Raw genomic sequence first — 441,659 nt, 5'->3', positions numbered from 1 at the left:
GACTACTCTCCCGGATCTCCCTTTCTACTTCGCTGCCCGCACTGGTATTGACCCTTGGACCGTTCCTGATTACTCTTTTGTCTTCTCTCTGTGGTACTGCGCTTCTCTGGTTTTGACTCAGCCTGTCTAACTACTCTCCATTCATTGCACTGGTGACATCTAGGAGAACTGCAACCTGCGCATCACACACAGCAAAGCCCATACCTCCTTGCGGGGGTCCTTGGTGAACACCGGTGGTGTGTTAGACTCCGCGCCTCCCAGTTTAGCAGCGCCAATACCAGTCAGTGATATTTCTAGTGAAAGACGTGACAGGTTATCATATTGACCAATGTACGGTAGTTAACTTTTCTCATTATGCTATAACAATATACTGTATTTCTTAAACAACAGTTTTCGAGGATTTAACAGGGCGGGAAAGCGTTGATAAATAGGTCCCTTAGGGTTTTAATACACCTCAGAAACATTCTATGCTTCGTGCCTATATTAATAAATTACATGCTGATGTGATTTTCCTACAGGAGACTTATCTTAAGGGTGGGGTCCATCCCCCTATCTTTGATGAGGTTCCTGGCGGCCCTTTTCTCTAACTGTAATGCGCAATGGGGTAGTTGTATTCACATTTGGGGGTGGGGGGGGGTCAGTTCCCATTGTGATCTTGAAGACTGTTCGCGATTCATACAGTTGCTTTCTTATACTCGGGGAACAGGAGATTACCTTGGTGAATACTTAATCACCTAACATGGAACAGACCGCCTTTTCTTTTGCAAGCTCTATAAACATCGGTCTAGACATGTATTATTAATAGGGGAGGATTTAAACACTCTTATCGCAATCTCTATAGCTAGATCAGGTTCCGTGCTCAGGGATCCGCGGTTCAGACCCCTTATCAAGCATATGACCAAAGCAGCTTAGTTTACTCTTGGAGAATTCTATACCCTACAGCTAGGAACTTTACCTTTTATTCTCACACCCATGACTCATACATAAATAAATCTATTCTGGAGTAGATCTCTGCTCCCCTCCTTACAATCAGCTTTAATAATTCGGCCATAGAGGTATGTTTGGATCTCTGTGATGTTTCCAGTGGTAGAGCTTCATGGAGAACCTCTTAAAGGTTTCACAAATTAAAGAACAGCTAATTTTGCGACTTATTGAATACTTTGGAAGAGGTTGATTTGTCTACCCCTAATGCCATCATAAGAGTTGAGCTTATTAAAATTATTACTCACCGTAAAAAAAATGGCTAAGATGACTGCCCTTCTCTCCCATATTCAAAATTTAGAATGTACTTAAACAAACCAGTTCTTGAGTAGCTGAGCGGGCTTCTGAGTGAATTACATACTTTATTGGCTGAAAATAAGGAAAAGAGCCTTCATTGGTTGAACAAAGATTTTATGAGAGGTACAACAAGGCTGACACTTTTGGTGAACAAATTGAGAGAAAAGAGCTTCTCAAGTTATTCTGGCGATTAGGGATAACAAAGTATCTGCGACATAGGACCTTATAACATTTTTACATTCTATTATGACAAAGTTTATAATCTTGGTGATGTGTCTGACTCACAATTGCCTAGATGGGACAACTGTAGTTATTTGGATTCCTGTAATCTCCCTCGTGATTAATGGCTTTTAGCAGTTATCGGTGTAAGGGTCTGTTGTGTCAGGTATAGGCATTTGGTGAGCGGTGCCCCATTAAAATCATCTCCTTGAATGCCCTAGCCTTTTTTTTTTATTATGGATTCATTGAATGAAAGACGACAATTGAATGTTGGTTGGAAGAGCCTGTCTATCTATATTTAGGAGCATGTTAAAGATACCCTAGCAGAGAACAGATAAAGGTAAGGAGAAATGGTTGCCTCAGAAAAGCCCTGGATTCTAATATTGTTCCCATTTTCTGCTTCATCCACTTATTGCTAAAGGTGTAACAGTCAAGCAGAGTCTGAGAATAGTTTAGACACTTCAACCATGTTCCAAGTCTACAGGTCTGAGTGTAAAGTAGCTATTTCCGATTTGTAAATAGACTTCATCCTCAAGATCGGGATTTCCAAATTAGCTTTTGTAGGGAATGATTTAAAGGGTTAATGTCCAAATTTAAGCTCAGATCTGAATCTCTGAGACACCTAATTGTGCTGAGGAGTGGAAAGGTGGTGTTAGATCTGCCATTTTCTGCCTCGGAAGTGTGTCATCCCATCTCTACTTTGGATCACTGCCCTGGTGTGTACCTGGGAAGACTGCCAATGAACCAGACAACTCCTTTAATATTTTGTAAACAGTCCACAAAGGTATAAACGACGAGAACAGTAAGTGCTAAGGCTATACCAGTTGAGGCAGAATTCATGCAGAGCCCTCTGTGTTGTCGATCATGAAGCATTTTGCTGTGTGAACCTGCTGTGGGTTCTTTGGGTGTACTGGCCTGAAAAGTGAATTCTATGTCACACCTTCTCCTGGACCATGCATGCGGCTTTCTGTGTTTGCTACTGTGTAGGCTTCGCAGAGATATGACTAGATTATGCCTTCCTTTATTATTATGGTATGTTTCATTTCAGCGATAAACTAGCATGTAGGGTGTCAAAGTCGTATAATTGGATGAACGAAAGTATATTGGTTAATGTTTTACCGTGCGATTGCTATCAGTATGTCACGTAACATGTGGCATGGCGCGATCACACGGTAAAATACACACGCACACACTCGCACTCTCACATTTAGTTATTTATATATTTCATATTATAATGGTTCCATTCCCCAGTGATTTATGAGCAGATGTATTTAATTTTTAGTTATATATATATATATATATATATATTATATATTTTAAGGTTATACTTTAGTGATATTTAAGGATTAGGTTGCAGGAACTATGTCACGTTTAATCCCCTTTTCATCAGTTGTCCGGTTCATTCGCCGAAGAAATCGCACATTGCATACTCTAGTTAGCGATGTTAGGGAATAAATGTTTAAAGTGATACAGACTGTAAAATGCAAATAGACTAGTTGAAATTGGATTTTTGGCGGGAAAGTCGGAGCACATCCCCTGGAGAGATGACCCCCATCTTTGGATATTTTGGTTTGAACTGGCCTATGACCTGCAGTACACTAGATCTTCCTGAAGCCTGGACCAATAGAAGCAAGCCACATCATCTGCATTGTTTTCTCTGTAACACTGAGTGTATATAATACAGCTTTGCTGGCACTGGCTTCAGTCATTCTCTGACCACAGTATTCTGGAATGAAGTACTGTAAGCTGGTACAAGTGGAGCGCAGCGGTATGTATGTATCTTTGGTATCGGCTGTACTGTATTAAATTTATGTATTAATCTGCTAACTTTTGCATATGCTAAAAAAAATCATTTTGTGCTTTGGAAACATAAATCGCTTAGACAATGCTTATTGGAAAACAATAGAATTACTTTAATAAAGGGAGATGCAGCAGCTCAGGAGGATGGAGGCACCGTAACCCAAGTTGAGGGGAGGCCTCCATTCTACATGGCTAGTTTACAAAAGAAATTCTTTCTTCTGTTTTCGAAGTTGTCAAGAGATTTCCTGACATGTCTCTTGCTCATTTGTTTAGACACAAGTCCAATTAACCATGTATTTGTAACTGTAAATAATGTGTGCAGTGAAAATGGCTCATTAACGTATTTATTTTGAGTGGCAGGTATCTTAAGATACAAGGAAATTAAAATCCTGTGTTAAAGCTAACCACATAGAGATGCATTTAGAGCATATCAAGATACACTTCATAGCATATAATGATACAGCCACATACTAGAGACGCCAGTCATTATCCTCAGCTTGATAATAATTACAGGTGTTTTAAATGTATAATAAAAAAAAAAAAGAAAACCTGGGAAAGACACTATTTTTGAAAAGTGTGCAGTTGCACAGTCCAATACTTCTTACTCTGTATATTACGTGCAGTTTCCATGTTTTTATTCTATAGGTTTTATCATGTAATATCTAAGAGTATTTAAAAAAAAAAAAAAAACCCGTTCAGCAGCAGTGCATCCCTGCAAATTACAAAATGTTGACAAACACACACTATGCTACATTTTTATTGCTGTGTTTGTGTATTTTGTGTCAATAAAAAAAAAAAAAAGGCTCACTGCATGTAAAACACATAAAATAGCGGTTACAATTATTATTTTCTTAAATGCACTATTACTTGTGTGAAATGGCCCTTACTGCCAAGATTAAACATATTAGTAATCTGAATATACGTATAAAATAAACCACACAATGCAAATAATTACTTAGAAACAGTATATTTATAGAAAATATTCTGTATATAAAGAACTTAAATAAATTATGGAACTTTATGTACATATGTAAACCTTATGTTACAAAAGAGCACAAACTCTTTGGTATGACGTCATGAGCACAGATAGACTTATAAATTCTCTATTGTACAAAACAAAAGCCAGACATTTTATAAGAATCTAAAATAATCTACACAAGTGTCTAAAATAATAAAGATTGACACACAAATATAATCTCAAACAGCTTCTTTTCCCATCTGTAAATACAAGAGGGATACACCATATCTTAACAAAACCAAACAGTAGCAAGTGATGAACATAAGTATATTTGTTTCCCGCAGTAATGAGGATTTATCAGCTGTTTCCTAACAACTAAACATAACCCAACAAAATAATAATCAGTGACATTATGTCTATGTATCAGACCATTCAGAATGAATTCTTTGCAGATTGTAGAGCAGATCCAGGTGTTTATGCATAGCTGGAGATGGCTGACAAGGTGAAAAAAAAACCACACACCTTCATGCTCCTGTGCAAAAGCAAATATGATGTGTTATGCTGTCACGTCTGCCATGGTTTGTACCCAAAGACCAACAGTGACATTCTTTTAGAAATACACTAAGAAAATGATATAGTTATGAAAACTGTTCCACAGGTAACTGCAGAGCAAGGTGGAGTCGTAAGCAATAAGGCATTCACTGTCCATTCCTGGTTAATATGGATATTACATGTAACTCCTCCTTTTATACAGCATTACCTGTAGAACAATTTCCATAAATTATTGAATGAGATTCACCCATTCTGTGTACGTTTGTATTGAATAAGTCGCATCCACACTGTGTACATGTATTCAGTACTGATAGAGGGGGGGCACAAAACTAAATGTCCCTAAAAAGCACTGCAGGTATGATGAAGTAAATGGCGCGGCAGTAAATGTTTCAAGGCTAAAGAGATGAAAGACATTCCTGGTATGATCAACTTTACTGCCAGATAGTCAGGACTGTTGTTGCATTTTAGGCCTAAACTACACAATAGACTTTCAGGTATATGTATCATTAACAATTACACACAATTATTTCTAAATAGAAGCAGATGTAGGTCTGAAATAGTTGTTAAAGTTGGCTGTTAAGTATGGCTGCCTTCATTGTCAGTAGTTTGACTAGCAATGCACTAAGTGCCTTGGTAATGTCACAAGCTATTAGTGAACTGATAGGCCGCATTCTCATGAATTTTGAATCCGCCACAGAATTTCTGCCTTTACCTTGTGAAGGAGGCTGAACCACTTTATCAAAACAGAGCAAATGAAAACAAATTGTGTTCTAATAGTTTTTCTGCAGACGGGAATCGAAGATGTATTTTTTACAAAAACACAATTTGCAAATACAGAAAATAGGTCTGATTTATGGTAACTGCATTATATTAATAAAAGAGGGAAGGTTTTTTTTATTACATAATTGTGTTCAAATTCAAAATACAAGACACAATTCTCCCTTGTTTTACACTTACTGAATTACTGTCATGGATTAAAACTGCTCTACATAAAATCAGAAGACATGCATAACATTTTGGTCCCCATTTACAGTTAGGAGAAATCCAGCTTAAGGATGGAGAAATGCACCAGGACAAACCCTGTTGTGATGCAGGGGCCGCAAATGAAGTTTTTTTGCATGCAGGGAAAATACTGCTGTTATTGCCTAGAGCACACAAACACTGGGCAGTTCAACTTTATACGGCGATATAGAGTTCAGCAAGCACACACCCTCCCAACTCTAAATCTGTCTGCACATTTTAAATTTGCAGCTCAACACGGTTTTGCCAAGATGCAAAATTGCACCTTCTAGCTAGACTTATTCTGAACTCTAAATAGGACTCTTTTCTGCATATTTCCTCAGTAAAGCACAACGGATTCATATACCGGATTGTTGTAGCTACAAAAATACAGCAGAAAATATACAATTGTGGCGACTGTGAGTTCAGCGTAAATGGCTTTAAAAATATTGCACAATTGGGTCACTGATTCCGATGCCTGCAGGTCTCTGTTGTTCAAAGGTGGCAGTGTAGTCAGTGGGACAGAGTAAAAAACCCAGAGTAATAAACAGATAATGTGCATGTATCCAGCATACCAGCAGTTTTCTTTGAACACCGCCTATCTGAACAGCAGACGTGCGCAGGTATTGAGGTCCCAGTGTCTGCAGTCCCTTTAAAGTGGTTTCCTCACATCTGAATGAGTTCCAGAGTTAGAAGTTAAACAGATTGTCATTGTTTTAAATGGAGTTCCAGGTAGGCCTAATACATACTAATACATGTGTGCATTGTAACTGTTTTTAGTGAATACAATATATATGCAAGAAAACATCTTGTTTAGGCAGGCTCAGTTCTATAAAACTACTGATGGCTAGCCAGCATTAACACAAATGTTGCTTGGTCACTCTTAGATAATCTTAACCACATTGTGTTATCATAACTATAAATACCAATATTGGTCTGGATTTGATTGAGATCTTTCTATCGTACTCAATGTATTGCATCAAGTGTAAAGCTATCTTACGACTTTTAACTTAACCCCTTAACCCACACCATGCTGAAAATAATTTCTTTCTTTTTAATGAATTATGATAATGTCTTCCTGTAGGTATGGTGATCTTCTCTGCGGTACACGAACGTTCACAACTCACACAAATGGGTATGTAATTTAACTTTTAAAACCACTGATGCGAGTGAACAAGGTGTTCACATATAGCCGCAAACATTATACAAATGGATATTCCCCCTGAGTAAAATAGTTGGTGAGTATATACAGATAATTCACCAATAAAGTATTCCATTCTAATAAAAAATAACATCTCTACAACATGAAAGTGAAGTTATCTGGTGATTTCTGAATAGAATGACCACTCCATCTTCTATGTGGCCTTATGTGGTTCAATTCACAGCAGATTATAGAGTGAGATAGTTGTAAAAATGATCATTTTTATCTGAACCACTAAATCACATGTTCTCATATTCATTAAGCTGGAAAGGCAGCAATGTATAACATTCATGTTGTATTGGAAGGAATGTTGTAAGTTCCACCTGGAACAAATCTGAAACATATATTTTGTATTATTACACAAACTATACTGGCTATATCCAAGTCATATATTGCTCTCTAATTGGACATTTACTATACTAATCAATATGATGGGTAGTAAGCTAGGATAAGGATAGGTTGAGAAAACATATCTTCTGTACTTTTAAATCTCAAATCATGAAATGAACACAGGTGACAACTGTAAATGGAGCGATCAACATCCAGGCAAAGAAATTCTTCTCCGGCGACCAATAATAGCAGCATTGTTGTGAACAGATGAATATTACCCTGTTTCAAATGAATTAGAGAGAAGACCTATTTGGAACTGAAAACTGAAAGATAGTAGCTTGGAATATGCTGTATAAATGGAGTAACAATATAACATTGGTTCTAACACTAGAAACGGTCAAGCTAAAATCTTGTGTACCATTACTGTACAATAAGAAACCTAAACATTGTGCTGTATATGGTTATTAACCAAATGCCTGTGATATTCATGAAAACCCTGCTTAAACAGTTGCTGGTCAGGAAAGAACTACAGTGCTGTGTTCTAAATCACAGTATAGACTGGCACCTTTGTTCAGTTACAATGAATCTCCAGCAGTGCATGGAACGGTAGGGACCAAGGGACCTTTTCCTGAACAGAGTTTCCATACTCTGATGGGCAATGTTGCATGTTCAGACATTCCAGAATTATGTCTAGTTTTAGGAGATGTTTGGTTATCTCCCTTTGGTTTTGAAATACACAGTGAAAAAATATGGCCACAGTTCAAGGAAAAAACCCCCCAAAAAAAAACCCAAAAAAAATTGCTCCAATTATGGTTGTATACTTCATAATTTTGAAGTTTTGTCACTGCTGAAGCTATTAAAATTCTCTGCAGTTTTCTTTCGTAAATTTTCTATCCAACTTGTGCTACTCAGCATCGTTTTTGTTAAACCTGAAGACGACTGTGGGTCATTGAAACGCATATTTTTCCCAGATGTAATAAGTTCACCATATCCTTCTTGATGGGCAAAGGCATATCCAGATCTTCTGGAACTAGTTCTATGTACCCTACGCATGTGGTTGGCTAAAGGTTTCCGTCTCTTCTTAGCCTGCTGCAAGTATCGAACCTTCAAAACAACAAAGAAAAACACGTTATGGTGTGGTCACATGTACAAAAAGCTCATTAGAATGGGATTATCCACCTACAGATTACTTTCTTGTAACCTTTACTAAATACATGGATTTATCTTTCTGGCTACAATTTCTGCTTGCAGCCATGTCTCCAGGTCATCAGACAGGGCTGTATATTTTCGCAGTTCTTTTAGACACACAGAAAATAAGCAACTCTTTCTCACGGCATAAATAGACAGCAGACAGACACAAAGCAATGCATTCTTAATAAAAGTTGTATGCGGCATGTTGAAGCTAATAAATTAGTCACTAGAAGGTGGGAAACCTGTTTAAAACATGACAAGAACCTACAACTCCAGGAGTTTAAGACTAATGTTAAAAGAAAATACATGAGATTTGTAAAATATGGTATAGTTCTTATAATCCATTTGGTAACAATGTCTCCCTGAGATATAGCACAGACTGTTATAGTTGCCCTGTATTTACTGTTGCACATGAACTTCAAGCCAAGTCACATGGATGGATTCTGTTCATATTTATATTTACTGTAAATATATAAGAAAGCCTGTTTTCTAGATGTAAAATTTGCCCATGTTTGTTATGCATTGGAAGAAAAGTCAAGGGAAAATAAGTGCTTGGTATCAGTAAGACACTTTTTCCTTTCAATACCTTATCACTTAGTGTTGGACTTAAATCCACCTTCAGGAAACGGAAAGTCAATACGGGCATGACACAAATCACAGTGGTCAGGAATATTACAAGCCAAACGCTTTTCTGACTTAAGGAATTCCTGGCATTCCCTGTTGAATAAAAAAAATATACAGGTAACAATGGATTTACATGATCGATAAAAGGCAGTATTTTTTCTGCACACTTCTACCTAACACACACACTTGGTAAAGCATAGTTTATCAGGTATGTCACAGTCTACACTGTTGTGGTATTCACACATTTAGACAGATACCATGATTGGGAAGATGGCCTTACAAGCATCCATTAGTCAATCTGATTGTTTTTCGTTGAATCATATGATTATTGTGTGCCTAACAAATGGTCAAAGTTCTGAAACATGGATGGTGTGTTTCTAAGTAGACATTGTTTTGTGTTTGTGGTGCAGGCCTAGACCTGCAATTGAGCACATAGGACTGTGCAGTGGTGGGGGAAGGGGCTTTTTCCAATCAGTAAAGCATATATAATACACTATACATACAGTGTAATGTGAAGTATATTAAGAGAACAGCAATGGAAGAAACTACATATTACCTCCATGATAGAGTCCATGTATTTACCTAGGTATCCCCCCCCTCCTCCCTGGCTATTTATAGAGGGCAGAGCCAGGCCATTCTCTTCATTTCCTTGAGTTTCTTTCTGACCAATGCGTGGTGAGATGTTACCCTACACAATCTCTCCCACCCGGCACCTAGATGCTTGCCCCATTCTGCCCCTGACAAAACCAGGTATCAATTCTCTCATTGTGGCATGATTAGGACTTGCTCCCTTTTTACTAGTCCTGTACCCTCCTCCCTCTCAACCCTTCCTTCCCCTTTTTTCTAATACTTAAAAACTGGTCATTTGCATGTCGTTGTTGTTCTCATATTGTTTCAGACATATGTTCTATATTTGTTTGTAATACGCTGGTTAACATACTCAATTTTGGTTTAACTGTCCTTTTACATCAATGTATGTATTCCTATGTTTGACCATTCAAAATAAAGAGTTATAAAAAAAAGAAATCTGTGGCAACACTGACAGACTCTATTCAGTGTAGGAGAGAGGAAAGCCAGGACCACCTCCCCAACAATTCACTATACACTTAGATCTTCTCAGTGACTAAAAGTGGTGCTACTATCACTGTGTGATGCAAAATACCTTTTTATTTTACCACCTGCACGTGTCATTGTATATGGTGAGACCTAGTTATCAGCTAAATGCATTATTTGCATGAAACTGCAACAGACACATCTGCAGGCTAATGAAGCAACTACATTCCACTAAAACCCGTAAATGCTGCATTATGTTTAGTGAAAACCCCAGAGAAACTAAGAAACATATTAATGTATATTTACATGTTAGTATTTCTTGTAAGAACATTAAATATACATAATACAATAGTTGTAAATGTTAATTTAAAGGTTATCTACATTGTAAATCCAGCAGCTCAACTTACCTACAAAAGGGAAATGACTGGGGAAAATATTAAAAATTCCATCTCCATGCATGGCAAATAGAATAGAGAAGTACACAGCCAGGCTGCCCCAGATGAAGAAATGGTTAATTGCTGTCCAGTAACTGGTGTCCAGACCAATCTGCAACACAATGACATGATTTACTTAGAAAACAACACTGCTGTGTATAGCTGTTCTTGTGTAAAATAATAAAAAACACTCATCTTTCATATGCTTGGTTAAAAATGAATACTAGGTAAATCCCTGACGACATGAACAAAATATTAAGCTAATATATCCAAAGGCTGCCACTGTCTGGATGTTTCATTTTATCCTGGCAGAGAAAACCAACGTAACAGTAAAATAGCAAGAAGAGAAGGGAAGACATCAGTCTATTTACAGAGGAGTGAATCTAGACAGAGCTCTCAAGACTGGAAGTAGACAAGTCAAAGGGGCAAGGTAGGATACATCCAAGAATAAGGAAAGAGCTTAAAGAGGTGCTGATAATTCAATTAATTATTCAATCAGTCACTAATAAGAGGAGTAACCTCAGAGGGAAGGAAATGACAAATGTAGTCAAGCTTTACAAAAGTGGAAGAAGAGAAAAGGCTGACAACCTCAGCCTGACATCAGCAGTGGGGAAATTAATTGACACACTTCTGAAACAAAGAATTATACACACAAGATGCCCAAAATACAAAGGCTAAGTATGGTATTAACGGCAAACAAATGGCAACTACTGAGGAGATAAGTGATGTAGGAGTCATTATTTCAGGTCTCTCAAGGGAAGAAAACAGTGTAGCAAAATGGAGATTGTGCAAATAAGGCCTACTAAAATGGTACGCAGTGTGCAAAACAAAACTTACCAGGAGAATAAAGGGCCTTAATATGTATAGCTTGGAATAGAGAAGGTAGAGGATAGATACAAGAGAAGCTTTCAAATATCTCAAGGGTTTTCGCAAAATACAGGTAAGTATTGTACAGAAGAAGAGAATCATTACAACAAAAGGACATGCACTAAGGGTAGGATGTTTAGAGGAAGTTTTAGGAAGAAATAATCATCACCACCACCATTTATGTATATAGCGCCAGTAATTCCGCAGCGCTGTACAAAGAACACACTCACACCAGTCCCTGCCCCATTGGAGCTTACAGTCTAAATTCCCTAACACATACACACACACACTAGGGTCGATTTGTTTGTTAGCAGCCAATTGATCTACTAGTATGTTTTTGGAGTGTGGGAGGAAACCGGAGCACCGGAAGAAGCCCACGCAAACACAGGGAGAACATACAAACTCCTCACAGATAAGGCCATGGTCGGGAATTGAACTCATGACCACAGTGCTGTATATACACACATACATACATACACATTTACACACACTATCCTACATATAGAAAAGTTAAGGATCATATAGGGTCTGAGGTTTTTAATTAACAAAATGCACTGTCTAATTATATGTTTTTATGTTAATCAATAGGACATTTCTCAATCATTTTTGTAAACACAATAATGCAAACATATATTATACTGATTGCGTTACTGAACATTTATAGCAACATAAATCTGGTTTATAAATAGACCATATTTCCCCTTTATATCTTGTTTTATTATTGCAAGGAAACATGTCTATTAGGTGCTTTTTATGATTTGTTTTTAGATATTGTTTTTATTTAAATAAAACACTGATCTGAGCGTCATAGCTGAAAAGCATAAAATGTAGTTACATTTGTGACAATATCCTACATAACAAGGCACAAGTGCAAGATTATCTCAAGGGAATGACACCTTGCTCACCAAGCTTCTGTTATCTGTTTGAAGAGTCTTCCCTGAGCTTTGCTAAACAGTCCCTAACACTTTGATGATCATTGTTGTGAGAGGTGGTGGTACCTTTCATATGATAATCACAGTGCTGCCTAATTATAAATACTCAAACGGTGCAAACTGTAGTTCACATCTAAACACAACATGCCGTGCCCATTGCCGTCAGTATACTGCTTTCAAACAGTTATGATATTTCAGTGGGAATCATCTGGTTCTGACAACTTTACCACATTTCAATACAAAGATAAAAAGATGAAAACTTCAAAATTGGTATAGAAAACTGCAAAAACAAGAAAACATTACCTGGACGCTGACGACTATTACTAGACATGTAGCAACAGTGACAGCAAAAGACTGATAGTCTGCAATATGTTTTCCATCTTCGCCAGCTGTGTTAAAAAATGCACCAAAGGGGATGAAAAACAGGGCAAAAGATGTGTAAATCCCATGTAATATACAAATAAAGAATCTGCGCTTGTTGAACAGTAGATTCAGCTGGCCAGGCTCATACAGTTTAGTGTAGTCCATGCAATTTTGCTCATTCACATCCTACAAAGAAATCACATATATTATTTATTAGTATGGTGTTCACAGATAATATTGAATGTGATTTCTTAGTTTTAAAACTTCAATTTTAGCAGAATTTCTATAATGAAACAACAATAATGACCATCTATGAAGGGTTTGTAGCATTTATATCAAGTGTGTGTGAGTTTCAGGTCTGCCCTTTTGCCCACCATTGTGATAATATCTATCTATCTATCTATATATATATATATATATATATATATATATATATATATATATATATATATATATATATATATATATATATATATATATATATATCTATATATACATATATATCTAAAATATATGTAAAATAGGAGTGTTGTTAATTTCCAAAAGCACAAACATTATCACGCCGAGATCTTAAATAAAAATTGAAATAAGCATGTCCATGACACAAAAAAAAGTAGCACATTAATAGTGTACCTGATCAAACAGCCCCATTGCTAGCACAGGAAGTGATGTATACACAATATTGAAAAGTGTGATAAACCACTGGTCGTAGACCGTCTGAAAGAAATAATGTGTGTCAATAATCAATTGTCTAACCATGAAAAAAGTATACTTTTATATAAACAGAATGTGTCATAATTTTGTTAAAGTAAACCAATGAGCAATGAAATATATTATACAGAAGAGGTTACCTTCGGCGTGTGTCCATTTCCTTATAGCTGAAAGGTGAAACCTGTGTCTTACTGGAACCCCCCTTCCTGTATCACCAAGACAAGTACCTTATTAGCCAACATGTTTGCCTACATCAATCTAAAGCCTGACCAAGGGCAGATTATCTCCTGGAACTCAGATTGGAAAACAACGCATAGGGGCAAATTCAATTCAGCACTAGGTGCCACAATGTGCCCTCTGGCACAGTCTGCCGCAACACATCTGCTCAATATTTTTAGTCAAAACGCAGCTCATGTTCCCTTGCGTCCCGTAGAGATCTGGACGGCAATGTGTGCACCAGACATAGAGGACCTTTGCTCAATTGAAACTGCCCCATATGATCTTTCGCTTTAGCAGAACAAACCAGTACCTTTTCTTCTAGAGAATTAGGTAACAGTATGGTAGCCTTTCACAGGCTACACTTGCTCCTGCCCTCTTTTGAATCTAGCTGACCTATCACACATTGCTGTGGTCTAGACCCGAATTTAACATGTTTGTAGCCCTTGGCCACATATGCTGTGCAGCTATACCCCCTCCTCCATCATCAGAGTGCTACATCCCCTAATCTCCTCAATGTTCCACATACAATGTGTGGACAAAAAGAAGTGCATTTTGTAAAATGATTTTTAATTAAATTGATTTTCTTTTATACTTGCAGGTATACATATGAAAACAGAAAAGTCGTAAGGTAAAGCAAAATGCAACTTCTTTAAACAACTTAAGAGTGAAGACTGGATATCTGTACAACAGAGGTGACACTGTGATTCTCCAGATGGTGTGGAACTACAATTCCCAGCATGTCTGGAGTGTCAGCTTCCCTAACTGTTGTCGTACAGATGCTATACATAAAAAGTCCAGGACTTTTATGAAAAGTAAATGAAGTCAGCATTTCCATTTCCCTACATGTGTTGGAAACATGGAAAAATTACCAGATGTTCCAAATGAAAATGATATGATCAAGAAACAACGATTTTCTTTTTGCAAGGTGACTTTGCTGTCTGGCAGGTTAACAAACATTCAGGTAATTGTAATGTCAAAAATATGACATGCAACCACAGATCAGAAACATAATATGTAATTAAACTGACCAAAATTCTGCACACACAATGAAGAAAAAAAAAAAAAACAGGTTGAATCAATATATTTGATGTATATTTTGGCACTCAGTTTAGGCTGCAACATATTTTTGTACCTTTTCTACATCTGTAAAGATACTGAACATTTGGAAACTGTTCTGTAATACATACACAGCAAAGCCAGACACGCCTAAATATGAGAGAGTGGATTCACCCCACTGTTTCTTATTCAAACCATCTCATTTTATCACTTACTATTGTTAGACCTAAAGTATTGAAGGATGATGCAACCTTTAGCAATTCATCATTTATCCTATTTGCTATTTTGCCTATTTTGGTCTCTTTTTGAACCCATAAAAAGCATCTGTGCCTGCCAAGTATTCTATTTCTGGACTGAGCAACATGGCTACTCTAGCTTTATCTGTGTCTGATAGACTTGGAGGTTAATGCACGCCAACTTAACTTCATTAAAAAGCCACCCATGGAGATATTTCTCCTCAAACCGTTTGCCAAAAAAACAGCTCTTTCCCTAATTGGATAATTAATTGCAGACTACATGGGGATCAGTCTTAATCTATGAGGTGCTATCACTAACAAATGAGGACTAGTCTCTTCTGGGAAAAAAAAACAGCATACAGAAACCTGTGCTGCTTAAGGAAAAGATGAACCTGTTTGCAGAGCTATGTAAAAGGATAATATATATATATATATATATATATATATATATATATATATATATTTATTATATTATATATTTATGGTATATATTTATTTGGGATGGGGGGTTGGGAATAACTGTGCAAAATCTTGTTTATTCCTAAATTCGTTTTCTTTTGTGCTGTGATATATTTATCTGAACAGGGTTTGTATCACGTCTTCCACAACCTCGTGTTACATGCTGTTTGACAGAAAGAGTGGAAGTGTTAGTGGGGGGGGGGGGGGGGGGGGTCTGTTTAGTTAGGGCCTTGAAACTAGCCTATATTGTGTACAGCAGTCAGAGAAGGCAGAGTGGCAGATAAACATAATGTCCTACTCATTGGCAGCCTTGTGCTACAGGAGGACTGATATTTAGGTGTGTGTTGTACATGATTGTCCAGTGTTGGCTGCAGGAAGAACGGTGTCTAAGCCTTTACATAAATATTGCCAGTTCCAATCATGAAGCCAACCGTACAGTTCTCCTTCTGCTGGTTTAGTCGCTTACCTAATAATTTAAAATCTAGATGTACATAAAATGCAATGAAGGTCCACTTTCATTAAGAAAGATGTCAAGCAGACCACGGTTCCAAGAAGGGTGAAAACTTCTGTTCTGGTAGACATTTTCTTTCAACCTGTGCGCTAGGAAGATTTCCATCTGCTGTGCCTTCAGCTACTTCCTAAGAACATTATTCACTGACACTGACTTTGATTCCCGCACACCAGGGACATAAGCGCTCAAGTTTCGTGGAGGTACTTTTCTACTATACTGTCTCTCCAGCTACCTGGTAAGGAAGGGGCTATCTCCCTGAATACTATCTCCTGATATTCCCGGTCTTCTCAAGTTGTCATATATTTCTTCTACTCTGGAACATTACATTATATATACGGCTCTGAATATCACCACGATTTCATATATACCGATGGAACTCATCTCTACATTTTATATTTTTATCTTTTTCCAGCTGTTGTTTTTTTTATATGCGCAATTAGGTTATATGTAGGTGCACCTACTGTACCAATCAATGTGGTTTATATAGTGGCTTATTCCATATTGAGCACATCGATATTTGTGCATGTGATAACTGTGTTGATTATTAATACATATATTCTTTTTAACCCTCTGAAGTGCATTATCTCTTTGAGCGAGTGTGGTGACCATTGCAATTTTTTGGTTTTATTATTGAATTTATTGTTTGGGACAGCAGATTCCCTAGCTTTGGCATCTCACCACTCAACAAATATTTCCGGTACTAATATTGACTGTGTTTATTGATTTTCTTTCTACTGTACTATTCGATGTTCACTCAGTTATGTGTATTGCAATTCAATTGCAGCTGAGTGTGGAATGGAAGGTTTTCCATCTCGTTCTACATAATTATGTCCCATTAATAGATACCTGCACTGGGCCAGGAGAAAAAAGTTAAACCTACAAGAACAGATGTTGTTATACTGCATTTTAGATTGCTTTCTTTTAACCTGTATCATCTTTTACATTATCAGTCTATGTTGCATTATGAGTAATATAACCACTCACCTGTGCAGAGAACCCACAGAAGAATCCAAACCAGAAATGCACCAGCGTGAAGGCAAAGTTTTTATAGAAGAAATAACAAAGGAATTTACACATTCGAAAGTATGACCAGCGCCCATGAACTAGAAGAAGTCTTTGTAGGTACCTAAACTGAGCAAATGAGTAATCACTGGCTAAAACTGCCTGCATGCCCTCCTGTCCACTGATGCCAACACCTATGTGAGCACCTGCAAGCATCGAAGAGATAAGACAATTCAATTAGGAGAGAAAAATGATTCAATCATCACAAATTGCAACATAATTGACATCCTCAATCACTACATTATTAAGCTACAACCCTAACACATATATTAATGTGTGTGTGTATATATATATATATATATATATATATATATATATATATATATATATATATATATATATATACATACATACATATACATACACATATATATATATATACACATATATATATATATATATATAAATATATATATATATATATACACATACACACACACGTTATATTCTAATCCCTTATTCTGGTCTTTTTACACTATTAAATTAAATGGTTTAATATTTTATGTATAATTAAATGTTTATGTTTTATCAGTAGGAACATGATTTGCATATATTGATTTACCAATCCAAAATAAATATTTGGTAGTGAATGGCACTCGATAAACAATAAGAATGTGTGCAGTTGGTCAATATTAAATAAATATGGATATTACAAGAGACAATTTCCAGGGACCAATGTCGAAAGCCTGGGATTGAGTGTGAAATGTTTGATAGCTAGCTGTGACTGTGATAAGATTAGATGGTCCAAGATGGTCCAAGAGTGACTCTACACTCGCTATAACACAGAGATAGTATAAATGATATGCATTGACATCAAGTTTAATAGCATGTAAAAGGAGCCCTAGTTATTTTAAAATAAATATCAAATGGAAATTCCATTTTAAGTTTTTACTATAAAGAATAGTTTCAGTTTTCTCTAAATTAACCCTGAATTCAAATAATACGCACAATTCCTAATAGTGAAAATATGTTGTACAGACATTGGCTGGCTTACTTTTTATCATACTGATGTCATTGGCGCCATCCCCAATGGCCAGTGTAACCGCTCTTTTATACTTTTTCACAAGCTCCACCACTTGGGCTTTCTGAAGAGGAGTAACTCTGCAGCAAATCACAGTCTTGCACATACATGCAATCTCCAGGAATTCCTTCTCCATATCCGCTTCTAAGGCATGAGCCTGGTGTAAAAGACAATTAATCTATGTTACTTGAAGTAACTTACTCAACTTTAAGAACACTTACACTATCCACATGATGTAGTATTGCAGGCATTATCAGGCAATTGGTCCAGTAGATGTGAGGCCACAGCACAACCGCAATGCACATAATGATCCAATAGAAATTGATAGGATCAATATGGGCATACCCAGTATTGCAGTATGATGGCTGCTGCTATCAACCTGGGAGTGTCATCATCTTACCAATGCACTATTAGAACCAAAGACACTGGCAGTGATCCACTTAACCCAAACTGATGAACAGCTAGGTCTTATCAAGTCAAGGCACCCATGGGTATGGTCAAACTGGACAGCAATCCAATCGCTCAGCATTCAGGTCAAGTGTCAGGGATATATGCGTGGGTGGCTGGCTTAACAGTCCGTGAACAATGTGCTTTACTTTGTGACTAAAATCAGGGAAAAAAATACTAAATAATTATGTTTTGTTCATGTGGTATGATATTATACGTGCATATTAATTAAAAAAACAAATCACACTTTTTCATGTAACAAAGCTCCAGTACTAATCAAATACATAGAATTATTTTTAAAAAAAACGAGCAAAGGTCCAACTATAAGGGTCATTATAAGCCCAGTGTACGTGTACATGGATAGATGCTGTGACCCAGCACCTATTCACCTTACTTCTAGAGACCTGAAGAAACCACGCATTAACAGTGGACAAACGCACCAGTTAGGACTCCATTATACTCAGGGATGGACTGAGCCACCGCGCTATCCCCCGGTAGGCCCCAACTTTGATCACCTCTTCATTGGTGGGGGGGGGGGGGGGGGGGAGTGAAAAAAAAAAAGGAACACTCACCGACTCCTCTCTGCTCCGTTCGCACAGAACGTCGGGCGTTATCGCCCGACGTTCAGTGAGGAGCCCCGCAGAGAGTAGTCGGGAAGAAGACAAGAGAGAAGCAATTAGAAAAGGTAAGTGAAGAAACGGAAGCAAGGGGGGAGCGCGGCCGAGGGCGCAAAGGGGGAGCGCGGCAGCGGGCGAAAAGGGGGAGCGCGGCAGAGGGCGCAAAGGGGGAGCACAGACAGCATGGCAGAGTGTGAAAAGGGGAGCACAGACAGCATGGCAGAGAGTGAAAAGGGGAGCACAGACAGCATGGCAGAGAGTGAAAGGGGGGCCAAAGCAGCATGGCATAGGGTGATGAAGGGGGGCCAAAGCAGCATGGCATAGGGTGATGAAGGGGGGCCAAAGCAGCATGGCATAGGGTGATGAAGGGGGGCGCAAAAGCAGCATGGAGGACGCAGTGTGATCATAAGGAGGCACAGCATGGCGATGAAGGGGCAAAATAATGTGTGTGTAATGGCACAGCGGGCTTTTGGCAATGTAATGTGTGTGTGGTAGGTGTTGGCTAACTAATGGGTGCCATTTTGTTTGTGGGGTGATGGTGGGGTAATTTAATTTTGTAGTGGGGACTTAATTTAAGATGGGGTGGTTTGGGGGCTATTAATTGAATGTGGGGCTGAGTTTGAGGAGCATGAGGTCTATTTATTAAATGTGAATATGAACTATTTAATGGCAGTGACGGTTGCAGAAAACTGGTATATTAATTATACGTAAATGCTATTAATTTATTGCTGGGGCTGTCTGGAGGGAAGGAAATAGGTTTGTTTATTAAATGAGAATACTATTACTTTAATGTTGGGGCTGGAGGATGGGCTAAGTATTAATTGTGGGTCCTATTGATTTAACGCTGGGGCTGGTGGGAATTTTCTAAATGTACCTATTTTTGTTTTTTTCAAATAGGGCCCCCAACATTCCAGGATCTAGACAAGCCGCAACTAAATAAACCAGCAGCCACAGGTGGTGACAAGAACAGGTAGGGCAGTCTGTCAAATGTTCTAGTGGAACAATCACGATTTTTGGTGACTGTTCTGCCCAATCTAAAAGGGTAGGTCAAGACTGTGTACTCTTCATATACACACACTGCATTCTTTATATACTACACTATGGTGCTAGCTGTCCTTCGTGGGCTGACCACTCTCCCTCTAGTGTCTGGACTCGCCTATTTGATGGCTGGCCACACCCCCATCTGGTGGGCCCCTAGCGTTGTAGTCTCACGGTGGGCACTTCATGCCCCAGTCCGACACTGATTATACTGTAATCACAGGACTCCATTGTGAACGTACTCTTTTGATCAATTGAATGAACAAGAGAATCCAAGCTGTAGGTGGATCCCGCCAATCCTTTTGCAAAAATCCTTTTCTAAACCCTAGAGTGGGGTAAGACTTTCATAAATTTATTTCCATTTGCAGAAGACGGACTCGATATGTAGGCATAGGCAGAGCTTAGAGCTGCTTACAGGACTGTATGAGTCGGATGTATTATTGATGATCTGCATCTCCCTGTTGCCCCAGGGAAGGCTAAAGTTTGTGAATGATCATGACTTAAGGGATTGCGTATTATATAAAGGTGTGGTGTATATGATATAACAGCTAGGTGGATCCTAAAAGACACAATTGTGCCATGAACTGTGGATTGACTCGGATCTTATGTATAAAGAACTCTTGATTACGATACAAAAGACTGGTTACAAGACTATTTGTTTTCCCCTATAAGTGCACTATAGGTGATTTTCACAGAATTTGTGATTACAACTGATCTGGATCAAGGGTTGTATAGAGTTTGCTTATTTTTAGTTTTTTATATTACATGTACTGATTGTTGCAATTTTAATTTTTTTTAATAGTTACCATTTTATTCTACAGTGATATTTATATGTGAAATAGAATCTTTTTTGCCGTTTTTTTGCTTGGTCTTTTCTATTTTCTCCTTTTTGAAGTTGACACACAACAACTTCTTAAATTAAGCAGCAAAGCTGATCCTTTTCTAAGTATACCCATTGTTAATTGAATTGGTATTTAATTGGTTTATGTTTAGATTATAAGGTATAGGTTGCTAGAGTCAGTGCCAAGTCTGTTTAAGTCTGGATTTGGTTTAAAAATATAAAGTATTTATAAATATATAACTGTAGCCAGAGTTAATCCCCTTTAACTCCTTCTGCCAGCTTCACAATATGCTGACAATAAAGACCCATTTTAAATGTACATACCATAAACAGACCTGTGTGTACAATGTAGGTAAGAAAATCCTAGACTGCAACCAACTAATACCTCTATGTTAATTGTATTTAGAGATTTAGTAGTGATCTAAAGCATCTTTCCTTTAACTGTTAAAATTAAAAAACAAAATACAAAGCAAAAAAGGGACAAGTTAATTGTATATCTCCATGGAGGAGGATCTTTTACAGTTTACACAAGATCTTTTTTCTTGCTCTATAAAAGAGGCTTCCCTGTGGAGCATTTTATCATCATTTGAACCATTAGGTCAAACATAACGATGAGGTGAAATACTTGATTATAGCCATCCTCCTCACCATTCCATGTTCCAATATTAGTACAAGAAACACATTCCCTATTCAAAACAAATTTCTTTGGCAAGACAGCAAGCTTTTGATTTATTGGAATCCCACTAGAGAGATTTTAGCCACGGTACATGGGATATCGGGACTATTTTTAAATACCTTTAAAGGTCAGTTTGTGCTGTTAAACTAAAAAAAAATAATGACAAAAAGGATACATGTGCAGCTGCAAAGCAGCCCCATATAAACTGTACAGTACTGATGTGCAACAGCACTTTAATACAGAGATAAATAAAAGCCAACTAATTCCACAGAACCCAAATTAAGCAATAGCGTACAGTTCGGACAGTCCCAACTAAATGGGTTTTAAACATCCTAACTTCATTTAAACAGCATCAGACAATATACAGAGAGTGTATGAAAAAAGACAATATACAGAGAGTGTATGAAAAACAGCTGCTATAGACATAACTTATAATTAATCACATCACAGGTTCGTACAGCACACAGAAATAAAAGTTTTCCAGGAATGTGGCCAGAAATTTGTGGGCCCCATAGCAACCGTTTGAAGGGTTCCTAAAAGTGTATCAAAAGAGTAATCATATCCCCTATCCATACCTTCCTTTCTCTCCTTTGTCTTACTGGGCCAGCCGGCTGCATCCTCTTACTGTTTGCCACGCTGTGTTGTTCTACACTTCCTGCCATGAGAGGAAGGGAGCACCAGAGTTTCCGTTTCCATTTGAGGAGAATATAATGTTGGAGCCCTAGAATGCTGGCTTATGGCACATGGCACTCTGGGACTTCAAATGCCTTGTGTTATTACCAAGCAGTCCCGTTGTATAAGTAGTTGGGTCAAGTTAGATTGTTTACAAACATAATACACATAAATCCAAGGGAAAACAACAACAATATGTACAAAAATCATTACACTGCACCACTTGATCATCACCCTTCCCCATGTCACCCCATCGCCGTTTCCCCTCCGTTCTTTTCTTATCTTTTACCTGGTCTTCTTTCTTCTTTTTCTCCTTTATGCTTTTCTTCAGGCTGCTCTCTGTGCCACTGCTCTCTGAAATAATACTTACCAAATCTGCCTGGGACCCAGACTGTCGGGTGTGACGACTCCCCAAGGCTCCACGAGGAGCCGTGACGCACACTTTGGGAACAGCTGGTCTATGATATTTTTACCAAGCAGTAGTAATGATTTGTTTGTTTTATATTTCTTTTTTCTCCTTAATACTTTTTTTAAAAAAAATTCTGTGTTATTGTTGTACAGACGTATAGAAACAGAGTCAGAACAATCGAATCAACATGTTGTACATAGAAGCTTATAATGAAAGGCAACCATTTTTACAATTTTATATGCAGTATCAAATTGTATATAACTGTAGTGAACGTGTGAAATATGGGAATGGGGTGGGCGGAAGGGAGTCGGATGGGGGTGGAGGACCACAAAGCAGGGATATGAAAGAGCTCAGGAGGTGGAGAGTGTGTAGATGACTCAAGATGGTAAGGGAGCAAAGCGTATGAGGGAGCCGTGTTTACCACACATGGGTCTTCATCACGGGGCTAATTGTTAGGGGGGCGCGAGCTTTCTACAAATTGCCATAGAGCCCAAACCACGTTAAAAACATGGCCTCTATCATGGAGGTAATAGGTAATCTGTTCCATGGCTGCGACATGCCATATTTGTTTTTTAAGGGCTGTTAGAGAAGGAGGGGAAGTTTTTTCCAGTTTCTCCTTAATACTTTTAAGTACTTTCAAGATACTGGGACCCCACATAAAATGTCCTATACCATTATATGCAACATCATGATACAGAAGATAAATTACTGCAGACTGTCCTACAGTAAGAAGAAAGTGAAATAAAAGTGCTTGTGTTACAGTAGCTCTTTTATTGTATTTCTGGAACTTAAGAGGATTCCATTTACAATATACCTAACTTTAGTTTTGTTTACAGCTGCTTTTTATATTAGCAACTTCTGCCTAAAAAGATTTTTGAATTTAAACTGGCAAACTGATGTGTGAGGTTTGAGCAATTTCCCCATTGCAAGTCAGTTGACTCAAAACCCATGCAAGTAGTCAACTGCAGATTGCTCCAGGCAAAGGAGCCTGTAAAAATCTAATGTTGCGAGAGTGTGTCTTAGTGCTAGACATAGAAGGAAACAATAGAGAATTAAAACACATAATTCTTTAAGAATGAAGTGGATACTTACCAGACTGTGACCATTTATGACCAAGGCATATTCCCCAGTAACAGTTTCCTCGTACACAGATTCTAGCTTTACTTCATTTGTTTTTTCAGAGAACTGATGCCCATTGTAGAGGTTCCTACTCTGCCCAAAGGTGGCCTCCTTAGCTTTCCTAAGATATAAACATAATAATGTATGTTGTAACTCACAACCCAAGAAGATTCTACGTATTGTGTAAGAAATAATGATTGAAGCCAAGTACCTCAGTTCTTCCCGCACCTCCATTACTGTACGACCAGATACTATAAAAATGTCATTCATGTCATCGGTGAGCATGTGGCAAGAGTAACCAATATTCATGGCAGTTTCTATGGAAATAAATACATTTATAGTGAACTCAATTTAAAATCAGGAGAAAACTACACAGCATTAGGAGGGATGGAGCATGGATGATTTAAAGGCACTCTAACAAAATTAATTTAACTTTTTTTGTGTTGTGTGAAAGGTGCGTAACTTTGAAAATATTGTCTGTCTTTGGATAAAAAAATTCGATGAGAATCGGTTGGTCCGATTTAGAGTTGGACGTAAGACAAACTACAGGATACAAAATCAGCTTTCTTTACTGCGCAAGCTATCTGTTACAGCTCCCTAGGTATTGGTGCAAATATATGTGCTAATGATGACCGTTAGCATGTATCTTTCCTGTGTTTAAAAAAAACAAATTAAAAAAAACTCAGATTTCAATAGATAAAATAAAAAAAAGTTTGACTGAAATAAGTAACCAGCACCACTGCAGCAATCTAGGTTGGTTACTGCTAAAGCAGGGGGATGGCGAGTGTCAGTTACCCCTGCAAGAAAAGACACCAGCACCAGACTACTCCAGGCTGGGCTGGTCACTCTATAATATGGAGATCTGCAGCGTGGACCCTACCATAATGTGTAACCAGCCTGGTCAGCGTGACCCCAGCATACTCAATAACACTGGGGCTCATTTTAGCAGACACTTGTGGTGGGAGAAAAAGCAAGGCAAAAAGTCAGAAAATCATTAAATATGTTTGTGGAACTATAAGTCTCAGCCAAGGTAGCAGCAAGTCTTTGTCGTTCTCTCAGGGTTTAAATTTCCCCCCCAAGTGGATTACATTGGTAAACGAGGCACTTGGGTAAGTACTTATTTTAATTAAAATAATACAACATTCTATTTTTTCATTTTTTTTTTATATCAGCTAGCTCTTTATTTCATATAAAATTAGGCTACACTAAAATAATTCTAAAGAAAATTTCTATATCTGCAAATTTATATTCAACATTCTTATATTCAAAAAATTAAATGGACCATAAATGCTTGCAGCGGGTACTCACATGAATGAATACAATTGCTACTACCAAAACAAAAGAATTCTCTTAATGAGGCACTTTAGGTAGTGTCTATTAGCTAGTTCTACAAACTTGAAGCAATGGCTGCTGAGACTTGAAGTTCCATAAAAGTACTTAAAAACTTTCTGTCTTTTCACTAGTACCCGGGCACCCAAAGTCTCAGGGATGTGAAGAGGAGTCCAGTGCTATTTAGCATAGGGCTCATCCTCCATAGGGAATACCTTAGAGGTAATCAGACCAGACTATAGCACAAGTGATGGTTGTTTTATTTTATTTTCTTGGAAAGGAGGGGTTGCATTTTATTTAATTATTCTATTTTTAAAATCATTATAAATCAAGTAAATGATCTTAAGAGCAACTGAAAATACAATTTTGCCGTTTTTTTAAATTATTTTTTTTACATTTGGGCTTAGTGTGTCCTTTACACAGAGACTGCAGACGTGAGTGGTCCTTTGTGGTCCCCTCTCTTTCCTTTTATTCTTTTAGTTATGCTTTCAGACACACGCACGTATTTATTTGCAAAATCATTACATAAATCAAATGGGAAAGTTTAAAAAATGTGGTTAGAGTGCATCTTAAGAAAATGATGGAACATGACATTTGCCTATGGTGACAGAAAGCTCTTGCTCATCTCAGCTCATTGTACATTGGTCACAGCTTCTAATAAGTTACACATTCCAACAGGGCACAGATGCAGGCATGAATTATTAACATATATACAGGTCATTAGTAACCACTAATAAGAATTGTGGTCCCATCATGTTGCTAAATCCGTTTCTCTAAATATTGTCCAAATATGGAGTTTCAGAAAACAAAGAATTATTTTTTCCATTAGATATGCACAACCCTGACAATGTGGTCATGGTCATTACCAATGTTTAGTTGTCCGAGTATCTGATGTGAAAGATGCAGTTCTGACTTAAACACAGAAGCCAATGGATGCACTGAGCATGACCATGAAAACATTTTATGCAACTCTATACTTAATCCAAAAGTTGTAACCACTTCAGAGTCTACATGTAATGTTTATTATTAGCATGCCTGCAATAGCAATGAGCCCAGTACATACATATAATGTTCAGCATTACCCTGCTTGTCGCCGGTGAGAATCCACAGCTTAATGTTTGCCAGCAGAAGACTAGCGATGGTATCCGTCACTCCTTCTTGTAGCTTGTCCTCTATTGCAGTAGCACCTAGTAGCTGCAGCAGAGTACATGATAGCAGCCATGTCTTTAACAATGCATTCAATAAGCAGAGTATGAGCTATGGAGCTTATTTACAGCATGCAGACATTTCTGAGTAACATGCAAGTAACATTGTACAATAAAATCAACACAGCATAACTTATGTTCTGCAACGTACTTGGCTAGCTTACGTAATAAGTATAAGTTTTAAAGCACCCATAGGTTTTCTCACACTTTTGTGCATTCTGTGTGTTTTGGACACATGTAAACTGCGTTCAAAATTTAACAGATTATCTTGTATGGCTCTCTTCTTACATTTTGGTTCAGTTTTTTTAGATGCATGTATATTTCTAATAAAGGAGTTAAACGTGTGTATAAAAATATGACGATTAGGACGCACCAGATAGAGGACCTAATCAGTGTAGTGAAATCTGAACATACCGTCATATCACTTTCTATTTGTTCATAAACAGCTGCAAGTCGTTCCTCTCTATTATCCAGAGCAGTACTAGCCTCATGATGGACCTTCAGCCACCACTTCAAGTAATCTTCACTGAGGTCTTTATATGCCAGGGCTAATGTCCGCAAGCCCTCACCTGCAAACTCCTGAAAGAACAACGGGGGCATTTTGTTTATAAAAACATCTCCAATTAGGAAACATTCAGTAATCCACAGAAGAGCTAAATGGATCAGCAAAGATAAAAATGTATGAAAGCAACAAAATGTTTGGTTAATAAATTCTTACCAATTAGTCTGTAGGTTCAGAAATATTTACAAAACCACCCTCTGATTTTGTATGCCTAATGACCAGACTAAAATCATGTTTAGGAGGTGTTAGTTTCACTAGGAATAACATATCTCCACACTAGCCTATGGAATAGAATGTATATATTGTTATTCTCAGGACTCAAATGGCTTTTTGTTGCATAGCTATGTATATATGTTATAATATATAGCAAAAGACAGGGAAAATGAGAAAACAGAGTTTTCCATTATTCCTTCCGTAGTTACTCAATTAATGCAACCCCAGAAATGTACCTCAAAATGTAATTAGCAATTTTTACCGACATAGGGTTACCAAATTTGCATTTACTAAGTGGGTGAGATGGTCTCATGGTGCGGGCATTGATTTTGAGGACATTTCTTTGTTTTTTTTATTAGGCATTTTTAACATTTTTTTTAATAACGCATTTTATTTTTATTACTTTATTTTTAACCAGCCAATGCAGTAGGGCCTCTTCCAGGTCTTCACTGTATCTCAGCAATATAAGATCAGCATGCCACCTGCCATTAGATCCCTGTTACAAATGTTCTCTTATGGAGAAAATCCCTGTTGATGTCAATGATGTTGCCAGTATTTCATGGCATCCCCAATATTGTTAGATACCCTAAGCTCTGTGTTTTATTGATTGATGCCTGGAAGCCAAATCAATCAGCTCTCTGAGGCTGTCAGTGCCTGTCCATGCATGTAGATGATTATTTTCATTGATTGGTAAGGCGCCTGACAGTGGGGAAAAAGAACATACATAAAACAAGGACATACCAGATAGACAAAATACATACAGACATGAAAACAAAATGCAAGTGAGGTCCCTGCTCATGAGAGAGTAAATTACAAGCTATATGTCTGATTATGAAGTAAGGTCATGCTTTAATGTTAAGGATGTAATCAGGGGGTGAGATGTATATACAAACTCATTGGTGACCCAGTCTTCAGATCGTTGCTTTCAGTGGGGTTACAAGCCAAAGTGTAGTGGCAAAACGACGGGCAAGGGGGGCGGCTCTGTGATATTTTAATCAGGGAGATCATGTGGCTGGGAATTTGGTCGGAGAGTTCACGAGAATACATGATATATGTGTGTGTTCACACTGTGAACACACCAAATTCTCCTTTTGAGGATAGGGGAGGAGGGGGGAGGCAGCTTTTTTCCCCAACAGAAGGTATGTACCAGATTAGTCTCTGAGTGTGTTTTGGTGTGTCCTGTATGGGTAACAGGTAATATGAGAAGCAAGTAAGCATGCATATGTTTGTGATATTACATATGAAGCGGTGAACCTCTTTTCACATTGGAGTTAACCATGTTTGCAGACATTTTTATATTATTATCATCATTTAGTTATAAGAGGCCACAAAGTGTCCACAGCGCCGTACATAGAGCATGTGAAAAGCAAAACAAAAACAGGACACGGCCTACAGGGCATAACAAGAACAAAGTGCAGTAAACTATCAACCCAGTAGAGCATAAGACAAAACAGGACATGGCATACTGGGCAATACAAAGTGCAGTAAATTATCAATCCAGTTGTACTAAGGAGGCATAAGTAAAATGCAGGATAATAAGAAGCTAGAGAGTGGAACGGGAGAGAACTAAAGCAAGCAAGAGACGGGAGAGAGAAATAAAGCAAGCATTAACTGTGCCCCAGAGTGTGGGTGCAACTAACAGGATTAAAGCCAGCGAGGTGGGAAGACAAGGGAGAAGATGAGACCAAGGACAGGGCCTTGTGATGAGTAAATCGAGTAGGGGAGCCAAGGGGAAAGGTAACAAAAGGAGGAGGACATGAGGATAAGGGGGCCCTGCTTTCGAGATCTTATAATCTAGAAGGGAGGGGCAGACTAACAGGAGACACAAAGTAAGGATAAAGAGTGAGGGAAGCAGAGGTCTGGGGGATGAAAAAGATTGAGGAGTACTAAGACTGGTGAAGAGGATCATGAGGGGCAGGGGGAAGGATGGACAGAGGATGAGTTGGCTTCTCTGAACAGGTGTTTTAAGGGTGCAGACTAGGATACAGCCTGATAGAGCGAGGGAGATAATTCCAGAGAAGGATGGTAGCACAGGGTAAGTTTTGAATCCGAGTATGAGGATGATCAGATTAAAAAATACATATAGTAGTTGCATTACTCATTTTTGCCTGCCTATTTAAGATTTAACAGAATTTATTTGAAGTCCAGTCTGTACATCTAAGACTTTTTTGATACCATCGTCCATATTGTTTATTGAAGTTAAATGCTCTTTTGAGGGGCACACTGAGGATTAAGGATTTTTTGCCTGGTTCTTTCCACTGAAGGAATAAGGATGTGGATAATTGTATGAGCTCATGTGATTAAAGCGTAACAAGGCTGTATATCTATACCGTATATAGTTATTTTTATAATATATCAATTTGTGGATAACACGGCATATCTTCAAGTATAATTATATGTATTTTTTAATCTGTTTGCATGTTTGTTTTTAATTGATTTATCAATTTATTAAATTTGTATCTACTATACCAGCGCTTCCATCTATATATGATTCTTTTGATGCTATAAGGGGCAATTTCAGTAGATTGCCTATTGGGAGCAGCAGCTATAGTTAGGTATATTGTAATTTATGCCAATAATCTGAATTGTTGGATATCATAGAGCGCCTTATTTAGTTTTTTACATTGAGTATGAGATGAGGTAACCAGATGGGAGGTCAGGCGGCAGTCATTAGCTGATTGAAGGGGGTGAGAGAGTATGAATGGAGATGAGGTCTGAGACATAAGGAGCAGTGGAGTTAGAGAGGACTTTGTAAGTAAGGGTGAGGAGTTTGAAGAGGATTCTGTAGCGGAGGGGGAGCCAGTGCAGTGCTACACAGAGAGGGGAGGCAGATGTAGTCCTGACAAGACAAGTTGGTCTGCAGCGTTGAGTATGGACTGAAGAGGAGCTAGACTGTTGTGGGGAAGGCCAGTAAGGAGGAGGTTGCAATAATCAAGGCGGGAAAGTGTCAAGACGTGGATGAGAGCTTTGGTGGCATCATTGAAGAGGACAGGTCTAAAACAAGCTATAATGCGGAGGTGAAAGCAGCAGGTTTGGTTGAAGGATTCGATGTGGGGGGCGAATGAGAGGGAGCCATTGAGGATGACACCCAGACATCGTACTTGTGACAAAGAGGAGATGATGGTAGTACCAATAGTGTTGGAGAGTGTGGGAGGAGGAAAGACAATAAGTTCAGATTTGGCCATGTTTAGTTTAAGGAATCGATGGGGCATCCAGGAGGTAATGACAGAGAAGCAGCAGGACACTTGAGAGGACAGAAGGGAAGAGGTCAGGAGAGGAGAGGTAGATTTGGGTGTCATCGGCATAGAGGTGGTACTGGAGGCCGAAGGAACTGATAAGTTCATTCAGTGAAGAGGTGTACAGGGAGAAGAGCAGAGGGCTAAGGATGGAGCCCTAAGGGACACCAACGGGAAGGAGAAGGGTTGGGGACGAGACGACCGATGTGGAAACAGGGAAAGAATGACTAGAGAGATAGGAGGTCAACAATGAGAGGAAAGTGTCAGAAAGGCCAGAAGGTGCTAAGGGTGTATAACAGAAGAGGGTGATCAACTGTGTCGAAGGCTGCAGAAAGGGACAGGAGGATAAGGAGGGAGTAACAGCCTTTGGAAGATCATTAGTGACCTTGGACAAGGCCGTTTCAGTGAAGTGGAGAGGCAGAATCCATATTGAAGAGGATCAAGGAGGGAGTTGTCAAAAGGATAGCTGGAGAGATGGTTGCAGACAAGCTGTTCGAGCAGTTTAAAGGCAAAAGAGAGCAGTGAGATGGGTCGGTAGTTGGACAGGATGGTGAAGTCAAGATTTGTTTTTTCTTTAAGAATAGGCGAGACAACTGCATTTTTAAAGAAAGAGAGGAAGATACCAGTGGCGATGGATAAGGTGAAGAAGTGGGCAAGGTGTGAGCAGGCAGTAGACAAGAGGGCAGGTAGATGGAGGAGAATATGTGAGTAGAAAATGGACTTCCTTACCTGAGGTGGGGCTGAAGGGGCACAAAGGATGATAGCTGGAGGGCAACAGGAGGAAGGGGGGCTATCAGATAAGATGGAGGAGATTTTGTTTCTGATAGAATCCATTTTGGTGGAGAAGAAAGTGGCAAAGTCTGTGGCAATAATGGAGGGATGGAAGGGTAGGGGAGAGTAAAGAGTTGAAAGTAGAGAAGAGGCGACAGGGGTTGGATGACTGAGAAAAGATGAGAGACTTGAAGTAGGATTGTTTGGCTAAAGAGAGGGCAGAGCTGTAGGAGAAAAGGATGAACTTGAAGTGAGGAAAATCTGCAAGGGAGCGAGATTTTCTCCAGTGTCATTCAGCAGTACGTGAGCATTTTTTAAGGAAGACTGTGAGTTTAGAGTGCCAAGTTTAGGGGTTGAAGTGGTGGAGAGAAGCAGAGGTGGCAGGGCAGGCAGCATAAAGGGCAGAAGAGAGGGTGGTGTTATTGCGGGAGGTCGCTAGGTTGGGACAGACGAGGGTGGTTAAGGGCGATAGGAGTGTCAAGAGAAGAGGAAAAGACAGCAGTATCAATGGTATCAAGATTACGATGAGTGAGCATGTGTTTAGGCGACGAAGAAGGTGAGGGAGATGAAGAGAGTGTGAAGGATAGGAGGTGATGGTCAGAAAGAGGGAATGGAGAAATGGAGAAGGCAGAAAGAGTGCAAAGGTGGTAGAAAACAAGGTCAAGGGAGTGGCTAAGAGATTAGGTGGGGGAGTAGGTCCATTGGGACAAGCCAAGGGATGAGGACAATGCAAGAAGTTTAACTGAACCCGGGTCAGAGAGGTTGTTGATGGGGGATGTTAAAGTCATCAAGAGTGATGGAGGGGAGGTCTGAAGAGAGCTAGTGTGAGAGTCAGGCCGTAAAGTTATCAAGGAATAGGGAGGTGGGTATAGGGGGGCGGTAAATGACTGTGATGCGGAGTTGAATAGGGTAGAATAGACAGATGGAGGAAAACATAAGGGAAGGCTCAGGAGGGATAACACTAAAGGTACAAATGGGGGGAAAGGGGAATACCTACGCCGCCGTTAGGACGGTTCCTGGGTCTGACGGTGTGGGTGAAGGAAGGCCACTATAGGAGAGAGCAGCAGGGGAAGCGGTATCGGAGGAGGAGAGTCAGAGTTCACTGAGTGCAAAGAGGTTGAAAGCGTTGGATAAGAAGAGATCATGTACAGAAGGCAGTTTATTGCAGATTGATCTGGTGTTTCAAAGGGTACAGGAGAAAGGAAGAGTTGGAAGTGGGAAAATGTGGACAAGATATGCAGAGTTACAGGTGAGCAGAGGTGTGATAGGTCCAGGAGGGAGGATAGGGCAAGAGGTGGGGGTATGGGAATGGGATGTGAGCAAGGAAGCATAGTCTATGAAAATGGCAGGACAGGTCAGGAGAGAAGAGGAGAGGAGGAAGAATGATTGATTGACAGAGGAAGCCTAAGTGAGAGGGAAAGAAGGATGGAGGATGAGGGGGGGAACTAGGTGGGTGAGACAAAATTTTAGGGAGGAAGGAGGGGCAAGCGGAAAGAGGCGAGAGGCGACATGTTTTCATCCCATGAAACATAATAGCGACTACTGCATCCTCTAGTTTTATATTAACTACTGTACCACCTTACTATGTCTTTTCTGGAGATCTGTTAGCTATTATAAAGAATATTATCTACATTGCACAACCTACTATGGAGACAAACAACCAACAGTTTCAATCAGGAACTATGTGGCACCAGGAAAAAAGGTAAACACAACATTTGAAATGGAAACAGAAGCTTGTATTGGGCTGTTGGGGTTTATTCAGCTCTACACATACAATAGGCATTATACCTGCAGTGGTTACATTGGACATATTTTTACTACCCTGTAAGTAAGTAGTCTCCCATCTGACTGACCATACAGAACTATGTATAATTATTACGTCCGTAAAATAAGGGATACTCACATTCAGGTGCTCTGATGTTTTGTACATTAATTCCTCACTACTGATGTGAAGCCTCTCATAAAGGATTGTATCTGCTCCTTTACAATAAAGTTTAATTTGGCCTTCTGGATTTCTCACTGGTAAAAAGAACAATTATGGCAAGAACTGAAATCAGGTGGCATTGGGATACAGGCAAGAACATATATAACATTCCGACAATAGTTATTGATTTTTGTACATAGAACATAATTTGCAGAGCTATGGCAAATGACAACACAATTTAACGTATACTTTTCCCATACTCACAGCGGATGCAGCCATTTTGTGACTGAAAGTGTAGGCTATAAATTCACTAAGAACTGCATGTATTATTGATGTATGAGGTACTTTGTGCCTCATGTCTCAGTGACTGGTAACTTGAATAGGCTTCATAGCTTTATATAAATATTTTTAATGTTTAACCCAGAAAATTAAGGCCTTTACTGGTATGTGATGGATACACCTTGAAGTCACAAAAACCCATTGCATGTCAGTCTATTAAATCTGCTCCAAATTCATAAAATAAAATATTTATTTTTACTACAAAAGCAATGTAAATTCATTTTATTGCATAGCAATAATGCACATTTTTAGCAAATAAAATAGTCCTGTGATTTTGACCATTCTAAACTAATATCATAGTCCTGCATTTCATGGACTACATGGATACTGTAAAATAAGACATACACAGTATATAAAACCATAAATTCATTAAACTACTTATTTATGTGAGGTATTTCTTGTATTTAAGTATTGTGCCTTAAAACTTCATTATACATTCCATGTGAATCAAATGGTGCTATACTATAATTGAGCTAGCCTGTTTTGCTTAGCACATACCAACAATCAGATCAGCAACTTTCCGGACTGTGTTAAAATTGTTTTATACCAAGGAATATTAGCTTGAAGTTGTACAGTAACAAAATAAGCTGCACTCAACTACCTCAATTCGTAGAACATTAGAAAAAAATATTTATCCATTTATGTATCCATCTATGTAAAATTAAACTAGAATAAAATTCTCTATTTCATGGATTTATACACCCTGCTCATTCCCTCTGCATAAGGAAACACATGTTTACTGGCCTCACTTGTCTCCATGTGGATTAGCAGACACGAAAGGGGTGGATAAAGAATTGTGATGAAGAACAGAGATCTCTGTCTATTCATGGTTTTGGTTAGAAAATCTCTGAGGACAACCGCAGCTTACAGCCAATTTATGTTTTAGACGCTGAATGTTTTTTTTTTCCACAGAGCCCATATAAACCTCCAACGGCTAAGTTGAAAGAAATAGCATCTATATGTAATGGGTTTCCTGGCTCAGGAAGAACAATACATTGGAATATACAGATATGGGGGAGAAGAACTTCTCTGTATTATGAACCAAAAAAATGAGATACAACTTAATACTCATTTAAGTCAAACTGCACCTCTGCATAGCATTATATTGATACTCCTTTATTGATTTATTAATATATTTGGGGCACTCTGAAAGGCAAACCTGTGTAAAGTCTTAGAAGAATCAAATTTACAAACAAGAATACCCATAAAGATAGAAATTTTGTAAACATTCTGCATTTAAAAAACATAAGTGCAGATAGTAGAGAAGAGCATATCAGACATTGGAGGCAAATAGAGAGAAAAAAGCAAGAAGTGTGAGAGGTGCAGAAGGGGAGAACGAGGAGAAAAAGAGGTGGGAAATAGCCCAAAAAATAAAAAGTAGACAGCGTCTAGAAGGGGGGAGAGCCAACATCTCAGTGGCGTGGATCAAAGAGCGGAATAAACAATTGCTAAATATAACTTTTCATTTGTGCAAAAATCTGATTTCTATCATTCTGAGAAAGTTATCTGCTAAAACAGAGTGCAGTTTGTGCCTATTGAAATCATGGAAAATTAGAAGTACATTTTTCAAGTAACAAGACCTCTGAGCTAGCTTTGGTTCCACAAAATTTTAACTTGAAACATTTTCTAAAATACTGGTAGCTTGGTCTTACCACATATTGCAGCAGCTTGGATTGAATTTACTTAAGTTTGTGATTTTTTTAGGACCAATACTAGTCCTGCCACAAATACTCTTGAAAAGTATAAGGTCAGCCACAGATATTTGGAAGGAACAAAAAAAAAAAAAATTCCTTTAGAAAGATAAAAAAAAAAGGATATTGCTTTTTTTTTTAAAAAAAAAAAAACAAAGTCAGCTCCTGTCTCCCACACTCAGCTGACCTCTACTGTCTGTTGAAGGTGCCTGGCAGGACCCGTTGCGGAAAACGGCAACTGACTTGTTAGCCTTGAGTGAATTCTGTCAGTCATCAATGTAAGCCTCATGTGCCAGGTGGTGTCTCCTCCAAACATGTTGTGTTGGCTGTGTGTGTGGCAGCACGGTGGCTAAGTGGTTAGCACTTCTGCCTCACAGCACTGGGGTCATGAGTTCAATTCCCGACTATGGCCTTATCTGTGTGGAGTTTGTATGTTCTCCCTGTGCTTGCGTGGGTTTCCTCCGGGTGCTCCGGTTTCCTCCCACACTCCAAAAACATACTGCTAGGTTAATTGGCTGCAATAAAAAAAAAATTGACCCTATTCTCTCTTTCTCTCTCTCTCTGTATGTGTATATGATAGGGAATTTAGACTGAGCTCCAATGGAGCAGGGACTGATGCGAGTTAGTTCTCTGTACAGCGCTGCGGAATCAGTGGCGCTATATAAATAGATGATGATGATGATGTGTATGGTTACAAAAAACGTTTATTAGAAATACAGGTTTAATTAACATTTTACCTATGACAGACATTCTTTTCCTGACATTGTTGAAGTCTAATATTGCCAACATCTGGTATGTTACGATTTTCCCCATTTCCTGCACAGTGATCGTTTCAGGTGTTCGGGATTTGAATATAAAGCCAAAGTTTCTTGCAGCAGTAACCAATGCTCCTTCATCTGGTGATTGCACTTGGTATAAAAGCTCACCTATGTCATAGATGGTGACAGAGACACAGAAAATTATTTTAATTAGAAAAGTGTAAAAATAATAATAATACATGAACAATGTTAACCTGCAATAAATAGTGGATGTCATAAAAAAAACACCATAAAATGCTTTAATACTAACCCTGGTACATATACTTTTTAAAATAAACTTTGTATTTAACATGTACTCCTAGGGGGGTATTTAATTAATACGAATGGAATTTGATAGTTTTACAATGAAGGCAGTAGAGACATGGCAGTATGGCATACCACTATATACACCCCCACTTCCACCACTGATTCCATGTTTAACAAAACGCAACACAGCATGTCAAGCACAGTGGAGGGGAGATGATTTGGGACAGTTTTGCAGGCACGGGCCCTGGATGCCTCGCAGTCATTAAGCCCACTGTTAATTCCTCTTTATATTAGAGTATTCTAATGGAAAATGTGAGAGTAGCTGTCCAATAACTGAAGCTTATCTATATATGGTTTATTAGCATATTTAAAACTAAATGGCTGAAAGAGAAAAGAATCAAGTTTTTTCAATAACCAAGTCAAAGTTCAAACCTCACCCTGGTTGTGATGATGTGACACTATGGGAGTGGTGCATAAATCAATGCTCTGAAACATCAGTTCACTGAATCAGTGTTGTAAGAAGAAATGGGACAAATTTCCTAAAATATGATGTAAAATACTAAATAACTAAAACAACTACCGTATTTCCCCATGTATAAGGCGCTCCCATGTATAAGACGCACCTTACTTTTGGCTCCGAAATTTGAAGAAAAAAAATATTACGGTAGCTGTCAAAAAAGGCAGGGAGAGTGTAATGGCCGGCTGCTCTGATTGTGATCAGAGCAGCCGGGCAGCACGCTCTCCCTGCAATCGCTGGCACTGTGCCTCTGTCCCCCTTCTCCTGGAACCCCGCTGCCACTCTCTGCCTGTCCCCGCCTGCTGGATCCCCGCTGCCACTCTCTGCCTGTCCCCGCCTGCTGGATCCCCGCTGACACTCTCTGCCTGTCCCCCTTCTCTTGGATCCCACCCTGCTGCTCCTGTAACGCTGATCCGCTCCCCCTCAATCCCCCCCCTGCATCCCTGCTACCCCTGTATAAGACGCACCCAGGTTTTAGACCCAAAATTTTGGGGAAAAAGGTGCGTCTTATACATGGGGAAATACGGTACTTCAAGTTATTGCTGCTAAAAGTGGTTCTACAAGTTAGTGGATCATGAGGTGCACTTACTTTTTGAAACAGAGGGGAATTCAATTCTGTGCAAACTCCCATAGGAGCCTTGATCAATGTGCGGCTGCACACACTTCTGGGTATTATGGTACACCCCCCCCCCAAAAAAATAGCTAATTTTGGCTTACACCTCGACGAAGTGAGGAAACAATCGCTAATGTTTCAGGTACTACAAATCCCATGAGACTCCATGAGGACAGAGAAGATAATTTAATCAACCCCACAGCTTCTTCATTTGGTTTATTTTTTGATGAATACATAATGAATAAAAGACAGTCATGTGTTATTTGTTTCATGAGATTAGATTTATCATATTTTAGGACATGGTAAGAACTAGATTATTGTCCTTGCCATGAAACACAGATTTGAAAGTGTACCTTCTCTTTCATGTGGCTGTATTTTAGATGTAACTAAAACTTTAAAGTGTATAAATATTATATTCTGATATCCATTGAGTAACAAAAAGGAAACCTTTGCACATGAGAAAATCCCTCAATGAATTACTGCTGAAACATTTATGAAGCTGCAAAAAACTATAAGAATGAGACTCAGAAAATAAGACATTTAAGTTTTGCAATATCTATAAACTTTGAAAAACATCCTTTTTTGGTCAACTAAATGCCTGTGAAAAAGGTCAGAGGAAGATGAGTGGGGCCCATTCATAAACATGCACACCATGAGCAATTCTCTTGGTATCAGAACTGAGTCACAGCAATTCTGAAAATTCCATTACTGCAAACACGTGTCTGACCTAAAACCCACGAGGTAGCAAAATTATAAATACTGGGAGCTCTTTAAGCATAACTTTTGTGAAGTGCAACACATACTGAAGATTCCCAGAAAGCAGAATTCTGGATCTAACTTAACCCCTTCAACTACCAGAACTGTTATACTACATACATTTCATAAAAAGGGAGCTTGAAAAACTAACCACTCTGTTACAGAATATTAAATAGAGTAGACCAAAAAGAAATAATCCAACACACTTTAGCTAATTCAGTATTTCTCCAAAATATGTGTCACTGTATTGACCTTTTCATGGGAGCCGTAATGAGTTACAATGGGTAGTTCAGAACAAAACAGGAATACAACAGGTTTTTTTTTATATAAAAGGTTAATAAAATATATTGGGAGACATTTATAAAAGCTGGTGCACAAAGAACATGTAGTGTTAATCATAGCAACCTATCAGAGTACACAGGCAGTTCAGAAAATTAATGCAAGCATTTAATTGCATACTGTGGGTTACTGCAACTTTTACATATGTGCCAGTTTTAAAAAAAAATGCGAAATGTGACGAAACGACTAGAAAATAAAGAGACTTGCCTGAAAACCGAAGGTCCACATCTCCGAAGGTTCATTTAAAGCGGCAATGTGTGGACCCCGCAGTGTTTAAACACTTAGCCTGTGGGGTCCACACATTGCCGCTTTAAATGAACCTTCATCTAAGTCGCGCTGACGTGAAAGTGGAGTGCCGGAGTCCTGTGTGTTCCGAATTACTGCCTGTCAGCATGGCGCTTCGATCGGAGATGTGGACCTTCGGTTATCAGGCAAGTCTCTTTAAATTCTAGTCGTTTTGTCACATTTCGGATTTTCTTTGGACGAATTAAGCGTGTCCAATTTGTCAGCATCAGTGACATGATTACCACCGAGAATACCGGTTACCTGGATTAGCAGAGAAGTCTGGTTAAATCAGAATAATGCCTACTACTGTCAATAGCAGTCAAAAGAGAAAAGTGCCAACTCTGCTTCACCCCTCAAGTAATTTAAGCTCTTATAGATTTTTCCCCTCACAATGAGTAAAAAAAATAAGAAAAATCACAATTTAAATCATATAAATTGACTGACAAAAGAAAATTGGCAAGAAAAAAAAATATTGAAACTAAGCTTTGGAATCATTAAATAATCATTTTCTTAAGTATAGATTTGGGACATCCGAAGTATAGATGTGGGACAATCAGCCAAAAACTTTGATTGTGTTTGGAAATAAAATAATACTGTAGAATACTGATAAAAGCTAACTGCACAGTAGAACAAACAGGGTCTTGACATCTCTCACAGTGAAGCTCTTGTTCCTCTACTGACTGTGAAAAGTGAAGAAATGTACATGTTTGTAGGAACACAAACCTGCATTTTTCTCTTCAGACATGACTGTGTGACACAAAGAAAGCAATCGAAAAAATTCCTGAACATGAGGCTCTTCCAGCTTTATAGCCTCAATTAAGCTGTGATCGTAAAACTGAAATTTGCTATCAGCAAGAGGATTGAATGAGAAGTCCACTGGTACTGATTTCTGGAAAACATACAGGAACAAACAAAATGTTTAATATATATATTTTTTTTAGAAAGTACAAACTGATAAATTATTCTAAGAAAGACATACACATGCTGTACATAAACACAAATGATTGAGAAAATGTGGAGGAAATCAGACCATGCATGAGTGCTCCATGATGAGATTTCACACATGAAATGTAACTGCCATATACCAGAATTATTCCTTCTTGCCCTCAGTGGCCGCTTGCAGGACTGATTTAACATGAAGAAAATGTGAACAATCCCTTACTCAGAATATCAAAAAGTTAATAGAACTGAAGTTTCTCTCAACATGTAATAGATATACATACAGACACACACACACACACACACACACACACATACATACATATATACCCCAAACGCCTTTTCAATACATTTAAATCTCTTCTCAATCCTCCCACCCCGAACCCTCCATCTACTATCAGTGCCCAGGATCTTGCTTCAAGGACAAGACTGATAAGATTAGACTACAAATGGTATCCTCTTCCTCGACAAGCAATCAGCTCAATTCCTTCCCACTACTACCCTCTGACACCCTCTCTTCATTTGACCCCACAAATGAAGAGGAAATTTATACTCTCTTCCTACTCTACCTCCTGTCCTCTTGATCTTATTCCCTCGCAAATTGGTAGATCCCTGCCTCCTGTGCTCATTTCACCTCTAACTAAAATCTGTAATCTCTCACTCTCTTCTGGCATCTTTCCATCACTATACAACCATGCAGTGATTACTCCTATTCTAAAAAAAAAAAAAAAAGATTCCGACCCAAACTCTCTCTCAAATTACCATCCCATCTCTCAACTGCCGTGCCCCTCCAAGCTTCTAGAGAGACTTGCCTACACTCGCCTCACACGCTTCCTTTCCGCAAACAACCTGTTGGATCCTCTTCAGTCTGGCTTTCGTTCTCAACACTCCACAGAGACTGCGTTGACTAAGGTTGTCAATGATCTGATCACTGCTAAAACTAAATGCCATTACTCTCTCCTAATTCTCCTGGATCTCTCGGCTGCATTTGACACCGTTGACCACTCTCTTCTCATACAAACACTGCAATCCCTAGGTCTTCAAGACACTGTTCTATCCTGGTTCTCATCCGGCCTTTCTAATCGCTCTTTCGCTGTTAATTTCTCTAGGGCCACCTCTGCTCCGCTTCCTTTATCAGTTGGAGTATCGCAAGGCTCAGTGCTAGGTCCTCTGCTGTTCTCTATCTATACCGCTTCTCTTGGAAATCTAATAAGTTCCTTTGGATTTCAGTATCATCTCTATACGGATAATACCCAAATTTATCTATCCTCTCCTGATCTCTCGACATTTGTGTTGTCCCGTGTAACTGACTGTCTTTCTGTCATATCATCTTGGATGTCCTCTCGCCAACTCAAACTTAATCTTTCTAAAACATAGTTCATAATATTCCCACCCACCAACAAGAGCATACCTGACATTTCTATCTCTGTTGATAACATGACCATAAATCCCACCCACAAGCTCGCTGCCTAGGTGTAATCCTTGACTCACACCTATCCTTTGTTCCCCACATTGACTCTATATCTAATTCATGTTACATACATCTAAAGAACATTTCCAGAATTTGGTCATATCTCACGCAAGACACTGCAAAAACCTTAATTCATGCACTTCTCTCCCGCATTGACTATTGCAATTCCCTCCTTACTGGTCTTCCCCAAAACAGACTCAAACCCCTACAATCTATTTAGCACGCTCTGTTGAATCACTATGTATGTCTCTACACCGGCTGCCTGTTTTCTACCGAATCCAATATAAAATACTTTTACTAACCTACAAGGCCATCAACAAAGCTGCATCAACATACATCTCCTCTCGTCTCAAAATATCTCCCAACTCGGCAACTCCGTTCTGCATCTCTTATCCACCCTCATTACATCCTCCCATTCCCTGTTACAGGACTTTTTTTGAGCTGCACCCACTCTATGGAATTCACTCCCTCGCAAAATAAGACTGTCCTCTGGTCTACAAACTTTCAAGTGTTCTCTGAAAACCCACCTCTTCAGACAAACTTATATTATTCTTCAACCACCCTCTTACCACCCGTTACACAATTTCACACAAGTCAACCACCCCCCGACCAACATTGTTGTATGACAGGATCATTTAGCTTATGAGTCACTTTTACCTTTGCAGTCTGGCTGGGCCGAAATGCAAAATGTAGACTTAGCCTTAGCCTCATGTGTCAAACTCCAATTGTCCCAAAGATTGTAAGCTTGCGAGCAGGGCCTTCTCACCTCTTTGTCTGTTTTACCCAGTTTATTAGTTTACTATGTTTGTCCCCAATTGTAAAGCACTACGGAATATGCTGGCGCTACTGGCGCTATATAAATAAATGATGATGATATACACACGATCAGCGACAACATTAAAACCACTGACAAGTAAAATAAATAACATTGGTTATTCTGTTACAATGGCACCAGTCAAGGGGTGGGAGATATTAGGCAGCAAGTGAACAGTCAGTTCTTGAAGTTGATGTGTTGGAAGCAGGAAAAATGGGCAAGCACTGTGGCTGATTGGCGCGTGTGTGCGTATAATATATTTATATATATTATATATATATATATATATATATATATATATATATATATATACACACACACATACATATACACATGCATTTAGACTATAGATATATGTATATATTAGTGTGGGTCATTTACAAAAGCACATAATGGCCGAGGTGCAATGAAAAATAGCACGAGTTTAAGTTGATGATGGAGGAGCACCGGTTTGCACATAAGGGGAGGATTTTGGTGGCATGGTGCTGAGGCACACTATCGAAAGAGATAAAGGGGTACAGAGGGCAAATGTTTGGGGGTATTCCTTGCTGTGTGGAGAGGTTCATGACCATTTTTACCCTGCAAAGGGACTTTAATTTTGCAGAAAAACAGAGTTGATATTCTTAAGGTGTTGACCTATACTTTTAATGAAACCCATCTTTTGCCTTAATGTTGCACTTCAGACTTCGGCAGAAATTCTCATTTCTAGAACTCCAAGCAATGCAATAAAAAGCTTTTTGACCATTTATGGCTTACAAGCAGCCAACATGATATAGACCTCATTGGTCCCCCACATGTTAGGGTGAAAATGAGAAATATGGGACATTAAGGATCAAAGTACATAGAGTCTGTGTAAAGAAAAAACAAAATTAAAAATTTTCCATAGATGGCACCATGTCCCTGCTAGACTGCCACATTATATATATATATATATATATATATATATATATATATATATATATATATATATATATATATTGTGGCAAGAGCCCGCTACTGCAGAAGCACACGCGAACAACTTCTTCCTTTTTATTGTTCTTTATTGTCAGGATGGTAAATGTTTTGACACCGTATACTTTCACAGCAATTATGGAGACCCTAAACGCTAGCTATACATAGACCAGCTCTCTCTCAGGACCAGCCAGCTTTCCCAGCGTTGGTCTCCGTGAACAAATGGAACAAACAAGCTTTTATACATGATACTCCTCCCCCAGCCTTAGCTTGATGGACAGGTGACACACCCACCTTCTCTTTAAGAGAAAACGCCCATCACTGGCTCTGTTTCAACTAACAGACACACCCTGTCTGTTTGCTGAGAGGAAGCAGCTTTTAAATCATGCAAGTTAACCAACTTTAAACTACACATAAGTCTTTACTTGGTTTAACCTGAATCTAGGTGCATAACTGCGCCAATGGCTTACTCTGCTTGTATGTTTTCTTTGCATTTTGTCAGATAAATGCCTCTCTTTGTTACAATATATATATATATATATATATATATATATATATATATATATATATATATATATATATATATATATATATATAGCAAATGTTCAATTCCATGAAAGATCAAATATCTTCTTGTTGGAAGAATTTGACATGTATACAGTGGGGCATACTGCATGTATAACTCCTCGGTCAATTTCTTCAGAATATGATCCCCATGATTCTTATTCTCACCTCCTCTACAATAGCCTTCGAAGTCCCCACATTGTTACATTGGACTGGAGTGATTTAAACTCCCATCCAATGCTATTTCCTCTCTGCTTTCCTCCTTTTTTTACTTTATTTCCATTTATATAAAAAAACCGAAAACTTTGCATTGAACTTGTCAGCGCAATTCGTTTGACTATTATGGAAATGTTGTGCAACTTAGATTTTCTGGATCCTTTAAGTTATTCCCCTCCCTTTTTCCTTATTCTGCATTCACACCCTAGACTTCTCCCATATTCTACAAAAATTCTAAGAAAAAAAGAAAAAACAAAAAGCATTTGCTTCACATAAAAGTGACACATGTAATAACATCTATCCAAGTGTCCCTTCACTCTTACCATAAATGAGGCTAAACTGAATAGTATTTTAGGCAAAATAAATATTTACTGAAAAGGGTGGTACTAAAGTGATAGAAGGTTGGAAATTGTAGTGAAGTTTATACTTTTGCACAGTGCACCTCTTCATAAGTTTCTACTTGTTTGCACATCTAAGAGCACATCTAGGTTGCAGATGCATCTTCCAAGAGAAGAGTATCGATAATCACCTTGACGTGGACTGGGTAGACCATCTAGGAGCTTGCGATGTGCAGTGTGAAGGTTACTGTCTTGTTTCAGAATTAACTTTTTGCTCATTTATAAATTAAAATGTGCAAAAATATTATCAAATTTAAAAGAAAAAATTGCCAATTGGCAAATTGAAATTGCATGTACACATATTTCTTGTTCATGACCTGTAATAGCCATGACCATATCCACTGGAATAGAAGGTCCAATATACAGTATTTTCTAGTGACTGTAAAACAGCATGTTTTACAGGGGAGTGCTTGGATTTGCAAGTCAAGATGGTAGCATCTATGGGAGGAGTTGGTTTGAGTGTTCCTTGCCAACTGAGCATTAGATGTACGAGTGCAACTAGTTATGCAATCAAGTACAGGAACAAGATTTCATTTTGGCGTTAATGAGATAAAAGTTGTACAGGGGTGTGCTGTGCTTAGTGGCATACCTTACTTACACACAAAGAAATATTGTGAACTCAGATGTTTTGCAGTTCATTATGACCTTTAGCAAATGTCTGGTCGTTATGGTTTAATTTACTTTAAAAAAAAAATTGAGTATTTCATTATGATGCACTCTGAGAATAGGTACAATGCAACCTTTATTATATTCTTCTTAAAAACAATTTCAAATTCATTATTGTGCTCATTTAAAATCTCCAACGAAATAAAGAAAAAAAAAAAAAAACTAGAATGCAAAATGAAAAGCATAAATAGGGATTACAAAAAAGGATTTTTATACTTAAGAACAGAAGAGAGGGAATGCAGTGTCCCCCGGATGGAATCAGAGAAAGGGATTTATCGGAAGTATAAAAATCTTTTTTTCTCTTTCTTGCTATCTGGGGGATACTGCTACCATGGGGACGTACTAAAGCAACCCCCCTAAGGGAGGAAACGTCCTGAACGAAGCTAGCATCCGAGGACGCAAATTCACTGAACTGATAAAATTTGGTGAATGTATGGACCAAGGACCATGTGGCCGCTCGGCATACGCCGAGGCCCCATTCCGCGCAGCCCAAGAAGCCCCCATAGACCTGGTGGAGTGTACCGTAACGTGGGTAGGCACAGTCCGGTCAGCCCTAAGATAATCCTGTTTTATTGTAAAGTTAAGCCACCAAGCAATGGTCTGCTTGGAAACTGGCAAGCCTCTTTTACAGGAATCAACTAGTACAAAAAGAGAGTCCGTATGCCGGATGTCCGAAGTTCTTTGGACAAAAATACGTAATGCCCTGACCACATCTAAATATTCTAAAGGTGGAACCTGCGGAAGCATCTTGGAACATTGGCACCACTATTTCCTGATTAATGTGAAATCCGGAAAACTACTCTCAGTAGAAAGGAAGGGACAGTCAGAAGCACCGCACTGTCATCATGGAAGACCAGGAAAGGCTCCCTGCATGAAAGAGCGCCAAGCAGTGAGACTCGTCTAGCTGACGCTATCCCAGGAGGAATACCACCTTCCATGTCAGAAACCAAAGGTCCGCTAAGGGGTGAAAAGGAGGTTCTTGTAGCATAGATAGTACCAAATTCAAATCACATGGTGCCGTGGGAGGGACAAAGGGAGGATGAATGTGCAGGACCCCCTGCAAAAAAGTACGGACTTCCGGAAGGTCAGACAGATGCATCTGGAAGAAGAAGGAAAGAGTCGAGACCTGGACCTTTAAGGATCCCAGGCGGAGCCCTACATCAAAAAGAAAACTTAGCAGCCAAGGCAAATTAAATTTATTTGTATGGTGTGCCCGGTCTTCACACCATTTAATGTAGATGCGCCAGATTCTATGATAAATGCAGGCTGACACTGGTTCCCTAGCCCATAACAGGGTATTCACCACCCTGGAGGAAAACCCTTTTGACTGCCAGAGGCTGGCTTCAACAGCCATGCCGTCAAAGCCAGCTGATGCTGAAAAGAATGTTGTAGAAGGAGGTTGTTGCGAAGAGGCAGACGAAGTACTTGACCCACTGCCATGAAAAGGATGTCTGCATAACAGTCAGTGGGGAGTGGGGGCCAGTGGGGAGCTACCAGTATAACTGGGAGTCCTCCCTGCTTTACCCGCCGGAGTACTCGGGGAAGCATTGGAATGGGAGAGAAAAAAAAGATACCGCAGCCGAAAATTCCATTGCATTGTCATTATGTCCACCGCCACCGGGTCTCTTGTTCTTGCACAGAATCTGGGAACCTGACAATTTTGTCTGGACACCATAAGATCCAGATCCGGAAGGCTCCACTTCCGAACTAATATCTGAAACACTTCTGGATGGAGCGACCATTCCCCTGGCATTGCTGTGTGATGACTTTGGAAGTCGGCTTCCCAATTTAGAATGCCTGGAATAAATACGGCTGACAGAGATGGGATCAACTGTTCTGCCAAGGCAAATATCTGGGGGCTAATATGCCCATTGCCCTTGGACTCCTTGTCCCCCCGTTTGTTGACATATGCCACCGCCGTGGCATTGTCTGATTGTAATCGTACTGGGAATCACTGAATTAGGGACTGAGCCCCTTTGAAAGCCATTAACATGGTCTTCAACTCCAGGATATTTATTGGAAAGCAACTTTCTTGTTCTGACCAAAGACCCTGAAGGTGCAAATGTAGCATCACTGCACCCCAGCCCTTTAAACTGGCATCCGTTGCTAAGATGATCCAGAAGCATGGGGCAAAGAATCTGCCCATGCTTAGGTGTTCTCGACTCTTCCACCATCTGAGAGATAGACGAGCCTCTGGGGACAACAGTATCCTCTGGTGCTCCAAGTGGAGAGATGAACCTGGCCACTTCTTTAGGAGATCCCCCTGGAAGCATCTCGAGTGAAACCTTCCATAGGGGATCATCTCAAAGGTCGAGACCATCTTGCCCAGTAACCTCATGCAAAGAAGCGTAGAAGGTTTGTGACTGTCTAGGACCTTGGTCACTAGGTCTTGTAGCAAGAAAACCTTGCCCTGTGGAAGAAGAATTTTCTGTCTTCTGGTGTCCATTATAAGACCTAAGAAAATCATCCTCTGGACAGGTATTAACTGCGACTTCTGGACGTTTATCAATCAACCGTGAAGCTGCAGGGCCTCTAAAGTGAGGTGTAAATGCTGATGAAGAAGCTGATCTGAGGGGGCTCTGATCAGCAAGTTGTCGAGATAGGGCACTATGCTCACCACCATAGACCGGAAGCGGGCAGACATTACTGCCATGATTTTGTAAATACTCTGGGCGCTGGCCAAAAGGAAGCACCCTGAATTGGTAATGGGCCACTCCTACCATGAAGCGGAGAAATGGCTGGTGCCCTTCCCATATAGGTACATGCAGATATGCGTTCCGAATATCTATAGACGCCAGGAATTCTCCCCCCATCCAACCCATTTATCACTATACAAAGAGATTCCATTTGAAACCTGTCTATTCTTAGGTGTAAATTTAGAGACTTTAAGTTCAAAATGGGACGGAAGGAACCATCCGGTTTGGAGACCAAAAACAGATTTGAATAGAATCCCTGGCGGCTGATCCTCTGAAACCAGGCAGAATACTCCTGCTGAAAGAAGAGAATCTACATAGTGCAACATTGCTTGCCTTCTGTTGTGGTCGAGGGGCAAGGAATTTGCAAAGAACCAATGAGAGGCCTGACCTAAAAGGTCAATGATATATCCCCTTGCCATGATTCCATGAATCCAGTGATCTGGAGAGGATTTAAACCACTGTTCTTTGAACAGTTGCAGATGCCCCCCACCCCCACCCACAAGGAGAGGAGGAGGGTGAGAGTCAGACTGCCGGTTTCCCTGGAAGTCTGGCCTGGCGCCTGCTACTAGCTGAAACCTTCATCTATGGGAGAAGCCTCTAAACCCCGAAGGCCTACCTCTGCTTGTCTGGCATCTAAAGGCGGCCCCTCCATGAACAGGCTGGCGAATGGAGCTAAACCTCGGAGTACAAGGCTTTATCACATTCACGGGAAGGGAAGTACTCTTCCCCCCCATCACCTGGCAGATAAAATTATCTAACTCTGGTCCAAGAAGTACCAAGCCCAAATAAGGAAGGCCCTTTTGGATTCTGCATCAGCTTCCCAGGACCGAAGTCAGAGAGTTCTTCTAGCTGCTACAGCAGTAGCCGACATAGAAGATGACAAGGATGCTGCGTTCTGCGCTGCCTCATATAGATACTCTGCAGCTTCCTTCAGGTGTAAGGCCAGGGGAAAAAGGTCTGAATGTTGCAATACCTCTGCAAGTCAGTCAGACCACGTTTCCATCACCCTAGAAACCCATGCAGATGACAGCATGGGTCTAAAGCACGCTCCCGCTATACCATAAATGGATTTTAAAAAATTTTCCACTTTACGATCAGTGACATCCTGAAGATTGGTGGTGCCCGGAACTGGCAGTGTAGTCTGGAGCACCAGTCGTGCCACTGGTGTATCAACTATAGGTACCTGTTCCCAGCGTGCAAGGTCATCTGATGGCAATGGGTACAGGGACAGAAACCTAAGTGGAACCACCATTTTGCGATTGGGCAGAGACCGGGCAGATTCAGCAATCTCCCTTAATTCCGAAGGGAGGAAACAAATTACTTTTTTTTTTTAACCTTTTTGAATAACCCGTGGTTAACTGGTATAGGCTCGTCAATGTCTACGAGATCTAAGGCCCGCCGAACTGCCAGAACCAGATCCTCAACACCTTGGTTTCTGTTAGGGTCATCCAGGTCTAAGATTTGTGTCTGGAAATTTGACTCATGCAGCAGTTCCCCGTCCTCCTCTGATGATGCCTTCAGAGTCAGAGAGCGAAAAGAGAAGATGGATTACTTTGTGTCTTTTGTTTCTAGGCCGCGATAGTTCCGGGTAGTCTAAAAAAGGTTTAATTTATCTATACCGCTAACCAAAGCACTGGACCAGGCCGGTCCCCCCTGGGAAAGGCCTGAAGGAGTCAATGAGGATGGAAGGTCACTTGGACCTACACCTGCATTCTCCTCTTGTTGAGACAATACTGCTATTTGGGCTACCCCAACTAAGAAGGTAGAGGGGTGTTCCTCTACTAAAGTCCCTTTTGGGTGGCTCAAAAGCTGCACCAGAGAGTCTACAGACTGTTGTAAAGACATTGCCCACTTTAGTTCCTCCATGGCTATAAGAGCTGAAACCTGAGACTGCGTGGCCTGGGACCCTGTGCACAGCCCACGCAGTGGGCCCCCGGGTCCTGTTGTCCCATAGGTTATTTTATTTTACATTTTGAACAATTATAAAACTTAGCTTTGGTAAATTTTCCTTTATCAGACATGATTACTGAATAGGAATAGAAAGTATAGTATACAATCACATGTATAGATTGACCCCTAAGAATACTATTAATCCCTGACACAGTCACCAGTATCTTAGTTTTTTTATAACCCAATTATATATGTATACATTTTTAGTGAGTAGAGAACAATATATTCAACTACAACACTATATCTGTTGTAAAACACAGTATACCTCCTCTTATATATGTATACCTCTTAGTGAGTAGAAACCCAATATATTCAATTGTGTAACTACAACACTACATTTGTTGTAAAACACAGTATACCTCCTCATATATAGCAAGTATAGTGTAATATAAGGATTAAATAATACTTAGTCTATCCGGGCTAATGTATAGCAGGTAGGAGGGAGTCCAGCAGCAGCCAAGTCTGTCCGAGTTTGACTGCAAAAGTTTCCTTCTCCAGTCAATGCTTTGGCCCTGTGAAAGAAACCAATCTGCCGATTAAGACAGGGGGAGCTCTATAATAACTCCTCCCTGTCTGCAGCGTCCAGCGGCCTTCTGACTGCCTATAAGAGTTTGTCTGCGACGCTTCTCCTATTAAGCGCGCAGACTGGCTCTTCTTAATGTCTTAAAAGCATTGTGTACTGTATCTCTGTCCCCGTTCCCCCTCTGAGGAAGGGACTTGGTAGCTTCCAAGACGGCAGCGGCCATCATTTCTGGATTCCGGGGCTCTATGCTCCTCAGAGCAGTGCCGGTCCCCAGGGAAATAATTTGGCCGCGTCTTCTATCGCTCTGCGTGCCTGCATCATGCAAAGAAGACATGCGGTTTCTGTGAGAGCCGCCGCTCTCACTACCTGACAGCAGTGCAGTCCTGCTGTCCCCTTTTATATTCTTTCTACACTATCCTAGTGGGAAAAAACGGCCTATAAAATAAAATAAATAGGAGCAAAATAAAAGTCAGCTCAACTCCTTGGGCACTTAGACTACACTGACTAGCTGCAGGGGGTTGCAAACAAAAGGGAGAAGTCTGTCAGCAGCCAAAGTTTAACTAGTTAAGTGCCAGCTACACTCCCCAGCTAGAACCCCATGATAGCAGCGTCCCCAGAGAGGAAGAAAGAGAAATTGCTGCTGTTGTCTCCGCAATTATATGCCTTATATATCTGTGACATTTATGTTCACATTAAAACTTGTTTTTCATGTGTAGCTGATATCATCTGATTATAGTATTTGACAGTATACATTTAGGAAGTATTTTCATGTAACAGGACATATTTTTTTCCCTTGTCTTAAATACTTATAGGTCATAGATCTGGTAGTTTTATATTGTCATTCCTGCTGCCAGTTAGTTTCTTTATCATGAATCAAGTATTAATTAACATCCATCTGTTTTATACCAACCTTATTGTCCCAGAATTTAGTCACTCCTCTAATCAAAATAACTACTTTCAATACTTAGGATAACTGCGCTTGTAATAGAGAGTCCTATTGAAGTCAGACTTAATGAAAATCAAACAATACTAATTTGACTGTACATCATACAGTTATTTCTTTGCTGTATGCAGGACAATAAAAAAAATAATACATTTGTGTACATACGATTCACCGTAACCTGTTGTATCATCTCAAGCATTCATTATAGAGTTTAAAATGCCAAGTATTTGAAGCAAATTCATGGAGGAGAATACGAGACACTTCGCAGAGGAGATTTCTACCATAGTATCAGTTCTGAGAACATTGCGGCTAATTGAATCTTCCCCATTGTTTATGGTTTGGAAGAGATCTTCTGAATCAGGATTATTAGTCATAGTTATAGACATGCATTGGTTCCATTCATAAATAAGCAATAGCACACACAGGTATATCAAACCTGAATAGGGATCCTATCTCTGTAATTTACCTCTCTCCATCTATTCATTAAAAATAGGAATTATGTCCCTTCATCCAATTTTTTTTAGCACCAACAAAAACACACATTTGAAGCTTGTGCCAAAGCACGTTTTATTATTTTATGCCTCGACAAAGCATTAAGAATTGCATTGATACAGAATAAGAGGATTTTTGACTTACCATAACATCAGTTAATCTGAGTTCATTGGGAGACACTGACCATGGGGTATAGAGGTGGACCTGGAGTTAGGGCACTTCAAAAGTTAAAATTGTTCAGTGTGTAGCACCTCCCCTCAGTTTTATAACAAAGCCCATCAAAAAATAAGGGCCTAACCACGCATATTAACAGAAATACCTAAATGTTATACATGCAAACAAACAGAGCAAAGGGATTGTGCTCTGTGTTCCCCAATGGACTCAGATAAATGGAATTTACGTTGAATAAAAATCCTCTTTTCTCTTTCCCGAAACTGCTTCTAAGGGTGGGATTGCTCTGAAACAGCTGCACATAAAACCATGTGCCCAAAGCTAGCATCCTGAGATGCACAGCCTTGCAAAGTGTAAAATTTATATTAGGCATGGAAAGTCAATCACATAGTTGCTCGGCACAACTGCTTGGCTGTAACACCATGACGTGCCACCCATGACATACCCACATTCCCTGGTTGGAGGAGATTCACCCAACACTAGTCTAGCCACCTGTAAGAAGGATAACAAACAGAAAAGACAAAATCGGGAAGTTGAAAATTGTGACTCTCACTCCAGTGAACATAAGTTTTCCATACACGATAGTAATTCGCAGAAGACAACAGTTTTCTTGCCTTAATCATAGTCTGTACAACCTTATGTGAAAAACCTCTGGCCTGAAGAATCATGGTTTCAGTAGCCACACAGCCAAAGCAACCTGTCCTAAAGAATTGCACCAAAGAGGACTCTGAACGAGAAGATCTGGGCAAGGAGGTAACCGGTATTGTGGACCAACGGCCATTCCTACATTCTGTGCGACCAATCAGGAGCCATCGGAATGGAGGAAACCTGTTCTCTTTTTAACTTTCTTTAATACCCGCGGAAGTATAGGAATCTGATACATCAGGCAAGACTTTCACAGGATCGAAATAGCATCCATGTACCTCGCCCTGGACGAACAAAGACCTCCTCATAAAGGGACTGTCCTCCCAGATGGAACCTGGTTCTGTTTAGGTAACCCGGCTCCCAGTTCTCCACCCCCAGGTTGAACCCACAGCTGATATTACTGGAACATGGCATTTTGCCCAGGACATGATCTGTTCAGTCTACGTGTTGGCCAAGAAACTGCGTGACTGGACTTTCAGGGGCTTTCTGGCCAGAACCTCCCAGACCCCTTAAGAGCTTTCTGTAGATCACTCTTAATTCCAAGATATTGATGGGCATTATGGTCTACTGATGAGACCAGAGTCCCTGGAACCGAAGAGGACCTATGACTGCCCCCACCCAGACACACTATCATCCGTGGTGACTAAGGTCCACTCCCAACTCTGGAAGGACTGAGCCTTTATGAGATTTGTTCTCCTGAACCACCACATAAGCGACTGGCATGTAACTGTAAAAAAAAATTATTAACTCCCTGTCCAGTTGAAAAGTGAACCTGGACCATTTCCTGAGATGCTTCCTCTGAAACGGCCTGGAATCAATCTGTGCCAATGGCACTGCCTCAAGCACAGACACTTTGATCCCCAGCAATTTCATACAGCTCAAAAGGGACACGTCCCGATTGGCTAATAAGGCTGTGGTCCTGCTTATGACAGAAAGGACTTTGTCCTCCGGAAGGCACACCTTATGACACACTGTATCACGCACTGGACCCGCAGACCCCTCGGTCGGGGACTGGTACACTAGCCTGTTCTGGGCCGTTCTCATTTTCCATCTCAGCGATGAGCGCCATGCTTTCTTCATGGCGCCAGACATCTTGGATACGGGTCTACATAGACCAGATTTTTTTTTTTTTTAATTATTATTTCTGCCTCCCAAACATTGGCTGACATATTATTCCCAATGTACTTAAAGTACCTCTGCCTCTTCAATGGTGCCAGATCTTCAAATCCATCTGCCTATTCAATTGTGGATCATTTTGGTTTCCTGTTGTGCAGACCATCTCACCCACCTGATATCTAGCTCTCAAGCTTCCCAGGCTTTACCTTGACATCCAGACAACCAGTACCTGTTATCCAGGCTCCCCAGCTGTTCTGCCACTGCCAGGCTATAACACTAGTATCCGCTCTCTCTCTCCAATTCTACATTTTCTCCAACTGGTCTCGCCTGGTGCCCACTCTGAGAACCGTGACCTGCGGTGCAGGAGCAGCAAAGTCCAAACCTTCTTGCATGAGTCCCTGGTGAACACCTTCACCTCATTAGATTCCGTACCTCCCTGCAGGGTTGTATCAAAGCAAACCTGCATTATTGTGACACTGTGTCGAAGTTGAGTAGAAAAACCTCATCTGTTGAGCTGGAATCAAGGAAGACTTGAGGAAAATAAGAATGCAGCCATGTCTCTCCAGAATGTGAACTGTCTGCTGAATGTGCTGAAGCAGAGCAGATTTTGACAGCACCTTTCATCCAAATACGATATGACTTACTTTTTGAGAACGCAGGAGACCTGCTATAAATGGTCACAATTTTAGTAGTTTAGACCCTTGGAGTGGTAGCCAGGCCAAAGGGTAAAGCCTGAAACTGGTAATACTCATTGTGCAATGCAAATAGAAGTAAACATTGATGCCTTTCCCATATACTAACGTGCAGATAAGCATCGATTATGTCTAAGGATGCAAGAAACTCTCCTTTCTCCATGCCGGCAATCACTGACGCTGCAACAACTTCATCTTGAAACCCTGGACCCAAAATTGTTTGTTGAGGATCCAGAGATTCAAGATCAGAGGAAAAGATCAGTCCAGTTCTGGGACCAGAAAGAAGTTGGAGTAAAACCCCAAATCTCTTTCTTGAGGTGGAACCAGAGCTACCAACCCAGAAGTTCCTGGATAGCCTTTCTGAGTGTGTCTTTTGAAACCGCAGAAAGAAAGGCCTGTGGCAAAAATCCATGATAAGGGAAATTGACAAGGTCTCTGAAATAACCTCTTATGACCACTCCTTGTACCCAATGTATTAGAGGTTAAGGCAAACTAGTGTTCCTGAAACTGCCGAAGATGAGCCCCTACCACAGAGACATGGGTAGACCCATTGTGTCATGTAGAGGCCTTGTCTGGAGTCTTGGTATCCCATGCCTTTATGAAAACCTCCATGAGAAGGAGAAGAATGCCCTCTAGCAGAGGCTGCCCATGTTCGTCCGAAGGAACGAAAAGACCGAAAACTAGGTTATTTTGTTTTACTATTGCTAACAGCAAAAATGTACCATACTCCAAACGGCACTAAAAAAAACCCAGAGGTCAGCTCCAGATGGGAGGGGCTATAAGGGGAGATGCTACACACTAAATAGTTTAAACTATTTAAGTGCCCTAGCTCCAAGTCCACCTACACTTCACAGTGTCCCCCAATGGCAAGAAAGAGAAATCTAGTATGCCTGTAGTATGGACTGTTTTTATTGTGCTGAAAGTTTTATAAGCACAATAATACATTTGAAATAGTTTAAAAAGAATAAATTAAAGGTATATTAAATATTTTTGAAGTGCATTATATTGAGAGATTCTTTCTTGTTTAAGTAAAATTACATTTCTGATTCTAAATGATGGCACTTCCAAAATGAAAAAAATATTCGACTTTAATAATTTAAAAATAAGGTGAGATGAGGCTATGGATAATTATTAGAGAAGATTTTCAAGGTTCTTTGCCTTTTGAAGACTTCTATGGTTCAAAGTGAGTACATGAGCCTTTAAGTATTACAAGAAAAAGACAATTTAAAAAGTGAAAAACTAATAGTGCTAAACAAAATAAACATTGATATGAATTTGGCTACAAGTGATACCTCATTAATTTCCACTTTACGACCCAGTTCATCGCGTACTTCGCCTAGAAAAGAAAACAACCAATAATAAGTGGCCATACATGACAGCAATCTAACATAGCTCCTACTTTTCATTTGGTGTAATAGTGACACTAATTTGTGTGGTCATAGACACAGGTTTGCAAAGTGGCAGATGTTCAGATACAAATATTACACACACACACACCCACCCACACCAATTGTCTGCGTTTAATAGACTATCTAGAAAAACGTTTTCCCTTTTTACACTTTTCCATGATATTGGCTATTGTTACTTTTGTGGAAGTTGTGCAACCCTGGTAATATAACCCTAAACGCCTCAACTTCTCTCATCTATAGGTATACCATATATGTGTATGGTTGCTCATCCAGTGGCATTTCTGGCCTAAATGCCTCTACAGAATATGATGGAAGAAATAAATGCAACCTTTTTTGCAAGCAAAAACATATAATATATTAATAAACTGTTATTTATGGATACTGTCTATGGATAAATCATACTTTCAAAAAAAGAGAATTATAGAATGTTTAAAGAAAATTAGTGAGCAATAACAGGGTTCCCACGAGTTTTTGTTTTCCTATGACAGTCCTGTTGTTGCCACTGGAAATCATTAATCCAGAATGCTTGATTTGTAATTACTCCTACCTGAACCCCCAATTGTGTTACCAGAACTGTCTGGGCTACTTTCTTCTATTCTCATCCAAACCATTCCCCTTTGCCCGAGATTCCAGCATTTCTTCCAAACCACAAGTACACATGGAACTTACTTTCCCTCACCACTACCCCAAATCACATAGCAGACCCCTCGTCAGCAAAAGTATGGTACTGTCAATTTATAATTTAGCACTCAATGGCACAAAAGGTCACACAATCTGAATTTATAAACTAAAAGTTGTGTACCTAATTGTAGCCCTAGACTTAATTTGGCCAAATATTTCATTTTAAAAGTATAATGCAGGGGAAATATAAAAAAGCAAAATAAATAAGGTAAAACTATAAAAGACAAGAGAAAATTTAACTTTTTACCTACCATAGCGTTTTCCACTAATTGAACATTTGTTGAATGTCATAATGTTCTGAGTGAGTGTCCCCGTTTTGTCTGAAAATATATATTCTATTTGCCCTAATTCCTCATTGAGGGTCGTAGTGCGGGCCTCCGCAGGGGTGCATCTTTTAGAGTAGAACATCTTTCGGTCCCAGTTAATAAAGTAACTGTGTCCCAGTCGAATAACTTCAACACTTTGAAGGGAAAACAACAAAATGGAAAGCAATGGGTAAGTTAAGTCAATATAAAAAAATCAAAACAAAACATGCAGGATAAAAAGAATATCATACATATAAAAATTAGAAATATAAATTCAATATTTGCTCACATACATATTACAATCATTGAAAATCATAATGAAGGGGATGATCTATATAAATAAGCATGCCTTTATCAAATTTAGAAAAGCATGATGAATTATGTTAATTTTAGTAAAATCCTAAATACAGGACTTTGTTTTTGTTAAATAATCACAACATTTTAGCCGAAATTGACACATTACTACCTAATAATATCCAAAATCCATAAACATGCCATCAATATATTTTGAAGCAGTCTGTTAGGAAAGTTTTTATGGCACAAAACACTAATAACAAAATATATCAAAGAAAAGCAATTTCCAAGCAAAAACATAAGGGTGAAATGATTGGAGATTCATTTTTAAACTTACTTTACAATATAGTAAACAACTTTTACATTTAAATGTGAAACAATATTAAAAATAATGCAATTTGAAATTTACCTAATAAATGTAAAAAAAAATGTAGTTTTAAGTATGCTTAAATTAGCGAAAACCTGAGCTGGTTTTAATCCATTTCTGTCATAAATTGCAGAATGGATACATTTCTATTTTTTAAGCATTTTTAACAGGGGTGCAAACTACTGTTTTTTTCTTACAATGTCTTTGTGCATTGACAGACGTAGGAGGGGATTGTATCTTAATATGAAAGTTTACAAATCCAAATTGTTAATTTAGATCCACTGGCATATTTAAGAATCTCTCTTTTAATATCATCTCAAGTCATTTCAACCCAAAACAGAACTTTTTTGAAAACCGGAAATCTAATGTTGGAAGTATTATTACTGAATAAAGTGAGCCTTTAAAGAAAAATTCCTCACAAAACGTAATATTTAGCTTTGGGTGGAGTCCACAGAGTAAACCTTGGGAAACTTGGATATAGCTGGTTCTCCTTGATGCTACAGCTTGCCTGTTTTCAGACAGGCATCAGTGTTGTTGATGCCCATCCCGAACAAAGTTGTCATTCTTGTGAATGTCAAGTTCACAGGGGAAGTTTACAACACAACTTCCTGTCTGAAATAAACCAACCCTTAGCAGCAAACCATTAGGGAAACTGCTGGATTTCGGCAGGCACAAAAAAATAAACTAGTAGTAGTATAACTTAACATAGCAAGCTTAGACCAAAACTAAATTTAAGGTTTTGGGTGGAGTTCTTTAAGTTAACCTAAAAACTTAGTCATAAATTGTTTTACAGAAATGTATGCATTTGTTTTTTTTATTTCAAGTGAATAAAAATTGAATTCTTTGTTGCCAGTGTGAGACAGAACATGGTGGAGATGGAAGATAAATGGGGCAACACAAAGCTTATGTATATGAAATATTCTGCAGCTGCAGGCATTTTACCATTGCTGGACAAGATGCACATGGATCTGAGTGCCAAAATGGATACCTCAGTCGAAGGAGAAAAAGTTTGAGGTGGGTGAATAAGGATGATTCCCTACTCAGCACTCTATTAGGTATATGAGAGTGTCTAGATTTCTAACCACATTCAAAACCTGGATTTAATTACACAAGATAGGAGTTAAAAGGGTGAGGAGGGTAAATGTGGGGTTGGGAGGCTCTCTGTTTTGCGTGAAGGGCTTTTGAAGGAGGAGATTGGTCGTTTCATCCTAAACTTTTCAGAGGAAGCATTTTGACCCTTCCAGTTGCACTTCTGCAACAGAAGAGTACATTTTGACCATGCAAATAAAAGTGACATTTGCAAGAAGGACAGTGTTGATGTACCCTCACACTCATGATAACTTTACACTAAGACATAAATGAGGCCAAACTAAGCAGAGCTTTAAGAGAAAACAGAAAAGGTGAAAAGAATGCAGGGGCTAGTCCAGGGTTTCCCAAACCCAGTCCTCAGGGCTCCCCAACAGTGCAGGTTTTCTGGATCACATGTGACATAATTAGGACCACCTGTGGATCTGTTACAATGTGTCAGTCAGTAATGAATACACCTGTGCTCCAGCAAGGAGATATGGAAATCCTGCACTGTTGGGGAGCCCTGAGGACTGGGTTTGGGAAACCCTAGACTAGTCAAAAAGTGGCAAGAAGCAAATGTTAAAATTATATTTTACTATGCGCATTTTCAGGTAGATATGGAAACCTACAAAACTAGGCACAATCTGATTTCCAAGGGGAACCACACTCCCTGACATGCTAGGACAAGGGAGTGCACATTAAAAAGCAGTTCATAACAGAGCCTGGAATTGTTCCTTAGTTAAACCCTGATGAGCAGCTTATCTGCTTGTTCTGACAGGTTAGCTTGCACATTGCACCTTGTGGTCCGTATCTTCAAAGTTCATGTTGTTACAAAAGTGAAAAACAAAACAGAAAGTACTGACTATATGCAAATCTGGACCTTACATCACATTATACTTAACTATTCACAAATTCTCCTAATGTACTGCTCATTCAGACCACCATCGGGGCGAATATATGGGCATTGAGGTGCAGCATTAGCTCATTGAAATGAGTACAAACGGACCTTTTGGGTAATTATTTATCTATTTATCTTCCCCTCCTTACCAGGTTTACAAATCCCACTATTTATCTTTAATTTCATTCCTACTTGCAATTTCATTTGCATTTGTGCCATCAATGTCAAAAGGCTCATCGATTTTTTATTTTTTTTAAAAAAACACTTTGGTTAATTTATACTTTAGAAATGACTGGAAATTTAGACTATCAGCTAGTATATTTTGGAATACCGTGTCTACCTTTGGTCATGGCACTGACAAAAGACGAAGTTGTGTGGAATCAAAAGCTGTAACCGTGTGATTAACATAATTTAAATGATAAGAAAGCCAGTAACAAGACATTGGTTTATTTTTGTTGTAAGTATATAACTTAAATATAAAAGTAGAAGCTATAACAAGCACAAAGAGAAAGAACAATTCACTTCTTTATTGATGGCCCAACTATGCACACAGAAAAAAAATGAAATAATCCCATAATTTAGGACAGCTAAAGTCCTTTTTTAATTGTGCATTATACATGTTAGCACCTGCTGCCTACATATTGTGTTATTAAACAGATACATTAGCAATATCCAACTTTTACATATCTTACTGCTTAAAAGAATTTTTCCTTTATGACCACGCTAACTAGTTATTTACCATTCACACTTTGGAGAAAGATTTGCAGGCAGTTTACTACTAGCAGTTTAAACTGACCACTGACACTAACATCAGGAAAATTATAAAAGTTCCTTCGCGCATTTAACATATAATCCAATAAACTAATATTTTAGAGACCCAATGTAGCCCTGAGGATCAGGGCAGCACAGTGACTAAAAGGTTAACACTTCTGCCTCACAGTGCTCGGATCACGAGTTCGATTCACGAACAGGACCTTATCTGCGTGGAGTTTGTATGTTCTTGCCATGTTTGCGTGGGTTTCCTGCGGGTACTCCAGTTTCCTCCCACGTGCCAAAAACATACTGGCAGGGTAACGGGCTGCCATCAAAATTGAGCCTAGTTTGTGTGTGATAAGGTATTTAGACTGTAAGCTCCAATGGGGCAGGGACTGATGCGAGTTCTCTGTACCACACTGCAGAAATAGTGGCGCTATATAAATCAATGACGATGATGATCAAGGGTCCACTATAGACATCCTGAATGAACACCATGAAACACAGTATGCAATATAGGAACTAAATTTTAAAAATCATAATACATTGGAAATATAATTCATATCAGACACTATAATATATCATGTCAACTACCAAATGATAGTGCCCATAGGTAAGACAACAGCACACCTTGCAATATACAAGGTGCTTATAGTGCTGTAGTGTGAAAATCACACCAACCACCTTTATTTTATTACTTGAATCCAAATATCTGCTTTATAAAACATGTTTATTCATTGGTTAAACACTTACAAGTGATTATATATATATTCTATAATATAAATGCTTAGTGGCGTGTGTTAGTCTGTCTGTGTGGAAAAAATAAAACCAAGCTGCAGCGCCACCTGCTGGGCGGAGTTATACACTGACCTACTAAATTCTTAGTGTGTGTGGGGAAAAAAAATTCAGAAAGGGCTGAAATTTGGTATACTAAGATGTTTTTAATTTGTTAATTTAATTTGTTAATTGTTAAAAGTGTTTATTAAGATTTAAAATATATATATATTTCTTGAAGGAGAAGTGACAGTTGGGAGTGGTTGGTGGTTGCCGGGGCTGACAGTGGGGAGTGGTTGGTGGTTGCCGGGGGTGACAGAGTGAGAGGAGTGTGATACTCAGGACCGCTGAGAGAGATCCCTGTGTCTGGATAGACATCTGGATAGATGTGGCGATGAAAATGAAGGATGAGGTGATGGAGAAGAATGATGAGGTGGTGACATGTGGACAAAACCACGTTAAAAAAGGGCGCTTACGTCGGGAAGTAACGCTCTTCCCCTGAGGAGGCCTGGGCTATGGCCCAAATGCATGACAAGAACCTTTTTAACACCTTAAGTAGCTTGATTTGACTAGAATGCAAGAGTATCATGCACGGGTTAACTTGTATGTATATATATATATATATATATATATATATATATATATATATATATATATATATATATACTTACTTGGGTGTATGTGTGAAAAGTATTACTACATCTGTATTGGTACATGTGAAGACCATGCTTCCAGGTGGGTTTCTTCAAAAATTACCTAGGTGAATTGTAGCAACCAAACCACGGTTTATTCAACAGATGGCAAAACAGTGTCATGAATCTAATGGAGGAGTATTAGGCCGGTAACTCATTGCCGATTGACCCCAGATGTGCTCCCCCTGCTGACTGGTGACCATTGGTTCCATGGGGAGTAGGAACCACAGAGTCTGGCTCTGAGAACTATCACGCCATGCCCTTGTTGACTAGAGGACAAAAACGGATGATATGGAGTTTGTTTACTCTCCTTGTTTAGCCCAGAGCCCTTGTCCTGTCTTGCAACATTTAAGAATAAACCCTTCTAACACATAATCAATAACCTAAAATACATAGGACATATAATCGCATACTTTAGCACATACATGTGAACAAATATACAATAAGCTAAAACAACCCAATAAGCACAGTTCAGTAGGCAGAAAGAGGCAATGGAACGCATATGTTCTTATATGCTCAAGTCCAAGTTCACAGCGTCGGTTTTCACAGTACATCACACAAATGGTGGTTGCAGTGTATTTAAAAATAAAAAAAAAGTCAATTATTACAGGAATATTTACCCCCTTATTTTAATACTTGGTAGAAGCACCTTTAGCTGCAATTACAGCTGTGAGTCTATATGGGTCAGTCTCTACCACCTTTGTATACCTGGACACTGCAATTTAAATGTGGCTTTTGCTTTATACACTGGGCTACTGTCCTGCTGGAATATAAATCTTACTCAAGTCCTTCTACGTCTCTTGTAGACTGCAGAACATTTCCTTCTAAGATTTGCCTATATCCATCCATTGTGCCCTCTATTAAGTAGGGATAGAATCTATGGGATGACGCATATATTAAGGCTTGCGCCACACATGAGAGAGGCGGATAGATATCCCAGGAGGGAGCGAAAGCAATTAAAACACCCTTAGCGAATATCAGGTAAGAAAAGGGCATTTTTCGTTGGTAGAGACAAAGGTCTGGGAGAGAGATTACATATGAGGAAAAGGGCAGTTAGAATGGAATAAGGTCAAGGGGACAAACTATAGGGTGAGATTATGAGACTAGAGCAAAGACTTTGTCTTTGGTTATTGGAGAGAATAAATTGAGGGTGGATTTGGGAGTCTAGATGAAGGTATTTGGAGTGTGTGGAATTTGGTATGAAGAAATACGTTGTTGAATGTTGTTGATTCTGTCTATAAAGTAGGTGGCAAAATTATGGCCTGTGAGGGAGGATGTGAAGGTGGGCAAAGAATAGAGTTGAAGGTAACAAAAAAGCAATGTGGGTTAGAAAATTGGGTGCATATTAGAGGTCTTAAGTATGTGTGATTGGCAAATGAAAGGGCAGTGCTGTAAGATGAAAGGATGAATTTATAGTAGCGAAAGTTGGGATAGGAACAAGATCTTCTCCAGTGGTACTCAACAGTGCGGGAGCACTTTGCAGGTAACGGGCCTGTTTGGTGTAACATGGTTGGGGCTTGGTGTCCAATTGGTCAATCTTGGATCATGGGGCAGTGACCAGTAGACCATAACCGTACTCAGCAACCAGTGTTGGTACATTCACCCTGTGTACTGACAACACAGTATGCTCAATGCACTGGATAAGTTACTAAGGATGGGATGAGTTTTAAAGGTGACTTCTTTTTCAAATCTTTGTCATATGTTCTATCTATAGTTCTCTTCAATTTAAGTTGTCAGATTAATCTAAGTACATACTGCAAACATTAAGGAACTTTCTAAAAAATGCAGTCCTTTCAAATATTGGCCATATTGATTCAGGCAGGTCAGATTTAAAACAAACAATCAAATAAACATTACAAATGACAAACAAAGAGACAGGAGAACGAGAAAAAAAAAGCAGACACATGTATTTGCTTAAAACAGCATCCCACTGATCACACTCTGTAGCAAGGGAAACTGAAGAACTGCAAAGTTATTCAGTGAAAAACTGTACAGGTAACAATATAATTTTTCTATGTTCGTTTTGCAGCTTTTCAAACAAATCTAAATGCAGTCCTTCAAACAAAATATGACTCATTCAAGTGCATGAAACGTTTACAGAGCCCTTGTGCTACAGAAATCCTAAATTACCAACATTAAATTACTAGACGGTCTGCCGAAGCCAGAATTTCCTACTTATAAGAGATTGACATTTGTGGAATATGAAACACACACACACACACACACACAAAATGCCAAACAATAAATTATTTCAAGGGGTAACACACTTTAAAAGCATATAAGGGCAATCTATATAACAAAATTGGCATAGATGATTTCACATGGTTTATTGTCTACCTTTTTGTTGCAGATATTACAGCTCTCTCTTTATATTTTACCTTTTTTTTTTTGCTAGGAGAAGTATCCCATTTCCCTACCTAAATAAGCAATTGATAACTATTCACAAGTAGATTTATGATTTTATACATAAAAAATAGAAATAATATTTTCCACCTAACTAAATGAGGACAAGAATTAAAGTATAATAATTTTCAATCCCTTCTTGTGCTATAATTTAAACAGTGTTCCACACAACCCCATTTTAACAAAGCTTCTGTTTCTCATCTTTCTCTGATCTAATCCCTCTTATGACAAATAATCTTACTCATTTATCCATCTTTTTTCTTTAGCTCTATGATCTATTTCCTCCCAACCATTAATAAATGAAAGGATTTGGACTGTAGCTCATTGAGAACAGAATGGCAACTTATTTCTTATGAACAGAAAAAAATACATTTGGTACATGTTTAGATGTGTAAAAAACAATAGAATAGGACTTTTGTGGGAGAATTCCATTAATCGTATTACTGGTGCGAGTAACGTGGCCAGCGCACTATTACCGTTACTAAGGTAATAATGCACATTATTACCATTACTAGAGTAACTTCAATGCTGATTTTTGCTCGCAGCTGAGAACCGCAAGCAGAAATCTGCGTTAAAATTACTGTACCAACGGTAGTAGAGCACGGGCTGTGTAACGGGATCAATTGAATTCCCCTTTGGTATTTTAAATCCATATACCTACAGTTAGTATTTAACATTAGCATCCCCTTTTAAATTAGTAATTAGATATACAATGGTGGGCATATAATGGTTATGGTAAATATATAATCACAAAACTAACCATTTTCCTAATCTAATGCCACACACTGAAGAATCATTTGAACTGTGTGCGTTAGCAATTCTAACTCATACAATAGAACAGAGTGTAATTTTACCTATGTTACATGGTATATTGTAAGTGGATGTGAGTTAGTGAGCACCATGCTTTTCATATTTCTTAATAGTGTACAAATGATAGTTGTGGGCACTGATGAGACAAAAGTCACAACGAAACTGCTGGAAAGCCATGTTTAATCATCACAAACAGATATATCTACTGTTCAATCGGATTTGTAGGTCAAACATCAACTGCTGAAAAAAGCATATTACTAAATCAGAAATTGGGGAGGGGGGGTAAACTTTTGACCAACCAGCCATAAAAGGTTGGCAAACCATAGCTGAAGAATGAGGAAACTCAGTAGTTACAGTTGAGCAAGTATGAATTGAAAATATTGCCTAATCTGATCAATTATAAATACAAAAAAAAATTCCTTGTTTGGCAACTCAGTGACCGGGAAGCTGTGATATAGTTGCTTAGGATGTGTGCAGCAGGTTGTAATTTGAAAATTGCCAACACCAATAGAAAACAAGACTGAGGTGAACAATGTATGTATGTACTTAAAAGTAAAGGAATGGAAAATAATATGATAGTTTTCTAATGATTATAATTTTATATACTCTATGGACGGTGGCTCAAAACAACATTTTGCTCTACAGAAAGCTCTGGTAATGTGTGTGCAGTGATCTATGGGCCACTAGGCTTAATTACTGAAGGTATGAAATGGGAACATGGAGGGAGAGTTAGCAGTATTACACTTATGCATGTGAAGACTGAAGCACTTACACTTTAGCATCCAGAATGTTTCATATCTAAACAACAAAATAGAACAATTAATTCCATCAGATAACAGAAAAAGGGAAAGGAGCATTAGCAGTAAAGTAGAAAAAACCCCACACCAATATGAAACTCTATTTGTACTTTTTCAGTAGAAACAAAAGATAACTTGCTAAGCCAGGTAAATATTGTCACATTTACCACCAGACACCAGTAAGCAGTGCCTAGCGTAACAGAAGCTGGAAGCCTTTTGTCCCTGCACATATCATATACACAAATATCTCAACAAAAGAGGTGAATTATACTTACCGAAAAAAATTAAACCTTTTCCTTGAAATATTCCATGGCAGCCATTCCATTACAATGGGTTGTTGGTTCCCTTCTAACTTTAGGTAGACGCAGGGAATTGGAAATGCCATCAGGTAATATATAGTGCAGCTTCTCCTCTTCCCTGTGTCTTTCATCATCATCATTTATTTATGTTTTTGAGCAACTTCCCAAGCTGATCCTATTATATTTAAGTATTGAATAGCATAAGTGAAAATATTGGGCTGTCATAGAATATAGCAAAAAAAAGGAATTATTGGTATAATATAAACTTTTCTCCTTCCATCCTCCATAGCAGACATTACAATAGGATGTACCCAAACAATAATAGTAGAGAGGGCAACACCAGATCAGCCATACATGCTGCACAACAAAAGACAATTTTATTAAGTAGCCGTTTAGAGAACAGGTCTCCTAAACTGTGCATCAGCAGTCGACATTGTATCCAGCAGATAATGTCTGAAGAAGCTATGAATAGATGACCATCCAGCTGTTTTGCAGAGATCTTTTGTTGAGGTCTGGGTCCTACGAGCCCAATAGGTTGCCCTATTCTTGATAACTGAGCTTTCAGGATTTCTAGCACATTTTAATGTCCATTTATCTCATATGCCTGTATAATGACTTCTCTGATTCATCTCAAGGTGATCTGTTTACATGGCGCACATTCTTTCCTGGGTCCTGCCGGGATATCAAAGAGATGTTCGGTGTTCCTCACTCCCTCTGTGTGTAGCTTTGTTTATCATCATCTGGCTGTGAACAAAATGATGGCAATATCATTCTTGATTAATATGGAAAGTGGACATCACTTTATGTAAGAAACCTGAATTAGTCCTTAGTACTACCTTATCTGTGTAGACATTCAGAAAGGACTTTTTGCAACATTAAGCCTGTAGATCTACAATTCTACGGGGAGAAGTAATTATCATTAGGAATACCACCATCAGTGTAAGTCACCTTAGGGGAACCTATTGTAAAGGTTCAAAGGGATCAGACAATAGAGTGTTGAGAACTAAACGGAGATCCTATGGTGCTACAGAGGACTTCATATGAAGACAAATTATTTTCACTGCCTGAATAAAACGTATAATGAAGTCTTTTGAAGCCAACTTGGCATATAGTTAAGACAATGAGCGCAGCACCTGTACCTTTATTGGTATATATACTAAACTGAGGGTTTGAAAAAGTGGAGATGTTGCCTATAGCAACTAATCAGATTCTAGCTGTCATTTTGTAGAATGTACTAAATAAATCAGAACTAGAATCTGATTGGTTGCTATAGGCAGCATCTCCACTTTTTCAAACCCGCAATTTAGTAAATATACCCCTTAGAGTTGAGAGGGGAAGACTTTGCTAAGGCCATCCTGAAGAAAATCAAGAATATGTACAATAGTAGCCTAATCTGAATCCATTTTAGGTTCACGCCACATGAATTTCTTCCACTCTTTAATAGACTTTTAAAAAACAATTATTTTTTCCTGCCTGCAGAAGTGTCAGTCATTTTCTCTGACATTCCTTTATTTCAGAGAAGAAAATACTCAATATTCCTGGCATCAGTTAGTCCTTCTGGATTTCGATAAGGAATTGGGCCTTGGGGAAAAAGATCTGGCTGAAAAAGTAGAGGCCACGGTTACTCCTGACTCTCTCAAGGTACTGCAAACTATGGCCAGAATGAATGAATTTCCATGACTTCAGTTTTTTCTATTTTTTAATCTTTTTCAGAATGTGAGAAACGAGAAGAAACAGAGGGAAATCATACCCTAGTGAAATGTCCATGGTATTGAGAGAGCATCTATAGTTTTTTTGTGGCAAGAGAAGAACCTGGGCAACTTGGTATTATGATTTGTTACCATTATGATTTGTTACCATTATGTCTACCTGAGGGCAGCTGAACTTTCTTGTTAACAAATGGACAATTTTCTGATGCAGAATTGTCTCAACTGGGAACTTATTTTCAGTAAAAATAATTGTCTGTGACTGTCAAGAGCAATTTCAGGTTTCTTTCTGCCATGACATGACTTTTACTACCTCGGTCCATCATGGTCCTGCTCCTGGAACCTCCTTGGCGATTTAAGAAAGTGACTAGTGTCACGTTGTCTGAGAATACCGTACCACACTTTCCCTGTAAGAGAGTATAAAAGAACAGAATTTCAGACTGCCCACATTTCCTGAACATTTATGCGTAATTTCTTTTCATTCTGTGACCACTCACCCTGTGCTAATTTTGACAGGAAATAAGCTCTCCAGAATGTAGCACTGGAGTCTGTTGCGTGTATTATCCAGTATGGTTCTGAAAGAAACACTCCTCATTGTATCAGTTTTGGTGCCGGACACCAGTTTTGAGACTCCATGGTGGTTCTTGTTAATCGAATGGCATGATTCTGAGATATTTGTCTGTGATAGCAGTGAGTCAGTATGTTTACCTGGAGATGTTGCATGTGCTAACTTGACCAAGGGAGCATTCCTTGGTGGAGGAAAACGTTCTTAAAAGGTTAAATACTCCTTTGTATTGTAATCTGATGTTGAACTTGAAACCGACAAGCTGATGGACTGGATCTTGGTGCATCTTCCATTGAAATAATTTTTTTTCTGCTGTGGTTTCACTTTGCTTTGTTTGCAATCTAGCCGTGTTTCTGCAGAAAAGCTGTTACTTGAGCTATCCTGGGTTGGATATGCTCTGACTTATATGTGACTAGAATGTTGACCAGATAGGACCAGAGAGTGATCCCCTATTTTCGTAATTCAACACCAGTGAAAATTAACACCTTGGTGAGGATACAAAACCTGAGGAATTTCTGTTGATGAACAGGAAAATTGTAGTAGGCATCCTAAATGTCTATAGAAGTGAGAAAATCCATTTTGCTTACAGCAATGATAATTGAATTGACAGAATCCATACGAAGATGTCTTGCATTGACAAAGTGATTGAGCTTCTTTAAATGTAAAAAAAATACTCTAACCAGAAAGAGTCTGCACCCATCTGTGCTGGAGGACTAAGAGATCACACAAGTTTCCTGCAATATTTGCAGATTGATGTGTAAAGCTTCCAACTCTGCTGGAGCTGAAGGGGTCCTGGATCTGACAAAGAACATGATGAAACTCTGACAATTTCCACAACACATAGATCCTGTATAGAATGTTTCAACCTTTCTGCATATGCTATGAGCCTGCTGAGCCGGGCAACAGTCATTGCAAGGTCTTTGAGTCTGAATGTGCAAAATGGTTGTTTGAATTAAGTGGTACCACCTTGTTTAGCAGGCTTATAACTTACATATTTAAAGTGCAAGAGATAGGAAAAAAATGGTAGAAGAGGAGGAGGTGCACTATATACTACTTGGGGGCTTTTCTAATTTCCATTCTTTACCATAAAGCTAGCAGGGAACTAACCCATTGTAATGAATGCCACATAGGAAGGAATACAAGGAGTGTATGTATGTATGTATGTATGTATGTATGTATGTATGTATTTTAATTAGTAGACAAAAGAAACTGAATGAACCCTTGACAGAACTGGCATTTGGAGATGACATGGCTGTTAAGTCGATTGCTGATGACTACTTTATTAATCATGCCGAATACTGGAATATAAAATAATCGAGGAAATTGGTCCAATTTAGTTATCAAAAGCGGAAGATTTGCGGCCCTATAGATGTTATGAGTAAAGGGGATGTTGCAGTAGGATGGGGTGTGGCTGAAGTATCAGACATCATATGCATATACGGTAAATCCAGCCCTTGCTGCGTAGCAGAAGAGCTCTGCACCCTGCAGTGTAATGCAGCTGCATTTACAATCACACCACTTACAGTTAACAGCCATTCTTTTTAACCCTTTGCATGACTGCAGAATACAAAAGTAGATATGCCTTCTATTTCAATCACTATTTAAGATAAAAGTATGAATAACCAGGCAATCAGAACAACATGTTAAGAAGCATTTTACTGTGGATGTAATTTCTCATATCTACTCTGTACAGGTGTCAGAAGGGGGAATTTGTATCTATACTTGCAGTAGTGGGCATCCAAGTGTATGAAATAACTGTGACATGAACACCCTAGAGTATAATGCACACATCAATTACAATTATTATTATCTAGCGGGTTTAGTTTAAACTGATAGCCTTGAGTATGGTTGCAAGTATATTTCTAACTATGAGAAGATGGAGATATTTTTAATACATATACCCCCTTAAAAGACAAGTTCACTTAAGAGTCACTGTTATTAATCTTTTCTGATGACTCAATTGAAGTTCAGCACTTATTCATATTTTCCATGTGTCTATATTGCTACTACACCTGTGCCATCCATCCTACTTATAAAGCTTTAGAGTAGAATGGTAACAAACACAGGTGTCTCCAAAGTGACACGCAGCTTTTATAGAGCCGAGAAAAGTGGGGTGTCTGAGTACATGGAGGGAAGTTGTGCAAATTAATAGCACATTTAGGCACAGTGGAAGAGAGGAGAAAAGATAATTAGGAAAAAGTTTAACTTTACAGTTATGCTGAATTTACAAAATAATCAGAGTGGAGAAAGGTTTTCTTAAATCCATTTGGTAGCACTGGCTATATTTTAACGTAAGTCAGACAAATAATGTATGGAGTATATGATTCTTGTAAATAACAGTACAATACAGATGGTCTGTGCTAGAATGAAAGTATTACAAAGTTTGAAGAAGTTAGTGGTCCAGTCTCAATAGTGCCCCATATTGTACTGGTGGAATTTAATTATTTTGGTGAGTTATATAGGTTACTAAAGCTACCCGTTTTTCCTGTCTATTTAAAATGCTATTCAGGCTGGTAAATGTGTCTCGCATGTAAATATGGAGAAAAAGGAAGCAATATTTTATTTGTTTTCCAAATTATATTCCTTCTTGTTAGTATTCGGTCAGCCTGCCAATTGTCAATTCTGTTTTGGAGATACCCTTAATGTAAAATAATACAGACAATTATCTATAACAGTTGGTTAAAACATAGCTACACTAGAATAGAATAAAAAAAAAAAAAGAATGGAAAGCAAAAAATTATTTTGCTTTTGAAGTGTGTAAGGATTCTCTACAACAGACAAAGTATTTATTCACCCTCAAAAGTTCTATACGAAAATTGATAAATGAAAATAACACATGAAGACATGGGGTGTGGCACTGGTGATGCTGCTGCATTATACTTAATTGAATGATTTTTTTTCCCCCAATGTGAATTTAGCTTTCCGCAAAATCGTATTGTGTGACATGAAAGTATTTGACTTGGCATAGTAAAAAATATATTTTATACACAATAGAAGCCTGTGTTTATAAGATGCTACAAATGATGTGCATGCTTGGAAATTAGGCTCTTGCTGGGAAAACTAATAGAATACTAGTTAAAGAAATATGCATGCTCTACTCATGTTACCAGTGCCTAAAATAAATTTACCCACTTGTGTAATAGACACAATTTCAAACCATTCCAAATGGTATATGAGTAATACAGAAATTGATACTAAGGTTACCATTATTAAAAAAGAACTTTAAATAGTATTTTTCCCAGTCTTTCAATGATTTGCCAATGTAAAAATTAGTGTTGATCGACCACACCGCAAGTAACGGGATAACCACTGTTAAATATAATGTACAGTTGCTCATTAACAAGCATTGCTCATTAACCGCTCTGGCTTTATTGGTTGAAATCACTATTGCTGTTCAGGAAGGACATAAAAAAAATACGAAGGACATAAAAAAAAAGTTTCAAAATAGTCTTGGTAATAAATCGAACGTGATGAAACAGCAATGATTTTACATGGAAGTGATTACTAGTTTTGTGTGCATGGACTTTTGTAAAGTATCACATCTTGTACATTCTGCTGGATTTAGTCTCAATATCAGTTTTTATTCTGTAATTAGACATCTCTTTTTATACCGTGAATATAATTATCAGTATGTATTCTTAATCTATATGTAAGTTCAACGTTTGTGGCTGTACGTTGGATGTTTGCTTCAGTACCTGTTTATACACGGTATATTTGACTAACTGCACAGTACCACTTCTGCTGCTTTATATGTTAGAAGATAATCTATACCTCTCAACATTTAAATTATTGATGTTGTGAAGCTATTACTGTGACATGGCAAGAGGTGGAGTCACAAAACTCTAGGGGGAATATTCAATTGTTGGCGGAAACGCCAAAAATCTCGTGCTCTGCGCACTATTACCGGTAATAGTAAGCGTAAAAACCGTTATTACGGTAGTTTTTTTGCTGGATTTCAGCTCGCAGCTCCCTGAGCCGCAAGCTGAAATCCAGCTTACTATTACCCTAATAGTAATAGTTATAGGTAATAGTTTTAACACAGCGGGGATTCAGAAGAATTGAATATGCCCCTAGGGGTTTGTGGGAGTAACATGGGGGTGTGTCACATTCACGAAAAGCATGTCTAGCACTTCAGAAGCTAAACCAGTGTTGGCTAACCTGTGACACTCCAGGTGTTGTGAAACTACAAGTCCCAGCATGCTTTGTCAATATATAGCAGCTTATTGCTGGAAGGGTATGCTGGGCCTTGTAGTTTCACAACATCTGGAGTGTCACAGGTTAGCCAACAGTGAGCTAGACGGTCAATAATGCCTCTACCCTTCATCCAAAACAGCCCTGCATTGGCGCGCGCACACACACACCAAGGTGCGAGGGATATACATCCCAACAGTCCTGGCAGTCAGGGAATGAAGTCCTGACTGTTGGTTGGTGGGACAATCCCCTATAATTGAACTGTCCAGCCTAAATCAGGACAATTCGGAGGTATGGATATTCCATAATATTTTGGTTCATCAGAATGATTCTTTGTTCTGCTTTTATACAATATATTTTTGGAGCTTTAAAATATTATGAAACAGGACAACTTGTATCCAACCCATCCTTATATGGGTTCAAAAAATACATCCCTTAATACCAAAAAAAGTTGGACACCACAAGTCTAAATTAAAGAGGTTCCCCACCTCAAAATAAAATTATGTACTGTTGACATATCATAGCCAAACTTCTTTGCACATGGCTTTGACTCTTGTATCTATGGCATGTTCGAGGGGAGGCATGAAATGCAAGCAGGCATCTTAGCAACTACAGTGCTCCTCTGTTAAATGCAGCCTCCTAGAGGCTCATTAGGCTGGCTTTATACAGAACTGCAAGATGCTGTGGTGATGAGTTTATTTTCTACTATATTATGTCCAGAACAATCCCTGTAGCTTTAATTGCATGGTCAATATAAGCATTGACTGGATATCCAATAATATATCTAGGTGTGCATCTGTCCATCATAAAAATACCCACATATTGGTACACTCAAGTATATAATGGAATTACTAAAGGACCATATATTATGGCAAAAAATCCTGAATAAGGTCAACAGATGCTGGATACATGAAATGTCTGAACATAAATGCCACACAATGTAAATAGAGGCAACATCTACAGAAACATTTACAGCTCACAAGAATATATTTTCCCGTGTTTCTGAAAATAATATTATGACAAAGAAGTATGTAATACTAAACCATAATATTAAAGTCATGTTTTGCAATGCAAGGGTGCATGTGTTGTGGACTTGTCAGATACTAACCCGTTGTAGTGTGAATGCATACATGAACACACATATACACACACACAGATACATGTAAGAGTCCGTGCATACTGCAGTTTTATATAGCTCTATGACCATTCTACTGCAAGGTATTTGGGGAATAATGTACAAATGGATATGAGGAAAATAAGGACGACGAATGGGTGAACTGTAGGGTGACAGAGGGGCAATACTACAGTGACTATTACATGAGGTATGCCAAGCCTAGGTGTTCAGGTGCAGGAGTGACAATGCTGCCCCCACTGCTTACCTGTCGGCTGCTGAATGAAGCAAGAAGGAAACAAAATTTTTGACACAATTCAATGAAAATAACAAAGGAAACCAGGAAAACTAATTGTACTATGTAATTTTGATTTCAGTACAGATGAGGAAGGTTACAGTGGTTCAAATGAGAATTGGAATTTATAGAAAAGACAACACTATGGCTTAAAAGTTAAATTGATGCAATTACACTATGACATGGAATGTTGATTTTTATGTCCTTTAGTTAGCTACTATTCAATTTTATAAAACGATTTGATATTTTTACCCAGACACAAGCAATATGCAGATGAGCTACACGAATTGGCAACAATTAATGGGAGCTGTAGTTCTTAACTCATTAGGAAACTGCAGGAAACTCAGATTTACATATAAATTATAAAATGAATTCCAACCCACTTGTGTAAGTATTGCTTAAAATAATGACTTTAACGATGATTGTTCTTTAGCTTACCTTACATAGAGAGAAATGGGCACTACGGTATTCAGTATGATGATGTATGACCAGAATGTGAGGAATCCTGAGAAGACTGCACTGCTCACCACCTCATCCCAGTACAGGTAGATTCTGAAACGAGTTCCTACATAGTGCTCCCAAATGGAGTTTCCAACAGCTAAAATGATCCCCATACATACCAAGAAACCAAATATCTGGAAGACAAACAACAAATCCAGTAAAACAACTTATTTACAAATATTTAACTTTGACTGCACAATGCCCTGCCCAACAGAAAAAATATATGATAATAGCACAGTGGCTCAGTGGTTAGCACTTCTTGCTTCACAGCACTGGGGTCAAGGGTTCGGTTCTCAACCGTGGTCTTATTTGTGTTGAGTTTGTATGTTCTCCCTGTGTTCGCGTGGATTTTCTCCAGGTGCTCAGGTTTCCTCCCACACTCCAAAACCATACTAGTAGGTTAATTGTTTTGAATTAAATTGACCCTAGTGTGTGTTTGTTAGGGAATTCAGACTGTAAACTCTATAGGGGCATGAACTGATGTGACCGAGTTCTCTGTACAGTGCTGTGGAATTAGTGTCACAATATAAATAAATGATGATGATGATAATAATAATAATAATGACAGAAAGAACCAATTTGTTTAGTCTAGTCTTCCCAGGTCGTCTTTGTTGCTGATTGACTACCTATGTATTATAATTGTATACATGAAGAGCAGGTTTCCCACTACCCCAAAATATAACTGACAAAGGGAACTCAACATTGGATTCTTCAGGCAAATGTAAATATATATGAATTTATGTTTCAAACTGCCAAAGACTCCTCCATCAAGGTAGAAGATGGCATGTAGTGGTGGTGCTGAAACATAGATGAACAAAATTAAAGTGTACCTGTGGTCCACACACAGTACATGCAGCCATATTGTGGGCTAAACCACTATCTGGCCTATCTATTCACTAGGAACAAGCAGCCTCAATGTGATCACTGGTTCACAGTAAAATGGCTATTATTCTGAAAACTGTTTTAATCCGCAAAATAGCTGCCTATGCTGTGAGTAGCTGAGGGGTACACATTAATATCTGCATCATGAAGACCAGCGTACTGAAGTTGTTTATCAATTACTATGGATTTATTCTCGAAATAGGCAGTTACATATCATCGTTTATTTATATAGCACCATCCCATACTTACAAGTTTACAATACTTTACACCTAACCATTTATTACTTTTCCATCAATGAAACCCTTTTTAATCAAGATTTACTCATTTTCCTGGCTACGCAAATTAAATTACATTTTTATTTTCTGCAACAATGTTTTCTAAAAAAAAAATTTAACATCTGATTTAGCTAGGTCATTATGCAACAACTTACCCACAAAACGAGAGTATTCATTAGCCGATCAATGCTTGTTCTTTTAAATTTAGTTTTACCACTGTTCTGCATTAATTTAGTATCTGGCCCTGCAAAAAAAAACAACCCAAAAAACGTAAATAAATAAATGATCAAGGTATATAGGCTTATCTTGCTTATGATGTGAACAGTCACAAAGGATCATTATTAAGATTATTATTATTATTATGCACTTATGCTAAACGCACTACTTATACAGTAATGCAAAAACATTTCATTAGAATTCTATTTTCAGAATACCTCAGAGGCCACTATCATAGATGTCATCCACTATGATAAGGAGTTACAAAAGAAATAAGAAATCAATGCCCACACAGTATTCTCTTTCTCGTCTTGCACATTCTGGCCATGCAATAGATAATGGAGCTGTGATGAAAGAATTATTATATACTATGATCTGGCAGATTATTCAAAATCTAAGACTTCATAAAGCATCAATATTATAAATTTAACATAGCTGAGTATAGTTTATTGTTTAAGGGCAAATAACTATAATTTAAAAGAAAAAGCTGAACAATGAGTGTCTGCACACTAAAGTCATGGTATTCCCATGGATGCAGCGATGCCCGGGCAACCTGTTGCTCTACAGGTTTTGTGAAATTATAAACCACAGCATGCTTTGCCAGTTCATAACTGGCAGTGTATGCTGGGACTTGTTGTTTCACAACAACTGGAGAGCCACAGGATGTTTATGCTTGATATATTGCGTTAATGCTTTTGAAAACGCAAACTGGAACTACCCTTTCAAATGAAGTTTGCAATGTTTAAAAGCCAGCCCCCTGCTTTCTTATATGTGGAAAATAATATAACATAGTTGTATGAATCTCCTTCAGAAATTACATTAATCTAAAAGTATCAAATTTGACTTATAAGAAAATATTTATTCAAAGTTGCACATTTCTAGTGATAAAGCAAAACAGAACTGTCATTGCGAATCTGCACTTTAAAAATATGGTTCCAATAAATGAAAAAAATAAAAAAATACAAAAACAAAACAAAACTTTATTACTTTGTAAAACTTACCTTTTTCTGGCGGAGGAGAAAAGTTGAACAGAAAAGGAAACCTACAATTGTTGACACAATGTAATTGTTTATTTTTATTAATGACTAGACTCAACTTACTAGCTTTGGCATTACGTTAACGGATTATGCTTCATTATCTAGCCCAACATCACCTTGCATTGAGATGTATTGTGTAAATACCTGCAAAGATCACCATTCCGATGCACCACTCAGTGTTCCTAAGAACACATCCTCTTAAAAGCATCTTGCCATTATTCAGAGAATACTTGCTATCTTTCCAGATTAGTGTTCCATTAAACTTGTCAAGTTTGTTGTTTGGAGGTTCGCACAGGATCTCCCCTGTTAAAAAAAAAAAATGAAAAAATTCTGAGATTTCAGTTGTGAACCAAGGTATTTTTTCTTTAAAAGAAAACTCCAGTCAAGATAAATAATTAAATACAAATATTTTGCACTCAACCCATTTGTGTGCTGTTTTTATGGCTTACCATGGCCCTTGCAAAAATACCTTTTTTCAGGCGTCCGTATTTTTTTTAATTTGGGGCAGGGAGGCGTTTATTTTGGAGTGCTTTAACCACTGAGCAGTCTAGCTGACAATAAAGGGCCCACCGCAAAGAACCATCTAACTCTCTAGCCCTTGTTCCACAGGCTCCCTGCTCAGCCAGAACCTTCATGTAGTATAAATGAAGTAAAAGTCACACACAAGAAGGCATTGAGCACAAAAGAGTTTTGCATTATTGGACAAGCCCATCCTAATGAAACCGTCCCTCTACATTTATCAAATTAGGGGTGGACAGCACTTTAAGCAATGTACTTGTAGCAGCAACAAAACAGGAACTATTCAGGTAATAGTCTCTAATGACTCAGGTAAAGAGAGGGCTCCCAGCAGATGGTTTCATTCCCTAAGGTAGGGCAAACGCAAGGTCAAAAATGGGACAACCCCAACAAATTTTGACAACTAATAAGAGCCATAAGCACAGGTTTTTTTTCTTATGTTAAAGTATTTTTAGTTTTCAAAATTAAAATAAATTCCCATTTAATGCATTTTATGCATCATTAATGTAAATTGTAATCCTATTGAAAGTGGACAATTTTAAAATGTTCAAGTAATATGTGACTTTACAGCTATAACACAATTTTATTTCATGAATAATTTGTACCGATATAAAAAGAAAGAGGGGAAAAACATACAGAGAACTGATATACAAACAGAAACCCTTTTTTAGAGGCTTTAATTGTAATGCCTGAAAAGCAAGATTTTTTTTTTTAATCCTGCTTTTGCATATTTCTTTTGACCTTTATTTTATTTACTTTATTTAAGCTTTGGACTGAATATTTTCCAAGCTCACACGAGAAATGATGATGCATTTGAAATGGTGCAGGAATGTGACAAGCTCTAAATTTCACAGTGCCTGGACTGTAAATTCAGAGAAATTGTCATGCGTGCAATTCATTTATTTTCTTAAACCTGGCAGGAAAAGCACTTGACATATATATGTTTAAGATTTTTCTATTCAAGATTTAAATACAGATTGCATGAAATTAAAGAAAAAAAAAAAACATACATGCAAATTGGAGGTTTGGAATTCATAGATGTAACCCTTTAGATTTGTACTTCCATCCAGTACTTCATTAAGATTCCAACACTTTATTTTATATCTCAGAATGAAGTTGAGTAGCCAAATTATGTGCCTAGTACATAGCATTACAGAGAGATGTATATACTATTGTAGTACCCCAAAGTCTTACAAAAGCTACCCAGGGGCATTAAATGGGTGGCTTTTTTTTTTCTTTTTTTTTAGATCAAGCCTATACTTTATTTTCTGACTTGTGCCTCAAATAACCTATTACAGTAATCGTAATTGGGGCTAGAACTTTACTTTTTGATTTTCTATTTACACTGGTATGAAACTCTACTAAATAGCCCAATGGTTGTCCCATTGTCTTAGGTCCAATTATCACAATGTTCAAAGTAATGTAGAAACCTGGCCATTTTACATTCTTAAAAAGGCTCTGTAGACACCGGCTACAACAAGTCTGCGTCTCCATTCCTTGAAGGTCAATAAATGATCTCAAGCCGCAAAATTAAAGATTATTTATTTACATGCACAAGCAGATACATTATTGCATCTACTTTACATTGAACACATAATAATGCTGTTCTAAGGTGTGTTGTTCTTCCCGCAAACAAGATAGAACAGCAATTCAGCCGCATCTCAACATTTTGTCTGATTTTAATGACCCTTATGGGTAGATTTACTAAACCTTCTAAATAGGAAAAGTGAAAGTGTTGCTCATAGCAACCAATCAGATTCTATTTATGTATCTAATACATTCTAGAAAATGATAGCTAGAATCTGATTGGTTGCTATGGGCAACACCTTTAATTGTCCTTTTGTGAAGGTTTAGTAAATCTACCCCTTACAGTATATCTAAGTGCATATTATCTGTGAATTTGTGAACATAGTCATCCAATAAAATTAACAGCATTACTATTATCCATAAACGTGTTTTCATGCTAAAAAATGCCTCCTTAACTGTATAGAAAACTTGTGCGAAATATAATAGTCTTTTTTGAGAAGCAAAAATAACCTTTGGACCCATACTACCTTTGTCCAAAAGCATCACAACATTATGAGAATAGAGCACGAGCATAAGGTAATCACAAGGTTCAATCAATTGATGACTCTGGCTGAATAGTCAAGCTGGTGAGAAGACATCAAGATGCTGACAAGGTTTAAACTGCAATATAAACTGTGCATGCACTGCACTGTGTAACATCATATTCCCTGGGAAGAGGACCAAATAGAGGAAATTATTCTGGTACCGCATTTTTCCTCAACTGGTTTAGAAGTTGGTAACTCCATACCGCCACATGTTAAAGTCCATGTCACATCCCTAGCTCATGGCTGGACAATCCCAGGAGCCAGTTGGACAATGTGTCCAAACACATTACTGGCTAACTGTAATTAACTCTACTAATGCACATCCTCCTTGGACCCTTAAAAGATCCTGCTAGCTCCAAGATTTGACTGACTGGCTCCTGGGCTGCATTATTTTGTCCTCCCCTCACCTAGCCAATATACTACAAAATGGCCCATTCTTAATAAGATCTTCATTCCAGCACCAGAATACGTATCAGTAACCAAAAGTAGCAAAGCCAGCATTAAAACATGAATTCATATAGTATACTGTACATATTCTGGAAAGTAATTGGGTGAGATTCATATGCAGCAAGAATGCACAGTATAAGAAAAGGCATGTCGAATTCATCTTAGCTAATGGAAGTTAAGTATCATTATTTCATGTGTCTAGTTTTAAAATTCAATCCTGGCAACTTATAGATGAGCTAAATGTCACACTGTAAGTTGCTTTTTTAAAAAAAGTCTTAATAAAAGCCATGTTTATCCCATGCATTCTTGAATAGTTTTACTGTACGAACCTCCACCACCAATTATTCCATGAATCTATCACCATATCTGCAAAAAAGTTCTTATGTTGTCTCTCTGTCTCTCTTTCTCTAATTTCAAAGTGAGCCCCCATGTTTCAGAAATCCTACTATTTTTAAAAAACATTGCCTTTCTGAACTCTGTTAATACCTTGAGTATATTTGAATGTTTCAATAATATTCCGTATACCTTTCTCTGCTCTGAGCTGAAAATGTTCAGCTTAGAGGAGACTGTTTGCTGCATGCGCCTTTACGTAATTGAAAACGCACTGATCACACGCACATGCATGCATGAGTCTCATGCATGAGAACAAGAATCACGTTGGGACTCTCATGCCACAGCACAGAATGCCACCATTCATTTTGCATCATTTTACATTGTGATGTTTTAAATTTAAGATTCCATAGTTTGGTCCATTTTTCAATTACCTCTACATCACTACACATTTTTTTTTACCCCTTCTGGAGTGTCACCTCTGTCCAAATTCTGCAAAATGATACACCTTCCCTCACAGACCACAAGTATACAATACAGGATTCAAGACTAATGCCTGAGGTACCACACCGATTACCAACCCTTCATCTGAGCTTACACCACTGTCTCCTATCCTTTAGCCAAGTCTTCATCCATTTCACTATCTTTGTACTCAAAGCCAGGGATTTTAAGTTTATATGTTATTTTATTGTGGTATAACACATTAAATGGCGTGCTAAAACCTAAATAAGGTATATCAACTAATCCACCTTGATCAATCACTTTAGCCAGAGTCAAAAAATCCACAAGATTTGTTTGACTTGATCTTCCAGTTGGTACCTTGGATACTGTAATATGTTTGACTCTAAATAGTCAAGAATTATTTTTGTAAAGTGATCCATTAATTTCCCTACTATTGATGGAGATTTACAGCTCTATAGTTACAATATTCACCCCCATTGCCTTTTTTATGTAGTGGAACTAGGTCTTCAAACCTATTCATGACTGTTCACTCATTTTGAATATACATTTTGTTATCTACAAAGAAAAACAATAACTTTTGTAGTATATAAAATATTATGATTTTTTATAGTCTAAAAGTCCAAACTCAAAAAGGAATTATAGAAGTATGTGGACGACCACAAATCATTTTTACAACACTGAACTTCTGCAAAGGCACACTACAGCAGATTTTTAAGTGTAATCACTGTTAATGTCATGGTTAAAATCCAAAAACAATAAACTCTACCCTCATTACAAACCATTCCACAAGTTTATCGCTCCTGTTCATCTGAAGTTGCTACGATTTGGCACACAACTAAATAAAACTCCAAGCTAATCAAACTCAAATTAGTGAAACATTAGGTTTTGAATCCATGCCCACCAAAATGAACACTTCCTCTCCTGATGAAAGAGGTAGGAGACATTTGTGGAATTCCATAGTATTAGTTTTGAACCAGAAAATATTACTCTGTTGCCATTTTAATCATTTTGATCAATGCTGATGTACGAGTGATTTTTCTTTTCTAAGACAGTTTCTTTTTATGTATTTTTTATATATACGTATGTGGAATGTATCCTGTGAATAATAAAATATACGCACACAAAAAAACACAATATTAATAAAATATATAAAGGCATATAATCACAGAAGGATTTGAAAAATAAATAACCCAAAATGAAGCCATTATTACTCTGCATTTTGCATCACGTCTGTTAATATTTAGGTAGATAATCTGCTTTCCCTCAATCTCTACTGGGATCTTTTCGGATTTAATCTTTGTGTTTCGCATTAGGCCAGTAATTGTGGAAGATTAATACTAAGTCCAGCAACTACCTAATCATAATCAGCTAAACCTAATTAAAGAACCCCAAAGTACTTTCATATTTACTTAATCTAAAACATACATGTTTGTTTCTTTGGGCTGAACCTCATAAAGGGCAATACGAATGTGACTTGGCTGGGTAGAATCTGTTTAAATTTTTTCATATTCTTTATAAAGGAAACAAGAGTACGGCAAACTAAGAAAGCATTTTCTCACAAATATACATGAAAAACGGCAAGCAAATTGTACAGTGCACTCCCAAGCACCAACTTTTCATATAGTAAGTACTCCCAAACAAGAGGAGAGCATGAAGGAGGGAAGAGAAGGAAAGGAAATTGTAGCCTAAGGGAAAGTCAAGGGAGTAAAAGTGTAGGGTTGGAGTGTGACTGGGATGAGAACGATGGTGCAGGAATTACAGATTTTTGTTCCTTCCTGAGAGATTCTGATCTGTGTGTTTTGGGCTGACTCTTAAATCAACATCGTCACCTGGGAGACAAGTTGCTTTAAATGTAGCTTGCCCCGAGTTGTTTCTGTGAAATCTTCCATTTGTATAGTCTATTTAGCCCTTGAAGTAAATGCCTGTTTTCACAACTGTCAAATGACCACCTAGGCTGCATTCAGTAGACACTTTAGTGGGAACTGTTTGTAAACTACAAGCTGGCAGTTGTTATGATGTAACAGTATAAAAGGTGGACTCAGGTAACGGACATCCAATGATATTTGTAACAGTAGTTATCTCTTGCCAGCACAAACTGTAGTGTAAATGATGGTCCTATGCACTGATAGCAAGTCTGGGTAACAGATGAGAACATTTTATATACACCTGTTGACACAGTTCTACTGGGCAAGGAGTTTATAATCAGTTTCCTGCATATTGCTGCAAACAGAGGCAAAGTAGGAGATATTTGCAAATCCTTCTGAGTGAGTTTATCATTAAACTCATTTTCTCATTTCATTATGTATGTCAGAAACTTTGATAAATCTGCATCTAGAACAGTAGTATAGTATTTGGAAAGTGTGTGGTTTTTTTTTGTGGCCAACTTAGAAAAGTGCTGACTCTTTAAAATGCTTATAGCATTATAGCTGTTATATCAGGTAGCTGATATAACAGCTGAAGATTTATTACATGTTCATATATCCAAAATAAAATAGTACAATTTAGATTCAACATTACAGTACAAACTTTGTATAGACTTGTTTATAAATTGTAACACTAAATATTTAGTGTATATGTTACAATGTTCTTGCAAATATCAAAATATTGGCGCAACCATTTGAGCTGAGAAATAGTTTTCTTGAGCATAGGCTTAATATTAATAAATGTTGAAATCATAGGGGAGAATTCAATTCCCCCTGAAGTACCGCCGCGTTATAGAAATGACCGTTATTACGGTATTAACTTGGCTTTCTGCTCACAGCTCAGGGAGCTGCGAGCAAAAAAACGGCGTTAGAACTACCTTAATAACGGTAATAGTTTTAGCGCGGTGGTACTTTGGGAGGAATTGAATTCCCCCCATAGTGTTCCCAGACATTTTAAAAGCGGTTCATAATAGCAATTACTCTGGCCTCATATTATTTAGCATAGAGTATATTAAGGTAACAAAAAGCATGGGATAGATATAGGTGCTGTTGTATGCGCAAGGCCTTCTAGCTACATAAGGTGAGAATGTTATGTCCAGAGACCATCAATGAAACTATTGATTTGGAGTTCATCTGAAAATATTTAATGGGTAACTATGAGACTGTATATGTCTATATTTCTATACAGTGAATTCATTATGAACAGTTCTTTTAAAGTGTGTGGTTGCTTTTGCACTTATGCATTGTGCATTAAAGTTATAGATCGGGGTGTATGTCTATATATAATTTAATACTCTATTAGAGGAAAGTGCTCTTTTGTTTGCATTCATGTATCACACAATGAGGCTTGAGCTAAGCAAACAAAAATACCTAAAACATTTTTTGGGATCACTGCATGATACAAGCACAGATGAATAGTCCTTTTTCTGAATATTATGAGACCATTGGAGATATTATAGTAGAATTCTATTTAGATGACTTAAGTGACACTATGATCACTGCAGATGTTTTCTAACTAGAAATATATTAATAGAGAAGATACCTGTTTAATTGACTTTGTTGCCTTATTAGATCCTTCTAAGTAGATGTTTTTGTTTAGTCTGCTATAAGATTTTCTAGCAAGAAGTTCTTTGCTATCGAAATATATTCCAGTAGTCGGCTTGTACATGTAACGCCCCCTAGTGGCGTTTTAGTAAACCCTGCACCCCAGTGAATACAGGAGGGGTCACCAAGAGGGCAAGTTAGGTGTTTGCGAAAAGTAACACAAGCTGGTTGCTATGGTGATAACCAGGCCCGGCGCTCCCATTAGGCAAGGTTAGGCAGTTGCCTAGGGCACCGGGCTCTGGAGGGCGCCACAGAATGAAAATTACTTTAAAACTGTGTGGCGACCGCTGACCATACCTTTCACGGCTGCCGCACAGCATTCAGATAAATCCACGGGGAGGGGGGAGAGGCTATTGCTCACCACCACCGCCTCTCTGCTCCGTCTCCTCCCCTCCACTCACTGACTGTCGGGCGTGACATCATCACCACGGCACCGATTTTGACAAAGTGCCTAGGGCGCCATGGACCCTAGCACCGGCCCTGGTGATAACCCAGTCCAGCCTTGGAATGACTGAGTGAAAAGAAGGAGGGTCTGTCAGCAAGAGGGGAGAGAGAAACCCAAGGAGAGACACCAAGAGAGGGACAGGACCAGCAGAGTTGATGTGACAGCTGGGGACCTTGGATAGTGGAGGTGGGTGTTCCAGGGTCCCCCGTATTTGCCCAGGAGTGGGTGAGTGGTGGCTGCTGATTAGAGACAAATCACTACTGTCCCCTAAGCAAGAGTGGGGGAGGCTATAAGGGGAAGGTCCGCCAAAAGAGAAATGGGGATTGCTGCATGCAGTAACGTGACTGCACATACAGAGGAGAGGAGTTCTTAATCCCAGTGAGAGGGAGGGACCCCATATCACTAAAGAGAACCCTAAGAGAGAGAGGGGGACATTTTGCATGGAAGAGACCCTGTAGCGAGGGTTGCTATAAGAGGCATGGTAGCTGTAGTGTCAGAGCCAGGGGCTGTGCGTACACATAGAGAAGTGTCAGAGCCCAAAGGAGAAATCATCTCCGCAGATGAGGGGTGACATACAGTTGAGAGTTACACAGTGTGTGTCAGAACTGCATTGAGGAGAAGCTGCCTGCCTGTTAGCATCCATGTGAGTGCCCTTGCAGAGAAGGGGGTGAACAGCAGTGAAGTATGGAGTACTGGAGTGTCGGATATATGTGAACTATGTTATATTACATCCAGATAACATTAACAACTGTGCAGGAGGACATTCAAATTCATATTGCTCAATGAGAACTGTGCTAGAGAAAGTAAGGAGCTGTATATATATATATATATATATATATATATATATATATATATATACTTATACATATACATATATATATATATATACATATATATATATATATATATATACATATACATATACATATACATACATATACATACATATATATATATATATATAAATATATAAAACAAAATAAGTAGGAGGGGGCGCCACATAGTATAATACTGTATTCAACAATACAGATAGTAGTACCACAAGCCAGAATTTTAGATCACCAAGTGGATATAGGCACTCAGGTGTTAGGAGTGAATCAGTAAGGAAAAAAACACACACACAGGAGGAAATATTTCCAAGACCACCAGCACCATACCAATATGCGTACCAGATAAAAGAACTTTAAAGCTTATCTGTAGGTATAGTTGGTCCCTTCATAGATTAGAATAACTTTGATTCCCCTTCAGGCTGGTGGAGTGTTGTTGCTCAACATTTACAGGATCACAGACAGGCACTTCATATATCCTCAGTAATAACCATGTTTATATGAAGAAAAAAGGCTCTCATAGTGTAATACCATATGATTACATATTTATTGCAGAGTAACATACATACATACATATATATATACATACATACACACACTCAACCCGCAATGGCAAACAGATACAAAATCGAACAGATACATTAATTTCCCAATCAAATAAATTTCACCACGGTATGCAAAATAAACATATGTATATGTGTATCTAACTCATTTTCCCTCAAAGCTCCCTACCCTGTAATTCCATTTACCCTACCCTTCCTCTAATACATCACCCTTTACCCCCAGCCATCGGTGGGTGCCCCGATATCTGCCATGGAGCATCAATACTCTGCTCGCTCCTGCGGGCAGTGTGTTGCCAATCAATTCCACTCAAAACTGCCTGGGATTCAGGTAGCCATGGCAGGGTGTAAAGTTTAAGTTCAGAAAAAGATGTTTTTCATTAGGATCCATGATTCATATGTTGAGTTCATGTGCCAATCTATTATGTGAAAAGTGAAGACCTGTGATACATGCAAATGTCTGGAACATCTACTTCTCCTCATTCTATGGGAATGGTCATAAGGTTTTATTCAAGGGCTGAACTTTTATAACCCTTATTCAATACATCCTGTCAAAGTTTATTATTTTGTAAATATTTCACCAGAAGTGCCACTTTATAGTATGTAATCGCAAGCAGTTGTAGAGCCATTAATATCTGAAGCCCAGCGTTCTGCTTATTGGGAGAGGACAACCACATTTTACTCTGGAGAGCTCAAACATGCTGCCTGCCGTTCCACTGGCCCATATCCGTACTGAGGTGAGGTCCTTCATAGACTAAATCATCTGATGTATATAACCAAGAATTAAGAAATTGTATTCTTATCTTGATAAAACAATCCTATTAAGAAGAGTGTGTCAATACTTTACCTAATGAATTTTTAGAGCATGAAACGGTCCCTATCTCCATTCAAGTAGTAACTGTACAGCTGGGACCCTATCTGAAAGGGAGAGGGGCTTGATGGAGTTCGCCTTAAAAGATCTCACTTTATTATAGTTCCTGTAAGGTTATTCTACTTCTAATAATATTATACTACTCTATTCTACTATTAAGATTTAGGAACCTAACATTGGTCAGTTAATTACACTAGTCCAATATATTTTTCATATCAGATTCCACCTGTAGAACCTCAGTTTAAACTCTGCATGCTTGTGTTTTACATCTCGAAACATATCATGGCAGAACATATTGTTTTATGATCAGCACGGTGGCCTAGAGGTTAGCACTTCTGCCTCACAGCACTGGAGTCGTGAGTTTGTTTTCCGACCATGGCCTTATCTGTGTGGAGTTTGTATGTTCTCCCCGTGTTTGCGTGGGTTACCTCCTGGTGCTCCGGTTTCCTCCCACACGCCAAAAACATACTGGTAGGTTAATTGGCTGCAATGAAAATTGCCCTTAGTCTCTGTCTGTGTGTGTGTGTGTGTGTGTGTGTGTGTGTGTGTGTGTGTGTGTGTGTGTTAGGGGATTTAGATTGTAAACTCCAATGGGTCAGGGACTGGTGTGAATATGTTCTCTGTACAGCGCTGCGGAATTAGTGGTGCTATATAAAATAAATAGATGATGATCTGCCATTACCAAACAGATCAGTTCAGGCTGACACAAATGCATAAACATGTATACTCATGTACATACAACACAGCATTATTATATGATAAAAATATAACAAGAGCTTGGATTTTTGAAGAATGGAATATACAGAGAATTATTTCCTTTCCAAAAACTATCCATATTTGGAGAATTACCCTTTCAAGATGACTTAAAAGGAAAATAAAATAACCAATGATTTGGTATAAACATTATACAACGAATTAGCAAAATTTATTCCAGTGTCTAAATTATTTACTTGAAATCATCCTCTTTTCTTTTATTAGTCCAATGGCATTTTTAAAAAGCTTTGCTCTTCTACTGAAAATATGTGATTATTAATTGATGCGTTGATTTTGGAAAGCATTATATCAACATGACGGCTCTCTAAAAGTTTAAAACTTGCTAGAACTAAAAATAAAAAATAAAAATCCAGGAATAAAAATATTTTCCTCATCTTTTTTATTAGAAAATGCACCAACTTACAATGGAGTCCAACTCATGTCTAAACAGTATCTCAAGAAATTCTTCTTCAAACGACAAGGCAAAAAACACCACATTTTCCTGCGTTTGATCCAGACTGTTAGACAATGCTGATTTTAACATAAATACAGATAAACTGTGACTGTTTCAACATAACCAGCCCTAATTCCTGAAGGATAATAATAATAATAATAATAATAATAATAATAATAATAATAATAATAATGTTTATTTTTACATTGTCATCTTTATAGGAATAATTTAGCATTCTAAATCAGAAACAGACATTCTCAATTCGGTAAACCCATTATTTTTTGCTGATTACTACTTTCTACACACAGTGGAGGCAGCCATTTTCTTTATTGGAACAATAGTCATGAAAATGTAGCCATTAATCAATCAATTAAATCAGCAAGGACTCAACACAAAATGCCTGCAATCGCTGCATGTAGGTGGCAGGTACCCTTTAATGCAATAACAAAGCACCAAGATTAACCTCAAATCTAATTTGTGAGCAAGTTTATATGTGAGAGCATTTAAATACATGCATAATCTCCAATTTCACACTCTGGGATTTGGTTAACTGAGTTGATTAATGTTCTCAAACATAATTTGTTGTAATTAAAGCCACTGACCATGGAACAGTAAATTGATGAACTTCTGGTCAAGGTTTACAGGATATTAGGACTTTGAGAAAGTATAAAGCATGATGGGAAATGTGTGTGCAGATGAAAGGCCTTGTCTTTTGTTACATTTAATCTACAGAGCACATGAAAGGTTGCAGCGAACAGGGCTGTGGCACACTGGAGGAGTAGAACGGAAGTTTAAGAGTCTTTTCTCTGCAATTATTTTATCTTTCTTCCTGCTCACACCACCTATTAGTCTCATGTTCCCCATGTTGTACATTCAAGCTTAATTCTGAAGATAAATGAGTATCTTTTGAGCAGGCAGCACCGAATGACTTTCCAGAGATAAGACTTGGGGTGAAAGGAGGTCAAGATGTGGGATGCTCTAGCTCTATATGTGGTAATTGGCAGAAGAGAAATATCCATATAACATGGAAAAACAGATTATATAAAATTAAGCTGCTGAATCGTGAATTTACTGTACTTACAATGTATGTTAGTAAAATTAAAAAAGTATAGTTCAAGAAATATTTAAACTGTACATGGGTCTGGAGTTGAACCCAATCTGATAGGCCCCCCAACGTATAATGCTGTCTGCATCTGCTCTGATCATTCCTGCCAAGGTGTGCTTTTCTTATACAGGCAGCATGTTGTCGATCATCAACATACTATCTGCAGGAGCTAGAGCAGTATTGGCGGAACATACTGGACATCAGGGGACCCACTAGATTAGGGGGAACGTCACACCATAAGTAATATTGTAAATTAAGGAAATCACTTTTATACTGAATAAATTATGAAACACCACCCCAAAGTGGTGGAGATATCCTCTGAAGCTTTTTACAGAGGAAATGTGCAGTTAAAGCTCATGTAGAAGTAAAAGAAATAGAAATATTAATTAGTAGCAGTTTCTAGTAGTGCAAGTTTATAAATGCATGCTCTGTACCATTTGGTGATTTTAATATTTGCTTAAGGAAGAAATATTTAGGCAATATCACACAGATACAGAGTTCACATTCCTAAAATAATCCTCATCTTAATCTTTCTTCCAGAACTTCTGTAAACTTTCTTCCTCAGCCATAACCTATCCAATACTACTACTAGTTACATGGTTGTCATCTCTAACTTAAACACTGAATATACAACGCATAATATCGAGACTATAAATTAGTCCACTTACCATCAAATTCTGCAAGCCTGGAAATACTTTCTCCAAGGTCTGCAGTTACTGGCAGAGCTTGCCGGACTTTTAAATTAGTCTCCCTGCAAAATATACAATGATAAACAACCTGTCATATTAACAGAAGTAACATCCACCTGTACAGCATAACATTTTAATAACACAATTCTGGAACACAGCCACAAGAAGTGACAATGAATGCCAGCAGTTACACACCAGCGTTAACATTAACACTGTATTTTGCTATAAACATTGCCATTAGTGGTACCCTGCTTTGATTTATGTCCTGGAGCTGTCATTTTACACATATACAAGAGTTGCTCTGTTAGTGTTTTGTGTGAACACAATTTTAACGAACCAGTCATGCATTTATTAACATAAGGTTAGCGCAGAATACATTAACTCAATTTACCCCAAATAAAAGGGACAACTTCTCAAAATTATTTGAATTGCAATAAAGGTGGCATCGCTTGCCATTGTTTTTGGTGTGTGTAGTGTATGCTAAGAAAATGAAGAACCAGCACGCATAAAAGTAATCATTTGCTATTTTAGAGACCTAAAAGGGTGTTGATCATTTAGACAATTCTGATTCTTTATGCAATATAGCACATAGGAAGGTGGTCTTTCCCTGTGACACTGCTTTTACCTGCAGCTGAGGGGTGGAATATGCAGTCTATGTGCAGGCAGCCGCAGCATCTCACAGAGCACTAAGACTCAATTTACCCAATCTAATGCATTACAGAAAAAAGGATGCTATTGCAATCCTTATTGAAAAGGAACAAGATTACCATGGTACAATAAATGGCCAAATTACTATTAAATGCTATGATAATAGTCAATTATCACAGTACTTACAAAAAAAAGGCACAGGATCACTATGGTAAATTTACTATAAAGTTTAAAAGTAGTTTGCCATGGTAGATTTTTCGTAAGGTAAGTTATATTTGCTGGGACGTAATGACTAATGAGTAAGGGTTGTTCACTACCTCACCCACCACCCTCATTTCTGCATGGACCAACAGCATTTAGAAAAGATGTATTTTTAGTACAAAATATGCTCAATGTATATTTTACAAATGCTTATTATTATGATTGCTTAATTATATTTTTTGATAAAGTTGTCTTCCATACTTGGTAACATTTTAAATATATTTTTCAAAGGCACTGAAATAATATGTGGTACATATTCATCCTTGAAAGTATGACCTGACCACAAGACATGGATGTAAAACCATGGAACAAAACCAAATGATCATGCTGGTGCCTTAAGACGCCAAACATTATGTTTTATCATTGTAAACATATGGATGACTGCAAAAGAAGGTTTTTATTTTTATAAAATTTGAGAAACATTAAAAGAAGTCTTATCCTAGAGTAAAATGCCATTGTTTAGGCCACTGATTCCCAACTCAACTGGTGTCCATCATGTGCTACAACATGGGACATGAGCATAGCTTGGAATCTGCATCACAAATAACTATTTTTGAATGCTGGTTGTAGCAGTATTGCTGAATCATGTAGAAACCAACCCTTGTGCCACAGCAAGTGACCTGCTATAGTCCACGCAGCTGGGTCCATACTACTAAAAGGCATATGGTCACAAATAACCACCTCTGGACACTCCCTGATTTAATATCTTATCCTATATTCACAGTCAAACAATATATCAAATCTATTTTGTCAGGAAACCTCTCCTAACTACTGTTACCAGTCACAAACCGCACCGATCGCACAGATTACAGATTTGCCGAATCGCCCCCAAACAGCACTCAGACAACCACACCCACTTTGGTTTTGCCACCACCAATTGTATAAAAGGACAATAGGACCCCAATCTCTCACTGGTACACAATGAGCATTCCTTGTTACTCAGTTTAGTAAGGCACACACCAGCAATCACAGGGTTAACACTCAACACCTCAAGGCTCTATGACACAAATGTACAGGCAGACACACACTAGACTTGGTATACAAAGGTATTCACAATTCACACCTCAGCATTTTAAGGGTTAGCATGGCCACGCTATCTTCTTTATAAAAGGCTATGGGGCTTATTCAATTGGGTTTCCAGTCCACGGTAACGCAGTATCGATGGTAATACGGTACTGCAATAACGTGGATTTTCCTAGGATTTATTCAAAACTATTCCTAAGATTTGACCTATCTTAACATTTCTCAGATGTATCCCAGAGACATAACTCCCCTGTCAATAAAGCAGTCATAATCTCCTGCACATTTAAATAACAAACAGGCCTAGGTCCAGCATATTAGTTGAGCTTATACTCATTTTCTCAAATTCTCTGTGTGACAGAATACTTAATTTGACATATAGGCTTCCCTTCATAATACTACTTTTATTAATTTTAAGCTGAATTTTGGAAACTGAATTATATTTGTCTGTATAAGATTCAACAAGCAATCATCCTTGTTTAAGGCCACAAACTATGAACGACTCCTTAGAGTCTCTCTCGGTGTCAAAAAACTCTCCTATGTCAGGATGTAGCTCACCCCAGGGGCCTTTGAAGCTGCTCAGCTTTCCCTGAAAGTAGTGCTGTTATCTTTTAACATAAAGGTGGGCAGGGCTACCGGGTAAACACACACAAGACCCTCTGACTTCACATGTTACACCTTAGTAGCTCAATTTATCAATAGATTAATTTGATATAACATATTAACACTGCAATTATGATTAGGCCTTATTCCCCACAATTATGTTATTGGTTAATCCTTATAACTGTAATTCTTCTCTGTTCACTACACATATCAACAGACTAAGGATGGAGAGAAGGAGTGCACCAGAAGCGGTCAGGAGAGTATGGACAGCAATGGAGAGTACAAACAGCAACGTACCAGCAGTAGAACAGGGCACTACTACTTCTGCCACGTTACTGGATACTATTACTGGTACATTACTGGGTGCAAGTACTATTGGTGGCTTATAATTGCAATTTGTGTTCTTTATGGCATTATAATGGGTACTGCTATTAATGGTGGCTTAGTAATGGACACTGCTGTTATTACTTTTTACTAGTACTGAGGTTTGTTAATAAGCATCACTTTTATTGTTGGCATATTACTGATCATTACTAGTACTGGCTGCATTTTAATGGTCAATACCTTAAATGCTGAGATATTATAGAGTGATACTAGTGCATTGCTTTTATTTCTGGCTTACTGGAGGACACTAGTGCTGTACACATTATCGGGCTTCACAACTACAGATAGCTTATTAATGGCCATCACTGCTACTGTTGGTATACTCTGTACTGCTGATGCTGTCTAGTGGCTCACAAGCACTCTAGTGAAGATTCTTAGTGCTGGGTGTTCACTCCAATGTTATTAGTCTCACTTCACCCCTAATCAATTGCAGGTACAATATATGAGTACAATGCAATACTAATGATGCTGTTCATCTCTGATGTTTACTTGTTTATTTCTTTAAGCGAAGATTCTGGGCAGCAAGTGAGGCCCACAACATGTAGTGGGTTGTCCACCACTGGTTTAGGAAAAAACATGAACAGATTAAAATAAACAATTACACAAATTTTGCTCCATATCGAAATGTAGTCAAAATGTTACGCAAAAGAAAAAAATAAGCTCTTGTCAGTAATGTAACCAAATCTTAAGAGAATGTTTTGATGTCTTAATTGCATCATCATTCATTCATTGATAGTTTGATGTTTACACTAGAAATGTACTAAATCCACTTGACATTAGTTGCAGCTGATTGTGTATGATGTAGCGCACAAATAAATACTTTCAATTGTTACTGAAATGTTAAACAAGTTTCATAAACTCAATATGAATTCAATTACAAGGTCAATTATAAAAACTATAGTAAAGTACAAAGGTTGGGCGACAATCAACTGATCATGTTTAAGTTATTTTTTTATACTACATCATTAACAAAGGCTAGGAAAATACAACCTGTTTTCATTTACATTTTTCTATAAAATATCCAATAAAACATGTGTGACCAATTTACACTGGAGATCCTAACAGTAATGCATATTAGTGTGCATTGATATTAGTCTGCTGGCATAGTGGAGGCTGCCATTTTGTGGCAGAAAAGAATATTCATAAGAAAGGGAATCCACAAACACACAATTTATTCTTTTGTGTTGACAACATTCAAAATCTGAGAGATCCAGTCTATAAAAAGAATCTGATTTTGATAACACTACTCAATAAGCAAAGTGAAATTATATCTTGTTTCCGAGTTAGGAACAGAACAAAAAACTTAGAACCATACACGGTTCAAATGGCTACTTGGGAGATATCGTTCATAGCTCAAAAATCCTGTGTTTCTTTCCCTGCCTTTTATCTTATGTGAACACTGACCAAAAGTAAACTGTGCTGAGGTGCTAACCAAGAAACACTAAAATGTCTTTATGTACTGGGTGGCAGCTAGTTTAATCAGCATGATGGGGGTGAGGGGAGGAAAATGCAATTTTCGAAAACACTGCAGATTAAACGCACATGACAATGTAAAACATACAACAAATATTAGCAATAGAAACAAACAAAATTAGCCCTCACCCATCAAGCTCTGCTGTTTCCACATAACAGAGGCCATGCGGTTCGCTACTGGACAGGAGGAGCAGGTCAGCCTATTAAACAAAAATGGTCATATTTATGCGTTTGGAAGAAATATTTTTAAACCATATTTCAATATATCATGTCAATAGAAAAACTACAATCATTTTCAGTGGAACACTAGCTGGAAGAAAATTGGTATCTAATCCAGGACTGCCGAGGGTAACACATGATTCACTTTGTGCATAGTGACCAATTACAGAGTTTCATTGTTTACTACCCAGTTTTCCTTTTATGAGTCTATAGTGACCGCACCCTCAATATAATGAAGACAACAATCCAATTATAGTATGAAAATATCAAGGCATTTATTTTATCTTATTTAGAATGTATTGTGATAACATTAAACCCAAAGTTATAGAATAGATAGCTGCCATGTGACAAATGCCCCACAGCTGGCATCACAATCTAACTGTAGCCCAACCCTCCATCTATCTCAGCTCCCATCTCACTGTAAATTCAAGACAATGATTGTATACAGCCATGCAATTATAGAATTATGACATTGCTGGCCAATGTCTTCTGGCAGCAAGTGTTTACCCTCAGGATATCATTATAGTCTAGAAACCAAAGCAAACCATTAATGTATATAGCTTTGATGAAATCTTTCAGTGTTCTGCTTCACAAACTATGTTGTGGACTGTGCACTGCTGCTAGATACAGGATATTATACATGCCATTATGATAAAAAGGATACAGAGTTTAGAATAAAATAAACTTCATTTGACTTTATCATCTATATTTTTTTGCTCTTGCAAACAAAACACACAAATTATGAAACAGTCATGTTAACTGTGTTTCTTGTATGCTCTCTGGAGCCATCAAGATGAAAAAATAACTAAAAAAGAAATAGGATTAATGAATTGTGCAGTACAACACTTCTGCCATCTATTGGCCATACCGCAGTACTGCAAACAGTGCTACTGTAAGGTGATTTAGATGCAGGATGTCATCCGATTCAATCATATCAGAAGGTAGACATTTTTCAAGATATTAAGGTTCTTGACATTATGTTTGCAGATCATAGAAATTAATTTTACAATTGTTGATACCGCAGAAGGGGTAAAACAAATGTGTACTGGTTCAGAGGGGGAATAGCAATGAACTAAAGCTTGCAATTTTAAATGTACTAAATGAAAAGGTAAAATAATAGATGCTGGACACAAACAACCAAAAGCAAAATACTGAACAAGGGGTAATGATCAACAACAGAGGAAAGGGACATTGGAGCTATAGTTTTAGGTAATAAGAATGTGAGCAAGCAGTAGGAAAAGACATTCGATTATTTGGATGTATTGGAAGAGGTATTAGTAGCAGGAAGAGGGAGGTTATAAGGTCACAGGCAAGACCTCACCTAGAGTACAGAGTACAGTTCTGGAAGCCTTACCTCCACAAATACGGTCATAAAAAGGCTATATAAATTGTTATGCTGGCCATGTACCAACTATCTGGAAAAACTTCAAGAGTTGAATATGTACAGCTTAGTAGGGGAGAGAAGGGAAAGAAGAGATATGATAGAAACATTCAAATCTATCAAAAGTATAAATAGAGTTTAGGATGGAAGTATTTTTAAAAATATGAACAAGGGGGCATACTTTCAAAACTGGAGAGTAGAAGATGAGTAGCAAGGAAGGTTTTTTTAATTTTACAGAAAGGATGAAAGAATCATGAAGTAGCCTCCCAATAGTTGTGGTGGGTTAAAGTAAAAGAATATATGGGACAAAAATATGAATAGACTTAAATAAAATATAAAAACACATAAAGACAATCTAAATGGCTTCATAGATTGGATTTGACAGCAGAAAACAATGGCATGGTTTTGCTTAGCAATTTCTGATAAAAAAAATAATAAAAAAAACGATATGTGTAAACTGGAGGGGAAATGTTTTGGTTCTTTTAATTTTGAATCTTTTTTTTTTAAAGGACATTTTTCAGAATCTGGGAATAAATGTTGAGACTTCTCTATCTTAAACTAGCCCTGTTGTGGGCTGAATAATTCTATACATTCACTGGTACCATCACGGAGCCCTGAGGCACGCGATTATGACACAAGTTCATAATTAATTCTCACTATGATGGGTACATTTTAAGATTAATGCTGGACATTTCTGCCTCTATAACATAACTGCTTGAGTGTAAGAAGGTAACACTTGCCCATAAATTTACTAATTGTAACGTCATATGACAATCCATTTCAATTCCACATTGAGTAGATACGGAGACAATAATCTTGGCATTAATGTGTGAACAGTTTTAGGGTGTCATTCATCTTACTATATCCACCCTGCATTCATAAAATCATGAAAATGTGTGCACAGTAATATAAAAAACAATAATATTACATACAACCACAAACTGATTGTTCTCCAGTCTGATGATATCGCCTGCTCTTACATTCATCCACTTCTCATTCTGCAGTCTGTAAAAGACAAAGACAGAAATAAAGGGCATAATTGGTTTTGTCTCACAGAATTCCTTCTGTCATTTTCAATAATCCTGAAGCCTCAGTAATTTTGTAACAAAGGAACATGAACAGTCAAGATGTAAAACCATGACATTCCAAGACGGCTTGTTAATATGATACCATGGAAATGAAACCGGTGAGCAAAGTGCAAACGAGGATGAATTTCTTTCCCATACAGCCATAAGAACAATTTATTTAGGAGTATTTCCAAATAATTTTTGCACAAGAAAAAAAAATAAAAATCAACATTTGGAGGAAAAGAAAAGTCCAACCTTTTTTGGTCCTTATTAAAAACAGCAGAGAACTAGAGAAAGATTCCCAGCCACATATATTAACCAGTTTTCACCCATATTGGCTTGCAGCTATTTTACATCTTTTTAACAAGCATTAACACAGTGTTGGGTCATATTTTCCCACTGAGCCTTCAATCTGCATACCCCAGCCTCTTCTTGATTTATTGTCAGATTTGTTTGTTATAGCTTGTAACACTTGTTTAAAATGTCTGCCGATATGTTATTAGATAGGTGTCTGTTCCGTTAATTCAATGTATGGTTGTAACTTATTATTGAAATTAATTAATGTACAGCCCTTTTGAAGGTTAGAGGACCGCTCATGCATCCCCTGAAGTGTATCAGGTTGCTCATCACTGCATTAAAGGCTGTTCTGTAAATGTATTACTGGTTGTATGTTAAGTACGGATTTGAAATCTTGCACCATCCAAATTTAAAAAAAAAAAAAAGGGGGGAAACAGTTATTAGTTATTAACCACTAATAATCACATGTGAAATAAAGTAATCAAAACTACAGAGCAGATGTGGTTGAACATTCATTGACCACTAAATTTATTAAAGTACTGACACTTGAAACAGATGAGCAAATTGTTAATATACTACATATAAAAGAAATAGTTTTATATAGTAATTTTTTAAAATCTTATGGCGGCAGGGGTTTAACCTTTTGATATATTTTTTCTATTTGCTAAAGATACAAAAGGATAAGTATTTGAGAGAAAGACAACTGATAAAATACAGCTGTTGCAAACAGAGAGAGGTCCTTCATATAGTACTTTGGCAACAAATATATTTAAAACCTAAAAATAAGAAAAAAAAATAAATCACATTCTTTTGGTAAAAATGTTATACCTGTACTTCGTATCAGATCCAGCACGTTCTGAGTTTAATCTGTTCTATAAATGAATGTGAGGTTTTGTGGAATTAAATATACCTAATGCTGAAATATTAATTATTTCAGTTACAGTGTATATGTCATAGCTCTCAATTTAAAAACACATATGTATGGCCCAAATATAGGGACTCTCATTGTTTAGAGTAGGACCATCCTATTAGCAAAAGCGCATTGGCGTGGCAGGATGGCTTAAACATACATTTGCAAATGTGTGCAACAAAGACTTTTGCATTTTTATCTACAGTAGAAATGGCAGATCTGTTGCTGGCTATAGCAGTGTGCTGGGGGAAAAAATGTTGTGTGTATGTTCCTTGCAGGATAACCCCACCCTTTCAGCACCTGTTATGGCCTATAAATTGATTTGAGCAGCTTCCACTTTTGTATTTGTCTGAGAGGCATGTTGGTGTCAGTAGCTGAGGGGGAGTGCTGACATTGGATTGCCATTTGGAGGCCTCTGGGGTACCTCTTTGGTAAGTTAGCTCTCAATTTAAAAACACATATGTATGGCCCAAATATAGGGACTCTCATTGTTTAGAGTAGGACCATCCTATTAGCAAAAGCGCCTTGGCGTGGCAGGATGGCTTAAACATACATTTGCAAATGTGTGCAACAAAGACTTTTGCATTTTTATCTACAGTAGAAATGGCAGATCTGTTGCTGGCTATAGCAGTGTGCTGGGGGAAAAAATGTTGTGTGTATGTTCCTTGCAGGATAACCCCACCCTTTCAGCACCTGTTATGGCCTATAAATTGATTTGAGCAGCTTCCACTTTTGTATATTTCATAGTTGTCAACAAAACAAAGGTATTTTCTGTGAGACATAGTCTACCTACCTATTCAATCACTATGAATCAGTGGCATCCAACGAGGCACAATGCACAATGTAAAATGCTAAATAAATGCACAGTTCTAGCAACTATGATTTGGGGGCACTATTGCGGCATATGATTTCGGGACACTATTGTGGCATAATATGATTTGAGGGCTCTATGGTGGCTTAATATCAATTGGGGGCACATACTCAGGTATGAGGGCAGGGGGAGAATGTTAATATAATGTGGGAGGTGGGCTATTAATTTAATGCTGGAGTTTAGGTGGGGGCTAATTATTTAATTGATGCCATTTTATTTGTGGGGTGATGTGGGTCAATTCTATTTAATATTGGGGCCTAGCAATTTAAGAAAGGGTGACCTTTAATTTAATGCTGGGGTGGTTTGGTGGCTATTAATTTAAAGTGGGCTGCTTGGGAAAAAATAACATCTATTTATTAAATGAATATGAATTATTTAATGGCAGTGATGGTTGCGGAAAATAGGTATATTTCTTAAACGTAAATGCTATTTAATTTATTGCTGAGGTTGTTTGGAGGCAGGGAAATAGGTTTATTTATTAAATGTGTATACTAGTATTTTAATGTTGAGGCTGGAGGGAGGTCTAATTATAAAACATTGGTTGTACTGATTGAACAACTGGGCTGCTTGGAGTTTTTTAAATTACATGTACCCATTTTTTTCCCCAAACAAGGCCTCCAACATTCCAGGATCCAGACAAGCAGCAACTAAAGACACCAGCAGTCACAGGTGGTGAAAGTGAGAAGAACAGGTAAGAGAGAGCAGGACTGTCTGCCAACTGTCCCGAATTTTGGCGGCCGTCTCATTTAGGGAGATTTGGTCCGACTACAAGGACAATTGGGAGGTATGTCCCACTCCACCCTGTACTGCTTGTGAAGGACGAGCTGCATGCAACCAACAGTATTGCACACAGTATTGGCTGTGTATTTGTCTAACATTTGTCTAAAATGATAACCATGTTACATAATAGGGGCCCCCTGTCTTAAATACCCCAGGACCCCCGATCGTTAATCCACCTCTGATTAGGGGAAGGGAACTGATAGTTGCTCCCAGTCCCTGGATAGGACACAGCCTGCAGAGTAAGCTGAGGAGCTCTAAGTATCACAAGATTTGGTAATCTTGTAAGACTAAGAGCTTCCCTGCTCACTCTACAGGAAGTTGCCACCCTGATGGATGTCAGCAGCACCAGAAGCATAGATAAGTACAGTGGGCTGGGGGTGTCAATGTGTCTGGGGGGATGGAGTGATGTGGCTGTGGCTGGGAGGTAGTGATAAATGTAAAGTTTTGTTATAATGTATGTATCAATGCCCCATGTTGGCCACACCCACAACACAATGTGATCACGCCCTTTTCAGCGCCGAAGCTGCGTGGCGGCACACAGTGTATTCGCTGCTGAAACTAAGGTGGGTCTGTGTACTTTAAATTCTAGGGCTGATTTTTAGTCCCAGTCCGGCCCGGACTGTGTATGACCAATGTTAGGGTTTTTTAGAACTTATTTGCTACTCCTAGCCTTAATCTATAGTAATTGAATGTACAGTTTAATGACAAATTAATATTTGTAAAGTCTGTATTCACCATTTCCATGCACGTACTGTACTTTGATTGAAATGAGTTTGAAAACATTGCTTGTTTGAACTGTAAATGTACATAAAATGGCTAAAGTATTGACCTGCATTTGTAAGGGGTTTACATTGACTTCAAAACAAATATTAAAGAGTACTGAATGGCAGTAATTAAGACATGTTACTTTCCAAAAACTGTGAGGCAGTGCAAAGCATTACAATTAGCACTAAGAATTAGTAGGTAAATAAAATGAAAATTAGATGGTAAAAATAGAGTATATTCCACCACAGTGGTTGAAGTGGAAATTTAAAAGTCGCGGTATGAAAAATTAAAAAGTCATTGGAATTTTAGTTTTACAATGTAGGCAGTAAGAGAAGTGGCAATATGGCATACCACTGTATATACACCCTACTTTGACTACTGTTCCACCTTTTAGAGCCAAAAAAATCCCCCAAAAAACCCTCACTGTTGAACAGATCCAAATAGTACACTGTCCTAAAGATGTAGGAATGGCTTCAGCTGTCTGTAATGTAATGTAGAGGAGAAGCAATGCTTTACTTTATAACAGAGCTGCAGTGGAATGCCAGGTCATCACTAAGCAATGTATTTTATCTTCATGGCTCATAATCTCAATTTGGCAGTTTAGTCCTTGTGGAATACCTGTGGTCCTATATGTACATAAGTACAGAAATGAGTTTAGAAGCCACTAGAAGTTATTGGCTGCTATCAAATTGAACCTAGTCTCTCTCTGTCTGTCTGTGTGTGTATGTGAGGGAATTTAGATTGTAAGCTCCTATGGGGCAGGGACTGATGCAAGGGAGTTCTCTGTGGAATTAGTATCGCTATATAGATAGATATAATCAGCGTATCATCATCATCAGCTATCTCATGGGGATTCCAACAAGTTATTTTTGGGATCTTTATTCACATTGGTGTCTTATGTTAATAAAAGAACTGTATATGATTTTTAGGTAGAACCTCTTTCAGCAGAAGTATTTATGTTCTTTGCTTAGTCCAAAACAATATCCTTTTGCATAGAAAAAACAGCAAGTCTACCCATACAACTTGTATCAAACACACACATTTATATATATATATATATATATATATATATATATATATATATATATATATATATATATACACATATACACACATCCATATATATTTACACTGCACATGTTTAACATGCTAGAAGCAATTCTAAATGTTTATCCAACAAGGAAATATACCCTGCACAATCAACATGTTGCTTTACTAGATCATTTGGCCTGGGAATGGAAGGCAGGGCCTTTTATATCAATCCAAGTACATGTTGTCCTGGAAAACTTTCAACAGCAGTATTTTATTGTGAGTACTCAATCCTGAGTTGCTGCACACCATCTTCATGTTAGGGTATTGGCAGTTTTATCGCCTTTCACTACTATAAAATGAGACCGATATCTCTAGTTCACATCATATCATTAACTCTTTCCCTGGATTTGTCATTTATACTTCCTACACAGAAAGAGATGTGGCAAGTGCAATTGCAGTGAAGACAATGGTAAGCATCCCTGTCTTCCCATCACATATATGGCTGGAGTTTCTAAGATTCCTGATGACAATAGGAAACAGAACAAATAAATTACTGCTTTAAACAAACAGTGGTTTGGTTTAGAAAAGCAAGCACTGTTTTGTAATGCAAAGTTATGTTAAAAGTACATGACCTACCAGTGATAGTTGATTATATACACCATTTTGCCTTCATAATATAACAAAAATGTTTAATAGGCCATACATTATACACATTATATATATATATATATATATATATATATATATATATATATATATAATATATATATATATATATATATATATATATATACATACACATACATACAAGTTAACCCGTGCATGATACTCATGCATTCTAGTCAAATCAAGCTACTTAAGGTGTTAAAAAGGTTCTTGTCATGCATTTGGGCCATAGCCCAGGCCTCAACCACCAACCACTCCCCACTGTCACCCCCGGCAACCACCAACCACTCCCAACTGTCACTTCTCCTTCAAGAAATATATATATATTTTTTTAAAATCTTTATAAACAAACACTTTTAACAATTAACAAATTAAATTAACAAATTAAAAACATCTTAGTATACCAAATTTCAGCCCTTTCTGAATTTTTTTTTCCACACACACTAAGAATTTAGTAGGTCAGTGTATAACTCCGGCCAGCAGGAAAATTTGCACTATATTATATTAGTGAACCCCAATCACCCCAAAACATTTTGAGGATATTGCAAACCTTTCCAATTCTGGTTTGGCATGTACAAATTTACACAAATATCCTAAAATGCCTTTAACCTACTGGATAGTCTCTGCGTAGTCAATGGTTCAGCTTGCCACCACAGAAAAAAAAAAATTAGCACTGAAACTCTTTACACCTACTTGTATGGTTCTATTTTAGAAACATTTAACAAGTAGATGGACTATTTAGCCACCATTGAAGTGATTTATAGGTTAGTTAGAACATCACCATTTTCATCTCTGCGGGTACTGGTAGCCAGTATAAATTGCAAACCCCCCCCCCATCAAAATCTCAACTCGTAAGGGCTGAATTTTTGCGTAAGGTTTTAGATTTGCCTTTGGTAGACTACTTAATTATCAGATTGCAAACATAGTTTAAGTGGACTACAATATAGAGACCAACAAATTATTATTAAATGAAAAATGAACAGAGCCAACAGAACTTTTTCTAAAATGCTCAGTTGACCAAAACTACCCCCCCCCCCCCCACCACAAAAGAAAAACTCCAAACAGCAGTCAGTCTATAAGGTATTTGAAAAAGTAGAGATAGTACTATGTAAAAAACCTGCATGGTCTTTTTTTTTTATTACATGAAACAACTTTCCTATCTACAATGGTAGGTTATTCACACTCTATAGTACAGGGTATTTAACCTTACTTAATAACTGGACAAATCACCTACTCTCACTGTTCAGGAGGTAGGTGTTCCATGGGCATGGATGGTACATGCCCACAACTGCAAAGAAAGAACCGCCCCCCCCCCCCAAAAAAAAACCCCAAAAAACAATTATCCTTTAACGTATGAAGACTCTGGCAATTTGTTAACCAAGTAAGTTTGAAAAACTTACTGTAAGTGTGGCAGTTAGCTCTATTTTGGTTTCTATATTTACATTACTATCTAGATTTACATGATTATAGTAGCGGAAGGAGACATGGTATGGGATGAAATAGGTGGCGAGGCAGTTGACCATCAGATGGCACTAGAGCCAGGAACAGCCAAGGAAAAGGTCAAAGATTCACAAACATACATCAATCTAAAAAAAAGTATTGGTATGACACTTTCTGAATTATTGTAATATCAGGAGGAAAACTATTTTTACTTGCTTATAGATATATAATTTTGTTACAGACTAGTTTATTTTGTACTGAATTTCAACCAATTATAGTGACAATTGGTAATCTTAAAATATAGATGATATGGTCTAAGTCGGAAGGTGTTAAGAAATACCTGATCCCCGTTCCGCTGCGCTGTCAGCGTGGTCTGACAGCGGTATCTGATCCGTGCAGCGCTTCTCCTGATGGCGCCGCCGCACTTCCGGGTTCTTCCTGCTGCCGATCATGTGACTCCTGGGCGGGGAATTCAAACTCCTATATCTTCTCTGCTCTGACACGCTGCCTGTGTCAGAGCAATGTGTTTCCTGTTCCTGGCTACAGTTCCTGTGTTTCTGACTCCTGTGAACCTGCTCCCTGTGTATCCATCTATTCCTCCTACTCCTGTGTACCTACCTGGCTGTGACCTGACTATTCTTTGGCTTATCCCTGGCACCACGAACTGGACTATCTCCTGTGTACCGACCCGGCTGTGTTACCAACTATTCTCTGGATCTTCCTCTGGCACCGTATACCTGATACCTCCTGTGTACCGACCCGGTCGTGTCTCTGGACCCATATCCTGCCACGCACCCATTGGCTCCGTGCATCTACCGGTTACTGTTCCAGACCTACAACACCTGGAATTAACGGTTAGTGCCTGTACTTGCACCGCTTTGTCTTATTGCTTGTCTACCTGCCATCACTTAGAACCTTCTCCCTTACGTCAGTAGGCTAATCTGGGGGCCGCGACCTGCGGTTCTTCGGCAGCAAAGTCCACACTACCTTGCGGTGGTTCTTGGTGAAGACCGGAAGGCCGTTCGACTCCGCGCCCTAGGTAAGCATGTGCCAATACTGACTAAGGCATCAAAATCGTAACAGAAGGCAGGTGTTTTCTCCAAAAATGTAACTTTGCAAGATTTGTCTACTATTTAAAATGGTGAACGTGTCAGATTTCTTTTTGATTCTACAACCCAAACAAGCAATAAAATATAGTATATTATTAGAGCACTGTATCAGTTTTTTATGAAACTTTGTAAAAACAATTAGGCCAGTCTTCAGACTGCTATCCTAACTCTACCTACCTCACTCCTTGATAAAGAATCCAACAAACAAACATATCATGTACTCCAGGCTGATAGGAGTTCAGCAGCTAAATTGTTGAAGCAATCTCTACTACCTCCTACCCATATTAGTTAAATATATCAGGTTCATACCCGATATGGAAAAAATTACATATCACATACATGACAAAGGAGATCAGTTTAGCCAGACATGGGAACCACGGCTTACTTATAACTTGGCAGTACGTCTTAATTATAATATTTTTCAGCTTTTAAGTTACACTTCCCTTTTGCAATTTAACATTTTTATTTATTTATGTGTTCTATTAACCATCAAGCATCAGAATTTTGGGATGTAGACCATGTTGCTCCTTACACCAGAATGTTTACACAAGTTCTTTATCTAGAATACCTGCATGATAGCAGTTTGGCAATGCTTACATTCATCACCCCATAAAGAAATAAATGGGACAGCAGAATCCTTAGAAATGAATTCTTCTTCTGAATACATATACACCTTTATGTAATAGAATAGAAGAGAAGCCTGCGTGTGGTCTTTGGCATAAAAGACAATACAACAGTGTGCTTCAGTTCTACACTAGGCAGCTCTCCATCTGTTTATGAATTAATGGCTTTCAGTAGACAAAATAAGGATATTTTGATGCAGTTTGGGAATAAACCTTTTCGATACCTTTTAAGGAGAGTAATTTATACAGTCAAGCTGTTCAGCACATACAAGACAACATGCTTCTATTAAATGTACACTTTGCCAGGCATCACCACTAAAGAAAACTGCGTGCTTAAAAGCACCCGCAGAAAAGTAGCAATTCTGAACATTTTCCTTTGTAACAATTTAATTAAACGTCACTTAATTTTAAATATATTGTGAGCTTTGTCTCAAAAAGTGTGCATGCCTCTGCTTACATTAGTGTTGGACCCAGGTGCTGGAGGACTTTAATAGGTTTCTAAAAATATGCAGCTTAATTACAATTGTCCACAGTTGCCAATATTTTCCTAATCTGTAATGATGTCCAGCATTGGCTGCTATAAAAGACTTATTATTTTACACTTTCTTACATAACTGGCTAATCTTGTGTAGCCAATAGGAAGAGCCCAGTACTGAACTCCTAATTTGCCTGCAGAGGTCACCTCCAGTTTGAGGCAGTTGTTTTTTTTACCTTTTTTAAATTTATTGTTTTTGTCGTATGCTTAATTTATGGCTGGCTGCTGGTACCACACCAAAAAAGAAAAAAAAAAAAAATGAGTAAACTGGCAATCACCTTTAAATGGTAGAGAAACGTCTTAATGTTCCTGTATAGACCCCCTGATTCTAGAGCAGTGTGGAATATGATAGAACTATATACATAGTTTGTAATCATAACCACTGAAAAAAATCTCTGCACACAAAGGCTCATTGTTAGTCAGATTTCTATTAATTAATATTAAAGGAGGCTGCCATAGTGAGAAAAACAAATCACATCAGGTGTGGCCTCTGATGAAACAATACTTACAGTGGCCAACTCATCACAAAAAATTGATACAACTGTTGCAAAATTTTTAACAGCCAATAGCTTTTGCTCTCTTAAGCATCATCATATCATTATTTTGCCCTGAAAAAAAAAAGCTCAACAAAGTAATGTTTCAGTATAAACACATTTAAACTAAGCAATCAAGCCTAGAAATACCCACAAGACATGTACAGCTCTCGGGAAGGAAATACAGGACTAATTATAACCCTGGCAACACTACATGGGAGGCGTCTGGTTATGATTGTTTGGAAGGGAAGAAAGAGCCACGCACATCACTCCACAGAATTGTGGAAAAGATGGTGGGAAATGACTGCAGTGTGTCTGAGGACAGCTATACTGAAAAGTGCACAAACCATTTTTAATCAGAAATTGATTTGAGAAAACACATAAAAAAGAGAGAGCGAACACCATAAGTGCCTTCAGCGCAGTCCAAGCTATAATCATTTCATGCACAGAAACCCTGGTGTGAGCACTTCTACAAGTGACCTCTGCATCAGGATCATGTGAGTTGTCGAGCCAAGGATTTAATCTGAGTTTGTTTTATCCAAGTCCAGGTTAGTACCTCAGCTCATATGGCAGTTATAAAAACCATAGACTTCACCCAAATGTTCACAAATAACACTCAATGAAATTCAAATGGATTTTGTGGAGGGCTGCACCTTAGAAGTGTATTTGGGACAATAATTTAGGCCAGTAGCATCACAATTAAATGAAGATATTGTTTCCATTACTCTTTTCATACATTCCTGGAGAATTACTGCTTGGAACCTTTGTACAACTTTTGATAATGTCAAGTATTGCTCGGGGGTTTATTTTCTTGATCAGCGATAGTGTTTTTGGATGTTGTCCGGAGACATTCTTCACATGCATCACCCCATCCTGGAAATGTTAATGACACAAATAGTTCCTCATTCAGAGATCTCCTGTGAGCAATGCCAGGAGGATTTACAGGGTTACTTATTAATATATATATATTATATTCACATTTTTAACACTTCCTAATATGTAGGTGGCTGCCAATTCCAGATATGCCAGATGGTGACTCCGGAAAAAATCTCAGAAGAGAAGAAATGGGATAGGGCACCAAAATAGTGTAGTATTTAAAAATGTAATCCAAAAATAAGGTGATATTAATTGAGTGTACCAGATTTAAATGTCATTCGGGCATGTCAGTGCATCATTCTAAAGCTCCCAGACCTATTATCAGGCTCCGTGACAGACGGAGGAATAAAGCAGAAGACAACCAGAGATCGTGTAATAGCCTTTGAGGAAACCAGATATACATGTACACACTGCTACAAATATGCGTACCAGATATGAATAAAGAATACGCTTAACGGTATACAATCCAGGCATAGTTGTTTCTCTTATACTTGCCGGAGTGCTGGGAGATGCAGTTTTCGACTTCTGCTCCAGAGGTTCTTCTCATGGATTGTTTGCTGGGACCAAGCTGAGCACAGGAGGCACAGCAATATTAGTTTATAAAACTTAATATAATTAAAGAAGTCTTATGCCATAAGTTGTATATCACAGAGACTGATAATATGTCTGGAACATCATTTGGGCATGTCACTGACATGCCCAAATGATGTTTAAATCTAATTCGCTTAATTAAAATCACCATTTTGGATCACATTCTTAAATACTACACTATTTTCGCGCACTAAAATAAATACACACACACATATAGGGAGAAAGGATGTGGTGCCTTTCTGGTGTAGTAAATCAAGTAATACAACTTCTTGTCACAAGAAAATTAAATGAAGGTTCCCTACTGAGACCCTTCAATGTTCAAGAGAACCAGATATTAATCAGGTAAACCAGAGATATTGTGTTGTCATATAGAAAAAACACCACTTCCACCTTTTATGTGTGTAAGCGTACCTGGCATATAAAAATTATACTCTTATCTGTGGAAACCAATCATATGGAGCACCCAATGAAGTCTGGGAATGTGGTAGGTAGTCCTCAAAAACCAGGTACAGACAAAGGATAATCGAGAAAAATACTATATAGTGTAGTAATTACCAACCAAAAATAAGTGTTGTAATATTAGCTCTATATATATTGTGCGTACCAGAACAAGAATAATCAGCTCATCTTAAACAGCAGCTTCTTGACCATCTCAGTAGCTCCGCTGTTATTGTAGTGATATCACTCCATGCGATGGTATATAGAGAAGATAAAGAGGTACCCAATAGTGTAATATATTTACACTAAATATTTATTTCACAAAATTACATATGTTATGCACTCACATTTATAAAACACAAATATAGCTTATCTGTAGTCCATGTATATGAGGTCCTTAGTAGTCCTTCTCAGATGTGGCCAAATGGATTCTCACCACGGCTTCAGCACAGAAAGTCAGTTTTGGGAAATTCCAGAGGAGAATCTCCTCAGAGAAGCATAACCCGACTTCTTTTAGCCTTTTGCCCATGCCAGTACAATTTCCAATGACCACACAAGCGGTTTGTGTCGCATACATACTATATATATATATATATATATATATATATATATATATATATATATATATATATATATATATATATATATATTATATATATATATATATACACATATATATATACACACATATTATGTTATTTCATATCTATGTCTCTATCTATCACCACATGGGGACGGCATTCCCTGGTCTTCCAAAGAAGCTATACACAGTTGCTCTTATTTAAACATGATTGAAACGTTGGAACAAGAACAACTTTGTGTATGGATTCTTTGGAAGACCAAGGAGTGCCGTCCCCATGTGGAGGGAACCCAGGCAGTGAGATATTTTAAGGAGGAGTGCCACCCATCTGGCTGTATATCTATATATACACACACACCTATCTCCATCCCCCATGTCGGCCATTGTGACAGATCCAATTTCTGCATTTTAGGTTTAGTGACATTAAACAAAAAACATTAAAAAAGTCTTCTACAGCCAGTTCTGAAACCATTAGCTGAAAGTGAATGTGCAGTATGACAATTTCTGTAGTATATAAATGAAAGAATACATTTTAAGAGCAACATTTATTTAGCTAGGAAGACGGTGAGTGACTTTCTACGTAATGCTGTTAACCCAGCTTTTCAAATCAAAGGATTTCTTTGGTTTACAAAATGTCACAATAAACAATTTAAGAATTAAATTCTGCATTGAAACAGACAAGGCATAGAGCCCCGAGACAGATTATAATTATCACAAGCTTACAATGTGTGCATTAAACAGACACTAAAATAAAAAAACAGACTTTGCAATTTAATGCAGGGGGGGATTAAATAATGCACACAAAGTGATATAACCCTCCTAAATGTCTATTTAAGGTGAGGGTCTCCACAATATGGGACAAACATACATTTTACAGTGGGTTAAAGCTCAGTGTAATCATTTTATATAAAGTATATAAAGTTTATTCTTATTCCAAGCTTGCTCTATTCCAGTGAAGGTTTGTCAAATTCCTAGACAGTAGTAGTGGCAACGTTATATACCTTTCTCAGTGCATAAGTTATGCTAAATAATTGAGTACTATGTTGCCATATGTGAATAATATAAATAAAGAATTTTGCTGTTCTCTATATTCTATACTTATATGTAAGGCTTACCTCTAGTATACATTTTTATTTTCTTATGCCTCAGGCAATTACAATACCACCTAAATTATTCAATTACCATATGGCTTCATAGACAACTTAATTTTCAGTAAAACAAAAGTACCCACATATGTAATATTCTGAGAAAACCAAAAATTCAGCAGATTGTTCCATTAATTCTAGTTTTTCTCCACCTAGGAACATTTTTTCCATCCTCACGCCCGAATTAAAATTTGCTACCAGTCATATTTACATTATTACCAAAATCCAGCACTAAACGCCACCACTTCCACTAAAAACTTGTCGGTCATGTTAGTACTATACTGTGACAGCACATTAGAGTACCACTGTAATTTGCTGTCACTATATAGCACATTATGATCTTACAGCTGACAAGGGAAACCAGGCTTGAGAATTCCATAAAATCTTCACATTGACAGCTACAATATACAGATCCGACTGCAAACAGCACCCATTGCATAGATTACATTGGGGGTTCTTTTTTTGTATTATTTGTACACCAAAGCAGCGTCCTGGTTCACTACCAGCTAAGTAAACAAGCATGGAAATACTCTGGATGCACTTACGGTATGTCTAAACAAATATGGCCAAAACCTATGAGCCAAAGGTTAGAAGCTCACCATATATACAGCCATATCAGGTGCAAGGCATACTGAGCTATAACTCGTGTTAAGTATACAACGCTATGGGCAAATTTAATATATGAAATGCCAAGACAGGAAAACTAATATATGTGGTTAATAAACTAAAACACAGGTATTACCCCTTCTACTCACCAGAAGCTATTCGTTCAGCAACCAGCAAGTCAGAGTGAGGTTAAAAACGTGTTTAAAAACATTTGTTCCATCAGTCTATGGGGAGGTAATTAGGTTAAACTCTGACCTTCTCATGAAACTCACTTAACATATGCAGATCCCAGCCATGCATTCCCTCTTATTATTCATGTCCTTTCCTACTTAGAGTAGGCCAGCGGTTCCCAAAGTGTGCGCCGCGGCGCTGTCACTGGGGTGCCGTGGGCCAGCCCAAAAAAAAAAAAAGAAAACAGAAACTTACCAATTCGCGCGGCGCCGGGACCCAGCAGTCTCCTCTCTCCCGCAGCTGTCACTGACGTCATTCAGTGACAGCTGCAGGAGAGGGGAGACTGCTGGGTCCCGGCGCCGCGCGAATTGGTAAGTTTCTGTTTTCTTTCTTTTTTTTTTGCCTGGCGCGGGGCAGAGGGAGGGGGACAGAGGGCAGAAGAGGAGGACAGATGGCAAAGGAGGGGGACAGATGGCAGACCGAGGGCAGAGGAGGAGGAGGACAGAGGGCATAGGAGGAGGGGGACAGAGGGCAGACCAGGAGGACAGATGGCAGAGGAGGAGGGGGACAGATGGCAGAGGAGGAGGAGGACAGAGGGCAGAGGAGGAGGGGGACAGGGGGCAGACCAGGAGGACAGATGGCAGAGGAGGAAGGGGACAGAGAGCAGACCGAGGGCAGAGGAGGAGGAGGACAGATGGCAAAGGAGGAGGACAGAGGGCAGAGGAGGAGGACAGATGGAGGAGGGCGACAGAGGGCAGAGGAGGAGGAGGACAGAGGGCAGACCAGGAGGACAGAGGGCAGAGGAGGAAGGGGACAGAGGGGGGAGGAGGGCAGAGGGGGACAGAGCAGAGAAGGAGGACAGATGGCAGACCAGGAGGACAGAGAGCAGAGGAGGGGGATAGAGGGCAGACCAGGAGGACAGAGGAGGGGGGCATGTGGCAGAGGAGGAGGACAGATGGCAGAGGAGGAGGAGGACAGATGGCGGAGGGGGACAGAGGGCAGAGGGGGACAGAGGGCAGAGGAGGAGGACAGAGGGCAGAGGAGGAGGGGGACAGAGAGCAGGGGAGGGGGACAGAGAGCAGAGGAGGAGGACAGATGGCAGACCAGGACAGATGGCAGACCAGGAGGACAGAGAGCAGAGGAGGGGGACAGAGGGCAGACCAGGAGGACAGAGGAGGGGGACAGAGGGCAGAGGAGGGGGACATGTGGCAGAGGAGGAGGGGGAGAGAGGACAGAGGAGGGGGACAGCGTGAGAGATGGCAGAGGAGGGGGACAGCGTGAGAGATGGCAGAGGAGGGGGACAGCGTGAGAGATGGCAGAGGAGGGGCCAGCGTGACAGAGGGGGCAACGTGAGAGAGGGCAGTGTGTCTGGTTGCAGAGGGGGCAGTGTGCCTGGATGCAGAGGGGGCAGTGTGCCTGGATGCAGAGAGGCATTTTTGCATGCAACTAAATAAGTATTTCTGTCGTGACCTAAATACTTATTACAACTTTTTGACCCAACTACCTCTCAAACAGTAATTATTTTGGAGGGGTGCCTTGAAAAAATTTGGAGACTCTAAGGGTGCCGCGAACTGCAAAAGTTTGGGAACCACTGGAGTAGGCTATTTAAGGCATTGTAAAAACAAAGCAGTCCACTAGGTGTAAATTAAAGAACATTTTAGGCGAATGCAAAATGTAAATGCTACCTATGCATGTATATAGGAATATTAACTTAAAAAAACATGCATTCAAATTTCACATTTTGGGAAATCAGAGTGCCACTCTGTCCTAAGGGGCAAACTGCACACGGGTTGTTAAGTAGAGATAACAACTGTACAGAAAAACCACAGTAGACATATCTTTTGGAAGGATATTTGATGTTTTATCATATTAAATATGTAAACGTGCGGGAGGTTATGACTAGTTTATTGAAGGGCGGAGTTAGGTCTCTGAGATATGTCCAAGAAAAGTTATGGAAGATTAACATTTTTTGACTAGTTTTGGACAATTTCCTCCACCACACTAGCATATACACTGCCCCTCTGAATGTCCACACAGTGAAACCTACCCAAATACTCTGTGTGAGAGAGTAGATTGTAAGCTCTTGGGACTCAATCTAATTGAAGAACTGTCCATTTGATTCTGCCTTCTCACAGGCATACATACTATAATACGCAATACCGGGTCACAAATGTGCAGACGTGTACTGGGCTGGCTGGTGAGCGGTAAGAGTCCTCTTACTTAGCATCCCTGTGGTACTGTCTGGCAACAGTATCACTCATATGCCCAAGCAAACATATTGGCAAGCTGTTCCAATAATAGATTGAGATTTCGATATGGAAAATCTATGTTATCAACGTTTAGTTCAGTAGCAATAAAATATTATAGAGCACATCACACCATGCAAATTTGCAAGTAAATCTGCAAATCAAGGTACAATCCCATTTTATAGGAGCAGTTCCAATAACTGGCTAGTGGGCGTGCACCTTCAACTGCAGTTGTACGACAAATAGGTACACTTTTGCAAAGAAACATTATGGGTCTGCATTTATGTAGTTTGGAAATGGGCCATAGCATTTGAAGAAGGGGGGGAAAAAAAACAACAAAAATTTTTTTAAATCTAAAATTGTGGAGAATTGACTTGCATTGAGTATGGTAGCCACACACAGGGGAAAGAATTCAAAGGGAAAAAATATATCAGACCTTGAGAAAGATTCACAGAATCAAAACGCGTTGGTGGTGAGAACAGGGGATCCGATACCAGGTGGGAACTGCTCCTGAAAGACTTACAGGACTGTGAGGCAATGTGGCAGGCACCTGCTGATATCATCTCGCAGTGATTGCGCTCCTTACATGCCTGTTATGTGCTTAATGGGGTAAGAGTCCCCCTTCATAAGGATTGGAGAGAAATTTTAAAACTGAATATTGGAATGTTTTTATATTTTTGTATATTTTTTACATATTGGGAAAAAATAAAGAATATTTGTTTACTTTTTAAGCAAATCGCACTATTGTTGCTTCATTTGTTTATAAACACAAGCTGTGGAGTGATAATTGAAATGAAAGAGAGAAAGGTTTGGTTCATCTGTAAAAAGTGAAAACTCCTATACAGTCAGACCTCTCTAAGAGAGGAAAGAAAAGAAGATTGATATTACACTTGTGGATGAGAACATTTATGAGTTTGAAATTTAATTGGAATATATCTGCAGAGAAGTTTAAATCAGAAGAAAGATTGCAGTTGTTTGGGTTTAAGAGTTAGCTCAGTTTGCACTATGATTTTTTTTTTGTTTCTTTATATGCAACACTGGAGGACAAAGAGGAATTGATACACCTTTATTAAGAAGAAAGTACACATTATTTTAAAGGACAATATTGGTTTGCTTGTTCAAATTGCAACACTGGAGGAAAAAAGAAAGTGACATTTCTATTAAGAAGAAGGCACACATCACTTAAAAAAGGACATTGTGTGCTGCACCACCCTGATCAAGTCCAATCTTGTCTGATCTTGGAAGCTAAGCAGGATTGGGCTGGGTTAGCACTTGGATGGGATACAACCTGGGGATAACAAATGCTGTAGACTAAAGTATAATTAAATTCTATTGTTGTTGTATAATGTACCAATAGCGCACTGTACACTTTATTTGTTTTTTGGATATATCAGACCTTGTTGTGGCTTTCAGTAAGAAACCATTACAATTACCTGAGATCAGATACTTAGCTTTAATTAATTTTGTAATTAACTTAGCTGAAAGATCATTACAGTAGCCCTGGTGTTACTTATTTTTTGCCATTTGCCTTTAATCCAAATTCATGAGTCTAAATGAGTAAACAGCTTCTTATTTTATTGTATAGCCCAGTAATCTTTATGCAGAGTAAAAAAAGCTGGAGGCTGATTTTTATACTAAGACATACGCATTTGCGGATCCAATTGGACCCTACCACTGCATTCCCCAGGTGGGCCCTTCATGCCCCAGTCAGACATTTAGCCAGAGGAAAAAAAACCAAAAAAAAAAACCACAGTAACAGTGCCAGTGAATGTCAGCACACTTGAGAGGGTGTCGCCGATGTTTGGTTCATCATCCACAGGAAAGAAAAATCTATGAGCAACTCTACACCAGTCTCCAAGTTAGCAGGCGGATGCCACCGATATAGACTGAACTAAAACAGGTAAGTGGTACAATATATGCAAAATACACATAGAGCTGACGTCTATAGGGTGTTCCACCCGGGTGTTTTTACTTACCACGAGACAGTCCTATTATAATAGAATAAACCATTGTTTCTCCTGTTATAAACAGACACAATGTGACCACTACAGCCAGCTGTGTGTGTTGTACCACTGACTGACCAGTGTTTGCAATAATAATGAAAATGTTGGAGGTTATTGCCAAGTATTACAACTATCCTCACCCGACTGCTTCTTAATGTCACCCAGCTGGCAAAATTTTCTAGGGAGAACACTGCCTTTAGTTACAAACATTACCACTAAATCCTGGACAGGTGAACATTTACCTGAAAAGACGTCTTCAAAGACATGTAAACTACAGTGACTAAAGAAAAAACATTAACATAATTCTCAAAGAACCCTAATTGGCAATAGTAAGGGTTATTCACAGAAAACTCAGAATAAATAGATTTGAGTGAAAATAGAGGCACATTCTGGACTACAAACAGCATAAGGTCTACATAGGAGTAGATTTGATTGTTTAGTGGTAAGAAAAATTATGAAGAAACCTAGTGTAAGATTAGCACAATTAACTCTTTTTAAAGTTATTTAATTAATCACATAAGAAGTAATATATACAAAATTAAGCAATTTTGGTCAACTTTGCTGAGCAAAATCAACGCTTTTGAATAGCTGCAGAAAGCCCATGTCAGGCGCCGTCTCCGCACTGACACTTGGTGCAGGAGACGGACGCCTGCACCTTCTCAGCAACCCCGTCCTGTTGCCTAGCAACGGGACGCTATCTCTGCTCACCTGTCTGCAGCCAGCATGTCTTACCGCCAAAATCTCCCTAACCCTATCAGGAGGGACCTTAGGGTATATAAAGCAGCCTCTGACACATGTCTAGTGCCAGAGTATTTGGTCTTCAGCCTTGCTCCAGCATTTGTTCCTGTGTTGCTGTTATTTGGATTCTGTCCCCGGCTTGTTCCCGACTTCTCCTTTGGTTCCTGATTCTGGCTTAGAGTGATATTTGGTATTGACCCGGCTTCCTGACCATTGTCCTGCTTCTGATTTGGCTAAATCCGTTCCTCTGGTTTTGACCTGGCTTGCTGACTACTCTTCCTTCCTGCCTCCTGGTGGGCTGTCACCGCTGCCTCAATTGTTACCTCGCCAGCTGACTGATACTGAGGCCCGCGACCTGCACGTCCCTTGCAGCAAAGTCCATACCTCCTTGCAGGGGTTCCTGGTGAAAACCAGGGGCGTTAGACTCCGCGCTTCAGTACTCAGTAGCGCCAACTGTTGGCAGGTATCATCAATTTCACCTAGTGTTTCTGACAGTATACTCTGGCCATGTCAAATGCCGAAGGCACCGGTGATTTCTCTGCTATTGACCTCCTGCAGCACCTGACTCGCCGAGTTGATCAACAAGAGGTTAACCAGACTCAGCTCCTGCAGTGCCTTCAGGGACTGGCTACACGCATGGATACCTTCCAGAGAACCCCGACTCCTCCCGGAGTATCTGTTGCTCCCACACCCCCCGTTGTCGGCTCTTCTGCTTCAGCTGCACCTAATCCTACTAGATGGATTTGCATCCCACCTCCCGACAAATTTGGTGGTGATCTGAGAAAGTGCAGAGGGTTTCTCAACCAATGTGCTATCCAGTTCGAGCTATCACCAGGAAATTTTTCTTCAGAACGAGCCAAGGTGGCATATATTATTTCGTTACTCACAGATTAAGCGCTTGCATGGGCCTCTCCTCTCTGGGAGCATGATGACCCCCTGTTACAAAATTAATCTTCCTTCATACAAACCTTCAGAAAAGTGTTCGATGAGCCTGGTTGAGTTGCCTCTGCAGCCTCCAGCATTTTGAAGCTACGACAGAGAAGCCTTCCCGTGGGTCAGTACGCGGTTCAGTTCAGAACACTCGCCTCAGAACTGAACTGGAATAATGAGGCCCTTATAACTACCTTCTGGCAGGGGCTGACAGATCGGATCAAGGACGAGTTGGTCTTCAGGAATTTACCAGCTACCCTAGATGATCTGATCTCCTTATGCATCAAGGTCGATATCTGGTATCTGGAGCGTAATCAGGAACGAGAACAATCTCGCCGGGCTAGTCCATGCTTGGCCCCCACATTTCAGAACCCACAAATTCTACCTGAGGAGCCCATGCAGATCGGGTGTTCTCGCCTAATTGTGGAGGAGCGGGAACAAAGTTTTAAAAACCATCTATGCCTCTACTGCGCTGACCCCTCTCACATTCTATCACAGTGTCCCAAGAGACACTAGCCAGATCCTAGTCGGTGCCGGGATGGCCGGTCTAGGACTGAGTACATCTTCCCCTTAGTCCCCAGACTTCGAGTTGGGGACAAAGTGTGGTTATCCACAAGGAATTTAAGACTTCGAGTTCCCACCATGAAGCTCGCGCCCCGTTATATACCTTTTCAAATAACTCAAGTTATAAATCCTGTGACATTCAAACTCCTTCCTCCATCACTCAAGATTCACAATGTGTTAAATATAGCTCTACTAAAACCCCTCGTTCTCAACAGATTTGTCAAAAGAACCCCACCCCCGGTCCCAGTAAAGACTGATCATGGGGAGGAATATGAGATCAATCAGATTCTGGATCTCCAGGGGTCGTCACCAATATCTTGTTGACTGGAGGGGTTATGGCCCCAAGGAGAGATCTTGGATGGATGTACAAGAGATACATGCCCCTTGCTTATTGGCCAATTTCAAGAAGGAGAGAGAGGAGACCTTGCAAGCCCTGAAAAAGAAGAAAGGGGAGCGTACTGTCAGGCGCCATCTTTGCACTGACACTTGGTGCAGGAGACGGACGCCTGCACCTTTTCAGCAACCACGTCCTGTTGCCTAGCAGCGGGATGCTATCTCTGCTCACCTGTCTGCAGCCAGCATGTGTTACCGCCAAAATCTCCCTAACCCTATCAGGAGGCACCTTAGGGTATATAAAGCAGCCTCTGACACATGTCTAGTGCCAGAGTATTGGTTCACTCCTGCTCCAGCGTTTCCTGAACTTCTGATCCAGTGTGTTATTCGGTTCTGACTCGGTTTCCTGTGACTTCTCTCCTGTGTTTCGTTTTTGGTACCTCGCTGCCTGGCTGGTTTGACTATTTGGCTTGACCTGACCTCTCTGGATCCTCCCTCTGTACTGCACCGCTCGGTTGGCTCTGACCTGGATTGCCTGACTATGCCTGTCTACTACTGTCGCTACACATGTGACTGTCTTGGAGAACCGCGACCTGCGTACCCTCTGCAGCTAAGCCTAAACCACCTTGCGGGGGTCCCTGGTGAATCCCGGGGGTACGTTAGACTCTGCGCCTCCCTGTTTAGTTGCGCCAATACCGGTTAGCGGTCATCTCTGTAATTCCGTGACAGCCCATTGGAATGAATGGATAAAGCTCAGCCAATCACAAGCAATGATTACTTTCAGGCCACTTGTGATTGGTGAGCAGGTACTGACCTACAGCCCCATTGATAACAAAGGCTTTAATGGCAAAGCAAGTAAATAATATTGTGGAACTGTTCCAAGTGATGATGATGAAGTCCCAACAATGTACAAGCAGTCAATATCAGTGCCTCAATTTTTAGTTCCGCAATAGTATTATATATATATATATATATATATATATATATATATATATATATATTTTTTTTTTTAACTGTCTGAAACCAGGGAAATAGTTTGAGAGTCCATGGTGATTAGCAGATACCTTGTTATATACTTCACAATGCAGAAAGTGATTATTTATGCTATTGTTAGATGTATGGCTAATTTCTGAGGTTTTTGTTTGTTTTTTATTGTAAAATCACTCAAGTCTTTCCCCATCCTGCTCCTATTATTCCCCTCATCTTATTGTTTAGCAATGCATCTCACAGTGACTGTAGGAAAAGGCACTTGGTGATTATGCTCACGTATATGACACTATTATAAAACAGTAGTAATTATTTACTTTATTTTTTTTTCCTTTTTTTTAATGTAACTTTCTAGATAATGGAGGTCCAGATATATTTTTGTGTAAGCTTTCAGTTAGTGAAAACTAACGATAAATATATTTTGTGACAGCTATTTACTTTAATCACAGAGCCTTGGGCACATCTTCCTTGTTTCATTTTAATGCAAGATTTAATCACTTTTTGTGAACTCTCTAATTAAGACTGTAAAAATTTGCTATTCCAGTTCATATAAGTAGCTGTGTGGTCCAGTTAGTCATCTGTCAGTTTCAGATCATATGAGTCAGTATAATATTTACAATTCAATATTCTGCTTTTTAAACAAATATAATTTCAATATATTAAGTCCCTGCCACTATATCAGGATTGCATTCTGCCTGGATTAAGGATTTGAGCTTTTGAACCACATACATATCAGGTTCAGCACAGCTCATCAACACAATTCTGTTTTTTATCCAATTGTTCCAGGGTAATTTCTCCAAGTAAAAACAATGGAAAAAACTATTTTTCATACTTGTTTTCTAATCTACAGTTACAACAAGCAGTAAATGTCAGCACGACCTGCCCTACAGCCATGTAGGAGGATGTGAAACGCAGACCTGTCTTTTAGAAATTAACCTCCTGCTAAGTAGAATATGTATTAGCAGAGCAACATGTGAATTAAAAGTAAAGCAGAGTAAAATCAGAGCTAATGTTAATATGTATTGTAAACACTGCCATCATATTTATTTACAGAGCAAAAAAAAATAATATTTTAGCTCAAACCAAACCGTTATAACATAAGCCAATAAATGTAATAACATACAATTTATAGGCGTTTTATAAACTTTGTCAAAAAAGAAATAAAAGAAACAGTCATTGTACAGAGAATCCAAACAGCAGCAAAGACCAGCAGACCTTTGGTGCATTAAGTTTTGGTGACAAACCAGACCTATATCATTTTGGTATATCAGTCAGACAAAAAAAAAAAACTATTAATATATATTTTTGCACTTTATAAGGGAAGTTTAACATTCAGAAAAGGTACCCATAATTACTATTTATGCTAACAATATGAAAAAATAATAAGGATAGAATAAGCAAATGCAATAAAAAGTGCATTCTTCTTATAATGTGTTTCCAGACAGACCAAATGGTCCAGGAGGTTCAATATAAAAACAGAGCAGCCCATATAAAAGTTGTCCACATACCAGGTAAGAGTTCCAGGTATACTTATCCTGGCTTTGCATTTTAAGAGGAGTAGTTTCCATCAGTTTAATAACAAAGAAAGTAACGGACACTTTGCCAGACGTCACTTTCTAAACTAAGCCAAAAACAAACAGATGTGTACATTTGGGTACAAAATTTTTGCAAAATATGGGGTTTTCAATATGAACTTTGTTGAGAATTTAAGTAAGGGAGGGGTGTTTTTTTACACAATTGAGAAAAGAAAACACAACACACACATCAAGTATACACACACAATTGGCACTTTACAACATGCATCTAATAAATGGACTTTTCTTTTTCAATTTGGCAAGAAACGTTGTTTTTAGGTTTTAAGCCCATATGGTCTCCAGATATTTACTTTACCGCACTCAGGAACCTAGACGTTCCTTTTCTAGATCAGTTAAATAATTAGCTGGCTGTACCAGACTAAAATTACATTCAGACTTACACTAGCAGAGTAGAGGTGAAGGAAGAGTTCACCTGATGCATTGTTTATACCAGGGCCATCCATGTGTATAATGTTTATTAAAGCTAAATATAGATTGGTATTTAAAGATATTTGACATTTAAAAAAAAGAATACAGCCAATAAGCTCTTATTGGCAAGTCAACAACAGGGTTAACTAATCACATACTTGGCTCACTACTGTGACTGAATATTTAAGTAAAAAGTCAAAGGATTGAAGATTTCTGAAAGTGTGTAATACACAATGCTGACAATCTAGTTATACCTGAGGATTTTAAACAAAACCATACATTTTACAATACCAAATGATTGAACTGGTTTCTACATAGTGGGCGTCATTTAGGAGTAAAACCAGTTAGGAGATACAATTCTGCATTTTGGCAGAACCATGATGAATTGCAGGGAGGGAGTGCAAATGTAAACTGTGCACACAGATTTTTGAGTTGGGAGAGGGAGCATTTAGCTCAATTTAAATTGTGGTGTTAACATAAAGCTGTGCAGTATTTGTGTGCTACATGCAAATATAGGCAGTACTTTCCCTAAATGCCCAAAAATTGCATTTCCACCTGTTGCTCTTAAACACGATGGTTTGTCCAGGTAAACCTTAGCAGCTTTTGAGCTTGTGCTTTAAAAAATTTTTTCCCCATTTATCTTGAAGCTTACTCTTAGTTTTTAATGAAATACAAGTGACAGATAATGAGGGGAAAAAACTAACTAAAATAGAAGAAAACAGTCAATTTTCCCATGCTTTTTCAGCCAAACAGCTTCAATGATTTCCCTCATCTCAAAAGGTTTGTTTTGCAATGTGTTACAAAACTCGATGGATGATTTTTAACTGGATAGAGTATGTTTCAAATACAATTTTATTTGAAGCTTACCATTTCTGGAAAAACAGCAGAAAAGAAAATGTCAGGTGTTGTAAAGCTATGAATCTCTCCTTTGGTATAAGTGTGATATGAAAAGAAGAGGGAGGGGAGAGGGGGAAATCCATCTACAAAAAAATGTTTCGACAGTGTTTGAGCCAAGAAGGATTTGATAAACAAGGAATGCCAGATGTGAGTATAGATTCCACTGGAGAACAATAAGTCACTGATGGGCATCTTGGAGCTAGTTTGCATATTTGTTTACTTATACATTATTAATACATATCCGAGATACAGAAGGGGCTAGATAATAAAACAGAGAATATAATAATCAGAGTATAAGACATCTGGTCCAGAAAAGGTTATCAAAACCAAACGTGCTGAGGTCCTTCAAGAGTTCACTTGAAGTATTGTAGTTGTAATTAAAAGAGAGGCTCACATTGGTCAATAAATATTTACACACAAAACGGATGTTCACTAAAGTTAATCAAGGTATTTAAAAATTCATATGTATTAAAAAAAAATGGTTGTGAAATCCATCGTAATAACTTTGAGAACATTGCATAAACCACTTTAAAACAGCTATCACAGATACTACATGTAGGAAACAATATAAATAAACGATAATACTAATATACCCAAAATAAAATGCAATAATCTGTGGTCCCGACCTTAGGCTGAGTACACTTATAAATAACTTATTGTATCCTCATGTGTTCAATATGGTTTAACAGCAGAATTGTTTAATGTGTTCCCCCCACTATGTACCCCTTCAATCCTTCCCCTTTTTATTTTGTGTCCTTTCCTAACCCCCCATCCCTTTTCTTCTTTCTGTACCCCATAATTTTTGAAAAATTAATAATAAAAATACTATTAAAGTTAAAAATAACTTATTGTATAAAATTTATTTAAATTAATGTGTAACAGTGTCCCAATTTATATCATTACAAATGTAGCGATTTTTTTATATTGGGATGTATTCTATATGAAAATGTATTGATTTCTGAGACAGTATGTCATGATTTGGTTTTGTAAGTAGGCATATGTGTGAGGAAGTGTGTTGTTGAAACTGTCTGAAGGGAGGTAATCTCATACTAATTACACCTCTTCATACTACCACTTGTGGATCTTTCAAAACGTGTCAGTCAGTAATGGCTACACCTATGCCCCAGCAAAGAGAGATGGAAAACAAGCACTGTTAGGCATACTCAAGGACTGTGTTTGTGAAACACTCCTAAATCACAACTTTACCTCTCAGCATTAACACTGTAACAAGCTGTCGGATATTGTAATAGACAGTTGGGTTATACACTACAATGCCGCCTACATTAACTCTTTCGATTCAACTCTAGAACAAGGCTCTGCCTACCTTAAGTAAGTCTCTACTTTTCTGTTGTTGCCTCCTCACTCTTTACCCCTTAACTGCCTCACTGACCTGTCCTTCAGTCATGGCGGGGGGCCGGGCCAGAGGTAGTTCTCTCCAGCTGGAGTAGGTTTGGGTACTAGAGACCCTACAGTTTTATATGGTGCTAATACAACTGTCAAACTGTCAAATGGAGAACATTAATTTTCAATAGGAGCATTTATTAAACTTGCACTGAATTAGTTTGTGGTGATTTATAGGACATTCTCCCCGGTAGGAGAAGGTTATCAGTTTTAAATAAAAATTGATTCTCTAGTCTGGTTTAAAATTAACTGCTGATTTTTAGACACTGAAAATTCAATATTTTTTTCACACACTGCAGTTTTATCTGTTCTCTATAGAAATAAACCCTTCTGTGACTCTGTTACATCAGCCAAGTGATTGCTTCGTATGCAATATTAATAACGTTTAATAGCTTTCCATAAAGACACTTAACTAGTCATTCAGAGCGTCCTACTGTGGCCATTAACGACTTACACTGCAGATTTGATAGGAACTATAAAGCTACCATTGCCAGTTTATTTGTCTTTTCTTGGCGTGCAACTGAATGATTAACCTAGTCCTAGGGGCATATTTAGTAAACTGCGGGTTTGGAAAAGTGGAGATGTTGCCTATAGGGATCAATCAGATTCTAGTTAGAAATCATTTGCTACATTCTACAAAATGACAGCTAGAAACTGACTGGTTGCTATAGGACACAGCTCCACTTTTTCAAACCAGTAGTTTAGTAAATATAGCCCCTAGACGCATATAGTGCAGTAATCAATGTGTCAAGGCTTTTCACTCAAAGGTCTGTGGAACTCAAGAAAGGAACTTAAACCAAAAATATCCCTCAATGGAGCCTGGAAACTGGACCTACAGTAAAAAGCATATAAAGAAAAGTCCTCCCTAGATCCGAAATGGCCTGGGCTGTATTAAGTGCTGCGGACTATGCACACTGCAGTAAAATAAAAAGGGGGTAACACCTAGGTCCGTGTATCGCATTTAAAATGACCACTGGTCTTTGTCTGCTGTAGCAGGAGTGTGAGGGATCATTTTCAAAATAGCTAGTTCAAGTGCTTGGGGTTTGACTTCTGCTCAGGGGTCTACGATTTTAAAGTGTGCTGATAAGTGATAATTGTATGTGCATATTGCAGTAGCCTACACTACACATAATTAACACCCTTTTCTCAACTCCACCTAAGCTGCTGTCATCCTGACTATCAAAAAGCGTAAAAAGGACCATCACTTACTTCTTCTGGTAATATTATTAATTATGCTTATGCTCATCTGTCAAAACTCAACAGCTTTATGGACACTATGGGCCTGATGCTCTGTTGGCCACAAGTTGAGCATAATTGATGATTAAAAAAAAAAAAAAAGGTGAACAAACACCCTCTGCCCCCCCCCAAAAAAAAGTTATTTCCACCGATATGTCATGTGCATCACAAACTGCACCTGCAGCTTATGCACCAAATTTATGGCAAGTGCAAAAATACCTGTACTCCAATCTGCCTGCAACATGCATTGAAGAGACACAAATCTAAATCACAAAAAATAGCTGTGAAGAATGATGGAAGTAGTATCGGCTGGAGAGGTGAATCTGCAACCATCCCTTTAGCAAGTGCAAAAGATATGAGTATCCACGCCGGTTTATTACTGTGCTTGCCTATGTTAAACTACCACTACCCTCCCGTCTCTGCCTACGCAAGGAGATACTAATGTCAGATGCACGCAAGTCTGTATATGCACATTTGCGTGTGCTCTCTTTGCATGCACGCACAGTGCAAATTTGCGTATGTTCCACCCTGCATCACCCCCTATGTTTTAATTTGCTTTCGTTTCAAGACTTTAACCAGACAAAATGGTGGATTTGTGTTCATGTTCCCTCTGAAGGTGGTATATCACTGTTACCTAGCTCTTTTACAATGGCCTTTTGAATGGACATGGACATAATAGTAAGTGAAAGTATTGTGGGAAAAAAAATGTTTGATTAGACACAGAGGGACACATGTATCAATCTGCAGGAAAATCAGCGTTTTTAAAACCTGTTGCACAAAGGCGAGTTTAGCCTTCGAACTGCTGGTGCTTTAGAGAAAACCACAATAATGTAAAAATATTATATATAACCATACATTTTCTATGATTTTGCTACCTACTTCAAAAAAACAAAAAATATTTCCCCATGGCAAATTCCACCCATTCTACTCACCTTCACTTACACTCCCCAACCCACATTTTCATCCTTCTTTAAACATGCAGCCATCTCACCAATTCTAAAGAAACCATCTCTAGATCAGGTCTCTCTATCAAACTACCACCCTATTTCTCTCCTCCTTTTTGCCTCCAAACTACTTGAGTGATAAGTTTACAAACACCTGTCTCACTTTCTCTCCCCTCACTCCATTCTCGACTCCCTGCAATCAGACTTCCACCCCCAACATTCCACGGAAAATGCTCTTGCAAAAGTGATTGATGATCTACTTACTGCAAAGTCTAAGGGGTAAATTCATCAAGCTGCGGGTTTGAAAAAAGTGGATTGTTGCCAGTAGCAACCAATCAGATTCTAGGGGGTAAATGTATGAAGCTCCAATTTCTGCAAGTTGTCATAAAATCGGCGACTTCGCAGGGGAAATTTAAAGTGGCGATGGCTCAAAGCTTGATACATTTCCCCCATAGTCATTATTGAAACAGCATATAATCAATTAGCTACTTCTGCCATAGGTTTAATTTGCTTTAAGATTAATTAACATGCTTAATAGGGAAAAAAGTCACTGTTATGTTTATATTAAGCACTAATTTTAATGTTACAATTTACAATAGAATGTTTGAGTTTGGCCATATGGTAAGCACTTAGCAAGCTTATTATTTTGTCTATGGTGTAATGGGGCCTATGGCTGGTTACCTTTAAAATTGTCAGAAAGTTTTTATTAGGATACATCCTATCACAAATCAGATACAATAAGAGGCCAATCTCAGTTTGCTAATAATGTTTATCATACTTAAATGCCATACATACGCATGTACATATACTGCAGACTGTTGTGTGTGTCTATGTACGACAAGTACAATTTAGCCTGAGCATTCTTACATCCAGATTCAAATCGAAACGTATCTTGAAATAAGTTTGGCCTTGAATACGGTTGGAACTACACATAAGTTCCGAGTTCTTTTTAAAATACAACTTACTTGCACGTTGCATTCGGACTTGAATTAGGCACCTTAAGCCAAGATCAATTTGATCCACCTTTCTATGCAGAAAGATTTAAGTGAAATAAAATCTTTGCTCCATAGCAAATTAAATGGTTAATTACATTTTAATTTTTTTAACATATTTAATACTAATTCCTTTAATGTCTCTTTAGCCTACTTGCAGCAATATCAATCTTGAATCACAGGGGCAGCTGGTGTCATAGGAAGAGAACCAAACTAATATTTTAAATTAAATGTGTTTGAGAAAGTGTTTTTGATTCTAAATGTTCTCCTAACAATTATTTTGTTTGGCTAGGCTAAGATCTAGGACGTACTGTCATCATCATTTATTTGTAAGGTGTCACAAATTCTGACATGCTAGGCAGTCAGCATACAAATACACGAGTAAAAATCAAGTGTAATATCAAGATGTGACTTACGTTTACCCATTGTGTTTAGTTGAACATTGGGTTGTTTTAATTTATTAACCTCTTTTGTTACACAATCTAACTGTGGTTAAAAACCTATCAAGATGGACCCATACTATTCTAAAATAAAGCCAGGAAAGGAGGGAGAGAGAGGGGGATTTTTTATGAGCTGCACACGTACAAGGACAAGCAGCACAGTATAAGTAGGACATCGAATAAGCACTTAGCTAATATTCCAGCCAAAAAAAGTAACAGGTACAAAAGGAGTGCCCTGCTCATGAGAACTTACAATCTAGAGGGACGGGGGAGCCAGAGACAGAAAGAGCATAGGAACACTGTTGGACATCAAGTGGACAGAGCAATAGGTAGTGGTCTAGGATGGGGTGGGGTAGGCAAGAGTGAAGAGACGAGTTTTGTGGGAGCGTTTGAAAGATTGAGGTTTGGAATTCTGGTCAGTCGAAGAGAGGAAGATAAGCCCTGCCACTACATTCAGGAAGGATTGAATAGCGGAAATGCAGGACACAGGAAGGCCAGCTTGCAGTAGTCTAAGTGGAAGATGAGTGAATGGATCAGTGTTTTGGTTAATCCTCAGTGAGAGTGGGGTGGACTTGGGAAAAGTTGCGAGTGATGAGGAGACAAGACTGACAGGAACTGGATGCTATGGCGAGTCAATGATTATGTAGAGACAATATGCTTGGTAAAAATGGGAAAGCCATACGATATCAACTGTAAGGGCGATTGGGGGTAGGGTAGTGACATTGAAATGGGGAAAGATTATGAATTCAGATTCCGACATATTAAGTTTAAAGGTAGTGTTGGGACATCCATGAGGGGATAGCAGAGATGAGGGATAAAAAAGGAAAAAGGTCTCGAAGGAAAGATATGTTTGGGTCTCATGTGTAGAGGAGGCAGCTGAGGCCAAAGGAGTGCATTCGTTGACAGAGAGGAGATGTGAAGCGAGATGGCCGAGGACAGAGCATTGAGGGATCCTGACAAAAACAGCAAGAGAGCAGGAGAAAACAAAAAGCAATTAAAAAGGTAGGTAGAAAACCACAGTGCTGCACAGGCCTAGGGAGCATGCATAAATGTAAAGTCTTTTTAAACGGTATATAAACTGTTGTTTATGGATACGGAGAAGAGCCACTTTAAGAGACATTATCTCATTCCAATAATTTTGACCTACAAAATTAAATCTAGTTTTGACCCGCACTGCAAAATAGGCTCACTGGTATACCTACTCCTAACTTAGCAAGGAATGCCATCACTGTGCCCAACTCCTCCCATTGACTGGCATAAACTTTTGCTCCTCTGCAAGCACTGACATCTTGCTCCACAAACCAATGCACTTCTGCATAAATGTAGGCGCACCAGCTCATACAAAAGCATGAAAACTTTTTTTCACCTACATTTCTGAGTACTAATAAAACAACCATTTATGTTTACATAATGCTTCTCAATAAGTATCACAAATGAGGAGACATAATTTAGTACATGGTTGAAAATTTAAAGTTAGTGAAATAATCTAGTGAGAATGTGACTTTTGTGTCAGAGGAACGAGTAGGTTAAAACTGGATCCAGGTTACACCGGATTTATTAGTGATTAAGTATGGAGTCCAGGGGGTAAATGTATGAAGCTATGATTTCTGCAAGTCGACGGAAATCGGCGACTTTGCAGGGGAAATGTAAAGCGGCAAGTTTGCCTTTACAAGTCAGCTAGGGGAGGGGTCTTGCAGTAACTTGCAGAAATCAGAGCTTCATACATTTACACCCAGGTCCCTTCCATACGTCACATGATCTCCTTCCAGGTAATGGTATCCCTGATGACGTCACAACTATTTAGAATATATAAAGCCCAGTAACTCCCACTGCTACAAATATCAGTGTGACAACGCCTTGTCTGCAAAAGTCAAGATTGATGCATCAGTATAAAAAATATGAATGTGTCATGTTCACATGTATAAACAGATATCTCTTTCACAGTTTCAACTATAACATTTTTATGTTTGCATTTATCTGCCTTTTTTATTATCATTATCTGGGATTTATAAAGCACCAAGAATTAATGGAGAGCTGTATATTTTAGTAAAAAGATAAAAAACATTACATACAAGAACATACTGAAACAAAGGGTAAAGAAGAACCAGCTCAGGAGGGCTTTCAATATAAAATTAATTGAATTTAAATCTGTTCCAATTGCTGTTGAAAGGGTCAAGAATGAATAAAAGTTCTCTTTGAATTAAAGTTATAAACATATCAACTGTTCTTAACATATCCTTACCAGCAACATAAAAATGGCAATCACAACAACATCCAAATGGGAACCAAATTATATCTGTTTGGAACTGAAAAGAGCCTGGTGAATAGTTCCTCTGGAAAGTACAGTACCTTCCACAAAACAGCTCAAGGTGGCTGTTTTCCATTTTCATTAATATATCTGCAATGCACTTCAACAATATTACTGTGAATGTTTTATCTTGAAGTATAATTTAGTACACATAGAAACCTTTGCCAAGATGTAGGGAAAAAAAATGGCATATTACAGAAGAACGGAGCATAAACTGTAAGCACAATTTAGCAACAGCTCTGTAGGAATGATTTATCACAATAAAACACTATCATTTTGAGAATTAAAAGAGGGCAATTGTTAAAATACAAGTTATTCAAATATAGGAATCTCATGTCACAACTAAAGGTAAGTGTGATAAAGTTTAAATATAAACAATATATAAATCTATGTGCACATTTCTTTATACTGCTCAGCTGCAACTGAACACGTTGAATGTCAGCAAGCTTAGATTAAAATTAACCTGCCACACCAAAGGAAAGCCAAATACACGTCATTAAAGTGTTACAAAGCAAGAGAATTTTTTTCTCTTTGCACTACTAAAATATTGGTTGAATACATCTCTGCTTCTCATACCACTAGCACTAGAGAGGTGGTGATGGCAAAACAGAGTGAGGACAAAAGATTAAAAAAAGAAAAAGCCACAAAAATAAATGCATTTCTGATTCAGATTACGAACCTGATGTATAAGCAAAACATTTGTATGACCTCTTATTAGCGCTTCCTTAGGATTGCTGCTTCAGTATACAACTAAGTGCCACGTCACTCTACAAAACTTTAATAATAATAACATGTGTATACCTCATGCTCATACCATATATCATACAGATACTGTTAGTATACTGGAACCTATTACAAGCATATATCATGTCTACAGATGTGCTCCACTGATCTTATAAGAAAAAGATTGAAATTAATTTGTATGTATATGTCCTTCGTAAAAAAGGTCCACAGAACAGTCTAAAAAGGTCTCTTTTCAAATCCCCAAATGACATTCATTGATTGTCCAATAAATGATTGTTCAAAGTGGATAGGATCAAAATGTTTTAAATATATTATGGTGTAGTAAATTCAGACAACACAAGTAGCGTTTAAGTCCCAGAAAAGACACAGCTAATATATATACACTTATAGTGATCTGTGTCTAAAGCAGAGTCATTATTCATTTAAAATGAATGCACCAGGTGAAGCAGTGGCGGATCCAGGGGGGGGGCCAACGGGGCAATCGCCCCCGCCCCCCCTAGCAGAGACTTGATGCCGACAGCAGCGCAGTATGTGCAGGTCCGTTCGGCAGTGACAAGCAGGGACAGTGTGCTGCCCGGCTGCTCTGATTGTGTTTTAAACACAATCAGAGATGCCGGACGGCACACTGTCCCTGCCGAGCGGACCTGCACATAGTGTGCAGCCGCCGGCAGCCTTAGGTGTCAGAAAGGGGACGGGGCCTAAATCGCCCCCCCCCCTAAATAGCCCAGGGTACAGCAGTTTTCTAGATCCGCCCCTGAGCTGAAGAGGCTCTTGAAAGGTGATGTTAATATTGGGGTGCTTGCCCATTTCAAATGCGCTTACTTTGTGCCTTAATAGATTTTAGTGCATTCAGCTGTGCAGATTTTCCTTCCTTGGATTTCTTCTTTTGATCTCTTGCTTTTCAGTTTTTAGCGTACATATAAACAAAACGAGATCGGGTGTAATATCCTTAAAAACACTGATTTAGTTTCCATATACAGGATACACAGTATAAACAAAGATCCCTGTCATTAACACCCAGCCTGTCCCAGATACAGCAATTTGAACAGCTGGCCATGACTGGCGGCACCTAGTCACTTAGCAATGAATACACCTTTTCTGCCACCACAAAGGATTTATTATGGTGTCCTTACGTCCACCAAAACCACTTATTAAAGTTTCACACTTAAATCACATACACATTTAGCATGAGCCTTCCTGGGCTTCGTAAATTCACAAAGAATCACAGGGAAATACGTTAGATTAAATATGTTTAATCTGAAGAATATCCAGGGCTTATTTACAAAACTAAATAACAAGACATACAAAATGTTGCACAAATGAGTTTCAGAAAATAGAATAGGAAATAAACTCAAAGTACGACTTACGAGGTAGACTTGCTGTGTGTGAGGGAACACAATTGAAATGATGGGACATTTCAGTCGTGATATACCTCTCTTGAAATGCATAATCTGATGTCTAAGGCAGAAGATTTGAACCATTTCTTGTTGGCTCTTCACCATCCACCTTAGGAATTTAGCCGTCAATAAAGACAGATTGCTCTCCCAAATGTCACATGGCTTTCGAAGTGAGCTGAGATTGGAATGTCCACAAGACCTTGAAATCTCACCTCTGCTTGTCGTTCGGCTTATTAATTTTTCTGCATACACAAACTACTCAATTTATCTGGGCCTGGCTACTTTCACAAGACCATTGACACTTGCCTAGGTCAGACTCAGGTCAGTTAACAAAATACACTTTGAAAGGTTACATAAAATATTCAGTGTTATACATAAATTCAATAGAAAATCAGTCAGTCATTAGATATACTACATTTCGTCACAATCCCATATCAGTTGTTATAGTGATCAGAAATTATCTATTAAAATAGCAAATTTACCCCTACCGGAATGATATGGGGTGATCAGCATTAAGACGTGACAAATCCCGGGTTGAAAACAGCTGACCATCACTCTGTATCATTGGTTTTTCTTGCTGCTCCGTTCTTTTACCAACGCGCTTTGACCCAAACATACCTGAAATTTCAGCTGACACGGATTTTAGACATCAGTCAGCCAATCCGAGAAGGATTTGCGCAGTTCATTATACATTCTTTAAAAACAATTCATACAGACTATATGTTCTTTAAAAAGTACAACTCTATAACTAACAATACAAATCTCCTGAAGCAATACACACACGGATTTATAAGTGCAATATAAGTGTGGCCATCAAGGAAAACACATACAAGGTCCCCACCAGCTGGTACCTGAGGTTCCCAAACACTTACACACTATGTTTCCTTCTGCCTCGGACGCCTGCTGGAGGCAATGGGGACACAAGGTCATTTCATGCATATATGGTGGGTGTGCCCAAGGCTGTCCTTCTGGGCCGCTGTCAGAGCTCTCATAGCGGAATAAACTGGGCTAACCCTTCATGTGACTCCTTAGATATATTTATATCTACCAAGACTGACTCTATTTTTATTTAAATTTATATACTGAGAGTATGAGAAAGACAGAATTGGCTTCCACTATGAAGATCTATTTGAGGCATGAACAACGGAGAGCTAACTTCCATCTGTGCATGTACAAGATGAGAAGGTTCCAAGCCTCGCTTTGGTCTATAGTGACTTTTCCGTACACCATCACATGACTGTCCACTCTTGACGTGATTTGTGGGCTAAATCACATGACCGGATTGCAAGAACTTATAAGGACATTACTTTGGGCTTCCTGTTAGCTTGATAAAGAATATTGTATAATCGAAACGCGTTGGACAATTAGGAAGACCTGCTTCCGGACTACCCCACGGATTCACCTGTTGGTTGGGAGCTGATGGACATCGGGTAAACCCACTCCTATTCTCATTTTGAGACGTTATTTGAATCTTGCATTGGGGTACGCTCCTAGAAGCACATCAGAATTTGTTTATTGTTTTTATATTTTAATAAAATGGCATTATACTATGATCTTTTCTCTGCATATATATCCCACATCGTTGGAGTTCTGTATGGAAGATAATTTTGGAGTCACCGCCAGATGGTTTTTGATGTGCTGTACCCAAAGAGAGTATCTTGTAAGCTCACACCCTGCGGGGGATCCCTTCACGTGGTTATGTACATTAGTTGGCCACATAGATCACTATTGGAAGAAGGATTTATCACTGGAAGACATTTCTGACATTCATCCATCTGTTGGGACTTTACTGCTCTATGTGTGTATTATTTTATGTGTTACACTTTTCTGTCATATCCTGCTAACCGCCTATGTACCCCCATCCCCCATCTTGACAAACAGCAGGACAAGCTTATTCTACATATCTCCTGTGTGGCCAAGTTGCAAATAGCCCGCAACTAGAAAATGAGTAGCCCCCCCCCCCCCCACATGGCAGGAGGTAATTGACCGTATATATGGTTCATTTCTCCAGAACAACTAAGTGACCTCCTATCCTTTGGGATACCTGGTGCACACACCAAACACCACTCCTGCTTGCACAATGTAAAGCCTTTCCCTCCCTCTTTCCCTGGCACGCTCCATTCTCAATACCTCCCAACCCCCTTTCTTTACTAGCAACATGGCAAGGGCTCCTTGATGTAGGTACAGGGCATAGACCTCTCCTTCCAGCCCTTCTCCACACTGGTCTGCTAGGCTCTCCTGGAATGCCTCTGGCTGTTCGCAGATTGTTGTGTTGCCCCATTCCATGTCAGCCATGTCAAATCTACCCTAACTACATCATTTCTGTGATTTCATGCCCGTTTGTTTGTTCTTCCTATGTTCTTAAAACTTTTACAAATAAAAAGAGTTAAAAAATAAATAAAAATCTCCTGAAGTTTAAACTAAATAGGAAACCCTTTTCGTTTACTTGTCCCTAATAAACACATTGACGGGCTGTCAGCAGTTAAAGCACCTTTTCTACCTGCACATACTATTTACATCAGCTGCCCCATAGGAGTTACAATTTTGGAGAGAAAAGGTTATATTATTAATCAAGTGAACAGAGTGAAGTCATTAAGGCAATTAGCCACAAATTGGGACTTCGTTTCAACAAATGGTAACAAAATAAGGTCCGTTTTAATGTGAGATGTGCATGAGAAGAGTTATTAGAAGATGAATTTAAATCTCAACCTACAGTATCGGCTTCTGCTTTAACTGCTGATAGTCCATTATTGTTAGTTATAGAATTGTACTTTTTAAAGAACATATAATGAGCTGTACGAATTGTTTTTAAAGAATGTATAATGAACTGTACGAACTGTTCCCTGATTGGCTGACTGATGTAGAAAATCAGTGTCGGTTGAAATTTCAGATACACCTTGACAAAGAACCTAGATGTTTGGGTCGAAACGCGTTTCTAAAAGAATGGAGCAGCAAGCAAACCACCTCTACTGATATACAGGGATGGTCAGCTGTTTTCAACTCAATGCTGATCACTCCATATCACTCCAGTAGGAGTAAATTTGCTATTTTAATAGAGGATTTTTGATCACTAATACAACTTGCAATGATATGGGAACTTTACGTTTTTATTGTGTTTCCTGTATATGGAAACTAAAGCAATGTTTTTACGGGTATTACACCCGATCTCGTTTTGTTTTTTTGTTTATATGTACGCTAAAAACTGAAAAGTAAGCGATCATAAGAAAAAAAAAAAGCAGAGGAGGGAAAATCTGCACAGCTGAATGCACTGAAATCTATTAAGGCACACAGTCTTGCATGCACAAAGTAAGTGCATTTCAAATTGGCAAGCGCCCAGATATTAACATCACCTTTCAAGAGCCTCTTCACATGTGCTTTGTGTGAGCAATTGGTTAACTGAATGACTGTTTTTCCAAAAGAGGACATCTTGGTAAATTCACACGCGAATGGGCATATTTATCATTAAAAGTCTTAGTGCGGCGATAAGGATGATTTCTTACCACATCATTTATCAAAAAACTATTGCCAAGGCACTTAGACGACACTCAGCTGCCCTAGCTACACTACCCTGGAGCGGTTAGACCTAACCTACTACTTCGCCAGTCAGTAAGCGGTAAGAGTTAACTTACTGCTTCGCCAGCCAACATCTGCAGATGTGTATATGCATGAACCAGCTTGCCAGATTCGGGCTTCAGTTCCACTAGTGGAAAAAAACATTTAAATAAAGTCTAAAAGAAGAATTTATTTAAAAAATGAAATATATTTTAAACAGTATTTCATATAAAATAAATTATGCAATTAGGCATTTTGTAATGCTTTTGGTCTGTTATGGCCATTCTGACAACAGGTATTGCTGTGGTACTTGATAAATTGGCTTCCAATGCAAAGGTGAAAGTCAGCAAAAAACTCTAGGGACATAAATGAAAGGGCGTGTTGCATGAGTTTTTTAGGCAGTTACCATTTAAAGGTTGGCCAATGACCTCAAAGATACCACAACCACGGTAAAAAGGGGTAACTGACCATCCTGATTTTCCACTCTGAGCAGATTTCGATCACTGGGTTGATAATTTAAAAACATACATTGGAGTTTTAATGTTCTTAAAATTACAGAAAGCCATAAATAATTATGAAAACCTAGTCTAAGCATGGAGCAATGTTTTGAAAAAATCAAATTGCTAATTTAAGAATTTGGAAGAATTTTTTTGTAATTCTTGAAAAAAAAAATGGAATTGACTTTAGTGTTGCCTATGATTACTTGAACTTGAATAAATTGGAGCAAGTAGGAGCTGAACTGCAAAGGCCTGATAAGTACATAATTCCAGTATTGTCATTACTGCGAATATACTGCTCAATCCCAGTAATTATTCCTGTTAATTGCCTCTTATTACAATGAATACATTTATTTAGAGGAACACAACAAAATAAGCTCAATATAAAAATAGAGTACATTCATAAACAATTACATGTATTAGAAGAGGTGAATAATTATAGGAGAGACAGTACGTTCTTCTGGCAAAGGTTAATTTTAGAAGTGATTCAATGTTGTCCATGACAGGAACTAACTCATGGGACATAATAAGAAAATAAAATATCAGATAGTTTACTTTTCATTATAACACGATCTGAATGTTATCACAGAAATTGGCAGAAACAAACCGTTTAATTTGTTCCTTTAGTAAGGTTTAGTAATTGTTTGGTGGAATCAATAAGCAGGACACTCGTAAAACTGTTTAACTGTAAGGTTTAAACTGCTTAACAAATGAGGTCTGATACTGCAACTAGCCCCCATCCCCCATACATTGCTTATTTCATGGATCATTTGTGGTTCGGATGCTTGCAAAATAATAGTTAGCTTTTGTAGTTAGCAAACACATCAAACATAAATAAAAAGGTCATGTATGCCAACATATTTAAATTTTGAGCCAGAATACTTTTGCGGCCATTTGGAGCCTATATCCCCAAACACACACTGGTGTTGTTGAACCAACCTCTTGTACAGACAGTTTAAAGGAAAATGCTAGTATTCATTACAATTTTATGCACTGCAATCCCCCTTTCCAACTAGAAGAATGATGAGAGAATAGCTAAGGTCAGCAGGACTGAGGTTGTGTGTCAAATCCCAGCTTACAGTGGCTTGTCCAATCATCTACAACCCAACACATAGTAGCCGGACATCTGCCACAGAGTCAGCCCTGCTCACTATAAAGAGGAACCAAAAGTGAGTTTCAGGCGTCACTAGAAGACACCTCATTGTTAATTTTGTAATTGTATACTGATGTTAGCCAGAAGACACATGAAAGGGGCAGCGGATACTTGAATGTGTTATTCCATTTTTGAAAGTTACACTTCTATTTTATTTCATTAGAACAAGAGGAGCTAAAATTATGGAACATAAAATATATTTCACTGACTTTTTAGGGGGGGAGGGGTGGTAAATTCTTTAAATAATGTATAATTCTTACATTGTTAAGGGATAGTAATATTTTGTACAATCGACCTTTAAGAGTGACCTCCAACAACATGACAAAGCATAAAAGTAATAAGGGTTTACATACCGGCCACCAAGTAGCACCTGAGACTGACGGTTGTTCACTTGATTATCAGTCTTATGACGAAACTGTAAAAGGTAGAAAAGAAAAAATACTTCATATAAAATAAATAAAACTTAAACTGACATTTTAAAACTACAAAAAAATTAGGTTTCATTTTTTACTGCAGAAGATTTCCGAATCAAATATATCAATCCCCATACACAACAGTTTTCATGTTTGTTAAATGAACATTCTAAATGAAAATAGGTAAATACACATTTCTATATTATGCAGTGGTGCCTCCCACAGTATTTCCACAAAAGTTCATAATTTTTCAACAAATACACAATTAGTGTAGTCTTTATACTGTTGTAAGATTCTCTTTGATAAATATATATACATAAGAGAGTACATGCCATTTGAAGAGACACACATTGTGGTAACTCTTAGTGAGAAAAAGCTGCAGGTGCAGGACAGATTAAAGTCTGTATAAAAAACTTATTTATCATTTTATACGTATAGTCAAATTATTCTAAAATAAGAATTTTAATTTATTGTTATGCCAATATTACAGGATATATAAAAATATATCCTGTAAAACTGGCATATTGACCGAACAGAAATTGGTGATTCTTATGTGACAATTTCTGCACAATGACACATCTCTTTGGTGGAAATGACTTGGTAACAAATTCTTGAAAAGTACTGACCCCCGCCACCTCAGTATGTATAAAAAGCACTGTGCAGGTTTCTGGGTGGCTTCTAAACTCTGCCAGGCCTCCTAAAATTAAAAGCACCTTCATATATGTTCAATCTCCACCCTGTTATCGCATTTAGGTATTTTGTTCTATCAAATTAAATCTTGTTCTTAAAAATTCTGCGTAAAGTAAAGGGCATCATTTTGCTTAATCCACAGTCCCTCAGAATGCCCATGATCTTTCTATTATTCTGTGCAAAATTTGACTTGTTCCATATTTTTCCAAGCTGATCTACATGCAGTTCCAAAGAATAAAAAAAAAGAGAGCACTCTGTGCAAATAGATTTTAGTGACATCAAAGCAGCAATTGTATGAAACGGACACTGCTGTGTGTTACAATGTGATTTTACCATGTGCATTTTAAGTTACGGTATCGTTCTCTCCTGGAGTGATAGCTCCTCTTTTGGGCCCAAATCCCACACCCTCTTCCTCTCATATTATCCCTTTTTCAGCCTCAAGAATAGGTTTGTATGACTAAACTCCATTTGCTTACAGAAGTGGACCTCATTTTCGATGCACTCTATGCACAGTGCAAAACATATTTGTTATGCACCTGTGCACGTATAAAATCCACCCTGTGCAGTCAAGGTGCACACTTTGGTGCGCCACATCTAAAGACACTCACTGTACAAAAGAGTAAACTACTTCCACACTAGAACGATCCTTTTCATTAAATAAATCTTTTCTGCAAGTGTCTAAAAAATATGCTCGTTTTAGGCTCGTTATTGACATAAATTAATCATGAGAGTGAGGGTATATTGGAACACGTCCACCTGGAAAAGGTTTCCTATGCCAACGTGCAGTATATATATATATATATATATATATATATATATATATATATATATATATATACACATACACACACATACATACATATACACACACACATATTTATCATATATACACACACTTAATATTTTCATGCTGCAACCGACTTGGCAGGATAAGCCTTTAATTTCTTAGTGTATCATCAGTGCAAGATATGTTTGCACATCAGACATAATATATATATAGACTAGGATTGAGATTAAATATACAGATATTTGAAAACCAAAAAGGGATTTTCTATTGAATTATAACTTGCATACAATCCACATTGCATAACTTATTTTAAGAGTTCTCTCCCCTCTTACTCAGAAATTCTTGCGACACATCCAGCATGGTACAGCGACACAAATTAGCCCTGAAACACTGGTTGGAAATCAGTATTAAATAGGTTCAGTTTCCAACTCCCATCACGTCAAGACTCATAGTTAAAACCAATGCATATAGTGCCACCCAGTGGCAGCCTGCAGATACACTTGCCACAATAGAGCCTGGGAAAAGTTTCACTTCTTAGTATTCTAGGCAGAACTACACTATCAATATTTCATATATTATAGACACAGTTCTGTAAATTACAAAACAAAAACCGTATCTTGCGCGTGCGTGCGTGTGTGTTGGCTCACAGCACTGAGCATCCTATACTCCGCTGCTTGGCTTCCGTAACTCATTGAGAAAAGGAAACAGAACTCCAATCAGCGACTAAGAGAACAGACTGATAAGTTCCCAGACCCAGTGAAAGACGACTAGAATGGAGATAAGTATACTTTGCCATCTGGGCCCTGTACTGGACACTGGGCAGCCAGATCCTGGGCCCTGTACTGTACAATCATCTTATAGATTGGACATATCTTACAGATACGACATACATGAAGACAACAAACATGGTAAACACATAATTACAATTAAGCATAACAACACGATCATGGACCATCATGAGTAATTATAACTCACACGGATACCGATATGAGTGTGAGTGAACATTCAGCTTAGAATATAACCTATGGGTTGTACGAGGTGGACAGACATGACACACAGGATCCTGTCCATGAGAGTTCTCATTCTAGACACATGAAAGCTTATTTACAACCCGCAAAGAAAACATGCCGTACAACTTAATATGTGCAAAATTACCCATTTGTCTGTCAATCGCATTTCAAGGTTTATAACATCTTTAAAAATACCCCAGAATATCAATCTGCGCCTGCATTTGCGGATACTCAGTATAATGTGCAAGGTCAAAATAAAGAACTACTTTTACTTTAGAATACCCCATAATTAATTTCAACTGTTTTTTTTCTTTTCCAAAAGTAGTGCTTTATCTTAAATTAATCATGAACATTATGGGATACCAGGACTTTCATTATTACAGTTTTGTGTTTTAAGGTTTTAATTACAATGCTCAAATTTCACCTAGCAAATGTGCTTTGGTGCAAAAGTTCAACTGTAAAGAGCAAAAAGTTTCCTGTTAATAGTAAAGAAACAAAGCCGAGTGTCCCCCATCTCTCACCACCCAACAGCATCGACACAAATGCCCAAAAAATGGCCTACTGAAGCGTACAATGGTCCAAATTGGAGAAATGAATCTTGGGACATGTTCCTGCAAAAAAGGAACACACACATTCTTTACCAGCTGGCTGGAAGACAAGCAATACAGCCTACTCTGCAGACACTCCTAGTTGAAGCAAGCGCGGCCTTCTGCATCCAACTGAGGACTAAAATGCGGCCCAGAATCCTAATTGTAGCTCTCAGTGAGAAAGAATACTCTGTCATACTTCTAAATAGATTTAGAATCTTGAAAGAGAAGAAGCTCATGCAACCAATACATTTCATATACAAATCACTATAATCACCATACTGAAGACAGCTAGTTAAAGAATCAGACTCTCCAGTTGTTACAAAGGAAAATCATCATTATATTGAGAAAAGTCAATTAGCCTACACGTGTGCACATTTCAAGGAAAACAAGGATATTCTGGTCACTTATTATACTTGAAATACGTATTTTCACCTACTCTCTCAAACTGCTGCCCTGCTTGAGCCTTACACTACAAAGTGGTAGATCACCCTATTGAAAAAGCAGTGCTGAAATTGTAGGACAGCCTGTTCTCTAGATGCATTTGTATATTCTGAACCCTGGCACAACTACATAAGTCACACAGAGCCCCACAGTAAGATGATTACCATCTGCTCTGCAGTAGATAAAAGAGCTGTTTTAAGGCTGTCCATATAACCAAGTAGGTACACATTTCCACTATAACAGAGGCTGCTTAAAACATTTTGTTCAGTAACTTGACATGGCTTACAATATATGCAGTTCTTCAGCAACAGCGACTTTCTTCTTATAAAAGTGATCATGAGACTTAAGCACTATGGGAAAAGACAAAAAGAGGACACGTAGAAGAGAAGCAGGGAAAATAAGGGAACACCTCAAAACAATATCTGTGTTAGGGTTCTACCTGAAGATACCCCTACAGAAGGCTTGGCAGATGCCTTAACCAGAATCTTTAATGAAATCCTTGAGCAGAACTCAACAGATCATATAACATCTGAGAGAGTCCATACGGCCCTTAAGCTAAAAGGCCTGCTAACAGAAATGGTGTGTGATGTTATCTGCAGGCTACATTATTTCACCCAAAGGGAAGAAATACTCAAAAGCGTTTAGAAGGAACAGATTTCAACAACCACAAGTCTCAAGATTTGTCATGGCAAAAGCTGCAGTTCTAGCTACAGGTGGCACACAATGGGAAAGTAGTCACACTGTGCTCTCCTACAGAATTGGAGCCTTTTTGCAAGCCACTGAATATTCAGAAAATAGCACTTCCAGAATGGCAAGAGTCACTCCTTCAACTGGACCTTCCAGCTAGCCTTGTAAGAAAAGAGAAAAGGAAGACCATTCAACAAGCTAAAAGTGATAACAAAGCACCACAGAACCCATAGACTCCAGAAAGGACATGAAAATAGCCAGGTTTACACCTGGTGTTGTCTGTTCTATTCTACTTTCCTAAATAGGTTTAAGAGCTTAACCTTAATTCATGCACTCATCATCTCCCTCATCGACTATTGCAATTCCATCGTTACTGGTCTTCCCAAAACCAGACTTGAACCCCTACAATCTATTTTGCATGCAGTGGCTAGATTGATTTTCTTTGCAAACTGTTCTTCCTCTGCTGAGTCACTCTTGCAGTCTCTACATTGGTTGCCTGTTTTTCAACGAATTCAATATAAAATTCTTCTACTAACATACAAGGCAGTCAGAAAAATTGTACAGATATACATCTCCTCACTTGTCTCAAAATATCTCCCAACTCGACACCTCCATTCTGCACAAGATCGGTGTCTCTCTTTCACGCTCATCACATCCTCCCATTCTTGGTTACAGGACTTTTTTCGGACTGCATCTACTTTGCACCTACCTCCCTCGCACAATAAGACTTTCCTCTAGTCTTCAAACCTTCAAGCGTTCGCTGTAAACCCACCTCTTCAGATAATCTTATATTTCTCAACCAGCATCTTAATATCCCTGGGTTACCCTACTATCACCCTCTACACAGCTAACACAAGACAACAACCCTCTGACTAATATTGATGTGTGACTGATCACACAGCCCACTCAATACTTCTTACCTTTGCATTCTAGCTGCACAAAGTTGTGCAATATGATATAGCACATGTCCTTGTGTTTCAAACTGCCATTGTCCCATAGATTGCAAGCTTGCGAGCAGGGCCCTCTTACCTCTGTCTGCATTACCCCGTATTGTTTTATTAATGTTTGTCCCCGATTGTAAAGAGCTACGGAATCTGCTGGCGCTATATAAATAAATGATGATGATCTGCTTTTAAGGATGAACAGTGTTAAAGTGTTACAAAGACAATGTGGACTTGGGTGATATTGATTATTGCAATTTGTATGTTTATTATCCCACAGTAGAGAGAGTCTTTATTGCCCCCACTGGTGAACATTACTATAGCCCTCACCCTGTTTAATGTCCAAAGTTCTCTATTCATGATCATGATTGTTTTTCTGGCCTATGTGCTCTTTCTACTCTTTATTTCCCCTAGTACTAAGTCATTGTCAATAGTTTCAATACAGTTCTTCAGCTAAATCAGAACTAGGTCATAAATAACCTCTGTCAACGGACTTTTGGAAATTGAGGGCTACGTTTCAAATCCTTGCAATACCTGTGCTTTCCTTTATAGTTTATGATTAGTTTCTGGTCGTTGAGGTCACTACTCCCCCAGTGACAAACCACACCGCAACCAAAATTTCCTGGACAGTGGTTTACCAGTTGCTCTCATGCCTACCAGAAGTGATTTACTATATCAAGTTATTCATGCAGGTTTTAACAAGGCCTAAAATTGTATATTTATTGTTTTACTTGTCCCCAATCCAACCTTAGTACCAAGTTCCTCTCTCCCTACCCCAGCCCTTCTCCTGTGAGATGTGAGCTCTCTCCCTGAGGTGACACCAGAAAGAATGTAGGCTCCAATGGGGTGTATCAGGTGACTCATCTATCAGTATGGCTGATAAACCCCAAATGGTTTTGAAAACTGTTTAGTGCTTAAAATTCCCCTAAGAGAAGAGTCTATGGTTCGCAGGCTCTATGTCCTAATTAGGAAAAAGGGGAAAAGGAAAGACACGGATTTAATCTTGGTGCACTCATTAAAGTCCCAAAATTATGTAGCAAGTTAATTATTGAGATCAAAGTATGAATATTAAAACTCGACTTTTATTAGGATTTGCACAAAAGTATTTTATATACTATTTTATTATTATTAAAGGGTCTATGTCCTGACAGAATAGATGTAACTCAACTTCAGCTAACCCATCTGAGCCTGGTCCTCAACATCTTTACTACATAACCACTATTACCCAAACATCTTTCATTGAAATGTGAAAAAAAGTGCTCTCTTATCAATCAATAGGACAAAATTAATAGAGAAACTATGAGGAGACTATGAGCACTTCGAGATTACCAGCACTACAACCCATGTCCAACCTTCATCTGTCCCTCTTACCACTCTCACTTTCCCAGTCTGTGTATCCCCTACCTACACTGTTATTATATCCAATTCCTTACGCTTAGGATGGGTATCAACTCATACATAGGCAACATGATACCATTTATACTGATCATCATTACGCTCTAAAAATGTAGTCGCACAGATCAAAACACCTATAGTGTAATGGTCATTTCGTTCTCACTGGCCCAACTCGCACATCACAGGCTGTCCCCACCCCACTGTGCGCTCTACTGTTTACTTTTAATTATGCTTTTGTACAACATCAGAGTGCTGGTTATGAGAGAAGCATTGGCTGGAGAGTTACCACATATACCACGACCAAGTTATTTAGTCCTGGAAGGACGGGTCGTGAGGGACAAAGCTTTTGAGTTTAACATTTTCCACGATTACTTTCTGTCCCTGCTTCTCTGTAACTGATGTAGCCAGTCTCTCCCTCCCTCCTCTTCCGGATAGCAATAAGCAAACAACTTCTGTTTTTTCCCAACATGAGTTATACACTGGATAGAAAGTTTCTCTGACTATTTCTTTTCTCGAGTTTGTTCTCCTTATATGTACACATATCAGAGTAAAAAAGGGACGGAGGGTGAAGAAGTCTACAGTCAGTGGTATAACGATTGCCGTGAGTGAATTGTGTGCAGAGATTATTCTACAAATAAAAGAGGGAGAGATGGTCCGTCAACATATGAGATATATCAGCAATAACTGAAGGCAAAAATTATTTTTGTAATGAATTTTGTGACATCAAAAATAACAATTTCGTACAGTGGCCTTCAGATGCTTTTCATTTGCTAGTTTATAAATGTCATCCGGCATATTTTAAAAAAAACACTTATATCTCAAGTTCTCTCTGTGCTTTCATCCATATATTTATATCATCGGTATAGTTATTTATTTCCATTGCCTCGAGATACCACAATACTCTTCTGTGCTCTCTGCACTGGATACAGTTGCAACCAGAGAGTAGCTGTGTGCACAAATACAAGTTTGAAAAGGCCAGAAAGAAAAAAATGCATTTACCAAGAGTTACAGGCATGTCATGATGAAAACTCCCTTTATGTATTTTATATATTTTATATTTATAACATTTGATGGCAGGATAACACTTAGGAATTCATAATCTACTTTCATGTGTTGGATTCAGTCACAGGTGCTTCCAGTAGGGGGCATTACAGGATTACACTAAATCCAGGCAGATATACTCCTGCCTGAATTAAATGAGCAGAATAAAGCAGATTTCTGCAGAACTTTGCATGCAATTTTTTTACACATTTAGTAAAGAAATGTATTGTGAAACAGAGATCCAATACAAATGTAATAAGAAACTGTGTGGCTGATCTTCTTATGCATATTCAGTAAACTGATTTATACAAAACAAAAATCATAAATCAGCTTATTTATTGCTTTTATGGGGGGAATTCAATTGGCCGCGTTCCTGCCGAAAGTAACACGGCCTGCGCACTATTACCGATATTACGATAATTTCAACTCCGGCTTTTTGCTCACAGCTCCCTGAGCTGCAAGCAGAAACCAGGGTTAAAATTACCGTACCGTACCGTAGAAGCGTTACTCTTGGGGGAACTGAATGTCCCCCAAAGTGTTTTGTATACCACATTTAATAGCAGGATAACACTTAGGACGTCATAATCCTGTGTCAATTGTTGTATTCAGTCACAGGTGCTAAGAAAATTGCATGTTTTGATGAGTGTTAGTATCAGTACATATATATTAAAATCGTGACATTTGGTTTCTCTTTTAGGGAAATGGTGATTTGTTTAGTTCATGTGAACAACTGTAATAACAAAAAAAACATTATGCAAACTAAAAGGAAAAAAAAAAAAAAAAAGAAAAGAGCCAAATACATCACTTACATAGTCATCTGTGGCATCTTTTACAGCAGTGATGGTCAATACAAGAACTAAAGGCACGATGGTAGTAAACCATGACAAGGAAGAGATTTCAGGGATTAGCTGCAATGAGGAACACAATTTTGTTCAATTAACAAAACCAGCCTTAACAGAAAATCAACTTGTTGTGAATGGCATATAAGGTTCTTCAACACACCAACAAGTATCATACAATCAATTCTACACACTTAAAAGGTACCATTAGATACTGTGACTTTAAATGCCACATAACAGTTTCAGACTTAGCCGCAAATCGCTGCACATATGAGCCCAAAAAGAACAATGCTCCTTACCAACATTTGACCGATAGATCACATATTGATCAGAATGGACTAAATCTGGTCAGACATATAAAATAGTGTAGGAGTTCATTGCCTTATCGCACTGACAAATTCATGTGTGTGACAAAATCTGACAGATACCCACCCACTTGATAATCAGGCAGAACAGATGGACCAGCCATTTACACCTATATATATATATATATATTACACCACCATCTCTTGTTCAAAGGACACAGTCCATGTTTTTAGACATTTTTGCTTCCTAAAATGGTAATAGTAGACCCAAAAGGTCTATGTAATACATAAAGCCCAGGCTACCTTTTATCGTTGGTTAGACACATTCTAATAAAGTGTACCTGTTATGCCAGTGTATGCACTATGTTGGGCTGGACATATTCAGTTCTCTATATATGCCCAGCCTCATCTGCCCTATTCCAATAGTTTTAGAGTCCCTAGAATTGCTCCACAAGAAAGCCTACAAAAATTGTCTACAATAACTCACAAAACACCAAGGGGCATATTCAATTAGGTTTCCGATCCGCAGTAACGCACGTTACCGCGGACAGTGCGCAGTATTGATGGTAATACGGTACCACAATAACGCAGATTTACCTACGCAACCCTATGGGGTGCGCACGGAAAATCCACGTTATTGCGGTACCGTGGATTGACTTCGTGGCCTGCTCCGGCACGTTACCGAGGACCGGAAACCTAATTGAATATGCCCCTGAAAATGCAAACTTTCACATTACTTTACAAGAAGAGCTACTAATGGTATTCAAAAAGCATAATTTATGGATCTTATCAGAAGTAAAGCTATTTAAAATAAGGAGTACATTTTCTAAGCACTTCCTGTGACGCACAGTAAAAGAAGATGTTGGGACTGTAAGCTCCAATGGCACAGGAACTGATGTGAATGACAAATATTTTGTCTACAGCGCTTCAGAATTTGTGGCACTATATAACTAAATGATAATGATGTAATATATGTTGTACATACCTGTAATATTAGGAGGAAAAGAAAATATGCATTGGCTACTCGCTGGAATTGTTCAAATAAATTGATAGGTAGGAACGTGAGGATATTGTACTTCGATGTCTTGATACCATTATTCTGAAAGCATAACAACATGCTTGATTAGTCCATTACAGAACATTATGCAAAGAAATTAAATTGGCTCTAAAAAATCTGATCTATTGCTCTTCCTGGTTTACTCAACACTCCCCCTACCCCCCCCCCCCCCCCCCTTTCCCTCTTACCCGAATTATACCAAGCAGATTTCTGCAGCACTTTCATGCAGAACTTTCAATATATTGTGAAACAGAGATCCAATATAAAAGTAAAAAGAAACTGTGTGGCTAATACATATACATTTGTGCATAAGAAATGGAAACTGTGACGTGTAAAAAATAAATAAATCATAAAATCAGCATTTTTTGCTTGTAACTGATGCATCAAAACTATGAATATTGTCAGAATTTACATATACATATAGAACACAAAACAAATTATGCTGTGCGATAACTATTGTATGAATTTTACAAACCAGTGAGTACAGAATTTGTTTACTTCTTTCTTACTGGTGGTAGATTGACCAATTTTAATATTTTCATGCTGCAACTGACTTGGCAGGATTAGCCTTTTAATTTCTTAGTGAATCATCAGTGCAAGATATGGGTCACTGACTTCTATATTGTAGGACAAATATTTAATTAAGAGTTAATAATCTTAAAAGAGCAACAGCTGTTTGCACATTAGACATAAGAACCACACACCTTATGTGTGTGTATGATAGAGATATATATATATATATATATATATATATATATATATATATATAGCTTATTTCATACAAATTAGCTCCTCTGAATATTTCAAAACCAAATACACATATAAATATATATTATAAGGATCCTACTAACTCTGGATGAACATACATTTTAGGTTTAGCTAATTATGAGGCATTGGGTACACATCAGCAGCAACGTATTGTTGTTATATTATCATAAGGGAGCTGTCTGTTTATGATAGTGTCACGCAGCTACCATGAGACCAAGCACATGTCAATGCACATTACAGAGCTATGGAAAATTAGATGCTTCTGAGAAGATTTGACGAGTTCTCTGTAAGCCCAGGAGGAATCTGTCAGCTGCAAAACAATCTGTTGATCGTGAGAATAAAACTCCACCTCCCATGCACATCACAAGGGCCAGAGATTGGGAATGCTTAACAAGCTCACAAAATCGTCAAGGTATTTCATGGCAGCTTTCAAGTTCTTTATATCACTGTCAAAATCAACCATTTCAGCCAGTTTCTTTGTATCACTAAAAATTTGCTTTTTAAGCTTCTACTCTAATTTTCTTCAATTTCCAGTTTTTAAGACTAATATATTTATGTATAAGGCAGTGGTTTAAAGTATGCTTGTCATGCACTTTAGAAAAATGTATTAATAGTTCAGCCTGAGAAGACATCCATTTGTCACGTTCTACCATATTATTCTTAAGAAATCAACTATAATGCGTCTCTCCTCCTCTAGTACCACTGGGCACATTCGTCACCACCATCCCCTTCCCGTCGGGCGCCATCTCCTCTTCATAAAGACACTGCGTAAGTGACATCATGTCATTCAATGTTTTAGGCACGGCCTAAGCCCTGGCACCTTGTGCAACCGCCTAGGTTTGCCTAGTGAGAATTCGGCCTGCGTCCAGTTTTGGACAAATCCTTCACAATTTTATACTCCATTCCTCCTTAGAAAATACATGTATAATCCCATCTCCACTTCCGAGGTATTTCTTTACCATCATTACATATAGCCAGGAGTCACCAGCCACCATGCCGCTCTGCAGCTGTCAGTGTCAAATGAATGAATGCAGCAGAAGGGGATAGGACACTTACTCTCAGCTCTATTGAGAACTGGACGTTTTCAGTCATCACCGCAATATATGCTGCGCCTGCTACAGTTAACAGAAGTCTAACAGCTTTCACCACATTGACTCCCAAAGATCACAAGAGATTAGTGTTAAAGGATTTTCAACCAACTCAAAGAGTTAATGTAAATAACGCCTTCAGCACTGAAAAATGGTTAATCCAAGTTAGGACAACCCTCGTCCCTCATTTTTACCTACATCCCACAGGTATTTAAATTTGATGTGAGCTGAAAACGCTGTCCCACTAATCTCATGTGATTATTTAGAGCCACTGTGTTGAAAGCTGTTAGAATTCCTAGTTTAATGATGGACTCAGTTCATGAGTATCGTCTCCATATACTTTTTACTTATGTGTCCACCCACTGTCAAACTCGTAGTCCTTTAAAATCCATTCTGGATCATTTATTAATATGCATAGAAAGCGTCATACACACATTACTGCAATAAATAGGAAGAACATCACCTGAAAAAGGTCACAGGAATTTAGGCCAAACCCTTAACCGTACATTAACTCTTGCTAACCTCATATTTCCACCTCGGATTTTAAATATGGAAGGAGTGGGCCCCCCTTTTTTATCCTGGACTACAACCTAAAAATGCCCACCACGGTTAATTTCAGGCAGGTAGCTTTGTGAAGGTTACTCTGATAAACATTCTTTTTTTACATGTTATCTGTTTCTCTAACAGCCCAATATGAAAACTAACAGGTAAAATCACGCAAACTTGTCATGTAATGTTACATTACTGCAAATCAGCAACTTTTTTTTGTGTGAACTGCGACAAAACTTTCTATGATACTGAAAACAATTACAACAAATAGTTTTTATAAAAAAAAAAAATTACAGTTTTTACTGTAATTCAGAGGGGGGGGATGTACAATGCACACAATATCACAATCAAAATTTAAATTAATTCAATAACATTTTGATATTGTATTTCCCTTGGAGGTGTCCACCTCTCTGCAAGGTTTTAGAAAAATACAAAACTGAATGAAGGACTGGATTACAAAACTTGACTTGCAACTGTAAATATTTCTTTCAGATATTGTATTATAGCTATTTAATTTTTATTAAACAATCACTAAAAAATGTTATATATCGAGTGATTATTCATACTGCTGTGTGAACACGGATTGACTGGATTAAGAGACCTCTAAACGGTTTACAGCTTCTTTAAGAATACCAAGCATTCCATCACCAGTACTGAATTTATTATTACCCTGCATAAGTAAAACCACCTAAAATGATATTTTTTCTTGCCATGTTGCCATATCTGATAAAAAGGTATTCTTATATGAAATCAGAAGAGTACAAGCCATACCACAAGAAATGTGTGTTGTTTTTCTCCGTAAAATAAGATTGCCAGTGATTTAAATCAGATTTTATATACGGGGCACTAACCGGAATTGGGCAAAAAGGGCCTCTAATTCTGCATGGGAGAAGGTGAAGGAGTGGTATTTTTGAAAATTTCATTAGCCCATATTCCTAAACCACAATAAACAAGAGAAAGGTGAAAAATAATCTTATAAAGTCATACATGACTCTCTGTTTGTTGGTGGAAATTCTAATGGTACTTCATGACAGTAACAGATCAGAAAGCAGTTATGGAGAGTGAGGAAAATGTGACCTGTCCTAAGGGAATGAGAGAGATACTCCATCCCCTCTATCCTTTTAATATGTTTTATATTATACAGAATTTATGTATGAGTTATGTGTTGTTATAAATGTTGAGTATGTGTAAAAAAAACAAAACACAACAAGACCCTTCTCAAATTAAGAACACATGCTCCCAGGTATACAAACGCAGTCCATATAATCATTACTGATTGGTCCATCTAGAAGGCCCAATTTTAGGGACTATTTTGTTCCTTTTTATCAATAGTCTTGCATTTTTTCAATTCTTTAATTTACACATCACAATTCCATCTGCTAGGAGACTATCCCATGGATCTATCACCCTTTTTGAAAAGAGGTGCTTACATATGTATAGTTTCAGTCGATCTTCCTCAATTTTAGACTATGCCTAGAAATCCTCATGTGTTTTAATGCATAGTTGCCTGCCTTCACAGATAGTCAAATAGCGAGAGACCTCCCAGATGAGCAGGGACAAGTTGTGATTAAGTAAATTGCATCAAGCCCCGCCCCCGGTCCTGTAGAGTCATTATACACATTGGCCCCGCACACTTGATGAGACAAATTGCAGTAGAAAATATGTTGAATGCTGTTAAGATTTTTGATATTTGAAAGATTCTTCGGTACTCTGCATGTTAAGCTTTTTAGTCTTAGTACTCTTAGGTATTCTTCATGTTAAGCTTTTTAATTTGAAAGTGAATTACAGAAAGATTTGCATATAGTCTCATTTACATTGTATTTTTAGGTCTATTCTCACAGTTCCTTGGCATAGGCAGTTAATTATTATTGCATTATATGGTTGTGTGTACAAATGTACTCATAAATAGGCATAGAAGATAAAATATACATATAAAAACAAAAAGATGCTAGATTCTTCAGCTGAGTTATTCAGACCTTCAGTGTGTTTAGCCAGAGCGATGTCGTATAGAAACATTAGAGCAGGCCTGTCCAACCTGCGGCCCTCCAGGTGTTGTGAAACTACAAGCCCCAGCATGCATTGCTGGTAGACAACAAGTTGATAGCTGGAAGGGCATGCTGGGACTTGTAGTTTCACAACATCTGGAGGGCCACAGGTTGGACAGGCCTGCATTAGAGGATTACATAATAATTACATAAATGCCAACACATTTTGTCAACAAATACATATAAAATAGACATATATTCTCCTCTTCTTCCATATCACAGTCTGGTTTGAATGCTTGTAGGGCTTATTCAGGCAATTTACAGAATATGTATTTTAAAATTAGATTTGGTTTCATGCCGACTAGTAGCATTAAGGCAGGCATGGCACAACTTTTAATTGCAAATTATACGCTAGAGGCAATAATCCTTTACAGCACAACTCATGGGCTGCATAAGACTGCATTTTTGCATCCACTTAGAAACAGTACAGATACAAGAGTACCCGGCACAGGAAATTAGTATTTATATCCAAGGTCCACCTGTATCTGTCTTGTACTGGACCACACTGATGCTATGGAGACTCCCCTAGTCCTCACCCCCAGTGTCAGTCCTTGCCTGGCCATTTGTCAGAGAGGTCAGTCTGGCAGTGAATCCGAATAAACAAGCTGCACTGATTCTCAGACACTCACTGTACTACTGTGGAGCACAGTCTGGCAAATGAAACATGATCAAAGCCTTAACTTGTGTGACCAAGTTTTGCTGTCTGTGAGTCACCTGACTGCAGTACAGGCAAGATATATGCAGGGGGAGAATAAATGTATTATTACAAGGGAAAAGGGGAAATGTGCTACTATGAGAGAGAGGGGGGGGTTTAAGGAGAGCATTGGGGTAAAATACTTTACTACAGAATTGAAGGGGGGAGAAAATGTGCTAGATGGGAGAAACAGGAAAGAAATGTGTTACTACAGAGGTGAGAGCGCATGTGTTACTAGGTGGGGGTAGAACGTGTTGCAGAGGTGAAGGGGGCCAAATGTATTACAGGAAAGGAGCATACCATCATACCATATGACATGGCCATGCCCCTCTGAAAGCACACACAGTTCTATCCTTGTGGGGACTTTTTAACAATGTTTCCCAATTTTCCTATAGTATATTCAATGTATTTTACATTTTTATTTAAAGTATTATGGTGGTTCCTTTGCATCCATGCTTTGCAGCATATGAATGATATTTTAAATTTACATAAAGCACAATCAAGACATTGGCTCTCACTCTCGAATACGTTTTAAGAGACTAAAATTTCATTAGTAAAGATAAGACATACTTTCTAAAATTAAATATATTGGCTTCATTGAAGATTTATCAAAAGCAAAGGTGTGCAACAACCTTTCATAAAAAAGTATTATATTATCTCTCTAAAGATAGTTATCTTCCCTTTACACTAGCTAAAGCTATACCAAGTCTGAGCTTCTATCACAGTATTGCCTACCATCTGTATAAAAACATTAAAATTGAATGGAATCTGATCAGTCAGTGAATTATTAATGCCTCTCTTGCTTTTATAAGAATACAGTAAAGTACATATCATCCATTTCCATGCCAAGCAATGCTGATAACGTCTACATGACAGACCCAGGTATTTTATTATCACAGTAAGATTTCAATGAAGACACACCAAGAATATTTTCTTTTTCTAGGCTTTCCATATGCTGCACATACACAAAGAAGAGGTTGCCAGGTATCAAATGTCTACCCTGAGGGGATGTTGAGCAGCCTGGGATTTATGCTGCATCCAATTACTGTCACTACTGCGGGAGAGAAACCCACATCCTAACCTCTATGGTGCCAGAATGCATAGTCAGCACAGGAGAGTTTGCAGATTAATACTGCACCAAAAGGTGCATCACAACCGTTACCGTTTACAGAAGGATGCAACGTATTGCAGTGAAACACAGTAGGACAATATTTTAATGTGGCTTCTATTCCAACCAGGTCACTATCCCTTCTCCCTTGGTTTGCATGGGTACTCCAGCTTCTTCCCACAGAACAAACACCTAGTGGTAGGGACTAGTACTCTCGCTAGTTACACCAAGACTAGCAACATAATCATCATCGTTTATATAGCGCCACTAATTCCGCACTAATTCACATCAGTCCCTGCCACATTGGGGCTTACAGTCTAAATTCCCCAACACACATACAGACTAGGGTCAATTTGTTAGCTGCCATTCAACCTACCAGTATGTCTTTTTTGGATTGTGGCAGGAAACTGGAGCACCCAGAGGAAACCCACGCAAACATGGTCGGGAATTGAACTCATGACCCTAGTGCTGTAAGGCAGAAGTGCTAACCACTTAGCCACCGTACTGCCACATAATGGCAGAAAGAATCATGCTGTCCTTTTTATGTGTAATATATTTATTATGCAAAACATCCTTTAACTACAAGAGAAAACTGAAAACAACCAACAATAAGTACCTTCTAAGAAATCAATAGTGCGTCTGCATCCCACCACCTTTATGCATATTTGTTTGATGCCTTTGTATATTAATCCGCAGAGATGAGACCTGTGATGTGCATTGCTCCTCATTACTAGATGGTTATGAAGAACATGCCTAGACTACACTAGGCCATTGTTTGGCTAAAGCATATGAATTAACCTTTACTCTAGCAGTAAGAATGAAATAGGTTGGAAGAGCCTAGCCACAATAATACATTAATATTGACAAAAAAGCTGCATTTTTTTTATCCAAAAACGTTTAGAACCTTAATGTGTTTTAAAAAAAAAGTTCTAGATGTGTTAAAGAAAAGTATATTTTCAAACCTCACATATCATAATAGCAGCATAACATATTATGAGTCTCAGCTATATTCGGCAGTAATTCAGGCTACATATTGCACAACATGGTAGTATATAAAACAGTATGTCAGTGCAAGGACATGTGTTTGTAGCTACATTTGGAAGATCTAATCATTTGGCACACGGGGAACAGTAGGGTCAACATACACTGTCAGTTGTAACAATCATCCGATTGCAATAATCACCAGATGATAAAAAAAAGAACTGGCTGTCTTTTGTCCTATATACAGTATATGTGTCTATTTACAGCCAAATAGGACTAAAATGGTATAAATGACTGTTAAAATTGCAGGGTGTATAGCCACCATCAGAATGACAAAAGATAAGAATCCTGTGCCCTATTTTTGAACAGGGGTGTCTTTCAAATTCTAGTTGGCCAGATGAGTCCTCCTAATACATTTTTGAATAATAATAATAATAATAATAATAATAAAAAAAATAAAGCACACCAAGTAACCAAATTAGAAAATCACATTATGATTCACTGTGCTCTATTCGTTACTATAACATTTTTACTGTAACAGTTTATCAAATGTAATAAAATTATATTCTTTAATAATTAAAGGGCCGCTAACCTGCAAAATTTAAATTTTCAATGAAAGTAACATACCCTCAATATGCCTGAATTGTTGCTATAAGTTAGATGGCCAAATAGATTCAAAATCCAAATTGAATAAAAAAAACTTCCTCCAAAAGCAATCGAAGCCAATTGAAATGTATATACAGTGGTTGTGTGATTAGAATCCAATGATCCCACAACTGTCCTACATTGAACATGAACTGCAATGATCTTTCTGTTCTATCAAATCAAAACTATTGTGGGTGAAAAGCAAAGACACTATAATCAGTTTGCAACTTGTGTGCATCAAAATGAGGTCAATGTGACTGTACAGAAATACCGTACTTTATAGAGTAGTTCATAAGCAAAGAAAAAAAACCTGATGCATATGTGGCCAGCTTTCACATTTATGGAAAGTTAATTGTAGTAATATAGCTTTCAGTTATCTAAAGTTTTCTCTCACGTACACACAATATATGGAGCAGATTGCCCGTTTATCTGTGACTGCGGCTGCTGAGAAATGGCATTCAGTAGGGTTACAAGCACTACTCAAAACAGACAAAGAAAGTTATCTGCAGTGTAACTAGTACTTCATACAAATCAGTTTGCAGAAATTATCTAAACAAAGTAATCATTAAAATATATATTTCTCTAGTAATCCTTTTACATTGAAGTACAATGTACATTTACTGGTGACTTGTAGGCACAGCAGACCCTATTCACTGCAAATTAGTAATCATCTCCCCCCAACTTGCAAAATCGTGCAACCATGTTCTAGAGCTTCTATCAGACTATAACAGACTGGTCTAACTAGTTGCTTGAGTTCAGCATGAGAGGAAATGGAGCTTTATCAGCATATTATAGCTCAGCCTTTTATAGTGCCTAATGATGGATAGCAGGGCAATGTAACAACGTGTTTCCCTCTATTACTTGAAGCAGGAAGCAACTATAAATTGTACTGTGCTGCAGCTCTCGGCGCAGAAGACAGATTCCTCCTGCACTGTAAACGGAAGCTCAGTACAGCTTCATGTACAGGGGGAGACATGGGGAAGGCACCACCTATATTCTACATGACAGGTGGACATGTCAGAAAGAGTGGTGGTTGCCAAAAAAATGTAATCACTTTTAACCCTAAAGGGGGATGGAATGGGAGTTGCAACATCCCTTTAATCTGAAGGATTTAAATTTACAGTTTCAAGCAAATCATGTTTTGCATTGATGACTTAACAGATCTGAACATAAATGTATTTAGTTTCAATCTGCTAACGTCTGTGTATATCAGGCAGATTTAAAGACAATAAATAATACTTACTGCATAATTAAACTTTTCATTGTAATCACGGTCATTGGCCTTAACTCTTCGTTCCTCCTCTGTAAAAAATAAATATATATGATGAGAACTTATGAGAAAACACTGGCAATGAGACCACACATTAGGTGACACTGAGGTTGGAATGTACCAGTCGTTTACCTATCACCAGTTTATGCCAAGATTTTGTACCTTTGCAATTTCATAAGCTGCTTTCACAGTATGGACCCAATGTCCTGTAAGTAATGTGGATTTACAAAGGCTGAAAATGCCTTAAATTGATTTCATTATTGCCAGATGAGATTTTCAGAACATAGAAATTATTTCTTTCACTTCGGACCTCATTTGTAATCAGCAATTTATGTAACGAACATACAACTGAACCAGAATATAACCAACTGTAGTATGATTCACAAATCATTTCTTCTAGTAATCTAGAGCACAATCTTTATTAGATGTTGCAGCTCCAGATACATGCAGCTTCTCTGCTTGCTTCTATTAACAACATATGGATTTCCACAGCTTATATCATCATCATTTATTTATATAGCGCCACTAATTCCGCATTCACATCAGTCCCTGCCCCATTGGAGCTTACAGTCTAAATTCCCTAATATAGACACACACACACACACAGACACAGACAGAGGGAGAGACTAGGGTCAATTTTGATAGCAGCCAATTAACCTACCAGTATGTTTTTGGAGTGTGGGAGGAAACCGGAGCACCCGGAGGAAACCCACGCAAACAGAGGGAGAACATACAAACTTCACACAGATAAGGCCATGATCGGGAATCGAACTCATGACCCCAGTGCTGCCCCCATACATCCCACTGCTGTGTCAGCTGCAGCATCAGTGGTGGTGGGACATCCATGGTTCTCCTACTTAGGGGGTGCAGTGTATATGATTCTTAAGTGTAAGTCAGTGACAGGTATAACAAGTACTGTGACCCTGTTAGAGGAAACACAAAATATTTACATTTTTAATCTAGAAGTATTATAATACTTGATTAATAATAGTATCAGCCCTCTTGTAAGGAGTAGACCCAGTATGTTCCACTAACTGCCATATACTGGTGTTCAATTGTGGCAACTCAGAGCTTGTTCTATTCTGATTGGTTACTGAGATCCAAAGAACAAACTGCATGGTCTTGCAAAAATCCAATTGAGGCAGTAAACTTCAACACAACCAAGACACTTGTCCTAAATACCCCTCTTGTCGAAGGACATTCTCTCTTTTGTACTCACAAACCTCTCCAATATTTTTTTTTTCACAGTTACCAAGACAAAGCATATGAGGATTGTTAGTACAAAGTTGTGGATATGTCCATGTTTAATTACACACTGTAACACAAGTTTTAACATCTAAGCCTACAATCAGAATGCAAACATTCTACAATATCTGTAACAGTTATTACCAGATAATAAATATTACAATTCACATTAAATTGAAGAGTAATTCCTATAATATTGCATGTAGAGTCCTAAGGCACTGAGAGACCAAAAGAGGAAAAGGTATACACATATTAGAGGTAAAGCAGAAGACCTTGCAGAAATACTCTAGTTTCGCACAAAAATGTCAGATGGAAACACTCCCAAAGTTGCTCCCTCAGGGGAGTTGGTAGCACGTTGATGTTGCTTTCCCAGGTTTCCTAGAATTTATGAGTGAGTTTTTACATTCTGAAGGGACACCTCAAACCAGTCCATTCGCATAACAATAAAAAAAATAAAAATGTCTTTAAAAAGTTTGAGTGGTGGGGAGAGAGCTCTGGATCCACATGTGGAGGATACATTTTGTGGTTGATGCTGAAAATGCCATTTGTAGCTTTTTGCTCCCTTAAGAAGCTCTCACATGTTCTGGCAAAATACCCAGGCTCGCCCATTCAGGCGTAAATGACAGAAAGTGTACCAGCTCCACCACCAACATTTATTTATATAGCGCCAGCAAATTCCGTAGCACTTTACAATTGGATCACCACATTATTCTTTTTAAATATTCCATTGTTCAGAGAGAATGTATATATATTTATAGAAATACTCCTCCCTTTATATAGTTCTGTGTTCCAGAACTGGTGGGGTCTGTAGATCGATATCATGAGCTGTTTAGGTTTGTCAAAATGTCTATGAAAGCAATTAAAAGTTTGTTTTTATAACAAATCTTGAAATGTTTGAGAGAAATTACAGTATATCATCACTTTACTTAAAAAAATCTTTTATTTTTTTTCTCTGTATTGGAAAGAAAATTGCCCAAATCTGAAAAATCCATCAGAAAACACCACAAACTTTGTTAAAGGATACCTCCATCCATAACTGAAAATACTGTGAATTTCATTGAAACCTGGTCCCCAAAGGTTACTTAGCTGGGCCCAGTGTTCAGGCACTGCAGTGGTTCCCTTGGCACCTGTCATCACTCCTGAAGGCAGTGTGTTGTCTGTAGACAACACACAGCCTTTATGAAAAGAGCAGCAATGAAGAGATTCCTGCTATGACTACAGAACTCTGCTTGCTCCTGATACATGGGCTGGAGAAATCCCAAAGCCAAGTAAGCTAGTAGGAAAAAAGGAAATATGAAAATGGAAAAAGGCTTTCTGGGAAACTCTGTGTTATCTTATCAAGTAAAAGTGCAAGAAGATAAAATCTCAACACCATGGAGAAAATCTCTAATCATTTCACCCTCATTCTTAAACAATGAGCAGAGATTTCTACCGTAATTGTTGGTTGATGATCAGTCCAATTAGAAAAATGTTCCATAAAATCAATCAAGTTAAGATAAGCAACAAGCTGTATAAAGCCAATCTGGAAGCCAAACATATGCCTATAATAGTGCAAATATTTCCCACCAGTTATAGGGCCATCTCAACAGGTTTACTAAACTTTATTATAATTGTTTGCACTTCAAAACACTTCTCCTTAATAAACCTTGACTTATAAAGTATAGATACTAAGAACTACTATGACTAGACATTACCTATATAATACATAAACCCTTCCTGTTTAATACACCGTAATGTGTTATATTTCATATTGTATTATAACGAAAACTAACACAATGCACTATTAAAGTGCATTATCTGCATAGAAATGCAGGTCTACAGTCCCATAAAACGTTACTATGCAGGTTGGAGCAGGTAATAGAGTGGCATACAGTGCTACATCACTAAATAGGAAATAAATGATGGGGGTGGAAGGGGGCTTAGCAATATATAGTTCCACAATAACTGGAAAGTTACATGTTACCTAACTAGAGTATCATTCAAAAAACTGCAATTGGTATGTGAAGGCCCATTACAGTGAACATCTGTTTACTATATAAAAGTACACTGATGTGGAAGGAGTGTGCCACCAACTCCAGTACAGAGAGACGCAAGGTACCCCTACCAACACAATAACTCAACAAATGTACAGTTTTAAAAGGGAAAGCTTTCGTTAAGGATGGGCAGTTACCTCGGCTGCAGGCAGCTCGACCCCTTTTACAGTAGCTGCTGCCTGGTTGGTCCGGCTGGTCTAGTGGCCAGAGGCATGACCCCACCACTTGACTTGCTCAACATGGGCTAAAGCTATAGTTTGTCAGCACAACCTAGCCTCAGTCTTTTATGCTGCTTAGACAGGTTGCATCAGTATGTAATATATGCTAACAGTATCCTATTTATGTTTTTACTCAGTGGTAATTCTACTCCAATACACTAACTTTAACAAATAAAGAGAAATAGATCTAAATTTATTACTTAGTTTACTATGTGACGTTTCATCCCCCAACCTTAATTAATACCTCTTCGTAATGGGACCACAACTTGGGTATTAAATGTGTACATATGTTAATATTAAAGCTAGCTGTAACTCCTCTGTAACCTGGAAGCATGTATGAGTTATGAATGATAAGTTTCTTACTTTAATCATCCGTCAAATGTTTACAACTGTATTAATGTATACCATTAATACAAAGTAATGAAATGGTTAAAAAACTAAAAAAAAAAGTGCACAAAAAGAGACCACACAAACACACCCATCATAACAAAATTACCTTTTGGTGCCACTTTTCTCTTCATGGCAGATTATTTGGAAGGGTAGCACACTTACGTATGCTGACTGATGGAGTTCAAATGGCTGAATCATACATAACGTACCTTTCGATAGTATGTATGTATGGTATAGTAAATGAGGAATGAAACCATTGTAGACTGCACAGTGTCCCCTTCTTTGCATTCAATAGTCTGTGCATCTTCCCAAGTGATCATGTGATCACAGTATTACCTAACATTAAGGTGTGTTCAAGGCCCGTGCTTTGCTTGACAACACCTGCATTATTTATAACGGTTATACAAGAAAATGATAAGCAATACAACACGCAAGTCTTGGACAACTTTTGCCTTCCATCAACATGTAATCACAAGCATATAAAGAACATGTTTTACATAAATGAAAAAAAAATGCATGCCAACAACAGAAAACTTAAAACAAAAACATTCTCTCTTACCACAGTTTATCTGAAATGATACTAGTCTGCACACTGCAACTAAAGTAAAGCCAAGCCCACTTAGCTGGGTGAATGATCTTCATTACATACTATCAAACGTTCACCTAAACAATACAGGTACACTTCTTTCCATTATTACTATTTTATTATTTATAAAGCGCTGCACATTGAGGGGATTGTAATACAAAAAAATAACATATGATGGCATAAAACAGAAGGTAAAGATGACTCTGCAACAAGCAAGTTCCTTTCTCTGTACATATACACTTTGGATTAAATAACATTTAACAATACGCAGTAACATTTGATTATTATTATTATTATTATTATCATTTATTTGTTAGGCGCCACAAGGTATCCGCAGCGCCGCACACAGTACTAACAGTAAACTGTACAGGGTGAAACCATACAGAACAATGAACAAAAAGTACCAATACTTCAGAAACTCCGGCTAGTCATATGCAGTAAAGACGGAGCGGAAGAACAGGTACGGAGACAGGAGGGGAGGGGGCCCTGCTCATACGAGCTTACATCCTAAACAGATCACAATTAAAATGTGCAGACATTCTATACAGTTTATAAGCTGGCCAGTTTCAAGGTTAATACTTTTGGATGGTTGCTATGCTTCCTTTCTATGTTCCACCTGCATTTCACATAAGTTAAAATGGTTACTATAATAGAGAATACTGGCATTTATAGTAAATAAAGTTGAAACCAGTGACACTTTCCAAATGCTGGACAGAGCAACTTGTTTTATTTTTGGTTCATTAAGCGTTTGAAAAAAAGTGGCAATCTGTATAGCGTGTTTACTATAGGGATCAATTATCCCCATTATAAACAGCCATTCAAGTATCAGATACTACAGGTTAGGGTGAACATACAGTGCCTGTGTGTACAAACTCTAAATGGACATACGAGTGTGTGCACAAACTAAGTGAGTCCCCATAACAAGACATTTATTTACTACTATTACCTGCAGTAACATCAAAAAAGTTTTGTTTAGTATTTCCATTTAAATGGGAATGCTCAAGAATAACATATTGTGCTCTCCTGATTAGACTATCCATTAGCACTTAACAATAGCTAGTAAAACAAAACTATTTGAGATTGCAAACAACTCTACATAACATTGATCAGTCATTTCTAACCTGGTACTCACAGTTGCCTGACCCACAAGAACACACACGCACACACAAACATAAGGCAAATCAAGTTACCTACCAAGTATTTTAGTCTCATTACAAATCATTGTAGACTGAAGTCACCTCTCGAAGAAGCTACGATACAGCCTGTAAATATTGAAAAATGTAGGTTAGCAAAGGAAATGCATTATACTTTATTTACAGAAGTGCAGGGAATAAAAGCTAAAAAAAAGTGAAACTGTAATCAATGAACACTTTCTACTAGTTAATGAAACAAGAGTTTCTTAGTAGACATTAAGGTATGAAACATACAAAGCAAACTGTGTATTGCCCGTTAGCATCTAATTGCCCCCCTTTGCGTTAAAGCAATGATAATGCATTAAAAAAAACCTGTGTGATGAACAGCTCAAAGGACTGTCATTCTGAGAGCCCTTTCAAATGTACATAAAAAAACATTTGTATTTTTAAAATAACCTCATTGTAAATGACATGCATTACTTATACCGGGTTAACATTCCCACGTTATAATTCATGTGCACCTGGCATTGCAATGTAAAATGCAGGTTTCTGAACTTGCACCCTATTAAAAGTAGGATTTCAGCAATTGCTATGCCAGATTTAAAAAAATGCACATTCAGCATTAAATATGCACAGTAACCGTTTGTACATACTTGTAACATTCGTCACGCGTATTTAGACCACTAGAATTTACCCTAAATATTTATTTTTCATATCCATGTGTAAGGGCACAACCTGAGAAACAGTTGGAAGTGCAGTCATAATTAAAAGAAAAAAAAAAAATCTAAAAAGAGTGTAACACATCTAAGGAAGTCTTGAGTTAGGAAGCCAGGGCAAACATCAATAATTGGCTCAATATCACAGCTTGTATAGACAGAGAAAGGATTGCTATCTGGCATAACATATTAATATCTGATCATTATCAGACATCTTCGTAAATGCGGCAGAAAAACAATCATAATCGGCCTGTGTGCGATTATCTTCCAACCGCACTACCCTACTTAAACTCAAAGTGACCTATATATGTAGGACAAATCTGACAATGATCCTGACGCTCTACTTGGGCCAAAAGACAGGATCGAACTTGTGTGTGGGCAGCTTAAAATATGAGCATTACTGAAACACACTGGAAGAATGGAGGCAAAAATGTATTATTATTAGTGGAAAGTGATGTAATTAGGGGGGAAAAACAAGTACAAGAGTAAAATATATATATTTTTATATTAGCCAGGGATTATTCGATAATTGATGATTTTCCTAAATTGTTTTAAAATGTGTTTGTCTTACTGTTCCTGCTGATGCTACTAAAATAATGATGCTACATAAACTATCATGCAAGTATGTTTCTGCAGCTGCACAAGCCCTTATACTTGTTTTTCTCCTTAACTACATCACTTTCCACTAATACATAGAGCGGCTGAAATAAGTATTGAACACACCAACATTTTTCTCAATAAATATATATTTAATGTGGCTATTGTATTGAAATTTACACACCAAATGTCAGAAACAACCTTTGCAATCCACACATGCAAAGAAATCAAACCATAGATGACCATAAATTAAGTTTTGTGTAATAATGTGAAATGACACAGGGAAAAAGTATTGAACAAGCTTCCTGAAATGTATTTAATACTTTGCACAAAAGCTTTTGTTGGTAAGGACAGCTTCAAGACCCCTCCTGTATGCAGAAACTAATGGCATGCATTGTTCAGGTATGATTTTGCTCCATTCTTCAACGTAAATAGTCTTCAAATCTTGAAGGTTCAGTTGGCTTCTTCTATGAACTCTGATCTTTAGTTCTTTCCATATTTTCAATTGGATTCAAGTAAGGCGATTGGCTGAACCATTCTAGCAGCTTTATTTTCATTCTCTGAAACCAACTGAGAGTGTCCTTGATGTGTTCAATACTTATTCCACCCGCTGTTCCTTTTTGCTTACATTCATAATATATAAATATATATTATCTATATCTATAATATAAATGCTTAGTGGCGTGTGTTAGTCTGTCTGTGTGTGGAAAAAATAAAACCATGCTGCAGCGCCACCTGCTGGGCGGAGTTATACACTGACCTACTAAATTCTTAGTGTGTGTGGAAAAAAAAATTCAGAAAGGGCTGAAATTTGGTATACTAAGATGTTTTTAATTTGTTAATTTAATTTGTTAATTGTTAAAAGTGTTTATAAAGATTTAAAAAATATATATATATATTTCTTGAAGGAGAAATGACAGTGGGGAGTGGTTGGTGGTTGCCGGGGGTGACAGAGTGAGAGGAGTGTGATACTCAGGACCGCTGAGAGAGATCCCTGTGTCTGGATAGACATCTGGATAGATGTGGCGATAAAGATGAAGGATGAGGTGATGGAGAAAAATGATGAGGTGGTGACATGTGGACAAAACCACGTTAAAAAAGGGCGCTTACGTCGGGTAGTAACGCTCTTCCCCTGAGGAGGCCTGGGCTATGGCCCAAATGCATGACAAAACCCTTTTTAACACCTTAAGTAGCTTGATTTGACTAGAATGCATGAGTATCATGCATGGGTTAACTTGTGTATATAATATATATATATATATATATATACACACACATACATACACACACACAGGTTTGCTACAGACTGTTGAAGGAGAGACTAAGAGGGTCCATTACAGCCTGTCTATGTGGGATGAAGGCTTTAGTTCGTCACATCATAAAATGCCATGAATCTGAGACAGCGCATCAGAGGTACTCTATGAATAACTTTTACTTATGACCTTGTTATTCCAGAACAGTGTTAAATAGCCAAGAGACTTAAGCCTTGTAACAATTTCCCTGGCCAGTGACTAGTGAGGAGGCAGAGGGCCTGAGTCATTAAGGAGAGCAAAGCAAAAAAAAGGAGTACATTTTCTCCAGACAAACCATGTTACAATTCAAGGAGTGCAAATTAGTTTATTATTTTGCTTGTAAGGAAAATACTGGCTGTTTTTTCATGTAGCACACAAATACTTGATATTGATAACTGAAATTTAAAGTTGATCTAGGACATGCCATACCACAACTATAATCTGTCCTCACATTTTATATTTACCACCCCCTCATGGTTTTGCCAAGTTGCAAAGTTACTTCTTTTTTCTGCTTTGCTCTCCTTAATGACTCAGGCCCCAAGTGTCTAGCTAGAAGCAGGGTTGCGTGGTATTGTAAATACTGCTCTGTTTGTTTGTTTGCTGGATCTACAAGAGTTGCTGTCTATTCCATCCTGAAATCCCTGAATAAGACTACAGCAAAGTGGTTCAGCAAACCTGAGTCAGAATCATTTGTTTGGTGTTTTTGTCACAAATGGTGTCATCGTGGGATTAAAAAAAAAAACAGCCAGATTCTGCTGTCCACCCAGCCAATAGTCTAGGGTGGTAAGCGATGCAAAAACTGGTTACTACAAATACATTTGCTGCAAATGTGGAAAATTTATAGGTGATGCAAACCTTAGTCACAAAGCAAATGTATAAAATGGTTTCATGGTTGTAAGTGTGATTTACAGGTGATAAATCCCTTTCCACAAACAAAACTTAAATTATTTCACGCTCCTACATGCCAATAACACTATTATGAAGGATCTCGAGGGCTTTGGTGAATGTAGTCACTATGCAGCAGGTGTGTTGCTGAATGTGGCTGCTACACAACAGACCCAAATGCTGCAGGTTACAGAAGCCCAGATAAAAAATACTAAGCGCTTGAGTGAAGGGCTAGCTCAAGTGTGGTGTCAAGCGCCATCTCCACACTGACACTAAGTGCAGGAGACGACCGCCTGCCTTCACCCAACAGCTGCATCCCGTTGCCTAGCTACAGAACGCTTCCTTATTTTGTTTGGGGCACAATTTGCCCACATGCGCGGAAGACATTTCACCCCGTTGCAAGGCAACGTGACATTTACCTCACCTGTCGGTGGTCAGCGTACCTGACCGCTAAAAATCACCCCACCAAACAGAGCTCTTCATTCTGCATTTACAGAAGTGTCTGGCACCATTAGGGTAACAGAGTACTGGTTCCCATACATGCTCCAGCACTTCTATTCTCCAGTATCCTGCATTAGTACCTGGTTCTGACTTAGCTTGCACCTTTGACTTCCCTTATTGGTTTTGATATCTCTCTGCTCGTTCCGGTTACTGACTGTGGCTCACTGATTATTATACAGAACATCCCTCTGTACATCTCTACCTGGCTGTTTATTGACCCAGATTGTTCTACTACGCCTTTCACTGTTGTTGCTACACTGGTGGATGACTCAGAGAACCGCGACCTGCGTACCCTCATGCAGCGGAGCCCAAACTCCCTTGCGTACCAAGGGTTTGTTAGACTCCGCGCCTCCGTGCTCAGCAGTGCAAATACCAGCTAGTGGCCACTCCGTAGCTCCGTGACATGAGGCGTCTGTCTTGCAGAAAATTTAATACTTAGACCATGTGGAGGCATATCTCTTAGCCTTTGAGAGAACAGTCACAAGACTTAAATGGCCACCAGGAGTCTGGGCAAAAAACATGTGATATATAGGAGCGGAAAAGCTCAGCAGGCTTATGGTGATTTGTCTAACGAACAGGCTTCTCAGTATCAGCAAGTAAAGGCTGACATTTTGGCCCAGATAAGAGTGACGACTTGGGAGACCTCAGCGTTTCCATGACTGGCATTTCCTCCAGGGTAAAGCAGTTCACTCACAGCTGGCAGAACGCTAAGGTGTTAAAGAATTGGTTGCAAACAAATACCAATTCAGCTGGCCATATGGTGGAGATTCTAGAAATTGTCTGCGGGTTTGCAGAGGTGGGTGCTGCAAGCGGATCAGCAGTCTTATGAGGAGTTTCGTATGACGATGGACCGTTATTTGGCACTACAACACATGTCTAAGGCACCAAAGCTATTGCCCAGGTAAAAGTTGACACCACTATTGGCAGAGTCATTAGGAAAAGTCTCTCCACCTAAGTGCTTTGAATGTGGCGAACCTGGGCATTACTATGTCGAGCGTCCAAGGCATCAGGAACCAACGGATTGTATTTTGCTCAGCTGGGAAACACCTTTCCTAGTTGCTGCACCATGTCCCCCACCACGGGGAGTCTGTTGCTATTTCGGGCGACTGTCCTTATAAGCCAATATGCTGTTTTGGCCCATTAGACTCAGGAAGCGAGCAGGTATTGGTCTCCAGATCTGTAGTTCCAAAAGAGGGGAGGGCAATGTTATCCAAGGTGAACGTGCTATGCATCCAAGGAATTACTGAGGAATATGAGCGGACTTGCCTTTCACTTACTTTAAAAGGCTAAACAGTTGAGGTAGTGGCTCCCACAGCTCCAAAACTACCGTACCCCTTTATCCTAGGGTGAGACTTTCCCCGTTCCAAGAGGTTCTTACTGACCAGATCCAGCTGTGCATGTCGGCAACTGATATACTGGCCAAAAGTCCAACCTTAAAGGAACGTGTCCAACTCTCACTGGATTAGGGAAGAGAAACAAGAGAACTGTCACTTAAGGATTCTGAATATAGGCCCACGACCGCTTCTCATTTCAAGTCTGCAATCATTTGCTGGTGACACTGTTGTGGAAACTTTTGTGCAACCATAGGAAGTTGAGGACTGATCCCCAAATCCAAAGCTCGTTTCGTTACAAGACTTTGCTAGGGATCAGCTTAATGATGCTACCCTAGAATATGCCTGTTGTGGGAGTTAATGCTGTATTGAAAGCTGCCAGGCCGGTAGAAGGTGTACCTTATTTTTTTGTAAAAGGGGACTTATTGTATAGAGCATGGGTTGTTCTGGGAGTAAAATGTCGATCAACTGTTAATACCACAGGTATTAACTGTGCGGCTTTAATTTTGAAATCAGCACAGACAGATCTTTGTGGGGTCATTTGAAATAGGATAAGACACTGAAAAGAGTGCTACTACGATTTTGCTGACTGGGAATACATATAGCAGTAAAAAGGTATTGCCTGTCCTATCCAGTATGTCAGAAAATCTCTCCAAAACCTGATTACAGCACGCTGGCTAAGTGGCGCTGGGGTCATGAGTTCAATTCCCGATCATGGCCTTATCGTGTGTGGAGTTTGTATGTTCTCCTCGTGTTTGTGTGGGTTTCCTCCCACACTCTAAAAACATACTAGTAGGTTAATTAGATATAACAGCCAGAGTGCCGAGAAACGCGTCAGGTATTTGCTGGATTCCAGTCAGTGACTGTAACAGCGGAGTCACTAACATACCCCGGGGTCGAAGAAACTTTCTCCGTGATTTGAATGGTCAAACCTCTATACAATACCGCTTTGAGGCTGAATCTCCATGACATTTGATTGCCTATTCGGGATTAACGTTAAGTATACAACATCTTAAAAGGCATCTATGTTCCTCTCATAGAGAGGGTGACTATTGTGCACTCAATTGGGGACTTTATACACGAAGTCTGGTTCATATGAACCTCTTGAATTATCTATGAGTGATCTTTACTATCACATTAGATTGCCTATCCGGGACTAACATCAAGTATATAACAACCTAAAAGGCAACAATGTTCCTCTCACAGAGAGGGTGACTTTTGTGTACTCAATTGGGGATTTCACACACGAGGTTTTTGTTCATATGAACTTCCTGAATCATTCATGAGTGATTTTATCATTATCATGGACTAAATAACCTGCGGTATGAGGATTTGTTTTTACATTTGTGTGCTCTAGTACATTCATTTTCCAGGATTGAGCCGTGTATTTGTTGGATTATCATCTTACACACTTTGTTGTGTCTACAAGTTTCAACCTATACATATACACGAGTATATCCAATTATTACTACATCTGCTGTGAATCCATTTAGGGAATATTTTATGTGCTCTGACACATTTTAGAGTGTTGAATCTGATATATGCCAGTTTTTTGTTATACCTAATACTGGCTATTGTTTTATAAATATGTGTAATGGTATATTTATATCATTTTTAAATACATATTATTTTATATAATAAATTAATTTGTAATTAATCCAACTAGTGGCTTACAGTTTTTTGCGCTCTCAGTTTTCTTTTTGTTTATAGTAGGTTAATTGGCTGCTATCAAAATTGACCCTAGTCTCTCTCTGTCTGTCTGTGTGTATATGTTAGGGAATTTAGACTAAGCTTCAATGGGGCAGGGACCGATGTGAATGAGTTCTCTGTACAGCGTTGCGGAATCAGTGGCGCTATATAAATAAATGGTGATGATGATAATTACAGGGCCCCAGTGATTCCTATTCCGTTCAAGTTCCCTTTGAATGGATAGGAATGGACCTAGTGGATGCGCTGGAGAAATTAGCTTGCGGGCAACAATATGTGTTGGCGATTCTGGTCTACGTCACACACTATCCAGAGGCCATTCCTTTACGCAATATCACAGCAAGTAAAATAGCCAAAGAGCTGCAACTTCTTTATATGAGGTTTGGCATTCCGAAAGAAATCCTGACTGACCAGGGTACTCCTTTCATGTCAAAATTGATGAAAGAATTAAGTCAGCTATTGGGCTCCACACCTCGGTCTATTATCCGCAAATGGATGGACTGGTGGAGCGCTTTAACCGTACTTTAAAATAGATGATTAGGAGGGCCATGGCACAGGAAAGGAAAGAATGGGATATACTCCTCCCTTTTCTAATGTGCGCAGTACAGGAAGTACCACAAGCCTCAACTAGGCTTAGTCCATTTGAGCTCTTGTATGGACGATAACCAGTTTCCAAGACAGTCGCAGATACTAATGGCCGCTTCCTTATTATAATAGGCAAGATTGGCTCCCTACCTATAAGGCCGATGATGACATATGTCTATGTGATCTGCATTGAGACTTGTTTGATGAGCGACGCGGCAAGATCGAGTGAGTACAAGCTTCTGAATCAAACGAGGGAGCCCGTGATATCTCACCACACTGTGTCCACCACTTGTATTTCCACGGATGATTTATTTCAGCGTAGATGTGGGTAAGATCTATTTCCCATAGTGGCAAATTGTTCTGAAGATCTTGCGCTGTCTGGACGGAGGTATAGATCAATACATACACATACTCTTATGTAATTCAGTATTTGGAACAATCTGGACATCTAATTTACCACCTATTTGGATTTTCCGATTGGGCACCATGATTTTTTTAGCTCCAAATGGACATTTATTTGTGATCATGTACAAGATTTAGCACGGTGCGAATACAGTTCATATTCATATTCCTTTATTCAGCCTCCAAGGGATCTTTCTCATATATACCAGTTTCGCTGTTTTAAATGTTTTCCCTTTGGGATGTTTGTTTTGTGTATCAATTGTGTTATATGTTAAAATAAATTTATCATTATTTTTATGTAAGTATCAGCCAATCTTGTGCTAATTTTCTAGCTGATTGACTATTTCCTCCCCAGCGCCATTATATACTTTACTCTGATGATGACATATGCTCCCAACACAGGTCACTCCTCCTTTTTTCACACTATTTCGTGAACTTCATTCCCACTGTTCAGGTAGGGTCCTGTTGGGAGATGATTTTAATACAATACTTTCCCAAACCCTAGACTGTTCAACAGCGCCCTCAATGTGGGCTCACACCCCAGGTTCTAAACCCCTTAACAAACACATTGTAGAGGCGGGCTTGTCTGACTTAGGACGGGCCACATTCCCCTCCGCGAGGAACTACACCTTCCATTCTCACCCCAATTCATATTCTAGAATCAATATGCTCCTCTGCTATCCACATCTAATGTCCTTCTTAATCTAAGCCGATATTCATCCTAACCCTTCGTCTGACCACTCATAAACCGAGGCTACTTTTGACTTCACCTCCACTGGAGGAGTGGGGGTTACATGGAAGTTAAATAGAGCGCTTCTTAGGCTTCCACACTTCCAAAGCCTATTGAATGACAAACTGGACGAATACTTTGAGATTACCACTACAGAGGACGTACGCTTCCCCATTACGTGTGAGGCGCACTAAGCAGTAATTCGAGGGTAGATCATTAAATTTGCATCAACTCGTAAAAAGACAGCAAATGGAGCAGATTGGTTCACTCTCTTCACAGATACTCACACTTGAAACACAACAAACCACACTCACTCCACTCAGATCCTAACGCAGCTTACTAAATTTTGTGGGGAACTTAAGACACTTCATAGCCGAAAAGACGGAAAAGAGCCTCCATTGGTTGGGACAGAGGTTGTATGAAAAAGGCAACAAAGCAGATTCACTTCTAGCAAATAGCCTTAAAGCCAAACGGGCCTCCCAAACAATTAAAGCCATCCGGGACGCAAAGGGCATTCTGTCCTACAACCCCCGAGAAATTATCAAAACCTTTTCTTACTTCTACGAGGTTCTTTACAATCTGTCAACCCAGGGGGTCACAGACTCATGCAACTCTGATATAACCAATTATTTGTGCTCTTGCCACCTACTGACTAAGTCTGACTAAAGCAGAGTGGCTGTCTGAGGATATAACTGAAGAAGAGATTATATTTGCTCTTCACTGACAGAAGCCATCTAAAGCACCAGGCCCAGATGGTTTTAATATTGCTTATTCTAAAACATTCACCCCCCCAAACTGCTCCCTAGACTCACTTTTTTATTCAACGTGATACTACATGGCGACACTCTGCCTCGTCCACAATTATAGTTCTACCTAAACCCGACAAGGACCACACTATTTGCACAAATTATTGCCCTATTTTCCTTCTTAACACAGATATCAAACCCTTCGCCAAAATCCTTGCTAACAGATTGAATCCTGGCTGAGCTGATAGGAATAAAACCCACCTGATTAGGATCTAACAGGCAAGCACCTGATAACACTCACAGAGTAATAGATTTAGTTCATTATGTTAATGCAAACTCCCCTCGTTGCTTCTGGCCTTGGATGCGGAGAAAGTGTTTGATAGGGTTTCTTGGCCCTGCACGTTCTCCGCGTTGAAGGCATTTGGTTTTCGAGGTCAGTTTCTACAAGCCATCTCAGCTCTATACACTAACCCCACCCCGCGGGTCATGACTTACGAACAGGTCTCTAGTCATATTCAACTACGCAATGGCACGAGGCAAGGTTGCCCCCTATCCCCACTCTTGTTTGCTTTATGCATTGAACCCCTTGGCAGCCAAAATACGCCTTAACCCAGATATAACAGGCATTTTCTTGGGATTTGAACATTATAAAATCTCCTACATTGCAGACGATGTCTTACCAACACTGACGAATCTAGTCATTTCTCTGCCGAATCTAATTAATCTATCATATTTTGGCAGGCTATCCGACTATAAAATCAATGACTCCAAATCCAAAGCGCTATTACTTCATATCCCACGCACCACCCGATAAGCTCAATTGTCCTACACTTTCGAGTGGTGTCCTCACTCAATCAGCCATTTGGGGATAAACACCAAACATTTTTCAGGACTATATAAATTAAACTACCTACTCTTGTTAACAAATATTCAACAAGACTTATCTTAAATAGGAACCAAATACTTAAATGGGAACCCATGTTCATCTCCTGGGTAGGCAGAACTCAGGTTATCAAAATGAATAATGTCCCCTGCCTACTTTATTTCAGACACTCCCAGTACCAATACACCGCAAAACACTAATAACTCTTCAATCGACTTGTAATCGCTTTATATGGCGGGGAAGGAAACCCAGACTAAGCAAGACTTTACTGTCTAAGCCCAAAGAGGCAAGAGGCCTGGGCCTCCAGTTACTACACAAATATCACTTGGCTACCCAACTTAGCAATATTTTCTTGTGGCACCTCAACCCCGGTCTCAAAAAGTGGGTGGACATTGAAAATGCACTGTTCCCACCTGCCATGGCTTCCCAAATCCTGTAGACCGGGCCCAAGCATTCTCTTGCCCTTATATATCCTTTACATTAATCACATGGAACATAACTAACAAAATATATAATTTGGCCCCTTATCAGTCTTCCTTGACATCTATTTGGACTCACCCACTTTTCCCATCGGGTAGGCTGGATGCGAATTCCGGTTGGTGGAGAACACATAAGATTAAGCGCTTCTTACACATTGTGGGGGAAACTGCCCCCATTTCCTACGAAGAAATTCGGAATAAAAGCCACCCACCCCCTTTGACACATTTCCAATATATACAAATTCGGAATTTTATACTATCACAAGTCCGATCTACTCGACTTCGCATAATCTCCTCTTTCAAACGAAATCGTATATACTCTGCAAGACGCAGGGGTAATATTTCAATTATGTACCGCATGCTCACAGCTTCACTTGACCAAAAACTCAAGCCCTATGAAGAGGCTTGGCAACATGACTTGGGGGTTTCATTGGACGACGAGGAGTGGTTCATTATCAGAGTGAGAACAGTTGGTATCTGGTTCCAGAAAAGCTTCACCAGATGTATCCATCAGTATTAGACCCATGCTGGTGCCTTTGCAGTGCCAAAGGAATTTTTTTGCACATTTGGTGGGAATGCCCGGTCAGTCAAACCTTCTGGAATCTTACTCTGGTCATAGTACGCAAGGTAACTAGCATTAGATTCGCCAAGGTACCTGCCCAGATATTACTTAAATCAACCCATCCCAGATATAAGTAAGGCTGACAACTGTCTAATTGCACACTTTTATCAGGCATCCAAGTTACTCATAGCAAGAGCATGGAAGCAACCCACCTCACTCTCCAAGACAGAACTGCTTAATCTTCTCTATAGAACATATTTCCGCCCTTCTGAACAATACTGTACACAAATTCCGGTAAATGTAGACAACATGGTTTAACTGGCATCATTCTCCTGTACCGGGAATTATTTGAACAAAATACTCACCCTTTATCCCTTAACCCCATCTTCCTTTCCCTGGGCTACCAAACTTCCCCCCCCCCCCCCTTCCCCTTAAAAACCATAAAATCACTGCTCCATCATAACTGTTTTCTTAAATTAACGCTCAGTTGTCTTCTTTCCCTGTGGAAGCTATTTATACCTTTCGATATTGTTATACCAAATTTCTGTATTATCAGCTACTTGTTGTTGCTTGTTGTTGAACCGTAAGTTTGTACACTCATCTGTTTTTGCGGTTTTAAAATAATAAAAAAAAAAAACACTGCATGTCCAGACAATCTAAACTGGTCTGAGTTGGCATAAGCTGTCTGCCTAAGGATTGCTTTATGTACAGCACTGATGCTACAAGCATCTGATTTCAGTAAGAAATTTTGCCTATAGACTGGCGCCTCGGGAGTAGGAGTGGGTGCAGTACTGTCACAGAAGGTGGATGGAGAGGAGAAACCCAACAACATACGCCAGACTGTCGGTTTTCCTGGCCGCCAATGATTGCTGCATTCCGCACCTGCTGGCCGCCATTGTACTGTTGGGTCTGCGCATGCGCAAACCCGATCCTCTTATGATCTTTGCTCCTCATTCATTAGAGACTCATTCATTACCCTATTTAAAGCCCCTCTTCTTCTGTGCCTGTTCATTTATTCAACAACCCTGCTTAAGTTAGGACGCAGTTCCATGTGCTCTCCTATAGCAGCTGTGTGTACTACGCCGCTATCCCAGTGGTTACTGATCCGCAGATCATCCCACCTAAGCTTGCAGTTCCACTATTCTGCGATATCCTATCCGCAATTAGCAGTTCCTAACTGTCCACCTGAACGTTTCCAACTCAACAACTGTGTTCTCCCAACAGGTCCCTCAGAGAATCGCGACTTGTGGAGCAGAGCTGGCAAAGTCCAAACCTCCTTGCAGGGGTCCCTGGCGAAAGCCATCTGCTTCGTTAGACTCTGCACCTCTGGGAGGAGTAGTGTCAAGCCCGGCAGACCTAGGGGATCCGAAAATCCTAGTGATTGATACCGTGACACTGATCCTGTATCTCAGTCACAATCTCTTGCCTTGGGAGAAAAAGTATGCGACTGTTTAACAGGAGTGCCTCGCCATCAAATGGGCTGTGGAAGCCCTTCACTATTACCTTTTGGGTAGGGAGTTTACGTTGGCGACAGACTATGCACCATTTAAATGAAAGCAAGTAAACAAAGAGGGCAATGCCTAATGGTTCTTGACATTGCAGCCTTTACATTTCACCGCAGAGCATGGACCAAAGCTATGCATAAAAATGCGGATGCTCTCTCCTGTAAATATGCACTCCTCACAGTATCCACCTCGCCTAGGTCGGCGAGTATGTGGAAAACTATGTGACAAAAAGGACAGTTTACCAGAGAAATTATTAGCTTCTCCCTTAACGGTCTGTGGCAGTCTGCAGGCTCATGCTGCAGACAGGGTTAAGTCTCCACACGGACCACAGGATCACAGGTGGACCACAGGATCACAGGTGGACTACATGGGTGTAATTAATTGATTGTTTAGCTACTTACTGCTGGGGAGGAAACATAAATAGCTAGACTTGTTTTGTGAGAGGGGCAACCGATGCCTACCTAGTGAGGGGGCAGAGTGTCTAGCTAGAAGCTGGGTCGCAAGGTATTGTAAATACTTCTGTCTGATTGCTGGAACTACAAGAGTTGCTGTCTGTACTGTCCAGACATCCCTGAATAAAACTACAGCAAGGTGGTGCCGTAAACCTGTGTTAGCATCACTTGTGTGGCATGCCTTGAAATGGAAAGGGCGGTACGAGTGAATCGCCCTCACATACAAGGCCCTCTCTAACTCTACATTTACATACATACTCTCTCCTGCCCTCTCCGGTCGACCAATGACCGTCACCTTTCCTCCCTTCTGATAACCACATCTGACTCCTTTATCCAGTATTTCTCCTGTACTGTCCCCCACCCCCTCCCACCACCACCACTAGAACAATCTACCTTGTTCTAGCTTCAAATGATCATTGAAAATCCACCTGTTTAGAAAAACCTACCAGTCCTCCACTTAACCTTGTAGACCACCTCACCCTCTTTCATCCTCCATCTTTCCCTCAGATCCCTTGACACTGGCTCTACTCCATGTGTCAAATGTTTGTCTGCCTCTTTCCCTTTAGATTGTAAGCTCTGGGGAGCAGGGCCCTCTCTACCCTCTTGTTCTCATTACCTACTTTTGCTTACCAGCTACATTGCGCATCTCCTCCTTGGGCTCTCTGCCCATTGTCTCCACTTCTCCACCGTCTTTGCACCTCTGTCAGTGGCTCTTAACTTGATAGTTGTGCCCACACTAATGGGCACAGGTTTTAGCCTGTGCTACACCCCTTGCAACCCAGTAGCTGTGTTTAGAGTTGTTGTGTTATTTGTTTACTGTATTGCACTGTTATACCATGTACTGTCATGTTTACCCTCTGTACGGTGCTGCGGACCCCATGCGACACCCTATAAAAGATTAATAATAATAATTATGGCATTTGATAGTTTTTACAACTAAAGCAGCTTCTATTAGTACAACTTAATCCCAAACTTACTTAAAACAACCAACAAACCCTCTTCATTATGACACTTTACTGTTTGTTTTTGCTAGATATTGCCAAACCACACAGTAAGGTGTTGAGAATTTTGTACAGTAAAGTCCTGACTACGGATGTGGTTATGTGGTTATTTTTCACATAAAATACAAGATTTAAAAAAAACTTACAGGTTTTTTAGCTTCCACAATGTCTGATCGCCACTAAGAAAGGAAATTAAGAAATTTAGGAGGCATCGAAAACACGCACTTCCTGCTGCTTTCCCAATAGTGTATTTACCTTTTAAAAGTGTGTAACAGCTTTTAGATTTACTGAGAAACAGGTCAGTAGGAGGCATTCAAATTACTGTAGTGCATAAAAAATAAACAACAGTTTAAGGTGAACTACAGATGGTCATCGGAACAAGTAGTATAAATGACACCTAACACATGAATAATTCACAGAGGTCCTGGCAATGAAACAAAATCGTAGGTTTAAAAATATTTCCTTCCAAAACAGGTAGTAGAAAACTAGTAATCACTATAATGTTTTTTTTGAAAGATCAGTCCTTTGACATGTCATGAAAAACAAATTCCTGATAAATAAAACAACACAGTCTATAACTATTTATTAATATGTATTTATATAGCACCAGCATAATCCACAGCTTTTTCTAGTCAGGATCATAAAAAAATAAAACAAGACTCGATATTACAGACAGAGGTAAAGAGGACCCTACATGTAATCTTACCATCTATAGGACAATATGGGTTTAATTCATGATTTTGTTCATTTTTAAATAGTATAGTTATATAGTGGAGCCTAATTTAAAACTTCTGGCTACTCCCTCAAACAAGGCATGTTTTTCACACACCTTTTCAGCAACCTAATCGTAGCATATGTCCATTTCACATATGTACATGCTACAATACTTATGACATGGATTGGACAATCATGGGTTCATTAGAAATGTCCAGCTTATATCACTTATGTCAATGATTTTTGGAATATGCCTATTTACACCAAAGTTGCCCTAAATCTTACGTACATTTTTTCTATTGTTGCTCTTTAATTTGTTTGTGATTTCTAAATGCAAAACAAAAAGTGTGAAAATAAAATAAAAAAATAAACACTATTGGATACATTGCCTCTCTCACTGCCCAGTAATAACGATGAATCACACCTACAGAAAACATACTGTATTTGTAATTTAGGATATGGAGATTGCAGACCACAAAACTAACATGGCCATTTACTATTGCAGAACATAAGGCGTTAGCCAACAAGGAACCAGAATGCAATGTATTTTAGTATTTAGAAATAACTTAGCATTGCTTAAAAATGGCAAAATGCCGAAATCACTTAGGAGTGGTGACCCTCACTTGAAAGTATGGCTCGGTGAATGAATCCCACACTTGCTTCCTTTGCTCTGGCCTTTTGATTTTGCAGGAAAAAAAATTATGATTCCAACCAGGTGGCTGGGGCCATCTTGCGCAGTCACCATTTATTTATTTTCTCACCTTGTCTTTCATTGACATTCTTGTTTATGGGGCTTTTTTTTCACCGACTGGCATGGTGTGGATGCCTAACGATCTAGGGGAGGTGGTGTGGTCTATTGGCTCCCTGAAAGCTCCGACATCCCCCCATCCGGGTGAAGATTCGGTGCCCTGGGGAAAGATTGATCAGAACTCAAGGCTAAAAAAAGAATCCCCTAGGCTTGCTGCCCCTAAGGGAACTTTTGGTTCCGGGGATAGAAGGGCCTGAACACAACACGTTTTTGTGTATTTACAGATTTTTGGCACTTGGGTGAAAAAAAACACCGTCCCGGACTTTCAATAATGAAAAACAAATAAATATATGAGAATGACTTAAATATTAGTTATATCAAAGTATATTTTGCTCTCCTACTTATGATCTACTGCATCCAGGTGACACTACATGTTAGAACAGCAGAGTTTATTAAAGATATAAATCAATTGACGTTTGCATTTTCTGCACTGTTTGACACAATAAGGCTCATGGTGAGTCTAACAGTCACACGTAAAAGAGTATTTACCAGAACGTGGATGACGTATGAAGGGTCTAGTTTTACCAAATGGATTGCCTTGGTCATTGAGAGGTTTACTTACCAATCCGGCAACACTATAACTAAGTATTTTAAGTTCTGGTCCAGAGGGGCTAGGTCGAGATATGCTTTGTGGTCGCTGGCAGCAGTTTTTAACTCTGACTGAATATCTCGTTTAGGAACAGGATGTGCCTGGCCAGCTGGGTGTGGGTATCATTGGATATCTCTGAATCAACTTAATTTAGTATAAGTGTAATTGTGAGCACTCATCGCGACACTTACTAACTCCTGCTAACTAGCGGAGGAACATCTGGTGACCCGCCAGTGTTACACACCCTCCTGAGAGCCTATAGCTCATATAGATATTATTTAGTGGGGGGTTTTGTATCATCACATCACACCTTTATTGGGTAATTAGGTTTTAAGTCTGAGATTAGAACATTTGTGTTAGATAGATTATTTTTTTTTGTATAGAGTATAAGTGGCTTTCTTTTTCTTGTCTGTATTCTAAAGATTGAAATAAAAATATCTGATTAAAAAAAAAAAAAAAGAGGAAGAGTATATGCATCCATATACTGAGTCAGTAAATACACCCACAAATTAATATACTATAGGCACAACCAATTTCAGTGAATTCGCAATTGGCCAATCAGAAGCAACTAGCTAGTGTTGGTAACCGCCATCTTTATCAACATGTACATGATCATCATCAAAATCTTTATCTCTTCTACACAAAACACTGATTTTCCTACCAAGGACTCAACAGAAAAAACACCTCTGCAATACAGGCTTAAATGCTGCCACAAGCCCTAGTACACATGGTGTAGGACAGTTGGACATCTATTCATATATAATGAGGACTATCTACTTGGCATTATTATTATTATTATTATTAGTGAATATGGAGATTCAAAGTGTGGACAGGGAGACAAACATTCATAAACAACCACCAGATTCAAAGCTTTATGTTTAATAACAGCTTAGCTATATGTTAATTGTTAGGTTAATGCCTGTTTATATGCCAGACATATTATTATGTTATATCTCTTTTCAAGATATGAGCAAACTTTTTGTAAGCTACAAGTTTGCCTGCTCTCTCATGTTTCTGGACCTTTTTGGGACTTGATTATACGCTAATGATGTCACACAACACTAATAATTGAATGTAAACAAGTATGTGGATGGAACCTACTTGTTCCAATGACTCCATAACCACTTGAGCTTGCAGTATTTTGGATGCTTCATGCTCTATTTACTGACATTCAACGCAAGTGTTGCAAATGGACACAAGGGTGTCAATGCAGTGTTTGTATTTGACATACGGTGTCACTGTGGCTTTCCTAACCCCAGTGGATAGCAAGTTACATTCTTTAAAATTCTAAAATCCTAATTGAAATGTTTTAATTAGTTGTTGCTGTTTGCTGTCATGTGGTCATTCAGAGCCAATCTGTTGGCAAGTTTCTATAGTTTGATTACTTTGATGATGTTACAGAAAGGTTCTCAGGAACACAATGGGTATATGTTTATCAGTAGATGGGATGTTCGCACTCTCAGTAAGTTTGCAAGCAGGGCATCTTTGTTTGTTTGATAAAACCCAGATTTGCTTTCTTATGGTGTTTGCTCCCAATTGTAAACCAGTGTGTGTTATTGCCATATGAATAAATGTTAATAATAATCATCATCACCATTTATTTATATAGTGCCACTGATTCCGCATCGCTATACAGGGAACTCATTCACATCAGTCCCTGCCCCATTGGAGCTTACAGTCTAAATTCCCAAACAAACACACACACAATTTTGACAGCAGCCAATTAACCTACAAGTATGTTTTTGGCGTATGGGAGGAAACCGGAGCACCCGGAGGAAACCCACGCAAACACGGGGAGAACATACAAACTCCACACAGATAAGGCCATGGTCGGGAATTGAATTCATGACCCCAGTGCTGTAAGGCAGAAGTGATAACCACTTAGCCACCGTGCTGCCCCAAATATTATTGTAGGCACGTAAAAATTGTGTTGCAATTATTTGAAAGTGAAAACCCCTTCACAATTCAACTGATAACATTGAATTACCTGATTCATATCCATGAAGATTAAAGGATCCTATCTCTGAAGATCCCAGCGTAGAAATGGTATGATTACGATAGCTGAAATAGAAAAAAAAATTATACACAAAATTAAAGACACAGTAAGGAGCAAAATCAGAATCACTCTCTGAGAACTGATAAGGTGAAAAGCTGAGGAATAGTGTTATAAAATAAATATTAATATAAACATAATTTTACTGGAAGAATGCTATGGAATTGCAACACACTTATAGCAGATACAGATAAAATATAGAAAAACTAAAACATTGGGATAAACAAAGATCTGTCCTCAGAACAAACATATGAAATGAGCAGATTAATTGTGCAAATTGGTAGTTATGAAACACATGATAACTCATAGTACTAGCAGGGGAGGGCTGGCAAATTTTAGCCTGCAGGGCAAGACTTGACTCAGCAGCCTATTAGAAGCATTTTAAAGAGAAAAAAATGCAGGTGGCCCAGGGACCCAGCTCAAGGTAGCCCACTATGGGACCAGTCCAGGGGGCAGATGCCCCCCTGCCCCCCAGCCCAGCCTGTCCCTAAGTACTAGATCCATTAAACAGTTGCTTTTGTGCAATGTTTTTACATATTAGAGGATACTCTTAAAGTTGTGCTAAAATATATTAGTTTGAACAATTAAACAATGAATACATCATTTTATTGAGCAAATTAGCATCATGTTCCCACCATTTTCCAGGAAGAGGTCACCAGTTTTTTACTTCCGCTTGTCTATCCTATTCCACAGCAGTTAGCTGGTAAATGTACCACTCAACTTCCAATGTTTCTTTACTTTACATTTGAATGATGGGACCAGATGTTTTTTGACTTACTGCGAGTCATGACATCATATAAGCTATAGATGCTACAGAAATAGTTTCACTTACAAAAAAAATAAAAACAGAAAAATTGGTTAATACTTAAATATGATGCTTCAATTTTCACATATGCATCTATTTATATATGAAATCTCATTGAATATTTTTTATTTGCACCCCCATGTTACACTTCAGAGAAGACACATTTGTGACACACCAATGTAATAAAAGCTTCACATCCACACAAGTAACATGTAATAAAATAGTACTCATGTCCCCTCACGCCAAATGACTAAGTCTGAGCTGTATTTTAGTGTGGAGATGGTGCCCGAGAAGCGGGCGAAGGTACCCGCCATCGCTATGCCCCTGGAGGGGCTGAAGATGTGCCTGGTGCCCGGGAAGGGGATGAAGAGTCCCCTGGTAGCTGAGCCCTGCAAGTGGGTGAAGAAAGAAGAGGAGAAGAACTTACCCGTCCATCGATCCAGCGGCGGTGAGTATGACTTTCTTCCTGCAGGTCCCGTGCGCGGGGGAAGGATGAGCCAATCAGGGCTCATCTTTCCCCGCTGGCCAATCAGCGGCCGGATGCGCGAGCCAATCGCGGCTCGCGCCCGGCCATTCAAAAGATTGGCGCCGACGCGAGCCAATCAGCGCTCGCGCCGGCTTATGACGTCACGCCGGCGACTGTATAAGTCGCCGCGTGGCGCCATTTTGCCAGAAGTCCGTCGGCGGAGAAGAGGAAGGACGTCTCTTCACGGCGTCCAGGACCAGGACCAGCGGCACCAGCGGCAGGGGGCCCTTGTAAGGGCCGTGAGCTACCCTGCCGCCAGAAGACTACATTCAAGCAGTGATCGCCGGCGGGGAGCCCTTGTCAGGGCTGAGAGCGCCCCCGCCTCAGCAGCAACAGGAGATCCAGCGCCGAATCGGAGAAGAGGCGCCGCCGGCTGGAGGGTCTGGAAGACCCGGAGAAAGAAGCAGAAGACGGCGTGGCAAGTTGAGATTCCTGCGCAGAGCAGGTAAGTGACTCAGCCTTAATTCGGGCACTAGGCCCGGGGCCACGGTCGGGCACAAGGCCCGTTGGCACTAACTTAGGGGCACAAGGCCCAGGGACCTGGGCACTAGGCCCCAACGAAGTTAGTGGGCCAGTAGGCCAAAGTATTGATGATAAAGGGGACAAGCCCCTATTAGTTAGACAGGGGGCGTGAGAGCCCAGGTGTACAAGGGCACAAGGCCCTTAGGTAGTGAGTGGCCTAGAGGCCATAGGAAGGCCACAGGGCCTGGTTAGGGGCTGGTAGCCCGTAGGCTATTAAGGGCACAAGGCCCTCAGTCAGTCAGGGAGGCTACAGGCCTCAGGCAGGGGCTAGGACCCCTGGGTAGCAGGGCACAAGGCCCTAGTTAGTGGGCTCAGAGCCCTGAGTTAGAGAGGGGGCTGAGGCCCATGAATCAGAGCACAAGGCTCTGTTTGTAGCTGGGCAGAGACCCATGGTGTGTAGGGCATAAGGCCCTGGTGGTGTGTGGTAGAGGCGTGAGAGCCTCGTGAGTGTAGGCGCGGTCCTGTGTGAGGTGAGCACACGTAGTTAGGAGGTACAGTAGAGCGGAGGCTCCTGTGGTGCTGTAGCAACCTGCTGGTTGGCTAACAGCGGTGTGCTCTGGTAAGTAGCGTGCAAAGTACTGTATACTGTATTTATTCTGTCTGTGCGGCGAGTATAGTTTACATTACGGTATTTTGGGGTGTGCTACATAACTGTGTCCAGGGGCAAGACGTCAGGCCCCCATTAAAGGTAGGCTCTTGTTCCCTGTGTTTCCTGTGCTAACCCGTGTTGTGGGGACAAGTGTAGTTACCAGCATACACATAGTCAGGGGAGAACACACGTAGTTTCCCTGTCCCTTAGGTCCCCGGGGTCACACTGGTACCCAGAGGGGGTGGCTGAGTGAGTCGGTGGCAGTGCAGCACACCTTGAGGCAGTTCCAGGGGCGGCCGTGGTTCTGATCAAGGGTCCTCAAGGCCGGTTCCGTGCAGGTGGACCTGTGGTTCCGGACGTAGGGACACGTGTGAGATACCCGAGTACAGGCAGTCGGGCGGTTCAGTTCGATCGGCTGTTCCGTGCGGCAGTCGGCCCGCGGGTTAGTGTGCTGTTCTACTGAGCCTCAGCCGGGCTTAAAGAACCGGTCCTTAGGGTCCGTGGGTGACCCCATAGCAAGAAGGCAGCTTCTTGGTACAACCTGGGTGAGGGGGTTAGGAACCGCCCTCCGGTTTAGGCTGTGAACACCGGCTGGTGTTCCCCGTAGCGTGTAAGTGAGCAGTTCTGTTAGTGCACCACACCTAGTTAGTCCTAGTGTTTTGACTTAGTTGCGTTGCCGACCATTAGAACGTTGTTAGGGTCGGGTCGCTGTTGTAGCCAGTCCAGTTTTGTGGGTGCCATCTTAGTCTCACTGAGAGCGTAGAGGGAGGCTGTGTGTTCTTGTCATCCGCAGGAGTCGGGAAGGTGCAGGAGAACCGGATCGGAAGTGGGAGTGTCCCGGTGAGTATCACGCTCGATTCCCCCTTTCGGTTAGGCCCTCACCGGCAGGTGTGTGAGGTACTTGAGGCGGGATTAGTCCTCGGACTAGTCTTGGCCTTCAGTGCCTGTAGTCCCCCGCGTCTTGGCAAGAACAAAGTGAGGAGGCGGCAAGGAGCTTGGACTGACTGTGCCCTTGTTCTTTGCCGTAGTCTCGGACAGCCCTTACCTGGTAGGCACGGCCGTAATCTCTGTCTCTATCTTAGAGGGACGTGATTGGAGGTGACTGCGGCTGCGGATCTGCTGGGATTGGATCGCAGCTGGGAAATCGGAAGCGGACTGGAGGTGACCATCGTTTACAAGGTAAGTTCTTTTGTGTTGCGTCTGTCCCTGTCTTTCCCCGCAGGGGGCGTTACATTTGGATAAAAATTTAAGTGGCAGTAACCTGCACTTGTTGCCATGAGCCCCCTTTAATTTTTCCCAAATGTTGACTTCTAGTCTGCATAAAAGTTTCCGGAGAGAAGGTGTGTACCTTGATGTGCGCGGAGTGAACAATGTAGGCACACCAGTGAAAAACCCAGGAGTTTTGCAGCACCCTTTATAAAGGATACTTCGGAAGACCAGTGGCTGAAATAGATCCGTCTTAAGATGCCAAGTGCAGTGCTTATTAACTGAAACGTTCACAACTACTTAATCTGGATAATGTAAATTATTAAAACGACAAACTGAAAACCTGCAATGAAAACAACAAAGAGTACACTATGGCCAAACTCAGTACCTGTATAAATTCCTAAAAACAAAGGTTTAAGTCACCCGTACAAATCCACTCACAGCAACCCTTGAGGCAAGGCTCTATATGACTGATCCAATTTTAAAAGATTCAGTGGGTAGGATTACATAAAAATATATCTGTATCAAGGAATTCATAGGTCTGTTATTATAGATAACGTCAGCTAAATCCAGTAACCACAAGGTTACATAAAATATGCAATTTTGAGAAATCTAAATGCACATAAACCTACATTGAGCAGTTGTTTGCCATTTCGTAAATTTGTTTCTAGCAGAACTGCATTGAGCAGACAATCTTAAGCTAATTTCTGTTATATGTAAATAGTTATGAATCACTTATACAAATTAACCAAACAGATACTAAACATGTTATAGTGCAAAGACACAGGCCTCATGTATCCTGACTTGCATAAGGCCAAGGTTTTCTTTTGTTAGGTCCGGAAAACCACTGATGTGAAATCATCGTAGTAGGGTGCCATTAAAAGGAAAGGCTGCTTTCCACATAAAAACAGCATGAATTAAAAGACAAAAACGCCAAATAGACAGCAACTGTTAGAGGAGGATCAGGTTACAGACAATTTCATTGTATGCGAAATATGCGTACTGTAACATGTAAGTATAATATACAGAAACACTGTTTATTTCCATTTATACATATGAACAGATATCAAATGAGATACGGTCATAGAAATAGGTCTAATTCTTAAGAGACAACAACATTGACTCTTAACAGACAGCAATAGTGTCACCAAGAATCTCCACTGATTAAACCCAAAACACTAAAATTACCACTAAGACTTTCATTATCATTGAGAGAAAATTTGTAACTAACCAGTCCAAGCCTGACCTTTGCTATATTTCAGATGAGCCATCATTTCAGCAAACATATTTATCTTTACACACTACTGCCTCATACACGCAAGGACTAGGTAAAACAATTATATTTTCCTTCCAGTTCTGTAATCAAATAGTGATAATTGTTCCCTATTAAAAATATATCCTCCATACTCTATAAAGAGTGGAAAGCACAAATAAATAGAAAAGCTGCACTCCAAATGTACCCCGAGTTCAGAGAGTAACGATAGGTGTTCTAGTTACGTCCAACATGTTTGCCTAGCCAGATGGCTAAAGTGAAGTGAGGCATTTGCAAGTAAAATAAAAGTCACAAAGATCTGTTAGCATTGGTGCTTCCACCAATGCTAACAGATCCTATGTGTTTGAGGTGTCTGCTGTAAGTAGTAGGGTGGAATCAGCTGTGCATCACACGCAGGAGGTGGCTCTGGTTGCTAAGGGTGGACATCATGCAGCAGATTCACCCCAACGGTGTCCTTTCCTCCACAGGGAATGACTGTGCCTAAACCATGTCAATAAAATGCTCCCCCACCTCTGCCCTCTGTCACGCTGCCCCCCCCCCCTCTGCCCTTTGTCACGCTGTCGCCTCCTATGCCCTCTGTCACGTTGTCCCCTCTCCTCTGCCCTCTGTCGCAGCGAGCCAGAAAAAAAACAAAAAAAAAACCGTACCAATCCGCGCGGTGCCGGGACCCAGCATTCTCTCTCTCTCTCTCACGCAGCTTGTCACTATAGTGACAAGCTGCGTGAGAGGGAGGATGCTGGGTCCCAGCGCCGCGCGGACTGGTAAGTTTATGTTTTGTTTGTTTGTTTTCTGGCTTTCCCGCGGCACCCCTGTAATAGCGCCGCGGAGCACACTTTGGGAACCGGTGGTCTATGAGGAAGTTCTTACCCAACATTGACAAAAGCCTTTTGAAGTAAATTGTTTTATATACAATACATTTGCATTCTAATGACTGTGTAACACAAGTAGAGTTGATTATTGGTAATAAATATTCCTTCTTAAACAAAAAGTAACCCACTTTTGTCAGTGGGTTACTTTTTGTTTAGCCCTGTCCTTCTCAAATTCAAGTGCTCTCAAAATCACTTTGCACCTGAAATACATCTCCCGAGTCCATTCCTGACATACTAATTTGTGTCCACATTATTTCCCACCTTGATTACAACCCTTAACTAATTTATCTATGGGTCATCAAATCAACACAATTTTAGAAAAAAATTCTACCTTACATTATCTAATGTCAATTAAATTTGGTATAATAAATTCTGCCATGGATGTAAAGAAACCCCCCAAATCTTAGGCTGATATGTGCACTGGTTTTGAAGTTATACAACTTAAAATTTGCACTTTAACGAAAAATTTGCTTTTAATGTTTTTTTAAATTGTATTTGTAGCTCACCTGATTGAGCTAGAGTTAGACAAGGTCTCATTTTAAATATCTTTTTATGGGCTTTCATATAATATATAACACAGCATCATGTTTCAATAAAACTTAAAAATATAACATTTTCAAAATCAAAATTTTGATTTTATCAAAGAGCCATACTTTCTATTTTCTGAAAAACATCTCAACAATTGTTCATACTGTTGTTAATAAATCCCCAAAGTTTTATTTTGGGATTATGATGACATCATCTGCTACAAGAGTGATTCATGTAAATTGTATCTTCTGAGACACTACACATTTGAGAAAATAAAAACAAATATATATTTTTTCCAGTTGACTTCATTAGAGGAATGCACGTTTCTCTTCAGGTGTGTTTGGGGACCAGATTTTACAGACAGTGCCTGCTCCCAGGCATGTAAACTTATGCAGAAAGATACTCTACGTGGATAGACACTTCAATTGAGTTGAATAGGCCCGTCTTTCAAAGGAACAGGTTAGGTTTGGGTGGGCTTGACTTAGCGAAGAAAAGCCCCTTGGTCACTAATTTAAGTCCACCCAATGCTAACCTGACCCTGGACAATTTGTGTCACATTTAAAAAAGCAGAGTGTTTAATTACAGTGGAGTATAAGACTGGGAGAATGTGTGCTGGGAGCAGGGAGGAACAGCAACTTAGAGAAGGGGAGCTGGGAGGGAGAGAAGCAGCAGACTGGGAGCAACACTAGTCACAAGAAGAAGCCTCAGTCACTCGGACAGGCAGAGAAGAGAAGGCACAACCCATGAGGCTGCTGCTGATCTCCATGTGTCAGAGGAGCATGTGATGGAAACCTCCAATCAGAGCTCAGCACATGCTCCTCTTACCCCTCAGCAGAGTCTCATGGGAATTATTTTCCTGACTCCCCAGCAGCTCAGTCTGATCCTGCTGTGGTGTTTAAATTGGTTTAGAGAAGTAAAGAAGAATAAAGATGGAGGAAAGTGACAGGTACCTTATTGTTTCAACCTATTTAAAAAGGCTATTCATACTTCTAATAAGAAGTGGTTGAGAACTGTTTAAGAATGAATGTGTAAATTATTATCTGAAATGCCAAAACTTTCAAAAGTTTGTACCAGCTGCAGAAAACAACTTGGGACACTTCAAAAAGAGCAATAGGGTCATTGTTCAGTTCCTCCCACTTGCTGACAATAGAGGGTATGTTGTTTAGAGTAGGACCACCCTATTAGCAAAAGCACCTTGGCGTGGTGGGTGGCTTCAACATACATTTGCAAATGTGTGCAACTGAGACTTTTGCATTTTTATCTACAGTAGAAATAGCAGATCTGTTGCTGGCTATAGCAGTGTGCTGGGGGTATTTGTCTTTGTTTGTTCCTTTTAGGATAACCCCACCCTTTCATGCACCTGATATAGCCTATAAATTGATTTGAGCAACTTCCATTTTCTTTATTTGTCTGAGGGGCATGTTGGTGTCAGTAGCTGAGGGGGAGTACTGACATTGGATTGCTATTTGGAGGTCTCTGGGGTACCTCTTTGGTAAGTTAGCTCTCAATTTAAAAACACATATGTATGGCCCAAATATATGGGACTCTCATTGTTTAGAGTAGGACCACCCTATTAGCAAAAGCACCTTGGTGTGGTGGGTGGCTTCAACATACATTTGCTAATGTGTGCAACTGAGACTTTTGCATTTTTATCTACAGTAGAAATAGCAGATCTGTTGCTGGCTATAGCAGTGTGCTGGGGGTATTTGTCTGTGTTTGTTCCTTTTAGGATAACCCCATCCTTTCATGCACCTGATATAGCCTATAAATTGATTTGAGCAACTTCCATTTTCTTTAATAATAGAGGGTATGTACCTGCTGTCTGACAACAAATGGTGGCTCTCATTTATTCTGGAGAAAGATGAAAACATCCAGCTGGTCCATCACCACCTTGATCATACCAAGGAAGCCGGATGTTTTATGGATTACCATTGTAGATGTTCTGTGTAAGGTGAATCCGTTAACTCCAACAGGTCGGATGTACACCATTACTGAAATGGAAATACTGAAAACAAATGAAGCCTTCAGCCAGTTCCAACCCATCAAGTAGTACCATCCATCCAGAGCAGCAGCACCAAATGGTAGTGATATGTAGTAAGCGTTCTTATAATATGTGAAAGGCATAAACTTATCACAAATGTTTTAAAAATTTCAATATTTAACATAATGTGTCATTTTACATTATATACATCAAACTAATTGCTTAAGGCGATAAATTAAAAGTAATGAACAGGCTTAGATAGTTCTCATTTTCATTATTTTAACAAACAGTCCAAAGTGAAAGTTCTTGTGGCAGATGATCCCATCATGATCCCAAAATAAAACTTTGGGGATCTATTAACAACAGTATGAACAATTTTTGAGATGTTTTTCAAAAATGTTAAAATTTGAGAAAAATCAAAATTTTGATTTTGAAAATTTAACAATTTTAATTTTCATTAAAACATGATGCTGTGTTATATATCATATGAAAGTCCATACAAAGAGGTTTAAAATTAAACCTTGCCCAACTCTCTAGCTCAATCAGGTGAGCTACAATTTAAATTTAAAAAACGTTAAAAGCTAGTTTTTTGTTAAAATAGTGCAAGTTTAAAGGGGTATAACTTCAAACCCTGTGCACATAGCCTAAGATTTTGGGGTTTTCTTTACACCCATGGCAGCATTTATTATACCAAATTTCACTACAATCACTACAATCTGAAACAGTCAGTTTAAAACCCTGTGTTGATTTGATGTGGAATGACCCCCATACCTCCATAAGCTATCTCAGCTAAATACATTTTAAATGCAGATGCAAATCTAATGACATCATCAATGCTGCACCCCATTGCCAGTCACTGCATTGGCTTGCTGCTTCTGCCTGGGATTCAATTTAAAATTATGGTCCTTACCTTTAAAGCATTCAGCAATGACACACGTGCCTATCTCTATTCTCGTGTTTCATTACGTATCTCTTCCTAGGAAAGTACATGGATACTCATGCAGAAAACCATTTCATTACTGTTCAGTTGGTATTGACATAAAAATTCATTAACAGTTCAGTGTTTCAGCAGGATCTTTTAAGGAACAAGGGAAGATGTGCTTCCATTCAACATAAATACCAGAATAGGTTCCGGCAGTCATTTCTCAGTTGCATTGGCCACTTGGCTTCTGGGATTTGTCCAGCCCTAGTCATCAACATGACGCATTATTGGTAACCCCCGAAAAGGAGAATAAAATGGGTTGATTTTAGGATTGTTTTTCATTTTCTAGATTGGTCACTATATTTTCACTTTAAAAAGAGATCATATTCTGGAAACTATCCACAATGATAAGCATATAGCCCCTTTAAAAGGCTTGAATTACGTTACCCCTACTGTGGAGAGAAGGAAGCACAGAAAGGGAACATAGTCCAGTTTTCAACGTGCATTTATTAGTTGCCATGGCGACCATGATATGACATAACAATCTTTGTGGACTTTTTTTTGTAGCTAATTTAGGCATAACAGACTACTTTATTGCTCTAGTAGCGCATATCTAATAGTAGATGAATCTGAATAATGTAAGATATATGAAATGGTTCATTTGTAGATTTCTATATGGAATATGTTAATTTTGAGTTGTGTTAAGGCTGAAGCTGCTAAGTGGCAATGGCAAACTGTACTTAATGCAACTCGCAATTAGACGTTCCATCCCCGTTTCATCTCCTTTGTCTCACTCTCCCTTCTGTAACCCAACCTCACACGAATTTGTATTAAACTGAACAATTAAAAAAAAAAAAAAAAAAAAAAAAAATCTACTTGGCAAGCAATAAAATATATATATAATTTACTTTGAGTCTATTATACATATTTTACTTTAAAATAATAGTTGATAACAAGATCCATTAATGATTTTCCATCTGCAGCATATAAGGAGGAAACCACAAAAAAATAAAAAAAAGATTCATCAAGGGATCATTAAAATAGATGCCCGGAATTGCTTATCTTGGTGTGAGCATCACTTTAGGGGATTCCAAACCAGAGTCATAACAAAAGGCTTGATGTGTCACAAGAATTTTGTTTTCCACAATATTCTGCAGTGCAATACAGTGGGGAATTATACGTAAATCGTAGTTGAAAAGCAAGCAACATACTGAACTAGCCAACTAAAAAAAAAAAAATACTGGACGGACAAAGCATAATTCAGAATACAGAATATATAAATACCAGGGTGCACATCTTAACAAGATGGATAGACAATGGGAAAGAGGGACATGTTGCAGAGAGCTTACAAGCTAATATATCTATATCATGATTAAGGTTTTATGTTAATAAATTTCCTTATCAGTGTGTCACAAAAAAATAATAATCCTGTATCATCATTTCATCATTTGTGTGGGCAGATATGTCACTCACGGCACCAAAAAAGTTGGAAAACACTGCTTTAGAGTCAAGAATATATCAAAGTAAGAAAAACAAATTGCACTGCTCTTTAACAGCTGAAGCACTTAAGGCTGTATGACTATATAATAGTCCACCTCCCTGGAGCTCTGAGGGCTGCTCTACAAAATTATTTTTACCAATCTATCTCCATTTCTATAATATAGAAACCGCAAAAGATTCCAAGATCACCACTTTAAATGGCTGCAGAGGTGACAATACAAAGGGTGTGTGAGAGCAGGAGGTCCAGAGTCCCAGTTCTCAACAAGGCTGTGAGATGCACCATGGATTCCCAGGAAACATGGCTGCATGGCTGCATGGCACAGCCCCCAGGGCTCCAGGGAAAACAAGGAGCAGGCGAGTAATATTTCATCAGCTTTAACATGAAAAAGGTACAGAAGGACACAACGGACATTGTTTAGCTTCTATTGGGACCAAATGATTATGCTATCATTGTGGTAGTCTATATATTTTTATCATGTTATAGTAGTCTCTTAGTGGCAACTAATAAATGTAATTTTTTTATTGGATTGCATCAGTGACCTGCTGTTTGCTTGGACTTTAGAAGCAACAGCCTAAGGTTAGTGGCACACTGCCCATTTTTCAACTGTAATTAGGTTAGTAAAAATAAAAAAAATACAGTGCAAATCCACTTAAAAAATGTTCCAATACGTAAATATTAAGGATTTGTTCATACCTATCCACTAACACCTGAAAAGTGCATCAAAAATAGGAAGAATGGCTTCTTATGGATTCGTTCCCACTATAGTGTTCTCAAATTTTAAGTTTTTAGTATGCAGCACAACCTATTTCTCATGCGTTAACATGTGCTACCACTACAATAGATTGTATTGTTAAGCGAGCAATGCATGGAACACACATTAAAATTAGATCACATTTTTACCCATTTTCTCAGCCCATATTAATGGACAAACCCTAAGTGTAATTTTTCGGGATGTGCACCGGCCACTTTTGGTGTCTCGTGTTTTGGATTCGGATTTGCTTGAGGTTTTGGGTTCGGATTTGTTTCGCAAAACACCTGACGAAAGGTTTTGGTTTGGATTTAAGGTTTTTGATTCGGATTTATTTTGAAAAAAACATAAAAAGTGTTCAAATCAAGTTTTTTTGTTTATTTTCACTCCTACGCTATTATTAACCTCAATAACAATCATTTCCACTAATTCCCAGTCTATTCTGCAGAATCAGTGAACTTTGTAATATTGCAGTACCAATGGACTTATACTGCAGGATTGTTTTTGGATATTTTTTTTTTATTTCTTTTTTTTATAATTATTTATTTATTTTTTTAAAAAAAAAAATCGTGCTGTGCTGTGACCTTCTAAGGGCATTGTTATTTCCACAGCACAGCACAGCACGAGATATAGCAGGACAGAGGACCACCTAACACAACCTCCCTCTACCCTGATCAATGCCCGAATGAAGATGGCGGCGGCTAGCGGGGAATTTATAGGATCCGAGTATCGCAAGATCCGACAGCGGGATTATGACTCAGAGCCTCGGTTTCAGTTTTGCAATTGGCTGGAATACCCGGATCTGTCTCGGATCGGCAACGTTCGGGTGGGCTCGGATTTCAGATATCCGAGCCCGCTCATCTCTAGTAATTTTAGGATAACCCCTCTGCGAAAAAAAGATCCTCTAGTAATCGTGTTATTCTTGAAAGCAATATAGCATTACTGTAATATACAGCTTCGTTAAAACAATATTATTTGATAAATACTGGACGTGCAGTGTGTAATTCCGCTCAATGATTTTTATCTGTGGAAACCCTGAAAATGAACAGTATAACACTATCCTTAAACCACAGAGCTATTTCCCAATAGAGAATTTGCTCAGCAATTTTGTAGCTGGAACATCATTAAAGCTTAAAAGTAAAGCAATATTCTTAAAATCAAACTGACATAACTGTTGACCTGAGCACATTAATCGCTCAATATGACATGCTGACAGTGGTTTAAATTGACTAACTAGGCATCATTTTCTCACTGAGAAAAAGTTGTGCACAGGTTTTTCAGAGAAATCTTTATTACAAAATTTTTAGTGTGATGGACAGACAAAATTTATGTATTTTCCTAGAAAATCACTGATAAATAAAATACACAAACTGTCACACTATTTGTATTAAAGGGCCACCAGCCCTGAATATAGTTTCAGATATTTTTACCCGCAAAATTGTTCATTCGAATTAGTAGAACAAGAGTGCAATAACAGGGGATCCCACTTTTTCCCCCAAAATATTTATGTTCTATGTTTGGTCACACACTACAAAATTGACATATAGCATACGTGTAGCAAACATTATACACATATATATCATGCACTGGAAAAGTGTACTTCTCATATAGACCTACAAGGTGGGCAGTAAATCAGATTTTCAGAACATTTTAAAAAGCTTATTAAGAATTTCTGGTTCTGCACTTGCTTTAACAATCCTGCTTGGGTACTGCTATTTAATCCACATGAATTACCTTACTCCTTTTTGTAAAACTGTAATCCCTCTTTTGCACTGTGGTAATACCTGTAGTATGATACCAGACATGAAGATTCAAAAACAAGCAAGAAGAAATGGCTGTCACTACTAACTGTTCTAGTGTCATAGTTTCAGGACAGCAGTCATGTACCTTATGAATAAACTGCAACCTTCAATGCATTTACAACCTAAGTACTGTGAATGTAAACCGTCTGAGACTGCAAATGTAGACTTAACCTTATGTGTCAAACTCCCATTGTCAAATAGATTGTAGGCTTGCGAGCAGGGCCTTTTCACCTCTTTGTCTGTTTTACCCAGTTTGTTTATTAGTTTACTATGTTTTGTCCCCAATTGTAAAGCGCTACAGAATATGTTGGTGCTCTATATATAAATGATGATAATGATATAATACCACTATCATGTATCTCTTCAGTGCACAGGGCAAGACAGAAGTCTCTACAGAATAAAAGCAATGACAGAATTAAAAAGAAAACCTAACAGTAGTTCTTTGATACTCCAAATAGCCCTTTAGAAAACAGTAGATTCCACTACCTATAGCCATTAAAAAAACATTATATAAACATGTGTTTTTCATATATTATAAACACTGACTGTTTAAAAATGTCCATTTGGAAAAATACAAACAAGTTAGAATAGACTTTTAAAAAGCTTATGGTCACCAAGTAATAATAATATAAATAGGTTTCTCGTCACATTTTCCAGCAGTGGGGTATACAGTGCAACCCAGTGATGAGAGCATCAGACAGCTATGTAAACATAGGAATAAGGAAACCTCTTGTATAAATGCGCTGCAAAGGGGGCTTCTTGTGATGTGTGGGGGAGGGTGAGTGACTATCATCCACTGCAACTTTGGGGGCTGCATGAAACCACTGGGGGCTTACATTGGCTGCACGAGTGTGTGATATAGGCAGCGGGGAGGGGGTGGACATATCATTCACGCAGGAAAAACCCCGAGAAAACCCCGATGTGTACATGCAAGTACAGGCCTGTATGTGTGTGAGGTGGCTTGTGCATGGAGGGAAGGGGACGGCTCTTAGTCACCCCATCACTCCTTCCCGAGCGAACTTACCGCGAATGCAGCCCGTTAGGTAAACAATCATCTTCCAGCGGTGAGAGGGTGGGGCCGTGCTTGGTCGGGTGGAGAGCTCCGGGGCTAAGGATGAAGTCACAGCCCGAGGAGGAGGCGCTCCAGACAGGGAGACTCAGTGCTTCCGCTGCCTGTGAGTGCTCCTGCGAAGCTCAGCCTGCGCCCGTGTCTCCTGGGGCTCCTCTCACTCCCTGCCCTGTCCCCTCACCTGAGCCGCCTTCACCTCCCGCCACGGCTTACCTGCTCCAGATACCTATTATTACACACAGTGTGTATACCTGCACCATAGCCGCCTGCTGGCCTCTCACCTCAGCCTCTGGGGCCAAAAACCGTTATGAAACGTAATAAAAGTCTCCAGTTTAGTGCTCAGTGGGACCATATACGTGGCACCTTGTGGTGCTTTATCTAGCATGCATGGGGAGATTGGGGGAACCTTGTTTTATGAAATCTAAATACAGGTAAATGTGTTTATTAATGTTCAACCACCTTCACTTCACATTTAGGAGGTGTTTCAGTTTCATTGGGAATAAACTTTGTTTTATTTTTTTATAGCCTGGTGAATCTTATTGTTTTTTTCCAGTAGTGATAGGGCTTTCTTTTTGTAGCATAGGTCGACTCTGCCACAGAAGGAAAACCATATAAGTCCTAAAAAGTGTCATTCTGATTTTATGAGCATTGTCAAGGCCAGATTAGGGACAGGTGAACATTGTGAAGGACCTACTGTGAGCAGCATCTTGCTGTCAGAAGGGGTGTGCCAGCATCATGGAGGACACAGGTATCTCCTACCTCCAGTCACCTCCATTTCCCTCTCTTACCTAATATGATGCGCACACTATTACCTGGTGCACAGAACATTTAAAGAAAGTGTTGCGTGGCAAATACCTTCCAGCTGTTCTTCAAGTTCCTGACAGAACAGCTCAGTCCCCCAAAATTGGGACTATCAAGATAGAATCGGGACAGTTTAGAGGTAAAGTTATGTTATTTTACTAACTACAAAACAAAAACTTCATATAAATGGTATCCATCAATATAGAATGGAGTCTGCACTGTATTGCAAGTAAGACAAAGTGGGTATTAAACTTTAATGCATTATAATTTGCCCAGTACTAGTGACCGATATACAATACAAGGATCATCCTAATGACCTCTATGCAACAGAGAGCATCATAATGACCAATAAACAATACAGAGAGCATCCTAGTGAGAATATGCAATACAGAACGCATTCTAGGGACTTGCATACAAAGTAGTAAACATTCTAGTGACCACTATACAATACAGCACCTAAGTAACCACAGTAAAATGCAAACAGAATCCAAGTGACAGCCATATGATGCAGACACCAGTGCACAGTCCCATACGCAGCCTATGCTCAGAGCGAACTTTACACAGGTTTCCTCCATCCCCACCACCATTGGAGGAAAACAGGATACATACCTGAGAGTGGTTTACATATCCACACAGCTACCTTACTGCCCAAGGTAGCAGCAGGGTCAGCTGCATGCCCTGTTTCCATCTACCAGATTGTGTCTTGTTGTCTAGCAATGGGGCGCGCTGAGATCAGGCATAAAAATGTGTCCCGTTGCTGGTCAAGGGGACGCACTGATCTAGAAGGCGTCTCTTGTTGTCGGGCAACAGGCACGTAGGCTGATGAAGGAAGGCGACAGGGAAGAGCAGGTACAGCGTCTGACAGTACCACCTTTTAATGGTACCCTCCAAATTGAACAACACTCTCTCTGGGAATTTTCTCTTGCATAAGGCCAGAAGATAAGGATAGACCTCTTCTGCATCTACCCAAGATCTCCTCAGGCCCATTACCCTCTCAATCGATCAAGAATTATAATTTGCCTTTGAAGATTCTAGAGTCTAGTAACTGACCTCAAATTCCTCACCAAATTGAGTCTCAACTGCAGGTGGGAGTGAACGTTCCTCATCGAACTTATTAAGAACCAGGGGTTTTCGTAGAGAAATGTGAAAAACATTGTGGATCTTGTGAGACGGTGGTAAATTAAATCTAAAAGTTACCAGATTGATGATTTGCAAAATGGAGAACGGACCAATGTAACGAGGAGCCAATTTCATAGAGGATACCCGGAGACGGATATTTCTTGTGGAAAGCCAAACCTTTTCTCTCACGTTCAAAATAGGACCTGGACGTCTCTTGTCAGATGTTCCCTTATAAAGTTGAGAAGCCTGTAATAAGTTGGACTTGGTTTGTGACCAGATCAGAAACCAGGGAGTCTACAGCTAGAACCCCAGAGGGTTTATGGAGGAAAACCTGGGACATAAAGCATGGTTGCCTGAAACCATATAGAACGGAGTACCGGTGGACTTGTGTAGGTGGTTGTTGTGGGCGATTTTAGCCCAAGTAAGTAAACTGCTCCAACTATCGTGACTTCCAGAAATGTGCATTCTTAAGAAATTCTCTATGTCCTGGTTAACCCTCTCAGCCTGACTATTAGTCTGAGGGAGGTAACCCAAGGAGAATTTTAAGTTAACACTTTACAGAAGGATTTCCAAAAACGTGAAATAAACTGGGTACCACGGTCTGAGATTATTTCCTTGGGACAGCCATGGAGAGGAAAGATCTCTCTGAAAAATAAGGTGGCAAGAACTGGGGCGGATGGTAAGCCTTTCAAGGGCATGAAGTGCGTCGTCTTAGAAAAACTATCTACAGTCACCCAGATGGTATTGCATCTTTTACTAGATCTGTGACAATCCATAGAAATACTGGACCAAGGTGTATCAGGGATGAGTGAAGGACCCAGGGATACTTGCCGAGGAATCTTGTGTAATGACTGGGCATACCTGGATATAGTTTTGCACATCACGTGATAGAGAAGGTCACCAATAATATCTAAAGACCAGAGAGAGTGTAACACCAGCATAGCCAGCTAGTTTAGATCCATGAGCCCAATAAGGTATCTGTCAGGCCGTAGGCCTTCTGAGGAGTACAACGGAGCAAACACTAACCGGTATTAGCGCTACTGAACTAGCAGGTGCGGAGTCTAACGTACCCCTGGTGTTCGCCAGGGCCCCCCGCAAGGAGGTTTGGACTTCGCTGCACAAGGTACGCAGGTCGCGGTCCTACTAGCTAGTTGCCGGTGTAGTGTAGAAGGGTCAGACGGTCCGGGTCGAGCCAATCAGGAATATACGGTACCAGGGAGAATCCGAAAGGGTAGTCAACAAGACGAGGTCGCAGTACAATATGGGTCACATAGATAAAGGGGTAGTCGCCAAGCCGGGTCACAACGGAGAGCAGGAACAGTAGAAACACACTCAGGGAGACAAGAGCAGGGAAAACCAGGAGCACTTGGTCAGGAAACCTGTTACTCCGGCACCCTAATGGGTGCCTGACAGTATCTTGGGACAGAATTGGAGATTAGTAAAAAAAACTCTCTGTTGGACGAATTGTTGTTCCCAGCCACAATACTCATGGGATCCACAATAGGTGTGAACTTGGAGGTCAATAGGATCAAAGGAGAGAAATAGAGCATCTGCTGTCTTATTCTTGGAGCGTGGTTGAAAGGATAAAATAAGGTTACATCAAGAGAAAAATAATGACCATCTGGGCTGTCAGAGGTTAAGACAATGAGCAGTAATGTCTTGTGATTGGTAAAACTGTTACTGTACACTTCACCCCCTCAAGAAGTTACCGCCATTCCTCCAGGGCCACCTTTATACCAAGAAGTTCTTGGTCTCCAATCCAATAGTTTTGTTTTGCAGAGGAGAATTTCTTCGATAAAAAACAACAGGGGTGGAATTTCCCCAAGGAGTCTTATTGGGATTGAATTGCGCCTACTACCATAGAGCAAACATCAACCTGTACATAAAATGGTTGAGTGGTGTCTGGTTGTTGCAGACAGAAGCTGAAAAGAAAGCTTTTTTTAATGCCTGAAAGAAGAAGCCTCTGGGGACAATTGCTTGTGAGGAGCATTCTTGTTGGTAAAAGCGGAGATAGGTGCAGTGAGAGTGGGAAAATTATTTGTGAACTGGCAGTAATAATTGGCACAGCCAATCAAGCATTGGATCTCCCTTTGGCTTAAAGACTGTGGCCAATGCAGGATTGAAGCCTCCTACTCTGGATCTATCTGCTATCCTTCGCTGTATACGGTATACCCCAGGAATGGCATCCTCTCCTGTTCGAAGATGTACTTCTCAAGTTTACAGAAGAGGCGATGAGTCCGAAGATGGCAAAGAACTTCCTTGACATGAGTGCGAGGGAAGGCAAGTCAAATTTAAATTTTATTGAGGTATAACACCACAGAAAGTCTCTAAAGATTTCATTACCAAATCCCTGGAAAACAGCTTCCCCAAATGGCATTACAAGGTATTCATAGTGGTAGTGGAGTCACGAGTACTAAAAGCCATTTTCCACTCATCCCCTTGACAGATCCTGATAAGGTTATAGGCTCCTCTGAGGTCCAATTTGGTGAAAATCTTAGCTCCCCGAATCCAATCAAAGAGCTCTGAGATGAGGGGACGATGGTACAGATTCTCAATAATAATGACGGTAAGTTGCCCATAATAAATGCATGGTCTAAGTGAGCAGTCTTTTTTCTGACAAAGGAGAAGCATGCACCAGCTGGAAGAATGATTTACAAATGAATCATTGGAGATTCTCTGTAATATATTCAGGCACTGCTTGGGTCTCAAGCATCGAGAGAGGATACACTTGTCCATGTGGTGGGTCCTCCCCGGCATCAAATCAATGGTACAATCCCAAAGCTGGTTAGGTGGTAGGTAGTTGCTCAGCAGAGGTGTTGCTGAATACGTCTAGAAATGCCCCATACATAAGGGGCAACAATTACACGGAAGACAAAGTGCTGCAAAGAAGGGTAAGTGACCTCGGAAGATGGTTAGTCAGGCAGTCTTCAGAACAATGAAGGACTCAATATAGAACCTGGGCAGAGCACCAATCAAGTTGTGTTTCCTTAACCTAGGTGAACCAAGGATATCTGGATTAATGGCTTGAGGGTAGTATGAAGAGAGAAATCCACTCTAGATGAAGAACTCCTACCTGTTGACGAATGTATTCCCTGTCTGTCTGGACACTGTCCCAGGCACTCTCAGGCAGCTAAGGTCAGTGGTTGGGTCAAGGGTATGGTGGCGAGTTGCAACTTAGCTGCCAGAGAAGTAAAAATAAAATTATCAGCAGAGCCAAAATCCATAAAGGCAAAAAGATGCACTGAACCACTGGGAGAAAGTATAACAATGGGCATCAGGAAGTCACATCCTCCATTATTCGAGGGAGGATAGAGTATGTCTCCTAATCCAGCCTTCCTGTCACTGGTTAGTGACATTTCTGGCATTTCCCGACCTCTCAGGACAGTTTGCCAGAATATGGCAAAATAGAGACAGATTATTTTAGAATGTTCTGTCGTGTTCTTCCTGAGATAGCCATGAGCGACCTAATTGGATTGGTTCCTCAGCGGGAGTCAGGGGTTTCTTGAACCTCTATCCTAATTTTATGGCGGACTGACAGGACGACTCCCTTTCCTGAGTACCATTGCCAAGCAATGGGTGTGTCAACTGGGGGGGGAAGGTGTTCACTCCTGTGAGTGCAGGGAGAGCGCCTGATACTCAGGTGAAAATCTTACAGGACATACAGGGTTTAGCTGTGCCTACAGAACCCACCTGGTGACATTTAAAAACAAATAATACAATACTGTACATGGGAAAACACAGGGGAGGGCTGGCAAATTTCAGCCCGGGGGGCAAGTCTTGACTCAGCAGCCTATTATAAATGGAAAAAAATGCGGGTGGCCTAGTGACCCAGCCCAAGGTAGCCCACTATGGGACCGGCCCGGGGGGCAGATGCTCCCCAGCCCAAATACATAACACTGCAAAACAATACTGCACGATGGGTGTGAGGGGATGTCAGACAGGCTAACCTTTATTTCAATGTGTCCGGCACCCTGCTCTTGCCACAATGAAGCACAATTTTAATCATTGAACTGTACATAGTGTTTAACACTGTGTTCAGCAATAGAGTAGAAAGGGACAGATAGTAACATAAATGTACACTTGGTCAGAAAAAAGACCACTCACTGTTGTAAAATAGAAGAGGTTAAACTCCCCCTAGTTATTTTCATTGTTTCAGAGAGCTAATATCAATGGATTAAATGCTAGAAGCTATTTAGCATGTCAGTGTGCATAAAATGATGTTTACAGATTAATAGTAAGGAAACCTACTGATAATAAGGAAACAGTAGCTTGTTCTGCTGAATAGACTGGAAGTTGTCTTTAAAATTAGCAAGCTTTGCAAGTGAGCCTTAAATCCCTTAGAACAGTATATGCAAAAATGAAAGGATTCAAGTACTTTCCCTCACTATGAAAATCCCAAATGTATTAGTAATCATAAAGCAGTCGACTTGCCCAAATTAACAACGTACACCTAGGTGCAGTAAATTTAGCTTGAACAGAGAAAAGCCAGTCCTGAGATTGTTGACTATTTTGATTAAACTGATATTTTACAGGCATCATACTCATTTTAGATTACAAAAACTATAAAGCCAGTGGCTTTCAGACCTTGTCACCAAGCCATAAATACTCAACTGCCCCCAAGAAGCAAGCCTCACCTATTACAAAACAACAACACATTTTCTGAAGATGTATGTTCTTATAACAGCTAATCTGTAAGTAGAAAATACTTGCAATACTTGCATTGCATCCATTAACTTATTTACAAGAAAATGCACACCTGCTAACATACCATTATTTTAGATAACCCTATGATGCCACAAAATATGTAGCAATTATTTGTTTAATGAGCTTTAATATTAATATTCGCAAAAAGAATTTCATATCCATATATATACTTTTTTTGGATATAGTATTTATCAATATTGATAAGAATATTAGCCACTTTTTAAATGTAAGATAAAGGAGAACTGCATGTAGTCAATTTTTTTCGTAACAAAAAAAAACTGCCTCCATTTGGCCAACCAGCAAAAGCTTGATGGTGCTGCACCCAAAACCTCCCTCCTGTAGTGTTAATCCAGGTAGGCAACCCACATGTTTTGATCCCCTCAGAGTGCCTGGATAATTGTGGTTCAAAATGACACTGAGAGAAAAAAGGTGTCCTGGCAGAGTTCAGCACAAAATGAATGGTGGGATTTTCTAGCTGGAAGCTTCTGCAACCACAGTAGTTCTGCCTTTGTGTATGAGTATGAAATATCTATCAGTTTAACCCCACAGGAAGCACATAGCACCTTACAGAAAAGAAAAAGCGAATAAATTATTGATTAAAAGGTACACACAGAACTCAGGACCTTTTATTTTTATTATTCACGTTAGATACATTTTGTTTATTTTTTTATTATCTTTTATTTATAAAGAGAATTCATACTTTGCAGCACTGTACATGGAGGGATTATGGTACAAATCTATTAAATATAATGACATGAAACAGAAGGTAAAGATAGCACTGTACAAGTGACCTTACAGACTAAGCGGTGTGAAGCAATTGACACATAAGGTAGCGGAAATACAAGTGTAGCTGGTGGTATTATCAGCAACTAATATTAAATTATACTAAAACATCTATACAAGTTTTCAACATCAGTAGATGATTAATAGAAAAGTACATGTTTTGCTTTCTGTTCAACTATTTCCAAGTGTCTGGAGTGTTAGGAGTAGATTTAGCAAACCTTCTAAAAAGGAAAATTTGAGGTATTGCCCATAGCAACCAATCAGATTCTAGCAAGCATTTATATACTATATTCTAGAAAATGCTAGCTAGAATCTGATGGGTTGCTATGGGCGACACCTCCAATTTTCCTTTTAGGTTTGATAAATCTACCCCTCATTTGTGTCACTAGACATCAGTTATTTTATAATAAGTTTGAGAGTGCTGAGAATTATTATTATTATCATCATCTTTTATATATAAAGTGTCACCAAAGGCCCACAGCGCCATACTTGACATGTACAGAAGGCAGTGATCCATAACACATTACATAAAGAACAAAGTACAAAGACCAGACATTATGAATAAACAAATATACAGATATGAGTTTAATGCATATCACATTATTGACGGGACAGTGAGAGTGTGTGATGGTAATGACCAGAATGAAGTAGGTCTGAGCTTAAGAAAGGGCTAGGGAAGCAGGCCAAGAGGTACAGAGGGTGATGGAATAGAATAAGGCAAACACAAGGAGGGTCCTGCTCATGAGAGCTTACATTCTAAAGGAAATGGGGAGATACAAACAACTGAGACAAGGGAGTTAGGAGGAAGACTGATAGGCTTGAATAAAGAAATGAGTCTTAAGGGCATGCTTGAAGCCATTGAGAGTAGAGGCGTGGGAGATTGTTCCACAGCTGGCCCAGGCCCAGGCAAAGTCCTGGAGATGGGAGTGAGAAGAGGTAATTAGTGAAGTAGTGAGGTGGTGGTTATTGGCAGATCAGAGGGGGCGGTAAGAAGTGTAGACAGCAGGGCCGGATTGGGACTAAAAATCAACCCTGGCATCTAAAGCACACATGACCACGTTTGTTCCAGATAACAATAATAAGAATAATAAGAATAATAATTACAGTACTTTTTGAAAAGCTTATTGTATCATAATCAGAGAATCTATAAAAACCTGCTGCTGTCAAACAAGAGTATGCTTGAGAAACAGCCCCCTTATGCCTTCTGTGGCTCACCAGTTTATGTGAAACAACAAGTCCCAGCATGCCCCACAATAGGCTTTCAGGTATACTGAGACGTTTAGTCCACAGCAGCTGGAGAACTATAGGGTGTTGAGGTATGTTATTATAGTCCTCTGTGGATCAGCTGATTGCTGTCTATGTTACCTGCCCTGCACTGGACTTCTTCCAGTATCACCGTCATGGTCATTACTATGGAAACGAAGGCTGTTATACAGTGCCCTGTGAGATACAAATGTATTATGTGCAGCTTGACTCTCTATTTGTAGCATAGTATCAGACAATTGTATGTACAGGACTGCCAAGAGAGATTTGGGGCCTGGGTACCCATAGATGAGCAGGAAACAAACTGTGTGCTGAAAAGGGGATGACCATATTGTGTTGGGGAAGTGGTCAACATGGGGCATTGATACATACATTATAATAAAACATTGCATTTCATACTTGCCTACTCTCCCGGAATTTCCGTGAGGCTCCCAAATTTCGGGGAGTTCTCCCGGACTCCAGGAAGAGTAGGCACAACTCCTGGATTCTAAGAAAATGCCAAAATTAACAGCATTGAATATCGGGGGGCGGGGCTTAATCGTGTCATTAAGCCCCATCCCCATTATGCAATGCCTTGATTTTCGCCATTTTGTAGTGGGGGCAGGGCCAAAATGGTGTGTTTTTCAAGTCCCGCCCCCACACGTCCACCTCTCCCCCCCCAGCTCCCGGAAGCCAGCTTCAAAAGGTTGCAATGTATGTTACATCTATCACTCCCTCTCCAGCCACATCAAGCCACCCCCCCCACATTATGACACTTCAAGCCCACTGTACTTATCTATGCTTCTGGTGCTGCTGACATCCATCAGGGTGGGAACTTCCTGTAGAGTGAGCAGGGAAGCTCTTATTCTCATGAGATTTCCAAATCTTGTGGTACTTAAGAGCTATTCAGGTTGCTCTGCAGGCCATGTCCTGTCCAGGGACCGAGAGCAGCTATCAGCTCCCTTCCCCTAACCAGAGCTGGATTAATGCTAGGAGGGCCCCTATTATGTAACATGGTTATCGTTTTAGACAAATGTTAGACAAATACACAGGCAATAATGTGTGCACTAGTGTTAGGTGCACACAGCTCTGCCTTCACGAGCAGTAAGTTGTGAAGCAGGACATACCTCCAAACTGTCCTTCCAGTTGAACCAAATCCTGACTAAGCGTCACTCAAATTCTGGACTGCCCCACCAGATTCAAGACAGTTGGCAGACTGTCCTGCAATCTTCTACCTGTTCTTGTCACACATATATATATATATTTTCCTCCAACAAGCCCCAACATTAAATTAATGGTATTCCTATTTAATAAATAAACCTATTTCTCTCCCTCCAAACAGCCCCAACAATAAATTAAATAACATTTACATGTAATAAATATAACCATTTCCCACAACCATTAAATAATTCATATTCACATTTAATAAATTGCCCTCCTCCCCATACTTAGCCCCAAACCACCCCAGCATTAAAAGTCCAATCACCCCATCCTAAAATGATAGGCCCCACTGTTCAATGAAATTGCCCCACCAATAAATTATATTGCCCCACCATCACTCCACAAATAAAATAGCACCCATTAAATAATTAGCCCCCACCTACATTCAACCATTAAATCAATAGCCTACCTCCCACATTATATTAAGACCGCCTCCTTCTGTCACACCAGAGTGCATCTCCTCCATTGATATTAAGCCACTATAAAACCCCCAAATCGCATATTATGCCACACAGTAATGCCCCCAAATCGCATATTATGCCACACAGTAGTGCCCCAAAATCATATTAAGCCACAGTAGTGCCCCCCAAATCCTTTTAAGCCAAAATAGTGCTCCCAAATCGTATTATGCCATACAATAGTGCCCCCAAATTACATTATGCCACACAGTAGTGCCCCCCAGTGCCGTAACTAGACATTTTAGTGCCCTGGGCGAGACAGGGCACCGGCGCCCCCCATCTAAGTGGGAGTGATATTTGCCATGTGGGTGTAGCCAACCTAATGTGGGGGTGTGGCTAGCACTTTACTGAAAGAATTCTGTTTCACATATTTGCAAGTGCATGATATAGATATAGATATATATATATATATATATATATATATATATATATATATATACACACACACACACATACATACATACATACATACATATATACACAGTGGTGGGATTCAAATTAATTAACAACCGGTTCTCTGCCCTAATGGCCATTTAATGACCAGGAGGTACGGGGAATACAACGCATGCAAAAGTGGGCAGTATTTTCCCAAAGAGCAAACATGGTGGCTTAGTGGTTAGCACGTCTGTCTCACAGCGCTGGGGTCATGAGTTCAATTCCCAATCATGGCCTTATCTGTGCGGAGTTCGTATGTTCTCCCCGTGTTTGCGTGGGTTTCCTCCGGGTGCTCCGGTTTCCTCCCACACTCCAAAAACATACTAGTAGGTTAATTGGCTTAAAAAAAAAATTGACCCTAGTCTCTGTCTGTCTGTGTGTGTGTGTATGTTAGGGAGTTTAGACTGTAAGCTCCAATGGGGCAGGGACTGATGTGAAAGAGTTCTCTGTACAGCGCTGCGGAATCAGTGGCGCTAGATAAATAAATGATGATGATGATGATGAACAAATAGAATTTGCACCACTTATATCACAACATCATGTGTCCAGTTGTACATCTGCACCCCTTAGATGGATTTGCCCCTAATTTTAAATTTGGCCCAATGTGTTTTAATGATGTGATCTGGTAATTGGCGACAAATACTTTTACACCTCTATTGTCCTGTGTGTCTACTCTGTGTGTTCTACATATACAATTCCTGCTAAATATCATTCTGCGATTTTGACAGCGTATTAAAATCGCGGGTGTTAACCCGCGATTTTAGTGAAAAAAACCTGAAATGTATCAAGCTGCGATTTTGACACTGAACTTCAAAATCGCTAGTTATCTCTGGCGATTTGCTGCGATGTAAACACTCCCGTGTTTAGATAACTCTCCTGTGTTTGGCAAACTCTCCTGTGTTGTAGCAGCGAGTTGTAAACACATCACTGTTACACTGGCCTGTCATACAGCTGCCGGAGCATAGGAATAGGACAAAGTTAAAAAAAAAAGAAGCGTGGGGTCTCCCCTCTATTCCTGCTTAACCCTAGTGCTGCCTGACTACTGCTGGTCCCGTGAAAATCGGGGAAAAATTTTGCGTGGGGTCCCCCCGATTTTCACTTTACCAGCACTAGGCAAACCAGCCAGGGTTGGCGGCACTATAGCAGTGGGACACGCAGCAGTATTTTGGGCAACCTGGCTGGCTGGGACTTGTAGTTCCACAAAAGAAAATGGCGTCCGTTTGTTATTTTTACACTTTATCGCCGGTATTACCCTACTACCCACAGCCCAGGGCTAGTAGGAAGAGCCCAAGTGTTATCAGCACTGGGCTGGGGGCGTCTGGGGGGGGGGGCGTTCGTTTTTTGGGGTGGACCCCACTCCCTAGGGAATCCTACCCAGGGCTGAACAGTCTAGGGTTGGTTAGTCATTATGGCAGGGGGACTCCTGCTGCGTGTCCCACTGCTATACTGCCGCCAACCCTGGCTGGTTTGCCTAGTGCTGGTAAAGTGAAAATCGGGGGGACCCCACGCAAAATTTTTCCCCGATTTTCACGGGACTAGCACTAGTCAGGCAGCACTAGGATTAAGCTGGAATAGAGGGGGGACCCCACGCCTTTTTTTAAAAAATTTTTTATCTGTTCTTTACCATTTTTACACTGTAACAGTGATGTGCTTCTACAACACACTGCTATCAAGCAGCGTGTTGTATCTGGCATGTTTTCAATCAAACTCTCCTGAGTTCGCTTACTCGCAGCTTCATTCATTGGAGACTTGTATAGCTGCAGTGGCAAATAGTCGGGAGTTTGATCTCTGGTGATTTTGCAAATAGCGATTTTGACAGAAGCACAACTCTGGCGATTTTGCATGAAATCTTAGCTTCATACATCTGCGAGTTTCAACTCTCCCGAGAAAATCGCTGGATTTGCAAAATCGCACCTTGATACATTTACCCCCTGGCCTTAAGTGTTCCAAGTCCTACCCCAGATACACCACACATCAGAATGATCTGACTGTCATGATCCCAGCTCTATTCATAGACTTTAAAGTCTGCAATATATGAATTTACAAATACATTTCAAAATGACAAATGGAAAAGATTAGTCGCTAAAACTTCACACTTCTACGGAATGGCGAAACGGCCTGTTTTGCCTGGAAGTTTTACACAGATCAAGTTGGTGAGAAATTTCCACTCAATTTTGTTCATCTCTGTTAACTCTACAGTGGGCACATTTACCTAGATGTAGTGGTGTGCCATGAATATGTTACTTTAACAGTGTTATGTGTAGGGCTTTCACAGAACTGAATATCCCAGAATGCCGTAACTGTCACACGCCAGTCCCATAGTTAGGTGCCGGCGCTGTGACTTTCCCTTTAAGAACCATGATTCTGCTTGCTTCTGCCTCAGAGACATTACTGTCACCGGTGTTCCTGGCTACTGTGATCTGGACCTCCTCCTGAACCTCATTGGTCCTGGAGCACTATATTAACCTCCCAAGGTTATGGGCTCATTGCCTGTTCTTCGTGTTACTCTGGTTGCATTTGGATATGGCTGTATATGTCTCCTTCCGAGTGTCTGTTACCTGCTTGCTGGACTGAACGCCTCACTGCTGTTCACCTGCAAGCTGCAAACTCCTCACTGTTGTTCACCTGCAAGCTGCAAACTCCTCACTGCTGTTCACCTGCAAGCTGCAAACTCCTCACTGCTGTTCACCTGCAAGCTGGAACTCCTCTCCGCTATTCATCTGTACGCTGAACGAGTATCGTGAGTTGTTGCTAAACCTGTGCCTTATCTATTGGTTCACCTTTACGTCTGGCTGGCAGATCGCTGCATCTCGCTGTAAGAGCTACTATCAAGTTACTTGTCACCTGTAGTTCCACGTCTGACACGGGTTATCCTTACTCTGCTGTTACCTGTTTACTGGACTGTTATTGTGAACTACTTGTTGTGCCGGTGGCTAATACTTGGGCTCAAGTTACGTGTCTCTGTTCATTTGCTTCATACTACAGCGAACTTACCTTTGCAGTTACAACGAATCCTGCTACCTGTAGTTCCAAGCATGGTTCAGATACTACTCACGTCTCTGCTACTTCTAGGCAACATTCTACTGCACGTGTCAGTGTTCATCCAAGTCCTTGGGTGATGTTTAACGCTTGCTGTTCTACTTAATAAAAATCACAGTGTTTCCAGTACCACCTGCTATGTTGAGTCATCTCTACTCTCGGATCAGCTAAGTTCTATATACTACTCTGTTTGGACTATAAGCTGTACCAGTGATTCACATTCATCTGCTGTGTGGTTCTCTATTGGATCCTAGTGTTCTTGCTTATCATCACTGCGTTGAACTGTATATCATCTCATCTCATGCTGTTGCCAAGGGTTACCGACTATGAAGTAGCATATGTCATTAATGTCTGCATTACAACGAATTGCCATGTATTCATCTTTGCCAATATATATATATCTAATTCCTTCCATACCTGTTGTACCAACATTCAATATAATACGTTGCAGCACTACTACTTTCTCCTGTGTTATTATTGATGCTTGTAAGCCGTGAACTTATCCTAAGAATATTATTGTGTTCTGCCTCCACCATCCTCTATAGTAGAGGCAAGGGATCTGCAAAACACCCTCAGAGCCGTGACAGTAACAAATATCATTAGGAGTCAATAATATAATGAGGCTATGTAAAGAATCAAAAGGCTACAAAAGTAACAAACCTAGTTATGTGTTATAAAATTTACTACACAATCCTGGAAATTTACTAAAAAAATGGGGATACAAACATCAGTCAATGTAGTGACATGTAAAATGGCATTAAATAATCGAGGGACACAGTGACTGCACAGTGAGGTGGTGTACACAGAATATGGACCTCTGCTGATACCCCCAATTTATTATCCATAAATCAGTCTTTTCTTCTTTATGCAAGAACCATAGTAGACATGTGACATCAGATCTGTCATCAGGTTATTAGAACTGACTCTCTGACACAGCATCTTCTGCTAGTAGCCACACAAACATAAATGTAAGCATCTTTGTAGGTACCATTGACATTATGACTATGAACATGATGCACAACATGAAACATCCCAAGCGATAAAAGAAAATGATTTTATACCCAAGGTTATTACTGGAGACGTTATTGCTTCTCTGTAGGTGTATGGAGAGTGGTAAGATATAAAGAGAGCACTGTAGGCGGAGGGAGAGAGAGAGAGGGGGGGGGATTTTCTTTTGCCGTGGAACGTTCCAAATGCTGCACTTCCTGTCAGTTCCACTGCGAAAATAAAAGTCTGTAGATATAGAGCCTGGTAGCGGGCGGCTGCTGCGCACCGCCCACACCTGCCTAGTTACGGCTCTGGTGCCCCCGAATCATATATTATGCCACACAGTAGTGCCCCAAAATCATATTAAGCCACAGTAGTTCCCCAAAATCCTTTTAAGCCAAAATAGTGCCTCACAATCATATTATGCCACACAATAGTGCCCCCAAATCGTATATTATGCCACACAGTAGTGCCCCCAAATCGTATATTATGCCACACAGTAGTGCCCCCAAATCATATATTATGCCACACAGTAGTGCCCCCAAATCGTATATTATTCCACACAGTAGTGCCCCCAAATCGTATATTATTCCACACAGTAGTGCCCCCAAATCGTATATTATGCCACACAGTAGTGCCACCTAATTGTATATTATGCTACACAGTAAAGCCCCCAATTCATATGCCACACAGTACTGCCCCAAAAACATAATTAGCCACAGTAGTACCCCTAAATCGTATATTATGCCACACAGTAGTGCCCCCAAGTCATATTATACCACACAGTAGTGCCCCCAAATCTTATTATGCCACACAATAAAGCCCAAAATCGTATCATGCCACACAGTAGTACGCTAAAATCATATTAAGCCACAGTAGTGCCCCAAAATCATATCATGCCACACATTAATGCCCCCAAATCGTATGTTATGCCACACAGTAGTGTCCCCAAATCGTATACTATGACACACAGTTCGTGTGCCCCCAAATCGTATATTAAGCTAAAATAGTGCCTTAAATCGTATATTAAATCACAATAGTGCCCCCAAATCATATTAAACCATACAATAGTGCCCCCCAATTGAAGAAATGAAGATTAAAAAGTTATTAAAAAGACATTGCTCATGAGAAAATATATATACCTACCTGATTATGGCTTGTGTTAGGAGGGACCTGCAGCTGTCAGCTCAGACAGACAGTCAGTCAGCCTTCAGTATAGTGCGCAGGGGACAGAGGGAAGGAGGCAGTGAGAGTAAGAATGGGGAAGGGGGCGGAGGAGCCCAGGCTGAAGATGGCGGCACCTGTAGTAGGGTGGCTGGTTCCTGGGGAGGAGCCAGCCATCTGGAAGCCAGACAGTGTCGGGGCCAGGACTAGCCTATTAGGCTGCACAGGCTGCCAACATGGAGAAGAAGAAAGTAATCACTGATCCCTCCACCGGCCCATATTGCCAGCGGGCCTTCTGGCATTTGCCAGAAGTGCCAGATGGCCAGTCCGGCCACGGTAGGTAGAGATGAGATTGGAGATGTAGGAGGGAGGATTGATTGAGAGCTTTGAGAGTGAGTGTTACGTCTCACTGGAGACAACTACCAACCGGTATTGGCATTGGCCTTCCCAGGACGCGGAGTCTAACGGACCCCCCGGTCTTCTCCAAGCACAGCCGCAAGGCCGGATGGTTTTAGCTGCCGGAGGCCCGCAGGTCGTTGCCCCTAGATTAGCCCATCGGCGTGGTAGAGAGATAGTAGTAGGTGGAAACTGTTCTGGGAACACAGTAAAAGGCCTCGTCTAGCTGGATATTGAACAGCTTAATTGTAAGAAGTAGGAAGACAGACGTACCTTGCTGTCTAGTAGAGAGGCACGAGGAGACAAACACGAGAGGAGTCAGGAACTGTAGCCGGTTCAGTACACAGAAGGTCAGCCAGTGCGTGTTGCCAGGGATTCAGCAGATGCAGGGTTAATCAGACAAGCCGGGTCAGTACACAGAAGGTCAGCCAGTTTGTGTTGCCAGGGATTCAGCAGATGCAGGGTTAAATAGACAAGCCGGGTCGGTACACAGAAAGTCAGCCAGTGCATGTTGCCAGGGATTCAGCAGATGCAGGGTTAAATAGACAAGCCGGGTCGGTACACAGAAAGTCAGCCAGTATTCACAGGGAGAAGTGCACAGGGATCAGGAGCAGCCAGACACTAAGTACACTTGTTGCTCTGACACATGAGAGTGTCAGAGTGAAGACTAAATAGTGGGGAAGTTTGAATTCCCCGCCTCAGGTCATGTGATGAGACAGACCTAACAAATAGTGGGGAAGTTTGAATTCCCTGTCTCTCATGTCACGTGATCAGATGGGCCTAACAGTGAGGAAATTTAATTCTGTAGGCCACTGGGAGCCAGTGTAGTGACTGATAGAGATGAACAGCAGAGATAGAGCAGTCTGAGAGAAAAATAAGGCGGGCAGCAGCATTTAGGATAGACCTAAGAGGGGCAAGGTGAGAGTCAGGTAAGTCAAAAAGAAGGAGGTTAAAGTAATCAAGGCGAGAAACTACAAGTTAGTGAGTAAGAGTGTTGGCGGCTTCTGTGGTGAGAAATGGCCGTATCCTGAATCTTACGGAGGTGGATGTAGCAGGATTTTGAGAGGGAAAGAATGTGAGGTTTGAAGGAAAGAGAGGAGGCGAGGATGACCCCAAGACATTGGACTTGAGGGACAGAAAGGAGAGTAGTAGAATACTTGCCTACTCTCCCGGAGTTTCTGGGAGTCCTCCCGGACTCTCGGAAGTGTAGGCACACCTCCCGGACCCTGTAAAATGCTTAAATTCACGGCATTGAATAGCGTGGGCGGGGCTTAATCATGTAATTAAGCCACGCCCCCGCTATTCAATGCCTTGTATTTCTGTATTTATGCTAGGGGCGGGTCTGTAGTGACGTAATTACATTGTCACGCCCCCTCCTACCCTCTGTCAAGTGATCTGTACTCCGATCTCCCGGACTACAAATTTAAAACGTAGGCAAGTATGGGTAGTAGTTAGCATAATGAGAGAGGGATGGAGGTGAGGGAGCCCTGGCACAAATAGTAGTATAGCAGCAAAGTGTTTTGACAAATAATCTTCCCAGAATTCTCCTGCCAATAAAAAGCTGCCTCTCAGTCATTATACCTGTCATATATTTCACAAGAATTATTGCTCTTTGAAAGTTGTCACAAAATACTTTAATTTGTCTGTGCAGCTTTACAATGACATATAGTAATTTTATAAGCCAACAATTTAAGAACTAACCAAGTTAGTTAGTTTGCCTCAAATCGTAATTTGTATATGGTAAGATAGTGGATGCACGCTGTGAAAGCCAAATAATTGGATGAAGTAAGCTAAATTGATTTATATTGTTTTACTGTGCAATTGCGATTGGTACGCCATGTGTAATGACACAATCGCACAGATTAATAACACACACAATTACATTCACACTTACACTTGTAAATAGTACACCTTTATTAAGGTTCCAATCCACATTTATTTATTAGTAAAATGTGTTAGAGAGTATTTAGATAACACTATAGTAAAGGTATTTATGGTTCAGGTCCTCTAAAAGGTAAAGAGTTTGGTCTCATATTAAACCTTATTTCACCAGCATTAACCCGGTTTTGATAGATTTGCGATCGCATCTGGCGGTCGCAAGTTATGAGCAATATGATATTAATACTCAAAAGTTCTTTGTTTATGGGTCAGTTTAAGCTGGTTATTCGGCGGGAAGACCCGTAGGCAAAAGTTGACATGAGGTACACCCACACTTGGAGAAGAGATCAAATGAACTGACCTAAGACCAGCAGTACACTGGAACATCGTTAACCCTGGACCAATAATGACCTCACTTAATGTTATCTGTGTCTATTCGTGACATCATTACTGATTATGATAATCTAACTGCATATAAGCAAGTCCTGGGCCATTGTTAAATCGCTCTCTTCCTGACTACAAGGCTGAACATGGACCTGGGCCTAGGACACGCTTACGTAATGTAATGTATTCGGTTTTATACTGTTTATTTTTATGCCTTTTATGCGTCATCATGGCTTGCTGTAAATCCTGCTATCTTTTGCTATTAAATCTCTTTGTGCGTTGGAACCGCAATAATTGCATTGGACAATGTTTATTGGTAGTGTCAAAACGAACATTACAACACATATGCACAAATGCAGATATGAGTAATTTTGCCATTTAAGCTATCCAGTGTCTGGAGAGTCAGGACGCGTGTGTTCTAATATAGGCTGCGCAAAGTAAGATTGCAATTGTGAACAGATGCAGACAGGTGAAAAGACACATATACACCTGAGAAAGCCATATTATTTTTAAGTGGTCAGGGACAGGTGCAAATATTGGATGATGATAATTATGACTGTATCCGACAGTAGCAAACCACTTGTGATTGGGTTGCTTATGATTGCACCACATAAGCTGGTGCTTTTTTTTGTCGCTCAGGCATAGGTTATACTTTTGTGTGGATGTTTAAGCAAAATATTTTTTAAATAGCGAAAGCATTTGTTGTACATGAAATAAATGGCTAAAAATATGAGCTCAAGTGGGACGTAAGTGTCTGTGTCATGTGCATGGTAGAAACCGGACATATATGGTACTAGTGCTGAACTGCACAGATCTTAAGATGCAGTATATGGGCTATTTTTATGTTCAACTTTTTTTGAGTGTATATTATGCCCATTTTGCACACTATTCTGCATCAGGCCCTAAATGTTTTCTTACCAGTAATTGTACACCATTGACTCTTGCAGGCAATAAAATGCTAAACAATACTAAACAAAATAAGCAACTCCTTGTTACGATCTGGGGTGAAAGGCCTGTAATATTCCTGATTATCACTGGCAGACCAGGGGTACAGAGTCTAACGAGTTTCCCGGTGTTCACCAAGAATGGAGTTAGACTGCCAGGATCTTGCAGGTCGCGGCCCCCAGAACTGTGTCAGGAAGTAACACAGGTCTCAGGGAGTATAATCGTCTCACAAGAGCAATACAGGAGTGATAATAACGGTGGAGTCAAATGTGTAAATGCACATGGATAACAGGCTGACAGGATCTAGTACAATAAGTAAGCAAGGGTACTGACCAGTTAGGATCGGGTACTCGGTTAGTCAGACAATGCGTAGTTAGGCAAGCCAGGTCCGGTACACAGGTGATCCAGCAAAGCGTAGTCAGAAGAGCCCAGTTCGGTACACAAATGATCCAATAAAGCATAGTCAGCCAAGCCAAGTTCAGTACACAGACGATCTAGCAAGCGTAGTCAGACAGTCCAGGAACAGTACACAGAGAATCCAGCAAATACACAACTCACAGAGAGCAGGGCACCCAGAGGATACAGGAGTTAGACGCTAACAACAAAGTTGCACTGACACAGAGCAAGTGTCAGTGCCGAGTTATATAGAGGAGATTCAAATAGCCCGACCCGACAGCCGAGTCATGTGATCCGCTACCCAGAAGTATCGATCTCGGCAGAGAGAACCAGCGCTGAAACGGGGAAACAGATAAGAGCGTTACACCCCTCAAATGCCTGCAATATGAAGTACAGGTACAGAATATGCAGATGGATATTTCAGAAAGTGATTGCATGAACCCATATCTTCCGCAGTCACACACCTACCAGACTTCAACCTTGGATGGCGAAGGATGTGGTAACACCCCTCCTAGACTGCTCACACTGCACTGGCTCTTTCTGAAGTTATATGTGCACCCTAGAGGAGCCCCAAAAATCAGCTGCCTTGGGGCCCGAGATTCCTCTTGGCAGCTCTGGCCACCTCATGTGTGCAGTACAGCCTTTATGCTCCACCTCTGTTGACTTGAGTGTTAGGAGGAGAATGTAAAAGTATGTTAACGAATCATGAGGTGAGAATCTCCTATATGTCATATATGCCCCCTCCAAGATTGTGCTCTCCGAGAATAGGATGTCATGAATCGGGATCTTAGCCCTGTTTACACCACTCAGCGGTATCATATTACCGTACATCTTCCTGCTGGTTGTATGCAGCATGTTATCCTGGGACAAGCGTGACTTGTGTCTGCAGCACTGGAGGCTGCCATCTTGGCTGAGACATTTGCTAAGCTTCCTGCTGAGTGTGAACACCTGATCCCATTCCCCATTTGGCTTCCTCTGCAGACTATAAGAGTCTCCTCCTACACTCAGTAAGTTGCCAGTGCAACACTTCCTAGTTCCTGGTTCCAGATATACAGTGGCTGTTGTTTGGTTGCTTCAACCTACCTGCTGAATACAGAGATCTACCCTTCAGGTGTACTCAGCTTTATCCGGACTACTGCTTCTATTCTCCCGCTGTGAACAGGCCTCCATCATTACCTCTGAGTTAATTCAACCTCAACCTGCTGCTGTATTATGGAGTTCTCTTAGTGAGTTTAACCATTTGTGTGAATTCACCTTCATCTATTGCTATTACATGAACTGCAAACCTTTAACCATTTGTGTGAATTCAGCTTCATTCTACTGCTGAAATAAATACCTTGGTAGTTATTCCTCGTGTGGATTCACGTTCTTTGCACCTGCAAGCAGCTCTATGAGCAAGACATTTATCCAGCCCCCGAGTTTCCACTACACTCCTGCCACAGCTAGTCCCTGGGCTCCCGACACGGATCCCACAAACCCTATTGCCGTGACATAGGACCTGCACTATTGTGTTTTGTTACAAGATGTTGTGTGTTTGTCTCGTTCAGCAGTAGAGTGACTCTCTACAATGTTTATTAAATATGAGGCAAAATGCCTCTATTTTGAGTTGTGCTCACTTGCGTTTGGAGAGGCAGATCAGGTGTGTTCATACATGTACACGTTCACATGTATGCTCAGTACAGAATGGGAGGAGACACAAGTTAACTACACCTCTAAGAGATGTCAGATTTTTACTTACACAAGTATGGATGAAGTTTTGTATATATACAAAAGTCACAATATTACTTTTATCTCTAAATTAGGCCTATAGTGCCTAACTTTTCAACAATATATTTTCTTCACAGCATACTATTTAAAGCTGTACTGTAAAGTAGAAGTGGGAGTTATTTCTGATCACCATTTCTAATGACTGTATGGCTGTAGATTGGGGTGTAAACCAAAGCTTCAATCAGAAGATGCAATGTCAGTGAAATCATAGAGATTACGGCTTCTGATTGGCACTCCCACTCACATTAGTCTTTGGCTGCCTCCAGGGAATTTCAACCAACTGGAGAACCACAGTTTTCCTATCTTAGCTGCAGATTCATCACTGTTATTTTTTAGCTGTAGTGAACCTAAGAGGCAGACTGAAAGTGAAGGTAATGCAGTCTGTCAACTGTGAAAGGATTTATAACACAACAAAAACTATATATAAATTGGTAAAGATTAGTGTGGTTCCATAGTTACATACAAAAAGATTAAAAAAGTGCGCACTGATTTTTAAAACTTCAGATGTTAGTAAGTAAAAATCCAATATAATGCAGGGATTAATATACATGGGTAAATGACCAAAGTCTATGATACCTATACAGATTTAACAGTTATATTTCACCATTAAATTGATACAAAATTAAATGGTTAATTTGAATCACAATGTGTAGCCTTACCAGATCTTGCTGGGTTATTGCTAGGCTAAAGCATTTCACTTCTAAGAACAATTTCAATGGCAACTGGATGTCTTGTACGATAAATTCAATACAAAATCAGTTCATATTTGGCTCAAGGGAGAAATTAATAAACAAATTGCATACCTAATGCTGCAGCTTAATGGCTCTTTTATGAAAGAGCTTCACAGTTTAGATCTGGATATATAATTGTTAAGAGAAGTAAATAATTTAGCACATCATCTACAAGGAAGCGGCCTACCATTCTAATGGGAATATATTCCATACAAAATAGAGATTGAAATATTGCGCTAAATTTAATTTAAATCGATGTACACTGTGTAAAATATGATCTGTATATCTAATTTTGCTGAGTAAAACAAGGGGCATTGGTACATGTTTCAGTTGGGTTGTATCTCTATAATGGATAGGGGAAGAATCCATCCTAGGAATGTTTTGACAGCTACTCATCTAGGTTGGCAACCTACTTTATTAAACACACAGAAACTTGTGTGTACATCTGGTCTAAAGTGCACACTCACAGCAATAAACTCAGCATAAGAGCATGTGGAGCCCGAACTGGAATGCACTACCTTTGTCACACAATTGTAGTGGTGTAAAAAACTTCTCCAGCTCAAGTCCAATTATAAGCATTCCGAAGGATTTCACTGGGATGTGCAGTCAGTTCTTTGTATTTCACAGTGAAGTACTTACTTCTTCAAGCACCATAATAAAACCATTTTACTTAGAGGATACTTTCTGGATGCTACCATTTTCAAATTCCCTTACACAACCCAAGTAATCAGCTTAGATGTCACACAAGAGAAGTTACGGCAACACCACCTTTATGCAAAATTTGAAATATGCGAGTTTGCGGTCTCCAGGGTGACCTTCCTAGGATATATTATCTCATCATCTGGTTTCTCCATGGACCCCAGTAAAGTTCAAGCAATCCAAGACTGGGTCCTCTCTACTAACCTGAAGGCAATTCAAAGATTCTTTGGCTTCGCCAACTACTATCTGTCACTCACCGGACTGTGAGTGCTTCTTCCCGGACTATTAGGAACTGTGGACGTCCTCTATCCTGAGGGACTGCGCATGCGCAGCCCTTTCCAAACCTTCAGTGTATGTTCCTTTAACTTAATTGGCAGATCAGGCAACCTCCCTATATTAAGCACCTGTGGTCAACACCACGTTGCCTGATCTTGGAGTCTCATTCCCCATGAGTCTCTGAAGGTGTTCCTGTGTTTCCTCGTTTATTCAGCCCAGCTGATTCCTGTGGTTTCCAAACCACTTCTACCTCTGTGGTTTCCAAACCACTTCTACTACTGTGGTTCCCATACCACTTCTACCATCTACTGTATCATCGTGACTGTGAGCTGATTCCTATCCGCTGCCTCCGTGCACTACAGTCTTCTAACCTCTTCAACTCTACCTTGTATCATTGGGACTGTTAGCTGATGCCTATCCGCTGCCTCCGTGCACTACAGTCTTTCATTCTCATCCACTCACCTGTTCATGATTGTGACTGCCAGCTGATTCCTATCCGCTGCCTCCGTGCACTACAGGCTTCAACCTGCAACTCGTCTGTGTTTCATCACCGTGACTGTTTAGCTGATTCCTATCCGCTGCCTCCGTGCACTACAGTCTTCAACCTGCCACTATTGCTACCCGCTACTCTCCGTGATCAACTGTTCCAGTTCAACTCTGCTCTGGTGTCCCATCGTTACTGCACCTGCTGGTTGCTATTGGTTACCTCCGTGTTCCCGCAGAGACCCGCTGCTGTTACTTCTCAGCGCTACGCATCCATCTACTGCTGATCCGCTCTCCACGCCTTCCTGGGTTCCCTGCTGGTCTACCTACCTGGGCGCTGCACCTGCTAGACCACCGCTTCACCCATCCAGGGACTTTGCATCCTGCCGGCCTCCTGCCGTTCAGGTATCTCTGCACTTCTGCCTGACTGCCTTCTCCTGAACCACGGTATGCATACTTCCCATTGACTGTGCTGTGTATTGCATACCTTGCTGGACTGTGTTGGTTCTCCTCTGGAGTGTACTATCCGCTGAGTCTATTGCCATCATTGACTGTGTTATCTCATGCTGGATTACTTCAAGAGACTTTCTATATTGGCAGTGTTGTTCAGTCATTTATACATTTATATTGTGCATATTACTGTGGATCAAAGTCAAGGTGCCCGTGTATATATTGTGTTGCAGTCTCTCCCCGTGCTCCTCCTCACATATATATTCAGTGGTACAACTTGCTAGTGGCAGACCACTGACCCCTGTTTCCAGTTTCACCTGCTCCAGTATCCTCTCACATAGCAGGGGTACAACTTGCTAACGCAGACCACTGACTCCCCGGATACCTCCACTTGGATTCCATTCCTTCACTCAGACAGCGGTACAACTTGCTATCCGCAGACCGCTGACTCTCATCACCTCCTCGTTTCTGTTGGACATTCCTCCTCACTATAGCAGTGGTACAACTTGCTACCGCAGACCACTGACTACCTTCACGTGTCCTTTGTCCATACAGTTCCTCGTGTATTACTACCTCCATATTGCCAGTGCTGCTAGTCATAGACTTTCCTGAGCATCTCATCATCTGCTATTTCCTGTTCCGTGATCACCCTGCTACCAGAGTACCATATTACCACCTATACTGCTCTGGTAAGCCTATCACCTGGTGATCCCTGGGTAAAGACTCCTAGTGCCCGTGACAGTAAGATCAGGCCATGACAGACCCAGATACGGAACCTACAGCCAAAGAGATGCTGCGGCATCTGGTTACCCGTATTGAGCAACAGGAAGTTCGCCAACGGCATTTACTGCGGTGTTACCAGGCGTTAGCTTCCCAAAGAACGTCCGTGCAAGATGCCACAACTACTGTTGATGCTCCTGTGCCTTCCTCCGTTTCCCCAGTGCCATCCCAGGTGTTTACGGCTTCCACGCTTCACCTGCCTACTCCGTCAAAATACGATGGAGACCCCAAAACTTGTAGGGGTTTTCTTACTCAATGCTCAGTTCATTTTGAGCTCCAACCTCAAAATTTTTCTACCCATCGTTCCAGAGTGGCCTATCTTATTTCATTGTTTTCTGGACAAGCTCTCGCATGGGCTTCCCCTCTGTGGGAAAGAAACGATCCATTGTTACAGGATAGTGCCGAATTTATTTCCACGTTCCGAAGTGTATTCGATGAACCAGGTCGTGTTATTTCCGCTGCATCCAGCATTCTCCGTCTTCGCCAAGGATCTCGCACTGTGGCTCAGTACGTCATTCAATTTAGGATCTTAGCCTCTGAACTTCAGTGGAACACTGAAGCATTAATTGCCGCCTTCTGGCAGGGGCTTTCCGATAAAATTAAAAACGCACTGACTTCACAAGAACTACCCTCCTCTTTAGAAGATTTGATCTCTCTTTGCCATCGTGTAGACCTGAGGTTTCGTGAAAGAGAACCTGAGAAAACAACTTCGGTTAAAACACCTCTTCTCTCAAATCCTCAATTTCACCCAGCTTCATCTCCGGTGATACCCATGGAGATAGGTCGCTCCAAATTAACTTTAGAGGAGAGGGACCGAAGAATAAAGAATAGACTTTGTATCTATTGTGCCGATTCTACGCATATGCTCAATTCTTGTCCCAGGAAATGCCGGGCTCTAACCAATACTGGGGAGATAAGGTTAGGGTTCCTGGAGTCCTCCCCATCTTCTACGAAATTAAAAGCCTGCGCTTTTGATGTTACGATTTCCTTTGCTACCAAATCCTTTGAGTCACAGGCATTGATTGATTCCGGAGCAGCAGGAAATTTCATTTCTAAATCCCTAGTGAATCAATGGTCCCTACCAGTGATTACTTTGAAAACACCGATTACTGTGACTGCTATGGATGGATCACGTCTCATCAATGGTCTCATCACCCAGAGTACGTCTCCAGTAACGCTTCAGATTGGTGGGCTACACCATGAAGAGATTTCGTTTTTAATTCTTCCTGTTACGACAAGTCCGATTGTCTTAGGCCTTCCATGGCTTCAATGTCATTCTCCCCAGATTGACTGGCGCACTTCTCAAGTTACATCTTGGGGAGCTGAATGTCATCATCGTTGTCTCTCTCAAATGGTTTCATTCAAAAGACAGCATTCGTATATTCCACCAGGTCCTCCTCCACAGGATCCTTCATCTACGGATCTGTGTGATAAGGTTCAGTCTGAACGCCTTCCTTCTCATCGGGCGTTCGTGACGTCATCGGACGTTGAAGATGGATCTCAGGAGTCATCTTCAAAAGTGCTGGTGGTTCACGGTCACCATCTGTCTTTTCCGGAATTTCCTGCCCTCCCGCCCACCCAAGTTCCTGCTGTGGAGACTGCTTGTCAAACCTTCAAAAATATCTGGTCTCAGGTCAAAACCTGTTTAAAGAAGACATCTAATAAATATAAGTCTTTCGCAGATAAGAAGAGGCGGGCTATTCCACCACTAAAAATTGGAGATCGTGTCTGGTTATCTACCAAAAATATTCGTTTGAAGGTTCCATCTATGAAATTCGCCCCTCGTTTTATTGGTCCATATAGGATCATTCAAGTTATCAATCCAGTATGTGTTAAACTTCTTCTTCCTAAGAATCTTCGGATTTCCAATGCCTTCCATGTGTCCTTGCTCAAACCTCTCATCATCAACCGTTTCTCGACTCCTCCCTCAGCACCGCAGCCAGTTCAAGTTCATCAGGAGGAGGATTTCGAGATTACTGAGGTATTGGATGCAAAAATTTCGCGAGGAGTCCTCCGTTTCCTCGTTCATTGGAAGGGCTTTGGTCCTGAAGAGCGTTCATGGATCAAAGCTGAAGATCTTAATGCTCCTGCCCTTCTGAAGAAGTTTTATTCCAAAAATCCGGACAAGCCCGGTTCCAGGCGTTCTGTGCCCACCTTTAAAAGGGGGGGTACTGTCACTCACCGGACTGTGAGTGCTTCTTCCCGGACTATTAGGAACTGTGGACGTCCTCTATCCTGAGGGACTGCGCATGCGCAGCCCTTTCCAAACCTTCAGTGTATGTTCCTTTAACTTAATTGGCAGATCAGGCAACCTCCCTATATTAAGCACCTGTGGTCAACACCACGTTGCCTGATCTTGGAGTCTCATTCCCCATGAGTCTCTGAAGGTGTTCCTGTGTTTCCTCGTTTATTCAGCCCAGCTGATTCCTGTGGTTTCCAAACCACTTCTACCTCTGTGGTTTCCAAACCACTTCTACTACTGTGGTTCCCATACCACTTCTACCATCTACTGTATCATCGTGACTGTGAGCTGATTCCTATCCGCTGCCTCCGTGCACTACAGTCTTCTAACCTCTTCAACTCTACCTTGTATCATTGGGACTGTTAGCTGATGCCTATCCGCTGCCTCCGTGCACTACAGTCTTTCATTCTCATCCACTCACCTGTTCATGATTGTGACTGCCAGCTGATTCCTATCCGCTGCCTCCGTGCACTACAGGCTTCAACCTGCAACTCGTCTGTGTTTCATCACCGTGACTGTTTAGCTGATTCCTATCCGCTGCCTCCGTGCACTACAGTCTTCAACCTGCCACTATTGCTACCCGCTACTCTCCGTGATCAACTGTTCCAGTTCAACTCTGCTCTGGTGTCCCATCGTTACTGCACCTGCTGGTTGCTATTGGTTACCTCCGTGTTCCCGCAGAGACCCGCTGCTGTTACTTCTCAGCGCTACGCATCCATCTACTGCTGATCCGCTCTCCACGCCTTCCTGGGTTCCCTGCTGGTCTACCTACCTGGGCGCTGCACCTGCTAGACCACCGCTTCACCCATCCAGGGACTTTGCATCCTGCCGGCCTCCTGCCGTTCAGGTATCTCTGCACTTCTGCCTGACTGCCTTCTCCTGAACCACGGTATGCATACTTCCCATTGACTGTGCTGTGTATTGCATACCTTGCTGGACTGTGTTGGTTCTCCTCTGGAGTGTACTATCCGCTGAGTCTATTGCCATCATTGACTGTGTTATCTCATGCTGGATTACTTCAAGAGACTTTCTATATTGGCAGTGTTGTTCAGTCATTTATACATTTATATTGTGCATATTACTGTGGATCAAAGTCAAGGTGCCCGTGTATATATTGTGTTGCAGTCTCTCCCCGTGCTCCTCCTCACATATATATTCAGTGGTACAACTTGCTAGTGGCAGACCACTGACCCCTGTTTCCAGTTTCACCTGCTCCAGTATCCTCTCACATAGCAGGGGTACAACTTGCTAACGCAGACCACTGACTCCCCGGATACCTCCACTTGGATTCCATTCCTTCACTCAGACAGCGGTACAACTTGCTATCCGCAGACCGCTGACTCTCATCACCTCCTCGTTTCTGTTGGACATTCCTCCTCACTATAGCAGTGGTACAACTTGCTACCGCAGACCACTGACTACCTTCACGTGTCCTTTGTCCATACAGTTCCTCGTGTATTACTACCTCCATATTGCCAGTGCTGCTAGTCATAGACTTTCCTGAGCATCTCATCATCTGCTATTTCCTGTTCCGTGATCACCCTGCTACCAGAGTACCATATTACCACCTATACTGCTCTGGTAAGCCTATCACCTGGTGATCCCTGGGTAAAGACTCCTAGTGCCCGTGACAGTAAGATCAGGCCATGACAGACCCAGATACGGAACCTACAGCCAAAGAGATGCTGCGGCATCTGGTTACCCGTATTGAGCAACAGGAAGTTCGCCAACGGCATTTACTGCGGTGTTACCAGGCGTTAGCTTCCCAAAGAACGTCCGTGCAAGATGCCACAACTACTGTTGATGCTCCTGTGCCTTCCTCCGTTTCCCCAGTGCCATCCCAGGTGTTTACGGCTTCCACGCTTCACCTGCCTACTCCGTCAAAATACGATGGAGACCCCAAAACTTGTAGGGGTTTTCTTACTCAATGCTCAGTTCATTTTGAGCTCCAACCTCAAAATTTTTCTACCCATCGTTCCAGAGTGGCCTATCTTATTTCATTGTTTTCTGGACAAGCTCTCGCATGGGCTTCCCCTCTGTGGGAAAGAAACGATCCATTGTTACAGGATAGTGCCGAATTTATTTCCACGTTCCGAAGTGTATTCGATGAACCAGGTCGTGTTATTTCCGCTGCATCCAGCATTCTCCGTCTTCGCCAAGGATCTCGCACTGTGGCTCAGTACGTCATTCAATTTAGGATCTTAGCCTCTGAACTTCAGTGGAACACTGAAGCATTAATTGCCGCCTTCTGGCAGGGGCTTTCCGATAAAATTAAAAACGCACTGACTTCACAAGAACTACCCTCCTCTTTAGAAGATTTGATCTCTCTTTGCCATCGTGTAGACCTGAGGTTTCGTGAAAGAGAACCTGAGAAAACAACTTCGGTTAAAACACCTCTTCTCTCAAATCCTCAATTTCACCCAGCTTCATCTCCGGTGATACCCATGGAGATAGGTCGCTCCAAATTAACTTTAGAGGAGAGGGACCGAAGAATAAAGAATAGACTTTGTATCTATTGTGCCGATTCTACGCATATGCTCAATTCTTGTCCCAGGAAATGCCGGGCTCTAACCAATACTGGGGAGATAAGGTTAGGGTTCCTGGAGTCCTCCCCATCTTCTACGAAATTAAAAGCCTGCGCTTTTGATGTTACGATTTCCTTTGCTACCAAATCCTTTGAGTCACAGGCATTGATTGATTCCGGAGCAGCAGGAAATTTCATTTCTAAATCCCTAGTGAATCAATGGTCCCTACCAGTGATTACTTTGAAAACACCGATTACTGTGACTGCTATGGATGGATCACGTCTCATCAATGGTCTCATCACCCAGAGTACGTCTCCAGTAACGCTTCAGATTGGTGGGCTACACCATGAAGAGATTTCGTTTTTAATTCTTCCTGTTACGACAAGTCCGATTGTCTTAGGCCTTCCATGGCTTCAATGTCATTCTCCCCAGATTGACTGGCGCACTTCTCAAGTTACATCTTGGGGAGCTGAATGTCATCATCGTTGTCTCTCTCAAATGGTTTCATTCAAAAGACAGCATTCGTATATTCCACCAGGTCCTCCTCCACAGGATCCTTCATCTACGGATCTGTGTGATAAGGTTCAGTCTGAACGCCTTCCTTCTCATCGGGCGTTCGTGACGTCATCGGACGTTGAAGATGGATCTCAGGAGTCATCTTCAAAAGTGCTGGTGGTTCACGGTCACCATCTGTCTTTTCCGGAATTTCCTGCCCTCCCGCCCACCCAAGTTCCTGCTGTGGAGACTGCTTGTCAAACCTTCAAAAATATCTGGTCTCAGGTCAAAACCTGTTTAAAGAAGACATCTAATAAATATAAGTCTTTCGCAGATAAGAAGAGGCGGGCTATTCCACCACTAAAAATTGGAGATCGTGTCTGGTTATCTACCAAAAATATTCGTTTGAAGGTTCCATCTATGAAATTCGCCCCTCGTTTTATTGGTCCATATAGGATCATTCAAGTTATCAATCCAGTATGTGTTAAACTTCTTCTTCCTAAGAATCTTCGGATTTCCAATGCCTTCCATGTGTCCTTGCTCAAACCTCTCATCATCAACCGTTTCTCGACTCCTCCCTCAGCACCGCAGCCAGTTCAAGTTCATCAGGAGGAGGATTTCGAGATTACTGAGGTATTGGATGCAAAAATTTCGCGAGGAGTCCTCCGTTTCCTCGTTCATTGGAAGGGCTTTGGTCCTGAAGAGCGTTCATGGATCAAAGCTGAAGATCTTAATGCTCCTGCCCTTCTGAAGAAGTTTTATTCCAAAAATCCGGACAAGCCCGGTTCCAGGCGTTCTGTGCCCACCTTTAAAAGGGGGGGTACTGTCACTCACCGGACTGTGAGTGCTTCTTCCCGGACTATTAGGAACTGTGGACGTCCTCTATCCTGAGGGACTGCGCATGCGCAGCCCTTTCCAAACCTTCAGTGTATGTTCCTTTAACTTAATTGGCAGATCAGGCAACCTCCCTATATTAAGCACCTGTGGTCAACACCACGTTGCCTGATCTTGGAGTCTCATTCCCCATGAGTCTCTGAAGGTGTTCCTGTGTTTCCTCGTTTATTCAGCCCAGCTGATTCCTGTGGTTTCCAAACCACTTCTACCTCTGTGGTTTCCAAACCACTTCTACTACTGTGGTTCCCATACCACTTCTACCATCTACTGTATCATCGTGACTGTGAGCTGATTCCTATCCGCTGCCTCCGTGCACTACAGTCTTCTAACCTCTTCAACTCTACCTTGTATCATTGGGACTGTTAGCTGATGCCTATCCGCTGCCTCCGTGCACTACAGTCTTTCATTCTCATCCACTCACCTGTTCATGATTGTGACTGCCAGCTGATTCCTATCCGCTGCCTCCGTGCACTACAGGCTTCAACCTGCAACTCGTCTGTGTTTCATCACCGTGACTGTTTAGCTGATTCCTATCCGCTGCCTCCGTGCACTACAGTCTTCAACCTGCCACTATTGCTACCCGCTACTCTCCGTGATCAACTGTTCCAGTTCAACTCTGCTCTGGTGTCCCATCGTTACTGCACCTGCTGGTTGCTATTGGTTACCTCCGTGTTCCCGCAGAGACCCGCTGCTGTTACTTCTCAGCGCTACGCATCCATCTACTGCTGATCCGCTCTCCACGCCTTCCTGGGTTCCCTGCTGGTCTACCTACCTGGGCGCTGCACCTGCTAGACCACCGCTTCACCCATCCAGGGACTTTGCATCCTGCCGGCCTCCTGCCGTTCAGGTATCTCTGCACTTCTGCCTGACTGCCTTCTCCTGAACCACGGTATGCATACTTCCCATTGACTGTGCTGTGTATTGCATACCTTGCTGGACTGTGTTGGTTCTCCTCTGGAGTGTACTATCCGCTGAGTCTATTGCCATCATTGACTGTGTTATCTCATGCTGGATTACTTCAAGAGACTTTCTATATTGGCAGTGTTGTTCAGTCATTTATACATTTATATTGTGCATATTACTGTGGATCAAAGTCAAGGTGCCCGTGTATATATTGTGTTGCAGTCTCTCCCCGTGCTCCTCCTCACATATATATTCAGTGGTACAACTTGCTAGTGGCAGACCACTGACCCCTGTTTCCAGTTTCACCTGCTCCAGTATCCTCTCACATAGCAGGGGTACAACTTGCTAACGCAGACCACTGACTCCCCGGATACCTCCACTTGGATTCCATTCCTTCACTCAGACAGCGGTACAACTTGCTATCCGCAGACCGCTGACTCTCATCACCTCCTCGTTTCTGTTGGACATTCCTCCTCACTATAGCAGTGGTACAACTTGCTACCGCAGACCACTGACTACCTTCACGTGTCCTTTGTCCATACAGTTCCTCGTGTATTACTACCTCCATATTGCCAGTGCTGCTAGTCATAGACTTTCCTGAGCATCTCATCATCTGCTATTTCCTGTTCCGTGATCACCCTGCTACCAGAGTACCATATTACCACCTATACTGCTCTGGTAAGCCTATCACCTGGTGATCCCTGGGTAAAGACTCCTAGTGCCCGTGACACTATCGTTGGTTTATACGCTCGTTTTCTTCCCTGGTGGCTCCTATCACTGCTCTCACCCAGAAGGGGGCTAACACGGCTAATTTCTGCCCTTAAAGCTACCTTCACGTCTGCACCCAACGCTTTCTCCTAGCAAGGTCAATCAGTCTCCTTTAAATAGGCCTCGGCCTCTGCTTGTGAACGGAGATCACAAGTTCATCGTGGAGAACATTCTAGACTCAAAAAAAGTCATGGTGCACTGGAAGGGTTATGGCCCAGAAGAGCGATGTTGGATACCACAGAGGCATCTCCACGCCGAGAGACTCATTTAGGAATTTTTAAAAAAAATTCCCATGAAGCCTGGATGTCGGGATTCCTTGACCCCTCCTCAAGGGGAGGGTACTGTCAGGAGCCGCATTGGCTGCGGGCACCGCCCCGACTCACTGCCCCTGGTCTCTGGCGCCCGGACCATAGTCATGACGACCGGGACGTCACTTCCGGTCTCTGTGTCCCGGTTGCCTAGGCAACAACTGGGACACTTGCATTTCCCTGCCGCCACGCCCGGCCAACTGTCAAACAGTCATTAATTAAGCATGCCCTGGGGATGCTTTTAGGGTGCTGCCCTGATTGGCTCTTAGTGCTATTTAAGGCAGTGTGGACTGAGCCTCACTGCCGGTTATAGCGTTCTGTCTCAGTACTGCTGCCTGCTCCTGTGCTGTGTTGGTGTTTAACCTTAGATTGCCTTTTTCCCGTGTGTGACCTCTGCCTGTTCCTGGACTCTGAATCTTTGCTGTGACCCTGACCTTCTGCCTGTACCCGGGCTCTGAACCATTGCCTGTGACCCAGATCTTCTCGCTGTACCCAGACTCCGAACCTTTGCCTGTGGCCCTGACTCAGCTAGCACCTTAGGTCTCCATCTCTGCTCGGTCCACTCCGCAGATCTCTGGCCGGTCCCTACCCCATGTATTACCTCCTGTACCTGTGCGCTGCCATGTGAACATAAACTTGTACTACACTGAGTGTAAGTCCTGGGGGCATCCGAGTACCCGTGAGCATAACCAGTCTCTCCGGGAAAGGCAGCTGCTACAGGTGAAGACCTCTTCTGCTATAGTTCTAGAAGTTTATGCTGCGCTGGTTGCCATAACATATCCTAATGCAGTTCATATACCGCTGGCATCCTAGTGGAGTTCCTACATCGCTGGCAGAATGAGGTTGTGTTACAATAAAAGATGGTTTATTGAAACTCAGCAGCAGACAGAGAATTACGATAGAGTCAACGTACTGTAATTGCATTGCCTAAGACTGGCACCAGAAATATCTTCAGTCTTTTACTTCATATTCTATATTGCCTCAGACTGCCATATTAATGCAAGATTCCTGTGTAACTGTGTTATCATCATACAAGCATTTCTTCAGAGATTGTGTTTATTTCCTGTCACACCTCTGATTTCTTAAAAAAAAAAGTCAAGACACTGTTGCTGGATAGAGGTCAGACTATGGAAAGCCTCTGTATATGAAGCTAATAAAAAAAAACATGAACCTTGAGTGTAAGGAGACTGTCTCTTCTATGGACGTAGTGTCAGGGACGTGTTAGCAGTTTCTGCATCAAGTATGGAAGTATCCAATTATAGTCAGAAGTGGTTGGCTACCAGACAGATTGAAAAATGTTTTAGAGTTTATGCCTTAATAGAAGAGTAATAGCACTTTGGCACCCTCTGGTGATGTTGGGAGATAAAACAGGTCTGGCAGTGTACAGGTAATTTAGGAGGCAAAGAAGGAGGAAACATCCTCGAGATACTGTTTTAATTGTATTGGTATGACACAGTTTGCTTCTATTGTGGTCTCTGAGCTTGTAAATGTTTCAATCCTTTCAAGAACAAGGGCAGTGCAACATAGAGAGGACTTTCTGTTGTACTTTCTCAGATCAAGTTAGGCTCAGTCACACAATAATCAACTACAGTGGGTGAGTCCCAGGTCAGTGCTAGTAGTTCGCAATAGCCGGTGGTACACGTTTCACAGCTAGGCCTAGGACACAGATCTGGAGCAATTTTGGAAGGTTGGAAAACCACTGTAAAGAATAGTTGCAGCTCTGGGTGAGCTCACTGGCAGCCTGATTATCGTAGAAGGTTACTCCCTAGGCTGAGGGGTATAAGACAGGGTTATTTTCAATAGATCTTCTAAACGAGTGAGCTTAATCGGTACGCTGGTTTCCAAATTGCTATGGGCCACAAATCATGGGACTAGCCCAACGAAGCCCTGCTTCCTCTCTTTTCTGTCTTCTAGACTGCCCCTAGCACATTGCCAGCTGTGGGAATGGAGCTGAGCAGAGAAGTAATCCAGAGCGTTTTCCTGTGCGAAGAGTTTAAATAGCAGCCTGTTTATACAGTTCAACAGGATGTGCCGGCTCCTACTTTATTCACAAAATAACTCTTATATGTAATAGAGATGGTAGATTTTTAGTTTAGATCTGCAGAGCTCTTGTAATATGTGGTCAAGAGATTAAGATTAAGCCACGTAACTCCCCCTCCCACCTCCTTATTAAATTTGAAATTTCCAGTGCAGTTAAAAACACTCATCCTCTACATTAACCTTTAGGGCTAGATTTACTAAGCTGCGGGTTTGAAAAAGTGGGGATGTTGCCTATAGCAACCAATCAGATTCTAGCTTTCATTTATTTAGTACTTTCTACAAAATGACAGCTAGAATCTGATTGGTTGCTATAGGCAACATCCCCACTTTTTCAAACCCGCAGCTTAGTAAATCTAGCCCTTAATGTTGTGATTTTACTGTAGTAGTATTATAGTATGAACCAGTTGAAACAGGTTACATTAGATAATAAAACATAGTATAATCTACTGTATTCTCCAGAAAATAATCTTTGCAGCAATACATTTCCATTCATTGAGCTGCCCTATATGGTATTGGGATAGTTTATTCCTTTGGCACGATTTGAATAAGCTATCTTATTTCAAAAACACAATTATCTCTGTAATTATTAAATCAGCTATATCACATCAATTAGAACACGTAAATAATTTCATATTAAAATGGACTGTAAATGTCCACCTTCAAGTGAAAGCATTCCTAACCCTGTCTCATCCATAAAATACGTATCATGCACAGGAGAATGTGCAGGAGTGTATTTTACTGCAGTTTGAAACAGTCATATTCTTGGAATAACAATGTTTGGTTCTTATGGCATTAGGTTTGCTTTCTAAACAAAGTAGAAACATTTCATATTGTGTTGAATGCCACTTACAGAACATCCACCTGTTTCCTCTCAGCCTACTTTGGGAATGTCGTCATATAACTCACAACTGCTCCACACTATGCTTCAAGGTAACATTTAAGTTCCGACTTCCCCAGGTTTAAATATTTGTGTTAACATTTGGAAACAAATAAACTTTTTTTATTTTATTTTTAATCCTGCCAGAATGTGCTGGTAAATTGAAGTTGGCAAATAAAGACCCTTGTATTGAGCTGCCAAAACAGTAAACGTTAACCATTTCAGTGTTCTGTAAAGCAGTTATTTATAGGAGCAAAAACATATTTATGTTTTAAATGTAGTTTTGTGGTTTAACCCCTCCTGATTGTACAGAGGGCTAGTATTGCAAATATTTATTGTTGCCATATATTACTACCTATATTCACCTGCTATACTTACCCAAGGCTTACTTGTACACCCCACTGAGCTCCGGGAGCAGCAATATAGCACAGAATTGAGTTACTTTCTTTCACCACACCTTGAGGATCATTTCCATAAAACTCTACTTACATAGCGCACATCATATGTGCAGCATTTGCATACACACCTACTGGCTCCAATTGAACAAATATGTGGTACATCTATGCTATAATTGTGGTTTTGGAGGTGTGACTCAAAAGCGCAGACCAGGGACTCAGGAAATGTGACCATTAAGCATGGCCTATATTAGCCCTGACTCATTCATTAATTTAAGGTTTTCCACTTTATTCCAAATATACTGCTCATTTGACCCTCATTTATTTTTATTATAAGGACTGAAATATCAGGGCTGCCTCTACTTTAAATGACAAATTTATTATTATTATTAATATTTATTTATAAGGCGCTACAAGGCATCCGCAGCGCCGTACAGAGACAAACAAAATCACAATACAATGGGAGACAGCACAGTACAGTAAACACAGCAACTCAGTACGCTCAATGCACAGCTAGAGAGGGCGGGGAAAGGGGAGGGAGGATCCGAAAACGACGGGGCCCAAGAAGGGGGGCGCGGAAGACAGGGAGACCCCCAGGGGGGAGGAGGGAGCGAAAGTGGACGTGGGGTGGAGGACCTTTCAGGAGGAGGGCTAAGTAGCTGGAGAGCAGAGTTAGAAGTGGTGGAAACAGGAGGAGAGATGGCCCTGCTCAGAGGAGCGTACAATCTAAGGGGAGGGGTGGACAGACAGAGAGACGCAGGGGAGAGAGGGAGAGTAGGGGGACAGAGGCAGAAGATAAGGTAGGAAGTTAAGTGGGAGACAGAAAGGCTTTAAGAAAAAGGTGGGTTTTTAGGGCCCGTTTGAAGCTGGACAGATTAGGGGAAGTTCTGATGGAGGGAGGGAGCTTGTTCCAGTGGAGGGGGGCAGCGCGGGCGAAGTCTTGGATACGCGCGTGGGAGGAGGTTATAAGGGGGGAAGAGAGGCGACGGTCAGAGGCAGAACGGAGAGGGCGGGATGGAGCATGAATAGAGAGGAGGGTGGAAATGTAGGGCGCAGTGGAGTTGGCGAGGGCCTTGTAGGTGAGTGTGAGGAGCTTAAAGAGGATTCTAAAGGGGAATGGGAGCCAGTGAAGGGCTAGGTAGAGGGGGGAGACAAAAGAGGAGCGGCGAGAGAGGAAAATAAGCCTAGCTGCAGCGTTAAGGACGGATCGAAGGGGATCGAGATGAGAGTGGGGGAGGCCAGTGAGGAGGAGGTTGCAGTAGTCCAGGCGGGAGATGATCAGAGAGTGGATAAGGCATTTGGTGGCATCTTGGGAGAGGAAGGGCCGGATGAGAGCGATGTTGCGCAGCTGGAAGCGGCAGGATTTAGCAAGAGAGAGGATGTGGGGGCCAAAGGAGAGAGAGGAGTCGAGGATGACACCAAGGCAGCGAAGTTGGGGGACAGGCGAGATAGAGGTATTGTCGACAGTGATGGAGAGGTCAGAAGGGGATGGGGTATGAGAGGGAGGAAAAACTATGAGCTCAGTTTTGGCAAGGTTAAGTTTGAGGAATCGAGAGGACATCCAGGAGGAGATGGCAGAGAGGCAGGCGGACACCCTAGAGAGGAGGGAGGGAGAGAGATCAGGAGAGGAGAGGTATAGTTGAGTGTCGTCAGCGTAAAGGTGGTAGCTGAAGCCGAAGGAGCTGATGAGTTCACCCAGGGAGGAGGTGTATAGAGAGAAGAGTAAGGGTCCCAGAACAGAGCCCTGAGGGACCCCAACTGGAAGGGTGGATGGGGGGGAGAGAGACCCAGAGGTGGTGACAGAGAAGGAACGGTGAGTAAGGTAAGAGGTGAACCAGGACAGGACTGGGCCGGAGAGGCCGAAAGACTGGAGGGTGTGAAGGAGGAGGGGGTGGTCAACGGTGTCAAAGGCTGCAGAGAGGTCAAGGAGGATGAGAAGGGAGAAGTGGCCCCTGGCTTTTGCAGAGAGGAGGTCATTGGTGACTTTAGCCAGGGCAGTTTCAGTGGAGTGGAGGGGGCGGAAACCAGACTGGAGAGGATCAAGGAGGGAGTATTCAGAAAGGTAGGAGGTGAGACGGCTGCAGACGAGCCTCTCAAGAATTTTGGAGGCAAAAGGGAGAAGAGATATGGGGCGATAGTTCGAGAGAGAAGTGGGGTCGAGATTAGGTTTCTTAAGAATGGGGGATACGAGAGCATGTTTGAAGGAGGAGGGGAAGATGCCAGTGGAGAGGGAGAGATTAAAGAGGTGAGCGAGGTGGGAGCAGGTGGTGGGGGAAAGGGAGCGAAGAAGGTGGGAGGGGATGGGATCCAGGGGGCAGGTAGTGGGGGGGGAGGATAAAATGAGAGAGTGGACTTCCTCGCCGGTGGTGGGACGGAAGGAGTGGAGGGGAAGGTGGTTGGGGGGGGAGGACAGAAGAGTGGGAGGGGTGGAAGAGAGAGTGGAGGAGGAGATTTCAAGTCGGATGGCCTCGATTTTAGAGGAGAAGAAGGAGGCGAAATCAGAGGCAGTCAGGGAGGAGGGGGTGGGGGGAGGGGAGGGGGCCAGGAGAGTGCTGAAGGTGGCAAAGAGGCGGCGGGGGTTAGAGGACTGGGAAGAGATGAGGGATTTAAAGAAAGATTGTTTAGCGAGTGAGAGGGCAGAGCTGTAGGATGAAAGGATGAATTTAAAGTGGAGGAAGTCAGCCAGGGAGCGGGATTTTCTCCAGTGACGTTCGGCGGAACGGGAGCATTTTTGGAGGAAGCGGATAAATTTGGAGTGCCAGGGTTGGGGTTTGGAGCAGCGGGGGTGGACGGAGTGGGCAGGGGCGACCGCGTCCAGAGCGGAGGTGAGGGTGTGATTGTAGAGGGAGACCGCCTGGTTGGGGCAGGCCTGGGAGGAAAGGGGAGAAAGGAGGGTATCGAGAGAGGAGGACAGAGAGGCAGGGTCAAGAGCATCGAGGTTGCGTATGGACAGAGTAGGTTTGGGCAGGGGGGGGGAGCAGGAGAAGAGGAGAGAGAGAAGGAGAGGAGATGGTGGTCGGATAGAGGAAAGGGAGAGATGGAGAAGTCAGAGAGATTACATAGGTAGGAGAAGACAAGATCAAGGGAGTGACCAAGGCAGTAGGTAGAGGAGGAGGTCCATTGGGTGAGACCAAGGGAGGAAGAGAGGGTGAGCAGTTTGCTGGAAGCAGGGTAGGTGGGGTTGTCGATGGGGATATTAAAGTCACCGAGAATGATCGAGGGGAGATCGGAGGAGAGGTAGTGAGGAAGCCAGCTAGCAAAGTTGTCAAGGAAGAGGGAGGTGGGGCCAGGGGGGCGGTAGATGACAGTGACGCGGAGATGGATGGGGTAGAAGAGGCGGATGGAATGAGCTTCAAAAGAGGAGAAGGAGAGGGAGGGTTCAGGGGGAATGACACGAAAAGTACAGGTGGAGGAGAGGAGGAGGCCAACTCCACCGCCAGGGCGGGCACCAGGCCTGGCGGAGTGGGTGAAGGAGAGGCCACCATAGGAGAGGGCAGCGGGGGAAGTAGTATCAGAATCGGAGAGCCAGGTTTCAGTAACGGCAAGAAGGTTAAAGGAGTTGGATAGAAAGAGGTTGTGGATAGCAGTCAGCTTGTTGCGGACGGATCTGGCATTCCAGAGGGCACAGAAGAAAGGGGGAGAGGAGAGGGGGGAAATGGGGATGAGGTTAGCAAGATGAGCAGCGCGCGGGGGATGGCGGGGAGGAACGGGAGAGGTAGGGCGGGGGGACAGTATGGGTATGGAGTGAGAGCGGGGAGGCATAGTAGGGAGAGAGAGTAACAGAACAGTGAGATAGTGGGGACAGTGAAAAACAGGTAAGAACAAAGGCAGGAAGACAATGAAAAGGTGGAAGATGATAACGAATTAGGGCGTGGAGGGCATGGAACAACAGTACAGTGAGATAATAAGGACAATGAAGACAGGTAAGAATGATAGCAGAACAGTAAGATAATAAGGACAGCGGATAACAGGTAAGAATAAGCAGGGAGACAATAGCAAGATGGAGGACAATAACCAAATAGGGCGTGGAAGGCAAAGAATAATAGAAGGAGAGGTAATAAGGACAATGGAAATAGGCAAGAATAATAACAGGTAAAACTAGTTGCTGGTAAATATAAAATCAGGAAAAACAAGATAAAGGCATATAAATAGTAGAATAATAACAGGTAAAAAGTAGAAACTTGTAAATGTACAATCAGGAAAAACAAAATAATGGCATATAAAATAATGTTTTATATGCAGTTGATGCAGTTAAGCCAGGGATTCAGCAGGAGAAGGGTTAACTGACAAGCCGGGTCGGTACACAGTAGATCAGTTGCTGCAGATAAGCCAGGGATTCAGCAGGAGAAGGGTTAATTGCCAAGCCGGGTCGGTACAGAGTAGATCAGTTGGTGCAGATAAGCCAGGGATTCAGCAGGAGAAGGGTTAATTGACAAGCCGGGTCGGTACACAGTAGATCAGTTGATGCAGATAAGCCAGGGATTCAGCAGGAGAAGGGTTAATTGACAAGCCGGGTCGGTACACAGTAGATCAGTTGGTGCAGATAAGCCAGGGATTCAGCAGGAGAAGGGTTAATTGACAAGCCGGGTCGGTACACAGTAGATCAGTTGATGCAGATAAGCCAGGGATTCAGCAGGAGAAGGGTTAATTGACAAGCCGGGTCGGTACACAGTAGATCAGTTGGTGCAGATAAGCCAGGGACTCAGCAGGAGAAGGGTTAATTGACAAGCCGGGTCGGTACACAGCAGATCAGCCGATACAGACAAGCCAGGGACTCAGCAGGAGAAGGGCCAATTGATAAGTCGGGTCGGTACACAGTAGATCAGTTGGTGCAGATAAGCCAGGGATTCAGCAGGAGAAGGGTTAATTGCCAAGCCGGGTCGGTACACAGTAGATCAGTTGGTGCAGATAAGCCAGGGATTCAGCAGGAGAAGGGCCAATTGACAAGCCGGGTCGGCACACAGCAGACCAGTCGATGCAGACAAGCCAGGGACTCAGCAGGAGAAGGGTTAATTGACAAGCCGGGTCGGTACACAGTAGATCAGTTGCTGCAGATAAGCCAGGGATTCAGCAGGAGAAGGGTTAATTGCCAAGCCGGGTCGGTACACAGTAGATCAGTTGGTGCAGATAAGCCAGGGATTCAGCAGGAGAAGGGTTAATTGACAAGCCGGGTCGGTACACAGTAGATCAGTTGATGCAGATAAGCCAGGGATTCAGCAGGAGAAGGGTTAATTGACAAGCCGGGTCGGTACACAGTAGATCAGTTGGTGCAGATAAGCCAGGGATTCAGCAGGAGAAGGGTTAATTGACAAGCCGGGTCGGTACACAGTAGATCAGTTGATACAGATAAGCCAGGGACTCAGCAGGAGAAGGGTTAATTGATAAGCCGGGTCGGTACACAGTAGATCAGTTGATACAGATAAGCCAGGGACTCAGCAGGAGAAGGGTTAATTGACAAGCCGGGTCGGTATACAGTAGATCAGTTGATACAGATAAGCCAGGGATTCAGCAGGAGAAGGGTTAACTGACAAGCCGGGTCGGTACACAATAGATCAGTTGGTGCAGATAAGCCAGGGATTCAGCAGGAGAAGGGTTAACTGACAAGCCGGGTCGGTACACAGTAGATCAGTTGGTGCAGATAAGCCAGGGATTCGGCAGGAGAAGGGTTAATTGACAAGCCGGGTCGGTACACAGTAGAACAGTTGATGCAGATAAACCAGGGATTCAGCAGGAGAAGGGCCAACTGACAAGCCGGGTCGGTACACAGTAGGTCAGTTGATGCAGATAAGCCAGGGATAGATGGTATGGCCTTGTCTTTGGAGTGATGATGACACTCCTTTGTACCCCCACAATAATTTCCCACTGTCTTCACAAGTTTTTAGATGTTTTATAATTGTGGACAGATAATTGTGTGGGAGGAAAGACACAGAGCTGATCTAACGTGCAGCCTTCTCCAACTGCCGCCCGCATGCAATATGCATGCAATATGACAAATGTGGTAGTTTGTTTAATACATTAATTCACATGCACATATTTTTGCCCTTGCTTTGAAAATCTACTCGCAGTTCATCATCATCACCATTTATTTATATAGTGCCACTAATTCCGCAGCACTGTACAGAGAACTCATTCACATTAGTTCCTGCCCCATTGGAGCTTACATTCTAAATTTCCTAACACACAGACAGACAGAGAGAGAGAGACAGAGAGACTAGGGTCAATTTAAAAGCAGCCAATTATCCTACTAGTACGTTTTTGGATTTTGAGGGGATAACCGTAGCACCCGGAGGAAACCCACGCAAACACGAGGAGAACATACAAACTCCACACAGATAAGGCCATGGTCGGGTATCGAACTCATGACCCCAGTGATGTGAGGCAGAAGTGCTAACCACAGAGTAGAATGTTCAAGAATTTCCTAGTCATCTCATGCAATTGTATATATAAAATAGAAAAGAGGGAAAAGCACCACTAATAGTGCTGTATCACAAACACCAGCTTTTCCGCTGTAACCGGGAAACATGGACAAATTTGTCCTCCGTTGCCCCATGGATGGTTCAGCCTCTCCAGGTAGCAGGACAGCATAAGAACCCGAGACCAGCTAGTATACCAGATACAGCAACCAATGGGAGAGATGCAGTGTGGTCAATCCCAGAGGGCCTCTAGTTCTTTTGCCCATCCTTCTACCTTAAGAGGTTGGACCATACATGGGGCAATGAAGGACACATTTCCAGACTACAGTAGGAAGTCTAAGCCGAAGAACAACAACTGCTATGTTAGATACAGATACACTTTTTTAAATGAATGTCTTGTACGTGTTGTTGTTGTACAAATATGTAAATAAGAGGTGTTTGTGATATAGCACTTTTAGCAGTTTTCCATTATCTAGAAAATGAGATGCATTGACACGTGGAAATTGTTTGTCATGCTAACATCTGAGGGGTCCCTGCAGAATTTTGATGAACAGTTAAGCCTTTTCCAGATATTAATCTGTATTTGTGCAAATATTCATTTACCATTAAAATATTACACTATTATGGCACTAATTTTATTTTCATTTTCTAACATATTCTTTATGCCTGGGAAGAGCACGAGCCAGGGAAGTCAGACAACCCTGTGGACAAAATGAAATAATTTTAATGAATTAAAATGGTATTATTTTATTAATAACGCATTGTTTGTTTGTGTGGCTTTAAATTAAGGATCTATACATTATTATTTATTGTATTCTAAATTACTATTATATTTTTAGCACATACTTTATTTATATTAGACAAATCACTTTATAGTGCCTACTACATGCACAGTTCAATGTAGGCATACAGCCTGCAAAAATTATTGTTGTTTTTTTAATGTTACTGTAGTACTTGAGTCACTCTTGCACAGCATATCTGGTTTGTAAATATGGGATATAACAATCCTAAAGCTGGCAACAGTTCCATCCAAATACTTTAACAACATAGTACAAGTTTTAATCCTTTGTTCAAACAGCAAAAATCAATACAATTACTATTAGTATATTGCAGTGTGATTCATCTCAACACCAGTGTACTTTTGTCACCACGTGAAATGTTCTCCACATAAAGCTCATGCAGATCATGCATGTCCCCTCTTCTGTTTCTACAGGATACTGTATTTGGTGCATTTTACTGGCTTCCTGATCAATATAAACTTAAGAATATTTAATATGCTGATCAACTGCATAATATCTGTACACAGACCTAATTTTTGGTCATGCATAGGATTAAGATTTAATTTGCTCTCATTTTGCATTCGAAAAATTTAGCAGGTATGCTTTCTGGTTCTACAATTCTGAATTTACATAACATTTAACGCTGCTCAAGATACAAGAGAGTTTATAATAGTTTTAATATATGACCTTAAGATGCCACCTGGTGGACACATGGCAGATTATCAACCAGATATTGGTTTTATAACAAAGCTTATATACTACACTACAAGGCTTATTGGGTGGTCACATAAAACAGGGTGACTGCTCTAGAGGCTGAATCTCATGGTTTCCACTCACGGCTACACAGCTGATTTATGAAACTACCCGGCAGCTACCTAGACATGTTGGTACTTGTCACATTAACACGTGCTGCCTGGTCTCAGGTTGTCTAAGCCTTGGTAATGGTTATAGACACTAAAACTACATCTCCCACCATGCTTTGCAGCAACGTCACTAGTAAAGACCTGGAAGCTGAAAGTTACGAAACACGTGGGAGCATTTTGTCGTTCATAACCACAAGCTTTACTATTTAATATTAATAAGTAAATCGTGTTTATGTTTTTTGTAGCTGTGCATGCTGTGTTTTAAGGTAATTAGTTCGTGTATCATTTGCATGTGGTTAGAGCTTTATGTGCATGCTTTAGATACTGTTGAGGCACTGACATGACTTTCTAAGCAAAGAAACGTAATTTTTTTTTGTGTGTCCTCCTTTTATTTTTGTTAGTGTGACCTTACTTTGTGAGTTAGCGGAATTTTTTTTTACCTTTGTTTTTAGTATATGTAATTAGATGTGTATATATGTTAAGTGATTCTGTTTTATGTGATGTATAGAAAATATTTAGTCTTGTGCTGGTTATCCAATAAAAATCTCCATAACATTGCTTTGTCACAGATGGACACAGTGCTTAAATTATTACCACTGAATCATGAAGACCAGGGAACCCAAAGATGCAGACTGGGACATAAAGTAATGTCTTACCTGCGAGTAAAGATAGGTTTCCCCCTTCTAATTTCATTACCCAATGGCAGCTGCTTGTGCACTGCTTGGCCAAGAAGAGATTTGTCTGATGCGTTTCTACAAGTTGACCTGATGTGTTCTACATTGCCAAAACTCATGGTGGACTATAAAGATAACATTGTTTCTTTAAATCAGTTAAGAAGCCTAAATTCTATCAAGTTAAAAAGGGTAACAGTAAAAGTTGTACTGAAAAATGTTGAAGTGAAATTATCTGTATCTGGACCAACTCTCCAGGAGGTAGTTAGAGACTTGTTAAGAAACGTATATGTGTTACCTGATTATTTGATAACCGCAACAGAGGATTCACCAGTGGTGAATGTGGAAATACTAGATATGGATCCCATAATAGGAGCAGCTGGACTTATAACGGCGAAAACAAATGTGCACATTAAAGAAACCATGTCACTGGAATGGTACACATATATATTGGACAATGCCCCACATTGTCAGGTTGCTGGAATGGATGAAGTATGTACCTCGCTAAGTGAGATTATCAATTTACCTTTTCATTTCTCAGAGACCATAACTAAACTAGGTCTAGCTTGTCCCAAAGGTCTACTATTGGCTGGTCCTCCAGGAGTTGGAAAAACACTTTTGGTAAAAGCTGTTGCAAGACAAGTGGGTGCCTATCTCATTAACTTGAGTGGTCCATCAATTCATGGATCAAGACCTGGAGAAAGCGAGGAGAATTTGAGAAAGATTTTTGAGAAAGCCAGAGATGTGTCTCGTGGAGGTCCATGCATTCTTTTTATTGATGAGATTGACTCCTTATGTCCTAAACGTGGGAATTCAAATAATGCCCCTGAAAACCGTATAGTTGCCCAGCTGTTGACACTCATGGATGGAATTCACAGCGACAACAAGATGGTTATTGTTGCTGCTACAAATCAGCCAGATGCCATAGACTCTGCACTAAGGCGACCAGGAAGATTTGACAGAGAGGTAAATATCATTGGTTGTTTGACCAATAATTGTATTACTGCTCATAGCTCTTTATAATAGATATGTTTTTATATGTCTTGTTTAAAAAATATTTTATTACTATTACTCTCCATAGTTTTCTCTGTGGTCAGTGTAGCTGATGTCCTGCTATAATACGTGAACACTAAAGCAATGTTATTTACATTGATTAATAATTAAACAAATCTATTAGTGATAGACTTGTTATATATTCATACTGTTCTTGTTTAAGTACAATGTATTTTGGGTTGCATGTATCTTAAGATGTGAAACTTCAAATCTAGTATATAGATATGTTAAGTGCAAACAGCAGGCCTATGGGAAGCACAAAGATACACGCAAGTCAAAATTGGACATGTCTCTAAGGCTGTACTGAATATAGACATGTACTGACCCACACTTCCAGTTGGAAGTAAACACAAGTAGAAGATATTCTCCACTCAAAATACATAAGTTGTGCATAGGCACAGTGCTGCAAATCTTACACGGGATACATTTTTAAATGGTACAAATAGACTTGCGTCCAACTGTAAAACAGTCACAATACGTAGATATCCAGCAGCAATACTTGAATGAGAGACAGCTCCATGCTAATGAATGTCAACTCTTGCTTGGAGTGATAAAGCTAAAATAATCAAAAACTAAATCTAATGCTTTCTCAGACCCAAAACTCAGTTCCTGGCAATTTCTTTGATTATACTCAAATACATATTGTTGCAAGATCAGGTTAGGATGCCGTTTCCTGGGATAAACAGCTGCACTTCCTAAGCATCAGTCAAGCAGCATCACACCAGTCCCATGCCTTGGTTCAAGTAGCCACAGCAAGTTTTATTTAGCAACTCCAAAATAAACAAAAGTCCTAGCCTGTCTGGTTGTAACTAATACAATAATGAACACCCTCTCTAATATGGAAGGACCTAATGTTCCACACTCTCAAAATAACAGAACTCACATGTAATAATGGCAGTGTCTCTCAGTAGGCCTCTGACCTGTTCTCTATGTAGTGAGAGACTGAGGGAAGTGTCTCACAGCCTTTTAACAGCACCTTACAGGTGCAACTCCTAAATATTTAGCAATTTGCAAGATGAATGAATGGAGCCCGCCTATTTTCTCCAGGGTCCCTTACACCAACTTTTCCTACAGCCGGAAAAATCTTTGTTTGTCTTTGGGAAAGAGCTTCCCAGTCTATCTGGGGTTCTAAAACATGTAAGACAGAAACCTGGGACATATATATCTGCCCTCAATGATTTTCAAAGTGCTTCTGTCACAATATGTACAGGTATATGGTTATTATCACTGTTTATTTGTACGGTGCCACAAAACTCAGCAGCTGTACAGTCAGTGTAACAAATCTTACTTAAAAACATAACAAGAACCAACCTTGAGGAAATGGAGAATGCCCAGGATGAAGAAACATAGCCTCAATTGTATCTCCACTAACCTCAATCACATGCAACACGATGTTACACTCAAGGCGATTCAAATTAGGTCTACCCCTTCACAGGGCTGTAGGAATCCCTCTCTCTCCAGCTCAGGGAACAGTGGTCATACCTGCAAATGCAGGAGTTCTGAATGGAGCATAATGGTCACTGGAAAGCTATCCCCTTTTCAAGACCTGTGCATCAACCTCCAAAACCCTAATATAGTATATCACAAATCTACCAGACCATACGTGAAAGCACCCATACTCCATTACCCAAATATGCCCAGCCGTAGCAAAGAGGCATAAATATTACTCTCATGAAACCTTTAGGTAATAGAAATGCAGTTTAATATCTTGACCAGATGTTATTGATGTCCCAGTCTCCTAATAAGATCTCCCCAAACACTTCCTCTACTTTTTGGAGATGTAACTCAGCCATAGGAACCACATTCTCATGTGGTGGGAATGCTCACTGATCGTCCCATTCTGCAAAAGATTTTTCGGATTTCTACTAAAAAGCAATGTTCCAACAGGCTCACTTTTGAAGTTTTTCAACAATGCAGCTAAATCAATAATATCTGCTTGCTGGAAATTGAACAAACGCCTTTCCATTGCAGATTGGTTCAGTAGGCTAGATTTGTACATGAATATGGGAGACTTTATTCGCTCATTCCAGGAGAGATGTGCTTCATTTACACCAACATAGTTCAGATGACTTCCATTAATCAGACTATCTCCTCCACAGCCACCTACTCGGGCGAAGTTAATAACACAAACTTTATGTGTGCCCTCCCATCTATATTCATGAATAAAAGGCCACAACCTAGGTGCCCCTTTCACCCCAATCCTAAGCACCGCCCCATCCCTTCAGTACTAGTCTCACATTCCTCTCACAATCTCCCCCTCACCTCTTTATAAAACGCACATAACTGTAAAAATAATGACAATGTATGCCGATAGTTTTGTGTAAGTGTAAATTGCTTAGTTTTTGAAGAGTACATAAATAAAACCCAGAACAAGTACATAAGATGAGACAAAGAGTGGAGAGGACCCTGCTCGTGACAGATAAAGGTCATCAAGCCCATCTTCTATACCAATCTGCTTTTCTACTGCACTCTACATTACAGACTGCAGCTGAGGTGCATAAATTGCTGCATGACATAGCATTAGCACATGGGTGTACAGAGCAATTGTAAATTTAGCAGCCACTCAATCAAATCTAGGAGCCAACAGGAACTGTTAAGGAGTCAGCAAAGATATGTGTATACATTGACCTTAATAGAAATGACTCCCAAAATGTATACACAACAGTCGTTTTTTTAGGTACTTTAGCTACCTGGCTGTTTGAATGTGTCTATCTCTGCCTCGGTATGATCCCCGTGTATGTTCCCAGCGGGCACAGGAGTCAAAAATGTAGAAAAGTGTCTTGCACTGATAAGGATGAAAGGAAGTAATTACAAGAGGTATTAGTGCTAACAAGCACAGAGTTGCATCCCCATCAACCAACAGCCACATTTGCAATGCTGCTATCTAATCCTCATTTTACCAAAGATCTCCATGGTCCCTACCTCCACCACATCCAAACTATACGCGTATGATACCCTATAATTTAAAATAACCATGGATTGTTTTATTTTTTTATGCTGACAGGGATGTATGAATCAACATGTCCACTCCCTCACTGACAGCAGCAGTACATATATAATATAAGTAAGATAGGTAAAAATACTGAATTGCAAACTGCTAGCAGGAATTTAAGAAAGCATAATAATATAAAGGTGATATACAATGATAAGACAAGACAACCTTCCACCCCTGTCATTCTGTCACCTAGTCTGGATCTATGTGGCTGTTCCATAAATCCGCAAGCTAAAGGTGTTTTATCATTGTTAAATAGGAAATAAAATTAAAGAGCATTATTTGTTACCAAGCTAAACACTAACACTGCTAAATATGTAACATCCTAAAAATACCAATACATGTTTATCCAACTCTTTTACATATACCACGTCTGCATTAAAGGGCACGTGTATCGCCTCCTATGTACATATTGGTGGTAAAGTCTTACATATAAGTCTTTCCCTCTCCTGGCAAAACCAAATATCTGACTGTCACAAGACGGCTCTCATCACCCAGCATAGTATAATGAGCCTGGAGAGGGATCTGTACGAGAGATGTTCACTGATCCCCAACCCCCGTGTTCTGGTTTTGGATCTGGATTATTTGTGTTTTGGTTGTGGCAAAACCACCCTTGTGTGTTTTGGTTTTGGTTCTCTATTTTTTTTTCCTAAAATTCCTTAAATATGTGATTTTGCTAAAATCACATATTTTTGCTTTTTTTCCTCTTTCTTTCAATAACACTAATTTCAAGTCATTTGCAGTCAATTTTGACCACCTCACAGGTCACAATATTTTCATACACTTTTAAACAAAGACTGCAGATTTAGAAGACCAAGCCTGCCAGACCTATTATTTCTATTTCAGCAATGACAATTAGCAGTGGAGCAATGGAGCTCTCCTGAATGTCACTAGAGACTTTGAAGAACACTGCTACCCCTCCTCTTTCTTTTCTACCTATGACGCTGCCCAACTGCACTAGAGACTGTCGAGAACTGTGCTACCCCTTCTGTGTCCCTCTGTGAAATGGCGCTGGATTGCCGCGGAGGGCGGTACTTATAGAATCCAAAGGTCGCGAGATCCGACGATGTAACAATGACGTTTTGCCTCGTTTTCAGTTCCGAGGGCGTGCAAAAGTACCGGGCTCGGTACTCGGATCTGCTAAGTTCGGGTGTGTTCGGTTCTCGGTGAACCGAGCTTGAGCATCTCTAATCTGTACCTTACTGGCTTCCATGCTATAGTCCAATTGGTTGAAGACCAATAGTAGTATACTATTATTATTTTTTTTAAACATACCTTATTAGGGAGATTTTTCAATTTTCAAAACAGTGTAAAGATTAAGTAACATTGATCAAACAACAAATACATTGCGGATGAGAAAAACAATGTGAACTTTGTCAATAAAAGTAAAAACAGAGAAAGGGAAAGAAAGGCGAGAGAGCAGGGGACAGGGGAGTAGTATACTATTATTATAGGTAGTAAACGTCAGTGCTAGTGTTTCTAACACTCTCTTTACTGCAGATTACACTCCCCTTCAGTATGACTACATGAATATGGGAATATAACTAAAAATATAATCCCCCACACAGGTACTATCTTTTAACGCACACTTTATCAAGCACGCTTCTATGAATCTGACAAATGAACTCTGATTAACTAAGTTTTCCTTGTTTCCTTTTTCTTATATAAGATACATGTTAAGTTTTAATTGAACAAAAAGGTCATAGTGTACATATAGCAAAAGGTTATAAAGTGACATTGTATAATATACATACAGGTAAAATAAAAGGACAAATACAGAAAACATGAGTAAGATGTATATCCTTCTATGCATGAATCACTCTTGGAGCAGCCGTGTGATTCGGATGCTTGGCCCTGCCGCCAAGCTGCCAGATCTATCACTTGCATGTGTGTGGCCAAGTTTAACAGATTTCACTGCCTGGCAGATCATACAGGAGGCAATGTGGACAGAAGGTGCCTACGTAGATAGTTGCGGGTCTCACCCAACCAGAATTACCAGCCATCCCGATTGACTTGGGAATGATCTCATGTGGATATTGATTGAGATCAGCAATCCAACATCAACCTTGCAGTCTGAGAATCATGAGACACTTGCCAAAACTATACTCCTTGGGCTACAGTTTGTCTCTCACCATTCTGATAATTTGGAGTTAATTTGATACATAACATTATTCATAATACTATCAAGTTTACCAAAAGTGAATGGTAAACAATGGCATGTTTTCAATTGTGTTCAGCTAAGAAATGTTACTACTTAACGATACGATAATGAGCAGCAGTGAATGTTTATGGCGTTCTGAAACGTGTACTTTATTCCTCCAGATAATTATAGGAACTCCCACACTAAGCCAAAGAAGAGCCATTCTTGAAGTACTTACATCAAATATGCCTATCAGCAGTGATGTGAACATAGCTGCTCTGGCGGACATGACGGTGGGTTATGTAGGAGCTGATCTCACGGCCCTCTGCAAAGATGCTGCCATGCAAGTGGTACTGGATGCCCATCAGGTAAGAGACAGTTCTACCAGATCAATTAGTCATTAATTGTAGGTTAGTGAGCTACTAGCTGCAAAAAAACATAGCATAACTACCTTTAATGCATTATGTATACATTATTGTAAAATTTGACAACCAATATTACAGTACAAGGAAGTCTTCCTACTTATTTTTACCCTGAGAAACAGCAGTGATAAATATATTTGAACCAACAGAGCACTGGTACACATTAAATATACTGGTGAATATTTAATAGATCTGGTGCATAGGTGCAACAAATGTGCTGTACCACATCACAGCCAGTCATTTTCTAACTTTCATTTTTCTAGCACAGTTATAATAATAAGATCTAGGGGTACAACTACTTTTTTTGCACAGTTATCTGTGCACCAAATTTCATAAATGTCCCCCTATAAGTGTAATAGCCATAGACCAATGCATTGAAAAATGTCTCTATTATACATGAGCAAGAAAATGTAATGTTGTCTTGGACTTTAGACATAAATAACTGAAGACTTCTACTTCCAAAAAATAAAGAGGTCCAGTTGTGCATTTGTATTGTAATAACATAATTATTTGTTATCGGGTGTCTGTCCATTAGTGTAGATTTATTAAAGCTTCTAAAAAGGAAAATGGAGGCGTTGCCATTAGCAACTAATCAGACTCTAGTTAACATTTATCTAGTGCATTCTACAAAATGATAGCTCCAATCTGATTGGTTGTTATGGGAAACACCCCCACTTTTCCTTTTTAGAAGTTTTAGTAAATTTATTCCCAAAAGTAAGTTTGCCATATTGTGCCCTCAAAAGAACAGCCTCTAAAGCATGCAGAAAGTATGTAGGAAATAAAAAATGCAGCCTGTTAGACATTAATCTCTATGCGGTAGTTTCATAGAAGTCTCTTACATGATGTCTTCCCTTTGTCAGACATCTTGTAAAAAATGAGGCCACACACTACTTGAAGGTCAGCCAGGCAGATAGAGGTCAGATTGTCCAAGACTTGAAGCATTCAGGCAACAGAAAAATGTATTAAAGTGATGTGCAAAGACTCTCTTTATGAGGGGGGCGTGCATAAACAATAAACTGACTGGATAAATCCTTTTATATAAAGATGGGTAAGGTAGAATAATGGTAAAATGATAGGAAGAAAATAAACATTGTCATGTCGTGAATACCACTGATTTATGACGGTGAGGAAATCCCAGTTGATAAGGTGTGCTGGAAGATACTGCAAATATATGGCAGAAGGTCTTATGGTGTGACCCGACTAAAGTGGAAGTTTTGGCCTGAATACCAAGAGGCATACATGGTGCACATCACTCCCTGCACACCAACCAAGTAACCAGAGCTGGATTAAAGCTCTGGGGGGCCCGGGAGACTTTAGACAGGGGGGCCCCTAAAGTGTACTATGGCTATAATTTCATACATATACACAGACAATACTGTGTGCACTACTGTTAGTTGCACGTAGCTCTGCCTTCACCAGTAGTACAGTGTGAAGAGGAACATACCTCCCAACTGTCCTTGTAGTCGGACCAAATCCTGACTAAGCGGGACAGTTGCCCAAATTCGGGACTGCCCCACCAAATTCAGGACAGTTGGAAGACTGTCCTGCTCTCTCCTACCTGTTCTTGTCACTTTCATCACCTGTGGCTGCTGGTGTCTTAAACTCAGTTGTTGCTTGTGTAGATCCTGGAATATTCATGTAAATCTAAAATAGCCCTGGCATTAAATCAATAGCACCTACATTTAATAAAAAAAAAAAAACTATTTCCACAAAACAGCCCAGCAATAAGTTAATAGCATTTACATGTAATAAATAAACCCATTTCACACAACCATTGCTGACAATTAATATTTCATATTGACGTTTAATAAATTAGCCCTCCTTCTCCCCAAAGTTAGACCTAAATTGAATAATAAATTAATAGTCCCGAAACCAGCACAGCATTTAAAGATCACATCAATTCAGCTTAAATGAATTGGCCCCACTATTAAATTACATATTACACCAACACCTGTAAAATAAATTCATAGCACCCACCAGCAAAACTACACCATTAAGCTCTCTCTCAGCAAAACTACACCATTAATATCTCTCTCTCTCTCTCACACACACTTAAAAAGGCAACTTATCAAATGTCCAACACCCAACCATCGCTACCTCCGCAAATGTTGTACTGCAACAAAGATCAGATCACCTGTCATCTTTCTCCTGTGCGGCTGTCGGCTGTAAATCCCCCTCACGCAGGCGAGCACCTCTCAGCAATAGAAACCCTCCTCCTCCAGACGGACAAATCCTTGGCAGCAGGCCAGTTGTACAGCAGCACCGCGGCTGCTGTACATTCTTACATTTTTACATCGACTTCTAGTTGCTGCACATGCGCAGCAGCTTCTCTCCTTCCAGCCGGCGGCGGGGGGCCCTCATAGAGAGGAGGGCCCGGGGCACATGCCCCCCCCCCCCATAATCTGGCCATACAGGTAACTCTATCACTACTTTCAAGTTTTATGGTTATAGCATCAAGTTCTGGGGATGCTTTTCAGTGGCAGGAACTGTCAGTTTTATCTGGATTGATGAGATTGTGAATGGGTCATTGTACTGAGAAATCCTGGACAAAAACCTGTGACCCTCTGCCTGGAAGCCCAAGCTGGAGAGGAAATTTGTCTTTCAATGGGACACTGCAAGAGCAACACTTAGGGGGAGATTGAATTCCCTGCGTTGTTTTTTAGAACAACACAGGTCGCACATCATTACCATTACTACGGTTATTGATGCACATTATTACAAATACTTTATGGTAATTTCAATGCTAATTTTTGCTTGCAGCCCCCTGAGCCGCGGGCAGAAATCGGTGTTAAAATTGCCGTACTAACGGTAATGATACGCGCCCCGTGTTGTTCTAAAGAAAGGAATCTACCCCAAAATTTGAACCTTGTCCTTGTGTGGCCCAGTCAGAGTCCTGATCTTAATCCTACTGAAAACCTGAACCACTTTGTAACATTTTCCAGAAGGAATGGGCAAATATTGCTCTATACTCACTGTTCTAAGTTATCAGCGACTTATCCAAAAGGAATACTGGTTGTAATAGCTGCCAGAGGTGGTAGTATTGACCAAGGGGAATGAATACTTATAATATGATGATAATTTTATTTTATGGTTTATAATGATCCATCCTGTTTGAGGGGGGACTCTGAATAGGTGAATGCATGACTCAGCCTGAAATATTTTATATTTATTTGTATGAGATTTCTAAGCACACAAAATGGATGCAAGGCGATGTTACAGACAGTGAGCAGACAAGCAGTGATACACTTCGAAGCTGACATCATTTGCAATTTGTATCAATGCTTGTGGTATAGGAACTCAGCTCTGCCTGTTACGTACAGGAAAAACACAGTGTAAAAATGCTGACTTTCCCTAGGCTAATAAGTGTGGTTGCACAAGAGTCTTCTAATATTGGACTACTGATACTAGAGCATTGAATTCATAATCTTGATACCAACAAGGACCTTACCTGTGTGTGTACAATAGAGAAGTTAGATTTAAGCTCTAATGGGACAGAGTCTGATGTGATGATTACATATTTTCGTTAAAGCGCTGCTTGATATAATTGGCGCTATTGCCAGTCTGTAGTAAATATATGTGGATTAGATTCATAATGTACAATATTGTGATTAACACAACATGAGATGCATGGTGCTGAAGTAACAATACTAATTTAACACATCCAATGCTGGAAAAGTGTGTGCTTTGAATCTTTGGTTATTTTTCATTGACTGCTTCCATACCTTGCAATCTTTTCGCTACAAGGGGTGCTTGATTACATGGTTCTTTATATACAAATTGATAAATAGTAACAGGAAATAAACCTGTTTAAGTAATAGTGCTCTGGGTTGTATTACAGGACAATCAGGTTAACTTGGTCAGCAGAGGACATTTCTATGAAGCATTTAAAAAGATCCGACCTGCTTCTGCTCGGAGTGCTATTGGACAGGTGGAGTTTAAGCCAATATACTGGGAACAAATTGGTGGCCTGGAGGATATTAAACTCTTGTTAAAACAGGTAAAAAGCTACTTGCCTCTCCTCTTTAGATTCTAAGCTGTTATGAAACATGTCTTGCCAATCTTATTGTAAATGCACATTTTTCTGTTTTTGTACATACATCAAAATATCTCCCAACTTGACACCTTCGATTTTTTGGGGGCTGCACCCACTTTGTGGAATTCCCTCCCTCGCACAATAAGACTTTCCTCTAGTCTTCAGACCTTCAAGCACTCTCTGAAAACGCACCTCTACAGACAAGCTTATAATATTCCTCTACCACCCTCTTGACCTCCCTAGGTTTCCCTATTACTAACTCCTTTACACAATTCACACCAGACAACAATCCTGTGACCAACATTGCTGTGTGACTGGATCATATAGCCCACTAAGCACATTTTACCTTTGCATTCTAGCTGGACCAGTTTTTTTAAGTACATGTAAATCAAAGGCAATTTGAGTAATAGTACAAGGTTTTATTTTCATTTGTATAGCACTCATAAAAATGCAATGGAATGTATAGAGAATAATATCAGGCAGCACGGTGGCTTAGTGGTTAGTACTTCTGCCTCACAGCACTGGGGTCATTAGTTCCATTCCCGACCATGGCCTTATCTGTGTGGAGTTTGTATGTTCTCCCTGTGTTTGTGCGTTTCCTCCGGGTGCTCCGTTTCCTCCCACACTCCAAAGACATACTAGTAGGTTACTTGGCTGCTACTAAATTGACCTTAGTCTTCTCTTTCTCTCTGTCTGTGTGTGTATGTTAAGGAATTTGGATTGTAAACTCCAATGGGGCAGATCTTAACAATAACTATTTTACCTCTGTCGTTTATATTTGTAGAGCATTAAGTGGCCCTTGAAGTATCCTGAAGCTTTCCTGAGGATGGGCTTAACACCGCCAAAAGGAGTGCTACTATATGGGCCTCCAGGATGTGCCAAAACCACACTGGTGAAAGCTGTGGCTACCAGCTGCCATTGCTCTTTTTTCTCCGTTAGTGGTGCTGATCTTTTCTCACCATATGTGGGGGACTCTGAAAAGACTTTAGCTCAGGTAAAAATGACATCTATTACCTGAACGGTCTTGCCTCTTTTTCATTCCTTTTCTTTGACACAGTGACCTGTGCTCTCATCAACATGCAAGACCAGCTGTCATATTATTATAGTACCAGATATGGCACTTCCGCTGACTGGTTGTTCTGAGTTGACACACTTTTATCTTTACTTCTCTAGCTTTTCAGGCAAGCAAGAGCAAGCACTCCAGCAATTGTGTTTCTGGATGAGATCGATGCTATTGTGGGGTGTCGCTCAGAGTGCAGGACGGGCTCTGGTGTCCAGGAGAGAATTCTCTCTGTTCTCCTGAATGAACTCGATGGTGTTGGGTTTAAGACTACAGAACGCAGAGGGTGCCCAGTACTACTGGAAGGTGACCGTCATCATTGCTATGATGACAAGGTAACTTGAGACTTCCAACTTATTATATTAAAGCAACATGTTCAAGGTAAGACGTAAAAATGCAATCTTTAATTGCTTCTAGATAAATGTTGTATAAAGAACAAATCACATTACATGTTATGTACTATGTTCCCAGATCTCATTATTTGTTACTTTCAGCTGGAGTTTAAGGAGGTTGTGAACAAGTTAGTGATGATTGTGGCTGCTACAAACAGACCAGATGTTTTGGATGATGCTTTACTGCGGCCAGGGAGACTAGACAAGCTCCTCTACATACCACCACCGGATGAAAAGGTAATGGATTTTTATTTCAATTTATAACTATATTACTTACTATGGCCATTTTGTCAGTCTAGGCCAGTGGTTCCCAAACTTTTGCAGTTCGCGGCACCCTTAGGGGCGTATTCAGTTGTTGGCGAAAATCCCGCGGTCCGCGCGCTATTACCGTTATTACGGTAATAGTGCGTGGAAAAACTGTTACTACAGTAATTTTCTTGCTGGATTTCAGCTTGCGGCTCAGGGAGCTGCGAGCTGAAATCCAGCTAACTATTAGTTTTAACGCGCCGCGGAAACCCAACAATTGAATACGCCCCTTAGAGTCTCTATAATTTTTTAAAGGCACCCCTCCAAAATAATTACTGAGCAGTCCTGTTTTAGAAGTAGTTGGGTCAAAAAAAATGTAATAAGTATTTAGGTCAGGACAGAAATACTTATTTAGTTGTATGCAAAAATGCCCCCTCTGCATCCAGTAACTCTGCCACCTCTGCCCCCTCTCACGCTGTACCCCTCCTCTGGCCTCTGTCACGCTGCCCCCCCTCCTCTGCCCTCTGTCACGCTCTCCCCCTCCTCTGCCCTCCTCCTCTGGCCTCTGTCACGCTATCCCCTCGCCTCTGTCACGCTCCCTCTCACTCTGTGCCCTCTGCCGTGGCCAGCCAGGAAAAAAACAAACAAAACATAAACTTACCAATCCGCGCGGCGCCGGGACCCAGCATTCTCCCTCTCTCTCACGCAGCTTGTCACTATAGTGACAAGCTGCGTGAGAGAGAGAGGGAGAATGCTGGGTCTCGGCGCCGCGCGGATTGGTAATTTTATGTTTTGTTTTTTGTTTTTTCTGGCTTTCCCGCGGCACCCCTGTGACAGCGCTGCGGCACCCCTGGGAGTCGCGGCGCACACTTTCAGTACCGCTGGTCTAGGCATTGTTACCGCCTGTTCTCATGCTTTTCATAAAAAGGTCTTGCCTACTTTAGTCACCATGTTACAACTTGTATACATAATTTCAAATGCATAACATGCTTGGACAGCACAGTTAACTGGTACAGTTTGCCTGCTCGATCTTTGCGTTAATACTTCCAGCATTCTAAATAAGAATCTCACCAGGCAGCAGTCCAGGTGTCCATGGCACCAATTATGACGCGAATATGTAATGTTTGCTGGATATACCACATCCAGAGACTCCATAGAATTAGAGTCCAACGCCTCCCTGAACACCGGAACCACGATCTCTTGATTGATGTGGAATCCCGACACCACCTTCGGTTCCACGGATAAGCCAAAGGGAAGTGCCCAGAATTGATAGTGGGAGGCTCCCACTGTGAAGCAGAGCAGAGGCTGATGCCCCTCCGAAATGGGTACATGAGTGTAGTCCTGGATATCTATAGATGCCTGGAATTCCCTCGCTCCAACCCATTGATAACTGACCTGAGAGATTCCACACAAAATTTGTGCATCTACAGGTGCAAATTTAGAGTCTTTAAATTTAGTATGGGTTGAAGTGAACCATCCGATTTGGGGACCATGATGAGGTTTGAGTAGAACCTCTGGCCCACTGAGACCTGGCTGATGACCCCTGCAGAAAGAGGAGAAGCGACACAGTGAAGCATCTCTCGTCTTCTTGTGGGGCAGGGAGGTTTGCGAAGAGGTTGAGGAGCCCGACCGGAGAGGTCGATTATGTAGTTCCTCAATATGACCCCCCCGAATCCAGTCACCCCGGGAAGAAACAATCCACTGATCTGAGAACAAGCGTCCACTTCTGCAGCCGCAAGGAGGGGAGGATGATTGTAAGGCTGCCGTTTTTTCCTGGAAACTTGGGCGCCAGACGCCACTAGAATAGGAGGCCTTGCACCTGTGGGAGTGGCCTCTGGACGTAAAGGGTCTGACTCGGGTTAGCTGACCTCTGATGAAGGTTCCAGTGAGGGTGAGAAACAAACTGTGCGTCTCTTAATTTTTTTAAAGAGACCCTGGTCCGCTGGTATCCTCCTAGGTCCAATAAATCCAAGGCCTGGTGGACCGCCAGTACAAGCTCCTCAATGTCCTGATTTCTGGGCGATTTATCCAAGTCTGCCACCTGCGGGCAGTCTGAATCATCACTGAGTACAGCCTCCTCGTCTGACGAGCCCTCCAAATCAGAGACCGACAGAATAGGATGGATGGACCTGCGTTGCTTGTTCCTTGAACGCAGCGATTTAGGCGAGTCCCAGAACCAGTTTAACTTGTCTAGGCTTCTGACTAGGAATGACAGGTTGTCCTAATGGAGGACCCTGGAGAGAGGATGAAGGACCAGCCTGTCCTAAGTCTGCCGTCTCATTTACCGCTGGAACCAGGGACACTGTAGGGGAAGCTACTACTACTGGGGTTGAGGGGGAAACGGCTGGAATCTCCGCTGGACAAGTATTGCCAGTGACGTTGCCCACAGTGGTTCCTCCGCTAGTGCTGGTGTACTAGTTCGGACCTGCGCCGCCTCACAGTCCACACAAAGTGCCCCCACGTCCTGTTGTCCACTGTGTAGTTTCATTTTAAATTTTGATTAAGTGAAGTATTTTGCTCTGGATGCCTTGCCCTTATCAGACATCATAAGAGCAGGTACCACAACAGTAAGATAAAGCAGGTAACAGAAAGAGTCACACAAGACACAGAATGGTGCACTGCAAATACTGACTGATCCCTGACTGAAGTCAAAAGTACTATAGCAGAATAACTGTTATAGCTCAGTGTTCTCCCCAGAAAATGTTGCCAGCCTTGTGGGGGCAGTGTAATTCTTTTTCCTGTCACACTTTATGCAGGAAATATCACTGACTGGTATTAACGCAACTAACCTGAGAGGCGCGGAGTCTAACACACCACCGGTGTTCACCAGGGACCCCCGCAAGGAGGTTTGGGCTTTACTGCGTGCGATGTGCAGGTCGCGGTTCTCCCGGGAAGTCACCAGTGCAGCGATTAGAGGGTAGTCAGACAGGCCGAGTCGAAACCAAGGAAGCGAGGTACCATGGGGAAAAGGCAAGAGAGTAGTCAGGAACGGTCCAAAGGTCAATACCAGTGCAGGCAACGAAGTACAGGGGATATCCGGAAGAGAGATCAAACAAGCCAAGGAGTCAAATACACAGGAGGTCAGGAACTGTAAACAAACTAATAGCTGGAGCAGGTAGAACCAATACTCTGGCACTCAAATGGTGCCAGAGTGGAGTTTAAATACTGTCTGGCAGGAAGTCCTCATGATGAAGTTCCGGTGATCAGTCTCAGCTGATCGCCGGAGAAGCGTCTGGGTTGCCAGGCAACCGAATCGGCGCATCGTGCCGCGGTCACGTGATCGCAACGGGACGTTCCTTCCGGGCAGAAGGTGTCCGTCTCCGGCACCCAGCGGAGGTGCGGAGGCGGCACCTGACATTTCCATAATAATTTTGAAAAATGTTAGAGGTTATTGCCCAAATCTGCCAACATTGGTCAAACTGCTAGTCAGTTGTCTAACACAAACTGCTGACTGTAGTGCTCACATAGTGCCATTTAAAACAGGAGAAAAGAGGATTTATGTACGTTAAATCCGTTTCTCTGATTCCGTCTGGGGGACACTGCATACCATGGGTTGTGGAGGGGAGCACGGGAGTTGGCACCTAGCTAGTTAAGTTTAGCACTGCTGACAGACCCCTCCCCTCTACAATCCCCCTGCCTCTTCCTGTTCAGTTAATTAAAAAGGCCAATCAAACAAGAGCACACAGAGGAAAAGCAGAAGGGAGGGATCGCAGTGTCCCCCAGACGGAATCAGAGAAACGGATTTAACGTAAGTACATCAATCCTCTTTTCTCTTTCATCCAGTCTGGGGGACACTGCTTACCATGGGGACGTTCTTAAGCAGCCCCCTAAGGGTGGGGCTACTCTGAAAGCCCCGCTCGTAGAGCACTACGAGCGAAACTTGCATCCGCGGATGCAAATACATTAAACTGGTAAAATTTTGTAAAGGTGTGGACAGAGGACCAGGTGGCTGCCCTGCAAAGCTGGTCTGCAGAAGCCCCATTTCTCGCTGCCCACGACGCCCCTACCGATCTGGTGGAATGGGCCCTAAATCTCTCTGGCACAGGACGGTTAGCCTTTATGTAAGCTTGCTTAATGGTTGCCATAATCCATCTTGCAATGGACTGTTTTGAGGCTGGCCAGCCTCTTTTATTAGAATCATAAAGAACAAACAGAGAATCTGTACGTCTAATCTGAGAAGTTCTTTTGACATAAATGCGGAGAGCCCTAACCACATCTAACTTTTCCATAGACTGTTGATCAGAATCGGAAGTAGATGATAAGACCGGAATTACAATATGCTGGTTCAGATGGAAAGCCGAAACTACTTTTGGAACGAAGGAAGGGAGGGTTCTTAATACCGCTCTGTCCTCGTTGAAAACCAGATATGGTTCCCAGCAAGACAGAGCTCCCAATTCTGAAACCCTACGTGCATATGCAATAGCTAAAAGGTACGACACCTAAAATCTGCCATAGGTATTGGCTGAAAAGGAGGCCCTTTAAGCATATCCAGTACCAGGTTAAGATCCCATGGTGCTGTAGGCGGAACGTAAGGAGGCTGAATATGTAAGACTCCCTGAAGAAAAGTCCTGACGTCTGGCAAGTCCGCTAACTTCAGGTGAAAGAAAACTGAAAGCGCTGAAACCTGAACTCTTAATGAACCTAAACGGAGCCCTGCTTCCAGCCCATCCTGAAGAAAGGCCAATAAGCGAGGGAGACAAAAGGAAGATGTGTGACAGGACTTATTTTCGCACCATCTAATATAGGCTCGCCAAATGCGATGATAGATGTGAGCCGAAACCGGTTTTCGAGCTCGCAGCATAGTATTCACTACACTGGGGGAAAAACCCCTTGCTCTCCAGAGGCTGGCTTCAACAGCCCCACCCTTAGGGGTCTCTTGCCCTTGCGCAAAACCTGTGAACTTTTTTGTTGTGTCTGGAGGCCATGAGATCTATATCCGGAAGACCCCTCCTCTGAACTAGAGACTGAAATACTTCCGTGTGGAGGGACCATTCCCCTGGCATCATCGCATTGCGACTGAGGTAATCGGCCTCCCAATTTTTTATTCCTGGAATGAACACCGCCGAGATTGCTGGAACATACTGTTCTGCCCAAAGGAATATCTGAGCTGCCACTCGCATTGCAGCTGCACTCCTGGTTCCTCCCTGTCTGTTGACATATGCCACAGCCGTGGCATTGTCGGACTGAACTCTGACTGGATGGCCCTGAAGAAGAGTCTGGGGCCCCCGGAGAGCTAACAGAATTGCCTTCAACTCTAATGTGTTGATTGATAAGGCTGATTTCTGAACTGACCAGAGGCCCTGGAGCCTGAGGTGCAGGACTACCGTCCCCCAACCTCTCAGGCTGGCGTCTGTTGTGGCTATGATCCATGACCATGGAGCAAAGGACCTGCCCACCGACATGTGATCCTGATTCAGCCACCACTGAAGCGATTCTCTCGCCACCGGAGACAGCGAGAGCCTCTGGAGATCCAAACGTAGGTGGGATCCTGACCATTTTGTCAACAGATCCCACTGGAAGCACCGAGAATGAGCTCGACCGAAGGGGATGGTCTCGAAGGAGGCCACCATCTTTCCCAGCAGCCGCATGCACAAGTGAATTGAGGGGCTGGTAGAAGACAAGACCTGAGATGTTATACTCTGAATTGAACTGATCTTCTCCGCAGGCAGGAACACCTTTTGCTGACTGCTGTCCATTAGGAGCCCTAGGAAGACCATGCGTTGACACGGAACCACCTGGGATTTCTTTAAGTTTATCACCCACCCTTGGCTCTCGAGAACCGCCAAGGTGAGGGATAAGTGCTGACGTAAGTAAATCTCTGAGGAGGATTTGATGAGCAGATCGTCCAAATAAGGCACTACCTGAACTCTCTTTAGGTGAAGACCTGCTGCCATCACTGACATGATCTTCGTGAAGACCCTCGGAGTTGTGGAGAGACCGAAGGGAAGAGCCCGAAGCTGATAGTGGGAGGTCCCCACTGTGAATCTTAGGAGGGACTGATGGTCGCTCCAAATGGGAACGTGGAGGTATGCGTCCTTTATGTCTATGGAAGCCATAAACTGATCCTTCTCTAAGCCGTTTATTACCGACCTCAGGGATTCCATCCGAAATTTGTCCACCCGTAAGTGCACATTGAGGCTCTTTAGGTTTAAAATGGGTCGAAAGGACCCGTCTGGCTTCTTGACCAGAAAAAGTTTTTAATAAAACCCCTTTCCCTTCTGGTTGTCTGGGACTCTTTGCGAAAGAAGAGAGGTGACACAGGCCTGTATTGCCTGTCTTCTTGTTGGATCTCGGGGTAGCGGGGTTACAAAGAAACAATGTGGTACCGGACCCAGCAGGTCTATCATGTACCCCCTTGATATAATGCTCCGAATCCAAGGGTCTTGGGATGATGCTGCCCACTGTTCCTGAAACAAAGACAGACGTCCCCCCACTGGCGCCACCTTCGGCAGAGTAGAGTGGTCGTCAGGACGCAGGCTTCTCCTGGGTCTTGGAGGCCTGGTGCCTAGCTGCAAACGAGGATCTACCCCTGACAGAGGAGCCTCGAGCATTTGGTTGTATACCTCTAAATGACTGTCCTCTAGGCAAGGAGGTCCCCCTAGAGGGCTGACGAAAAGAGCTGACCCGAGGGGTTCGGCCCCTACTTGAGAATACCGGCAAAGAAATGCTTTTGCCCCCTGTTGCCTGGGAAATCATAGTATCCAATTCTGGGCCGAACAAACCTGCTGCTGAAAAACAGACTTTTTTGATTCTCAATCTCCCTCCCAGGATTTCAGCCATAACGTTCTTCTTGCTGAAATAGATGCAGCCTGAATAGAGGAGGACACAGACGCTGTGTTCTGGGCCGCCTCATAAAGGTACCCCGATGCCTCTTTCAAATGTAAAGCCAGGGGAAGTAAATCAGAGTCCTGTAAAGCCTCTGCCAGTTGATCTGCCCATGCTTCCATGGCTCTAGCAACCCAAGCTGAAGCAAATGTGGGTCTAAAGTAAGAACCCGCTGCCACAAATATAGATTTTAGCTGGGATTCCACTCTGCGATCAGTGGCATCCTGCAGAGTTGCTGAGCCCGGGACTGGTAGTAAAGTGTGTCTGGCCAAACGGGCTACTGGAATATCCACTTTAGGGATACCCTCCCAGCGAGCCACGTCCTGCTCCTGCAATGGATACAGGGAAGAGAACCTCCTGGGAACAGAGACCCTTTTATCAGGCTGTTTCCAGGCTCCCTCTGCAATATCTCTGAGTTCTACCCAAGGGGGAAAACGGATGGCCTGCTTAAAAAGACTTCTGTCTCTAGGACTAGGATCCTCCGGTTCTGGGAGGTCCAACGCTTGTCTCACCGCTAAAACCAAATCATCAATAAATTGGCTTTTAGTGTTCTCTTCCTGTTCCAAAGGTTGAACCTGGTCAGGATCAAAATTTGTTTCCCCTTCCTCCTCTGAAAACCCCTCAGAGTCTGAAAGGACCATAAGGGGATTAGCGGATCTAGGCCGCTTCCTTTTAGCAGGTGGGATGTTTGGGGATTCAAGTAACTGGTTTAGTTTGTCCAAACCCTTTATAAAGGCTGCGGACCATGCCGGTTCTGTGGGAACAGGGGCCTGGTCCGTAAGCAAAGAGGAAGGTCCTGGTATAGACGTTCCAATAGAACCTGTGGTAGCAGGGAGGCCCAAAGGTGTACTAGCATTATTAGCCGCCGAGGCTGCCACACTAGATAGCAACTGAGTAGATTGTGAGATAATCTGTGCTAAAGAGGAAACCGACTGTGTCAGGGAGGCCACCCAGGCCGGTTCCTCCATCAGTGGGGCTGGAATATGCTGGGTTTGCGCAGGGGGGACCCTGCTTCGCAGACAGAGCAGAGAGCCAACGGGTCCTTCTGCCCACATGGTAATTTAACCTTACATCTTGAACACGTAAAATACTTTGCCATAGGGCCCTTTCCTTTATCTGTCATATTTTACAAAGGAAGGCACACCAAACACACAGCCTTAAATTGTTAGATTGAGAGAGACAGTGGGAAAAAAAAACAAGTAATCAACTAATCTGACATAAAAGTTGTACTTGTATTTTGTTAAACAACAATGTAATATCTTGGCAAGTAGAACTACAATATAACCCCTACTAGCCCACTTTGCAGTCAGAGCAAATACAGTAGTATTGTTTAAATAAATCAGATACTTAGCCCACAAGCCAAACAGGGGAGAAGTCCAACAGCAGTGTCCTGGTGCCTGCTCCCTCTGATCTGTCCTTTCCCGGGCTTCTCCTTGGCGCCAGAAGACCAGGCTAGTCCAATTGTTCCTGGAGAGCAAGGGAGCTCTATGTCTTATCTCCCTCCCCCCCTCCTATAATGCTGTCTCTATGTTACAGCTTGCTCCGTTTTTTTAATTAGAAAAAATGGTATGCGGCAGAGTAGTGGAGACCTCAAGGGTTAAGGTCTCCGCAGCGGTTTGCACCCCGATGCCCCCTCCTTTGTATGAGGGGGGATCTTGGTATGGCCCCCTTCAGTTCTCCTCGCTCCTCCGCAGATCCAAGATGGCTGCCGGCATCTGTAATCTCCGATAACCGGCACTCTATGCCTGCAGTGGCAGCGCCGGTTATCGGTGAGGCTCTAAGAGTGACAGCGGTCCGGAGAGACCACTTGTCACTCTGTATCTAGGCACCCTATTCTCTTGCTCTCATCTGACAGAGTAGTGCTGCTATTCTGGGAGTGTGTTCTCTATAATAGAACACACTCCCAGATCTGCCACCAAAAGAAAAATTTCTAATGAAAAAAAGATTAATTAAATAGGAAAATAAATAAATAAATGAAAAACCTAGCAGTAACTAAAACACTGCCCAACTCCATGGGCACCTAAAAAAAAAAAAACAACAGGAAGAGGCAGGGGGGATTGTAGAGGGGAGGGGTCTGTCAGCAGTGCTAAACTTAACTAGCTAGGTGCCAACTCCCGTGCTCCCCTCCACAACCCATGGTAAGCAGTGTCCCCCAGACTGGATGAAAGAGAAACAATGATTTATTATATTATGATAGGACTCTGTTGTGCTCCAAGAGCCGGATGGCAAGTAAAAACAGCAGGGTGGAGCACCCGGGAAATAGGTCCTGGGGAGAACAATGTATATTGTATAAAAGTAAATCCAACTCCTTGGGCACTTTAAACTACACTGAAGAGCTACATGGGGTTGCTGAGGGGAGGGGTCTGTCAGCAAGCTACGTTTAACAATTAACTAGTTAAGTGCCAACTTCACACTCCCCTCATACAACTCGTGGTAGCAATGTCCCCCAGATTGGATTAAAGAGAAATAAGGATAAGTTTGAGGAAGTGTTGGGTCATCCTGATGGAGTTGGAAGAGAGGCAATTGGACACAAGAGATAAGAAAGAGGGAGAGAAAAGGTAGAATTTGGTGTCTTCTGCACAGAGTTAGTAGAGGAAGCCCAAGAAGAATATGACTTCGCCGAGAGAGGTGTGGATAAAGAAGATTCGAGAACAAAGAACAAAGCCTTGGAGAACACCAATAGAGAGAAAGAGGAGGGGAGCAAGAATTGAAAGTAGAGATACTGAAGAAGCAACATGAGAGATAGGAGTTGAACCGGGAGAGGTGAGAGAGTGGGATGAAAAACAGTGGATCGGACAGTTGAAGACAAGTCATTCAAGAGTTTTGGAAGCAAAGATGGGACAGTAGTTGGAGAGAGAAGGGTGAAGAGAGTTTCTCCAGAATATAGGAAATAAGAGTGTTTGAAGGCGGATGAGGAAAGACACCGGTAGAAAGGGAAAGGTTACAGAGGTGAGCAAGGTGCAGGCAAACAATGGGTGAGATAAATGGGAGCTGCTTTGAATGAACTGGGTCGAGAGGAAATGCTGTGGGTGAAGACCAAGAGAGGAATATCTCTGACTCACAAAAGGGAGGGTGGGGTGGATATGGAGAGAGAGATTTTGTGGTGGATAGTGTCAATTTTGTTTTTAAAGTAGGTGACAGTCTTGAGTTTTGATTGAAGTGAATGGGTGTTGAGGGAGGTCAGAAAAGCAAATTTACAGTGGAGAGGATAGGATTATGAAGTAGGTTTGTTTGGCAAGGAGAGTTTGGTGTAATAGGAGGGGGAGGGCAAGGGGAGCTGTAGATGACAGCAATGTAAAGAGGAAAGAACACCCAATTGGAGTGAACTTTGAAGGAGAGAAGGTGTTTAGGTGGGATGATACTGTAGGTACAGCCAGGAAACAGTAGAATGCCTACTCCACCAATATGACTGTCACCAGGATGAGTGAATTGGGTGGATGACGGAGTCACCATAGGAGAAAGGTGCGGAAAAGGTAGTGGGTGGTTGAGTTTGTTATAGTAGAATCTAGCATTCAAGAGTGCACAGAAGAGAACATCTGTGAGAGGTGGGATGTGAACGAGATTGGAGGTGAGTTGGAGGCTTTGTGATGGGGGGGTGGTAGGGATGGGACCCTTTGTGTGGAAGATGGGGTAGAACTGGTGGGTGTGGGTAGGCAGGGAGGAGGTTGAGAACAAGCACTAGCAGCTAGTCTGCAGCAGGCTGGGTTAAATTTTCCCTGGGATCCTCTTTCTGCACAAACACACACAGGTGTTCCACATGGGTGTAATTGGTTTGTTTTGCTGTGGTTTGTTTGTAGTGCTTGGGTGGAAGATAGACACTGTTTGTATTTGTGGCTGGCTAGTAGCCAGGGAACTAATGTTTAGCCAGATGTAGGTGGTGGGAGATTTTGTGATACTTTTGCTGTATATGACTGTTGTACTATCACTGAAACTATTTCGCCATCCTGAAAACTGCTAACAGTGAAAAGGTTCAACAACCCGTGTGAGATTCCAGTGAATGCAGTACCTTATCATTATATATCTTAAAAAAAATTAATTTACCCTTGTCTTTTGTACGACAGGCACGTTTATCTATACTACAAATCTGCACTAGTAGTGTGCCATTAGATGGTGACGTGTGTCTGGAAAGCCTGGCAGAAGCTACACCATTTTACTCTGGCGCTGATCTTCAAAATCTCTGTAAAGAGGTGAGAAGTACTGGATTAGAGAGTACAAGAATGATGTATCAGGGATGGCTGAAGTTCTACTTGTTGGGTGCGGAATTGTTTTCACTGGTGGTTTTTAAATACTTAATCTCCCTTAGTCAGTGCATACCACCATGTAACTTTATTTTGTTTATAAAGGAGCAGATTTATATAGAACAAATTGTACTACCTCTTCCTTATATAATCAAACAAGTAATATTTTTTTCAAAAAGGTGGGTTTGTGTGTCTTTATGGTAATAGACTAACAAGATTGTAGCAAAGAAATGTATGAAGTTATAAAGGGTAATATTAAGATGTGTTCATTTTATGTTTACCTGTAGGCTGCCCTTGTGGCATTACATGTGAGTGGACCACAGACTACCTGCGTGAAGCAAGAGCATTTCCAACAGGCTTTAGCATCTCTGACGCCATCTTTGAATGCCACAGATCTGTTGGCCTATAAAAAACTATGTGGTTATACAGAAATTGTGTGAAATGTAAAACAGACTACTTTATAATATAACAAACATTGATGACATACATCTAGTACTGTATTAGTTTTCACTGGAAGCGGATCTACAACTTCACATTACTAATTTTGCAAGTTTTATTGCAATAAAAGGGTAGCCATGTAATAATTATCTGAAAAGCAAAGTGTGCTATGTAATAATAAATACTTTATTATAAACACACTGTATTGTACAGTTTCAGTACCTTCCTTATTGTTACAGAAATAATGTGCCAGGAACTCATCATTATAAATCATTTGCAGGAGGAAAATAAATGAATCAAAATTACATAAACAATTAACACAAAAACAAATAGAGCACAATCATTCCACTTAAACGGCATCACCAACTTCACACGTGTGTTCAGTGCATTTAGGAATTTGAGGGGGGAAAAATATATATATTTACTATGTCGACTCTCACACAGCATGGTACAGCACTGCACTTGTTGGATTGCAAACCCAGCAGTAGTCTTCTGACCTAAGGCTTGATGATGAAGGGAGCTCTTATCAAACAAGAGTTGGAGGGGCATGCATACAAACCCCAGGTATCTTAATGTGTTTTTTTTATATTGTTAATACCATCACAATGTACTTTGGTTTTTACAAATACTTATTTTATTTTACATTGGCTTTTATCTTGTCAATGTACATCAAGTGTGTAAAATCCACTTAAGTACTGGCTTAATAAAATACTATCTCCAGGGTATGTAAAGGCTAAAATAGCCCATAAAATATGAATGTTTAAATATACCCAATGGTGAAAGTATGGAATAGAACCATTGTCATAAAAAAGTATATACTGGAAGTCTGGTCCTTACAATTGGGTATAACACTGTCCATATTTAGCCTGACCAAATACTTTGGTGGTCAATGTACAAAAGATTAAAAGAAATATGCCCAAGTAGTGTTCTTGTTTGGTAAAAGAAATTATGATACATTTGCAGCATATTTGCATTTAAATAAAGTGTGAGCAGTCATGGTGCTTGCTCCATAAGGATAAAATATTAGCAGAAATACAGTGCCACCTAGTGGCCAAATGATCATAAAAAAATAACTTTTCAATTACGCACCTCAGACATGAAAATACCCTTTGTTTAGGCAGCAAGGTGAGCCATACGAAAGGTATTTGTTTTCCCAAATAAGAAATCTGCAAGTATAACACTGGCCTGTTTTTTTTCTAGTTGTGCAGCAAGCTCTAGCAGCCTGGGGTGGCATTTGAAAGTTTTGTTTCATACATATTATGATGCTTACATTAGACATTCCTTATACTGCAAGCAGCACTGTCACTAGGTCAGCATTTTACAGCAATGACTAAGTGCAACGGTCATGAATACTGGATAAAAAAAAATAAAAAAAAAGTATAGTGCCCACTTCATAAAATATTGTCATGTTTATCCTACAACAATCAAATGAATGTGTAAACTTCATATCCCATCCTAAAACATTAGATTCATAATATGGGCAAGTAGTGTTATTTCTATCACTGCTACATTAGAAGCAGAGCAAGGATTCTCTAAAGGTTTCATATGTACTGTGGTCTGCATCAGAGGTTGTAAAAGTGAACTATTAACCTGCTGTGCATGGTAATATTTTTATGGAGACAGTGCCTGCTTTGGAATGACATTATTTATGTGTTTGACCTTCAGAAATGAACACAAATAATGTGAGCTCGTAAAGCATGTTTTTCATGGACTGATTTAACGTTTTTACTGATAAGAGCAGTAAACAATATGCTATATAGGTTTTATAGAAACTAATTATGGCCTATTAAAAACAAAATGTTAAACTGCATCATCCATCAGACAAAATATTTAACTTTGGGTCCTCATGGCAGGGCGTCATTCTTCTTGCCCTAGGTCTGAGGTATGTGCAAACTTGCTTAAATCTGTAAACAGCACTTTAAAATTGGTCTTGTTTCACAATGGAGCATTTTCTATCTTCAAATAGACTGTAAGGATCACAGTTTCCAATAAAAAAGTGTGCTTCTATTGAGGATTTGTGCTGCAAAATACACCATTGCTTCATCACAAAGGTTCAAGGATAGCAAGTATTGCTGTATTTGATAGGTCTGTGGTAAGGCAGCAGTCCATGGGACTTAGGCACTGGAACAGTTGGCACATGCTGTGCTCTCTTCTTGCCTGTAACTCTGCATCTGAATAAAGCACTTGTACATTCCATACGTGTTTAGCAGTATGTGTCTAGCTTTGCATTGAACTTCTTCCCACTTTGATGAGGAGCCAGGACCTGGGGTGCGGGAAATGACAGAGATACAATAGAATTTAAATATGTTTATCCATCTTCAGACATCATGTCACCCTAAGTGCTCCCTCCCCAAATAGCAGTAATGTAGACGACACATACAAGCCAACTTTTTAAACTGAATGGGGGGTGCTTATGTTACCCCCATATGACTGAAAAATGCCATACACATATATGGTTAGTGGCTCCAGCAACACAAATATTGGGGGTGCTCAAGCTCCCACAGAACTGGCTCCCATGGATATACGTCCTTCCAGTTGGATACCCACCATTATCTTAAAGATTGTTAGATTCCAAAGGTCAGATAATGCATTCAATGAGGGTAGTCATCCTGCCTGATGTAATCAGAAGTGATGTACTTCTTGTCATTTGCTGCGGATCTAGTACCAGAAGCTATACGCCACAGGGCAGAGCGTCTCTCTCTTTCAAATAACTTTAATATCTCTCTCCCTCAACATTCTGCATTGTCTAAAGGTTTTCTGTCTCAAATTTACTGGACAGAGCTACAGATATACAGGGTGATTCAAAAGTCGCAGTACACCCTTTTATTTCAAAAACTCTACAGGAATTGGGCCGATTGGTCAATTTCAAGATGGCGCCCATGTTTGGTACATACCGTAAAAGATAGACCACGTCACCCATACCTTACTGGAGTATTCAGGTTTCCCAATTTCCTGTAGTTTTTGAAATAAAAGGGTGTACTGCGATTTTTGAATCACCCTGTACATAAAGTATATTCTACCTAAAATCCTTCCAGCATGTCATAAAACAATCACCACTGTATTATGTGAAGATCTATCAGATTTATTATATACAGTTTACAAACATTTAGGACTTCTACAACGCACATGAATATCGTATGTTAAAGTCTGGTAAATGCTCTTTAACCCTGATGGCCAAATAATGTCAAGCAAATAGACCAGCGCATGTACACACTTCATAACAACTGTTTTTAACATGTCTGCATCAATCACAAGCATCAACGCTCAGTACAATATAATGGAGTTCTATGGGAACGCAGAGCTCAACAAGTTCACAGTACTCTATGTTGCAGGGAGGTATTGCTTTATCAGTATTCAAAGACAATGTTTTTGCTTATGCTTTTAACCTATGTTGTTTTTCAACACCTGTGTATAGAAGCCCCATAGTAAAAAAAACTACTTATACTGCATGTAATGCACTTACTTAGTTGTAAACGGATTATGGCCGTGGATTTTCCTGTTGTCAGTGACCAGACATTAAGGTCCTCTACTGAAAATACGTCATCTATTTTCATCATGTCATCTTTGATTTGATCCACATTTAGGTGTTTTGGAACGCCTGGAATAAAGGCATTAAAATTGTTGGGAAATTCAAGCCAAGCCTGTTGTACAGTTTAACAGTTTAACAGGGATTGCCTAACAAGTAATTAAATATTGACACACATTATAGCCCAATTTAACTTTAGCCTACTTGTGTAAGATTCAAGAATCAACTGTTAGAATGGCATTGCACTTTTTAACCTTTGGAAAAAGAAAAATATGTTAGACATTAATATTTTTATTGTTGGCAATTATGCTCAGTTCAAAAATGTTATATTTGATCCTTCTAGAAATAAGCATGTCCGCTCATTGGTAATATTTAGGAAGTTTTTATGTTCGTTTACATTTCATGCATTGCACCCTGCAGTTGGGATAACCATATAAAACAATTTAAGCAGGTAAATGCAGACTGCCAATTACGTTAAAAAGGGGATTTTAATGTATTCCCTTAAACAGGATGCTACTCTAATTAGCTCAAAGTGAAATTATTAAAATCAATTACCACTTAATGTACAAACTTCATTAGATCAAAAAAATATATTCTGCACACACTTATAGTTGTAAGATATTAAAAAACATAATGTGAGGATTTCTCCAATAGGAATAAAAGATTTTTAGTACAAATGGGGCGTTTCTTTTATTTGTATATGTGATGGTTAACATTTTCTTTGTATTCAGAAAACAATTTATATGTAGTTACGCATCAGAGCTTCGGTGAGACATACAGCTATACAAGTCCTACTACCTGTACTTGGACTTACATGTACCAGACTTCATAAAATAAACATTCTTTTTGAAAAATGGTCTCCCAAATATACTACTGCATAAGTTATATTTAACATGAAGTCCAGAAGTATATGCATAAGCATCATTATGACTTAATATGCCTGTGCTCACCTTCAAGTATTATAAGCACTGTGTCTCTTATAAGCCGCACGGTAGTGAATAGGACAAGTACAGAAAATATGTAGGTACAGATTGGGTCTGCAATTTTGTATTCTGGCTGAAAGATAGAAGTGTAAATTATCAAAGTTATTACTATATACAACAAGTGAATAATATTAGGCTGTTTTAAAGATTTGTATGGCTATTAGAATGGTCACAGAAATAGGCATTTCTTGAGAATAGCAGGTTATAAAGACAAAAACATGGACAGGCTTTCCAGTTAACAGAAATAAAACTGATGTCATACAATAACAACTATAAAGGTTCCCTAGAAATTTAAGATAAAAACAATAGAAGCCCAATATGTGCTAAGTGTTGTCAACAGGAAGACTATTCCTATTGGCTGCCTGTTACAAGACTAGTTTCCAATAAATGATTAAGACACTACGAGCACCATAATCCTACCCTCTCAATGTTTCATTAAGTCTACAAGATGCCGAGTGCGCATTATGTGTTACATTTACAGGGAACGCCTTTTCCACATATAAAACCCCCCACCTCCAGTGAGAGATCACGTCCAACCACCTAGAACAGAAAACAGATGAGACGAGCCTTCCACTGTTTTTTCTTCTTTCAAATACCTCAAAACATGCAAGCATACTATTATCGCCGAATTATAAAAAGTATATTTGTCTTATGACTGATTTTCAGCTCCGAATCAGTAGATATAACCTTGTCTGAAAGTTTCTGCTGTCTGAGTGAGCTCCATTCAGGAATCACGCTGACAGTTTTTAAAGTCTTACTTGGGAATGTAATACTAGACCCTGAGAAGATAAGTCCTGCACTCTGGCAGCAGCCATGGGTCCTCTGACAAGGTCCATTTTAGCCAACACAGGACTACCAGGGTGACTTGTGCCTTCTGAATACTCTTCTAACCCTGGAAATCATCACGGACGAATAGGTATAAGAGAGGAAAATCCCACTTCTGGTTTAACACATCTACTCAATCTGGGCTTGAATTTAACAAAAATAAATTCCTGATAATTGCGTTCATCCAAATGACAAACAGATTCACATTCGGAGATCTCTACCCCAAACAATCTGGAGAAATAACTAGGGTACTCGCTACTTTAGGTTTTCTTCTTTCTTCCACCAATAGAGGGATATCTTTAAGCATTCCCGAATTCTCACATGTTTTGTTAAGGGTTTCCTAACGTTTGTTCCATAATTTAATTGCAGTGTTCTCAACAGGTGTATCCAAGTAAGTGGTGGGATTGTAGCAGTCATGAGACCCAATTCTCAGATTCTCTGATACAAAGTACATTTTTGAAAAATGCTCTGTTCATATTGCTCTTTTGCCTTCTTTCATGTGCCAGAAAGGTAATCTAATATTTTGAATTCAAAAGGATCCCCAAAAAACGTACTCTGTGAGGGGCTCAGATCAGATTTCCCTTAGTTTATCAGTCTTGCTAGGGAGGGCAAGATGCAATTTACTATCTCTAGCTTTTACAGAAGCAGATATTCTGTTTCTGCTACTATCAGTAAATAATCCAGGCACAGTAATATCAGGATCACAGTGTCTCTGAAATATACCATATCCCCCACCAAGATCTAAATGAATATTTTAGGTGTTGACAAGAGGCTAATGGGAAGAGCTCTGAACTGGAGTTCCCTATCCTACATCTGGACTGTCAACCTTAGATATTTTTCAGCAGAAATGGGAACATGATGGTAAACATCTCTGTGGTCCAGTGTGGGAAAGAATACATTTGATCTGAGAAAATAAACTAATTTTTAATTTCTGATATCCAATTCAATTGTGTAGCCTACACCATCTGGCCCAGTACACTGGAATAGAATGGAAGCTGTGGACTAAGCAAAAAAATCATGTCTTCTCCTGTCTTTTGGGCACAGGAAGAAAAAAAAAACCCCCAAAAAAAACCACACTGATGAGGGAAAGGTTTAGTCTGGTCTACTTCCTGTGTTAGCTGGGTGGGACCTGATCTCTTGCTCTGGGGGATGATGTGGCAATGGTCTTTAAAAGCATACTTAAAATCAAATGTAAGAAGATGGCTACCTTAATGCTGGCATATAAAACACTACTATAAGACATTCTTAACCAAGAGTTACCTTACTGGCTGCAACTGTTCTCTACTTACAAACAATATATAAAAATCACTGTGTCAGCATATACATAAAGGCGAATTTTGTGCACAATTTAGCTATATTGGGTTTAGGTTCACCCGCCAGTGTCAAGGCATCTCCTGTAGGTGAGTACCTAAGCTATTGGTTCAAACAGATTTCATTTATCCATAATATCCCTGGTTAGCAGTAACAACTATTCAGAGTGCTATGCAGTTTGAATAAAGATTTTCCTGCCCGCCTGTAGATTTAAGGCAGGCCTGTCCAACCTGCGGCCCTCCAGGTGTTGTGAAACAACAAGCCCCAGCATGCTTTGCTGGTAGACAACCAGGTGATAGCTGGAAGGGCAAGCTGGGACTTGTAGTTTCACAACATCTGGAGGGCCGCAGGTTGGACAGGCCTGATTTAAGGCCTTGACTGACAGTCCCAGCCGATAGTGACAGCAAAAAAGAGGAGAAAGAGCAGAAACTGTGTATCTGGGGCACTCAATTAACAAGTATCAGTGATGTAATAAAATAATTATTTTTTATTAAAAAGTATTAAAAACAGTGTAGCAAAATATTGAAAAAGGAGTTGAATAGTCAACTATTCAAGTTCTTTTTGGCTGTCACTACATGTTCATATCTGTGTGGAAGCAGCTCCCCGCATATATTTTTGGTGTATTATTATACACAGTAATATTCTCATAGAGGGGTCTAACTAAAACTCAGTGCGGTGTTTTCTCACTGTTAAAGTCCCATGCAATAAACTTCCAACATGCTGGGTCTGACAATCAGAACTGATAGTTTTGTAAACACCAGGGGGTATATTTACTAAACTGCGGGTTTGAATAAGTGGAGATGTTGCCTGTAGCAACCAATCAGATTCTAGTTATCATTTATTTAGTACATTCTACAAAATGACAGCGAGAATCTGGTTGGTTGCTATAGGCAACATCTCCACTTTTTCAAACCCGCAGTTTAGTAAATATACCCCCAGGTGTGCATGAGGCTTTTGTCATGTCAATTACACAAGTCTATTGCAGTCACCAAAAAAGGATTCATAAAACAGCACAAGAAAACCTTCCAGATTGTTACTTTGGAGCCCGAAATAAATGAGAGAAAGACACTGTGCAAAATACAGCCCAATGAGAGATGGCTTTAAGGGCCGTCTTGTTACTTGCTTGTCCTTTCAGTAGGAAAGCTATTAACCTACTAGCTACTGTTTCAGTTGTATCCGCATTAAGTGAATGACCATTCTGGGCACAGAGTCAGTGTATTGACAAATTTAAAGTGAACCTGTCCTACAGCTTTGGAAGTTCTAACATTAATAGTACAACCTAATAAAAACCTAATTTCATTGTGCAATTCATGAGCAAAATAAGTATTACAGTGGTGCCCCTCACTCCCCGTATCCTTTTGTATAGAGATCATTGAGTGACAGTGCCCATGTGGTTTAAATTTTTGGATGACAGAGCAGGACAGATGAAAGTAGAACAAGTTCTATTTACTCTTCTTCAAAATCCACTACTATAAAGTTCCTATGCGCAGTCTGTTAATTCATGGAGATAAATGATCTATATGTGAGTATCCATCTCTCCACCGTTATCCAGACAGGAGTGGTAGACAGTGCGCACAAGGCCTTTGCTATTACCGTATATACTCGTGTATAAGCCGAGTTTTTCAGCATACTTTTGTATGCTGAAAAAGGGCACTCGGCTTATACACGGGTGAACTTACCTGGTGTCCGGTCCCTCGGCTTCAACTTCTGCATATGCGTTCCAACACAGGAAGTTCGGCATTTGGAACGCAAACTTGCGTTCCAAATGCCGAACTTCCTGTTGTTGGAACGCATGTGCGTTCCACTGCGGGGTGGATTTACAAGCCGTTCGATCACATCTTCTGGGTCTCCAGGTTTTGCCTTGATTTAAACAGCACCAGTACCTCTTCTACTTCTTAATGATGGTTCTGACAGGGTAAGTTCCTAACTGGAAGCATTTTGCTATATTTGTATAGCTTTTCTCTGCCTTGTAACTCTGAGTTACCGTTGTTTTGAAGTCCTCAGTCAGTTGCTTAGAAGAACTTGCATGCTTGTTGAGAGGAGGCATAATATCCTTATATATTTTCTGACTCTCTCTCTCTCTCTCTCTCTGATTTTATAATCATTTATGAATGTTCCTTGTCATCTAGCTAAAAATGATTTCATAGATTGAACCTATCATTTTTATTTAGGTTTTTAAATTAGCGCTCTTTTCCACCCTAGGCTTATACTCGAGTCAATAAGTTTTCCCAGTTTTATGTAGTAAAATTAGGTGCCTCGGCTTATATTCGGGTCGACTTATACTCGAGTATATACGGTATTTAAATTAGCGGTTGATGTGGGCAGAAGTCGCTGTGACACCAATCTCATGTAGTTATTCTGACACAATGTGCGGACTTCCAGGCAGCATTATGACTTCATGGAAAGTTTCTCAAGAGTAGAGTGAGCATGCTCCAGTCAGTACTAGGGCTGATCACAGTCATGTTTACAGATACTCAGAAGATGGCTACCTGCAGATTGGCATATAAACAGGTGAATATAGAAGAAATTTGACAGCAGTAACAGTAAATGTAATTTTATAAACAGGCAGTTGTGTTTTGATGGTATGTTTTCTTTAATCATCCCTGCTATGTGACAAATTATATAGTAAATTGACATGCACTATGAATGCTTGGTAAACAATTAGCCTTTTAGCCTGGGAAAAAAATCCCGCTAACTTAGCAAAACATTGTACAATAGACAAGCACAGTTCAAATTAGGCTGTGTTCATTTTTAATTAAAGATAGCTTTCTCACAATGAGACTCTTACCTTGAAACGAATTATGTACGCAGCTATGAGTACGCCGACACTTTGAGCGAGGTCACCGAGCGCGTGTATAAATGCAGCTCGCACCGCCAGGCTACCGTGGCTATGACCGTGGGAACTGGAAGTAGAATTTGCTGGGCCACTTGGAGAGTGGGAATGGGAATGAGGATGGCCTGTTTGATTTAACAAAAATCCCATTCTGTAGACATTAAAATAAAGCGTTAGAATCTGAAAGCAAAAACAAAACAAGCTTCTTGCTTAGAAGACATCATTCTACGTGATTTTGAGAGTTACTAGCACACACTGAGTTCTATTAAAACTTAACAGCCAAGTGGCTAGTGGTTCATAGCTAGGTTGTTGTATATGTGGATAACAGTTGAACAGCTTCATTTTCATCTCTAACTTACATGAGATTTACAGCAACACCTACAGCTGCCGTTATCAGCATAACATCCCCATTAATGTTGTAGTCCATGTGAATTGTTCGCTCAATAGCTTCATACAGCAAAAAGGCTGTGAGAACATACACCAGTAATACACTGATGATGGCGGACAGAACCTCTGTAATAGAAATAAAAAAAGTCTCAAACAGAGAAGCTCCAAACAAGTCAAATTAACAAATGTGTTGACAAAAGGTGTTAAACTCCACATTTAGGAATTATATTGTCCAGGCTGATTTATTGTTGTTGACCTTAGAGAAGACAACAGATCTGCTATCTGCATACAACCAGTGGTTAAAGTGGCTAGTATATGGTGGTATGCCATACCGCCACTTCTCCTCCTGTAAAACGCACTCTTTGTAGACATTTATCTAACACTGGCTAATGACTAAGTTAAATCTACAAATCTCAGCAGGTAAAATAGTGTCCCCTTGTTGTCAAAGACAACCATATACTACGGTCTCGACAGTCTGAATATTACCCAGCATCCTTTACAGTAACAGCCCCAGCACCATTAATGCATAAAGCCAGGTTAGTTATAATTTCTAAATGCCAGTGGATCATGTACTTTTGCATGTTAAATACTCAAATACAAAATATGTTACCTTATGTCTAGGCCTGACAAATTAGTTTGCATTTACAAGTCATTCTGGAATATCTAAAAGGCAATAAAGTGGTATATCCATTCATATCTATGGAAATTACCTAAAAATATTAAGTACCAGTAGCAAATTTGTTGGAATTATGGCTACCTTACTACTAAAATTTGTCCAGCCTTTATGTGTATCTGTTTTGTTTATGATATAAGGCAAGACTTGTTCGCTTTTATTGCATTTAAATACTTACATTAATAAATGAAAATGTGTGTACCATACAGAATACCTAAAATTATAGCAAGTATACAGAGCAATGGAAATGGCCATGTGTGTTTAGTCAATAGCGAAAAATAAATGTTCCCAGAAAATTAGAGACAATGGTAACTAAAGTAAAACCACTGGTGAAATTTTCTCTTATGTAAAAAAAAATGTTGATTATATGTGCAAATGGAAAGACAATATATAGTTTAAGAGAAAGACAAGGGATCCTTATAGTGGGATATATGGGCCAGAAAAAAACTGCCAAATCACAATACCATTTACAGTCATTCAACTTATAAATTTGTCATAGACTTTGTTTTAAACTGGTGAAGTTCAAGCATACCTAAGCGGTGGAATCCAAAGGTGAAACGTTTGTTTGGAGACTTGGTCGACAACCACAGTGCAAGCAAGGTCAAAATAATACTGCTGAGATCAGTAAGCATATGAAGTGCATCAGTCATGATTGCAAGGCTGTTGGCAATATACCCACCTGTTATAAAGGGATTAAAAAGTAACATAATCAGAAGATAATGTATAATAAAACTGTACCAAGCAAAAAATATATAACATGTTGCTAGAGAGGACAAAATGTTGTAGTTTACTTTGAGAAAACAGTCACTCTATTCACATTATTGTATGAGATGTAAAAAATGAAATGTAAATTTAGTCATTCCTTAAATTAAATTCTGACTCTAAAACCGTATTCAAAAAAATGAATGACTGAAAGCAGGATGTAAGAGAAAAGCTAAGCATTTTTAAACATCTTTTCTTTTTTTGCATACAAAAGAACAAGCAGGTATGCATATTTTTTTTTTTTTTAAGTAATATTAGCAAAGTACGAGAAGCACCTTTATGGCTGACAAAAGACTCAGTCCAAAAATATATAAGCACAACACCTGGACCAGATGGCTTACATAAAGTTATGGCTCTCTAGAGCTTGATATTCCTCTCTTCACAATTTATTATGAAATATAAAGTTCTTTAGGTGTGACAGAAAGTATTTTTCATAAATTCTGAGTCACCCTGTAATATTCCCTTAACTTATTATTAACATGTGTCATAAATTGCTCTGACAAACAAACATTATTAGGGTTCCCCTAAACAAGCACTTTTAAATAAATTTACAGTGATATATGGAGAAAAATAAATAAAACAACAAATACATAGAAAGCAGTATTTCTGTCGGTATCATGTTTTTAGCAGCAAAACAATGTTATGGCCCATTTGTCAAAGCATAGAGATCCATTATGCCCAGTCCTTAGTGTTTCAAAAGCACTTTACATTTAAGAATAAATTCAGAAACTAGTATGGGATAACTTAAAATGTATTAAATTTAATTTATAAAACATCTAAAGAACTTATTTTGTTTTCAGGACTAAATAAAACAAGGCGGCAGCCTATTTTAAAGGGAATCAATTAAAATGTCTATTCAATTCTATTTACATTTAATTGATGTATTCAAGTTATCAAACCTTGCTTAGATTGCCTTCAAGTTACTGAGCAGTAATCCAGAACATATAAAATTGTTTCATAATAAACTATAGCTCACAAATGCATATGCAAATGTTTCAGGAAAATTCAAGCACTAAATACATTTTGGTAAGGGTGTTTGTTAATTAACATAAAGGGTTGTGGTTTCTTTTGCCTCTTGGCAAACCTACTGAAGAACATAGCAGAGAAACTTAATGCCTTGCACTCAGATGATACATACCTGAATTGTCCCTAAATGCCAGGGGCAGTTCTGATTTTTAAAGCTTTGTCTCCCTACGTTTATGTCCCTGACAATGTACTTGGGTTATAAGTCATGACACAACCAGCCAATTTACCATCTACTTCCTATGTTTAGCACATTGGTGGTGGACCCTTCTTATACTGTGGCACTACAATTCTCCAAATGCCCTAGCATCCAGAGAATGGGACAGCTGAGAGCCACAGGCTGCCTGCCCCTGCCAACCTTTCACATAGAAGTAGTAACAGGGATAAAACAAGAGGCCAGGCCATGGTGTCACATCATGTGACTGATATGTGCCACCAGCAGCCTGGGCATCACGGTGGAGTGGGCACAGAGCCACCACTGACCGCCCTTTGTGGGTATATTTTCTACCGTCCTGCTGCACCCCGGAGAAGCCACCTCTTACCCAGCAGCTCGCCCACCATAAAGAGGAGATAAAGGACGGCGGCCAGCCCCAGCCTCTTCGTCACCATCTTCTGCTTCCTTCTCTCCCGCTGCTGGCGGCAGCTCTCGCACGGATCAGCCCGGGCCTGCGGGGTGTCCCGCTCCAGCAGGGAGTCGTCATCCGAGGACAGAGTCAGGGGCCCTCCGTTAATGACCGGGACATCATCTGCCACCAGTACCCGCAGCTTGTTGAAGCGGGACAGCCCGTCCTCTTCCTCCTCCACTGCCGCCTCCTCCTCATCAGGGTAGTCAAAGCCGGTGTCATCGCTCAGGTATGGATGTTGGTCACCTCTGCGAAGCTTCAACCGGACGGCACTCCACCAGGCGTGGGGCCGCCACATGGCAGCCGGGGGCTCTGAGCTGTCCTGACGGGAGATATGTCACTCGCCCCCTGGCTCTGCCGGGACACTGCCACTTCCGGGTCCAACTGGCGTGCTCTACAAACAACGCGTCACATGACTCCGTCGGAACGCGCACAGCAAACAGCGTTTCACGTGACTCATCGGGAGCGCGCGGCAAAACTGGGCGTCACGTGACTAGCTCGGGGCTAAGCGAATGACAGCTCGGCTAGAGATAGACCGCGGGAGCGCGCCGTGAACAACGAGTAACGTGACAGGGCGGGGACGCGCGCTGCATACCGATGCTCTAAACATCTGGTGCGACAATAAAGATAGTAATCCATGTATATATAGCGCAATGTGATACAGGACCAGGTCATCAGTGATAATAGTGTATCAAATCTTGTAGGTCAGAAGGTAGGCAATCTGTAGATCAGTTATTGCGCAGATACAAGTACCATCATTCATATAAATAGTGGAATCCACATTTCATTGCGGGTTTGTCACTTACTCATTTGTAACAGAGACCTCTAGCGGTAGAAGTACATAACTACAAATTCAGGTTCAACTCAACCGAAAACTTTTTTTTTTTTTTTCTTTAAGCTTTATTAACATCAACTTTCGAAGCAACAAGGATGATCTCTGTGAGAAAGTGAACGAGCTATTTCCGGGTTTCCAGTCCCGTAGGTCACATGTCTCAGGCTGGATCTGGCTGAAATAAGCTGCATGTTTTCTTTTCAGAGAAGTAAGGGGTGAATTTAATGGAGGAAGAAAGAAAAAGTGATGGTCAAGGAGTAGATAGCAAAACATTCCAAGGGCTCAATGCTGCTGCAGGTAGGTGTGTAATAATTAGTCTTGCATACCTACCAACTGTCATTATACTGGACCCAAAGATATACAGATGATATGGTACAAAGAACAACCACACTCTTATATCTCTAATATCTGCTGCTTTCCCTGTCACTTCAAACACAAAGGCAGTTCCCATAGGTTTCTATGGGGACTGTTATTTTGCACCATTTAACAAGTTTCGAAAGTCAAAGATTATTGGAACTTCTGCACAATGACTAACACCCGCTGCAGACTATTGGTGGAGCATTGTGGTAGGGGGATCTGAAGATCCCTCGCCACAACTTACCTGCTCTCCCCTCCTGTCACTATCGCATAGGTGACCATCGCTGTAGTCATGAGTTCAATTCCCAACCATGGCCTAATCTGTGTGGAGTTTGTATTTTCTACCTGTGTTTACGTGGTTTTCCTCCTGGTGCTCCATTTTCTTCCTGCACTCCAAAAACATACTAGTAATTAGTTACTATCAAAATTGACCCTAGTCTCTCTCTCTCTATGGGCTAGATTTACTAAACTGCGGGTTTGAAAAAGTGGGGATGTTGCCTTTAGCAACCAATCAGATTATAGCTGTCTTATTGTAGAAAGTACTACATAAATGAAAGCTAGAATCTGATTGGTTGCTATAGGCAACATCCCCACTTTTTCAAACCCGCAGCTTAGTAAATCTAGCCCTATGTCTGTCTGTGTGTGTATATTAGGGATTTTAGGCTGTAAGCTCCAATGGGGCAGGGACTGATGTGAATGAGTTCTCTGTACAGCGCTGCAGAACCAGTGGCGCTATATAAATAAATGGTGCTGATGATAGTGACCATAGAAAAGATAGGAGTGGGTCTTCACAGGAACAGCAGTTTTTCGTATTTGCTGTTCCTGTTGAAGATTGTTAATAAATTTAAACAATATTTCAATCCTTATGTTTGTGTTGAGGATTTAAATCAATCGGGCATATTATGCAGTGCTTCATTAATAGGGGCCTTGGTAAACAAGTACTTGTAAGATGGTGTATTTTGCATTTTTTGGGGGGGGAAAAATCAGACATTCTCTTTCCTTCTAGAGTGCCTCTCTTCTAGGTCTCGTGTACTTCCAAGCTGTCCTTTGTATTTAGAGACTGTGGTGTCTTAATGTGCATAATTAAATAACATGAAGTCTCTTTTCTTTCCTCTATGAAATATTTTGGGAGGTGTAATCTTAAGCTAGTTACACATGCTGTGATAGTGAGCAATTGGACTTATATTGTTGTGTGTTTGGTTCAAAAACCATCACAATATCTGATAATTAATTGGAAATATGTGGATCATTTTCACTCATACTCGCCTACTTTCTGTGCTTCACTGCCAGGATATATGGTTGTAAGGTATGATGCCATTTGTGTTATAACGGGGACAGGGCAAAGCATATGATGATGATAATTGTATTATCACGCCCTACCAACTTGGCATTCACATGGATGGTCTGGACTTGATGCCGCTCTTGTCATTGTTACACGTCTCTGCCCACGTTTTAATGTGGGCAACCGGTTCTCTGTGAGAGTTCCCTGCTCTTCCTGGAGACAGTGAGGTCTCAACCTAATCAAAACCTTTTATACCCAACGTTTTGCGTAAGGACTAAGCGCTGACCTTAATCAATCATATGTTACCAAAAACCATCAATAATGCTGTTAAAAACCCTTAGAAAAGGATCGAAGATGCTGCTTCAATGGGGAAGTTGTTTGTGTATCAACTTCAATTAAAACCGGAAAAAAAACAGAGATATCATAGAAGCACAGAACTGATCCTATCAAAGGTAAATATATCACCGTAGAGTTGTATAGATATATATTAAAATGTATTTTAATAACAAAAAACACAATTTATTCAAAGTCAATATCACATGATAAAATAAAAATATATAAAACAACTCAAAAAACTATGATCTGGACCTGTTAAATTAATAAATATCTTGTATATAAAAGTCTCCTATTATTTACATATAGGGATAAATATATACATTTAATTAATTGTGTTTTTTTGTTATTAAAATAAATTTTAATATATATCTATATAACTACGGTGATATATTTCTTACCTTAGATAGGATCAGTTTTGTGCTTATATGATATCTGTTTTTTCTCGGCCTAATCTGCTGGGGAAGAGTAGGCAACTATGCTGTAAATCCACTTGGAAGAGAGCTGCTTTCTGGCTGTTATTATTATTCATTTAAAAAGCGTAGATATACATACAGGACATTATGTCATTTAACACACATGAGGTAATAGGTGTGTCCTCTTCTAAAAGATTTTACAGTTTGGTGAGGGAGCAGGGATTGTATTGTAAATCACATTATGGTGCGAGAAATGTTGGTATTTTTCTTTTGAGTAGTAGCCAAGGTATTTGTCTGAGATGGGTTTTTATTGTTGCAATAGTGTATTCAGGATATGATTACAGCTTGCATCAACATTTTAGTTGCATCATGAGTGAGAAAGAAACAGACACAAGAGATATTTGTAAGCTGATGATAGCGGGGAGCTATTTTATTGCGAATGTAAGGAGTGAATGACTTCTAAGGGTCAAGCATTGGGAACAGGAGAGATTGGAATGTTATCCGAAGTGATTGTTGTTTCAAACAAAGGAACATACTTAAAAATCAGAGGTAAAGTTTTATGCTGCTAGAGGACATGGGAGAGGAGACACAAAAGCAAGAAAATGAAGAACGTGATTCAGTAAAGATGAAAGATATGAGTGTTACCACCATACAGTTGACTCTGAAACCCAATAGAGTGAATCGGCTGACCAAGACCATATGTATAGGGATGAGGCGGGATTGGAGGATAGTCTTGTGGCATACCTATAGAGAGTGGGTGAGGAGAGTAAGTTGTGCTGGAATGGGAAACGCTAAAGGTCTGTTTATAGGAGGAGATCCAAGATCGTGAAAGAAGAGATTTTGGAGTAGCAGTCAGTGATCGACTGTCAAAGGTTACGATTGATCAAGTAGTATAAGTATGGAGTGGTGGCCTTTTGACTTAGCATTAAGTTTATCATTGGTTACTTTAGTAAGGATTGTTTCAGGGGAGTAATGAGAGTGGAATCCAGATAGTATTTGTTCTTGTAGGGAGTTGGTGGAAAGATAATTTGAAGTTGTCAACCTAACATTTAGTTCTAGTTTAGATAAGGTTGACTTTGGCCAAGAACAATAACATTTACAAATAACACAACCTTTAATACCATAGCCATAAAGTGATAATGTCCAACAAGATCTAAGATGCTACCAATAATGTCCACTTTCACAGATGACCTACCCTTCATGTTTGAGGTTCATGGAGTGACTATCCACTAGTTTAGTAGTCACTTTCCATAGATGGCATCTCATGCATGACTTCATACAATTGACCACACCACCTTCTATACATTAAAAACTGAAAGTAATCTACATGATGTCAAGATTTGAGTATACTCTATATTATTTTAATAATAATATAAAATCTTGGGGCCTAGATTGCCCATTTGTAAAATACATTACTAAAACCCCAAGAGTTTTAAATGGTACTTGCAATTCAGAATCATAATAAAGTCTGTTCAGAAGCAAAAAGTTCAGAAGTGAAATACACATATAGATATGACTTAATGTAAAATCTGATATCACCCTGCTTACACATAATGGTTACAAACAAATGACGTATGATAAGAGAGTTCCATCCATCATTCATTTGTTGCTGTTTATAGGATGTTTTGTCTGTTTTTGATAAAGAGGATTGAACCCCATTACACTTTGCTTTTTAACAAAGCTGCATTGAAAAGTCAGGTTAAGACTGAACAGCACATTTCATCTTTGTACTTTGTCATTAATATGTGAACTTTTGTGAAACCTGTGGGTCGGGGTCCGCAAATGGAATCCTAGTATCTGCTTTTGGGGCTGCTAAATTGAAGATATGCAGTATATTCTATTGGGTTCCAGAAACATGACACACTGAGGTCCCAGTTTAAAAAAAAAAAAAAAAAGTTGAGCCTTCGCTTTAAACTCTATGTGAGATTCTTAATATTAGTCATTTATTGCTGTTCAGATTATTAATGAATCAGTCTCATCATCTATGATATTTGTAACATTTGGAGAAACCTTTACAACACTTAAAACAGAACAACCAAGCTTATTTCTATCTGCAAACTATGCAGTTTGAAGGTTTTGTGGACCATGTGTTTAATGTTCTGTGAAATGCTCTGTTATTTTCTCATGCTATCTAATATAATGCAGGGCCAAGTAATGATGCCATTGATGAAGGATTGCCGGAAAATCTGCTTTCTCTCGACTCTGTCGCTGTGGAACAGCTTAGTGAGGGACTCATCTCCCACTACCTGCCAAATCTTCAAAACTCAAAGCTTGCCTTACAAGAACTTACGTATGTATAGACGATAGCATCTGTGTGAGTGTACAGTGTCCCAGTTAGGACATACTTCTTTCATTTTCTCATAATTCCATCCTGCAAATGCCTTTATTATATAAATGGTGCAGTGTAATTTATTATTAGTCCTAATGCCACATGTTTGTTGCTTCATATGCAATGCAGTTGTATACATAACTTGTTTTATTCCTTGCGGCACATAACACGGTAAACAAGCATACTCTTCTGTACAAGAATAATCTTTGTGAGTATTGAATTTTAACAGACATAAAGCCTTTGTAAACCAGTTACATTGCATTATCCTTTATTCTTGTGTGTTGTGTGTGTGTGTGTGTGTGTTTGCAGTCAGCTTATATAAATTATCAAAACTAGTTTTCTCTTTCCTACCATTGGGGGGCACTGTGAGACATTGGCGTATAGTAGGTGGACTAGCTGTTAAGGCACTTATCATAACTAGTTTAGAATATACTATGCCCCTCCTCTCTGGAAGCAGCCACAGTTTTTTGCTAAGTGCCTGGAAGATAGGACATGTTTGTATTGGCTTCTGCCTATACTGTAGATATAGATATAAAAACAAAACCAGAAGACAAAAGTGCCAAACATAGTGTAAATCTATAAGAAACCAGTGTAAATAAAGATGGTGAGGGAATGGCCGCATACAAAAGTACAATAAATATGGAGCTTATCTGGTGGAAGGGAATAACTGTCACTGTCTTCTTCACCACTGATCCATCATAAGATATTCCACTAAAACTCAAGCAAGTAGATTTGCCATAGTGTAATAGATTAAACAAAAAACAGGTATGTCTCATATGATAAAAAAGATTTAATATAAAACAATAAAAAACAAGCAAATATATGCCCATACATCAAGTAAATAAGAAATAGTCTCATACACTGTAGAATTCCAAAATGCAGTTTTCCTGGCCACGGAAATAATCTCCACCTCCGGCTAGTAAGGAGAAGGATTCCAGATAGTCCCCTTGACGCGTTTTGTCCGAATTACTTTCTCAAAAGGCATCCCTTTTTGAGAAAGTCATTCTTGCATTTTTATTTTCTTTATTTTTTCATTTAAAGAGGCAAGTCCACATAGAAGGTTTGTTCTTTTAACTTTATTTTAAGCATGTATCATTTTTTTTTAGCTGTCCTCCAAATCATCTACTTTTCAAAATCTCTATGGGGGGGAGACTAGTATGGTTGCCAGTCACACACATGGACTCAGAATTCTCAACATATCATGTTAAGGCAGAGGGGAGAGAATTTACAGTACAGACAGAGCTCAGAGGGGCATTCCAAAGCCTCTTTGCTCACTACATCATGTGCCATGTACAATGTCTTATTATCCATTGTTAAAGGGAGCTTAAATGCATTAATATTTTACTGCAGTGTGTGGCTTTGTATCCAGGGCTTCCAGGTTGTATTAAACTTGGAGTGACACCCTCTGTCAGATTATGTAATCTTGCGGAAAAGGTAATTCTTTGTTTATTAACCTTTTCCATGGAAGCTGGATGGCTTAACTGGAGGTTTCCAGTGTTTGGCCATATTTAATTGTACATAGAGCAAAGCCTACAACACAGCTAACAGAAAGATTCAGATAATTCTAAACCTATACAAGTCGAGAACGTCCAGCTTGGGTGTAAAGAGGGATATTCTGATTAAGACTAGATGGAGTATGTGTAAAATTTCCCTCCAGTATGTTTGGATTTGGACTTCATCCCAGATATGGTGTATAGAGGTATCAATATTCATTCACATACTAGAATAGCCACGCGTTTCATTTTATAGAATCTCATTGTTGTATAATAAACTTTGAACGTATTTGAGCTGTGTCAATTGATTTCTTGCACTCATGGCTTATGTCTTGGGTAATTCAAGAACCTCTTACCACTCCTCTTTGCTTGAGAGACCTGAGTCATCGTCCCATTAATTTCTAATTTTAGGGAGAGTAGCTGCTAGGACATCCATCAGCCGGCTATACACAACAGAAAGGAGTTTATTTTTTCCTGTCAGATGATAATAATTCTCCAATCCAGACGTTTGTGCCATAGGGGACTATATTTTGTAACTATGTTTTTAATACATGACTAATCTGTGCGTATTGTATAAAAAGCCCCCAGTGACACCACATATTTTCTTTTATGGGAAACTTTCCAGGAGGCGCCCTAAAACCCCTAGCAGGCAATGGAAGACGCACACTTCCTGGTAGCTGCGGACCTCCAAATGTATTGGGCCTATTGCCTTCTGTATGCTATTTGTAAAGCAGCATGTCCCCTTCTTTTTTTTTTTCAGTTGGTTAATTGTTTTGACGTAATTCTGGAAAGTTTTGTATATTAATATCTTCTTTTCCCAGGTCACCATGCCAAATTCTCTAATATCATCTTTAATCGGGTTATCCTTACATTAATAGATATCCATAAGGACCATGAAATCACTACATGACCACGCCAAGGGATATTACAGCTAAAGGTAGCATTAGGACAGCTCAAAGAGAGGACTAGGCAAGTTCTTGCAGACTTGTTTGTTGCATGTTAGCCATCGAAAGGAGCATTAAAAGAGTGAACATAAAGTGACATCTTACTCATTAGACTGACTACATTTCGTAGACTACTTTGGTCTCTTCATCGATAGAGACCCAAGTAGTCTATGAAATGTGACAGAGACCTACTCAGTCTAGAAAGATTACAAATAAAACAAAAAAACAGAAAACTATTAAATTAGTCATTGTATAATGTGTCTTTTTTTTTTTTTTTTTTTCTTTTCTTCCTGAGAGCATTGGTAGACATTGAGATACACTGCACTGGCATGTGGAGAAAAGGGAAATTGTTTAATTGTGCTCAAATGGTAACATATGTTTTGTTATAGGCAAAATCAGGTGGTTTTATTAGACACCCTTGGCCAGGAAATCTCAAAATTCAAAGAGTGCAATTCAGTTCTAGATATCAACGCTCTGGTGAGTTATATGTTATATGTAGTTATATATTAGTTATATGTAACTGCTTAAAGTGCCCTGTTAATGGTGAGATTTCCTGCACATAGTAATATGCTTCAGTCGCCGGCTTTGCCTTACTGGTGTTTTCACACTTCCCTCTCGCCGACATTGTCCAGCAACAATAAACTATGGGTATTTATTTTTTACATTGTAGCTCCTTGTAACAATGTAAATGAAATATGTACTTTTAAATGGTGCATTATTATTATTATTATTATTAATAATATATTTTTATTGTACTTTATTTCATGTATGCAAAAGCTGGTACAAATGAGGCTAGAGGTGGAAAAGGCAAAATGTTGGTAAATCCTTTTAACCTATTAACAACTTAATTTGACAGTTTTTATTAAAATCAGTGGCCTCTTTGTCCAGCTTCCTGTAATTGTGCTGCTAATCTGTTTGGGATTTTACAGGGCGCTATAAAAGCGTTATTGTACTTTCGGAGCTGAAATTGTGATAGCTTGTGCATAAGTCATTTAACACTTATACTGACACTTCCTTTGTGCTCTTATATTGTTTAATTTTACTCTATTTTAGTTTTCAGAAGCCAAGTATTACCACAACAAATTAGTGAATATTAGGAAGGAAATGATGCTACTCCATGAAAAGACATCTAAATTAAAAGTGAGTTTGAATTGGAAAATGTAATATTTTGGTACCAAGTGCCCCTTCCCTCAGTGATGAACCTTGTTCCTACAGAACTGATAGACTGAATATTACTTTCGCTCACATAATAGCTGCTGTGATGTGGAGTGAGGGACTGTGTCACCTTCTGATGGGTTTCTCTTTTTGTTTGTAGAAGCGAGCACTGAAGCTACAGCAGAAAAAGCAGGAGGATAATCTAAAGCAAGAACAGCAGCGAGAGCGCGAGCTTGAAAGAGAGAAACAGCTGACAGCTAAACCAGCTAAAAGGACATAAAATGTAGAGTTCAACTCAGCACCAATCATCCACTTCTTAATGTAATCAAGGAAAATCTGTGCTGATACGTGGAAGGAAACCAAATGTCCAGCCTTGCCCTCCTTATATATTTACGTTGAGTTTAAAGATGAAAAGTTCAGTATTTTAGTTTTTTAATTTATTTTAACATGTCGCTTTCATTTCATGCTTAGCTAGAGGTCAAATTCAAAGTCCACTCTAAGATTACATGGGTATAGCCTGTCTAAGCTTACTCATGTACTGAAGTGTGTTCTTACACAATATACTGTTCCATAGGTACAAGCTCCACAAGGGTATATGTATTGCACTGGTGAATGCATATGGAATTTTTTTGCTGAGGCATAGATTGCTTTTCCATTTTCCCTGAATCACATTTTAAATGATCGCTTGATAAGGCCTGAACCAGTGCCAGGGATATGTGGGTGTTGGTAATTATAGGGGTTCTTTGCCTAACACTCAGTCCCCGAGTTGTGGCATTCCCACGGTCTCCTCCCTTTACTGTAGTAAGCTAGCACAAGGCTTTCTAGCATTTTATAATGCGCCATCATATATTATGATCATTTATAGGTGGAAGGAAAGCTGCTACCTGGGATCTTCATTAAAGGTATATTTGGACTTAAGAACCACACAGAGCTGTATTTGTCAGTGGGAGACTGTAGTGCTTGGGAAAGTATTATCTGTATCCTTTATTAGTATATTCTACAATGAACATGGGCTTTCTGTTAGGCAATAATAATTAAGTGGAAAACCATTATAAAAGTCTAGTCAAAACGTTTGGTGCGAAAAAAAAAAGTGATTAACATTGCATGGAGCATCAGGAACACAGAATAAACACAGAATAAGCTTACCGGTGAAAAGTCAACTAGCTATTCAGTGTGCTAAAAATGCCTTGTAGTTACGCCCCATTACACAAATTTTCCTCAGAATACTATACATTAGCCCAGTGGAACCCAAACTTTCTCAGTTCGAGGCACACTTATGGTCTCCATAATTTTTTTTAAGTAGTTCACCCACCTTGCTTCCCACTGATCCTGGCCACAGCACCCCTGTGAGATCTGGGGTGCCACAGTGCCCAGTTTGGGAACCACTGCATTAGCCTAGAGCAAGAATACAACCATTTGCACTTAAGTCGTTGCTAGACTCATGCCACATGAAAGTCGGACAGCCAGAGGTTCATGCAAGATGTAATTCAATTAATTAGCTGTCAGTAGATTATAATCTTGATGCCTTGGGAAAATATTGAATTTCCACTTGTTATATGGAGAGGTCTAATTGTGATCACTAGCACATCCGAGCAATTATAAGACTGCGTTTTCCATATAAATCAGATTTTGGACTTGTGCACACGTTTTCTTTTCCCTTGCATCAGTTTTTTGTTTGTTTGTGTTTTAAACACACGAAAATAATAATCTATGATGAGAGCAAGGCAATGCATACTGACTGTTTTCTTGCAGGCAAGTTGAGGGAGGTCTACTTACATATTTTTTTCTACAGCTTTTAAAACGCTGCAGTTTTTGTCTTTTTTTTTGTTTGTTTTTTGTTGATACATTACACTTTGAAAAAACGCATTGCATTTGTTTTTAATGGTGATACAATGCCTGTGTGTACATACCCTCAGCTGTCATGTAGGTGGCTATAGAACAATCCATTTTAATATATGTTTATTACTTTAAAGATTACTAAGCCTAAAATTAAAGATGATTTATATGAAATAGTCATCATGTCTTTGCAAACCAAACTTACTCTCTGAGCGTTTTTTGAAGGATAGTAACGTGGAGTTTACAGTTGGTGTTAGGACAGTTATAGGTATCATTCTTATGTGCCCAAATGTGCAGGTACCCATATCAACCTCATGCTTACTTTGATTTTTGTAAATGACACAAAAAAATGTAAAGTAAATTTGCACATACTGTACCATGTTAGCGCTATTATGAAGTTCCAACAGACAATAGGAACTTCTTAAAACTATATTTGTGAATGTTACAACTTCACTTTTTTATTGGACAAACTTGTACTTTAGGTTTAGTGGCCTTTTTGAATATTTTCAAAGTAACTGTGAATTAATGAAATAATATTATAATAGTATTATAACTAAGTATTTTTGTAAGAATTGATCTTCCATACTTCCTCATTTAGTTCTTAAGTAGTGCACTCTAGTGGTGACAGCAGTGTATATCAGTGTACATAATGTATGGATTCTGTAAAATAAATAAGGTGATGTATCACAGGGAGAGGAGGAACAAAACTAATATATATTCTTTAATATTTGCCACAGATTGGAAATTGTTTGGCACATGTCTAACAATTATTTCATCATACCTGATGTCACAAAACCTTGCAGTGTGAAACATCTGGGACCACAGTGTAGTCAAGTATTTCCTAAGTATCCTAATTATTTTTAAAGATGATATTTATTTGACACGTTTTATTTTGGGGTGCAGTGTAGTTGTCATCTTGTTTGCACTCATTTCTTTGAAAATGTAACTTATCTTGGCATTTTTATAAAAATAGATTGAAAAATATAGTACGTTTTGAGGACTTTTAAAAGAAATTTATGTACTGTAAAGGTGTAAAACCACAATGCAAATGAACTTTCATTATGTCGTATGCATTTTGCAAGTCCTAGTTTTCTGGGTAAGAGCATAAATTCATGAACCAAGATGACTGCGTTTGCAGGGGAGCCAAATTTTTCAGTTAGTGAAGGGAGTTCCTTGATAAATTTAGATTACTCAGATGAGCGCAGCTATTTTTGCATTGACAATAAAATTTCATTATTTAAACGAGATAAGAGTGTTCCCTACTTTAGGAGAGGGCATGCAGCTATTTCCTCCCCGCAAAAGGACTTTAGTTCTCCGCCACATAAGAGTTTTCGGAAATCAGGTCTTTCACCTAAACATATAATTACACCTTCCATTTGCACTTCTGATAGAACACATTTCTAGGTGTACTTCAGCCAATATATAATAAATATCCTCACGTGACACGTAATAAAGGCAGTCCCTTTTTGTCCCTTCGCTTTCATGATGAATCATCATCATCACCATTTATTTACATAGCGCCACTAATTCTGCAGCGCTGTACAGAGAACTCCTTCACATCAGTCCCTGCCCCATTGGCGCTTACAGTCTAAATTCCCTAACATACACACAGACAGACATAGAGAGAGAGACTAGGGTTAATTTGATAGCAGCCAATTAACCTACCAGTATGTTTTTGGAGTGGGAGGAAATTGGAGCACCCGGAGGAAATCCATGCAAACACGGGGAGAACATACAAACTCCACACAGATAAGACCATGGTCGGGAATTGAACTCATGACCCCAGTGCTGTGAGGCAGAAGTGCTAACCACAGCCACTGTGCTGCCCAAATATGATATCTCTAAACAGCAATAGTTTGAGAACCTGGCTTAACAAAGCTGTGTGTGATGTTTCTACCAATTCCAGCCTGTGCCTTTCCAGGTTTATAGGGCAACCTATAAAAGTAGGATCAAGATGCTTTTATGGGAGTGTTTCCAAAGCCTGTGAAGTGGGTGTGCACCATGAACTGTTCTTGGCAGACAAGCAAGCACACACTTGCACACATAAGGAAGCATTGCAGGACAAGGAGCACTGCAGCCGAAAGAGTGAGACCGTTCAAGGTGAACTGGACCAATGTTACTACATTATGTCCCTAAAGGTGTTGCCGTTGCCTTATATGATATATCCTGACCTGCCATACCCCCTGTAGTAAATGGGATGGATTGGACCCCAGGCACTTCTACCCTGCAGCCATGATGCCAAAATTGCTATAAGAGAACTGGATGGATTGTAAATACCCCAGTGCAACACTGCAAAAAAATCAAGAGCTTGTTAAATTAAGTGGGGATTGTCTAAAAGTGACAAAAAGAATCTTCAAATAATTGAGGTGATAGTACAGAAAGATGAATAGGGAGATGAATGAGGGATAACAGTTCACAACATAAAAGAGTATTACATCAAAAGTAAAATACTACTATAGAAAGAGACATAAGTAAATAGCAATCCTGAGAGAAACTACACATTCTTCTAGTGAATTCAGAGGGAACTGGTTTGGGATGTGTTAGTATAGGGAACAAAAGGGGGAAGGACTTGATCTCATGTCTGTGTGAGATCGTTAGGCTAGAGGAGTCAAATCTCTCATGAGCGAGAGACTTCAAAGTGCAGTCTAAGTGCTACAAATGTTGGTGAAGTGATTGGGGCGATTATGAATTATACTGCTGAGATGCTCAAAATTGTATATTTGTCAGGCATCACTTGCAATCAAAAGAAACATGATAATGGTATTTGAATTCTATCAGTTGTTAACTAACAATTCTTGGATAATGTTTTTCTGTAGTTTCATAGTTTTGAATATCCCTGATTTATACAAAGAAAAATAATGACATTCAGAATTTGTTTCTTTAAAACAACTGAGGTCAACTAAACTGTTGCTGTCAAGTATACTGCACCATTTTTGCTCACTTTATATATCATCCTTACTGGCTTTGTTTACTGCTAAGTGCAAGGCAATTTTTTCCCCAATCACCGTTGCTGTTCTAACTTCCTGGGGTATAAATGGAGAGAGAAGGGTGGGCTCCATTTTTATAAGGTCCAGTTTGGGTCTTCTGATTCTCCAGGCTGACAGCAGACTGATTAATGGTTGCACTTGTGAGGTGTGTTTAAAAGGATGTGAGATCAGTCTCTGCTCTGCCCTTGTGTGACTTCTCTGCTGCCGTACACTACCATCTACCCCAAAAGATGGCATCTGCTTCCCTAACCCAGTTACAATATATATATATGTTTTCTCCTGATGAAGTCTGTTGTACAGACGAAACGCGTTGAGTTACTGCTATTACTACCATTGCTGATCAGATAGGCTCACCATCTGCTTCTGGATGTGTAAGTTACTACTGTTTTTATTAAACTTGAATTTTTTGGATACTACATCTGTGTACTTCTGTGTATTGAGGTAACCTATGGGATAACCTAAGGTGGCTGAAGATTGAATACATCCTCACAGTCTACGGGATATCCTGCAGATAAGCCATTAAACAATTGGCTTCTGGTACGCATACATCTTTATTGGTGTGACCTGTTTATATCTTTTTGAACGTCATTTGGCTGTGTGTGATTTTCTATCCTATGAGCTATACATATCTATTTTAGATCCTGTTGATACCCACATGGTGGGAAGCTCTGGCTCACTCATTTCTGGTGGTTTGGTTCCTTTTTTGGATTTTTCACTTGGCTCCATAACTTGCCATACTACACTATTGTGCGCCTCCTCTCATTTACTTTTAGATATATATATATATATATATATATATATATATATATATTATTATTGTCACGAGCCGCGGCGGTACTCACAGCCGCCGCGGCTCGCTTCCTGTCGGTCCCAACGTCCCGGCCGTCACCATGACGACCGGGACGTCATTTCCTTCCAACTCCCGACCGTTGCCAAGGCAACGGTCGGACGCTTCCTCAGCGCCGTGTCCTGGCAGCCAGGCGCGCATGCGCTCTAGGGACAATCAGGCAGATTTAGCCTGTGGCTGAATTAGCAGGCATTAGCCTGCAGGTGTGGATTTCAGGGCTAAGCCCTGATTGGTCTTGCTAGGTGCTGGCAATTAGCCTACAAGTGTGGCCTTGTCTAGGGGCAGGTTCTGATTGGTTGTGGGTTGTATTTAAGGCAATGAGGTCTGCTGCCTCATTGCCGGTTATAGCTTCTGTGCTCCAGTCTTCTGACCTGCTTGTTCCAGTTCCTGTTCCTGTATCTACGTTTTGACTTCCCATGTATGACCCTTGGCTTCGTATTTAACTTCGCTTGTGTTTCCTGTGACCCTGATCCTTGGCTCGTTTACCCGTTCTGCTACTTTGCCTGTGACCTCTGACCTCAGCTTGTTCATTGTTACTGTTACCTGCTGCCGACCTTTTGACCTCTGCGTGGACCTGACTCTTCTTGCCTGGGTTCTCCCCAGCCAATACACACTTCACGACCCTCTGTCAGTCTGCAGCCCAGTCTGTCCCCACCATCAGGGGCTCCAGTGAACACCTGACTGGCAGAGTAGACTCCGGGTTGTGTTGTGCCGGCTGGAGGGGTTCCTAACATTATAACCGGCCCACTCACGGAGACAAGGTTAGAATGGATACAAGTGGATCTACACCGTCTCCGGCACAAACCCTAGCAGGCCACGTTGAGTCCTTGTATCAGATAATGCAGGGATTGGCTGAGCGTATGTCTGTTCAAGAAGAAGCCACAAAAGCTTCACAACCGACTCCAGGTCCCATCTGTGAACCCAAAATGAACTTACCAGATCGGTTCTCCGGAAATAGAACCCTGTTTCGGAACTTCAGGGAGAGCTGCAAGCTCTATTTTCGGATGAGACCCCGCTCCTCCGGTTCAGAGCAGCAAAGAGTTGGGATTATTATTTCCCTTCTACAGGGTGACCCCCAGTCCTGGGCGTTTTCTTTGCCGCAGACCAGTCCGGCCATGCAGTCCGTAGACTCCTTCTTCGAGGCACTGGGTCTACTGTATGATGACCCGGATCGAGTGGCCTCCGCGGAAGCTCATCTACGGTCCTTGAAACAAGGCCGACGGTCGGCAGAAGAATACTGCGCTGAATTCCGTAGATGGTCAACTAATAGTGGATGGAACGACCCTGCCTTACGAAGTCAGTTCCGTCTCGGCCTATCTGAACAGATTAAAGATTCTTTGGTGCAATACCCGTCTCCTAGTTCTCTGGAGGATCTGATGCACCTCTCCATTAAAATTGACAGGAGATATAAGAAGCGGAAAACTGAAAAGGAAACATCGTCACCTCCATTCGCCTTCGTTCCTGTTTCCCAGGATGGTGAGGAGCCTATGCAATTAGGAGCATATCGTCTCTCTTCTGAAGAGAGAGACATGAGACGTTCGCAAGGTCTATGTCTATACTGTGGCATAAAAGGCCACTTCTCCCGTTCTTGCCCAAATAAGTCGGGAAAAGACCATGCCTAGGGAATGAGGGGAAAGTTCACCTAGGTCTGCAAATTATCTCCCCGAAAAATGCTGTATTAATCCCTGCACAGCTCACCTTCCGGGCTCGCTCTGTGGACCTGTCGGCCTTCATTGATAGCGGAGCTGCAGGCAACTTCCTTGATATTGGGTTTGCCCGCTCTGCCGGAATTCCGATGGTAAAACTCAACTCTGCCATTACTGTCTGTGGCTTAGACGGAGGTCCGTTGCCTGGTGGCAAGATTTCCTGGGAGACCCCGCCACTACAGTTGAAGATCAGAGCTCTCCATTCTGAGTCAATCACCTTCTTCCTGATCGATTGTTCGTCGGTTCCTATGATCTTGGGCCACCCATGGCTTTCCTGTCATAACCCTGTCATAGACTGGGTAAAAGGAGAGATTGTCAAGTGGAGTACTTATTGTACACAGTCTTGTTTGTCACTGTCTCTGCGTATGATTCAGCCTATTCCGGAGCGGCTTCCCTCACAGTATCATGAATTCTGGGACGTGTTCTCCAAGAAGGCTGCTGATACCTTACCGCCACATCGTGACTTTGACTGTGCCATCGAACTTATTCCTGGTTCCAACTTACCTAAGGGGCGTTTGTATTCCCTTTCTGCTCCAGAAACAAAATCCATGCAGGAGTATATCGACGAAAACCTGGAGAGAGGCTTCATCAGGCCATCTAAGTCTCCCGTAGGAGCAGGATGCTTCTTTGTATCAAAAAAAGACGGAGGGTTAAGACCTTGTATTGACTACCGGGGATTGAATCATATCACAGTCAAGAACACCTATCCCCTTCCGCTCATCTCGGTATTGTTTGATCAGCTAAGAGGGGCTACTGTCTTCACTAAAATCGACCTTCGCGGAGCATATAATCTCATCCGTATCAAAGAAGGAGATGAGTGAAGACGGCATTCAATTCGCACTCTGGCCACTACGAGTATCTGGTCATGCCGTTTGGCCTTAGCAATGCACCTGCAGTGTTCCAGGACTTGATCAATTAAGTTCTTCGGGAATTCCTTGGTTGTTTCGTGGTCGTCTATTTAGATGATATCCTCATCTATTCCAGATCTTTGCCCGCCCATCAGATTCACGTCAAACAAGTTCTACAGAAATTACGAGAGAACCACCTGTACGCTAAGCTGGAAAAGTGTGAGTTCGAGGTACAGAGGGTATCCTTTTTAGGCTATGTAATCTCTTCTGAGGGATTCTCCATGGATCCAGCTAAGGTCCAGGCTATTTTGGATTGGGTGCACCCAACAATCTTAAGGCGGTGCAGAGGTTCCTGGGCTTCTCCAATTATTATAGGCGATTCATTCACAACTTTGCCGACATTGTGGCTCCCATTGTCGCTCTGACCCGTAAAGGAATGGATCCAACTAATTGGTCGTCCCAAGCAGCAGCCTCATTCGAAAGCCTGAAAAAGGCCTTTGTCTCCGCTCAGGTCCTTAGACATCCGGATCCAGCTAGGACATTTATTCTTGAGGTCGACGCCTCTGACATCGGTGCCGGTGCCATCCTATCGCAGAAGGATCCTCATACTAATCGTCTGCACCCATGTGCTTATTTCTCCCGTCAGTTCTCTTCAGCGGAGGCCAACTATGATGTCGGTAATAGAGAACTATTGGCAATCAAATGGGCCTTCGAGGAGTGGCGGCATTGGTTGGAGGGTGCTTCACATCAGATCTCTGTCATTACCGATCACAAGAATTTACAATATATACAGTCAGCCAAACGTTTAAATCCCAGACAGGCCCGGTGGGCGTTATTCTTTACCCGGTTTAACTTCCTGATCACCTACCGACCAGGCTCCAAAAATGTCCGGGCAGATGCCCTTTCCAGAAGTTTCTCGGCACACCACATTCCAGTCACTATCCCAGAGCCGATTATTCCTCCTTCTGTAATCCATGCCGGGTTGACCCAAGATCTGAGTATCACACTTCAGAGATTCCAGAAATTAGCCCCTGATACTACTCCTGGAATCCTGGAATCCTGGAATTTTCAAGACGTTAGAAATCCTTTCCCGTACAGTCTGGTGGCCATCTATGTCTGCTGACGTCAGGAGTCATGTCCTCTCATGTGAGGTTTGTGCCAGAAACAAAGTTCCTAGGATCCGCCCAATAGGCCAGTTAGTTCCTTTGGCACCACCTGCAAAACCATGGACCCACTTGTCCATGGACTTTATAGTGGATCTACCACCTTCTGCAGGACACAATACCATTTGGGTCGTGGTAGACCGGTTCAGCAAGATGTCCCATTCCATTCCCTTACCCAGACTGCCTACAGCTCGGGATTTGGCCGTCTTATTCATTCAACATATTTTCCGGCTCCATGGACTCCCTACTGACATAGTTTCCGATCGGGGTTCTCAGTTCATAGCGCAATTCTGGAGATCTTTCTGTACCCTTCTCGGAATCAAGGTTAGTTTATCATCCGCATATCACCCTCAGTCTAATGGGCAGACCGAAAGAGTTAACCAGTCCTTGGAAAAGTTTTTGCGATGCTACACGTCAGAGTTCCATGATAATTGGTCTTCCTTGTTACCCTGGGCGGAATTTGCCTGTAACAATTCCTGTCATTCATCTACTAAAACTTCTCCGTTTTTCTGCAATTATGGTTTTCACCCCAGATCTAACTCCCTGTATTCGCTTAACCCAGTTGGTGTCCAGGAGATCCGTTCCACTGCAAGAGATCTCAGAGTTATCTGGAGGAAAGTACAGGCATCTCTGAAACAGGCTTCAGTTGTCGCAAAAAAAAATTCGGATCGCCACCGTACCATCTGCTCCTTCAAGGTGGGCCAGAGAGTGTGGCTGTCTACAAAAAACATTAAACTCAGACAGCCTTGCAAAAAGTTGGGTCCCAAGTTCATCGGCCCGTTCCTTATCATCAAGCAGGTTAATTCTGTTGCATTTAGGTTAAGAATTCCGGGCTCGTTGAGAATTCCCAACACATTTCACTGTTCTCTGTTGAAGACGGTATTATATCCTACTCAAATCCAGTCTTCAAATTTGCCTGAGAGAAAATCAAACAGATCACCAAGATACGTTGTTCAGAAGATCTTGGATTCCAAAAAAGTGCAAGGTCAGGTGCACTTCCTAGTGCAGTGGAGGAATCGTGGGTTAGAAGAACGGTCTTGGATCCCACGGAGACAACTCGATGCTCCTAAACAGTTGAAGGAGTTCTTTAAAAAATTTCCAAGGAAACCGGGATGTCGGGGTTCCTTAACCCCTCCTCAAGGGGGGGTACTGTCACGAGCCGCGGCGGTACTCGCTTCCTGTCGGTCCCAACGTCCCGGCCGTCACCATGACGACCGGGACGTCATTTCCTTCCAACTCCCGACCGTTGCCAAGGCAAGGGTCGGACGCTTCCTCAGCGCCGTGTCCTGGCAGCCAGGCGCGCATGCGCTCTAGGGACAATCAGGCAGATTTAGCCTGTGGCTGAATTAGCAGGCATTAGCCTGCAGGTGTGGATTTCAGGGCTAAGCCCTGATTGGTCTTGCTAGGTGCTGGCAATTAGCCTACAAGTGTGGCCTTGTCTAGGGGCAGGTTCTGATTGGTTGTGGGTTGTATTTAAGGCAATGAGGTCTGCTGCCTCATTGCCGGTTATAGCTTCTGTGCTCCAGTCTGCTGACCTGCTTCTTCCAGTTCCTGTTCCTGTATCTACGTTTTGACTTCCCGTGTATGACCCTTGGCTTCGTATTTAACTTCGCTTGTGTTTCCTGTGACCCTGATCCTTGGCTCGTTTACCCGTTCTGCTACTTTGCCTGTGACCTCTGACCTCAGCTTGTTCATTGTTACTGTTACCTGCTGCCGACCTTTTGACCTCTGCGTGGACCTGACTCTTCTTGCCTGGGTTCTCCCCAGCCAATACACACTTCACGACCCTTTTGTCAGTCTGCAGCCCAGTCTGTCCCCACCATCAGGGGCTCCAGTGAACACCTGACTGGCAGAGTAGACTCCGGGTTGTGTTGTGCCGGCTGGAGGGGTTCCTAACAATTATGCTAATATTAGGATAATATGCCCCTCTGTTCATATTATGCCTCATAGTTGTGCCCCCAGTTCATAATAAGCCTTATACTTACCTTTATGGTCAACATGCACGTCTCTCTTTCCACAAAGAAACCTTGGAGCTGCTTCACTAAAACAGCTGAAGATAACCAAAACGGAGCTGCTGTGCATACATTTCAGCCATCTTCGGCTGTTAGTAAGGCGGCTGGGAGCTCCAGCGTGTAGGACAGAAGTGGTGCCAGGTGTTGTTTGGCCTAGATTTCTGGTGATGTTATCGGGCAGAACCCTAAAAGCTCTGATGGGTTTACTATACAAACCCCAGATCTATAGTGTCTTTATTATACACACCCAAGATCTCTAATGCCTGTACTGTACAGACCCCGGAACTGTGATGCTTTTGTGAAGCTTTACTATAAAGCCCTCAAATATGTAGTCTTTACTATACACACCCTAGTGGATTTTTAATATAGACCCCTTCCACATCCAAAAATCGGTTAATGACAAAATATATACCCCAGATCAGTGGTGACCAAATTAATTACTGTCATGATCTTACCTTATAACCTCTCCAGTTATGTCAGATCGCATATGCTGTCACTGCGGGCTCTCGGATTCACCCTATCTCCTGCAACCTCCTCTACCACAGTGTTACACCTAGTGGCAGTCCAGAGGAATGCAAACTGGGAGTTCCTGGTAGTGAAGCCCATTCCGTCAATCTAGGCACTTAGAATCCATCTTCACTGTTTTATAATTTACACTTACTCCTTTTTTTCCTATGCTGTTTCCTGGCATGCTGCAAATGACGTTTGGCTGACTGGGGACGCAGTCCTAGCCAGTAGATATGTCCCAACACTCTGATTAGTGGATAGCTCCAGCCATTCACCAATCAAAGTAAGAAGTTCCAACTCACTAATTGGTGAATAGTCACTGGTATCCACCAAATGGTGGATAGTACTGGAGCTATCTAGTGAGTATGATTGTAATTCCGTGGCCTCACGGTTCATGGCAGTCAGGGGCGGACCTGGACTTTATTTTTATTTATTTTTTGTGGGGGGCGGGGGATTAAGCATAGTCACCCCCCCCCCCCCCCCCCCCCCTTCATCCCCTTTGATCAGCGTCTTGGCGATTTAAAATGTATGTTGGCTGCTAGGAAGGTGGTGATTGCCCCGATCGCCCTCCTCCCCTTGGATCGGCCACTGATGGCAGTGTCTGGAGGCAAGCAGAGGATGCTCCAACGAAATGATAATACTCCCGCAGGGTTCATAAATTTGAGCTGTCTTGGGCCACACCACCAGCACCACAGAGTTCTTGACCACGACCTGTCTGCCTCCTGACCGTTTTCAAGAACTTTGTGCTGCTGGTGGTGTGGCCCAAGACAGCTCAAATTTGTAAACCCTGCAAGGGTATCATCATCATCATTTTATTTTTAAGGTGCTGCATATTCTGTAGCACAGGACATTCTTACAGAGACATGAATGCAATAAACATATTAACATGATAACAGATACATGAATACAATTAAGAATAATAACACATGTATGTATAGTTATGAGCTACCAATCACAGCAAGTAGAATACAAGTACAAATTCCATGTGTGTGAATAAACGGCAGAAGATTCAGCTTAAGACATGACATACAATTTGTACGTTGTAGTCAAACATGAGACATAGATTAGAGAGGACCCTGCCTGCGATAGCTTACCATCTAGAGCAGGGGTCAGGGAACTTTTTTATCTTTTACTCCCAAATATATTTAGATACGCTGACGTTACCCCCTTGATTTGAAAGGAAGGAAATCATATATTGTTAATTATTGGAATTCAAAATTTTATTAAATCTATTCAAAATGTCTTTGAAAGCTTCAACTTCAAAACTTCAGAATTTTGAGAAATGATGTTGCTTTGTTTTTGATACGAGAGCATCAATATTGAGGCATTTTGATGTCAGAGCAATTTGGATACAGTCTTCAGCGTCCAATCGATTTCTCTGCTTTGTTTTTATGTTCGTTAGAGTGGAAAATCCTTGTTCGCAAAGGTAGGTTGTTGCAAAAGGCAGCAACTTTTTGACTGCCTCCTTATGTGCAATTTTGAATGCCTTTGCAGCTGTTGACATCCAAAAATAGGACAGATCTTTGTTTTCAAATGCAATATGTGCTTCATTATTGCATCAAAGCTCAAGAAGTGCCTCTGCCAACCCTTGAGGCTCTTCTGGTACAACAGCAATTTCACATTTAAAGGGGTCTACAATCCAACTGACAGCATGTGAATCGGCAGCATTGCCCCCAGGAATTTCATTTTTACTCCATTTGGGGTAATTTACCCCTGTTCCCTGACCACTGATCTAGAGGGAGGGGGTAATGAGAGACAGTAAGTCCAATCAGACACAAGTGGTTTTGGTGAACAGGTGACGTAGAAAGTATTTATGTACTTGAGTGTCTAAGAAGTTAGGGCATGTAGAGGTGAGCGTTTGAAGTATTGTAGGTGGTGGAGATAAGGCGAGACAAGGAGTTCTAGAGGAGGGCAGCAACACAGGAAAAGTCTTGGAGATGGGAGTTGGAATAGGTTAGTAAAAGGTTATGAGAGGGGAATAGAGTTGAATATCCAAGGTGGAATTTAGTGGCTGAGCTGCAGTGTATCTCATGATGACTATAGAGATGTAGGAAGGGGCAATGTTCATAAAGGCCCTGTAGGTGAGCGTGAGCATCTTGTACCGAATTTTCGAAACCGTGGGAAGTTAGAGAAGGTATTGACAGTGTAGGGCAGCGGATGAGGAGCGGCAGGAGAGAAAGATTAGTCTAGCCATACCTTTCAGGATGGATTGTACAGTGGAGATGCGAGTCAGGGGAAGGACAGTGAGGAGGACGTTGCAGTAGACAAGATGGGAAATAATGGGCAAGGGGACCAGTGTTTTAGTAACTTTGTAATTGAGAAAAGGATAAAATGTGGCAATGTTAAGGAGAGAAGGAGCTCAGGGGCGGAAAGATATATTTGGGTGTTGCCTGCATACAGGTGGTAGCGGAGGCTGAAGGAGTGTATGAGTTCACTGCCGAGATGAATATAGAGAAGACCAACTGAGTTAGCCAGACTGCTAGCTCAGTCAGTAAAGCATGCCTAGACCACCCCTTCCTTTGGTTTCCCACCATTTCAGAGTGCATTTTGGAGTATAGTACCACTGTATGCTGAGAGCAAACAGGGTAAAATAAAGTTGAATTAATGCATTGTAGTCAGGGTGAGGATTGCGTGGTCATTATTCAGTTCTGTTTGTGGCAAACATGGTCTTTGAGAGACCTGTGAAGTTTTATAGGATCAGAAAAAACAGTACAGCATGACCAAGTTTTTAAAAGTTAATGTAATATTAAAACTGCTCTACCACATACATAGAGGATTTTACTAACACACCCTTTCTCCATTCCTCTTACAACCCTGGAATAATAGTACCTGGCCCCTCGATCCAGCGAAAGGGAGCATGTTTAAGATCTTTCATGTAAGTGCAATTTAATGTTGAAAATTTAGTTTGTTCTCTGATGGTTGGGTGGTTTTGAATAGTTGCCTTGGGAACAGAAATGCCTTGTCCTGGCTTGTTTTAAAGATTTGTCTCTGGAAATGTACCTGTTTTTCAGTGTTGAGCAACTGCACCTTACAATTCCTATTTTTCTGCATCTTAGATGCAGTTCTTACCATCTTTAAAATTTACACTTAAAATGCAAAGAAGTAGTCTAATATAAAATGCAGTACAAATATTTTCAATTATTGGCAACTATGCAAACTAAATTTTGTCTGGTGTCAAACTTGAGGATTGCTTTCACTACCCCTGGTTCCACCCTATTTGTGTCTTTCCATTGACTTTAGGATGTAAGCTCTCATGAGCAGAGCCCTTTTTCCTCATGTTCTCCATCTACTGTTCCATCACTCTTTGTACCTCTAGGCCTGCTTTGCTATTCCTCTTTTCTTGAATCTGCCTTACTTCATGTTGGCATCACCATGAGTGTCGTACCCACCAGGGGAATGCAGTGGTAAGGACCCACTACATTGGGGGTGTGGCCAGTTATTAAAGGGGATGTGGTCAGCCCATGGATTACAACGTATAGCCACATAGTATGGTCCATAAAGAAAAAGTGGATATTGAAAATAAGGTCAATTTCACATGTAAATGTAAAAGAAATAGAGATGAAATGTGTATAATGTTTTCTAGTAGGGCTTTCTTTACTATTTGTGCACTGGCTGTGTTAGCTTTTTTATTGTGTCAGAACCCCCCCCCCCCCACTCCCCATTAACAGTATATTGTGTTATGTCTACTGGTAGTGCTTCTTTATGTCAGACCGCCCTATTAATAGTATATATTGTTATGTTTACTACTAGTGCTTCTTTATGTCAGTCTTTTGAGGAGAGACACAAGTGCACAAGGTTTCTGAATACGGGTCAAAGCCGAGTACTCTGGTGAGTTGACTATAGAGGAGATAATTGTATAGTGCAGGGTTTGGCAACGGGATCAACGACTGCTAAGACGCATGGTGCGTAAAAGTCGTGAATGCTCTGCTGATTCCATAGCTGAAGAGTTCCGCACTTCAACTGCCATTAATTTAAGCACAAAAACTGTGCTGCGGGAGCTTATTGGAATAGGTATCCATGGCCGAGCAGCTGCATACAAGCCTCACATCACCAAGACCAATACCAAGCGTCAGATGGAGTGGCGTAAAGCACACCGACACTGGACTGTGGAGCAGTGGAAATGTGTTCTGTGGAGTGACAAATGGGGCTGTTTTTCAGGGTTTGGGCTAGGCCTCTTATCTTCAGTGAGAGGCAATCTTAATGCTTCAGCATACCAAGTCATTTTGGACAATGCTATTCTTACAACTTTGTGGCAATAGTTTGAGGAAGGCCCTTTTTTATTCCAACATGACTGTGCCCCAGTGCCCAAAGCAAGGATTACAAAGACCTGGTTTGATGAGTTTGGTGTGGAAGAACTTGACTGGCCTGCACAGAGCCCTGACCTCAACCCCATCAAACACCTTTGGGATGAACTGGAACGGAGATTGTGAACCAGGCCTTCTCGTCCAACATCAGTGTCTGACCTCATAAATGCTCTACAGAATGCGCACAAATTCGCACAGAAACATTCCAACATCTTGTGGAAAGCCTTCCAAGAAGAGTGGAAGCTGTTATAGGGGTAGCACAGTGGCCTAGTGGTTAGCACCTGTGCCTCACAGCACTGGGGTCATGAGTTCAATTCCCAACCATGGCCTTATCTGTGTGGAGTTTGTATGTTCTCCCTGTGTTTGCGTGGGTTTCCTCAGGGTGCTCCAGGTTTCCTCCCACACTCCAAAAAACATGCTGGTAGTTTAATTGGCTGCTATCAAAATTGACTTTAGTCTCTCCCTCTCTGTCTGTCTCCCTCCCTGTCTGTGTGTCTGTGTGTGAGTCTTTATTAGGGAATTTAGACTGTAAGCTCCAATGGGGCAGGGATTGATGTGAATGAGTTCTCTGTACAGCGCTGCGGAATTAGTGGCGCTATATAAAAAAATGATGATGATGAAAGCTGCAAAAGGGGGACCAACTACATATTAAAGTATATGTATTTGAATATAATGTCATTACAGCCCCTGTTGGTGTAATGGTCAAGCGTCTGAATACTTTTGTCCATATAGTGTGTATAAATGAATATATACTATATATATATATATATATATATATATATATATATAATTTTATGCTGCTAATATAAAGACTATATTAATAGTAATGAGACCAACACAGTAGTGCCCCCAGTTCATATTACACCACAGTAATGCCCCCAGTTCATTTTATGTCTTACATAAATGCTCCCATTATGCCAAACATAAGCACCTAAAATTAATATTATGCCACACATAAGTGCCCCCAATTAATATAATGCCTCATTAGCCAGCTGTGTGTGCGACCCATGTGTCATCTGTTCCACAATGAGGCCTGAGAGGAACTGCTGCGCATGCGCAGCAATTCAGTTTCAGAGATGTCTTGCAGTGACAGCTAGCCCAGCGTGCCAGACTACAGAGCGTGGCAGGCATGCCGAGGGGTTGCCAACCCCTGGTATAGAGTGTACAATACTTGTATTCTGATAGGATACAAAGAACTGTCTCAACCAGGACCTTCAAAAGAATCATGTCAAAAGTATCTAAAAACATAGCATTAATAACATCATTCTTGGATTTAAAACTGTCAAGTCATTGGCAAGTCATTAATTTACAGTGACATAGGGGTAAATGTATCATAGTGCTGATTGTACAAGTCGCCGGAAATCGGCGAGATGACAGCTTAAATTTAAAGCGGCGCTGCCTTGTAAAGGGAAACTTCCCTTTACAAGGCAGCGCCGCTTTAAATTTAAGCTGTCATCTCGCCGATTTCCGGCGACTTGTACAACCCGCACTATGATATATTTACCCCATAATGTTTATATAAAACAGAGGTAGCCTTATTTATTTTGTTTTTGATGGACCATCCCTGGTTTTAACACATTCTAAGAGATTTGGCATACACTTCCCTTTAATGTATAGTATCAATATAGCCACACTTCATAATTATATACTTTATTGTTATTGATACAGGCTATAGGTGTAAATAGGCCTTTAATTAAATTCATCTCTTTTATATGCTTTCATATACAATTTAACATGCAAGAATCATCCATTCCTACAAACAGTAAACAAGTAATATAAACTGAATTAAATCAATGGAGTATCAATCATATTGACTGGAAGCAACTCTTCCCCCCTTTCCCCTCTCCATTATTATTATCATCTATTTATATTCCGCAGAGCTGTACAGAGAACTTACATCAGTCCCTGCCCCATTGGGGCTTACAGTCTAAATTCCCTAACATATATACAGACACTCAAACTAGGGTCAATTTGTTAGCAGCCAATTAACCTATCAGTATGTTTTAGGAGGAAACAAGAGCACCCAGAGGAAACCCACGCAAACACAGGGAGAACATACAAACTCCACACAGATAAGGCCATGGTCAGGAATTGAACTCATAACCCCAGTGCTGTAAGGCAGAAGTGCTAACCACTTAGCCACCGTGCTGCCCAAAAAACCTGTGTTTTGAAGGGACAAACTGTCAGCTTCTTGGGGATCAATCTAATTGAAGGACTGTCCATCTTTTCTGCCTGCCCCAAGCATACAGATTATATGTAAGTGATGCTCTGTACTTTCATCCCATTTGTTTTTATAACTGTTTGCAATTTTTTACTTGTATGTCAAATCTTTAACTTTTTTTTTATTATCTGTAAGCATTGTACTTTTTGTATATTAAATCTAAAATTTAATAGTTCTGCCCTTATTGCTCTAAACAAATCCATTGCCTGTTTAGAAGAGACAGATTGCTTGGCTGGATTAACTCTTTAAAAGCCAGTGTGTGAAGGGTTAACTGTTTAGCTACCAGGGCACAGAGTGTGCACAATTGGGTGATTAAGTCATAGGTTTGGTACGGGCCTTATTCGTACCTGGTGGCAGTTGCTGTGAGGTGTGAAGCGTGCGTCTGTGTTGGGAAAAGAGACCAGCAAATCTGTAGCCTTAGAGAGGTGAGTGTGAGATTTGCGTTGGAATCCTGTGTGTTCCCTGACAGTAAGCTTCCATGTCACGAGTGCGCAGAGGACGGTTTGGGACCAATAAAGGGGTTCAGGAGCGGTTTCCTGACAAAATAGAGGTGATATATTGTATGACTGTTGGAATATATGATAAGATATCTAATCAGGGAGTAGCCATAGGGGCTTATCCCTGACAATCTTCATTACAGTGAGAGGCTTAGCGCAGCTGCTGCTGTACTAACCTGGTCAGCAGCAATGGCTCCCGAGTCCTTTATACCAGACTTGCCAACTCTCCCGAAATATCCGGGAGACTCCCGCATTTTGCGAGAGTCTCCTGGGCGAGTGTGGCAATCCCCCGCATCTGGATAATTCTGCCCACTTCCTAGTGAAGTGGGCAGAATTAAGTCCCAAACGCCGCGATTCCCGGTGAATCGCGGCGTTTGGCCCCGCCCCCCGCTGTCAAATGACGCATTTTGCGTCATCACGTCATGGGGGCAGGTCCAAAATGACGTCACTTGGAGCCCCGCCCCCCCCCGTCACGCCCACCTCCTCTGCAGGCTCCCGGATTTCACCAACAGAAAGTTGGTAAGTATGCTTTATACAGCTCTTCTGGGTGTCAGGACAGCAGCTCCTCCACCAGGTGCGGATCTTCTTGTCCCACGCCATTGCCGGCTACAACGTAACCGTGGGTGCAGAGAGCCGCATATTAGCTCTCTGTACAGGGCCGGTGCTTGCATGTCTGGTGCCCCCCTGCAAAAAAAAAATTTGTGCCCTCTTCTTTTACCATTATTTGTTCATTCAATAATACTTTGCTTCTTTCAACACAAATCATATAATAAACTTTACTAAAGAGAATAATACAAATAACATTTCTTGATATTTATTTTTAGGAGTTCTGGCGGTAAATGTATCAAATAGCGATTTTTGCAAATATCCAATATCCGTGGTTTTCCATGGAAAATTTAAATCTGCAATGACTTTAAAGGCAAAACTTGCCTTTAAAGCTATTGCCGCTTTAAATTTACCATGCAAAGTCGCTGGATATCAGCAATTTGCAAAAATCGCTATTTGGTACTTTTACCCCCTGGATGCAACTCTCCACCCCTCTCCCTCTCCAAATTTTTCACTTTAAGGCACCCTTAGTGTCTCAGTCATTTTTTCAAATCACCCCTAGACCAAAATAAAAACATAAAAGGTAAAATAGAGGGGGCCATCTCTTACTTAATCATACTCATCTCCTTCATTAAACTGTGCCCCTTCATCATCACCACCACGCTGTGTACCCTTGTGATCACACTGCCCCCTTCATGCTGCTTTTGCTCCCCTTTATCACATTGTGCCATGCTGGTTTTCCCCCCTTCACCTGGCCCCCAATCATCACACTGTGCCATGCTGCTTTTGTCCCCCTTCATCACACTGTGCCATGCTGCTTTTGTCCCCCTTCATCACATGGTGCCATGCTGCTTTTCCCACCTCCACCTGGCCCACCTTCATCACACTATGCCATGCTGCTTTTCTCCCCTTCATCACACTGTGCCATTCTAAGTCTCCCTCCCCCTTCATCTCAATGTGCCATGCTGCATTTTGCCCCCTTCATCACACTGTGCCATGCTGCATTTCCCCTTTCATCACACTGTGCCATGCTGCTTTTTTGCATGCTCTAATTGTTTGCTGTTCCTGTTTATTACCCAAACATATTAATTACATATCCGATTACATATGTCGTGCATGTGAGCTTCATTCACTTCTCAAATACAGCATTGTAAGAGGCCCCGAGTTTACCCCTCACTGAAAAACTTGTAGACTCCGCCCTCTGCAATGACACTGCGTGTATAATAATGTCCAGTCTACTCCCTCCCTGCACCACAGCCAATCATCCCTGGTAATGTGACAGGAGGATGGTGCTAGAGCTCCAGCCTGTATCATAGATAGTCTGTGTACCCTACGCTGTCTGTCAATGTAGACGTTTCGGACACGCCCAAGGTAAGAATATACTGGAATGTACATATTAATCAAAGCGCTGTGTGATTAGTAAGCATCTAGTCTACCTATGTACTTACTGGTTATGTATGAATAACATGGATTGGGTCGTTTCACTGAGTATCATGCGCAGTGTACAAAATGGGATAACAATCCTGTTTACTTCCTCAGAGCTTCTCTTATTGTTAGAGATTACACGAGGAGTTCTAAAATACTGGTAACATGCAATGCAATAGGGGTTTATTGTATTTAAGTCTAACGTGTACAATTGATTTACATCATTTTTATGTTTATGTATGTCAGAGTTAGGCAATCTGCTGCTCTCATAAAGTAATATAACTGGTTTAGACAATCTGTCGCTCACTAGCTACTGTAGCCAGTCATGCTGGCAATTGTAGGTTCACAACACCCGTTGCCTAAACTTTATAATTAAATTGCATGATACTGTATGGATGCTGGGGGACAGTTGCAGTAGTGTATAAAAATCTATGTATTCCTGTGTAGTATTGTAGTTTGCTTCCTGTAGCAGACACTGTTTCTCTCCTAATTACCTTTTTTATGGCAGGTTTATTACAGTTGCTGTAAAACGAAAAGATACTGTTACTGGAGATGAAACTATTCATTAATTACATAGGGCCAACATATTACACAGTGCTTTACAGAAAATATTTAACCATTACTTTAGAGTATAAATTCTCTGCCATATAAAAACATTTTTTTATTTTTTTAAAGCCTGAGTTACGATGCTTCCAGTCACCCAGTGCTGTGATAAAGCCAGTACCGGGGGCTTGGGACCGGATCCTTCCCTAAAGAGAAAGGGCCCCTTCCTCCACATTCCCCAGAGCCATAACGCTCTGTTGGGGAATAAGGATCTTCAGGCTCCCCTGCGCCATAGCTGGGGGGGCTTGATATCACCATCCCCGTGGTCCCTTAAAGGGAAAGGGTGATCAGGCCAACCTCCGCCGCAAGGCTTGAGTGAGCCCCTTTCTCCCCGAGTTTGGACAACTGGTTCTGCAGCTCACCCAATAAGGGGGGAGTTGCAAATGACTTGGAGAGAGGGTAGGCCATAGGAATCTAACCCAAACCCCTCAAGATCAAATGTAACAAAGCAAAACAAAAAGTTAAAAAAAGTCCTTAAAGTTTGTGTTCAATAAATAAAAGTAACCTAGGCCAGGGAAAGAAATATAAAAGGTTGCAGGGAGGATCAAGTGCTAGTGCCTTAAGCTGTGTACATCCAACTAACATGCCGATCACACAATAAACAACATTTGGTAAGATATTGCATTAATGTGTACGCTCTCACAGTCATGTTTTATTGTGCCAATAATATCATTGTATCGTTTAATTTGATTTTATAAACTGACTAAAAATCACGATCAGCGATGGAACGCTGTCAGGCAATTGTGGAAATGTGTATGCACTCAGGACCAGCAGTGTAGGCAGATATCTATAGAGTGTGCAGAGTCATGGCCTTTCAGCAGACGGTTATGAGAGATGTAGAGCACAGATCTGATGGTAAATCGTGCAGGTGTGTACACATAAATCTGCATGATCATCGGGACTCTCAGTCGGTAAAATCTTTGCAGAAATTATATCTACAATAATTATCTGTAGTGTGTACCTAGATTTGCTCAGTGCTAACGGTGTGAGTTCTGATCCTTCCACTAGTGCATTTTCAGGTCAACATTTGGTCCTGTCCTGAAAAAGTTTATTCAGTCCCAAATAGTGTATTCAAATCAGTTTATATCCTTTTCGTAGACAAATATAAATGCAGCATTTTTTTTTAATCCAAACTCTCCACATTATTAATTCTGGTTTGTGACTGGAAAAGTGATCCTTTAAAGACATTGAAATATGAAAATATAACATTATATACACTTGCTAATGATCCATCTTATTTAAGGATATCAGAAGGATTAAAATATACTTTTTGTACCGAGTGACCATTTTTTGCTTTAGCTATTGAAGTATTTAAGTGCAGTAATATGTTTTGCAATCATCAACTTTTGCAATGATTGCTCTTGCAATACATACCCACTTCCTTGTGATAGTTTAGGCTGCTTTCCAAGCAGACACCCATTCACTATCAGACCTACTGTGATAGCATAAAGTACTTTACTCTCGCCAGTACAATGTGCTCTCACACAAAAAAGAACAACAAATGCCAACACTTCACCAGAGTTTCAGCTCGGGGGTTATTTATACCTGTGCTGAAACTGCATTAAAAGCTATTTTTTTTTCCAAGTAATATATAAAAACCAAGGTATTGGGTTACATACTACATCAGCAAATAAATGCTCATGTAGCATTTCATTGTCAGTTCAGATATCTTAGGCTTGTAATCACAGGGGTCTATGTATTAAGGCACTTGGAGAAAAGAATAGCATATCTCCACTTTTTCTGCCACTTTTACCCCTTCCATCTGGCAGTGGAAGAAGAGTCAAAGTGGAGTGAGGGCGTGCACGCCTGGTAGCCCTACTGTCTTCTCTCCTGCCTGCCCCAATTCCTCAATCACCTCTGCTTCAGTTTTGAGCATAGCTGTGTTATATGTAACACACAGGGACTTATGTTAAAAAACACACCTGATTTTTTCATGGGTTTGCTGCTTTAATAACGTGTACCACAAAGTACAATGGACACAGAGAATGAATAGTATACATTGGTATATTCTTCTTATGCTGGGGCAAGACTGCAGCTGAGAACTTTACTGGCAGTTGTAGTCCTTGAAAATGTAACTTTTAAATCAAACCTGGATCACATGGATACACTAAGTTTAACAATAGAACATAATTAGGAGCAGGTGCAGCTCCTGATGTACTGGGTTTCCTGATGTTTGTACCGGCCCAGTGACGCTCTCTTTTCTTTTTCTGCCACCTGCCTGCTTCAACCAGGCAATAGTGTTGTCAAAGTCTTTCCTTCATCATCTTCCAGTTCATGCAGATGGAAAGGAGGAGGAGCTTTGACAACACACTGTCTATTTGTAGAAAGGCCCCTCTCTGGATGAGCAGGAGCTACAGACATTGCTGGATTACAAAGCTCTTGCTCACGAGAGACACAGGGCCACAGGTAAGTAATATTTAGTATTATTGTTTAACTTACCGAATTTCCCCCATATAAACAGTTAAATGCCAGATTAGGAAAGCTAGTACTTGTTTTTGTTTAGTGAGTTTGACAATGTCTGTACAGCTTTAAATTGCTTTGTGATTTAGATATTGTTAACCTCTGAGCTTATGAAATGCATTGATTCAGCTTGAACATACGTGCAAACCTTAAAGGTTTTTAGCACAATTCTGGTTTTGCCTAAATGTGAATCTGCATTTATCTATAACTGTAATTCTCTAACCCAAATTGAAATATAAGATTTGATCATTTTAGCCCATCTTCTTATTAATATACAAGTGTTCGGATTCTGTTTATTTTTCATATGTATTTTTTGTAACATTATTTTATATTCAACACACATATGGAATCAGAACATTGTTAGTCATAAGATTAAATGCTGGGAAGCTACAGTGCTTTAGGATGCAATATAGTTTTGATCTGGCTCAGAACCATTTTAAAGATTTTTGGCCTAGACAGTAGCCGACATCAGTGTCACTTGTGTATCTGACACCATAATGAACGTAATTACTTTACCTATTTTAAAAGAATTTCAACAGTAGGAGCAAGACAACCATCATTTTGAGCAAAACTGTGAAATAAGCTGGCTGCCAACGTCTAACAATAAGTTTACATGTATTGCGACAAAGAAGTACAAAGACCTTACATTATGTACACTTACCCTTCTGTATCAATCTCCCATTGTTCTATAGACTAAGATTGCGAGCAGGGCCCTCTTACCTCTCTAGAGGTTTGTCTGTATTACCCAGTATTGTTTTATTACTGTTTGTTCCCAGTTGTAAAGCGCGTTGCTGGCGCTATATAAATATTGATGATGATGATGACATGTACTGAGACAGAGAAGTACAAAGCCCTTACATTTTAGAGCTTACAAATTAATATAACCTAGTACATATATCTGCAGGCATTGATATTACAAGTTTGGTTGCAGCAGTGTTAGACCTCATGCACTGGCATTAAATATGTGCTCAATGCATGTAAACAGGTTCCTGAAAATGGAACCCATTGTTTCTAATTACCCTATATCCACTTTCATTGAAAGTGCATTTGCACTAGTTGCGGCACCATTGCATTTTACTGCAAGTGAACACATTGGAGATGTTTAGTTGACCTCTACTGAAAGAAAAGACGCTGTTAACAGCTGCATATCAAACACATTGTAAAGCAAAACAAACACCAGTCGTATATGGTCATATAAATGCACGATGCAGCTTCATCTCTAGACAGCAGATATATAGATTGTTAAGAGAACAGTGCAAGTTTACTGTCAGTTTTTCCATGACCTTGAGTCAAAAAATAATCAAGAAATATGAGAATGTTTCTATATGTGTACTTTCACATTAACTCTTAGTTTGAAAATTGGCAAATGGCACAAAGGAATAACCCTAGAAATTGTTGAATGACAGGTTCCCCACAAAATGCAGATGTCATGCTTAGTAGTATGTGCTCTGCATAATGACCTCTGAAAACCCCCATCTCCTTTCACAGGTTTGGCTACTTGCCTCAGCCTGTACAGATAATTTAATGTGAAGAAAAGTGTCTAGTCATTGTGAGCTGTCTTAAACACCCTTCACATGCCTTCCTCATATATGTAACTATAAAAGGAAAATAGTGCTACAGTATACTAGAGACAGAGTGAGTGACTTGCATCCTATTTATATAGATTTACTATAATCTGGTTTGGTAAAGAGGCAAAACCGCTAGAAAACTGCCTCAAAACCACAGCTCAATAAAGTGCCACATTACACATCGCCATCCCGATGTTTACCATGATAAGATTGCAGACCTTTCGATTTGATGTTTGACAAGCCGCTGTAAAAAAGAATTGCCACAAAAACAGCCAGAAGAAAGTGGTGGTGGTCAGAGGCGAGTGCTCAGACTGCATGCTGTTATCTAACCTATCAGAAGCAGCTGTAGAAGAAAGCCTGACTTTTTTTCTTGTGGTTTTGAAGAAACTGCAGGCGTGTTAGGCCACATGGTCGGCAAACTGAAATATTTTGCAACAATAGAAAATAACTAAAGTTGATAATATTCAGAAATAATGTTGATTTTACATTCAGCAGAGGAACATTCTTATATTGTTTTGTCATATTTTTTATTTATTTTTTAAAATCCCAGTCATTGTATTTTGCAGAAAATATTGTCTTTATCATTTATAAAAAAATGATCTAATAGCGGAGTGTGTTAGTGTGTGTGTGTGTGGAAAAAACTACCGGGTGACAGAGTGCTCAAGCTGCAGCGCCACCTGCTGGGCGGAATTATATACTACACTGACCTACTAAATTCTTAGCATTATCTTCTAATATATAAAAGCCTAGCAGCGTGTGTTAGTGTGTGTGTGTGTGGAAAAAACTATTTTCTCAGAAAGGGCTCATCCAATTGACCTGAAATTTGGTATACTGACATTATTTGACAAAAAAATTATAAAAGTGAAGTCAGTTAACTTCCATCATCCCCCCTTCCCCCCGTGGGTGGGGTAGTAAAGGCTAAATTTACGAGTTGAGGGCTCAAACTCATTTTCGTGAGGTAATTTTACCTCATGAACACACATGCTGTGTTAGTGTGTGTAAAAAACTACCGGGTGACAGAGTGCTCAAGCTGTAGCGCCACCTGCTGGGCGGAGTTATATACTACACTGACCTACTAAATTCTTAGCATTATCTAATATATAAAAGCCTAGCGGCGTGTGTGTGTATATATATCTGTGCTCTAGCTACTGGGAGAGCAGAGGCTGACTGCAGAGAATATATATATTTACACATATATACATATATATGTATATATGTGTGTGTGTATATATATATATATATACATACACACACATATATATATGTGTGTGTATATATATATATATATATATATATATATATATATATATATAAATATATATGTGTGTGTGTATATATATATATATATATATATATATATATATATATGTATATATATGTGTGTGTGTGTATATATAGCCGCAACTAAAGAAACCAGCAGCCACAGGTGGTAAAAGTGACAACAACAGGTAGGATAGTCTGTCAAATGTTCTGAGTCTAGCGCAGGCTTGGCTAACCTGTGGTACTCCAGGTGTTGTGAAACTACAAGTCCCAGCATACCCTTCCAGCAATAGGCTGCTATATATTGGCAAAGCATGCTGGGGCTTGTAGTTTCACAACACCTGGAGTGTCACAGGTTAGCCAAGTCTGGTCTAGTGGGACAATCCTGATTTTTGGTTACTGTTCTGCCCAATCTAAGGGGCAGGTCAAGACTGTGTATTCTTTATCAGTTACTAGTTATCATTTATTTAGTATACTCTACAAAATGATAGTTAGAATCTGATTGGTTGCTATAGGCAACATCTCCACTTTTTCAAACCCACAGTTTAGTAAATATACCCCCACGTCTCTTTTACCAACAAAAGTTGCACTAATGGGAAGACAGTATTTTATTTTAGTTAAATAATGGGATTCCGAGAACAAGGGAGCACTCTTTGAAATTGGAGGGAGAAAGACTGTAAGGTAATATAAGGAAATGTATTTTTTTTTTTTTTTGCAGAAAGGGTGATAGATCCACAGAATCCCAGCAGTTGTGTGGGGCTACTTATATAAGAAAATTATTTAAAAAAGTATAAGGGAAAAACATAACACAGCAAATGACCAAAAAAACAACAATAGCACAGTTTTTAAATGTTGCTTTGTCAGTTATAAATATGGTGCACCTAACAGGTTACATGTTTAGTGCTCATATACCATTTTCATAGATGTCTCCAAATATACAGAGGAATGCAGGACAGTTCACTTCCATGCCAGTAATATTGTGTTATGTGGATCATGTGACCTGTTTCCTATTACTGGTGTGAACGTGCAGGAAAGCACTACCTAGATCTGTGCTGTCATCACAAGGGAGTGGAAACATAGTTAAGGATTTGCTTTCACACTAAAGAAAAGGAATGGTCTCATTTATAGCCTGAATTGCTGCAAGTGTCGTTTCTGCAGAGCAATACTTCATCTGAACATCTTTTTCTTCCTTGACTTGATTACATGAAAAATAAACTTGCTTTTCAAGTTGAAATACTGTAATTGTATCACACTTTAATTCAGTGGATGCTGTTTAAATACAGACATAAAGACATACTCCTTCTGCAGAGTGAAAATGGCCATGCACTGCTCTACACAGCAAGGAACGGCCCTAACACCGTGTCTTCTCATCCCTTTATCTTATTTCAATACAATTGACTCACAAAATCAACTCTCATTTTCACACCACACCACAAGGAATCTAGGTGCATTTGCGCAAATTAAGGCACACGTTGGGAACAAAACTGAAATCCGTCCAGACAGGTCTGTAATTTGCACCTGTGCGTATTCGTATACATTGTTTAGTTAAAATACACTCATGCTTTCCGGCATGACCCTTACCACCCAGTACATATTGGGGGTAAACTTATCAAGCTGCGGGTTTGAAAAAGTGGAGATGTTGCCTATAGCAACCAATCAGATTCTAGTTATCATTTATTTAGTACATTCTACAAAATGACAGCTAGAGTCTGATTGGTTGTTATAGGCAACATCTCCACTTTTTCAAACTCGCAGCTTGATAAATTTTCCCACTTATTTCCAGTTAGTGACGAGTGATGATTACATTGATATTAAAGTAAAGTGTTTTTAACATCAGTTATTAAATTAATTCCTGGTTACTGCAGTTGAACAATAAGTGGGGACATTAGTAACAAATCACAGTGTATAGGATGAAATGGAACATGATTCAGGGTGTATGATTTTCCTGCTTGCAGGTTGTTTATGATTTTAGAGAACCTTATAAATGTTCCTTATTTGGACACCAGTGACGATAAAAGAGCTGATATTTCAGTGGAGATTAGTGAGTACAGAGTGAGATGCCCCTTTACCTAGAAACGATATGACTTTGAGACGTGAAGAACCACACCTTGCACAAATAACTTCCTTGCTGAGACTCTCTGTAAAGCCACCTTCAGAAAGTCCATATAGGAGAGTAGACCAGCTAATTCACTTTATACCAGGGAGTATTCTGTGCACAGCATTTATAAGTGATCTACAACTCCCAGAATCATTGCTAAATAGTGCCAAGCTGAAAGACAGTAGCAGCTTGTATATATTTTTTTTTAAAACTGTTTATTGTTCAGGTATAACAAATTAAATAAACATACATTGTTAGGTACATCAATATTGCACTGTACTAATATATTTTCAACTTTTATACAGATGGGGAGGGAAGGGATGGAGGGTGCAAATAAAATAAATGAAGGAGGATGGGACGCATCCTATGATTCCAAACATTTAAATCCAATACACATTGATTCAAGCATCATCAAACCTTTTTATGACATTGAAAATTGAAAATTTATATGGCATCAAAATACATAAGATTAAGACTAAGATTAAAATTAAGGTCAGAATTAGGGTTTTGTGGAGGGAATGTCAAGTTGAAAGAGGAGCAGAAACTAGATGTTACACTTGTTTCAGATAATACAAGATGGCTCAGATAATCTCAGGCACTGTAAATCTTTCATAAATAAAGAACATTAAAGTCGTGTCAATAAACACCACTTGGTTCCCTCAAAAACTTGCATAATTCGAGTTTGTATATGGGGTTCTAAAGTTTCAATGTATATACCCCACTTAGTATAAAACCCTTTAATGCCTTTTTCCAAATCTGAGAATGTAGCACGTCTATGAAAGTATAGAATATCCAACAATTCCGGAACAGTTGGAGACGCACGTGTAGTCCTTTTACCTAGTAGGGCTTTCCATTAGTAAGGATATAATCTGAGTATTCGATTCCATTGGCAGCCATACATGCCCATGCCATGACACTACCACCACCATGCTTCACTGATGAGGTGGTATATTTTGGATCATGAGCAGTTACTTTCCTTCTCAATACTCTTCTCTTCCCATCACTCTGGTACAAGTTGATCTTTGTCTCATCTGTCCATAGGCTGTTGTTCCAGAACTGTAATGGCTTTTTTAGAAGTTGTTTGCCAACTCTAATCTGGTCTTCCTGTTTTTGTGGCTCGCAAATGGTTTACATCTTGTGGTGAACCCTCTATATTCACTCTTGTAAAGTCTTCTCTTGATTGTTGACTTTGACACATATACACCTACCTGATTTGGATGTAAATACCCTCAAATTAAAGCTGAAAGTCTGCAGTTAAAGCACATCTTGTTAGCTTCATTTCAAATCCATTGTGGTTGTGTATAGAGCCCAAAATATGAGAATTGTGTCGATGTCCCAATATTTATGGACTTGACTGTATGTTCTATCTGCATTTAGCTTGTTAAGATACGTTAAGATATTTCTCCTTTTCATCTAAGAGTTTATACCATGAACATTCCAGGAGCAAAATATTAAAGCATCCTGCATCCTATTATATTATCATATTCCCCTCGCAAATCATCCAGATATATCATGCCCATTTCTGTGTTCAACAGGATAATAGTGTTTAAATACTTGTCATTTTGGAATCGAGGAACATAAAATAAGTAAGGTATATAGGAAAAATAGAAAAGAGGTATGAAAAACCAAAGTCAAAACCCACTTCGTGAGGATAGTAACATCTATACCTTATGGGTAAATCTAACAGAAATTTAGATATAATAAAGACAGCAATAGCACGGTCTCTAGTAGATGACAACCTAAAATATAAGCTACCATAGTGTAACTCTGATGTTTACATCAAAGTAATAAATAACAGTAACCAATAAACAACATTGCAACTAAATCGTACAAAAATAATACATTCGTAAGTATACAAAAACCTAAAAGCAAGTAATACTTCTTAGTATTATACTCATCTCTCCAGGTCAGCTGATTCAAACTCATGGTTTATATATTTCTAGACAGTCAGTCTTTCTGATTCTTCCTCATCAAGATATGCTTGTGCATTTTCAGCAGTGTTGAAATCCTTAAAGTTTTTGCCATTAAACAAACGCAGTTTTGCCAGGTACATGAGAGCAAACTTCTTTCCTTCCATCACTAAACGTGTACAGGCAGGCGACATTTCCTTACGTGCTCTGGATACCTCAGATGAGTACTCTTGAAACAACGTCAGCTTCTTTTCTTGACACAGGATCTTTTCAGCTTGTTTCGCTGCAGACCAAAAACGGACCTTGTGAAAATAATTTAGGCATTTGAAGATGACTGTACGGGGCTTCCTGTCCAGATTGTCCCTAGTTGGTTACTAGGCAATGAGCCCTTTCTATTTCTAGGCCTCTCACATCATCTGTGATTTTAAGTCTTGCTGGCAGGTCATATTTAAGGAATTGAATCAAAGCTGACCCTTAAATGGTTTCCCGCAATCCTACCAATCGTAATTTATTATGTCTTGAACTATTTTTGAGGTCATCAATTTTATTGAACATTTGTTTGTGATCTTTGTGCAATAAAGCAACTTGTTGTGTTAAGGAAGATACTTCTTGCATTTGTTCACCAATATGCTGCTCATTGATGCTGACCTGTTTATTTGTTGTTGCTATCTGGTCTGCAAATTCTTTAATAGCTTCTGTAAATTTTGTAGCCTGTGTTTGCACTAAAGGTTCCATTGTTTCTCTTATTGCTTTGATAAAAGGAGCTTCAGTCGCCAGATTGTCTGAATCAGAATTCATTTTCCCGGAGGTATTAGCAGCGGAATCTCTATTTTTCTTTTCCAGTTTAGACCTCTGCGACTTGGCAGATGCTGGAGCATTCATAAATGTTTCCATTCTTGGGCCAGATAGTACTCAAAGAATTGTAGTTGCAATCTTATATGAGGTTGTGATGCTACCAAGATCCCTCCCTACATCCAATCTTTTACATATTCATATCATCTCAATATTCAAACATGCTTGGTACAACTTATATTGCCACTCTGAACTTATCAGCAGAGTAATTTTATTGTCGTTGCCAGTAATGTGCTGAACTAATAGTGTTGCTATCAAGACGTGTGTCTAAATCAGGCCTGTCCAACCTGCGGCCCTCCAGATGTTTGTGAAACTACAAGTCCCAGCATGCCCTTCCAGCTATTAACAGGTTGTCTACTGGCAAAACATGCTGGGGCTTGTAGTTTCACAACACCTGGAGGGCCGCAGGTTGGACAGGCCTGGTCTAGATGTACAAGGCACTGTGTTCTGCCAATTAGCCACAAGATGGCAATATTATACAGTTTGTAAAGAGGAAAACTCAAAGACCTAGCTTCACTGATACTGTTTAACCTTGTATTATCTGGAATTATTTAACAGCACCAAAGTCTTAGAGCCTTACACTGAGTAGTAATATGCAGAATCCAGAATCAATGGAGTAATTTTCATAGGTATTTTAGGCAGAGAAAGACACTATGTCTAATATTATACACACTGTCCAAAAAAGCGATAGTGACACACTTTTCCTGCTGCAGTGCTGCTGGTTTGTGCCAAAATGTAATGCAGAAATTACTGACCCAATGACGTGTCATGCTCCAATCCTCCTTCTCAAACGCTGGACATCTGCAGGCTGTCAGCGAGCATGCAGGCAACAATGTGACATACACAGCTGTACTGGTTCTTGTTGTTTAGGAGCCACCGCGGATATAAGAAGCCTGCTCTGACACTTGCTGGCACTTACTTCGGTGTCTTGAAGGGAGGTTAGTCTGCCACAGTTATAACACAGACCCGCTGATGCAACAGGCCGTTTGGTGTCTTCCATTTCGCGCCAAAACTGTCTCCACGTAATCTCTCAGCAGTGGAATTGTTTAGGAGGGCTTATTTTACATTGATCTTTAGCCCAGGGGTTCTGTAGTCTGGACGGATATTTTACAGATGGTATACAGCGAATCTATACCAATTGTGAGCCTAAACGTTTCACCGCTGTCAGGAGCAATTACTAGAAGCACCCGGCCTTATAGGCTGCTAAGCCACACTCCCAGCTTGTATATTTATTTTCAGGGTAATACATGCCTTCTCTTTCATCCAGTCTGGGGGACACTGCTTACCATGGGTTGTGGAGGGGAGCACGGGAGTTGGCACCTAGCTAGTTAAGTTTAGCACTGCTGACAGACCCCTCCCCTCTACAATCCCCCTGCCCCTTCCTGTTCAGTTTTTTTTAGGTGCCCATGGAGTTGGGCAGTGTTTTAGTACTGTTAGTGTTTTTTCACTTTATTTTATTTTATTTCATTTAATTCCTTTTTTATAGGAACTCCTTTTTTGGTGGCAGACCTGGGAGTGTGTTCTATTATAGAGTACACACTCCACAGAACAGCAGCGCAGGCACTGCTCTGTCAGGTGAGAGCCAGAGGCTCTGACTGGCAGAGTAAATAGGGTGCCTGAATACAGAGTGACAGGCGGTCTCTCCAGACCGCTGTCACCCTTGGGGCCTCCTCGATAACCGGCGCTGCCACTGCGGGCATGGAGTGCCGGTTATCGGAAGAAACAAAATGCCTGCGGCCATCTTGGATTTCCGCGGAGGACAGAAATCAGAAAGGGGCCATACCAAGATCCCCCCTCATTCATAGGATGGGGCATCGGGGTGCAAATCCGCTGCGGAGACCTCAATTGAGGTCTCCACTACTCTGCCATATACCACCTTTTTATTTTTATAAGGTGGCCTCTAAAGATCTACAGAGAGACAGCTAAGACATAGAGCTCCCCTGCCCTCCAGAGAAAAGTGGACTAGCCCGGTCTTCTGGCGCCAAGGAGAAGCCCGGAAAAAGGACACAGATCAGAGGGAGCAGGCACAAGGATACTGCTGTTGGACTTCTCCCTTGTTTGGCCTGTGGGCTAAGTATCTGATTATTTAAACACATTTTACTGTATTTGCTGACTGCAAAGTGGGCTAGTAGGGGTTATATTATAGTTCTCCTACTTGCCAATATATTATTTGGGTGTTTAACAAATTACAAATACAACTTTTATGTCAGATTAGTTGATTACTTGTTTTTTTCCACTGTTCTCTCTCTCTCTCTCAGTTCTCTCTGTCTCTCTCTAAATTAACTATTTAAGGCTGTGTGTTTGGTGTGCCTTCCTTTATATAAATATGACAGATAAAGGAAAGGGCCCTATGGCAAAGTATTTTACATGTTCAAGATATAATGTTAAATTACCATGTGGGCAGAAGGACCCGTTGGCTCTCTGCTCTGTCTGCGAAGCAGGGGTCCCCCCTGCGCAAACCCAGCATATTCCAGCCCCACTGACGGAGGAGCCGGCATGGGTGGCCTCCCTGACAAGGTCGGTTTCCTCTTTAGCACAGATGGTTTCACAATCCAATCAGTTGCTATCTAGTGTGGCAGCCTCAGTGGCTAATAATGCTAGTTCATTAGACCTCCCTGCTTCCACAGGTTCTATTGGAACGTCTTTACAAGGATCTTCCTCATTGCTTACGGACCAGGCTCCTGTTCCTACAGAACCGGCATGGTCCACAGCATTTATAAAGGGTTTGGACAAGCTAAACCAGTTACTTGAATCCCCAAACATCCCGCCTGCTAAAAGAAAGCAGCCTAGTTCTGCTAATCCCCTTTAGGTCCTTTCAGACTCAGAGGGGTTTTCAGAGGAGGAGGGGGAAATAAATTCTGATCCTGACCAGGTTCAACCTTTGGAACAGGAAGAGAACACTAAAAGACAATTTATAGATGATTTAGTTTTAGCGGTTAGACAGGCGTTGGACCTCCTAGAACCGGAGGATCCTACTCCTAGAGACAGAAGTCTGTTTAAGAAGGCCAAGAGGAAGGCTAATCGTTTTCCCCCTTCTGTAGAAATCAGGGAGATTGCAGAGGGAGCCTGGAAAGAGCCTGATAAAAGGTTCTCTGTTCCCAGGAGATTCTCTTCCCTGTATCCATTGCAGGAGGAAGACGTGGCTCGCTGGGAGACTATTCCTAAGGTAAATATTCCAGTAGCCTGTTTGGCCAGACACACTTTACTACCAGTCGGTTTTCAGATGGAATCCCTGAGGTCGGTAATAAACGGCTTAGAGAAGGACCAGTTTATGGCTTCCATAGACATAAAAGACGCATACCTCCACATTCCCATTTGGAGCGACCATCAGTTCCTCCTAAGATTCACAGTGGGGTCCTCCCACTATCAGTTTCGGGCCCTTCCCTTCGGCCTCTCCACAGCTCCGAGGATCTTCACGAAGATCATGTCAGTAATGGCAGCATGTCTTCACTTAAGGGGAGTTCAGGTCGTGCCTTATTTGGACGATCTGCTAATCAAATCCTCCTCAGAAATTTGCTTACGTCAGCACTTATCCCTCACCTTGGCGGTTCTCGAGAGCCTTGGGTGGCTGATAAACTTAAAGAAATCCCAGGTGGTTCCGTGTCAACGCATGGTTTTCCTAGGGCTCATTATGGACACCAGTTAGCAAAAGGTGTTCCTGTCTGCCGAGAAGATCAGTTCAATTCGGAGTATAACATCTCAGGTCTTGTCTTCTCCCAGCCCCTCAATTCACTTGTGCATGCGGCTGCTGGGAAAGATGGTGGCCTCCTTCGAGACCATCCCCTTCGGTCGGGCTCATTCTCGGTGCTTCCAGTGGGATCTGTTGACAAAATGGTCAGGATCCCACCTACGCTTGGATCTCCAGAGGATCTCGCTGTCTCCGAGGGCGAGAGAATAGCTTCAGTGGTGGCTGAATCAGGGTCACATGGGGGTGGGCAGGTCCTTTGCTCCATGGTCATGGATCATAGCCGCAACAGACGCCAGGCTGAGGGGTTGGGGCGCGGTAGTCCTGCACCTCAGGCTCCAGGGCCTCTGGTCAGTTCAGGAATCAGCCTTATCAATCAACACGTTAGAATTGAAGGCAATCATTTTAGCTCTCAGGGGGGCCCAGACTCTTCTTTAGGGCCATCCAGTCAGAGTTCAGTCCGACAATTCCATGGCTGTGGCATATGTCAACAGACAGGGAGGAACCAGGAGTGCAGCTGCAATGCGAGTGGCAGCTCAGATATTTCTTTGGGCAGAACAGTATGTTCCAGCAATCTCGGCGGTGTTCATTCCAGGAATAAAAAATTGGGAAGCCGATTACCTCAGTTGCAATGCGATGATGCCTGGGGAGTGGTCCCTCCACCCGGAAGTATTTCAGTTTCTAGTTCAGAGGTGGGGTCTTCCGGATATAGATCTCATGGCCTCCAGACACAACAAAAAAGTTCACAGGTATTGCGCAAGGGCAAGAGACCCCTTAGCGGTTGCGGTGGACGTGATGTCCATGTCATAGGAATTCAGGTTGGGTTATCTTTTTCCCCCGATTCCCATGCTTCCTCGAGTACTCAGACGAGTAAGACAAGGGGGTCGGCCGGTGATCCTAATAGCTCCCTCATGGCCGCGTCGAGTGTGGTACGCGGACATAATCTCCATGGCGGTAGGACAAGGATATCGTCTTCCGTCACGAGACGACCTTCTTCTACAAGGCCCCTTTCGTCACCAGAATTTACCTCAGCTCAGTTTAACGGCATGGCTGTTGAAGCCAGCCTCTGGAGAGCTAGGGGTTTTTCCCCCAGTGTAGTGGACACTATGATGCGAGCTCGAAAACCGGTTTCGGCTCGCATCTATCATCGTATTTGGCGAGCATATATTAGATGGTGTGAAAATAAGTCCTGTCACACATCTTCTTTTCGTCTCCCTCGCTTATTGGCCTTTCTTCAGGATGGGCTGGAAGAGGGCTCCATTTAGGTTCTTTAAGATTTCAGGTTTCAGCGCTTTGTTTTCTTTCACCTGAAGTTAGCGGACTTGCCAGACGTCAGGACCTTTCTTCAGGGAGTCTCACATATTCAGCCTCCTTATGTTCCGCCTACAGCACCATGGGATCTTAACCTGGTACTGGATATGCTTAAAGGGCCTCCTTTTGAGCCATTACCTACGGCAGATTTTAGGTGTCTTACCTGGAAGTTCGTCTTTCTTTTAGCTATTGCATCTGCATGTAGGGTTTCAGGATTAGGAGCTCTGTCTTGCCGGGAACCATATCTGGTTATCCACGAGGACAGAACGGTGTTAAGAACCCTCCCTTCGTTCGTTCCAAAAGTAGTTTCGGCTTTCCATCTGAACCAGGAAATTGTAGTTCCGGTCTTTTCATCTTCTTCCCATTCGGATCAACAGTCTATGGAAAAGTTAGATGGGGTTAGGGCTCTCCGCATTTATGTCAAAAGAACTTCTCAGATTAGACGTACAGATTCTCTGTTTGTTCTTTATGATGCTAATAAGAGAGGCTGGCCAGCCTCAAAACAGTCCATTGCAAGATAGATTACGGCAACCATTAAGCAAGCTTACATAAAGGCTAACTGTCCTGTGCCAGAGAGACTTACGGCCCATTCCACCAGATCGGTAGGGGCGTCGTGGGCAGCGAGAAATGGGGCTTCTGCAGACCAGCTTTGCAGGGCAGCCACCTGGTCCTCTGTCCACATCTTTACAAAATTTTACCAGTTTAATGTATTTGCATCCGCGGATGCAAGTTTCGCTCTTAGTGCTCTACGAGCGGGGCTTTTAGAGTAGTCCCACCCTTAGGGGACTGCTTTAGAACGTCCCCATGGTAAGCAGTGTCTCCCAGACTGGATGAAAGAGAAAATAGGATTTATGTACTTACGTTAAATCCGTTTCTCTGATTCAGTCTGGGGGACACTGCGATCCCTCCCTTCTGCTTTTCTTCTGTGTATCCTTGTTTGATTAGCCTTTTCTCCATGGGCTTTTTAATTAACTGAACAGGAAGGGGCTGGGGGATTGTAGAGGGGAGGGGTCTGTCAGCAGTGCTAAACTTAACTAGCTAGGTGCCAACTCCCGTGCTTCCCTCCACAACCCATGGTAAGCAGTATCCCCCAGACGGAATCAGAGAAACGGATTTAACGTAAGTACATAAATCCTCTTTTTTCATTTTAGTGAACTACCTGTTCGGACTTACATGAACATTGCTGCCTTAGCAGTGACTGTTTCTCTTGCCATCTGTGTACATGGTTGAGGAATTTTTGAGCATAAAAGTTCAAATAGAAAATGTAATTTGTTAGGATGATCTTAATGTCTACTGTACATAAAATGCATTTTTACAGTTGCTCCTGATTGCCAACACATGTTATAGCATGCATACATGGCTCTCATCACTACTGATCAGGACTTAGACTAGCCCTGTAGCTGGAGCAAGAGCAGCAGAAAATCGAGTACCTTTGAGATTCCCGCAGCTTGATACGGACATGGTTGCTTGCGCTTAAGTTTGTCACGTCTTTACTGTACATTGACTATGGCAAAATGCCCATTCCCTGCCCCGTTCACTGCCAGAAATCGTAGACTGTAGTAAGTGTCCTTTGCGTATGAGCATGAACTGAACGCTGCTGCATATAGTTGCGTATGGTCTGGTTCTGGGCATGAAATTTGTGTACTATACGCACAAAATCTGTATTTATGTTCCTTGATTAATCAGGCTCAGTATGATCTAAATTATGTTGTGATATTTTTGGGTGTATTGCTTAAAAAATAATTGAATACACATAATTTTACCTAAACTACATAGGCTCTGTATCTAATAAACAGAACAAATAGCAAGATTCATTTTAATGTATATTTCTTTGAGTGTACTAATTATGTGAAAATTATCAAAGGTAGAGTCATTCAGAGGCATATTTTGTATTATTTTGTCTACTATTGCCTACTTAATCCAAATTAAATAACATTATAGGTTTTTTTTATTACTGGAAGAACATAGAATTCACTTGGATAGCCTAATGAAAGTTATTTTCTGTCTCACTGGCACAAGGTATTGTCACGAATGTTAAAGTTGTTTTTTTTTAACTATAGGCAGTGTCGGACTGGGGCATGAAGGGCCCACCGGGGAACTGCAACACTAGGGGCCCACCAGAGGGGGTGTGGTCAGCCATCATAGAGGCGGGACCTGACACTAGAGGGGGAGTGCCTGTCTGACAGGAAGTCATTGACTAAGACTCAGACTGTCACAAAAGCAAATCAGTGGATGTTAGCCTAATAATGTATGGATTTATTTTATTAATTCAATGGGGAAAAAGTTAATGAAGTCTTAAAATTAGAGACCTGGTTAGTCCTATAGCAATATGCAAAATCATATTCCCTGTAAATATATATATTTGCGAAATGTGCTAAACATACTTGCATGACAAAATGTTTCTTAGCTGACAACTGAAGAATTTGCATTCATTTCTAACAGTGTAACAGAGATTTTCTGTTTTGGAATAATAAATGCCCAAGCACGTTGCATAACATACCTCTAACAGAATTTAGGATCTCAAATAAATTACTACTGGTTTCTAATGATGGGTCAACTGAAACCCATTAGCTGCATTTTACAAAATAAAAAGGAAAAGCGAAAAAGAAATAGGAGGAGTAGTTTCACTGCAATGAAATGGGATTATCGTGTCTGGACAGGCAGGGTGCAGGATAGATGGGTAGTTCAGCGCTCCCTATGGTGAAGTGTAGATAGTAGCAGCCTCTTGGGATCGGGGAGATGGGGAAGGGAGAAGGCAGTAGGGTGAAATGGTAGCTCAGCCCTTGGTTGAGTATACAAAAATAATGGTAAATCCCTGGGCACATGTAGGACAGCTTAAATAATAAACATTTATTGAAGTACATACAAGGTACATAGAGTTGCAACTCAGTTGGGTAACTTTACATTCAGTTACAATATTATGCAGATAACTCCCAAACCTCTGACATACAAAGCTACAGTTCATCAATTGATGTAATAGTGCTGAGGTGGTGTAAATAATGCCCAGGGTGGAAGTGTCCACAGTTGAACAGATATGTGAAAGAATAACATAAATCACGATTCCTCAAATTGTCACTGTTTCCAGGGCTGTAAGGTATCAGTCCACTAACGTGCTGGTAAACAGTGGTAAAGTCTCGTAGCGGGTCCTTGATCAAGAAATAAGGCAGATATAACCATCGGATACAGCCAGAAGTGGAGTCTGGTATTCGGACTTACCCTTTAGTAGAACAGGGCTACAGCTATGCTGCAGACATCATCCGTTTACCTGGTCGCTCCCGTCTGTAAAGACTAGTTGCCGTGGGGACGCTTCAGCGTCCTGCTGCCAGGCGGAAGACTCGGTCTTCCAGTAGTGAAATTGCGCATGCATGCAATCACCAGCTCCCGGGTGTTCTCTTCCTCTGTCTACCTCACAAGGGGACTGTTCACTTGCATATTGCTGACTAGGGAGGGGCGATCGCAAGCAGCGGGGACGCCGGAGAGGACCCTGGTGAGGACCTCCAGGTAAGCTCCGCCCACTGGGAAAAGGGGGTGTGGCCGTAAGGTAGCCGGGCCTACCGGTCATTTAACCGGTAGCCCGCTGGGCCAGTCCGACGCTGACTATAGGTTTATGCTGCAGTGCATAGTAACAACTGCAAGCATGTAGTGTTTTACAATAGCTGACCTATTGACCTTGCCAAGATCACTGTTATTAAAGTAATTTTATCGTTTTCAAATAAGCATTGCCCAAGCGATTGTATTGTGTTTCTAACGCACAAAGTGATTTATTTTAGCAGATGTAAATAGTCAACAATTCAATACATTATTATATTATGATAAAGTACAGTACAGCCAATACCAAAAGATAAATACATACCAATGCTATCGCATGCGCTCGCTGCGCACCCACGGGACCCGGTGGACAGTATATCTGTTAGAATACTGTGTCAGAGTTGACTGAGGCTGGGTGTGCAGCTATGATCATATATACACATTCAGTGTTACAGAGAACAATAGAGATGACGTAGTTTGTTTCTATAGGTCCAGACGTTGGGTGGTTCCAGGGTAAACAGGTCATAGGCTGATTCAATCTAAGGAATCCAAAGGTGGGGGTCGTCTCTCCAGGGGGTCTGCTCCTTTCATAGCCAGCATCATACAAAGGTTTATTCTCTAATATCAATAACTAAAGTATGCAATGTGCGATCTCTTCGCCGACTGCACCGGACAGCTGCTGATGATTAGGGGATCAATATGATATCAGGCATGACACCTTTCCTATAACCTAAACCTTTAATAACACTAAAATGTACATATAATCATATTATATATATATATATATATATATATATATATATATATACTTATAATAAACCACATACTATCTGCTCATAAATTACAGTGTGACGGAACCAATATGAATATGAATTACATAAATAACTAAATGTTGTCATGCGAATGTGTGCGTGCGTATTTTACCGAGCGATCGCAATATGCCACGTGTAGCGTGGCATACTGAGTGCAATCGCCCAATAAGACAATATCAACCAATATACTTTCGTTCATCCAATTATACGACTTCGACAGTTCCACCCTTTGATAGTACAATAAACTATCACCTTAAAGATGTTGTATGCAGGATCTAAGTACCACGTTTCATTGTTATGTAATACAAGTCCCCCTTGGTGTATGACCACGCTGTTTGTAGATCTAAACAAGTTATCATAAGAGAGAGTCTTAATCCTCTAAACGACTTCTTCTTTTACTATAAACCGTACACTTCTGGAGCTTGAAGATAACCTTTTGTATGCCCTTCAAGGGTGCAATAAAACACTTAATACATTATTTGGAAAGGTACAAGGTACAGCAGGACATGTATCAGCTACACAGAATACTCTACTACAGTTCTTCAAGTTTAACAGGTTCATCTGTCCAACGCATGTCTTTAAGCTCAGAATACATTTAAACACTTCATGTTCATCAATAGCATCATCCTATGTCTATCAATAATGTCATATACAATCTCCTTCAGCTTGCGTTAATATACACACTTCTAATAATGTCATCAGTCCTTTTCATCAACACTTGTGGGCGGGCTATTGTCTGTTCGTTCTTCCCAGTCTCCCAATACTCAGATTTAACAGTGATCGGCTTGCAAAGCATTGGGAGACTTCAGACTAAGGGACCTAGGTGTCGTACTTTTTCCCCTAGTGACCTCCCACCTATAGTTCGGGTACCTCAAGAATATTTAGTGGAAAGAGAACTAATCCTACTTGATATAATCATTGAGGCACGTGTGAGCACGCCCAGCACTTTGTTTGGTCTAAAACCTTACCCTCCCAAGAATGATAATCATTCTCAAGGATGCCTGCTCAAGTCCGAATATTACTGGACTGGCATCGCTGGGTGTACCTCTTTTCTAACCATGGGGTCGCCGTACTTACGGACGTAATGCTACTCAGACAATAGCCCCTCGCACTTTCTCCAAGCTCTGAGGTTTCCAAATTTTCCTTTACCCCTGAATTGAATAGAGTAATTGGCTGGACCGATTATGCTACTAACTTCTCCTTCCTCCCCAATACCTCCTTATCATTACCTGAACCAGTCTCTGTCACCTGCTAATAATCAAAAGAATTAACCGTCCTGAGAAGAGAATGAAATGAGAGAACACAAAACAGGAAAAACTACAACTTCATGCTGGACAACAGTCTTAGCCTTTGGCTCAGGTGCTACTAACTGCATTCGAGACCTTCCAGAACAGACTCATGAGTGCCCTTGGACCCTTCTCTGAGTGTTGGCCCCTCTGCAGTGGGTGGAATGGGCACCAGTGTGTCTCTGCTACCCTTGAAGCCGTGATGCTGGTAGCCTACACCTGGTACCTGTCTGTCTAATAACCTGAGCCTAAGAAATTATTGCTCCACAACTTACTATCCCGATCCAACATCCTGACAGTTAGTGTGACTTTTCAGGAAACAGTGTTTTGGTAGTTCTTGGTTGCTGTCTCACTATTTACCTTCTCTCAAGGTCTAACCTAGCCTCCCAGTTACAATCTCATCTCACGAGGGATCAAGAACATTTCAAAAACTGACAGGTTAGGAGTCTGCCCAGGAGTGATCTTTTGGTAGCTGGAAAGGACTAGTGGCCGAAGCTATCAGTCACTTCAATCAAGTTCTAACTCTTATTCTATTCAATTCGTTCTACCGAGTGCCACTACTTTATGTTCACACTGGTTTATGGCTAATTGAAAGTATGTGATTTGTTACCACTACTCATGCATTATACCTCTATTATCAATAACATGAAAATCCCTATCATCTATTATAACTCTAGGACTATCACATTGAATAACAAAATCTTTGAGTATGACACAGTAATACATTAGACACATTTCAATACACCTTTACCCAGACATATTTCATTAGTACACCACTGTATACTTGAGGATCCTGCATGGTGGTAATTGGATGACGTGTATTTGTTTTACCTGGAGGAAAACCCATCAGCAGGAGGGATATGGGATGGCTCTATTGGTCTACCTTGTCCATCTCTCCAGAGTCCACCAGACACCTCACCACATCTCTTCACCTTCCAGACAGTTTATTCCTCAGGTAACACAAATCTTCATATATTAACCAATATGTGTATGTGTGCATGTTTGTGTGTGTGTGTTCACCTTTTAAAACTAAAACAATACAATGAAAAACAAAACAAAACATAGATTTGTTAGCTGTCACATAAAACCCTGCTGTCTATTTGACAGCTATGTTCGCCCTGGTGTGACAGCCATGTATGGTCATGTGTGTAAGTGTGGACTTTACTAGCAGCTACTTCAGTTGGTAACTGTGTCACTGTATAAAGTCCTCTATGTAGTGTCCTAATCATGTGCTGGTATTGCTATAAAACGATTTCTCAGTCACCTCAACATCGCCCCCTAGACTAGAAAAATGCTGAAGACCAATGTATATCAATCGATTTTCCCTCTGCCAACTCACATGTCATTCTCAGTACCTCACATTCAGCTACTTGACTAAGTGGGAAAGCCAAAGGGGTCTATTTCTATAACACTTTCTTCAAATATAACAGTATCCAGTACATGTCTGTCTAACAGTGAAAAAATATAAAACATGAAAATTCTACATTTTCTAGGGTTTCACATTATGTCGTATCTTGTGGTAAAAATCCTACTCCAATGTTCTATACAGAGATGCATATCTGTATGCCTAACTTCCAGCAATCTCCTATCCACCCTTTGTGCATCCATATAAAGGCACATTTTTGAACAGGAGGCACAAATCATAAAACAAAAAAAACAAAACAGATATGCAATCTATAAAACATGAATCGTATTTCCACAACAGAACCTTTCTGCTTAAAATCAGCAGTTTCTATACCCATGAAAACAAAACCCCTGACTGGTTCTGTAACCCATGTCAATCTAGTGTGTGTATCTCTGAACTTGTCTTATGTAAAAAAATAAAAATATGTCTTAGCCCCATTGTTGAGACTGTGTCTGATTTTATCTCTACCAGAGCAGAGAGAGAGAGAGAGAAAAAGAGAGAGAGAGAGAGAAAAAGAAAGATAGAGGGGTACTAGCATTTGTGTAAAGAATGAGAAATAAGAAAGCAATGAATAATGGGAATACAAAGATTTGAATTCAAACATACATGTAGAAAGGGAGATTTTACAGCACAAATGACAGCTGGATTGGACTCCATGGGGAAAATGGCTGTATTCATTCCACTAATCCCTTTAGCTATTTGCTAAACTATGACCCCTCCCCATACTTGACTAGGGGGTCTTAAACCAACCGTGCAATCCAGTGTCGTCCGTCATTTGTTCATTAAGAACTCTGTATCACATTGACTACATACCTTTTCAACGGATTTTCCTAACTTATGATAGAGAAATGAAAAATTTACTCTTAGTGATTCATATTTTCTCTAAAATACATAAAACTATATTTTGGAGCAAAGTATGTACATACTTCATTTTTGGATAATGATTCTCAGCCAAACAAATTATCATGAGTCACTGCAGCCTGAAACAAAGAGTGTTCTAATTGTCTATTTTTTTTTTTTAATTAGTCTTTCAAGAGTAATCTTTCTATTTCTCTATCTCACCCTTTTAAACACTGAGTCTATATTTCTTCTGTGTACCCTTTATCTGTAAGAGGGAAACAAGATAGTTATCTCAAAACAGCAAATAAAACAAACATTTCCATTCTTTACCATCAGCCAGCGATTTAGGAAAACAAACATGTGACAACATAAAACAAACAAACAAAATCAACAAAGATTACCTTTTAACTAAGTTTCTTTTTACATTTTGCACATTAATACTTACCACAGATTAACTCTAGAGTCGGCTATATTTCTCCCCCAAAATATTAGTTGTTACAGAGTGTGCAATCAATTGTAGGGGAACCTCTGAGAGAAGTGTACGCCTCCTTTGTGGATGTCTATGTGATTTCCAACCCAGGTATCCATTCTCTCTACACAGTTCCTACTCCTGTGTCCCTTCTTAAGGCAATAAAAACACGTCCTTGTCATGTCTGCACAATCTTTTGCTAGGTGTCCTATTTTATTGCATAGAAAACACTTGCTCAACTCATGTTGTTTCTTTTTCTTAACCCAGGTGTTATTACACTGTGGTCGTGTGTGCAATCCCTCTAATGCTGGGATACTCACCATCATTACCCTATCACTTAGTGTCTCTCTGTTTATTTATACTTTTATCATGTCCTATAACTGACTCCCTGAGAGCACTTACAGTGATTCCTTTCCAGTTTGGTAATGAAGTTTGCACCCTTCTTTTCAAGTTTTCCCTGAGGCCATCCATTAGAACTGAAACAGCAACCTCCCTGTAGTGTACATTATCCTTTATGTCGGGTACCCCAGTATGTTTGCCCATTGCTATTAGATCTCTGCAAAAATAGTCTGTTGCATTTTCACTATCTTTTTGCTTGATAGTAAAAATTTTACTCCAGTCCTCTATCACTGGAAAATATATGGCCAACTGTGTGATTATATGCCTAATATTGTCCTGATTATCATCCTCGGTTAAGGATTCATCCTCCTCCAACATACAATCCTTAATGAACTTTTGTATATCAGTATTGGGAGGAAGACAGGTCTTCAATAATACTCGCCAATCGTTATTAGTTGGCTCGTACACATAATATCTAATAAACTGCTGACATTTGGTCAAACCTTTCCTAGGTTTAGGGAAATCAGACAAAATTGAAAATGTTTCAGACCTAGTGCATGGATCATGCTTTGCTACATGTTTTAAAGGAACTTCATCATCTCTGTCCACCTTCCCATTGGGAACTGCTGTAGTGCAGACAGGATGTAAGTCTACCAAATCACTATGACTAGTTGCTGAAATTGCTGCTGCAGTACAATGGATGTCTTCTTCTGTGTTAACCTTTACATTATTCTCACCACTTTCAGCCGCTGCCCCTGCTGGTGGAACCGTTCCCTTTCCTTGTCCTGAAACATTACTTTTAACATTACTTAAAACAACATACAAGTTACTAGTTACAGTTTTCACATTTTTGGTATTGGCTGTACTATCCGCCCTGACCGAATTTGTCAGGGGCGTGCTTGCGCTCAGATCTCCACGCTTTGCAACGCACACTTCCGGAAAGCACACTTCCGGTACGCTCATTTCCGCTGTTTGCGCACTTTTCGCCACACTTACTTCCGCTGTGCATTTGCTGCTCTGCCACGTGTTACCTTCCATTTGCCACAATTTTAAACAGTCATCATGTTCAATTCTCGTTTTTGTTGATTTAATCAACCGCACTTTATCTCTAACATTATTTAACACCTCTGAATCAAGACTACCTATGTTTGGGAAAGGTTTCACACACTCCCGGGTCATCTTGACCCATTTGTCGCGGGATGCCGTTGCATACGCACCATATTTATTAAACATGAGAAATCTTGCTGAACTAACCGGCCATTCATTAGGCAGCACAACATCATCATCATCATCATCATTTATTTATATAGCGCCAACATATTCCGTAGCGCTTTACAATTGGGGACAAACGTTATAAACTAATAAACAAACTGGGTAAAACAGACAAAGAGGTGAGAAGGCCCTGCTCGCAAGCTTACAATCTATGGGACAATGGGAGATTGACACATGAGGTTAAGTATACATTTTGCATCTTGGCCCAGCCAGACTGCAAAGGTAGGGTGACTCATAAGCTAAATGATCCTGTCACACAATAATGTTGGTCCGGGGATAGTTGTCTTGTGTGAAATTGTGTAACATGAACTATCTCTAGCGTTTGCTTCGCATCCATTGTGAAAACAACCTATTTCTCAACGCTACGCAAAAAGACTTTTTACCTGTTCTCCTTTCAAACAGAACCTACTAGAGATTTTTATCCGTGGATGGTTTCACAGGCTACGCCCACACACCTCCTAACACAGAAATATCATTGCGGACTAAAGGGCTATCAGCTCCTCGATACCCTGGACTCTACCACAAAATCTGTTTTCACCATATACCCTGTATGCTACTTATTCAAATCACGTGTTTCTTCAATACACTGTATGCTACATAAAAATCCACATACTACCAATATCACTGCACCGTATGTTACATAAAAAATCCACTTACTACCTATTCCCACACCATATACAGCTTAGAATACTATATATTACCTATAACACCGTATGTTACATAAAAATCCACATACTACCATATCACTGCACCGTATACTTTGTATACTACTTATAACACCGTATGTTACATAAAAATCCACATACTACCATATTAAACTGCACCGTATGTTACATAAAAAATCCACATACTACCTATTAAAACTGCACCGTATGTTACATAAAAAATCCACATACTACCTATTAAATTGTTCTTATTTCAAACACAACCTTGCTCATCCAGTTTCCCTGGTCAGGCAGCAACCGATATCTCTGTCTTTTCAATAGTAAATCACCTCTTTGTCTGTCTTCAACAGTATGCAAATTCTTCCGTTATCTATCTCTTTTCAACAGTATGCAAACTCTTCTCTTATCTTTATGCATACCATTCACATACAACCTTTTGTTTTCTGCACAGAAAATAGATTTCCCAATCAATGGTAGTTTTACAGAGATATTAACAAATGCTTATATAACAGACTATGAACATATTAACACATATGTAGACTATGTTACATATATAACAGACTATGAACACGTGGTAACAATACCGGAAGTTCATACATGCTAAAAAGGAAGCACACATACACTAGGCAATGCAATACCCTTTAAAACGCAAAACGACAATAAAAAGAAATATTTTTCTTTCTTGTCCCTAGATTCAAATTAGCGTTCCTTCAGTCTATGCAACAACGGACATTCGGTTTCGCAACACAAAGTGAACCACAGGTCTTAAACACATTGCGTTCTTTCCTGTTATGCGACGTGTCCGTCAATCCACCCTTTGTTGAGGAACCAAATACCGTGAGCGTTGCATACCTGCCGATAACGTAACTCCTAAACTCACGAGCCCCCAAATTATTAAAGTAATTTTATCGTTTTCAAATAAGCATTGCCCAAGCGATTGTATTGTGTTTCTAACGCACAAAGTGATTTATTTTAGCAGATGTAAATAGTCAACAATTCAATACATTATTATATTATTATAAAGTACAGTACAGCCAATACCAAAAGATAAATACATACCAATGCTATCGCATGCGCTCGCTGCGCACCCACGAGACCCGGTGGACAGTATATCTGTTAGAATACTGTGTCAGAGTTGACTGAGGCTGGGTGTGCAGCTATGATCACATATACACATTCAGTGTTACAGAGAACAATAGAGATGACGTAGTTTGTTTCTATAGGTCCAGACGTTGGGTGGTTCCAGGGTAAACAGGTCATAGGCTGATTCAATCTAAGGAATCCAAAGGTGGGGGTCGTCTCTCCAGGGGGTCTGCTCCTTTAATAGCCAGCATCATACAAAGGTTTATTCTCTAATATCAATAACTAAAGTATGCTATGTGCGATCTCTTCGCCGACTGCACCGGACAGCTGCTGATGATTAGGGGATCAATATGATATCAGGCATGACACCTTTCCTATAACCTAAACCTTTAATAACACTAAAATGTACATATAATCCCTCATCTCCTCCCAGTCCTCCAACCCCCGCCGCCTCTTCGCTACCTTTAACACTCTCCTGTCTCCCCCTCCCTTCCTCCTTATCTGCCACTGACTTCACCTCCTTTTTCTCCTCTAAAATCGCGGCCATCAGACTTGAAATCTGATTATCTCCCGCTTGGACTACTGCAACCTTCTCCTTATCGGCCTCCCCCTCTCTCATCTTGCTCCCCTTAGATCTGTACTTAACGCCGCTGCTAGGCTTATTTTCCTCTCTCGCCGTTCCACCTCTGTATCCCCACTCTACCAAGCCCTTCACTGGCTTCCCTTCCCCTACAGAATCCTTTTCAAGCTCCTCACTCTGACTTTCAAGGCCCTCGCCAACTCCACTGCTCCCTACATCTCTAACCTTATCTCTATTCACACTCCCTCCCGCTCACTGCGATCGTCCAACGATCGTCGCCTCTCTTCCCCTCTGATTACCTCCTCTCACGCACGTATCCAAGACTTCTCCCGCGCCGCTCCCCTCCATTGGAACAAGCTCCCCCGCTCCATCAGAACTTCCCCTAATCTGTCCTCTTTCAAACGAACATTAAAAACCCACCTTTTCCTTAAAGCCTTCCAGTCTCATGCCTAAACTCCCACCGGTCGGCTACCTCTCTTTCTCATCCCTTCTTCCCTTCTCCCCCTTCCTCCCGTCTCTCCGTCTCATCCATGTGTCTGTCTGTCTTCCCCTCCCTTTAGATTGTTCGCTCCTTTGAGCAGGGCTCTACTACCTTCTGTTTCCATCACTTTTAACTGCGCTCTCCAGCTACTCAGCTCACCTCCTCTCAGTCCCTCTGCCCTCTGTCTCCTCTCGCTTCTCTCCGCTCCCCTCAGTGACTCTCAACCTGTCATCCGTGCCCACCCTCTTGGGCCATAGTTACCTGCCTGTACTCACTTTTCCCCTCCCTCCCTCTCTTTCATGCTGTGCCTGAGCCCCCAGAGTTATAGTGCTTACTGTTACTTGTACTGTGCTGTTTCACCTTGTACTGTGCCACTGTTTGTCCTTGTACGGCGCTACGGATACTTTGTGGCGCCCTATAAATAAAAATTAATAATAATAATAATAATAATAATAATCATAATATATATATATATATATATATATATATATATATATATATATATATAGAGACTAATAATAAACCACATACTATCTGCTCATAAATTACAGTGTGACGGAACCAATATGAATATGAATTACATAAATAACTAAATGTTGGCATGCGAGTGTGTGCGTGCGTATTTTACCGAGCGATCGCAATAGTGGCATACTGAGTGCAATCGCCCAATAAGACAATATCAACCAATATACTTTCGTTCATCCAATTATACGACTTCGACACTGTCTTTAAAGCATACTTGCCTACTCTCGTTGAAGGTCCGGGAGACTCCCGAATTTCGGGTAGTTCTCCCATACTCTCAGGAGAGCACGCCATCCTCCCGCGTCCTGCCCTGTTCCTAGTGAAGAGGAGAGGAGTAAAGCTGGCAAGTATGCTTTAAGGTCTTCCTGGACACATGGGCATTTTAATCAAGCATATTTAATGCATATTAATAAAGTCAGGTACACGCTCTGTGACACCGGGGTTCCAAAAAATAAAGTAAGCTAATAAACCTGTACACATGTCGCATCAATTTCAAAATTCCCTCTAGCCATCACAATCATTATCATCCAGCAAAATCTAATGGTGTTCTATGGGAATGATCATCTTGAACCTGTCAAAACACTATTGTACTATGCTGCACCATAGCTTTCAGACATGTTAATTTCATTACCTATACTTAAATGAGTGTTGTTTTTTTAATGCCCGTATGTAGATTGCCTAAACCTTATTACTGGGTAGATTCATTTAGAGTTAGGAGCATATCCAGGAAAAGTTTGCAAATTTGCAACCGCACAAACCATATTACAGTGATCTGACAGATCTAGTCCATGCTACTGATTTCTCTGTATAACTTATTTTGCATTCAGAGCAATTGATTGATTAGTGATAAGGATATCTCATCTTATATACATGTTTAACCCTCTACAAAACAACTTATACTCTGCAACTTATTACCTTAATACAGTGTTTTACAAAATAGGAGCACGTCACCTGACCCATTTAGGAACTGGCAGCATTAGATGTTTATAGATAAATTTAAGAGATACTTGTTGCTGCCTTTTTCTAAGTATTAAATGCTTTAACTTCTATAATTGCAGTAAATTATCTGAATCGAAGATGGCGTTTTTTGGGCTGATGCCATGTGGTGCCCATGTCCATCAGTGTGCCCATTTGCTCCGGGCAGCAGTGCACAGTGGTTCCTGCCGCAGCCTACACGTGACCAGCAGGTATGCCGCCAAGGAGTATTATGAAGTGGTGGTTGTCGGAGGTGGTGCAGGTGGGATCACCATGAGTGCCCGTATGAAGAGAAAGGTTGGAGCTGGTAAAGTTGCCATCATAGAGCCAAGTGAGGTACAATAAATCTGTGATATTACCATTTTATCCATTACTCTCTTCCTAAGAGTAAGTTTAGGGGTATTATAATAATATTGGGGGGGGGGGGGGGGGTGTGCATCACATTCAGCTAGTGATGTTTTAATTTAGTATTCATTCTTTTTTTGGTTTTATTATTTTCAATATACATGCTTCAAATGTAAAAAATAAAAAATATTTTCTAATCTTAAGAGTATTTTCACGCAGACACTTTTTGTGGTAGGTTTTAGTCGGTTGCCATGCCTGTTACCCGCAGGTATCTGCTGCTTGTAATGCCTCTCAAGAGACATCTTTAGAAAAACTCTTCTAAACACTACAGATGTTTTACCATCTTATCTGGAGTAATGGGGATAAAAAAATGCGTTTGCTGCATTTTGTATGCCAGATATTGCCACGCGGTTTATTTAAAACACCTCTTCCTGTTGAGCTGGGTGATGGGACAGGTAAACTGTGTTATTATGGAAAATGCTGCAGACTCTTCAAAAAGCCTTCAAATATGTCTGTGTGACCAATACCAAACTGCAAATTACCAATAGAGCAGTTGCGTATTGTAGCTAATTTTTTTTAACCCTTTCTGCATAGACACATTACTACCAGCCCATTTGGACTCTTGTTGGTGGCGGTGCCAAGAAACTGGCAAGCTCTGCTCGTCCTACTGCCAGCCTCATCCCATCCGGTGTCAAATGGATCAAATCGGAAGTGAAGGGTTTTGATCCCGACAAAAACTGTATTCGCATAGATGACGATAAAGAGGTACATTTATTTGAATAGAAGTGACACTTAGAGGGACATAAAAGAAATGCAAGGAGATATTCAGTAAACATTATAACATATAATGTAATTTTTGCCTATTAAGTTAACTACACAAAAAACGTCACTTTTATAGAATATATGTTATATGATTGTTGTTTACATATTTTTTCAGTACTCCACATGGAAAAAAAGTAGGAAATTGTCCTGTCTGCAGTAGAAAATTACTACAATACCGTTTATGTTTTAAAGGACATTATATGCCACAGGCTATATGTAAGTGAAGATGGATTCTGAGTTCCCTTGCCTTACAGGCACAGGAGACCTCTAGGAGGAAGCTACCAAGGAGAAAGCATGAGTCTAGTATATCTCTCCTGGGCTGAGGGAATATTGGGGGAATATTTTAGGACATACATAATGCACAAGACTCTATCATCATCATCATCATGAACATTTATTTATATAGCGCCAGCAAATTCCATAGCGCTTCACAATTGGGACTCTATGTCAAACATCCTTAAGATGAAGTATGACAGGTCCCCTTTAAGAAATAAAAAGGACCAAAATTACATCTTTACATCCTAAATAAGGACTTCATAGAATATGGTGTACAATTGTATAGTTATTCCATGAAATACAGAATACCGTCCCTAGAGATTCAGATTCAGGTAGCAGTCATGCTGCACAATGGGGAGCTCCATTGTTACAATGGCTGAGTGCTATTTGAGTAAAGTGTCCTGTGGTCTTGCTCATTGTGTGTTATATGTAGGTCACAGGTGGCCATAGCCCTCACTGAGGACCCCAGTTATAGTCAGGAGCAAAGCAACAAAAAAAAGGAGCAAATTTGCACCTTGGAAAACCATGTCGCACTGTAGGGGATCAAATTTGGAATGTGCCATAGATTTTGAGTCGGGAAGGGATGCCTCCTAGCTCATCTCAGTGTAAAAATAAAGCTGCCCAGTGTTTGTGTGCTGCATGCAAAAGCAGCATTTACACCCCTTGCGTTGCAGTATGGGTTGTCCAGGAGCAAATTTGCCACTTTTTTTTTGCTGTGCTTCTAACTGTAAATGAGTGCACATTGTTACCCACTGTCTTGCTTTGCTGTTAGTGTGCAGCTTATATGAGGTTGCTATCTAGATCATACTTGCCAACCTTTTCTATTTGGCATCCGGGAGATCATGGGGGGAGGTGGGTGTGTGGGGACGGGACTTGGCAAATTGCGTCATTTTGGCCCCGCCCCCTGTTATGAAATGCTGAAATTCATGGAACTACACAGCGGGGGCAGGGCTTAACGGGTGCGACTGCGTTATTTATCTCCGCCCCATGACGACCCGGGAGGATGCCTACTCTTCCGGGAGTCCTGGAGAACTCTCCGAAATTCGGAAGCCTCCTGGAAATTCCGGGAGAGTAGGCAATTACTTTCCTAAGTTCTCTCAGGCATTTACTCTTCCCTTCACAGTTTTTCCAGATGAGTGGGTTTAGCTGTATAAAACAAAGCACTAACTAATAGATACATGTATAATTATATGTTGTTGGTGAAGTGACTGGCCCAATTACTTCAGACATGGGAAAACCCACTGAGTGCATTCCTTGTATTTTTGCATTGTTTTCCTGACATTTATTCAAAGAAGCACTCTTCCTATTCCTATATCTTATTGCATTAAATCATTCCCAGAGCAGTGTGGCTCAACTGTAGTCAGGAACGTAAGCATCCCAGTAACATAATCACATCCAATTACTTACTGTATCTGGGGACATTCAATGAAGTTTTTACACTGACCTCTTAAATATACAGCTCCATCTGTACCAGCAAGACCTGGTTCCACCTTTTTCATCTTTCTTGGCACCATTGGAGCTGCCAGTATCAGCTGTGTCTGAGTGTTTCCTAGGGACAGCTTTGGAATGTCCCCAAGGTAGTAGTGTTACATCATAAATAGCTTCTGTGATGTCACTCAGCTTCGGTATAAAGGTTGGTGCTTGGCTCAGAATAGTCAGTAATCAGCTGCCTACAGTGTTTACTGCCTGCTAGATTTACCATGGTCTAAGACAAACAATGTTTTATATCTATACAAAAAGTATTTATGATAAAGCAAGTTAAGTTCTTAAAAATTTAAGAAAATAATAATAAAATTAATATTGTTCACACGTTTGGCACATATATGAAAATCTATTTTAATTCTGTCATCTTAAAATAATGTATTCTATTAAAATTCAGTTGTGTTAAAAATTAAGATATTTTCCCTGTCACTAGTTTTTCATATAAATTAAATCTTTTTATTACAGTGACTTAAATAACATTAATTGCTGCAATTGTTTTTTTTTAATGATAATGCTGATTGGAATGAAGGCCACATTAAGTCATTAGTAGGCCTAGGACATAGATCATATTAGCAGCACTCGTGTCAATTCATTCCCATTAACGCAACTCTAGGAGGTATTGCAATTTTATTCGAAAAGCAGAGTGTAACAAGTTTGCCCAAGAGAGCACATGTCACAAGAGTGTTTTTATTTTAAAATTTTCTCTGTAAAAAACTATACTGTCAGTTTTTCTTGTGAAATTTAGAATTTAGAGGCAGGTTATAATTTAGAGGCAAGAGAAGAGCTATTGGGATTTGGGCAGCACGGTGGCTTAGTGGTTAGCACTTCTGCCTCACAGCACTGGGGTCATGAGTTTGATTCCTCACCAGGGCCTTATCTGTGTGGAGTTTGTATGTTCTCCCCCTGTACAGCGCTACGGAGTTGGTGCTATATAAATAGATGATGATAATAATCTTAGGGGTGGAGTTACCAAACCTTCTAAAAAAGAGAAAGTGAAGGTGTTGTCCATAGCAACCAATCAGATTGTAGCCATTATTTTCTAGAATGTACTAGATAAATGACAGCTGAAATCTGATTGGTTGCTGTGGGCAGCAAATTCATTTTTCATTTTTTGGTTTTATAAATCTACCCATAGAGTTTGGGTATGGTTTGCAGTCAGTGTTGGATTAGGACCTGACAGTTACTATTTAGGCATAGCTTAGGGCCATAGTTAATATTAATTCACCTTTACACTTCATGTCAGAGACCCAAAGAGTCATATTTGTAATTTATATTAACTTCCTATCATTTGGGCAGGGTCATCTTTACCTTCTTTTTAATTTCACTGTATTTAATTGGTTATGTCAGGATCCCTTTAATATCAGCACTTTATAGATAAAGGATAATAATAATAATTGTGTGAGCAAGAGAGCTGCTGTTCAGCTCACGTTTTGCATTTACTTCAGGTGCTATGGTTTTCTTCCACAGTTCAAAAACATACTGGTAGGTTAATTGGCTTCTGACAGAAATGGATCTTATAATTATAATAATCAGTAGACCAGCATTTCTTACCTGATTTATCTTTTCCCTTTCCCTTGCCCTAAGTACAACACATTGACTGCTGCAAATCACACTTGTTGTTGTCCATGATACGAGCAGCGGCTCGTCCCCTACATCGGCGTCCCGGCTGTTGCCATGACAGCCTGCTTTCATTGTCCCGACTGTCTCCATGACGATGGTCGGGACGCTTTCTAAAACAGCGCCGCATCTCGCAACACTGACAGCCGGGCGCGCGCGCAGGTTGGGGAACAGCCTGCGTGCTAATTAATATTGTATTCATTTATTAGGCAGTGCCTAGGGATAGTTATAGGGCAGGGCTCTGATTGGCTACCTTCTGTATTTAAGGCAGGGGGGGCTTAGCCTCCCTGCCGGTCATAGCGTTTTCACACAGACACAGACAGACAGCATATATGCTCCTCACACACACACAGTATATATGGCCCTCACACAAACAGACAGCATATATGCTCCTCACACACACACAGTATATATGGCCCTCACACAAACAGACAGTATATATGCTCCTCACACACAAACATACAGTATATTTGCCACAGACACACACAGACATTATATATGCCACACGCACACTATTAATATAACCCCCCCCCCCCACTGCACTTACTTTTCTCCATCCGCGCCGCGCGCTCTGCACTTCTAATTCTTCCGACATGGGACGGTACCAATCACATGGTGCACGTCCCATGTGACAAAAGACTTCTCAGTGATAGGCTGAATGCTCGGCCTATCACTGAGCTGGAGGGGGGCCCAGCTTGAAACACACTTTTTCTGACTGGCCCGGGGGACACATGCTTCCCCGCCCCCCAGGCCAGCCCGCCCCTGTCCATAGGCATATATAGTTTAGCACTGGTGCTGCATAAAAGTACAAATAATGTCAGATATGTGACCGTGATCTTTAAATGAGCAAAAAGTGAAGCTCAGTGGGAACCCTGGAGGCGTGCTCCTCTTTCACAGGGTAATGGCCTTTTCAGAGTGCTAAATGGATTGGGTTTATATGCTTGTTTCAAGCAGGAATTGCAATGAGAAACTTAGTTTATAATCTAAGACTAAAATTAGATATTGAAATACCAGAAATATATATGGATCACATTTTTTCACCGAATTTCATGTCTGTTATTAACCTGATGGTCAAGCGAGCAGTTACAGTATTCTCAGATACTGCAAATTTACTGACGGAGGTGGGGTGTGCAGTAGCGCATGCTTGTAAGATTGCAGACACAATGATATTCTTGGTATTACACATCTGTATACAGCATTTATTACTAAGCACTCCTACAGCAATCGAATAACTGCTGCTTATTAGTCCTTAGGATGTAGATTTGTTTTATGTTACATAGCTTGCTCATATCAGTAATTATTTTCCTTCTTTCTTTACAGATAAGCTACAAGTATTTAATCATCGCTCTTGGAATCAAATTACAGTTTGAAAAGGTAGATCATTAATGCCATTTCTATGTAAGTCTGATGGAGAGAATGAGCTGAGTGAAGATGCATTTTATTATATCTGATAGGTATTGTTGGACAATATATGAAAGGTGATACTCACCACTGATGCCAGATCTCAGTGAATGTATTTTATATTATGTTTATACTTGCTTGTATGGGGAAAGTAGAGAAAAAAATTAAAGAGGAAGCTAATGTGATGGAAGTAAGGTGAAATAAAGGATTAAGATGAATTGGTAATCAGAAGAAAAGGGAAAAAGAAACTTTCACACCTCCACTCGTCATTTCAAATCACACACCTTTTATTACTGTGTTGTATATTTAGATTTGCTAGAGAATGATCTCTAAACAAGACTAAAGTGGTCCAGGTACACAATAAAATGCTGTTCCACCACATCCCTGTCCTCCCCTGTTGTCCATCTCTGCTTCCATAATGGCTACTCCAGTCACATGGTACTGAGATCACATGATGAGGGGGAAGGCATGTGGGAGCAAGTAGAGGAGAATGTTGGCATAAGGGAAGATTGGGGGTACAAGCAACTAAGGAGGGGACATGTGGGTAACAAGCAGGTGAGAAGTGAGCATGTGGGGCATAAACAGGTGATGTATGTGCTTATAGGGCTCAAGCAGGTGAAGGGGCATGTGGGGCACATTGAAGTGAGGAAGGAACATGTGGTTCACAAGAAGATGAGGAAAAGAACATATGGTGTCTATACTGGTGAGGAGAGTCATGTGGGGACATGCTAGTTAGGAGAGGGCATGTGGGACCAGTGAGGAGGGGTTACATGTGGGACACAGACCAGTGAGGAGGGGTTACATATGGGACACAGACCATTGAGGAGGGGTTATATGAGGGACAGAGGCCAATGAGAAGGGAGTCATGTGGGACCCCGGCCAGTGAGCAGGGGTTACATGTGGGACACAGACCAGTGAGCAGGGGTTACATGTGGGACACAGACCAGTGAGGAGGGGTTACATGAGGGACACAGACCAGTGAACAGGGGTTACATGTGGGACACAGACCAATGAGGAGGGGGGCATGTGGGGCACAGACCAGTGAGGAGGGGTTACATGTGGGACACAGGCCAGTGAGGAGGGGACCATGTGGGACACAGGTCAGTGAGGAGGGGTTACATGTGGGACACAGGCCAGTGAGGAGGGGACCATGTGGGACACAGGCCAGTGAGCAGGGATTACATGTGGGACACAGACCAGTGAGCAGGGGTTACATGTGGGACACAGACCAGTGAGGAGGGGTTACATGAGGGACACAGACCAGTGAACAGGGGTTACATGTGGGACACAGACCAATGAGGAGGGGGGCATGTGGGGCACAGACCAGTGAGGAGGGGTTACATGTGGGACACAGGCCAGTGAGGAGGGGACCATGTGGGACACAGGTCAGTGAGGAGGGGGGCATGTGGGACACAGGTCAGTGAGGAGGGGTTACATGTGGGACACAGGCCAGTGAGAAGGGGACCATGTGGGACACAGGCCAGTGAGGAGGGGTTACATGTGGGACACAGACCAGTGAGGAGGGGTTACATGTGGGACACAGACCAGTGAGGAGGGGGGCATGTGGGGCACAGACCAGTGAGGAGGGGTTACATGTGGGACACAGGCCAGTGAGGACTGGTTACATGTAGGGCACAGACCAGTGAGGAGGGGGGCATGTGAGACTGTTATTTAGGGGTTGAGCTGGAGGCCTTGTGGGTCATGATGGAGAGCTTTGTGTGCAGGAAATAAAGTTCTTGCATTATTTGTTTAGGACTCCAGCGTCATCTGTAAAATATAGTTCTGAGGATGCTGGTAAGAAGGTGCAGGAGAACTATCATGCTGGGCACTATTATACTGATCAGCAGTATGAAAACATCTGAATGCATTAATCCAACTTAAATTTCACAATCATCAGACATATGTAATTGGTTAAGTATATAACTGTCCTAAATGCTGCAGCAAGATTGATCTTTCTCTCTCGTTCCTTTACATCTACCGCACCACTCTGCAAATATCTATACTGGCTCCTCATTCCAAATTTCAATTGCTCAACCTCACCTACAAAGCCCTCAACAACAGCACATCTTCGTTCATCACAAACCTCTACTCAAAATATTTTCCTCACCTCGGGCCTGATTCATTGTTGATCTTATCTTGTGCAAAAGTTAAGATGCTTATTTTTAAGAAGAAACGGGGAGATAAGAGTGAAGTTAAGATGGATTTTCATCTGAACTTAAGAAATTCTTCACTTATGTAGTGGATTTTGCTTCTTATCTCCCTTTTCTGAGCATGCACAGAGTGGATTTGCTTAAGATAAGCAAAAAACGGCAGATAAGATCACTAATGAATCAGGCCCCTCGTCTCTCACCTTCAGCTGTGTCCCTACACACTATCACACCCTTTGTTTTGTCTACCTTGAGTGTCCCTGTTTTATGCATGCTCTATTTTCCCCACTGCCCAGTACTGTGGAGCGTTACAAATAAATAATAATAATAATAATAATAATAATAATAATAATGTATGTCCATATATAATTTGAAGCATGTAAACTCCACTTCATACCTCTGCAGCTGTTACTGTAGTGTTTCTCCCAGCATGCTTTGCCTGTAGCATGGTCAGCTAAGTAATGCTAGGTACACACTAGAGAAAATTTCTCCCGATGTGATATCTTTAATGATTTTACCAACAACTGAAAGTGCTGATCAGCATGCCGATTCACGCGTACACACTTACATGATTTACCTTCAGATCTGTGCTCTTCATCTGTCATAACCATCTGCTGAAAAGATTGTGACTCTGTGCACTATATGGAGATCTGCCTACACTGCTGGTCCTGAGTGCATATACACTGCAGAATTTGCCCAACATCATTCCATCGTTTATAGAGATTTTTATTCCGGTTATAAAATCAAATAAAACTATACAATGTGCTTTGGTACAATAAAACATGATCATGGGAGTGTACACACTAATGCCTTATTGGTCCTAACAGTCATTTATCGTGTGATTGGCATTATAATCAGGTGAAAAACCTGTAGTGTGTACCTAGCTTAGCCCTGGATGTTGTCATAGTACTGTGACTGCAAGGCAGGTGTACAGTCAGACTCAATTCTTTGCTTCTAAGATAAATCTACCCCAGTATCTGTTTGGGAATAACAGAGCTAGTTCTCATGAGCAACAATAACAGAGTTAAAATATAAAAAATTCCTGCTGATTTAAAATCCGTGAGGATATTTGGGAATTGTAATCAGGATTCATCTAGTATGTTCTCAGATACCTTTATGGATCTGAATGTTATCTACCTTCGGAAAAAAAAGAGGCAGAAGAAGTACAAAATAATAGGACACCGTCAGTGTAATTAAATTCTCAGTCTGATGGCAAATAAAGATCTGGGGCCTGATTCATTAGTGATCTTATCTGCCGTTTTTTGCTTATCTTAAGCAAATCCACTCTGTGCATGCTCAGAAAAGGGAGATAAGAAGCAAAATCCACTGCGTAAGTGAAGAATTTCTTAAGTTAAGATGAAAATCCATCTTAACTTCACTCTTATCTCCCCGTTTCTTCTTAAAAATAAGCATCTTAACTTTTGCACAAGTTAAGATCACTAATGAATCAGGCCCCTGATTACAGAGTAATCAGATCTTACTTAATCATTACTTAATGTGTCCACTGGGTGGTAATATTTTCACTTTTCATTTTCCATCCAGTCCCTTTTATCTATGTCATGTTCTACAGCTGGCTTTGATTTGTGTTATAGTATTCATTTTAAGGAATATAAATAATCACATCACATGTTTTAATATGTTGTTTAAAACAATTTAACTTTGTGTTGTTTTTTTTTTTTTAGAAAATATAGTTGTAACTATATTGTATATTGTTACTCTTTAGCAATCGGTTAGTCAGCAATGTGCAGGTATCAGGATACAGCAAGTCATTACTGCTGCGTGTTAAGAGGTTTATTCTGAGTCTTCACATATGATACAACAGAAGCACTAAAATATAAAAACTAAAACATATGAAAATTAAGCCAGCTTTTATGAAAAAGTTCGCTAAGTTAAATTTGTTTTATCCAGGGTTATGTATAACACATAAATCTATGCTACTTTGGTAAAGTAAACCTGCCATTTCTCAGGGCATTTTCCTTCATGGTGGATCTTTACCCACAAACCACTATTTGAGGATATAATGTATTTAATTGCTATAAACTGGGGGCAGGAATTGTGTGCTGTTTTTTTTCCCCTCTGTGTATTAGATTTTTCCTGCAGGGTACAATAAGAAATATTCATTTTAAAGCTACACAGCACCACAATTGTAATAAACCCGGACACACATATTCGATTTGGTGGAAAACGCGATGACATTTATCACTGCATATGTGAAGTAACCTGTAAAACATTGCTATATGGATGTTCAGCCAGAACCACCTAATGGCTGGAATTACCTATGTAATGAATGCCCAAAGTGACCACTGATCCGGTTATTTTATAGTTGTGCTGGATGGCCAGATTACAGCTTATGTGGGGCATCTTTGCTGGCATCATTATGAATAGTGCACCATACATAGGGGCTGATGAATTATGCCACAAAATGGGCATTTTTTTTTTTTTATTATTATTATTATTTTTTTTAAAAGCATGCAAAAATAGCATATTCTGCCATTCGAGATGTGTCTGGCTCCCCGTCCATAATATATGCCTGGTTTACACAAAGTTATGATCATCAGTGTGTATTTACAACTGCCCTGTAGCAGGTGCAAAATATATTCCTCCTGACAGGTGTATATGTCTGTTTCTGCAGGTCTGCATGAGACGCATTTGCATGAACACGCCCTTACTGTATTTGGCCTGTATTTGAAAATTTGTGCAATTTACTCTATAGGAGAGAAAAGCAAAAAAAACGAGTTACTTTGCACCTCGGCAAAACCATGCTGCATTGGACGGGGTGTAAAAATAAAGTTATCAAGTATTTGTATGTTACATGACAAATAAAACAGTATTTTCCTTATGTGCAAAATAATAAACTAATTTGCTCCCCTTGCATTATAATATTTTAATTTTCTTCTCTTACAAAAAGGAGTAGCTGGAGGTTGGCAGTAGCATCCTTTGTGCCCACCTGGGATTGTGTTTCCTCCATAATTCTGTCTCTATGGACATTCTCTATATCTGGCCCTTTATATTAGCCTTTTAGAAGAAGAAATTCATTGATTTTTTTTTTTTTTGCTGTTGTTTTTTTTAGAATGTGATAGTAACACTGCGCTCTTTGCTGTTTCTTGAATTTGCATTGACTCCATGTTTCTGTATACCATAGGTGAAAGGACTGCCAGAAGGATTTAACTATCCTAAAATTGGTTCCAACTACTCAGTAAAAACTGTTGAAAAGACTTGGAAAGCTCTGCAAGACTTTAAAAAGGGAAATGCCATTTTCACCTTCCCTAACACACCAGTGAAATGTGCAGGCGCTCCACAGAAAATCATGTATTTATCAGATGCTTATCTCAGGAAAGTAAGTTTACTGTACAGAATCTACAGGCCCCATGCAACGCATCCCAAAGAGTGATGCTAATATCTTTTCTCTAGCAGACGATCAGTCTCATCTGACAATGATGCATGAGACTGATATGGAGGGATTTGCAAGGCCCCAGGGATGCCTGTATATGCGTTAACGCAATATTTGTCCCCAGCACATACACACTGTTACTAAGTCTACACTTGTGATCAAATTAACAGGCTATAAATACACAATCACATCCATCTAGATCTATCACATAGAACACCTAAGGAAGTATTTAATCAAAATACCTTCTTATTAAACTGTACGCTTCCTCTGTGCGCAATGGAGGCAGCAATTTTGTTGGTGAAAGCAAGAATGCAGTTTATAAATTCATTAGGGCTCTGTTTGGAATCAAACCCATGGGGTAAGCTCTTTGAGGCAGTGATGCTATCAACTGTGCCAGCGTGCTGCCCACTATGTCTGGAAAAGACACATATGTAAATATGTAAACATTGCTTCTGGGAAGCGTGGTTTGTTGAACAGAGTTGCCAGTTCACACAGTGGGGGATGAATGTTGGCAAAAAAGTTATAATATAATAATAAATAAATTAAATGTCCACATGCCATTTCTTACAACAAAGAAACTCTAATAATGATGTAAACATACAGGTAATATCTTGCATTTTCCTTCTGTGTCTTATAATATATTATTTGTTTAGAACTAAAACTCTCGCTAATGCCTGGGCGCTAAGAATTAGCCCACATGTAGCATAGAAAAGGGATATTTTTCATACAGAAATACATTTTGTGTGTAGCACAATTGAGTCCGTCTACAAAAGACACAGATGGACTCATTTACAAATAATACACGAAAGTGCAAAATCTGCATTTTAGCCAAAGCAACCAATCATCAATTAGCTTTTATTTCTATTTGCAAGTTAGAAAATGAAAGCAAGTGAATATGTTTAACAAGATAAAACGTGGTATCTTGCAATATTCTAACCACGTATATCAAACCTATACGTGGAATATCAAACCTATATGTATTGCTTTGCTTCTATGCATTGAGTGTACTCTTCCGTGTTAGTTCTTACCTGCTTTTCAGTGCTCTTAGACTTAGTAGCCATGGAAGTGGCAACTGTTACAAATTTTCTTAATATTTTGTACCCATAGACAGGAAAAAGATCTGATGCCAACTTCATGTTCAATACATCCTTGGGTGTCATATTTGGGGTGAAGAAGTACGCAGATGCCTTGTTACAGATAATCAAGGAGCGCGATATCCAGGTCAACTACAAACACAACCTAATTGAAGTGCGGGGAGACAAGCAGGAAGCGGTGTTTGAGAACCTTGATAACCCAGGAGAGACCACAGTTTACCAGGTACACCACGGCTCAGTGAGAAGCAGTTGTGTCACAGATCTTGAGAGAGGTCGAAGGTTTTTAGTCCTGTCAAAAATTATTGGTTGTGTTTTCTTCATAAATAAAAATTGTAAGGTATAGTTTACTGAATGCCGATAATGTACATAGCTGGCTGTAAAACATTTCACATTTTGTTAAATTCTGAAATCAAAATGGACTTATCTAGGAATTATTACCACTGATCAACGTGACATAGAAAAATCTTAATGATAAAAATAGACATTGCCATATGCACCCATTCCTCTTTGCAAGTTTCATCAGGTTGGATGGGGTCCATTGGTGAATAGGAATTTACAAATCATTCCATTGAGTTTGAGGTCTGGGCTTCAACTGAGCCACCAAAGTATATTTCATCTGTGTTTGTAAGACATTCCATTGTGGCTTCTGCTGTCTGCTTTGGGTCATTGTCTTGCTGGAATAGCAGAGTTGCAATAGTCCTCCTTAACAAGTGCTCTTCTTGTATGTACGCTCAGTTTTGGAGGATTGCCTCATTACAAATATACAGTTCATATTTTAACTATTTTAGATGTCAATCTTAACAATAGCTATATTTTGTTTCATGACTGCTTGAATCCTTTTATTGTACGAGCCCCCACCACGGCTTCTGGGAGACTACTGTTCTCGTACCAACAGCAATAGAGAAGATAAAATAATTGCAGCTAACACTCACACACACCCATATTATATTGTATATCACTTTAATATATTATTGTGAATGTAACAAAGTAATTATATTTTTAGAATTTGACATTCAACAAGTAAGTTTTTTTTTCAGTAAATGACATTAGTGCAAATTACCCATTCTTCTTCACACAGTATGAAATGCTTCATGTAACGCCTCCAATGGGACCTCAAGATGTGTTAGTGAATAGCGCTGTGGCGGATGCAGGTGGCTGGGTGGACGTAGACAAGGAGACTCTACAGCATAAGAAGTACCCCAATGTTTTTGGTATAGGGGACTGCACTAACCTGCCAACATCAAAAACAGCAGCTGCTATCGGTAAGAAAATATTGTGGCAGTACTTTTGATTTTTGAATTAAACCATATGTAGACAACCTGTGGTTCTTCCATGGTGCAGGGGCATTTACGGAAAAATAGAACCAAAACCCTTACAGAAACTTGTTGTTACCATCGAGCACTGAATGAAAATGGTGCTTTTATCCTTAGGTCCACTCACTGCGCAGGGGTATAGTATAGTTCTGTTCCCTTGCTCTTTATTTGGTTGAAGTATCAAGAGAAGAATGGTCAGAATTCAGTCCAGTGAAGATAGTGGATTAGATGGGAGGGAGGTAAACTAACAAAGAAGACTCACCTGTGTATGATTAAAGAAATCCTCAAGGTATGGCCTGATGGGGTTGCTTGGGTACTAGGTTGGGGATACATTGATTTAATGTGACTGAGCACTTTGCAAGACAAAAGTAATATGAAAAAAATTAAGATCAAATTTTGAACCATAATAAAGGGACTGGACGAATGATTGTTAAAAAAATAAATAAAAAAAAATCAACAAACAAGTTTAATCGGCAAATCTCTCAAGTGATTCTGCCAGTCAGTATATTTGTGTAGCTCCATATGTCATTGAAACACATGGGGGAGGAGTGTGGTGTGTTGGGGTGTAGGTAGTGGGAAAATGTAAGCATAGAAAAAATAGGAACAAAAGAATGTAAAGATGAATAGATTTAAATATTAAAATAAACATTTTTTATTTTTTTTTACAATTAGTGAAATCATATTGATAAAAACAACAATATAACATAAAAAAGTAGAAATAAAAATATATAAAATAGTAAAATAATAAATGGATAAATGAGAGAAAAGATAGTAATATTAAACAGAATGTTTACATTAAAAAAACAAAATTCTTAATATGTTATATAGAAATTAAAATTAACAAACACTATTACAATCAGAGAATGTGATTTAAAACAGAATAAGTAAATAATGAATAGAAAATTAATTAAAAAGTAAAAAATACTGTCTTAAAAAATATATATATAAGTAAGTAATACAAGTGAAAAATCTAGTAATAGAATTAACAAATTCTAACAAAAGAATTAAGAATAACAGTAATAATTAGATGAAAATGTAGTTAAGAGAATGACCAAAATACAAACTGATAATCTTTAGTTAATCATACTCAAACACGTTCTGCAAGCTTGTGGATTTTTCAGCAGGTTCTGGTATCAGAAAATACACCCTGCCTGAAAATAGTTCCTTTTATTGTTTGGTTAGCAGTCCTTTAATAATAATTACGTACAATCATTTATTTATTACCTATTTCATTATTTGATTTTAACATGGTTGAATTATTCCAGGTTAAATTGATTATTGAGATGTCTTACTATTTATTGGATGTGTCTGTTTATCATAAATATTATATATTTTTTCACAACACACCAAGGATACATTGATGTATTTAAAAGTGTAGCTGAGATGGTCTGTTCAGTAATGAAATAAAAATAGCTTAATATGAATTTTCTGTGTAAGACTCTGCATTTATTCAGCATTAGTTTGTTATAAACATTCACACAGGATTTCTGTGGATGGTTAGAACAGCTGTTCTATCATGTGCAGTGTGACCCGGACACTGCTTATCTGCAGACTGCATGTACATGTCACATGACTGATAATAAGTTTATCATAGGTACAGTATGTTTTGTCCCTGTGGATATTATAGTACATTTCCTAAACGACTATAAGATAACTAATTACATGCATGATACTAAAAGCAAAGTTGTTCTATGAGTCTGTGACTTTTTTCAACCTTGCGATCAATGTTACTATATATATATATTGTGACAAGAGAAGCCAGCATGTCTCTCATTAAGGTCACATGTGTGAATTGAGCTTGTTGTTCCAGATTAAATAAATAACATCACTGCTTGTTCCCTGTTAAGAGTATTGGTTGTAGCTTCATATAAACTTTTGCAAAGGTCATGTAAGGTGACTGGTTAGTGACCTCTCTTATACCCGAGATGTTCTTTACTAAGGGATGAATTGGACAAGTCATAATGAGCTGTGTTATTACAAATACATTTTTAGAAGATAAAAAAAACCTTGTCCTCTTACTAAAGCTGTACATGCATATAGTGGAATGCATATTGAGCCTCTTGCATATATAATTGCGACTGTAGTACAGTCTTCTGTCATATAATGTATCATGGAAGGTTAGGACTTCCTCATCATTTATACCTGAGAATTATATATAATTATGTAGGAAATTCAAAATGAGGGGGTGCTCTCTCAACCAAAGATAATATCAAAACAAAAAAATGGTGAAAGGAACCACTTAAGAGAGGTTATTGACTGAGGCACTCCAGTCCATTGAAAAATTTAAAAACAAATTTTATTGAGAATTATCTATAAAATTGAATAGACACATGTCACACCATAGATCACGTTTGGATTTATTTAGTTAACTTTATAACATGCTTTCATGTGTATTACTTAATATTAGATGTATATTTATAATGATTTAGGTCACAATAAGTAATTATAAACAATAATGAAAAAATAATAAATAAATATAAAAAAATAGAGGACACTCATTATATATAGATAAAATTCAGTTTATTAGTTTTGAATAGTTAACATAATAATATATATAAATATATATTATGTAAAATATTATACATGTATCACAATTTATAGTTTACTTTAATAATAATTGAAATCAATAAAGTTTTAAAATCTTAAAATATACAATAAGAATACATACACAAAGAATATAAAAATAAAAATAAATAATAAACATTTAATAAAGAATAAAAAATGAAAAATAAATTATAAATAATAAAAAACAAAAATTAAAAATAAATAATAAAATAATATATAACCAAACACACTAAAAAACCAACAAAATAAAAATAACAAATAAAATAACAAATAAAAAAACATCCATAAAAAATAATAAATAACAATTCAAAGAATAAAATGAAAAATAAATAATCAATAAATAAAATATAAATAAAAAAATAACGAATGGTAATCAAAGAATGACAAATTATGAGTTATAAATAATAAAATAGTTAATAAATAAAATAAAAAAATAAACAAGAAATAACAAATGAAGAATGGATATTATAATAGATAATTAATACCTACCATATTTTAATCACTTATCTGATTTACTTACCTTACATCTTGGGGATTTATCTTATATATCACTTATCTCTCTTCTTAGAGTCTTAGGGCTAGATTTACTAAGCTGCGGGTTTGAAAAAGTGGGGATGTTGCCTATAGCAACCAATCAGATTCTAGCTGTCTTTTTGTAGTAGGTACTAAATAAATGAAAGCTAGAATCTGATTGGTTGCTATAGGCAACATCCCCACTTTTTCAAACCCGAAGCTTAGTAAATCTAGCCCTTAGGGTTCAATTTTATTTTATTTTTCACTTGATTTGTTATCACAAACATAGTCCCTTTATTATTTATTTTTCTTTTTATATATATTTTATATATTTTTTATTTATTATTCTTTTCACGTGGCACTTATAATTTATCTTTATCCGCATTTTATAATATTATAATATTATCTTCTTATCCATACATACATACATTCATTTAATAAATGTGTTTTTCCTAAGGTATTTGTACATAATCCTATCAGTAATCATCTTCCCCTTGAGCCAGTTACTATTTCCCCTTTGAAGAACGGATATACATGTCCTTAGCATAATGGGATTCCTGTGATCTAATACATGATTGGCTTGAAAAGCCATCAATCAACAATTATCCAATACCATTGGACGCTTAGAGTATAAGAGAGATAGCCCTATCTCAGATGGGTAATTTCCCATGACTAAGCCGATTACGGCGAAACATACGTCGGGTCACGTGTGACGCGTGACGTCACACACCCGGAAGTGTGAAGCCGGTCAGCGGAGCTAGCCGCGATCGTGTTACACTTTGTCTAATTGTGCAACTAACTTAGATTATTGCAATGCGCTTTGTTTAGGGTCTTATACCAGGGAATAATGTCTGACAAATAGGAGGTGACAGGAAGGATTAGTCTTTCAGTTCCTCATTACCGCTAGTCAGATTATTACTACCAGTATGACTATGGGTAGAACTGACTCAATCTTTAATGCAGCAGATATGTTTTAGAGGGAAATCCTCTGTGGTTATGATAATATTAACCCCTCTCTTTCACACATTGTATGAGAGGGTGCTGTGTCAGGTTACCAATCCTGATTTTGGAACTATACATACACAAACTTAAGTTCCTTTGCATGTCTGTGTCAGACTATAATACCTGAGTGTCTTTTGATTATTACAACCCTCATAAGCGCATTTCTATAAATACTACTGTCATTTAATCCAGAGTGAACACACTTGCTGGCTATATGTGAGACATAATGTATCAATGAATATAGGGAATGAAATTAATTCTCAGTAAACTATGCTATTTTGAATCTCATTGATACCATGTCCTCAATTATGAGTATTTTTCCCAGTTAATTAAAAGTGTCACAACTTTGTGACCACCGGCTTCCCGGTAGGGTATTTTTAATTATCTTTATCACTTATCTTTATTTTTCATCACTTCTTTATTTTAATATTCGCCGACTTTGAAGATATCTGGTCTATTCAATTTTATAGATAATTCTCAATAAAATTTGTTTTTAAATTTTTCAATGGACTGGAGTGCCTCAGTCAACAACCTCTCTTAAGTGGTTCCTTTCACCATTTTTTTGTTTTGATATAATGTATCATAACATATACACTATATGGACAAAAGTATTTGGCCACACATGTTAATTATTGAATTGAGGTGTTTCAATCAGACCCGTTGCCAGAGGTGTATGAAATCAAGCCCCTAGCCATGCAGTCTCCATTTGCAAACATTTGTGATACAAAATGGGTCATTCTGAAAAGCTCAGTGACTTCAAGCGTGGTACTATGATAGGATGCCACCTTTGCAATAAGATGGTTCATGAAATTACCTGCCTGACTGCATTATACCAACTGTGAAGTTTGGTGGAGGAGGGATAATGGTATGGGACTGTTTTTTCAGGATTTGGGCCCCTTATCTCCAGTGAAGTGCAATCTTAATGTTTCAGCATACCAAGTCATTTTGGATAATGCTATGCTTCTAATTTTGTGGCAACAATTTGGGCACGGCCCTTTTCTATTCCAATATGACTGTGCCCCAGTCAGGACTACAAAGACATGGTTTGATGAGTTTGGAGTTGTAAAACTTGACTGGCCCACACAGAGCCCTGCCCTGTCCTCACGCCATCAACCACCTTTGGGATGAACTGGAATGGAGAGTGCAAGCCAGGCCTTCTCAGCCAACATGAGTGCATGACCTCATAAATGCTCTACAGAATCACTCCAACATCTTGTGGAAAGCCTTCCAAGAAGAGTGGAAGCAGTTATTGCTGCAAAAGGGGGACCAACTCTATATTAAAGTATATGTATTTGAATACAGTGTCATTACATTCCCATTACAGTCAAACATCTGAATACTATTTTCCATATAGTGTATATAAAGCAATGTTTGCAAAATAATTTGTTGGACGGGTCCAAATACATTTTGTATTTTGTTGCAGCTGCCCAATCGGCGGTACTGGACAAAACTATTTCTTTGGTGATGAAAAACCAACGTTCCTCATCCAAGGTATGTAAAATTCATGTAATTGTTAATTCTTATTGTACTGGATTTTTGGTGTGCTAACTTAGGGTGTCAGGGCTACTGTTGTCCTTGTGAACACATTTTTGAACTGTGTATGTGCAGCCATCCAGATGAGCAATTTACATCCAAATGACGTCTATATCCTTTATTATCATTATTATCGTTTATTTATAATGCGCCACAAGGTTTCCGCAGCGCCGTACACAGTGCAAACAGAAGACATTATAGGGTAAAACAGAACAGAACAAAAGCCGAGTAATCCAAGACCCCAGAAGCTCCAGACATAGCAATTACAGAAAAGCTGGAGCAGAAGAAATGGCATAAAGACAGGAGGAAGGAGGGCCCTGCTCGTAAGAGCTTACATCCTAAAGGGAGGGCAAACAGACAGCAGATACAGAGGGGATCAAGTGCAGGAGGAGCGAGTAAGGGCCGGGAAAAGGCTGGTAGGCTTTGAGGAAGAGGTGAGTTTTAAGTGCCCGTTTGAAGGAGCACAAGTTAGGGGACAGTCGGATGGAGCGTGGGAGATCATTTCAGTGGAGGGGGGCATCTCAGGAGAAATCTTGGATTCGAGAGTGGGAAGAGGTGATCAAGGTGGAGGAGAGACGGCGGACGTTGGCTGAGCGCAAGGAGCGGGAGAGAGTATGGATGGAGAGGAGGTTGGAGAGATAAGGGGCAGTAGTGTGGGAGAGGGCCTTGTAAGTGATGGTCAGGAGCTTGAAAAGAATTCTGTAGGGGAATTCTTAATGATAAGCTTTATATTCTTATCATGCATCCAGCAGCAAGATTTTATTCAGTTGTAAAGAAGTCTCGCTGAAAGCACAGCAACCACATCAAAAACAGTCTGTGTGACTTCAGAAGGGGGATTTATTGTGTTAATCTATATTTAAATAACTTGAATATATCTGAAGGTGTGTACAAGAACATATGTATTTCCCTCCTTTTCCCTAATTGTTTATGAACATGTACATTACATTTGTTTAAAGTATTATTTCTTAAAAACCAAATAGAAAGTTTTTTGTAGAATTGAGGACTGGAGATTATAAAACAAAAGAAAAAGTTTGTGAAAGGAGAGTGGTGTGTGCGTGCTTTACAATAATAGAAAGAACGGTAATTCAGAGTGATGGGGACTTACTATTTAGTTTCATTATGGCTTTTTCTTTTCCAGTTTTCATTTTTTTATTTTCTTCTGCTGTGACTTCTGGCCCACTGTCTGGTAGACAAAGACCCTGAATGCGAGGCTATGTTGCTACCTCTGAGGTTTACTTTAATTATCCTATCCAAAGGCTGGGCAACGCTTCTGTGCTTTCAGCTGGGTCTTTTCTTTGTCCGCTTCTACTAAAAGCCACTAGTTCCACACTGCCCTGCCCAAGGACTGGTCAACATGATTAAGGGGGGATACTGCTTGTCTCTCTGAAATCATGCTGTCTGGCAAAGGTTATGGTTTCAGGGCTTGGTTACTGAAAATTGTAATACACTGGGCCTTGCTAACATTGTGTAACATGTCTCTAGATGAAAGAAACTTATTTAATTTGACGTGTTTATATAAAAATGTAAGAATCATTTATTTTTTCAACATGTAGGTACAGATTGGGAGCATAACGTTGTGTCCTTGGTAATACAGCTCTTTGGAGTATAGTCTTGCAACAATAATGATGTTTCCATTTCTTACAGTACGATGGATACACCTCATGTCCACTGGTGACAGGCTACAGCAAAGTGATCCTGGCAGAGTTTGACTATAATTCTCAACCCCTGGAGACTTTTCCTATAGACCAAAGCAAAGAGAGAAGAACCATGTACCACATGAAAGCAGACATGATGCCATTCCTATACTGGAACATGCTTCTCAAGTAAGTCATTCCCTAACGTCTGACCTTTCCTCATGGCTACATTTGCCTTGTGCATTGTTTCCATGTTAGATATCCTAAGACAATACATTAGAGTATTACGTAACCAGAAGTGGCTGTACTTCCTGACTAGAAAGTAATCAAATAAGGACCTAAAAAAACAAACTCACGATAATATTGAAAGCGTTCTGAACCCTTGTAAACACATGTGAACCACACACATATGGCAGAGTAAGTGACTGGACATAAGCTGTGCTGTATCTAAAAATACAAGATTTTATTTTTTATATTTTAAATATAAGGTCAAAAACAATTCCTATCACATCAAAAACAAATGCACATAATATAAATAAGAAACACATAAAGATAAATCATCTCTAACTTATGACCAATTTCTAGGGTCAGTATTGTGCAATAATTCATATATATTAATTCCCAATAAAGTATATAAATCTTCCTTTACTATTAAGGCAAAAAGTTGAGCTATATCAGTCTGCTTAAAACAAATGTGTAGCAATCCAATTTGTTGAGGAATTCACAGAGAATGGATCTAGACCTTTGCACAGATAATATAAATCAATGCCTCTCAATTAGGGAGAAACTATCCCAATAAAAAGCAATATACTGAGAGTCACTTATAGAAGGAAGGCGTCTACCAATGAATAAAGTCTTCGGATTTGCGAGTTTAATATATATTGGGTATAATAAGAGGTAATGCAGGTCATATCACTTACAGCCTCCACCTCTTCATCTGTGTCCCACGGCTCTCTGATAATAGCTGGTCCTATTGCGAGTGGTGCGCACCATATTAGACTGTCCGGGCAGAAAGAAGGGTAGACTTCAAAGTTCCTACAAAGTCACTTCCTTCCTCCATGACAAGTAATGGAACAAAATGTTCTTTCGGATCGACAAACGAAACATCCAGTGAACTGTTCCCTGACTCGTTTTGTTCAACAGAACTTTATCAAACATCATCACCTTTCTTGATTATGTCCTATTTAAAATAAAAACAATGCTTAAGGTGTTGTAAATAACTATTATTTGTCTTCTACTTAGCCTTCTTCATTTTGCCAGGAGACACCCACACATAAGGTGCACCTTTATGTAAATGACTTACTGGGCAGTGCTCCGTCTCCCGACTACCAGCCCCCCTGTGTCAACACTCTACACTATTTACAATCACTGATGTAGAGAAGGGGTAGATGGTGGAGAGACCAAACACCTTCCAGATTGACTTACAAGTATATTTGCATATTGAGCAGGGCTGGGTAGAACTTGGTCTTTCCAACTCCACCTCTTCCTCTTGGTTTGCAGCGCTGGTCAGGGGAGACCTCTTTTTCTGTCAAAATGCAGGTCCAAACATACTTTTATTTTTTATAAATAAAACCGGGTCCGAGTTATGACAGGTCCACTCTAAAAGAGCATACTTTCTTATGTGGGGACTGTGAATAAACTAAGGGTAGTCAGGAGTCTGAGAGATAATCTAGTTACTGCATGGAAGAAGTAAACAAGTATATTTTATGTTAGCTGAGGGTGTGATATGGCGGCATGTGTAAACAGTGTTCTCTCCACACAAAGGCTTGTGCTAAAATGCTGTATAAAACATTTGCAGAAACATAAAGCAAACTAAATCCTGCTTTTAAATAAGGTATATTTTCCATTTAGGAGTTGTGGGGATCAGAGCTGGGAGCTACATAATAAAAACTGGCAGACTATACTGTATATACCTATTATTTTACGCCTCATCATTTTTATCACCCCACAGCACCACACATAACTATTAGGACTATAAAGACTAATAATAAAATACATCACATAAAGCAAGCCCACATATAAGATGGAAACGCAATATAATCAGTGTGATCATTTGGAAGTCGTGATTAATAACAATTGTGTCTTTGTTTTTTATAGGGGATATTGGGGGGGACCAGCTCCCATCAGGAAAATAATGCATCTTGGTTTCAAGTAAAAATGCATAAAAATGCACTTTCATGTATCAAACTGCACCGTCTACTCAACATATAGTGCCAGCTGGTATTGCCAAATTCAGGATAACTGATGATTTAAGATACATAATGGAGCAAAGTCGAGTTTCAGGAAATGTTAGTCCAACAATCTCTGCTAGTTTTCTGTGGAGAGCCTGATATATTAGATCAAATGAACTGTTTGTTATTTTCTTTTAACATGACCGATTTTATTGTACCGTTGATACAATCATGTGTTTTTGTTACAAAAAATATTTTTGTCTAAATGAATAAAAAACCTTGGGAACATTATTGAAATGTGATTTATTTAATGCATGTATGATCCAGCTGTGTGCAGAATGTTGAACGTTTGGGAAGTTACATGTTTCACTGAATCTCTTAAGTGGTACATTGTTGACACAATCTCTGCAAGGTACAAATTTATACGTGACGTAATTCTGAATATTGTAATGCAGGATTACTGTTTATTTGCTGAACATAACAGATGGAGAAAAAATAATAAAAGTAAATGTGTCTTGGGGAAGAGTGTTGGCACCTGTCAGCCAGTACTTGGTATCACCTTCTTTGACACAGCTTTCAAATGTTTCCTTGCAGATCTATTCTAGCTCAGAAATATTCTTAGATCTTCTTCCATACACTGCATGTTTGACATCTACCCATAGATTTTAAGTAATATCTAGGTCTGGGGGCTGTGAAGACCATTGACGCTCCCCAACCTTCCTTCCACTCGGATAATGGTTGTAACAAAAAAGTTTAATCATTGTTTCATCAGTCCATAGCACGGTGTGTCAAAAACTTTCTGGCTTATCTAAGAGTTGTCTTGTATGCTTGAGACAATGCCTTGTGATGAGTTCATAAGAAAGGTATTATTTTCTGACAACTCTTCCATGCAGATCATTTTTATGTAAGCATTGCTGTAGCCTAGGCCAATATGCCGGTGTCAGCTTCATTTTTCTGCAGATGCTTTTCAGTGGTATGTGGGCTCTGCTTTTCATATCTGATCAGGTTAAGACCAGTCCTATCAGACTGGTCTTGGGATTACATAGACTTCAACATTTCCCCTTAACTTACATCTCTTAATGATGGTTCTGACAGCGGAAAGCACTTAGATCTTTTTATAGCCTTCACCTTTTGTGTACCAATCAATCATCTTTATTTTCAAGTCCTCAGCCAGCTGCTTAGAAGAACACTCACTAGTGCAGGGATAAAAAGTAATGTATGGCAAATGGAAACTTGTCATGCACACAGAACAGAATATATATATATATATATTTTGTGATAAGCACGGCAAACAGATGGTGCTTTCATAGTTTTGCTGAACCACTTTGCTGCACTTTATTCAGGGTGGTTAGGATGGTACAGTCAGCAAGAGGTGTAGCTCCAGCAATCCAACAAAGGTATTTACAGTTTCCCACAACCATACTTCTGGCTAAACACTCAGTGACCTTACTAGTGGCCGGCCAGAACACAAAACCAGCTTCCTCTTTAGCATTAACTAAACCAAAAATCATACCCATGTCCTCCACCTGTGAACCTGTGTTCTGTGTGCAGAGAAGTGTGAAGGATTAACCCTGTCTGCTGCAGACCAGTCTCTCTTCTAACAGTCCGTGGCAAACTGCCCAATCTGCCACTGTGTGTATGTGTATGTGTATATATATATATATATATATATATATATATATATTCAGCACCTGCCCCCTAGTGGGGCTTCCTGGCTAGGCAAGTCCACAAGAAAAGACACAGTAGCCATTTTGGGAGCAACCTCATCCAGCAGTCACTTCTCTCCGTCCACCCTCTTAGCTGCAGGGATTTAGTGGTTGCCTGTGGGCTTTACTCTATATTTGACTTGTGTCTGTAGAGTTCCACATCGCTCTGGCTTGCTCAACTGTTTTAAGTCCTTCCCTCCATTTCTATGCCTGGAAAAAAGCGTTTGTCCAGTGTTAAGCTTGGAGGTGGAATACTTGCAAAGGTTATCACTCCAATTTTTTGAGGTTTTCTTCCTTTTGTCCATATGGGAAGGCGAGAGGTCAGCCCTCAAAAGGTCAGTCCCTGCTTTTCAGGAAGGGCTGCAGAGAGGCAGACAAGCCTGGACAGCGGGACATCCAGCATTTAAGCCCTCTGACAAGCAATCCGCATGATGGGCAGGCTGCTCAACCAGGGACTCCTGGGGTGGGTGCCCATCTACTCTTCTTCACAGATGCCTGGGTGAGAGGCATGGTCAGTCGAAGATATATAATAGGCATCCAGGCATCCCCTCCCAAGCACTTTTGCAGACGTTTATGCAGCCTCCATACACTCCCCTCAAGTGGCTCTGTGTGATTTCAATCTGGTGCTATCAGCCTTGCAGTACTCTCCTTTTGAAACACTTGGTTCAGTGGACTTGAAATTCCTTACCTGGAAGACAGTCTTCCTGTTGGCCATCTCTTCTGCCAGAAGAGAGCGGAGGGCTTTGTCTTGTAGATCTACGTTCCTCATCTTCCATGGAGATAGGACTGTGCTTAGGAGCTTTCCTTTTGGCCAAAGGTGGATTCACGGTTCCACCTGAATCAGGAAATTGTTATTCCGGGTTTAGACTGGGATATCTTCAGAGGAGAGTTCTCTTCGATCCCTGGATGTGGTTCGATCCTGTGTGGATAGAACCAAGGATGTGCGCCGGATGTCACCCATTGGATTCAAAGAAAAGGATTTAACGGAAGTACAAAAATCCAATTTTTATCCACAAATGTGTCTTCTCACAGGTAAAAATGTCTAATGTTTGAACAATTGTCACTGAGCTCTTAAAATTATTTAGTGCTAGGATATTATGTAAAATAAAGGGGTCATTTGAGGTTAAAATGATCATAACTGTGTTTTTCTTGAAGCCTGACCTGACCTCACCCGGTCAGCAGCTTTCTTATCAAGCTCCAGATTTGATAGTAACACTTCATATGATGCGCAACCCACACTGAAACCAACCCAAATTACCACTTCCATTACAGCATGGATGCTAAACTTTTCCAGTGTTGATACCAGTAAATTCTGCCTATGACCAAGAACGACATCAGCTATATATTAAAAGTTGACTGAACAGTCTTGTAGGTATTTTCTACCTTAAGATGGCTTTAAATAATTAGCTCCAATGTAAAATCCTGTAAATGTTACTAAATACATTTCTGTATCTTACTGGCTTAATTTGTGTGCATTTCAGTTATATGTTTATATCGTCAGACAGGGTTGTGTATTTTTGTTGGCCCTGGATACTGTCAAAAGCATCTCCCTGGATACAGTTGTATGCAACATAGAGCAAGCTGAGATGTTCTGTATCCAACAGCAACAGTAATAAACAACCTGTCTAGAAAAATGGAGACGGAACCTAGAGAGGTAAAGCAGTCTATTTATTAACACTTGGACGAGAGTATATACAAGCCAAAAAATTAGTTATCTAAAGGAAACCTTTACATTTATAATTATGGTTTTAACACAGTATGGGTTTCATTTTATATTTTAATTGCTTATATATTATTTATTTTTTTATATATATCACCAATCATGTTACGCAGCGGCATGCAGATTAACCCACCAGTATGTTTTTGGAATGTGGGAGGAAACATATCTATCTAAAGTGGACATACAATTCAAGTGCTGGAATAGTACCAAGTGTATTTAGTTAGATTCACAGTTATATTACCAATGGGTATTACATAGAATGATGATTCCAGGCATTAATATTCTGGAAAAAGTGTTTCCCAAATATAATTTATCATTCCTTAACATTACTGAAACTCCTGTGAAAATACTAAGTGTAGCCAAATGTATTGACATTTAAAATGCAGATATAACTAATGTATTTGTTCTGTGTACACTGGAAATTTCCTTGGTTTATAAGTTACTAATTTTTGGTATCCTTTGCACGGTGTATCATTTCCTGAGTGTTCTATAAATTTCCACTTTTTTTTTCTCCCAGGACAGAATGTATAATCAGTCCTGATTGTCTCTGGGGTGGCAATACATCCATTTCAACATATTTACCTGGAGAATCTTGTGTTAAGCAGGTATCCTATGATATGTGAAAGATAACTTGATAGAACTTTCAGGATAATAGACATCCACAAGACAGAGACCAGGCAGAAGGTTTAGGGCTGGGGACAGTGTGGATAGGATTGTTCGCCCATAACCTCCTCCTAACTTGGGTTTTCATGTAATTTAGGTAATGTACAATTTTTCCCAGCCCTAACCATCTTCCCAGTGACACTCATCTTGGATCAATGCCCCCATGAAATATTTAATTGCATGTCTGGAGAATGTTAATTTCATACAACTTCTTATGTGTGTCTTGGGGGTAAAGTCCAGATCTGAATGCCAACAATATTGAAGTGGTAATCATTACTTGATATTTCCATTCAAACCAGTGGCTTCCCATGAAATATATTAGGGCCGAACATACACATTAGTCACTACGACATGCTACCTCTGGTATCCCTCACCTTCCATTCCACATTTGTTACCTTCTGTGCAAGTGTTGTAATAAGGCACCCTGGAGATGGTGGGACAGTTAGTGCTGCTATTTCATTTTTGCAACCAAAGTTGCTGTTTTATTGCCATAATTATCGCACACAGTGCTGTGGTATCACTGCAAGCTGTCCTTCCCCCACTAACAATGCACTTTGAAAGGCCATAATGCTGCTCGTACTAAAAAGTATTTCTGGGGGTCACAATAATAAAACAAATACATTTCATGGACAATCATTAATATTTTATAATTTAATTATGGAATTATACTTTAAAAAGTGAAAGTATGGTAAGTGACCTGACTGGGCGTTAGGATGAAAGTGTAGAGAGCTCCTGCATCCCTTGGATATAATCCTGCAAAATCTATGCTAGTTTCCTGTGAACTCATCCTCCCCTTCTAGATTCTCAGTAAAGCTTACAACCTGTGTGCATGGCGGTAATATCCCCCTCTCTACCATCCACACAAATCCAACTGTTTATAGAGCTAGCCCAACACCATACTGCACTGTCTAGACTACCAGTACTTTACTTTCCTTGTTGGTGGGGATGCTAGTTTGCCCAATTTAGTCACCTACATTATATACAATGCTGATTTTAAGCCCGAGGCCTACCAGCTCTAAAATGTTTCCCTTCTGTTCACCATTTGTTCTTTTGCCACAGCCTACCTCTGACTTTCGCCTTGCACAAGTGTGTTGTCCTTTCATTCTGGCTGCTATATGTGTGGACCGGCTCATTGGGAACCACCCTCATCACCACCTACCTTGGTTTGTTTGCATCCTTTTAATGTTATTGCACATTCACCTACAGCTGCCACACAACTTGCAACCCTCTAGTCTTTATCAGATCTTTCACTCACACATTGCCCTTTTTTTTTGCAATACCACCTTGTTCACCATTTCTATTTTTACACATCAAGAGAATAGTAATTTCCGTCCAATCACTTGGCTCGGGCCTGAGGAATCTCCCTTCTCTACACTCTTTTGGTGCCTTATGCTGCGCTCCCCATTGTTCTCACACACCTTGAGGTCTTCCTCCTTTTTGGTGTTCGCACCGCTGTGGACAGTGTAGTCCCAACTATTTACCCTTTGCTCGCTCCTTTTGTGACCGCTGAGCACTTACTCTCTACCATAACCCACCCCCCCCCCCCCCCATCCTTATGTATCCCACTCAATATTTACATTCTTTAGCCGGCTTTTGCCTTTGTTCTTCATGTCGGTGAAAGATGTCACCCTTAATGTCAAGGGTCTTAATTCACCCAAGAGACCACTCCTACATCAAATGCTACACACCTTACAAGCTGATAGAATAAATCTTCTGTATAAAGACTAATACCTTTGCACACCCATCATTAAGCGCTTCCCTGCAGCCTTCAACTCTTCCCGTCACAATATTATTCCGCAGCTCCCTCCAAATTGAGCTATACTCCTGCTCTACAGGCTCCGACGGCCGATATATAATTCTCATAGGGCGTCTGGGCTCTGCCAAAAGTATTCCAACAAATTTATATGCACCTGCTATAAGGGCAGTGGTTTCTTCACCGCCTTCATTTCCACCCTCCACAAGGTGTGCAGGGGCTTGCTTATAGCAAACAATACAGTGCTGGATCAAAACATTGATCGGTTTCACAATCCTTCCCAGACTAATACTAGGAATAAGTGTTTATTGAGGACCCTACCTCAACATACACTTGAAAGAGTTGGACCTCTGCAACACCTGGTAAGCACTCAATCCTACTATCTGCAATTGTTTGCTCATGCCCACAAAATGCTTACTGGATGTTCAATATGTTGCCGAGATACAACCTTCACCAACATCACCTCTCTCAGTCCACAATACACACTAATTTGTAGGCTGACCACTTTGTAGTTGATTTGTTGTTTTACCTCCTTTAGGGCCCTGCAGGCAGTGAACATGAATTATACTTTTATGTTTAGTTATTCATACGGTTTCTTTTAAAATATACTTAATAAAGCAAAGTTAAAAAGTAGTTTCATGGTGGATTCTACAGCATGTGAATTATGAGTTTTGTTCTGCTCAAGATCTGCGTCTCTCAGCCACCCTCATCACATGCTCCCATTCCCGGTTACAGGACTTTTTCGGGCTGCACTGACTATGGAATTCTCTCCCTCGCACAAGACTCTCCTCTGGTCTACAAACTTTCAAGCGTTCTCTGAAAACCCACCTCTTCAGACAAGCTTATAATATTCCTCAACCACCCTCTTAACCTCACTACCTTACCCTATTACCAGTTACACAATTTCACACAAGACTACTCCCTGACCAACATTGTTGTGTGACAGGATCATTTCGCTTACAAGTCACTTACCTTTACAACCTGGCTGGGCCAAAATGCAAAATGTAGACTTAGCCTGATGTGTCAAACTCCCATTGTCCCATAGATTGTAGGCTTGCGAGCAGGACCTGCTCACCTTTGTCTGTTTTACTCAGTTTGTTTATTAGTTTACTATGTTTGTCCCCAATTGTAAAGTGCTATGGAATATGTTGGTGCTATATAAATAAATGATGATGGAGCTATTGTGACTCTAGGTTTCTTTAAAATAAGAACTGCAATTCTATAACCACTCGCCACAGTCTATATATTAAAACAAACATTTTTGTTCTTCTGCCTACACAGCCTATCAATGCAATAGAAATCAGTGTCATCAAGGTGCTGGTTTCTGGTCACTTGACAGACTATCCTCATGAATACTGTTCCCATTCACAAAATTGCAGTCTCCCCTGCATTTAGGTGACAGGAGCACTGTAATACATTGCATTCATTCTCTGGACATGACCGCCAAGGGTGGGTGTGAATGCAACAGGGATGTCGAGCGGAAGGGGAGATGCAATCTTACATTCTCTTTTCAACCAAGTCATTATACACAGGAGTCTAAACGTAGCTTGATGCCTTTATATTACTCTAACTAACATACTCTTGCTTTATTCAATCCTTAGGCCCCAGCTTTCATATTTGCATTGTGCCAATTCCATCTATTATTAACCACCCTCCGCGTATGGGGAGGGTGGTTAATAGATGCTTTATTATATAATAAATGCTGCTCCCTAAATAGGACATGACTTATTCACAACTGGAAAACTCACTTAATCACAGAACCAGAGATGACCATCATTGGCATCCCAGCTGTTAAATTCTAATGCTTTGTGTAATTGATTGGTAAGTCAACAACTGGAAAACTGAATGGCCAATCCTGTTCTTGATGGTCATGTTACCATATGCCTAAAAATGGCCAGCATGCACCTGAGGGGGAAAAACCAATCACACCAACACTACAGTACCGTATGGGTATAAATATTGGCTAGAATTTGGACATGTGACTTCATTAACTTAAAGAATGAAATCAGGTCAGGCTGTAGCAGTATAACATGCACTTACTAGTTAGCAAAAAGGTATTACATGTAACCAGTCAACATTTATGATCTCCATGTTTATAGATATATTCAAATTATTGATATGTCTTTGAAAGACAAAACTTATATTTCAACTTTTGTGAACAACCTTAGTATTACACATGCACATCTCCCTCCCCCCACCCTCTCCAGGGAAGGGGGTGGTTTCTCTTTTTAACAAAAAATTTAAATATTCATACACAGATTACGCAAAACTACTGGCCATGCAGTTATCACACATTTTTCATGACACATTTTATTCACACTTTTACTTCAGTAAAGCACTGTACCTTTTGAGGCAAAAAATAAATAAACAGAACATAAACGAACACCTATGCAATCACATCTTGAGTCAAACATCTTTATAAAAAAATCGCAGTTTCACTGTAAAGCCCAGGCCTTTATCTCATGAGTACATATACAAGTCATAAAAGCAATGTTGGATTAGAAGAAATGGTTTATTCTAGTGGAGTGTTTTTTGTTGAGCATTTAAAAACGTAAGTTGTTAGAAACAAGTTGTACAAAGCGAGTGTAACAAGTATATAAATTAAAATCCCCCAAAAAAAAGGGCATCTTCAGTTGTAAAAGCCACTTCTTTCCACTTAATTCTGTGAAGAGAGAAGAGAGTTAGAATGTACATAAACTTTAAGCCAGAACAGAACAGTTATTAAAATAACCCAGCAAACCTTATGCAAAGGAAGTTACATTATGGAACTGTCACAAATACACAAGTTTCTGGTATTTAATAAAACAGATATTTGACTGTATGTCCTGTCTAAGTCAATTGAAAGACATTGCACAGAGCCTTTCCAGGCCTAAAATGTACAGATTCTTCCTATAAGTGGTTTAAGAAGAATGATCATTTAATAACGAAAATTAACAAAAAAAAAAACCAAAAAACACATTCCTTAACTCCCATGACCATCCAAAATTTGCAACTGCTAATCCAGTGCCAGAGACCAAATGTTATAACTATCCGATTCCTGGGCAAATATTACAAAAATTAAGTCACAGCATATGGTTCAGTTGGGTGGAGTGCAAAAAAAAAAAAATTATAGATATACACCCACCCAAATATTTAAATCCTTCACATAGAATCTTTAAAAAATTATATAGAACATTAATCCTTATATAAAATGTAGTGTGCAGCACTGAGTTAGGCCATGGACACACAATATTCATGTTCAGAAAGAAAGCGGAACAATGGTTACCTTGCAGTTTATCAAGTTCAGCACATCTCCGTACACTCTGTTAAACAATTCTTCCCTTGTATGTGTTCCATTTAGTTGTTCTATAAATAAGAGGATGACAATTCCATTACATGAAGCAATGGCATTCACCACATTCCCAATAGAACAGAAACATGTACGGAACAAGCACTAACCCACAATGACATTCAGTTCTTCCATGATCTTCTTGTGTTTAACGTACATTGGCCAGACATGGCCATCAAAGAGTCCTGGTGGATCTGGAACAGTGTAGTTTCTGGAGCTATTGAGAATACAATAGTGGTTAGGTTAATTGTGTTATAGCAGCACAAAGATGTATACAGAACTGCAGGGGTTTCCTTGTTACTGAATATAGACAGACACGTGTGGCCTGCATATCAGTGCACGCTCCAAAGACGCAATTAAAATAACGAATTACTCCACCTAATTTCAGTTCTGGTGGAAACACACACGTCAAGATAATAGTTGCTACTTCCTACTTATTAGGGAATGGATAATCTCATTTAAATGTATTTGTTTATTTACAGTTTAAGACATTGTAAGATGCTTATTGATGTGCCTTTTTGTGCTATTTGGCTACCTTATGGGGTAAGGGGATAGTTTGTTATGTATGCATTTTGTTTGAATGTTTTTTTCTTTCAGATTTTAAAATAAGTAGGAAGTAGCACCTATCATTTTAAATGCATTTATATTCAGTAAATTCACACTGGTGCACAGCCATTTGAACTTGAAGCACGCGCACCAACGTCAATGTGAAGCACTACTATGTGTGCTATAGCAGATCAATCTCTGAATGTCTAGCAGTGCCTCGGATTACATGCATTATGGCTGTTCTGAGTGATAAGGAGAAAGTACAGTTTGTCTGGTACACTGTCTTAAGATAGGAGTGTTCACTTATGGCCCTATTGTTTTAGGGTGTCACGAGGTGTGACTAAGCAAGATTCTGGAGATTATTTGTACTGTGCTGCAGCGGATGTAAATTCATGCAAGATTGAACAAAGCAGATGGAAAATATAATTTGGGAGAAGGCCTAGAACAGGACTCCTTACTCTTCAGAGAACAAACAAAACTTCAGGCTGGTTATACACTTATTTTAGGAAGACATAAGGAACACTGTCAATTGCAGTATACATAAGTATATAGAGCAGGCAGTGACCAAAACACACTAGAGCAACGCCAACAATCCTGCCCATTGTCACTGATCTCAAAGTGTCAGGGACTCCATATAACAAGCACAAGAGACAGTGGATGGATTCTACTGCCATACTCTTTTACATGCTTTTGCTAGTGGTAAACGATAGTAAGAGCATGATTTTTGATGCTAGACCCTTGTGGGTCAACACATGACTCAATGGAAAGCAATCTGTGAATGAGCTGCATATATGAATCCTATGAAGTGTTCTCCACAGAAAACGGTGCCATTAAGTAGCAGCCGGATAAGGGTAGTGTAATACTTTCCAATAAAATAATAAGATGTTGGAGGTTATCGCCAACACGTCAATTATTTATAAAGACTGGAGGTTATCACCTACTTGCTGGCTGGATAGTACTTATAAGTTTTTATAACCAATACATTTTTATGCCTGGCTGCTGAGACTGCCTGTGTGAACTGACCAGACTGGTGATCAGTGGTCCAACACACTGCTGGCTGTAGTGCTCACACAGTGCCTATTATAATATGACTCAGTCGGACTCCCAAGAGCTGAATGTCAAATAAAACGACTGGAGCACCCAGGAAATAGGTCCTGAAGAAGACACGGCTTTGTATCACTCTGCATCTGATTTTGTTTGGCTGAAGAAAAAAAAACAACTACATTTCACATAAAAAGAAGTGAATCCACTGAACTCTGTTCTCATAAAAGAAAAAAAAAAGAAAAAAAAAAAAAATATAGCACGGAGGCATACAAACAGAATGTTTTTTATTTTCACATAAGGTTACATGAGCTGTACTTGCCTGAAAGACTCACAATAATTTAAGAATTTCAGACTGTATGCACCTGCTGTAAACATAAGCCTGTTACCGTATTGTTTTATAGATAACCAGTAGTGACTTTACATAACAGGACACTGAGCTCAGGAGCAGTGGTCTATATAGAGCTGTTGGCTGCATTGCTGAACTTGCAGAATGCTGACAGTACATGGTCGCACCCTCCTGTCTTCTAGCAGCTGTCACCCGTGATATAGTACAGTACTGCTTCCTGCCATTAACTCTTCAAGTGCTGGAATCACAAATCAGTGTAATGCTCGATATAGATATATTTAATGACCACATGACTCTTGCAAATGCAAAAATAGACATCAGCAGCTACACTGCCCACGTCTGTAACAGCCATCACATGATAATACCTATAAGTAGCCGGACTAATTAACTGAAGGACAGGTGTAAGTTTTCCATGCACCCCACCTTATGACTACAGAATGGATATGGAATCCCTGACATTTGGAGAGCAATGGTTAAGTTCCAACAGATAAACAGTATTTCAGAAGAGAACACACAACATGAAATGGAATCTTCCAAGACTTGTAGAAGACGAACAGATTAATGTACACATACAAACATAATGAAGTGCACATACCTCCTTCTCCTCTTGCATTCATCATAGGGTATTGAAATAAAAAAACTATGTGTGAACATCTCAATTAGGGGTCTGGAAAATAAAAACAAAAAGATGACATCTCTATACAGATCCTAGAGATATCACAAAAAACATTATGTCTGCTCTGCATGCATCACATGTTCTATGTAATGCTGGTCACATGTGGCAATACTGAAAGTTGATTCCAGACTAAGTCAAATCAATGTGTGTATGGGCCCACAACAATCCAATTCACACTACAAATTGTTATGTATTTGATCAGAGAGGTTCGAAAAACTGTTTGCCCGAAGACCTCATTGATAGTTATGAACAGGGTAAAAGGGATTTTTAGGAAACAGGATTATGGATCACTTCTACTGTAGTAAATAGTCACCATCACTCAAAGCGAAGTCACATTTCACAAGCCTCTTCTTGCTGAGCAAAACGCATGTACACCCATGTTTGAGAGTTGACGTGGCCAATCAATACTACTTGATAAACACCACCTACATGTAGCTCTTCGGTTGTCATACACCCTCCGTTACAAGCTTTCCGCCGCTCACTGCTGGGACAGACAGCCGAGAGTGTTGAGCGGTCAGCAAGAACTTGGAGTAGTTGGCTAATGGAACGCAGTTCTTGAATGGACATGAGAAGCTGCCAAAAGTTCAGGATCAGCAGTCAGGTCACCCAGAAACCAATTTACAATACAACTCCATACTAGCTGCTTATGCATGCAAGACGGGTTGGGCCAACTGTTCTCTTCCCCTGTAAGACCCATGGCTGAATTACAGTAATGGCTGGAATATTTGTGCCTATCAAGTGTTTCCCTAAGGTGTATAATCCTTTTAACTGATAGAAACCTATACATCAATATATTAAGAGACTTACTCATAGGTGTACAGAAGAAAACCTTCTACAATTAGGATGTGACAAGCCTCCTGTTCCTCGTTCTGTTGACACATGACACTATCCAGACCGTTATTAACACCATGAGATCGCTCAAACTTCACAGGATCCTTTTTCCAGGCCTCAATTGTTTCAATCATAGCATCGATATCCAATGCACTGATCACTAGAAATAAGCAGAGCACAGACGGTTAGTGTTCAAACTATTCCACAGCAACGCCTTTTTGAAGTATTAAGTAATAACTGTTGTCCACCATCACCAGTTATGCAAGTGAAGCAAGTCACCTTCTTACCATCATATTGTTTAAATCCATCTTCAAATTTGATCTGGTCCTGGGGCTGAAACAGTGACACAAAAAAAAAAAATGTATACGCACAAAGCACCGTCTATACAAAACAACAACATGCAAACAGTGCTAGTTTTATACACTAATATGGGAAGCAAGTTAAATTCTGTTCCAATCCTAAATGTATCTCGGGCATGTTAATGGGTGTAAATTAAATTAGGAGTGCAAGTGGGTGCTCATGTTACCTCTGCATCCACACTACATTTTCCTTTCACATGGAAAGGTCTAAATAAATATATATATATATATATATATATATATATATATGCACCAGAATAAAGCACTAAGCTAAAAACAATTGCAGAGATATTTGGTGGTGAAGGTAATGCCTGATATACTGATAATGTACAATCAAGCGCAAATGTGTGACTTCGCAAATCACAGATGACTGCATTCACCGCTTCTCCTCTGCATAAATCCCTTTATTGGCTCTCTATCTGTTCCAGTTCAAGCTCCTTAATATCATTTGCAAAACCCCTACCAACACTTCTCCCGTTACATCTCTGATCTTGTCTGAAGGTACATACCTACCTGGCCACTCTGCCTGACCTCCACCTCAATTCAACTCTCATTACCACCTTCCCATGCCCACCTCCAAAACTTCTGCCGTGATGCCCCCATTCTTTAGAACTTGCTCCCCCTCTCACTCAACTCTCCCCCAACCTTCAAATGCTCACTCAAAAAGCTCGCCTAGCCTACCACCTCCATCATCTAAATTTTTTCTCCCAGTTGGCCTTACAGTCTCTCACCACCCCTCCCTCTAGAAGGTAAGCTCTCGCGGGCAGGGTCCTCTCTACCTATTGTCTCACGTCTGCTGCACTCTGTGCACCTCCCCATAGCATTACTCAACTCATATGTGCTACTTATATGGAAGTCTCATCTATTTGTTACTTGTTCTGTATCCAGTACTACGGAATCTGTGGCGCCTTATAGATGATAACTATACAATCATTACTGTATTTAGATTATATATATTTAAGTACATACTATTATGGCGTGGTTATATTTTTAATCTCTTACAAATTCAGTTTATCATTTAAAGAGTAATAGATTTTCAAAAGGTAAAATTAAACTAAATGACCTACCTTAAAAAAGTCATCCTGATGTACAACACAGCAATTGGGCAGGGATTTTATCAATCTGTTCGTCAGAGTGGTCTTTCCACCATTGGTAACACTAAAATTAGATACAGTACATATTTCTTAATTTGCAAATAGTCTAAGATAAGATTTTGATATAAGTGAGCTAGGTAAGGCATGTTCAATTGGTGATACTCCAAGGCCAGCAATAATCTAACTTTTACTTTAAAATACTTTTATTTATTTTTATTCTATACACAGTAGTTCCCACAGTGTAAGTCCAACATACAAGTAATCAATTTGGAAACGATAGTTGTTTTCCCGCCTTTTTCCTCTAAATTTTGTTTTTGGAATTTTTCTATATTTGATTTTTAGAAATTGCTTTTGCTGCAGTAATTTTAACATTAATATGCCGTTAAGTGAAAAATTACAGTGGTTTAGACAAGTACGCACGTGAGTAATGAACAGTGCGATAAAATCTTATACAGTGAGCCATACACAGAAGTGATGGGAAAAAAAAAACAAAAAACAAAAAAAAACACAAATTGAGGCTGTATGAATATTTTAGAATTGTTGTTTAGAATTGTTAAACTGAACTGGTACCAAGACCTGGTGATTTTACATGTAAATTTGTGAATGCCAAAAAATAGTTTAAAAAGAAACGCTGCATTTCTGGGACTGTTTTGGACTTCCTAGTTTGACTGGAAATTTTAAATAATATGCATAAATTTAACCAGGACATATGTGGCCAATCCTGTAACACTGCACCAGCTCTCTCTATGCAAGGGAAGGAAGAGATTCACATAATGGCTTACAGAAGGAAGTCCCCAGCAAGATGGACTCTCTGAAGGAAGTAATGGAGGGAAACTGTAGTAAAGAACGCTATTGTCTGGATCACCTAGCCTATGGCAAGTCATAACTGAAATTGGAATCAAAGAGCAATGACTCACCATTCTGTAACTTAGCTACAATATAAATGTTGATCTTTTTTTTTTTTTTAAGTTGATCTCAACTTGTGCGACAATGACAGGTGAAGGAATTTGTATTTTCTTAAGTTATAAAGAGATTGAATGACTGTTGTACAAATAAACTGCCGAAAAGAACATTACTGGGTAATCTCACAAGCAAACAAGGCTAAATAGATTTTTCATGTGAAATATTTTAATAAATATAAAATTACCCATGCAACAAACTGGGATTTTTAATAAGTTATTTATTTTCAGGTAGTGACATAATTCACTATTATATAATTGTATTCTGAGAAATGGAGGGAATGCAAAAGATGTTATCAACTCTTGGAAACACCCAGACACGGAAATTATCTGTATTAAAGACACTCAGTTTTTAAAATGTTACCAGTAAATATTTAATATAAATAGAAGATGCAAATATAACAAATGTATAGGAAATAATTCTCCAGTGGAATGACAATGATTTAAAAAAAAAACAAAAAACTTTTGATATTAAATAGACAAAACAGGACTACTGTATTACATAAACATTAGCTGCTACTACACATTTATATAGTCACAAACTGGGGAGAGCTGCCAAATTTTAGCCCAGAGGGCAAGACTCAACTCAGCAGACTATTTTAAAGGAAGAAAATGCAGGAGGCCCAGTGACCCTGCCCAAGGTGGCCCACTATGGGATCAGCCCAGGAGACAAATGCCCACCATGCCCCTGGTCACAAACATATGGGTTTTAAAACATTTCAGTTCTAGGAAATGAAAGAAGTGATTCCTTTTCAAAACGAGATTGAGAAGTCAAATGATGGACATAACATATAGAAAACACTAAATTAAGTTACATTATAGTAACAGTAAGCTGAATGAACTAGTTTTATATATATATACGACATATGTACAATACATCAATATTTAACAGAAGACGTGTCTTAGAGATCCTGTGGCTCTCCAGCTGTGTTACAGCCACAAGTTCCGTTTGGTTCCAGAATCCCCTGCTGGGACTTGTAGTTCCACAACAGTTAGAGATCCACTGGATGCCTACACGTGCTACAGACACTAGTGACTGCGGAGCCATGCATCACTTACCCGCCAATTCCCACGATGATCTTCATAGCGTGTCTCTGTCAAGTACTATAAAATATAAATAAAATGGGGGAAGGAAGTAAACCCTAGACGAACACGGAGAGCAGAAGGAGAGGAACTGAACGTCAGCTACTGGAACGAGCCTCCATGGCGGGGAGAGCAGTGAGGAGTTAGACCTGTTACAACGGCTGCCTTACTAGGAAAGACACAGACCCGCTGCGCTGCGCCCTCAGTAAGGTGACTGTGCTCACTCCATTGGCCAGTTAGTGGGATATAGGCGGGGTGAAGTGACGTCAAAATGTTCCGTTACTGGAGAACTTAAAGATTCGAGTGTGCTGTTCTTATCCACAGCTGTTGCAGGATAAGAGTGTTACACATCGTTATCATATTACATGGCAGCGAACTGTCCCTCATTTCTAGGTTTTAAAGATTTGTCCCTGCAAAATTACATTCACTGTCATTATTTATTCCTACTGAAACCATAAACTATTTCCCCCCTGTATTTGAGGTCTTTGTAGTTTTTTGCACTTACCTGGTGTCTGGATCCTTTTGTGTGTAAGTCTAAGCCACCAGTGTTTCACATACGCGAATCCTGGACAAACACAGAGTTATATTTCAGGCAATATTGGGCAAATGGCCCTATGCTGCTGCTTGCATGCAGGGCTGCCAAGAGGAATTCAGGTCCCCGGTACAACAAATTCATGGGGCCCCCCTCATAGTTGAGTATGGTAAAAAAAAAAAAATTCGGTTGTGTGGTCATGCATTTGGGGGCATGGCAAATGCACCATTGGGGCGTGGTTAACACATCAAAATCACTAGGCTCTCAATTCGCCCAAGCGTCACATATGTCCAAGCACTCCTGACTTTCAGGACATCTAGCACCAAAGTGTAGTATAGAAAAAAATGCAGTGTGTACACAAAGAGTCCAGTCTTGGCCTCCACCTTACATTGGGCACAACACTCACCATTGTCCCTAATAGAATCACAACATTTCACATACTGTCCTGCTCTCTCCTACCTGTTCTTCTCACTTTCACCACCTGTTGCTGCATGTTTCTTTAGTTGCGGCTTGTCTGGATCCTGGAATGCTGGGGCCCTATAAAAAAAATAGCTACATTTAGATCATTCCAAACAACCCTGGCGTTAAATCAATACCATCCACAATTAATAATTAGGCCTTCCTCCAGCTCCAATATTACAATAATGTGCCCCTTCATCATCGCCATGCCTTATGATCACACTGCGCCCTCCATGCTGCTTTTGCCCCCTTCATCTGACTCACCTTCATCACACTATACTATGCTGCTCCCCCCCCTTTTTTAATCCCACTGTGCCATGCATTCCCCCCTTTTTAACCCCACTGTGCCATGCTGCCCACCATTTTTTAACCCCACTGTGCCATGCTGACCCCTGTTTTTTAACCCCACTGTGCCATGCTGCCCATTTTTTAACCCCTCTGTGCCCCCCTCATTTTTTAACCCTTCTGTCATGCTGCCCCCCCCGTTTTTTAACCCCTCTGTGCCCCCTCATTTTTTAACCCCTCTGTCATGCTGCCCCCCCCCATTTTTAACCCCTCTGTCATGCTGCCTCCCCGTTTTTTAACCCCTCTGTCATGCTGCCCCCCATTTTTAACCCCTCTGTCATGCTGCTTCCACTTTTTTTAACCCCCCTGTGCCCCCCCTCATTTTTTAACCCCTCTGTCATGCTGCCCCCCCGTTTTTTAACCCCTCTGTACCCCCCCTCATTTTTAACCCCTCTGTCATGCTGCCCCCCCCCCCGTTTTTTAACCCCTCTGTCATGCTTCCCCCCCCCCCCGTTTTTTAACCCCTTTGTGCCCCCCCTCATTTTTTAACCCCTCTGTCATGTTGCCCCCCCCCCCCGTTTTTAACCCCTCTATGCCCCCCCTCATTTTTTAACCCCTCTGTCATGCTGCCTCCCCGTTTTTTAACCCCTCTGTGCCCACCCTCATTTTTTAACCCCTCTGTCATGCTGCCCCCCCATTTTTAACCCCTCTGTCATGCTGCCTCCCTGTTTTTTAACCCCTCTGTGCCCCCCCTCATTTTTTAACCCCTCTGTCATGCTGCCTCCCCGTTTTTTAACCCCTCTGTGCCCCCCCTCACTTACCTTTTCTCCTTTCTTGGTCTTCTCTGCTGCTCTGTGCTCCATTGCTTCAGACTGGCTGAATGCTCGGTATGACATGATGACATCACACCCGGCATTCAGACACTCTGAATGGAGCACAGAGCAGCAGAGAGGAGGGATGCCGGCTCCGCGATCCGGGGAGTATGGTTTGGGTTTTTTTAAACTAGCCTGCTCCCCCCACCAACGACCGAGTCCCCCCCCCCCCCACCGCAAAAAAACCCAAAAAAAAAACGTTTTGACAAAACAAAACAAAAAAATCAGCAGCGCAAGGGCCTGGGCCGGGCCCCCTGACATGCCAGGGCCTGGGTAATTAGTACCCCCCCCCTCTCGGCGGCCCTGCTTGCATGTGGGACCCCAAAACAATCCGAATGCTCAAAATGCTCAATAAAGGTTCTATGGACCACATTTCCAACCGCACACTAATAGGCCCCTTTAAGTTGAATGTGATTCGGCCACTCAGCCGAGATCCAGTCCAATACACAATATAGTACAGACTGTCACAATTTTTGAAGTTGAAAAGAATGGGGCTTTGTAAAAAGAGCAAGTGAGACCTGTCTAGTGCTGTTGGAGAGACAATGAAGGCTGCACATACATGGATTGGAGCTGTAGGGATACAGAGGAAATATTGACAATGTTTCATTTTTGTAACAGGACACCAAAATCCTTTATTAAGCAAGGTATACACTACAGGGTTTTTGTCCAATAATCGGCTCAACCAGCCGACATACGACCGCTCGTTCAAAAGTCGGGTCAGTGTGTGTAGTGACACGATGGTTGAAAGTCTGCCCAAATGGACGATTGTCGCATCATTTGGTTGGTCGTACCGTTAAATATTTTCGTTCCAATCTCGTTTCCGTTGTGTAGTGTGTATAAGTTTCCGACCGATCCACAACAGTGTGTACGAAATTACAGTCATTGCTCACGACAACATAGCTGTAAAAAGTTGCTAACGGGACAGCTGCTCTTCCCTTTATTGTCTAAAACAAGGCTAGTGTGTATGCAGTCCATGGACCGAGCGATCGAACCATCGATCGGATGTAAAATCGATCGGCATAAAAAGTTGGTGAAAAATTCTGTAGTGTGTACCCAGCTTTAGGTAGGTTTGAGTAGGCCTATTAGTGCCTATTGTTGACTTTCTTCAAAATAGGGACACAAGGACAAACAGTAACATTACAATGGTAACAGCAGGTTTCAGTAACTACTATGGGAGAGGCTAGGCTAACACACAGTCCTTCTGTTGGGAGTGCAGGGGTCTGGCCCATGCAACCTAAGGTCATAGCCCACTGGACACAGTCGTATTGTACGTATCATTGTGTTCAAATTACCCCAACTGTTACTATATATATTTGACTATATCATATATGACTTTGTTATTATCTATTCTTAAATGTGGCTGAGTGGGTTCTAGGCCAGGTGGGTTCTGTCACATGTTTGCATCAGTAATGGAAGAAATTAAACAGTGAGTCTCTCAGTCTTTATCCAGACCAAGCCCCTTAGTTAATGTAAGTGGGAATCCATTGATCAGGAGTCATACTAGCAGAGGGCCTATGGGTGTGTAGTGTTGGGAAAGGACAGCCGGTAGCAGTCCTCCTATGATAGCTGCAAATCCCTATTGTCCCCTATCTAAGACCGCCCTGGCACAACCATGTGAGTGTGGAAACTAAACTGGATATAAAATAGAGATGATGAAGAACTGGGTTCTGTTTGGGACAGTTTATGCAAAACATGTGGCTTAGGCACTGGTGGGAATTTTCAGCCAGGTAGGATTTCCCCAGCACATTTTAATGGACCACAGTTCCAAGCGCAGCTCATGCAGACCTTATGGGAAAAATGTGGGGTTAAGTCCCTTCGCACCACCCCACACTGCCCCCAAAGTAGCAGACAATGTAAAAGGTTCAACAGAACACTGAAGAGCTTGTTGAAGGCATATCATCATCTATTTATATAGCACCACTAATTCCGCAGCGCTGTACAGAGAACTCATTCACATCAGTCCTTGCCCCATTGGATCTTACAATCGAAATCCCCTAACATACACACACACAGACCCAGAGAGACTAAGGGCAATTTAATAGCAGCCAATTAAGCTTGCTACCCAACTTAGAGTAATGTTCAATGTCTTCTTTAATAATTTGAGACTACTTTGCATTAGAGTCAGTTGATCTTCAACAGCAGGAACTGAAGTGTTACAAGGTAGATTGGGGCATATATTTGGATGATATCCTAGATTAGCATAGAAAGGACTAAATCTAGTAGATGCATTTTATGAATTGTTAAATGCAAATTCAGCCATGGGGAGGACATCAACTCAATCATCCTGTATGTGACAAATATAACATCTAAGATATTGCTCAAAGTGGTTAGTTTGCTCAGTTTGGCCATTTGACTGTGGATGAAATGTGGTGGACCAATATGCCAAGAGATTTACAAAACGTTTCCAAAATCATGATGTGAATTGAACCCCTCGGTCTCACATCACATTATTAGGAACTCCATGCAGATGGAATACTTCCTTTATAAGTAAATCAACTGTTTATTTTGCTGTAGGAGTACACTGACAGGGTATAAAGTCAGCCATCTTTGTCAGCATGTCGATTACCACAAATATAGTGGTCATATTCTTAGATCTTGGAAGGTCTACTATGAAGTCCATGGAAATGGAATCCCATGGATGTATATGTATTGGCAAAGATTATAAAAGTCCAAAAGGAGAAGTACAAGGAGTCTTACTGTTAAGTCCGTCTGATCACGTGACCTGAGGCGGGGAATTCAAACTTTTCCACTATTTAGTCTTCACTCTGACACTCCTGTGTCAGAGCAACAAGTGTACTTAGTGTCTGGCTGCTCCTGATCCCTGTGCTTTCCCTGTGCACTTCTCCCTGTGAATACTGGCTGACTTTCTGTGTACCGACCTGGCTTGTCTATTTAACCCTGCATCTGCTGAATCCCTGGCAACACACACTGGCTGACTTTCTGTGTACTGACCCGGCTTGTCTATTTAACTCTGCATCTGCTGAATCCCTGGCAACACGCACTGGCTGACCTTCTATGTACTGAACCGGCTATAGTTCCTGACTCCTCTCGTGTTTTGCCTCTCTACTAGACAGCAAGGTATGTCTGGCTTCCTACTTCTTATAGTTATACTGTTTAATATCCAGCTAGACGAGGCCTTTGTGCTGTGTTCCCAGAACCGTTCACCCTACTATTATCTCTCTACCACGCCGATGGGCTAACCTAGGGGCCGCGACCTGTGGGCCTCCGGCAGCTAAAACCATCCCGCCTTGCGTCGGTTCTTGGAGAGGACCAGAGGGTCCGTCAGACTCCGCACCATGGGAAGTCCAGTGCCAATACCAGTTGGTAGTTGTCTCCAGTGAGACGTAACACTTACATCTGGCACATCTTGTGCAAGATGAGACATATTTTGTTACATCCTCTGTATATTTGGACCACCAGAATGAATGACTTAATAGGTCTTGAGTTTTGTGGACTCATTTATGGTCTGCTAATTCAGAGTCATGGGATAGTTGCATGACCTTTATCCCTGCTGTTTCTGGAACATATTGTTGTTGTGCCAGGTGCCAGACTCTGTTGTTATAGGTTAATTTGAAATCTTTTGAAGGATCGAGGAGGGCAGTTTCAGTATCAAAATCATTCTTGATATCTGTTAATAATTAACTGGAACAAATAACCCCCAAAAATTCAGATCAGGAATTACTGTTTGAATGGACTCTACCTTTTGAGGATTCTCAATATAGGCTCTTGAATGAGCATTGGCTTTCCCATTCTTCGATCCAGATCTATAAGAAATTAGGAAAGCAAAACAGTTCAGAAAGAGAGCCCATCAAGTTTGCCATAGCAACAATCTTTTGCTGATTTCAGGAATTCCACATGTTGATGATCTGTGTGGACTATCAGTTTGCATCTTCATCATCATCAGCTATTTATATAGCGCCATTAATTTCTCACATCAGTCCCTGCCCCATTGGAGCTTACAGTTTAAATTCCCTAACCTAAATTTATGGAGGGGCCTGTGAAACAGCCCCAGCTAAAGCATGGAAGAATAAACATATTATTGTCACGTTAATGACTAAAGGATGCCACTGACTGATATTGGCGCAACTAATCTGGGAGGCGCGGAGTCTAACGCTAACCAGTCACCATCGCAAGGAAGTATGGGCTTAGCTGCGTGGGCTGCGCAGGTCGCAGTTCTCCCAGTTTACTTATCAGTGCCGCGGAAGAAAGCAGGAATAGTCGTATGGTCCAGGTCAGTAGCCAAACAATGGTGCAGTACACAGGGGTGATCTGAGAGTGGTCAGGAGGCAGCCGAAGATCAAAATCCGGGGATTTAAACAGAGCCAAAACGCAGGGCAGAGAATGGTCAGGGAACAAAGCCAAAAGTCAGAAACACAGAACAGCAGGAAACAGGATACAGGACACTAGAGCTGGTAAAACCAATACTCTGACACAGACTGCAGAGAGGAGGTGCAATATATATCCTATAGTGGGCCCTGATTGGTGGTAGTTGACAAGCAGGGGAAAGAAGCATCCTGTTGTCTAGCAGCGGGACGCGGCCTCACTGCGCATGCGCGCCCGTCGAGACCCAGAAGTACGTCCTGTTGCTAGGCAACGTGACGTGGATCAGAGGAGGCAGCAGGCGTCCGTCCCGGGCACCTATACACAGTGCGGGGACGGCGTCTGACAGTACCCCCCTCCCTTCTCTTCGGACTCAAGGTTCTTTTTTTCAGGAACTGGGCCAGCAGATGAGGAGCATAAAGATCATCTTTATTGACCTAGGATCTCTCCTCAGGGCCACAACCCTTCCAATGGACCAGGAAATGTGGTTTTCCTCAGATGGTTCATTTTTCTAGAATGCATTCAACTTCAAACTCCTCACCAGACATGGTCTTGTCGGGAGGAGGAGGAGCCGATTTCTTGGAGAACTCGTTGATTACGAGAGGCTTAAGAAGGGAGACATGAAAAGAGTTATGCATTTGGAGAGAAGGAGGCAACCACAGTTTGTAGGTGATGGCATTAAACACTTGAGTAATAGGATAGGGTCCAATATAACGAGGTGGAAACTTCATGGACGTCACTTTAAGCTTAAGGTTTCGAGTCGATAGCCACACCTTATCCCCAATGTGGAGTACAAGAGAGTTTTTCCGATGACGATCAGCAAAGTACTTGAAAAGATCCAGAGTCTGTTGTAACTTGGTTTGTACCTGGGACCAGATTAAGAAAAAATTGTGAACCAAATCTTGTGCTGCAGGTACCGTGGAGTCCGGTAGCTCCGAGAAAGTAGGCAAAGTTGGGTGTCTCCCGAAAAGGGTGAAAAAGGGAGATGTGCCGGTGGATTCATGCAGGTAGTTATTGTGGGTGAATTCTGCCCAGGAAAGAATCTTACACCATGTAGATTGATTCTTGGAAAAAAAACATCGGATATAGGACTCCAAATCCTGGTTGACCCACTTGGTTTGACCATTCGTCGGGGGATGATATCCAGAGGAAAATTTTGATTCAATACCCAGAAGTTTGCAGAAGGCTCTCCAGAAGCTAGAAACAAACTGCACCCCGCGGTCGGAAATGATCTTCCTGGGACAGCCATGCAGACGAAAGATGTGGCGAATGAATAAGGATGTCCATTCAGGTGCAGAAGGTAATCCCTTGAGGGGGATGAAATGGGTGAATTTAGAAAATTGGTCAACAATTACCCATATACAAGTGTGACCATGGCTGCTAGGAAGGTCAGTTATAAAATCCATGCTCATACTAGACCAGGGATGTTCTGCGACAGGAAGCGGGACAAGCAGTCTACCAGGAGACCGTCTGGGAATCTTATGTCTAGTACAAACTTCACAGGCCTGAAAGAATTTTTGCACATCGGAGATCAGAGAGGGCCACCAGTAAGAACGAGAGAGGAATGCCACCGTTTTCTTGACACCAGCGTGACCTCCAATTTTAGAACTGTGTGCCCAATTCAACAATTTGCTATGCAAATGGATGTCAACAAAGGAACGTCCGACCGGAATGGTTTTGACAAAGGATTGGGTTAATGCCAGAATTTTCTCAGGATTGAAAATGGGTCTAGCGAGAATGAATGTCTTAGTATCAGAAGGGTCAAAGGATTGTGAAAGAGCATCCGCCCTGAAATCCTTGGAACCTGGCCGGAAGGTCAGAATGAGCTGGAAACGACTGAAGAACAAAGACCAGCGAGCTTGCCAGGAAGTTAAACATTGAGCAGTTTGTAAATATATGAGATTCTTGTGGTCGGTGAAAACGGTGACTGGGAAGCGGGCTCCCTCCATTAAGTATCACCATTCTTCCAATGAGAGTTTAATAGCTAGAAGTTCCTTGTCTCCAATACCGTAATTAGATTCTGTGGAAGAATTTTTTTTAGAGAAGTAGTCACAGGGTCAGAGGGCACCCGGGGAATTCTTCTGGGATAAGACAGCTCCCACACCCACAGAGGAGGCATTAACCTCTAGAAAGAAGGGTTTGTGTAGATGAGGTTTAATCAGGATAGGGGCCGTGGAAAAAGCTTCTTTGATGGCTTTAAAAGCAAGGACTGCTTCTTTGGACCAGGACTTAACTTGACCTCCTTTACGTGTGAGAGAGGTAATGGGAGAAATGAGTGTAGAGAAACCCTGAATAAACTGTCGGTAGTAGTTTATGAAACCGATAAAGTGTTGAGAAGCCTTTAGTCCTGTTGGCTGGGGCCAGTAAAGGATAGCTTTCATTTTATCTGGGTCCATTTGGAGGCCGGATCCAAAGACAATATATCTCACAAAGGACACCTGGGACTGATGAAAGAGGCATTTCTCCATTTTGCAATATAAATGATTCTCCCGTAAGCGAAGGAGCACTTGTCTCATGTGAGCCTGATGGGAAAAAAGGTCCTGGGAAAATATCAAAATGTCATCTCGATAGACCACCACGGATTGGTACAATAAGTCCCGGAAGATTTTGTTGACAAAATCTTGGAATACGGCCGGAGCATTGCATAGCCCAAATGGCATTACAAGGTACTCGTAACGGCCATCTCTTGTGTTGAACGCTGTTTTCCATTCATCCCTTCCTTATCCTGATTAGATTGTAGGTGCCTCTAATGTCCAATTTAGAGAAAATGCATGCTCCACGTAATCGATCAAACAGCACCGGAATGAGTGGAAGAGGATACCGGTTCTTAACTGTGATGGCATTGAGTTTGCGATAATCAATACATGGTCTGAGAGATCCATCTTTCTTCTTTACGAAGAAAAAACCTGCGCCGGTAGGAGAAGATGATTTGCGAATGAATCCATGTTTGAGGTTTTCAGAGATATACTCAGACATGGCCTGGGTCTCGGGTACAGACAGTGGAAAAACCCTGCCCCAGGGAATGCTTTTGTCCGGCACCAGATAAATGGGACAGTCCCACGGGCGATGAGGAGGTAGTCCGCAGACACTTTGCTAAAAACATCAGATAATTCAGAGTAGACCTTGGGGAGGATATCACAGGAGGTGGCCCGACAAGAAATGACAGGTTTTCCGCAAATGACGGGTACCAAACAAATAGATTTACAAGAAGAACCCCAGGAGGTCACCTGAGCGTGATGCCAGTCGAACTGAGGAGAATGTGCCCTCAACCAAGGTAGACCCAAAATAATAGGATTAATGGATTGCAGGAGAACCAATAATTTAATCCATTCTGAATGGAGAGCTCCTACCATCAGCTGAACAGGAACAGTAATGCAGGTTATAGAGCCATTAGAGACTCGGTTTCCATCTACTGTGGTAAGCTACTAGGGCTGAGGCAAAGGTGTAGTACCCAAACGAAGCTGCAAGACCAAACTGGAGGATATGTTTCTGTCCACAAAATAGACAGAGGTTGAGAACCATCAGAGGAAAAGGGAGTAATGGGCATGAGAAAATCGGATTCTTTCTGGGAACAGGGAAAAGAGGAATGGGATCCTAAGCAGACCGCCCTATAATTGCCTAGGAGGTGGCGTTTCCCGGTCTCTTGAAACATCCAGAAAGGCGATGTCCAGAATCTCCACAGTAGAGACACAGTTGATTCTTCAGGCGGCGGTCTCTTTCTTCAGGAGATAATCGTGACCGACCGATTTGCATGGATTCTTCCATAGGGAGAATAGGAGATTGAAATTGAGGTGCCAGACGCGAAAAAGAACATTGGCTGCCATCTCGTTCCTGTGTACGTTCCTGGTGGCGAATATCCACTTTAATACATAACGAGATTAAATCATCCAATCTAGAAGGCAGATCACGTGGTGCTAAGTCCTCTTTAATCTTGTCATTCAAACCTTGCCAGAAGGTAGCGATTGAAGCCTCGTCGTTCCAGCGAAGCTCAGATGCTAGAGTCCACAATTGAACCACATACGGACTGTCGGGGACAGTTCCTTGAGAAAGATTTAAGAGACTAGTGGATGTAGAAGACACGCGACCAAGTTCGTCAAACACCCGGAAGCTTTCAATGAAGGTTACAAAGTTTTGGAGCAGTGGATCAACGCGTTCACATAACGGGGATGCCCAGGCCAAGGCTTGTCTAGAAAGAAGGGATATTATATAGGCAACCTTAATTCTGTCTGAAGAGAAGTTTTCAGGTGCAAGTTCAAACTGTATTGCACACTGGTTAAGAAACTCGTGGCATTTCTTCGGGTCACCATCATATTTCTCTGGAGGCAGTATGCGCAAACCTCGGGAGCTTGTCGGGCTAGACAAGCCGATGGGGGCAGAGGCAGGTACGACGGGAGTGGCCTGAATCCCGGAGGGCCACGGGGCATATGGGTAACGAACCTTGAAAGTTGTCCAGGCGGGAGACCACTCCCTGGATGCATTGAAGAAGCTGAGCCTGATTGGCATTTTGCTGGTCCACACGTTGAGCCAGGTGCAAAAGGAGATCCCAGGCCGAGGGTTCTTCCTGGTTACTCATAGCTAGAATATACTGTCACATTAATGACTAAAGGTTGCCATTGACTGATATTGGCGCAACTAATCTGGGAGGCGCGGAGTCTAACGTACCCCTGGTATTCACCGGGGACCCCCACAAGTAGGTATGGGCTTAGCTGCGTGGGTCTCGATTCTCCTAGTTTAGTTATCAGTGTAGCGGAAGAGAGCAGGGATAGTCGTACGGTCCGGGTCAGTAGCCAAACAATGGTGCAGTGCACAGGGGTGATCCGAGAGAGTGGTCAGGAAGGGGCCGAAGGTCAAAATCCGGGAATCAAACAGAGCCAAAACGCAGGGCAGAGAATGGTCAGGGAACAAAGCCAAAAGTCAGGAACACAGAACAGCAGGAAACAGGATACAGGACGCTAGTGCTGGTAAAACCAATACTCTGACACAGGCTGCAGAGAGAAGGTGCAATATATATCCTATAGTGGGCCCTGATTGGTGGTAGTTGAATTCGGTGGTCAGGAGCAGCTGACCGCTGACAAGCAGGGGAAAGAAGCATCCAGAATACTAATTTGCACCCCTTGCATTGTAAAATGGTTTTTTGTCCAGGAGTCTGAAATAAGATGTTTCTCAAGTTAAGTACCTTAATGAATCAGGCCCCATATTGTTAAAATAATCCAATATAAATATACCATAAACAATACAAAATATCTATATCTATATCTATATGGTACCGATAGAGTAAAGACTTAAGTTATGCCAAAGAAATATCCAATATAGATGCGCCAATAGGCACTATATAGATCCAGATTGCAAACCACACTGCATTATATTTAGGGACTTAGGGAACTCATTCCCACATGCAAATGTCCAGAAACCCAATATAGATGTACAGTCAATTGAAGAAACCAAATGAGACAATTTTTCTTGACAATATGTAGAAACTCACGGACTCCGCGCTGGATGAATATCAAACGATATCCCGAGTGAACGGCGGTCACACGATGTGGGTGCACACCCGGATGTACTTCTGTCCAAATACAAAAGCAGCGTCTAAAAGGTTCCTAGGTAAACAAGTTCCTTGCAAATATTGTGATAGAAGTAGTAGAAAGCGGTCTTTCGGATCACCACTGGATATGTAGTAAGCTTTCTGACGCGATTCACATTGAGTAACCTCCTTGGATAGTGCCCACATATAGTGAGGGGGGATACAGCATGCTGTAGCATGGCTTTGGGAGTGTGGCTCAAAGAAAGGATGAAACTACATAGCAGAGGAGAGTCCCTGGATATTGAGATGGAGGTTTTGGAGGATCTGTGAGGTGACCGCCTGCGTGTCTGTGACCATATGAGCCTAGGCAGCGTGTGATATGAAACCTGTGGTATTTGTCTGTGGCACTACTGCTCCCAGCAGCTGTGGCTTGTATGTAACACAAGTTAACCCGTGCATGATACTCATGCATTCTAGTCAAATCAAGCTACTTAAGGTGTTAAAAAGGTTCTTGTCATGCATTTGGGGCTAGGCCAGGCCTCCTCAGAGGAAGAGCGTTACTTCCCGACGTAAGCGCCCTTTTTTAACGTGGTTTTGTCCACATGTCACCACCTCATCATTCTTCTCCATCACCTCATCCTTCATCTTCATCGCCACATCCTTAATCTCCATCGTCTTACTGTTCTAAAACCTCTCGATACACGTTTCTGCTAAACACCTTATCGCTGTGCTCAATCAGTCTTCCTTGAAGGGCAGTATTCATAACCTGCACTTTCACATCACTGCTTCTCCGTACTCGTGAAAATGCGACATACAATTGTCCATGACCAAACACAGGCTCTGGTAAATAAATACCCACACGGTCAAGAGTTTGAGCCCTCAACTGGTAAATTTAGCCTTTACTACCCCTCCCACGGGGGGAAGGGGGGATGATGGAAGTTAACTGATTTCACTATTATAATTTTTATGGTCAAATAATGTCAGTATACCAAATTTCAGGTCAATTGGATGAGCCCTTTCTGAGAAAATAGTTTTTTACACACACACACACACACACACACACACACACACACACTAACACACGCCGCTAGGCTTATATATATTAGATACTTTTAGTTTCTCAGTATCGTGCAGGAGTGTGAGGCGATACAGGTAAAGCATTATCATCTGCTTAACCAATATGCAGCAGGAGACTGGTGATTTAAATGTGTACATTTTTGCAACCTTTTTGTACTGGAGCAAGAGAAGATGCAATAAAGGCTATATTCCATGTTTATTTTTAACGGAGATGGCCTGGAGCCACACATTTCTAATTGCACTATACTACGCACAATACTAATGTCCACAGACATGTTGTACTGTATTAAACTCCTGTGTATTCAAGATGGGCCCCTCTGCTCTAATTTGCCAGTACCCACCAGCTTGATGGGGCAACAATAACCGCTTGTAGTTACAGGTTATGCCACCAGGGGGAGCCTTGACACAATGAGGACAAAAAATAATAGAGATGGAAATTAAATAAAATTGTCTAAGCAGTAAATGCATTATGCTACGATTTTTAGCAAAATTTTAAACGCCAATGTGTTTAAAGGCAAATATTATTGTTTGCTAAAAATCGTGTTTTGTGGAGGTTTTAAACTGCTGCACATCGCTGGTTGTTTTGGTCCTCTAAACCACTGTACTTATTATAGGGTAGTTTGAGGCTGGGATGTTAAATGGCTGGAGATATATGGCTGATTGAAAACAGTTAAGTCGCCAGCGGTTTAGACAAAAACCCTTTCAAAAATGCCAAAAAAAAGGCAGGTTTTTTTAATACCTGCTTCAGATTGGCTAGATAGCTCTAACATGCTATTAGAGCTACATGAAAATCCAGAACTTAAGAGGACCATTAACTTATGAATTATGGGGGCAATCGTTATTTATTGAATAAGGGGCAACATTCATTTATAATTATGAGAGAAAATTTTATTTTTCATTATATCAAGGGGGCAATGTTATTGTATCATAGGGCAATTTGAATATATAATTATATTAAGGGGGCAATACTTTTTGATTGATAATGGGGGCAATAATTATTTATGAATCACACATGTGGCATGACATATTGCCTACATAACATAATAATACTATAATACCGCTCTCTTAATATAGTGAAAAATAAAATTTGCCCTCCTAAGTTAATTATAAATTAATTTTGCCCCTTAATCAGTAATTGATTGCCCCCATAATTCATAAGTCAACGGTGCTCCTCTTGTGTTCTGAATAGCAAGATAGCAGTTTTAGCTATCCTGCCTCTTCACAACCTCCTCTTTTGTTCTGGTGGTTTGTCAAACAGCAGCTTAGCAAATCTAACTGTATTTTGATCATGTTAAAAATCGGGAAGCAATTTGTAAAGTAGTATTTTGTTAAATAGTGGTTTTCAGCTTTTTTGCTGGCAGTTTGGCCTTTATTAAATCTGACGGTTTCTAGACTGCTGGATTTAATAAATTTCAAACCCCCGGTTTAAACAAACTGCCCTTTAGTACATCTAACCCCTAATGTTTTAAATAAACCCTGTTAGTTGTAAATATATTTGTCAGGTATTTACACCCAATACATTTCTCCAATACACTGTCAGCAAAAACAACTTTAAACATTGCCTGCAGTGGTTATTAGTTAAATAAATAATTCATTCACTTTCTCTATTTTATTTTATTCTGATCTGTATCTTCACCTTGTACCATCCCTTTTTTCTCTAGTAGACTCGATCATAGTTCAATACTTTAATAGCCAGTATTAGTCACTTAGATTGTGTATTAAAACAAACGATTTGCATTCTCCTACACATTTTATGTTATTACAATTATCATCATTCTCACGCTAGACTGTACTGATTAACTTCCAAGCTCTTAACTTATTAACGTATATAGTATATGACTAAGTGCATACACTTTGTATTTTATTGTACTTTATTGCTTTTATGATGTATGACAGCAGCACTATTCCTCTCTGCACTCTGAGAGTGCAGATTAAAACAACCCAAAAGCTTGGGGCTACTAAGAGGAATCTCCTTTAATTAATTGATAATAATAGTTTGTAAACCCTAAGAAGCATTGTATGGCTCTAAGGCTGGTGGGTTGAGACCAATTCAAGATTGCTTCTATCTTCCCAGGGTCCATTGGGAGGCCAGACCAGTATAAACAAATATACCCCAGGAAGTATAGTTGGTGTCCCTTGAAGATACACTTTTCTAATTTACCATATATATGATGAGCTCGAAGTTGGGTTTACACCTTTGCTACATATCTCCTGTGTGTCTCGACGTAATGAGGGACGCTTAAGTTATCATATCACTATACTATGACGAATTGGTATAAAACATCCTGTAAAATTGTGTTGACAAAGTTTTAAAGAAGACGCTGGTACAATGCATAATCTGAACGGCAAGAGAAGATTCTTGTAGTGTCCATCTCTGGTGTTAAAAGCATTCTTCCATTCGTCCACTTCTTTAATGCCTATAAGGGTATTGTCAGATCTAATTTAGCAAAGATGGGCGTAATTTTCATGCGGTCAGTTAGCTCAGATATAAAGGGAAGAGGATACTGGTACATGACAGTTATGGCATTTAGACCTCTGTAGTCTATACAAGGATGCAAACTCCAGTCCTTTTTGATGAAGAAAAATCCAGACCTTGCAGGAAAGGTGAATTTATGGGTAAACAACAAAGCAGTGAACTGCGCAGATGATACCTTATAAAATAACAAATTCTGAAAAATCCATAAATGCTAAGAATTATATACCACCTAAAGAACTAATTAAGCAGAGAAAAGTGATTTTAATCATATACTAATAAAAACATACAAATCAGCAACATAAATACACATCACAAGGAGAGTTTGTTTCTCTAATGACCAACCGAATAAAATAAATATTATCATGAATTGGGGACTTCCACAAAAAGGATTAATAAGGCTTATCTTGTAACCGATATATAATAGTTCCAGGTGAGGAGTATATAGGATGAGAGTGTTTGGAAATATGGGGAACCTGGTTCCTAACAACAGCGGGAGAACCAAGCATGAGTGAAGTTTAGTGATCCACACATCCTCTGGAACTTAACCACGGTGATTCAGCGCTTATTATGCCTCTTACTGCTGTAAATAACTCACACAGAGTCAGGATCTAGATGAAAAAGTTCTCCGTTTATATGCTCCTTCCTCTCCGCAGATCAACTCACTGGTGATAGCCAATCAGAATTTTCCTTTAATGTGCGCACCAAATTTGACTGTCCAGACAGGTATTTAGAAATAACAGGAAAGTTCCTCCATATAGCAGCTGATGGCTAGCGATTCCAAGATAAGCCAAATATGAATGTAATGTTACCACTCCTTTAGTCCCACATAATAACACAATCTTGGTTGAATTAGATAATAAAATATAGCGACGCGTTTCGTCTGCCTGATGCAGACAAAAGCCTATATTCGGTGCTTTCATGTCCCTACTGCAAAAAAGGTGCAAAAGCAAAAAAGTGCTAAAGGTTGCAAACTTCAGGCCCTCCTGTATAGAGGAAGGGCATATCAATCCCACCCCCGAGACCAAATGGTCCCTTAGGGGGGGCAGGTTCTTCAGACCCCCTTTTGCCACAAAGCTAAGGGATTCCCTGGGATCCACCAAAGCTTTACCCAGGGTCCATAAACTTGCCACAGCCAGAAGTGAGGGCATTAAAGGTTCAGGGGAGTGGGAACCCCAGGGTCAAACCACCCGTCCTAAATCATCAGGAATTGCAGAGCCCACAATGACCTACTGCACCCCCTAGATCTGTGAAAAATATATAAAAGTGAAGGTGACAAACAAGGTGTGCAATATAATGCCGTGTGGTATGACTCCAACCTAATGGCTGGGCTAATGTAATAAGAATTCTCCCACCCAGCCAAAAGTCCAGGGCAAAATGGAAAAGAAAAGTGGAAAAATATGCTATAGAGCTGATAAAATCAGGTGACGGTGCATCATCAGTGATTTTCAGACACCCCTGGGTCATCACCCCGTGGTCACTTTGTCCTACACTTTCTCTGCAGCCACAGCCTTCTGGACAGAGGACCAAGTTTTCATGAGAAGCTTAAAGATGTGGAGTCTGGGGGAAAGTCTTGTTGTATGAGGGAGGGAATACAACACAGAGTGGATGTAGATGCAGATTTTGGACATTGTAGAAGAGTTGAGTTGGGTCATATTTTGAGACAAGGGGAGAGATGTATGTCGGTACAGTTTTGCGAATAGCTTTGTATGTTAGTAAAAGTATTTTATATTTGACTTGGTAAAACGCAAACAACCAATGTAGGGAATGACAGTGTGGAGCAGCAGTTTAAGAACAATATCTGCTGCATTCAAAATAGACTGCAGGGGTGATGGGTGAACTCTGGTTAGGGGAAGATGAGTAAGAAGGGAACCGCTTGAGATAATGGGCCTGAGTCATTAAGGAGAGTAAGGCAAAAAAAGGAATAAGGTTGTTCCTGGACAAATCATGTTACAATGCAAGGAGTGCAAATTAGTTTATTATTTTGCACTTAAGGAAAATACTGGCTGTTTTTTCATCTAGCACACAAATACTTGATAGCTTTACTGTTACTGGAATTCAAAGTTGATCTAGGACATGCCCTACCCCAACTATAAATCTGTCCCCAAATTTACCCACCGCCCCTCCAATGCAACATGGTTTTGCCGAGGTGCAAAGTTGCACCTTTTTTTGCTTTGCTTGCCTTAATGACTCAGGCCCAATGTGTGCATGAATTAAAGTTTTTACAGTTTCTTGTGCAACAAATGTTTATTCTGGAAATGTTTCTTAGATGGATGTATCAGGATTTAGATACAGAATGGATGTGGGCAACAAAGGAAAGTTCTAAGTCAAGAATGAAACTTAGGCAGTTGTTTTAGGGGGGGATGTTTTACTGTCATGTTGTCAACATAAATGTCAGGCAGGTAGTTTCTGTTGGCTGGAGGGAATAATATTAGCTAAGTGTCTAAAAAATTGAGGAGGCGAGAGGACAATCAAGATAAAATGGCAGAAAGACATTCAGCAAGTCAACAGAGATGTAAGAGGAAGCACAATACATAGAGCAATAGACGTGAGGGGGGCATAGGACAGACATAAAGAGATGTGAGAGGCGCCACACAGTACAAACACATACAGATGTGAGTGGAAGACATGTGGTGTAACACAGTACACACAGGGATTGACATGAGGGCACAGTACATAAAGCGAGAAAAAAAGGTGAAATAATACAAACTGTAACAGATATGAGGGATAGCCAGATGTCTTCTGGACTCAGTGAGGTCTGTGCTTTTGGAAGATGAACACACAGTCAGTGGCTGTCATTTGTGGTCATCTTACAACTGCATTTACCAACATGTCTGATAATACTTGTAATGCACTGTGTAGAGAACAGCAAGCTAGTGTTACCATAATAAGTGCGCTGTGCATAATACATTGCATGGTACTGTCAAAATGAATTATTCCTAATACACGCTATAAAGAAAAAATATATATGTTTGTGGTTTAAAACTGATATTTCTCCTGCATTCTGTCTGGAGGACACTGCATTAAGGTAGTGTTTATGAGCTGGGCACTTCATCATCATCATCATCATCATCATTTATTTATATAGCGCCACTAATTCCGCAGCGCTGTACAGAGAACTCATTCACATCAGTCCCTGCCCCATTGGAGCTCACAGTCTAAATTCCCTACTATAGACACACACTCACACACACAGACAGACAGAGAGGGAGAGACTAGGGTCAATTTTTTTTTTTATTTTTTTTTTTACTTAAGGGTTAACCTTTCTGAAACTAAAGCTCATCCTCTCTTCAACTCCAATGTTTCTCAGTTTTTACTTTAGCGACAAAGCAGTTGGCAACGTGTTCTTGCGGCTGCCTATAGCAGCTTAGTTAATTTACTTTGTACTTTAATTTTTGCTTCATTTTATAATTGCATTTTTCAGTGTTCCAGGCAGTGCTGTGATCGTAGTACTCCTGTTCCCACAGAGAGGTTAGTGCAAATCCTTCTTTGTCTCTGTCTTCAGCTGTGCCTGGAGCAGACACTCTCCCAGTGGAGACAGTCACGCAGGCAGAAATAGGTTGCACACTGAGCCCTCTGAGAAACAGACTGCATGCCGGGCTTCCTCACCACCCAGCTCAGTCTGCAGTTATCTTTTGCTCTTGAGCCTTCTCTTCAGATGTGTGGGTAACTGATATCATAGAGAGGGGTTACATCCTAGATCTTCTGGGGTCTCCACCAGAGATTTTTGTCCATCGGCCTTCCAAATGAAAAGGTATCTGGCTCTCAGAAAGACTATAACCTATCTACTTTCTTGAGGGTTAATCACCCCTGTTCTGGAACAGGAGAAGATAAATCATTTAATTTCAGCTCATCTTGAACCTCAAGTGCTTCAACACAAGCTTCGAGTGGATAGATTGAAGGTGGAGTCTCTCAAGTCCGTCATCAACGGCATGGAGGGTAACTAATTCTTAGCGTCCATAGACATCAAGAATGCAAATCTTCATAATTGATTCTGGGAAGGGCACCACAGCCTTCTCAGATTCATGGTGCAGGAGTCTCCCTTTCAGTTCAGGTAAATCTCAGTGAATCATTATTGTGCCTTACCTAGACAATCTGCTTCTCAAGGTCAAGTTGGCTCAGTTGTCAAAATTAAATCAGCAATGTCTTTAAAAGCAAGTTTTTCCTTATAGACATTGCTGCCGTTTTAAATTTGCCCTGCAAAGTTGCTGAATATTGGTGACTTGAAAAATCGCAGCATACTACATTTACCCCCATATAATCCAGTTTGTCATATGGCCAACAAGGTCATTGCATATTAATTCCATAGCCCAGACTTCTAGGCACCTTCTTCCCAGAGATCCAATGGTCCCCACCAAGCAGGGGGACACTCTTGGATTAGCCCTATCATTTTAAAAGGGAGATCTTGTGCCTGTAAAGAATTCTTCTGCCTTGAATCTGTACATTGACTTGCTGCCATCTGCTGAATAAACTACGCTTTGGTTGCAACGATTCATCTAGGTTATTTTCAAAGAATCCACCAGGACGCATGGTCCTCACAGGCCCCACTGTGATTTCTTCTATTTTTGTATATTTGTCACATATATTATTTTTAGATCTTCAAACAAAATTAAATATAAGACAAAGGCAACCTAAGTATATACAAAATACAGTTGTTAAATGGTCATTTCATTTATTAAAGGAAAAAAGTTATCCAACACCTATATCACCCATGTGAAAAATGAATTGCCCCCTTAAAGATAATAACTGGTTGTGCCACCTTTAGCAGCAACAACTGCAAACAAACACTTCTAATAACTGGAGATCAGTCATTCACATGGTTGTGGAGGCATTTTAGCCCACACTTCTTTGCATAATTGCTTCAAATCAGCCACACTGGAAGATTTTTGAGCATGACTGCCTGTTTAAGGTCATTCCAGAACATCTCAATTGGATTGAAGTCATGACTTTGACTAGGCCACTCCTAAACCACATAACATCAGCTTTATAAGATGATACATTGAATACACTGGGTTTTAATATTACTCATCTGTTAACAGCTGGCAGGATTTTAAGAGGCACCTGAAGAACAAGATCAGGGACCACCACTGTCATGTCAGGGATGCTCTTTGAACATGTTGCCCTTGGAGCAGACAGTGTTTGCTCTCATTGATATCCAGGAGGTTGCGGGTTTAAGAAATGTGGATAGTGACTGTGGTCCCCCTGCGCAACTTCAACCATCTGACCTTATCCTTAATATTCTATAACAATCCTAGGCCTGTGTATACTCCTGTCTTAATATTGACTCTCACCTCACCCCCCTTGGCATTGTTTTATATCAATATCTTATGTTTTCTATTTCTCTGAATGGTTACGTCATGCATCAGACTCTCCAATATTCTCACTGGAGTCCGCTCTCCTCTGTCTCTGTTAGATGGCTCCAGGGAGTTCCTTGGCTCTCCAGAAGCCACCATCTTGGATTCTCAGGCATGCGCACTTGCGCGCATGCCTTTTGTATTTGACAACTTTCCTCTTCACTCATTGGCTAGAGCCTCCATCCCCCCTATTGGCCTCCTACTGTATTAAGCTGCCCAGAACACAAGATAGGCCCAGTTGATTAAGTCTCTTGTCTTGATATATTGGCTCCTGGCTCCTTCAGTGTTCAGTTTTGCTCCAGTGTCTTTCAGTTATTCCCCTCCAGTGTCTTTCAATATTTTACTCCAGTGTGTTCCTGGTTATTCCATCCATATCAGTGTGTTTCTGGATATTCCTTCTATGCCAGACTACCCACCACCCTCAAATACCCCCAGAGATAGTGAACTACCCTGACTGGCACTTGCACCCGGAAATGAGTGTGAAGATAAAAGAAAGACAGCGAGGGTCACCAATCAAACACAGCGCAGAGAAAATTGCAGAAAATAGCCATAAACCTGTACTCAGTATAAGCATAAGGAGCAGCCATAATGCTACCTGACCTGTACATGGGGTACTAAAATCAGAGAGAGCTCTGGCGTCCGACTGAAAGCGATGTATTACCAGGTTGCAATGCCATAGACGATCAGTCTCTGTAAGAGATTAGGAGGTGTCATGTGCCCGGCTGGCAGCCAACAACACATATACAAAAATATATTGTACGATAAATAAACTGCATGCAGAAATATGCTGTTCAGAGTAGGGATGTGCACCGGCCACTTTTCGCGTTTTGGGTTTTGGGTTCTGATTACCTTCAGGTTTTGGTTTCTAATGGGTTTTGCCAAAACACCCCCCTCAAGGTTTTGGGTTTTGGGTTCTGATTTTTTTAAAAAAAAGCATAAAAACGGCTAATATCCAGATTTTTGGTTTTTTTTCACTCCGACGCTATTATTAACCTCAATAACATTCATTTCCACTCATTTCCAGTCTATTCTGAACACCTCACACCTCACAATATTGTTTTTAGGCCAAAATGTTGCACCGAGGTAGCTGGATGACTGAGCTAAGCGACACAAGTGGGCGGCACAGACACGTGGCCCATCTAGGAGTGGCACTGCAGTGGCAGACAAGATGGCAGTTTGAAAAACTAGGCCCCAAAGAGCACATAATACCAATAAAAGAGGTGCAAGATGGAATTGTCCTTGGGCCCTCCCACCCACCCTTATGTTGGGGAAATAGGACACGCGCACTTTAACAAACCAATCATTTCAGCGACAGGGCCTAGAAAACTGTGGCTGAAATGATTGGTTCGTTTGGACCCCCACAAAACGAGCTGGCAAAGAAAAAAAAGAGATGCAAGATGGAATTGTCCTTGGGACCTCCAACCCACCGTTATGTTGCGGAATAAGGACATGCACATTTAACAAACTATTCATTTCAGCGACAGGGCCTACCAAACTACTGTGGCTGAAATGATTGGTTTGTTTGGGCCCCCACACAAAAAAACAATTTATCTCTCCCTGTACAAAGTAAACTGGCTCTACTGAGGCAAGATGTTGTCCTCATCCTCATCCTCTGATTCCTCGCCCCCTTCAGTGTGTACTTCCTCATCCTCACACATTATCAATTCGTCCCCGCTGGACTCCACAATCACAGGTCCCTCTGTAGTCTCTGGAGGCCATTGCTGGTCTTCATTGAAGAATTGATAATTAATTTTGATGAACATCATCTTCTCCACATTTTGCGGAAGCAACCTCCTTCGCCGCTCACTGACCAGGTTCCCCGCTGCACTAAAAACTCTTTCGGAGTACACACTGGAGGGGGGACAACTCAGGTAAAATAGAGCCAGTTTGTACAGGGGCTTCCAAACTGCCTTTTTTTCCTGCCAGTACAAGGAGGTTGTCGGCGTTGTGCCTCTTACTGAAACCAAGTAAGGACTGTCTGACATGTCTACTTGGATGCTGTCACCAAAGTAATCCTCCACCATTTTTTCATTGGTGACAGCATCCAATACAGCGACAGTAGACATGTCAGCAATCGTTGGCAGGTCCTTCAGTCCGGACCAGATGTTCAAATTCGCTCCTGCCTGCTCTGCATCCCCTCCAGCGGGTCGTTTAGGAAATCTCAGCTGTTTACTCGCAGCCACAAGTGTGGGAGAAAATGAAGGAGGAGCTGTTGCCATGTCACGGTCCTCTTCAGATGACAATCTCCTGATCAGCAGGTCTTTGCACCGCTGTAGACTTGTGTCCGCCGGAAACAGAACACAACATACGCTTTAAACCAAGTATCGAGCACGGTGGCCAGAATGTATTCCTCTGACTTTAAAAGACTGACCACCCTCGGATCCTGGCAAAGCGTGCGAAGGGCTTCATCCACAAGAGCTACATGCTTTGTGGAATCGCAATGCTTTACCAGCTTCTCCCTCACTTTCTCCAGCTGCTTCTGCAACAGCCTGATCAGGGGAATCACCTGACTCAAGCTGGCAGTGTCAGAACTGACTTCTCGTGTGGCAAGTTCAAACGGCTGGATAACTTTGCACAACACGGAAATCAGTCTCCACTGCGCTTGACTCAGGTGCATCCCCACTCCTTTGCCTATGTCGTAGGTGGCTGTGTAGGCTTGAATGGCCTTTTGCTGCTCCTCCATCCTCTGCAGCATATAGAGGGTGGAGTTCCAGCGCGTCACAACTTCTTGTTTGAGGTGATGGCAGGGCAGGTTCAGGCGTTTTTGATGGTGCTCCAGTCTTCGGTAGGCAGTGGCAGAATGGCGAAAGTGTCCCGCAATTTTGCTGGCCACCGCAAGCATATCCTGCACACCCCTGTCACTTTTAAGATAATGCTGCACCACCAAATTTATTGTGTGGGTAAAACATGGCACGTGCTGGAAATTGCCCATATGTAATGCCCGCACAATGTTACTGGCGTTGTCCGACACCACAAATCCCCAGGAGAGTCTAAGTGGGGTAAGCCACTTCGAGATGATTTTCCTCAGTTTCTCTAAGAGGTTGTCGGCGTTGTGCCTCTTACTGAAACCGGTGATACACAACGTTCCCTGCCTTGGAACGAGCAGGCTTTTCGGAGATGCTGCTACTGATGCTGCTGCTGCTGTTGCTGTGGAAGGCAATGCATATACCCAATGGGCTGTCACAGTCATATAGTCCTTAGTTTGCCCTGAACCACTTGTCCACATGTCCGTGGTTAAGTGGACAGTGGGTACAACCAAATTTTTCAGAGCACTGAGGACACTTGTTCGTACTTCTCTGTACATCCCGGGTATCGCCTGCCTAGTGAAGTGGAATCTAGACGGGATTTGGTACCGGGGACACAATACCTCCATCAACCGTCTAAATCCCACTCCACTGATGGCGAACACCGGACGCACGTCTAACACCAACAGAGCTGTCACGGACGCAGTTATTTGCTTTGCCATAGGATGACTGCTGTCGTACTTCGTGCTCATGGCAAACGACTGTTGTACGGTCAATTGCTTAGTGAAAGATGTTGCGGTCTTACGACTTCTCCTCTGGGAAGATGACCGACTCCCAGCAGCAACAGCAGCAGTGGCAGTGGTAGGCGTACTGCTGCAGGATCCTCCGGAAGAATCCCGGATTGAAGAGGACTCAGTCATGCCGGTGACATGGCCTGCAGGACTATCTCCGATCCAGATCGAGGAGGAAATTGACGAGGAGGGTGTTCCTTGTGTGGATACAACGGCACCAAGGGATTTAGGTGTCCCTGGACTGCTGACGGCCCTAGCCACAGTTCCTAAACTAAACACAGAATTATGAAGAGTCTTCAGGTGACGTATAAGGGAGGAAGTCCCTAGGTGGCCAAGATCCTTACCCCTGCTTATTGCAGCTTTACATAAGCTACATATGGCAATATATTTGTTGTCCGGATTGGGATAGAAATAATTCCAGACCGAAGAGGTGGATTTATTGGTCTTCTGCCCAGGCATGACGATGGGCTTTTTCATCCCATGGACAACAACTGTTTCCCCCCCCTGGTGCTTCATTTAAGAAAACCACATCAGCATCCTCCTCGTCAACTTCCTCCTCAGCGCCAGCTACCTCAATATCCTCCTCCTGGTGTACAACATTGACACCTTCATTATCAAAATCTGGAACTGCACTGTGGGTGATCCTTCCAGCATATGCAGAGGGCGTGCTGTAAATGGTGGAAGGAGCCACCTCTTCCCGTACAGTGCTGGGAAGGTCAGGCATCGCAACCACCAACACCCTTGGACCAGAGCCGGATTTACACCTCATGGGGCCCTAGGCAAGATATCAGTTTGGGGCCCCCCCTTCACACACACAGTGGCCTCTCACACACACACAGTGGCCCCTCACACACACAAACACACACACAGTGGCCCCTCACACACACATAATACACGCACGCAGTGGCCCCTCACACACGCATAATACACGCACGCAGTGGGGACACACATAATACACGGACGCAGTGGGGACACACACACACATAAAAGACGGACGCAGTGAGGACACACACACATAATACACGGACGCAGTGGGGACACACACACATAATACACGGACGCAGTGGGGACACACACACATAATAGACGGACGCAGTGGGGACACACACACATAATACACGGACGCAGTGGGGACACACACACATAATACACGGACGCAGTGGGGACACACACACAATACACGGACGCAGTGGGGACACACACACAATACACGGACGCAGTGGGGACACACACACAAGATACACAGACGCAGTGGCGACACACACACATAATACACGGACGCAGTGGGGACACACACGCACAATACCAGGACGAAGTGGGGACACACACACACTTAATATACTACCCCACCCCTCCCCCAACTTACCTTTTTCCTTGTAGGAGCTGTGGAGTATTCATCCCCTTCACACATGGGACGGCACTTGTGATGTAGTGCATGTCCCATGTGACACACAGCAGGCCACACAGAGGAGGGAGGGAGGAGACCAGCCACCACATTAGCCCCATGTGGCCCCTCCCCCGACTCGCGGCACCCGACCCCCCCTCCCCCGATTCGCGGTGCCTAGGTTGCCTAGCGGTAAATCCGGCCCTGCCTTGGACTCTCCTTGGGGATTTGTGATGCCATGTCTTTAGAAGGCAAAGTTGTTGGCTGTATTTTTGATGACAGCTTAACTTTATTAAATTTTCTAGAGGGGGGGAGGAGGAGGGCTTAGATCGTTGGGTGAAGCTGAACCACTAGTCATGAACACGGGCCAGGGCCTAAGCCATTCCTTGCCACTCCGTGTCGTAAATGGCATATTGGCAAGTTTACGTTTCTCCTCAGATGATTTAAATTTCTTTTTTTGGATCATTTTTGTGAACTTTGGCTTTTTGGATTTTACATGCCCTCTACTATGACATTGGGCATCGGCCTTGGCAGACGACGTTGATGGCATTTCATCGTATATGTCATGACTAGTGGCAGCAGCTTCAGCATTAGGAGGAAGAGAGTACCACTGGACTGGAGTTATACGGCTGTACCACTGGACTTATACAGCAGTACCACTGGACTTATACGGCAGGATCAGTGGACTTATACGGCAGGATCAGTGGCCTTAAACAGCAGTACCACTGGACTTATACGGCAGGATCAGTGGACTTAAAGAGCAGTACCACTGGACTTATATGGCTGTACCACTGGACTTATACAGCAGTACCACTGGACTTATACGGCTGTACCACTGGACTTATACAGCAGTACCACTGGACTTATACAGCAGTACCACTGGACTTATACGGCAGGATCAGTGGCCTTAAACAGCAGTACCACTGGACTTATACGGCAGGATCAGTGAACTTAAACAGCAGTACCACTGGACTTATACGGCAGGATCAGTGAACTTAAACAGCAGTACCACTGGACTTATACGGCAGGATCAGTGGACTTAAAGAGCAGTACCACTGGACTTATACGGTTGTACCACTGGACTTATACAGCAGTACCACTGGACTTATACGGCTGTACCACTGGACTTATACGGCAGGATCAGTGAACTTAAACAGCAGTACCACTGGACTTATACGGCTGTACCACTGGACTTATACAGCAGTACCACTGGACTTATACAGCAGTACCACTGGACTTATACGGCAGGATAAGTGAACTTAAACATCAGTACCACTGGACTTATACGGCAGGATCAGTGAACTTAAACAGCAGTACCACTGGACTTATACGGCTGTACCACTGGACTTATACAGCAGTACCACTGGACTTATACGGCTGTACCACTGGACTTATACGGCAGGATCAGTGAACTTAAACAGCAGTACCACTGGACTTATACGGCTGTACCACTGGACTTATACAGCAGTACCACTGGACTTATACGGCAGGATCAGTGAACTTAAACAGCAGTACCACTGGACTTATACGGCTGTACCACTGGACTTATACGGCAGGATCAGTGGCCTTAAACAGCAGTACCACTGGACTTATACGGCTGTACCACTGGACTTATACGGCTGTACCACTGGACTTATACGGCTGTACCACTGGACTTATACAGCAGTACCACTGGACTTATACGGCTGTACCACTGGACTTATACGGCAGGATCAGTGGCCTTAAACAGCAGTACCACTGGACTTATACGGCAGGATCAGTGGACTTATACGGCTGTACCACTGGACTTATACGGCAGGATCAGTGGCCTTAAACAGCAGTACCACTGGACTTATACGGCAGGATCAGTGGACTTATACAGCAGTACCACTGGACTTATACGGCTGTACCACTGGACTTATACGGCAGGATCAGTGAACTTAAACAGCAGTACCACTGGACTTATACGGCAGGATCAGTGGACTTAAACAGCAGTACCACTGGACTTATATGGCTGTACCACTGGACTTATACGGCTGTACCACTGGACTTATACGGCTGTACCACTGGACTTATACGGCTGTACCACTGGACTTATACAGCAGTACCACTGGACTTATACGGCTGTACCACTGGACTTATACGGCAGGATCAGTGAACTTAAACAGCAGTACCACTGGACTTATACGGCTGTACCACTGGACTTATACAGCAGTACCACTGGACTTATACAGCAGTACCACTGGACTTATACGGCAGGATCAGTGAACTTAAACAGCAGTACCACTGGACTTATACGGCTGTACCACTGGACTTATACGGCAGGATCAGTGGCCTTAAACAGCAGTACCACTGGACTTATACGGCTGTACCACTGGACTTATACGGCTGTACCACTGGACTTATACGGCTGTACCACTGGACTTATACGGCAGGATCAGTGGCCTTAAACAGCAGTACCACTGGACTTATACGGCAGGATCAGTGGACTTATACAGCAGTACCACTGGACTTATACGGCTGTACCACTGGACTTATACGGCAGGATCAGTGAACTTAAACAGCAGTACCACTGGACTTATACGGCAGGATCAGTGAACTTAAACAGCAGTACCACTGGACTTATACGGCAGGATCAGTGAACTTAAACAGCAGTACCACTGGACTTATACGGCAGGATCAGTGGACTTAAAGAGCAGTACCACTGGACTTATACGGTTGTACCACTGGACTTATACAGCAGTACCACTGGACTTATACGGCAGGATCAGTGAACTTAAACAGCAGTACTACTGGACTTATACGGCAGGATCAGTGAACTTAAACAGCAGTACCACTGGACTTATACGGCAGTACCACTGGACTTATACAGCAGTACCACTGGACTTATACGGCAGGATCAGTGAACTTAAACAGCAGTACCACTGGACTTATACGGCTGTACCACTGGACTTATACGGCAGGATCAGTGGCCTTAAACAGCAGTACCACTGGACTTATACGGCAGGATCAGTGGACTTATACAGCAGTACCACTGGACTTATACGGCTGTACCACTGGACTTATACAGCAGTACCACTGGACTTATACAGCAGTACCACTGGACTTATACGGCAGGATAAGTGAACTTAAACATCAGTACCACTGGACTTATACGGCAGGATCAGTGAACTTAAACAGCAGTACCACTGGACTTATACGGTTGTACCACTGGACTTATACAGCAGTACCACTGGACTTATACGGCAGGATCAGTGAATTTAAACAGCAGTACTACTGGACTTATACGGCAGGATCAGTGAACTTAAACAGCAGTACCACTGGACTTATACGGCAGGATCAGTGGACTTAAACAGCAGTACCACTGGACTTATACAGCAGTACCACTGGACTTATACGGCAGGATCAGTGAACTTAAACAGCAGTACCACTGGACTTATACGGCTGTACCACTGGACTTATACGGCAGGATCAGTGGCCTTAAACAGCAGTACCACTGGACTTATACGGCAGGATCAGTGGACTTATACGGCTGTACCACTGGACTTATACGGCAGGATCAGTGGCCTTAAACAGCAGTACCACTGGACTTATACGGCAGGATCAGTGGACTTATACAGCAGTACCACTGGACTTATACGGCTGTACCACTGGACTTATACGGCAGGATCAGTGAACTTAAACAGCAGTACCACTGGACTTATACGGCAGGATCAGTGGACTTAAACAGCAGTACCACTGGACTTATATGGCTGTACCACTGGACTTATACGGCTGTACCACTGGACTTATACGGCTGTACCACTGGACTTATACGGCTGTACCACTGGACTTATACAGCAGTACCACTGGACTTATACGGCTGTACCACTGGACTTATACGGCAGGATCAGTGAACTTAAACAGCAGTACCACTGGACTTATACGGCTGTACCACTGGACTTATACAGCAGTACCACTGGACTTATACAGCAGTACCACTGGACTTATACGGCAGGATCAGTGAACTTAAACAGCAGTACCACTGGACTTATACGGCTGTACCACTGGACTTATACGGCAGGATCAGTGGCCTTAAACAGCAGTACCACTGGACTTATACGGCTGTACCACTGGACTTATACGGCTGTACCACTGGACTTATACGGCAGGATCAGTGGCCTTAAACAGCAGTACCACTGGACTTATACGGCAGGATCAGTGGACTTATACAGCAGTACCACTGGACTTATACGGCTGTACCACTGGACTTATACGGCAGGATCAGTGAACTTAAACAGCAGTACCACTGGACTTATACGGCAGGATCAGTGAACTTAAACAGCAGTACCACTGGACTTATACGGCTGTACCACTGGACTTATACGGCTGTACCACTGGACTTATACGGCTGTACCACTGGACTTATACGGCAGGATCAGTGGCCTTAAACAGCAGTACCACTGGACTTATACGGCAGGATCAGTGGACTTATACAGCAGTACCACTGGACTTATACGGCTGTACCACTGGACTTATACGGCAGGATCAGTGAACTTAAACAGCAGTACCACTGGACTTATACGGCAGGATCAGTGAACTTAAACAGCAGTACCACTGGACTTATACGGCAGGATCAGTGAACTTAAACAGCAGTACCACTGGACTTATACGGCAGGATCAGTGGACTTAAAGAGCAGTACCACTGGACTTATACGGTTGTACCACTGGACTTATACAGCAGTACCACTGGACTTATACGGCAGGATCAGTGAACTTAAACAGCAGTACTACTGGACTTATACGGCAGGATCAGTGAACTTAAACAGCAGTACCACTGGACTTATACGGCAGGATCAGTGGCCTTAAACAGCAGTACCACTGGACTTATACGGCAGGATCAGTGGACTTAAACAGCAGTACCACTGGACTTATACAGCAGTACCACTGGACTTATACGGCAGGATCAGTGAACTTAAACAGCAGTACCACTGGACTTATACGGCTGTACCACTGGACTTATACGGCAGGATCAGTGGCCTTAAACAGCAGTACCACTGGACTTATACGGCTGTACCACTGGACTTATACGGCTGTACCACTGGACTTATACGGCTGTACCACTGGACTTATACGGCAGGATCAGTGGCCTTAAACAGCAGTACCACTGACTTATACGGCAGGATCAGTGGACTTATACAGCAGTACCACTGGACTTATACGGCTGTACCACTGGACTTATACGGCAGGATCAGTGAACTTAAACAGCAGTACCACTGGACTTATACGGCAGGATCAGTGGACTTAAACAGCAGTACCACTGGACTTATACGGCTGTACCACTGGACTTATACGGCAGGATCAGTGAACTTAAACAGCAGTACCACTGGACTTATACGGCTGTACCACTGGACTTATACAGCAGTACCACTGGACTTATACAGCAGTACCACTGGACTTATACGGCAGGATCAGTGAACTTAAACAGCAGTACCACTGGACTTATACGGCTGTACCACTGGACTTATACGGCAGGATCAGTGGCCTTAAACAGCAGTACCACTGGACTTATACGGCTGTACCACTGGACTTATACGGCTGTACCACTGGACTTATACGGCAGGATCAGTGGCCTTAAACAGCAGTACCACTGGACTTATACGGCAGGATCAGTGGACTTATACAGCAGTACCACTGGACTTATACGGCTGTACCACTGGACTTATACAGCAGTACCACTGGACTTATACAGCAGTACCACTGGACTTATACGGCAGGATCAGTGAACTTAAACAGCAGTACCACTGGACTTATACGGCTGTACCACTGGACTTATACGGCAGGATCAGTGGCCTTAAACAGCAGTACCACTGGACTTATACGGCTGTACCACTGGACTTATACGGCTGTACCACTGGACTTATACGGCAGGATCAGTGGCCTTAAACAGCAGTACCACTGGACTTATACGGCAGGATCAGTGGACTTATACAGCAGTACCACTGGACTTATACGGCTGTACCACTGGACTTATACGGCAGGATCAGTGAACTTAAACAGCAGTACCACTGGACTTATACGGCAGGATCAGTGAACTTAAACAACAGTACCACTGGACTTATACGGCAGGATCAGTGAACTTAAACAGCAGTACCACTGGACTTATACGGCAGGATCAGTGGACTTAAAGAGCAGTACCACTGGACTTATACGGTTGTACCACTGGACTTATACAGCAGTACCACTGGACTTATACGGCAGGATCAGTGAACTTAAACAGCAGTACTACTGGACTTATACGGCAGGATCAGTGAACTTAAACAGCAGTACCACTGGACTTATACGGCAGTACCACTGGACTTATACAGCAGTACCACTGGACTTATACGGCAGGATCAGTGAACTTAAACAGCAGTACCACTGGACTTATACGGCTGTACCACTGGACTTATACGGCAGGATCAGTGGCCTTAAACAGCAGTACCACTGGACTTATACGGCAGGATCAGTGGACTTATACAGCAGTACCACTGGACTTATACGGCTGTACCACTGGACTTATACAGCAGTACCACTGGACTTATACAGCAGTACCACTGGACTTATACGGCAGGATAAGTGAACTTAAACATCAGTACCACTGGACTTATACGGCAGGATCAGTGAACTTAAACAGCAGTACCACTGGACTTATACGGTTGTACCACTGGACTTATACAGCAGTACCACTGGACTTATACGGCAGGATCAGTGAACTTAAACAGCAGTACTACTGGACTTATACGGCAGGATCAGTGAACTTAAACAGCAGTACCACTGGACTTATACGGCAGGATCAGTGGACTTAAACAGCAGTACCACTGGACTTATACAGCAGTACCACTGGACTTATACGGCAGGATCAGTGAACTTAAACAGCAGTACCACTGGACTTATACGGCTGTACCACTGGACTTATACGGCAGGATCAGTGGCCTTAAACAGCAGTACCACTGGACTTATACGGCAGGATCAGTGGACTTATACAGCAGTACCACTGGACTTATACGGCTGTACCACTGGACTTATACGGCAGGATCAGTGAACTTAAACAGCAGTACCACTGGACTTATACGGCAGGATCAGTGAACTTAAACAGCAGTACCACTGGACTTATACGGCTGTACCACTGGACTTATACGGCTGTACCACTGGACTTATACGGCTGTACCACTGGACTTATACGGCAGGATCAGTGGCCTTAAACAGCAGTACCACTGGACTTATACGGCAGGATCAGTGGACTTATACAGCAGTACCACTGGACTTATACGGCTGTACCACTGGACTTATACGGCAGGATCAGTGAACTTAAACAGCAGTACCACTGGACTTATACGGCAGGATCAGTGAACTTAAACAGCAGTACCACTGGACTTATACGGCAGGATCAGTGAACTTAAACAGCAGTACCACTGGACTTATACGGCAGGATCAGTGGACTTAAAGAGCAGTACCACTGGACTTATACGGTTGTACCACTGGACTTATACAGCAGTACCACTGGACTTATACGGCAGGATCAGTGAACTTAAACAGCAGTACTACTGGACTTATACGGCAGGATCAGTGAACTTAAACAGCAGTACCACTGGACTTATACGGCAGGATCAGTGGCCTTAAACAGCAGTACCACTGGACTTATACGGCAGGATCAGTGGACTTAAACAGCAGTACCACTGGACTTATACAGCAGTACCACTGGACTTATACGGCAGGATCAGTGAACTTAAACAGCAGTACCACTGGACTTATACGGCTGTACCACTGGACTTATACGGCAGGATCAGTGGCCTTAAACAGCAGTACCACTGGACTTATACGGCTGTACCACTGGACTTATACGGCTGTACCACTGGACTTATACAGCAGTACCACTGGACTTATACAGCAGTACCACTGGACTTATACGGCAGGATAAGTGAACTTAAACATCAGTACCACTGGACTTATACGGCAGGATCAGTGAACTTAAACAGCAGTACCACTGGACTTATACGGTTGTACCACTGGACTTATACAGCAGTACCACTGGACTTATACGGCAGGATCAGTGAACTTAAACAGCAGTACTACTGGACTTATACGGCAGGATCAGTGAACTTAAACAGCAGTACCACTGGACTTATACGGCAGGATCAGTGGACTTAAACAGCAGTACCACTGGACTTATACAGCAGTACCACTGGACTTATACGGCAGGATCAGTGAACTTAAACAGCAGTACCACTGGACTTATACGGCTGTACCACTGGACTTATATGGCAGGATCAGTGGCCTTAAACAGCAGTACCACTGGACTTATACGGCAGGATCAGTGGACTTATACAGCAGTACCACTGGACTTATACGGCTGTACCACTGGACTTATACGGCAGGATCAGTGAACTTAAACAGCAGTACCACTGGACTTATACGGCAGGATCAGTGAACTTAAACAGCAGTACCACTGGACTTATACGGCTGTACCACTGGACTTATACGGCTGTACCACTGGACTTATACGGCTGTACCACTGGACTTATACGGCAGGATCAGTGGCCTTAAACAGCAGTACCACTGGACTTATACGGCAGGATCAGTGGACTTATACAGCAGTACCACTGGACTTATACGGCTGTACCACTGGACTTATACGGCAGGATCAGTGAACTTAAACAGCAGTACCACTGGACTTATACGGCAGGATCAGTGAACTTAAACAGCAGTACCACTGGACTTATACGGCAGGATCAGTGAACTTAAACAGCAGTACCACTGGACTTATACGGCAGGATCAGTGGACTTAAAGAGCAGTACCACTGGACTTATACGGTTGTACCACTGGACTTATACAGCAGTACCACTGGACTTATACGGCAGGATCAGTGAACTTAAACAGCAGTACTACTAGACTTATACGGCAGGATCAGTGAACTTAAACAGCAGTACCACTGGACTTATACGGCAGGATCAGTGGCCTTAAACAGCAGTACCACTGGACTTATACGGCAGGATCAGTGGACTTAAACAGCAGTACCACTGGACTTATACAGCAGTACCACTGGACTTATACGGCAGGATCAGTGAACTTAAACAGCAGTACCACTGGACTTATACGGCTGTACCACTGGACTTATACGGCAGGATCAGTGGCCTTAAACAGCAGTACCACTGGACTTATACGGCTGTACCACTGGACTTATACGGCTGTACCACTGGACTTATACGGCTGTACCACTGGACTTATACGGCAGGATCAGTGGCCTTAAACAGCAGTACCACTGACTTATACGGCAGGATCAGTGGACTTATACAGCAGTACCACTGGACTTATACGGCTGTACCACTGGACTTATACGGCAGGATCAGTGAACTTAAACAGCAGTACCACTGGACTTATACGGCAGGATCAGTGGACTTAAACAGCAGTACCACTGGACTTATACGGCAGGATCAGTGGACTTATACAGCAGTACCACTGGACTTATACGGCTGTACCACTGGACTTATACGGCAGGATCAGTGAACTTAAACAGCAGTACCACTGGACTTATACGGCAGGATCAGTGAACTTAAACAGCAGTACCACTGGACTTATACGGCAGGATCAGTGAACTTAAACAGCAGTACCACTGGACTTATACGGCAGGATCAGTGGACTTAAAGAGCAGTACCACTGGACTTATACGGTTGTACCACTGGACTTATACAGCAGTACCACTGGACTTATACGGCAGGATCAGTGAACTTAAACAGCAGTACTACTGGACTTATACGGCAGGATCAGTGAACTTAAACAGCAGTACCACTGGACTTATACGGCAGGATCAGTGGCCTTAAACAGCAGTACCACTGGACTTATACGGCAGGATCAGTGGACTTAAACAGCAGTACCACTGGACTTATACAGCAGTACCACTGGACTTATACGGCAGGATCAGTGAACTTAAACAGCAGTACCACTGGACTTATACGGCTGTACCACTGGACTTATACGGCAGGATCAGTGGCCTTAAACAGCAGTACCACTGGACTTATACGGCTGTACCACTGGACTTATACGGCTGTACCACTGGACTTATACGGCTGTACCACTGGACTTATACGGCAGGATCAGTGGCCTTAAACAGCAGTACCACTGACTTATACGGCAGGATCAGTGGACTTATACAGCAGTACCACTGGACTTATACGGCTGTACCACTGGACTTATACGGCAGGATCAGTGAACTTAAACAGCAGTACCACTGGACTTATACGGCAGGATCAGTGGACTTAAACAGCAGTACCACTGGACTTATACGGCTGTACCACTGGACTTATACAGCAGTACCACTGGACTTATACAGCAGTACCACTGGACTTATACGGCAGGATCAGTGAACTTAAACAGCAGTACCACTGGACTTATACGGCTGTACCACTGGACTTATACGGCAGTACCACTGGACTTATACGGCAGTACCACTGGACTTATACGGCAGGATCAGTGGACTTAAAGAGCAGTACCACTGGACTTATACGGCAGGATCAGTGAACTTAAACAGCAGTACCACTGGACTTATACGGCTGTACCACTGGACTTATACGGCAGTACCACTGGACTTATACGGCAGTACCACTGGACTTATACGGCAGGATCAGTGGACTTAAAGAGCAGTACCACTGGACTTATACGGCAGGATCAGTGAACTTAAACAGCAGTACCACTGGACTTATACGGCTGTACCACTGGACTTATACAGCAGTACCACTAAACTTATACGGCTGTACCACTGGACTTATACAGCAGTACCACTGGACTTATACAGCAGTACCACTGGACTTATACAGCAGTACCACTGGACTTATACGGCAGGATCAGTGGCCTTAAACAGCAGTACCACTGGACTTATACGGCAGGATCAGTGAACTTAAACAGCAGTACCACTGGACTTATACGGCAGGATCAGTGGACTTAAAGAGCAGTACCACTGGACTTATACGGTTGTACCACTGGACTTATAGAGCAGTACCACTGGACTTATACGGCAGGATCAGTGAACTTAAACAGCAGTACTACTGGACTTATACGGCAGGATCCGTGAACTTAAACAGCAGTACCACTGGACTTATACGGCAGGATCAGTGGCCTTAAACAGCAGTACCACTGGACTTATACGGCAGGATAAGTGAACTTAAACATCAGTACCACTGGACTTATACGGCTGTACCACTGGACTTATACAGCAGTACCACTGGACTTATACAGCAGTACCACTGGACTTATACAGCAGTACCACTGGACTTATACGGCAGGATCAGTGAACTTAAACAGCAGTACCACTGGACTTATACGGCTGTACCACTGGACTTATACGGCAGGATCAGTGGCCTTAAACAGCAGTACCACTGGACTTATACGGCTGTACCACTGGACTTATACGGCTGTACCACTGGACTTATACAGCAGTACCACTGGACTTATACGGCAGGATCAGTGGCCTTAAACAGCAGTACCACTGGACTTATACGGCAGGATCAGTGGCCTTAAACAGCAGTACCACTGGACTTATACGGCAGGATCAGTGAACTTAAACAGCAGTACCACTGGACTTATACGGCTGTACCACTGGACTTATACAGCAGTACCACTGGACTTATACAGCAGTACCACTGGACTTATACAGCAGTACCACTGGACTTATACGGCAGGATCAGTGAACTTAAACAGCAGTACCACTGGACTTATACGGCTGTACCACTGGACTTATACGGCAGGATCAGTGGCCTTAAACAGCAGTACCACTGGACTTATACGGCTGTACCACTGGACTTATACGGCTGTACCACTGGACTTATACAGCAGTACCACTGGACTTATACGGCAGGATCAGTGGCCTTAAACAGCAGTACCACTGGACTTTAACGGCAGGATCAGTGGACTTATACAGCAGTACCACTGGACTTATACGGCTGTACCACTGGACTTATACGGCAGGATCAGTGAACTTAAACAGCAGTACCACTGGACTTATACGGCTGTACCACTGGACTTATACAGCAGTACCACTGGACTTATACAGCAGTACCACTGGACTTATACGGCAGGATCAGTGAACTTAAACAGCAGTACCACTGGACTTATACGGCTGTACCACTGGACTTATACGGCAGGATCAGTGGCCTTAAACAGCAGTACCACTGGACTTATACGGCTGTACCACTGGACTTATACGGCAGTACCACTGGACTTATACGGCAGTACCACTGGACTTATACGGCAGGATCAGTGGACTTAAAGAGCAGTACCACTGAACTTATACGGCAGGATCAGTGAACTTAAACAGCAGTACCACTGGACTTATACGGCAGTACCACTGGACTTATACGGCAGGATCAGTGGACTTAAAGAGCAGTACCACTGGACTTATACGGCTGTACCACTGGACTTATACAGCAGTACCACTGGACTTATACGGCTGTACCACTGGACTTATACGGCTGTACCACTGGACTTATACGGCTGTACCACTGGACTTATACGGCAGGATCAGTGAACTTAAACAGCAGTACCACTGGACTTATACGGCAGGATCAGTGAACTTAAACAGCAGTACCACTGGACTTATACGGCTGTACCACTGGACTTATACAGCAGTACCACTAAACTTATACGGCTGTACCACTGGACTTATACAGCAGTACCACTGGACTTATACGGCAGGATCAGTGAACTTAAACAGCAGTACCACTGGACTTATACGGCAGGATCAGTGAACTTAAACAGCAGTACCACTGGACTTATACGGCAGGATCAGTGGCCTTAAACAGCAGTACCACTGGACTTATACAGCAGGATAAGTGAACTTAAACATCAGTACCACTGGACTTATACGGCAGGATCAGTGAACTTAAACAGCAGTACCACTGGACTTATACGGCAGGATCAGTAGACTTAAACATTCCTTGTTTGTTAATAGAAATGAAATAGCGAAATATTAAAAAAAGGGGAATGTAAGCATTATTGTGTAAATATGGAATAAACTGCTAAAAAAGGTAGCTGAGAACTACCCTAGCACGCCGCTGTAGAAATAATAGCTCAATAGTATATTTATTTGATAAATAGTATCATTTCTATAATACCTGCTATATATAAGTTACGAGATCCAGACTAAACATATAGTATTAGTGATCTGTTAGTAATAGGATCACATACTCAAGAGGGATGGTAGCTGTCTATTGTCTACAGCTCCTTCTTAATCCCTCCTATACGTAGTATAAACACTGTCCCTGATAATTGGATCAGACAGGCTCACTGGGATAAGGAATTCACACCAGAGCTGTATAATTGTGTGTTTCACCACTGGACTGAGCAGGACAGAGGACATCACCAAACACCCTCCCTCTTCCCTCTCCAATGCCCGAGTGAAGATGGCGGCGGGCAGCGGGGAATAATATGAATCCGGATCTCGCGAGATCCGATGGCGGGATGATAACGTTTTGCCTCGTTCTGAATCCCCGAACAGTGCTCGGATCCAGCTCGGATCGGCACTGTTCAGGGGTGTTCGGATTTCAAGAATCCGAACCCGCTCACCCCTAGTTCAGAGTAGGAACTGCAGTCAGGTCCTGTTACTGCTGTTCAATGTGCTAGTTAGGGCCGCCTTCAGAAATAATCATGCCCAGTACGGGCCCCCCGTATCCCCCAGGCCCCCCCTCCGATGAGCGCCCCCCCCCATGAGCAACAGCAACATATACTTACCTGGGGGCCCGCCGCTGGTCTCCGCTACTGTGTCTTCACCGTGACAGCCAGGCACCAGGATGCGATCGCAGGGGTGGAGGAATCATTCCCCCTGCGATCATGTGCTCTGCCTGTGACAGCCAGATCACATGATCGCAGGGGGAATGAATCCTCTACCCCTGCGATCGCTGAAGACACAGTAGCGGAGACCAGCGTCGGGCCCCCAGGTAAGTATATGTTGCGCTGTTGTACCGGGCCCCACTGGTGAGCCCGGGCCCGGTACAACAGTACCCCCGTACCCCTTTGATGGCGGCCCTGGTGCTAGTACATCATAATACACACGTATGGAACAAACCTTAGTGAAGGGGGCAAGAAACAGCTACCAGCAGTTAATGACAAATAGAAAAGTGTGTTGAGGGAGATGCAGGATATGTTAAAGGCTACTAAGTAAACAAGTGTAGACACACATTGCATAGGGCTAACTGAGAGTATTACAAATAGAGGAAGCTCTCTTCAAAGGAGATCTGAGTAAGGGGAGAACGAACTGTATAATAAAAGAAAGTAAATGAGCTGAATTTTTAATAACATGAACCAAAATAATATAATAAATTTAATGAGGAAAGAGTGGAAAAGGAGCTCATATAAAGCAGAGGCAGACCTAGACTTTATTTTTAGGGGGGGCGATTTAGCATACTCACACCCCTCCCTCATTCTGATTGTCTAGTCCCGGTTGGCTCTGCCCCACCTGTGACTGGCTCCTCCCATTTTTGATCAGCGTTTTGGACACAATTTAAACATAGGCTTGTGTTGCTGGGGGGGGAGTTGCAGTGCATTGCCCTGATCGCCCCTCCCCTCTTCTGGATCCGCCACTGATATAAAGCCTGACACCACAGACCAGGCAGTCACAGTAAAGGAACACTATCTGGATGACAGGACTGAGCTATGTTGTAGGTCCTACTCATGACCCAATCTATGTGAAGGCAGCAGAAAAAAAAAAGGGGGATTCACTGTTTGAACTGTGCAAGATCCCACTAGGTTAGCGGGGAAAGTGAGAACCCACACCTGAACGGACAGTCAAAGAGATGACAGCAAAGTCACCATGTGACAGTGATGAAGAACCGTGATGGAAGAAAGAACTAAGCACTAAGGGGGGTATTCAATTAGCCTTGATTTCGCGATTCCGATAATATTTAACGCGTTTTCGCGTTAGCATAGAGTGCACACAATTCAATTCCCCTTATTTTACGCGTTTAAGTCGGAAATAAACATGTTACGCAAAATCTTACCAAGCCCATAAAACAAGTGCAGGCAGGCTATTCAATTGTAAATTTTCGCTTTAACGCATGTCCAACAAAATCGCGTTTAGTCATTTTTTCGATCGCACCATTGAAGGTCTTTTAAAAGCGTTAATGATTCCTTTAATGTCCAAACTTATTTTAATATGGGGCTTTTTTGATAATATTATACTCATTAAACTTCTCTAACTTGATAATTGTGTAATAAAAATAACTTTAATCCCATGAAAATAAAAAAGTTTGTAAAATGATATTTAAATACACCCCCTTTAGAAAAAAGCAAATGGTATAGTCCACTGGATTAAAATTAAAAACATTAGTTTCATTTCTCATTCAACTGACCTGAGAGAAAATATTAAAGAGGAGACTGAGACAACTGTTTGGTTTTGTATATCTATATCTAGCAGATAGTTAAGGTTTTTTATTTCTATAAAATTGTTAATATCTAGCATTATTTATAGTTAAAAACTGTTAATAGTTTAATATCTAGCAGTATTTATAGTTAATGATTTATATTTCTATAAAACTGTTAATAGTTTAATATCTAGCAGTATTTATACTGCTAGGTAGTTAATTAATAATAATAATAATAATAATAATAATAATAGTTAATTAATACTTTAATTAATACTTAAATTTATTTATTTTTTTATATTTTTTTATAAGAAATTTACAAAGGCATTAGTAATGGAGCCATTTTCAACAAACGTTTGGCAGTTTATGTATGCAGCATGTATTGATGAATGTGCACATGCTGGTTTGCTTGTTGAGGGAGAGGAAAGAAATACTTTGGAAATAGAGGAGAATGTAGATGTGCATGTGGCTGCAAGTGAGGGAGAGAATGCTGTGGCTCCATTACTTGATGCAAGGGTTCGGGTCCCACGGCCCCGTCTGTACCGCACACGTCGGTTACTTGATGGGGTCCCTGAGGATGAGGTGATAAGATTATATCGCCTATCCTCAGTTGCAATTTATTCTTTATATGACCTCCTTAAAGAGGACCTGGAACCAACAGTCCCCACAAACCATGCTGTGCCTGGATTGGCAAAGCTGCTTGGGGCATTGCATTTTTTAGCGTCGGGAACCTTTCAACCGACATTGTCCGTAATTGCGGGTTTCTCCCAACCCACATTTTCACGGAGTTTGTTCCAGGTCCTTAAAGCCATGAAAAAACATACTAGGGAATTTATTAAATTCCCACAGTCTGAATTAGAATGGCAGGAGGTCAAATCCAATTTTTATAGTGTGGCACGTATGCCAAATGTCCTGGGTGCAATAGATTGCACCCATGTGGCACTCACACCTCCGCACAGAATGGAAGAGAGCTTTCGAAACCGAAAGCACTTCCATTCCATGAATGTGCAGATGGTGTGTGATGCCAGAAAAAAAATCCTAAATGTTTGTGTTGGCTTCCCTGGTTCCTCTCATGATTCTTTTATTTTGCAGAATTCAGGAGTGTTCAAGAGGTTTAGGAGGGAGATTTTCCTCATGGATGGCTCCTGGGTAAGTTATATCTAGGTATTCGCTATTAATAATTATTTCTAAAATGAGAAGAGCACTAATAAAAATTTTTTTTTTTTTTAATAGGTGATGCAGGATATGGGAGCCAGCCCTGGTTGCTCACTCCAGTGTCCAATCCAATTTCTGATGCTGAAAAAAGGTACCAAGCGGCACATATAGCCACCAGAGGTGTAATTGAGCGTACCTTTGGGCTACTTAAGAGCCGGTTCCGCTGTTTGGACAGGTCCGGCGGTGCGCTTCTGTACTCACCATCAAAAGTTTGCCTTATTGTTATTGCTTGCAGCATTCTGCACAATATCTGTTTGGCAAATAATTTGGAGGTAGAGATAGATCCTGCTGTTTTACAGGATCAAGACCTTTCTTCAGCCACAGCATTTGGTCGGGAAACAGGAACTCGTGAGCGCCAGCGTTTAATTTTGGATTTTTTCTCATGTAAGTGTAAATTTTGTAATGTCATAATTTTTTTTTATAAATATAAATTAATTAATAAGTAATAGTTTATTTTTTTTTTGGTTTTTTTTCAGGACTTCAAATTATTTAGTGGGAGATAGCTCCAACAATCGTTGTTCGGCGTTCGATTAAAGGATTTTTATATATATATATATGTTTTTATTTGAAAATATGTTTTAATGTTAATAACTGTTAGTTAAGATAAAAGGATCCAGCAACTGAATTTTAAAGACCGAGGCCATGAAGCTTTTCAAGAGCCAGCTTCTTGGACAGGTGGGTGTCATCATATGTAAACTGCACCATGCTATGTTCTGTGTGATGTAACCTTATGTAAAGTATCACTACTGACACATAATCACACTGAAATTACATTTTTTCTCTTTTCCTTTCTCCAAAATGTACCTGTCACACCCATTCCACTGTGGATTGCAGACGGAACCAGCGACTGGATTTCAAAGACCTAGGCCATGAAGCTTTTCAAGAGCCAGCTTCTTGGACAGGTGGGTGTCATCATATGTAAACTGCACCATGCTATGTTCTGTGTGATGTAACCTTATGTAAAGTATCACTACTGACACATAATCACACTGAAATTACATTTTTTCTCTTTTCCTTTCTCCAAAATGTATCTGTCACACCCATTCCACTGTGGATTGCAGACGGAACCAGCGACTGGATTTCAAAGACCTAGGCCATGAAGCTTTTCAAGAGCCAGCTTCTTGGACAGGTGGGTGTCATCATATGTAAACTGCACCATGCTATGTTCTGTGTGATGTAACCTTATGTAAAGTATCACTACTGACACATAATCACACTGAAATTACATTTTTTCTCTTTTCCTTTCTCCAAAATGTACCTGTCACACCCATTCCACTGTAGATTGCAGACTGGATTGGATGGAATTGGATTCTGATTTGCATGGAATATTGCATGGAATAACCACTGGACTTATACAGCAGTACCACTGGAGTTATACAGCAGTACCACTGGACTTATACGGCAGGATCAGTGGCCTTAAACAGCAGTACCACTGGACTTATACGGCAGGATCAGTGAACTTAAACAGCAGTACCACTGGACTTATACGGCAGGATCAGTGGACTTAAAGAGCAGTACCACTGGACTTATACGGTTGTACCACTGGACTTATAGAGCAGTACCACTGGACTTATACGGCAGGATCAGTGAACTTAAACAGCAGTACTACTGGACTTATACGGCAGGATCAGTGAACTTAAACAGCAGTACCACTGGACTTATACGGCAGGATCAGTGGCCTTAAACAGCAGTACCACTGGACTTATACGGCAGGATAAGTGAACTTAAACATCAGTACCACTGGACTTATACGGCAGGATCAGTGAACTTAAACAGCAGTACCACTGGACTTATACGGCTGTACCACTGGACTTATACAGCAGTACCACTGGACTTATACAGCAGTACCACTGGACTTATACAGCAGTACCACTGGACTTATACGGCAGGATCAGTGAACTTAAACAGCAGTACCACTGGACTTATACGGCTGTACCACTGGACTTATACGGCAGGATCAGTGGCCTTAAACAGCAGTACCACTGGACTTATACGGCTGTACCACTGGACTTATACGGCTGTACCACTGGACTTATACAGCAGTACCACTGGACTTATACGGCAGGATCAGTGGCCTTAAACAGCAGTACCACTGGACTTATACGGCAGGATCAGTGGACTTATACAGCAGTACCACTGGACTTATACGGCTGTACCACTGGACTTATACGGCAGGATCAGTGAACTTAAACAGCAGTACCACTGGACTTATACGGCTGTACCACTGGACTTATACAGCAGTACCACTGGACTTATACAGCAGTACCACTGGACTTATACGGCAGGATCAGTGAACTTAAACAGCAGTACCACTGGACTTATACGGCTGTACCACTGGACTTATACGGCAGGATCAGTGGCCTTAAACAGCAGTACCACTGGACTTATACGGCTGTACCACTGGACTTATACGGCAGTACCACTGGACTTATACGGCAGTACCACTGGACTTATACGGCAGGATCAGTGGACTTAAAGAGCAGTACCACTGAACTTATACGGCAGGATCAGTGAACTTAAACAGCAGTACCACTGGACTTATACGGCAGTACCACTGGACTTATACGGCAGTACCACTGGACTTATACGGCAGGATCAGTGGACTTAAAGAGCAGTACCACTGGACTTATACGGCTGTACCACTGGACTTATACAGCAGTACCACTGGACTTATACGGCTGTACCACTGGACTTATACGGCTGTACCACTGGACTTATACGGCTGTACCACTGGACTTATACGGCAGGATCAGTGAACTTAAACAGCAGTACCACTGGACTTATACGGCAGGATCAGTGAACTTAAACAGCAGTACCACTGGACTTATACGGCTGTACCACTGGACTTATACAGCAGTACCACTAAACTTATACGGCTGTACCACTGGACTTATACAGCAGTACCACTGGACTTATACGGCAGGATCAGTGAACTTAAACAGCAGTACCACTGGACTTATACGGCAGGATCAGTGAACTTAAACAGCAGTACCACTGGACTTATACGGCAGGATCAGTGGCCTTAAACAGCAGTACCACTGGACTTATACAGCAGGATAAGTGAACTTAAACATCAGTACCACTGGACTTATACGGCAGGATCAGTGAACTTAAACAGCAGTACCACTGGACTTATACGGCAGGATCAGTAGACTTAAACATTCCTTGTTTGTTAATAGAAATGAAATAGCGAAATATTAAAAAAAGGGGAATGTAAGCATTATTGTGTAAATATGGAATAAACTGCTAAAAAAGGTAGCTGAGAACTACCCTAGCACGCCGCTGTAGAAATAATAGCTCAATAGTATATTTATTTGATAAATAGTATCATTTCTATAATACCTGCTATATATAAGTTACGAGATCCAGACTAAACATATAGTATTAGTGATCTGTTAGTAATAGGATCACATACTCAAGAGGGATGGTAGCTGTCTATTGTCTACAGCTCCTTCTTAATCCCTCCTATACGTAGTATAAACACTGTCCCTGATAATTGGATCAGACAGGCTCACTGGGATAAGGAATTCACACCAGAGCTGTATAATTGTGTGTTTCACCACTGGACTGAGCAGGACAGAGGACATCACCAAACACCCTCCCTCTTCCCTCTCCAATGCCCGAGTGAAGATGGCGGCGGGCAGCGGGGAATAATATGAATCCGGATCTCGCGAGATCCGATGGCGGGATGATAACGTTTTGCCTCGTTCTGAATCCCCGAACAGTGCTCGGATCCAGCTCGGATCGGCACTGTTCAGGGGTGTTCGGATTTCAAGAATCCGAACCCGCTCACCCCTAGTTCAGAGTAGGAACTGCAGTCAGGTCCTGTTACTGCTGTTCAATGTGCTAGTCAGGGCCGCCTTCAGAAATAATCATGCCCAGTACGGGCCCCCCGTATCCCCCAGGCCCCCCCTCCGATGAGCGCCCCCCCCATGAGCAACAGCAACATATACTTACCTGGGGGCCCGCCGCTGGTCTCCGCTACTGTGTCTTCACCGTGACAGCCAGGCACCAGGATGCGATCGCAGGGGTGGAGGAATCATTCCCCCTGCGATCATGTGCTCTGCCTGTGACAGCCAGATCACATGATCGCAGGGGGAATGAATCCTCTACCCCTGCGATCGCTGAAGACACAGTAGCGGAGACCAGCGTCGGGCCCCCAGGTAAGTATATGTTGCGCTGTTGTACCGGGCCCCACTGGTGAGCCCGGGCCCGGTACAACAGTACCCCCGTACCCCTTTGATGGCGGCCCTGGTGCTAGTACATCATAATACACACGTATGGAACAAACCTTAGTGAAGGGGGCAAGAAACAGCTACCAGCAGTTAATGACAAATAGAAAAGTGTGTTGAGGGAGATGCAGGATATGTTAAAGGCTACTAAGTAAACAAGTGTAGACACACATTGCATAGGGCTAACTGAGAGTATTACAAATAGAGGAAGCTCTCTTCAAAGGAGATCTGAGTAAGGGGAGAACGAACTGTATAATAAAAGAAAGTAAATGAGCTGAATTTTTAATAACATGAACCAAAATAATATAATAAATTTAATGAGGAAAGAGTGGAAAAGGAGCTCATATAAAGCAGAGGCAGACCTAGACTTTATTTTTAGGGGGGGCGATTTAGCATACTCACACCCCTCCCTCATTCTGATTGTCTAGTCCCGGTTGGCTCTGCCCCACCTGTGACTGGCTCCTCCCATTTTTGATCAGCGTTTTGGACACAATTTAAACATAGGCTTGTGTTGCTGGGGGGGGGGAGTTGCAGTGCATTGCCCTGATCGCCCCTCCCCTCTTCTGGATCCGCCACTGATATAAAGCCTGACACCACAGACCAGGCAGTCACAGTAAAGGAACACTATCTGGATGACAGGACTGAGCTATGTTGTAGGTCCTACTCATGACCCAATCTATGTGAAGGCAGCAGAAAAAAAAAAAGGGGGATTCACTGTTTGAACTGTGCAAGATCCCACTAGGTTAGCGGGGAAAGTGAGAACCCACACCTGAACGGACAGTCAAAGAGATGACAGCAAAGTCACCATGTGACAGTGATGAAGAACCGTGATGGAAGAAAGAACTAAGCACTAAGGGGGGTATTCAATTAGCCTTGATTTCGCGATTCCGATAATATTTAACGCGTTTTCGCGTTAGCATAGAGTGCACACAATTCAATTCCCCTTATTTTACGCGTTTAAGTCGGAAATAAACATGTTACGCAAAATCTTACCAAGCCCATAGAACAAGTGCAGGCAGGCTATTCAATTGTAAATTTTCGCTTTAACGCATGTCCAACAAAATCGCGTTTAGTCATTTTTTCGATCGCACCATTGAAGGTCTTTTAAAAGCGTTAATGATTCCTTTAATGTCCAAACTTATTTTAATATGGGGCTTTTTTGATAATATTATACTCATTAAACTTCTCTAACTTGATAATTGTGTAATAAAAATAACTTTAATCCCATGAAAATAAAAAAGTTTGTAAAATGATATTTAAATACACCCCCTTTAGAAAAAAGCAAATGGTATAGTCCACTGGATTAAAATTAAAAACATTAGTTTCATTTCTCATTCAACTGACCTGAGAGAAAATATTAAAGAGGAGACTGAGACAACTGTTTGGTTTTGTATATCTATATCTAGCAGATAGTTAAGGTTTTTTATTTCTATAAAATTGTTAATATCTAGCATTATTTATAGTTAAAAACTGTTAATAGTTTAATATCTAGCAGTATTTATAGTTAATGATTTATATTTCTATAAAACTGTTAATAGTTTAATATCTAGCAGTATTTATACTGCTAGGTAGTTAATTAATAATAATAATAATAATAATAATAATAGTTAATTAATACTTTAATTAATACTTAAATTTATTTATTTTTTTATATTTTTTTATAAGAAATTTACAAAGGCATTAGTAATGGAGCCATTTTCAACAAACGTTTGGCAGTTTATGTATGCAGCATGTATTGATGAATGTGCACATGCTGGTTTGCTTGTTGAGGGAGAGGAAAGAAATACTTTGGAAATAGAGGAGAATGTAGATGTGCATGTGGCTGCAAGTGAGGGAGAGAATGCTGTGGCTCCATTACTTGATGCAAGGGTTCGGGTCCCACGGCCCCGTCTGTACCGCACACGTCGGTTACTTGATGGGGTCCCTGAGGATGAGGTGATAAGATTATATCGCCTATCCTCAGTTGCAATTTATTCTTTATATGACCTCCTTAAAGAGGACCTGGAACCAACAGTCCCCACAAACCATGCTGTGCCTGGATTGGCAAAGCTGCTTGGGGCATTGCATTTTTTAGCGTCGGGAACCTTTCAACCGACATTGTCCGTAATTGCGGGTTTCTCCCAACCCACATTTTCACGGAGTTTGTTCCAGGTCCTTAAAGCCATGAAAAAACATACTAGGGAATTTATTAAATTCCCACAGTCTGAATTAGAATGGCAGGAGGTCAAATCCAATTTTTATAGTGTGGCACGTATGCCAAATATCCTGGGTGCAATAGATTGCACCCATGTGGCACTCACACCTCCGCACAGAATGGAAGAGAGCTTTCGAAACCGAAAGCACTTCCATTCCATGAATGTGCAGATGGTGTGTGATGCCAGAAAAAAAATCCTAAATGTTTGTGTTGGCTTCCCTGGTTCCTCTCATGATTCTTTTATTTTGCAGAATTCAGGAGTGTTCAAGAGGTTTGAGGAGGGAGATTTTCCTCATGGATGGCTCCTGGGTAAGTTATATCTAGGTATTCGCTATTAATAATTATTTCTAAAATGAGAAGAGCACTAATAAAAAAATTTTTTTTTTTTAATAGGTGATGCAGGATATGGGAGCCAGCCCTGGTTGCTCACTCCAGTGTCCAATCCAATTTCTGATGCTGAAAAAAGGTACCAAGCGGCACATATAGCCACCAGAGGTGTAATTGAGCGTACCTTTGGGCTACTTAAGAGCCGGTTCCGCTGTTTGGACAGGTCCGGCGGTGCGCTTCTGTACTCACCATCAAAAGTTTGCCTTATTGTTATTGCTTGCAGCATTCTGCACAATATCTGTTTGGCAAATAATTTGGAGGTAGAGATAGATCCTGCTGTTTTACAGGATCAAGACCTTTCTTCAGCCACAGCATTTGGTCGGGAAACAGGAACTCGTGAGCGCCAGCGTTTAATTTTGGATTTTTTCTCATGTAAGTGTAAATTTTGTAATGTCATAATTTTTTTTTATAAATATAAATTAATTAATAAGTAATAGTTTATTTTTTTTGGGGTTTTTTTCAGGACTTCAAATTATTTAGTGGGAGATAGCTCCAACAATCGTTGTTCGGCGTTCGATTAAAGGATTTTTATATATATATATATGTTTTTATTTGAAAATATGTTTTAATGTTAATAACTGTTAGTTAGGATAAAAGGATCCAGCAACTGAATTTTAAAGACCGAGGCCATGAAGCTTTTCAAGAGCCAGCTTCTTGGACAGGTGGGTGTCATCATATGTAAACTGCACCATGCTATGTTCTGTGTGATGTAACCTTATGTAAAGTATCACTACTGACACATAATCACACTGAAATTACATTTTTTCTCTTTTCCTTTCTCCAAAATGTACCTGTCACACCCATTCCACTGTGGATTGCAGACGGAACCAGCGACTGGATTTCAAAGACCTAGGCCATGAAGCTTTTCAAGAGCCAGCTTCTTGGACAGGTGGGTGTCATCATATGTAAACTGCACCATGCTATGTTCTGTGTGATGTAACCTTATGTAAAGTATCACTACTGACACATAATCACACTGAAATTACATTTTTTCTCTTTTCCTTTCTCCAAAATGTACCTGTCACACCCATTCCACTGTGGATTGCAGACGGAACCAGCGACTGGATTTCAAAGACCTAGGCCATGAAGCTTTTCAAGAGCCAGCTTCTTGGACAGGTGGGTGTCATCATATGTAAACTGCACCATGCTATGTTCTGTGTGATGTAACCTTATGTAAAGTATCACTACTGACACATAATCACACTGAAATTACATTTTTTCTCTTTTCCTTTCTCCAAAATGTACCTGTCACACCCATTCCACTGTAGATTGCAGACTGGATTGGATGGAATTGGATTCTGATTTGCATGGAATATTGGTCCACTTCTATTGTTTGTTTTTTGTTAAATATAATGTATACTATTTAAATACCACCAAAAACATAAATTATAAGAGAAATGTTTGTTTGTATCCCAAAAAGTTAATCACTCTTTAAAATGTATTAATAAATTTTTTCTAACCAAATTGATGTGTTGAACAAGTATTTATATTTCTATTATATTGTACAACAATCTTTCTAGATTATAATAATGAAAGACACATGTTTTAAACAAAACTATAACATCTTTTAATAATTTACATATTTTCTTTGTGCAATAAAATTTATATATCACAATTTAATTTCTGTGGTCTTTGCTTTTCTCCAATTTCTTGTATTTTTCATAGTAGTTCTTCTATCCTCTTCAGTTGGCTGTGAATTAATTAAAAGTGTTTAATTTTTTTAAAAAAAAAAACATAACAGTTGAATAAAAATTGCAACATTAGCATCATTAACAATCAATCCTCTATTTTAATTTTCGTTAGGATTAAGTATTATCTTTAAAAAAAAACCACTGATAATATTTCTGGAACTTTTTTTTTTTGGGCGCTGTTATCAATAACATTTTACATTTAATTTTTTTTTACAATGAATGTTACAATTGTTAAAAACATTAACATATAAAAATAATTTAAAATGCATTTATATCTCAATAACATACCGTGTTTAACTATAGGCAAAACTAAGTTCTTGTCGTTAGTTCTTCTTTAGTATAACTTCATGATTTGTAGCATAGACCATTAGATGATTATAAAATCTTTTGTCTAAGGGATTTAAACAGAAAAAAAAATATATATAATACCTAATATAAAATGTAACATAATCAGATTAATTTTAACACAAATATTTCACTTACCATTGTTAAATATTCTTCCGGTAATTGAAGGATTATGTGCATTTTTCCATTGTAACTGTGTATTTTCAACTAAAAAAAAATATATTTTTTTTTTAAATACATGCATATAGGCATTCATATACACATATATCTATATATCTATATACACATACATATATATATGTACAAATGTGTGTGTATATATATGTATAAAATAAATTAGAAGACAGGGGGCACCACACAGTGCAATTATAAGCGATACATAGTCGTATTCATCCAGAGATATATAATTCCCGTACCAGATATTCAAAGTAATCAAGCCAATGATTTATATGATGAATTCCTTCTGATGGCACCACGAATAACCTGGTAATAAAGGTAATCCTGGATAGTAGATATCGCCTCCTGACATAGGGCAAGATGAACAGCTGCAAACTAAAATACAAGCCACAATGGTGTGATACCGTAAATGAACCAGACCAATATGCTTAAAAAGACGTCTAGATTGTCGCCGGCTGGTACCTTCCTCATCTGCAGACAGGTGTTGAATGACTGGGGAGCTGCCTACAGAATTTAAGTATTGGTCAGTTTTTATATCTGCCCTTCACAAGCGCTCTATTGGAAGTTTTGGGTATATATATATCTCTCTATCTCTATGTATGTATGTATGTATGTATGTATGTATGTATGTATGTATGTATGTATATATATATATATATATATATATATATAAAATGTATATCTTTATGAATTTTTAAAAATATGCAAATACATACCTTTTTACATGTAAGGTTCATTGTGATCATCAAAATGAAATATTCCAAAATCTTCAAACGTTGAGAACTTGTAAAACTTGTTGCTCCATATTTATCAACAGATCAATTATATCTTCTATTTCTAAAAAAAAAAAAAATTAGAGAAATATATTGTTACTAAAATGTTGTTATTTAATATTAAATATGACCATAGATTGGGTTAGTGAACGTACTAAATATTGAAGTATTAGATAATAAAAAAAATAGATAGACATTTGACTTACGTTGGGGGTAGATTGCATCACTGGATCCTCTGATGATGAAGATGATAGTAGTCTTCTTCGTGCAGATTGCAATTCTTCTGGGCTTGGCCTTGCAGACTGCACTGTCAAATCCAAGGGTATCTCTGGGGTCCTTAAGCTGCTTATAGCACTTTGTGGTTGGCCTGTTTGAGGGATGGTTCCTGAGACATTAAACTCTGGAAAATTTACAGAAAGGTTTTCCAAAAGCCTTCTTGAGCGCATTTCTTCATTTAAACTTTGAAGGTTGGTGGCTATGAGGATATTGGCTGCTGCAGTCTGTTGTTGGTTCTGCGAAATTTGGTCAAGAGTATTGGAAATTCTTCCAATACTCACTTCGGTTCTTTCTTGGGAGGCTAAGATTCCGGAAAGAATAGTGGCAATGTCTCGATTTGTGTTTATCTGTAATTGCCTCTGTTTCGACATTTCCTCAGTAAGTCCAACAATGGCATCTTTGATTCCTCTCATGTTGTCTTCCATTGTTCTCCGAAACACTTCCTGGGAGTTTTCCATTTCTCTTGCAAGTGTTGTAAGTCTAGGAAAACTAGATGTTGAAGGTGCACTTTCCCCACATTGTATTCTAGATTGTGAAGTGTCTTCCAAACGCTGAAATGTTTGCTGGAGGGCCTCAAAAGCTGTGGTTGTTGTTGTAGCTATATTGAAAGAAAAAAAAATATATATACGCATACATACATATAGAAACTCACAACTATTTATTTAGAAACATGCTATATTGTTTGACATTATAAAAAATATAATTATGACTCTACACTTACGCTGAACCACAGGAATTTCTGGTGAAAATGATAAAGAACCAGACTGATGGGAGTTTTCTGATTCTGGAAAAAAAAAAAATTACATTTTTTTATGACGTTAGTTACATTTGTATGTATAATAAGGTCAGTATGAACTTGGCACTTTGTATCAATGATGGAAACTTACTGGTAGATACACAAAACGTTTGATTTATATCCTAAATGACCAGGGCCCTCTTACCAACTATTTGGGCCCCCGGGTAAAGACATGCACCTGGGCCCATATACGTCTGAGGCAGCGCAAGACAAAAAAAAGAGAAAAAAAACCCACAAACTTACTTTTAGGACAGCTGGCGATCCGGCTACCTCCCTGTTCTCCTCCTCCTTCACATTCCGCAATGCTTGACTGGCGGGCGTTATGACGAGTCACCCAAAATGCACTGCCAGTGCCACACTGAGGAGGACAACAGGGAGGGAGCCAGATCGCCAGCTGTCCTAAAGTTAAAAATATTTTTCTTGTACTGCTTCGGAAAGACTTACCTGGCCTGCAGGGCCCCCGGCCACCTGCCCATTGTGGCCAATGTGAAAGAAGCCCCTGTAAACGACTAACCTATATACCTTTAATCAGTGGCCTATGATGAATTTTATAAATAGTAGCTAAGTTAAATTTTTTGTCCAAAGAAAATTTTTACTTACCATTTCTAGCAAAATCACATGTTTCTGTATCCTCAATAGGGGTTACATCACTGTCTGCAGCTCTTGCCTCTTGTTGCTTCTCTCTCAGGTTTTCTAAGGATCAACAATAAAACACGTTGCTATTATTATCTAATTGTAAATGATTTATTTCCTCATCAACAGATTATTTTAACCTAATGACAATTTGAAATATTTAACAAATAAACAAAAAAAAAAGGCTTTGCAATGTTCAATGTAGAATGTATATTGGACTATCATTCACCTGCAACGGATTCCGAAATGTTCTGTAATGACGCCAATTCTGTCCTTGAACTACATGGTTGCTCTTCAAATGCAGTCTCTGAAACATAAAACAATGTTAAAAATTTGGCCAAAAATCCGATTTTAATAAATTTAAGATTTTTTTATATTTTTTTTTAAAACCAACCTCTTCTTCTTTTTTCAGTGATGTTAGTCACCGTAGAAACTGATGATACACTCGTTCGTTTTCTTGGGATTTCTGTTTGAAATTGCTTTGTTTTAGATTATTACAAGACATAGATATATTTTTGTAAAAAAAATAATTATTTTTTTTTCATAAATACCTGTTGTCGCACGCGATCCTTTTTTCTTAGAGAGTAGGTTGTCTTTGTGTGTTTGAACTACACAAAAAACACAATGAAAATGGTTTTTAGATATTGATTGATGACATACACATATTTTTAAAACAAAAATTGCCCCCGACACTCTTCAAAATTGCCCCATGACTAATGTTTGGGCAAAAAAAAATAATGCCTGATTCATTAACCATTTACCTATATAAACTGCTAATTTTGGTCACTCGGCCAAAATAATGTTACAATGAAATGGCTGCAAAATATTATAATGTTTTCCAAAAAAATAAAATACTGACGTTTTTCACGTAACACACAAATATCATCTGTGTACAAATAAGCTCTCAAAAATTAGTGCAACAGGAAAAAACAGGCAGTATTTAACTTATGTGCAAAACAGAATACGGACTTGCACACCTTGCATTGTTGCATGTTTTTGTCCAGGATACTTAAATAACGTTTCTAAACTTACGATCCTTAATGAATCATGAGCCATGTCATTAAATAGATTAGAATTAAATTATAAAAAAAATATAGGGTTCAAGACCAAACTCCTCCTTTATATGCCTTCTTTCACAGGATCATATATATATATATATATACATATATATATATATATACACACACAACTGACTTAACACATACATCGATAAACACATAAACACATTAAAATATATACACATACATACTATGGTGTAAGAGACAAGAAAACAAACACACACATACACAAAAAGATGTGCACGTTTTAGACCATAAGAACAGTATATTAAAGATAGGCGTGTATATATAAGAGTGATTATTAAGATAAAAATGGATCAATATCTACAATTTAACCGCTATGGCTATATTTATCCATTTATATGTTAATAAACACGCTTATATATACATGTCTAGCTTTAATATACTTTTTTTATGTTCTAAAACATTCACATGTTTTGGTGTATGTGTGTGTTTGTTTTCTTGTCTCTTACACCATAGTATGTATGTGTATATATTTTTATATATGTACACACACACCTAAAAAATAAAGATATCTATATATAATCATATGCACACATTCACAACCACCTGTTTAATGTATATTCATTCATCTATATCAAAAATATAATTAAAATGGGTATATCTTAGATAAAGAGAAATGAGTATACATAAAACAGTGTTGATTGAGAATGTGTGCATATAAAAACTATAAATATATTTGATTTACATTGAAAAAAGTTTGGGCTGCATGATATACACACACCAAAATCCTATGTTATTATTGTCAAGGTGGGGTTCATCTACATATTGCTTTGTATGTATACAAATTTCAATCGACAGCTGTGTGTACATTGTAAAATAAATTTGGAATACAAACAACACAAATGTACAGTAACAATAACCATGGGCAATGATAACATATGATTTTCGTTTGAGAATATATTTTAGACATGAGATATGTGTGTGTGTGTGTGTGTGTGTGTGTGTGTGTGTGTGTGTGTTGGTATGTGTGTGTTTGTATGTATGTGTGTGTGTGTACATGTGTGTGACTGGTAAAATATATTCAAACAAAAAACACTTACCAACTTGGCTGGCAGCTGTGTCAGGACGTCCTTTTGAGCTTTTCTTAGATGGCCGTTTGGAAGTTGGCTCTACAATTAAATTTAACAGTGTTAAAATTAAAATTATTTAAATAATTAATAAAAAATAAAAAAAATTTAATTTACACTTCCTCATACATATAAACATATATACATACCTTCTGATAAATATGTTGAAGGTTCCTCTGTGTCCACAGCACCTTCCACACCTTCCACGAGTACAGGATCCAGGACCTCAGACAGCCTCACTTCCCAGGGTTTCATGGTGATATTTGCAGGTTTCCCACCACCAGTTCCTTTTGCATGCCTCTTGGATGCAGCCATCTTCTTCTTTACAATCCGCTTACAGTCCCGGAAACGTTTCCTGCAATGCTCAATAGATTTTGGAACTTGCCCACAAGAAGTCACCTTGTCAGAGATCTGACGCCAGATCTGGTTCCTCTGCTGATGACTTGTGACATGTGCCCGTTTACCATAAAGAACATCATAGTTAGTTACTATCGTGTCCACCAGGATGTTGTTCTGCTGCTCAGAGAAACGAGGTGCTCTGGTGATGTTACTACCACCTTCCTCAGGATCATCACCATCATCTTCTTCAGCCACTGTAGATTGCTGCGAGGGTCTGGAAGCCACTTTTTTAAGGAATCTCTGTCTTCTTCTTTCTTGTGCTCGCTCTCTTTCTTCTGTTTCATGCTGCCACTCTTCTCCACTGCTGATATCTTCTTCATCCAGGTGTACCTGTTCAGAAAGATTTTCCCTATGCTCCCTAGACATACTGATATATGTATGCTATGTAGCTGCTATGTAGCTGAAATAAATAAAAGTAATGCTGGAACTAAAAAGTAACTAAACTTTTATTTAATTGTGATTATTGCACACTTTTTCTGTATGCAGTATATTGATGTCTGCTATTAAATAAAATGTGTGGTGTTGTGTAGTGTTTGATTTAGTGTGTGGTGTTAGTACTGTGTAAAAATATAACTTACTATAATGTAATGCAAAATGTAATGCAAAATATAATGTAATGCAATGTAAATAATGTGAAAATAATGAATAAAGGTATATAAAGATGCAAAAGTACAATCCAGAAGCTCACAAAACCAGAGGGTCTCAGGAATCAGCCACCAGCATCGAAATCTCTGCAAAATGGCACTTTGCAAAACATTTTTTTTTTTTTTAATAGAAATGTGGGCGGGAAATCGCGAACGGCGGGAAAAGGGTAAAAAAAAAAAAAACACTTCGTACAAGTCGGATATTACGCGATAAGGGGCTGGGTTAGGTATTACAATTGAATACCGTCATTTCCGGGAAGTTGATTTTTTGCGATGTCAAAGCGCTACGGAATATGTTGGCGCTATATAAATAAATGATGATGATGATGATGATGATGATGTCCGCGGTTCCGCGTATTCGCGATATATTACGCGAATACGCGGACAATTGAATACCCCTGTATGAGTCATAGGACATATAGACGAAATTAAATAGAATCATACATATACATGCGCTGAGGAATCTCTAAGCAGCTACTAGGGGGAACAACCTCCATAGTATGAGAAAAATTCAACAGTCAAAAGATTATGAAAAATATCCAAGGTAGTTTTTATTGTTGAGCCCACAATGCAGTCATCATATTGAGTCAGGCTATCCACTGCACTTCACGTTGTAGTAGCAGTTTCTGTCAGGTCCCACTACGGATATTCACTGACACCTGTGTTTTAGTTTTGGATCTGTATTTTTTATAATTTTTTGTAAAATTGCTTAAAAATGATAAAATCACATAATTTGGCTCCTTTTATGTATCTACATTATTATTAACTTCAATAACATTAATTTCCAGTCATTTACAGTCAATTTTTGTCAAGTGACAGGAACACTGCTAAACCTCGTGTTACTGTATGAGCAATGGCATACAGCTGTGTCACTGGAGACTGATAAGAGGAACATTGCTACCCCTCCTGATTCTGTATGAGCAATGGCACAGAGCAGAGCCGTAACTAGACATTTTAGTGCCCTGGGCAAGAAACAACACTGCCCCCCAACACACAATTTTGGTAGGGAAAATACTAGGCACCTTTGGCCATGACACGTCCCACTGCCATAGTAACTGCTCTGTTGGTATATCAGCTGTCTAAGGAATAGGGGGTAAGAATTGCTGTCTGTACTACTCTACCTCACTCACCCCCTTGCCACTCACCAAATACAACACCCACCAGATAAAATAAATACTACACTATCCCTCACTTACTGAAATAGCCCTTGATCATCACAACTACCTGTTATCACACCTTACCCACTAATATGCTCCCAGCCACTCCGTCGCACCATACCTCACCCACTAAAATACCCCTCACTCACCACAACTCCTTAGCACCATACCTCACCCACTATCATACCCCTCAGTCACCACCACTCCTTAGCACTATACCTCACCCACTAACATACCCCTCAGTCACCACCACTCCTTAGCACCATTTATCACCCACTAACATACCGCTCAGTCACCACCACTCCTTAAAACTATACCTCACCCACTAACATACCCCTCAGTCACCACCACTCCTTAGCACCATACCTCACCCACTAACATACCCCTCAGTCACCACCACTCCTTAGCACTATACCTCACCCACTAACATACCCCTCAGTCACCACCACTCCTTAGCACCATACCTCACCCACTAACATACCCCTCAGTCACCACCACTCCTTAGCACCATACCTCACCCACTAACATACCCCTCAGTCACCACCACTCCTTAGCACTATACCTCACCCACTGACATACCCCTCAGTCACCACCACTCCTTCGTACCATACCTCACCCAATAAAAATACCCCTCAGTCACCACCACTCCTTCGCACCATACCTCACCCAATAAAAATACCCCTCAGTCACCACCACTCCTTCGAGGCATACCTCACCCACTAACATACTCCTCAGTCACCACCACTCCTTCGCAGCATACCTCACCCAATAAAAATAGCCCTCAGTCACCACCACTCCTTTGCACCATACCTCACCCAATAAAAATACCCCTCAGTCACCACCACTCCTTTGCACCATACCTCACCCAATAAAAATACCCCTCAGTCACTACCACTCCTTGACACCATACCTCACCCAATAAAAATACCTCTCAGTCACTACCACTCCTTAGCACCATACCTCACCCACTAACATACCCCTCAGTCACCGCCACTCCTTCGCAGCATACCTCACCTACTAAAATACCCGTCAGTCACCACCACTCCTTCGCAGCATACCTCACCCAATAAAAATACCCCTCAGTCACCACCACTCCTTAACACCATACCTCACCCAATAAAAATACCTCTCAGTCACCACCACTCCTTAGCACCATACCTCACCCAATAAAAATACCCCTCAGTCACCACCACTCCTTAGCACCATACCTCACCCACTAACATACCCCTCAGTCACCACCACTCCTTAGCACCATACCTCACCCACTAACATACCCCTCAGTCACCACCACTCCTTAGCACCATACCTCACCCACTAACATACCCCTCAGTCACCACCACTCCTTAGCACCATACCTCACCCACTAACATACCCCTCAGTCACCACCACTCCTTAGCACCATACCTCATCCACTGACATACCCCTCAGTCACCACCACTCCTTAGCACCATACCTCACCCAATAAAAATACCCCTCAGTCACCACCACTCCTTAGCACCATACCTCACCCACTAACATACCCCTCAGTCACCACCACTCCTTAGCACCATACCTCACCCACTAACATACTCCTCAGTCACCACCACTCCTTAGCACCATACCTCACCCACTAACATACCCCTCAGTCACCACCACTCCTTAGCACCATACCTAACCCACTAAAATACCCCTCAATCACCACCACTCCTTAGCACCATACCTCACCCAATAAAAATACCCCTCAATCACCACCACTTTGTAGCACCATACCTCATCCACTGACATACCCCTCAGTCACCACCACTCCTTCGCACCATACCTCCCCCAATAAAAATACCCCTCAGTCACTACCACTCCTTGACATCATACCACACCCAATAAAAATACCTCTCAGTCACTACCACTCCTTGACACCATATATCACCCTCTGCAATGTCTTCTCCGTAATGTGACATATAAACAAAACTCCAAAAGTAAAGTTTACAACATTTTTATTTATTAAATAAATGAAATTGTCCTAACTCTAAATAGCATTCTCTGCTATTCATTCCTCTTGAGGTTTTTTTTGTAATATCTGCCTTGTTAGGTGGAAATTGGTCATGGAAATATTCACTGGGTAAAATGTAACTAAATTTTTTACTATATGCGCTCTGCGACAGTGCAAGTGTGGGCGGAGTGTGGACTGCATACAAACCACCATCTGTATCAGACACCACCACACCAGTACAATATGGTGGTGGTCCGGATTAGACCAGTCACAAATAAATCTCTATAGCAAGTGCTGGCCCCTATTAACCAGAACCAGCGCCTTTCAAAGAAATTTAATCAAACACTCACACTGGAGCTGGCATGCAATCCCAACCTTACACCCTTGACGGTGGCACATTTAGCATTGCCCTAGATAGGACCCTGCACAGTACAACAGTGTACATAATACATAATAGTAAAGTGTCTTGTATTATAAATGACCTACCGTACACTATGTTTAACCATTCATCTAGTTATATCTATGTGGGCACAGCACACATGACAATAGTCTTCTTGTTTCCTGGCTGGCATACAAACAAATAATATTGGCAACAACAATAAATAATGAGTGCATACTTAGACAAGGCTCCTATATGAGTAGAAGAATACACGTTATCCTAGGCTATTGATTAGGTTGCAAATGGATTACATACAGTAGACACCAATATATATATATATATATATATATATATATATATATATATATATATATATATATATATACACACACACATACATATACATATATTAATTATATGTATAATTTATACACATAGATATAGGCAGAGCTTTAAAGACCCATCGAACAATTATAATAATTAAAAACAATGCATCTAATACAGAGGGCAGAACCAGAAGCTGTAAGTATGTATCAAGTAAATATAATATTTTATTCAATAAATACATATAAAAATAATTGGATAAAAAACAAACACAAGAGTACCACTTGTACAAATAAAAACATAATACAAAAAAACATGAATTTGGAGCTCTAACTATACCCCCAGCATAAAATATTCATAAACAGAATGCTTATGCATACATAGATACAACGATACTCTTGATATAAAGTCTTCAATTGATTCCACAGTTTGGAGTATTATTATACATTAAGTTCAGTTATAGAACATACCGTGTCCACATTTTCTGCTCCCCATAGCTCACATCCTCCTGGTAGCTGCATGCTCTCAGTGTACACTTTTCTGCCAGTAACGCGGATCCTACAGGAAGTGATTGCTTTACTTCCTATATTCCAGTCCAGAGCCAGGCGCTGCTTCTATCACAACAGGTGCACTGCTGTCTGTGGCACTGCCTGGGTACCTAGGGGTTCAGGGGCAAATGCAGGATTCGATGAGGGGGGTTTCCACGCCACGATACCAGTGGGCGTGACCAGCATGTGTAGGGGCGTGGCTACAAACACACATCGGGTCAAACACACAAACATGTAAATTGTCCCATACACACACAAGCACAGACTCACATATACATAAACACGTAGACATGTAAACTGCAACATACACAGTTAAGCACAGACACACACATACACAAACAAACACAGGATCAAACACACAGACATGTAAACTGCCAAATACACAGATAAACACACATACACAAACACACACAGGATCAAACACAGATATGTAAACTGCCATATACACAGAGTCGCACATACACAAACACACACAGGATCAAACTGCCATATCCACAGACAAACACACACTGACACACATACACAAACACACACAGGATCAAACACACATACATGTAAGCTGTCATATACACAGACACATACACACACACACATTCTTACCTTCTTCTGCTGCCTCCTGCATAACACCCATTGTCACGGGCACTAGGAGTCTTTGCCCAGGATATCACCAGATGATGGACTTACCAGAGTAATATAGCTGGTACTATGGTTCTCTGGTAGCAGGGTGACAACGGAACAGGAGAAACAGCAGATGGTGAGAGAATGCTCAAGGAAAGTCTATGACTAGCAGCAACTGGTAATGAGTAGATGAATGTACACGAGGAACCAGATGGACAAGGGAACGTGAGGAGAGTCAGTGGTCTTCGTATAGCAAGTTGTACCGCTGTCTATAGTGAAGGAATGGAGTCCAGGTGAAAGTAGGTAACGGGGAAGTCAGTGGTCTGCGTATAGCAAGTTGTACCACTGCTTATGTGAGAGGATACTTGAAACTGGTGTCACAGGGAACAGGAGTCAGTGGTCTGCGTCAGCAAGTTGTACCACTGCTATATATATGTGAGGAGGGGCACGAGGAGATGAATGTAAAGCAGAGTATACACGGGGCACACAGAACTTGATCCCACGATGATATCCACAATACAACAATAACTGACAAGCGCTGCTTGAAGTATACAAAGTCACAATAGCTATCCAGGCAATAGGAAACAAAGTCAATGGTAACAATAGCTTCAGTGGATAGGAGGCTCCGGAGAAGAACACAACTCAGTCCAGATGGATATGCAATACAAAAGCAAAGTCAATGGAAAGTATGCATACCGCGGTTCAGGAGAGCAGGCTGTCAGAGAGACGTGCAGGGATACCTGAACGGCTGAAGGCCGGCAGGAGGAGAGACCACTGGAGGGTGGAAGCGGTAATCAGGTTGGTGCAGCGCACGGCAGGTAATCCAGAATCCACGAAGCAATACTCAGGAAGCAGTAGTAAGTGAAACTGGAAACATGATGAACACGGGAGAGTTGAGGCTGTCTGGTATCCAGTAGTAGTGGTGGAGGCAGCGGAGAGAAGGGACGCTGAACACGGGAGAGTAGAGGCGGTCTGGAACCCTGTAGTAGTAACGGAGGCAGCGGAGAGCAGACACGCTGAACACAGGAGAGTTGAGACGAACTGGAGTCCGGTAGTAATAGCAGATAGGAATCAGCTGAGTGCAGGCACGATGAACACAGGAGAGTTGAAGTGGTCTGGAAACCACAATAGCAGTAAACAGGAATCAGCAGGAGCTGAATACACGAGGAAACACAGGAACACCTTCTGAGGCTCATGGGGAATGAGACTCCAAGATCAGGCAACCAGGTAATGATCACAGGTGGTTTAAATAGGGAGGGTTGCCGGATCATCCAATCAATTAAAAGCAACAGGTACTGAAGGTTTGATAAGGGCTGCACATGCGCAGACCCTCAGGATGGCGGACGGCCACGGTTCCTGAACACACGGGAAATGGCACTCACAGTCCGGTGAGTGACACCCATGCTGGCTGTGTGGGAGGAAGGGGCGGGGCCAAACTGCCGGCAGAGAGCTGTGCTCACACAGCAGGAGACTGACTGGGAGACGATCCTCCCAAGCTACAAGCAGTAGTGGCTGGTCCCGGGAGAGGGGCCAGACACTAATCATACAGCGTCCCAGGTAGGACAGGGGTTTCTGGGGACTAGGAAACCCCCCCTGGGGTTTGGGCCTGGGCAAATGGCACCCCCTCAGCATTGCGCCCCTCGTTACGGCTCTGGCACAGAGCAATGTCACTGGAGACTTATAAAAACACTACCACCCCTCCCGTTTCTGTATAAGCAATGGCACAGAGCAATGTCATTGGAGTCTTATAACAACACTACCACCCCTCCCGTTTCTGTATAAGCAATGTCATTGGAGTCTTATAAAAACACTACCACCCCTACCGTTTCTGTATAAGCAATGGCCCAGAGCAATGTCACTGGATACTTATAAGAACACTACAACCCCTCCTGTTTCTGTATGAGCAATGGCACAGAGCAATGTCACTGGAGACTGATAAGAGCACTACCACCCCTCCTGTTTCTGTATGAGCAATGGCACAGAGCAATGTCACCGGAGACCTATAAGAACACTACCACCTCTTCTGTTTCTGTATGAGCAATGGCACAGAGCAATGTCACCGGAGACCTATAAGAACACTACCACCTCTTCTGTTTCTGTATGAGCAATGGCATAGAGCAATGTCACTGGAGACCGATAAGAAGAACACTACCTTCCCTCCTGAATCATTGTGAGCTATGGCACAGTACAATGTCACTGTAGACTGCCAAGAACACTACTACCCCTCCTCTTTCTGTTTCAGCAATACTGCTGCTCCTCCTGTGTCTGTCTGTGAAATGGCGTTGAATCTCCGCGGAGGGCGGTACTTGTAGAATCCAAAACTTGCAAAATCCGATGACGCAACAATGACATTTTGCCTCATTTTCAGTTCCGAGGGCGCATGAAAGTACCGAGCCGAGCCGGCATCGGGATCTGCGATGTTCAGACGGGCTCGGCTTTCCGAAAATTGAGCCAGAGCATCTCTAGTTCCAACCATGTATAATTGGTGCTATGTGGCTTGAAACCTGGTGACATTTATGCAAGTAAAGTCTAGCTACCAGCTTGTCAGATTTCTGATCCCGGAAGGCTGTCTTTATGGCGTGCAAAATTATGGATAATCTTTTCCACATATGCAAGGCCACAAGGACATTAAAGAATGTATATGATATGATCAGATGTACACATTGGGTAATGTTTTATGGTATACCTCTTGTTTAAATATGGGTCTTGAAAGTGTGATCCTGTAAGTAAACTGTTCCATTGTGCAGCCTCCACACTTGTAACAGCCCAATTTGGTAGAAGGTAGCCATGAGGCTTACGTGTGACCTTTGTACACAGTCCCTGTGCCTAGCCTTTGTTGTTATTGCTGGCGGCAAAGTAGACTAAGTTATTGTCAAAGAATAACATATAATGCCATTGCCCAAAGATTGTAAGCTTGCGAGCAGGACCCTCTTACCTCTGTCTGTCTGTTTTACCCAGTACCGTTTTATTACTGTGTTCGTTTCTATAAAAAAATGTTGATGATAATGATTGGACAAAGCATGTGCTATAAGACAAAGAAAAAAACAATTAAGACATTTCTTAGGCAGAAATTAATTTAACTTTATTAATGTTAGCAAAAAAGATATATATATATATATATATATATATATATATATATATATAAACATATGCATGTCTTCACAAAAACACATATGATACATTTTAAAAAAAAAAGGTTACATTCCTTTTGATGTGACATGCAGTCGCTATTCAGTGTAATATAAATAACAACATGACTCCAGTGTTGGTATGACAACAAATTGCAAAAACAAATTTAAAAAGTCACATTGACAACTGTTGCAATTCCCTATAATATAGGAATCACTATCAGATGGAGAGGTGAACCCGTTAAAAACATCATTAAAAGCATTTTTCACACCAGTTGGGTAGACGTCCTAAGATATGTCACCATGGGGCATATTTAACAAGGACTGCAAAACATGAAACATGAAAAATAGTTTTCAATCCTTATCGCATTGATAAGGTTTGAACTATTTTTCAAATCCATCAAAAAACCTACGCAGGAACAGCAGGTCCGATAAACTGCTGTTCTTGTCAAGTGCAAAACTTACCACTGCATCTTCACTTCTGAAAGAGTTTGCGATCCACAGGGGTCATCTGCTCACTCCAGTGTGCATGCGCCAACTGAAAAACTCAGGCAACGTATTACAAACATCCCTGCAATTCACTGTTGCAGAGAGAGCGGTGTGTGACAGGGAGGGATCATGTGATCCCTTCACACATGCGCTGTGAAGCTCTGCTCTTCAGAACAGAGCTGAACAATGTTGAAAACTATCAAAAAGAGTAGTGTACGGCAGCCTGAGCAGGCATACATTCAGTGGCAGATCCAGGGGGGGCAATTGCTGCCGACAGCTGCACACTATGTGCAGGTCCATTCGGCAGTGACAGTGTGCTGCCCGGCTGCTCTGATTGTGTTTTAAACACAATCAGAACAGCTGGGCAGCACATTGTCACTGCTGAGCGGACCTGCACATAGCGTGCAGCCGCCGGCAGCCTCAGAAGTCAGAAAGGGGGCGGGGCCTAAATCGCTCCCCCTAAATCGCCCGTGGTACAACCTATTTCTAGATCCACCTCTGCTACATTACCATATGTTTAAAAGTATTTTTGAAAGTTGTTGAATTGCGGTACATAACAGTCCCCATAGACATCTATGGGGACTGCCATGTATTTCGGAAAAAAAATACAAAGCAGCAGATATCCATGATATCTGCTATGATGCAGTGTTGATAGATTAGGAAAATACTTAAATATGCATCCATTCCTCGAAAACAGCTGTTTTCGTGGAATTTAGATGTAAATTAACTATAATAAATAGGCCCCCATGTCTCATGTTTTCATTTCTAATACAAGTCCCTAGTTTCTCATATTATT

At 40.6% G+C, this 441,659-nt stretch overlaps 8 protein-coding genes and 2 long non-coding RNA genes across 17 annotated transcripts; 5 read left to right on the top strand and 5 right to left on the bottom strand.

Annotated features, from left to right (window-relative positions):
* Positions 1 to 4,248: 4,248 nt before the first annotated feature.
* Positions 4,249 to 193,791, bottom strand: ATP8B4 (ATPase phospholipid transporting 8B4 (putative)). 2 transcript variants are annotated; one of them, XM_075207957.1, is made up of 29 exons: positions 193,585 to 193,791; positions 179,223 to 179,296; positions 160,812 to 160,879; positions 155,119 to 155,177; positions 145,926 to 146,039; positions 144,606 to 144,704; positions 136,155 to 136,216; positions 96,334 to 96,406; positions 93,931 to 94,001; positions 89,392 to 89,474; positions 76,460 to 76,618; positions 75,218 to 75,306; positions 73,843 to 74,039; positions 56,328 to 56,536; positions 55,279 to 55,322; positions 39,463 to 39,628; positions 35,903 to 36,091; positions 33,115 to 33,230; positions 26,844 to 27,008; positions 26,307 to 26,418; positions 24,107 to 24,212; positions 23,869 to 24,016; positions 18,050 to 18,233; positions 16,978 to 17,201; positions 13,435 to 13,518; positions 12,742 to 12,987; positions 10,613 to 10,751; positions 9,115 to 9,245; positions 4,249 to 8,441 (listed from the first exon to the last, which is right to left on the bottom strand). In XM_075207957.1, exons 3-29 carry the CDS (start codon positions 160,837 to 160,839, stop codon positions 8,160 to 8,162), a joined length of 3,579 nt encoding a protein of 1,192 aa, XP_075064058.1. In that variant the 5' UTR covers positions 160,840 to 160,879; positions 179,223 to 179,296; positions 193,585 to 193,791; the 3' UTR covers positions 4,249 to 8,159. The 2 variants fall into 2 exon arrangements, with proteins under 2 accessions (XP_075064058.1, XP_075064059.1); XM_075207958.1 differs by lacking the exon at positions 193,585 to 193,791 and adding an exon at positions 192,493 to 192,533.
* A 646-nt stretch (positions 193,792 to 194,437) lies between these two features.
* On the top strand, positions 194,438 to 262,979 carry AFG2B (AAA ATPase AFG2B). 3 transcript variants are annotated; one of them, XM_075207949.1, is made up of 9 exons: positions 194,438 to 194,569; positions 238,839 to 239,906; positions 245,308 to 245,493; positions 249,386 to 249,544; positions 250,365 to 250,574; positions 250,754 to 250,975; positions 251,135 to 251,269; positions 262,165 to 262,290; positions 262,629 to 262,979. In XM_075207949.1, the coding sequence occupies exons 2-9, from the start codon at positions 238,839 to 238,841 to the stop codon at positions 262,779 to 262,781; spliced, it is 2,259 nt and encodes a 752-aa protein (XP_075064050.1). In that variant the 5' UTR covers positions 194,438 to 194,569; the 3' UTR covers positions 262,782 to 262,979. The 3 variants fall into 3 exon arrangements, 2 of the variants coding, with proteins under 2 accessions (XP_075064050.1, XP_075064049.1); XR_012691261.1 differs by lacking the exons at positions 194,438 to 194,569; positions 262,629 to 262,979 and adding exons at positions 238,417 to 238,535; positions 260,687 to 260,866 and having other exon boundaries at positions 262,165 to 262,252; XM_075207948.1 differs by lacking the exon at positions 194,438 to 194,569 and adding an exon at positions 238,417 to 238,535.
* SLC30A4 (solute carrier family 30 member 4) lies at positions 262,945 to 276,163 on the bottom strand. The gene is made up of 7 exons (XM_075207951.1): positions 275,645 to 276,163; positions 273,850 to 273,996; positions 272,617 to 272,770; positions 272,213 to 272,408; positions 267,256 to 267,361; positions 266,243 to 266,377; positions 262,945 to 265,042 (listed from the first exon to the last, which is right to left on the bottom strand). The coding sequence occupies exons 1-7, from the start codon at positions 276,021 to 276,023 to the stop codon at positions 264,894 to 264,896; spliced, it is 1,266 nt and encodes a 421-aa protein (XP_075064052.1). The 5' UTR covers positions 276,024 to 276,163; the 3' UTR covers positions 262,945 to 264,893.
* A 30-nt stretch (positions 276,164 to 276,193) lies between these two features.
* Positions 276,194 to 286,876, top strand: BLOC1S6 (biogenesis of lysosomal organelles complex 1 subunit 6). 5 transcript variants are annotated; one of them, XM_075207956.1, is made up of 6 exons: positions 276,194 to 276,338; positions 276,624 to 276,858; positions 281,091 to 281,235; positions 284,101 to 284,188; positions 284,765 to 284,851; positions 285,027 to 286,876. In XM_075207956.1, exons 2-6 carry the CDS (start codon positions 276,843 to 276,845, stop codon positions 285,144 to 285,146), a joined length of 456 nt encoding a protein of 151 aa, XP_075064057.1. In that variant the 5' UTR covers positions 276,194 to 276,338; positions 276,624 to 276,842; the 3' UTR covers positions 285,147 to 286,876. The 5 variants fall into 5 exon arrangements, with proteins under 5 accessions (XP_075064057.1, XP_075064055.1, XP_075064053.1 ...); XM_075207954.1 differs by having other exon boundaries at positions 276,196 to 276,338; positions 276,762 to 276,854; XM_075207952.1 differs by having other exon boundaries at positions 276,196 to 276,338; positions 276,624 to 276,854.
* An 18,725-nt stretch (positions 286,877 to 305,601) lies between these two features.
* Positions 305,602 to 359,366, top strand: SQOR (sulfide quinone oxidoreductase). The gene is made up of 10 exons (XM_075207950.1): positions 305,602 to 305,711; positions 335,853 to 336,105; positions 336,709 to 336,879; positions 341,632 to 341,685; positions 347,002 to 347,196; positions 348,358 to 348,567; positions 349,423 to 349,606; positions 355,161 to 355,228; positions 356,915 to 357,093; positions 359,002 to 359,366. Exons 2-10 carry the CDS (start codon positions 335,872 to 335,874, stop codon positions 359,057 to 359,059), a joined length of 1,353 nt encoding a protein of 450 aa, XP_075064051.1. The 5' UTR covers positions 305,602 to 305,711; positions 335,853 to 335,871; the 3' UTR covers positions 359,060 to 359,366.
* Positions 359,367 to 367,410: 8,044 nt separating this feature from the next.
* Positions 367,411 to 375,379, bottom strand: NMRK2 (nicotinamide riboside kinase 2). The gene is made up of 8 exons (XM_075207961.1): positions 375,160 to 375,379; positions 373,115 to 373,205; positions 371,976 to 372,021; positions 371,665 to 371,848; positions 370,777 to 370,848; positions 368,356 to 368,462; positions 368,183 to 368,262; positions 367,411 to 367,579 (listed from the first exon to the last, which is right to left on the bottom strand). The coding sequence occupies exons 1-8, from the start codon at positions 375,183 to 375,185 to the stop codon at positions 367,574 to 367,576; spliced, it is 612 nt and encodes a 203-aa protein (XP_075064062.1). The 5' UTR covers positions 375,186 to 375,379; the 3' UTR covers positions 367,411 to 367,573.
* An 8,329-nt stretch (positions 375,380 to 383,708) lies between these two features.
* Positions 383,709 to 384,119, bottom strand: LOC142150732 (uncharacterized). The gene has a single exon (XM_075205926.1). The coding sequence runs from the start codon at positions 384,117 to 384,119 to the stop codon at positions 383,709 to 383,711; it is 411 nt and encodes a 136-aa protein (XP_075062027.1).
* A 33,340-nt stretch (positions 384,120 to 417,459) lies between these two features.
* LOC142149927 (uncharacterized) lies at positions 417,460 to 418,259 on the top strand. The gene is made up of 3 exons (XR_012690927.1): positions 417,460 to 417,492; positions 417,577 to 417,942; positions 418,035 to 418,259. It is a non-coding gene; the product is annotated as an uncharacterized LOC142149927 (long non-coding RNA).
* A 5,804-nt stretch (positions 418,260 to 424,063) lies between these two features.
* Positions 424,064 to 424,907, top strand: LOC142149926 (uncharacterized). The gene is made up of 3 exons (XR_012690926.1): positions 424,064 to 424,293; positions 424,378 to 424,743; positions 424,835 to 424,907. It is a non-coding gene; the product is annotated as an uncharacterized LOC142149926 (long non-coding RNA).
* A 1,013-nt stretch (positions 424,908 to 425,920) lies between these two features.
* Positions 425,921 to 431,976, bottom strand: LOC142150731 (uncharacterized). Its single transcript, XM_075205924.1, has 12 exons — positions 431,361 to 431,976; positions 431,185 to 431,253; positions 429,614 to 429,670; positions 429,457 to 429,528; positions 429,292 to 429,369; positions 429,030 to 429,122; positions 428,355 to 428,417; positions 427,564 to 428,231; positions 427,301 to 427,421; positions 426,546 to 426,614; positions 426,351 to 426,453; positions 425,921 to 426,061 (listed from the first exon to the last, which is right to left on the bottom strand). The coding sequence occupies exons 1-9, from the start codon at positions 431,974 to 431,976 to the stop codon at positions 427,416 to 427,418; spliced, it is 1,722 nt and encodes a 573-aa protein (XP_075062025.1). The 3' UTR covers positions 425,921 to 426,061; positions 426,351 to 426,453; positions 426,546 to 426,614; positions 427,301 to 427,415.
* Between the last annotated feature and the right edge of the window lie 9,683 nt (positions 431,977 to 441,659).

Source organism: Mixophyes fleayi, chromosome 4, assembly GCF_038048845.1.
Source record: "Mixophyes fleayi isolate aMixFle1 chromosome 4, aMixFle1.hap1, whole genome shotgun sequence".
Lineage (NCBI taxonomy): Eukaryota > Metazoa > Chordata > Amphibia > Anura > Limnodynastidae > Mixophyes > Mixophyes fleayi.
This window is presented reverse-complemented; position numbering and strand designations above follow the sequence as displayed.

What these genes read in the sequence shown, in the direction of transcription:
- ATP8B4 (XM_075207957.1), bottom strand. Translation starts at nt 160,839, where the DNA reads ATGATTTGTAATGAGACTAAAATACTTG. An exon ending in AGAACAATCAGTTTGTGGTT is followed by an intron (nt 94,002 to 96,333) that starts GTATGTAATATT and finishes TTTGTTTAATAG; the next exon opens with GCTGACCTGCTCCTCCTGTC. An exon ending in AAACATCAGAGCACCTGAAT is followed by an intron (nt 27,009 to 33,114) that starts GTGAGTATCCCT and finishes TTGTTCTTTCAG; the next exon opens with GAGTTTGCAGGTGAGGGCTT.
- AFG2B (XM_075207948.1), top strand. An exon ending in CTGAAAAGACTTTAGCTCAG is followed by an intron (nt 250,575 to 250,753) that starts GTAAAAATGACA and finishes TTACTTCTCTAG; the next exon opens with CTTTTCAGGCAAGCAAGAGC. An exon ending in TTCAAAATCTCTGTAAAGAG is followed by an intron (nt 262,291 to 262,628) that starts GTGAGAAGTACT and finishes GTTTACCTGTAG; the next exon opens with GCTGCCCTTGTGGCATTACA.
- SLC30A4 (XM_075207951.1), bottom strand. Translation starts at nt 276,023, where the DNA reads ATGTGGCGGCCCCACGCCTGGTGGAGTGCCGTCCGGTTGAAGCTTCGC. An exon ending in TATGGTGGGCGAGCTGCTGG is followed by an intron (nt 273,997 to 275,644) that starts GTAAGAGGTGGC and finishes CCTTTATAACAG; the next exon opens with GTGGGTATATTGCCAACAGC. An exon ending in CATAATCCGTTTACAACTAA is followed by an intron (nt 265,043 to 266,242) that starts GTAAGTGCATTA and finishes CCCGCACCCCAG; the next exon opens with GTCCTGGCTCCTCATCAAAG.
- BLOC1S6 (XM_075207954.1), top strand. Translation starts at nt 276,782, where the DNA reads ATGGAGGAAGAAAGAAAAAGTGATGGTCAAGGAGTAGATAGCAAAACA. An exon ending in CTTGCCTTACAAGAACTTAC is followed by an intron (nt 281,236 to 284,100) that starts GTATGTATAGAC and finishes GTTTTGTTATAG; the next exon opens with GCAAAATCAGGTGGTTTTAT. An exon ending in AAAAGACATCTAAATTAAAA is followed by an intron (nt 284,852 to 285,026) that starts GTGAGTTTGAAT and finishes TTTTGTTTGTAG; the next exon opens with AAGCGAGCACTGAAGCTACA.
- SQOR (XM_075207950.1), top strand. Translation starts at nt 335,872, where the DNA reads ATGGCGTTTTTTGGGCTGATGCCATGTGGTGCCCATGTCCATCAGTGT. An exon ending in GCATAGATGACGATAAAGAG is followed by an intron (nt 336,880 to 341,631) that starts GTACATTTATTT and finishes CTTTCTTTACAG; the next exon opens with ATAAGCTACAAGTATTTAAT. An exon ending in TACTGGAACATGCTTCTCAA is followed by an intron (nt 357,094 to 359,001) that starts GTAAGTCATTCC and finishes TGTTTTTTATAG; the next exon opens with GGGATATTGGGGGGGACCAG.
- NMRK2 (XM_075207961.1), bottom strand. Translation starts at nt 375,185, where the DNA reads ATGAAGATCATCGTGGGAATTGGCGG. An exon ending in ATCATCGTGGGAATTGGCGG is followed by an intron (nt 373,206 to 375,159) that starts GTAAGTGATGCA and finishes ATCTAATTTTAG; the next exon opens with TGTTACCAATGGTGGAAAGA. An exon ending in GAATGCAAGAGGAGAAGGAG is followed by an intron (nt 368,463 to 370,776) that starts GTATGTGCACTT and finishes TATTCTCAATAG; the next exon opens with CTCCAGAAACTACACTGTTC.
- LOC142150732 (XM_075205926.1), bottom strand. Translation starts at nt 384,119, where the DNA reads ATGGAGAAATGCCTCTTTCATCAGTCCCAGGTGTCCTTTGTGAGATAT.
- LOC142150731 (XM_075205924.1), bottom strand. Translation starts at nt 431,976, where the DNA reads ATGTCTAGGGAGCATAGGGAAAATCTTTCTGAACAGGTACACCTGGAT. An exon ending in CACTGAAAAAAGAAGAAGAG is followed by an intron (nt 429,370 to 429,456) that starts GTTGGTTTTAAA and finishes TTTATGTTTCAG; the next exon opens with AGACTGCATTTGAAGAGCAA. An exon ending in ATGTGATTTTGCTAGAAATG is followed by an intron (nt 428,418 to 429,029) that starts GTAAGTAAAAAT and finishes TTTTTTTTCCAG; the next exon opens with AATCAGAAAACTCCCATCAG.